Raw genomic sequence first — 557,231 nt, forward strand, 5'->3', positions numbered from 1 at the left:
TCCATAGAGTTACTGAACATGGAAATACAGTGCATAGCATAATGAGAGCATGAGTTATTTGTGAGGGCTCAATTAAATCCGCCAACGTTTCCAAGCTGTCTTTCCACTGCCAGTAAACCACTGAAGACCTAATGTCCTCATTGGAGGCAAATACCTCCAAAAGCACAGACAAAAGAAGGAATCAAAATGTGCACAAGATTTTGGTTATTTAAACCATTTTTACCCTGCTACAAATTGTGAGAGTTCAGCGCTTTTTCACAAAGGAACCGTCCTTCTGCATTAAAATAAGCGACCCTCCTCTGTCATTCGAAGTTCCGCGAAGCCCTATTTTTTTGTTGACGCAGTTAGCTGCGCTTTAGGCGAAATAACAACTTGCTTTTTTGACCAGAGCCCTGATGGCTTTTTTCCCTTTTTGTAGGAAACACAAGGAGAAAAAGATTACTTCCACCCCAGTGCCCATTTGTTGCCCTTCCAGTGATGTGTGACCCTGTTTTATTTGATTTCATTTGTTCACTTTCATTACTGTTATTTCTTTTGATTTGCAGAAATGGCTACGCAGAGAGCAAGGACATGTATTGAAGATGACACAAGGGGAGCTCACTGGTTTGGGCCACTTCTTAAATAACTTTTTTACAATAGATAGTGTCCAGACAGAGTCTAAACATATAGCAAGATCCAACAAAGCCTTCTAAGTAATAAGTGGAAAATAGTGAATCAATCATCTTATGATGAAATCATTTTGTGTATTTTTGTTCATTTGCGTTAACCCACGATCTGTGTTGTATTTCATATACATTTCTGTGCTTGGAAATGTAATCACCTTTTGTTTCAGCAGAATGGTGACCACTCATGCCTTTCTTCCTCGTATCATGAGTCAAATCTGTTCAGTTCCCATCAGTTGCAAAATGACACAGATTTTTTAAAGATGAAAAACAGCATAGAAGTACTGCCATGCAATCATTTGCCTGTGACACTGTGATTAATGACAGGGATAGTGGGAGGGCAGAGGCCAGGGGGGCTGACATGGTGCAGCGGCCCTCTGAGCTAACGAGCATTGGGCATAATTAGCAACTTAAGTAGCCTTATTATGCTCTGTCTGTGCCCTTCACACCAGGGTGCCCCTGGTATCAAGGTGGCACAGAGACCCACGTTCCCGAATGCTCACGAGTCACTAAGCAATTACCACATGGCTCAAAACCAGCATTAACCACGGGTTGGAGAGTGGGGTAAATTAATATTGAAAAATATTGTAAACAGGTTGTGCAGCGTGTTGTTCTGATTTGTGCTTTTTAGTTAACAATTATCTCTGAGTAGGTGTTTTTTTCCATCAACACCTCATCAGGCTGAATAGCTTTTCAGAATATTGTACATACATATATGCTGCTTTTTTTTCTACTTAGATACACCATGTCTGATTCTTCTCCAGCTCTCGTTCTAATCGGAAGTGGCATTAGATGTGTTTGTTTTGTGTCTGGGTCTGAACATGATTACTTCAACACTAGTGTTGTTCCACTCAGTACCCACGCATTCCACCCATTATCCGAGATGTGGGTGGCAGATTTCCTACGAGATGTGACCTTAACTCATAGGCGGCTCATGCAACAAATTTGTTATTCCTCTGCTTTGCAGAAAATGTTGCGTTTTTTTTTTTAAAGAGCCCATTTTTGCACATGGTAGGAACCCCCCCTTTCAGAGACAGAGAAGGAGAACGAGGAGAGGCGTTCTGATGGACGAGAACTCAATGCAGAATAACTACCACAATCACAGCTAGTCATGGATATCAGGAATATTGGCTGGAAAGCCTTCACTTCTCTATCTGGGTAAACAAGCAGATAGGAGACTATTATTTACAGGGTGTATGTGTTGGCCCTGGCAACACGCTAGGGCCTGACGATCAGATGAGAATAATTCATCTGAGTGACTGTGACGAGGGCTGATTTTCACCAGTACTTAGGACAGCGTGAAATCTGCCCTACTTAAAGATCTCACATGAACAGTGGGAAAAAGAAAGTCAGGGTGTGGATGTACGCCTGCAGAACAGGAATTCATCATGTGCTTCCGATGAATGAGAGACCTGCAGCCTCAAACATCGAATCACTGAAAGAACGGAACAGAAAGTGAAAGAGCCAATGTCATTCAAGGTCACGATGAAAGACATTTGACTGACTGTGGGTCAGCTCGTTCTCAAAATAATGATTCACAGTTGCCCCACACATCTGTGAGTGCAGTGGGCAATACCACCAAAATACCACCAAAACAAGGCATTCCTCCTTAGACCAGACCATAGTTAGAGGTCTAGCCACCAAAGCTGATTGATACCGCATCAACAACACATGCAACACGTTTCAACCCAGCTTATAATTTTCGAACTATTTGCTGAAACATCTTGTAGCACTTGCAAGTTTCCAGCCAACAGGGAGAGCTGTCCAGGCCCGCTGGACAGCGTGTCGGCAGGGTAGTCTTGTCACTGATGTGTGGGGACACATGGCCCCCTCCTGACTGGGCTGATCTGGATGAACCAGATGGGAGTGACTGTTCCCCCACCCCTCTCTCCAGGCCCTGTCACCAGAAGCTCCAGGGCCTCTCTCTGTTACAGGGCACTGAGGCCCCATGGAGGGCAGGGCCATGCTGGTCTCCCCACGGGACACACAGAGAGGAGGGCAGATGAGACACCAGACAAGACCTAAGTCTCCCTGACCTCCGTCATCCCTCTCCCTTATTGTTTGTCTGAAACTCTCCCACTCTACCGTAGCCCTGAGCCACCCTGATCTTCAGCTCCTCTTAGCAGCCTGCACTTAGGCAGTCAGTACGTCTGCCCCCTCCTGTAGGAGAGTCTGGCTCCACAGCTTTGGATTGGACCAGAACTACAGGTCCTGAGGGTTTAATCTGAGTATTAGATTGAGTTCATTTGTGAACTTGGTGGGGAGTTTCTGGTACCCTGGAAAGTCACAAGAAGTCATCTTCAGCCCTCAGCGTAATTACTTCTCTGCTCCCAACCCAGTCATCCTTCATGCACTCTGATAAATATTAACAAATGAATCGGAGTTAATGTTTTAAATTAAGCGTCTGTGACCAGTCATCATTAATAAGTGCTATGGAGTGCCTCGCTTGCAAACTCATTACAGTATTGTTCATTATTTATTACTGTTGACTCCCTAATGGTTTCTTAAAGGACCTTTACAAAAAGACATTCCTTATTCTGGGGTTTTTTTATGACCAGAAATCCATCTGTGAGAGAAGCAAAAGTGGTGCACAAAAAGAATAAAGAAGTCTTCTCCAAACCCATTTCCTGCAAACGCCATTTGATTCTGGGCAGAACCACAGGATAGGACTGCCAGTAAAACATCGACGCCACAAAATCTCTAATGGAGCACCCACATGCACTTACACACACAAACACACACACGTACATGCACTCACACACACACACACACATGCACACACACTCACCCTCGCAAACACACACACAGAGTCACATGGTCGTCAAAATGTAATGAAAACAAATTATTAAGGCTAGACCATAGTCTCATTCATCATCCTGGACATTTCAAAGGAGAATTTTAAAGGGGACTTGCTGTCCTGTTTGAGCAGTCGTACCATCAGCACTGGAGAGAAAGTAGACCAGACATGCCAGGCAGAGGAAGGTGAGGGTTTGTCCTTGCCTTCCCTGTCAATGAGAGAAGGTGTTTAAGACAACCACAGGGGGATGAACGGCTTAGATGGCCCACTGAGCAGTGAGCAAATGAATATTCAGTCTGTTTGCTGAGAGCTTTCTTACACAGTATGGATTTAAAAATAAGACGTTCTGTTTATAAATTAGATCATGTGAAAGTGACTTTTTGGCATGGTGATTTTGCCATTATGAACTGTGTGTAATGTACAAATGTATAAAAAAAAAATCATGGTTCAGTATGTTTGGACACCTCCAACTGCATTTGATTTATCTTAATTTGTATCTGGTCTTCAGATAATCCTCCTAGTGCTCAATTATTTGTTTTCATGAATCTTTTCACTCTTTGCTACAAGGCAGAAAACAGGTTTTGCGAATGTTGGTGGGAAATGCAGCAGTCAGCAGTACCCATAATGCATTATCTAAGATAAAATACACAATGGAGCAAGAGAAACTATAGATTACAGTTAGCTAAGAGTCTTTCCATTTTTCACTTCAGCTACTTCGTCAGAACCCCTTCAGTGAGGCCACAAACTGTTCAGAGAACACCATGCATCATACCCTGGGCATGTTGATGCATTATCTTGCGAGGCAAGAGGCTGCTGTTATTTATAATCAACCAGTCTCCGCCGCCCTCCCCTCCACTAGGCAAACCAACTAGTACACAATGCGTGGTGGCAGGGCTGTGTCACCGGGAAGCCATAGATACTAGACAGACACCCTGACAGCATAACGGATGACTCAGCAGCCTGTGCACACAGGCTAGTTTGTCATGAGTGACATCTTCATTTCGCCAGTAAATTCCTTCAAGAATAGTGTTGAGGTGCTTAACTAAGATGTTTGAGGCGCTGCTCAACCGTGTCAACCAGCAGCAGCCACATCTAGCAGAAGCCCTGGAAACGACACAGCAGGCCCTAAGTTAGAGAGGGACTGTTGGGTTTCCTTTATGCGGGAAGAAAGAGAGGTAGCCGCAGTACAGAGCCATTCCAGGAATCACGCAAGTAATAAGTTGACATCATTTTTTCATCTTTTTTCAGAGAGAGCCAGCAAAGTGACAGTGATTGAATTCAAATCGATCTGTCGGACGAGTGTGTGTGCAAAAAGACGATTGCATTTCAGGGACATGAGTGAAACAGAGCCTTGAGGAGCCTTGAGGAGATTATAAATTGGAGGGAGTAATCGAGTTTGGAGTTAGATTTCCATTCAATTCCTCCATAATTAGATCTCCAGCCTCTAATTGACTTTCTAATTTTTCAATTAGCAATCAGAGTTGGGTGATAATTTTGGAGGAGACCAAATGGTGCTCAGACTTGCTGATCACTGTTCGAAAGTGAAAGCAAGAATGCGGAAGATTGCAATAATTGTCCAGACAGGAACATGAAGAAAGAATATGAAAGAATCTTTCTCCAGAAATGTTTGGTTGATCTTTGGAGTAATTATCAATCACTCTAACACTAAGACGTTTAGGCTATATTTATGCCTTGGAGAGTAATGGGTTGTGCACCAGCACACTCTGATAGGTCAGTGGTTTTGCTCCTGGTTGGGGCTGTATCAGGGGCTCTGGCTCTTCATCAGCATCCCTTCAGTCATTAACACAAGCTCATTCACTCCTAATGACCAGACCCACAGTCCACAGTGGATTCCCATTCTCTATTTACTGCATATCCACTTCCAGAAGTCACGGAAGTAGTCTGCTGTATTGTTTGTAAACAATGGAAAACATATGCTGGATGAAGACCATGGTCCAAGAGGGAAGAAATCATTTTGACATCTCTCTTTTTATTGGAGAGAATGTATTATGTACTTGAAATTGAAATTCAAGTCTTCATCTCAACCACTTTATCTTTGACAAAGACAACAAAGTCTTTATCCAAACTCCATCCAAACGTACCCAAACTATGATTAATAGGCGTCTCTTAGCACACACTGACATGGTTATAAATGGTACAACTGTGAAGGAATGGGTGGCAAGCTGGCTTCCATCTGGGCCAGGAGAGGCTCCTACAGCTGGCCGGGCTGGAGCAGGGCACCTCCTGGGGGACTGGAGGGCCTATTACAGCAGATGATGATTCATAGCCTGGCGGTAATGAAGTCCCTCTTCTCATCGGCACTAATTAGGAAGTATGGATCTCTGAACGGAGGAGAAGTATTTAAGTCAGGAATGGAGAGAGATCCGAGATTTGGGATGATTGTGTGGAGAATTCCTGATCCCCTCCAGGTTGTGTGTGTAGTTTTTTATTACGGAGCAGAATTGACATACGTTCTCTTCAAATGAAACTGAGGCACAGTTGTGACAGTAATTTCCTTTGTGATGGAAGATAATGAGCAGCAGAAAAATACTGACACCAGAGGATTAAGGGGCATGAAGACTCAGAGCCTCTGAGCTGTTGTCTCACAATGTATCACCAATACAATCCCCAACATCACAGAAAGGGTAGTAGTTAAGGTACAAGCAATAACCCTTTGCTTGTATACACATGTATTTTGAAGCATAAATCCTGTGGGATGTCTTTCTAACAGCCCATGCTGCTAAAACTGACACTAGTTGGACTGAGATGTGTTAACACCGGTATAGTGTCCCTCTTCTCTGATGGGCATGTTGACTGCTCCTCCGTGCTGGGCCACCCATGGTGGGTAATACACACTTGACAACCTCCCACTGAGAGCTAGCCTGGCAGCAAGGACCAGGAGCCGGGGCGCTCCCTCATTTACATTTTGGCTGCTGAATGCTCATTTTAATTGGATTACTGAACTATGATATGATTTTCATATCTGTTGTCAGAGAGAATGAGAGCAAAAGAGTGAGAGTGGTTTATCTACTTTCAAGGACATACTGTTGGATTATGATCTCAGAGTGGGCAGAAAATATGTAAATACAGGTTAGGACTGGAGTTGAGGGGTTGGAGTCAAAATGAGGCTAGAAGCAGATAAGGGCCTCATTAGAGAGTGTGTGCATACTGGTGGTCTATGTTTGGAGAAGGCGTCAGTCCCCCGAGGGGTTTGCTAAATGAGCGGCACATACAGGTGGTGTAATCCGCTCTGGGGAAAGCACACAGAAAATAAATACTTATTGGGGAATAATGGTAATTGTATGAATTATCCTTGAATCACCACCAGGAATGTCTTGCAGATCTTCTGGGACATTTGACTAAAATAGAATACATTAAGAAGAAATTATTCAAAGGATTATCCAAATATTATTTGCAAACTAAGTCCAAAACTACCATAAAACTAAGCCCTCGACATTGAGTTGATCTCTAACAGCGTGCTTGTAGTGTGTGTCATATTCTAAACGTAGAAACTTAGAGGGGAGACGTTGATGGCTGCTGTAGGATCTCCACCACAGGAGGTCACAGTTGTGCTTAACAGCACGGATGTCATCTCAACCACACCCCAGTCACTGGAATCACAACCACCATCACTCACAGGTGAAACGGCAACTTACAGTCCACAACCACCTGGAAAAGGCAGTGACCATAGTATTCCATTTTCTCAATTGTTGCCAAACTGTATAATTGAAATTTAGCATGTGATAGAGAACAATCTAAAACTTACACTAATTTATCAGATTGTTTCTCCACTCAGAGGGCTTCAATTACCTTAAGGGGACAATTTTGCCTCTCATGTCATTTTGAAGGAGGTATTGCACAGCATTATTCATGCACAATAATGATATTGCTTCTCTGTAACATGACAGTAATATGGGGGAGGAGTGATGGGGATGTCTTCCAGTCATATCAGTCTCAACAAACATATTCCCTGCAGGTCTAGTTAGATCACAGGAAAGTGCTCTGATATTGTTACCTCATTCCAAATAACTGGAATAAGATGGCAGGAGTGAAAAAGCGTTTCTGCAGTTTGGCTCCTAACTGTAAACAAAGCTATACATTATTGTTACAGTGTGGAGTTGCCAGACTGGGAAGCCATATCTGATGCTATTATAGCAGCTGTAAATCTGAAGTCTGCCCATTTCTGACCCTTCAATTACTGGTAAAGATCTCAGCTGAGAGCTATATCACATTCAATTACTTCTTTTTTAGGAAACCGATTCATCTTTTGCAAAGTTAATGTCTGTGTAGCTTTGTGTGGTGACGTAAAATGCATGACAATGTCTATGAATCTGAGCACAAGACATGATGTATATCCTTATTTCCTTTCCGTTTCGTGTCACCTTTTGTAAAATACAACTTTGTTTTTATCAAAGACATAAATCACATGAAAAGTTACAGTGTGAACTTTTCCAATCAAACACAGCAACAGCTATTCAATAGATGTGGAGTCAGCAGAGTTCATGTATGATCGTGTCACATGAGAGCAGGTAGCACATTTTCTATGCCAAGATGTACTTCAGCTCAGGCGGCTCATAAGTTTTAACTGCCTCTGACAGTTGAAGTGAAGTTTCATGAAATGTCTACCTCCACAATGTCAGCCTGCAGTTTTTAATGCATACTGTCATTCCTCACTAACCAAGTGCTGGTGCCATCAACCCCATGTGGTGCAAAGGCAAAGGCAGTACTGAAATAACCCTCATACTGTGTTATGAAACTTTAGACACCATTAGCCCTGCAATATCACACATTCCATCATCTGTGACTATTACACCGCCAGAGCAAGAGAAATATAATAGAAACAATAGAAATGATCTTCCCCTCTATGTGATATTGGAAACTATATTTCATTCTCTGTAATTAGGGCAGCAGAGTATGATGTTCATTTCTCCACTATTCAGAGGGAATGAGAATATTTCTCTCAGACTGATGAGATTTCCTGTGTAATGAGGACCGTTTACACATCCTGCAACAGAAAGCAGACAGAAAGCAGATTGCAAAGCTGGACAACAATAAAGGAGTCAGATGGAATGAAGGATCAGAGCGAGGCAGGCTTCTCTTGGATGACTGGCCCATTCTTGATCACCACAGTTAGTTAAACTCTCAAGGCAGAGTGAGAGATACACAATGTGGGAAATATTCTTGGAAGGCAAGGGATTGTTTCAGATTCTCCAGTCAAGAGAAAGTGAACAATGTGTTGATGCTCTTTAAAGTTGAGGTCTAGTGAAATCTAAGTACTGTATACTGCATAATTGCATATTTCATACTACACATCCTTACTAGATTATCCATGTGCAGCCATCCCTTCTATTCGCTGTCCTTATTGAGGACCATTGAGGTTTGGTTGTCATGATAATGCTGTACAACACTTTCCTAAATTAACCAGTGCTTCACATATTGGCCTGTACCATTGCAGCACTGTTTCAGAGGGGGTGAATGGACTGCATTTTCCCTTCACAGATTGGAGGATTGATCTTTCCCTTAGGAGGTGGGGAAGGAATCAACATCACCTACCTCACACTGTTAATTGCTGATACCGTGAAACATTATTGAGTGATGAATTCACCCATCAAGATTTTGCTTGCTTAGCCAAAGAGCATGTTGCCGAGGCAATGTTTTTCACGCACAGATGATCCAGCTCAGTTGGCTTATTTTAGCGACATGCTTTTAGGTGATAACATCTCTGCAGTTCTCACCCTAGCTCTGGTGGAGCACCAGGATTAGGTTTGTAGTTTCCAGAGGCAACACTAACTGCAGGTCACAACACACCTGACCTCAACCTCACTAACAAAAGGGGGGGAAGCGAGGTGGCAATTCCGCCTGTGACTTTGATGAATAGATCACGCCTCGCTTTCAGCCATGTGACCTTTTTACACACAAATCACAGGCACCCGCAAAGGCGCCCAGGCCTCTTGTACGGTATGATCTTCTACAACGTGTGACTTTTTCCAGAGGGTGTGTTGTTGTGGGCAGCGGGGGTGTGTCACTAATTTGAATGCGGAACAGTAAACATCTGCCTGAAGTCAGGAAGATTCATCTCCCTGTCATTTTCAATACTGCATAGCAGGGCTGCTGCCCTACTCTCTTCCCCACTCACATCATGGGAGAGAGAGGAGAGAGAAAAATAGGAGAAAACAACAAATATTAATGAGGTGTTACACAGAGAAATAACGATGTGCGCACTCCTTGATAGATCTGCTCTTACTTAATGGCATGTGCAATTACGCTAGCATCCATTAACGTGTGGTTTGGAGCTAGCGCTGCAGACGGCGTTGATTCCATCAGCTCTGTGCCTTCACTCCCTGACAGCTGCACCTCCTACAAGTCCACAAAGACAGTCCTGTATTGAGTCTTGCCCTGACCTGACATTTCTATAGCATCTTCCAGGATAGATACTCCATACAATCTGCCATGATAGACCAAACAGAAGCTGCTCACTTGATTAAACAACATGGAAAAGTTAAGTCTGGCTTGCACATTGTATGACAAATCTGCACACAGATGGGAAAACTATTGTTCTGGCTTTGAGTTTGTAGGCAATGCTACAAATTCTACCCAGTATTTTATTTCAACACAAGACTCTTTTTCAGAAACACAGACAGTGGGAAGAGTGGGAATTAGCTTCAGACAAAGCTGTCTTTTTGCAGTCTGGAATTACACATCTCCCACACAGCCAGAGCAAATATTAACACAGCTCTGAGTATTAATATTATCAAATATAACCGGATATGTACCAATCCCAGGAGCAGTCTGAACCCAATTGCCAACAAAGCCCTTACATCATCTCTTTAACACCTTCTTCTGGCATGGAGCAGGCTTTGGATTCCAGTTAAGGAAAATCAGGTGTGACCATTCAAACCTTTTGTCAGAGGACAGATGGGTCCCCTGCTAAGTGTTTCTCAACAAACCATCCATCACATAATCAATATATGCATTATTGCAATCACACACCCATAGTAATTATTTCTCACTGATGATGCTGCTCTCCCCCGGTAACAGTGGGATATTGCACCTACAGGTTTGAAGCCCTTGGGCCTGGTGCTCTTGTCTCTTTGAGAGGCTAGACAGCGATGCAGTCTTCCTATGATCTTAATTAACTTCCCCCTCTCCCTTGAGAACTCTGGCTGAATTAATCTCAAGGACAATAGACAGGATTAATTCATTTATTTACCCAGCAAGAGCAGCTAATCAAATTCTGACGTGGGTTGCTATCTGTCCTTCATGCGTGCAGCTCCAGGATTAATCTCCATGCAGAGGCAATAAAAAGAATTGGTTTGCACAATGACCATGTACTCTCAGACACACATGATACCTGGCAAACAGATATCATATCAACCTTTGGGAGCATAAAGGCCATTAATTATGGTTGGATTATTAACACTTGATCTCAGGGCCACACTAATCAGAAGATCAGTTAACTTGGGAAATGAAAAGGACAAAAGCCAACAGAAATAAACACGTTACTTCATGATGGTAAATCCTATGGTGCACACACCAATATAACACCATTCAGCATCACCGTGTAGATTTCAGTTTTGTCATAATCTTACCCAGCATTTGATTGTTGCCTCAGGCTAAAATACACCATGTTATAGTTTCCCATTGACTCCAATATGGCTTAGACTTCACATATACACTGAACCATAATCAAAAGACCAGTCAAAACTGCTCATCAAGGACAACCACAAAGTTTTATTTGAACAAATAACTCAGAATACATGAATATTTTAATAAGCCAGACCAGGGCTTTGCCATGGCTATGATTACATACCCCAGGGGTGTAAACTAAACATAAAAAAACTCCAGCTTCCCCCCTAATTTAATACTCCCCCAATCTGTTCAGTCCTCTGTCAGCTTCAGTAGAAGCAGACTCACCACTGCTCTGTGTGGGGAGACATCAGAGAAATGTGTGTTATTTCTCCTACACAGGAAATAGACATGGGCATGATGGAAATTGCCTCTTCGCAGACCCCTGTGAAGAGCATTTTCATATTTTCATGCCTTTATCATTTCCTTTGAAAACCAGGAGGGGAGGGGGAATGGATCCTGTGTGGCACATGGCCCTTCATGCGTTCACCACCGAGATGTTGAAATGGACCTGGAACGAGACAAGAAAGGCGTTGGCAGACTGTGCGGTCCCCCTAGAGCGAAATGGCAGTTGAGTGGGCCAATGGGACAGATATGTGGGGCGGGTGGGGGTTTCCAGTGAGGCAGAGTCTGTGGTAGGCCTATTTATCTCATTCTTCTCTTTTCCCCCCTCCTCTTTGATATCCACTGTCCAAAATCAACTGTGGGACTTTTCTCATCAGAGGATATTTTTTTTGTTGCTCTGCTCCAAAGTAACATGTGAGACTTAGCCTGAAGGCTATCGATTAGCTTTGACTGTGTGACAGCAGTTACCAGTGGAAACAGTTGACTGGAAGCAATCCCCTAGGGGTCTGGCTATATGTGGGATACCGCAGATTACTCCACTGAATACTAATGTTATCAGTCACATACAATCACTGCAGCACTCTTCCATAGAAGAACATAACAGTAATTAGAGGACCAGATGATCAAAATATAGAAAATATGTAATAACATTGATTTATAGTATAGGCATCTTATTAGGAAACTAGTACAACTGGTTTTCTTGTTTTGGTCAAAGAGGTGGAATCCCAAAACCAGAAGGGTCCAGAACAATGTCCATAGCAGAGTGGGCATCAGTGCAACTTTAACAAACTTAGCAACAGCACACACCTCAAATGAGGGAAAACAGGAAAACTACTGACATCATCACGACAGCTCAACTGACCATCTCTCCTGGCTTTCATTAGGGAAGTGCAGTGGAGTGGAGGGGGCAGAGAAGGAGAGAGAGAAAGAGAAAGGGAGAGTCTCTAAGGGTGTAAATGTGATTTAGAGATGGTGTGCACTGTTTACACGGCCTGCCCGGAGGGACGCTCCTCTGTTGGCAAGAAAACACGGTTAGCATGGCAGGCACGTACAGCCTCCACCCCGTCCACCTCTCTCTTTTCTTTCTCAATCTATCTCTTCTTCTTCTCACTTTCTCACACTCTCTCCCCCTTTCTCTCTCTTTCACACTCTTTCACCCTTTCTTTTCTCTCTCTCTCTCTTTCTCCTCCCTTTCTTTGTCTCTCTCCCTATTTGTCTCTCTCTTTCTCTGCATCCACTATGCCTCTGTTTTCCAGCTGCTCAGGGGCGTGCGATGGTCTGGGAAAGATTAATGCATCTTCAACGGCATGCCGTGAAATCAAATTAGTGTACCCCATCCACACATGGCGGGCTAGGCCAGGACCGCAACAGGGACAATTTCGCAATAACCCACAGTTCTTCTCCTTCCCCAAGAATCCATGTTAATTATTCAAATAGAAACTTGCTTAATTTTGGTGTATGGTGTCATGAATAGAAGACTGTTTTGTGCGGTAGGATTATAGAGCACAGTGTCAGTAAGATGACACTGGCTTGATTGTTCAATACACATGTTTTGTCTGTCTCACACAAACATTGAATCTTATTCTATAAAGGATTATATTATAAATTGAGGGAGGTGAGAAAAGCCACTCATGACAATGTCACATCGTATTAGCTCCGCCATGCCTCTGTTGCGGGTGCCCCCATCAAATCCATCAGGGGACAGACTAACGTCCCCACAATATGAGGTGTTCAAATTGGATTTGCAGAGGGGCTTTCGAGTTATTCTGGGTTCCGTATGCATTTCCTGGTTCAGTCAAGATAGTGTTTGATCACGTAATCAGACGACAGACGAGGAGGGAGGGAGTCATACGCAGAGCTCACGGAGTAATCAGCTGGAGGGCCAGACTGAGGGGCCAGCGAGGGAGCGGGATCATGGGGATCCATACCTCTCATCAGAGGTCAGTCCCTGAGCGGGAGATAAGCCCAGCAAGGTCACATCCCTCCAGTCCCCCAGACTGTACTCTGCCTCTGAAGGAAGAGGGACCACCGCCTGCCGCCCGCTTCACGGCTAGCTTGTATCTGTCTGTCCTGATCTAATCATCTCTTCACAATGTGTGCTTGAATGTATACCTCTGCCATCTCTCCCCCGCACTGGCTCTGTGAACAGGAAGCTTTCAACCATACAGCAACACAGAATAGAAGCAAATGTGAGAAGAGAAGAGTTGATGCTGTATCCTTTAATCTTAGAAGATGTGATTGGCAGATGTATCATTGATTTCCTATCTCCTAGGCTAATCAAGTGGGATAACCAATAATGAGTATCATCAACCTGATCAGGTGAACCACCACACCACTCACACACTGCAGGGGCCGAGACTCTACTGTGCCACTCTGAGGAGACCTCAGTGCAACATGACTCACCCACAAGCAATAAGTGTGCATGTTACTCATTCCACAACCTCACAGCTCATAAGAATGAATGGGATCACATACCCAACGCATGAAAAAAGAAGTGTTCTTGTAATCCAAATAAAAATCTAGATTACGATAAATTATTATGTTGTAGTTTGTATCCAATTTGAAACATTTCGACATTATTCCTAAGAACAGTGACATTCTCAGTCACAGCCTTCAATCGAGTTGTCTGTATATATGTGTTCGCTGGGCTTTATGTGTGCACGCTAGACTGCATGTTCCAATGTGTTTGACATCGTGGCTGGCTAGAGGTGCGTGTTACAATGTATTACAATCAGTGGCGATTTCTTTAAGACTGCAAGGGAAGCTCAGCGTCCCCTAAAATTTCAAAAAATTAATGGTCAAATATTTACTATTGTGTTAACATTTTAAATGCGTTAGAACACGTTCATATCGAAGACGAGTTCTTTCAGAATCAGCTACATATAATGGAGGGTCTGTCGAAAAGACTGCATCTCCTTTTGAATTTTTTGACAAAGTGCTGCAACCTATTTCTTGGTATTTGCTTGGAGAAATTGCTAACCAATTTTCATCATACATTTCATACAATTATACACCACGTTCCTTGTTTCAGTTTAACCTAATTTCCACATTTCCTCCTTGATTAATATTGTTTTGTTAGATCGTTCATTCATTCAGTAGGCTAGGCTAGTGTCGTAGGGGTGAACTAGCCAGTGAATAACCAAATAAATAAAACATTTTTAGGATGTAGGCCGAAAATGAGCTTCACTTTTTTGAAAGACCAGCAGCTGCCACTGATTACAATGTATCACATACTGATATATTTGTCTGTCATAATTTAATTACCAATCCCTCTCTCTCGCTAATATATATTGATAAAAATCATAGTAATGATAATAATATATATACAGTCATCTGGGGCTCGGAGAGGCTTCTGCCCCGGGCCCCAGATGACCTTAACCTGGCCCTGGACATTCTTAGCAGGTTTTGAGGCCTCTCAGTTGTCATGAGTCTGGTACTGAAATCTGGATGGGGGTTGCGTCTAGGTGAGGGTGTAGTGAGTAGTGAGGCAAATAAAAGTGGCTCTTGTGACAATTACAAAGTGAATGTGAGCTGTGATATAAGCATGTGTGCAGGCTTTTGGAGACGGGGGTGATCAGTCTCAGTGGAGGCAGCAGAGGAAGCAGGGAGGACACCTAACAAAGACTAATTGGGACCTGCAGGGTCGACAGATAACCAGGGATTCCACATGCATACCCCCAGCAGAGAACTGGGGGACCTGAGGGCACCTGGATCACTGAAGACAAGCAGGACAGAGAAATCCAACACACACACACAACAGGAGAGAAATGTGACACCATACAGTATGCCTTGAATGATAAAGAATAATTGTTGTCTTGACTGAAACAATCCTAACTTCTTTTCGTTTATTTAGTTGTATTTTTTCAGAAGCTGATGTAGTTCAGTCTACTGTTTTGTATGTGGTAGACATCTGAAAATGTGGATTTCTCAACAATTTTTACAGCTCTTTAACCATTTAATCTGGGTTGCTTCCACTCAATACCCTTCCTTTAAGGTGAGCAGTGACTTAAAATGCAGGTCATGTCTGATGATACAAGCCTTTGGACAAGTGTGCACATCCCCAGCATGAGCTTCTCTTTACCCTATTGACTGGGGATGAGTCTGTCAGTGGATCCGGATTAAAGTCTTAAGACTATCTATAAAAAGGGGCAGGGCTTGTACTGGGACGTGCCAGAGGTGTGTTGACTGTCAGAGGCTTGTTAGTGGAAGGGAGGGGGAAGGTATAGCTGCAGAATAGCCAAGTCTGGATTCCTCCTCCAATGTCACCTTAAGATTGCCCATCTCTTACAGGAGCGATAGCACTAGACTCTTAATTAATCACCCACGCCCTATCAACGTGTCAATAAGTCAAGAACCAGGGGGTACCTGGGGCACTACATCACATCTGGGAAACCTCAGAGTCCTCATTTAGCCGTCTCCTTGATGAGTATGTGGAGTCATAGGCATAGATTTAGGTAGGGATGGTAGGGGCATGTCCCTTCCAAAGTTCAGGAACACTGAAATATCCCTACCCACATTTAGACAGCGCACTCTGTAGGGTAGGTTTTTGGCGCATACATGGGTTGGCTCAGCACCACTATACAGTCAGTTTGGCCTGATAGCTATTGATTGAGACAGATGATGGATGGAGAGTAAGTAGTTGGGAAAAATCTGTGTCAGTGACAGAAACCTGAACAGGTTTGGTGACGCTAGCAATTCAAATGTTTTTGTTGGTCAAGTTCTGATTAGGATATGTGGGGGATAACTGTTTTATAATTGTGTTATTATGAAGAAGTAGGCAAAGGATGCTTGTATACGAGTTAAGAAAGTTGTTTCAAATGTTTTTGCATGGGAAAATATATACCAACAAATGCCTCAAGATGTTTTATTATGGTACTGAACATTATTACTGACCTCTACAAGTAAGTAAGTCTAATATATTATATCCTAAGGCCATCAGAATATAGCATATTTAGTAACTTTTAGAATGGAACCAATTCCCTGGTGTTGCTTTGAATGTTGTCCAAGTAAATCGGTACTGTAGTTTGTTTGCTTTCATAATCTTATTCTAACCTGCGGTTTGCCTCCCTGCTACACATTCCACCCCACCTGTGTGTCCATGAACATTTTCAAGCCAGACCTATGCCCTTGTAAAATCCCTGGCACTCAAAACCTTCACCAGAGCAGAAGAACCAGAGCAGAGCAACACCCTAATACAGAGCTGTTGTTTGTTCCACTCTGCTTGCTATATACAGTACAGTGACCGAACTGCATGTTTTCATCCTCAGTGGAAACACTGGTAGGGTTTAGTTCCTGTTCCACAAGCCGTACAAGCTCTGCATACCAGCAGCTTACTTGTATGAGGCAGCAAACAGAGATTATTAAATAAATCAAGTCAATAATCCCGGCTGCCCAGCAGCAATGAGATATATTTGTCTTTGCTGCTCTGGTCCTCTCCCCTTACAAAAGGCCTAACCTCCTTTAAAGCCAATTAGAAATTAAATCTATTCCGTTTGTCCTGATGGGAGATCAAACGTTACCTATGTCTCTGTGCACACAAAATGCTAATGCCATACTCTTCCCCCTCCCCCTCCCAAATGGATGAATATTGAGTGGGCAGAGCATGCATGCAGGAGCCACATGCAGATTACCTGCCCACAGACCTGTTCCTAATTATTATTCATGTTTACAAACTTTCATCTCCCGGGATGGTCCGCAGACCCAGGCGCATACCTAATGAGCAAACAGAGGCGGTGCCGGCGCACAGGGCTGGACATGAATTTATTCATGTGGACCACACGGTAAAGAGAGCCCAGCCACGAACGCACCCTGCATCTCCCCCTGCATCCCCAGAGACCAGGCATTTATGAAGACATTCCCTCAATAACATTACAATAGCATTACCATTCTCTACCTGCGTCACGATTGCATTAATATCTCTTTCCCCTCCTATGGCCGTATCCGGGGATGTATGGGCGGCAGGTGAGGGAGGGGCTGTGTGTGCGGCTCTCCAAGGGCCCGTGGAGCCGTGCCAACGACGGCACGTTTACGGCCCCTCTCCAGTCTGAGAGCTTCCACTGCCCACGAGGGGGAGAAAAGCCGGCTGACTTCCAGCTATTGCGCACCAATCTGTTTTAAAAAAGGTGTAATGCATAAAAGTGAGAAAATAGAATCCCAGAGGACCACCCAGAAACACTCAAGCATACATACAAAACACTCCCCACCGGCCTCAGCACCAGGACATCTCTCTGTGGCTGTTAACTGAGAGGGTTCTCAGACCCAGGGGCATAGGTTGTCTGGGTTTTCTGGGCTTGAGTGAGGTATGATTAAAAACATTCCCATAAAGCAGCCTCCCACTTCTGCTGTTGAACCCTCTGCCACAAGCTGCCTGGACGCTCCTGGGCTCCCCGTCGTGCGTGTACAACTCCCCAGCCACAAGATGCTCCTAAACACAGTTCTCATTAAACAAGTGTGAGTTTTTTGGCACATTTCTCCGAGGGCAGATACTCTAATTAGTGGTGTGCAACAGAATGTGTTTACACTGCGTAACAAATGAAACATGAATATATGTTCAGTTGGTTCAGTCTTCTAATTCCCTAATCTGTTCAAAAACAGTACATTAACATATAGAGGGGTAGAGTGGTTTCCTGACTGCTTATAATTGTATCTGTTGTCAACTTCGTGTCCATCAGCTCCGTGAGAGGGAGAAGCATGTTCAGTAATTATCGCCAGCTGTCACATCTAGATGAGGCGTAAAGACAACAGAGGCTGTTGTCAGAGTGATGGACGCTGCTTGAGTAGTCTCTCAATGACAAGGAAGACATGATGCCTGTCTGTTGCACGTCGCTGACTGGAACACATAGGCCGCATAGACACCACAGCCATGTTATGAATGCGGCCATGTTCTGAACACGGCCATGAACAGACTTTCAGGGACTGTAACAATAGCATTATTGCTATCATGCACAACGGCACAGCTATGTACAAGTCGTTTCACATTATTCATGTAAATCATTGAAGTACAGACAATTCGTTTTCTTGCATGAAAAGTCTGTTTTGGAAACAAGGGTACAGATTTGCTGTTTGGTGAAGTGAAAACATGGAGGGCTAGCCTCATGAGCTAAATGGGTGATTTAATGGAGTAATGAGTCATTAGCAGAGCTCATCCTGGGATATATGCAATGCCAGCTCTGACTGAGCTCCATTGAGTCTATGTCTGCGGGCCTGGCCCTTGTCCTCCCTGAGTCTGACCACTGGCTGCTCTACTCCAGCCTACAGCCATGAGTTTATACACAGCCGGACGACTGTGGTCACACACACACGCTCACACACACACATGCACACATTCAGGATCCAGTCAGGGCACTGGAGACTCCGAGAGACTGAGAAAGAGGGAGAGGGAGAGAGAGAGAGAGGCAGGGAGGGACAAAGAGAGAGAGAGCTAGAAGACCCAACCTCTTCTAAATAAGACCATACCCCCAAAACAAATCTGTACTTGTCTCCGATCTGAGCTGTGCAAGCCTCAACCGCAGGGGAAGGAATCAATTCCGCCTGACCTTCTTACTTAATCACCACTCGCTCCACTGCCACTGCTCAGACCTCCCCAGACCTCCAGCTCTCTGAGACAATGTGAAGGGGGTGGGTGAGGGAAGAGGGTGGATCCATAGTAGAGCTGTAGCAGTCAGTGTTGGGGATGGGTAAGGGCAGGATTTGTAACTGCGAAGTGGAATCAAACTAACTTTTCCCTAGCTCTGTGTGGGAGATGTGAAACCCTCAGTGGTCACCCCAAACTCCTTGTAAAGGGCATTCACAGTGCCTGCTCTATCGGACCAGAGACATGGATGCATGAGAAGTGAGAGAGTGTGCGGAGGCCCTTGGCAGACCGAGGCCCTGGAAGTGTCAAACATTGATAGGTCAGGCCAGGGTGGTGTGAGATGATGTGGGCTGTGTGCCCTGGGGGAGGAGGCAGAGCACAGGTCTGACAGGGGACTGTAACGCTGCCATGTTTCACAGCTCTCAGACCGTTTTACACCTCCCTAAATCCCTGTTTCCACTTGGATGTCTGCAACCTGGTGTGTGACCCGCCTCAGGGGAGGAGTTCGACCACATAGAACAAGTGGACCAGGCACTGAGGCTCTCCGCCTACTCTGCCTCCTCTGAAACCCCAGGGGATGAAACCAGTCTTGATCATGAAGGCAATGTGCAGTTCTGAGTGAATGTTTTATCTCAAATTGTCCTCCCACAACTGCAAACGGTGTGGTTCTTTTTAAATGGATTGTCTTGCAGCCATTTATGAGTCATGTATCTACTAACATAGCCTGAAGTTAACCAACACGTTATGTTTGCACTCAGACTAAGATAATTCCCCCTGCATTGTTGTCCCTCTCCACTCTTCAACAAGCAGACTCCCCCCTGTATAGTACCCTTGCTGGAGCATCTTCAGGTGCCCTTCATTGAAGGGTAGGAGGGGAATTAGGTTCTTGGAACATTCTGTCGATAAGCACACACATAGACACGCACACCTGGCCTGCAGAGAACACACTCCTCTCCTCTCGATAAAACCCACAGACACGCATTCGAGTGAAGCGAGGCTGGCCCTGTAGAAGGTCAGAGAAAGAGGACCTGCCTGGGGAACAGGAGGCTGAGGAGGAGGTCTAAGCACCTGACACCACAGGCCCTCTGCTACGCAACGCCAGCCACAGCTCTACGTGATCTACTTACTCCTCTGCCAATTAAACTGTGTCAAGACTCTGAGGCTGCTGTGAGGTGGATCTATAAGAACAGAGAATCCTAGGGGGAAATCAGACAGCAGAATATCATGGAGAGGTTGATATGGCCGCACCTCAACTTCTCAGGGGTTGAAGTATACGGCCACACTACTTAAGCCGTGCTGGAAGGACATCAAAGTGTGGCTTCAGTGTATAGACTGCTGCATGCTGCATAGAATAGTGCAGTTTGAGAGAGGTTACGGTGCAGTATAAAGAAGATGACATGTGTTTTGTGTTGGCGTAATGATAGTACAGAACACTAGCCAGGTGGTAATAAAGATCATCTATCTGCAGAGATACTTCACACCGTCACTTTGCTCCTTAATTTATTCCCTGAAGCACTGTGAGTGATTTTGTCGGCTCTTTCCTTTATATTAAACATCGCACCCTATTAGCTCTCAATAATCATTTGCTGCAGCCAAGGACACAATGATTTCCCTTGACGCATAAAACTGCAATAACGTCAACTCAGTTTCAGAAGGAATATTGCCATCATTCGTTTTTATATGTCTCCCCCGGCCAGCGAAAGTGGCTCCACGGGACTTTCTTTCTCTCATACCCAGGGAGGAGAGCACACAAAGCATTTGTAACTTTCAAAAGTTGCTAAAAAATCAAATTTCTGCAGCGCTCTCCAGAAATCCCCATCAAAGTAGGAAGAAATGGGTCTTGGAAGTGAAAATAGACTGCGTGCGACACCTTCTCTTTGAAGGAGACATATAGTGAAATAATGTCAGCCCAGGTCTTGAAAGGAGGGCTGGCTGAATTTGTCATGTACTGTACCTACTGGAACAATATGTAATGCTGCCTGTGTCAGTCAGGTGTGTGGGCCAGAGAGCCATTTCCATGACACAGAATGAATCTCCCGCAGAGGGAAGGGTTACTGTACCAGTAGATTCTCTTGGAGAAGCAGTGATTCGGTTCCGCTGTGTGATAGCTGTCTTTCCTATCTATTCATAAAGACCTTTCTGAGGAAGTTAAAAATAGCTCTGAAAAGTGTCTTGTTATAAAGACAGGCTCCTTTATATTACATTACGGTAGCCTCAAATAAAATGTATCTAACATCTCATCCAAAAATGTATCAGTCATACATAGTGCTGTTCAGAGTGTCCCCGAGGTACTGGAGAGCATGGGTCAGTTGGGGTCTCCACTGTTTCTTAACTTCATGCTATCATCACCTTCATTAACAGACTGGATAATGAGCTACCGATGATGGTGGAGAGAAGTGAAGGTGTTTTATCTCCCCTGGTATATGATGATAACAAGGCTCAGTGGATTTAGTTGTGACACCACTGCACTGCTCCAATTTGAGTTCACACTGCAGTTTCCCATGCCTCTTCGACCAGTTCGAGCTCAAGGCAAACTTTCGAGAGGTGACTCAGAGGAAGGTATGCTCAAAATCCCACATCATGGTACAAGACAACCGGAGCCTGTTTCTGAAAGTGAAAGTGATCATATTTTAGGCCGATTTTAGAGGCCTAGTAAACAGAAATGAAGGTGTGAGATGAATAATCTTATTCAATAACTTGACAAAAATGATCTTCTATAAGAATTACAGTCCAGATGATGGGCATTGAGCCATTATCCTTCTAATGTTGTTGTTTTATTTCATACAATTTCCTTTGTACCATGAGGCCTCCCAGACTATCTATTCTCACCCTGCTGAAATTAATTAGATAAAGTGCAATATTCAAAAGCCAGAAACATATATTTGTCAAATCCCACAATCTGCCTCAAATTAGTGATTCAAATTCATAACCTGATAATTAGAATGTTGGCTTGGAGTATGATAATAGGATCCATGTTCTATAAATCTTTGAATGATACCACAGTGGTTTATTCTGTGCTAATTACCAATGACTAATAGAGCAGAGATGGTGCACTTCCAATTACACAATCTCCATAACAGAACATCTCCCACATTAAAGCATCTGTTGTCCCTGACTGCCTGTGAGTTTGAGCTTTGGAATGTTCCCCTAGTCTACAGTAGAAGCAATTGTTGCCTAGGATACTAACAGGCATAACCATGAAGTGGTCTTCATTTGCCTTGGAGCCGTTTTACTGCATGTCAGGGTACAGTGCTGCAGTACTATGTCTGATGACACAGTGTCCTCTTGTGGAGTCCTACTCTCTGTCTCCCTCTGTCTCTCCCGTCAAAGGGTGACACAGAAGACTTCACATCTTAGTCAATAGATGGCGATAAAGTAAATGTCTTCTGAAGCACTTCAGGCTGTGCATTGTATGTAATGAGGTTTTAATTTTCCTGGAGGTCATTTGCAGACTGCCTGGTAGGGCAGACAGAGCTGCAATTGTCCTTTTCTATCTCACTTTGTTTCATTGTCAGGAGGATGCGAGAGGCTATTTGAACATGAAGCCGTCTCTAAGTATTACTTTATTGGAGGGCATTCGGGTCATGTTTTTTCATTCAATAGATCTTTGTAAATCTTAATCGGTCTTTATCTGTGGCAAAATACAGATAATGGCTTGGTACAGCCAGTAAGAAAGCTTAACTGTCGGCAAAAATGAGGTTTCAGATTGTACCCCATTATCACTGACTCAAATCCCATTAGGTTCTCATAGATGTTTTGCACTGATGCATTTTGATAGTACTCCCACACAAAGAGGGAGTAGAGGACATCAGAAGTTTAAAGAGACCCTATTAACGCTTAAGGCAGCAAACTGTATTACCTTCCTGGTTCAAAGAAAACCCCTCTGCAGGATCAGGTGTCAGATTCTGGTTGGCCGGGTGACTGAATCATCTAGTGATCCTAGAAGCTCAAACCATCACAAAGAAGCTGCATCTCATATTGCCTTCTGTCTGCATCACTCAGGACAAATATAAAGGCTCTCTCTACCATAACAATTCCGCAGTGGTGTCTGTGCATGTGTGTCTCTGTAGGTTTGTGTGTGTGTGTATACGTGTGTGCGTGTGTCTGTGTGCATGTGTGCATGCGGGTGTTTGTCTGTGGTTGTGTATGTGTGCGTGCATGCTTGTGTGTTAAAACTCTTCAAGTCACTGAAACCCTGTCATTACTTTTGACCAATCAGTCCAAGTAACATGCAGAGATTCTCCTGCTTGTTTTGGCAATACCCCAAAAGAACTGGTGAGTGAATCCTCTCTCTCTTCTCCCTCCTCAAACCGAGCGACTGTCTGGTCTCGGAATCCTGAGCTGTTCACAAACAGAACAGCCAGTATCCTTCACACACAAAGTATCACAAGTTCTTGGAGACACAAAAACATTCATTGTATGTACGCGCACAAGAGACGAACAAGATCACAGTTGCACCAGACTTCTTACAATCTATTGGATCCTGCCAAGAATTTGAAACCAAGACAGCAGTGGGGCGACGGCCACAGAGGAGAGGCCATCGTCACCAAAACAAATCATCTTTCTATTGTCGTCTGCCGGTCGTAGCTGAAGCGGTTCTGTGTGATTGGCATCAGGGATAATGACGGCAGTTATCCATAATACATCGACCTAATAAGTGATTCAAACATTGTATGCTGATTATGATGGCATACATTATAACTAAACTCCTTATCACAATTGTAATCAGAGACACAAGTAGCTCAGTGATGTAGAGACTCAAAGTTCCCAAAAGAATAATGAGCTGAAAAGTTTCCAGGCGTAGGTTTCTGCTTTTCTTGATTCCAGATGTAAATGGATTCAGCCTCTAAACGTTCAGTACGGTACAATATTTGACAGGTATTTATGGAATAAAGGTACTGTCTGTTCATTCCCCATGGTACACATGTTTGTATGTGTGTTGATGCACCAGTTCGAATAGTCAATGTTAGTAGTATATATGCCATATCCCTTCCACAGTGTTCTTTATCATCAGCTAAAGGGTATATTAACCATCAGGGTAAAGTAACTGACTAAATCACCTGAGCCACTGAGAGCTTGCATACCCCATTGCTTGCCTGGTTGAATCTGATGTTCCCTGGATTTAACAGAGGAGGGAGGGCTGCCAGTGAAGCCTTGTGAATGGAGCAGGTCCAGCAGCTAGTCTCCACAAGTAAGGCAGAAGATAGCTCCCTTGACAAGCCCAGGCATGTCACATTCCAGAGATCTCTGTCGCACAAGCTCTGGAAAATACCTGAGATGGGGGAAATGGGATACAGTCAAGAAAAAAGAGAAACTTTGGTTCCTAAAGTCTTCTTTCCCTTAACTTTCACTATCAGTATTTATACTCAGCAATGGCTCCCTTTTTGTGTGTATTATAGCACACATCTCCAAAGCTTTTTTTATTATTATGAATGTATCAGTGCAAAAATTCCAGGCCAGCTGTTATCAGTCAATTCTACGAGTGAAATATGCATGTTGTTTCACAACACACAAATCATGCCGTGGGCTACAATAGCCATTTCTGGAAGCCCAAACTGAAAAATGTGAATGTAATAAATGTATAGTGCACACTGGAATTGACCGTGAATGATTTAATTCATTCAGGGGTGGTGCCCCATCTCTCATGTAGAAAGGCAGAAGAGAATGAATAGATGGTAGATTAAACAGAAGTGCTTTCAATCAAACTCCGAAACCCCATCTTCCTTCCTTATCCACATGTAGAATGAAGAATATGCTCCCACTGTCCTGTGTATTCCACTGTAATAAATAAGCAGTTGCAAGGCCATACATATGGTATCTTTGTAACCCTCTCACCAGATAAAGAGCTTGGCCTATAAAGTGGCATCAGCATCAGAGGTGGGCCCATAATTTAGTTCCCTGGCCCGCTCTGGCCAACCTTTGCCATCAAATAAATATGTAAAGCCAACGGCTGGGCCTTTTATTTTCAAAAGACGTCAGCTCATGTTTCATTCAGATAAGCAGGCTCCAGAAAATGGCCAATACCAGATTATCAACTCTCCATTCGGTTCCAGTGGCATCTGAAAATAGAATCCTAAATGAATAATACCCCCTCGAATATTTAAAGGTCTTCTATTGTATTTACCTTTGGTTTCGTATGCATATTATTTTCAAGTTATGTAAAACCATTCAGTATTCTGATCCTAATATGATGTCATCTGAAGAACATTTTTGAGATCTTCAGTAATCAGTGAAAAACTTTTGTACACCTGTGATAATGTATAGGGATGATGGACTGAAAAGCTTTTATTGTATTCCTTTGTTCAGCAGGGGGACCAGCCAGTGTTCCAGTCCAGTAAGCATCACCCACCTGTTTAAACCATCACTGATGTAGTCATTTCCCTCCATGAAGGGGGTTAACAACGCTGTGTCAATGGAGTAGCTGTGGCCTTTGTTGATTGATCTGGGATCATCTCTCTCTCACACACCTGCCTCTTAAACCTTGGTCTCACCACTAATGTGCTTTTGCTGGATTAGCTCAGATAATCCGGGAACAGTCTGGAACTGAAGTCTCTACCGCTCAACTAGATCTGCTCTGTACAGGCAGTGTATGGACATTCCACTGTGCACTCCAACATAGCATTGTCTTTGTTACGGTATGAAAATAATCAGGTATAAAACATCAGTAGGGTCAAATGGGAAATATGTGGACATAAAGACGGGACTGTTTCCTCTCAGTTGGATTAATCATAGCAACATTCCTAACAGCGTCTCTGTCTTTGTCACATGTTCAGGTTCAGGAAGTCGCAGACAGCCCCCCAGTGCTCCCAGTCAGCTCTCTGAGGCTGGCTGCATCCTGAGTGGCTCTGTGATTGGGCTGAGGGGCGGGGCCATCAGTATGAAGACGCTGCCTAGAGCCCCTGACTCTCATTTTCTTCCTCTCTCTCATTCTCTCTCTCCCCCGCTTTTTCTCTTTGTCTCCCCTCCAGCTATTCAATATGATATTAATCAATGCACAGAGGAGAAATGATAGCATTCTCATATTGCCAGCAGCCGCTCACACCATCGAAACTTTCTCTATGAGCACTTTTAATATCAAGGCCAATTTCATTTCTGCTGCTGCGATCCATCTGCAGCGTCGCCACCTTCGAAGAAGCTATTGAGTTCCATGTTTTACTGATGAAGCCATCGACGCTCTCTCTGAAGGAAAGCGTGTTTCATTTATTCTTTGACAGAAAATGTGAAGTTTTTATAAATACAACTTACATATCTCCATCTTTTCATAGAGAAACATGGTTTATTAGTTGGTGTTCAGAAATGCAATTAGTGGGTTTCACATCAGAATCACTCTTCTAGACTTTCAAAATATTCACATTCAAATCAGTCTTCTTAAAACATCAAGAACTGAAACATGAAACTCACATACACTTATTTTTTAGGAAAGAATATGTAACAGCTGTTAATTTAATATGCCAGATAAAATGCTTTAGTGGCAATTTTCAGATTTGAATAAACGATGAACAGAAACTGTGTTTGCAAACTGTTAATAACTTGTCCTTGCACCCACCATATGGTCTTTCAAATCAAATATAGCTGGAGAAAATGTACAGCCAAACTCACACATTTTACAGCCCACTGTGAACTCACAGTATATGTTTCAATTAAGAAATGAATCTAGTCCAATAGCTATCTTTTCAACATTAACCTAATCGGGAAATCTGATCAACTGAACATAGATGGATGAGGAATCATTAATCCACTCCCAGAACTGCATAGCAACAGTCTGTAGCCTATAAGATTCCCTGAGATTGGCTGAGACAGCCTGGGTGGCGGGACTCCCTGCAGTAACAGACCAACGACCACCACCGACTTCCTATCATTGTGCCTTCCAAGCTCCGAGGTTTCCCCTCACATAGTTGTGATAAGCTGTTAGCAGAAAGACACAGGAAAGGGAGATAGGCAGTGCCGAGCATGCAGACAAACAGAGCCCTTCTCATGTTTCTGCTGCTGCTTTTGTCTCCGGATTACATACTGACCGGTCAGGCAGAGGAATCTAAATGAGCTTTCTGTCACCTTTCAGTCAAGGCACAGACATGTTCCTTTAATCCAAACACACTGTGTTTCTGTGGCGTGCCGCCCATGTCATGTTCCAACAAGTGGACAAACTGTCCACTACCAATCATTATAACAGAGAGAAAAATATGTCATACAAGATTGATGAGGTATTAGTCCATTCATTAAAATGTTGTTGTCAATGAGGTGCTTTGGTTAAGTTAAATCTGCCGCCCCCAGTCCCAAACAGGTTGATCATATGCAGATTACTACTGTACTTCCCCCATGGGATGTGGGTTTGTTTTCAAATGTGGGTGGGATAGCTTTTTTTATAACTGAGGATGCTGCCATTTGTTAGAATTTTCTTAATACAATTTTGGGGAACACATTTGCCCAAAAGTGGGTGCATTATGAAACCTACTTCCTGACAAATGGATTGAGAAGGTGTCCATAGAAGAGGTGGTTCGGCCCGGGTGTGGGGGCCGGGTGTGTGGGGGTGGGGGCATGGTGTGGGGGCGTGGGGGTGTAGGGGGGTGGGGGCACGGTGTGGGGGCTGGGTGTAGGGGGGTGGGGGCATGGTGTGGGGGCTGGGTGTAGAGGGGTGGGGGCACGGTGTGGGGGCTTGGTGTAGAGGCGTGGGGGTGTAGGTGGGTGGGGGCACGGTGTGGGGGCTGGGTGTAGAGGGGTGGGGGCACGGTGTGGGGGCTTGGTGTAGAGGCGTGGGGGTGTAGGTGGGTGGGGGCACGGTGTGGGGGCTGGGTGTAGGGGTGTGGGGGTGTAGGGGGGTGGGGGCACGGTGTGGGGGCTGGGTGTAGGGGTGTGGGGGTGTAGGGGGGTGGGGGCACGGTGTGGGGGCTGGGTGTAGAGGGGTGGGGGTGTAGGGGGGTGGGGGCACGGTGTGGGGGCTGGGTGTAGGGGTGTGGGGGTGTAGGGGGGTGGGGGCATGGTGGGTATGGGGTTCTATAACCGGTGTTGATTACTTAGCCCCACTATCGTGTTCAAGTCACATAGACAAAGCATGCCTAAAAGCACTCCTCCATTAATCAGCACCTCTAGCCAGTTGGAATGTCCTCCTCAGTCGTCTCTATAGAAACAGTGAGGAGGGCTGTGTGAAACATCGGGCAGGTATTCAGCACCCTCTGCAAGCCCAGACTGATTCATTTAATGCGATTGAGGTTTCTATGCTGAAAGGGGGAGAGGTGCTTTTGTAAGTTACAGAGAAGCAGAAAAATTTGTTTTTCCTCCATGAATGGAAACACTTACCAACATAGAGAAACTACAGTAAAATGACAGAATAAATATCCATAATCAAGTAAGGTTTTACAGCCAGCATTTTGATCCTGCTGCATCAACTGAGAAGTTGCTCCAGATGTCAAGTACACATTTTCTCTTGAGCAGGATCCATGTGAAGGGCGATGACAGAGGCAAAGTGTGGTGTCAGTGTCTGGGCAATTGTAGCTCCACTAATGTTCTGATTAGGCACATTTCTACAGCGTGAAAGGGGTATCTCCATTAGGACCTGCTGTGATGCCATTCCCCCACTGTTATTACCCTGTATTCCATTAGACAACGTCAGCCAGAGAGCCAGATAAATACAGGCTTCTGACAAGAGCAGGACGTTCTCCCAGCCTCCTCTCCACCAGCATTTAGAGGGAGCTTCATTTGGCATACTGAGAGTTGAACACTAAGCACATCAACATCCATCCCAGCTCTATATTCTTGGAACATTAATGACACAGGGCAAGAGATGCTACGCAGGAAGACACTCAACCAAGGAAAATGTCGTACTTAAGTATAATCGATGTTTCTTTTTTTCTGCACTTTGTAGGCATGAACAACTCCAATTACAATCAAAAATACAAAATGAGACCTTTCTCAAAGATTTTCTGACTTTTCCAATATTTGCTAAGAGTGGATAACAGAACACAATGCTGCGCACTGATTCTATCTATCTGGTGCCCACACCAATCATATTCTCTGAGGGTGCCCCTCATTTTGCGGAAAAAACAGAGCCCATTTGTATTCCGGGAGCGACATGAAAATCTGCATCCAAATGGAGAATGAAATATTTATGCTGTAAAATGATGGCACTCTTCATTGTCAATTTACCAGAACATAAAAGTGCATTAAATGGCTGATGCATTCCTTCCCGGGCGAGTCAGAACAAACTCAGTCAATGAGGCATCCCATTCCCATCAGGAAGGAGGGAGGAGAGGTATTAGGGGAGTGGGACAGGCTTCTGACACCCTACTGTGTGGCTGGCCTGAGGCTGGGACCTGCAGACAGGGCAGACACCCTAGCCTCAGTCCTGAACACCCCCACCACACCCCCAAGACACCACCTAAACACTTGAAATTAGGCTTCTTGTTTTCTGACTCATCAGTCCGAAAGGAATTTGTTCTGTTGTATCAATATGATTAGAAAGAATTCAAAACAAACACTGATGAACCTAAATGAACCCACCACACTTCAAGCCCTGTTCAATTGTATATACCAAGTCTTTTGGTTTGGCTTATGAGAAGTTGTACATGAGCCACAGTCGATCTTTGGGGCCTGTAGGGAGACTGCATACATTCCTCCCTGTGACATGTTCAGACAGAGCCCTCTCTCTGCCCCACAGCCTGAAATCCTGCACCTCTTTATTCAAAATCTCTCTCTTTCTTTGTGGGTCAGCGTTCTCCCCAAAACATTTAAATGACGCCCTTTGTTGTCCAGCAAATAATCTTGTTTGTACTTGAAAATGAGCCAACCAAGCATAGAGCTCAGGGCCGCTCACATACTTCTGGCATCGATCTGCAGGTCTGCTGGATCTGAACCAGGCCTCTGGAGCACCAATGTGTCTTCCTCATTCAAGTGTTCCCAAACACCACAGCTGCTCCCATTGGGTAGGATTCTTCTATAAAAACTGATCTCCTCCAAACCTGCTTCGCAGAGCCTTCACAATTGAAATAGCCGCCATTTAAAGATTCTCTCTGAAACATTGATGGATGTAGAAGTGTGAAGAGAGGGTGGAATTGTCTACTTTGTCCTTTATGCTGTGAAAAGAAACAAAGATGTATTTTTTTTAAGTATACAGAAAAACTGGACAAAGAGCTGAATGACAACTTGGGTTTGGCCTTTCACCTTTGCTGTGAATGAGCATGTCCACTACTTAAGAGCTTAGGTCATTGGGAATGTTTGATTAGGTAATGGACTGTGGGCTAAGCCATCTCTGAGTAATTGGACACCTTTGACTTTAAGTTCCTGAAAGGCACAAGAAGTTGCACCATGTACCTTCTTGTCAGCAAAGACATATTTGGGCTGCTGAACATTTCAAAATCACTTCCTGCACAGAGTATGTATAGGTACAACTCTTTTACTGACTTTTATGAGTGGCTATTCCTCAGGGCCTACCAGTAACCCCCCCCCCCCCCCTCCTCCCCACACATTCCCTCCCCCTCAGCCTCAAATGTTCACGGTAACCCTGCGGCTTATCTTACTCATCTGGGACAACTCCCCAAAACAGGAGACAGACTGGGGCCAGCTCTGCATGAAGAGATGCTTCCTATCTGGAGAAAACAGACACCAAGCAGACATTCTGCTGCACGTAACTGTAGGTGTAACTGTCGGAGGATATTTAAATGTCTCCATCGAGCATCTACTAATCTTCAAATGTGCCATGTCTAAACCGTCATTGGTCTAGAAGCAAGAAATTAGATGGCAAGACCTGCCTACTTTTTAGTGCATCCCAATCTCACTTCACAGCGCGTGTGGTGTGTTCTCCTGGACTCTTTGTTGTTGGGGTGAAAACAGAAACAGGGGTATCTCTGATCAGAGAGCTTTTAGAGGCTCGTTTTTCAGCTGTCAGCCTCGCTTGCTTTTACAGATTAGACCCAGGCAGTCACTGTGTCCAGGGCTATCGGGCCCACACAGAACACTGAGTAAAACAGTCCGTCTCTGGAGGACAACAGCTCATAACTCATAGATATTGGTGTCCTTGTCAATAAAATCACATAAAAAGAAGATTGGGCTCAAATGAATGTGCTCTGAAGAGATAGATCTATTGTCAGGTGAGGCCTGGTTCATATAGACCTCAGCTAAGGAATGTGTGGGTTCTGTCCTTCCCCCACCTCCCCTCTCCCCTTTCCCCTCCCCCAATTCTCCTCTCCCCACTCCCCTCTCTCATGCCCTATACTCTCTCTATTGTTTGTGGATGGAATGCCTTTCAAGAATCCTCAGGCTTTTCATGGTCAGGGCTGTTGGGTGTTGCCTCCTTTTCATGATCTTTGAAAGGCAGAGATCTACCTGAAGCTCCAGAGTTTAGCTACTCTCTGGCACAGTCCCCAGGAAGCAGCTACAGTGCCATACATTGGTGAAGTTGATTATTTCCAGAATTGAAAGTCATCAGTGTTAACATAGATGAGTATTGACCAAAATAAATTCCCCAGTTGAATCATTATATTAATATCACATTTCCATGTGGATTACAGTAATTGTAGGGATAAACGCTGCAGAGAGGTGGAATATTCAGCTGTGTGACTAATTACAAAGCCACAAATGATTCCTTTTCACAAACCCAACGCAATTATCTCTCAGATATTGCTGTGCGATATGATATGGTTATTGAGAAACTGTGGATTGAAAGAATAGCAGAGGTTTAATGAGGAAAGTGATATGCTCTGATGAGACTGAGTCAAATTCATTCAGAAACCCCACAGCGAAGAGATTCTAATTCAACCCTATCCTCATGTGCACCTTTTTAACTTCCAAAGTGTGCAGGTTCCAGTCTGTCTGATGAAGGATAAGCACTGAAAGGTCACAACATGCAGGAACAGAATGTTTGTAATTGTGAGAATGCCGCACCTCTTTTCCAGAGCTTTCATCAAAGTTCTAGATTACATCTAAGGAAGTGATGTTCAGAGATGTGGCAGTAAAAACAGTGGCACATCGTAGGGTGTGGCTGCTCTTTATTGTAGAGTTAAGGGAGGAGCTACCGATGAGATGCCGATGTCCTATTGGTCCTTGCAGGCCCCTAAAATACAAACACCTGAGTCAGGTAGAGAAAAAAGTCAGTGTAAGTAAAGCAAAGATGGTGATCAGTTGGTGGTGACAGCAATACTTAAGGTACAAAAGTTGCTTTCAGTATTTCTTTTTTTACAAGACTTTTAAATTTTGACTGAACATTTCCAACCTTTTAGCAGTTCACTACAGATGAGGAGGAATTCTAAAAGCAAAGAGGTAAGTTGTGCTTGCAAATGAGCTTTTTCTGAATAAACAACCAAAATGGAATTGCTTTCAGAGATCCACAGGAGTATAGCAGTATTGCCTGTGTAGGTAAAAGCATTAAAAGCCCTTGTGCAGGAGTAGAACAGTAGGAGGTTTTTGGTTTCCTCAGTTAGGCGGGCAGCAGAGCTGGGCTGGGCTGGATGGGGGCTGTGCTGAGGCTGTGGCTTGGCTGAGACAGGGCTGTTGCTGGGGGGCTTAGGTAAGACTGAGGCAGACTTGTGACTGCATGCCAGCCAGAGCCCAGGATCTCAGCAGCCTAGAGGCCTGGAGCCACAGAGCAGGGCAGGTCTGGTCTCGCTCAGGCTCAGGCTCAGGGAGCGTCCTGGCAGCACTCCCTCCCTCGCTCCCTGCTAGTTTACACCTCCCTCGCTCCCTGCTAGTTTACACCTCCCTCCTCTAGATTCACCCATGATCACCCGGGGCTTTGAGCTAGCTGCAAGGTACAAACTGTGCCAGGGATACAGAAAAGAGGTAGCTTGTAAAATGCTAAATGTATGTGTAGCTCCATAGTCCTTCCTCTTGTCAGTGACAGAGAACTATAATCCAAAGATGATCAATTATATGTCTTTTTTTTTACAGCAGTGCTTATTAATTGTTCCTTGTGTTTCTTTGTTTCAGACCCCTTGTTTATACCCCACTGTGTCTGCAAGACCCTTCCATGTGTTCTATCCTTCATTCCACCGGAGTCTGTGTCTATCTCCAAGCAGATTTCAGTGGTGTGAAGTGTAAGAGGCATGGAGCTAAAACTTCAGAGCTACAGTTTGGGGTGAAGGCCCTGACTCATACACAGCTGTGAGTCTGTGATGTACACTGTGTTGACTTGGCAATGGATGAAGATATTTTCCAAGGAGCCCAATGATTGCATATCCATAATAAATGGAAACATCTGCTATATGGTTAACTTTAAAATATATATGTTTATGTGTTCAGTCCTAGTTCTCACTTGTGAGACTTTTGTTCAATGAAACAATTATCTCTTCATTCTAATGTAACTGTAAATAAAGGATTTCAGGACTTCCTCACGCAACCCTGTGACTCCCCCTTTTTTATTGGAGCTGCATCTGTATCCAATTTCCACATTTACATTTACACCCATTCATTTACACCCACGCCATCTCAAACAGTACTCTGTCTGCGCCTCAGCCCCTCACCATGGTTTTACATTAGCGGACATGGATACAATACGAGAACACCCACTCATTTGACACACAAGTTCACCCACAGAAGTTGAGTTTCGAGCCCTCAGAGTGTCTGCCAAGTTATATCACCAATTCAAAACGTGCCCTCACATGAACCCACTTGCACATCAAACAGCAAGACTGTGTCAAGAACTGTGCATCGCTGCTCTATCCCCGCACACTTCTTTTAAGAAATATAGAGAGAGTAAAATGGGAACACAAAACAGGTTATATTCCCTGCTGTGAGTACTGTACAGTAGCATCCCTCCCGGTGTCTATCTATTCATGTGACTTCATTACATACTTAATTTAACTCATTCAAACCCAAAGGAAATGGTTCCCAGACTACGAACCCCCTCATCAACATTTGATTTAAGGAAATGTATTAAGTCAATGACAGTCAAAAACTTGTGATCTGATGACTCATTTTTGTGTGTAGTGGATGAAGCTCAGAAGTTACTTTGGTCATGGGTTTGATTCCTACTGTACATCAACCTTGTGGATCTGTGCAACTACAACAAAAAAAAGAATCATTTATAACAGATTACAAAACCATGTTATTACAAGTTAATTAGCTGCAAATGATTGTTAAAGACTTATAAAGGGCAGTTATTGTTAGCCAAATTTAATTTGCTGCAACGCTTTCAGCTATAAAAGAGCAATGTACACAGACACAGGAGCTCAAAGCAATTAGCTGCAGGAACTCCACCTGGTCTGGATAAAGCTTTTTTGTGTTCAATAGCTTTAAAGCCGAGCAGAGCAGAGCACAGCATTGAATCAAGGGTTTTGAATGTGCCCCTTACCGTTTGGTCTGGTTTGTTTTGGTCAACTTCAATCAATTGTCCTCTGAGGACCTTTTTTAAAAACCAGAACTGAAATGAACACCAAAGTGAAAATCAACAGGTTTTTGGCCCACAGTTATGCCTGTGGGTCCTCACAGACAAGCATAAATGCATCCTCTTGCTCTCATTAGCATCTAATCATATTTGTCCGCAGGCTCAAAGAGTGTTTGGGCAGTGAATGAATGACAGGCTTTTAGGTGCACTGTTATCCTACTCAGAGGCAACATTACTAGCTTGTCAAGAAACACACCAACAGTGACAGTGAACAGGCATTGTTATAGCAGAGATATGATTAGGGAAGAGCCCCAGCTTCTGTTTCCTGTCAGAAGGAAAAGTACTACATCCATTAACAATAAGAAATGGACATAAAAGCACAACATTGTTGTCAGAATAGATTCGGATGAATCATAGCAGCCAGTACGTTTTTTTTTGAAGGGAGTTCCAAACGTTTTAGACCATCTAATGAAAAATGATAAAGAAATAATGGTATGGACATGAGAAAAATGTATTTAGGTTTGAAGACTATGGAACATTACCTACACTGTTCTACTACTCTGTGACACCATGAGTTCCGGATCATTGTCTAGGTTTGAATGTAAAGGGTCCAGGGAGGGTTGGGCCTGCTGCTTTGTGAATGGACACAAACAACAATCATGAGAGTCAGGGAAGTCCTCTCCATTCTCCTGCTCCTCCTCAGGACCAGCTTGGAGGAAGACACAGGTGAGATCCTGCTCTCTACAGCTGTCAGCTGTGCTAAATGGATCTGATCTGAAAAACCAATCTTTAGCTGTAATTAGTCTGAATTCTGGGGGATACCCCACCTGTTGTGAGATGTTTTGTTATTCAGGGTCTAATTGTCACAGTTGGGGAGAGTGATATGACAGCTTTGTATCACACAGTGGTGTCAGTACTTGGTAATTGATAGGGTGTACTCTACCTCGGCTTCTCATTGCATCGCAGACCACATTGCATGATAGTCCAACCTTTACCTGTGACTGCGTGTCACAGTCATAACCTGCATCAACGCCAATCCCACATTTTACATTCTGACAGTGAAGGTTTCTCACAAACTTACTGTTTGCTCAAGTCTGGGTAGAGTAGATTTCTCCTACTAGATTCCAGCCACTGTGAAACCCAGGTGTGATGTTAACTTGACCTATTCTTCCCTGCGGTGGCCCACAGTGGCAAAGGACCTAGGGGCTCACCAGCTGGAGCGCCTGGTGGAGCTGCTAACCAGCCAGGAGTGTGAAGACCTCCTGTCAGCCCTCTCTCACCCTGAGGACGACATCTTCCACAAGCTGGATCACCTTTCTCTGGAGAACAATGAGCTTGATTTGCAGGCCCGAGTCAGACGAGACACAGGTACGGCTGTACTAACATCACAGTCATTACGCCCCATTCAGATTGGTTTGAATGAATCTGACTGCCTGTCCTGTCTGTCTGTCCTATCTGTCTGTCCTATCTGTCTGTCCTATCTGTCTGTCCTATTTGTCTTTCCTATCTGTCTTTCCTATCTGTTTGTCCTATCTGTTTGTCCTGTCTGTCTGTCTGTCCTATCTATCTGTCCTGTCCTGTCTGTCTGTCTGTCCTGTCTGTCCTATTTGTCTGTCCTATCTGTCTGTCCTGTCTGTCCTATCTGTCTGTCCTGTCTGTCTGTCCTGTCTGTCCTCTCTGTCTGTCCTGTCTGTCTGTCCTGTCTGTCCTCTCTGTCTGTCTGTCTGTCTGTCTGTCTGTCCTGTCTGTCCTCTCTGTCTGTCCTGTCTGTCCGCTCTGTCTGTCCTGTCTGTCCTCTCTGTCTGTCCTTGACCATGTGTGTGTGACTTTATGTGCTGACAACCAGACAAGGAGTCTCAGTGTAGGACATCTCTGACAGAATGGCTGCAGAAGCACGGAAAACAGACTTACTATGACAGGCTGGCCCGAGCCCTGCAGCAAATTGGCAGGACAGACATTGCCATAGGTCGGACATAAACACACACACATACACACACACACACACACATGTACTACATGACATCCACTAACTGTGTGAACACATGACTACTGTTCAAGAAATGTGTTAAAGCACATCTCAAAAGCGGACTTGTTATTAAAATGATAAATTATTGTTAGGGTATAGAGTTCTTCCTAAGCTGGTTCTGGCTTTGTTTCAGTCCATAACATAATTGCTTCATTAGTAAAAAAGAAGATCCAATTTAATTGGACTTTCAAAGCTGGCATATTTTGCACAATGCCAGTGTCTGGCATGTGTTGGGGTCCACTGTGCAGGCAGTTCCACAGTCGAGTGGCGTCGGATATGAGGAGGTGTAAATGATCTGACAGAAGACTCTGTGGAGCTGACACCAGTCACAGTACAAACCATCTGCTGCCTCCATCATCTGACTTGGAGCGAGAGAAAGAGAGATGGAGAACGGTCTGGAAGAGGGAGAAGGAAGGGTGAATTGAAGGGGGGAAAGAGAGAAAAGAAGAGAGTGACAAGAGATGGAGAAAGAGAGGCTAAGGGAGAGATTAAAAGAGAGATGGAGAAAGAGAGAGAGAGACAGAAAGAAATAGCAGAGTGGACTTAAAAACATTCTTTAGTCAATATTGCACACAAAAGCAATTAATGCTTGGATCAAAATAAATGTGCAAATAAAAAAAGCCCAATAACCAAAAACATGACTGCAATTATGAAAGAATCAACTTGTGCATGAAATATTGGCAGATAATGGTTTAGTTAGAAAAGAGAGAGCAGTTGCTGAACATTAAAACAGAACACTGATTGACCAAAGCCTTTTTAAAATCCTAGCCAAGAGGTACTCAGCTCTCAGTGAATAGCGATGGCATCAAAAATGACTTTAAACCCACAGTCTAGTCAACAGTGTGACTAGCCATTCACAACACCACTGGTCTGTATTTATAGAGGTAGGCAAGAATATCAACCAGGACAAAAGCCTGAACATGAAGCGATATGTGGAGGACTACCACAAGCATGTCAACAACTTGGAGTTACCCATGGTCCAAACTGAGGATGACCCCCATGTAGACCAGCAGCCCCAGGCCAGACAAGGTGAGTTTAAGACCTGCTGATGATGCCATGTCATCCATGTAACCGTGTATTCACCATGAGAAGGGTTTGCATGTAGCTGTTTGGATTGAACAGTCTCATCATATACTGTAGGTTAAGTAATCAAACACAACACTGTCGGGTACACTTGTGTTTTCCAATGTGCTTAGATTAAAAGAGATTGGAAACGGTTGCCGTGGGCAGTCATCCAATTCATAACTAATCAACATCAACCTCATTTTATCAGCCGGCATTTTCTCTAAGGATAACTGCAAATTCCCAAATTTAATTATCACCTGTCAATTCTTCTTTGTATTATTCTCATGAGTGTTTTGATGACTCTGAAGTTTCTGTGTGGTTGACTGTTTTAACCTGCTGCTGGATTGTCACAGTGTGTTGTTGACTGCTTGCTGTCTGGTTGCTTGGCAGTGAGGGACCTAAGGTGGAGTGACCTGGAGCTGTTGGTGGAGAGGGCTGCAGTCCCTCCGTACCAGCGGCGCCCTCTGCAGGGGGCCTGGCCTCTCGTCTACGGCCTCCTGGCGGGCTTCGGTGGAGCCTTCCTCATCAGCGTGCCCCTTCTCCTCTTCCTTCTTCGTATCTCCCGTGGCGACCTGCTCAGCCTGTCCTGTAGCAGAGGAAGGTCCTCGTCACAAAGACGCCATCGTCACCCTAGCCAGACACGATGGACCAGAGAAGCTGGAAGCTGTGGAGATGGATCCTGAAACGTCCGGTGGAAAGGTCAGAGGTCGGCCCAGGTGGCACCAGTTTCTGAACTGAGGGTAAGCTACTGCTGACGAGCAAATAAAATCAAATAAAAACATGTGTGCTCTAAATGCAAAGTCTTTATCGGTCATCTTTGTTTCAAATCCATCCAAAATGTTCATCAACCAGTTTGAAACAGTTAAAAACCGAACATGCATACTACATGAACTATCACAACCTTGTTCCCGCTCCTCTCAGAGGTGGGAGTGTACCACAATCTGGCAAGAACCACAAGTGCCCAAATAACTAGACAAGATGGCTACCGCACCACATTTGGGAAAAAATGACGATCATTTGCTTTGTGATAATGCAGCAGTACTGCATGCTGTGTCTGCTGGAGTGATGCACAGTTTTGTCCTGCCGGTGGCTGGAAGACGGGTGGTGTGGCAGATGCACTGGAACACGACTGTCGCAACCAAGGTTGTTCTGGTGCTACTGTGACAGCGATGCCACTTTCCATTTCTCCTCCCAGTGATGGCAGCGTGCCCGTCTGGCGTTAAAGAACAACTAATTATCCAGGCTGGCGCCTGCTCTCCCGAGCCTGCCCGTACCTCCACGGGCTAGCCAACAGGCTAATAACAATGACAGCGCTCACAGACAATGAAATACTCTGGGCTGGGATGGTAGAGAGTTGGCAACACAGTGTCTGTCCAAATTGAAAATAAGGAACTTTAATGGAGAATTGGAAATTGTGTGTTGGGATGTCCGTGTATTTTTTATGTGTCTGGACCTTCAGTGTCTGAAACAACAGTGTTGATGGGAGCTCTCTGAACGTCAGCATGCCAACACAGGCATGCAGCAGCAGCCTACCGTAGGATGCTGTAACATGAAAAGTAAAAAAATAAATGAACTGAAATGTCATTTTAAATAAAGACTTTGTGTACCATTGTATTATAGTTACTTGTTAATAAGACTTTCACAACACCGAAACTTAAAATATCCGAGCAGCTCTGGAGTGATTTCTTTATTTTTGTATGCACATTTCCCTCATTCATAATTCCTGTTTCTTATAATTGAACTAATTACTTCATTATAAAGCCTGGCCTAATGTGCTTCAGGAGCTATACAGTTTGGACTAACAAGTGGTACTAAGCAGCAATTAGAGGCAATTAGGTTTTAAATCAACATCTAAATAAATTAGAATGCCAAGCGTTAAGGCTTTTGCTCCGTGTGCAGAGGGCGTGTATCTGAGAATGTCAATACAAACATGGAGTCAGACAACAGCCTCTCAGGTACATGAATACTAAACCTAGAATATCACACGGATAGTTTGTGTCCTGCCAAAACAATGTTTTTTGTTTTAATTTGATCATATCTTTTCTAAACTTTTGCTGTGAGTCAACTTGCCTGGTACACCAGTTAGTGCAGAACTTTCTGATATTACTTTCAAAACATTCAAGTTCATTCAAAGGAAAAGGGGACCTGCTTGTCTGGTGGGTAGCTCACTGGGCACTGACTTGGACACTGACAGCTCCCTGTGACAACACAGAACTTCTTTCTCTTTATCTCCCCTTCTCTTCATCTTTCCCCCAGGTGGCCGTTCATCCCCTTCTTCTACGGCCGTGACAGGCTCACCTGCTGGGGGCTCACCTGGACGGCAGCGAGCAGGGGAGGCCAGCTCTCTGTATGCCTGAGCGACTCCCACAGACAACATCCCACATGGGGCCTGTCTGTCTCAGTAGAGGCTCCCCCCACCACGGTACAGGCTTGCCCCTTCAGGATCATGAGGAGCTGTGTGATACAAACACCACGTTCAGGCCCCACGAAGCACGGCACACACACTTTTGAAATGGAGATTTTCTTTTCTTTTTTAAAGCACTTCCACAAGATTGTTCAACGCTCTGCAGAATTGCTTATTCAGCAAGCTGGTGCCCGGTCACACGTTTGACTGCTATTTTGTTCCTCTGGTCTATTCGGAGGCATTCCACTGTCCCTGTGAACGGCGTACAGGCCTCTGAATGGGAGGCCCGCCTTCATTTCCATTCAAAGGGACGAAGAAATAGCAGAAGTCACGGCTGGAGAGAGAAATACTCTGACACCAAATTGACATTTGCAGCTCCAGCACAACGAATGAGCGGGGTGACGCTTTTCAGGCACATCCATTCTTATGTAGAACGGCTTTCTTCTATCCTGATGGTTTTCTATGGTCATTTAACAGCGTGCGGAGCCAGGGCTTATCAAAAGAGGGCTGTCTCTAAAGATGGCACATCTGCCTCTTGTCATGGGCCTGCCTCAGCAGAAGGAGTCAGGAGTGCTGGCTGGATGGATGTACGGAAGGCCTGGATGTGAGGAGTACCGAGGGGCTCCTCCGACAGGCTGCGTCCTTGATGTGCCGAGGCTGGGAGCGTCAAGCCTCGGAGGGGTGCTTACAGTCATTAAGAGCTCTAACTTCCCGGGCCTACATTTGCATCTTCATTCATGGGGGGTAGGCCACAGAGGCGTCACGCTCCCTGCTCCGCCTTCAGTCTTCGCCCGTTCAATACATATGGATCAGAGGAAACGAAATCACCACATCGGCTCCTCATGGACACACAGGTTTTATTGTTTCACACCGTCTCAGCTTTTGCAACTTTCCCTGTAATGGTTTCCTTTGGGGGAATTTCAGAAACTTCAAAGTTTTTATCACTTATTAGAAGGACCGTCTGGCTGAGATCACAGATGTAGCCACAGTGCCATCCAGTGGAGATGGGTCCTCACTGCAGGCACTGGGTGAACGGGGAGATATTTAGCCGCGCTGTAGGTGTTCTGTCTGTGTATTATGATATTATGACACAGATGCTATGCGATCTCACCTTGGCTAAGAGAATATACGAGACAGAGTGTTAGAATAAATATTTCTTTCTTCGAATAAATATTTCCTCTGCCTTAGGCCTAAGGCAGAAGAAGCACACCTCTTCATGGAACAGCAGCACCTGCCTGAATGGTGTTTCAAACACACGCATGTGTTCTCTTGTTTCTTTCTGGTGTACTGTATGAAAATTAATCCTTCCCTCCAATGACCCGTTTCCTTATTCTTTAATCAAAACATGGTGTCTTCTTTTCATTTCCCTCATCCAATCCATTTACATTTAGTCATTTAGCAGACGCTCTTATCCAGAGCGACTTACAGTAAGTACAGGGACATTCCCCCCAAAGCAAGTAGGGTGAAGTGCCTTGCCCAAGGACACAACGTCATTTGGCACGGCTGGGAATCGAACTAGCAACCTTCAGATTACTAGCCCGACTCCCTCACCGTTCAGCCACCTGACTCCAATCCAATCATAGTTTAATTAACAAACAACAGTTAAACCCCCTTGATGACTGAGCTGTTGTGAGGGAGGAGAGAGGAGAGAGGTGTAAACAGACAGAGTGGAGGGTATTGGTGGACACCTGCGTGGGTTGTTAAATGAGATAGAAACAGGGCTCCCTCATGCCACTATTCATCCAGGCCTTCAGCATTATCATGCATGATTTCTAACATTAATGAAGTAATTGTGCACAAGTGATTGGATTAAGGCCATGTAATAACACGCACAACACCCATGATGACATGTTGTAGTGCAGCATCATGTGGCTTCCTGTTTGTACTCCGGTTTATAATGAGCTCCCCAGACAAGCTCCACATTGCGCTGCTTTACATTGTCTACCCTCATTTCCCTGCCGCGGCTGAGAAGCCCTATAGGGAGGCTGCATCCGTATTAATCAGACCCATCCTTTATCTAACGAGGATCAAGCAACACACCTGTCACTCTCTGTAATGAGCTGATTGCACGATAAGAGCAGAGATCACCAGGGCATCAAGGTGGCCCCTCTCCACAGTGGGGTCTAGGACTCGTGTACTGCAGATGCCCAGACACCTTCCTTCCCTCTCTCTCTCACTCACTCACTCACTCATTCCATTTAGTCATTGTTGATGTTCTACCTAGAAATGTAGAAAAAATATATCAGTAGTCTGTGTGATGTTCCGTGTGATGTTCTCATGAATATACAGTTCAAAAAGATCACGTTGTGTCTGATGTCAGCAACAAATTATTTACATCAGTATACATTTGAAAAGACCCAGACCAAAAACCACGCAAAAAGCCTCTGAGATAACAGTGTTAACGTCTATCTGTGAACCCACACATGGCCAGTACTCTTATCTTCAAACTGCTTTGTGTTATCAATTTACAGGAAATGGTTTTCCATCACATGACATTCACTGCATGAAAGTCAATGTTACCTCAGAAACACACAAGAAAGTTGCACTTTACAGGATTATTACAAGCAGATCATTTATCAACGGTATTTCACAACAAACACTGTCACAACACTGAAACAGTGTAGGCCCCTTTTTTGTTACTCAGGCAAAAAGAGATTGAGTAGCAATTTATACCAAGCTTGGGCCAGTGGCATAATTGGACATTAGATAATTAACCGTCCTCTTACGAGAATCAGTCTTTCTCATGTTATGTCTCAATTAATCACCAAGGAACGTTCAATTCTTGGGGCCTTTAATTGCCATTGGCCCTGTGGGGTGAGACAACAGACAACATTCATTAATATTAGATATGAGTGGTCAAATTTGCTCACAGCGAGTCTGTAATGAACCCTGTCCAAAGGCGACCCATTTTGCTGATATGGCACAATGAAGATTTATGATCTCTCTGCCAGTAAACGTGGCTTGTTAACAAAGCCTAATCGATCTTCCACACAGTCTCCCCAACGCATGTACACATGATAAATTGATGTGTGTTGATGAACACCAAACAAACAGTAACTTGAAATTGAGAAGTGGATTACAGGAGGTGCTCTGAGAAACTCAAATGACTCCCACACATTTCTAAGATAGCTTTCATACTCTACCCAGACCTGCTCAAATCCCATTGAGCAGGAATTAGTGATGCAAATTCTTTATTTTAAAGTCTGATATTGTTGAAATGGTGCTCAATATATAGCACAGATGAAGAACCTAATAAAGACTACTCATGCTGCACTGTATGTTTTGACCAAACATGCAACACAAGATTAGGATAGAACTAAAAAACAACAGAATAGAACTAAAGTGATAACACATTACAAATGGTGCTTTTCAGGATATTACACCAGCTTTGAAGTGTCCCAGTGTCGGATCCTGAGCGCTGGCTGGCTCATAGTATCTCAATGGTACAGGGTTGTTTTTGGGCTTATGCACAGACAAAAAGTCAGCAGGATGGAGAGGAAGCTATTAAAAGCAAAGGGGCTCTCCCACTGCTCCAAATGAAAGCTGATGGCCACAGGAGCTCTGTAATTACCTGTGGTGCCAATTTGCTGGAGAGTAGAGGGGGACCAGAGGACCAGGTGTGTGCCAGAATTCCTTAGGATGATTTCTTAATAGGCTCATAAATCTATTCATGCACAGAGAACGCAGTATCTATCTGCTATCACTACCTGCCGTGAGGCTGCTATAGGAAAGTGCGTGTGTGTGCGTGTGTGTGCGTGTGTGTGCGTAATTGTTTTCCACATAAGCAAGAAGGAACCCTCATTAACAAACACTGAGTACACAAACAGATCTGAGCACTCAGACCGAGGTGGTGTGTTGCCTAGGTGACACCATGTCATGGCGGACGCGATGACGGTGACAATGGCGGTGGCCAAGGTGACGGCCCCGGGTAGAGGAACCGTAGCGATGGTGGTGCCGATGCTGATAGTGGTGTGGCGAGCGGTGATGAGGTGTGTGGTGATTCCTGCGCCTGAGAGAAGACCTCAGCAGCCTGGTGAAGGGGGAGGAGCCACGGCCACACAGGGTCCCAGTAGGGTCGTCAAGGCCCAGGGACCACACTGAGGCTGCCCGCACACCCACTCTCCTCAGCTGCCAAAGCTAGGAGGCAACGGGAGGGACTTGAACATATGGACGGACACAACACAGTACAGGATTGAGGCACTGTGCTTGTACACATGTACCTTTCCTCTCAGGCTGGTTCCATGTCTCTCAGAGCTGAGCATGTGGTCATCAGGATGAGCATGGGAGGTCCTCAGAAAGTGGCACATCTGAGGAGAAGAGCAGACAAGAGCCAGGAGGTCCAACCCAGAACCACCCAGCAGGAAGCGTCAACCTTACTGGAGCCAAACCCCTTATTTCATCAACAAACAGATGATATTTTGTCAACACTTCATCAACATGAAGTGTTTACCTGCGTGTGATCCTCTGAGTCCCACTGTAAGCTGGTCTCATTCTCCAGGGTCCACAGTCCCGGAGCTGAGACATGGAATCCCAGGGTCAGCTTCTGAGACTCCACTCCCTGTGACAGCCAGTATGTTACCAGATGGTTCTGAGAAAATGATGGCAAATATGAATCTGTAAATGAAGGGTGAAAACCAAGGCAAATATTCTACAAACAAGGAATGGATAGAGGTGGTGCAGTGCACTATGTAAGGTCTGACCACATCTGGTGTTGCCTGCAGTGGCCGCTGAAGGTCATAGGTCAGAAAGGAGATGAAGTCCACATATCTGAGGGATACAATGAATGACTAGTTATGACATCCCGTTTACTTAAGGTGAGGTCACCTCCTAAGGGTGCCAGACTGTGTAGCACAAACAATATGATGTCAAAATGTGGTGGTGGTGTGGTGGGCTGACTGGGAGAAGGAGCGTGCATCAGAGCCCTGGAGGTCAGGGTCCTCCAGCCCTGGCACAGCTGTGGAGAGGAGCAGGGTCTCTCTACCAGACACACCAGCCTCCTCCTGGAACGCCCCCTGCAACTCCTACACCGACACACACACACACACACACACAAACGAGAAAAGAACCAGATGTAAAAAATGAGGCTGTTACAAAATAGAAAACACCCATCACAAGTGACATCAAATGACAACGTGCATGGAATGTCTTGCCTTGAGAAACAGAGTGAGGAGAGTGTCATTATTCTGGGCTCCAGGCAGCCACACCAGGTCCAGACCATCAGCACCCTCCTGCCTCAGGCACTGCACCGCTGACTGCACAAACGTCTTTCGCCTGGGGAAGTCTGAGGCTATCTCCAGAAGCCTGTGATGGGGAAGTTACAACATGCCACTGTTGAAGAGAAAACTTTTCAAACATATTTTTATATTGTCTTTTTCTAGTAGTTTAACTTTGCTTCCATGATTGGAAATCCTGAAGGCAATAAACTGTCTGTGTGACACTGGCTCGCTAAAGCACAGTGTTTATGAGGATTCTTAGATGAAGGGTCTGTACTTTGTTGTACTGATGGGGACACTGACCTTGTGGTAATGGAGGTCCATCTCCCTATGGCTAGCAGCATCTTCAGATCAGGATTACTTTGGAGGCAGATATTTGAACACAGATTTGCATATAGCCATAGCAGTCAGAGTCAGTCAATTAGAAACACCAGCATACATGCATGTTCACAGTACTCTTAGCTACACTCATGAATAAACACACAGACCCTGACTGTAGACCCTAGAGTAAGGGTCTAGACCATGCTACACACCTGTCTTTGAGACTGCTGAGCGAAATCCAGGCTGCCTGATCTTCGGAGGAGAAGGGCAGGATGTGGTCATCAGGAGCCAGGTCCAGGGAGGCGTAGATGATGTGTGTGCAGAGTAAAGGGTCCACTTGGTCCAGGTGGAAGGAGGGGACATCAGGATGGGGTTGTGTCTGGCTGGTCACATAGCACACCAGCCTGTGTTCTGTCTGTTGACAGAGGGCTTCACACAGAGAAGGAACAACCAACACTGTAAACATTTAGGAGAGGACTGCTGAATCCAAGGCCTGCTAGTAGAACACAGGAGGAATCAGGGGTGGAACCACAACCCTCTACACATCAGTGGGTACCCCGTGGAGAGGGTGGACAACTTATAACACCCTGCTGTTCAGATTGCCAAGGACCTGGTCCTGTAACACAGACCCTGTGGTGAGGAAGTCACAGAGAGAGAGTCTCCCCAGATACTCTGGAGTCTGTACACCAGCACCATGGAGAGCATCCTGACAGGGAATAACACTGCCTGGTATGGGAGCAGCACCAGGCAGCACTGCAAGGCCCTGCAGAGAGTGGTACGGTCAGCAGAACGTGTAAACTGATGTCAACCTTCAGAGCTGTACTTACCCATATAGACCAACAGACTGAAGAAAGCGAGTGCTTCTGAGAAAAACAAAAATGTTTTATTGTTGAGGAGCTAGATTAATTATTTAGCAGGACATTTCACAGTATATTACTGGTGTGGTGTGTCATACCTGGTGTCACATTCATGTCAGTCCAACTCCAAAGTGCAAACAATCCCGTTGACACACGGCTAAGATTTAGACAATAGCTGTGTTCAGCAAGACAAATACCATAAATCCACAGTTTCCTACCATGGTGAGGCTTGTTCTGGAGACTCAACCTGTAGTTCACATTCTATTACACCAGAGGGAGCCGGAATCCATCAGCCTATTTGTAGAGTGTTGACATGGTCATAGTTGTAATAATACACTGTTAGAGTAGTTTACTTTTACAGAGACAGATTGAAAAGTCAACTGCATTACAGATACCTAAGATGTCTAACTACTCTAATCAAATCAAAATAGTGCAGTTAGGCTTCTAATAAGTTGCCTTGCATGGCTCAGACTGACCAGGTAAAGTGAGCTTTGTGTTGTTTTTATCTCCACACTGAAATTAAGAATTACAGTACAATATATTGTATTGTATATCAATAACACAATAAAACTTTATACAAATCTGCTTGTCACCAGTAAGCTGTCTATGGTCAACATAAACCTTCAAAATCCCCAACACCCTACTCTTATTCTATCCATGATCCTACTGCATGAAACAACAACATTGGTTCCCATCCAACAACAGAAAAGCTATATCTAAGCTAATATGAAATCACAGAACAGACAAAGAACACTACCTGTCTGACCGTCAGTGTGTAATAGCTTGACCTACTTCTCTCATTGACAGTTGGATTAGCGTTGTGACGTCAAGGCTACATGTTAGCTGATCTAAACAACACAATTAGACAAACTGCTAGTTCAAATTCTTGTAAAAGTGTTCAGTGGGAAATAAGTCTTTGTGATCCGTAGTTTATTCAGTATCAACTGCTTTCGATATTAGGAATAGTAGTAAAGTCACAATATTTATACAAGATATTTTTTAATTTTTATTACAAATTATCAATGTGTAATCAGTGTATTGTGAGACGCACCGTGCATTGAACAGTCTCTGAGTTAATTTGTTAATTTCTTCCACTAAAACACCATGCAGTCAAAACATCTCCTGTTGAGGACAAAAGAACATTTTAGAAATATTTTAGGCTTTGTGGTGATGAAAATGTAGTGTAAGAGAAGTCACCTTTAATTTGCATTAGCTATGGAGTATATCCAGATGAAATATTGTACAGAACATGTAGTGTATTCCCATGACCTCCATACCTGTTCCAGATCCACGTCCTCCTCATGAATGTCGAGGGCAAGTTCTCTCCTCTCCAGTTCTGCCTGGAAAGTGCATAGAGAAGAACACTTGATTCATGCCTGAGTTGTGTGAGTTTTCTGTTTACCTCCAGATAAGATGGTGAGGGCTGGAGAGAAAGGAGGTAAACAGAGAAGGAGGGAAAGGGGGGTATCAACCAGCAACACAGATAAGAGAACTAGCGGGACATGCCTTGGTAGAGGCTCCTGAGCCTGTCCACCTTTCCTGAGCGAAGAGGACGGCGTCATGGACGGAGATGAAGAGGTGACCACGAGCGATACTGCCCTCTTCAAACACCCCTCCCCCTTCCAGTTCTTCATACACCTGGGCTGCAAACAACGCAAGCAACAGTTACATGGGGGGGGGGGGGGGGGGGGCTAAACCACAGAGCAGAAGTCCATGACCTTGAAACACCTCTGTGATGCTGGGTTTGACTGATGATAACATGTAGACAAGAAGGAAGTTGAACACCCTCAACTATTCTTTGGTTGTGTGTTTTATTTAAAAATTACAACAGTGAATAGTTTGTCTAATCTTGTTTAAATAAATGCAAACCTTTTCTTTTTACTTGATGAATCATCAGTTTATCAACCGTGTGTCCTCTCGTCCAGTAAAGGGTTGATCATTAACTGACCAACAAGTCAAAACTCAGTTGTCTTGTATTTGTCTTTTTCAGTAAAAACTATGATTCAATATTACTGCTATCCTGTTTCCCAGACAACTGCTTTATCATTGCTGCATCAGGTCATCTGTTTGATGGAGCAGTTGCTGCTGTGCGTCAAAGCAGAGCTTACCTTGAACATTAGCCAGGTACAGACTGATCCCCAGCATCTCATAGCTTGAGCTCATCTGTGGAGAAAACATTAAAAATCCTAAAGTTTGTCAATACAACTTTAACTGTGTATTTTACACAGTTTCAGACAGACAACTTTGTTTCAACTTCAACTTTCAACTTCAACTGACACAATGCCTATGTACTGTGTAGACCTGATAAATGGGATATGTCACTTCTCTTAATCTTTCTATGTCTTGAGACCAACCAGGGCCTGACCTTGGTGAGGACTTTGATACCCATCAGATCAATGAAGCAGACCCCTGCCAGGTCCAAGATGAGGGTGTGGAAGGGTTGAGGCTGGGTCTCCAGGGTGGCAGGGGAGGAGTGGGCCTGGTCGGGGTCAGGTTTCTGCTCCTCCTGCTCAATGTCACTGCTGTGGAAGTTGACATAGCATGTGGGCGGGTCAGGCTTGTTGGCGCTGCTGTCACCGGCCATGTCAAAGTCATTCTGCAGCTCCAACTGTGAAATGGTCTGGAGTGCCCCAGAAAAGTTAAAGATTTCCAAAGCAAGAATAACATAGTCATAAAATTGTGACCAACGTTAATCGTTAGTTTGAAATGGATATTATTTTTACATTTACGCTGTATATCAAAATCCGATCACCATAATGTTTTCTCCTGACAGTAAAGCACCCTTGACCCTGACCTCTCACCTGAGACTTCATGTTGACCAGAGAGCTGAGCTTCCTACTCCTGGTCTCCTCAGCCTGCTCCTGTTTGGCTTGTTGCTGTATCTTCTTCTGCTGCTCCTTCAGGAACTTCCTCCGAGCCAGGAGAAGCTTGCCTGGGTCCAGCCCAGTCTTTACACAAACAGCCATACATACTTGAATTATTTAAAACCTTGGATGTGGAAGCATCATTCTAAACATGACTGGCCTCGACCAGCGGGACATACCATACCTTTTTAATGACCTTCCTTCGAAATATTTCCACATTGGCAAAGTAGAGAGGAGAGCAGTAGTTCACTATTTTCACTCCCTTCACAGACTGCAACTGTGAAACAGCAATACAAAAAACACAACACATATATCTCAAACCACCAGAACAACACACAGTACTGTAAGTACAGAGTGTCCAGTGTGGGGTGTGTAATGTAAGATAGAGTGTCCAGTGTGGGGTGTGTAGTGTAAGATAGAGTGTCCAGTGTGGGGTGTGTAGTGTCAGTATAGTGTCCAGTGTGGGGTGTGTAATGTAAGATAGAGTGTCCAGTGTGGGGTGTGTAGTACCTTGCTGTAGACCTTGGGGTTTCTGTAGATGTCTGTCTCTGTGACCTGAGCCACCTCTGAACCGTTACGACTGGGAGGAACACAACCCAAGTGGATACGTTTCATTCACTGTTCTACTACTGGATGCTATGATATTCCTTTCTATGATTGATTAATCGCATATAACATTTCCAATCTGTGATACTGTTTCAAACCAAAAAGACTTACAACTGTGTCTGGAAAATTACCACAAGGATTGAGAAGCCTACTCCAATGGCAACTCCGTAAGGTAAGCTCAAGAAGAAAGTGGCAAGGAACGACACCACCCACACACACTGGATAAGAGAGAGGATGAGATGTACAGGACAAAAAATGACAGCAAGATCGTACTTTTTTATTGGGTTTGCTTTCACTTACACAGTCCAGCTTGCTCTTCTTCCACAGGAAATATGGGTCAGACAGTTGCAGCAGAGTGTTCTTTAGGTTGACTGCTATCAGGGCTCCAAGAACCGACTGGGATTAGACATACACACACTCACCATGATGAGCTCAGCAATGATGAATCAAATATGAATTACAATGATACTTTGTTTGTGAATACCTTTGGGAGAGGTTTCAGGAAGGCCCCCAAGGCTAGCATGGTGACCATGACCACCAGCATCACACATAAACTGGCAAACTGGAGAAGCCGGTGAAACAGCCAGTGGATCAGTGACATACAGAGACAAGAATCAAACCTACTGTATAGAGACATTGCTTTGACCTATAGACCAGCAAATCATCCAGCCCCCCTAAACGTGAACTGACCTGTGATGTCCCTCCAGCACTGTCCACTGCCAAGGTGACGGACAGGGCACAGCAGATGACGTGGATCTTGAAGAAGGACCCCAGGAAGTTACTGCAGCCCAGAGCCAGCATCTCCTGCATGGAGACACACACTTGTTCATGACACTGGGATTCCTGTCCTGTTCTTCCACGGGTTTCAGAAAGCTTGTGGAAAGGGCCCTCCAGATGGGCTTCATGCCCTGACTTGCATGTGAGTACCTGGTTGGGATCCACATCATAGCCATGCTTGGCTCCCAGAGTCCTGCCCATCGCTAAGTTGATGACGTAGCCCACGATGGCCAGGGAGAAGGCGGTGCTCAGCATGTCCTCCCACTGACTCACTGTGGGAAGGATCGGGGCAGGGAACCTAGTAGATCCGTTGAGCATTTCTTTGTTTAATGTTTAGATGGCATCGCTGAACTATTATTAGTGTTTGGTAGCACTTACCCTAGTGGTATTTCTCCAACTATATCCATGTGATATATCTCAGGTAGATGCAGGGGTCCAGAGATAGCTGTGGCACCCACCACCTTTGAACAAAGGAACATAATCTATGTGTATTTCTCATGTGTTTCCTTTCTAGTAGTGTTTAGCAAGAGTTCTATGGACTAATTTCTCAAGTTATCAAGTTTCAAGTGGGCGTCACTCACTATGATGATCTCCATAGGGATGGGGAAGGGAAGCTTGTGGCGGTAACGTGCCCCCAGCTCCTTCACCACTATGAGAACCACACAGCTGACCAAGGCAAAGACCAGCGAGGCAGCATTAGTCTGGGGAAGTCCACAGATGATGTCCACCAGAGTCTGAGATGCAAACAGATCATTGTAGAAAAATATGGTTCATGCATTCAGTCATTGTCAAATACCAGTCTATATTCAGTGTATCCCAATCCCATACCAGTCTACACTGAGGTGTAGTATACATAATATACACCAATCCTCCCACTTACATAAATGGTTGCCAGCGGTCCACTGTAGGGTGGCACACTGATATCAAAGATGTACTTGAGGACAGAGATGAGAATCTGAAGTCCTGCAGCAGTCATGAAGCCTCTGACAAAGGACTCCGACAGGTAGATGGCCACAAAGCCAAACTGCATCAAGCCCAGGCCCATCTGCTCACACAGGATTGGTGAACATGACTGTTATTGGATAAACTCTTCCTTATAAGCTGTGACAGCAGACTAGAAATAGTGAAGACAGTGACAGGCTGAGCCTGTGGGTACCTGTATTACAGCTGTGAGGCAGGCCAAGGTCGCAGAGATGCCGAGGCGAACCTGGTTCATCTGCTCCTCATCCAACACGGTGGCATTGATAGTGGAGTTGAAATGGCTAAAGTCAGACTCTGGCGCCAGCCTCAAGCACACCATGCCTACCATGATGCTCAGCACAGCAAAGGTACCTGAGGAATGTGGACGCAGAGAGCAGGTAAGACACAGTACGCCTGTCTGAAATAAGAAGACGATGTCGAACTTAAGTTGTCCAGGATTTACCTGGGACCATTTGATGAGCGGTTCCCATAAAGAAATAAGGAATGAGGGGGAAGAAGGACGAGTAGAGGCCATTGACAGGGGGCAGGCTGGCCAGTAGGGCAAACGCCATGCCTGTACACAGAAAACAATTATGAGTCAGCATTTTAACAATGCCAAGACATCAGAGAAACCAACTCTATTGATTTCTTTGAGAATCATGTTCAACATACAACCAGTTATGCAGCTCAATGCGATATTGGTGAGAGAAGAAGAAAGAGATACAGACCCTGGGGGACCTGGATGGTGCCTGCGCTGACCCCACTGATGACATCACACAGTAGGTTCTGCTTCACTTTGTATTTGGGCAGCCAGCTCAGCACAGGCAGGTGTCTGTATAGCAGAGCCTTGAGTCGAGACCCAGAGCACCTAGCACACAGCAAGATTCAGATCTGGTTAAAACATTCTTTGATGTTTCATAACTGATCCCCCATCTATCCAGTAGTACTGTGCACAGAGCTTCAGAAGAAGGTATGGTTTCAAACAGAAAGTTTGATGTTCACTGCCTAAGGAGGAGCGAGAGGTCTTTCATGGTCAGGATGGAGATCCAGTACCTGAAGAGTTTCCGAACTTTCTCTTTTATGGGGAAGGTTCGTCTCTTCTTCTCAAACTCTTCATCAAGGTCTGGGAGAGTGTAGGCAGGTCTGCTGATGACGTAGCGGGGGCGGTCCTTGTGCATGGCTGCAGCCTATCAGGGGAAAGCTAGGTAACACTCATATTCATGAATGGTGAATGAGAGAACCACAGTGCACATATTATTCCATGGCAGAAGAAATGCTACTGACGCTGGGTGGAGAAGAGTAAATACGGTAGCTTCATAACACTTTTGTAATTTACCAATGATATTTACACAAACATTCCATCCGCACACCCTTGGTGGCCAATTGTGACCTTACAGCAGAATGAAGAAAGATTACTTTCTTGTGTTGTCTCTAGGTTTCTAATCTGACCTTGGTGCAGTTGCAACCATTGCTCATGAGCAGATAACCATTTACACCTTCCAGTCTTTCTAGCTATGACCTGGTAGCAGGGAGCTTGAGAATAATGCAAAAGCATTAATATCATATACTCTTGTCCGTTACTTAAATTAAAATACCCAGAAAAAAGCACATTTGGAGATCAAAGTAATATAAAAATACAACAGTCATTTAAAAGACATCTGTCATAAGGAACGCTTAAAATACTCCTTGAATATCTCCACAAGCTATATTTATGTGTATTGCTGCCTACCTTAGAGTTGGAGCGACTTGCGTGATGGCATTGATTTCTGATGTGATGGTTATCCTCAGGTAAACCTGTGGGGTGGATGTTTGATCTTATACTGCTGCTACTGTACACCCTCACCTGACCATCCATCTCAAAGGGGAGGAGTCTTGGCAGGCACACTATACTTATCTGGGAGGGAAACTGCTCAGATTTACTTTGGAAATATTGCTTTTTTTAAAGGTCAAACAGGAATGAGACAATACTTCAGGCATATTTACTAAAGTTGTAAAGAAAGCTTGGATGAGGTTTCTTAAAATTGGAACTAAAATGATTTTTTCAATTTAGAAAATTCGTTATTTTGTTGACTGAGAAAAATCATGACATTCATGGCATATTTAGGTCATGTTTTTCCCTGATGCAAATTCCAAACATAATTTAAGAACATCTCCTTCTCACAGTAAACGTTAGATCTACGTCAATAAAAAAATAAAGGAGAGCATTCAAAATTATGTCAGGTCAAATTTACATAGTTCACAGTTTGGCACTCCATGGCTCAAAAAAAAACACACACCTCTCAACGTAATACATTTTATATTACACTTTATTATTGGTCATTTCAATAGTGAAGTTCTGGTGTAAAATCATAAAAACATAAAGATTAAAATATGGCTACTGTTGACATACACCACACATCAATTTGATATTATAAGAGTGCAAATATATAAACAAGGATTAACAATAGTAATCTAAAGATGGGAAACATCAAGTGAAGGAAACAAGCCTTTAACATTCAAATCTCTTCCATTACATTCATAAAACTTTCACTTCTAACATCTTCTATTTTAATATGGTAATAAACATCAGAATGCCAGCTTTGAGAGTGCAAATTTGTTTAGCAATAGCATTGTTTAAAGTGCAATCATTTACCACAACCAGACGGTAAAAGAGTTCTCTTGGAAATAAAAACAATAACATGAAAAAGTAAGGGTGGCTGAGAAAGTGTACTTCCCTCTAGTGGCAAAATAAAGAACAACAAGGAGATCACAAGAGCATCTCTTCACCTTGCCAGCTGTAACATTTAGTCCTAAATTATCCTCTTTAAATGAAGCAATACATTAAAAACAACATTTGAGATAAAATAACACTTGTGTCATTTTGAACAGTTGAAGCTACCCCAAAGAGTCCGAACCTCTCGTAGCCTCTGCAGCCCAATCTGTATCCAGCTAAGCCACTCCACAAATAGGCTTGTAAGTCTTAGAGACATAAGCCTCTACTCATGTCATTGATGCCAAGTCAACCAGCAGTTGTACAATTGTTAATGCTTCCTGACACAAATAAATCAAGTAATGTGTTAAGTAGGCTACATATGGGAATATTTGTTGATAGAAAATAGGGCTTATCCGGAGCGTGCAACTAGGTGGGATAAAGGTACAATGATTTTGCATCCAGTCACATCAGCTTGTAATCTTCTATATTTCTTCCTGGTTTGTCTTTGACTGGATTCTTGCAACCCCTCTTTGACCAGATCAAAGAACTCACTGCTGTTAGACAGCCAAACACCTAACAGTCTGTCCCAGTCGTATGGCTGTGTGGTTAAGATCAAAAGTCACTGAGGATGCTGATGTCAGCAAACTCCTGCCGGTACCGATGTGAGTACAGGGCCAGGAGAAAGGACCACTTGAGGGTCAGGAAGCTCCAGACACAGGTCAGGTAGAGGCTCTGTGGGTCAGTCAGAGCTGCAGGACAGGAAGTAACATTTGGACTCAGTCAGACAAATCTGTATAGGGGGAATCCTCATTCCTTAGAGACAAAGTGTGTGTAGATGTTTTAATAGTCTAAGCTAGAGAGAGACTTACATTGCTTCTGTGTGATGGCTAGGGTCAGGAAGGTGGCAAAGCCCACCACAGCTAAAACAGAGAACAGAACACCAACAACGATGAAGAACTTGAGTCCCTTCAGCCAGGTGCGCCAGTAGTCCTGCAGGTACATGATGTGAGTGACCAGTGCCCAGAACGCCAGAACTCCTGTTAGAGGACATACATAAATAGATAGTATCCATCATATCCCAGCTCCTAACCCCCAGAGAGACTAGGCTACTGGGGCATATCCAGATAGCCCATGTTTAAGTCATGTCTAAACCAAGTCATTGTGATGAAGATGGGAAGAAAAGGATTCTTTGGAAAAATCGCATTGCTGTACAGTATTTATTCAGTATATTCGACATGAGGTTTGCCGGAGTGAACTAGCTAATGATTATCTGCTCATGTGATGCCTAAGCCTATTCATCCACACAATACCTATTTTACATTGTATAACCAACAAAGGTTGCACTTGAGACGATAAAATTAGAGAATATTACAATCGACATAAGGTCAACTGCAATGTAATCAAGGTGTGGTGTGGACGAAACTTGTTCCAGCTTGAACCTACCTGACAAGCCGCCCATAGCCGCCGTCCATGGTTGTTTGTATGCGATGTTCCAAACAAGGAACGCCGAAAAGCCAACCAGCATACCGAAGGTAGCATATCCTACACTGATGTACGTTCTTATGTTCGCCATTAAATCACCTATGCAAAATAGCCTTCGAGAATCAAATAGAAAATGTTTTTGACCCACCAACAGATTACCATATAGCTAGCTAGTGATTATGTCATTTTTGCTTAAGTAGACTATTTTCAAAAGACGCTCATCTAGAACAATTCAATAGGTCCAATAATAATCGGTAATTTCTCGGTTATTTGTGTAACAAAATCTCTAAAACTTCCCTTCACTAATCCCTATTTGTACTAATGATATGCATTGCATTGCAAACAACCGCGACATGTAACAGTAGCAACAAAATATCATCTGTGTCGTCAACACAGGAAGAACCAAGATATTGTTTCTTCAAACGATATCAAACTTTCGTTATTTTATCGTGCCTTTCCAGTCAACACAGGTTATATGTAGGTGTTTTTGGAAGATTAAATGTTGTTAAATATACACTACGTTGATATAAACTATTTTGTACTGCTAATCATGATGTCTAGAATATTAGGACTTTTTCAAAGCAAGCAAAGGCAGTTAACGATCGCTGTTCACAAAACATCTTTGCGCTGAGGAAAGCCCCAAGTGACAGACGGGAGCAACGCCACCAATGGAAACAATTATAACTGCGGGCTACAAGAGGAACCTCATGATTCCATACTACATGATCACGTTTAGATCACAGTTCTGTTGGCTGTTGTCTTGTCATTTAGGCGAATTGTATGTGTTTCCATACATTATCCTATTATGTTTTAGTTTTGCACAGCTTTCCTGTGTGGTTATATGTCAGTACAAACCAAACCACATCCTTTTCTTCAGTACTGAAAGTTTGACTACAAAGCCGTTATTATTTAAATAGCTTCCTTTCTCTCTTCAACCCTTGAGTATTATTTGTACAAAGACCATGTGTTTGGTAGACCTGTGACAGTATGCAGCAGACGGTCGCACTCTCACTTCTAGGTCAGCTGCCACATTCTCTGCCCCCCCTCACTGCTCTCAATACCCCCCCTAAGGCACAATTTCCATAGCCAATCAGAGAAATACAGGAAGCCCTTGTAAAAAAAAATACTTGCACAGAGCTCAGAGACAGAGACCAATTTGATAAACTGTCATTGGTGATACCCAGAGAATATAGAGGCAGCTCAGAGGATCTATAAACATCAACGCTGAACCATGGCAGAGGATCCACCAGGTAAGACAATAATTATAACAAATATGAGTCACGAGAAAAAGGGAAAAATTATGATCTTATGACCTATCCTGTTATATGAATGATTACCTGGAAAGATGACACATTTGATATAAAGAATACAAATTTAGATTTTCAGGATATTGTTGTTAGCAATATGTGAGTGCCATATGTATACATAAGTATGTTTGTGCATTTCAGAGAGAGAAAGAGAGTGGGATAGAGAAAGAGAAATCGAGAAAGAAAGAAATCAAAAAGAGAGCTAGGTAAATTCATTCAATTTTACCTAACAATTTGTTATTGTCTAGCTCTCCATGGACAATTCTGTACATATGTATCTGTCACTCAACATGAGCAGTCCTCCCATCCTCTAAGGCCACGAGGTCAGGTGAATTAATACATTGCCAGTCTCTTGCACTCCTTAGCTGGCCATGACAGTAGGAAGGAAAGGGTGAGAGGGAGGCTGGTGAAAGAGGTAGCACACAGTACTGCATGTGCACACCTTCAGGAAGCGGGACTATATCAGAACATTTTGTTGCAAGAAAAAAAATCCCTAAGAGAACAGGTAGTGTAACAGTGATGTGACTGTATATGTTGGTCCATAGACAGGGGAAAGGTCCCAAGTATCTATTGAGCAGCTTTATGTTTCATGATGTGTTTATGTGTGATCTGTTGGCAGAGGCAACTGGCAAAGGGCACATTCCAAATGGGCGTAGATGTGTTGCAGGAAATCCCACTCCCTTTCCCAAAGGAGCCAAACACACACACACACACACACCTGCACACGCACACACACATACTGCCCAATGATGAGGACAACACCTAAAATATAGATAAAATAAATGATTTACTAATCTACACACTATAGACTATCAAACTGAAAACTTCCCACATACAGAGGAGTGTCCATCATTATTCTAATCACGTTATGGTACCCGATGTGTCAGTGTAGTGTTCAGCCTGGCCTCTAGATGGTAGCCTTTCTACTCTCAAAATAATCAAAGGTTAAGAATAGACAGATCACCCACCATGATAATATGTGTTTATACTGGGGGAAAGGGACATCCATTTGACTAGGAGTGAGTATGTGATTGACAACTATGCTTATTTGAAGTATGATTATCATTTTGAAAATACCTCCAACACCTACCCTCCTGTTGTGGAACAGTTTGAGGAACTATGGAGCTGACGTAGCCATCTTATCAAAACACTGAGCATCTTCAGTCTTGTCAGTGAGGTTTAACCTGTTTGAGTCTGTCAGCAACAGAGTTAACATACACGATAGTAATCATATTAGAGATAGCCCAGCTATGTGCTTTTCGTTATCAAACAAAATGTTGTGTTTACATTCCTTCAGGAGGTCAGAAAAAGGGAAACAGGATTTCTTCATAGTGAGCATTCTTTAACTGGCATCATGGAGCCCCTGGAAGGAGGAGAGAGAGAGAGAGAGAGAGAGAGAGAGAGAGAGAGAGAGAGAGAGAGAGAGAGAGAGAGAGAGAGAGAGCGAGAGAGAGAGAGAATCTAGAATGCAGACACACCAAGCTTAGTCTCTCCGATTGCTTTCTAAGGGATTTTCTACATTTTGTTTATTCCTTTTTTAAATTATTATTATTATTATGTGTATTTTAGTACCATGAGTAGGCATACAAAGACAAAACATCATTTGAAACCGGAAGGGTGTCAATATGGTAAGAAGTTGTTTTCGTGCTTGCTTTCAACTGTTGGGTGGCTAATTTAATCATTATTGGGAGGTTTTAGGATGCTGATGACAAGGTTGACTGGAAGGATGCTATTTTAAGATCAGCTGTTTACTTTACTGGTTGGCCGGCATAGTTTAGTGTGACCTCTGTTCCTCACTCTGTGGAGACAAAAGAGCTGGGTAGTTAGAAGAGAGATGATTTTAAAACAACAAGGTAGGGATAGGTGTGAGTTTAGATAAGGAAGACTCGAGGGGGAACTTCAGATGCTCTCCGTGTCCTTACTAGGGGCCAGGTGGAGTTTGTTGTCAGTGTCCTTGGCCTTTGTCTTAATGTAAGTAAGGAAGAGTGTGTTGGACCCAGAGAAGTGAGGGGTGGAAGGACCGAGGCTTGGAGATAGGATCAGTGGGGGTCAGTTCAGGAAGGGCAACGCTGGGCTGGAACAATGGCTCAGGCAAAAACAAGCGTTCCGTAACATGTCCATCCCCCTGGTCACAGATGACCACATCACTGCTGGAGGTGGGAGACCAAGTCAATGGTCCTGTCTGACAGTCCACTGATTTACATCTCTTTGCCCCACAGCTGAACTTACACGGCTGTTGCTAATCTACCCTCTGGGTTAGAGTATGACATCTAAACATGACTGGTGTCTCTACTAAACATGCCTGGAAGACATTAACTTAGCCCCTACCATCTCACTCTTTCTCTCTTTCTCTCTTTCTCTATTTCTCTCTTTCTCTCTTTCTCTCTTTCTCTGTTTTTCTCTGTCTCTCTCTGTCCATCATTCTCTTTGTCGCTATGGTTTCTACAGGTACATCTGCATCCGTGTTCTCCATGGATAGCCTCATCAAATCCATCCTGTCGCCCACTAGACGGATCACACCAGCTGAGGGGGAAGTAAGTTATCGCATTAATAAATCAAGTCCCTCTTTCTTTGCTGCACGCATACACGAGAACAGTACTATACGACCTCTGGACAAAACACCCTATCAGCGATGTAACATGCTGCATCAGGACTCCTCTCCCCTTTTCATGGTCACTGTATGACAGTATGCTTGTCTGAACAGAGCCATAAATGAGGTTCTGAACATTGGAGTGATGTGTGTCTGAGGAATTGACAGTAGTTCTTGGTAAAGTGTTTGTTGCCTGCCCACCTCATGCCTTGACTGACTGTCCTTGAAGCCGTTCCGTTCAGATTATCACCTTGTCCATCTGTCTGCACTGCAGGGCAAGCCAGACAGCTGGAAAACCTGATAAGTGTTGATGCAGATGATGGCACACAAGCAAACAGACTGTCTCTCATACTTTTTTCATTACTTCTCTCTTTCTCTCTCTCTTACTCTCTCTCTCTCCCTCAGTTCAGCCAACATGTTGTTAGACAGGACCACAATGTACTTAATGAGTTGGCCTGAACATGATGCATCTTTATATGAATTTAACCTTGAATATTCTCAATCTTATCTAGTTCAGGTGAAACTCCAAGGGCTGGAATGGCACAACATTTTATAGTTTGAACAAGATGAAAAAAAGCCCATGACCATTGCCAAGTGTGGGACACACTGCTGACTGAAAAGAGCCGAAGAAGCTTGATTAATATGGCGTACAGTAATTAATTCATAACAGCATCCAAAGTTCAGAAGAATCTGCCGCGTTTTAATGACTCCGAAACTACTTGTCCAACCACAGTTAGAGCGAAAGCAAGTTAACAATGTGCGCCTGTGCTGAGGGATGAGCGCAGCTTGTGTGAGTTGGCGTGTTCTCAGAACCAGTAGTTACGCCGTGCCGGGTGGATAGAATAGTGGTTCAGATAAAGCAATAGAGACCCTCAAATATGAACGACACAGACAATGTGATGTAATGTAGACGGAGAATGAATTTGATATAACATTGTTTTGCGTCGCGCACTTTTGGTATGCAATGTGGATTCAACGGTGGGTATTTTTGAACTGTTAGGTATGTTTGGAGGTACCGTTTTCGTCATGCGTTACGATCGGCAATCTACTAACCGGGAAAGTTGTTCTGTTTGATCTGGAGAAGATGCATTTATTCCGGAGTCACAATTACCGAGTGTTCCCGAATCATTTCTCTTTGGAAACACCGACCATACGAGGCATCAGTTGGGTATGTTAATGCACCAATCACGATCAACTGCAATGGATTATGTATTCATATTATTATCATAAGCCTTCTACCTCTCATCATCATCATCGACATCTTCATTTTATGCTGTCGAAAACACATCACGTTCTCATCATTATTAGAGTCAGGTGGCTGAGCGGTGAGGGAATCGGGCTAGTAATCCGAATGTTGCCAGTTCGATTCCCGGTCATGCCAACTAACGTTGTGTCCTTGGGCAAGGCATTTCACCCTACTTGCCTCGGGGGAATGTCCCTGTACTTACTGTAAGTCGCTCTGGATAAGAGCGTCTGCTAAATGACTAAATGTCTAAATGTAAATTATTATCATCATCATCATCCTTTTGATGCATCCAAAGCTTACATTCACTTAAGGTCCTTACTGGCAGCACCTCTAGTAGTTTTTATGAACTGAGGTGAAAATGTTGGTTACATTGAGTGTCCTGTGCATAATCTGGTGGATTGTATGGCAAGTATTCTAAATATACAGAAGGTCTGCTGACAAAGGTGTAACCCACACCACCACCACCATCATCCACAACTTCACTAGTATCTGAATGATAAGTCCGAGAGTGTTCATGAGAAATAGTCGAGGGCATGATGGAAAGTAGCTACAATTATTATGTATAGTATGCCTATTCTTTCAGTACAGTCAGTTTTTCAGACTACCCTGTAATCTTTTTTACCATTGATCTTATTTGCTCAACACTTCAGTCATTGCGACAGGTATTCAGCATGTGATGCTTATACTGTAACTGTGTGGGTGAAGTGTTGCTCCTGGTGGAGAGAGCGGGGGCTTTTACAGTCAAGAACTAAGTTGGGGGGCGTGGGATGGAGAAGAAGCTAACCACATCCACTATGACACAGTACGCACGTCCTCAAAACAAATTGTCAAGTTACATTTACATTTATTCATATAGCAGACGCTTTTCTTTTTTTAGTTGTGGGAACATCTTGAGAACACTTCGAGTTTGAGTGGAAGATTTGTCTATTGTCTCACTGTAGTGTGGGGGCAGAGGAAGGTAGTTGAGCCAGGCCAATGTTTTTATTAAACTCTGGTTATTAATAGTGTATTGTTTATTGTTCACCTTTATCCCCCTACTTAGTCCTGCACAGAGGAATGTGCAAAAAGGGAGTTTCAAAGCTGCAGGAAGAGTATAGAAAAGGCTTCTTCAAGGAGTATCCAAATTTACTTGACTCTCAAGGACAATGTTGCACAACAAGTCTGACCTAGGGTAACAAGTATCCACTCTGCTTGCTGTGAAAAGGCTTTATGGAATGATATATGTATGATTGATTATGCGACATATTTCTCATGTTGACATATGAGAAAGGGTGCAATTGCAATCCCTTTTACGGCATGTTTGGTAAAAACCCATTGACCAGCCTTGCCAAACAAAGCTAGACACAGTAGAATGACAGTTATGTGATAAAGATTTACTGTATCAATATCGTTTGTCAGTTATGACTAATGGCTATTTAATTTGCTGTGATGCAGTAATCCTATTAGCATGAAATGTGAAAGAAAACTACAATACATCACTAAGGACTGTTTATAAATTGACCATATAATCCTTCACCAGAATTTATCACTATAATCATTCATATTTACATCTTTGTTTTATGAACTTAAAACTCACCCAATAGGGTAACAGGCTATTATGAAATACAGTTTAAGCCACAATATACTAGCTTAGAAAACAGCAGCTAGTCCTTCCCTTGCTTTCAGTATTCCAGTGGTGTGGCGCTGACTCCAGGAGAGGAAGCAAAACAGAATGCCACACAATTGTAGAGGTCCCATAAGGACTGATACAAGCCTGGTGAAGACTGGATAAGGGATATGGCATCTGGAGTTTCTCCACTACATGCCCAAACTTGGCCTTGAACCATATGATCCTCATGGACCATAACTCTGGAATCAAGGGGACTCCAATGAAGTGCAAATCATCCTGTGTGATGCAACTGTTGCCCAAAAGTTGCCTAACTATTCCAGCGTGAGAAACTGTATGTGGGACGATTTAAAGCTTGTTTTGAAAGGATCTGGTCAACGCGTGGAGGGCACCATGCCGCAGGCTATGGTCATGTGAACTGACTTGCTATACGACAGCCTCAGAATAGCACATTTACTCAGTCAACAAAGGGCTGGGGCGGAGAGATGCCCTATGAGCTGTTGTATTGTACACCAACAAACAAAACAATCCGTAAGATGAATGAGGAATATGGATGAACCAGTGAGCTGCATGTGACGCCCAAAGGATACTGTCACATCAATACAGCTCCAATACAATGAGCAGATATGCAGGTATCCTCTGCCCATTGTCCTCATCTCTTGAGCTTGAAACCCCACACTGTGACACAGTACAAAACGTGAGATCTGCAGATCAGCTGGATTTTATTCTGAGCTGCCATCAGGCAAAACATAAACCACACCGGTCAGCAATACCTGCTAGATACGGGTGCGACTGGTCTCAGCATAGACTTTGTTAACGACTGTGTTCTCGTCTGATACCTCAGCTAGGACTCACCTGCTAAGGAGTGGCAGCTGGCTTGGGAAGGAAGCAAGTATGTATGGGTTGTCAGTGGATCATAAAAGAGGGGTAAATAAAGACCTTGCCACAAAGAGGAAGTGCAAGTTACTTTACAAGACAGCCATAACATCAGCTCAGAGGAGGTTTACAGCACGTTGGAGATGAAACTGAGTTTGTTAGAGGTGGTTGTGAGTGAGTTTTGAATGAAGGAGTTCACCTGAAGCCTTACTGTAAATTTGAAGTCAGGTTAAAGTTAATCTCTAGTTTTACCTATTGATTATCGCTGATCACTGAATATGCACTCCTGAGTCTCACAAACAAGCCCTTGTATCATGGAAAGATCTGTCCACAATTCATGGCTGGTTGTCCAATTGGACAGTTGGTGACAGATATTGAAATAATATGTAGATGAATATGATTGTGTAAAGGGAATGTTTCAACCTTACAGAAGCACTTGAACTTGGCAGCAAGTTAAAATACTTTGCTGAGATGGTTCAACCTCCTCACTCATCAAACGTATGGCATCACGCTCTTTATTCCCACACACAAACATTAGACAAGCTGACACCACGCAATGGCAATACACATATGTGCACACACTCACACGCATACACATAGTAGATAAAACACTTACACCTAACTATATATCTGAAAACAAACAATCAATTACATATTACTGCACGATATAAGAAGCACCCAATAATTCTCTGTTGTTATTGGTGAGAACAACCTGTCCAGCCAGTTCTGTTGAAATACTGCTCAGTAAGAGATGCAGTACAGAAAGAGATATGTAAAGAGATATTGAACAAGGGCCTTAAAATACTAACCTTAATTACTCTATGTGATGTAATGATGGTCTCTCTTTCTGTCCCTGTCTTTCTGTCCTTCTCTCTATCTCTCTAACTCCCAGACCCCACTTCCAGAGGCCCTTGATACCCAGGACACCATGAAGCAGGTATGTATGCCAGCCAGTCAACCAGCCAGCCATTCAATCAGCCATTTAGCCAGCCATTCACCCAACCAGCCAGCCTGTCAGCAGGGGACAGTGATCTGCACTGACCCCTGCTGTACTACATCACCCCAATCAGCCAGCTAGTTGTAATCATCATGACCCAATTTCCCAAGGCAGATCAACATCATTTTTCAGAGAACAGAGTTCTCAAGGTCATCTAGAGAACTGAGTTACCAAGGTCATTGAGGTGAAAGTATTTTTCATGTCAGCCATTTTCCCACCCGAGACACTACAGTACAAGAGTGCTAGAGTTCTGGGGTTAACGATGAACGGTTATGTCACATCGAACGTCATATGATGCAGCCCTTTCCTGGTTGACTTTCATACCTTACTGGGTCATGTGACAATCATCTATGCATACTGTAAGGCACCTGCACCAGTAACTGTAGGGCTCCTATAATTAAAGAACACATTGTTAGCTATAATTTGAACAGGCTGAAAGGGAAACAAATACCGGACTGGTTAGCCCTGATAAGTCATGATTGTGAATTGACCACCACTGTTGACATATGCAGACACAGCACTGCCTGGAAGCTGCTGGGGCTGCCTTTGTTGACATCCAGAGCTGCAGTGTTTGCATCCTCAGGAACTGCTGAATGTGGTAGATTTTTTGTTTTTATGTCCTCCATCACTGCTTCAGCGAGCCTTCAAAAACACAGTCAGTGCCAGAGAGGCAGGCAGGCCGGCACGAGGAGTCTAAAGGGCACTCTAAGATTCACAGCTAACCCCCCTCCCCTCTCACCCAACCCTACCCAACCCAGCCCTCTCACAGTCCTTTATCTAGACTGACTTAACAGCTCCTTAGGGTTCAAACTCTGATAAGAGGGGTTTGACATGGAAAACTTGACAGCGTTAATGAAACCTAGACCTCTTCCATCATGCACACACGCAAGCTCACGCGCAGTCACACAGACACACAAACACATACACCTAACTGTAGAGCTCAGGCCCATACTGCCTTTGAGCCTATAAACGTCTGGGGAGTATCTGTCCAGTTGTGAGGAATGTTCTAGACCTCTTCAGAGTTGTTTATGTTGTGAGTGTTCTGGAGAGGGGAGGGCAAAGATGAAGACCTGTAGCTAATGAAAGAATAGTAGGGAGGCTGAGATAATTTGTTAGTACACTTTTTTGATGGACATTTTGTGATACTTTGTTTTGTTGCCTAGGAAGTTCTTCTGATGTGTCCAGTTCACCTGGTTACGGTTTCGCATAACCAACTTACATCCTGATAAGTTTCTGTTAGACAGATTGCTTTAGTAACAGCTGTGTTCTTCTTCAGTAATTTCTGTTTGCTTTGTTAACAATATCAGATGTCGGTGGTAAACCATTGTATTTTTTGGGGATAGATTGGCAAACATGAAAGATCAGAAAGGTAAACAGTAGGCTAGTTCCGCACTCATGGTTTCAGTTTAACTGCATCAATTTAGCACACCATTTGACCATGGTTCATGCCCACACGCATAGAGGGTTATGATGTCATATATTATCACTATAGCTCTTATACAGGATAATGTCATTTCAGTGGCTTGAAGAATTTTGGGTCGCAAATTATTTGGGTAGTCCTCTCTAGATGGTAAAGAGACACAATTAACTATCAGCACCCACCTCACTCAACATAGTGGGTGTTATATTGTAGACAACGATTGCTTGTCTGTTTTGCATGAGCAGAATTATGTCTGGTTGTTTGTGACACTTTCAAAACTTTTACACTCATCTCTTTAAAAACGAATTTGCTGCTGTACAGTTGTGAAGTGAGGATCTGAACTTTGGGCTGGAAAAGGCCCCCCTTGACTTTGTCTGATGTGTGGTAGTCCTGCTTGGAGACAGAGAGCTGTGTGTTACCCACTGTTCCACTGTCCTCCCCCGTAGCGGTCCATCCCTCCCTTCGCAGAGTCGTGTTCCACCGTTCTACAGCCCACCAAGGTTACACTACCTCAGAGTGAGAGACACTGTATACACTGTGCTGTATTTATCACCCACGTAAAGCACAGTACAGTAGACCAAACCACACGTTGCACACCTCACTGGCTGACACTTTTTAGACAGTCAATAATCCAGATGGAAGCCCTTGACTTTGTGCAGTGTCAGGGAAAAGTAAAAAACAAGAATGATGTAGCTGTCAGAGACAATCCAAAAGGCAAACACAGTTTTTATGTGGAAGAGCAAAATGTCAGTCAGAGATGACATTTAGAGATGGATTCCCTCGTGAAAATATAGGTCAACATTGCCTGTCAGCCAGGCAGGGTGGGTACAACTACGTCACTGCCCTTTGACGTCTGGTAATGGTGTGTGTTCTTCAGTACAGTACAGTTTGTCATGGACTGGCACACCTGTGGGGAAACTGTTTACTCTGTAACCTGAGGCAGTCAGAACAATCCATTCTCTAACACATGAGCTATAGTCTCAGATAGAACGATTGGATGCCCTACATGCTATTCTCAACGGGCAGACAATGACAGACAGTGTGTCCCTCCAGTGTAGTTCTCCATGGGGTTCTCAAATGAACAAAGTCTGTTTGTTGTGTGTCACACACACTAGCATGGTTCAGTTTTGGCTACGCACACTACCCTGAGTGAACTGAGGGTAGAGTGCAGCATTTTCTGCTGGACAGGAAGCTGATCGTGTAAACCCCTGGTCGCAGTGATAACGGGTGAATTACTGTAGCTGGAGATCTATATCTACGGTTCAGATGGGAGTAGCCTGAGAATGGGTCGCAGGTTTCCCACAGGGCCCCGGAGCCCATGGGAACAGTGACGACTTCCAGCTGAGCCAGCCTGATCCGTCCCCAGAGAAAGGGGCACGGCAGGCATCAGGGGACCTGTCCAGACACACACACATGCACACACACAGGCACACAAACACACATACGCGCACACATAAATACAGAGCTTACAGACATGAGGCCTGGGAACCACCATTAGGAAAACAGGGTGCGTGTGTAGTTATTGGGGTGGGAAGTTTTACTGGGTCACTCAATCAGTGGATATACATCTGTCCTTTTCCTCAATATGTCTGTCTGAACTCTGACCAAACGTGCAGGTGTCCTGTTTTGTTTGATCGACCATTAGAAAAGACCCATTGGTGTGAAGCCCTACTGAGCTCTTTAATAATCGAGCCGGGCTCTATGGGAACCCCGGGTTCTGTCAGGTTCTGTTGTCATCGGCCAGTCAGGGGTCACCAGATCAGTCACGGTTCAGAGGCCAATCACTTCATCATGACAGGCTGGCAGAGCAGGGGGCTGGAGGCTGGAGGATGGAGGCAAGGGAACAGACTAGTGGTGGAGGATGGGGAGGAGCGGAGGAGGGGGTAAAGGTTAGGGTTAGGGTGTGTGTGGGTTCCCCACAGTAACACCAAGTCGAGAAAACATAAATAGGAAATAGTCTTTGTTGAGTTCCATAACTCAAGACCGCTACCTTGGACAAACTCCACCCTGAAGGAAACCCAAGAACAAAGACGCATCTGTGTGAGTCACTCGTGAGATCACAAGACAGAGAGCGAGAGAAATCATGGAGGGAGAGGAAAAACAAAGAGAGACGCTTTCGATTCATTAATCAAATCTGTAATTACCTCATTGTGTAGCGGTTTGCAATGTTGGTCTCCTTCACAGGCGATGCTTCTGGACAGAAAGTAGAACAGACAGGGACTGCGTAGCAACACAACCCCAGCATGTTCTCTCTTTACTACGTGCGCTTCAGAGACAGCTCTTGACTCTCTCGTGTTGTCTGTTTGGCCGGTAGAGCAGGCCACAGTCCCAGCCATGTGGGGTAAGAAACAAGGGAGATACGGAGGGATGGGGACAGAAAATAAAGGCTGAAGTATGTAAAAAAGGTGGTGGTGCTGAGAGGAGGGATATCTAAAGGTGAATGTTGTCTTTGGCCGAGTGCGTTAGTCAGGCGCTGTGTTTGGGGAGGTGTGGGAGAGGCACAGCCTCTCACAGTCCTGCCGTTTACTCTGACGGGCCCACGCCAAACACTGCACTCCCACTGGTGACGTATGCGTCACCACACATGATTCCTATGTGTTCGTCTCAGTCAGGAAATGTCAGGAGAAAAACACAAAGACCTGGCCTTTACACGGTCAGCTACTTCAGTCCAACACAGACGGTCGGTGTTTGTCTCCATTAACAAGACTATCTGTGTCACTCTACTTGTGTTCTCATTGCACTCTGTAGTACACACACATCCTTTTGCTCGGTCATGAAACATGAAAGACATGGCTGGGGCATGTTCCTTGCATGTGTTTGATAGATAGTTTGTTGCTCTTGTGTTTGATGATCTCGCTCAAAAATATGAACAGTACAAATGTCTCTGTCTCTCTCTCCAGTTTCTGACAGATCGTATTCTAAAGGCAGCGAGGGTGGTGTACAGTGCCTTGGTGGAACGGAACCCCGGCCTGATAAGAGACAGGAAACATCACCTCAAAACCCACAGGTGCAACTAACTGTAACATAGATGAGGTCTTTGTTATTATTTGTTCGAAGCATATATGGGATGGCAGTCTGACAATCAAGGCCCCTCTCTTTTTTTCTGTTTAACTCACAGACAGTGTTGCTCAGGAAAGGAGCTGGTTGATTGGTTGATGAAGCTCAATGAATGTTTCCAGTCACGGAGCCAAGCAGTTGGGATGTGGCAAGTTCTGGTGGATGAAGGGATTGTAGTTCACGGTATGGCCTCATTAAATCCATCTTATCATCAATGATCCAATTTCGATCTAAATAAATAAATAAATATACAAGTGTATAGAGAGTATGCTGTATTGTTATGTAGAAATCAATTCCTTTTGACCTAACCTTACATGTAATCTTACTTTACCAATAGTGAAGCAAGAATTAAACTTCCATGACAAGGACACTCAATTTTACCGCTTCCTGGAGGCGGAGCATGCCCTGAACCACACAAGCGATGAGAAGGACTGGGAGGACGAGCTGCAGGAGGGCCTGTCACTGCTGCTTCAGATGGGCCCTGACGCTCTGCTCACCATGATCCTGCGCAAATGGTGAGCTGCACAACAATGGATGTTTAGGGCATGTAGGATTTTTCTCTAGACACAGCTTAGATTTTTTGGGGAAGTTGTCCCAACTTGTCCCTTGTGTGTGTGTGTGTGTGTGTGTGTTTGTGTGTTTGTGTGCATGTGCATGCGTGCTTGTGTGTAGCCCCAGTCAGAGGAGTTCCGAGGACCTGGAAGTCATCTATGAGGAGTTGCTCCACGTCAAAGCTGTGACCCACCTATCCACCTCGGTGAGTGAACACCTTTTCTCTCTGACCACCCCACCCTGTGAACGAGTTTCAGAAGAACAAGGTCCATTGCATGTTGGATCATATGTGACCAAACATGGCTGAACAGACACACAGCCATCTGGTATCTGTGGTCTCATCTCCTCTCCTCTGCTCGGTCCCTGTAGGTGCGTAAGGAGCTGGCAGCCGTGCTGGTGTTTGAGTCTCATGCCAAGGCAGGAACAGTGTGTGAGTGTGACAGCCGTGCTTACGTTTGATCAGGGCTGGGCGAGAGCCTGTGGTCTCGACTCACATGATCAGAATGCTACAGATGCTCTGTTATCTCAATAGACATACATATATGCTATACACACACATGAGCTCCCACACAAACACGTCAATTGTGAATGAAGATGAGCAGGTTAGATGAGGAACATGCTGATTAGAGTTAGAGATAAAAATTAATTGGAATCTTGATGATTTGTGTGTTTGTACGTGTGTGTGTCTGTGTGTGTTGCAGTGTTCAGTCAGGGAGACAAAGGCACATCATGGTACATCATCTGGAAGGGCTCAGTCAATGTCATCACACACGGCAAGGTAGAATTCACAGCATAGCTGTGCTGTCCTCATAGACAGCTAGAGACAAACCTATAGTGGTATACACATTTACACTGCTAGTGGCAGTGGTGTGAACACTCTGTGACTGACTGCAGGGTCTGGTGACAACGCTCCATGAGGGGGAGGACTTTGGCCAGTTGGCTCTGGTGAACGATGCCCCCCGTGCTGCCACCATCATCCTGAGAGAAGACAACTGCCACTTCCTCAGAGTGGACAAACAGGACTTCATACGCATCCTGAAGGTAGACCTCCACACTGCCTGGTTCTGGTACATATGACACACCTAGAAAGGACTGTTACTCTGGACTCTGACTACTAGGGCCAGTAGGTTTACCTGGTCAGGTCATGTGGTGTTATGTGTTTATTCTATTCATAACAAGGTTAGATTCCTGTACAAATGAAGAGCACAAATGTCAGGCACACCTGAGTGTGTCTCTTCATCTCTGTGTGTGTGTGTGTGTGTGTGTGTTCCAGGATGTTGAGGCTAACACAGTCCGTCTTGAGGAACATGGAAAATCTGTGCTGGTGCTGGAGAAGAGCTGTGACCCTGGTAGCCAGGGAGGGTCAGGGAACAACAGCAAGTAGGAATCCACCCAAACCCCCACCCCACCCAAACCCTCCACACCACCCACACCTTCCACACCACCCTCCACATCACGCACACTCTGCAGTTACTGACATTATATCCTCTATATAAGTCCATGCTGAGGGGATCTTAGACATCTTTTTTTATTTTCTATTACTGGCTGTAGTTATCTGACAGTGTTGGTTAATTCAATAGAGGAATGGACTTCAGACTTTGTTTGATGTTCTGCACTGTGTAATCTTTCCTTAAGTGTTTTAGCAAACTATGAGTTTAATTAACATGTGTCTGACTGCCTCTTTACTCTGTTAACCTCTACACTCCTGTGGTCTTCTCATTCATCAATCATAAACACACTAACAAACTTCACTCTTTCTGTTATTCTCTCTCTCTCTCTCTCTCTCTCTCTCTCTCTCTCTCTCTCTCTCTCTCTCTCTCTCTCTCTCTCTCTCTCTCTCTCTCTCTCTCTCTCTCTCTCTCTCTCTCTCTCTCTCTCTCTCTCTCTCTCCCGCTCTCTCTCTCTCTCTCTCTCTCTCTCTCTCTCTCTCTCTCTCTCTCTCTTGCACATACACAGGTATACAGTGATGTCTGGAACACCAGAGAAGATTCTGGAACACCTGTTGGAGACAATCAAGCTGGATACCAACAGCAATGAAGCTATAGGTGAGAACACAAACCTGCTTTTCTTCCCTTGTTTACTCCCCAGGTTTTCCTGCCTGCCTCTTCTTTGATATGGCCACAGAGTTTACTGATGCTGTTGAACAAATATGGTAATTGGTGTGCTGTACCCACTGTATTCACTAAGGAACTGACGAGGACAACCATACCTTGAATACATGTGCGTTGTCTTATTTCATGATAACTATTTGGGTCAATCACATTACATAGCCTGCGAGGACACCAAAACAACAAGACACAATTAAGCCAAACACATTCCTGCATTTTCCAAAGCAGTCAGATGACTCAAATAGCTCTGGTATGTTTCGGGAAGCAGAGGGTTAGGGCTTGCCATTACTACTAGTTAGTGAGCTGTGTGTGTCTCTCTCTCTGTTGTCCCCAAAGATCCCTGTGTGAGTGACTTCCTACTGACTCACAGAGTCTTCATGTCCTCCAGCCAGCTCTGCCCAGCCCTACAACAACAATATCCTGCCTGTCACCAACGCCATGCAGATGATGATCGCAAACCTATGAAAATGATGATCACTATGACAGTGTTTCTGAACTGCCATATTTCTAGATTCCCTCTGTCTCTCTGTATCACATACCTAAATTACTTGGAGATATTTTCAATCCCTCTAATGAGCCCACCACTCATTAGGCATGCAGCTAGCTGAAAACACCCAGCAGTGTCTGTGGTGTCGAACAGGCTGGGTGGTCAGCCAGAGTCTGTTAAGATACAGATCAGTAGTAGTTCATTGGCTGTATTGTGTTCGCCTTAACCCTGAGCGTACCTACCATGCCGAGCTCTCGGAGGGCTCTGAACTGGAGAAGGCAGCCTATACACTCAACACCAAGCAGAAGATAGTGAAGCTGGTCGGCCAATGGGTAGCTCTCTTTGGCGTGCTGCTCAAAGACGACGCCATCGCCGTTGACTTCCTGGAGGTAAGACGCTCAGAAGCTGAGTGAGGTTGAATTTCAACGATAATTATAGACTAAATCTATAGATCGTATTGTTTTTGACTGGCTGTGTGTTTCTGTGTGGTCAGGGGCTGAGGGAGGAGGTGGCAGAAGACTCCCGTCTGTCCTGTATGCTGAAGGACCAACTGAGGGATCGCAGGAGAACCAGACTGTGAGTAGCTGGTTCTAACCAGGATGAAGTGATCGTTGTGGCAGGCGGATTTTGGTTGAATGTATGTCTCTCATAATGTCATGAAACCTTTACAGGCTTGAGAACGGTTACCAGTCACTAATTAAGGTAAATACAAATAAAAACATGATATATGACAGATTACCAGAAAATGTGAGGATACATTTAAACAGAAAACTTAAAATAGTTTGATTCTATTAGGCCAACCATCAATTTGATTGGTTCTCCAGTTGTGAAGAGCCAATAGGGAAGTGCCAGCCAATCAGAGCACAGGACAAAGGTTAGTTAGAATAAATACAAATAATAGCAGGCATACAGAACCCCATGTGTGCAGTGGATACATCTTTAAGTACATATCTCCCCTTCTAGTGTTGTATGAGATTTTCCGGTTGGACCATAAATCAGTCACACTGATGCTGCCAGTCAACACATCTGTACAGGATGTGATGTCCTCAGTGGTTAACCCCGGAGGTGACCACGTCCTGGTGAAAATGAACTCAGTGGGAGGTAAAGCTCTTCTGTCACTCACTTGAGTTATATCCGAAATGTTATATACATTCAATTACATTTGTTGAAATGTCTTATTTATGAAACAATGGGATTTGAGAGTTAGTCCTATTGAGCGAGTGGCTGATGTGTGAATCCTGTATGTTTCAGACCGGGCTCAGCTGAAGCAGGATGCCACAGCAGTCTACACCTCTCTGGGCTTCAATGAGAGGCTCTTCCTCTGCACCGCCAGCCAGGTGGAACTACTGGTGAGATTACCTCAGCCAGTCTCTTGAACTGGCCTCCTGCCTGCAAGCTATAAAACAACCCCACCATGTCGTCTAGTGAAAATAAACATTACATAATGCTTGTTTTGTATGGTTACAATTGAGTTATGTACCCACAAAAACACCATAAAACACATCCACAGTATATTGACCGGACTACACCTCACCAGACCACATATCAGACCAATATATCCCCAGACAGTCGTCAGTCATGCAGAGTTCCTCTCTGGGGAGCAGTGTGCTGTGATAGTAAGTGTCTGGCTGTATTCTGGGCCTGGTTGACAGACGCCCCTGAAGGAGCAGCTGGGCCCAGAGAAGGGCACCATGGACAAGTTGGAGCAGATGTGCTCCAAGGACATCGCCAGCCAGCTCACCAACTACGACTGGGAGCTGTTCACGGCCATGCACGAGGTACGAACGTGTCTGAGCTGAAGGACAAGAGGAGGAGCAGAGTGGCTGCATGTTGACAGGGAGGGTACAGGTTGTGACGTACTGTGTTGTTCTGGTATTCCCATGTATAACCGAGATCGAGGCTCATTACGGGAATCAGGAATAATTTGTATCCCTTATGCGGTTCTGAACAATGCCTTGATCGTAGTAAACCCGTTGTTTTGGCATCGTGTCTCACACTGAGGTAGCCTTTAGATGAAAGACTATTGTAGGTAGCGCTAGGAGCCAAGTTCAAAGCAAGCCAGGTGTCTTATATCAAAGGAGACAGATGTCTGTCAGGAAGGCATGTCTATGACTCATCTGCCTGTCTGTCACAAGACCGATCTCTATCTGATCACCTGCTTACCCAACCCGGTATCACATACTTTCACAAAAGTATGTGATACTGGGTTGGCTTACCTGACATTCTATTTCGTATTCGAATGAGGACGAATAATGCAAACTAAGTGGATCAATTAAGGCAATTACTATTGTAAAGTTCCATCTTAAACAGCAAAGATTGTGTGGAATTTAAGCCTACATAAGAATGTTGTATAAGAATGGGATGAGCGTTAGATGTGTACAAACCTGGTTGATCAGACTGTCTCTCCACAGGTAGAGCTGGTCTACTACATATTTGGTCGTCATAAATTCCCTGGCAGCACCACGGCTAACCTGGAGCGTTTTGTGCGACGCTTCAACGAGGTGCAGTACTGGGTGGTTACTGAACTGTGTCTATGTGAGGACCTGATGAAGCGTGCAATGCTGCTCAAGAAATTCATCAAGATAGCTGTTGTGTAAGTGGCCCTCAGAGAGCTATGCACACTGTGCTCAGCACAGACTGGACATTAGATCAAGCATACCAAGACAGCACTCTATACAAATAGCTAGTGCTGACAAATCCAATCCAAGCCAAACAATGCGCTATACTTTACATTTTACATTACAGTTACATTTGTATTCATTTGCCATATTTTTTTTTCATCCAAAGCGACAAACAAATAGTGCCTGTAGGAAATACAGCTGATGTAGTAATAACAGAGTACCGTCACATTGCTCATACTATTCCATGGCTCAGTTCAGTACACATACTGGTTTAGTTTGGACATGACTGACAGGGTTTCTGTTTCAGTTTGAAGGAGCAGAAGAATCTTAACTCATTCTTTGCTGTGATGTTTGGTCTGAGCAACAGTGCAGTGCAGAGACTTTACAAAACCTGGGAGGTGAGAGATAGCCTCTTCGAACAATAAATGGCAAGGAATAAAATACAATAGACATACCAATGTTAATCATTGTTATTAATGGTATTATGTATTGCAGAGAGTGCCGAGTAAAACCAAAAGGGTTTACTGTGCCTATGAGAGATTATTGGTAAGTGTATGATGCTGACTGTACAACAACAATATTGTGACAATTATATTTATATCTGTCAAGTAGTCATAATACCACTTTACTTCATTATCTGTCCACCTCAATTCCCACAGGCCCACTGCAACAACACGTGTGTGCTCTACTTGGCCTGATGAGTATTGAGTGTTTGATGGGTTTTGTTGTCTGTCCCTCAGGATCCCTCTCGCAACCACAGAGCCTACAGACTAGCTGTGGCCAAACTCGGCCCTCCCTACATTCCCTTCATGCCTCTCCTGCTCAAAGGTAAGGGTTGTGTATCATATCTATTTGGTACTGTGGTGTACTGTGTACTGGTAACGTGATAAACACGACCTTATATTTAAATAACGCAGTCTTGTTTTGGTTTTCGTCCATAACCAGACATGACATTCATCCACGAGGGAAACAAAAACTACACAGAAAAACTTGTCAATTTCGAAAAAATGGTAGGTTGGGTAACTGTCCCATTTATACCTTCTCTCACTCCATGTTTGGGTACTGTAGCCATATATCAGGACTTGTATCCTGTGTGTTAGGACAACGTTGGCTCTAAGAGCTTCCCTTTCCTCTCATTGTTTCCTCTCAGCGCATGATTGCAAAGACAGTGAAGATTGTGCGAAGCTGCAGAAGCCAGCCTTACGGTAAGAATACTCTAGAACCGCTCCTCTCAATCTACTGTAGATACAAGTTTTTTAAATCTTTGAATCCTTGAACTCTTGAATGCTGTTTGAAACCAACCAGTGTGAAGGATTTTGACTGGTGCAGGGGTTGAGGACTCCAGATAGATAATGATAATAGATAATTGTTTTGTCAAGCTTCTAAGAACTGGATTGGTTCAGTTAAACTGTTCTGGTTTGATGTCGACCTCATCCCTGTGCTCTTTTCTCCAGTGCCTTCATCCCCACAGAAAGGTCTGGCAGACCGCATGTTTCTGGAGGCACCTTCCATTCGCATATCCACATGTATGTATCAACTCTCACACTTACCGCCTGCAGAACATATCGGTGCTTAGCTGACAGGCTAATAAGTTGCTGTAATGTGTCATTTCTTTATTTCCTCCAGATTCAGACCATTCCCTGTCTCTGCGGACAAACAGCAGTATCTGCCACTATGTTCAGAACTTCAGTGTAATCGACAACCAGAAGAAGCTGACACAGCTGTCCAGATCAGTGGAACGCTAAGGCCTGAGCAAGCCTGTAACCCCCGTTTAATTAGCATAGCCCATCTCTGAATCAGAGGGTGGCTGGGCTACTAGGGAACATTATCTGTGCAGTGACATTGAATGGACATCAATAGAGACCAAAGAGGAAGCAGTTAGCGAGAACAGCAGTGACCTCTAGTGCCTTAGCAGAGAAGACAGTCCTCCTCCCTCACTGTTACTGATGGCACTGCTGGGATAACATTCCACTCACTACACTCCTATGGAATATGAATATCCTTGGCATTAGCTGTTGTGCTTCATTTGTTTAGTCCTTTTTTGTAATATTATTTAACTTCAATAGAATAACATACACGCATCTATGTGAGCTATAGAACTTATTGTAGAGTTCAAATAATGGACATCATACGAATGTGTTTTGTTACCGGAAAACACAAAGTGTTAAGTACAAGTTGTTACCATTATTTTTTATAAATAAATTATTTGGAAGTCATGTACAGTATCTAATAAAATCACCAGCGACAAACAAATGTAAAAGGGAAAACTTTATTGGAAATGCAAACCATAAAAATCAGGTAAAATATCAATAAAATACTAAAATATCCCCCTGCAATTCTCCCCAATATGGGGAGAAGACAATTCACAAAAACAAAAATCTAAATGTCAGAAACATATGTACAACCTCTTTATAACGCTCAGGAGAAAGAGGGGGGCTCGAGAAGACAGACCATCAAATCTGAGTGTCTTCACCTGTGGCAACCATGGAGGAACATGTATAACTATCCCCTTGTTTTTATAAATAATGGGTAGACATGTTCAGGCAGTACATTACTGGTAAAACGATACAATACAGATTTCTTTAAACATTGACCGTTTCAAATCAACTCACTAATGTCTTTAGCAGCCTTTTGCACCATGACTGTTGTTAAAGTTCTCCCATGAGATTAGCCAAATAGAAAAATTCCGGTGATTTAGGGGGCATGAAATTCTAAAGAAAGCCACAACAAATATAACATATGGGTTGTAATACTAGCATTGTGTGGACAGGTGACAGAAACTGCACATAAATGATCACTCTAGTTTAACATTCCCAAGTTCAACGCAGTGGTGTTCAGGAGGCCACACATGCCTTTTATATAAGGTGTCAACCAGTGGTGCTGAAGTACTAGTCCAGTACCAGTCACAGAACTAGAGTGGTCACTATTCAAGTGGTCCATCCTCCCATCCATCCTTCATCCCTAGATGTGAGCTCCTTAACGCAGTACTGCCCATGCTGGCATGTGGATCAGGGATGTTACAAGGAAGGAAGAGAGGTTCCTAAACTTGAGACACCTTTTTGGGCATTCAGTGAAAAGATCTGCATTACTGTCTAACGCACATCATTACCACGTAGTTGAACATCAACACACAACTAAATAAAAATAACATTAAATGAAAAGAAAATGTACTGATATTAACCCGAGTGAATACTGATATTGCACTTCCAACCACATTTGTAGGACTCCCCAATGCCCAGTTGCTATCCCTTTACAAGAGGCACAAACGGATGTGCTGCACTGCACGCAATGGACATGCATTTGCATTGCAGTCTCTCTCTGCACTACATGTGATTAATAGCCCCTGGATGGCCTCAATACAGTCAGGCGTTCTGCCCATACCGAGCACTGACTGGATTGATCCTGTGGTGAGCCTGAACAACCTTTCCTCCTGTCAGCCCAGGAGTATGGACAACTCAGCATCTCGAAAGATCTCTCTTGTTCATACAAGACAGACACAGGTACATACACACACACACACACACACACACACACACACACACACATCCTCTCAAGACAAAGATTATGTACATACATCAATCCTTTTTACATTACAAATAGATTAACCCCACATTATGCATTGTTATGTTCAGTCCCTGGGTGTAACCATAGCCCATTATGCATAGCAGTAGTGGGGTGGGATGGCTTCTACAACTCCTTGTTAGTACTCTCGGTCAACCAGACAGGCTCCAACCCAGACATTAAAAACAAAGCCTCCTATAAAGCGTACTACACTAGGTGGTGCTAGCACCCCCCCGATGACATCACTGCTTCCCTCTCCTAAGCGCTACGGCAAATGATGGATGTGTACGAATTCACTTCCACACACCATGACTCAGCGGCCTACAGGCTCCACATAGAACACAGGTTCACCTGCATGGTGCATGCCGCAGCCTCATCTTCACATGGCTCCACACTACGCTAAAAACACGCTAACCTGCCCCAGTCTACCCTGCCGGGGCTATCAGGTGAGAAGCAGTGTCCTGTTAAGGATCCAGCCTGCCTCTGGTGAGGCTCCTCTGGCCTGGCGAGTCCAGTCATGTCCCAGATGACTATGAGGTGATACTGTGATGGGAACACTGAACATGAACGTAAAGGATCAGGACGTAGGGATCAGTAGGACTCTAAGGATGATCAGCTCGTCTCCCGTCTTTGGCATCTTGATAGTCATCAGTAGATTTCCTTTGAGTGCAAATAAACGGGCCCCAAGTGCGTGTCCACCAACCTGAGGCTTCATTACGCTCCAAAGGACAAGGCTATTCCTGCTGGCCACTACCGGAGTCTTTGGCTGCATTTACAACAACTTCGAACAATACAATATGATAGGCTTTTGTTGAATGGGAAAGAACCCACCTAGAAGACATATTCTGGGGCTTTTGTCAGTCTGACCTTTGGGGCCCTGGTACTTTACCACACAGCCTGTTTGAAGGCCTTTTGCTGAGAATGTATCAAATAGTTCCTTTAATGCTACACAAAGCAGGGCAGCGGCACACTCTCCCCCACCACATGTAACATGTGTCCAGCACCTGTCTGAAGATGTGTACACACACTTAGCACCAAAAACAAGGCGATAAAAAAGGGTATAACAGACTTCTCCAGGAGAGTCCACAAAACAAATCAGTATCGAAAAACTGCAGGGAGACAACTAGCATCGTCCTTAATCTAAGATGAATCAATGGCTTCAATATGGCTTCTTCTCTTCTTTCTATGGGGTCACTAGCCTAGAAATCCGACTCATGTTTGTCTGCAGACAGTCTGACTGGGTTCTGTTTGGTGACCAACCAGCTCCAGCAACAAACAAGACACATTAAATTAAACACATTCATTTGGTTTGGAGTTCTTTGTTTTTTTTTCTCCCTCTAGTGCAGTCCAGTGGAGTTCCAGTGGTTGCTCCTCCTAACTCTTCAACTGCAGTCTGATCCTCCCTGGACGTCTAGCCAGCGTGTCTCTGTTGCAATCATATGGGTAGCTAGATTCTTTGGTTTCGGATCCGTGTGGCTTTTAGGCCTCAGATGCGGCCTGGGGCTTGAGTTGGGCCTTCTCCATAGCCGTTCCATAGGGTAGAGATCTTTTGAAGAAACCAAGCTGTTGGGGGGACAAAAGAAGACAAGAGAAGTCAGAACAGGTCTCAGCAAAGTTCTATGGGGGGTTTTCAAATAGAAATGGGAGCGTTGTATGAGGGGAAGTGCCTCGGCTGACCCTGACCTTGTAGAGGACGTATATGAGCAGAGCCAGCAGGAGCAGGCCTGCCAGGACGGCCAGGATGATGATCCACAGAGGGACAAAGTACTGGCTGTCAGGCTTGTTCCAAACAACCGTGGTCACCACCTTATCAGGGGAATCAACAGCAGTCATGACCTCCTCATGATACGACAATCGAACAGCAGCTTTGTAACACGTGGTCACAAAACTGAATGCTCTCTAGCATGCAGTGGGGAAAAATGTAAATACTAAATTAAAATATTTTGAGTTAAACTTGATGAAAAACTGTGCATACCTTTTTGGATCCACTGGGAACTTGTTTAGGTAGGATGGCATAAGGCATCTTCATGACGCTGAAACGAGCCAGGCACTCCAGAACATAGTGTTTATATGCCCTCTGAAGACAAACACAACAAGAGGCTGGGTCAGATGGGGAACCTCTGGTTCAGAGGAGCGGTTCTTCAGTCAGCACTTCACAACAATGCCAACCATATTATGACAAACTCTGGCTGGCTGTAGGTAGGAGTTCAGCTCCTAACCAGGAGGTGGCAATACTATCCTACACAGAGAAGCCTGCAGTTTGTCCAGAACTGCTGGCTCTACCCCATTGACATTCCAATCCTATGAGAAGCCACAACCGCCACCTAATGAATTTTCAATGCAGTCACACAATGTGCCTTGTCCCACAGCAGATGAGAGCATGTAAGGTCCTTTTTAAGAATGGCCCATGTACAGACATACCTGTAAACTAAGACTGAATACACTGTATGACACACAAACTCCTTCAAAGGGCTGTTTAAATTGTACACCCAGTTTGCTACCGTTTACCCCAAATATTTGAGCCCTGTGCACACTGGCAGACTCCAGCCCTTTCCTAATATCACTCCTGACATCCAGTCAATACAATGAACTGGGAAAGACAGTCATTATTTGTATCTTACAGTCTCAAATTTGAAGTTTTAATTCTTGGTGTTTTCTTTGTAGCTGTTTAAAATCAGGGCTCAGCAGCATTCTCTCTTGCCAAAACCCTGACATGAACAAATAGACAGCACTGTGAATGAGCAGAAAGGAAACATACAGTATAGTCTACTCCCGTGCCATGCCACATGTCATCTGGCGCAAATGTGTCTAACTCCCTGCACATGTAGACCCGTAAACCACACACAAGCCCCAGCCCCATGTCCTGAGACACCCAGAGGACTGGCAGCTTCTCTTTTCTGCTTTGTCTCATTTTTATGTTCGTGTTGGATGAGATTTGCCCCTCGTGATTTAGGCAGGTGTCTTGATGCGTGGGGTCGTGTCTGGTTGTCATCTTCATACCTCCATAAAGGTCTCAGCCCATATCCGGGAGCGGACCTTGAGGATGGCAGTGGTCCCCTTCTCAAGAAGACCCACGTTACACTGAAGCATCCAGCACTCAGAGTTGGAACAGGACTTATAAAATAAAAGGAGAGAGAGAGAGCATTACATTGAGAGCACTGTAGTGCTAAATCATTTTCCTCAGCATGGATTTCCAGGGCAGACAAAATAAACAATCTATCCTAACATTCTGTGAGGCGTAACTCTAAAATAGATGAAAACATGAATTACAGGCTAACTGTAGAAGGTCAAACAACACAGGAAGGGCAGGGATGGGATGGGAGGAAGGGCAATAACGTGTAATAATGTTAAATGTTTCTGCCAAATAAATATAACAAAGAGCCCAATGTTATGATCTTTATCCAGGCCTGCTTCGAATTAGTGAGAGATTGAGGGAATGTCATGAGACTGTAAAAATGCAGCATGCAGTCACCGCTCTTCACATTATTGCCCAACCACTAAAACCAGACTAGTTTTCACAAGGCTTTAGAGTACGCAATCTTAATTAGACCCTCATAATGGGCACTCTGCATTCTCAACCTCCACTGACTTGAGTTGTAGTCTGAGTTGCAGACGGACCACCCTGGACTGAGAGGTGTCAGTGGGTAGACTTGGACTACAGACAGCAGACGCTGGGTCATAGAGGGACCGCCCCCAGTCTTCTACCCCAGTACCAGGCTTCGACAAGCTTATTAAGGTCATCTAGACAGGCAGGGAGAGTTTCACTCCACTCCCTCCTCCCAGACATCCCTGGTGCCCTCGAGCACCAAGGCCAGGAGAGGCTTGTTGGATTCTGGGAGGATTGATGGAGGCTGGGGGAGACTAGGGGAGGACAATGTGCCTGGGGAAACAGGTTGGATATGGTCCACTGGCATAAACACCAAGGCCCCCCTCCCTTCCCTGACCTTCACTGGTGGGGAGGGGGACATCAAGGTCAGTGTCATTGGGAGCTGCAGGCAAGTTCCCACAGGCAGAATGAACACAACGCCTTGCTACAGCTCGTGTTTGGTGAATGAGTGAATGTGTACATATGAACAATTACATTTCATGCTTTTTCACTTTTTAAATAACTCTAATGGTCAGTTCTTTTTTCCTCATTTGCAGCTCTGCAGCGACAAAGACGAACAGTCATCCCCTTCATTTCAGTCCAGACCTCTAGAAACAGAGCCAGTCCACAGACTACCAACACACGCTTCTTTCAACAAGAGACACTTTGAACACAGACGCCTGTCCTCCCGAGCGCTAAAAACAAAAGTGCAGAGGGAGAAAAAAGAAAAAGAATGGGCGCCTTCATAGAAACGTGTCATCAGGCAGGCTTGATAAACGAGTGCACTTAGAAGCAACAGTCAGCAGGACAATGAGGCCTTTCACGTTGCCAGGTAGTGTCAGACAGAGGGAGAACTACCTGCAGCTGGCTGCTTCAATAGGGCCAGTGTATGCCAGGGGGCAGGGGAGCCTGGTCTAACAACACCCTGAGTGGAAAATTAGAGGCCAGCCAGCGAACTACGCAGGGCATCACAACCCCCACTTCTCTCTGTCCCCCCAGACCAAACTCCGTCCCCACTAACTACCCAGCCTTTAAAGTTAATCACTACAGCAGGACCACCCCCACACCCTCTGACCCCTCCCTCTTAATTACATCATAACCTGGTAAGCCAATCCCAGGGGAGCGGTTAGAGCGCAGGGACACCAGCTCAGAGGCCTGAGGACATTTAGAGGAGCACAGCTCCAGCTCTCCATCTCCAGTCTGATCTACAGGCCTGGGCCTCGACTCTCCTCTCGTATGTTTGTCTCATTTCTCTTCACTGTTTGACAATATGGGATGACCCTTCACCTTAACAGTAAACACATGCCTGTCAGCCTGTCACTCACTGTTTGAGCAACCTCGCTTTTATGTCCCCCACTGCAAAGTCATCACCTTACAGCCTGGAGCTTTTCTTCAACACATAAACAAGAGCTAACTCCATCTACGTCTCAGTCAGTGTATAGTGTACTGTAGTGGTCACCCACAACTCCCCCCTCCCTGGGAGACTCCATATACTGAGTGCTTGTGTATGTGTGTGTATGTGTGTGTGTGTGAGGTCTCACCAGGTTAGCAAGCTCAGCCAGCTGGTCTCTGTGGACCTCCCTCCTCTCGATGACATGCTCATGGCCTTGCGTCAGTACGGGCGGCTGCTCTGTTGACGCCTGCTGGAGCTGAGGAGAGAACACACACACACACAATTAGGTCAACACGGACACTGACCTCACCAGCGAGAAGGGCACACCACCCCATTCTGTCAATATGAGGCCTAATGGTAGTGGGTCAGGCTTTTGTCACCCATCTCATTAATCTAAAGCATGTGAGCTTTCCTCTGCTAGGAATCCCATGGAAACACATTTGGCTGTACACTTCGCTCTGGGGGGGGGGGAATAGAACATTGCTAAATGGACACCCCTTCTGAGTGCTGTTCAGCATCTGGACAGCTTCATATTCAAACAGAAACAACAAGCTAGATGAAGACTTGGGGCTAGAGCCCAGTATAAGGGGGCACATTCTCAGATCTGGGAGATCAGGGAGAGGATGGGTTCAGAAGTGGTTCTTTAGACTAAGGGAGGAGCAGGAACATCAAAGGGCTGCTGTGGAGTGTCCTGGGTGGGGCAGAGAGGAGGGAGGGAGGGAGGGAGGGAGGGAGGGAGGGAGGGAGGGAGGGAGGGAGGGAGGGAGGGAGGGAGGGAGGGAGGGAGGGAGGGAGGGAGGGAGGGAGGGAGGGAGGGAGGGAGGGAGGGAGGGAGGGAGGGAGGGAGGGAGGGACCTGGGTGAGACAGATAAAGGAGGGAGGAGGAGGATGGGTGTGGGCCTGAGAGAGGGAGACCAGTCTTAATCACACGCTGAATTAGAACCTGTGGGACATCTTCACAGTGCTTGCTCTCTCTGAAGTGTGCTCCTTCACACACATCTGGCCTCTTCTCATCCTCATTTGACCCTGAGAAAATACGAGTGTGCACACTCACACACCAAATACCTAGCTCCTAACCAAACCCACTTTGGAATTACAGTTGCAAAACTACTTTGCAAATTACAGTTGCATCTCTACACCTTCTGAGAGCAAATATTTCCACAGCAGTGTCTGGGAGCTGACCTTGAGCTGAAGGTGGTTCATAGTGTGGTTGGTGGTGCAGTTGAGAGGCCCCTCTGTGGAGAACTCCAGGGGGTAGACGAGCCTGTGGCCCTGCACACTGAGAGGACAGCGCAGCTGGAGCAGGGTGTGGCTGATGTGACTGGGGCCGTTGTTCACCAACTACAGAACACCAACCAGAGAGAGGCATTATGAAGACAACCCCTCCACCTCATCCTTTAGACACAGTACATTCACCTCAGTGGGAAGCTCAAAATGTAATGACAATTTAACATGCCGAGTCATTTAGTCTTCAGAGCTGTCGACTGCTCTGTGAAAAGGTAGCCCTCGCAAAGGAAAAAAAGCGAAGTGAGGATATCCAGGTGCCCAGTGCGTGTTCGGTTATCGCTCTTCTGTCATTCTACCTTGTTCACTGCCCTGGGGGAATCAGGTTTTACACACAACGGCCAGTGTCTGCTTTCTCTACCACTCTACTGCTTCCTGTTGATTCTGCCAGGCTAGCAGAGCTGGCTAGCATGCTAAGCCTCCATCTCCTGTCTAGCCAGCAGGCTCCTGGAAGGATTTGGTCTGTTTACCTCATAGACATGCTGCACTGCAGGACCGATGTCCTCCTCCACGTGGTGGCTTTTGGTAACCTTCCAGTTACTTGGAGGGAAGAAGACCTTGTCTGGCCGTGACACCCTGCAAACATAGAGAAAGAGACACAGAGTATGTGTTGAGAGAGCGGGCGGCTGTGTTTAGGGGGGACAGTGAGTAACTGTAAGGAGAGGATGAGAATGTTTGAGTTCCAGAGGGTTCTCTCTCTCTGCTCCGGGAGGAAAGGGGGAAACCTAAGCCTGGCAGAGCTTCCTCGCCCCTGAACTCACCCCTGTAGAATAACATCAGCCTGGACCACCACCTCCAGCCTGTAGGGAACCACCTCACTGTGGGAATTGTTCTCATTTTTACTGTTCAGAGAGACAGAGAGAGAGATATGGGTTGAAATAAGACATATCATTTTTACTTTCAAGCAACATGATTTGCATGATCTAAGAAAGGCTGATTCATGGGTTCATCGGGTCTGAAAACCCGTGAACAGAGATGAGGCCCCACCTGCGAATCTGCAGCTCAAACTGAACAGTCTTGCGAGTGTCCTTCAGCCGGGGCACTGTGAACCTCAGACCTGCCCACAGCTGCAGGGGAGAGGAATCATCATCATCATCAGTCATCATCCGTCATCATCACCATTCTAACAAAGAGACAGTCTATAAACCTTAACCCACCAAAGACAGAGTCAACACAAGACATGGCTGTGACATGAGGCACAGCACAGCAGACTGGCAGGGATGAAAGTCATGCTGCTGCAGCTGACAGCCGTGGAGCTGAGACTGGGTGAAACCCCTGTGCATCAATGCTACAGGATGACCCACATCCAGACATCAGAGAGAGCTGCAGTGAGGAGGCTCCCCTTCTTTAATACATTAATGCTCCAGCATACCAGGGGAGCCAGAGTTCCCAGGCTGCCAACACTCTCCTCCTCCCCTCCCCAGTCTGCTCTGCTCTGGGGTCAGTCCGTCTCTGATCTCTCTGCCTGGCTGCCTGGCTGGCACACAGCTGCTCTACACCTGGACAGGTCCAGACGACTCAGGAGCTCTGCTCCCATTTCACTGCCCGCATTATTTAATCTGAACCTCTTTGATTTTCCACCCCAACTGCACGCATGTACAGCACAGTAATTGCAATCAGGAGGCTTGTGAGCGTGTGTGTGTGTGCGTGTGTGCGTGTGTGCGTGTGTGCGTGTGTGCGTGTGTGCGTGTGTGCGTGCGTGTGTGCGTGTGTGCGTGTGTGCGTGTGTGCGTGTGTGCGTGTGTAGCAAGAACATCTGTCTGATATGAGAAAATCCGTTTGACAGACAGCATCTGCTGCTGCTGACTACAATAGTCAGACATCCTGACATATAGCTGATCTACTCCAGGGATAACATTCAAATTAGCTCTCTGGAACACTTGTGCAGTAGGGGCTTTGGCTGAAAGTCTGAATATGATTTACATATTTTAATTCCCACCGCTCCAGCTAGTATTTCGCCACTGTGAGAATCAGACAGGTCTGCCTAACCCTCTCCTATTATGTTTGCCTCAGTCCTAAAATTTTCCTCTGCAGACACAGAGCAGTGTCTGTGGTCTGTCACCAGTCACCAGGCAATTAGACAGGGAAACTAACCAAATCCCCAGCATGGGAGCAGAGCATGGATGGAGATAAACTTCCTTCTTCCTGAACGGGAACTTCCTGTTACACTGCTGCCTGATGCATGAAAAGACTGGCCCTTCCTGTGCAGCCCTCACCCACCCCCCAGATGACACACTATCCTGCTGTGAGCAGGAAGCCATGTAACTTGTTTGGATGACTGCTTCCTGTCACATTAAACTGCCTTGAATACCGCCTTCCATCAACACTTCAGTGGCAGGAGATTTTTTCTAATAAATTGACCGGAACAGGAAAAAGAGTTTAGTCCTAGTTTTATGGTCCTTGTCAACATGGCCAGGATATATCCCTGACCCACATCATAACTATGACAGCATCCATGTTCTTACACTGGTGCCAGCCTTCATGGGGTTGCCCAGGTCACAGCTCAGGTAGCGGGTCTGGTTCTCAGTCTCATAGCTGCAGGTCAGCTGGGTCAGGCTCTGGGAGGGGAGACACCAAGAGATGGGCTGTGACACATGAAAATCATCTACTACTTAATACCTCTTAATACTAGCTCCACATAGGATTTCTCTGCTGAGCTGTTTTGTGAGGAAAGCCTACACATGCAACTAATATAGACAGGACCTCTTCTGTAGATAATGGTTCCGGTGAGTATTGGGTTGCATGTTCAGTACATCTCCTCACCTCATTATTGCGGGCTATCCCACTGTAATCTGCTTCAGGGGGCAGCACCACATACAACTCAGCTTCATAAGCCCCGCCCTCCCCCTCGTTCCTGGCGTTGAAAGTCAAGGTCAACGAGTTGTCGTCACCTAGGTAGACTTCCTTCCTGTCCCTGAGGACCCAACAAAACAGAAATTGATTAGAAATAGGGTCAGGGGTTAGGTCACAAGGTGTCAGGTCTCCTTGGGTAAATAAGCATTCAAATGGGTGTAAGAGGGTGCCATTATACTAACAAAAACACAAATGCTGTAAGCACAAAAACATTTAGATCTGTGAAAAGTCTAGACCTTCACATTAGCACATTGCTGTTGCCTTAATGCTTTTTTCTGCTTAGTCCCTTCTTGTTCCACCTTTGTGCTCTACATATCAGTTAGATTTAGAGCCGGGAGAAAACCCAAAACACATCAGTTAGATTCATCTCAGGAAACCCACTCCCCCCCACCCGAATGAAAAACGTTTCCAATGTAGCTATAAAGTCATACATGCAATAGAGCATAGTCTGGGACTGTTAAACACCTCCCCCTTCCCCTCGTCTTTCTCTCCTTCTCCCTCTAGCTCCATATCTCCATCTCCCTCCCCCTGCCCCTCCACAGCTCTGAACAATGAGGAACCCCATATGAGGGCCACACAGACGATTCTAATTACACCCTGGCCTCATAACGCAGGCAGAGGAAGCAACACGGACCACATTTCTGAAGTTGATCCACTGCTGGTTGGGGAGCCAGCTACTCAGACTCCAACAGGCATCACACTTTTCAAAACCAAACAATGGCTAAAACGAGAAAACACCACAAACCCTTAAACCCTCCCTCTGGGACATAGGTTTCACAGGTTATGTGCCTTGGCAGAGAAAATATGACTTTTATGTAAACTCCTAAGGCAAGCTAATGCAGGAATGTCATTATCCTCAAATGAACTCTGTCAAAATATATGTTTTTATTTTGAATTAAACTCAATTTAGGAACCAATACATTAATAAACATACATGTGCTGTATGGGTTACGCAATGCATTGAAAATAGAGCTGGGGAGTAAACAAATATAGAAATCAAAAATCTAAATGAGAGGGCAAGAGAGAGGGAGGGAGGAATGAGGGGGCATGTTATTTTTGAGGAAAACGCTACCAGATCAAATCAAAGTGGAACGTCGACATTGCTGAAACTTCTGAGACCAAAGGCAGGGAGGCTGGGGCTCTCTGGCACACCACTCCCCAGACTTTCCAAACACAGCCCTTTCATCTCTCCTGTCTTTTTACCCTTATAGTCTGTCAGCCAATCACAGCACCTGTAGAGCAGTGCTCCTTCCTGTTTTCACAGGAGAGTATCCCCCTGCTCTGCTGCAGCATTGTGACTGTTAACAGCATTCTCCGGCATGCTAAACCAAACAAAGCAGGCGAGTACGACAACAGCTGTATTTATCCTTCAGCAAAGTAACAGGTTCCATTTCTCATTAGCAAAGCAGGGGTGAAGAGTTACTTTAGGTTCTGTACACAGTTTAGCATTCATAATCCATGTCTGGTGCGTTTCCTATGCTTCTGGATGCCAAAGGACTAAGAGGAAATCAAGGTACTCACCCGTGTACAGCCAGCTTCAGGTCAGGGACACAGATGTTGTCTTCTCCACAGTCAAGCAGAATCTGGGCCTAGAAAAAACACAATAGGGGAGGTTAAGGGTCTAAGGAGACCTCGACAGATGCATGATTATCTGAACTACAGAGACAAGAGTTTGGAACGACGGCAGCAGGAAGGGACATGTAACAAAATGACTAATACATTCCACTCCGCCTCCCGCCTCAACGTTCACCCTGTCAGCAGCTGGCTCAGTCTGATGACTCATGCTGCTATATGTATCCAGGTGTTTGAAATACTGGATCATTGATAAGGACCTGTTCCCCTAACCCAGACAGGAAGTGGAGAGACAGAGCCTGGGGGAGATGTACCCAAAGACGCAGCCCTGCCAGGACACCAACCCAGCTCGCCTACGTCCACATGACTCCGCTCACCGCACGTGCACCACAAGCTACGCCACCCCAGTGCACCACACGACACACACGACCAGCAGAAGGAGGGGCCGGGGAGTTGGGGGGGCCTAGGCTGGCATAGAGACACCAGATATTCCACAAGACCATGGGGTGAAGGTCTGATCCAGAGATTACTGATAAAGGGAGAAGAAAGACAGGATGGGGCCAGACCTGGTGCAGTGTGGCAGGGTGCCCTCTCTGAACGTGGAGAGAGGAGCAGTGAAAGCCCTACGGAGGGTAATTGCTTCCCTGTGTGATTGTGACGCAGCGTGATGATGTTGTGGATGAGGATAATAAATAGAAGTGGATGGAGATTAGAGAGCGCCCAGCGCCTCCCCTGTCATTAGCCAGTCGGGGGTTCTAATCAGGGACACTGGGGGAACCACCAGGCCTCCACAGCCCATAGGCTGGCTGGCCCACTGTCAGCCTGTCAGTCAGGAACCAATCCATGCAGTTAAAAACAACAACAACAACAACAACAACAACAGGCGAGTGAGAGCTAAAGGGCATGTCGTTCACTACGGGCACCATGTCAAGTGCACATAAGAAACAACGTTTGAACGTCAGTGGAATCGACACTGCAGGTCCTTGAGACAAGGACATGTTCGGGGCCTCAAAAAGCAAAGTCAACAACTACTTCCAATTCTCTTAACACCAAAAGGGTCTCTACTCTCTAGTGGACATGTGGAATCCTGTGAAGCTCCATAGAGATGCACTGTTTAGCATCCATTCTCATGCCCCCACCTTACAGCAACATATGGACTGCATTACTGCATGAAACTGCGCTGGGACTGAGCGGCAGCAGTGATCTCTCACTCTCACTCAGCACCAGAGGGTGTGAGGACGACGCTGGCGCGGCACACACTCTGCAACACACACATCCTGCCCGACACACAAATCCATATGGACAAATCAATAAGGCCCAGACAGTGGTGGAGACTCACTCAACCCTACTCTGTTTACATGCTGTTACATTCACACAGGGTAGCTATGATTAATGAAGTATGTTAGCAGTTTTTCACCGCTCCCCTCCCCCAACATGCCCAGGCATTCCCTCCTGTGAGGACGAAAATAAGAAAGGATTTTTCAAGCCTCCTTCTGAGCACAGGGCCTTGGTGTCTTTGTTCTGGTGTAGTAATAACAACAAACCACTTCAGTTGGAGCCCCCGCAGCTTCAAAACAGGGGAGACACCAATGGCATGGCTTACAGAACAGGAAATAGAAACCGAAATACAGAGAGGAGAGAAACAGAGCAAGAGATCGAACGGCAACCTTTTCCCAAAACTCCCCAGTCCGGCGGTTATTGCTGAGCTCACATATGGTGCGCGCCGCCCCACAGCACAAGGCAGTAAGCCCACACGTTGAGCCAAGCGCGCTCTCTGCCAGGGGAAAACTGGCAAAACTCAGACAAATCTCAACCAGATGGGCACATGGCCTGCGAGCACTCCACCCAGAAATATCTATTAACCCTGTGTGTCTGTGCAGCACTGGAACACGCCGTCTCTGAACCGTTACACAGCCGACAGGGCCCGCTGCTATTCCTGGTGGGGTCATCAAGCACCACCGTCGGTCTACACATGCCTCACATTTTCTGGTCAAAAACGGCTTTCCAGACCCTCTGGACACCTTCCCAGCAGAGCAGTTTAGGAATAACAGGGGAAGCAGACCGAGTCATTTTAGAGAGGGGGTTGGAGGGCTGTGGGGTTGTGTGTGAGGGGCGGGCTGCTGCAGGTGATGTCATTACCATCAGCTCTGAGAGGAAGGCTTTCCATTCGGTCTCATTCATTACCACAGAGCAGCGGTCCACATTCAGAGCTTACAGGCTTTCCCCTCACTATCCCGGGCTTAGTGGAGCTGTGCTCCGTGTCAGGAGGGAGCTGGGAGTTAAAGGTACCTTCTGCTCGATGAGCTCAGTGGTCTGGTAGTTGAGGATGGGTCTGAGGCCGTGGGAGTCAGCAGCTGCATTGGGGTCCAGGCTGAAGTTCAGGGCGATGTAGATGGAGGACAGCTTGTCCCTGAACTCTTTCTCATCCTGCAAACACACGCACGGTACGGGATTCAAAACACCTCATTAGAATGGGGTTCCGTTTCCCTGGCACGAGGCAAGGAGAACGTGGCAGGTGTTTATGGGAACGGGTGTTTTTATGGAGGAGCTCACCCGTAGGTAGATCTTGGTGTCCTGACACACCCGCTCTCCGTTCCGCAGCCTGACACTCTTCTGAAGCACGGCCTGCTGGGAGTCCAGGAACAGAGCCCTCTTCACGGCTCCCTTCTGCTTGTGCTTCAGACGGTCCAGCTGCACCTCCACCTGGAAGACTGGATCCATCACACACACACACACACACACACACACACACACACACACACACACACACAAGCATTCACAGCATCATGAATGTTCCATTGCTTTGCACCATCACAAAAAAGACTGCTGGTATGCACACCCCCCAGCTCAGTCCAGCCAGACAATGCAAGCAATGTAGCTGGAGACATATGGATCACAGAGCAGAGTAAACTGTGTATATATGTGAGGGAGTCATTAAAGGAATAATTGCGAAGGGTTGATAGGGTTGTGAATGAACACAGAAAAAGCTCGTTTTGGGCCTGTGGGTCATGTGGATTGGAGCACGAATCTGGAGTTAGATACTGCTCTTCATCATTTGTCATATTACAAGTTGAATGCAAGAATGACTGCCAAGGTTATTCAGCTGACACAATGCTGTGGATTCAGATAGACGGATGTGAGGATTGTGTGTGATACAAAGCAGATGAGCACAGTTGACTCACCGAGGCTGTCTGGTAGGTACTTCCCATTAGCGGACAGGCAGAAACTCAGGTTGACACTAGAAGACAGAAGATAAAGACAAGGCATCAATATACAAAACACATATGCACAAAGACAGATGGGAACCCCCCCCCCCTTTCATTCACCTTCCTCCTAAAGCTACCTTCTGCTCTCTCTCTCTCTACGGCTGAACACTGGCTCATATTGCTGGGTTGCAACACAATGGAACAATACTAAACTAGGGATATACTGTTGTATAATGATGTTTGGGAAAGTTGTGGCACCTGACTTCTCTCACCAGCCAAGTGTACAAATTGGTGTATCCACTGTATATCTACCCCCCTCCCTCCACACACTGTGGAATGGCTGAGCTCAGGAGGGTGAAATTGAGTTGCGTCTCGTGTGTCCGTCGCTTCCAGTGAACAGGGAGCTTCTGTGCGAGCCTGCTGCTCTCTCCCATGACATCAGCCCCAGCTGACACCATCCAGGAGTCAGCAACGCTAACCCTGATCCCTGCACTAGCAGAGCCACGCTGGAAACAGTCAGCGGAGGAAGGTGACAAAGAAAGAAGGAAGACATTTGAGAAAGAAACAGAGTTGGAGGGGAGAGGTAGGAAAACAGGGCAGGGAGAGCCGTGTGTGTGTGTGGGTGCTCCAGCGCCTGCTTGCGTACGAGCGTGTGCGCGCACACCAGCGACCCTGCCCCTTGATGTTTCCCAGCTGTGTTCCACCACCAAACAATCTCTCATTCAGAGCAACAGCCAAACCTGCTGACCCCTCCCTCAACGTCACCCCCTCCCCCACTCTCTCTCTCTCTCTCTCTCTACCCATTTTCCTTTCCCTATCCCGCCCTCCATCCGTCAATCCACTCCTCTCTCCCATATCACTAGGCAACACAACATAATCACGACGCACGTGTAAACAAGCGTTTCCTTTATGGATGTGAAGTAGGAGAGTAGCAGACATGGACATGGGCGCTGGCCATGTGGAGCGCCGTGCAGCCCTCTCCTGCCTCCTCTGCCTACGCGAGAAGCACCCCACAATGCTGCTATACAGCAAGCTGTTATTCTACTGCTCCTCTGCACAATGCGGCCAGCTAGGAAGTTAGTATGGACAGAGGTCACCCGTTAAGACTTGACCGTCCCCAAATGAATAACATGATTGTTGCTGAGAGCGATATTGTTCTCTGAGACTTCCTGTCCGGTGTGCGAGCTGGGGGACTCCCCCTGGATAGTGGAGGGCTGTGTGTGTGTGTGTGTGTGTGTGTGTGTGTACCCAGCGGTTAGACACAACAAGCTGGGTTAATGGAGGCTGGGAACCAGACCGCACTTACCAAGAGACAGACATGCTGGTGTTGTCGCTCTGCACAATGCAGTTCTTCTCCTCAGGGTTGATCATGGTGGGGGACACAATCAGGGAGGCACTGGTGTTGACTATGGGACGCGACCTGAAGGGGGAACATGGAACTGTTAACCGCTGATCAGGGTCACGACTGGAAAAATCTCACATCAATAGAATAATAACATTCAACACTATGAATGAACAGACTAACAGTAGTTCAAAGTGGTGTGCATTACCGGTAGAGAATGGCTTTGTCCACACCAAAAGCACCAACGATAACATCTGTGGGATATCACAAGACCTTATTAGTTAAAAGGCAATATGTGAATAACCGTATTTAAGTTCTCAACGATGTTCACAATCACCAGCATTGGTCCTTTGCTTACCTGGGTAGCCATTCATGTCCAGGTCTTTGGCTCCCCTCAGAGCAAATCCAAAGCTGGCAGGAACCGTCCCTGAAGCCCATTGGCCAGTTATCACTTGAGACGGCGTGTCCCTGAGTCCACCGGCGTATCCGTTATAGATGAGCACCAACCCCTGCTTCTCCTCCCCACCAAACGGACAGCTGATGGCCACATCTAGACACAGAGGAGACAGCAGGGAGTGAGGGGAGGTTAAAGTCCTGGCCAGGTTAAGAGGTCATCTGACCATAACCCTAAAAACAACAGCTACAACTGATCTGCTTTGAGTAACAATACCAATGTGGCACAAAGACAGTCAGAGAGTCTGACACAAACTAACACTGGAAGAATTCTGTTGTGTGGCTCCCCCCTCCCCCCTCCCCCCCCCCCCCCCCCCTCCTTCTCACACAACCTCCAGTGCTGGCCCGGTCCTCTCACCGTTGTATCCGTCCTGGTTGAGATCTCCCAGAGGGGCGATGGTGCTGCCGAATCTCCCAAACACCTGGTTGCCTGTCAGGTGTGGAAGGGCTGGCTGCAGGTTCAGGACTCCCTGCTGCAGGTAAACATAGACACGGCCCACCTCCTCCAGACGCCCATCTGAATCTCGCACCATGAACATGGGGGCACCCACCAGCAGGTCAGTCAGCCTGGGGGAGGAGGGGGGGCGTCACACAGACCACTCTGACATCTGAAGTTTCTAATTTCATAAATTGTTGGATCAAGTCCGATCCAGCCAGCGTACAGCTCATCAGCATGGGCTGTGAGTGAGATCGCTGACTCCTACTCACCCGTCATTGTTGACGTCCATTGTCGCCACGGCATAGCCGAAATAAGAACCCATCTGTGAAAACAAAGAGTGCGTCACCTTTCCATCACATCCATGCACTAGATTTCTCCCACTGCTGCCTGCAGGCACACTAATATTAATTCAATGTCATTTGATCCAGTTAAATGACAAAATAGACAAACTACTAGATGTAAGCTAATTTAGGTTTGACTGTTGACTTCATTCAAAGAATCGTGGTTATGGTTAAGTCCATGTGAATTGAAACCAGACATCAGACTTTCCATAGCAGGCATTAAAGAGAGTATCTGGTAAATGATTCACAAAGTGTGGCTTCTGGCTAAATCTAATTGGATGCTGCTACTGTAGCAGTGCTCCTCACCTCATCCACACAAAGGATCTGTATTAACGTGAGTCTAGAGTTTAGAGAACACAGCCTGCTTTCCCAGACTCTGAAGGTAAGCAAATACAGGCCGGGGATTTTATTTATTCAGCTGAACCAATCAGCATCATTTAAAAAGAGGATCACGCTCTCTTTCCATTGCCACAACCATGCTGCTCGTTTGCGAAAATTACTTCAGCACTTTACTGCAACAAATGGGCTTTGCAGCAAACCACAAAAAGGGTTCAAACCCTTGAGCAAAAACTTGTAAAGTAAAATATTTGCTAATATCATCATAGTCTCAATTATACTCTAATTATGATTCTACAGATTAGTCACTGCCATATGAAACAACAGATGATGGGAACCATACAGAAAATGAGATGTAGACATTGCATAAAGGGTGTAACTCACCTGTTCACCAGTGTAATTCATCATGGACTGCAGATCACTGCCGTTAAAAATAGACACCTGCACGAACACACATGGTGAAAAATCACGTTCACAGTCCACTGAAAGTATCAGGTTTTTATCATGGAATTCAATTAAACAACAGTTCTTGTTCTGCCAAGCAGCGCTATGCCTGCTTTCATTCCCTCATGCACCCCCCCCCCACACACACACACCCCTCTGTACCCCCCAACCTCTGGGTCCTGAGCCAACAGCCCAGTCCTCCCTAACAATCTCTTTTCAAAATGAGAGTAGTGATGAGGACTTCTTACCAAACCATAAAGCATGATTCCTTTTGGGACGCCAGCCACAAAATCTGAGAGGTGCACAGACAGAAATGGAGCAACGATTTAGGAGGGGAAATATCATGCAGGTCAGACCATTCCGGAACTGAAAGAATTCCAGAAATCATAACCTATTCAGCTCAATAGCAAGATAAATATTTTAGATGAGTTCAGTTCAAGTTCACTTCAGGTGTAGAAAACTGTGTGTGTCTGTGTTTCTATGTCTGTAAGTGTATAAACCAAGTGGGCCTAAAGTCTGCAGATGTACACTTCATGGCCAAGTCTTACCTTCCTCCTGGTCTCCACTGAATTCTCCAACAGCAACAGAGTATCCTGCAGACAGCAGGGGAGGACAGGAATTAGCCTTACTCAGCAGCCCACTGAAAGCTCATATACCTCTGATAGAGTATCTGGGTTTCATCCAATCACAATGGCATCTCAGTCCTCTTCCACCAATCCCAGCCAGCAAAGTGCATAGAGCAGGAAGACGGTCTTACCTCTGTAGCTGTCGTCATATTTGATCTGAGCCTGTCTGGTCTGGATCTGGCCATCCACAGACTGCATGAAGTAGCCTGGGTAGTAGGCCTTGATGATCTCCTCTTTGGCAGCACTGATCACCTGGCCTGGGGAGGGGGCAGAGTGGTAAAATGTCCTTGAGTTGTCTGTGGAGAAGGTTCATTGCTGAAGGGTCAGAGGGTGTGGAGGGGTTGTCAGGCCACATACCTTGCCAGAAGAAGCTGCCAGGCCCTCCCAGCACCACCTTTCCATCCTGGGGAACACATCAATGCAGTTATAGACTCCATATGGTCATAAATAGTATAGGGTACCGAATATACCTGAATCACCTTTTGGGTCAAGTGATTAAGATTCATCCTACCTTAGTGAAGTCAGCACTGAATCCACCCTGGCAGTAGCCCTGGCCTCCCTCTCCAATGAACTCTGAACCAACCAGAAATTGTTCATAGATCAGAACAACTTAGCCACATTACAACATGATGCTCCTCCCCCATAAGAGCAATTCTACCCAATACCAAAGGGATGGTCACTGTCCCAATAGGCCCACATGGTTTATGCCTCTTAACAGGCGTGCGTATCTCTGAGCACTGTTACTTGAGCCCATCCCCATCCTCTCTCTCTGCTGACCCCACAGAGCTCAGCACTTAACCTCCTGTCTAGCCCCGGCTGTGTGGACAGCTGAATTATCAGAGTCAGGGCTCATCAGTCACCTGTGTGGGTGCTTTCAGTACCTAGAGTAGTGGTCACCAGCTCTGTAACCTTCGCTGTTCCTCCAATACATCTATCACTTTTGTATCATTTCACATACAGTAAAGTTAGTAGTAGTTGGTTAAGTGTGGGCAATGTTTTGTTGGTGAAGTATCGTCTGTCTAGATGCAGACCACCAATGCTGGTGAGGAAACCGAGCCAGGGATAAGCCTACCTGTGCGACAGGGAGAGTACTCCACAAACTTGGTGAAGTTGTGGACGGAGAGGTAGCATGTTCCTGTGGTGTCAGAATGAGGGATGTCTTCTTTGGTGCGAAAGGAGTAGAGAGGGGCACACGCCTGCGGGAGGGAAGGAGAGAAGAGAGGTGAGGAAGGACGGGGAAGTAGGGAGGGGCGAGGTAAGAAGGGAAAAGAGATGAGATGCGTTCCAGTTGCAACAACACCCTTCTGAACTTGGAGAAGACTAGGAGAGAGGTCAGTGGTACATCTGGAGCAGAGTAACCATGTAACTCAACCCAGGTCAACCCACACAATCAGCACTCCACAACAGATGGATCTGCTTTGATGTCACGGAGGGCACAAATAACACTTTCTCCTCGGAGCAGCAGACTGGAAGTGAAAGTTGAAGCAGAATCACAACAAATCACTTGACGACGCCCTTTGAGACGAACCTTGAACAAAGCGGATCCACAACCCTCCATGACATTAAAGCACCTCATCAGAACGTTGGCCAGACGTTTCTCATGGCCGTGTGACCCAGCCGACACGTACTCCCTTGCTGAACTACTGAGAACCTCAGAGCCGCAGAGAGAGGTTGAAAGACAAACTGCTGCTCTGCCTCACCCCCATCTCCATGCCTGGCTGGAAGGGTCATCTTACCAGAATGGTGTCGCCGTGGGAACGCACGGTGGCGCCGAACCACTGGTGGGACTTGACTTCAGCCTGGTAGTCTGTGTCGTTGAGAGAGACTGTGCGATCCCCTGGAGAAGAAGAAAAAAAACAAGAGTGAGTGATGGCTCTTTAACATAACATGCATGTCTCCTCCTGGATCCTAATGCGTCACTGACACTCTGTCTCCAGGTCTCTTCAACCCATCTGGACTGTTGGCTTGGTAAAAGACTCATTTAAATGAAATGTTGCATGACGAAAATATGTGGGGAAAAAAGTGGGGGGCAATGTTGTTGAATAACACTACGTCAACAAGGGTCAGCCCTGCTTAGCCTGGTTAGGCCTGGCCTGGCATGGCCTGGTTTGTTTTGGCCTCTTTGACCCTGGATCTGTTTGGCCACCTGGTCAGTAAAGTGGATCTCCCTCCTCAACACTGTGACAGCAACAGGTGACAAGACAGATGGCTAGCAGAGTCAGGTTCAAAAGGAGCTTTACTGGCAAGACGTACGTAACATCTGTGTTGCCATGGTTGGGGGTAAATGTTTCAAATCGATTCGATAGGGATGTAGATGATAGAGATCGGCAATCGATGCTCGTAATACAAGTCATATTCAAAGGAAGCGAGAGAGCACATTGCAAATGTACTGGAAGGAAGAATGATGAAATCCGTTATATTACTGCACCAATATCCATCTCCCTACTTTCCCTGGCCCACCCCACCCAGCACAGCTCAACCACAAGTGTGTTGCAATCTCTCCGGGGCCTGGTGGAGACACAGAGATCATGACCTGTGTGGATGTGAGGAAATCAGGCTGTGCGTCAGCCCCCTCCACTCCAGCCCCTTGTTTCCCATCCTCATCTCTCCTTTCCCCTACTCAACCCAGCCAGCCAGGCAGCAGAGCTGCCTTGGGCCCTGGATGAGGGCCTGTTCCATGTCTTGGTTGGGAAGAAACAGAGGGGGAGGCCTGTGTCCAAGGAAAACAAACGTTCTGGCCCTGCTTCCTCCTAGCAACCTCTTAGTCATCCCTGTTTAAGCACTAGTTTCACTCCCCTCTTTGTTCAAGTCCCCTTCGGCCTCACAAAGTCTTTTTTTTATTTCTTGCTATTCTTTTCCCTTTCAAAATCTCTTCACTCTCCAGCCCACCTAACTTCCAATCCCTCTCTTCCAGTGAACTCTCTCCCTCACTCAGGGAGTCAAGACTCCCACAGACCTGGTGTGAATCTAAGGGGGGGATTAGACCTTCAATAGCCTTTCAATAACATCACGGTAGTTCTGCACCATCTCCATCAGCAGACTTTCCCTCCAACATTAGTCTTCATGGGCCGCAGTCTGCCCACCCTGGACCTGGTACATGCGAGTGGCAGACCATGTGAAGACAGACATGCTTTAACCATCAAAACAAACTAGCAGGAATGTTGCTTTAACTAATCTAGAATAGCTACACAGTGCCTCTTCCTGAAGCATAGCTTCTTTATATTTTCACAACTTAGAGGCCTGGGTTATTATAACATGAGCAGCAGTGGCGAGGGGAAGTCGATTGGGCCAGAGAGCAGTGTGAATGTTGGCGTGTCTTTCGGAACACACTAGCCCAGCAACCAGGAGCTATGGCAGGTAAAGCCATCTATATTAGACAAAACTATTCTCTAAAGATCCTGTTTATGGTCAGACAAAAGAAGCTTCTCTGTCAGTGTTAGAGGGATGAGATGTGGGCTCTTCCATGTCTAGACACACAACATTGACATTCATAGTGTGACAGAGAGATGCTGGTAAGGGACTCCATATGGCCACACAAGCATCATGTGAAATGGCCAAAGCCCAACACAGGGTTTGATTCAAGCATGAGATATAGAGAGATCCAGAGGCATGTTGCCTTAGCATGTCGTCTGAAGCCCTTCCAGGGAATGTGGGAGGAGTAACTGTTAACGTGATGGACTGGTGCCCAGCCAGTCTGGCCCGGCTCAGACTCTCCTGGGACAGCAGAAACGGGTGGGGGTCTGGAGTGTGTCCATACACACTTTAGTCTTTGAAATGTGTGAGAGCAGATCCATTAGTTGGGTGGAACTGTGCATTTGTGTGTGTGTGTGTGTGTGTGTGTGTGTGTGTGTGTGTGTGTGTGTGTGTGTGTCGATAGGGTCTGAGACAAATGGCCAAATTCACTCACCACATCAGCTACCCCCAGGGGAGTTTGGGAGAGAAGAGAAGAGGGAGACGAGCGACCAGGGCTCTGGTTTCTTCCCCTTTCCTGCTCCCCTTCATCTACCCTCTTACCCCCTCCCTCTCCACCCTGCCCCCTCTCCCATGCTGCCTATTGCTCTCTCAGATCCCTGGGCAGTCTCTTATCTGGATGGAGGAGGAAGCGGGATGGGAGGAGGGGCCCCGGAGTGTCTGCTCCAACCACTTTGACCCAATTAGAACAGTTCATTAAATGGGTCACTAGCCCCTGGGTCAGACCTCACCCACACTCAGGGAGGGCCAAATACACACTCTCGTTAAATGCTGCTCATACACATTACATAAATGAATGACCAGTCAAGTCATGGAGGACTTGACGACAAACACTCACAGATAAATGTAGACGGGACTACACAGTGTGGTCATTTCTTGTCCAAAGCTTCCATTTCCTGATTCCAGATGGTTGCATCTGCTTCATGCACTCAAATATGCGTCTTCAAAGTCCATCAGTGAAATGAAGGACATATACTGACAGCCCCCCCCAGCACAATCCTTCACCCCCAGCCCTGCTGCCCGCTGTTACATCACTGCCAGTGGCCTCCAGCCAAAACCCAAGGATCTGCAACACATTTTCTGTTGCAAGAATAAAGGCTCGAAGAAAAATAACAGAAATGAGCAAAGGCTATAAGCATCGGAGGCCTCCTACAGAGAGCTGTTAAAGGGAGCTTGTGTGAGACTCAGTGGAATATTCCTGCCCTAATGTGCATTAGAGATAGTAAATCACAGCTGGCTCAGAGCTCAGCACGCCGCCTTTGATTTCCCAGGAAAGAAGCCAACCGTCCCCTGCTGACTAAGGAGCACACACACCACTGTCATGTTCCATGTGTTATACATACCATGCTGCTCTGTGTGTGTGTGTGTGTTCGGACCTGCTCATTAGCTTATCTACAGTACCTCCCTAAAGCCACTGGAACAACAGCCGGGCAAGACATACCAACTCAGACGGAAAGGTACTCGAGTACCTCAAACAAAAACAATCTCTCTTTTCATCCATGAGAAAGCACACAAACAGGAAGCTGGAAAGGGATCATCTAGCTTCCCAGCATCATCCAAAGAGCGGTGAGGTGGAACACTGACGCCTGATCCAGACCTGCTACATCACGGTCATGGACCAGTGGGCCAGGATAAGAGAGAACCTGACCAGCTTTACAGTCCTCAAATATCCTCTTAACTTGCCTCAACCTCTCCAGTCAGGACAATAAACAGGAGGGATAGGGGAGTGGTGTGTGTTACTGGAAACAGGGAGGCTCTGACAACAGCTGTCACGCTGCTGTGTAATTATGACATCAAGTGTTATGTCAGACACAACCTGGCTGTGTCTACCATACAACATGGTATCCATCTATGTAGATTATACATGTCTGTGACTTCATGAGCAAACACTGGGGGAGGGGGCCTTCTTCCAATAGGAAGGCTTACCTTGAGGGTCAAACTCAATGCTGTGGCATTGTGATTGGCTGAGACTCCATGGGCAGTAGTAGACAGACCCGCCCTCTGTGATGTTCACCTGGCTGGTATTGGCCTTCGGAGCACCGATCACCACACTCACACTGTAGCAAGAGAGGAAGAACACAGTTATGCTCACTGTAAACATTTACATCTAACCAACCCTCCACTCCAATAATATATAAGTCGAAGATAACAGAGAACACAAATTGCAAAGCAGAGCTGGTTATCCAATGCAATATTTTTCAGACGAGTTGGTGAAATTTAGTTCTTTGTCAGGCATCAATTAAACACATGCATTACAGACCTCCCATTCAACAGTTTGAACATTAGGTAGTACACAAGTGCTGCTGCTTACTAAGCCATCCCTTCTACATTAAACACTTTAACAGGTTTCAGAACAGAACATAGGTTACATAACAAGTGTAATTGTTGGTGTACAGTATGTGCATGTGTCTTCTTTGGCATGCAAGACACGCAAACTCAAAACTCTCTCACACACACACACATCCCAGTGGGGCAAATTCAATGGGAAAACAAGAGAGCAGACGGCCTAAGTGGAGTCACACTGTTGTTTCCACAGCTGTGTGGCCCTCTCCCAGCGGAGGTGAGGCCTGAACATCTATCTGACTCCAACTCTACTGTAAACGTCAGGCCAGGCCTGGGAACCTCGTCTCCAGCTCTCCCTGCTCTGCACAAGCGGGCCTGCAGGTGAGGTTGGAGGGTATGGAGGAGGACAGGGACTTCTGAGGCACAGCAGACCAAGGACAGGGAGGAAGGGAAGGAAGGGGGGAAAGTAGACAGGGGAAGCACCTTAAAAGAAACTTTTTTTCTTTTGAGACATGGGTACTGTAAAAAAAAAAAAAAAAAAAAAACTAATCCTAACCCTTAAAAAAAACCTTTTTTCCAGAAGACTGTCTAGCTGACCAGCTGCTCCATTGTAGCCATTACCTCACTGCGGAACCCATTATACGATCATCATCATCACTGGCATGGTTGTGGGCAGTGAGGATGGCGGAAGAGCGATGGGGGCATTGAGGGCAGAGGGAGAGCCTGGGGGGTCCGAACACAGGAAGAGAACACCCTTCCTGCTCCAGGTCTCCCCATGGTCCATGGAAGTTTACGTTGTTTGTTGTTCTATATTTAGCCTCCTGCCCTGGGGGAGACCCAGCTGGCACAACCCCAGCTGAGGAGAGCCAGCCTGGGCCTCTGACTCACAATGGAAAAGCATAATGTAGGAAAAATCAAGGATTTCTTATGTGCTTTTGTTCATCACAATCAACAGATCAGCTAGTGTACCATTATCTGTTCATGTATTATGTTCTAGTATCAAAAGTGTATTGTATTCCTACTGAGATCAATACCATGTAAATTGTGTATCGATGACATCCCTGTACATGTGTTTGAGGTTCTGAAAACACACAGCTTTGTGGCAGACCCAGCAAGGCAGGTCAGAAGGGGATTTAATGTCTCACCACAACCTGTGACCATAGTCTCCACCTCACCAGAAACTTAGTACAAACTAAACTACACTAAACTAAACAGGGGAGGGGGATCGAAGTTTGTTTTGGAAGAACCAAATGAAAACACGGCCCCCCGGCTAACAGAAAATGAGAGAAAGCGAGAGTGACAGACAATGAGAGCAAGAGAGAGAGAAAATCCCTTCTAGCGCCAAGTGTGTGTGGACGGAGGGATCCTCCCAGAGGAGTAGTGCAGAGCTCCGGGTGTAGAATAATGTAAATCCCAGAGAAGCCTCCCGGTCACGGATTCCCACGATGAGACAGCTGAGACAGAGGCTCCCTCTCTCTTGCTAGCTCTCTCTCTGTCTCTACATCTCTCTTCACACTCTCTTGCATAGAACAGACAATGAACAGGCCCATGGAAAAGTAGACACATGACCCCGGTGTGCCCTGTGGTCACACTCATAACAGACCACACTGCTGAGGGCAGTATGTTATGGTTCTCCTCAGTGAAGACAGGATGGACAGTTGGAAGGCTGCAAAACAGTCAGCGCCTTTGAGAAAAATGATTCTGTTTCCTCAAGTTCCTCGAGAGATAAGCAGAAATGCCACTCTAAGTTGTGTTCCTGCAGATGTTGAAAAGCTTTCTGTTTTCAAACGAGTAATCAAAATTACAAAAAGGTGGGGCATTATTCATTATTCAAGCTAATGGCTACTAAGCACTACTACTGTTATCTGATTTGAACACTGGCCAGCTGTATTAAAAGCTCGGGAAAAAAACTGGAAACAACAAAACAGGAACATGCTTTAATCAGCAAACTGGAAACAGACTGAGGTGTAATTTTACAACCTTTCACACACACACGCACACACCTTGATAGCAATCTAATCGTTCTGTAAATAAGGAATGATTAGCATTTAATAGGCCTTTGTTTGGCAGAAGATCAGTACTTCAGACTGGAATATCAGCCCCTCCATCTTGCTACATACTTAAATGAGGGCCCATTGTTAGCATTAATAAAGACTTGTTTTACCTACCTATAATTTGGTGTTTGTGTCAATAGGACCCTTCAAATTAAATGCAACGTCAAATGATAGTTCTTAGCTGTAGTTGGCTAACTTATCGATTTAGTAGCAATCTCAAATGTGTGTGTGTGGAAACTGGTTTATAGCAGATTTGATGGTAGGTCTTTATGCAAGCATTTTCACATGAAGGGGCTCATAAAAAGCCCACCAGAATTACTGGACATGGAAGAAGTAATGGTAGCCCTCAAGAAGAAAACATCTTCTAGTTTTTTTAACCTTTTTCAGAACCAGCCACTGGTCAATGTTTGGTTCAGAGCCAGCTTGAGCAGTCTGCCGGAATTGTGGGCGGATAAAATATATGCATGGCTTCTCAATTTCTCCAAAAGGCAAGACATACCTACCAAATCATCTTCCAGACATCGGCCATTAAAAAGAGTCCACCACCCTTTGGAGAGTTACAGTGTTAATTAAACTAAATGACTTAGGCTTCAAATGTGGGGCACAAAAACAGCAGCTCCCCTGTAAGATCGATTGAGGGTTCCACCCCATTTGAGGATTCTGCAAACAGCAAAAACTCTAAACAATATCTAACCACGTCATAATGGCTCAGAAACCACTATTTATATGGGGTGGAGACATTAAGAGTAATGAAAAAAGCTGGGAATTGCTGATTTGACACCATCTTTCACCAGGCCTAGTTTACGGTGAGGTTGGGGGGGTAGAGTCCCAAGCCAAATTCCTCTCCAGCCCCTGCAAACTTTTCCCCCCGCTCCACATTTAATTGTCTTCTTCCCAGCTGCAACGCTTATGTCACTTGAACACTATTATAATTGGTTTAAGCCAGCAGGGGGGAAAAAACTGCTTTGACTAAATAGCAAGAAATTACAATCACGTTTGTTGGCCTACCAGCAACGGCTGCTGTCACCATCTGCAGCTATAAAAGAGCTAGCGGTGGGAATGGTAACAGTATGCCAAAGTCACCAACACTGGGGTCATCTCATGCTGGTGGGACTAGTGAAGGGCAGGAGGGGTCCATAACTCCATACCCTACCCTCAACCAAAAGGGACCTCAGCTCATCTTCAGCCCACGAGCAGGCACTCAGCTCTTCATGGGAGTTTACACTGTTCAATCTCTACACACATCAACATCTGGAGTGTTGTCACATGTAGGATCCAAAGAGAGTTAACTTATGCACTGGCTCCAGCTGAACCAGAATTTGTTCTTGACCTCCCTTTCTCTGGAGGGACAGCCTCAGACATGCCATGGGCCCAACACAACCAGTAAACACAAGCACCCCCATCCCTCTCTCTCCCTCCCTCTCTACACCAGCTCACTGACAACAACAGAAGAGGGCATTCATTTAATCCACGCAAAATCACTGGACAAAGAAACAGTTACTTAGTTTCTCAATTAGAAGTCCATTACTGGCACCATATTAGACGTATTGTATGACTTCATCTTCGTAACATTGCTGGCCACTCAGCATGCACACACAGTGCTGCTGTCTAGGAGCTCTCTGCTCCTGGGGGACTGACAGAGATGATGAGAGTAGCAGTGTCAGCCTCTGGGGTGACTGGTGCTGATTGAGAGTGCAGTGTACTAACTAAAGGCCCTGTACAAGGGGACAGTAGCAAGCAACACCGGAGAGCATCTACAGTATACTCAGGATGCAATATATGGAGAGAATCTAAAACAATCCGTTTTGCAAATTGACCCATTTACATACACATGATCACAGAATCTCCAGATGAACTTCAAAAGCAGCAGTTAGAATGCAGCCCCACCCATTACTGTTGATTTTATCAACAGTTCAAACCCTCTCGGAGCGGATCTGACCATCACCACACAAACATTTCCTCTCAGGAGAGGAGGGCTCTACAGCCGGAGGTCAGTGAATCACTGGGTCAGGAACACACACACGCACACACACACACACACACACAGCTGTACATCTCTGAGTGCCAGGACATGCTGAGTGAATCCCTCGCCAGCTGAGGAGATGAGCTTATAATTGGCACCCGGCTGCTGCATAACTGTAATACCTATATAGACCACTGGCTGGATCCTGTATGAGCAGCTTGCCTCCGTTTTCTCTATGGACATTAAGGGGAAAGTGAGACACAGGGGAACTGCGGAAAGCAAAACCACCAACCATGTCATTTCACCGTAACAAGGGTTTCACAAGTGGCGAGTTGGTAATTTAAAACAAACTACTCCTGAATCAACATGGACTGTGGTTTCAGCCCCCGTGTTTTCTGTTGCCAAATTGTGGCCCATCCCCCATTCCCTAACTGCCCAGACCCCTGTAATCTCCCCCACAGAGCCCAGGACCACTGTGAGAAGAGTGGAACAGCAGGGCGTTCACACCTCTCCACAGAGCTCCAGAGGTCCAGCCCTTCACACCTCCAGACAGGACTGGGGGGATAACAGGAGGGGCAGCCCCCACAGACACTTCTCTGATCCCAGCTGACACACCACTCCTGTCCCCCCACATTGGCGGCCATAGTCCAAAACAGAGTCAAATCCATTTCAATGGCTTGAATCCGAATTAAAAACCAAAGTGACCACTCAACCGTTGTACAGGGCTTTGTCCTTAAGTTACAGAAGTTTCCTTCTAATGCATGTACAGGCCTGAGTCGTCTGTTTGATAAAACTGGGGCATCAGGACCACATGAAGCACCTAGGGCCTTTGTCCATCTCTACATAAGGTCCACCAAACCCATTCAAGCCATCATCACCTTACACAGATGTCGTTTTCAATTGACATACACACAGAGGCTTATTATACCCATTACCACACAGGCAGTAAAAGCAAGGCCGTCAGGCAGACTGCTCCATGGCCCCTGCCACCAGGCTAAGCATGTCTCTATTAACCTTTCAAACAAGCCTTTCTAATGTTACCACTCCCTGTCTGAATCTCACAGGCCTGAAGCTCGATCAGGGGAGGACCAAAAAGCCCTTTAAAAAGTGAATAAAGAAAGAAAGAAATGAGTCACATGGAAAGTGTCTCCAACAAAAAACAGCAAACCTTTTCTGCTGCCCAACAATGGGCCCCATTGTCCACAGGGTATGAAATGTACTGATTGCAGAGATGAGAAGCCTGGAGAAGAATAGCCTGACAGCACACATACACATGTCCAACAACACACACACGCCCACACAAACATAGATGGTAATGTGATTCATAAACAGGCCGATACAAAAAAAACAGCAATAAAAGCAATAATAGAAATGTGTGCAATCATATATGGAGATGGAACCTCAGTGTAGACACAGAGAAAACAGAGCTGTTTTAGTACTAAGAGACCTCAGCCCAGTATCAATATTGGTTTAGCAGCAACCGCATTTAGGAGGGCAAGCTCCAGTAGAGTGACCAACATGGACAGGATGACCTCAGTCTGTTGGTCACAGCTAAACTATCCATGATCTAAGAAGGAACGCCACACCTCACAATTAACACATGTTGCAGGGATGGGCTGAATGGAACAGCTCAATATCAGACAGCTGGAGTCTCCTATGCTTCCAATCCAACTCAGACCAATACGGGTGGAGAGAATAGGCAGTTCCACCTCTTGAACAGTGCCTGTTCGGCTTTGGAGCAGTTCTAGAACCGAGGCCTGGATCAATATTGACATGCTGGAGATATGGAGAGGACTATCAGCAAACACAGCTCAGACTCTCCAGAGCAAGTCTGGTATCTGCAGCCAGACCGTTAACCTATCCCATCCCTCGGGTCTGGTATATCCTGTCGCCTGGTACCAGGCACAGGGAAGCAGCAGGGCTTCTGCAGCTCTCAGCCTCCAACATGATGGATGAACACTCCCCTTGTTGCCTCAGAGATTCATTTGACCAAAGTCAACTTGAGCTCATCTCCTTCTCTCTCTTTCTCCTCGTGTCCAGCGCACACACACACACACACAGGACCATAAATAACCTCTTGCTTTGCCTGTGTATATCTGACAAGAGCTCTCACATATAGTTCATGAACCCTGTCCTCGGGCAGTCTCACACGGTGGTCTGTGTGAAGGCCTAGATCCCTAATTTCATTAGAGCAGGCCACAGGGCATGACAGGAATCAGACACACATTCACTCCTGGACATGGAACCGTCAGCATTAGTGACAAAGAACGTGTTTTGTGTGTGTGTGGTCAATATAGAAGGTGCAACATTCTCGTTTCTCCCGTTCTCTCTCAGTCCACCCATGCTGCTCCAACATGGTCCGCAGACAGACCACCAGCTGGCCCAAGTCAGCCATCATGCATGTTTTCCAGATCAAAGCATGATGGCTCCAGACAGGCAGGTCGGAGCTGTGCGTCTTGCAACATCTGTACTGATGTCGAACAGGAGGAAACCCCCCAGGCCGACCTCACCTCAGGGTCCAAGCTACTCCCCAGCCCCCAGGCCGACCTCACCTCAGGGTCCAAGCTACTCCCCAGCCCCCAGGCCGACCTCACCTCAGGGTCCAAGCTACTCCCCAGCCCGACCTCACCTCAGGGTCCCAGCTACTCCCCAGCTCCCACGCGTCTCCAAGACCTGGAAGATAAGCTGATGGCGCACCCCACAAGAGATAAGGGGAAGCTAGTTATGTATCCAGTTTCCTGTTGATGTGCAGTGACAGGTTGTGAAATGCACAGACGAGGCAAAGTGGCCATAGATAAAAGCCTGACATACATGGCTTACATGTCTTTCAAACACAGCCCTATCTATCATCACACACGGGCCAGAGCCAGGAGACCCACATGGGAGGATGCTTTGGGCATCAACTCTCCCCTGATGCTTACACATGTGCTAACTGATCCACTCCCATCTCCTCCTCCAGAACAATGACGTCCAAGTCTTTGAAAGTTCAGATGAAGTCATCACAGAGATGACTAGCAGTGACTTCATACTCCATGAGACCTGAAGGGGAGGGAGTGGGGGGGGGCGCTAGACAGTGGGGGATGGGGGACTAATAGGGGATTACAGAGCCCAGCAGAATGACATCAGCAGAGGAGGAGGTGAGGCAGAGGTAGAGTACAGAGGGGCATTTCCACTCTACTCTGACTCAGTGTCGGCTAGCATCACACTCTAAATCATACAGCTTTCTGCTGGAGCTCCGGTAGGTCTGCCAGAATAATATAGACCAATAGAAACAGCCCTGTAAGAACGGGAAAGAAATAGAGAGAGGGGAGAGAGGTAAAGAGAGGGAAAGAGGGAGAGAGAGAGAGAAGGAAAAGGAGGGGGAATCCCCCTTGTCTGGAGACTAGGGGTGTGGAGAGGAGAACACGGGGAAACTAGAGCTGCTGGCGGCCCACTCGGCACAAAGCCTTCAGTAAAACCCTGGCTGGCTGGCTGGCTGGGACCCTGCTGGGCAGACAGACACTAACGCAGCCAGGACGTCTGATTACGTCTGGGCCCCGGCCTGGCTGGACCGGGCCCGGCCGCCTCGGTTGATGATCATTACAATTATAGAGCAGACAGGTCCAGACTGCCAATCTGTATTACTGAGTTAGGAGCAGTGGCATCAGACTCCACTGACTTGACAGCACCCGGGCCTGGAGACGCAGCTCCAGCTCAGACACCATGCCTCTACCTCTCTCTGCTGCCTTCACTTCTGCTGCTGCCAACATTTCTGATACAAGAACCAGATGTTGTTATCTGCTGGATATGTCATTGGGGCAGTCAGGGCGCCTTGCATCATCTTACTGCCAGGTCTCCGGCCAGACTGGCAGCCCATGTGCGTCTGCTTGAGGAATCTATGATAGGTAGGACAGGGGTCTGGAGCCCCTCTTAATGACAGCCCTCGGCTCTTTAGGGGTCTGACCACTGGCCACTGCGTGCCATGCTGCTGAGATAGTCACAGCATGTTAGGGACACACACACAGCTGGCTCACATGCCCACAAGGCCAGGCATGTAGGAAAGTGCACAGGAGTGGTTCACACCAAGACGAGTATGGATGATGTGACTGAAACAAGGCAGCAAAAGTGAAGTGAAGAAAGGGAGGCTTTTAAGAGGCTCTGTTTTGGCTTTTAGAGATGGTAAATGAGATTTCAGCACATTAGAGGTCAGAGTGGAATCCAATTTTTGGGTCAATGAGATTTCCATTTACGGATGATTATATGAAAAGGTTTCCTGTAATAGGATTGCGCTACAAATTCAACCTTCCATAAATGTTTGTTTATGTATGATACTGTCTATGGTCCATATTCAGTAATAGGGTAGCCAAATCAAGAGATGACTGTCTATTGAGATGGCATGTCTGCTAGAGCCCACTCCCTAGTCTCTACAAATATTTGTGACTTTTGGTAGGTTGCATGATTCGAATAAACTGAATGTTTGATGCATGGTTGCCTGTAGAATTTATCAAAGTAATTTTTTTTATGCGTGTTTGGATTTAGATGTATGCGCCAAGATACCAGTCCTAATAAACTTCCATTGTCTGGCGGTGTGCATGTGTTGCATGTTGCAGGTAGACAGTAGAAATCTGGCTTGCTCAGACAGTTTCTGAAAGAAGGTGCGTTAAAAGACCTTACCGATACGCACTTCAAGTGAAGTTCAATTGTTCCATTGTTCACAAAACGGTCCACCACATGCATTAGCCATGTCAAGGTTTTATTCAGATGCTAAACTGCATTAGGACCAGGATGCTCAAATGTAACCACAACCATCCTTATTTAGAAACATTTCACCACATTGCTTTAGGGGGTGAACTCACCTAGCAGAATTTGTCAAGTAAAATTCCACGGAATATCCGAAGTAGCTCCCGTTAGGTCCGCTGTAGACAGTAGGATTCTCCACGTCCAGGTTGAAAGCAGAGCCGAATGGGTGGAAAAGTGTGAATAAAACCCAAATTATACAAAGGAGCGTATGGTTTAGAGAGAGTGTTTTCCCAAACGTCTTCGACCGATATCTTTTAGAACCCATTTTTTTTATAAATTAGTCCACTAAGCGTTGGTTCGAGTCAAGACTTATTACAGCCAAATTATTTTTTAGATTTAAAGTCCGTAGTCTCTGGAACAAGGGAATCAGTCTCGTTGTCTTGTCTGCATGCCTGTAACTCAAACTCTTCTGTATCTTATTAACGCTCTGTCAGCTTCCTTCGACGTCCTCACCCCTCGCTCTCTCTCACTCACTATGGTTTCCCTGCTCACCTAATTGAGAGTAGGCTATATTGGAAGGAGGGAGTTCTGTTCATGACAAACTTTTGGAGAGGTGGAGCTTTTGATTCACAAAAAAGCAATCGGAGCAAGTAGTGCAGAGAAAAGTCCCAAGTACCCTCAACGGCGAAAAAGCGTTTGTCTCTGCGCTTCACGGTGCGCAAATATTTATAATCAACATCATTTAGGTAGACGTAGCTCACCGTACCTTCAAGCATGAACGTAGATAGGCTTTTATCATTCTTGATAGCAGACAAATGATTAACTCCAGACAGAGGGGTTTCTGTCGTTGATATCCTTCAACAATTAACTTAATACAACTGACCTTTTCAACCTGGACTCGGCTAGGTGGGCTTTAGTGTCTGATAAGTGTTGAGATGTGTTGAAATGACCAATCGAAGGGCACTGCACATATGTGAAATTAACTGAAATAAAAAATCTATCTTGCCTAGAAAGATTGGTATTTAGAATTCCCCTTTCGTATGAACTTAGTTATTTGATCTTATCTTTAGACATGTTGTGGGAGATACCCCACTGCATGCTCTGAAAATAACCAACCATGTCTTTACCTCAGCCTCTTGAGATTTGCTAAAATAAATGTTAAAAGGATAAACACTTAATTGGATGTTTGATAATGTGCTCTCTAACAGGGAGAGGTACTTTCAGACTGTGGGAACACTTCCTATTTGTGTTCTAGAGTCACACCAGATCCAAACAGTTGGAAAGTGGCTTTAAAGTAACACCAAGCAACTCGCTGAAATGAGATCTGTAATATAGTCAACAGGCTGACCAGAATTAGTGACTGTTGGTCTTGCTGATGCACTTTAAACCAGCCACCCCTAGGGATTGAACAGGGGGGACACATTTGTCTGTGTGTCAGAAAGGACCACTCTCCTCAGGCTAATATTTAGAACCACTGATGGGGGCAGGGGAGCAGAGGCCCAGTCCCATAGGCTAAGGGGAGAAATGTGTGCTGTCTGAAGCCCAGTTCACAGCTGTTGGCGCTACGTGACGGTTCAAAGCCCTAATCCTGGAGTGCTCTCATTCTCTCACTCTGTTTTTAGGCCCGCCACATGATGAGCTTGCAGATGGATGGAACCCGGAGTGTATATGAAGTGGTTACTACCCCAACTAGATCATGTCACTGTTCACATGATTTAGTATTCTGTGCAGACACACCCCATATGAATTGGGGAACCACATCGCCACTACTCTACAAACCCATCACTGCACTAAAAACAAACACTGAAAAACATGATACTACACCACGCCCTTTGGAATACATCATGTTTTGTAGTAACATTATTGTAAATGTGTCCATTATGCATAGATGGAGGAACCATGTTGTTGGTTTGGCCTTTCTAAGGCCAAAGGATGACCCCTTAGCATCTACAGACTCACAAGCCATGACAAAGCAAGGTCAAAAGTTTGAGGTCAAACAGAATTGCTGGGTAAAGGAATACTTTAGAGGCAGATAAGATTGGCTCAATTTCGTCACGTGTCCAATTGTTCTGCACAGTCACTTAGAAATGTGGGGTCATATGGTCATCAAAGAGGATTCTTAATGATGAAGTGCATTGTTATTCAGTAGGTTGTACACTATTTGGTCACTAAGTATAACAGGCTAGTATGTTCTTTTATAATACACATTTGAGATTAAACGAGCAAATGCATGCATTCCAAAATGGTGTTTGCTTGTTGGAGTTGTTCTTCTTTCTAAAAGATATCCAGTCCAGAATAGGAGGTGGAACTTAAAATGCCTCTTACGTGACCTCATCACTGGGCTGTCATGGCAACACATTAAGGGTACAACAAAACACTTATAGCACAATTTACAGTACTCTAAACAGCTGGGAAACATGTTTAAATATAGACACACGCAGTCAGTTACACACTTACTGGACACGTGTCTTTTCCTACTCTTGGGGAAATTATTTATAGAATTGCCAGAAGGCCAGTGAACCATTTGATCCTGGCAATTTTTTTTCAAATCTTATACTCTTAAATCTTATAAGTGGTTTGGAACACGTAACTCTTAGTTTTCAAATCAACAATGTATCTTCATTGGATGCTGATATAGCAACCAGTGGCACGTTCACCCAGTCGCATATTTCAAACGTCTCAGGTCCCCTCCCTCCCTGCCCCACTCATCTCTCTTCGCTACATAAACATGGTCTGACAGAGACCGACGCCGTGGGGGGTGGGGGGGAGAGTCATTCTAACGGCTGTTAAGGCCACTGTTACCCTTTTAACTTCCAGAGTAAACGCTATTTTACCACTCAGCAACAGACAGCAAACAGGCCCACAACAGGCTGTATGGGATGTGTACACTCATAAGCGCGCTACCACAAGTAGAACAGGATCTGTAGCTTGTTTGTTCCTCTGCCTGTCTGCAAATCCGTTTATTTAAGGCCTTGTTTTGTGATTTGTTTAACTACGGTAAAATAAAGGAAATTAGATGCCATAATGATTGATTGATAAAGGACTTGTGTTGCAATTGGAAACTGAATCCACAAGTGGAAAAGAATAAAGGAGCTACTGTAGCTTAGTTTCCGAATGGCAAAGACCTTTCTTGATCCAAACCTTAAGCCTTAAACCTTTCTCAAAATACCTTTAAAACATTCACTGCTGGTCCCCTTCCTCTGCCACCCTTTCTCTCCCTTCACTCCCCTGTACTGTCGTGATATTCATCTAACAGGCAGGAAATTCCTCCAATGTAAAGTCCTGCCTGCACTTCCTGCTCCTACTAGGTCCTCTTAGATCCCCTCGGTCTCACACACTCTCTCTATCACACACACACATACACATACTGGAATGCCTTCAACGGTTTTCTCTCTAACCTTTCCATTCTGAGAGAGGAAGGGTGGGGAGGTGTGGCTGATTATTCCGGCCAGCCTGAGACTTTGTGGACTGGTCGACAGATTGGTCATAAGGACCCGAGATGAGAGTTCGACATGGTTGTCAGAGAAGGTTGTCCACTGTTTTTGTGACCCTTAGCAACAGACTGAATCATTTCCTCGTTTTAGATCAACTGCTCATCAGCCATTCCTTCCCCCTTCACCATCTAGCAGCATCCGTGCAGGACCTGGTTCTCTCTCCCCTCTCCATAGGAGCCAGCTTTACTGTGAACCCAGACCCACTGAGACGATGTGTGTGGGAGAAAGACGAGCCAGAAAGTGTCCATTGTACAATGACCTTGTTAAAACAGCCACAAAAGGTCTGAAAATGAGCACTTGGGTTTTACGCCAGTCCCTTAATCAGTCTCAGTGAGCAGTAAAGCACTGCCGTGTGAGCGTCTGATGGGGGGAAGCCCTGCTCACCCTCCCCTCGGTTCTGAGGGCCACTCTCTGGACACTCCATGAGGCACAGAAGTGTCCCCCAGCAGCAGCTTTGACCTGTCTGCCATTTACAGACCGTGACCCAGTACCCAGCACCACATGGCCTACCCGGACCCTGCTACCTCACTTCACGCTTGTTTGCCTAAAAAATATACTCGTAAAGATGGCATAAAACGGGTCACGTCACTTGATGGGAGGTTACTGAGGCTGGGTGAACGTATTGAAACAGACCAGGAAAACCCCAGGAGAATGCCAGAAAAAAGGCTGTCTGACCTTGACAAAACAGCAAGAATGCATATTCTTGCACAAGATGATGTTCATTCCCTGAACAATGTTTCAACATTAAACAGTGGTACCTTTAGCGTGGACTTTTCATGGACCACAGACACAACTTCGACTGTGCCTGTCGAGAGGATGAAACATGGGTTGTAAATATGAGTTCGACCCAGTTTACAAAAGAGGTCAAAAGACTTTCATGGTGAAAACCTGAGGAAGAATACTTAGTAAGAATGTATGCATCGATAGTAAAGACCATGTTGCATTCAAAAAGTTGTCCTGATGACCCACTGCGGTTATCCTGCATTCAGACCCTGTGTTCAGGGTGTCATGTTTTATTTGTATGGCCTATTTGTCTTTCAGAAAAAAGAGTGCTCCCTGACCCCCTCCTGTGTTTTCTTATTGGGGCGAGCGTGCTGTGGGGCTGGCGTGAGGCCCTGGAGTGAAGGAATGTGGCTATAAAGTGTGTGTGGATGTGGGGGTACAGGGGGAGAGGGCAGTGAATCAGTGTGACCACTGGGGTGCCTGAGGGGACTCCTGCTCCCGCTCTCTCTCTCTCTCTCTCTCTCTCTCTCTCTCTCTCTCTCTCTCTCTCTCTCTCTCTCTCTCTCAATCTCTCTCTCTCTCAATCTCTCTTTCTCTCTCTCACACACACACACATGTACACATGGTATGTGAACACACACATGTAAACATACTTCACTGCGGCTTTCTCATGCTTGCTCCCTCAGCCATACATGTCTGATACAAAGCATATGGAAGCATATTCTAACCTCATGCACCAAAACAAGGTCAGCCTTATTGTCCAGAACAACTCACCAATATTTGGACTAATAGATACCAATATGTTTCTATTTAGTCCATTTTTGAAGGCTTGAATGGATTTAGTCTAATTGGGGTTAAACACAGGAAAACAAATATTTTATCTTCCAGATTCTGAGATAACCCAAGATGGAAGTAGTTTCTTCAATCAACCAACAACCACTAGTCTGTTTCCTGGAGTGATTGCCCTGTGTTCCTGCAACAAATGGTTAATGGCCCCAGACGAGACAACACTGTTGTGAGGACTCATCACTTCATTTAAAGAACAGTGAGGTATTTTTTCTCCTGTGACAGGAAAAGCTTCTGGAAGAGATGGATGATGAGACTAGAACAATGAGCCACCTCAGATCCACTGGTCAAATGGAAAACTAAATCCCCGAGTGGAACACTGTCAACTCTTACCCTCAGGCTCAAACTGGAGCAGACTGACTAAATTGTTGAGCGGCGCAGCCCCAGAAACTCTTTCAAACTCTTTTTTAAATCAGGAAGTGGTTACAACGGCCTACAAACATCTGATTAAGTCCCACTATCATTAGAGATGAGGTGTCAGAGATGTCAGACCACAGAAACCGTCCTTCCTGTTCATGTTGCATGCTGCTAATGTGTTTGTTGACAAAACTGTTGTTCCACCCTGAGGCTGACACTGCAGTTGAGATATGTTTGAAACCTCATCAAGTTTGTAAAGATGCAATTGGTCAATGAGACCATTACTGGAACCATTTTAACATTCTTGGTGTATGAAAGCAAATGGCTGCTCTTCCTTAGGCATCTGTTGGTTCATGCTGAACCAATGGGTTACTCGTTGTTTTCAAATATCTCCCCCATCAAGCATCTGACCATATCCTGCAGCATTGTTTTCTGCGTCCTGTCCAGACTGTGCTGAGGCATGGCTGACCACCAGTGTGGTGCTGAGAATGTGCTCCAGACATTTCACAAGAATGTACCTCACCATCTGAGCGAACGTCACAATGTCCCCTTCTAATGAATAACAGTGTTTGGGATTGTGAGTCACGCTGAGTCCCATTGAAACGCTGTGTACCCCCTCTAATCTGACATGGTCCTCCTTATAAGCCTATGTTGATGTTAATGCTGTCCAGCACACCAAGGTGTCCCACAGCCCTGCAAGTCCTTATATAGAAGCCGTTTACTCTGAGATATATGTATTAAGGGGAGTCAGGTGGCTAAGCGGTTAGGGAATCGGGCTAGTAATCTGAAGGTTGCCAGTTTGATTCCCGGCCGTGCAGAATGACGTTGTGTCCTTGGGCAAGGCACTTCACCCTACTTGGGGGAATGTCCCTGTACTTACTGTACGTCGCTCTGGATAAGAGCGTCTACTAAATGTAAATGTAAATTAAACTATCACGTAAATTGAAAAGAACCGCATGAACTTAAGCTGAGTGAATATTCAGATGTCCTGTCCCACTAATGTTTGAATTACAGGGCGGTCATATCCTTTGACAGATTGAAGATGTTTGGAAATCTTGAATACCCCTGTGTAATTCAATCCCAAAGGAGTTACAAGAGTAGGGCAAGAGAGTGATTGGCGTGGGGATGTCTGTTTGTTTGGTGCAGGCTGGGAGAGGCTCAGGAGAGAGCTGGCACGTTGCATGTCCTGTGCATGGCTAGAGTTACATATCAAACAAACCATAGGAGAGGCTCACAAGCAGACAGCCCAGAGGATGAAGAGTTCTAATGAAGAGGTCCAGGGTCAGAAGCACTATTATGGTTCAACTCTGGGCTTTTTCCTCCACTTGAAATCTGACACATCCTGGCCCCTAATAACGTTTATCCTTCCTCCCTTATACCGGGCCCACACAAACTCCCCACCTGCTGCCTGGGGAGGGCTGGCCAGCCTGCTCACCCCGGACATCCAGAGTAAGAACCTCAGAGCTCTGCTGGATCAGGTTTTAGTTCTATCATCTATGGCGACAGGTGATTTTGGAATTCTGAAGTTCTAACGCTGAGGCAGTTCAAACTGGCTCTGTTTGAGACAAGCAGTTATTCATGTTTTTAACTAGAGCTGTGATTGGCTCTGGTACATGGAAAATGTTTCAGCAGGCTTTTTTGGGGCTATTCTTAATACTGAGGCTGCTACAGCCTGTAAGGATATTCTGCTGGCTGTAAGAACACCATAATTCAAAAGGTCTGTTCCAAACGTAAAACATAGTTTTCAGTCTTTCAGTTTTTCAGGAAAGGCAGGTTTATATATCAAATACACCAGACACCATCATATTAGACTGAAGACATGTGGACATAAACAGAAACGGATACAAGCTATAAACAAATGTCTGCGTGATGCAATAAACACATAATACTACTGTCACTATTGCCAAATCAACATTTTGTGGTTGTTGTCTGGAAATTAGTGTTTGTAGGATATATTTATCACTCCCCAAAATGGTACAGATTTGTTTCTATTGATGACTCTCACACTTTAACAGTACCTTGAGTACCATGTCCACAGCCAGTGTTGTATTCTATACGCCCATGTTACCACTCAGAACAGGCAACAACAATCCCTGTCTTCCTGCCTTTGTGTCCTGGAATGTTGTTGTGTGTGGTTACTGATGCATCGATAGTCAGAGAAGGAAGGATCCCGGATTCACTGTCAACTTACCACGCAACACAAGTCCATGCTATTGTTTGACAGTTATGCCTGGAATCACAGGCAGTACACAGTACAGAATCCATGCTATCAAAACATGCTTTAGAACGTCTCAGTGAAGAAACAGTTAATCATAACAATAGTTTGACACTGTACAGGGACAGCTAAGAAGGCGACCTTGTTTATCCAATAGGAGGCAGCTGTTTCTCTAGCAGGTGTTCCAAATACATGTTTTAGACCAATGGAGTTGCAGTTCCATTGGTTCACTGGAATCAGGTTATAGTGGAACACCCAGGTTGAAAAAAAATAAAGCATATTTGTTGTTTTCCAGTATCTAACCATAAAACCACTCTGGGATGTGCATGGGCTGTGGACCACACATCTAGCAAACAGGCAGTCCTTCACTGACACCTGAGCACGCCTGTTTCTGTTTGTTCACCTGACCTCTAAGTCTTTCTGTGCATAGAGTAAGATAGAGAGAGAAAGAGACAGAGAGAGAGAGAGAGAGAGAGAGAGAGAGAGAGAGAGAGAGAGAGAGAGAGAGAGAGAGAGAGAGAGAAAGAGACAGACAGACAGAGAGAGAGAGAGAGAGAGAGAGAGAGAGAGAGAGAGAGAGAGAGAGAGAGAGAGAGAGAGAAAGAGACAGACAGACAGAGAGAGAGAGAGAGAGAGAGAGAGAGAGAGAGAGAGAGAGAGAGAGAGAGAGAGAGAGAGAGAGAGAGAGAGAAATAAGGAGTGAAGTAGAGAGACAGAGGGAGGGAGAGGGGGAGAGAGAGGGAGATATCGTGTCTTGTTGGTCAGCGATATTTTCATTCCCTGTCAACCACAAGATGTAGCACTAACAAAGAACATTGCTGTGTGTGTCAGATGTGCAAACATACTTTTAACTGTACATATATGGTAAATTAAGACTTTGTTTAATTTTCCTAAGACTCATAATGAATGTTTGGGAAGTGATGCACCTTTGTGCCACAACTGATTCATCCTTCCCCAATATACTAACATTTTTGGCACAACATGTCCTCATAGTTCCTCACTCTAAGTCAGAGGCAGACTGACCATGCAAGGCTGTACCTGTCATGACTACCTCCCCAAAGCATAAACAGTTATATTGGTCTGTTGGTACTAAGATCCTGATTCATTCCCCTAATAACATTCTCCCGCAGAGAAGGAGAGGGTGAGTGTGTGCGTCTGTGTGTGCGTGTGCATGTTGGTTCTGAATCATGACTCAGTCCCTCCCTGACAGCGACTCTAAAAAAGGCAGTGTGTTTCACTGCATGGTTTATCAGTGCCCTTCCCAGTCAGTCACTAGCACTCACTGTTCCTGCTGTCTCGTGCTCCACTCTGGCACACACACACACACACAGCCCGGATACTAACGGCTGAAGAGGACCCTCTGTTCCCTGGCCGGATGCCTCACACATGACCACCATGGACGTTTCTCTGAGAAAGAACGGGAGAGCAACGGGTGGAGGGGAGGAGGTGAGAGAAGGTCTCTAGGAAACATCTGAGTCACAGAATTATGATTATGAATCATCTGATCCAAAATCCCAAGGTCCCAAATTACACTGAGACACTCCCTCCCTCCACTTCACACACACACACACACTAGCTCACATCACACATACACACACTCTGGCTCACACTTCTCTTCTCCGTGTTCATGTTTCTCTGCTATTTTCCAACAGTTTCTGTGTAGTCAGGGAGTGGCTTTGAATGTAGTAGAGACTCTCAAGTGTGTGTATATAGTATGTGTGTGTGTGTGTGTATGTGTGTGTGCGCTTGTCTGCGTGTGTGTGTGTGTCTGCACATATGTGTGTGTGTGAGTGTGTGTGCATATGTGTCTGGGTAAATGGGTACGTACGAGGGATGCAGTGTATCTACCAGTCCAGAGCGATAAGGTCTGAAGTGTGCTCCATCATATACACACAGGCAGTGGGAGCAGCTCCAAACTGATACCTCACTGAAGTGTAATGTTGGCTGGAATCTATCAGTCTGCTTGCACTCATCCAGGAAGGACTATCTCCTCCAACACCTTCCTGGACCCACTCAGGCAACTACAGGTCAGAGGCACACATGGACACTAGAGATACAGGGAACCACTCTAGTCCAGTCAGACCAGCCGACCTGGATTAATAAACAACAGCCACCAAGAGGTTATGTTTCCTTTGATCCTGTGACCTTGGATATAATCAGTTACTGGGATCCTGCACATTTTGTTAAGCAGACATTTTTCTCCCCTCTACAGTATCCATCCTTTACTGTGTCTCCCCCATAGATCCCATTGGAGCAGAGCTGTTGCCTACGAAAACCTCACTCCTCATGCATTTTCTGTCTGCTTTTGATTAGAAATTTGGCACGGGCCTCTGCATGCGTTGTGCCTCCCCGCAGGGGCTGTCAATGGAGACCCCATCTTTACACCACAGCCCCATGGGCCTGCACCTCCTTCCCCAGTCCTCCCAGCCCCCCTCCTGGTCCTCACAACCCCCTCTAGCATTCTCCAACCAGGGGACTGCAATAGCCAGGAACATACGCGCCCACCAAAAAGCTGCTGTGAGTGAGCAATCTGGTAACTAGGGGTAACAGGGCAGGAGAGACTCTCCGAGGAGCTGTCGTCATGGGCGTGTCTGGCTGTGCTGCTGACCCAGCTCGTCATGCTCTGGCTCTGTGGACTGGATCAGACCAGTACCTCGGGAGTTGAGAAAATGTAAATGTAACTCAAGGAAGAACTAGTGATCTCAGCCTGAAAGCAAGGCCACATGAAGAGCATGTCTGAAATGGGAGGATCAGAACATGGAGTACGGGGCAGGAGTCAGGACTCACCCTCTGGTGAGCTGTCACAATCAGCATGACATGACCCACACACAAAACCGTCAGATAGAGGACCTGTACTGCACTCTGGCTGCTAAGATTCTTATCCTTACTGACATAGTACCAAAGAGCTTTGGTTTTCAGTGATTTGACATTAGCCTCCTTAAATGCTCTGTTGCCTATACTTGGCTGTAATTGCTTCCATGTCTCTTGGCTGTGGTGCAGGCCACACTGACGATACTGAGATGAGAGTGGATGAAGCTCTGGATGACAGCAGGGTGGAGAGAAAGGTGGGTGGGGTCATCTCTTCTCTCTTTGGATACTCCATTTTCCCAGAGTCCGGCTCATTGATGACCCCACTCTGGAGATTTCTTAGCGAGCACTATACACACCCACACATCGTATGAGCAAGGCTTTCCCTTGCCTTCTTTTCACTTCTCTGTTTCCATAGCAATGATCATGGGATGTCCCAGAACTGTTTACCAGAACCCTCATCCAGGCTGTCAAATTCTCCGCCAAGTTCTGAGGTCGGCTAAAGAAAGGAAGACAAAGTAAACTTGACGCATATGTGAAGGGAAAACAGGTTTCTCTGTTCACTGTGGGGGCCCCAAGTTGTGAAAGGGAGGGTGTGATTGGAAACATATGAGTAATGTTTCATATGCATGATACACTCAGTTCAACAAAGTATGTGGGGTGCTTCCTTTTTTGATTCTGTCAATATTCTTCGAAATGTTGTGTAGGGTTGAAAAATTGATTTAATTTTCACATCCGCAAGTCATTAACACTTGCGGATGTGAAACCCAGCTGAGTTCAAGTTATCACTTGCTTGAACTGCAAAAAAAAAAAATCAGGACAGACTGGGACCGAAAGAAAAGAACAGTGAGAGAAGGAGAGGTGTCGGCTGTCTCCAGGTGCTGCAGGGCTCTGCCAGCAGGTGAGCTGGCTGGACTGCACAGGTGCACTGACCTCTGGGAGCCAGGTGCTCCCAGCATCCCTGTGATCCCTTTGATATAGAAGAGAGTAGGTGATACCAGGACAGATGGGAGTAGGAATCCATGTGGAGTAAAGTGATTTACTCATGTCCTCTCCTCTCATCAGTTAGACAAACCCCAGCATGACTGGACGGATTATCCAGACGTTGACTGGGTTTCATCTGTTGACTAATGAATTTCGCCAAGATAAAGAACAGACGCATTGTTGGTTACTACCAGCTAATTTGCTGTGGTTCAGAGTGCCTTTGTAAGGTTCCCTGGAAGAAATCAGAGGGAATGTGAATCATTACAGTGATGTGTTTTGATCTGTCATCTTGAAAGTTTGTATTGTATGTTTAAAAAGACAATAATAAATATTTGAAAATGAGAGAGATCTGAGTTCAATATGGTTGTTGACTGTAGTGTCAGAGGGTTTTTATCTCAGAATCAGACAGACGTTCATCCAGCTCCCCCACTGTCTGTGAGTCCTCTCCCACTCATCCCTCCTTCAGTCTGGGGTCAGAGACTGTCTGGCTGTCTGGCTGTGGAAACAGACACCAACTGATGAGGTGGTCCAATGAGGGATAATACAAACGTGAGTAAGTTCAGACAGACAGTGAGACTGTGTCCTTTCAGAGCTAATTGTGTGTGTGTTTGAATGTGTGTAAGTGCGTGTGCGTTCAAGACAGATGGAAGGACTTCATGTGTTCTAGCTACTTGGAACACATAGTAACAATGACCAAACAAAACAAAACCGTTTCCATGTGTGTGTGTCCTTTTCATAATCTGCAGCCAGATGTTCTAGAATGCTGTCTAAAGCATTTCAGCCAGCTCTTAGGGACTCCTGAATGTTTTGTGAGTTAAATAAAACATTATTTAATGTCACTGTATTGCTTCTCCCTCAGAGTGTAAAACCAAATAATGTAAACAGAAAAGCAATTCCAACTGACAGTAATCTGAGTTGGTTCACACTTTTGTAGAGGATGGAGGATGGATGGTTAACTCTGGATCATAAATACACCTAACCTTCTGGGACATGAACTTCTTTACATCTTTAATGGATAACTGTTTGCTACCAGATCAAGCCAACTCCCATTGTAAGCCATCAACTGTTCCCTCCACCTCGTCCCCAGGAGAGCAGCACCATGTTGGGGTGAGGTTGCTTCCAAGCCCCTCTGTTTAACTCAGCATGGTTATTACCCTAATAAGGCACACCCTGCCTTTACAATGCCTCAGGTTCTACCACTCCTCCCTCCCTTTTCTTTCTAATGCTGCCTCTTCTGTTTATTTACCTCACCTTTTAATGATGTACTCAATCAACAATGGACCAACATTAGGCTAGAAATGTTCACTATTAACAGTAGGTAGCACAACGGTCCAAGAAAATAAATTTTTACTGTACAAGTATAAAAGGTTATACTCAAAACTCCACAAGTAAAAACATACTTGAACAGATATCAGACCTCCCTCTGTAGAGGTCTTTTGTATGATCACAAAGCAAGTAGAAAGGTAATGACGGAAAGGCAGCTGCTTCTGCAATTCCCAACAAAGACCCTCTGACTCATCGCCTTCTTTCCTGAAACCCACTAATCAACAAACAAGGATTCCAGCAGGGAAAAGACCTTGAGGTGGCCAAACAAAGACAGCGTTGATTCACCTGTCTGCCGCTGGGTATAGAGTGTGTTAGAGTGAGGCTGTGATTAGAGAGGTCTGGGAGATGACCTCTTGTCCCTGGGTGAGTGGACACACTTTACAGGGGCCTAATAATGGGGTGGACACACAAGAGAATGCCCTGAGGGTTAGAGACTTATGTTAAAGAGGGAATGTGTCCTCTAATCTTTGTGTTGGACACGTGTGCAAAAGTGTGTACATGTGTGAGTCAGTGTATGTATAGATGTGTGTCTTAGTGATGTAGGGGGTAGATTTTAAAGTAAAAAACTGGGAAAACACAGGCATATTTCTATGACGTCATTATTTTACTCGCAGGCCAACTGATGGGCTGAGGAATGGAGAATGTACACATGGAAAATTTGAAAAAGTGTATTTGTGTTGAAGAAAGTCCGCGGTTACAGGGATTACCCATGAGCTCATTGGGCCCTGTGCCACTGAGACTGCTGAGAGAGAAGGGTGGAAGTGAGGCGAATGAACATCCGCTCTCCCAGCCAAAACATCCCAGATTGGTCTGTGCCCATCTTCTAAAGGTAGCTGGAGACTCCAAATAGACTGACTGGACCCAGAAGATGAATCTGTGTCAGACTGGGAGGAGGCTCTTAATTAGATCCATTTGACTTGCTGTGCCTAGAACAAGAACAATGGTTTTCAACACAAGCCTCTTTAGGAATCAAGCTTGGATTTCCTGGCAGAAAGAAGGTAGAAGAAAGAGAGGGATACAGGCGACAGGAGAAAGCAGGACAAACCAGTTCAGGTCAAGTCTTAATCATTAACCAACTGTTGGACCTCCAGTTCACATCATTGACCAAGAATTTATGGCAGCTTGAATCCCCAGTCTATCCCCCTCTGGAGCTCAATCCCAGGGAGTGGGTGTAGAGTTACTCCTAAAATGATTTTATCCTCACCCTGGATCCAGTCCAACAAGGGAGTCATGTAAACCTGTGGGGAGATTCGAGCTGTGTTCTCTGATGTTTCCCAGGAATTCCCTGTCAGACGCACATCTTCAAATCAAGATGAATGAGGACCCCGGGTTGCCCTCTGCTACGTGATCCTTGTGAGGCTCGTTGGGGAAGAAGTGTCCCACCTCACGGGGAAGCTCTGAGCCGGAACGTTCTCTTCGAAACAGCTGGGAGTGTTCGGCCGTTAAATGAAGTCAAGGGAGATCAAGATGGACCTTCAGCAGCGTGACACCCTAAACATCTCCTGGAGAGGGGCTGTTAACCCCCCTCCACCTGCCAATGCTCTCAGGTGACCCCCAGCACCAGCACAGGACTTTAAAAAACAAACGCTGCAAAGCCATGGGGTGGAGGGTATCAGAATAGAATAAATTACTAAGTCTACATTCCAGAAGGTTTTGAAATGTACCTCTCTTCTGAAGCTGAGCTGATGATTTATTGATAAAGGACACAACTCACAAACTCACACACCCATGCACAGACACATAGATTCTGAAGATTCTGTTTTATTTTTGGAGCAAATCCTTGGATATTTCTCTTCTCTCTGAGGGGTTTTCCTTTCCCCCTTCACCCCACTGCCCCCCCCCTCCAAATCCGCCCCCTAAGTGAAGTGCACCCCTGAACCTCCCCCCCCATCCCTAAGTCTGAAGAGAACCTATAAATAACCCTATGAGGTCATGACAAAACGGTAATTAATTTCAGCTTTTAGTTTCCCAGTGTAAAGAGGGCTGGGATGTTATGATAACCCCCCTCCATGAGCTCCTACACCAGTCCACACACCATCACCTGTTGGGCTGGACAGGAACCAGACATAACTGTGAACTACTCCTTTCTGTGGAGATTTCACCTGCACATCACTCAGTTGAGCTGACCACAATGGTCTACCCTAACATAATGAAATGATTCATTTGCTACAGACAGAATACAGAGAATGGAATTATTCAAATGCTGCAATCTCCCAGTTAGTTTCCATACCTACGCACATTAGCCCATGTCGTCAGAAGCAGAATCTTTCCAAAGAGTAATCAAATCACGGACAACAGGACACCATCTCTCTAGCTCTCTTATCAGCTTCAACCTTCCTCTGTGCTTCTTCCTGACCTGGCCCCACTATAACAGTGAATTCCACTCATGGAAACAACCCCCCTCTCCTACCCCCAAAGGTCTGTATCTGGCTATGCACTCCAGGACAGAAACAGAAATGATTCCTTGCCCAGCACAGTAGGTGGAAACTCTTAGCAGTGGAGAGGACAGGGCCAGGCATTGTTTTCACAGGTAGAGTCCTGTACGCCAGTGTAACAGGAAATGAGGTCATTTGGAAACATGGATCAATAAATGTGACTCCTGCTACCGAAATCTTAGCCTCCATAAACATGAGGTCTGTTCTCTGGTGGAGGCCTCACTGCTCTAGTTCTACTAGCCGGGGGGGACCAAATAAGACTTGGGAACAACAGTGCATGGCTTTAATTAACTTGTGTCAGCTGAGCTACAAGGTTTGATATTTGCCATGAACAGGGGTTTGTACATGAGTCACTTACTGTAATACTTCTACAGGGAATGATATGACACTTTTCAGACAGGAAGTGACCCAACTTCCTTTCCCAGCTTCACAAACACATTTGCCCCTCTTGTTCCCACCACTTCTAAAATTCCAAACAACCCTGTCTACACTCATCCTCTCAAGATCCCCACTTGACCATATGACCAGGATGAGGTCAGGCCCAACATAAAATGGTGGAAGATGCAGATAGACAGACAGAGCTTTGTTTTGGGGCAGGGAAGATGCAGTGTAAGAGAGAAAGAGGACATAAAGGACAGCAGCACCACATGGCAGCAGCAGTCGTAGGACGAAGGGAACCTTTCTGTCTGGAGATGTGTCAGTATCCAGGAGAACTACAGTAAATTCCATGTTTGTATAACATACATGGCGTGTTTGTATAACATACATGGCGAATAAACCGAATTCTGAACTAGTGTCCCTGTCACACACATGAATTTCTGGTGTCTATCTCTGAGCTGCTTCCTAAGAATGTGTTGTTTTTCCCAGTGTGATCCCTCCATCTGTCACAACACTCACCTTTAAATAACGTACAATGGTGGCATCCAAAAGTGAAACACTTTTTCAGAATGAGAATTGTGTTTGAATGTTGAAGTGTAATAAACGTGATGGCCAACAAAAGTGTACGATTGCAAAATAATTGCCTCAATTTACACAGTAATGCAATAATGTACCACCAGTACGATGATGACATAATGCTGCAACATTATAGAGGTGATTTCACTTGCTATCCTTCAGCATTACAGCTGAACCCCTCCATCACAAGCCCTCAAAGTGCTTCACTGCTCTCAGAACAATCCCCTGACCCTGAGCAGAATGAGGGAATCATGGGATCTTTCCAAAACAAGTAAAGCGTGAAAGTAAAGTAAACCACAATTGCAGATAGTTTGGGCCAAAGCAAATACACAGCCATTCCAAAGACACATCCATTTTGTTTGCATTGATCAAAGGCATCATCAGAAATGGTTTAAGTCATGAGCTTAAGGCATGTCGAACATGTACCACATCTGTCCCCTCTCCCCAGATGTCCGAGTGATGAGGTCACTCGTTTTCTTGAGTAAGATGGAGAGTATTCAGATGAGGTTATCCCCTGCTTGTTGTGAAGAGACTATGTAAGCTCATAGGCATCCCAACTTCCGCCTCTGGAGGAGAGCTGGGCCTGAAGCCAACGTTTTGAGCAAACTAACCAGCTCTGTTACGAACACCGCTGCTGGAGGGGAAACAGGACAGAGGAGTAACAATGTGTGCAAGAAAGATTGGAAATCACATGAAAACTGTTTTTGTGCATATTCCAGATTGTGTTGTATTTGAGACCCGTTGTTAAGGAACCTGCAAGTAAGCCTTTACAAAGGTTTCCTTGGGGACAGACCAGAACAGGGAAGTAAAGGGGAACTATATTTCAGAGGACACATGGCTGTTTTCCTCGTCTCCAGGGCATAGCTTGGCAATGCCATGTTTTACTTCTCTTTTGTTCTTTTTTATGCTTGTTTTGGCAGAGTTGTGTCCTTGAATCAATGACAAAGTTAAAGTTGTTTGGTTTTGGCCCCAGTGTGCCCATGTTGAAGCCTGTAACTGTCACTGAAGAATGATGGACAAAATAGAAACAGATACACAGTCAAGTCCTCATACTGGAAGACTACATTTGGATGAAGTTTAAATAAAAAACAAATAACTTATAACATGTTCATTATACATGTTCATGAATAATGTAATGATGGATGACATTTTAAAGTGAGGGGTTCCTTGAGGCCATGAGTGCTCTGTTTTTGTATTTGGGATTTTCTGTGAAAATGCATTCTCATCTCTTGTATTATATACTAAGACTAGTTCTTTAGAAACTACCAAGTAAGCTGTCTGGCAGTGGACCCCGACTGTGAGTACTATGGAAAAGACACCTCACCAGATTTCTTAACTCATGTCACATACTCTCTTATCTATGTGTGTGTGCCGTGCTGCTCAACGTTTCTCCCTCCCATGTGGAGTGATTTGGTTGTGCTCTTCACTGATCTTCCAGACTTAAAGTGATGGTGTAGGCTGTGGGTCTGACTCTCAGTCAAACCAGCACTCGAAGAACAGAATAGAGGAACAGTGAGAGTTGTCGGCCAATTTCATGAATGGTACCATTTAATGGGGATTGGGGGTTCTATGAAACCGTAATGATGGCATAGCACTGGCGTCACAGGGAGCACATTCTTTCCAGACCGGGAGCAGAGCTCACAGACTGGTGGACTGGTGGACTTGAGCAGTTTGGCTCCATGTGGTGTGGTGAGGCCCAACTCCACTCAACCATCTTGCCTGTTCTCCCTCAGACTCAACACCAGCAAGGAGAGAGAAGAAGAGTGAGCCAGTATGTTCCCTGATGAAGTTATGATAGCCAATTTACTTCACAAAAGGTCCCTAAACATTTTCCCTAAAGCTCTTAGACAAATTTGCTCCATGCTCCATCATCAGCCCTGATGCTATCAGTTCTGACTAAGAGTTCCGCCCATTGGAATGGCTACACAATACAGAGACAACTGCAGGAAAAGCCAAAGAGGTAGTACATGATTCTCAGTGTCATGGACTTCCACCACAATTGTTCCAGAGCTCAAGTGTTTGTGCACACGATTGTGCATGGTACATACTCAAAGATGTGATGTTTTTTTTTTGTTGAATAGATGGCACTTCTCGTTCTTTTTGTGGGAGGTCTAAAGGATGCACACAATGTGTGCATCCTGATACTTTCTAGGCTTCAAAATCTCAGAGACAGCCTGTGTGGGTAATTTGGTGACACTGGCAAAGAGCACCTCAAAGGAATCTGCTCCCAGCTAGCTCATACGGAATAGAGAGTAGGCATTGTGTCACTTTACTCAGACAGCAGCTTCCTGCTATTGAAGTGAAAAGGGAAATGATTGAGTTCACCAAGAAAGGGTATGGTCTGAGCCTTTTGGAAGTGTCAGAGATTTTGCCGATATGTGGAGAAATGGTACAGGACTTAGCAGGCTAGAGATATAATTAAATGTTAATTTTGACATGGTGAATTGCATTCTGAAAACTTTAGTCTTTACAGCTGCAGAAGAGCATGGAGTGGAAATTTCGTTTTCATGCACTCAACTGGTTAAAAGTAAATATTATTCTATCAGGAGCATTGAGCAAGTAGACTGGCAAACAATTCCATCCTATTAAACCTGAGTGAATACTGCTCTCTAGTGGATGATGTATAGGTAGAGTACCTTAATGATAACTCATTCTATAAAACCTGTCTCATCAGCTCTATAGAAACCAATCTCCCTTTCAAACACGCACTCACAATTTTTCTCAATTTGATCCCCCCCCCCCCTTTCTCATTTACCCTTTTTGGAGGATGCTCTATAAGTCAAACATTAACCAGTAACAACAGAAAATGTTCTACATAGTTTTCAGATTCTAAGATGAGGAATTGTTTACAGAAACATGATAAAACAGAAATTTCATTTTTTAAATGACTTTATTTTATTGTATCATACATTTTTGTATAAAACCTTTTGTCCTCTTTAGGCAACAGTTATCATCATATTAGTTCTCACAGCTTTGAGATGAAGTCCAAACCAAGCATAAATCAGTCTTCTCATTCACACGTACACACACACACACAAACAATCCCACACACACAATTACATGGGTTGGATTTCGTTTAGTACAGTGGTCCCAAACCTAAACTCAGAGGAAGCCAAAGCAACCAACAGCCAACTATTCAATGACCAGTTACTTCACAGGTACAAAGGTCTTTTAAACATCTTAAAAATCTGTGTCTCCTGGCAACAGTAAACGTAGTGCGCAGAATTCACAGTAAGATGAGATCTTCCAATAAGGTTTGGAACCACTGTTTTGGTGCAACTCATAAGCGTGTTCATATTAAGACAATGAAAAGGCAGAGCAACATATCAGACATCTCATGCACAGCGCCTCATCCGATGGTGAGCCTGTTACACTGGGCATGATGGAGACAGGCGGAGGCATATCGAACCTACTGTCACATAGTGGGCTGCAGCAGAGAGGATAGAGAGTTTATACATGAAGAGTCGGCACACTCACATAGGTCAGTACAAATAGACAGGCCATAAAAATACATTTAAAAGACAAAAAAAGGATTATAGGATTGCATTTACACAGTATATACCTAACATATGTCATTCTTTATATCATTATCACAATTACTGAATTGCAGTGCAATAGCCATCGCTTTCCTGCAATAGGCTCCCCCAATACATCAGCAACGTGCTTAAACACAGAAATGAATGGTTACAGTTCTATTATTGAAGAATTCTGGTTAAACTTTGAAGATCCACCATACATCCACACACATTATTTCTTGAAAAGATCTGTCTTTTGACAATAGAAAAAATTATTTGTAAACCTATGATGACAGCACCTTTCTGGGGATAACACAACTAGCTAATCTTATGCAACCCCATAACCCCAAACACACATGGAAACACATAGCCATACACACTGAACTAAACACTCAACATGCACACGCAATTTGCAAAAAAGCACATGAACAATCCCTTACACACTAAACATAAATACAATTCATGTTTTGTCATATCCTCTTTCTATAATTTATTATATATGTTTTAACTACTTCAAACAACATAGGCATGTCATTTTCTTATGACTCTTAAAATGCTATTGTTTGTATAGTAAGGGCATATTGACCTCTGATTTGAACAGATGACACTTCTTCATGAAGACATACATTAAGTGAAAACATGGGGAGTTGTGTTCTGTGCCTGTGTGTATTATGATCTCACATGCTAACAAAACCAGTGAAAAGACGCACACATTTTCTTTCATTCATGAAACAAAGACCCCTAGGTTCTCTGTTGCTGAGTATCAAGATATTTCTCGTTTACAAAAAGACATATTGTTAAAGGAAGTCGAATAATATAAGCATTGAAATGGTCAATAAGACAGGTAAGACTGTCCTTTGATAAATAAAGTGAGTCTGCATGACAGGTCCCAGGTAGACCAGGAGCACAACTATGTAGTAACAGAAGCCTGTGTCCACCCTCTGCATGGCAGGCTTACCTTCATGCCCCAATGCCGCAGGGCCACTACACCCTGTGCCCTCCGGTTCACAACGGGCATACAGATTAGAGAAGCAGCTACTTCAGCTGTGCCTTGCCTGTTGCAAACACTTATACAGTACACATAAAAACAAGTATTTCCAGGATTGTTAGGTCTATTGTCACAGGGTAATTCTATTAGTGGCCAAGATTTGGCTTAAATGTTTACAGCACAATCCAGCTGTAAGGATGTGAGTACAAGCATGACGTTTACAATGCTAGCTTGAGGACTTTTCATAACGATTTGTGTTCAGTGTATATAGCTCAATACAACACACAAGAATCTAAGGGCACATGCTCCTCATCCCTGGTTGGATCACTAGAATCCAATGGAGGAAGAAACTGCTCCCTGAACAGGCCCACAAACCTCCAGGAGCAAATGTTTACGCTCACACCACTACGTTTTATTCTGAGGTGGTATGGAACTAAACAAGACATCTATACTTTGCTATCAATTACAAACAGACCGAAAAGTTCTTTCATTAAGGCCAAGATCCTCATTACTGCACTGCTGGGGAAAGATGTGTGTGCATTTCCCCTCCTTTACTTATCAAATGCTCATGCTCATTTCTACGTGTATTTATGTTCAATGACAGTTGCTACAATGAATTCTGACTTGTAACATCATTACGGAAAACAACAAAACTATACCATGTAGAGTACGCTTTATTTAGCTTGGGTGAAGCTATTGTGCAAAACATCGTCAGAGGTGCTAGTACTAAACCTCCGGAGGCAGTGTATAGATCTCTCCCTCTGTGGCCAAGCAGGCTTCTCCCTGGCACTGCCCATTAGGAGGGCTCTGCCACTGCCCATTAGCAGGGCTCTCCTCCACCTCACTCTTCTCTGAGCACAGAGCCACCTTTGGCAAAATCTCGTCACCGTCCTGCCTGCAGGTAATGCCTCTATGCTCAACCTCTCCTCGCTCCTCTCCTCCTCCTTGTTCTCTCTTTATCTTACCCACCTCCTCCTTCTCCTCCTTCTCCTCCTTCTCCCCCTTCTCCCCCTTCTCCTCCTTCTCCTCCTTCTCCTCCTTCTCCTCCTTCTCCTCCTTCTCCTCTTCTTCCTCCTCCTCCTCCTCTCGGGGCAGAGAGTTAAATTCCCTTGCCTCAATGGGGCTTAGCTGGTAGTAGAGCAGAGAGGCTGGGTCTTTCAGGAGGCCAGGAGGGTTCTCCTCCTGGTTGTCACTGATGCAGACCACAGCAGTCCCAGACGGGAACGGGCCCTGTAGGAGCATCCTCCCCACCCCCTCTACCCCAGCCTCTGCTGACAGCTCCCCCTGCAGGCCTCCAGGCATAAGGCATAGAGCCTGCTCCCCCAGGCCTCTCTGAGCCTCCTCCGCCTCCTCTCTCTCCCTCCTCTCTTGCTCCTCGGCACTCTGCAGGTGCAGGACAGCCGTCTCGTTCTCCCGCTCCAGACTGTCCTGCACTGTGAGCAGGTCCTGCATCTCCAGGACCGCCTGGACCTCCCTCTCCTCCAGCTCAGAGTCCAGCCCAGCACCCGAGTACAGGTCTGGGGATGGAGGACTGGCGGAGGATAGGGAGGACACGCGGTCAGATTCAGCATGCTGCTCCCCGGCCCTCTGGCCCAGCAGCTTCCTCTTCTCCAGGTCAAGCTTCATGATGGTGTGCAGGTAGTGTGTTCGCACGCGGAGCGGATTGAACTCAATGCGGCCTACTGAGTTTCCACAGCCATCACGAGAGCAGCCACATGGGAAGGACATCCTATCCACCTGGGCGGAGAATAAATATGGAGAGAGATAAAGAGAGACACTCACTACTTCCCTCACACTCCCAAACACACACACACATTCAAAAACAGTCGTCACCTGACACTTGATGCCCGCCTGGCTGCAGCCACAGTGGCGGGGATCACAGTAGAAGCGGCAGTCGCAGCCACACTCCTCCCGGGACAGTCGGATGCTCCGCAGCTCAGCCTTCTCCCTGGCATCTATACGGGCGATGCCAGAAGCCCGCAGCAGCGCCCGTCGCCGCTTGGTGGGCAGTGGCTGCAAGAAGAAACAGTCATCCACTTCCACACCGTCCATATCCAGGTCATCGTCTGAAACATCGTCCAGGGTCAGCAGCTCTGCCTGGGGGCACTCCACAGTACCATTCCTCGTCAGCTGATGAGATAGATCGGAAGCACTTTTAGCTTTAAAAAAAATTATTCAACGGTCCTCACTTAGAACTGAAACTGGATAGTGTGTTAACCCCTAATACCTAATAAAAACAACTGAGACTTCGGCTTACTTTCATCTTGCGGGCATTGAGCTTCTCCTGGCGTAAGTGCTGGCGTAGGGTGTGGCGGTGGCTGGTTTCCTGCTCACGGGCAAACTCCCCCAGGGTGTAGCGACGGATGGAGCAGTGGTGGCGGGCCATGCCCAGGGAGCTGCCTCCCTGGCTGGGCACGCTGGTGAAACCCTGCCTCCGGGGGAAGTAATACACCGTCACCACATCAAACCGAACCCGCTTCCTCCCAGGGGAGGGCTTGTGTCTTCTGAGAATGGAGGTTGCTGGTGAGGAAGGTGGAAGAGAAAGAGTGTAAGTACAAAAATATTAATGAAATGGGTCCATTTTGTGTGTGTGTGTGTGAGGGGGGGGGGTAGCTCTGCTCTAGTCACTATTGGTCTCACGTTTGAGGGAGGTGCTGGAAGGAGGGTTGAGGCTGTCACAGCTGTCAGCACTGTCGCTGCTGGAGATGTCATCGTCAGAGTCCTTTGGCGTGGAGTACGGAGAACCACTGTCCACCTCCTCAAATCTTCGCTTGAGGCTGAGAGATGAAACGGCCTCCATGGAAACTTGGCGTCTGAAGGGGTGAATGGCAGACAGTACGTCAAGTGAAAACAGATTGTGGTTGCACACAAACACAGAAAACCAGTCTGTTATTTACACAAGGACTTTTTGTATCCTTGACTTTCAAACTAAGATATTTTGTTGACAATTAATTAGTATAATGATGCAATCTTAAAAGGGGGCCAGTATTGGATCAAAAGAATACTTTGGCATTACTATAACCATTTCTTTTATATAGCACTGCATCCATAAACCACAATTGAAATGATTTAGCAAGATTTAGCCTTCGTTAGCATAGCGGAGTGCCTTGAGTACATCTCGTTTTCTGTGGGTTGTTCCATGATAACACAGTGGGTGACATCAGTTTTTGGTCCAAGTCTCCTTTCATCTGTATTCCTGCCCCTCTCCCTTCGTCTCGCATGAAATCCTGCTCCAAAAATCATCAAGTCTGAAAAACATCACCATGGCAACTACAAAAGCAGGGTTTTCTAGAACCGCCTTAGAGCAGCTAATCTCGATTGACTTTACGTCTTTTTAGTCCTAGTGGTCGTCACTAGCAGGGGATTTCAAACACCTCAGATGCATTTCACTACTGGGGTCAAACAAGGTCTGGCTAAGAGATCAGAATGGACACACAGCAAATTGGTGCAACTAATATATGCCATCCTTGTGCTTTTCAATGTCATTGTTTATATGGCTTAGACTCACTAATGCCCCATGCACTAAATACCATCGATAGATGTGAAATCTGATCCAGCACAACCATGTTAAATGTCTGTAAGAGTTACAGGGCACTGGGCAGGCTCCAGTATTCTTTGCTTAAGATCATGTATTGTACAGTGGAACTGCTGGAACACATTTACACCACTACATATTAATGCAGGACACTCAAAATTATTGCATTGTAAATTGATGTACATTGTATACAATTAATTACAAATGATGATAATGTCATCTTACAGTTAAGCACAAATATGCATTAGAGATTCACGCATGAAATTCACGAACCATTTTAAAAATAGATCACCATTATGGCCAATAGTATTCGACCATACATCTTGAGAACAATGTAGAAATATATTTCACAGATAAATATCTAATCGATTTTCTGGCGTTAAGTGTAAACGAATTGGAAGAGCATCTGCCACATGCACAGGGCGTGCAGGCAATAAACCTTTCAACAACTGCAGCAGCAAATGACAACAAACCTTTTACCGGTAAAGGGAAGACAATGAACAGGGTCGCGACAGCACAGCTTAATGTAAACCTGATAGACACAGGCCTGGTTCGGGCCAGTCTATTCACTATATCACCACCTCACCAAGTAACACAATGACAGTCTTCACAGTTAGTGTGAAACGCTAGACCCTCTTACCTGAGGCAGAAACAAGGACAGTCTTTCCGATGAACCCGTTCACCGTTCTTTTTACCCTGGACCGACAACTCATTAATCTTACGCCCGATTGGTCTTCTTTCGGATGTTTATTCGAATGAAAGGGAGCTATATTTCTTTATAATTAACAAATGCACAAAAAGCAGCTGCTTAAGGCCTAGCTTTTAATACGATAGGCAATGATTGTCAGTTTGTAGGCTAAAGCTATTTCTGCATTAGGTTACAGTAGCTCCAATCTCGTTGTTCTACATATCTTAGAAGGTCGCTCCCATGAGTGTAAATTCCATTTAACTTAGACGTAGAAAACCTATAGCCATTTTTACAGCAGGGCAGACGGTGGGAAAGAAGGACGTCATACAGTTTAGTTGAAATTTATTGTAGGTATAATCGCTTTCAATGAGAATGAAAAAATTGCCCAATTTAATCGACGAATGCTTTATCTTCCTGGTTAAAGCCTTTAAATGTTTGTACTGGAGAAGCAATCCGCTGACATCTGGGTTCGTTTATCCTTTTTCTACAAGGACGGCTTCAGTGGGCTCGATGTAGCTTGCTGTCTTCAAGTGTGATATGGCAATGCGGTTAGGTCCTTGTTTATTGGTAGTGCCAGATTGTTACAAATTTTGTTCCGTATTGACGTCCTTCTTCCTTTCCTCTGCCCCGGTTTGTTACAATGTAACAATAGAGTTAAGAATGCTACACAGTAGCCATATATACTCATTGTGACATCACAAACATCCCATGCGCCACGTAGGCTGGGAAATGTAGTCATAAGGAGCTCTTTGTCCATGATTTTCAACTTTTCATTGCGATGAAACGTTAAATTTAGTAAAGTTAAAGTTCTACTCACGCCCAAAATATATATTTAAGCAACAGAATTATTCGAAAAAATTATCCACCATTTAATATTTGTCCATTAGCTTTGTAGCATCTCCCAGATCCCAATCCACCATTCTAAGGTGTTCCTTGTCCATCACAAAGACAATTTTACCATAGAAACCAAGGAAATTACCCTGAATATTCTGTGGTTATCCTAAAGTTAGTTTATATCACTCCAGTTCTACGTGTCCATCATATAACTAAATGTGTGACAGACATATTTGCCCTGATCTCAAAATACCTTAAAACCAATTAAAATGAGGTGGGACATGAATGTGAGGTAAACACAAACACCAGGCAATAAATTGGTAGGCCTTATTAGTTTAATTATTCTTAAAACATGGGCAAGGATCAAAGATGGGTAGCATCTAATGTCAGTCCATCCATACTGTGTAAGCATTTAGTAAAATAGATAGATTCAACAGAACTAAATCTGTCAACATGCGGTTTGGGCATAACAACCCACTACATGTATTAGTATTCCCAAGTGGTAATATCCAAAATGATATTGCAAAAAATGCATATTTAACTTTTTAAAAAGCAGGAAAACATAAAAATAAAAAAAAGGCTATAAAACATAAAAACATGATTCACAACTAAAATTCTTTGTAGACAATCTATCAAATCGAGGGATTTCATTTATCATCCCTAATTCATAAACTGTTGAGCATAAAATCCATTCTAAGGGGACTGTTAGGTGATATCATGTAGGAAGAGAGGGCAGGGGGAGGCTGGTTGCTGGTGTTGCCACTATGATATCTAACAGACAGGATCTGATCATCACCCAGCTTAGTGAGTACAAGTCCTTGGGATGATGAGTACATAACACTAGGTCTCAACAGTTTTCAGAGGTCTTGGAAAGCTTCACAGAGGTTCTCTCACAAGGAAAAGGCTCACAGGAACAAACTTGACAGACTCGTGGTTTTCCCAAGAGTGTCATGAAAGACATAACTTTTGTTAGGGTTGTTATGGCTGCCAATGTCTGCTCACTGCCTGACCAGGGACATCTCTTGAAGCTACCGCCCTGTGCAAGTGCTGTCATAGCAGATGTCAAACCATGGCCACTCTCCTATCAGACTAACTACTCACTGTAGTCTGGCAGCCTAGAAGAAGGGACAACCTTCATGTACCTTGTTGTTACAATATCCGGTGTCAGATAGTACTAAATAGAAAAATGGGAACAAAAAAACTCTTGATTTGGAAGCAGGGGCGCTTTGGCACACCAGATGCCATCCATTCTCTTCTTTTGACGAGATAAGGGACAGGGCAGTACAACTACACCACATCACGTCAGTGGCCCAGGCAAAGAAAGGGTTTCTTCAACATGGCAAGCAAAACAGAGTCACTCCTTTCAAAGTAAGACAATAAGGTGTTGGGCAGGGTCAGGTGCTTCAGTCATACGTTCCCATAGCTGCCTCGTTGAGAGTGCTCCAGGAAAAGCCATGGAAGAGTCTCCAGCACAGTCCAGGAACATCAGGTCAGGGGGCTGAGGCTGTGGAGGGGCTGGCAGAGCTGGGTGAGAAGGAGAGAGAGAGGGCTACACCATCCCCATGTCATTCTTCACTTTAAAATGATGTGGTAGCCATCGTTTGTCTCAGCTGTCAACAAAGAAACACACATTGTTTAATGGTGAGATATAAATCAATGCAAAGCTTGAATAAATACAACATCTGTTTATACAACACTCTCTCTGTGTATATACAATAGCACATATAAAAATGAGCATCATCTTAAAAGGACAAAAATAAAGTTTAAATAGGAAAAACCGCTATTGCATCAGAGCAGGGAATCTTTTCTATTTTAGTCATACCTTTCATGGTATCCAGAACAAAACAGACCTCATCCTGGAAGTTCTGAATCATCTGTGAGGAGAGAGTGGCATGTAAAACACACATACATCACAATAAAGATGACATAGCCAGATAAAAGGTGAGATGTAAGAATGCACCACTGGGTCTAACCTCATCGCTAACCAGAACGTGGATGCCTGTGGGGCCCTGTTTAAAGATCTGGCTAATCTGTCTGGGTGAGATGTTGAACAGCTGAGCAATCTTCTCCGTCAGCTCCGTAGCCGTCAGCTCCTCCAAGTAGATGGCATGATACACTGCACACACATAGACAACCACAATCAGTCTAATCCGCCATTTTCACTCTGTGTAGCAGTCACGTATGCGCTGTGCTAGAGATGTTGACACTGTGACAGTTGTGTAAGTATATGACAATATTCCAGGCCTCCATGAGCACATCTACACAGCTTCAGGTCCTTCTGTTTTGTATTTTGACATCAAGTTCTAATAGATAAGCACCCAGACCCATACAGACCAAAGAAGGTGTTGCTGGTAGCATCTCCATTCTCATGTTTCTGCTGCTGTTCCCTTGCTTGCTGAGATTCCTGGCACACGTAGACAGTCAGCCTGGGGCGCACCACCCTGCACACAGACACACATTAAGAAACAGAGCTCATTGGAAGAAGCCACACTCAGCAGGTTTTTTCATACAGCAGTAGGCATAGACGGGAAGGAGGCGTTCCTACCTTCCTTTAAGTGCGTTGAAGAGCCTAATGCCATCTGCTGGCCCGCAGATCTGAATGACGTCCTCCCTGGTCAGCTTCAACAGGTCCGCCCCTGGAACACAACAGCTGTTCATTATTTCAGTGCTGACAGGGCATTTTCAACAAAACAACAGATACCTGTGTAATGAATAATGGAGAATGAAGAATGCTTACAAACACAACAGGTTCCAAACGGCGTGTTTACCAACAAATGTGAAGTGTGTCAGCAAGCATCTTACCTGAGAAATTGGTAAATAGCCGACAGAAAGGTGAGAAACGGTTTCTATGTAGCCACTGTTGTGCTTCCTGGGGTGTTGCCGTGGGTAACAGATTCTGCTGCATAAGAGAAAGACACAGAAGCAGAGGAAGAAAAAAAAGAAGAAGGTGGCAGAAGAAAAGAGAAATATGATCACCATTTTCTTGAGACCTTTACCTCCAATGGTAGTTAGCGTAAGCACAGAGAGAAACACAGAATGAATACACCAAAGATTATTGTTCAGTTTAATTGCTATTCACAGAGGAAAACTGAAACGATGGGAGCCAGGCTTGAGATACTGTGACCTCATCTTTGCTCCTGAAAAGGTCAAAACATTCAACATTCACACAAGAAGTCAGCAAATAAATTCATATATACCTGATGGCTTTCACTTTCTCCTCTGAGAAGATGGGACGACAACTGAAAGGCAGAAGGTCTCTCAATTTGACCATTTTATAACATACTTTTAAAACTTATGGGGATGCAATTTATAAGGGGACATGTGACAACAGGAAAAGCAGTGCCTTTGTTACCAGGCCACATTTTATCACAACAAACAAAATCCAGTGAGTATTTCTCCTGAAATCAGGACTGCATAGTGCACATTCTGGCATTCACAAAGGGTTGACAGGAGATTCTATGAAGCATTTATTGAACCTTCACATAAAAATGCAGGCATACCAATGGAGCGTTATGCAGTTTTAAAAAGTACTAAATATTAGCCTACATTTTCTCCACCATCACTGTGTCCTGGAAGTTCATATATTGTGGTATCTTGAATCTGTAGTATCTTGAAACACAAAACTAAAGTATATATCTCCTCTCTTTTGTTGCCAGTTTAATTTAAAACAGACAGAAAACATACAGTAGGGCAAATGACAAAAAACAGTAAAGTCATCATTATCATTTAGAGGGCATTTTTACCCTATTGCTACATGCCAATAATTGTTTTATACAAAAATGATAAAACATAATGCATGCCTTTAAAGAAGAATTATTATGCAAACTGTATTAGTCTCATGTGCTTTGTGTCCCTATATTAAGGTGTCGTTCAAATCTTACATCCACATACTTTCCTACAGTATTTCAGTAAAAGTGAAACCCAAACTCTAAACCAACCACAGTGTGTTAGAATAAGCTCTATAAATGTAGTATTACATATGAAAATAAGGGAGATTGATGAGGAATGATGTATCAGGTATAAAAAAGCAAGGATCTAAAACACACAAGAGCAAGGAACAAGATACTTACATCTGCCACCTGAACAACTGGCTCTGGCTGGTGATTGGGTGATCCATTTCTGAGGAGGAGGGGGGGTATATCTTGACATTCTGAGAGAGGCACATACTATACAGAGGTTTCTTCTCGTCATATAGTTATATCTACAAACAGCATAATGTTAGAGGCCAATAAACAACTAAATGAACTGAACCAGATTGAACCCATATAGCTCCAGCCACTAGTAAGTAGCTGTGGGCTCCATGTTCCCTACCCCTCAGCCACCGGGAAACTGTTGTGTGTGCTGTTGAAGCCAGGCGATGGAGAGTTGTTGACATAGGTGATTTCAGGCCATGGAGAGCACTGCAACAGAAAAAGTCCATTAATCCCAGATCACTGGACTTTGAAGTCTCACACATAACCTTGTCAGGAAATGGAATGCAGTGAAAACAGAATTATTATAGGTAGAAGTGTCTACTCCACCTTTATAAACTGTCATTCCTTAGAAGAACCAGATGGTAGCTGCCTCTAAATGAGTATATCCACCTTCTGTACGCCACACAACCTAGTATCCCTTCATCGTCAGAAATTATTCTAACCTCTGTCAGGATGGTGGTTTCATAGGAAGGCTGGTACTTCTCCTTCTCTTGTGGAGCCCTTTTCTCCATCTTCTCTCTGTCTGTCTTCTGCTTCCTGTCTGCACCTTTAGGCTGTTAACATGTGAAGAACGGGGAGAGCATTCACCGGAAATAACAAGACACAGTGTCACATGAAGCTGAGCATCTTCTTCCCACAGACAAGAGCCATGTCTGTGGTTCCAGTCATTCATCTCACCTTGAAGACTTTGACCTGGCAGCTGGCAGAGTGCAGGTGTTCTGTGTATTCTCCACCTTCGTTCTCTTTAAATGTGTCAATCTGAATGCGGAAAGGCACGCCCTTCTCCCCCCCGTGCTTTCTCATGGTGAACTCTGTGCTGATGCAGTGGACCTAAAACCAAGGTATTGCATATCTAATTGAAACATACACAGAATTACAAAATTATAACTACTACAATTCAGCACTGAAACTAAGCACTGAAACATCCCATCACATTTTCACCAAGGTTTCTGATGAAAAATTAAGCTATGGTACAAAAACGTGGCCATTAGTGTGTTCCTTATCATGCTACCTGGATAAAAACTGAGGTTCTTTTCGACGGGTCCCAGAGGAACTCCACAGTGTTTAGCTGAGTAGGGTTAGCCCTGGGGTCGACCATGCCAACTGACATAGGTATATCTGCAATGTGAAATAAGCGGTGATCAAAAGTGTTATGTGGTTAGCTGTAAATGTTCACTTATGAATGGTGCCCTTCATTTACTGACAATCTACTAACTACATATCGGGTCTTAAATATCCAATTGAATCAATTTCCCAGTTCATACTACAATGCAATAAATCCCAGTGAGAGCTCTGTGCTTACCCAGGTCAAGGATGCGGTCCCCAGGCCGGTTCCAGCGCCAGCCCTCCAGCTGCTGGTGCTCTGTGTACTGGAGGCGTCGGTCATGGAACACCACACGGATGATACTCTGAAGATACACACACAAATACACTCTGAACCACAATACACTACTTGTCAAAGGTTGTGATTCAACTGCTCATAAGGATTCATGAGTGGACTTGGTCATGTCTGCCTTACCTTCACCATTTTGCCAGTGATCTCCGGAAGTTCTCCCATTTTTCGATTATCAAGCATTCGAATTTCATAGGACTGCCCTGAAATTTTAAATATTAAGCTTTTTCTATTGACTGAATACCATTCCGGAACATCATTTTACAGTACTGCCATGATCTGGTATGCTTATTTCCTTGACTGCTAAAATGAGATAAATCAAAGGGCTGACCTTGGTTGAGGTAGGTCAGTGTTTCATCATGCAGTTTGACGGCAGGCGAGGTAGCTGCACACAGAACGTACTGGAAGGGAAGTATCTTGTTGTCACTGTCAGGGGGCAGGTTGGACTCTTCCTGCTTAAAGATGGGAAGGGCCAGCACATCACTGTTGGGAGAAAAGGTTCAGAAAATGGACAGACAAAATGGTTCATCAATTTGACAGGGTCCTTCTCTTAAGTCATATATTGTTATTGTACATCACATAAATGCAATTAGCATATAGAAACTATTACTTTCATAAGGCCAAATCTTTCAATGTAAAACTCTTACAACGGCACACTTTTCTAAGACTTCAGCATCTAGCTACTGAGTGGCCCTGCTTATCAGCAAGACAGTTAAGATCTTTTAAAGATGAGAGGTGATTTATGATGTTCTCTCACTTTTATTGGTAGCAGTGGAAAATAACAGGGCAATACCATAAAATCAGTCTAGCCTGTGTAGCTTATAATACTCCTCAACAGAGGAATTCTGTTAACAAAAAGGCACTCTGCTTTAGTATCATGCAACTGAGCACTACATTAACTAACAAAAGAAGTCTGAGAGAGCTACTTCTAACCCTAACCAGGAACAAAGAATGTATGAGTCAGCAAACTCCAAACTAAGACTGTGCTAAGAATTTCCTTCAACACACTAGTGTAAATGAAGAGTAAAAAGTTATTCATGCTTCAGTGCAGTCTACATCAAAGGAATCAGGTGACTACAACATGTAGGCTATAACAAAACAAATGTAAAGCTTAAATTCAAAGTTCACATGCCAAAATATTGATGCTATGTGGTTGTCATAGTGCAAGCACTAAGCACATTGAGACTACTACGAGAAAATTACTATTCCCAAAAAGATGTGTTTATGCTTGATATGGCTTGGTTTTGATTAAGACACATGGACATGTCCTGACCTGGTTGCATAACACCACCAGGTCTACATAGCAGACTGACTAGGCCAACAGAAAACACACACAACTGCTACCAATATATCAAAGCAAAATAACAAATTTATTGGAGAGGCACAATTGTAAAAAGTATACTCAATTAAATACGTTGCCATCAGGCAAAATGAAATGAAATGCAATGATAAGGTTAATGTAATGGCACAAAGAAGTACTTGATCATATAGGAAGCCAGTATTATACCTGCAATTTAGACCTGAAATCTGTCAATTATATAAGTAGTGTGAATAGCAAAGTATTCACATACCTCATGCTGTATGCCCCTGCTCCAAGCTCTTGTCCAATGCCAGAGAGACTGGCATCGAAATCCTGGACCAGACCCGATTCAATCACTTCATCAGTGAGCGGCAACTTCAGCGCCCAAGCCATGACGACAACGACGATTTGAGCTTTCTGGGTCCAATTCCAATCAAACGTGAATTTAACACGGGCCTGGAAAGTCCATATAAAAAAAGGATAAAGGGGAAAAAAGACAATAGTGACTAGAGGGGAAAACGTGACACATTCAGTTCGTGGATATAACGTCTACTAAGAAATTGGATGGAGCTGTCAAATTGAATTTGCCATCTGAGGAGTTAGTACAGTCTATGTTGATCAAAGTATCAGTCCCGCCAGACATAACTCGCAGTGCTTATCTGCCTAAAGAAAGTAGGCTACTAAAGATAGTCTAAACCCAGCAACAAGAACCCTGTGCCGGGATTTCACTTCGCCTGTTTTGTTGTTAGAATGGAACCAACAGCCTGTCCGTGTCTACTACAGTACGTAGTAACCAAGGGTTGGTTAACGCTAGACTACAAAAACAAAATAACGTCAGTCTAAAATTCGCTCTTGATAGAGAGCTCGGCGCCAACACGTTTAGTCCACATGTCACTCGCTAGCCTGTCATTATGGAGCATATAGCTACGTAACTCTGACACACTTTATGCTATTTAAACGAGCTCTACCTATATTTCGCCTACCCATAGCCTATATACAGGCTACCAAGCAAGTGTACTGCTGTAGCTTTCTAATAAGTAGGCTAACTTGCTGGCTACTGTACCGTTAGCCACAATATAAACTACTATTGAATTTTAATGATAAACGTACCGTTACTAGCGGGGACGTTAGTTAGCTAGCTAACAATGTAGCTAACCGTTTCATGCCATGTCCACTCTTAGTAGCTTCCTCGTTCCAGCAGCACTAAAATAAACATGTCGAGCTTTGCTATATAAAAAAGCAGCTGGCTGATTGAGAACTCAAGTTGATGGTGAATAGTGAGGCTTTGCCTGATTATGTGAATAGTAAGAACACTAATAAGTCCTGCAGGGCAATTTGTAAATTCGAATAAATATAATTGCTCTAGATTGTAATAAACCGAAATATACAAAAATTACAAGGTTTGTTTATTTCTTCGTCAAGAAAGAAGTAGTGCTTCCGTAATATCCGGAATCTTCTTCTATGGTGTTTTGTGCCCACACGTCTTGTACTCATTGGACCAAAGCCACCTACTGTATTGGAATGGAATGACAATTTTCACACAACAATAAAGGAGACAAATGGATAAGTACATACTTTATTGTGTTATACAGACAGTTGTTAATATACAAAATTATTGGATTATATGCAGCCATTCACTGATTTATATACCTGTACACCATATTATTGCATTCAAAACAAGTAAACCTAATAGCAGATACATCTTTTCTTTAGAGGCAGTTAAAAAAAATGATTAGAAGTGTATGCATGATATTCTTCTGTACATGATTTCTAGAGTCAGCATATCCATTTGCTACATTTTTCAAAGCTGTAGGTTACAAAATATAAGAATAAAAACTGTGACAGGGACTCAAACATCCTCAATCAATGTCATATTTTCACCATGTGATCATTGTCTAAAATCATCACACAGAAAAACAGGCCCTGGTAGCTCCAGGGGGCTAGCTGTGCTGTGAGCTTGTATGACAGAACTCTAGCAATACACTTAACTCCATACACTTGTCTCCATAAGGAACCAGGCCACAAAGGTCCCTTAAGAGTAGACAATTCAAATGCAACAGACAGCTGGAATGTTTTTAAGTGCTCGGATTTTGTTTGCCAATCTGTCATTTTGAGATGATCAATTTTACAAAACGTATCTTAAACCTAAACTTGTCTTGAAAATTTACTTCCGAAACACTAGTAATTATAATCTTATATTGACCCATCAATTAATTCAAACACACACATTTGTAATCAATTAATCAATTTGATTAAGTTTGATTAGTTTTTATTTTAAGAACCTTCAATACAGAGCTGAAGCTGCAGTCTTTTGAAGCAGCCAATTTGTTAAATGGACAAAGCGGGCTGTACTGAATCTTTACCATGGTAAACAAGGGGCAATGTTCTTTTCTGACACAGAATACTCCCTTTAAGTAGAACACTCACACATTACATAAGCACAAATATAGAAACATAATAACTGAATAAGCATATACAAATTTTAAACCTACTGTAAGGTGGCACCAGCATAATTGTAACAATGTTACAATGCAATGAGTAACAATGGGACCTAATATTAAAGAATATTTTGCCCCAAATTCTATATACAGTCACTTACAAACCTGTATTGCAAGTGTATAAAACCACTTGTATCAAATTCAATTCATTGTCATACAGAATGGTATGATACTGTATATTTACTGATTAAACAAGTTAGAAATTATGCTAAAGGACCTAACAATGTTGATCCTTAATCTCTCGTTTACATGCAATTTCTTTTTTTCTCTTTATCCTCTCTCTTTCACTCACACAGACAAGCACATCCAAAATATGGTGATGAATTCTGAGCACTTAATGTTCACATAGCAAGATTAAATTTAAGTGCTACTTCCTTCATTCTGTCTGCTAAACTTAACAGTTTCCAACTTAGGATTTCTCCAACTCTACTAAACCATGGCGGCATCAGATAGTCTTACTGCTGAACCTGAAATACGTTGATCTTGCTTGTGTTTTTCAGTGTTTGCCGACGATTGCAGAACCACACACGGACCACCTCACGGTCATAGTTGAGCTCCTTGGCAATCTCTGTGATCTCCTGGCCGGTGGGTAGGGCATTCTTCTCAAAATAGGTGTTCAGTACCTCGATAGCCTGTGGGGTAAAGCTAGTGCGACGTTTGCGTTTCTTGGAAGGCTCCCCACCCACAAACTCCATCAGATTCTGCTGGCCCTTTTGGTTCCAAAGCTCTGCTTCAGCCAACCACCTCTCCAACACAGGCTTCAACTTCTGAGCACTCTTAGGTGTGATGTCTAACTTCTCAAACCTGCAGATGAGAACAGACGGGAATACAAAAAGTGACACACAAACCAGCATGGATATAATTTTAGAATGCATCAATCCATCTACTGCATTACTCGGCCTACTGTCACCAATCAATGACAGAGATTTTACCTGCAGATAGCAGACTGGCTGTAAGCTGGCCCTTCAGTTGCAGTGAGAGCCTGTCCCACTTGTGTCTGTGTTAGCCCTAGGGAGAGCCTGCGGATCTTAAAGTTCTTGGCAAACTCTCGAATCTCTTCCAGATTAATACCCTCTTCATCACCGACTGCTTGTTGTGGCTCTAAAGACATGAGGGGGCCAGTTATTAATATCCACCTACTTTAAAAACTCTCTATTTGGAGAAGGGGTGCATATGCCAGGTGGATGTACTTACTGCTGACGAGCTGACCGACTGTGGCGGTGTCTCCACAGGCGATGGGAACAGAGGAGAGGGAGGTAACAGTTTTCATCACAGACGGTTGTGGGGCGATGACTACAGGTGACTGAGAGACAACTGCTGCCGCTGGCTGGTGGGGAACACCATGATGTGGGTCAATGAAGGTGCAAGTGATAGATTAGGCCTTGATGCCCTGATTCACATTTTCAAAAACATTATTCTGTGGAAACATTCCAGGAGCAGGACCTACTGGAACATGTAGGCGGTAAAATATCATGTACAGTAAAGCTACAATTGACTGTTGGTAACACAAGTTTACAAAAAAACGATTCTTCTGAAAATCTAGTTTGACCCAAGGACTGTACCTGAGTGCTGGGCTTGGAGAGTGTCAGCGTGGCAGCTGGCTTGGGCAGAACAGCTGCAGAGGTGGGGACTGCAGGTCCATTCCCTATGGTGGCTATGATCTGGCCCTGAGTGTTGAGGATCAGCTGTGGGGCAACAGTCTGGACCTGCAGGCCCTGGAGAGGCAGAGCTTGAGTGGCAGCACCTCCCGTCAGAGAGGCTGGATTCACCAGCAGAGGGAGAGTTCCAATCACCTGCAGAACAAAAGGAATCACTGAACTTTTAACGTGATATGAACAGACATACTGAAATACACTTGTTATGAACAGGTTATGGATGATTGCTTTTACCACTGTTAATGTTTATCTATACAGTATGTGGTTGCTTTGTAAAAAGGTAAACTGTTTTCACCCAACCTGATGGTTATGTAAATAACCTACCTGTCCTTGTGCATTGGTGATGATCTGGCTGGTGAGACCTGACATGGCGTTGGCAAAGATGGGGGTGGAAGCAAGGGAGCTTATAAACTGGGTCTGGGCTCCCAAAGACGCAGCACTGATCTGAGAATGAAGAAACTTTTTTTTATCTCTGAAAAATCGTAAATCGATTTTTGCTCAAATCGTGACCCCAATAATCATTTCAAATCGAATCGTGAGGTACCAAAAGATTCCTACCCCTAATATTCATGACCATATACAAATCCAAGTCATTAAACAGCTTCTCAGCTGGCCGTCATCGATTACATGTATAGGACAAAATACAAGCAGTACAGTACAAACACACTGAATTTAAAAAGGTGTTCTTACAATGGCAGGGTTGATGGAGAGTCCTGCTGTCTGGAGTGTTGCCACTGACACGTTGGGCTGAGAGATCGTTGTCATGGCTGAAGCCATCTGGGCTGCAGTAACCTGGGCATTGGTTACCTGCGTAGGCTGGGATGTCACCTGCTGTACAGCTGCCTGCATTGACTGCAGAGAGGCTGTCTGAGGCTGAAAGACTGTCTGGGCGGGATTCTGCAGCTGAGGCTGGATGGAGTTTAGCACTGTGGCAGCTGAGGTGAAAAAGTAAACAAAAGTTAAGCTGAGGCTTTAGTGTCGACGTTAACATATGGAGTCATTCACTCTCGTACATAAACACCCCCACCCACAGACACATACAGACTAAAATGTCCTACCTTGCAGGCCAGCAAAGGGCAGTTTGAGGAGGCCTCCTGCAGGGTTGGTGGCTGCGAGCCCAGGGAGGGTGGCTACGTTGGTGGTGGGGAAGGTTAGCACAGCCAGGCCTCCCTGGCCCCCCATTGACCCTGCCATGCTGAAGGGGATGAGCAGGGGCTGGCCCAGGGACCCGGTCTGGGCCATCATTCCTGTCATCAGAGTGGCCAAGCCATCCTGGGTCAAGACCTGCAGTGCAAAGGGGTTTGGTGAAGGGGGCAAGTTCAATTAGATCCAGAAGGAGACAGAAAGGAAGGAAATATCCAGTGTGATGCATATTAGGTGAGGGAATCGGAAAACAACAACACAAATAAATACAGGTCATGCTCTCACCTGCGGACAGCCCTGTACAGTTATGGGCATGGTGGCCTGGGTCTGTGCCAGGGCCACACTGATGGGAGCTGCTGAAGCCAGGTTCTGAACAGCGGAGACTGCTGCCTCGACAGACACCACCTGGTCACCTAGCACTGACAGTGAAAACACAATACTATTGCTGCTTCTGTTGTTTGGAAGACAGATGTCATGTTCCTAACTAAAATACAAGTAAAATACATTGAGAACCTACCACATTCTTTACTCTTTTAATCAATGCATTATTACTTTAATTAAACATAACTAGAGTCAGACCAACTCTGCTAAGGGCTCACCAACTCCCCCAGTGGTGTGGGGGACAATCGGGCTGTCTTGAGTGCTGGCCTCAGACTGCTCTGGGGCCAGACCACCGCCATCCTCAGGCCCAGAGTCAGTCCTCCCATCAGGGACAGAGGATGGAAGAGCAGCATCCACCTCCACCTCTAACACACGGATTGTCTCATGGCCTGACATCACAATCACCTGAACAGCAGTAAGTGGGGACAGGATAATACCAAGTCATGTAAAAATGTTACTTTACTGTTACATTGTGTGGTCTGTGGTGGATACGCTGTCATTCAGTTATTTCAAGGAAAAAACATATGAATCTAGATATACAAAAGCAGTTTGGTAACTGACACAATGCATTACTAGGATCATACCTAGGCTCAGTACAAGTCCCCAAGATTATGGAATTTATGATCCGTCATATAGAGACTAATCTGTAAGCATTGGTGCCCCCTGGGAGTGTGTAATCAGCTCTGCAGTGGTTTACCTTTCGGAGGAACCACACAATGTCTGTGCTTACACAGTAGCAGACCATGCAGCAGACCTCTACATGTACTTCTTTACATTTGCATCTTCAAAGCAGTGTGTGATTTAGGAGTGAATGCAGCAGTCAGAGATTGGAGGAAAGGCAGACAGATGACTGGAGCTGGAGGCTGAGATGCAGAACGACAACGCAGGAGAGGAGAAGATGCATACCTGGTTGTCTTTGGCAGGGTATTTCAAAGTGCAGGAACCTAATTGCTGAAAAAAGACCTCTGCAGTCAGACAGTGAATGGCTAAAGAAAACAGAGAAGCCAAGCACATGTTAGGACAGAATGAACCAAAACAAAAGGACACAAATGACATTACCACACCAACACAACAGAGAGCATCAGCCAACAAGCGGTTAAAGCAATGTTTTATGAAAGTTCCCTTGTCATCCATGAAATACATTGCTTTGTTTGCTGACTATGAGTATGTGGGACATAGTCAGCTGAGTAGTTAAAACTATATTGATCAATAAAAATAAGAGACTGTCGCTTAAATCTACTGGACACAAAGAAAGAGATATCAGCTAAAGACATATCATGTGATTGTCAGCCTTGTATTTCTTTGTTTGTAGTGAAGCATTCCAAATATGATATGGTGACATATGGAGGTTTTGACAACTTATGACAGGATGTCAGGCTAGGAAGCAGAGGCAACACAGGAGTTTCTGGAATGTTAGATGGGGCATATCAGGTAGTGTTGACAAAGAGAGGGAAAGTGATACCTGTTCATTGACAGTAAGGGGAGCATCATTTGCAGGCAGTCCCTGGGAGTCCATGGTTCACTGCTCACACCACCAAGTGGTTCACTTCACCTCCTTGCATTCTATGAAAACAGAAATATCTTTATAAACAGGTTGACTACATCAATAAATGCTTTGTTCGCTACACGTCTGAGCTGATGCTTTTTCAACTAAATAGGAAACTGTAAAGGCCGTTGGATGTCAGAATTGGACTGATTTCATCATGAAAGATGATCAAAACGAGTTAGATATACGTGACTTCCGCGCAAAATAAGGAATATAATACACAGCATTTAATTGAACTGTAAGGCCCTTTGGAACTGTAGGTTTGACTAAATGAACACACACGAATAACTGTTTTTGTAGGCCCGGGTCTCTTGTGTTTCACACGTCTTGAGTATGAGATCTGCCAATCGTCATCGTTGTCCCTAAATTCCCAATAGAACGTCACAAAACATCAGTAACGTGGCGCACCATATAGAAATATACAGCTATATGCCAAAACTTCAGAATCGGCACCCCACCCCCATCCTATTTCAATAAAGTATTGCCGCGAGACTGCGGCGACAAAAACCATACACTGGTCCATTTTCCAAGTCCAAATGTTATGTATTTCCCTCTCTTTATCATAAATATATAAATTATGCTAATTAAGAGCATTGCATATTAACCAAAAACTCATTTCCTTTCGCCATTTCGTCGTGATAGGCGAATGGCAATTTTGAAATAGAACCAGAATGTCTTGACAACTTACCGTAAATAGGTGTTCTATTTTCAGTGATTCTCCCCTTTAGAGAAGGTTTGCCACAGTTTGTTTTAGTCACCCATCATTAAAAATTCATCTCACAGCTTCCAGACAGGCGCTATGGCAGCACACAAAAGAAGTATTTGCATTGTTAAGCAGGGTTGACAACGTTAGGATCTGTCTTTCTCAATATTTTATGATGGTCTCTTTTCTACTGCTGTCCAGATCACCAAACAATGGCAGAAGTGTCGCGTAAAACCATACTTCTGATGCAAAGTCCACCTAAATTACCACAAAATTGGCCTTTTGCACTACGTCATGAACATAATTTATGCAAGAAAAATCTTGCATTGAAAAATGTCTGCCTCGACTTGAGAGGAGCCATGGCTGCCTTAAAGGCAACGTACTTGTTATACGCACTTGGAGCCTGACCATGTTAGGTGCGGGGACACAATGTGCTATTAGCTTGCACCTAAGTGAAACCGAAGATAAATGAGTCTCAACCTCTTCATTGTTTTGGATGTAAAATGAATAAACAAAACTCCATATAATTTAAAGATTTCTTTGTTTCAAATTTGGCATTTGCCTTTATTTTATATTTTATAGCACAGTCTACACTTTTGTAAACAAAATGTTCGAAGAATATTAGCCTATATATCCATATAGCGTAGCTATTATCAAACCAGTTAATTGTTTTATATGGTCATCGTTGTTTTCCATCTTTTTACAGCCAGCTGGCAGCGAGTGGCATTTGCATGCATTTGTACTGTATTGCCATGGAGCTCAAAGGAAGAGCTAAGATTTTTTTTTTTACCTTTAGAGCTCTGTATAATACTGGTGTATATGCACATCCAATAATTGTATGTTTTAATCAATATGCAATTACTGAATATGGTTGTAGAAATGTTCTTCCCATTGCATTCTAATAAGCAAAGTATGATTGTTGAGTTACATATATTTTTTTATTTTTTTATTTTAGTATCTCACTTGGGTGTGTATGGGTGGGGGTTGGAGGGGTAACAAATATGCTGCATTAAAAAAACTCCGAGATGACCATCTTGATTCAGTAGCTAGCTCTCTCTAGTCTCTTTAATAATGTCGATGTTGTATTAAGTAACCGCTGTATTGTATTAAAATGCAGGCACAGGCTTGTGAGTTCATGTAAAAACCATGCACTTTCACCCTTAGAAATGGGAGTGGCGAACACGAAATGACGTAACTACAGCCACCCACCATAACAACATTCGCTAGCTGAAAACCCGTGGAAAACAAGGAAGTGAACTGTCATCTAGTCTGAAGGCCCAGCTGTTGTATAACTATATTCCGTTTTCTTCGACTAAAAGGCCTACAGATCATTTCAGAACAATGAACAACAAAGGTAGCTAAAATGTTCAGATATTGTAAACGGTCTAGCTGCAAGGTCCAGACATTTCAGATAGCTTGTATCTGCAGCTTTGTCCAAGATCAATTTGTTTATGTTACGAGTGCGGCCGCCAGTGTGCTAAATGATTAATTTATTTTATACGAATCTAATGATTTGGCGTGAAAAGTATCGACCACGACTGCCTAAAAATGTATAATGTACAATTTATTGTCCACGAAATATAATTTGTATCTATCAACACAATTAGACCCTGGCTGAAATAGGAACACGATTTCAGCTAGACGCTCCGCCTTTATCATTTTGGTGTGTCCACGTGACCTGACATTACCTGGGTTTTATAAAACGAATTTATACCCCCATGGTAGCTTGTTAGCTTAGCTGCAGCTGTGGGTTATTATAAAACCGATAGCTATTGTTTGTGGTCGCCAACGCACCGTTTGTATCTGCAACTGTTATTATAACCCTACCAAGCCTCGGCATATAGATATAGTTGATAAGCTATCCGCTCTAATCAAGCTGATTGACCTCAATAGATGCTAATTGTAGATACTAGCATTATGGTTGCTACCCATTTCCCCACATTTTTTTTATTCAATTATGGATTCAATAAAACTGAGTGTATTTTCTCATTTAAAAAACGAATATATTACAGGTTCATATCCCCAGCAAGCTGTGTACCCTCAGCAGAACAGTGCACCTATGTACCCACCTGCAATGCAAGTGAACCCTCAGGCACCTCCTTACACAGATGCACCACCTGCATACTCTGAGGTATGTTTTTTAAAATGTGTTTCCCCCTTATTGATGTACAATCCCCCGCTAATTTTGTAATTTTTGCAGATATACCAGCCCAGATATATGCATCCGTCTCAGGCAGCTGGCCAGTTGCCCCAGATGTCTGCTGCCTACCCCGGTACTCAGATGTACATGCCCCTACAGCAGACCATGCCTGTTGGAGCAATGGGTCACAATGTTCCCATGGCATACTACCCCATGGGAGCCATGTATCCCCCTGGCTCTACAGTGCTGGTGGAAGGTGGCTATGATGCTGGAGCTCGCTTTGGGGCTGGCAACAATGTTTCCATTCCTGTAAGTAGAAAATAACAAACACTTTCATATTTTGATTGTATAGTGTAGTTCACAAGCTGTTAATCATTAGATTTAATCTCTTAACTTCTAAAGTATTAATATACATGCTTACCTGTTTCCCCTCCACATTGAAGCCCCCACCCCCAGGACACCCCCCTAATGCAGCACAGCTAGCAGCAATGCAAGGGGCCAACGTCATGATGACCCAGCGCAAGAATAACTTCTTCATGGGTGGCTCCAACGGAGGTTATACCATCTGGTAACGGCAAGAATTTTCCTTGTCAACTTCACCTTTACCGTTGTCCTCCATTCCTACCCTCTCCTGTTCCATCTGCCTTCCACTACAGGCTGCTTGGACGTGCCACGATACTGATATCACCTAATGGAATGTAATACTTGTCTTTAGAGCCCTGATCAAGGTACAGCACTCCACCTCTAATCTAGAGTCAGACCACTGAACAGTACTAACAACACTGCCTCTAGAGGGGAGACGGTAATTAGTGATGAAACCCGTTTTAGAATGCAGAACTGACTCCCTGACCCTTACAAACATGGGTGAATATGAGAACAATTGCAGGATTTTGACATGCAAATATGATGGTGGTTTTCTGTACCTTATTGGGTAACTGTAGATAAACATAATCAGGTGCCAAAGAGCACTGGACTTAGCCTAAATAAAAATAAATTAACTTAAGTAAACTTAAATAAAATTCAAGGGATGAAATTCAGTGCAATTCCAAATTTAGATTTGGATAGAAAGGGTTGGTTGGCTTAACATTTTAGCAAGTTGTTTATTCCTCATTCCAAGTCGGATACCCAGCGTTGTACATCTGTGTTTGATTATGTAGAGAACAATGACTCCTTTTTTGTCTTCAAATGTAATGTAAGCTTGAACATATAAAAGTAGGAGTTTTGAGTTTGTATGCCACTAGAATAATTTAGCTTGTATCACACTTTTAAGGTTAAAATAAAACATTAACCTTTTATATTTCATTTCAATGTTTTCAGTACTCTTTTTGCACATCTTTAGGTGGTATGTTTTACTTATTTGCTATTGCTATTTACTTAGTATAACCAATGAGCTGGTTGTACCAAAGATCGGGTCTAGAATGCACTTAATGTTTGGTTGTGACTTAAATGTAACTTTGATCATTCAAATGGCACAATTTAAAAGCAAACATATCAAATTAATTAAGCAGTGATGAAGTTGTTGGTACCTAGACCTTCAATCTGGAATGTCTGTGGTTGCTGTCTTATGTACTGGAGTACTTCGATGTCATTTCTTGTAATTGTATTCTCATTGTTCTGCATGCACTTTTACATAATTTACTTTTTAAAATGTTGCTGTAGAATCAGATACTTTCCATACAAACACTACAAACATGGATTTCATATGCACTGCAAAATATCCACTTGGAGGGGCTTCAGTTCTTGGACTCTACTATATTACTAATGCATTACTATCCCTCAGCTCATTTGTTTCAAAGACAACACAAAAAATTATGATGTTGCATTATTGGATAACAAGGATGCATTGCTGTTTATACAACTATTTCTGATCATTTTTGTGCTGCTAACTAAACTACCTTACATGCAGAAAGTAATAAGATATTTTAGAATACACTTTCACCAATCATCCGGATTCAGTTATTACAAATTTCTGTAGACGTTCCCATTTAATTTCCTGTCATTGGTATCACCTAATGTAGAGTCATACGTGTCCAGCTAGGATAACACTGGGTATCCGACAATGTTTTTTGATTGTTGTGGCCCTCGTGAAACTAGTACTCAGTGAAAAAATAATTTTAAGTTACTTTGGTCAGGTTACAGTTGGCCAGCTGTCTGGAAACCTGTTAGCATGCAGCCAATAGCACATACTCTAATATCAGAAGAATTGTATCCACAGTAAAACTAGTCACACAACCAGTTACCTTTCTTGACATGCTTGGCATGTCCCTCATTATGCATGAGTCTTCACACCTCCAAAACACAAACTGATGCTTCAAAAGGGTCACAGCTTTCAAAATGTACAAATGAACAAACCTATGTATTGTCTTTCTTTCTATTCCATACATTGACATTGTTGTGCTTGTAATGTAACATAATGGAGGTTTGGTCCCAGCAATATAATGTACTGTAAAGCTTGCCAGTAGATGCCATGCCAACCACAGCCAGTGTGGAGTAAAAGTCTCTCTGTCGAAGGATTTATGGACATTTATAGTTCAGGGATTCTCTTTGAAATTTTTATAATATGGATAAATGTATTAAAGTGATTTGATGGACTTTGGAACATAATCTATCTTTTAAGGTTACTAAGAAGGAGATGAGTGTCACTGGTTTTCTGAGACATGTGGCAAAGACACAGCTCTTTGCAGAAGAACTTTAGGTGCACTTAACTTTTTTTACACTAAACTTAAAATTTAAGATGAAAATTTAGAATAAAGGCTATTTTGGAAATGTGAAATGCTACTTGTTCTTTAGTTGTAAGTTGAGTGGTTTTGTTTCTTTTCAGATAATTATTTAATTTTTCAACCCATGACACACTCGAGAGGGATTTCATTACTTCTATATACTGTCCATACACATTTACCTGTTAACACATTAAAAGACAGCTGGAAAAAAAAGGAAAAAAAGCTTTATTGCCATCTAGATGTATCTGATAGCAGCATGTCATATCAGTGACCAAATATTGAACATTTGACCATACAAACGAGTTTAGCCAGTAAAAGTAATATGATATGTAACAAGGAGCATACATTCAACATTTAGCTGCCCATACCTAACAAAAAGAAATAACTAAAGTATGACAAGTTATAAATAACAGCCTAATAAATTGTGATTTTAACTCCATAGCATGAAAAAGTCAAAAGGGCTCCATGGACACACTAGCCTAAATATTAACAAAGAAAATAATAAAAACTCACATGGCAGATATGACAACAATAGTAATGAATGTGGGAGTGTGGAGACTTAATAAAGTGAACCTGTCCTGCTTCTTCTCCAGATGTTTAAGATATCTTCTACCTGCATACACCTGCCATGTCAAACTATCACCAGTTTTTCCTTCACTGTAAATCTCATTTTAGCCCAGCTCATTTACCCAAATGGATGATTGTGTTTCGCAGAGAAGAATCTCTAAAAGAAAATCTTCCTATATAGGAATATATATATCATATACAGTGGCGTCCCTTTTTACAGGCAATCGATTCCTAAGTTCATCGGGGTAGAGGACTTCCTTCATGTTTGCCTTGAATCTAGTTTAAATGAAATACTCCTTCTTTTCACCAGCCACTGGTTCCCTGTGGTCCAGATCAGGGTCATCACCTGGAGCAAGTTCCCCTGTGGTTCTGTAGTCTCCTTTGTTATGACACAGGTAGCGGTAGAGGAAGAAACCTAGACCAGCAAGAGTCAGCAGTACAAGGACGATAACCACTATGGAGAGAACAAGAGACTGTGAGACACTGTGAAACCAGGTGAACTTTATGATTTGGCATAATCTCCATTGGTTTAGCACACTGGCTAAAATGTTCAGAATATCTCACACACACAGTCTTGTAATATTATATCTGTAGCCTTTGTTGTGGAGCAATGTAAGAAGGCGTTGCCATCCTGATTGACATGACATTGATGGAAATTACCTCCGATCACAGTGGAGTCTGTATGACTGGGAAGTGCTGTCGTGGGACTCATTTCTGTTGCTGAAACAAGTATGTTAATATGAAAAAAGGTGAACACAGATTCTGCTCCTTGTGTGAAACTGCCTAGTTTTTTTTTTCACCATGAATCAGAATTTTTAGGACACTAATCTGATTATCAAGGGCTGAAACAGAAACAAGCCAGCACCTCAGGTTAAATCCTGCTTTAATTTGGCATCTATCTGACATTACACAATATCTTAAATCAAAGGGAAACCAACTCAGCAGGTCTGGAAAAGGTGAAGTGTTACCAAGAGGATACACGTGGCAAATTTGTCAGTGAATAATATATCCTAACTGGGAAATAGCCTTTGATATACTGTACATATTTAATTTAGTCTTAGACATATGAAACAGGGGTATAAGGTAAACTACCTCAGTGCCACTTTAACAAGTTTCATGACAGCTGTTTTCATGACTAAACTGTGAGATCCATTGAACAGCAAAAACATGTAAGATAAAATATTTATGTTTTGTTTAACAGGAAACGAGTTCCCACCTTACCAGTTACGGGTGAAATGGAAGTCATGTTGGCTGGTGTCAGGAGTTGGATCTAGCAATTATATCAATAACATACTGTAAACAAGTAGGCCTACTTAGCGGTTACAAATGCATCACACTAACTGTAACTGACTCATTACTAATTCAATTAAGAGAGACACATGCAGTAATCAAGCGAAAACGTTCACACCGGTTACTTGTTGTCAATGTCACATCACAGAAACAAAGTGAATAGCAGCAGGCTTTATAAACCAATTTCCAGCATAATCTTTATTCCCCAAAAAGGCTTTCATTCAAGTGCACTTCACGTTGAATTGTGTAAGTAGGTTAGCTAGTGAGCACAAAATACAATTGGCTTGCTCAATCAATGCGTTAAATAGTAATTACTCATTAGCTAGCTAGCCTTCAAACTTCCTAGTTAGCTATCATGCAGTGTCGTATCAATCAGGCATGATTCATCACACGGTGATTTTGGTGAGAAAACTTACCTAGCCGTTGTCAGCTATGGCGTTTTTTCTAGTCACTGAACGCAATTCGACGGAGGCTCCAACAAAACTAAAATGTAAAAGTTACCAGCTACCTGGCTAACTATAGCAAGCACACACCCAACGCATCCAGAGCACGGGAAATTCTTTACTCAAGGCGTGCTGTTGGCTCAAACTTTTCTGATGCTTTTTTTTTGTTTTCCGCGTTCGCAAAAATGCATGCACGAGTTTTTCCTAAATCCCGGGGTGTGACCTATTGTGTGGTACAGATGTGAAAAATGATTTTAAACCACGGCCGCGTTTTGTGCCTTTAATCATGAATTATGTGGAAAAAATTATACTTCAATGCTCACTATACTCAAACTATATTCAATATTCAAACATCATAATTATTGTTATCACATTTTAAAGGAAGAGGGGAAATCAATTCACTAAAAGTAAAATGTCATATTTTCTTTATAAATTATAAAAATGTCACAAGATGATTAGATAACTGGATATGATTACTTCTCCAACCTTTGGTAGACTAAGAACCATTTTCAATTGTAAAGATACATTGGCACAAACTTGTGCACAGCAATAGTACAAATTATTTCTGAAATACATAATTTTCCTATTAAGAACATTACATTATTGGACAATGACAATTATTTTCCCACAGCAAGACATTTGGCACAGATTTTCTGATCTTGCTCCAATATCCCTTTGCCATCTCATCTTGACCTCAGTCTCGATTATTTAACCTACAGCTAGCGCTGTGAACAGGATAAATACAGCAGAGCTATACAAGTGGCATTGTGAATGATTTTGCTTCAAACATTATTATAGCTAAACACTATACAGATTTAGTTAAAGTAAAATCATAGTAATTGAAGTTTTTACAATTAAAATTAGATCAAAATTAGCATGAACCTCTTCATGATGGCACAAGGCACTCTGAATGCCCCTCTGATCATATGCAAAAGCGAACCATATCTCTTAGACTTCTGTTGTTCTGTCACCCTGTAATTCAAACAAAGCCGAGATACAGTTACCCTACAGTGGATTAAGATCTGTGTTAAAGGATTACTAGAAATTATTAGAACTGTATGTATTTGTTGGGTGTGGTGTGTGGGTCTTGCTAGCAGCTCACCTTTTGGATGCATGCAGAGCCATTGAGGTCATGGTCAAGGCTGTCAGAGACCTCACCATTTTTCAAACCATTGGCTTCTGGCAGCCCAAGGGCAACGGGGTTCTCCGAGGTCTCTTCAATGTGCAGCTTGGGAAGGTTTGCTCCAGAATGCTGGAGCTCCAAGCTCTCAGACTCATGGTTGGTAACTTGGAGATCATTCTCTGTCAGAGGTGGGCATTCGCCTTCTGTTTTCTTATCTGAGACAGTATAATGTTGATCTGAAGATGGCTCAGGCTGATCTTCCTTCACTCCCTTTTCTTCCTTCCCCAGGTTATTCTCCTCTACCTCTAAATCATGGCCACCCCCAGTGGCCTCTGAAGGGGGATCATTCCCACTAGGCTCCGACTTCTCCTCTCCCGGGGAACCATCACTACGGGTGGAGGCTGCGTCCAGTTCCCTGACCTCTATGACAGGTTCCTCCACGGGCTGGGACTGAGGGGAGACTGAAAGGGTGCTGCTTTGTGTCTCTTCATAGTGTAGCCTATCAGGGGACCTTAAGCTGGACCTTAGCTCTCGACTGGAATGGCTTGGTTTAGGACTATAGCTTGAATGGAAGTCAGAAAAGCTGGACTTCCATGCCTTGGGAGACATAAGTGAGCGTCTTTTCAAAGAGCCAGTTCTGAAAGGTAATGCGGAATAACAAAACATTTTAGCCAATAATTTGACTTAAACTCAACTTTGATTAAACTCTGATTGCATCTAAGGAATACATCTGAATCCCACCTACCGCTGCAATCCTTTAACAACAAACACCTTGTCTGGATGTTGAGCCTGTAGATCTTTTATCACACTCTGTAAATCTTTGTTGAGCTGGAACAAAGTATGGTGTGACTTTATAAATGAAACTAACATACAAACTAAAACTTACCAATACAAACATGTTGATATTTATACAAAATGTAGACAAACTGAATCAAATATTTTCAATCTGTAATACAAAGTTGATGAAAACCAATATACCGTGCTCATTTCTTTGAAGAAAATATCCCTTAGATTTGAAACTGCCGTAAAGACTGACACATAGCATCCAATGCGGCTTCAGAAACAGACAGAATAAACATTTGTTCAAAAACACTTAGGTGAGCTCAATGTTTGGGGCTTTAATCATTATTTACACAGCTAATCAGATTAATAATCTTGGGGGGGAAAATATGATTTAGCTCTAAATAACCTCTAACCCAGTGTCCTTAATGTACCTGTCAAAGAGGACAGGGAGCTCATCTCTCAGTTCTCTGTTGATTCCTTCAAAGACATTCTGAGCAATGTTCACTTCATCATCTGCCTGCACAGAATGAAGCACACCATTATGTGTATTGGTCAAATGTTCATTTAAATCCAACCTAAATTGTGTGTTCTCTCTGACCTTGGAAATTTTATTATCATCTCTCTTTTTAGCAGTCTGTAGCGCCTCCAAGTGGTGACGGGAAGAATCATAGTCCACCAATTTCCTGCCTCGTTTAGCCACCCTCTCCTGCAAAATTCACACAAAAACAAATAAAGTCTTAGATAGGAGTGTGAGTGTGTGCGGAGGGTGTCACGGATGTGTCTACACAAATTATCCAGGTGTGTGTTTGCTCTTGACTTACCCTGACATCTGGAAACTGGCTCATATAAGACTCCATAGTACGGAGGGCCTGGTCTACCAGCTTTGTCTCATAGTCATTCCATAGGAGGTCCTCACCCTAATAAGGACATTAAAAAGGATAAGTTATACTTCCCTTTTTAGTTTTTCACACACAACAGTGAAAGGTACACCACTTTCCAAGACTAACCTCTACTATTGCTCCTAAATCTTCTTCTCCTTCCCAGCCACTTTCATAAACGTCAAACAGAGACTGGGAAAGCCGTTTTGAAGCTTCCCGCATTTCTGTAGAAAGTGGAGAGATATACTGTATTATTGGGCCTTGAGCACAGATGGTAAGGGTTTTAAGATGGAGAACTATTCACAATAGGGACATCGCCATATCTTAAACACCATAGACAAAACAAATGCTCACCATTGACAGTGTTAATGTAGACCTTCAGGTCCTTGAACAACCTGTGCCCATCACTCTGAAAATGAAGTGGCATACACTAATGCATGCATTTGCTACTAAACTCAATTCATTATTCGGCGTGGAGACTTTCCCTAGTTGTCGAGTTTATCCGAACTAACACAAAATGCAGTAGAATTAGACACTACACTGGTAATGTCATATAGTGTACATTTTATGCTTTCATCAATTTCAAGTAAAATAGTCTAAAGCGACATTTACATACACTGATATACTTTGTTGGTATTGTCTTTTTAGAGCAGTCTACATAAAGAATACCTGTTGGTCATTCAAATTTTGGAGGCATTTGTCAAATTCTTCATCTTTGGTTTCCACTGTCTTTCCTAGTTTTTGCAGGACCTGGTGAATACAAACAGACAAGCCAATCAGAACTCTTCAAACAGGTAGACCTCCAATAAATTGAGTGAGATCAAACCAATTGCAGAACCAAGGTCCTTTTGTAGATTTTATACATGGAAATATGGAAGGAGCTTGTAGAGAGGATTGTACCTTCTCCTTGCCCCTGCTCAGCTGCCTTTGGACTCGTTTGGCAAAGACCACTGCACCGCCCTTTGGACTGTTGCCCTCTGCCATGGTGTGTCTGTATCTTTTCTTAGTTCTTATTTCTATTTAGGCTTATATATTTAAAAAAAAAAAGTACATATATTTTTAGTAGAATACAGAACAGTTTAATCTTTTCAATTAAAAAAAGTATTTAGCCAGATAAAGTAAACATTTCACTTATGCATCAGCAGCGTTGGTCATTATCAAGGTAAATTTCGGCATTTTGTTCATCAACTGGCTTTTCCTTTTTTTTTGCTTTGGATTACCCAAGACTACAATTCCCAGCATTCAAGGAGGAGGCTTTAAAATGTTCTAAATCCTGTTCTGCACTTGTTATCTCCTTGTGACTCCTCAGAAGTTAGAAACAGCCCGCTTCCGCTCAATAATCATCACATGTGAAGGAATATCCTGTTCCTGTAAGTATATGCTTTTAAGTCCGTTAGTGTGGGCAAGTGCGCGATGTAAGGAAAGGTCAGAAAATTGAGACAAGCAGACAGTAATAGTCACATCCTACAAATGCCATATTAGCATGGAAGGAGTGAACTTTACACAGTTTATGTGACAACACTTGGTTGGACTGATGTTGGAATACCATTTACTTCTTCAGAAATTGTCAGACATGATAATGGGGAGCACGTTAGCGAAGTGTGCAGCCACCGACCTCGGTATCCAGTGGGCTGGTTGGGCTGTAGCTGCAGCTCTCAAAACCGAAAAGTTCTATGATTTAGCAGGTAATGTTATTATCTTATCTTTTAAGGGAGTGCATGAAGAGTTTTGCTGCAGTGCCAGCCTCGATATTACAGTGCCAATACCAATTTTATAAATGTGTAGCGTTAGTTGTCTAATTTATTTGTAGATAGCTTTTAATGATTCGCACGTTTAGAAAATGTATCCCCCCAAAAAATCATTAGATAACTTGTAACAGGTCATTGTTACAAAACCCAGTTATCTAAACAGCTTTGTTGTGAAACAGCTCGAGGACTCCTCCTTGACTTTATTCCTTATAAGTAGGTCCAGTTTACGAGTGAGTGACTTAATAACGAGAATGGACTGACAGGCTGAAGTTGTTACACGCCGCGAACAGCAATTTTAATGTTTTATTTTAACGACTGACATCTGCATTTCGGACATGACACTTTAAACGCAGCAATTGGCTTTAAAAACAATCCCACTCTGATTGGGTTATAGGAACAGGCCTTATCTATTCCCATATGTTAAAAAATCCTGTAAAATGTAGATATAGGCGATAATATAATGAAGAGAAAATCACGTTTCAGAAATTACATTCTCATAGGTTATATAAAACTGCAACTTACCTGTAGAATTTCATTAATTAGCTTTTTTTTGTCAGTTCAACAAATGAATGACACTCCTTTCACTCGTCTTCTTAGCTTCCCTTCTGTGTTCTGTGCTCATGGAAATGTTTTAGCTTACCCTTGAACTTTGGAGCCAATTGTCTGTAGGTTCTGGGTAAAATATTCATTGAACACGCCTTACTGTGCAACAAGTAGGCTATGATAGCAGTGTTGGTGGGCTGAGCCATGGTGCACCATGCCTAAGAGACAAAAGTCACATGCTAAACCATGATGTTATTTTGTTTTTTCAGGGTCAGGCACATTTATACTGCTTGCCCACTTGAGTCGTTTCTGGGGAGGGACCGGTCATGTGCGACAGAATGTGCAGACTGGACTGGTGACAGCATGGGGACTACGGTAAGACCCAGGGACCTCCATCCAGTGACACCCCCAAACTGTGATACCCACAATAAATAGCAGCAAATATATAAATGAATCTAGAGCACCAATTCACGTGTATACCCTGTATCTAGTCCTTATATCAGCTGGAACACAGAGCCTTGGTTGCTTCAGAGGATGTAAGTCATTAAGTGACTTACATCCTGAGTTAATGAATAATGTTTGGGTTAATGTGAGAGCGGCTGCCTTGTTCTTTTCTGCAGGCTTGGTACATTCCTCTTCATGCGGATCCTGAAGGACGGCCAGGATCGGCGGTTTAACAATGTCAGAGACAGCCCAGGGACTTTCTTTGTGTACTGGAGTGTTCAAGGTACTTGGAGTTATCATGGCTGCCTCCTCACCCGTACATAGCGGTGATTTCCATAATCCTTGTGTAACCTCGTGTGCTGGGTTGGTGGAATCCACTCACTACTTCTCAGCATCCTGATCTTTATTAATGCATACAGCCAGATGTGCCACTGACACTGATACCAGGCTCTAGTTTGTTAATTAGTCTTGAAAATCATGTTGTGCTTTGATTAATCAATCCCTCTTCCTTTCAGCTATCTGGGTGTTTATGACCCTGCTGCCCACTCTCATGCTCAACAGTGAAGGGAGAGATGAGCCCCTGGGAGTGAGGGACTATATTGGCTGGGGGATATGGGGCCTAGGCTTTGCCACTGAGGCCATTGCTGACCAGCAGAAGTGGCTATTCAAGCAGAATCCGGATAATGCTGTAAGACAGCTTAGTAATGACATTTGTAACTAATAAGAGAACTAGGAAAAATCTTGGAAATTCATAGATGCTTTAATCTCTCCTGAATTAACTCACTGTCTTTTCAGGGAAAGTTTATCCAGAGTGGATTGTGGGCCTACAGTCGTCACCCAAACTACCTGGGAGAGGTCCTGCAGTGGTCAGGCCTCTGGGTCTCTGCTTCATCTGTGATGCAGGGTCCCCAGTACTTGAGTGTTGTGTCCCCTCTCTTTGTCTGGTTCCTGCTGCGTCATGTCAGTGGCATTCCTATATTGGAGAAGCAGGCAATGAAGAAGTGGGGCTCTGACCCTGGCTTTCAGGAATACATTAAGAACACTCCTCTTCTTTGGCCACATCCCAAGTTTTGATGTTCTTTGTCTTCTTCTTGGCTGATAAAAAAGGACATTTATTGCAGAATCGTTCTGTGCCCCATCCACCCAACATGGTTGTTCTTGTACCAAAGTTCATTCACACGTTTAATGGTTGTACTATTATTTGTCAACATTGCTTAGATTGGCTTATTACATGATATAAATTATGACTATAAAACGTTTTTATCAACTTGATGCAGTTGCAGCACACATTGTTATATTTCACTGGTAATAATGATCAATTATTGACAATAAACTGTTCCAAATGTGATATTAAATGTGTGTTCTTTAAGTATTAACCATTATCAAATGATAAATGTATATATCAAATGATAAATGTATTTATCATTTGGGCTTACAACCAGATCTCTGCAGCCTTTCCATCAAACACAAGCTAAGTGTGGAACACAAGCTAGGTGTGGTGGGGAGAATCATCTCCCCACCTCCATCAGAGATACTGTCTCTCCACCTTTAAGAAAAGGCTAAAGACACACTTGTTCGGGGAGTACACCAGCACTTAAGATTTGTTGGATCAGATGTTAGACTGCCCTCCTTTCAGTCACCACTGCCCTCCAGTCTGCCAGAGCGGCTTCCAGGTCATCCGTCATCATTCTGCTGGACCTTTCTGCAGCGTTTGATACGGTTAACCACCAGATCCTGCTCGCCAGACTTTCTGAGATGGGCATCACTGGCACTGCACTCCAGTGGATCTCATCCTACCTGTCGGGAAGATCCTACCAGGTTTCCTGGGGAGGCAAACTGTCAGGCCCTCGCCAGCTCTCCACTGGTGTCCCACAGGGCTCCGTCCTTGGACTCCTCCTCTTCTCTCTGTACACCACCTCACTTGGACCAATCATCACCTCCCATGGCTTCTCCTACCACTGCTACGCTGACGACACGCAGCTGTACCTGTCGTTCCCCCCGACCGATCCGGGGGTCTCAGCTAGGATTGAGGCCTGCCTCACAGACATCTCCGCCTGGATGAGTGAGCACCACCTCCAGCTGAACCTCGCCAAAACAGAACTTCTCATCATCCCGGCTAAACCCTCCATCTCCCACGATCTCTCAATCACCCTGGGATCTGCGACGGTGACCCCTTCATCCTCTGCCAGGAACCTTGGGGTTACCATGGACGACGAGCTCTCCCTTACGGCCCACATTGCTGCGGTCTCCCGGTCGTGTAGATTCACCCTCTACAACATCCGGAAGATCAGGAGATACCTGTCTGAGCACTCCACCCAGCTGCTAGTCCAAGCACTTGTCCTCTCCAAGTTGGACTATTGCAACTCGCTGCTCGCTGGTCTCCCAGCATGTGTAACCCGCCCTCTTCAGAGGATTCAGAACGCAGCGGCCCGCCTGGTCTACAATCTACCCAGACGCTCCCATGTTACCCCGCTCCTCATCTCTCTCCACTGGCTACCTATCATGGCCCGTATCAGATTCAAGACCCTGGTATTGACCTTCCGAGCAGTGAACGGGACTGCACCCGTCTACATCAAGTCTCTCCTGCAGCCTTACACCCCCACCCGTCACCTACGGTCTTCTTCAGACAACCGCCTGGTGGTCCCACCGCTCAAGACCGCCCGGTCCCAACACAAGCTCTTCTCCTGTCTGGCCCCCCAGTGGTGGAATCAACTCCCCACCTCCATCAGAGACACTGACTGTCTCTCCACCTTCAAGAAAAGGCTCAAGACGCACTTGTTCCAGGAGTACAACGGTACTTAGGAATGGTTCGCTTGACCCAATGTTAGTTTCCTCAAGGATCACAATGACTCTTGCTCAGAGACTTGTTGCTCTTGTGGTTAGTGGTAACTGATTTAAAATTGTTTGTACTCGCTGTGATATATTGTTTATTATTGTTGCTTGTCTTTTTTTTTTTTTTCCACAGGTACACTTGCACTTACAGCAGTTCAAGTTGTTTAATTGTAACTTGTTTAACTACATGCTCTTATGGTTCTTCCCTTTGGCACTTACTTTGGTTGTTCACAATGTGTGCTTCATGTTTTGGCTACTCGCAATGTTTTGTGGCTATCTCGTTATGATCAGTGACCTATGCACTTCGTAAAGCTCTCTCTTGGAAGTCGCTTTGGATAAAAGCGTCTGCTAAATGAATAAATGTAAATGTTAGCTTACTTCCTCCAGGAACACAATGACAATTATTGAGGGACTTGTTGGTTGCTCTTGTTGGTTAGTTGTAACTGATTTATCCCTTTGTACTCACTGTGAATTATATTATTGTTGCTTGCTTTCCTCCAGATACACTCTAGCATTTTCGAGAATCATGTTTCAATGTAATTTGTTTAACTACATGCTATTCTGGTTCTACCCTTTGGGACTTATTTGCTTTTCACAATGTATGCTTCAAGTTTTTGGCTAGCCGCAATTTTTGGGGCTATCTCATTGTTTATGATCATTGACCTATGCACTTTTTGTAAAGCTCTCTCTTGGAAATGGCTTTGGATAAAAGCGTCTGCTAAATGAATAAATGTACACCCAGAAGTCTGTAAGATCAACAACCACAGGCAGCAGTATTGAGGAACATTGCCAGGATAACAGTAAAGTATCAGTAATGGACAAAATTAAAACATTCTTTTTTAAATGTACTGTATTCAGCATTTTACAAATCACAGACTCCACAAATCAGTTCAAATGTCACAATTTCTATTGCATTGTCTGCCTATCATGATGGTTACAAATTCAATGGTGATAAACACCAGTGATATAATCAACCTCCTCTTATGCAAACATCAGAGGGCAGTAAATGAAGATCCAATACAATGCCAACAGAACATCAGTAATATTCTGTTCATATTATGACAAGGTCCAAGGACCGTTTGGAGTGTAGCCTATAGAACACAATATGAAAAAAGATGAAATGTTGTCCTTTAAAACATGCAATCTGCACATTAACACTCCTTATAGCTGCTTGCTTACTACTATACATATATCTGATTAATAAATCACTCAAACCTTACCAAGTTGTATGCTGCTAAACATCTTAAAATCAGATTAAAATCACATGCTGTGGCTTCACTGATACAAACAGAAAATGAAACATGTCCGGTCAAAATAAAGTTATTAATTTGCCTGACATTAGAATGCATACATTACAAATACAATAGAATTGTCACATGCAATCTTACTTCAACAGCTCAACTCAATTTCAATGGTTGGCAGTTAAGTCGATTTTTCAACTACTGAGTGACACATGAGTTGAATAGTATTTTGAATTAAACATTTTTTTACGTAAATCAGGCAAAAATGCCAAAGCATACAAATTCCTCTTACTGGAAAATCACAGCCGGCCACAAACTGTACAAACATTAGTCACTGGTTATGATAGTAAAAGAAGAACATCTAAAATGAGAGCCCAAAAACGAAAGCTCTAAAAACACTGGCAGTTGTATTGACTTTGGCTGCTTTAAGGTCAGACACACAAAACATAACATCTCTTACCATTTTGAAATATAAAACACACAAAAAGGAGTTTATAGTTGCTGTAGAAGCACTGTTGGATTATGTGGAATGTAGAAAAGTAAAAAAAATGTATCGCTGAATATTGCAGGGTTTCCCGGCAGATGAGCTGCTCTCCAGATGGATTCCTGCTTTGGATTACTTGAGGAGTGGCGAGGCAAAGAAGTTTCCTTGGCGAGAAAATCCAACCGCAGATTTGCTTTTACTCCCAAATCTGTCAACCGCAAACATTTGTTGTGGTTTATCGAATGAGGAAGTTTTCATAAAATATATTCAATAAAATAATCAGGTTAAAATACTCAAAATGTATATATTGACTTTTGCCAGGGTCAGCCAAATATAATCTGATATTTAGAGAAACATTAATTACACTAACAGTCTAAACACAATTATTGTGGATAGTGTTTGCAGTCTGTAATCATCTAAATTCTACTGGGTATTTTTATGTTCTCCAGAAACAATTGAAAAACTGGGTGACAAGGGACAGGCAGGCCCCAAATATAAATCTATGCTGTTATACAGACTACTTTTTCATATGTTGTACTTAGTTATTCTTTGTTGATATCATCGGTGTCCAGTTGTCTCAGGTGACTGCTTAGATGAACTGCAGTCAGGTTGTATAGGCACTGTAATTGCCTCGTCACCTCATTATGGTTTTATGGACAAAGTGTGCTGGGAGCTGTTTGCAACTAATGTGTGCCCTTGATATATAGGCCTTTAAATGGATTTTGGCACATTTGACAACTTTTTTCAAGTGAAAGCTGTCCAGTGGAGTACTACATCCAACATGTAAACTATCTGGTAGCAGCTGTGGAATGCTTACTTGGGTGTCTTGGTCAGAGTGGACTTCATGCGTTGAGACAGGGAACTGGTAGACGGGGTCTTGTTCATCTGGTGCTCTGGAGTGGTGAGGGGCCCCAGCATGCTCACTGTGCAACAATCAAGGAGAAGAAGAAGAAAGTAAACACTACAATAACACAAAAATCTTTTTTTTTTTTTTTATGCAATCTTGATTAGTTTAAGCGGTATGGCCTACATACATAATGAGAGTTTTACGGATGAACAGGCTCTCACCTTTCTGGTCAGGAGTGGCATAGCAGTTGGCATTCTCAATGATCATGTGGTCTGGGTGGGGGTGCTCCTGGTCCACCATCATGAACTGGCTCCAATACTCCACTGGCAGGGCCAGCAAACGCTCCACAACCTGGAGGAACGGGGATAATACAAGAAATATGAACTGTAATCGCCTTCTAGAAATTACAGCATATTGCACCATCGTTATTCCCGGGGAAGCTTAAGAATGCTCCAGGCCAAAGAATAAAAGACGATGAGAAACTTCTGTTAATCAAATATAAGGACGATGGAATCCTGTGATGTTTAGTGGAGCAGTACCATCAGTCAAAACAAGCCATAATGCTGTTTCTTTGTGTCTAGTACCTTAGGCTGGCGTTTAGTATCTTGCAGGATTGTCATGGGGTCTGGGTCAGGCACTGCATGAGCAACAAGGGTTGGCCCAAACACCCTAGCCAGATTGGTGATGTCCATTTTTGTGTCCACACTTTGGGCGACTCTGAAAGACAGTCGTCATTTTATAGCATTTTACATTTACATTTAGCAGATGCTCATATCCAGAGCAACTTACAGTAAGTACAGGGACAGTCCCGAGGCAAGTAGGGTGAAGTGCCTTGCCCAAGGACACAACGTCTTTTGGCACAGCCAGGAATCAAACTGGCAACCATCAGATTACTAGCCCGATTCCTTAACCGCTCAGCCACCTGACTTATCAAATTATTCTTCCCATTGAAGTACCAATAACACAATGGCAGCTAACCGCTGTAGATGAATGATCAGGAAGGCTAGGGTGTCCCTGTTGGCCTGGGGCAGGTCACTGATGGTCTGGTACATCAGGGCAATGCTGTTGTCCTCATCAGCTAACTCTGAGGGAGAGGACAGCATGTGAAGACAGCAAAGAAACTTATTAAGAATACATAAAGGGGATGTTGTGACAGAAGTACATAGGTGTATGATAAAAGGAACATAATAAAGTGACTGGCAAAGCAATTATCATTCAAGATTGCAATAGCAAAGATCATTTAGCAGACACTCTTAAGCAAGACGTTAAGCAACCAAGACAATTCAAACCAATTCATCTTTTCTCTGCCCCAGTCTGAACCTACACCCACCTGCTGCGTCCATGAAGGCACGGTTCAGACGGAAAGTGAGGAGAGGTTCCTTGAGGTTCCTCAGGAAGTCCTTAAGGAGGCCTGTGATGGCATGGATGTCATCCACCTTGCATAGCAGAGGAACAGTCTTGCCACGCAGGAACTTCTCTTTCAGATCCTTTACTGTGCGGTCTGAACCAGATAGGCGGTACAGCCCCACCTGGATGAAAGCGACATAGTTAGGTTGTGAAACGTCATGAGCAGAGTGCAACAGAAGTTCAGACAGGAAACACTACTCACCTCATGCAGCCCCCTCTGCTCAATCTCATTGACACAGTGCACCACCAGAGAGGGAATCATAGGAGATGTGGCAGAGACATAGTCAGACAGCGTGCCCTGGACCAACACATAGCAAGCCAGTTTAGTTCATCAGTCACCCATTTCAGATTCCATAAAATGTTAATAAGACATTGGTTGATTAGGAAATTGTTCCCTGTACCTCTCCTATTTTGACAGGAGTGCCACCGAGGTTGGGGATGCAGGGCAAGGGACACCTTTCACGGCACTCAGGGTGAGTAACAACTCTGCAGTCACGGCACTTCAGGGATATCTTCCCAAATTTGATCCTCTTACCACAGGGCACACATGACTCAGGCTTAATAACCTGTTCAAGAGAAGAAAAGCAGTGCTTGTTAAAAGCCAATATAAAAGACTTTGATAAACGGGTTTATTTATGCTTTTGCCTCCAACACAGACAAAGTAACAACCAGTAACCAAAACAAGAATGAAAGCGACAAGCGTTTTAATGAGAAAGCATTCACTACAGAAATGGTTTCTCCCTTAAGCTAGAAATGAGTCAAATCAGACTCCCACCGTTTTAGAACAGAACTCATGAAGACGAACGCCCCCATTGCTCTGTGGTGTGCTAGGTGCCCTTGTCTCTCTCTCAGGCCTGCTGGGCTGTTTGAAGACGTTCTCAGACTGGACAGACTCAGAGTCCCACTCCATGGCGCCTTACACATGCAAGAGGGATTCATCCAAATAGGCTCACAATACAAGCAAGGGTTATGAAGACATTTAATTTCAGTGCAATACAATGTGGTGGACATCCGGTCCAGTTTTATCTGGTCTCACCAGTCATTCTCTTGCTGCGGGTCCAATAGGGAACAGCCTCGATAGTGGAGATGGCCTCCACAGGTCCTCCATCAGCAGGCACAGTCACTGTGGTCTTGGCAACAATAGACTCATTTCCCTGTCACAACAAAGAGAACATTGATCAGTGAATTTCTGAATACTTACAAGCACAGAGTCTCTCTTCTGCCATTTACTGTCATACATATTTACCCTTTCCGAAGTTCTGCCAGTTGAACGAGATCTTTTGGAAGCACATGGTGGACCATCAATGTGGTTGCGGGATGAGCGCTGAAATAAAGTTTAAACACATTAGCTGCCAATAAACAATCTATACTTGTAACAAGTGTTGTGTTAAAGAAATACATTAATTCACCCTCTTCTCCCGCTTCTTGAGTCGCACGGTCCTCACGACAGAGGAGTCCCAGTCCTGCAATTGATTCACACAGACCCAGTTCAAACAGAGCTGTGGCAACTGACCCTATTATTGCTGTGGTCTGCGCATAAGCAGAATGGACAGTAAAGAAGAAAAAACCTCACTTCTTTGCTTTTTCAAACTTACCAAGGAGTCATCGGTTTTATCATAGCTGATGTCTGACAGAATGGAAGCTGATTCATCAATGGTGGTCAGTCTACAGAGCAGAGAACCCCAACTTAAGAATTAACTTATCACACATTAACTAAAGAGCTAGTCTATCAACACCAGACTGAAACACTTCAAGTATTCAAATGATTGTTATGGTACTAGAAAGATCTTAGTTGAAATCATAACAGAGCAGCAAACGTTTCGAGGTCTGCGTCATCGGTTCCTGTAGACTCCAACTATGATTGTGGATCCTTACCTCCGGCTTGTGTTGAGGTTCGGTGGTGCCTGAGAGCGAGCGTTGAGGAAGGCCAAAGCTGAGCGCTGCTCCTCGTTAAGCTGGATGCTGTGGCTGGACCCCTCAGTTATCAGCAGTTCTCTGATGAGTTGGATTTGACGATCCTGTAGCAAAGCAGACACAGAGTTTATTGGGTGAGGAGTTTGTATGTCTCCTGAGGAGTGACCGGTCTTAGAAGGTATAACCAAAACAGAAGAACCTAACAGTTAATGAAAGAAGCTCTCCTTACCAACTTTTCACAGTCTGCTTCAGCCTTCTGGCGTCTGCGGATTTCCACATCGATTTGATTACGGGCATGCTTAAGTTGGACCTCCAAGGCCCCCCTCTCTGTCTCTGCCTTGGATAGCACTTCCTTACACGACCCCAAATCTTGCTCAACCCTGAGCCATCTACGACGACAGTCCTCAAAGTTGACTGCCATCTGAATGAACTCTGAAAAATAATAGAAAATGATAAGTGTTATTTATAATGTCGAGGTTGATGAATTGCTAGATAAATTGATGATAGATAGCACTAGCTATTTACTTTCCAAACACGTTGTAAAGGGTGGCCAATGTTTGCCAAATCAGTAGTTAACGTTACTTACGGGGCTCAATGCTCTCATTTAAGATGTCAACCTGGGACCTCAAATTATCGAACACGCTGTGCAGATTTAGCACAGCAGTTTCCATGATAGTCTGAGGAAGTCACACAAACCACCAATAAACATATATTATGACTAGCCTAGCAACTTTAGCACTTCAGCAAGACTTAAGCATTTCTTTACAAAATCCGGGCAAGTTGTGCTAGACTAGCTAGCCTTGAACCTCTTAAATAGCATGGCAAAATCTAGGTACAGCAGAGCTAGGTAACTGCTGTAGCACAAACTGTTTACAATTAAACTGTAGCTAACTGTAGCTAGCACTAGCTATTCGCATGCTAGCTAGACAATAAAGCAAGTGCGATTTAGTCACTTACCAATGTGTACTCTCCTCTTGGTCCCACACAATTATAAAATCCTGTATAACATATACACCTCAGATTTTTGCTGCTAATGTTCTATATTGTCTAGCCTAAAATGTTGGGAGAGTGGTGCTCAGCCCTGGCGAATGTAGAATCAGTTCAGCCGCCTGAGCGCGTTCTATTTCAAATTCAGTCCGGTGGCCGAAACAGCCAATCATATCACCGTTCTATGTGCGTCGGCCCAGACAGGGCTGGGATTCCTAAAAACTCCTTTATAGGAAGCGCCCCCTTATTGCAGGTCTGGGAATTGTTACCACTCTGTCCCTTGATGAGGGCGAAAATGCAGTGTGGGCAAAAATCGGTTTTAGTACGCTTTAAGAAATTATGAGTATGTTTCATTGGACTCATCTAAAAAAAATATAAAGACAAAAGAGGTTAAGTTAACTGTAAATATCTTACTGCTGGGACGATCAACACTCGACCAATAATAATAATAATAATGCACACACAGTAAGGATAATGACGGCTCTAAATAATAGTGGTTGTAGTTATGTGCTACAGGGTTATGGTCATATATGGTATTATTAAAATGTGTACAGTTATTGTATCAATGATGTTACCATGTGATAATGTAATTGGATAGACAGAATTGCTGAGCCAGATGTTTTGGCTTTCTACACCCTGTCTTGATTTAATCTGAGGTAATCGGTTATTGATCGGAAAGCAGTAAGCTATTGACCGAGCATGATGGTAAACCACATAAAAAGACAGACAGACAGACAGACAAAGAGGGGGGTGTCGAGAGACACACACAGAGAGAGAGAGAGAGAGAGAGAGAGAGAGAGAGAGAGAGAGAGAGAGAGAGAGAGAGAGAGAGAGAGAGAGAGAGAGAGAGAGAGAGAGAGAGAGAGAGAGAGAGAGAGAGAGAGAGAGGGGGGAGAGATTTCTTGATCAACTTGAGAACAGCGCGATAGCATGCAGAGCAAGTAAGCGGCAAAGCGCGATCTACGTTTTTTTTCCCATTCCAGCAGACTATTGTTGAAGCCCACAAAGATGATTGCCACCACTCAACAGAACATGACCACTGACCTGGTATTGTTTGTTTCAGTTATTATGCCTTTATTTTGTGGCAATTCATTTAACGTGTATGGCATGTCTAGCAGGTGTGTGTGTGTGTGTGTGTCTGTGTATTAGCTACTTAATTCTGTACGAAGTCAGCGATTCTTCGTCAAATCGGCGTAATGTGACAATCGATTCGTAGACTACTTCATGGATTTACATATTAAGCTTTCATTCATACTTTTTCAATCAACCGAATCACCTCTTCTCTTGAGCCAGACTGACTTCTTTCACTGCAGTGCTGGTCCAGCATCCATACCACACGATCTATCCCTTTTGATGGTGGCTGTCTTTATCTTAATGAGTTTTGTTCAGTTTCACTTTTCTGCAGGTTCGGTTGCCTTCTTAAAGCAAATGTTAGGCTATTATTTAATAACACAGTTTCACCAAGAAGTAATTTCAGACTTGAGTCGTTAAAGGATGTTGTTAAAACTTTATAATGGAATAATAAACAATACAGCACAGTTTGTCACTATATGACGATATGAAAATATTTTATATTTATGATCCCAGTAATGTATCGTGTAGTCTGATTTGAAACAGAATAGCATTCTATGGAATGCTGGGGTCTTAGCATTCTTTAAACTTAAATAAGCTGTTTGGGAATCTTCTTAACTGACAACCATTTTCAAAAGCTCTTGATCATAAATAATACAATACTTAGGGTTAATCCTTTTTTTTCCATTCCGCTATTTTCTTTTTTCTACAAACGTTTTAGAAAACAGTCTGACATTGATGGTTTAAGCACTGCTTAGTTGTCAGGTGTACATGGGATGTAAAATCCCCAAAATATAAATTTCTGTCAGGATAACAGCAATAATCTTTGAATCAATGCAGGGTGCTTATGGCACATATTTAACATTATTGAAATAGTCTACATTAGCTACATGTATTTTCTTAAACAAACACATATATTTATGGTCCAACTGTATGGAATGTAACTTCTGAAATTTATGGAATAAAAAATGGCAAAGCATGAGGTGGCAATTTGGAGTTAGCCTTTTTTAGTTTAGCAAGGCCAGTATGCCACAAAACACCATGCAGTGTAGCCATAATCTTTTCTTAGGAAATTGTTGCACTGTGTTACTGCCCAATCCTAATCAATGTACAGCTAAGCAAAACACAATTTCTTTGCAACTTGGGTATAGTGTTTTAGAAATCTTGTAGGAATTATTGTGTGCTGTTAGCTTGTTCACACACAACCTCTACCACACACATGTCAATGGCATCAACAAGCCTTTTTCCCAGGCATGGGCTCTGAGGAGAAGGATATAGGTTGGGCTGAGGCTGTGTGGCAAAGGCTAAAGCCCTTTTATGCAGTAATGTTTGGTGGGATGCATGAAAGGAAGAAGACAGTGGGGCTGCCTTGCAGCAGGGTAGGCTAAAGCTGTAGGTTTTTTATGGGACTGAGACCAGTGCTGCATTGTGTGTCGTTTGTCTGGAGGGCGAACTGTCACCCCACTTCATCTTACACATGATCTAATCTCTCCTACCTTGTTCAGATGGGAATGACAAGGGAAGGCAAGAGCGATTATTATTCTGGTTAGAGCAATATAGTAAATAAGGGGATGAGAAAAAGAAAAGGCATGTGAAATATGTCATGCATATGCCTATTTTGTGTATGGTATAATCTAAACATTAATCTAAGCACAGTGATACATTCAATAACTGTGGATCCATGCCAGAATCCCGATGACGCAAAACCAAGTGAAAATTGCACACGTTTGAGGAAGGAAATACATTATATTGCCAAGTATGTATATTTCATCCAGAGATATCACTCATTATTTGTCGCCTGATATTTACAATGAATTGAAATTATATCCAACAAGATACATTGAAAAAGTTTATTTTGCCAATATGTTATGTCTTCTTTGACAACATTTTGCTTAACAGGGAAATTGTTAAATAGTAGACCCTTTGTTGATTTTGATTGAGGAGAAGCTGTGCAGATCAGTGACAGTATCCTTCAACAGTTGCTTAACTGCCTGCAGAATGATTTATTGCAGTATTCCCCCACCTCAACTATAGAGGATAGAGTTAAGGACATCCCTTGAGTCTTGTTCATGAATGGTGATGCTCCTTGGAATCTCCCCCTACTGCTGTACTGCAGCTGTGGTGCACAGGCTACCAAGTGAGTAACTGCATCTGGTGTTATGCCCTTATTCCTCCATGCTCAGTCAGTGCAACGAGGTTCCTTTGATTATGTGTTTAATTTAAATTTATAGTTACAGTTAGCCAACCTTCTGGTTGAAATTATCATATTCAGGACTTGCTGTCAAAAGGTATGCTGTTATTCCTCACGACGTGTCACAATGTACTTTGCAGGGACAGACTCTCTAGTGGCCTTTTTAACCAAAAGCCCCCATTACAGTCTGCAATCCTTGTATTAATTGTTTCCCACTGGACCTTGTTCTACTGCACCTTGCATCGATCCTCCCATTTGGAGTGAAATTCCCCTCGCTGTTTTGGCAATGGTAGTAGCTCTGTTTCCTCTAATGCAACTCAACTAATGTTTGTAGAGGTCTCTCACAAAGGGCTTTCCCCAAGAGACAGTTATCCATACGTCAAAAGCTCAATTTCGTGGTGCAAAGCCGCCTTTTTATTTGACTGACAGCTTCATCAATGCCTCACCGTAAGCTCTTCTGGACCTGAGTAGCATGGATGGATGGTTCACACAGGAATATGTATGCCTCGGTTTTGATCTGGCTCAGCAGAAAGTCTGCACTGAGACATTGTGATGTCCATCAAATGAGATAGATATGGTCTGTCCCACAGCCAATCTTTTAACTGACTGCCAATGCCTGCAGTTCATACCATAAGGACCATGCACTACTAGGTACATGCACACTCACCACTCAGCTATGATTCTGTATTCACACTGGGGATTTTGTTCCTCTATCTATTTTCTTCCCCTAACACAGGATTCACCCTGTCTGTCTTACAAGAGTATGACCTTAATTAGAAGTGTTGTCTAATTTCTGTTCTCAGGGGTATTGATGGAGTGATGGTGCATCCCATTAGGCTGTGATGGTGGGGGATGTTTCAGCACAGATGCACACAGTAATAGTGGAGCACACATCAGAAAGCACTGTTATTAGCTGTGTGTATACTATCCACAATCCCAATATCTCACATAAACCTATCAAATTGAATGGTGTAAGCCCACTGTATACTGAGGAACTGAGAGCAAAGAAGGAATCTGATAAAGTAGAAAGGGATAAAAGAGACAGAAGATGAGAAGAGCCTTGTTTACTGGGATACCAGCTCTGGCCTTCGCAGGAGGGTAGAAACATCACTTTGTGTGTCTCCCTGCTGGCCCAGCAGTAGGGCTTTAATTTGAACGTGTTATAAAGCTGGAGCCAGGGCAATCTATTAAAGATGAGACCTTGGCGGGTGCCCATGCTGGCAACCCATCAAGATATGGGATCTATCTCTCCTTTTCCTTGATGAGCGGAGGGAGACACTGCCTTAGAATGCAGGTGATTTCTCTCAGATAGGGAGGAAAGGTGTACTGAGTGTTATAAAAAAAATCACACGCTGAAACACATCTGAAAGATCTATATCGGTATCTTTTTATTTTTTTATTTTGATAATAGGTCTATTTCCATGGTATTTATATTAATAATGAGGGCTGTAGCTTGTGAAGGCTTGTGGATAAGTACATTAGAAGTATGTATGTGTCTGCAACAGTGGCTTATTGCACTTACTCAGAGACAGCTGGTGACACACAGGGAGAGCGGAGGAATGGTAATCTGTCAACCAGTCAACCGGATGGATGCATTGCCATACAACCCCCCCCCCCTTCCCCTACCCTCCCGCCCTGTACAAGGCCTGGAGGAAGGTGTTGGGGACGTCTGAAGCTCTCAGGACACGACCGGCAGAGAGGTGGCCATGATGGAGGCTGAGCCCTATGTCTGCTCTGTGATTGAGCTCTCATACTCCACCCCTAGCACCAAGCCACAGCCTCTCATTAGATAGGAGCGGGGGGTAGCCCTGGAATGGTCTGAAATTGTGTTTAATTGTGACTGATAGCTGTGGCCCTGTGCCTGCCTGAGGAGACAATGTAGGCTGCAAAGATAGAGCTACTCCTCTTACTCTCTCTCTCTGTCTAGTAACAGTGGTCATGCATGGGATTGTATTATCTTAAACTTAGTGTATGTTTAATTCTTATCAGTCATAAATGCAGATTTTGTATTGCCTCAATGTCAGTTGAGCGCAATATATGCAAATCGTAGTGCAGGGAGTATAGCACCTTTTTGCTATGGATTTCAACATAGTTTTTCTTTCAGTAAGATGACTGTTTATGTTTCAAGTGTCATTGTTTCCATATTTCATGATCCCATACCATACCTCCCCCACCCACATGCCCCATTAGAGTTCTAACAGGTGAAATGAGGCGATGAAATGGGGAAATTATGGCATCACTAAATTATTTCAGCCTTCAATTAACTTCAAATGTTTCACTGGCACACAGTCTTTCGCTGAGTTTTAAGGAGACTGACTTTAAATGACTAGGATTTCTGTCATTGTGGGGGCTGCTCTTTCCCCCCAGAAGCTCATTGTACTTATACGCATGTCAAGGAGAAGTCCCCAACTGTGAGATGGTGGAAATGAAGCAGCACTAATGTTTGCTCCCCAAGCTGTGCCAACACTCATTGCAGAGTGTTGTTTGTGTGTGTTTTTTTTGTGTGTGTATGTGTGTGTCTTTGTGTGTGTGTACTTTTTCCTGCAGGATTTGGGTAGTTCAAGTGGTCCTCCACGGAATTGGAAAGGCATTGGAATCGCAATGGTGGTGATTCTGTCTGTTATGTCACTGGTCATTCTATCAGTCATCATCCTCTCCCCCGGTAAGAGAATGGATAGAATGGGAGAGGGTACGAATGAAAATAGGTAGATGAGAAAAAGAGAATGAGGAAGAGAAAGAAGGAAGAAAGATAGGGTGTGTGGGAGGACGAGTGTGACCGAACACACATGGATTTTTATCAGACAAACATATAAACAGGGACGTTTGAAAAATGACTAAACAAACTAAGAATGACAAATGTGCCCACTTTCACAGGCACACTCTGTGCTTTATGTTAAGGACTATGCTAAGTAGCTGTGTTATGCCTGTCTTTTATTGGAAAATGTTTCCTGTTACAATTATAGTGTTTTCGCTGGAAATGGTATGGCACAAGTAGTGCCTATTTTAAACCTCTCCCTCTCTTTCTCTCATTTTAAAGATGAGTCACAACTGTTACTCCAATCTCGCCTTACCATGGATGATCTTGAGAGTGAAAAGTTCAAAGTTCATGACCCCAGTGTGGCCTGGTTAAATGGTAAGACAGCCCCCTTTTCCTGCAGCTACCTAGATAACCTCAGCTGACCATGCTGTCACAGAAGCATTTAGCAAGTTAACAACCTTAAGCCACTGGTGAGAAGAAAAAAGAATGTTCCTTCTCTTGTTCTTTTCAGATAATGAGGTCACTGTGCTCACCAGAGAGGGACATGTCATGTCATACAGCCTCGACAGCAACCTTACATCCACCCTGCTGGACAACAGCTCCCTGGTGAGAGAGACATCTGCCTCCAGGGGGAAGAGACCAATCTCAATATTGATTGGCTCTTGAACCTGGACAGCTGGACAAATGGATGGGTCAATAGAGATGTGCCTGCGTATTGAGAGAGAATGTAGAACGTTTGTTAAACATCTTTCCATCAAGACAAATAGACACCTGGATGTTGAGGCTGTGTGACAATTTAAACCCGTTTTTGTCCTATTTGGTTTCCCGGTTTGAGCCCCTCAACTTATTGCTTCAAAGAGATTTTTCAAGCAAGGGTATCACTTTGAACACCGCCTCGGCACGACAGTGACAGACTTATATGGGTCATTGCCTAGGAACCAAACTGGCTACTGTTGTCAGGAGAGGGAGATGTTTCTGTTCTGTAGTTCCACTGAATTGTCATTCGATGTGTCATCTCCTCAGCTTAGTTAATCCTGTACACAGACAAAAGCCAAGAACAGTTTTCGACATTTTGTGCTTGATGCAGTAAACCAGCTACAGTTGTTCCTAGAGAGATCTATCTCAGTTTCGAAGCTTCACTAAGCTTGTTCATTAGAGGATGGCTGTAAGGTTATGGCTGAATGGAGATCAGAGAGACTTGCTGATAAGTATGGATTTTGATGTTTCCAACAGGACCTGACGTCTACTAAGTTCCAGGTGTCTGCAGACAAGAGATTTGTCATGCTGTCCTACAACATCAGACCGGTGAGTTTAGCCTCAGAAGCAGTCTTTTACTGATTACATTTGAAAGAAAGCAAGTGTAAAACATCCCCCAAAGAGAATTTAGCTCCTCATTCAATCCCCTCGTTTAATATAAGGCACACTGTCATGCAGCACATAATGGAATTCTAGTCATTATCATAAGACAATCCATTAAAATATCAGGTTCTTTCAGCAACCAAATACAGTTCTTTGTCACACTTGTAGCTGTAATACAGCAGCTACATGGATGTGAATCCAGTGCTGAACAGTCAGTCGAAAAAGGGAAAGTGGAGATATCCCCTTTATGAAACAGCAGAGAAAGAGGGGGAGAAGGGGGAGGGAGGATTCTGCTGCTGCAGCAGTCCGTAGCTCAGCACGCTGTAATACAGACACAAGCAAATCACTGGGAAAAATGTATAGGGAATTAAACTGGCTGATGGGGGAAGGGGTTTAAGAGGAGGATGGTAGAGGGAGACTGATCAGTTTGATGTAGATCAGTTGGTGGTGGGAGGGGGGGGGGCTGTTGAGAGAGATGGGGTGGTAAAGTTGGCACTGCTGTAAAGAAATCTGCCTGATGGTTTGTGGGGAATTTTAATGAGAGGCTTACGAGAGTAAAATGCTGAATCGCAGGTGGTTAGAGGCAATCGCATATAGAGTGTTGGAAATCAAAAACCAAACAACATTTACAGCCCTTTGTTATCCCCCCGTCAGCCCTGTCTCTGTAAACACCCATCCATTTCATAAATAGCTGGATATTTCCCCAAAGGTCAAGCAAGAGGTATGATCAACAAGTAATGGAGCAGGGAGGAATTAACAATTAAGAAAACATTAGCTGTTATTACATTTTTGTTTTATAAATAATCCCATCACATACAGTTATTTATCTCTTTCTTTTTACTATCCTTTCCAGCTCTTTCTCTCAGTTCTCTCTTTCTCCCTCAGTATTTTTTTGACTGATCACTGTCATCTTCACGGCAAATCTTGGTCATTGTCTATGTAAACGTACATGCCATTTATTACCATGTTGACCAGTATAGTTGCTGCAGAGACTGGTGTGTTCATTTCACATAGAAAAGGCCATGCTCTTTCAATGTATAATTTAGTGATTGATCATACATGTGCAGTATCATATCGGAATGCAGCTCAATAAAGATTTCAGCTCTTGTCCAGATTTGAATTTTATTCTCTAATTTAGCATAAACGATTTCCCTATTGTATCATTCTATCTGCCCATCTGTAATCTCCCAGTATGAACAAGTGTGTACCGTATGTTCTCTTGCCCAGTCAGGCATGTCACATGTGCAAATGTATTTGAATGTGTGCCTGTGTGTGTGATGGGTTTACAGGAGGGATATATTTCATCCTTCTTTTCTGTTCTGCTTTCTTTGGTCTAACACTTTCCATGCCTCTCTCTCCTTTACTTTATACCTATTCTATCTCTGGAGGTTTTCTGCTGACTAAAGCTGTTTGAAGCAGGCACCCATCCTTATTGGGTAAAGAAGCGGTGTGCATCTAAGAATGGCAGAAATATATGTGATATGCACTATTCACCTTTAGATCCCCCTGTCCAATCGAAATCAATCAGAAAGGGTGTAAAAGAATGGGGATCTGCTAACAGGAGAGGGCTGCTAGGGAAAGAAAGGTGGACTGGGTGTTGATGAAAGGCTTCTCCTCTGGATTTGGTATTAGCTGTTGGGGCTTTGGGGAGATTTGTGCCCCTTGGGCAAAAAATAAATGGATTTTAAAAAGGGTTAGAGGGGTATAGTTAAAAGTGACGGGGTGAGGGTGGATATAGACCTCACAGCTCCTGCGGCAAAGGGCTGATACATTCTGCAGAACGTCAAAGAATCACACGTGTATGTGTACATGTGTATGCCTGTGAAAGAAACCAGGGTGGTGTGAAGGGGTACGAAGAATATTGATGATGGGGAGGAAATGAGAAAAGGCAGCCAGACAGGTAACCAAGACTGTGCAATTTTAGAGGGCAAGGAAAATGCAAACAGAGTTGGGTCTTCTCCTGCAGCAACAGCCAATTGGTGACTGGTATCAAGGGTAGCACATTGAGGCACCAGAGAGAGAACTCTATGATCTCCATAGTGTGTGTACTACAGCACACGCACACAAGACCTTCCAATATCTGTCCTCACACAAGAGGTGGTGTAATCTCATTACAGTCCCATTGTCGCCTTCTCCCTGTGAGCACACACTCCAGTTGGTTTACAGTGTGGCTCTTCATTTGGTGTGGAGGGTGGCTGTGTGTGTGGGGGGGGTTGCGGTACTAATGTGGAGACGAGCAAAACATTTTGGCGGAACAGGGGGGAAGGATTTATGGCCTACGTACTTGGGGCCACATTAGAATATATTCTCCATTCCTTCCCTTCACTCTCTCTCTTTAAAAAACACACATCCACACACACGTTATGCTTTCTCTTTCCCTCAACCTCTGCTTCCCAAACAAAAAAGATGAACCAGATTCTTGGCTTTGTTGGTCAATTCTAAAGAGCTAATTAACCAGAGTGCTGATGGCACAACAGCCTCTGCTGGCCAAGCAGTAAGTAAACACATCCACTAATTTTTTTCTGTTGCCTGTTAAACAGCCACTTACCTTTGAATCCGTGTGACTCTGCTCCCCATCCCTTATCTCCCCGGGCCAATGTTCTCTTGACATTTTAATGTGTCCTGTTGCTATTGTAGCAACTTGAGCAGTAACTTGTATGGCTGTCCCTGTGGCCAGCTTTATATTTCAGAACCAATATCTGGCTGTGATGAGACTCAGACCAAATCCCAAATCAGTTCTTTCTTTTATGTCCTTGCCTTAATTCCTTTTGTTTGCCAATCATAAACCTCTCCCTTTCAAGCATTCTCCTATATATCCATAACAACACGGGGATAGTACTATGACACTGTTAAGTATGCTGCATGGAAGATGTGACATTTGATGTTTTGGGGACTTGCTTGTTGAGGGTAGTGTGTCAAAGGTACCTGCTGGATTTAGATATGAATAGCAGGATTTAGTATGCTTGCTTTTGTAAAATCCCATAGGTATTTTTTGGCTCCATCTCCAAGTAACAAACACGCACATTTGCACTGGATCTTTTGATGGTCTTATATCTAATAACTGTGTCAGAGAAACATTGCCACTTCATATCTCTCTAATGTGATTGACTATCATAGCTCTTATTTTAATGAGATGTCTTACTTAGTTCCCATCCTCTTCCATATATGACATCATTTACGTGATGCAAAGTCGTCTCTTTTACCATAGAGGGACAAGGACATCAGGTTTAGTTTCATAATCCCATCTGACGCCCTGTATGTGGTGATGCAGTCTCACAGATGAACATGCTGGCCTGGTTTCTTGCCCTATTAAGACCACTGCATTACCTTCCCTTTCCAAACGATGGCCTATTGGTTTATTTAGCCATCAAAACAATGGGGTTATTCTGTGTTTTTTTATCCTGTGTGTGTTCAATAGATGTTTGTGTGTGTGCGTGCCTGGCAATAAATGTGTTTTCTATGTAACTGTGGCATCCTGGTGCCCATCATGTCCTCTACCTCCTGCAGGTGTTCTCTCAGTCCTTCACAGCCTCCTATGCTATCTACACTGTTGCTACTGGGTAGGTAGAGCCAGGAATGCCGATGCATGGGCTGCTACTGGGCATGTGCACTGCCAATGCAAGGAGACCCTGGACTGCTCAAGTTCCTCCAAGTGTGTCCCCTCGCATCTGAACTTCATTTCTCTGTCCAACGTCCATCATCTCCGATGACATTTCTCTCCCCGTGGCCAGTGATAAACCTGTGTCAGGGTTAGAGTACATGGATCACAGACAGGAATTCCTGCCTGCCTGCCGATCAGTCAGAGGCTCTTTAGTGTCTCTGGATAAAAGTTTGGACCTGGAGTATTTAAGGAGGACAGATGCCTCTGAAGGGACTTTAGAAGGATCTGCCCTTTTGACCTTCCTGGATATGCACTGAAGAAATATGTGTGCCTGTTTGAAGGAAGATCAGTTTTTAACGCTTTTACAGTGTTATGTCATTGCATGATCCGACCTGAGTCTCTGTTTGGTTTTGCAATTCGCATCGTACCTTTTTTTTAAAGAACAAGCTTGACAATAGGCATGGACGGATCTCAGAGCTCTATCCAATAATGGTTTTAAAGAGGCTAACAGAGGATGTGTGTGTGTGTGTCCAGAGATCTCACTGAGCTTAACCTGGGTGGCAGGGCTGTGCTACAGTATGCAGCCTGGGGTCCTCAGGGGAACCAGCTGGTAAGACTCCTCTTTCTCCCTCTCTCTCTCCTTCTTTCTCTGTCTATCTTTTTGTCTGTCTTTTCGTCTCTCTTTCTCTGCCTCTCTTTCCCTCTCACACACACACACAGACACACATTCATTCATAACTATCTGTTATTACAATAATAAACTGTGTCCTTAAATAATTATTTTAACCAATTACATCCATAATAATTTGCCTTTTTAGAGAGACTTGAAAATATATAATAATAATATTTCTAATAAAATATATATTGACAAAATATAATGGCAGTGATGGGTACTCATTCCTTTGCTCATCATTTATTATAGTTTTGTTCAGATTGAGTCATTTGTTTTTGGTGCAATGTCTGTGTTCATCTACAACAGTGTATCTGCCAAGCAAAGATATATTGGCTCTCGCCAATTGGCTGATGATGCATTCAATCTTGGACCGAGCCTGATGTTTGATTCAGCCAGCCAGCACTGAGCCCTGTATCTGTCTTTGATAACGGATTAAGTCTGTCACTGTGCTGCTGCCAGGCCTATGTGTTTGAGGGAGATATCTACTACCAGCCAGACGTGACCAGCAGGGCTCTGCGGCTAACAGCCACAGGCCAGGAGGAGCAGGTGGTCAATGGAATCTCTGACTGGACCTACGAGGGTAAATGATGCAGCGCCTCCTCTAAGTCCTGTCTACCTGTCACACCACTGTATGTTGGTTGAATTACTTGAGAACTGTGTTGCAACTTGAGAATGGGCCTTAGCTATGCATAATATTTCAGATTTGATTCACAATCTGCAATTTTCTTCTTGACTGTCCTGCTCTTCTCATTAAACTGTCAACAGAGGAGATACTTCTGTCCTATCCTAGCCACTGGTGGTCTGCTGATGGGGCCCGATTGGCATACCTCACCATCAATAACTCTGCTACTCCCTTAATGGATATACCACACTTCTTAGGCAGCCTCTACCCCTCCAATGTTCTCTATCCTTACCCTAAGGTAGAAATTACTATTTCAGAATTTGACTTATTGAATATTTCATGTTATCTCTTCCCCCTTTTATGATACATTTCTTTCTCCGGGCAGGCTGGTTCCAGTATTCCTGCAGTCAGTCTGTTTGTAGTGAATCTATATGGTCCAGCTCATACTCTGGAGATGATCCCTCCAGACAACCTCAATGCCAGGTACTAGGACCCCAAACCAACCTCTCAAGCAGGAAAAAAAATCTCATGAAGTTCATATAAAAATGTGGTAGCTCTTTCTGTTTCGCTGTCACTGTCCTCTCTCCAACAACATCCCTCATAGAGACAGCTACATCTCCATGGTGACTTGGACCAGCAGCACCCGGCTAGCGGTTCGTTGGTTGAATCGCTCCCAGAACCAATCAGTGCTCTGTGTGTGCGAGGCTACCACAGGGGCTTGCTTAGAGGTAAGGTATCAAAGGTCATTCACATTAGTGTGGTGGATTTACAATGCTGTGCAACACTCTTTAAGTAATCTTTTTTCTTTTCTTTTTTACATTTAATATAAAGTCTGGTCGAGTTGGCATTGATTCTCTTAAGCTCCCAATCCCCCCCGCCTCCCATTTTTATGGTCATATTTCTGTGTGTGTGGAATTTTCAATGATGCACTGCAGTATGTGTTTTCTGTTTTGCTACCTTCACACATCCCTCGTGGAGTGAGGAGCATTTACTTTCTGGCTGCATTGTTGTAACATATTTCCTTATCTATATGATCTTAAATTCCCAGAAATACAAGATGGTCATGGACTTGATGCAAAACCAACGACAGGTAGCAATAGTAATCAATTTAAAATGTATTGATATTCATTAGAAAAACAATCACTGACACTGATATTTGCTGGATTCGGTTCACCCTAACCTTCAAACTGATTCAATAGGAGGTGCCATTGTTCTCAGCAGACGGCTCCTTGTTTTTCCTGACACTGCCAGCCAAACAGGGGGCTCGTGGAGAGTTCCGACACATTGCCAGCTTCCCTGTCCAGGTCAGTTGGAACCCCAGTATTGTCCTGCTGAACAGTTTACTGATAACATGCCTGTTTACTTTTCCACAGGGTGGCACAAAACAGAGATTACAGAACTGAACAGCAGATAACTTAAAACCTCTTAAGACTCCTGTTAAATGTGCCTAAAAACGCCTAAACAGCATACCCAAAGTAAATTGGAAGCTGTTCTTGAACCATTTGGAGTACATGCATGTAAATGATCTCTTTTGAAAGCTGACACTCTGAAGTTATGTCCCCTGTTGTCAGGACCCCTGTCAGTCCTACTAGTGTTGAGTAATAGAAGCTTGAACACAAGGAAAGTGAAAATTTCTATTTCCACCTAGATTTTGTTTTGAAAACAGAGGCCTGAAGAGGCCTAGAGGTGGTAGGTATTAGCTGGAAGACTAAATTGGACCACAGGTTGAAGCCTTACCCAATTCAAATCAAAAGTCAAACATAATACCACAATATATTCATATTTGACACATGTTTTTATAAGAGTACATCCAGGCATTTTCTAAAAGGGCCTTTTGGAGACTCCAAAATGACCCTTTGTAACCAAGGTCAAATACTCAGGATAAAAAGGTATTATTTTTCATATTTGTTATCTCTAATGAAAGGTGGTACTTAGAACTATCATATATAATAGCTAAATCCCTAATTAGTATTACTGAAACACAAAAACTGAAGCATGAACACATTGGAGTGCTTTATCTGATTCCAAGGATTGGCGCACAAAGAACACTGATTCTGTCAACCATATTGCGCAATCGACTGTTATTTTGAAGGCTCCACAGACACATACAAATGAGGTATTGGCATTTTTGAGGTAGAGGCTATTTTCTCCCAAAGGGATTCAATTTCCGTGGGGAATTTGTAAAAATGTTAGTGAGCATAATTTGTCAATACCAAGCTTCTGAGCTATTAAGAAATGCTTAAATAAATAGCATTGCGTGAGGGTATTCTAATCAATTAGTCATAGGGGTATATCTTTCTCAGTTTCAAAATATCAGCCTGTTTCTGCCATTTTTCTCCTCTTCTCTTTCCCTACCTGTGACACAGCCTACGGGGCCGTCAGGCCCTCCGCGGTTTCTGACATCTGGGAACTGGGATGTCACTTTGCTGTGTGCCCTGGATGAGGAGGCAGGGAAGATGTAAGTGAGAAGCACAGCTAAGTGTGATGCCTCATAGAACCCCCCTCCGGCTCTACCACTGGATGTCACAGCATCTCACACAGACATGCAAGAGCTAGGAGAGAGACTAGAGATATCATAAAAAAACTGCAGCTTGATATTGGCTCAGCATGTATTAAGGTGACAACTGATTACTGACGGATTAGCAGAGAAATGTCCTCCTGATGCCCAGTGAAGGATAAAAACTATGATCAGATTCAGATCATTCATCAGAGTTAGGAAGGCAGAGAACTCTACCTAAAAAAAAATATCTTAATGTCTGAGTTTAGACTTCAGAGGATGGAATTAGATCTGAGCTTTGTGCAGGATTAGACTCATCCTGAACTGAGCAGTATTTATGCCTTCACTATCAGACTTGGGAGGAAAAACTCCATACACTCAAACAGACTGAGGAATCCAGAGGCAGCACAGAGGATTCTGGGAGGAAGAGCTGCAGGTGAAACCAGATGGTTGCAGTCCCAAAGCCCATGTGGTGGCTGTTCTGTTTTCCTCCAAGCAAACCACTCACACTGTGGTCACACATTTGGCTGGATAGATGCTGCATTTCAGTGTTAAATCATACTCTATATTTAATACCATAATTCACCTTCAACAGCGGCACATTGCATGTTCTACTGTGCTACTGTGATACAATAGCTGGGTGAAGTATTAAAAGGTATTGTTTTAAAAAATCTCAGTGATGTTTTATTGTATGTCCTTGATGGGTAAATTAATGACATGATTAATCATCTCTCAATGCAGATATTTTCTAAGCACAGAAGAATCCAGACAGAGCAGACATCTGTACAGGTAAGGTTGGACCTCTCTAAAACATCCTCAAACATAATGTACTAATTCTGTGACTGCCTGGTTATACTAATCTGCTTTGTATTTTCTATATATTAACTTTTTTTGTGGAGAACGAACTGCATCTCAGTTTACCTAGATTACTATTTCCAGAGATGTTCAGTAAATATAAAGATATTAATTAGGTTGGTAGCAGCCCAATTCCATATAGTACTGCTGGGAATTCAAGGGAATAAGGGCTGTATAATTTGCTACCATTATAAAGAAGGTAGGTGTTTAGACAAGTGAGCTCAGGGGCTATTATGTAGCAGATGAAGAGCTTCCTCTCCAGTGCACTGCAGGCAGACTGCCCAGCTAACACATTTATCAGAGAAGCAGCAAGCTGAGTGGATGGGAAGGTGCTGGGCTACAGCACGAGTGTCGATGTTGAGACTGATCCACAACCTGTGATTAACGTTCTCAGACCCTCACACATTTATCTTATATATTTCATGTAGTTTCTTTATAACACTGCTTTGGGCTTGGTCAAAATAATCTGGAAAGAGGGTAAACTGGATTGTGAACATACTGTGTTTTGGTTCTTTTCTTTAAAAGGACAGTGTAAAGAAGAATAGTTTGTTATCTAATTTTTTGATAATCTACAAAAAAAATTCTAGTGCGGACCTGGAGGGGGTTTTCCAACGCCAGTGTCTCACCTGCAATTTATTAGATGGATGCAGCTTTTTTAAAGCCGAGTTCAGCCCCAATCGGACATATTTCACACTCGATTGCCTTGGTAAGTGCTTGGAACACAATCACTGGATCATCAGTGCTCAGTATAATCAAACTAATTTGAAAACAAATGTCTTTATTTAACCATATACACTTAGGCCCTGGGATCCCTAAAGTTACCGTTCACAGTACAAAGGACCCTTCCAGTGAGTTTTTTCACCATATTGTACATTTTTACTTCAATTCATTAAGCCAAACCTGCTCTCCCAGCTCCATTATAAAGCACTGCACAGAAGCCTGTAGAGGGCAGTATACACACATTTTAAAAACCTCCTATGGCTCAAAAACCCTCTAAGATTCTCCACACCTTCTAAGATTCTTCACATTTCAGACTTCAAATAAAGTTAAGGGGAAATAATCCACATGAATATCAATATTGAAATTATTATGTGTCCAAATTTCATTTTTGGGGTGGAATTGTCTGTTTGCAGAGAATTTGCAGCTGCATTCTCGATTGTATAGGCATATTTGAAAACAATAGTTCTTTCTTTCGATAGGTTACATTGTTATGGAGGATAATGCACCTCTCTCTGAAGCACTACAGGGAAAGAGACTCTCCGAGACCCTGTTCAAGACCCTCTCAGCAGATAACCATGGTATACCTGTGGAACACATCCAAACACACACAGCAGACTGAGTTTTAAAGATCAACATCAAGCAAGTAATTTAAATTATCTGATAGTCCAGTCTACTGTGCTGTATCTAACAAGAGGCTGGTAAAGATCAAGCTAAACATAGCAGAGCACCAATTACAATTACCGAGTAAAGGGTTTCAATTTGTTGATTAGGTCTCAATGGAAGGATAAACCGGAATAACACCATCTCTAGGGGAGTGGGGAAAATCAGTCAATGTGATTGTGTAAGTGTTTTGGAGTGTGTGTGTTAGGAATGTGTGTGTTAGGAGTGTGTGTGTGCATGCATGTCTGTGTTTTCAATGTTTGCGTCATTAGAATGACACACGAGGCCCAGGAGAGCTAATCTACTGGTGGTGTAAGGGGGAATACTGATGAAGTCTGCAACAGTGGACTTGGTGTACCATGTTTGTTTTCATCAGACCTCCACCTGAAATTGTCCTTGCCTCAGGGGTTTGAAGCCAACCTCCACCCGCTCCTCATCATTGTGTAAGTCTGTAATGCATAGACAGCAGTTATTTGTGATAGTTACTTAAAAAATATTTAGCATTGTTCAAGTTATTGTTACCTGTTACATGCTGTTACATTATTTTACGTATGACAAACATACAAAAAAAAGTTTCTGACCTCTACCATTTTTCAAGCTCCAAATTAGTGTTCATGTCTATCTTGCTCTGCAGGAATGGAGTTCCAGGAAGTCAGTCAGTGACAGAGGAGTTTGCCCTGGGCTGGCCTGAGGTCCTGCTCAGCTCTCATGACGTGGCCTTAGCTTGGGTGGATGGCAGGAGTGGTGATGGACGGGGACAGAAGGCCCCTGCAAATGACCCACGCAAGCTTGGCTCACTGAGAGTCAAAGATCAGCTTGGAGTTGTAGAGTAAGTGTCTTGTAATATAATACAGTCAATAAATTATATGGGCAATATCTGTTTCATTGATGTACTCATTTTCTACTTCAATCGTAGGTGGTTGATGCAACTCCCCTACATTGATGATCGACGTATGGCCCTTTATGGCAAGGTTACTATCTGGAATTGACGGTTCTGTTCTATCTCAATCTATACAAGGTGGATACAAAGTACAAAATACAAAGTTCTCTCTGTCTCTAGGCTTTTGGTGGTTATGTAACCCTCAAGATGCTAGCTGCAACTGAGAAGTTATTTCGATGTGCAGCGGCTGCAGCTCCTATAACAGACTTCAAACTATACAGTGAGTCTGGACTTTGCCTTGTTCCTACCATGTTTTACAAGTGAATAAAAAACTCATACATATGGTACACTACTTAAAGATTAAAGCGATTTCACATGTTTTAGGTGCTGCCTTCTCAGAGAGGTATCTGGGACTCCCTGTAAAAGATGAGCACACTTACTTAGTGAGTATCTTTCATATCAACAGTGCTCTTCTCTTAATTAATTAACTATAATTTTGAATACAAGCTATAATATATACAATATTATTTGAAAGAAGTGAAACTATTGCTGTATGAAGATACTGACATGTTAAGAGCAATAGAAGGTTATTTGTCTCTTTCATTTCTTTAGATGGCTTCTGTGCTGGAGGAGGTCACCAAGCTGAAGGAGGAGAACTTTCTCATACTGCATGGAACTGCAGATGGTAAATATCACAGATGGTTAGAAAAAAATAGATGAAATTGTTCCTGCAAACGTCATCTATGTGCATGTGTTTGTTTGTGATTTCAAAGCCAGGGTACACTTCCAGCACAGTGCTGAGCTCCTGAGCCGTCTGGTGAAGGTAGAGGCCAACTACTCCTTGCAGCTGTACCCAGATGGGGGGCACACCCTGTGGGAGCAACGCAGCATCCAGCACTTTCAGCGGACACTGGTGCACTACCTCCAAACATGTCTTAGGCATAGCCTCCTGCAGGCACCTGTGGAGGAACCAGAGGATGAGGAGGACTGAGTAGGGACTTCCTGTTCCTCTGGAGAGGTGGACCTGGGAGAAATACTATCTTATGCATTGCCTTGGGCCTGACCTACGACACACAAGAGCACAGGAGTGTGGACCAATCACAATGGATAAACGGATGTCTCAACAACTTTGGGAATATACTATATCCTCTCCAACTTGTTTGAATTGATTTACCTTGTCCCTTGACTCTACTGATCACTAAGTCAGTATCTGGGATAGGTAACTTGCTCCTGACTTGACTTAAAGTTCACAAGTAATGAAACATGCATGTCATTACAATGGCTGCATGATGTGGAGTGGTTTACAATGCATTCCTCCTGTTTTGTTTCCTTTCAGATTTACCCAACAACTGATCACTGAACGTGCTGGTTCATTGCATTAAATTAAACAAATAATACCATGTCCTTTCTGAAATGCTTCCAAACTGACAGTTTGGTTTCATGCATCTTGAATGATTCTATGGTAACTGTATGTGTCTTTGGCAAGTCTTTATGGATGCAATTCAACTTGCCAAACTCCTCATTAAAACAAAAGCACATTTTCTTCAAATCCTTTGGATGGTTTGTGTTTTGTTTTAGTAATTTGTTTACTTGAAATATTTTGGATACAGTTTTGTTGTTGTATTTCATGTGCTTTGCAAATGCAAACATTTTATTGAAATGTTATATGACAGTGTGTTGCAAACCTACAAACATATTCCAGAATGCCCTACAGAATGTAGGTTGTAACTCCTGTAGCCTAGCTAAGTGTCAATCAAAACCATGTATCTTACTTGGTGAATGCATGTACTCTGTTTGAAACGGAATGTTATTGAAATTAAAATGTCCCATTTTTTGTCACCAGTCCTTCACAATAAAGAAGCAAGTCCATGTTTTCCAGCAAGACTGTTATTCTTTTTCACAGCTTCGTGTCAAAGCAATGCAATCATGTTACATGTTACCAAAATAAATAGCTATCTATACCCTAACTTTCCTCGCTCTCAGGCCAAAGAGTATAGAAGCACAAGAAGAGAAGCTCAATAGAACGTTCCATTGCAACATCTGCGCCCAGCAGCAATCCTATGAAAACTATGATGTCTATATAGCCTACATAAATATTCATACTAATTATTTACTTGCTAATAGGTCACATTTTTACAGAATCAAAGCCGAAATATGAAAACCATTATTCAGAATTTAATTTATTACTTAGACAACAGAAATGACGAACATTAGGTACATGGTTCCTTCGTTCATTCATTTGACATTCATAAATTCATAAATCAGAAACTTGAGGATAAACCAAGTAGGCTAGGCTACTTTTTACTGATAACAATTGCACAAATAATATTCAGAGAAAATGTCTGGTAAAATAAGGCTATCCGAGGCCGATAAGTTGATATTCTGATAGAAGCGATAAAGCAGCAAGTGCTTCACAGCGCAAAATGGCGGCAGCGCTACCTATGCGCCATCTAGTGGCGGTTGTCAAAAACACCAGAGTTTCGCCTCTTGAGCTTTGATCAGGCGACCAGAGTCCGTGCAAACTCTGAGTAGTTGGTCCAGAAAGTTGTGAAAAAACAAATAATCTTCAAAACAACGATTCAGACACAGTCTGATGATTTCACTTAATTGCAAAGGTGTCTCAGTCATCTTGAAAAACGTCAATAGGCTACAATGGAACAGAAACTGTAATGCGAAAACACAATTACGTTTTTCTACTGTGAGATGTCTATTTGTAACTGTATAATGGAACGCAAACGACGCACATCAAAACATTTAATTTCTGTAAGTGTCAAAACTAGGAATGCCAGGTGTCCTAGTAAAATGCACTTATTTAGCTAAATGTGGCTGCACATAGTGCAGGTAGTGTAGCAGTAAGTTGCTCTCGCCAGTTTGAAATCTTGAATGCAAACAAGAAGAGCTCAGAACAAGGCAGTGTGCATTGTGAAAACATTGTCCATGTTTATTTGTCTATCGCCATCATTTTTCAGTTGGCACACCTTGCCTGGACTCGGAGGCATCAGACAAGGTCGCTGTACTCTAGTATCACTCCAGGCAATGGAGTCGCTTCCCACAACTGCTTAATCTTTTTAAGTGCACTCTATCTGCATTAGCCAATCATTTCTTCAAATGGTAAAACTGAAGTCTCAGCTACCAAATGAACTTGCGTGCTATCACCACGTCACTATTCCTAGTCCAATCAAGACCATGCGTATTTGTGGGCCTGAGTCCCTCTTCAACCTTCAGCTTCTACTGTCTGGAGGGGCACCTTCAACCAGCTCCGCGGTGCACCGGTAGCGGCTTAGTTAAGGAATAGTAGAAAGACCACTTTCTTACAGGCAAAATGTCCTTCCTTACAATCAGCAGGTTAGCACCTAGACTCCTTAATTCAAAGGTAAGAGTAAACAAGTCTCCCATGACATGTCAGTGTGAACATTAGCTTGCTAACCTGTCTTTTGCTAGTATGTTACTCTTTGCTAGCATTGCAATAGTGCTGGCTACGTACAATTAGTTGCTAGTAGCTAGCTCTACTTAGATAGCAAAGTCTTATGTTAATAGTATTGCCGTATATAACAGGGTATATACACACACATCCTGGCTAGATAATTAAGTTGACTAATTATTCTACCCCCATGTATTTTTGAAAGCCTTTTAACAACTGTCATGACACTTATTTAGCCAGTACGACTAGGTTAGTGCTACAGTACAGTAGCTAGCAATCTAACAATTGACAGTTCTCGTCATGGTTAGCCAGGTGTACGCGTAACGCCAGTTAGCAGCTATCAAGTGGTGGATCCTTACCACCTGTCTGACTGAAATACCTGGCGAATGTACCCCGATTTGAAATAGTTTGAGGGGTTTGGAAGAAACATGACTTGGGAATTAGGTGAATGTTGGTATTGCCATTTCCCAGGTATCTATTTTGTCCAAACAATTGTCAAGCACCTATTGTACTGCAGTCTCAAGCAATGTATCACGACTTTGTGACAGTGTGATCATGTCTTACTTGAGCTAGTTGAACTGAAGATGTTTCTTTGACATGTAGCTTGCTCTGTCTTTGGAGAAGAATCTAAAAGACTGAGTGAACTTTATCCCATTGACCCTACCTTGGCTCCATACATTGGCTTATAACAGTCAGTCATTGACACCTTGTCTGGGTCGTTGGAATGTTCTACCTGTCAAATAGAGGCTTTGCCTCAGTCTATTGCTTGTCTTATTTTTTATTTTTTTTACACAGTGGTGGTTGTCCATTATTAGTCTCAATTTTGTCATTTGCGCCTTCACCAGTATATAATGTAATAATATATACGGGAATATATACACAGGCGTACTATGTAAGTAGTATCCTAGTTGTGGGAAAGACGCACGTCTTAAATTATATAGGATTAATTCTTACCGATATAGCTTTGGCTACAATCATTGGCACAAAAGAGTTAATTTACTTTTATTGTGTTCAGTCATCCAGTATTGAGCCATCCAGTATTGAGCTATCTTTTAAAGGTCAGTTGAAGGTAGGCTCATGTCAAAGGTTTGCATTATGGTTCTATTTTGTCCAATCCCTCAACATTGACTCAACATTGATTTGCTTTCATGATCATGTAAGCTATCTAAGGTCTTTGCAAAGACACAGGTCAATACTGTTGAGCCATCGATGTGGCTGCAGAACAAACTTAGGCTAATTGAGGCCTTTAGTTTAACTGTAAGGGAAGTGGAGGCAAAGAATGATATTTGCACTTGAGCAACTGGTTGTTACATAATATGCTCTTTCAGATCAGATCAATTTTATATTGCAGCAAGCTTATGGTTTAACCACACCATCAGTGGAGTCACCTCCCAGTGTGAGCACATCCAGATATCCATTTGACCCTGTGACTCCTCCCATTCCTATTGACCTGTGGGACAATCTGGAGTTTAAATCTTCCTGCCACAAGATCATTGGCCTCTTGTCAAGCACTTTTATAGGATTGATTACATTTAATCTGGCTGGCTTTTTTATTCATTTGCCTGTAGCCTAGGTGTTGTCATTAATTAGTGTGTTTAGGGATGGATTTTTTCGTCTTTCCTTGGAAAGTACTTATCAGATCTCATCAGTTGGGCAAAATCACGTAGATAATGGCCAAAATATGTTAAAAAGGAAAGGCCACATTGTAAAATATTGCTATATTTTGATTCCAATTTCCCATAAATTTGCATAATTATTTTGTGTCACTACAAGCAAACTCCTAATTATCACAGTGGGTGGTCTAGTCTGGCCGCTGTTACAACATCACAAATATTCCTAATACTTTACTTTTAAAGAAAAGCTTAGCATGATGTATCCAGATTGCTTTCTTGTAACGGAAAGGTAGCCTAATATTTCTCTGTGCTCAGTCAGGTTGGTGTCTGAATGCCTCCTATATTTAGATCTTTTAATGTTCTGCCTCATGAGCCTTTTGGATTGAGTGAATATATAATTGAGGAGGTGAGTGCTTAATTAAACTATTAAGTCTATTTTATAATGGATTCAATGTTTAATTCACCAAATCTAATAGCCTATGTTCATATCGTATGATTAAGGAACAGCTTTTCTTTGCAGTAACATAATAGTACAGAAAGATTAAAGGAAAAAAAACTGGTACCTCTTTCTACTGTAAGTATAATCTACCCCATACTAACTAGTGTTTGTTTTTCTTTAGAATGCCACTTCTGTCCTAGTGGCTGCCAGGAATGCCAGTGCATCAACAGTAAGTAGCTGCAGGACTCAAGGTCACGGTACATGTAGGATAATATAAACAGTCTTGTATATCCAAATAACTGTCTGTGCTTGTTCCACATGCTACGTTTGTATAAAACTGGAGTGAATTGATGGTTATCATTTCTGTCTTATTTCAGAATCTGAAGGATGTGCTTTCAGACCTTATTCCCAAAGAACAAAGCAGGATTAAGAGCTTCAAACAACAGTATGGGAAAACCAATATTGGACAAATCACTGTGGACATGGTAAGTAGCCTTAACATAAAATTCTGTTTGAATGTGTGGCTTAAACAGAATAAGGACATTCAGTGGGAATATGGACTTTTTGTTAAAAAAAATTAATTTATGATTTTAGAGCTCAAAAGATCGACATGATGATTTCCTTAATTCTATCCTCATATCAATCCATCAGTCATGCAAGAGGTTATACAAGTCTGCTTGGTGCCAGAAAAGCACATTTTGCTGTGTCACTGAACCCTTTTCTCACACAGACACAAGCTTTCAGCTCACCTTGTGTTTGTGCCTTTTTCATTTGCAGGTCTATGGTGGAATGAGGGGCATGAAGGGTCTGGTGTACGAGACGTCAGTGCTAGATCCTGATGAGGTGGGTATAGTCTCATGCCACACATGACTAAAGTCACAGCCCACACGCCCACAGAATCATTTGATTTGTTGATGAATTGTTGCTATTGCAGATGGGCCATACAGGCATTTTTTTTATTGCATGAATGAATGACAGAAGTTGACTAGTAGTACAATCCACTGTCTCCAGTGAGCTCAGTGAAACACAGATATTCATCATGCTTTAGCTCAGCTGCACTCTTGGTGGCAAACCTTATTTTGTTAGAAGAACATGACTCCACACAAAGTACTGAGAACTATGCATTTACCTTGGCCTCCCCACCTTTGGCCCATTCCACTTTTTGTATTGGTTATTAGGGCATCCGTTTCCGGGGCTACAGCATTCCGGAGTGTCAGCAGCTGTTGCCAAAGGCTCCAGGAGGTCAAGAGCCTCTGCCTGAAGGCTTGTTCTGGCTGCTGATCACAGGGCAGGTGCCCACAGAGGAACAGGTGAGATGACTTTGGTGCCACTGGAGTCAGGACTGTGGTTATATTCAGTATTGCTAACTCACTCTTATCTGCCTTTCCATACCAGGTGAACTGGCTGTCGTCAGAGTGGGCCAAGCGGGCAGCTCTGCCCTCCCATGTGGTCACCATGCTGGACAACTTCCCAACCAACCTGCACCCCATGTCTCAGTTCAGCGCTGCCATCACAGCTCTGAACAGCGAGAGTACCTTCGCCCGTGCTTACTCTGAAGGTGTCAATAAGGCCAAGTATTGGGAGGTGAGACCTGGAAAGAATATCAGAGGGCCTGTTTTTAATATGACTTTTAGATTTTAAGGAACTGTGAGAATGGTCATTTGTAGGCGTGAGGAATTTCCTCACAAGTTACACCTTAGTTGGACAAAACGCCTTGCCTGTGTTTCAGTTTGCCTATGAAGACTCCATGGACTTGATTGCCAAGTTGCCATGCGTTGCCGCTAAGATCTACCGTAACCTGTACCGTGAGGGAAGTAGCATTGGAGCCATCGACTCTAGCCTGGACTGGTCCCACAACTTTTCCAACATGCTTGGATACAGTGATGCCCAGTTCACTGAGCTCATGAGACTATACCTCACCATCCACAGGTAAAACTACAACCTTCCCTCAGCCAATAGAGGGAGATGCAGTCATTTTGGAAGCTGTTTGTGTTGTGAACAACAAGGGGGTTTATATCAATGCACTATGGTGGCCTTACTTACTGAAACATACTTAAGTCAGTGTTGGTGGAGTATAAGGAGATAGTGTAATTGTAACACAGAGATTCACCATAGTTTGGTCTTCCCTCTGTCACCCAGGGTCAGTCACCATAGCAGTTTTCCATCCACTTGACTCTCCTCTGCCCTCTTGTGTCCATATGCTGCACGTGGCAGAACATTACTGCAAAATGGTGTCCTTGAATAATCTGGTCTTGGGTTCCTAGCTGTCAGGAGTTTCAAAATGAATGTGTATTTAATGTATTTTGCCTTTACCTGTAACAGTGACCATGAGGGTGGTAACGTCAGTGCCCACACCAGTCACCTTGTGGGCAGTGCCCTGTCCGACCCCTACCTGTCCTTCAGTGCAGCTATGAATGGATTGGCTGGACCTCTGCATGGTTTGGCCAACCAGGTGGGAACCAGACATAAAAAATAAAAAAATTAATTACTATTAATTACTTAAAAAATTGTTTGGCCTCAAGAACAGCAGTGGAATATCAACACTGACATAAAGTATTTAATTTCAAGGGAAAAATACATTATATCTCACTGATCTGTTTTCCTCTGCGACCCACAGGAGGTGTTGGTGTGGCTGACAGCCCTTCAGAAGGAGCTCGGTGGGGAGGTGTCGGATGAGAAGATGAGGGATTACATCTGGAACACACTCAAGTCTGGCAGGGTAGGAACAGCACGCAAAGTCCATCCTCGTATCTTCAAGACATCGTTTGGCTTAGTCGTCAGGGATCTACTAGCCTGACAGTCACATGACACTGGCTTTTAAGCTCTCATACTGATAGTTATAGCAGACTGTAGCCTACTGCTAGAGTCTTGGCAGTGGCTGTGGCATCATGTGAGTTTTGTTATCTTTACTTCGTAGGTGGTGCCAGGTTACGGGCATGCTGTCCTTAGGAAGACTGACCCAAGGTACACTTGTCAGCGGGAGTTTGCACTCAAGCACTTACCTGCTGACCCCATGTTCAAGATGGTGGCACAGCTGTACAAGATTGTACCCAATGTGCTGCTGGAGCAGGGTAAAGCCAAGAACCCCTGGCCTAATGTAGATGCCCACAGCGGAGTGCTTCTGCAGGTAAGAAACGCATGTTGTGAATTTCCCATGACCTTACATTTGGACATTTTTTGTGTCAACCGAACATTTTTAATTGGTTCTCTGTCTCTCTTTTCTCTCCATTCTGGCCTTCTGCCCTGTCCTGCTTGTGTAGTACTATGGCATGTCAGAGATGAACTACTACACTGTGCTGTTTGGAGTGTCCAGAGCCCTGGGTGTGCTGGCCCAGCTGGTATGGAGCCGGGCGCTGGGCTTCCCCCTGGAGCGCCCCAAGTCCATGAGCACAGACGGACTCATGACCCTGGTGGGAGCCAAGTCAGGCTGAACAAAAAAACTAGGAGGGGGAAGAAGAAACCGGAGGAGGAAATATATATGTATCTTGCCCTCCCCATCCCAATGGAAAAGGATTCAAAGAGACAGTACACTTTTAAAATCAATCTCAAAAGGGACTTTAATTTGAACTATTTCTTTGTTACAGAGTATACATTAGCAATACAGGTTTCCCCATCATGGCTGAACATTTTGAAGATGTGAAAATGTACGAACAGGCACATGCACGACTCCCTTGATAGTTCACCAATCAGAGATCTGTGCTATATCACCCCCAAAACAAAAATAAATTAGCAGGTATTGTCAGCAAGGAACTAGTTATTAAGCAAACTCAACCTTTGTTGCTTTTGCTAACTCATCATCTGGAAAGTAAAAAAGCATTTTTTTTGTTTGACATTTACCATATTTTTCTATGCAATTTCCCTTGACCCTAGTCTGCCAGCAGACTCCACTCCCATTATGAACACTCCAGTTTAGGAAACGCTTGTCAAATGTAGAATTAAGCTGTTTAAATGAACATTGGAATCAGTTAAAAGGAAACTGCCCCTTTAAATCTTTTTAGTTTTACATTTCTCTCTGACTTTGAATTCTCTTGTTTAGCTGATGGCACTCTATGATCAAAATAACTTTTCTATCATAATAATCTTGGTTGTCTATCACTTACAATACTACAGTATGTTAATTTATGTGGGATTTGTGTTGGCAAATATTTCAGTGATTGTTTGAGATCTGTGGTGTTTTGCTTGCAGTTAGTTCCTGAGAGCAAGCTAGAATATAATTGGGCTTTTTATTTTTTTGGGGGGGTGCTCTTATTGTGTTGGATTGCGTTTGTTATTTCCCAGATTTCAGCGCTGTTGTGATCTACTACTACACAAAATAAGTCTGGATTCCTTAATTATTAGCAGTAGCAAGATCCCTGTTTTATTTAGTGTCCCTTTAACTGAGGGGTGTTGATTAACCTTGTCCTATATTCTTGTTTGTGGGTCAATCATTTGTGGTTTTATTTATACTTGTACATACTTGTGTACATAGGATATCATTATATGTATAACCTGAATGTATGAGCTCTACTCAGCCATATTGCTTAAAAAAAAAAGTTTAATTTTACATCCGTTGCATAAAACCTCACTCAACACGAGTATAATTTTTTAGGGGGGATTTACCGTAAGTCTTGGAACTTATTTTAATGGACATGTAATCTGCATGTATTGTAAATAATGTAATTGAACATTTGCATTAACATCTTGGCAGGTGTTTGCATTGAATGTCTCAAGCTTGCTCTCAGGCTATAGAAGCAGTGTTTGTCTGAGGAGCATTAACCGTTAAAGGTTTCTGAACACTCCATTTTGTGTAGCAGTCATTTTCATTTTTCTGCTAGAACTGTGGAACTGTAGACCTTAATGTTTTCCATACTTTTGTTTCTTTAATCCCTTTTAAGTCTCCATGCCTTGTTTTGGTTTTTCCTCTTGTCTGGCTTTCACATTGTTTTAATTGTCCCCCACTACATGTTCTACTTGTCCTTTGTTTTGTGTTTCTAGTTATTTTGATCATAGAGGTAATACTGTTTTGTGGATTGGGTAGAATTCTGTGAAGTTGGATTCATCAGAGAAGCTAGTGGGGCTCAATGGGTCAGAAGGTGGGAAGGTGCTTACAAGAGTAAAAATGGGAAAACTTAAACTATTAAAGTTTTTAAAAACAATTGGTGTGCTGTGTGCAAGTTCTATTGGCTCATAGAGTAAATGACTCTGGACTGATAGTGTATTATTGGTACCTCTTTACTGTTCTGCGTGGTAGTTGGCATTTTATGACAATGTTTGCATGCAATACACACACAATCTCTACTCAGTTTTGTCAGCCCTTTTTTGGAGAACTGGAATTGTGACACTTCTGGGGATAAAGTTACAGACTGGAACCCTCAACCACTGATATATGGACCCTGTGTTGCTGTTCTGAGGATGCAATATACTATCTTGACGGTTCCAGCATATAGGGTCAGATGGCATAATGACAGGAAGGTAACAGCAATTGTCAAATAGGTTGAATCAATGTATATTCATCTTATAAGTTATCTGTTTTATAACCCATATTTTACTCAAATGTACTGTCAAAAAAGGTTTTCATGAATCCTCCGTTTTATGACTGAAAATACGTGGTAAAATCTTAGGCACCCTTATGTTATAACCACGATTTGCAAAGAGAAAAATAAAAGTCCAAGAACCCACCTCTCTGTGCTGGTATTAATAACTGCCCCAGATACCATAACCCTGCTCTGGTTTCTTGTGCTTTGACTGCCCTTTGAAATTACTGCTTCACATGCTGCAGGTCACTGGCACATAGTGAGCCCTGCCACCCAGCATGTATATTAGCACAATAACAAAGGACCCTGGTCTTTATTTGAGCAAACTCCTGCTGTCAAGATATCCCAAAAGAAACAAAGTACAATATCTTGTGGGTACTGTGGATTCTGACCTTAAGCTTCAGTTTCCCTTGTTGTAAGTGTGCAACTTGCCACATATGAAAACATACATCTAGTATTACAGCATTAGTTACAATGTATTGAGTTAGTGTACATAACTAGTGATAGACTTGAGCAGTAGAATTTCAGAGACATATGCATTTAATACAATAGGATTGGTTGAACACAGTGTGAACTCCAATGGATACAGAAAAAGCGATATGACCAGCAATGATTATATGAAGTGATGACATATTTTATAATGGTAAATCATATCTAAAAGATCTTTCCCATGCACATTTCAAACTACTCTCATTTGTGCTGAAACCCTTACTGAAGATTACTCAGCATGCCAAAGTCATACATTAAATGGATAAACTATATAGCACCCACCTGTTAACTATATAGCACTACATAGCACCCTCGCTTTCAGGTATATAAGCTTTTTAAATTTTACATTGAGCCATGAGTCTTGACTTTCAATTTCAGAAATTATATAAAGCAAATTGAAAATGGGCATCTACCAAATGGAAATGGGCATCTACCTCATTTAAAAAAAATATTACATCACAAGCTTAAGCACAAAGTTAGCCCAAGGGGACTTTGCATTTCCTTTGCTCATTTGGCCAAAACATCCTTAAATAATAGCCTTGTGAAAAGCTTTCTAGTTGTAGCTGTTATTATTGATTGTAAAGTAGTATCACAGAATAAAGCAAAGATGCTTTAGATATTGGGGCAGCATATCAATATTTCAGTTATAAAGGGACAATAATGAGGTTTGAACCTAAACAATTGCTTACAGTTTCCTACATTGACCCCTGAGCATGTAAGCCATCACCACTGTAAAGGGAAAACATAATCACTGAATAAAATAATGTGCCTTTTTCAGCCCTTTGTGTAATAATAACCTATTTTAAATTATGCTAATGAACATTCCAATAACATATAGGCACACCCAGTACAATGCAAAAAAAAGAGTTACTAAATTGCTGGTTATCTCTATACTTACCTACAATCAAGTATCTTGATAATAAATACAGTAAAATATACCAGATTCATTTGACCTTGTAGGGCAATGCCTTAGTCTTGGGATTAACTTCCAAAACTACAACTTTCACAGCATGACATTATATTAAAGCTCTATCATTATGTCTATATTTACACTTCAAGTCAAATGTGAATCGAAACTTTTAAGTAAAAATAATGTACTTAAATAACATTATGCTGCACAGAGCAAAGGGGAAGAAACCATCTACTTATTATGCCATAATTTAACTTAATAACCTATAATAATAAAAGCACTTTGTTAAAGCCATGCTGTGAAACAAAAAAAAATATATTTTTTTATATTTCTATTTTGAAATCAAAAATCAAACTACCTGTGGGCAAATAAAATCCAAATGACATGAAATGCTCTTTCCTGACACGATTAGCTATGGCCAATATTGATGTCAACTGTAGACATTTTGGACAATGATAATTCAGCTACTTTTCAGTCCAGTAAAGCTCTGCCAGAATTGTTTTTTGCTCTCTCTTTGCTCTCTCTCTCTCTCTCTCTCTCTCTCTCTCTCTCTCTCTCTCTCTCTCTCTCTCTCTCTCTCACACACACACACACACACACACACACAGACACACAATGTTTGTCCAAAAAGTCTGTGATTGTTCCCTCCTTTGTCACAACATCGCCCAGCACACATGCAATCAAAAAGTCAATTCAATCCATTTTGTGTTGTGGCAATTTATGGATTTTTCTGTTTTGTTTACATGAACAAAGCTTTTGACTATTGTGCAAGTAACAATGCAAAGGGACTGATCCCATGTGAGGAGGTAGATAGCAGGTGTACATAAGATTGATGAACTACTTTTTGCATGAAATAGACTGATTCCCACCAAGGTTGGTCCTAAGTCTTAATGTATGGAAGCTCTTGAAGAAGCTGAGTGGGGATGGAGACTTGTGGTAGCGGTGTCAAGGGGATGACTTCCCAGTGGAAGAAGGGAGTAAGTAAGGCAGGCAGAGGCACACAGCAGGGGTTGGACCTCACGTCTGGTGGACCTCATGGAACATCAGCTCCCTCGGGATGCGAGTCTCTGGGCCATACATCTTGCAGGCTCGCCGCTCGAAGGCAGCAACATTCTGTTTCACCACCTCATCGAAAAACACCGTTGCTAACTGGGAGTGTAGCAAGGAGCGGAACTCAAATGAGATCTGTGGAAGAAGAAAAAAGGTAAAATATACTGCTGAACAAGAGCATGAGAACAGTCTCTATACATATGGCAAAGGACAAATAAAGAGAGTTCCTGAAACGGATAGGGGGGGAATTAAGATACACCCCATGAGTTTCTTCAACTACATGCAAATATTATTTGTTGAATACTCACCGAAAAGTCTACAGTGCAGGTGCGAGGGTAACCAGGAATGCCAGGACTGAAGCGCCAAATTGTCTCCAAATGGTTGAAAAGCTTTCCATCTGTACAGACCGCCTGACAAAACAGCAAAACAAGAAGAACTATTACTAAACAAAAAGAAGACAACATATTCCAAGACAGGGAACTATGTGTGAGGACTTACTTTGACCAGGTGAGGACGAACATTGGTGATCATGGATGTGTAACGCTCCACAACTGGTGGGAAGCCCACCTCCAAGTGAGCTTTGGCGTGGCCTGCCCTTTTCATGATGGTCTGGGACTTCTTACACCAGGGGACAAAGTGCTTGTAGTCATCCACATTGGCCACCACCTCATACATCTCCAGCATTGAGAACCTATAAAGCAGCAAAACTTGGTAAGGAAAGAAAAAGTCCAATAACTTCATCTCAACCGTCTTGTGAATATAATCACCCAATTATCCTGCGCTCTGAGTACTCTTTCCGCTTATTGGTGAAGCTGATGAAGCTTCTTTTGGGGGGAACTGATGTCATCGTGTCCCAGTCTTGGAGGCAGAGTGCTCGGGGAGTCCTGGACATTAGAATGCCACATGACGACAGGTGCCTGACAGTGAGGGGAAGAGTAAAATATGTTCTGGATCAATATTTCACATGAAGCCCCCACAGCATTCCAGTGTCTCTGTCAATTCTGTCAGGATAGAAAGAAAATACTGGCATGTGGGCAAATGTCCATGTTAAGGGCATGCTGGTCTTTTCTGAGTTAGGGATACCACATGAATGGAACTAGGTAATGTGACACCCACTCAAGCTTTTGTTTGCTTCACTCAGATGTGTGTTTTAAAAGTTGGCCTATGGAACCTGCAATGACACACTGCCATCCAAAAAGGGTTGTCAAAATAACTTAGATACCGGTTTTAAAGTATTTTTAGGTCAAAGTTCAACTTGCCCACAGAATTACAAACTGCCATATACCTAACCTTTTCATATAAGGTTATTATAATATTGGTTGAATGAGCCTCATGTGAGGTTATGCCGATGTTTTCAACTGTAATAACCAGCCCAGACCTGACATGTTAACCATAGGACTGGCACATGCGCTACACCTTTGTGGAAGGTTTTGCAGGGTTGGTCTTACCTGATGTTTTGTTTCATTCGTTCTCTTGATCCCGCGGTACGACATGTCCTGCCCGAGCCCACAGTGGCAATCTCTAGAAATTCGCTGAATGTTCGGACACCCATGGGCATTCGTCGGGCACTTGCTGAGGCTGCCATGGAGCCCGTCCGGTAGTCTCAGTCAAAACCACTTTGTTCCTGGTGGGCGCAGAAAGAACAAACGCAAACTAGCCTATGCTTTCAGGTGCCGATTCTAACGTACACGAATATAACCCGGATTAGTAGGTTTCTGCATTTGTTTACGTTGGCGTCGACTTTGCCAAGGGGCGTCGTATCTAGACCAAGAAGGTTATATGGATCTAGACACGACCCCAAAGGCCGCGTTTTTGTGCCATAGAAACGTTCATGACGTCATGTGGTTTTATTCCAGTTGCATGATCAGTGTCATAAGGTTACTAAGAATACTCAGAATTTAGTTTTGAGTTTCTGAAACGCAAGAACTCTCCTTTTAAATTACGACCTTCTCGGCTTCTGCTAAAATAATACCGGTGTTGGGGGACAGAGTGTTCTTCATTTCTTCCTTGCTACAGTGTTATATATTAGGACATCCCTGTTTAGAGGGTTGCTGCCACCAACTGTACTGGAGGACTGTTATCGCTACCGATGTTCTTTAGCTAAAATGTGAATAACAAAACAAAACTAGCTGAATTGTTCAGAGATTTATCAGTATTTGTTACATAAATTATATATATGCTACGTGTACTGCGTCCGTTGACGAATGAAACATATCGTCTATATTCTAATAACACTGCGACTTCCTGCTATTTCTGAAGGTACCATAGCGTGGCGCAATTCGAAAGCAGAGAAGAGGCCGCCACGCCTGTAGGCGGATACCAGCCAAGTCGCAGGAACAAACATCTGTCATTGATTGGATACGGACAAAAACAACAACACACTGACTTTCAATCCGCATCCTAAAATAGCTATGGGGTTGGTTTAAAAAGAACAACCTAGCGTACCGTAATAACTCGCAGTTTTATCCTAATGAGGGAGCTCCGTCCTGGCTGAGTTTGGGAGATGGGAGTACTTAACATTGCAGACCAGGTGGGTAACGTTAGCACGAGCTAGCTAGCTAGGTAGCCTATCATATCGTTGGATAGATAGATATCTGGCATGTGAAGGGTTCAGACTACGTATGCAACGGATAACAATTGATCTATTTATATGCATTCCAACATGGATAGATCCGTGCAGAATGTATCATTGCAGCTTTTTTTGCGATCTTCTTCTGGCGTTGCCAAGCGACTCGTGACGCTTTGGGAACGCCTTGCGGACAGAGGGCCCACCTAACCTAGCTAACCCAGTACCTACCTCCAACCAGGCATAACTGTCGTGTGCTTAAGCTAATGCCTGACCAGTCATGTCTCCAACTGAATGTTTATTCAATACCGTACAAGGAATTCCACAGCCCTTTGTAATGTTAGACTCTCCACTGTAATGTGTTATAATGCTTTACAATTCAAATTCAAACTAATGTCTGGGCCCTCAGTGTACCTTGTTGTTAGCTATAGCTAGCTAGTTGCCTGAAAAGCTAGCCAAGAAAGCGAGTGGATAAGCTATCAACTAAGCAAGAGACAAATATATTTGTATACATTATTTGATTAAACAATGCGAAATCTAGAATGCGTATTGTGTCTAACAAGCTACGCGTGCCGCCCATTTTAACTAGTTTGTGCTGGCGAACTACAAACCAGATAGTGGCTAGGCTAGCTAGCTTTAATGTAAGAGAGAGGCCTACCTACTTAGATACCTAACTAGCTAGCTACGCAAATAGCTCGTCTGCTTTCAGTATGTGCAAGGCACCTACATTTATTTTTTATTTTTTAGCCTCCTCTGGTACAGGCTATCTTCAATAGGAATGCGGATGAAGTTCAATCCCTATTGCACAAAAAAGAGGATGTCAATGCACTGGTAGGTACAATTTACTATTTTTGAATAAGATTTGGCGTTGGGAAGGATTAGAAAATCGAATTCGTGTTATTACAACCTATGCAACGTGTGTATGCTATCTTCTGGTTTTATCCCAAAATATATTATTTGAATAGAAAATAAGGTATTTTGAGACAATAACATATTGTAATACAATGATATTTAACTTTAGTGTTTTGTAAATGTGTTGTGCCACAGGACCAAGAGCGGCGTACGCCGCTTCATGCTGCTGCCTGTATGGGTGATGTTCATATAATGGACGTCCTCATCGAATCAGGTAATGTGAGCTACATACACATCCTTTAATAGATTTTCTTTGTTGGTAGGAAGTGTTATGGGCATAGCCTACACACAGTCAAAGTAGTCATGTTCCCATTATCATCATATTTGGGCAGTGAACACTGCAGATATGACATTCCTCCATTTTGTCTTCCAGTATCCAGTATAATTTAACTGTTCTCTTTCTGAAAGGTGCCAGTGTTAACGCAAAGGACCATATCTGGTTAACTCCATTGCACAGGGCAGCTGCCTCCCGGAATGAAGTAAGAACATATTTGTTATTTATTTTGATTTAGTTAATTTATATGTCTCTCAAGTATTTGTAAATTACTGCATAGTATTGATGGAAATCAATCTTTCCGTAAAAAAAGAAACTGTACGGCAATAGTGTAGAGTTTGGGTGATCCAAGTTGATTTTATTTTGTCATCCCAGAGGGCAGTGGGGCTACTGCTGCGACGGGGAGCCGATGCAAATGCTCGAGACAAGTTCTGGCAGACACCTCTGCACGTGGCAGCTGCCAACCGTGCCACACGCTGCGCAGAAACTCTCTTACCCCAGTTGAGCAACCTGAACATGGCAGATCGCACTGGCAGAACTGCCCTGCATCATGCTGCCCAGAGCGGGTTCCAGGAGGTGAGTGAAGGGATGAGTGAAGGGATGAAGACAGTTATGATAATGTGTGCTTGGTTTCAACTATGAAGACATTTGTTAACCTATGTAGAGTTTGGTTGATAATAGCAAAAATGTTGGGATTATACAAATATGCCTGTTGTGCATTATTAGTCAATTCCTTAAATTACAAATGTGTATATTCCCAGATGGTGAAGTTGCTGCTGAATAAAGGGGCCAATCTAAGTGCCATTGATAAGAAGGAGAGGCAGCCTATCCACTGGGCGGCCTACTTAGGTAGGTGGCTGCACAATTAATACTATACTGAACAGCCTGACCACTCTAGACTAAACTTCACAGATTTTTTTTTCTTTCTTGCACTCTGGTTAATTTACCCTTGTCTCTTTTTATAGGGCATCTGGAGGTGTTGAAACTGCTGGTGTCTCGTAGTGCAGACAAGAGTTGTAAGGACAAGCAAGGCTACAGTCCCCTCCACGCGGCTGCTGCCAGCGGTCACATTGACATCGTTAAGTACTTGCTGAGGCTTGGAGTAGAGGTGAGTGGCATTATTAATGTTTGTTTATTGAATTGTCACCTCAAAGAATGTGTGCCACTTCCGGCTGTTTTCTTTCTCCAATGGGCTGTGTTGTTTCTTGACAAGATCAGTCAGAATTTACATTTTATCAGTACATTAATGTATTCATTTATACATCAGACAGAAAAATTAGAATACATTAGTTGTACATATACTCATGAAATAAGGCTTTTGTCTTCATCCCTAACCATTCTTATGTTTACTTCTGTGATTTCATGTTTAGATCGATGAGCCAAATGCCTTTGGGAACACAGCTCTCCATGTGGCGTGTTACACTGGTCAGGAGGCTGTGGCCAATGAGCTGGTGAACCATGGTGCCAATGTCAACCAGCCCAACAGAAGTGGATACACCCCTCTGCACCTAGCAGCCGTGTCCACCAACGGGGCGCTCTGCCTGGAACTCCTGGTCAACAACGGGGCTGATGTCAACATGCAGGTCTGGACTGAACTCATTTCATGGTCTCATTGTAGGGTAGTATTGTTAGCTTAGTTCTTGTCCCAGCTCTTTAACTGTGTTTTCCAAGGCCTCCATCACTGTTTCAAATTAAGAAGCATTTTCTTGTAGAATAATCAAATGTTTGCATATCATCCTCCCTTGCAGAGCAGAGAGGGAAAGAGCCCTCTGCACATGGCCGCCATTCACGGACGTTTCACCCGCTCGCAGATTCTCATCCAAAACGGTAACCAAGGCAACACTTGACTGAGATGTGCACTGCATATCTTGGTTCATAGGTGGACTGACTCTCATGTTCTCTCAGGTGGGGAGATTGACTGTGTGGATAAGTATGGCAATACCCCCCTCCATGTTGCTGCTAAGTATGGCCACGAGCTGCTGATTAGCACTCTGATGACCAATGGGGCAGACACGGCCAGGTGAGGATAATTACAAAACCTGCTGACAAAGGTTTTTGAAGGTTTTTCTGCATAAATAAATAAAGGGACAGTTCAAGTGCAAGTAATGTATTGTGATGTTTCCAGGCAAGGGATCCATGGGATGTTCCCCTTGCACTTAGCTGTGCTCTACGGGTTTTCAGACTGTTGTCGCAAGTTGCTCTCCTCAGGTAGGCAGCTTACTGCAGTGCCACTCCTGTAAAGGTTTTCCAAAAAAGTTCTTTATCTAAGATAGAACCTAATCCCTCTTTCTGTTGTCTGGTTTCTGTTTAGGTCAGCTGTATAGTATTGTTTCATCCATGAGTAAGGAGCATGTCCTATCAGCTGGGTTTGACATAAACACGCCTGACAACTTGGGACGAACCTGTCTCCACGCTGCTGCCTCTGGAGGGTGAGGTGTACACAGACTCACATCCCTTAACTAGACTGGCCCTGTCATTTCTTCTGATGGCCAACATCCCCTTGAGGGTTACAGCCTGCTAGTTCCAGTGCCCTTTTCAGAATAGTGACCCTATGCTCTCCTTCTCCCTCCCACAGAAATGTTGAATGTTTGAACTTGCTCTTAAGTAGTGGTACCGACTTGAATAAGAGGGACAAAATGGGAAGGTGAGTTCTTACTACCCTAAATATCAAAGACTCACTAGAAACTCAGATGTTTAATATAATTAGATGATATGGGATGGTATTTGATGGTGAAATGTGCTGACGATGTCTCTCAGAACCCCGTTGCACTATGCGGCTGCCAATGGGAGGTACCAGTGCACTGTGACCCTGGTGAGCGCTGGCGCTGAGGTCAACGAGCCTGACCGGACAGGCTGCACCCCCCTGCACTACTCTGCTGCCTCCCAGGCTTTCAGCAGGTAGGAACTCCCTCACTCACTCTTTCACTCACTCGATAACTTAGACTCCCAATTCATGTTTGAATGATGGATACATATTGTCCAATTGGACAGAGTGGACAGACATTTTTCTGGAAGCCATCAAAATGAAGAGGATGGGACAAAGGAGTCTTACTTGTGAGTTTGTCCTCCCGACGATGACCTTCTTGCACCCTTTACGACCCATCTATGTATATTGACTTTGATCATCTATCTCAACCTTTCTCACAGTTGTTTGGAGCATTTGCTGGACAATGGAGCAGACCCTTCCATGGTCAACTCTAAAGGCTACAGTGCTGTTCACTATGCGGCTTTCCATGGCAACAAGCAGAACCTGGAACTGGTGAGTTAGAATGCCATATGTCATACACACCTGAACACAGCGTTTATTAAACACTTAAACAAGCTGTTGATATTTCACTGATGCAGTCTTGTCTTGCAGCTGCTGGAGATGTCCTTCAATGCACTGGGAGACATAGAGAGCAGTATCCCAGTGAGTCCGCTGCATCTAGCTGTAAGTGCACTGTCCTCTAATCTCTGCCTCTATCTTCTAGGATGTAATCCGTTTTTTTTTCTTCTTCTCCATCCACTGAGTGTTCCTCCTCTCTCCCCCCTCAGGCTGACCGGGGCCACTGGCAGGCGCTGCGTGTTCTGACGGAGACTGCGGCCTATGTGGATGTGCAGGACGGAGCGGGCCGCTCTGTGCTCTACCTGGCGGCCCAGAGAGGCTACGTCCGCTGTGTAGAGGTCCTGCTCGTCCAGGGGGCTTCATGCCTCCTCAACGACAACAAACGCATGTGGACCCCTCTGCATGTTGCAGGTACTGTATTACTACAGGTTTTACTCCGAGGGGTTCCAGACTAGAAACGCCGAGAAACGTAGACGCTTATTTTTGTATTTGTTGTTCCCTACCAGCTGCCAATGGCCACGCAGACTGCCTGCTGATGATGATTGAAAATGGGGAGGAGGCTGATCTGACCAATGTCATGGACACACAGGGGCAGTGAGTATGCCCACCAACGTGCTTTGTTGTCTCATCAGTTCAAAGTAGAAACTTAACACAACCAAACGAACGAATGGACAATTGTTATGTTCTCCTGCCTCTCAGGACCCCTCTGATGCTGGCTGTGCTGGGAGGCCATGCTGACTGCGTCCAACTGCTGCTGGAGAAGGGGGCCTGGCCCGACGCCAGGGACAAGCGGGGCAGCACAGCCCTGCACAGAGGAGTGAGTCATCCTGCACAGCAGCCTGTCTGACGGTCTCAGCTGGAGCCAGCAGACCTGATAATGATCCCAGATGGGAGGAACTGTCCATATACATTTTAGAGGCTATGATTCTGATTTGAAAGCGTTACTTTCATAGCCCTGCATCAGAAGGCCTTTTAACATCCCCTGTGCTCTGCAGGCCGTGTTGGGTCGTGAAGACTGTGTGACGGCCCTACTGGACCACAAGGCGTCTGTGCTGTGTCGGGACGCCCAGGGCCGCACGCCCCTGCATTACGCAGCGTCCCATGGCTACACGGACATACTCAGTGGTCTGCTGCAGGCTGCCATGACCTCTGACCCCCTGGACTCTCTGCTGGACCACCATGAGTACACACCATTACACTGGGCTGCGTTCAGAGGTCAGAATGCTTTACCTTCGTGAATGTGATCGAATGTGTCATTATTATTTTATGTATTCAAATATTTATATTCTGTCTCCTGTCAGGGCATGAAGACTGTTTGGAAGTTTTACTTGAGCATAAATCCAGCACTCACAATGAGGGAAATTCTTTCACCCCACTGCACTGTGCTCTGTGAGTAGTTAGAATCTTTCCATCGTCTCTACTTGAATGGTGCATGACCCAGCATTATGTACATTATTCTAACAATAACCTTCCATTGCAGTATGAATGGCCACAGTGGTGCTGCAGAGATGCTGTTAGAATCTGCTGGCGTTCACATGATCAACACCAGAGATTCTAAAGGAAGGTGGGTGTCGACGACAAGGGCTCATCGTCATTGGCACCTCCCCCAGAGCTGCTTTTATAACATAATCAACGTTTCATAACGCCAGATTAGATGTTTATGAGAATCTGATCCTAAATGGTGAAATAATGCATTTTTCCCCAAAACATGGTAAAGATCCAGATTTGCGTTAACGCGGGCTTCTTTCCTCGTACATGCAGGACTCCGCTCCATGCAGCCGCGTTTGCCGAGGATGTGGCAGGGCTGCAGCTGGTTCTTCGCCACGGGGCAGAGATCAACGCCGTGGACCAAAGCGGTCGCTCCGCTCTGATGGTTGCCTCTGACAAGGGACAGAGTGGCACTGTGGGTAAGAGCCGGAACCTTCTGTACGGTACGCTGTGGTGACAGTCTTGGTGGTGTTAACACGAGTCAGGCAGTGATGTGTGTGTGTGTTGTGTAGCGATCCTCTTGCACAGAGCCAAGGCTGACCTGACACTGCTGGATGACAACAGGAACACTGCCCTGCACCTGGCTTGCAGCAAGGTAAGCACAGACGTCTATAGGAACTAGAAGAAAACATTTCTGGGAGCTACAGTTACAGGCGTCTGTTCATTTTGTCGTTGGCGGATTTGTAATTCTGGAGTATTGCTCTCTCAGGCTCATGAGATGTGTGCCTTGCTCATCCTGGGGGAGATCCACAACCCCACTCTCATAAACGCCACCAACAGTGCACTGCAAATGTGAGTTCGTAAAACAATCTCTTATATTCACGTAGCATAACAGGGTTGAGGCTGGACTTCCCTTGGTGTGTTAGTATGATGATGATGATGATGATGATGGAAGTAGCTGCAGGCCCCTGTGACCTGGCAGTTGTGATGCTCATCCCTGTGTGTCTCTGTGTGCTGCTCCAGGCCCCTCCACCTAGCAGCTCGTAACGGCCTGGCCACAGTGGTGCAGGCTCTGCTGAGCCGAGGAGCCACAGTGCTGGCTGTGGATGAGGAGGGTGAGGCAGAATTCCACCCCCACACATGGCAAATGTCGTTGTGTACTCATTATCGTGCGATAAAGTCCGTCACAGACATGATGTCTTATGGTGTGTGTGTGTGTTTGTCCCCCAGGACACACCCCAGCCCTGGCTTGTGCCCCCAACAAAGACGTGGCTGACTGCCTGGCTCTCATCCTCTCCACCATGAAGCCTTTCCCCCCACGGGACCCTTCTTCCTGCCCCTGCTCCTCTTCCTCCGTTTCCTCGTCCCCTGGTCTCAACTTGCTGAAGCACTGCGGCATCACCGCTGCCTGCGCACCCCTGCCTAACGGCGGCCTTCACCACGGTTACGTCAAAGACCTCCACGGCACCACGGTGGGCCTGGATGGGTGTCTGTCTGAATGAGGCTGATCCTCAGTCAGTTGCCGTACCAACACCACCACCAAGGGGAGACTCCCTTTAAAACAGGAGTGTATCCCTGCACCCATCCACACCCATGCGCGCGCGTGTGTGTGTGTACGTATGCATATGTGTATGTGTGTGATAGAGAGACTGTGTAGACTTGGTTTGAGGTGCAGTCAAACTTATATGCAATTAGATTCCAAACCTCCACCTCCCTGTAGTGCTGGATACTGACTGAGACTGAGCTCTCTAGAAGGTCACCATTCGTCCACATGGACCCTAGCAATCCGGACATCCTAAATCATTAATCCCTTTAATTAAAGTCAGCACAAATTTATATCTGACACCTGAAATTAAAGAGAACTGTGTATGCACATAGATCTCTCTTCTTTCTCCATATCATTCAGTATTTGACATCATATCATTGACTAGTACAACTTGTGGTGGCCTTGTAGAGTAATGCACAGCCTTCCCAAATGAAAGATTAAACAGGTGGTGGTAGCAAAGCATAATTTATGAAGGAACCATACAAGGGAAACATCCAAGTCTTGTTTAAGAGTGCACTGCTAGTGTACTAATACAATCTTGTTTTTTTATGGTTACAAGATGTACTTCTGTAGTATACTTTAAAATTAAGACCTAAAATTATTTGGCATAAATTCTCCTTCTGAGAATTTTGTAACACTGCGTTGACAAATATATCAGCACGCCTCTTTACAAAAGAGAGCCCTGTTTGGGTTTGCATCAGTTTGTTCCAAATGGTGACATTATTGTTTAAAAAGCAAATACGTTTTGTTTAAGCTAGGATGTTGCTAGGCATATAAGTTATTACCAAAGTTAATCAACACTACTATGGCTGAAAATTATTTATTAGAGATGTACTGAGTCAGACAATAGATCTTGATATAGGCTACCTCTTAAACTCATTTAGCAGCTGCTTTTACCTTCATACAGGGCCTAGAACCCCCCCCCCCCCCCTCTCTCTCTCTCTCTTGTAGAATGAGGGGGGGGGGGGGGCTGTAGGCTACTGACTGACTGAACGAGGCCTTGCTCATTACTAGATGAAGGCTTAATGAGTGATATCGGCCCACCACACCTTATATCATTTCATCTTGAATCTGCACAGCCAATGATCCAATATTGACAGCAATGATCCAAGTGATCAGAAAAATATGCTTGGCAGTGCTCTGATTAGTGACCTTTGTATATTAAGAAACTGATTCACTTGATTTGATGCCTAAATCTGGTTCTTTGTGCTACTGAATGGCACTAGCATTCGACCTGAGGCTCTTGATAAGTATTGTAAAGACATGGCATTCCCATTTCCCCCTCCATCATACCCATTTTACTTTGACAAGTTTGGTATGCAGCTCATGTAGATTCTGGTAGTCAGAGAATGCTCTTCCATTTTGTTCATGTACTTTTTAAGCAATAGGTTATTTGCTTTCTGGCCTTTTTGATCGTTATTGAATAGACAATCACTGTCACAAGGGCTTTTGTTTCCCTGGAATTGTTTTTGATGTTCACTTTATTTAAAAAAAAAAATGAAAAAAAGAAAGAAAAAGATCTCAGACTATAGACAAATGGTTAAACTTGTATGCAGGTCTTTTTTTTGTTGGCATTTTTCTGTCAGTACTAGCAAACATGCACTGGTCCGCCTTTATGGCATCTCATGAAATGCCTTTGGAACCATGCCTTCTGTGAATAGGCCTACATCATTACAGTACAAATGCTTGATATGAGAGTATGTCAAGTCCTAGGATTGTTCTCTTTCTGTCTGAGCAGAGTAGCAAGGACCACTTGATCATGTAAAGTGGCCCTCCCTCCAGTAGGGGTCAGTAATATGGTGGTCAGACCACCATCTGGTTAGAGAACTCCCTTTTTAATATTTTCCTCAATCCTCCTCCTCCTTCTGAATCCCGTAGGTGCATCATAGGAGTCTGTTGGAAAGAACCAATGATTTTCTCTTCCTATTAGTTTAGAGAAGATCTTGAGAGTAAAGTATAAGAGGAATCTGAGAGACCTTTTAAGGTTGCAACTTCATGTGTCATGGGAACATGAATTATTAGGGGAAACTTGGAATTTAGACAGGGAACCATGGTGACATTGTCATGGCCAGTACATACCATTTAGATGATCAGGAATAGCAGAAGCCCAAATATGTTACAATTGGTATTCCTTTTGTTGAGCATTTCTGTCTGGTACTAAGTGAATATGATCGTGTTGGACCACTAGATACTTTCACTTGACTTGATCAGCTGTATTCCATCAGACTATGGCAATGTTATACCAATTCAGGACAATACATTTCGTAACTATATAGAATGGCACAATTGTGTAGATGTTTTAGGTTTGTTTGGCTTTAGAATGACTGATAAGATGACCTCGGTTGTCCAATACCACATTCTATTGATCTCTATATTTCACTGAAATGGACAAAAAGTATTTTACCCCTAGCCCATGTTCAGTCACAGGAACAAAGTGGTTTGTGTTGTTTCACTATATTGTGAAAAGGGATAAATATAATGTAAATGTAATTATATAGTCTCAGGAGCTGTTGATCCAGTAAACTTACAGGTATCTCATTAATTTAAACAAATACCATTAACACTCTTCAGTGGTATTCATCTTAAACAATCCCACATAGTTCCATAAGGCACTTACAAAGTCCAACACACCATGCAGCACAATTTCCCTGTGCACGTATGTGTACGAAGACAGCCTGTGTTTACATGTTTTTTGCTGCCTAATTTTAAGAGAAATATACAAAAAATGGTTTAACGGATTCACTTTTGCTGATCAAGGTGCCGTTTCCATAACCCAGATTCATCCTGATGGTGTCCCTCAATTAGACAGGAGACGGAGCCATTTCCTCTGGACCTACCATGTTATCTTGAGCCACAGGTTTTTTTTGTGTGCATAGGGTTTGTCATTTCTAGATGGAAAGCTAATTTGAATGGACCTGGGATGGAGATGTTTGGTGTAAACGAAAATAGGAAATGTATCATATGTATGATGTCTGGAAAAGGAAGCAATGAAAATTCACTTGTAGCAATAGAGAGGAGTGTGTGTGAAGTGTGCAGCACAAATATTGCACTGCCATTGATTTCGGCTAATTCACTAAATCATAGCATAGTTGCCAATAGAAAACATATGCAGGTTAAATATATGAATCTTAGGTTACAGTCATGGCCTATTGCCAAAACATGGACAAATCCTTAGTAAAGCAGCAATGGAATATGCATTTGTTCAAGCAGTTTACAGATTGATATTCAAACTGAGCCATGAATTTACTGACTAAAGTGAATGTAGGTTAGTATCAGAGCAGAGCTATATGCTTTCTCCTGGCATTGAACTATTGCTCTTCAACTGTATTGCTTTGAAATTTCACAAGTAGCATGAAATGGCTTTTATTTAATTTTTTTCCAAATTTGCTTCATAATGGAATTAGTCTTCCTGCAGTGGGGATTTGGATAGTTAACAATGTACAAATGTATAGGATAATTCTCATTCATTTCCCCCCCAATAGTTTAACAGTCAATTAAGCATTATATATTTGTAGCTAGTTGTTTAGTCTTTGGTGTCATAACTAAATTAATAACTGTTTGTGTAAAAGGTAACAAGTCAGGAGGTTATTGGATTTAACGCTCATTTCATCAATACTTTTGAGATTGCCTTATAGTGCTTTGTAATGAAAATAGGATCACAGTAGATTACATCACATGGACAGCCTATTTGACTAAATGCACCTACAGTACATCCATTTAGTGCCATAGAAACCTTTGTTTGCCTTTACAACATGAATCATAGTAACGTAATGGTCAGAAACACATTTGGAACCTGCCAGGAGTAGTTTTATTTTTAATTTTGTCTTGAGCATATTAGATGTTTGGAGCTGCATGTCTGTTTTTCAGTAGTTAGGCTATGGTAGTGCAAGGTGGGGACTGTAAAGCAATCAAGAAGGGTCGCATGAATTAGTAAATGGATGCAATTGTTTTGTGAAAGTAGATGTTAGGGACGTGTATTTGTAGTTGGACAGTGCTGGAGGGAGGGGAAAAAAGTCTTGCTTCATGGTGTGGGCAAAACAATTCTAATGATTGTATGTTTGTACAGAGGTTTGTAATTGGTGTAGTTGGTTTTGTAGGCGAAATCATGGTGAATGACATAGATTTGCCTCAATTGAAGACTCTCTTCTTACTTGAAATAACGTTCCTATAAGGCAAATTGAATTTTAATTGATTTCATCCACTGTTAAGCCTTTTGCCTTAAAATGCTTAAAAGTAAACGATGTCTCGCTGTACGTAATAAGTTGCATCACCTCAAGAGTTAGGCCTTCATGTTGGGTTGCTCAAATCTTGGCTAATTTGGCTCTTAAAGACATCTAGTGTCCTAAAGCACACAAATCAATGTAGGTAGCACAAAGCGCAAGGTTGCCATGGTGCAGAGATTGTTTTGGGAGGTTAGGATTTTGCCATATTTGCCACTGTGAATGAGTGATTGAGATTTCAGTGATTATCAATCAAGGCTGGCTTGTCTATATAATATACCAAACCAAATAACATTGTTGATAGCACTGTACCTCATAATGACCACATAGAAAGAAAAGGGTCTTTTATCAAACTGTCAGTGGAGTAATAGCTCTGCCTAAACTAGACTAAACCTACCTAGCTAGAAGTGTTCAAAGTGTCAGATGTCTAACTTATTATGTAGCCTAATATTTACCATGGGCAACAGAAATGCACCTTGTACTTTCATTGGACCTGCAATTTTACCTCATTTACAGTGATATTGACAATGATAGCATACAATATATGAGAATGTTACTGTAGCAGTGATCCTGTGTGATTTTGCTGAAGCCAGTAGTTTAGACCTCTGTTGTAGTATGCGTCTATGATTGGACCCGACATAAGCATGATAGTGCAGTGCTATACACATACTAGTCAATTACCCTATTTCAATACCCAAAAGCATAATGACATGGTCTGAATAATACAGTTGAGTGTTTTTCCTGACCACACGTCAGTCATTATAATATTACAATCCCCTCGTGGGAGTGTAGGGGAAGTGCTATGAAGTAGCATAATTGGGCCTCCAGAAGTCAGTGAAAGTGGTGGTATTTTGACTTCCTCACTACTGTGCGTTTGTCCCTCCCACCCCCCACCCCATCTCACGGAGCTGTGTGGAAACCAGCTCAGCGGTGGCATGGTGCCTTCTATTTGTTACTACCGTAAGGTATGGTCTTCCATTTGTACTTTCCGGAAGCCTTATAAACTATAGTGCGCAAGAATATATAGGATCATCCCTCTGAACAAAATCCTCTCTGCCCTACATGATGTGATTAACACCTTGTCTAATTTTACGTGACGCGTGTTATTTCCTGAGTCAGAGTTGTGACGTGACTTGACTGGACCTTACTGAGCATTAGCCAATCTGCTGTTGGAGACACCTAAATTGGAGGGGTGGGGTGATATTTGAAAGCACAAATCCAAAGATGGCACCTCCTGGCCAAGATGGCTTTCCCAGATCCATGGAATCCAAAGCCAAGGAAGTTTAGATATGTGAGCAAAGCATCAAAGCATGAGTTGAATTGTCAGTAACACAGTACTGTAGGGTCACACATATTTCAGCATATCAATTCAGATTGTTCTTCTCAACTCTTTTCTATTCATAAATGACTAGTAATTGTACAGTGCAGTCCAAGTAGTGAAATCATTAGGTACGATCAGCATAGTGATAATGATTATCTGTTGGTTGTGACTGTGTTGCAGATTGATTGTGGAGAATGTTTTTTGTGTTTTTAGGCTAGATATACTGATTAAAAAGGATTCTGTATTAGGTGTGTGCAGTGTTAACAGTGTTATCATACTATCTATAGAAGCAATGTAACATGTTGTCTTATAATGGCATTAAGGCATGAATCATCCTCACGGGCTGACCTTTTGAAATGGACATAATATATAAGTGCAATAACCTCTCTTATCTATGTTTCATTAGGTAAACTATATGCCCTTTTCTTCACCTGAAGATGTAATCTCATACTAAACATCTCCCTATTCCCAAGATCAAAACAGCAATAGCTAAGGGATGAGATTACAGGGGATGAGGTCCCAATACACATTTAGTAGATAAAATTGCATTGAAAGGCTAGTATCTGTGGATTGGGGTCAAATATCACTGAGTGGCAGCAGCCATTAGAGGCATGGTGTGTGTTTGATGATGGATCCAAATGGACGGATGCTTTGACATTTTTGTCCCATTGTTAACTTAGTGGCACTATAAATGTTTATCCTTAATTGAAACTTGCTATTAACAATCCCTTTTGAACTGGACTGATACACGCATTGGTCTGCTATTGATCATCTTATTTCCAGCAGATGAAACTGATAAGGATTACAGATGAATACCGCCTATGTCATGATGGTTGTCTTATCTGTGTAAATACTATAGAGCCCTCCTCAGGGGGGGACTTTGAGTCAGGGCATGTGATCAGTTACAATCTATTTTTTCACAATGCACCTTGAATAGAAAAGGAACAAAAAAAAAAATTCTTTGGCGTGTCAAAACATTCCAAAACATTTTTCATCTTGATCTTTGGGATAAAAGCTATTGCTAGTCAGTGTACTGTCCTTTTAACGCTTGGCATATATGAATGTGTGCCAATGACAGGGTTCCCTATTTCACTTGATTACCTCATTTACACATCTGCAAATTATATTCTACTGTGTGTGGAGGAGACAATGCGATCACCAGCATGGTCTCAACCTGAGATGACAACCGGACCAATGATATAACTCCTTTTAGAAATCAGAAAATGGAAATATAGATTCTTCAAATTCATATAGTGCTAATGAAAATATTAGTTTTTAACGATCATGTTTGGATTTCATGCTGTTTTCATCAGTAGCATTTCTCCTACCTCCTTGTTTTGCAGCTTTGTGTGTTGAATTAGTTAGTTTGTGTGTTTCCACCTGTTTGACGGAAAACAAATATAGCCTATACATTATGGGATTAGAGTTTATCATGAACAATGATAATTATACATAATGAAGTGTGCTTGACTGTACTGTATGTAAATGTGTCTAATTGACGTGAAATTATTTATGAAAAGCATTTATACAACAAAATACCACTGGAATGTGAAGCCAGATTCTGTTCTATGATGAGCGTCTCTCCCCTTTAACATTTGATGCATGGCCAAAACCATCTTTTTCATCCTTATTTAACAGTGCCCATCCCTTTTAGACTTCTTTTGCATAACCAATATTCCTTGTTGTGCCCTAAAGAATTTATCAAAAGTTTACAGCTTCATAGAATATGGGTGTTTGTTGGGTTAGTTCTTGCATACAGCTAGTGTGGTACATCAACACCTGTCTTAAGGTCTAGCCTATGATTTGAGCTGGTTTTGAGGTGTGTTATGGACATATTAGGGTGAATAGTATCCCCTAAAACCATATGCCTTCAAAATCATCACTCCAAAACAAAATCAATCCAAAACAAATTTTTATAACAAAATGTTTCCCAAATGCCCGTATAATTCCTGCTTTAATTCTTACATTTCTATGGATTTGGGACATGCTGAAAGGTTTGCAGTGTCCGACCAGACAACCCCCAACCCATCCTCAGCCTGGTTCCAAATGCATATATTCTCTTTATCTTATTACCAATGACCCTATATCAATGTCAACCAGAGTTTTCTAGTTAGTTCACTAAGGCACACTTCTGTAAGCAGGATATCCCAGACAAGGACAGGAACAGTCTACCCTATGGCTTCCACCCACTCTTCGCCTAAACCTCAAGCCATTCATTACTTTGTTTGACAATGCAATCCTGAAAGCACTTTGCCTTGTTATTCCTTTGTGTGAACATGTGAATGATAATTTGTTACAAAATGCTACAGATATGTGTATGATCATTCACAGTTTTGGAAAAACCTGCATCTGTCTTTCTGACATTAAAAGAAAAAAAAAATTAATGACGTTATACTTAATTCTATTTTATACAATGTTTGCTGCAGCCAATTGGTCTTGTCTTTCAGTATTGTGGCTTAGGGTTGTTTGTGTTCAATAAATTGCTATTGCTAAGTATTCACTGTTTCATTAGTGACTTATTACCATCATATGGAACCACATTTTTTTACTTCATTTACATTGCAAAAACAGAGTCTGACTGAGATAATGACATGGGAGTCACAAGGGAACATTTACTATAAGATTGTACATGATACTGAAATAGTTATTTCCCATCGACATACATTTTAAATAATGAAAATTGTTAATCTAATTTGATGGTCGTAAAAAAAAATGTCTAAACACTAAAAAGGAGGTGTGAGTTGGAGTGCATTTACAAAAAGATTAAATACATCAGATGTCCAAAGGATATGATCCTATCATCAGGTAGGTTCATCCATGTTCACACAGCCTTGCAGAGCTCTAAAAAGCTGTTTGCAGACTGACGCCATCACTATTCTTTTGTTTGTAGCCTTTAGTTCGAATGACTGTCACAGTCATTATCTCACGTTGCGGTCTATCAGATCAAATGTCATGAATACTGGCTGTTTACACCTGTTGAGTTAAATGTGTTGATCTTGTCTTCTGGTTTTTAAGCTAATTCACTCAAATACATCCATTGATTCAGCCCTCTCCCAGGTTGACTGCAATATTATCTTCAAATAAAGCTATGCAGAGCATGACGGAGCCCCCAGTCAACAGACCAAGGTTCTGCAGTAGAAAGCGAGTCAGGGGACCCATCGGACCCGGATCACCATGGAGCATCTCTGGCATCTATTGTGCACAGGAGACAGAATGTCACAGATCTTGTATAATTTCCCATTATAAACCTACACTAGCAATAACGACCAATAAGAGTTTGTAATCATTTACATGTAGTCATTTAGCAGACGCTCTTATCCAGAGCAACTTACAGTTAGTACAGGGACATTCCCCCAGGCAAGTAGGGTGAAGTGCCTTGCCCAAGGACACAACGTCAATTTGCACGGTCGGGAATCGAATGGGCAACCTTCTGATTAATAGCCCGATTCCCTAACCGCTCAGCCATTTGACCCCCCCCCCCCCCCCCCACATTTGTCTGTAGTTACCATGTCAGCGAGGGCCACATAGAGGAAAACTCCAGCAGTGAGGGTTAGGATCCAGGGAGAGTTGTGGCCCAGAAGAGTGCCTGTCAGCAGGCCAAGAAAGCCCAGCAGTGCCGATAAGAAACTGAAGAGAGCGAGCCTGCGTACAGGCCATCCCGCTCCTAGCAAAACAGCCAGGTCACCTGCGAGGCAGTCAAGACATGTTTTACTTTTACGTTTGAAAACACAAGACATTAGTTCATTTTAGGTCAGTCAAAGAACACTACAATTTTGTTGCAGTGTCATTGTATACCTAGCTCGTGAGGAAGCTCATGGCAGAACACAGCAATGGTGGTGCTCAGACCTCCAGTTAGACTATGAGAGAAAGCTGCACCTGAGAAACAGTGGAAAGAGGTAATTTTTGCTATTTTATAAATCCGTAGCAATGAAGGTACATTTTCCAGCAAGGTTTATTGTAGAAATGTCCTAATGTTGACCGTCTGAATACCAATTGCCAGTCCATCAGTAAGATTGTGAATCCCATCTCCCATGACCACCATCCAAACCAAGCTTCCTATCCCAGGATGCTCCTGGTCAGGCAGGCTGTGTGAGTGGCCATGATGGCTGTGCTCAGAAGGTTGAGTTTGCTCTGGGACACTGAGACCTGAAGAGCACAATAGAGTATGGGAAGTGAATATGCTGAGGGATGAGAGTTATAGAAAAGGTCAATTGATTTTAAAATATGACAAAGTTATTCAAATCCATTTGTCCAGTACATTGACTCACTATTCAGGGGACTAAGCTCCCTCTCTGGATCAATATCGATGTTCCCCTTCCTTTTTTTACTGGATATCTGATGAGATATCACACATGAGAGACAGGTACAACTTGAAAGCCATGTATGGATTATCATGTCACTCATTCCACTGACCTTGTAGTGGTTCAGTAGTCCCAGAATGCTTTCAATAATGAAGAGGAGGTAGAGTCCTCCCAACACGCTCAGGCCCTTCAGTATGGGGTCCCACTCATCAGAATGGGGTGTTGTATTGGCCTATAGAGCAAACAACCTACAGTCATGCACAATGCTCACTCTGTATCCATCGCACAGATATTTACATATTGTGGCTCTGTCTATAATCAACACCAAATTTTATCAAATGCAGTTCCTTCTGACTGGACAGACACATCTGACAGCACAGTTTGCTGGTACTCACATGAGGGAGGAGATGCAGCAGGGCGTCCCCACACAGTGTCCCCACAGCCATAGCAGCCATTGGGCAAAGAAGGGTGCGTAGATGGGAGGGAGGCAGAAGCGGCACCAGGCTTAAAGCCAGGAAAGATGGGAGACTGATCAGAACCAGAGCCAAGGAGCTCCAACCCAAAGCTGCAGTGTAGACAGAGAAGAGCCAAATACATTTAAATACAGAAAACATTTGCAGACATTGGTTGCCTTCTTTTCTGTATAAATTGTGGCTGTAACTCTGTGAATTTACCTTTGAGAAATGTCACATTACTGTCTGTCTGGGTTACATTGGTGTCCGAGTGGTGTATACAAACTCTGCTGTCTATCTGGTACAGAAGGGCCGGGCACAGGAAGCTGAAGTGTGCAGGGGTGATGTGGGATGCCCTCCCCAGACCAAAATTCCACAAAAGCTGAGTGACATTCAGACACTGTCATAGGAAAAGGGTGAGTGTAAGATTTAGAGGAGATGCATTTTATAAAACTTGTACTGTATACTGCATGGTGATTAGTTGTGAGTCTTGAGATTTGGGTTGTTATTCATTAACAGAGATAAAAAACATATGTGTGACTCTTTGAACCAAGTGTGAACTTTAAACAGTTTTATTGAGTATTGAGACAATGGTAAGTGATAACTTTTGGAATATGTTGACGCTGAACTGTTGGTAGTAACTACTCACGTTCCCATGGAAGTGTGTCTGGGTAGAGTGATTAGACACCAGTGATTCAAGCTGTTCATTTCTTGTGGTAGATGCAGGGTTTGAGTGTGACCATGGATCTTCCATCACTCTGTCAGAGGTGGTACTCTCCTTAGATCCATCAAGATCCAGTCTCCCAGACAGTGGACTACTTTACAGGGAGATGAGGTGGTTGTAAGATAAAATAAGATGAGAGGACACTTTTTATAGGAGCATTTTGTATGTACATGCTCCTTGTGAAATTGTATTGGTACAAATATAACTCTTTCTTACCTGGCTATGTTTGCAAATGGAAATGAAGAATTCAAATTTGAGATAGGGATGTTGCGACCCTGGTTAAGGCTGTGTGAGTGAGGCTGAGAGGAGTCTAATGTATTTTGCTTCAGTCCATGGTGGCTGATCTCCAAAACACTGACCTCCCCTAGCCCAAGGCTGCCAAGTAACTTCTGCAGCCCTCCATATGATAGAGTTCCATTCTCTCCATACTGCTTGAACAATCGATGCAAGTAGTAGCCCTAAATAACAGACACAAATTATAATAATAATAAATGTATAATCATTCTTGTTGTGCATTATTTAAGGTTTAAATTAGTTTGAAATAGTATGAAGCATCAAACAGATGAGAAATATGTTATATTCCACACAATGTTCATACCTGTTCCTCAAAAGCTGCTTGGAAATGCTCAGAACTTGTCACCTCGTGTTGGCTTCCATTTAAATTATTTTCCACGATATTATCCTGTGGTTGTATATCCATGACATGACTGATTTCCCCTGCTTCAACCTCAAGCAATGCCACACAGATGTACGTTGCAATGGTCAGCATAAAGCAGATCCTTGAGAGGGAAAACAATTCAATAAAATGCACATTTGGTGAACAACAGTGCAGGTCGAACAAGCAATTAAAATAGCAGGTCAAATATCTGATTTTACACAAGACGTGTCAAATATAAATATAGCCTATTTTTGAATTGCTCACATAATCCAAAGCTTGGAAAACAATTCGGTCTTGTCAAGGGAAGAGCTATCGGTGTGTGTAGCCTACTTGCTTTGAGATTGTATGACTGAAGGTTGAAGAGCTTTAAAGAAACCAGATAAGAACATTGATCAATCGATTACTTTTTTTGCTGATTTTGTACTGATGTTGAATGTTAGTATGCTCACTACAAAAGTTTTCAATTTATTTCAAGGGGAAACGTGTAAAAAAAAAGTATGTTAACTTAACGTTAATATACATTGTCAGCAAGCAATATATAGTCATGGTCTATCACCAGTGTGTGTGTGTGTGTGTGTGTGTGTGTGTGTGTGTGTGTGTGTGTGCGTGCGTGCGTGTGTGTGTGTGCGTGTGTGCGTTTGCTCTACTTGCTTGCTTGTTCACGGCACGTGTGTATTTTCGGAGCGGTTGTGTGCGCGCGCCTGAGCGAATGACTGAATGTTCACGTTTAAATTAAGATGCCCTGTCATATTTCATTTATTTGCTGTCTGCCATAACTTCACCAGAATAATAGTAATTTCATTTTTAGCGATACATAATTTTGGTATTGGAGTTAATCGGTACCCTTTGCCTATCCACAATGTACAGGCCTGCCAGTCAGAGTCAGTCGTACTAAGAGCTGACATGCTTACGTCGACATTACCTTGTTTGCGTGGGGTAGCAACCAGCACATAGAATGTGATGTTGCTTGCTTCCAGGCAAGGGACGTGGCTAGCTATCTGGCTAGCTAGCCTAGCTTGGTTTAAATGTATATTAGCCATAAGGGCAGGAATGTTTAACTATAGCTAGCCTGAGTGCCACAGTCCAATTCAGTAATCGGAACAATAGGGCAACACAATTAAGTAAGTGTTCATATTGGCTTGTACTGCATTTAGAAGATGTGACTAGCGTTAGCTAGCTAGCTATCAGTTGCTAACGTTAGCTAGTTAGCTAGCCATACCCGGTAGTTGTTAATGTAGCTAGCCAGCACAGCGTAGCTTCTTAGCCAGAGAGGCGTTCGCTTAATCGTTTTCTATGATGCCAGCTGCATTTAAAACAATTACGTTACGTTTTGAATATCCAGTTTCTCAGACGAGGGGCAATAGCTGTGTGTAAACTACACAGCCATTTAGGCTAGCTAAGTCTAATGTGTTACTCCTCTCCCTCGACAGGCTGGCCCAGTTCATGGTTGTAGCTAATTAGACTTTCAGTTCCATATATGTTTAGTTCGTAAATCTGAAATATTTGTGCTTTTCAATTCGACACTGCATATTTTTTATGTAGCAAGCTATGTTAAATAACAATCAAACCTTACATCTTAGCTAAATGAGCTCACCATTTCAAACGGACATCAACCTATCTTCCTTGTGGAATCTAACGTTAGACGGCTTGCCATACTTTAATTAGACACTGCCCAAGACGAATATAATATCTTAAGACTGTATGTAAATACTATATTGCACTATTGACTGTTCAACACTGCAGTGTTACAGGGAAGTGTGCTGCCAAAAGAAGGCATAGGTCTGCGAGAACCTTGTTCTGTGATTGGAAATGTGACATGAGTAATAGATCTACCTCACTTTGGAGTAATCTGATCTAGCCGGTTTCTGTATCTACAGCTTTCCACTTTTTGATTTTGGATTTGCTTTAGGATTGAAATGATAACGGATCAAACAGCATTGCTTCCTGCCTCCCACTCTTGCAGCAGACTGTTACAGTAAATGGAGGCCCTTTTTCTTTGGATGGTTGTAATTAGGCCTTAGGGTACTCCCCCACATAATGCAATCACAATCCTTATTTGGTTTTAAGGTTTATTATTTCGGACACTCACAATGCTAATGGATTCAGATTAGTGAAAGTGATAGTGGCCTAATGCATTTTTGGCTACTCTACCATAAGTGTATTTGACAAAACCCCTCCCTGGATTCATTTCTTATTGATGGAGAGATGCTGTTGTGTTGATGCTGATGTTTTTCTATTTCACTAACCAGTTTCTCATCCATATCAAGAAACAATGCATGTTATGGTCCAAGGAGACAGCTCAAGAGCAAAGATGAGAGCAACATTTTTGTGAGGTAACTGGCCTACACCCTTTATATTTACTTTGATGATTTAACTATACATTAACTCTTTCTGTCTCTGGATTTATTACTTCAATAATATCCGACAATGTGGGGATTCAGAAAAGGTATTTTGTCACTCAACAGGCCATATTGTTCTACAGGGATAGGAGGTTTTCAGTAATGTGCCATGGGGTACGACGTCACCAGGTTTCAAGGGGAGGTGGATGAAGACCTGCTGTGTCCCATCTGTAGTGGAGTTCTTGAGGAGCCAGTGCAGGTAAGTGCCCTCATTACACCAATTTACTTTCTAGTTATTGTAGAGGCTCAACCTCTACAATGAATCCCTTTTACATTTTCCTTGTACAGTGTGTTTAACCTTTTCTGTTTCTCTCATTTTAATTGGATCTATAGGCCCCTCACTGTGAGCATGCCTTCTGCAATGCCTGTATCACTCAGTGGTTTGCCCAGCAGCAGATCTGCCCTGTGGATCGCACTGTGGTGACACTTGCTCACCTCCGACCAGTTCCTCGCATCATGCGCAACATGCTGTCCAAGCTCCAGATTGGGTGTGACAACGCAGGATTCGGCTGTACAGCCACACTGCGGCTCGACCAGCTGCAGTCCCACCTGAAGGACTGTGAGCATAATCCCAAAAGGCCTGTCAACTGTGAGGAAGGCTGTGGGTGAGTCGCTTAAACACCATGTCTGGCATCGATGCCATGAGACAGTCCTAGCAGACGAACACCACACACAAAAATACCTAAAAAGAGTTGTAGTGGAGTACTGTTACATAAATCATTCATTCCAAAAAGCATCATTTCCCACGCAGACTTGAGATGCCGAAAGACGAGATGCCAAACCACAATTGCATCAAGCACTTGCGTAGCGTGGTGCAGCAGCAGCACACCAAGATTTCTGAACTGGAGAAGACTGCTGCAGAGCACAAGCACCAGCTAGGGGAACAAGTAAGCACATGAGAACAACTCATTCAACTGACACTGATAATATATACCGTATTTCTTCGAATAAACGCAGCCCTCGAATAAACGCCACCCTCGAATAAACGCAGCCCTCGAATAAACGCCACCCTCGAATAAACGCCGCCCTCGAATAAACGCAGCCCTCGAATAAACGCAGCCCTCGAATAAACGGCGTACCAAAAATGAACGTTGTGTAATAAACGCTGCCCTCGAATAAACGCCGCACCCAAAAAAAATCTGAAAACGGTTATTTAATTGGTTAAATTCAACCCCAGTATTTATTACACATGTACATAACTTTTTGCACAGCTTTCTGTTTGAAAGCTAACGTGTATAAACGTTAAGGCATTCTGCTTCAGATTTCTACACAATGTAGAACACCTGTATTTGAGACAGTTGTACTGCCAACGCACACCTAATTGATAGCCAATGAGAAAGGGAGTTGCCGCACTCATAGAAAAAGAATAGACAAGGAGCAAATGAAACCTGCGTTTTTAGCTGCATGATTCATTTGTCACAATGTCGGCAACAAAGTTGTCTATGGCTGCACTGCAGCTACAATTCCCGAAATCTCTCTTACTATTTAAACGCCGCCCTCGAATAAACGCTGCACCAAAAATGAACGTTATTTAATAAACACTGGAGCGTTTATTCAAAGAAATACATTACCTTGAATACTGTATTTCAATAGCATGCAGGTAAATTCCCTGAATCCCATCTTCTTATGGCTTCTTATGTGCTACTATATGTCTCTCACCTTCAGTTGTAATGCCACCTTGAATGTCTGTCCTAAATTATGGTGTCTAAACTCCTTAAATATGAAAGGGGCAGTGGGCACATAAAAGACAAAGGAAGCTGAGTGACCTAATACATGTTTGTATGTACATGTCTCAAATCTGAAAATACTAGCTAGTCTTTTAGATCACTTTTAGAGTTAAAAAGGAAAGAGACATAAGCAAGCAAACATACACATATATAATGTATAATCTATACATTATATATAATATCTTATGGAGCAGATGAGGAGTCATACTCTTGTATCTTTCTAGCAACACTCCTCCAGCTTAGTCATTGATTACTTAAGCAAAATAAATCCCTCACTGAGATGATATACATGCATAGTAGCTTCTGTTCTTCCAAGGGTCAGGGTTCTGATGTTTGTGTGTTTTATTATTTCAGAAGCGTGACATCCAGCTGCTGAAAGCATACATGCGAGCAATCCGCAGTGCAAACCCCAATCTGCAAAACTTGGAAGAGAGCATAGAGTACAATGAGATTCTCGAGTGAGTGTCCATCCCTCCCTCTTCTCCCTTTGTCTCGGACTTGAGCAGATTTACAGTTTTGGGGCTATTGTAAAGAATGATTTAGGAAGTTATTAGTATACTAAGTACTATCGTTGTCCATCTTGCCAACAGGTGGGTGAACTCGATGCAGCCTGCGAGAGTGACACGCTGGGGTGGGATGATCTCCACCCCGGATGCTGTTCTACAGGCGGTCATCAAACGATCCCTCATCGACAGTGGCTGTCCTTTGTCCATTGTCAACGACCTGATTGAGAATGCCCACGAGCGCAACTGGCCGCAGGGTCTGGCCACACTGGAGACGCGACAGATGAACCGGCGCTACTACGAGAACTACGTGGCCAAGCGTATACCAGGGAAGCAGGCAGTGGTGGTGATGGCCTGTGAGAACCAACACATGGGAGAGGACATGATTCTGGAGCCTGGTCTGGTCATGATCTTTGCCCATGGAGTAGAGGAGATCTTGTAACTACAGTTATTAGGAGGGTCCACCATGACAAAGGACTATGAATGCTTTTGTTCAGGGACAATGAAGTGTGACACCTTAAAAATATATATGTAGAATGTTTCTCTCACTATTTTACAGTGACAGCTAACATGCAAATTCTTGTCTCTACATATGAAGGAGCATAAAAGAACCCTAAAATGAGATCACAAGAGCTTGACATTTTTGCCTTAATGGGACATTTACAAGAAATAACCTGAACTGTCATGATAACATAAGTATAAATGTAATCTTATTTACATTCCATTTGCTGATTCTTGGTCTCCCTGTTTGGTGTCCTCTATTGTGTAAACACTTGTAAAAACAAATACTATATTGAATATAAATATTATGTTGCTATTCAGACTGTAAATATATTTACTTGGTTATGGCCAGGAGTCAGAACAGTGGTATTTTATGCTGCAGTAAATTGTTTCTTGTAAAAAAAGATTACATGTTGAGGCAGTGCTTATCATTTAGATTGCCATTGTGTGCCATGTTATTTATTTTTTATGTGACACCTTGCTTGAAGATACTTCTAGATTTAAATAGATGGCAATTGAATTAATTGAGAAAGATTGTTACTGGTTTTGCTTACAAGTTTTCTTTATCTTCAGTTGTATATAGTAAACATGAAGTCGGGTCCAATTAAACTGTTCAAATTGAAGTTGAATATTTTGAATTTATATGTGTCATTTCACAAATAATGGTTGACGTGATTAGATGCACAAAGATTCTTATTATGTTATTTGATGAGAAATGAAATTCTGACATGTTTCATTACCAAATATTTGTGTCTGAGAGCTTTGAATGCCTTTAAAGGAACAATATATGAGGGACTGGCTCTAACTAAAAACATGCAGGGCGATACCAATAAGTTCATTAGAGCCTGACTGATATGCTGAGATGCATGTGAAAAATGTTGTCTTCCACAAAGATCTCTCTACACATTGGCTTATTGAGAGAAGGATGGAAGATGTGCTCCACCGTTAGGCCTATGCATTACTCGATTGTTGACATACAGAAACATTGTTGCTAAAATTGAACATTGGAAATCGAGATATATTTGGATTGTAAATCTTTGTATGCATTGTATACGTTTTCAGTCTCATAAATGGTTTTGTTTTCAGTCAACTTGTTTTTGTTTGTGTCTTTCTTTTGTGCTGTGCTGTGCAACAAAGAAAGTAATAAATAACAAACTTCTTGAAATGAAATGTCACTCTTATTTTGTTTTTTTGGCATTGGGCATTCAGATACATTTTATGTTAATGTTTGTGAATTTCACATCAGGCTTAACATGGCCCATTTTACATTCCATATGATATGGTATTCTTGCTTATACATTGTTTTTGAACTAAAAAGGACTTAAGGTTGGGAAGTGTAACCGCTCTGTACCAGTCCAGAAATCCCCCATAACTGTAATTCCACCACATCCTGTCACCAGGGTGGTTATAATGATTGATGGGGTAAGTGCATAATAAGGAAAAACAGCTGATCTTAACTCTACAGCTTACACAGCCAATGTGCTCTCTCTCCCTCTCTCTTTCTCTCTCACCAGTCTTATGAGAAACTCCCATGGGCTGTTTGTCTGGTGCTTGCTCTTGCCAGCTCATGCCCTCTGTTGAGGACTCACTTTTTAAATCCTTCCTATTGTGAATGGAATGTGAAACGCTCCCTGCCAAATAGTCTGTCATTATTATGTGCTACATTCTGCATGCTAAATTAGTTGCCAGACATGAGGATCCATCCTTTACCGGGCATGGAAGGATTAAGCAAACATTAACAAAACAAAATCTATTTAAAAAGTTAGAAATAGGATGTCGCATCTTCTTCCTCAATGATGTAGCCTAGCACAATTAATGCAGGCGAGCTATAAACTCAGAATATCGAATATCACTACAAATGCATACATATGTTAATGACGATACAATTAAATACAATTGGATTTAAAAGTTGATAATGTTTATGGGTGAAATCTATGTTAATTACTTTAACGGGCAAGTCCGCTCGTCTAAACGTCGGTCAAAGTGCGTGCAGAGATGACAGTTCGAGGCGGTGCTTTATTGGACTATACTAGAGGGATAGTGCAGAGTCGGGCGTGGGAGCCAGTCAATCTTTCCTTCCCTCTAAACAGTTGAAACATTTTTTGCGGCCACACAGCTTGCTTCGCCGCCTTCAACAAGCAACATTTTTAAAACGTGTATTCAACCACCCTGCAATCAAGGGAATATAAGGCTTTTCAGCAACAGCTCAACAGTTTTAAAGGACTGCGGACAACTGTCGTCGCGAAATAGAAGGTATGGTAGGAGAGGCTACTCATTAAAGCCCTGTCCGAAAGTCACTATGCTGAACGATGAAGTTCAATGGAATCGTGGGATTGTCCGTTCACAACTTTGTAAAAGCCGACATATTATGCGCTGATGAATTAGCCAAATCCAATTTCGATTGTTTACGAAATAGGACCTCGCTTCGTCCAGTTTTGCCTCTAGAAAAAAATGCCTTTATTTGAATTGAAATTATTTTTAATTTACTGCATGAACTAGCCTATATAGGTATCATTGCGTTTAGTCGGAAATTTCGAGAATGAATTATTTAGTTGTACAATGATGAATTGACACATTGATGTACAACCAGTAATTGACTTATTTAACTATTCTCAATGCAACTATGATGTGATTCTCAATACAATCGTTTTTTAGGGAAATGTATTGCATCTCGTAAATGCTGTGGACGTTTTTAAATTGCAAGTAAAACAGCTTTCCAACACAAAGCTCAGTTCATGTCCTTAAGTTGTTCCTATGAGCTGCTTAGTTACCTTGCATTTCACGGGGTGCCTTGTGACTATATCTTACTTGGAATGTGTCGACTCAGAACCTACAGTATGGCTTGAACATATCAAGGACCCCTGGGTCTGTGCAGTGCAGTGGTATTATCCCATGGTTCTAATATAACCATGTGGATATGCTTGCTTCTAATTTTAGAGAGCAGTGATATTTTGTTACTTCTAAACCTCAGATTGCTTTATTTTCATTGTCTACTTTCATTTATGCATGAAGCCCCAAGAGTAACTTGCAGCCTTTTTGTTTGTAGTATAAAGACAGGAAAGACTGGTCTCATTCTCAGGTCAATGTGGAACTGACTACTGAACCTGAGATACAGAGCCACGTGTGTTATCCCAGGTAAACAGGTGGAAACGCATTCCTGGACAATCTGTAGGTTAATAAACAAACTGTCTATCTTTATTCCACTGGAATCAGGTCAACCTGGGTGGTGGTCTTCCCTCTGTCTGTATAGCTGCAGAAGTCAAACAAGGGAATCAATAGTGTGTGGTGGTGAGGCCAACTGATCTATTGTTACTGTGTACTCTGTGTATAGTAGGACAGGCCCTGTAAACAAGGGTGAATTTATAGAACTTATTCCATATTCAAATATTATGAGCCTCTATGACTTTGCTCTATCGGGGATCTTTCTCTGTGATAGAGTTGCTTGTGAATGAACAATAATGAGGACCATTGGTAAATTTTGTGGGTGATCTTCCTAATTTTGCTATATTACATTTAAATGGGTCATCTAAAAGTGCAGAATGTATAACTTGTTCTGTTCCCTGGTTTTGTTCTGCAGAAGACGTGCTGTGCCTTATATTAGTCCTTTTAACATGTGTCATTGCCAGGGCTCACACTGTGAAAGTAATGAGGCTGCTTGGTGAAAGGGTGCACCCTCACAAGTCCAGACGAGTCTGTTTCTGCAGTCAATCCACCAGTGTTGTGCAAAAAAACCTTAGCTGACTGTTGCATAAGTTCTACCTTCGTATCAGGAGGATTTCAATGGGCTATGTTGTCATTTTTTTGCCAAGCAAACGAGAAAGCGAGCCTCCCTTACCATTTCCAGAAGTAAGTGCTTCATGTAGTGATGGGCTGATTTACACATTTGAATTATGTCTGACATTATACATTTTGACTCACTTCAGGAGGTTTTAGTGTACTACCTTGGACAATTGTATTCTGTGATAAAGGCTAGCCTTCATTTCCCCTTATAAAAGATACAGGAAAGAGATACACTGCAGGAGAGCCAGAGTAGTTAAAAGCAAGTGATTTAGCTGTTTTTAGAAAGTTGCACTCTTGCAGTTTACTCCTTTGAGCAAGCAGTCCATTTATAGAGAGGGGTATTCTCTTGTTCATGAGATGAGTCACAGTAGCATCTGAATGTGGAATGCAACTTAGACTGTGGTCTCTATTTTGAAGGCCAACCAAGCAAAGCAGTGTGGGAGTGGGTGGTGCAAGAAGGGAAACCTCACAGTGGCTAGCTGGGCTCCCCTCATACATCTCTGCCTTCTGCCTCCACTCTTGTCAACGCCCATGGCAATCCTCTGACGAAAAGGGAAACACTTTCCATAGCAACAAAACATGCCCCCACCCTTACTAACTTGATGTGCAGTAATCTCAGCACATGTCAGAGAAGATAAAAAACGTTATTGTCTGTTAGTGAAAGAGGAAAACTATCCAAGCTACTTGAGGCAGACTGTTAAAAAAAACGCATCTTGTTTTCCGACCACAACTTCAGAAAGTCAAGGGGTTGCTTGAAAAAGTGTTAAGAAAACAGCACATTTCTTTAGCACAAGGCGAGGGTGAATAACAGCTTGCACAAATATCAACAGCCTTGGAAAAAGGTCACCCCCAATCATGCTAGTGTTGTATAAAGATCAATTAGGCTTTCCTCATACATATGTTGAATTTTACGTAACTTGGGAGACGGTGCAATTATATACATGTACTGTATATTAAACTGTAACTCAGAGGTTAAATTCTGTATATGGAATACCCTTTCAGAGCAGGGTAAGATTGAAATCTGACAGCTGGCCACTTGTACTGGAGAGAGAGGCTGCGGAGACCCAAATCCTTCATTATTTTGTTTTGGACCTGCCGAGGCAAAGACTGTTGTACTGTTTTACATCCCTTCTTTTACCGGGATCACTTTATGCCAGTCATACAAGCAGAACCGTGTCTCTATGGTTGTGTGTATTATAGGGCCAGGGAAAGCATATGGGTACTACCGGACTATTTCTGTTTGACCTCCATTGCTTTTTAGCAGTCCTTGTTCTGTCTGGTAGTGATTTCCACTCTGCATGTGAACATTGTGTATGCAAATAGTTATCTGATCAGGAAGTGGAGAATCAGATTACTCAGATGGCTTGAAATCATTGTGACAAGGATGATGATGGTGTTGATGGTGTTCCCTCTCTTATGAGGGAGCACATACATGCTCGTGTCAGCATGTTGCTGTAAAGGACAGGGAAGGTTAACTATTAAAGAACATGTCTAAGTAATTGAATAATCCCTTTTGTAGTTTATACCATATGTAGGGTATTGAAATTGTGGACAGGGTATGTTCAAAAGGAAGATGGCAAGGGACCCAGTTTATGCATTATTATATGCATTATCTTACGTTATGAGGATGGATCACTGATTCTATTTTGAAGTATGCCATCGCTTCATTCCCCTCTCTATACCCTCCACAATTGCCACTTTGCTGTCAATTCTGCTGGCTGCCACCTGATTGGCTGCATAAACAAAACTGCTAGGCAACGCTGCTAACCTTTTGAGGGAATTAAGTGGGGACAGCGTGACCCTTTGTTAGCACAAGGAGAAGAGAGTTGGTTGCTTCACATGGAAAGAGTGGTCTATTTTTTCGTTTTCGTTTGACATTTAGGTATTCTGTACCAGTCTTCTATATCCTGTTCTTCTGACACTCACCACTGTAAAATACACTGGGGTCTATATTTCAGACCTATAGACATTTAATTTAAATGGGAAAGGAAATATATATATATAAAGAAAGCCTAAGCACTGCTATGTAAAATGGTCTTGCTTATGGGACTTAAATTTAAATTAAATAAATAGATTTCTAGGCTGGAATTTTTTAAAGATTGCAGCGAATAGGATAGAGTCTGAATTGTTTTAGAAATAAGGGGTTAATGTTAATGACTTTGTCCTACAGGCAAAAAGAAATCTGGGCTAGCCTAATCATTTAATTCACTAAATATTTGAAAAAAGGCTTTGGGTGCAAGAACCTCTAGAGACATAGAATCTAGGGTGCTTGTGGCCTGATATCAATAGAGTTTATATGTGGGCTAAATTTACATAGCATAGGACAGTTCACAGTATGATGGTTAGAGGTGTGAGTTGCTTAAAGTTGTTACTTGCTGCACCACATAATGTACAGTTCCAGAGAATAAGATTACATTGCAGGAAGTGTGTTTGGTCTGTGTTGCTTATCCTTGCAAAAAATGTTTTGTTAAATACTGAGATGGTAAGAGAGCCAAGCTCATAGCATGTGCCCCAATCCTCAAGACTTGTTTGTCTTGAGGGAACGGTTTTAAGGTTCAGGCTATTTGCAAATTAGAATGTGACCAGTGTTGACCATGTTGTTTCTAGATGTAAACCTTATAGCTTCAGAGCTTTTCCTAACTAGATTTACCGCTGTTGTGATTTTTACTGTCCCATTTTGTATACAAATGCTAGTCTTCTGATTAATGTTGCTATCTTCTGCTCACAAGTCTGACGCTTTATCCCACAATTTCACACTACATACTGATGTATGCTCTCTCTCTCTGTTTCTCTCTCTTCCTCCGCCCCCTCTCTCTCTATCTCTCTCTCTTTCTCGCCCATGCACAGGCAGTTAGTGCAGACGCAGGCACCATGTCCGCCCCCACAGACCCAGAGGTGAAGGAGCTGAACCCAGTCGACTTCATCCAGCTTCAGCAGTACATCGACTGTGAGTACAGACAGCCAGCTTCCTCAGTGCTTCACCTCTTCCATTTCCACCCACACACACACGCTCTTATGTACTTGGAAGAGGTGACTGTCTCTCTAAAGTATTTGCAAATGTAGCAACACCCACACTGTGTACCTTGATAGACCTTGATTCAGACAAACTGTGAATACATGCATACACATTATCTTGATGAAAGGGTGCATGTTTTAACTCCTAAGAGACGCTTAAACATCGCATTTCACATGTGTGTGAAGGTTAAATATACCAGCAGTTTTCAATCTATTGAGTCTGGCTGTGTTTTGGTTCGAGTGGGAATGTGAAGTGTGCCGTGAGTGTGTGTGTGACCTTTGTGTCTCTTCTCCCAGACTGCAGACTGAAGGTTAAAGATGTGCTAAGGGAATTTGATGCAGATGGCAGATTGGCACAGCACAGACACGGAGAGGTGAGAGGAAATCATAGCCAGGTCTATTGACCACGTAAGTCATCTGCTCTCTCCCTCTCTTAGTGAGTTTGGACACTGAAGGCTACGTCACTAGATTGGATTACTAAACACTACGAAATAAACACGTCACTTGAGTGGGGTCTTTATAAGCATTAATTGCACATTTTATGAGTAATACCTCAATGGGATTTACTACAGAATTCAAAACCATCTTAATTACACATTTTCAATTATCTATTTAGCATTTTTTTAAACAAACATTAAATTATATTTTGTATATATTTTACAACAAACCACAAGATTATGTACTGTAAACGTAGGTATACATTATATTTCCTCACACTAAAGGGCACACATTAAGTAGACAAATCAGACTCTTAAGTCTGCCAGCTAAAGTTGCAAATGGAAATTGCCTCTTGATTTTGCAAATGCAGCAAGGTGCTTTTGAAGGATATGCTGGAAACCCCCATGCAGTGTAAGCCAATAATAAGTGGCTTTAAAAACGGACCCTTAAATAATGTGGACATCAGCAGTTGGGGTTGCCAACTAATTACATAATAAAACCATGGAGAACAAACTCTTGGAAAACTATAGCAAAGGTAATGAAATAGTGACACAAGGCAGTTTACTCTAGGACATCAGTATACTGACACTGTTGAAAAAGCTTTAATTTTTCTTTTCAGAACCAGGAAATGAACAGGGTGACAACACGCATAGTTAGAGAGACATAATAAATGCCTGGCTTTCAGAGCATCCTTTTTCTCACAGGCAGGCATTTGGGCCCTGAGGTCGGACTGTGCCTTGCATTATCGTTATTTATTTATAGGGCAGCTTTGCAGTGTTTCAACCACACAAATGAATCCATTTACATTTTAGAAATAATCTCAGTACTACTCTCACTGGTCTATGTGTCTGACCTTCCAGGACTGATAGTGACAATATGATCTCTCTCATATCTGTTCCAGTGCATCAACAAGGAAGGTTTCAGACTATTTCTGAAAACCTACCTGGAGGTCGACGACTTCCCTGCAGACCTCTGCCAGCGCCTCTTCTGCTCTTTCCAGAACTCTGAACCAGAACAGGAGGGCAGCACTAGTCAGTTGGTGGTCCCTAGACCAACCTTACTATTCTTAGACAGCCATGTCCCTACTTAAATATCTACAGTATCAAAGCTCACAACATGACGTGTGTATGCTGGATGTATATTGATCCCAGAATCTTCTCTCGTAGAAGAGGTCTTTCTCAAGGACGTTTCGTGTTACTTCTCTCTTTTGGAGGATGGCCAGCCTCGAGACAAGCTGGAGTGTAAGTCCTGACTGGGTTCCCCTCTGCTGCAGTAACACACTGCAGTATTCTGTCACACCTCTGTATGATGGATCGTTCCTTCACAATTTTTTCTCTTTCTTTTCAGTTGCTTTCAAACTGTATGACAGAGATGGCAACGGAGTTCTTGACAGCTCCGTAAGTAACTGCACTAAAAGAGTTATTGTCAACACAAGATAAATGCCAGTGGCACCTCAGTGCTTACTCTGTCTGTCTGTTCTTGTTGTCTGTTGATGCAGGAGGTGGATCGCATCATTGCTCAGATGATGCATGCTGCGGATTACCTTGGCTGGGATGTGTCAGAGCTGCAGCCGGTAAGATACACACATTGCCTTCTGTGTTTTGCCAAAGGGGAATCACCATAGCTTTCCTCCATGCTACAAGGAGTTGCTGCGCACACATCTCCACAGGCATGGGGGTGTGTGGGGGTTTTACAGACAACTGGTATTTTATGTTCAGCCCCAGTGTTGAAGTCTGGGAAATGTAAATGAATTGGGAGCTAAATATACACTGTTGTTTGTGCAGGTGCTGAAGGACATGATGACGGCCATTGATGCCGACAGCAGTGGAACAGTGTCTCTGGAGGAATGGGTAGAAGGGGGGATGAACAATGTGCCTTTGCTCGTACTGCTAGGGTTGAAGGTTGGTCCATCCATCTTTGCATCCCCTTATTGTGTCACTGGGTTTCCTGTCACATCACTGGGAGAAAAAGATCTATAGCATTCCGTTGTATAAAGTGTGGCTGTGGTTTTTAAAACACTTGATATGTGTAATGTGTTCAAACCTCTGCACATCTCTCGTATTCTCTCTTTATAAAGATCTCTCTCACTCACTCTCTTGTTCACTCTGTCTCTGCTGCTCTAGATGTTTCTGCTGACACAGGGTAGCAGGCATTGGACACCACCTCATGGCATACACCCTCACATAAACACAATCTCTGCATCTGACTGATTCACTACAATGTTTACTTTACCATAATGGTTACCTCAGCTACAGTATTTAAACCCCACCTAGAAAAGAATCTGTAACCTTTAGACTGCAACAAACCCACGGCTTTGTGAAATAAATAATCTGGGGGGCCACTCCTATCACCTCATTGCTATCGGTGTGTGTGGTTCATAGTCATGAGCAAGTACCATTTAAATATTGCAGATAATGGGGTTATGACCTGCTAACTATGTTTAGCTCTCAAACTGACTCACTGTGTAGCTGACCACGAACGGCATCTCTCTCAACCTTCTAGCCTTTACAAAATATTTTGGGGACTCCCCCCCCCCATGCTATTTTCAGCCACCAAAGAGAAGTGCAGGCTCTCACACATTCATTTTGAATCTCTGTGCTACATGTTTAGTACGCTCACTAAAAGCATGGGTCAATCAGTCAGTATTTGTGAAAGTATTTTTTCTGTAATATGGATAAGAGCATCTGCCACATTAGATTCAGAGTAACCTTGTAATCCTATGTAGCACACATAGGATTAGTGTGACATGGTATTCATGATTTTGTGTGGTGAGTTATTAATAGGGTCGCAATATTATTATTCAAGACTCGGATCTGTTCTGAGCTGTCTGTCCGAGTCACAGCGGTGATGAGATGAAAGGACTATGAAGTCCATTGGACACGCCAATCTATCACTGTCGTTTATGAGGGTTGCACAGGCAGGGCTTAATGGTATTGCAACAAACCGCTTCAGAAAACATCCATGACTTCCTGCTTTTCAAATGAGCCACTATGAACCACAAAGATTTGAGCGCACGCACTCATCTTCTACCCCACACTTCTCTCTCAGATGACCCAGAAGGATGGCCAGCATCTATGGAGGATGAAGCATTTCAACAAGCCTGTTTACTGCAATGTGTGTCAGAGCATGTTGCTGGGACTGATGAAACAGGGGCTCTGCTGTTCCTGTGAGTGCTGGATCTCTCCACCAGAGGGCGATACTGTCTTCATTTTTCCTTTTCACTCTATCATCATGCTGATGCACTGACAACTTCAATTTGGCAGTATTCTAGTTGAATTCACCTGTCAAATGTAGAATAGATAACACAAAAATGGCTAGTAGATAAACAATGTTTTTCTTGTGTTTTATTTGGTGCAGGCTGCAAATACACTGTGCATGGACGCTGTGCCAACAGAAACCCTGCTCCTTGCACCAGGACCTACGTCAAATCGAAGAAAGAGACAGGGGTAAGCCTGATTCTTGAAAGTACTTCTATTGACAAAGTCTTTCAGTCCTGTACACTGTCCCATATAATTACATGGTGTCACAGGTTCCAGCCCATGACTGGGTCAGTGGGAATTGTGACTCTGGGAAGTGTGACAAGTGCCAGAAGAAGATCAAGAGCTATCAGAGCTTGACAGGGAAGCACTGTGTCTGGTGTCATGCCATGGTAAGTAAAGAGGGGGTAAAGAAAGATAGGTTTCAGTTCTGGTTATTTTCCATTCAGTGAAGCTGTTTGCAGCCATTTATTTAGTCCTTGTGTTTTTACAGACATTGTGACCTGATCATTTATGGTTCTCTAGTTATTAGTCTATTCGAGTCCTTCTAGGTTTACATTATTAGGGGAAACTCCCAACCCTGACCCAAACCCTTGTGTTGCATCATCTTTGTGTTCCAGCGCCATGACGAATGTGCATCTCAGGAGCCGTCAGAATGTAACTGTGGCCCACTGAGAGATCACATCCTCCCACCCTGGGCCATTTACCCCATTATAAAGGTAGGCCAGAAGGATCATGTTGCTGTAAAGATCTGAACCTACTCATTTCTTCCAAGGCTGTTCTCACCTAAGAGGCCTATGCCAGATTGAATAAGAAGAAACTTGATAATTTTCATTTTCTTGCATAAAATGTTCATGGGTTGTAATATTTCCACTGATGTGACCAACATCCAGTTTTGTTTGGAAAAAGTAACATAGTGGATCATATAATCTCCTGTCTGTGTCTTCCTGCCAACTCACTCTGCCACCTCTTTGCTCACCACCTTAGGAGAGACAAAACAGCCTGAAAAATGACTGCTCGGGGTCAACTGAGGACAGTGACCACAACACCACTCCCGATGGACAGGTGCTCCAGGTACTGGCCTGTACTGATAGGCCCGTTCCCTGTCACTTATCTAGTAGCCTGCTTTTAATTTGAGCTTTTTGAGCTCTGGGTAACATTTAATATCTGTGAACAGATCAACCCTGTTCCAGACACTCACCCTCTTCTAGTGTTTGTGAATCCTAAAAGTGGAGGCAAGCAAGGAGAAAGGTGAGGCTTTGTGTGATTAAGAAGAAGAATTATTTGATTATATTACAAAGAAATGGTAAGTGCTGGATTTATTAAATCAGATTTTTGTTATTTCAGGGTGCTGCGTAAATTTCAGTATTTGCTGAATCCACGGCAGGTATACAACCTGTCAAATGGTGGACCTGGACCAGGGTATGTTATCAGTTCAAAGGGTTAGGGTTATAGTGCTCTCTGTACACAGGACTGAGTTACCTTTATGTCCTGCATAGCTATAGCTGTGTTCATCTGTATTTTCAGGCTATCCTTCTTCAGAAATCTCACAGATTATAGGATATTGGTTTGTGGAGGGGATGGCACTGTCGGCTGGATCCTTGATGCAATAGGTGGGGCAACACATGTCCAAATCTATGTGCAAACAACAATTGCTTCCTGTTGTTAGATGGTACTGAAATCTATCCCTCTTTGGTCTAAACAGACAAAGCCAATCTTCATGTGCGCCCACCTGTGGCTGTATTACCCCTGGGTACAGGAAATGATCTGGCACGTTGCCTTCGATGGGGAGGAGGTAAGAGTTATGATGCCCATCAGATGTACAGAATTGATGTCTACAGCTTTAGAATGCACCATCTTTGGATGTTGGTTTGAGCTCATGTGTATGTATGTGAACATCTCTGAAGGGTATGATGGTTCAGTTCTGAGTCGGATCCTGAAGGATATCGAGGGGAGTTCCCTGGTGCTCATGGATCGCTGGAGCATACAGGTGATCACAGAGGACAATCAGGAGAAAGGAGACCCCGTGCCTTACGAGATCATCAACAATTATTTCTCCATTGGAGTGGTAAGTATTCAACAAAGATGGCAGATATTTAGATCATCATCTTTTTACGCTAAGCTGGTTGCTTTAATATCAACTTCACAGAGAGTGCCTTCTATTCACAGGATGCCTCCATCGCCCACCGATTCCACACCATGAGGGAGAAACATCCCCAGAAGTTCAACAGCAGGTGCAGTTATCCTGCGTGACTTTATCCTGTTTCAAGATGGCCTTGCATAATCCCATTTTTTTAAGATTGATTAAATTGTTTATGGTTCCAGAATGAAGAACAAACTATGGTATTTTGAGTTTGCCACCTCAGAGACGATCTCTGCGTCTTGCAAGAAATTGAACGAGTGTGTCACAATTGAGGTCAGTGCTTCTTATCAGCACACAGAGGTACAGCCTCTAAACCTCTTACTCTGATCACCAGAATAACTTGCACTCCACCTTCTACATTCTAACAGTATCACTTAACCTTATAGTTTTGTGTTTTCATCATCATGTCTCCTAATATTCTGCCTGTCATGATGTTGCTCGCTTCCCAGTGCAGTGGCACTCAATTGAACCTTAGTGGACTGTCTATGGAGGGGGTTGCTGTCCTCAACATTCCCAGCATGCATGGTGGCTCCAATCTGTGGGGCGAGGCAAAAAAGAGTGAGAGCAAAGAGTTTATGAGCCAGGAGCTGCCTGAGGTGATTGTTGATCCCGATGCCCTGAAAGTGAGCTCGCAAGGTATGGTGAAGATAACTTGCTATAACATGCTATGGTTTCTCATCATAAATAGTGATTGCTTTTGTTGAAAACATGAAAACCATAGAAAAAAAACCAGACCCATTTTGTCTAATGCTCAGTGCTCTCCCATATGCCAGATCTCAGTGACAAGCGGATGGAGGTTGTGGGCCTCGAGGGAGCCATTGAGATGGGCCGAATATACACTGGACTCAAGAGTGCTGTGAGACTAGCAAAAACATCCCAGATAACCATTAGGTGAGCATTTGAGACTTGTACAGACAACTAACCTCCTCAGATAATCATGAATAAATTGACATGCTCACCCTTTTGAGCTGGAAATAAGCTCCCTGAGCTGAAGAGAGGTATGTAGCGCCCCAGTCACACATCCTAACGTGTCCAGCACTAAAGGTGACAGTTTTATTGTTATGTTAAGGTGTTATAGTATGTCTCATGATCTGAGGCATTTAAATGTAAATCAACTCTTTTTTTGACCATGCACCACTTTTCTGCTTTTCCATCAGTCCCAGTTCCTCTGGTATTGCACAATTATAACTATATAATGAGGCTTATTTACACTCTCTCAGGACTAACAAAGCACTACCAATGCAGATTGATGGTGAGCCTTGGATGCAGCCACCTTGCACGGTGAGTGCGCTAAGAAAGAAAATTAGCGTCTTACCTTTTCCAAATTGCACTCAACTCATTTGATAGTTCATATATCACATGCCTTTCTGAAGTGATCAATTGTAACATATTTTTTTGATTTTCTGTAGATTCACATCACTCACAAGAATCAAGCCAGTATGCTGATGGCTCCCCAGGCCAAATCATCTAGCTTCTTCACTTACAAGTAGAATACTGCCTGCCTGCTCCAACAGTGACTTATATACTTGTAGACTTTATAGTATGCACTTGTTTTACATTTAAATAAGGATTTAAACAGCCTAATTTGTGAATTACGAATGTATATAATAGTTATGTGAGGCGTTGAGTAATCAAGGTATTTCCGATGAAGGACTCACAAGCTGAACGTACCAAGTTATGTGGTATACCTCTCATAAGAAGCCTTTATAGGATGTATTTTGTTTAAAGTGTGACCAAAACAGGTTGAACAAACTTTCTTAAAACTTGACACATTGCTTGTTCTGCCTTAGTGCAAGGTAATATTATCGAAATCTTGCTTGAAAACTACTACTGTTGTAGTGTAGACTATTATAATAACAATTTACATGTAGTCATTTAGCAGACGCTCTTATCCAGAGCGATATGTTAAGATAAAATCAATTGGATGTGCCTTTGTCTTTTTGCTCTGCAATATTAATCTTATGTGTTCTAGAGGAACTAATAGGACAGATGTAGAAGAGATAATAGAAAATGTTGTTGTTTTATTTTCTTAAAAACAGCTGTGGCACTCCAGATCAGTCATGCTCTTGCTGATTTCCAACATAGTTTATGTTTAAACTACATCCTGATTACGAAGCTACTTTTATTTGGATAATTGTCCATAGTTTTACTATATTGTGGACAAATGTATTGAAAGATTGTGCAATTGTAGATCATTGAGAGATAATAGTTATAAATTGTTATTTGACACAGTATGACGTTCTTGATGTGCTTGCTTCTAAAATGACTTGTGCATTTGAGATGATGTAACTATTACGTGTGTGTACAGAGAGTAACTTGCATCTTTGTTCTCAAATTACCACACTGCTGTTTTAATTAAAAGACTGAGTGAAAAATGTAACTGTATTTAGTGACATTATGGATTTGAAATTACCTCAAACAAATCGAATTTATCTGATTGGATGCTTGCTAGTCATATCATTTCAAATGTAATCTTACAAATGTTAATATATTTCAAGACTATGTCTTTGAGATTTTAATAAAAAATAGATTCAACACACTGTTTATTTAATTTATGAATAACCAACTAACAAAAAACATTATACTTTTCAGTCTTACCCAAAAGCAGCCCATGCACGTAACACCTTTGATCACAAGAGGGCACAATTCGTTAAGCAGTACAGACCATTGCCATAAAATTCAGTTTCTGTTATCTTTGTATTCTGATTCCCACTTTTCCAACAATGATGAAAGTGTGCTACACATTGTTACATTTTTGGCTCGTCTATAGGACCACATCCTTTTGAAATTCCTGAAAAATATTTGAATATGAATCTATAGGCTACATGTATATAATAAATGACCCATGTTTCAGTTAACGATCTGCCAAAACAAGTCACGTGTCCACCTAGTGATGATCATAGTACTTTCGTTGTCTCTGACTTTGGAAAGTACTTTTGTACTTAGAGCACCTTTTGGAGTTTAAACTCGGCAACTGACATTTACGTGCACCATTTCCCATGCTGTCCTTAACTTTAAACAAATGACACAAGGCAAGTAGCCTACGTTGGTCCACCAATTGTGTTGCATTACAAACTCCGCCTCCAGCCTATTCAGAAGAAGTCCCTTGTGAAATTGAGGTTTCACGATTGCTGTTCAGAACAGTATCTATGCAGAAGGGTTGCGGTCGTGCTTGTGAAAGGAACATCATTTTACAAGTTTAGACTCAAATTTCTCTCTTCATCGGAACGCACATGAAACGAAGAATATGACGTTCCGCAGACTGAAAAAAGTCAATTCCAATGACCCCGAGAGTGGACCATCATGCCAAGACAGTGCTGAAATCTACTTTGCTTCATCTAAATCCGACAGTTGTAAAACTAAGGATTTACCATCTAATGCCTCGGACGTGTATAATTACAAAACGTTGGCGTATTCTGGTGGGACGTTACCCAGGAATTTCAGAAGGGTATGTTGACTATTGGTCTGTCCACGTGTTAAAAACTTGCACCAGTTGTAAATGAATCAGTTCTTTTGGAGTTTCAAACGTTTGGTGTAGCTAGGCTAGTTCATCCTAGTAGGCTACGAATCTATAATCTCACATCATTGAAAATGACTGTTAATTGCGCATTGACTTTGGGTTTCCTACAGTAAACAATCCCAAATGTATTATTCTCTACTAGTCATCCTGCGTACAGATGCAATTAATTCGGGCAAAAATAATGTCTGGAGTCCATTAATAGGGTTGGCCAATGAAAGTATCTTTCGGTAGAAGCCGTTTAATCAAAAACACAGTGGAAAATGAGTATGAGTAGTGTTAGTTTTTATCAGATTAGCTCTTAAACGCTGTTTTGATCGGTAAATATTAATCGAACAACCTATGTTAACTGTTTGATAACGTAAGTATCCACAAGGGTCATATTTTACAGCATTAAAGTAAACTATTGCAAAGCTGTTTTGTTTTTTTACCAACTCCTTAAGGAAAATAGTCACAAATGTCACGATTCTCTATTTGGTGAACACACACAAACGTTGTCCACGGTGCCTTCATCAGTGAACAAAAAGTTCAATTGAGGAGAAGTAGTTTCAACGGGTTTGTTGAAAGATTTTGCAAACTACTTTGTGTAATGGCTTAAACCTAACCATCACCTTTTATTTTGGATGGCTGGTTGTACCACAGCACTTGTCCCATCCATCGGGTAACTGTACAAGTTAAGCTCGTCCACCCCTGCTTGTGTCCCACGTCAGCTGGAGTGTGAGGGCAACAACAGGGCATTGTGAGGGAGCTCCAGTGAGACCTGCTCCAGCCACCCCGTTTGGTCTCTCAGGATTTTGGGAATAAATGAAGTCATTGAGAGGGACTCAGGACAATTCTTTAAGTGTTGGGAAAATAAAGAAAGTAACATTTTACAACCCTGGAAGGATGTGGCACAGAGTGCCCTTTCACAGCAGCCACACTTGGAATCATTGAGATAGAACAGAGGTGAATTGATTACAGTCAGAAACGTTTCGTGAGGTAGTATGATATGCTTTTAACTTACATCGTCACTGGGTGGGTCCCCCATTTGGCTATGGGGTTTTCCTCAAAGCAGGCATTGTGGCAAGAGGCCCAGTTGGTGCCCATAAGTCATATTTGTACAAAGAGCAAAACCTGTTCAAACTCGTTTTTTTGTAATTATTATAAAACATGGGAATCACTAGATGACTTGAAACAAAGCTTGGAATGCAAAACTTCCATGTGACAGGGAAGGCAGCCAGACACACATTTCTAGTTTTAGACTAAATGTTTTCTAGCACAAGGTTTCACTCGGTATCTTAAAAATACAAACACAAACCCTACACACACGTGCCAAGTGCAAGATCTGAGGGTGTGAACTTCCTTACTTCAGGCATGGTGTACATAGTAGGGAAACCCATGTCATGCTCTGTGGTTGTTGAATGAATCATGGAGACGTGTTCTGGTTAAGTGATTTGTGTGTTGTTTCGTTTCCCTCACAGGGTGGCGGTCTTCAGAAATGGAAGCCCCTCACACAGTCAGAGCCAGAACCACAGAGGTATGTCTTTCACACCTTATGAACCCTGTCGTCTTACTCTGTCACGGTTCTTCTCTCAACACAAGTTTGATGTAAATCATGCCCAAATGATGAATGTTATCAAGAGTTATATGTTATTCTGCAGCCAATTGGTTCTGCTATCACATGGATTTCATTAAGGTAGTTATATAGGAATTCAGCATGAACAATAACCATTTGTACTTCTGGCCATTGACTATTTATGATATACTGGAGTTTTATGAATTTACCATGTGTTGTGATATTAAGGATGCTATCATGGCGTCTTTCCATCCTCCCTGACCCTTGTACATTTGACCTTTGTCATGACGTAAAGAGACTACTGGTCACAAACAAGGGCTTGTCAGGACTTGTTAACAGTCATGTAATTTAGATCAAGACCATGGAGGCAAGAGAGAGTTGGCATATGTATTCAGTCAACATCCTGTTGGGCAGCCATCTGCTTTTCATGCTTGTGTACATTGTGCCGGTCAGAGATTTTGTCTTAAGATATTGCATTTACATTTACATTTAGTCATTTAGCAGACGCTCTTATCCAGAGCGACTTACAGTAAGTACAGGGACATTCCCCCGAGGCAAGTAGGGTGAAGTGCCTTGCCCAAGGACACAACGTCAGTTGGCGTGACCGGGAATCGAACTGGCAACCTTTGGATTACTAGCCCGACTCCCTCACCGCTCAGCCAACTGACTCCCACCTATTGATCACATATTGATTTAATTGTGGACCCCCCCCTCTTTTTCTTCTTATTTTTAATCTTCACTTTAGGAAGGTAGTGGTCCTGGAGAAAAATGAAGAAGAGACATTTGGATTTGAGATCCAGGTAAGAGCATTAGAATGTATGGCTAATAAGGTTATTGGTCCACCATGTTCCTGATCCAAATCTGAAAAATATACAGAAATACCTCAATTGATGTGCTTAGAAGATCGTCTATTTTTTAAATGCTCCTTTTGCGTATTTGTCTTATGATTTTAAGAGGACAGTCGTTCTCTCTGAGTCTATTTAAAAAGCAATACGGTTGTGAAAAATCTTCTCATGCCTGCCGAGTTAGACCTGCTCTGCTCTTCCCCCTCGGGACATGCTGGGCCCTCAGACATCTGCACTGTTCACCACTGTATCTCTCCATCTCCCTTCTGTGTCTCCCTGGAGCGCTTCCTTACAATATACTATTGTGTGTATTAGATAATTCTACAAAAGCCATAGCTCATTGGTGCATTGAACCAAGCTATTGTGCTTAAACACCTATTGCAGTTGAATTCAGTTTAAGATGGCCTCTCCGATGTAAAATACAACATTTCAGGACGTTGAGAATAAATATTGCGCTACAAGTTCACAAAAGAGCCTTATTCTGGGAAGCACTGACTCTATATCTTAATCCAATGCTCTGGGTACAAATCCTTGTCCGGCCATTTCCTGCATGTCTTCCCTTCTCTCTCTTCCTGCTTTCCTGTCTCTCTCTCCCAACTGTTCTATGAATAAATAAAGCCGAAAAGAAGACAAAACATATCTTTAAAATACAATTTATTGTACCTTTTTATGTCAGATAGATGCTTCTATTTTTGGTTGGATAGAGGTCCCCTCCTTTCCTGTCTTGCCTAGTCCTACAGGAAGTGAAATTATCAGGGCATGGTGTGACAGTTGTGAGGGGTGGCTATTGAATCCTCTGCTTTTTTCCCTCTCTTTCTCCCTCTTTGACATTACCAGTACTGTGGCTTAGTGGATAATGTCAGTAGCCAACATGTAAATGCAGAAGGATTTGCATACCCTGACTGGCTGACACCTAATGATCTTTGGCAACACTTTCAATTAAAGTTACACAAACTACCCTGTAACTACATAACAATACTTATAGTAACAATGTTGTTGTTGTTACTAAGGAACAGCTATGCAGTTACTATTTAATTATGGTTTATCGGTCATTATACAAGTAAAACCTGGTATGGGGAAGGGTGGGCTTTCCACTGGCTGTTAATACTGATCTTGTTTTGGTAATACAATGTTCACCTGTCCTTTTGTATAACCCCTCACAGCCCTACCCCATGCTGTGACTTCTTACACTTCTGTAAAAGCCTATAACACTAAAACTGAATAGTATTTAATGACATAGCAATTCCTATATTCCTACAATGGTTTTGCTATAGGTGCAATGTAGTTACCAGGTAGTTAATGGAACCTTAATGTCAAGTGTTGTCCAATATTTATTGGGCAGAGGTCAGATATTTTTGATGTTTGTAATTGAGGAAGTCAATAGAATGCTCAATGCTTTGTACAACTTTATATGAAGTGGTATGGTCAATGCATGAAAGATTATCAATTTCAGATTAAGTAGACTAAGTTGGAGACGTGAAAATGTTTTCATCTGACAGGTTCAACATTGAAAGCCTTGTTGAGAAAACCTCGGGCCAAATATTAAATTTACAAAACAAAATTGAAATGGTGTTTGAACTGATCTACTTGATATAGGGAAGTGTGTTGATGGTGGTGTGTGAGATTTGCCTCAGAGAACCTGCCACGCATGTGAAATGAGGAAGTAAGATTCAAATGTGACACACAATGTTTCAGCCGTTTAAGCTGTTGGAAAACAGAATAGAAACACTTTTTATGACGGTGGTAAATCAAGCAGGACGTTGTCCTATTGTTCTAGCCAAATGAGTTGATAAAGCTCCTGGAAGAGCCTGTTACAACAGTATTTTTATGTGGTAGATATTGAAAGCAACATGCATTCGTTTGTGATTAACCAGATAGGTTTTGCATGTGAACACAAGGTTAGTAGAATGATGTTATCCTGCTTCCTTCTCAGTCGTCGTCTCTGGAGGTTGTTGTCTGTGTTGCATGGCTGTCTCTGCTTCAGTTATCTAGGGGCTGTCTCACAGTCCTTGTGCGCAATTCAGTCCATGGTTATCACATTTGTTCAGTAACACAAACATTCATCACAAATGATGAAACCCCTACTAGCTGTGTAACAAGGTCAGGACCCACTAGTCTTGACCCCCATTATAGAAGCAACTTCAGCAGCAGCAACTTAGTGAAAAGGAACCAAAAAAAGCAGTACTTAAATACTTGTCCTCTATGTTTTCTTCCAGACATATGGACTGCACCACCAGGACCAGAACTCAGTGGAGATGTGCACGTTTGTGTGCAAGGTCCATGATGATAGTCCCGCCCAGCAAGCTGGACTTAAAGTTGGTAAGTAAAACATCAGTTTGTTTTGCACTGATGTTTATTTTCCTGCATTAAACAGCAGACTGAAATAACTGGATCCCACTGAAAATAGACACTCAGGGAAACCAGGATGACAGGTGGTTTTGTTCGGCCCCACCCCTTTTTGTTTGCCAGCCTGGCAGGCAGGCTATGTCAACAACTATACATATGAGTTTCGGCCTGTTGTTTTGGGAAGTACACATATGACAGTGTGCCTATTCATTTTCAAGTCAACAAACACTTGACTACTTTAACAAAACACAACCGTCAACTCCCCTCCCCCAACCCCTGGAAACTTAGTCAACAGTGACTTGACCATTTCCATCAGTTCAGTTTCACTTCCTACATTCCCCTCATGCTCAGCTTATTGTTCTATGTGTCTTTTTTCTAAAACGGATGACTTCATCCCTGTGAGGATGGAAGGCGGTGATTCTTGAAAGAGCACCAGTCCATTGTTTCACAGCCTGACAGAAAGGCAACCAAAAAATTTCTGAATTCTTGCCTCACAAACCATCTGAAACAAATGAACATGCACCCCATACATTTATTTAGAGAGAGACTGACCACAAATTGCCAATTAAAGATAGTAGCTATGTTTACTAGACACACAGATGTGAGTGGTTCTAGTCACTAAAGATAGATGAACACATGTGTTCAGGCTGTCTAGAATGGGTAGAGCAGCTTGTTATGGCCCGTCCGATGACCACACAGGGTTTGGAGCGTGTGCTTCACACATGGGCTGATCAAGCTTCCTTTATGAGGAGGACTGGCACACCAAGTGCTAGAGATCCTCAGCATGTACCTTAGCACCAGTCGCATGGTGAAGCCCTGGGGCTGCAGGGCACATCAATGCATGCTGTTTGGTCTGCTAGCACAATGTTAACATGCTTGTTTGTGTGCTCAGGGGACACAATTGCAAGTGTGAACAAGGCTACTGTGGAAGGATTTCGACACAAGGAGATAGTCCAACTTATCAGGGCATGTGGCAACACAATAAGGTAAGCTGTCACCACCATAGTCTGAGGGCCCAACAGCATAGTCCCAGGATGCTCCTGGGACTATTTATCTTTAAATTCAGTGATCTTCAACCCTGGTCCTTGGGGCCCACTGACGTAAGTGTTTTAGATGTTTCCTTGCTCTAACACACCTGATTCAAATAAATGGCTCGTTATCAAGCTCTGCAGAAGTTGGATAATCATGATTCATTTTAATCTGGTGTGGGAGCTGGGAAACATCTTAAACATTAGTGAGACCAGGGTTGAAGAATACTGATTTCATGGAAAGAGCTAGAAGTTTGTATGCATCGAATGTTGAATTGGCAGCTCACATCCACTCCTACCCTAGTCTCTCCTTTCCCTCTCGATCTCACAGTTTTACTACTAGGATAATATTAGAACAAGGTCCCATTTATAAACTTTGAAGATGACTGCTCAGGCAGTGAACTTACCCACATTAAGGAACTAGAACATGCTTCCTGTCTCACCACTGACTCCATCACGTTATTGCCACCACTAGTGAGGATAAACCGGCTTGTTAACTAAGAACATTCAGCAAAATATCAGCCCTATATAACCACCAGATCCTCTCATGCGTATGTCAGTCAAGACACGGTAGAGTAGCTAACTGTAAATGTAATATGTTTTTAAGTCTTTCTGCTGCTAGTAAATGGTTTAGACTTGATTCAATTATGTTGGGGTAAGAGGGTCCCAACATAAGGCAAGAGCCTTATGTTGGTTGTTGAAAAGTCCTAACATTACTCTTATCAGCCCTTGTGCCTTCCTGTGTTATTCTCCCTGACGGCATGGCTGTTTGTCTCTTCTAGGCTGGAGACCGTGTACAGTGACTCTATCCGCAAAGCCGAACTGGAAGCCCGCTTGCAGTATCTGAAGGTGATTGTTTTCCCTGTTATGCCCTGCTCTTGTCCAGACAGCGCAGACTACGTAACTGCTGTCTGGGTAAAGTGATTCTGTGTGGCGGTATAACCAAAACAAGGAAAGAAACAGCCCTCCCACCATGCTGAATGCTAGATTTAGACCAATCACCACCTGTTTCCCTAAACCCCCACCTGTCTCAGCTGTAGCGGCTGCTGTTTCCAGCATGCTTTCTGCTGGGTTCAGCACTGAGACCCCCGGCACAAGTGGCTCCATTCTCACTCTTAACTGTTGAAAGTTAGCTTTTTAGTGAAGTGTCTCAAGTGAGAAGACTTTCCTCAAGATGACAGCAACTGTCCCCAACCTAGTCCATCATTGCACCATAAGCGATCATTGTGACAAGAACATTACTGCCTTGTCAATCATTCTGTTTCATGGTTTTATCCAGCAAATGTCTAACGTTGGTTTGACTTTGATTTGTTTTTATTAGCAAACCCTTCATGAGAAATGGGACGAATACAGATCACTGATGATGCAGGAGCAGAGGCTGGTTCACGGTAAGTCAGACCCTTGGGCGTGAACAGATATGTGCTCTCAAGGGCATAATAAAGATATGACATGTTTTAAAAAGAAATGGAACAAAACCAGGTGATTCTAACAGTTCCTTATGTCCTGCAGGGATAGTGATGAGCGATGCGTCTGTCTATGAGTCCCTGGAGTCAGCAGGAGTGTATGGGAGTCTGGGAGCCCCCAGCCCCGCTGCCATGCGAGCTCTCCGCTGCACTGGCAGCACCAGTAGCAGCGCCAGCCACCTGAGTGCCGCCACAGACGCCACGGATGACCCCCTCTATCAGACTTGCCTGTACCAGGGCGGTGAAGGCCACACCGATGACGCCGCCAACAACAACACGGAGGAGCAGAAGCAGAAGGAGCTCCCCCCTCAGAGGCGCCTGATCCGGCCCGCCAGCGAGCTCTTCACCTCGGCCAAGACCCACCTGACTCGCAGCGCCAGCACACGCAGCTACCTGCGAGGCCCTTCTTCCTCCTCGACATCCACAGGGCCAGGAGAGAAGCAGGGAGGGTTCGGTGCTCTGCAAAGGAAACCCAAGCAGAAGAGCTTCCGCCGGCGTCTTCTCAAGTTTATCCCTGGCCTCAACCGAGCGCTGGAGGAAGAGGAGAGCAAGTTCTGAGGGAGGAGTGGAACTGCAAACCCAAAGACCTGCTTGAACAGACCCAAAGACTTGACGTTGACTATCAGATCGAACTCTAAATCCAAAGATTCCAAAAAAGTGCCAAAGAGTATGAGAACAAATGTTACACAGTGATATTGCTCTATAATTGATCGGTTTGGAACTAATAGTTCTGAAGTCCAACAATTGTCTTATGGGGTTTCACCCTTATCGTACATACCGTTGTTAATGTTTCTATATTGTTATGTAAGTTATTTATTTATTTTGAGTCATGTACAGAATTGAAGGATTTTTTTGTGTATTTTGTTTTGTCGAGGTGTTGAAATGCCTTTTGAGAGTAATTTTGTAAGAAACAAACCTGATACTAGTTTTTTGTACTTATACAGATTGTTCCTTTGTTGTCTAGCCAAAACATTTAAAATAAATGTGTGCCATTTGATGCCTTTCTTAAATAGCTTCTTTAAATCTAAAACTGATGCTGGCTTTGTCCACTAAAATACAAAGTAACTGGAAACTACAGCTGTTTCAGAGTCTGCTGCTGCCCTTTCATGCATTGGTTAGTTAACTAATTGCGAAAACCAACATATCACTCAAATCAATGAAGCCGGTATGTGTTTTTGTCTCACAAGGCTCCTAATTATGTTCTTCATTTACAGCTCTTTACGGTTAAAAAGTTTATTGCCTCCAGGATGGAGATGAATGTAGTAGGGGGAGAGATTGGTCATGATGTGGTGTTTCTACATTCCCCTGATTCTTAGACTGTGGTTGTCAGGGGCATCCAGAAAGAAGCCTCTTGTATTTGGCCTGACACAGTTAGTTGTTTGGTGAGAATACACAGGAATGTGAGGAAAAAGGCCTGGCATTCCAAACCCAACCGCCTTCTTTCAGTTTTTGCAGGCAACTGCTGAACCCTCCTGCTCCATGTTCCCACATTCCCATGTTGGGGTTTCAGATGACTGGGGGGGTGCAGGAGGGGTGAGTGTGCCATGGAGCTTTTCATTCCAGGGTCACAGCTGACCAATGAGGTCATGGTGGTCACTCTCACTCTGCACTCTAATCCCTTTTGTCCTCTGCCATTCATTCACAGTTGCATCACGACTGCTGATGTTGGTGTGCAATGGTATCTCAGCCATGTGTTAGGCCAGGCCCACTCAAAGCCCCCCTACCTCACCCCCCGTTGTCGTGAGGGAGGTGGGGTGCCATGTAATCTGATGTAAGGGATTGTTACGCAAGTTTGGTGACGCTCAAATATATTTAAGGGAGAATGGGCCTTTCACATAGTATGAATGCATAATGAAAGGGGTAATTAGACAGGATGGTGACGACTCAACCATGATGCTGAATGGGCCGTCTCACCAAAACAAAGAGCATGCAGTTGGTGCAGGGCAATTAACACAGCGGGAGGTTGGACTGGGGAGCTGGTCTGAGGATGAGCAGGAGTTTGTATATCAACCCACTCTTCTCTCTTTTAAACTCAAAAGTGTTTGTTTGTGCTCTGAAGTGGCAGTTAAAAAAAAGTTTTGAGTCAGACTGTGTTCCTTATTTAGTTATGTCTGTCCAACAATGACTCACTGTTGTCCTGGAAACCTCAGTTCTGTTTGAACATTGGCCACATGTCTACTGTTGAACAAGCGGATGTTATATAGTCAAACAGAAAATATTGCTTCATAAACCTGGAGACAGCAGCACCAGAGAAATGGAAGAAACCGTTTCAAACCACACTTATCAGACAAAGAATTGTGTTGATAAGATGTTAACTCTAAAAAGGAAGTTGGTAAACATCCTTGGCAACAGTTTAGCCACTGTACTGCTGCAACTGAGACAAAAGTTATTTGACAGGCCGGACGAGCGTAGCGGGTGTCATGTTCAGACTTGGTGCCTACAGCCAAATAGACATTCGTTCAAAATGGGCAGATGCTCCTCTGGCTGGTCGCTGAGTGAAGCCCAGTGGTCTGCTCATGTGATCCCATGCATAGAAAAGGCTCATGTTGAGACTTTCATAGGTGGAGACAGATACTTAACAACGTAACCTTTTTGCTAACTTGAAAACAAACTTTGAAAGTTTAGTGTAGGTGGCTGGTACAAAGTGTTTAGACTTTGTGGTTGTGTCTGTCTTAGAATTCAGAGATGAGGCTTGCGTGGGTTACCATGTAGGCAGACAGGATGTGGGTGATGATTGGGCCAGATATCCACCCTCTGGATTACACAATAAAAAATGTAGATAACATGCATTGTGGTTGTGTTCATGGGATGAAGAAAGAAACTAAAAGTGAGTGAGTACATGAGAATAAGAAGGAAGACAAGAATACAAAAAGGATGGATAAAGAAGTACCTTGCTTGAATAAACTTTTGTGATTGGCAGCTTGGAAGCTGAAGGCTTTTGTAGGGTTTTGGAGATTGGACCTTTCTGTTAGGAGTTGTTTGCGTTGATCACCTTTTGTGGCTCTCATTCAAATAGATGGAGAGCGGCGGAGTAAATGATTATCTAAACACATAGACACACACACGGACAGACACCCACACTCACAGTTTCCCACCCAGTGGTGTGACAGGTGTGAATGTTACTCTATATGATTATTTCCCTGTGCCGTTCAACAGTTATCCAGGCTTGACTGTTGAGCTGATCTCTGAGATTAAGTCCTAGAAGAAACGCAACAGCTGCAAGTCGTCCAGTTTAAACCCAATCAGCAGAGAGGGAATCCATATGTTATTCAGTAAACTGAATTTATGATAACATTGTAGAGTAAACTTGATGAACTAGAAGTTTGACCTTTGAATGAGTTGGCTACTTCCAAAATTCAGTCACTTTCAGTAGGAAGTACAATCTATTGTTACATTCAGGTTCCTCTTTTACATAGTTTATTAATGCTTGCTTAAAGGAGTAGTGGGTGTTGGGGCCAAACTGCCATTGTCTCACCTCAAGAAGTGTGCCACATCTCACCAGAGATTGTATGATATTAATGACATTGATAAACCTAATTGTTTTGCTTGGAATTTGACTGTGTTTGCACCTGGTGTCTTTTTAAATATGTAGATGAATGCTACACCAGAGGCCCTTTGCATGATGTGCAACTGCTGTGGTCATTAGTAACAAGGTAGACATAGTCAAATACTATCCCAGCAATGACCTCAAGACACTGTGCATTGTCCACCAAATTTCAAAGAGAAAAAAAGTTCTAACTTACAATAACAGGAAATAATTGAAAGGAGAAACATCTTACAGAACTGGACATACTTTGTAAATCTAAAGGAACACTACATGCAAATGTATTCACATTTGTGTCAAGGAAATGTAAAATTGAAGATAACTAGTGTTGTGTTTCACTTAAATTTATACAATGACATACATCATTTTCATAGAAATTCTCTCATTGAAAGTTAATGTGCTATTGTCGTGTAAAGTTTCACTTGCGCTCAGCATACTTTGTCTCAATGAAACAAAAAGAAACGTGGAGATCTGAGGAGGTTTGGCTGTATCTTAAAGACTACAGCTAGAGACAGAAGAAAGGAAGCAACAAACAGTAACCATTTCCTGTCTGCAGTGGGAGGAAGTGATAGGGCTCAAGCCGTTCTGGACTACAGTTCATTACAGGGGATGTTGAACAAATAATATGAATTCAATACAGTACAGCACAGCACAGCCAGCTCCACACTTCTCAATCTCAGAGACTGGAAACAAGAGCGTCTGTGTGTCAGGAACACTGTGTTACAGGCTGCTGCTCTGTTTGTCCATGAGGAGAAAGGATGTTGACTCACCAGGGTTTTCCAAGAGCCAACTTCCGGAGAGCAGAAAAGAGTATGGAGCCCCAAGATACTGTACTGTGCGCTTTCAATTAGAGGTCATTTTATCCAGGCTTGCAACTGTAGTCATCTGTTTGCATATCGCTTGAATGTGAAATAGGTAACAGTCTTCCACAATACAATAATATTCTGCTCATTGCAGTAGTAAATATTGCAGGAAATAAATCTTAAATTATTATTACAGTAAAGTCTGCTCATCCGTACTGTGGGTACATAGGTACTATCTACATGGGTAGTTGTGGAGGGGGTCAGGGGGGGCCAGTGCCCTAGTGACAACAAGCTTGGATCCCCTTCTGGCTCCCCTAAATGTAGAGTCTGATTGTGCATTTTCCAGAATTATATGTGCATTTTATATTGCTCACAACAAAAATTGCATTTCTGATATTAGCTGATATTAGGACAGCCCATGCCATCATATTAGCAAGAGGAATGAGTCATCTGTCATAGTAAATAACTTCAACTTCAACATCTCTGATCCCAGAATGTTGTGACAAGATAATGACGACAGTGAAAGTCAGATTCGGAACTAAAGAAGTGATGCAATTACTAACGTTGTTCATGCATTCAGATTATGAACAACTGTCACAAGAGAAAAGGAGATGTGACTGATGTCTGGCTGATGTGGGAGGACTGCTGCTGTCACTGTTATATTCATTAGGTTTCAGATCCTGTGATCGTTATCTGTGACCTCAGAGCGTGTAAAGGTCACATGCACTGTTCTAATTATTCTCATTATCTGTCTGCCCAATTAATTCATTGTATTCACACATCTGATGCTGTACACCACATTCCCCAAAAAGGATAGGAGGTGGGTGATTCCAGATGATTGTTTCAATAGAGTGTCTGGTATGGTATCACGGATCCTAGCCTTCATCTGGTCTCCATACTATTCCCTGGGTGCAGTGAAAGCAGTTTTCACTTTGTATTTAACACAAGAACAGATGGTGACAGTACTGTGCCCTCAGATGAAACTAGAAATGCAATGCATGTTGAACAGAGACCAATTTCCATTGGAATCACTTTTCTGTTCTTCAAGTCAGCATAACCAAAATACTGCAGATGAGTTGAGGTGACATACGTTTTTATTAAAAGCCCCCAACTTATTTCCAATCATTCTCTTAATTATATACATGGGGATGGTGACCTTGAGCGGGTCCAGGAAACTTTGAGACAATAACACCACTATTTCATCCTTGAGTTGTAACTGGAACCGCAACAAGGAAAAATTCAAAGAAGGAAAAAATTTGCTGATGAAAAGTCGCCAAAGACTGACAGCAGCCAACATTGTGCTGGTGTGTCTGTCTGTGTGTGCTTGAGTGTGTGTGACAGTCAGCGATGGCTATTGTCCCGGACCTGGAGAGGAATCAAAACAAAAACATGTCACAGGGCCATCACTCTGGCTCTCTCAGAGTCTAGGGCAAGGGGGCGTTCTGGGTGCCTCCCCTTTCCTGGCAAGGCACAGTGTTCAGACCTCTTATAACACTTCCTGACTCTTTTCCTGTGGGACCTTGGGAAAATGATTTCAAAGAATTCGCCCTGGTCCACACCTTAGGAAGCCACCACAGGGACCATTGTGTTTTGGTCTTATATTTGTGACTGATGAATACCTATCTATTTTTTTTAAATATCTGAAACTGAACTAAATGTATTCTCACCCCAACTTGTCCCTCCAGCACGTAATTTGAATGCTTGCATTTAAATAGTTAAACCCAGATCTAACCAGAACAGCAATGACATCAGAAGATCTGGACCTCAGAATTAAACAATTTTTGGATCCCTCACATGGCTACATAAGCCCGGTTGTGTGCCTCTGGTTGTGTGGGCAGTGGAAGGGGGAGGAATGTGATCGTGGGAGAGGATTCAATAGAGGCTGTCTTGCAACCTACAGAACAATAGCAGAAAAGATGTTTTGTTGAAGCCAGAAGAGAGAACACATTATTTCAAATGTGGCGTGGTGAAATGTCCATGAGGAATACAGGCTTCTGTTGTGTGTGGATGTGAGTGATTATTACTATGTTTGTCAGAACATCATCAGATAGAGGTGGATCCATTGTTCTTATTCTAAAGGCTGTCTTGGATTTGTTTAACATGTACGCAGGAGGAACATGGTTTATGCAGTACCATTTTTTAAATGCATCCCTCCATAGAATGAATATGTCCATTCAAACAAAAGTACTGATAGTTTAGCTAACTTTTTTCTGACTAAGTTTTAACTTGTATTTACAGTATCTGGTGTGATTCACAAAACTCTTAAGTTTCCCCATGAGGCAATTTATTTAAAATCTGTAAACTTCAACCTCCCCTTACATGTATTCATACTGCCCTCCAGTGGACAACCTGGTTACATGGTCTGGTGCTTTTCAGGAAAATGGCTCAATCCAGAATTAGTTGCTGATGTGTTAGAGCAGGAGGTGAATCAGCCAATATGTTATTTTCAGAACAGAAAATTGGCGCTAAATGGGTCTATAAAAAGTTCCATGACACCAGCAATATGTCAATATGTGAAATGTATTCAGATGTTTCAGCTCGATATTCAGTACACTTTATGGAGTTAGACATAACTGAAGTTCAGGAAAAGAAGACCAGACCACAACGCCTCCTTCCCTCTAACTGTATTCTGTGTCAGCCACAGCTGAAGGTTAGGAGCAAGCCGACCACACCTCAACTCATCCCTTTACACTCATTTACTACCATACAGATACTCCTCAATCTCTCCATCTTGGTGTTCTCACGTTTTGTTACCCTACCACCACCCCTCTTCTAAGCTTCTCCCTGGTCTCAGGCTCTTCTATCCAGGCACCCCTGGGGGTTTTGCTCGTGCTTCAGCTCAGCCGTGACCCTAAGGACTCCACCACACCCCGAGTTCCCACCTGGATGCCTACCTTGGCTCTGCTACCAGCCTCTTCATCCACTGGGCTCGGTGTGCTACCGGCCCTATCATCATTCTTCTAATAAAAATCGTAAACATTTATTTGTTGGTGTGTCATTGCACTCATAAAGTGCCAAATATTAAAGACTGGATGTGATTTGTACCCATAAACATGTATAGCCATGCACATGACTAATTATTTGATCTCTAAAATATCATGTTTGCACACAGGTGCAACACTATGCTATAACTAACACTTTGGATAAGTTTGCTAAATAACATCAATTTTGTATACATTTCAACAAACTAAATGCTTTGTAGCCTATTTGCGGCACTTTATATTACTAGGCGACACTGCCAAATAAAACTTACTGCCCAATATCAGTTTCACCCATGGGGCACATCTGGGTGTCCATGCACATGTCATATGGTTATACAAAGCTGAGGGTGTTGTGTTTAAGGTCAGTAGGGGCAGGGAAGTGGGCTATGCCAGCGTGGGAACATATAATTTATGTTTTCTAAATTTAAAACATCTCTGTTGGTATTTACATTTAGTCATTTAGCAGACGCTCTTATCCAGAGCGACTTACAGTAAGTATTTACTTGCAATTTATTTTTTCCTTTTTTTTGAGCAGAGAGTGGAACCTGAGAGCACAAGTGATCACGTTTTTTTTTTCTTTTTGAAAGAGTGACGACTTGATCGGTCACATTTTTTCAATATTTTCAATATTTTTCCTATCTATGATCTTTGCCTTGTTACATAAGACAGTCCAAAGACCGACGAACAAGTGAGCTCACGTCTGTCTTGCTATGAGTCACACCAGCAAAGTCTGGCAGTTTTACTAAATGAACCATGGATATTCCATCCACTCTATAACCATATCATCCTATCTTCAGGGGGAAGGTACAGTTATTACAGGATTCAGATCATTTGTTCATATCAAGTCTGTGTTGACTGCTGTGATACAGAGAGGTGGTGCTCAACAATATTTTTGCTCCAGATCATCCTTTTCCATTTATCTCTTCTTTCAATGTGGAGTCAAATGGCTGAGCGGTGAGGGAGTCGGTCTTGTAATCTGAAGGTTGCCAGTTCGATTCCCGGTCATGCCAACTGACATTGTGTCCTTGGGCAAGGCACTTCACCCTACTTGCCTCGGGGGAATGTCTCTGTACTTACTGTAAGTCGCTCTGGATAAGAGCGTCTGCTAAATGACTAAATGTAAATGTAAATAAATGTAAATGTACTCAAGAAACTGCATTGAGAAGATTTGAGCGTGTCAGAGGGAAAGGTTCTTAATGTGCAGAATATTCAGCATAGTTTACAGAACTAAACAGCTGCTTAACTCATCTCACTGGTCAACAGATGGTGGTCCTGTGCATGTGTGTTATGTTTGTGTGTGTGTGTGTGTGTGTGTGTGTGTGTGTGTGTGTCCAAGGTGGTATATGCATCAGCATGCTACTTGTAAATCTGATGTGGTTCTAGATCTTTAGATCTAGAATTCCTACAAGTCATAAGAGCCAACCACCAATGTTACAAACAGTTCTGTCATTCTTGACATCTCAGTAAACCATCACTAGATTGAATGTACAGTATACTTTATGTGTATGTATATAGATTGCATGTATACAGTATATGAAAAAAATGGTATTCCCCAAGAGGAACATCTGATTACCAACTCATGTTAATTGTCTCTTGTGTTGTCTTTATGCCAAATTAGTCTGCAACTCAAACCCGCATCTACCAGCCCCAGCTCATTTAGTGACTAATAGCTTGTACCCCCGGGAGCTGTGTCATGAATGTCATTACGAGGGCCATAAGCATTGCATTTCAGCCAAGACACTTAAGTATTGATTCAACCATTTATTGCAATGGAAATTGTTTTTTTACTATGATTGTGTGGTTATATCTCAAAAGGAAATTCCCTCCCTTGAGCCAGCAGGCACAGCATGTTTACATTCAATAAAAAGGTATGGAGCATAAATCCTGTGGTAAACAGGAACAATACAGAAATAGACGGTTATAGGTTCTTCAACCCAAACCATACTACTAATGTGAAAGCGAATACGTCAATGACTACAAGACAGCAGACTTCCCAGGATATGTATCCTGCATACAGAATTTCGTACCATGCCCATATTCAATGTAGCTACATAGCACGAAACTTGACTGGATATCCTACAAAGTTACGTTTTTCATTCAGTTCAACCACCCCTTGTGTTGTTTCTGTGACAATGAGAGCATGGTAGGTTGGAGTTTTTTCTTTTATTTTGCGTCAGTGGAATCCCTCTAGTGCGTCACCACGAGAGAAATCTTTTTGAGCTGCGTCTACACGACCCGATTGGCCATAGTCTGGAAATATCTCCGGCTCTGCCAGTGTGGATAACAGAACTGGGCGTGCCTATGACGAGACACACAATAAACTTACTCGTATAAGAGATCAGATCGCTATGGTCTAAAGGAACCAAAGCGTGTAGAAGACTTCCAGAACCAGCTCATCACCTGCTTGAAAGATCACATCTCCAGTTGTGCCTCAGACTACCTGCCCAAGCTCCTAGGGAAGATTCCAGAACTGCGGACACTGTGCACACAAGGCCTGCAGCGCATCTTCTACTTAAAACTGCAGGACCTGGTCCCTCCTCCCTCCATAGTTGACAAAATATTTCTGGACACTTTGTCTTTCTGAGAGAAGACTGTGACACTGTGATGTATATATCTTAAGTGATTTAGAAAAAAGGTAGGATGGAAAACGACAAACAATAGCTCTCAAAATATAAATAATGAAGTTCTAACTCAAGCTGTCAGAAGAAACTATCAAGACATCCATGCATCTCACGTAAAAATCTGTTTTTAATCGATGTTGTATTACAACAGCACTCCAATCGTATGTCCTTGTTGCTGTCAATGTTGGACAAACTAAACAATAGATTAGTGTTCAAGGTATCAGCAAATACTTCTTAATATCTTCTCAATTGTACAGTATATCATCTACCGTAAGAACTGAACCAGGGGCGTCGTTAGACCCTTTTTACTGGGGCATGTGCCCCAGTATGAATCTGCTGTGCCCCAGTAAAATCTAAAGTTTGAGTTTTAACCATTTATTTTATATGTCAGTGCATTCATTTAGATTGATAATCCCCCAGAAAATAAACGCAGTATGCCAATCAACTCTTGTAAAAGTGTTTAACCGAAAACACAAACCTATGCAGGCAGAATTCCATGTCAGCGCGCTCTTCTGAGCTTGCCATAGCCACTGCAGCACGCACACAGAGGTACAGGTGTCGGACTCGGCACACAAGTCAGAATTGAGGTAGGCTGAGAAACTATAGATAGTTTCTAAATGATAGGCCTACCGATCATCTTATTTTGACTAAAACATAAAACCAATATTACATGAAACTCCAAAAAACAGTATTTGCGCACAAATGAATGCAAAAAAAATGCCTAGGACTGCATTGTGCGCAGCAAGCTTGAAAGAAAAAAAAGTGATATGACGCTTCTGAACTGAACAAACCATGGACCGATTTGATGTACCGGTACACATGACAGCTACAAGTTTCTGATGGAAAAGAAGAAAGTAGGGAACATAAAACTGAGGAGTCAGGTGGCTGAGCGGTGAGGGAGTCGGACTAGTAATCCGAAGGTAGCCGGTTCGATTCCCGGTCATGCCAACTGACGTTGTGTCCTTGGGCAAGGCACTTCACCCTACTTGCCTCGGGGGAATGTCCCTGTACTTACTGTAAGTCGCTCTGGATAAGAGCGTCTGCTAAATGACTAAATGTAAATGTAAATGTAAAACTGAGCTTTGATATTTGATAGATATGCATATTATGAAACTCACAGACAGCTATGATAGCCTGATGAAGATGGTGACCTTATAGCCAAATAAAACCTAACCCAGTCTTGTCCAGCCAAAATAACTGGATAAAGTCACACAGTCAACTCAGATTACAGCAGGTATGTGAACAATGGAATGACAAGCTTTTCCAAGTCCTTCAATCATCCTTCTGAAAACATTTGAGCATTGTTTGTGGAACAAATCAGGTACCGTTTTTATCCTGTGAAAAATAATCAATATGCGGTCTTCAAAAGGACGTGTGAACAGGCTACTCCATGTATTTAGTATTTAGTAGTTACTGTGCCTTAGATCCATGCCTGGAACTTTCTGGCAACCTCCCAGTCAGACTAGGCATGTAGATGGTCTCAGGGATCAAAACGTGGACACATGAAGACATAAACCAGTGCCTGAAAATTGTAACACATTTTGTAATGAGTAACACAAATGACAAACAACCCCTTATTCTTGCACTGCAACATATATCCCCCCAGGTAACATCAACATATGCTGTGGGTATTCATCACATCACCAGTAGAACCACAGCTACTATTATACTTGAGGTCAGTTCACCTGACAGATAAAGGCTAGTTTTGTATCAAATCCCACTGTCAATTGACTTCACATGTACATTAGTGATAGGTGTATGTAAAGACTGTACCTTATGTGATTTCTACTACTTTAGACAAATTAGTTCATGGGCTTCCACAAATAACGAAATATCCTCTGTGTTAATATCTCTCCATTCAGATACTTGATTTACACTGCCATCCGGTGGACATGAGATGCAAAGTTCACTTCATTTATAACACACCCACATTCTGTTAAGAGGTAGTAATTGCAGAATCTATTCAGAACAACCAGAGAACCTTACCACTAACTCATTTATAATGCACCTAGTTCAGATAGCGTTTCGTGGGTTCCATCTCTGACTGATTTGGGGGATATTTTTCCTTGGATGCAATCTCCTTATCAAGTCAGAAAGCATAAAATAACATTTTAGGACTATGAAAAATCTGTACATTCCCTTTTTTATCGTAAACACATATAAGGTTGACAAAGCAGATGGTCAGAAGGGTATGGTTAAATGTCATGGAAGGTAGTGGCCCTAATCTGAATGAATCTTCCTACCCCACTGCCCTCAACAGTGACTTTGCCTTGAGGCATCTAGAGCCCCTAGCTCTCAGCCATCATGAGTCATTAGTGTCCTGGTTTGTTTTAAAGGAATATGACTGTCTTTACAGTGTATAATAAAAGACAGACATAATAAAAACAAACCTATTGGTTCAACATGTCTACACTTCGCTCTTTAATTTGTATACACTCCACATTTATCAGTCCATGAATCCACAAAACACACTCCCATCAGTCTGTGTTGAAGAAAGGCAAGTCATAATCTCCACAAGGCTGTTCTTTTTGGATATGTAAACACCCTGTTCAATGTGTGTTGTGTGAAGAATTCCCCTCTTCACCCATGCACTCATCAGACAATCTGTTCTACCACAAGGACATACAGACAACACACGTCTTGTATGAGGAATAGGAATAGAATATATTTTTCCTATTCGCTTTTCTGATTGGGTCCGCCAACATCGACTTCAGAGATTTGTAGAGTAGACAATTATGAAAGTAATGCCAAAGTGTATTAGAAATAGTTTGCATTGATTCAATCGACAGTAAGTGCACACAAGTTGCAATAAGAACACATTGCAAAAATAACAATTATGCAGGTAGGTAAAAACAACAACCTGAGGAGAAACAACTTCAAGCAAACCAAAAAGCATGCAAATTCTGTAAATGACAGTAAATTAGATCTTCCATGGGAGAACTTTTGGGGACCGTAGTCCAGGTTTTAGGCAGTGTATGCCTGGCTCAGGCCTGCAAAAGATCACAAGATTATAAGACTCAAGAAGGAGAAATCATCATCAATGATCATCAATCATTTTAATTTCAGGTTGATATTCTTAAAACCCATTGTCTGACCTGATAAATGTTGTAGACACACCCCATACAAAAGGGGTTTGTGTGACGTCATCGGCTTCTGAAAAACAAGCAACAAACAGCTACTGGGTCTATGTAATTGTGTGAAAGTCCCAGTAAGGTAGGAGTATGTAGCTACCCTGGATTCAGTACTTATAGAAACATATCCTTCCTACTAACAACACAAAATTAACTGTATGATATTAAGAAACAAACCCTTTCAATAATACTGACCTTCATCCCAATCCTCATCAGTGTTTGGGTTTGTCCAGGTGCTGACAGGGACCTGCCATTTATTTTGCACCTCATTGCCCACTGAAAACCATGCCACAAGGTCAATCGCAAGGATAACAACATCCTCAACATTAGTGAATATAAGAATATTTAAATTAACAAACAAAACGGACAATCCTTACAGTCTTCTGTGTTAACAGATCTTCTGTCCACACAGTTAACAATATGATGTGACAACTCATGCTTGGGCATAAGGTGACGGGCATTAAAAGGACAAGTTTTCAATTCACTGGCCAGTTTTGGGTGGTTCTATGGCAAAGAAACAGATTTTAATTACTTGTAAGCCACTTGTATACCTTGTAATAAATGCTGGGAATACCCATTTAACAACTAACCTTGCTGCACTTAATCAGATGGTAGGGAAAGCGGCAAGCACGGATCTGATGATTCTTGTCGTATGGACACTGAAGAAGCTTGTTTGGGTCACATGGATCTGTTGCATCTATGGACAATGGTGAGAAAAATGGGGTAACCAAAACATCTGCCAACGTTGCATCAAAAAAACTACAGGGGTATATTTGTTATAGCAATTTACCAGCCTGTTCTTCCCAACGTGGAACAGTTTCTGCAGCTGAGGTCTTAGTAGGGCTGCAAGTTGAGCCAAACCTGATGGTTGTCATTTTACTTGAGGGTTTTGTTTCCAAGGAAATCACCTAATGACATGAAGGCATATATGTTTCAATTGAAGTGGAATATTATTAGGAGAGAAAAACTGAACTCAGTATTCAACACAAATTATCCTAGTGATGATCATGCATTACTGGCGCACTATTCAAACTTTGGAATAGAATGGATTTGAATGGAACTCTGAAATAGTCATCATCCGTATCCAGAGCAGAGAATGCTTTGGACTGTATAGCTCTACATTTTTATATATGACTAATAAGTTTATAACTCGCGTTTTTAAAATACATTAGGTTTAGCACGTGGCACCCACTTCGTAGATTAACTAGCTGACTGGACTCATAAACGAATGCTAATATTCAATACTTGACGCTAGATAATTAAGTTGCATTTCAGGCGTGACAATATGCTAATGGTGAACTGAGGAAAACCCCAGACTTATTTATATATACTAAAATTACCGATGCTCGAAATAAGCAAAAAGTTCAACAACTTGGCAATTCTTATAAGGCGTAACTTTCTCTTCTTCCGGTTTTGATCGGCAGATGGCATTCAACTGTTAGCTGCGCATGTACACCGCCACCTACTGTGCTGGAGTGTGAAGCCAGTCATGGGCATGGCCAACCGCAAAACCCTGTTCCCCAACCCAACTAATGATGACAGCTTGAACTTGTCTGAACTGATGTCTACGCTAAAAGGAACATACAAAAGGCACATAAGAGCTCTGGAAAACACTGAGACCCTTGCACATTTTTCTTAAAATACCATTTCCACATTTACTATGGCAGCAATTCCATTCGAGAGTCTGTTGAATTCCAACACCGTAATGTTCTACTGAATGAGGTACTGATTAGGTGATCACCTAAACGTGCGAAGACAGTTCTAAACAGGTTCATAGGGGCAGGGCTGAAGTTGTGCAAAGCTAGAAAATAGCCCTTCATCACTGAGAAGCAAAGAAGAGTCAGGCTGAGGTTTGCAGAATACTACAGCTGCTTTCAAAACATGGTGCTGCTCTGTACAGGATACGGTGGTCTGTCTAGGGCACTAATACTGCATGGTTTCGGAACAAATGTGGTCAATTCCAGGACATATTCTTCCCTCAGAGCCACTTCTAAACCACGGTAGCTATTACGTATTTTATTCCTCGTCAATCTTGTTTAACGTTAGGTTGTCATTGTGGGAAAGTATCTTTTAGGTAGCTACTGCTCAGGTCTGTTGTTGTCAAGTTAGCAATACATGTAGCTGTAGCAGGCCAGCATCAGATATCTCGCTAGCTTCTCGTTGGAAAACTTGGAATATGTCATGTAGCTATATATTGACGTTATATACATGACCGTGGCAGTAGCCTACCTCTTGTAACTTAAGTATATACCTAGCTATAGTATATGCCCATTAGTGCCATTTATGGTGTGGTGGTCACATAAAAGTTCGTTCTTGGTCTAGCCGGTGACAGTGCAGTACGAGTTAGCTTGCGACTAGCACTGTATAGCCAAAAATCATTCTAGCGGGTGCTGTGTTTCTAGCTCTAAGCCTCCTTTATGTATTATCACTATGAACAACTTTAAACCCAACTTTAGTGAACTTTAGTAGTCACGTTATCGTATTACGTTTAACCTACGTGCACACTAATATTCCCAAATTATTCCGAATATTCCTACTACAGTACGGGTCATGTAAACAGTTGGATATTCTGAATTAGGCCTTGTATGTAGCATTTGTCGAAGGTAGAATTTTCCGATTTAGACATGTGGGATATGCCGATATTATTCTGTTTTTAGGAGAATTATTTGACATGCATTCGGAATAAGCGTTTCATTGGGCACTGGGTTTATCCCCGCAGTTTGCGACCTTGCGGTCAGCTCGCGTTGTAATCACACAACTAGTTACTAGTTTATGGAAGCAAATCGTGACCAAAATGAAAATGTATTTCCAGAAATGCTTTTTCATTTTAAGAATGTGGCTGCATTATTTGACTCATAAATGAAATTTAGTAATCAATCGTATTTGCATTAACATTTTCTTCTTCAAGAGTGCTCAATCTTTCACTTATTTAAAATGAAAAAGAAATAGACATTTGAGATTTAATTTTCAAAACATGCCCAAGCAAATAGATACCAAAATTCAATTTGAAAATTAAAATGCATTTCCAGAAATGCTTTTTCATTTTAAGAATGTGGCTGCATTATTGGACTCAAAAATGAAAATGCATTTCCAGAAATGCAAAATGAACGAAAAAGCATTTCGGGAAATGCATTTTAATTTTAATTTTGGTCACGATTTGCTTCTAGTTGAACTACGGCTGCATGTAAATGTTAATGGTACATTTTCATCAGCCAAACCTATGAGTAGGACTATTGAAATTTTTAGCCCTATGTTCTCAATTCTGTTTTACAGGCTGTCTCTCTACAGAGAATACTCATTATCCAAAGCTAGGCAAGGAATTGGACGAGAAGTTACGACCAGGCTTCAGTCGGTTAATGAAAAGTATGAAGGCTTCCTTAAAAGGCGTTTCCCCCGATTCTACGTGCTCTATCACACCTTTAAGAAAGGTAAGATTAATCACTGTTTAGCCCCCCTTGTACAAAGTTGCTCGAACTTCATATAGACCTCGGCTAGTTTCTGACTTATATTCTCTCACTGGTATGTTTACATGGTATCAACAGGGTGACAAGAACTGACATCTGCAAATGTGCTTTTACAGTTTTTAAGTATACGCTTGTTTTGCTACTGTTTAGGTTTCCAGCTTCTTTTCCAAGATGCTAATGAGGTGAAAATGATCAAAATTAGGATGATTACTCAAAATATCCAAGTCCAGGACCTGCCCTATCGGGATATGGAGAAACTTAGGAAGGTTGGTTGAAGAATGAAGTTACACTGAAAGAGAATACGTTTTGTAAGACTCAAGTTCTCCCTAGGTGTATGCTAACTTCTATATTTGCGTTTCGTCAGTTTCGCAGAGACTTAATCAAAGGGATTCCGCTGGTGATGATCTCTATTCCTCCCTTTGCCAACTACCTGGTTTTTGTACTTATGTGAGTTGTGTATATAAAGCCTCCTTTGTCATCTTATCAGTATTCCGTTTTGATCTATATTCAGCTTACAGATCTGTTTCAAGTCAGTGGGAGTTGTAAGTAGAAACATCAACATAAAAAAAATGCTTATGGCCCTAATGAAAACAATTTGAATACCCTTGCACCTCCTATATACCCTTCCTGCCTTGCACATTTCTCCCATTGCTCCATTTGTCTTTCCCTTTTCTGCTTTCCTCCCATCTTGTTCACTACCAGGTACATTTTCCCTCGTCAGCTCCTGATCCCCCAGTTCTGGACACCCCACCAGCAGGCAGACTTCCAGGTAGTGTACCACTCACACAGGGCCCAGCACTATGGGGCTGTGCTACAGAGACTTAAAATGGCAGGTTCCAATATCAAAGATGGACACCTCCAAAGAAACCTTCAAGACCTCTGTTCCAAGGTGGGTGAGTGAGTGCCGGTATATCCAAATGTTCCAAATGTATGGCAAAATCTCTAAAGTGATCCTTGTGTTCTAGTTTCTTATGATATTCCAACTGTAGTTTACAACATGTCATCTAGATTTAATTTTTTAAATATTTATTTAGGTGCAAAGGGGAATACACCCCAATGGGTCTGAAATCCTTGCATTACGAGGCTTGTTTTCTGGACCCCCACTGGATATTAATAGACTGAGTGCAGATCATATGGTCAGTAAGCAGACTTGTTCCTTGTTCTATTTAAACACAAAGTTCCTAAAACCCAAGTACATTTAATCTTACACTAGTCTTGGGTATACAAACTAAAAACCTCACTGTGCCATCTTTGAAAATGCCCTCATGTCCAATCAGAGACATCTCAGCCCCGTGCTTTTCCTGACTCATCGCCTCCCCTCTTTTCTGATTGGTCATCGTCTGAGAAGCCACACCTTGGAGCTGCTGCAGCTTGACCGTGCTCTCAGTAAACTAGGCCTCCACCAGCTGAGTGACTCTGAACTGAGACAGGTGAGCATTACTAATTTTTTAACCACACATTATCTAATGACATCTGTTTCTCATAACCACACACAGGTCCACACGCCCCATACACCTAAACTCTGTCTATACATTTGCGTGTGTAATCATACATTTGTATGATTACACACGCAAATGTATAAAGTTTACAATGTGACTGTCCAAGTGCTAATTTAACCCTTGTGCTGCCTTCGGGTCACATGACCCAAAGGTTCATAACGAACCATCGTTGCATTTACCGAATTTTACCTATTACAAAAACAAATAAAAATATTTTTCTTTTAACCTTCGCAATGTGGGGGGTCTGAGACAGCCCAACGGTTAAAAGAAAATGCTTCACTTTGTTTTTGTATGCGTTAAAGTTGTCGCAATACGATGGTGGGTCACAATGACTGATGGGTCAGAATGACCCAAAGATAACACAAGGGTTAAGACATTACATTAACCACTTCCTTCCCTCCTAGGCTTGCTACACAAGAGGACTCAATTCAGACATACTGAGCCTAAACCAGCGCCGTGAATGGTTGTCAAACTGGCTTCAGCTATCCACTCGTCTAAAAGGTACTTAATTTTTATAGCTGTTATTTTTACTTTGTTCATACAGAATACTTTGCTGGATATGTACTGTCAGTTAAATAATGGAGGATCAGGCTGTTATGTAATTCTATCCTAATGCTTCTTTCTTATCTCTGATTTTGCAGAATCTGAGATCTCGCTGCTTTTGCACAGCATGGTTTTGCTCTCCGCTAACTACCCAAAGCACAACCACCACTGATTGGAAGGAAACTGATGAGCGATTTCACACATGCTTGATTGGGCAACAAGGGGTGTCAACCTCGGCTGTATACAAAGGAGGCATCACTCCAGTTAAGCAACAGGCACCTCTCATATTCAGAAGGCTAAACTTGAAGGCTTTATATAGAACAAATGGTGATTGTGAGAAATGTTATGGGCAACAGTTGCAATATTCCAGACCAGGCATCATTTCAGTCTGGGATACAATTGGGATTCAAAGATGATACCAACAGGTAGTGTTGTCAATGCCAACAATACATGTGTCCTGTTAGTTCAGTGTGTCACATGAGTCAGAAAGATTTGTCAGGACAAATTCCAAAGTGCATTTAGGTCACATGTATCACTCTGAACACAGCTAGTCTTGCTGTTTTTTATAGTTTTGAAATTATTATTTTTTGCATTCCTATGAATTTCCTTCAGCTTTTGACATTCTCATACTGATGTGGCCTTCCAATTCTCCAGATCACAATCCTAATTGTTAATTATACGTGGCTTTGTTAGCACTTGTACAGTCACATTGTAAACTTTAAGGTTGCTCTGCTCTTGGTTAGAAAAAATATTTTGTTTTACCAACCTTTTGTAACTACTGCATATCTGAAATAGGGAGTGTCTTTATCGCTGCCTTCCCCAAAAAACTGCAGTGTTTGAAAAATAATCGATTGTCAGTATACTTTTGTTGGATATTTGCTATCAGATATTTCATGTTTTTTGCCCCAGGTTATTGTTTACACAAAAAACCTAAGATGGATATGTGCTGGTGTGGTTGAGTAAACTGAATCAGTGGCCTTCTGGTTTCATTTAAATCATATTTGGCAGGAGCTTCTTTTTAATGAGAAAAAAAATCTTGATGTAAAAAGACAAACTTGGAATGTAATTGAAAACCTTTTAATAAAAATAAAGTATCTAAGTAAATCCTAAGTTCCAAAGATTTAACTCACAAATGAGTGCATAGATTGATTTTAAATACAGTTGAAAAAACATAACATTTATTGGGATGTTCGTGGTGTAACAGGACCACATTTATGTTTATAGTAAGAGGAAGAAAGCAATAAATGTAGATTACAAAACCAGCTTCATGAATATACAGTTTTTCTCAATTGCTAAGTATTTTTCGGGGGTCCATCTGATCTCAAGCACAAGTGTTCATTTTCACATTGCTTTCACTCACACTACACAATCTAAGCATGTCAAACAAAAATGGTTAGTCTCAAATGATGCAAAACCCATAACTGCGACCCTCTTCTGTGAGCATTTTTTTTGCATAATTAAACCAGCAATCAGTACTCATGCATGCAAGGTAGACTGTGAGGGAAAACATCCAGTAAACGGCTTTTTATTTGTATTAGTATATACAGAGGGCAGATAAGAATGTGTTATGACTGATGGAAAAAACCTTGTCATTAGATTTATGTTTTGATTAAGGTAGTTGATTTTGTGTCATGTATTTTTTTTGTTCTGAGTGTGATTGAAAAAAAAAGAAGAAAGTTAATTGTTTGGAAAAATGTGCTCAAGCATTTGAGAAAAACTAAGTGTATTCCATTTGACAAAAGGAACACCATCCCGTGAAGTTGAGTCTGTTGAGTATCACATGACTTCATAACCACTTCGAATGCCCCTCATCAACATGCAGGCGAATATGATGCCTGTTACCTGGAACACACAACCACAACGGTTAGCAGCTGACAAGTCTCCTGGTGGTGGTGTACATGTTTGGGTGTCTCCTAGTGGTGGTGTACATGTTTGGGTGTCCTGGTGGTGGTGTACATGTTTGGGTGTCTCATGGTGGTGGTGTACATGTTTGGGTGTCTCATGGTGGTGGTGTACATGTGTGGGTGTCTCCTATTGGTGGTGTACATGTTTGGGTGTCTCCTGGTGGTGGTGTACATGCTTGTGTGTCTCATGGTTTGCATTACAACCACCTACAGTATAGACACATCATCTAATGACGAGTTTAAATGTGCACATTTGACTTACCTGCAAAAAAGCAATCACCAGTGCTGCAACTACGACCCAGAGGATGTTCTTTTTCAGCACTGCTTCCACTGCAGTCTGACATCCCTATAGACAACACCATCACAAAGTTATTCCTCCACTGCTTTGCAGTACTTTTTCTCTGAGGAAAACCAATAAAACCTCACCTTCTGGTTGACCGTGGCTGGATTATGCATGGTCCCTATCCCACAGCTTACTGTGACGTTGATACAGCAGGAGTCCGGCACAGAGTTTTCATCAGGCCTGTATCTGATCCAATCAGCAGAGGAGTTCACGCCACAGCAATGCAACTGGATAAAACAACAGAATGAATGCATGACATGAGTGAGCTGTAGACATGCTGAAAAGTAGGAAGAATAAAACTGGTAGGTGTGTATAGACACAAAGCAGGATATTGCTAGACAATGTCAACATTGGGAGACAAGACACAGTAAATATAACAAGCACAACCCACTAACAGGATATAATGATATGTGAAGGAGTTACCAAAACAGACAAAGAAGCGAGAAAGACTAACAGTGCATTCTACATTAGGACAACTTGTAAGTAACTGTGTAACATGTAGTAACTTTCTGTAAGTCAATCAAAAATGTATTGTTTATTTTAGTACCACAAAAGTTTTAATAGACGGAATATATACAAAGCATATTGTATGGTATGACGATACTGCCGATTGTTTTAAGTGAAAGATCCCTTTGTTGTCTGTGATTAAGAACCTCTGACATCTCAAATATCCTGAAATCACAAGACCATAAGTTTGGAATGGTGTCATATATCATAACCAGTATTTCTACTCACACTCTCCTGCAGTTTGTCAACAGTCTCACGGAATTCTTTTGTGCCGTTGTTGTACTTTATGATTGATTCAGTCAAACCGTCCTTGACAATAACTGCCAGCTAGAGAGGAAAGCATATGGTGACCAGGTGAAATGAATTAAATGTAATAGAACCATTAATTAATCAAAAAGAATACTTACTTTGGCTCTAAAGACATATCCAGAAATAGCTGCACCAATCTCAGTTAAAATAATCAGGCCGACTAGGACTGAGAACTTAGGGGAGAAGAATGAAAAGGATGTCAAATGTGTTGTTTTTTGTAAAGCCAAATTGTTTTGCAGCCTGTTACGTTACGATGAATAGTTACTGTGAATAGTTATGATTGTTGTACATGGTAAATCTCATCTATGAACAGAAAACATTGTATGAATTACCATGGTGAGCATGCAGTTGCTCTCCTTCCAGGCTCCACAGCAGCCAAAGAAGGCAATGAAGAAGATAACAACTCCAATTCCAATGACAACAAGTGGGACAGATGAGGCCGATGCGTTCTGTATCACTGGGCTATTATGCATAGCCACTTGAACTAGAATTCCCAGTGTTATCAGGGCTAAGCCGCACAACTACAGAGACAATTACAGACATAAAGAAAGGTTTATAGAAGTCATACAAATGTTTCACATTGTTAAAATCCATTGCATATGTTTAAAAGTTGATTTACATCAGACAAAACCTTGTGAAAGCAATTGTGTATGCATGATGAACTGGTCACAACTTTGGAACAGTAAATACTTTGAACATATTTGGCTTTGGTGTTCACTTCTCATAACTCAAACATAGAACCCATCTAAAAAGTAGGACACAACTTAACAAACATGGTAAATTAAGGTTTTAACAAACTTACTTAAAAACAAAATAAGAATGGATTAAATGTGTTTTGTATATTAAGCACAAGTGCAATGTCGATTGGCTATGTAACATTTTACAGTACATTGTCATATCATCTACATGGGGATTCGTTTAATTAATTTAATCTCACTAATATATCTACCCTTTAATATATTTCCCAAATATATCTTCAGACTGCTTGAGGGGGACAAACAGTACAGCAGAGCAGTCACCTTGGAAACTTGATGTGATCATGTTTAAAGTATGGCTGTGAGCACTGGAAGTTTTATGTCAGTTGACCAAATATTTGGTGTGAGATATAACCTCATATCCTGTTCGGGTTGTTTGCTGTTATTCAGCTGTTATAATGGGTTAATTTTTTTCAAAGTAAAAAATGCTGATAACGTTTGTGAAGCTTGATCTGATGATTGTCTGTGCCAATTTTGGTGAGGATCAAATCTTGTGGTCTGTGAATTAAATTCAATATGGTAGAAAATCCAACATGGAGGAAATGACATAATGAGAATCCAATCCTTGTTCCCCCTTCACAAACAATTGTTTTCAAGCATTTGTTGCACGTCCCAGAAGTGGAATCCTTAAGTTTAGAGTGCAAAACAGCCACACTTTAGAACGTTTATTTGAACTATGTTTAAGGTTGCTACTAGATAATGGTAGGCTACCTGCTGCCATCAGAGCAAGTGTCATGTTAACTAGCAATGGCATGTGCGGTGATGCTTCTGTTGCTGGTAATGTCAATTTCAGAGCACTAGAGTGCAAATATTTCAATCAACAACTCAGGCATTCAAGTGGCACTGAAAAGAGCGGCCGAAATCTGTGTTGCAATTTGGTCCAATACATTCTGGTTCTTTGTTTTGGCAACCCCAGCTCTAGAGTGCTCAAGGCACAGACATGAAACTTGGGGAAAAGAATCCGGGACTGTCCCCAATTGGTGTGCCAAATTTCTAAACTTTTTTACCATACAGTTCTAGGGGCTGTCATACACTTCCTAGCTCCAAAGCTTTTCTGCTTGGCCCCCAACAAATAGAGCAGCAGGACGACTGTGTCTAGGCTTATCTGTACAAACAATGATCGTATGATACTCCAGGAACATCAGATTTCAAATCAAACTGGTCCTGCCACTTTTTAACCTTTTGATTAGATATAACTCACGTCAAGAGCACCCACTGAAGAAACATACACTAAAAACAAAACCGCTTCCTGCAGTGAGCTACTGGTTCCTGCAATGGTTAAGCATGAAGTGTATTTGTCAGGTAGATCACATTGTTAGAGATAATTGTTGTCCTAGGTTTACCAATGTAAAACACAGCAGTCATTGCCTTTTACTGTAGGCAACACCAATGTAAATATTTGACAGGGATTTCATGTAAGGGAAGGTGGAGCATCAGGAAAACACACAGTTACAAGGATACCACAATGTGGCATAGTAGCATATGAAATACAAACTGGCATACAGAAAAATATGTCAATACTGTTAAGAATGTTTTACTTTCACATTATAAAACTTAAAAACAAGTATCTTCACCTGCTGTGTTAAATGGTGGAGAGCAATGCTTAGTGGTAACAAATCTAAATCTGTGTAAAGTCATAGTATCAGCAAGTGGAGATCAGATTTTTTTTTTTTATCTGGGCAAGTCACATGATACTGTTATAACACCCTGGTCACAAGATTAAGATTCCACTATTAGTCTCTTTTCTACCCCTAATCTCACTCATACCATATACAGTATACTTACTTTCACTTTAAGCACTCCTCGGGTGTTAACATAGTTACAATGAATTTAAAAGTCATAAATGTTAACATTAGGTTTTCAAGGAGTGAACAATAAAACCCTGTATGATGAAGAAGTTAAAGGATGTGTGGGGGAGGGAACTGTTTGTGTGTGTGTGTGACTGAGGGAACTGTATGTGTGTGAGTGTGTGACTGAAGGACCACGTATGTGGAAACAAGAGTGTGACATGCCGGATTATTGCACAATACAAATGTAAAAAACTAGTTTTATGAATTCATTCAAGATATAAAAGTGTGATACTCACCCAAAAGATGAAATTGAATAGAAAAAGTAAAAATTTGACACACTTCATTGCCCCTTCTACAGCCATGGTTAGTGATAATCAGGTCCCTAGATCAACACAGACATCAAGGCCATAATGTTCATGTCAATGTTCACTGTACATCTACAAGATACAGAAGGTGTCCCCTAATTCTTATTTATATAACATGACGTACTTTTAAATAGTTGGATTTTACAATACAGAAGGTTTCCCCTAATTATTATTTCTATAACATGACGTAGGCCTACTTTTAAATAGTTTGATTTTACAATCTTTAGAGCCATTTATTTTCCTGTCTGTGTTGTGAATCCCTATCCCGAGGACAAGGCTCAATTTCTTACTCTTACACAGGATGTTACAAGGAAAAGCCTACTACTACTGCAGCGTACTGAAATGTCGTAAAGAAACAATGATAAAATTGGATTATTGTGGCCCCTTCAATTCATGTTTGTCGGATAGGCTACAGTTGAGTTAAATGCGACATCTGACGGCGCTAAACAGCCAGAGGAAGTTGAAGACCAGAACAGAATGTGTTGCAATTTAATACGATTTGTTGTTACATTTGAAATATTTACATTTGTTCTATTTTCCTAACTACGATATTGAAAACACAACAAAGTAAAGATAGTCTAGCTAAGTTTGACAATGAAATTCATTAGCCTATAAAAGGAATAACAAACAGACTTAATTGAGGTACGCCATCGCTTACCTTTATCGAAGAGCTTGTATAAAAACAGTGTGCCGATGTGTTGACTGGTAGTCGACTGAAATCGGGAAATTTGAGGGAAATACATGCAATCGTCTAGTTCCTCCCTCTCAAGATCACCCTCCCCCGGATTCTGAGGTAGAGATGAAGGGTGTCTTTGAGTGATATTTTAAGTACAGGTGCTGGGACATTTTGTCTAATTTGTTCGGGAAGCTGGGGTGAGATGGAGGGTAACCTAGGTGTTGTTTTGTTTGTTTTATGATTCTTTTTTATTTTTACTTTGCATAGTGTTAGTCGCGGACATTACACTCCTGAACAGTAGGTGGCGGTATTGCACCCCTCAATGATGGTTGCAATCTTGAAAGAAGCCGCGTCATGACCTCTTGTGTGATTGGTCACAAAACCGGTTGAGAAAATAGGAAAGGGGGGTCGTCTCCAACTGTTATCATGGCGGGACACATGAAATGGCGAGGAGGATTTATTTTTCTGAGCATAGACATAATGTTTTTTTTAATCATGTTTGTATGTTTCTTTCAATGTTCAAAGCAAGCCTCAGGTAGGGTCAATGAAAAAAAAAAATATAGGCTCATATATCTAAAATTGTGTACAATATAGCTAGAGCTAAAGCCAGAACTGAGCGACCATCTGAGCTAGCTAGCTAACCTACTGTAACAGTCAGTAGGCTAGCGGTGGCTTCGACGTTGCTTTAAGTTTAAGTTTTTGTTTTTGTGTCATCAGCTGACTGGCAAGTTTCCTGTTTGTCTGCTTTCTGGGGGTAGCTGAGAACATTTTATGACTTAAGAACATTAGTGACCCAAAGTGTTCACTGTTGTTGTTTGTCAGATTCAAAGCTACAAATTATAAACATAGAAGATGGCCATCAATATGACAACAGTGGGTCAAATCAGTTCTGTTACAAAAATCCACGAGTTCCCGGGTGGAAAGAGTCTTGGATTACAATTCAGGTAAAAGGTATAGCTGGTTAGGTTATAAATATTTGTTGTTGATAAACACGGATTATATATGCATACTTTGATACCACTGATTATCATTTACAGATTAACTACTAATCAGGATGTGCATCACAGTCCAAATTGTAAATGTTTTATTATTTATGGTTATGACAGATCAGAGTATGGAGCTCAAAAGAGCTGAAGGTGACCATTGCAGAGGACGAGGAGAAGCTGCAGGAACTGGACAGATTCAGTTTTTGGGGCATAATTCAGCACGTATTGCAGGAGCAGTCCAATGAAACCACCATCAGCATTAATCTATTTAGCAAAAAAACTTGTTTTAAGATTGCCCCTGTTGACCATAAAGCTTTATACACAGTAAAGCAAATCCGCAGTAAGTAATGAGAAGGGTCAGACTGTGTCCTTGGGCAACAATTGATCCACAATAATGCAGCGTTGCTTATAGTTTTCATGTGGATAAGTGTTGTGGTCTTTGTCTTTTCTCTAGAATTTGATATCTATTTGTTTCTGGTGTTTTTGGCTGGGGTGCTGCTGTTCATCTTTGCAGACTCTCTTAGCAGGTAATAGATACAATGTTGAAATTCAAATGCGGTAGACCGGATTATCCTTTGAAGACTGGGTACATTCTCTGTTCTTCTTTCCTCTCTGTTGAACAGGAGCCAAGTGTTCTATTACTCTGCTGGCATGAGCACAGGCATGATTGCGTCCCTCATCATCCTAATCTTCATAACAGCACGTTTTCTGCCCAAGGTAGTACAGCAGGTTATACTGTATTAGTTTACGCATCTAGCCTGCACAGCAAAATGTATGATGTTTACCCATCTATTGCCCTTTTTCAGAAAAGCCCATTTTATGTGATGATAGTTTGTGGCTGGTCCTTCTCCGTTTACATCATCCAGCTTGTATTCCGAAATCTTCATCTTATCCTCAAAGAACACTGGCACCTGGCTTTTGGTGTGTTTTGCTTATACATGCTACCACTGAACACACACACCTCAAAAGAATACATATGTATTTTTCTCTGTTTATACCCCAAAATATTTGTTGTTGTTGTCATCGTTTAAAATCAGTTGCTTCATATACACATCTAAAAATACTGTCTTGTCTATTTTTATTTATGTGCTCTAGGCTATTCAGCAGTAGTGGGATTTATTAGTTTTGCTGTGTGCTACCGCCATGGTCCCCTTGTGGAGCAGAGGAGTATCAACATCCTGTCCTGGACACTGCAGTTATTTGGCATGCTGCTGATCTATGCTGGGATACAAGTTCAGCAAGTGGCCTTAGCCATCATCCTAGCAGCCTTTTGTGCCAAGAATCTGGAGTACCCGGTTTACCTAGCCCTTGCTACTTGGCGGTAGGTGATTACAGAACTGTCAGTTATAGTTTGACACATTGAAAAGTGTTATGTATATAAATGTAGTTGTTGTATTTTGCAGTAAAGTCAAGCCATCTTTTCGCTGGAAACCAGAGCCACGTCGTCTGTTGACTGAAGAGGAGTACCAAAAACAGGGGGAGGTGGAGACCCACCAAGCCCTGGAAGAGCTTAGGAAGTATTGTACCAGCCCAGAGTTCAACACCTGGAAGACTGTGTCCAGGCTTCAGTCCCCAAAGAGGTTAGAGTGGATTCCGATACCCTTGGATGTTTGTCATGCATCAGTGTCAACTTTTGATGTTTTTTTTAAGCATGCTAAGCCAAGTTCATTTACCATGCCCTTTCATAGAAAATTCCAAATGAATAATGACAGTATGGATTTGTAGCACAAACTGCTAAATATGTTTATCTTTATTGTGATGCACAGATTTGCAGATTTTGTGGAGGGCTCACCACACCTGCAACAAAATGAAGTGTCTGTTCACACGCAGGAGTATGGTCTTGGAGGAAGCTACTTTGAGGATGAGCTTTTTGCCACGGATGAGGATGAGGAAGAGATTGTGAAGGCTACAAAACCAGAGTGTGACTTTGTATGGAACAAAATTGACTTGTGAAAATATGACATTGCTGCAGTAATCTAAGTACAGATCTTAAACCCTTTCAGCTGTATTCAAAGTCTAGTAGTCACTGGATCACTAAGTTTGCCATGAAAAATTCAAATGTTTCAGAATGTGCTGTGAACAGTATTCTAGAACTCTGCTTTGAAGTATGGTACCTGCCAGTGTCCTGTTTTATGTCTGATGGACTCAGTGTTACCATTGAAACTAATTGTACAGAAAATAAGAAGCATTCTCTTTTAGGATTTTTTAAAGAGTAGTCATCTTAATGTTGACATTAAGCTGACTGCCTAATCAGTAGAAAGGAATGTCTATGACTCAGATTGTTTTTTATTTTGCTACATTAAAACGAAGCTGTCACGTGCCTTAAATCTGTTGTATTCAAGGTTTTGTATCGTTTTTTTCAGTTCCCTGTCAGGGTTGATGTAAATTGTCTCATTAGTTATTAGGCTTGCATTTTTCTTTATATAAAACAAGATGCATACAACAAAAATTGCCATTTATGTTACAGACAGGGATTTACTGGTATTCAAAATATTCACGATTGCACGTCATTCAAGTACATTTTATTTTTTATCAGTAATGGCTTTTATTTTTTGGCATACTTTGTTTTATTTTCACTTTCATTTTAGTCACATTGCAATTTTGAAATTGACTTGACAACGTCACGTTTGTGTTGTAAGATTTTATACCTGCCTTAAATGTAAATTATTAATGTTGAGATAATAAAGAATGTTTTAATGTGTGGCAATAGTTTAAGACCTCACTTGGGGAAAACTAATAATGATACTACATTTGTACCACTAATTGATATTAGTCAGTAGTACCAATGAATGTACTCTACAAACAGCAGGGGGCTCAATTGCACAAGAGATTTTGAAGTGTAACGATAAAGTGCAGGTGTCAGGCATTTCAAATCAGAAGTTTTGTAGTGGTCAATGTGCATGCATTTTCAGAATACCCACTTATAATTGGAGGGAAACCTGAATGGCCTCTTGACTGCTTTTGAGATGTCCAAGTAGCTTGAACACCTGAAAGCAATACATAATTATGTTCTGCTAGCATTCCCTTTGCTCCTCATGTTTTTAAATACCATTCACTGAAATACCATATGAATTTTGTTGTTGTGATAATTGTGACAAGATGGGGTAGTTTGCTTTGCATATAACCCAAAATAACTAACTGCAATGATGGTGCCTGAACATCCTAAGCCTATTGATACATGTAATCCATTGAATAGGTGGTCCCTACAATTTCATAGTTGGGGTTAGCTGACTAGGTGAGTCCAACTGATTTACCAATAAAACAATCTCATATTTTAGCTTTGCTAGGCTTTGCAGGCAAGTATCACGGACCTTCTCTTTGTTTATTTCTCTCCCAGTGAATCAATGATGCAAATACTGTTTGCATTCCATACACAGTGGAGGCGATCCCAGATCGATTACGCAGCATTTATCTGTCAGCTGATATGAGAAATTAGGTCATTTGAATGTGCTTCCCAGGTACACAGATTGTTATGTTTTTAGAACATAATCAAATTTACCTAGTGGACTTCATTTCCTCTGCACTACTTCCCTGAAAGAATGCAAACATGCCTCTGTAGGAAGACACTTCATCGCTGCAATGCAAACATGACCAAAGCACAGTTGGTGTGGGGGAATCCCTCATGCCTAACAGCACGTCACAAAGACTGGGATACCCCCCCACACCACCTCATGTAAAGTGCTTGGAGTTCCCCAGAGTCCACAGCCCAACCCACACCGGCAATCTGAGAATGTTCATGCTTCCATGCAATGGGATAAAGGAAATGTTTTGCTGTTGTTCATTACTCTGAGCCCCTCCCCAGTTGGTTCCCCCCTTCTGTGAAATCAAGACGACCCCCCCCCCCTTCCTGTTACAAAGATTTTTACCTCAGAGACTTCTCAGAATGTTGCATGTCTAGATCTGCAGATTTTGTGTTTTTTGAAGAAACTCAAATATCAGGTTTACCATTCATACAAGTCTTGACCAGATATTCAATAATACCAGTGAACATTAAAACAAACAAACATCAGATACAAAGGCACATTTACTGAGCACAATGATAATCTTTTAAATGCACAAATAATTTGAATCCTTATTAAGATTTTGGTCACCACACAACTGAAAATGTTAAAGGCAACACAAAAAAGATAGGCTAGGCTGCCTATCTCCTGGGGTAATATAATTTCAAGACACTGACTGTTTAAGAGATGAAATTCACATTTTACTTGTGTTAGAAAACAAAACTGAATACATGTAATATAACCAAAAGTAGACTGAACACATTTATAGAAGGAATGTCAAAGAAACAATGAAATAAATCAGAGGCACTTTTTGCACATCCTAATCACAAACATACCTCAATAAGCAGTGCATTTTGTTGCATTTGCTTTAGGCGACAGTGGCAGCAAACTGTGCAACCAAATATCACTTGTACTTCCTTCATACAGGTCAAACCGAAACTCTCCTCCTGCCACTGGACCGGTAATGAGTAGTTCATAGAACCAATCATCCAAACACAATCAGTCATATCAGTACTTGTTAATCCCAAATATACGTACACCATGGAACTGGGGGAGTTTAGGAAGGAGGACACTGAGGAGGGACCCTGTGTTGATCAGGAAATGTGTGGGGTCGTACTTGGTGTAGAAACTGGCCAAAATATACCTGGAGAAAGAAAGGATCAAGATCAGAGAACCTGCCCCAGACTCAAACTTTCAAGAAAATGCAGATCATGACCTACACAAGACCAAAACCAGTAAAACCCTCAAACAGTATAACATGGATAAGAAGAACTAAGTGTAAATTTGAATTCAATACAATTTAGTTATTCAATAAGGCAAGGAAATCTATTGCACTGCAATCCTAAAGATGATTAGTATGGCACTGTACAGTAGGTCCTTTTGGGAGACACACACACACTTACAGCACAATAGGTGAGATGGTGAGGAATTTGCGAGAAGATGTGAACTGGATTCCATAGTCCATTTGTTCCCAGTGTGTGAGGAGACGAGCTTTGCCTTGGTCTGGCGTCTCAAAGGGAGTTCCCTTCACAGTGTGCAAGAACAAGTACATTACCTGTGGAGGGCAGATCACTCATGACATGAACACAGAACAGTGGCAGTGAGTTTAAAAGATTAAAACTTTAGTTTGGAAAAACTATTTCGGTTTACCAAATTATGGATAACATTTGTAAGGGTCCAGACAAGGGGTACGGTTAAGAAAGGGATGCTGAGGAGGACAATGTGAAGCACTGTGATCAGCAGCAGATAGGCCAGCCAGATCCCTCTACTGTTCATAACCCGTGTGTTGGGGTTCACCTCGCTGTGAGCCACGCCCACATTCATCCTGAAGGAAAAAATATATAATCCACTATAAAATGCAGCATATGCACTTAAAATTTCCCCAAAGCACTGACACCGATAGCTATACAGACACATCCACAAACACACTATGACATGACAACACAGGATAATTGTGGCATAAGCAATATTGAGAAACCACCTTCCAGCAAGTTTGTAATAACAGCCATAAATCAACATTTCTTATGTTGATTTGGACAGTCAACTAAATCAGATTCTTTAGAAACAGGAACTAGAATTAGAGAAAAAATAAGCCTGCAGCTAATTGTGACATGACAACAGGCAGGAAGTACAACGGATTGGTTTACACGCTTCCTTCTACCACCACTAGTGAGGTAATCTGCCTACATAATCACTTCACCAAAAGTGAGGTAATCTGTCAAATATCGCATTTGAATGTGAAGTACAAAGAACCACTAGTTTATGATGTCATAAACTAGTGAGGTCTGCATAGTAAGTTGAGTCGAGACAAAGAGGTGATTCAAAACGAACTTCGGCCAATGACCTGGAATTTAATTATGAATCGTACTTGTGTTTACTTCCTTTGATTTGTATTCCCGGTGTTTATTTAAAACAAGAGCGTCTACTCACATCACTCACACTACACTTTCATAGGCCCAAGCAGTTTAAATCGACTATTAGCTACCTAACTAGCTATAGTTAGCTAATGTAGCCTAGCTCAACACGCTAAGGTCCCGTTGCTGCCTGAGTCGAAAGCTGTTTATTATTTAAAAACTAAGATTGCCATTTTAAATCTGTCTACGGTTATTTTCCCATTGTATTAATTATAAATATCTAGGTGGTGATTTGAAGAAAACAGTGTGGGTAAAAAATGTATCAATGGCAAAGGACTCACCTTCTATTAAGACCCGGAAATCCCTCATACTTTTAATCCCGCCCCTGTCTTTTTGGATTGGCTGTGAAACGTTTTACACAAGGAAGGTGCTAAAATCATAATTTTAGCACCTTCCTTGCACTATGACACGCTTTAAGATTCGGTTTGATAGATATCATTTTACTATTTGACTTTTTCGTAACAATTATTTTACTTGTAAGAGACAAATCATGTATGTAAAGATTGTCTTTACAAAAATATGTTTTGAATATTGTTCGTTATAAGTTCGTTATTGAGGAACTTATTTATCTAATTTCCTCAAAGATGTATATGCCGTAATCTACTAAAACGATCAATTCTGCCTTGTCCAAACTTTTTGCTACCAATAATTACATATTTTTTTGCCATTTGTATAACAAACATTCAGGAAGCTCTCTCAATCCATTACAGGAATGTTTTGTGGAAAGCACAGCTTCCCTTCCTGTGCCGCTAAAACTTGGAAAATCCGGTAACAATGAATTAACAATGAATGGCCTATGGTTTCTCAATGATGACTTAAGTTCCTCGTCTATTAGGCTATCAGCTGCAAAAATATCTTGGGTGTCTGCATTCTGTCAGACTTCTCTCAATGGGGTAGTGATTGGGGTCCCCTTTGAGTACTAAATATTGTCTTTTATATAACCGAACCACTCAACCCTGCGGTTTTCAAAACAGTGCAGTCCCCATCAGTTTTAGCCTTCACATGATTCATTCAAATAAATCGATTGGAAAGTAGCCTATAAGTCTTTCTTAATGCCAAACGTCTTGTTTAATTGTCAAGTGCCAGAAAATACACAAAACTTAAATGCATTTTGTTTATATAAATATAAAATAAACAAATACACAGGTAATCAGATATATAATTTAAATAAATAGATCAATAAATATGGAGTGATAAATAACAAACACGTAAAGACATTACTGGAATACGATTAAACATAGCCTATGTCGAAAATATATTTCACACATTGTAATAAATAACATAGCCTATAGTCTAGGATAATTATTTCTATGATTTGTTTTGTAAATAATTTGACCACAAATGTAGACGTTCATTGTTAGGCCAAACTAATACTGAAACAGCGGAACCAGTCTTTGATGGTTCGTATCTCTAGATAGGCTACATCTATATACATCTTCCAGTTCCAGGGCCTTTGTGCTGTGCTGGATTACCAAGGGAAAAGACTCGTGCAACGAGGATAGAAAAGGAATACAGCCTGTTTATGCTGAATTCGTACAACTCTGACCGTTTCCACCTGTCATTGGAGCATTCACCAACAGGGACACTGGCAGAAGGATGGCTTTGTTGATTCACAGGATGGGGCACCTACAAAATTATAGTTGAGTCAGTTATTTCATATCTACAAATGGGACATTGTATTTCGAAATTACATTATATCTCTGTGATAAATTAATAGGCTGCAATAAGAGACAGGCTGAACGCAACTTAAGCGTATTTCTTACCTCTAACTGGTATATTAGATCATCCACTGCGCTGCTAACGTTCTTTGCAGCCACTGAAAAGTCATCATCTTTGCACTGACAAAGTGCTCTAAATATGCGGGAGTATTTATTTAGGACAGCAAGTATCTTCTTGAGGCAAGGCTGAAGTAGAGAAAGAAATACAAAGTAGCCTATTAGACATTTAGGATAGTGTCAAATATTCCCGACTGATTGATTTCCTAATGTTTAATTAGTTATGATCAAGAATGCATTTTAAGCAGGCAAAAGCTTACTTGTGAATTAGATCCTAGACTTTCAGGATCACACTGGTCTTTGGCATCCACCAGCGCAAGCTCACTTATCACATTTCTTTCCACATGAACCTGCAGAGCATGAACAGACACTGATTATTCCAAACAAACAAGCGCACAAGATTTCACAAAAGACATGAAGCATATTTTTGACCATTATTAGCCTACTGACTTACCATAGACTTGCTTGAAAGAATTTTTGCGATTTCATTTAGACTGGTGGCATTTTTTTTAACGTTTTTCCAAACGACTTCTGACTCTTGACTAGGTCTCAATATTGGAACGCTAAATGCACCTATGAAAAACCCCAAAAGAACAACTGTTGTTTTAAACTGCATGTACATGATTGCAAGTTATCTGTGCCTGATTTCGCGTTTCCTCTACCTTTATTGGCTCTACCTTTATTGGCAGCTACCCCACAGCCACAGCTAGCCTATGCTAAGGGAGTCCCAAGAATGACTCATATGCTAGGACTTTCCCGGGCCCGGGGCATCCTTCAAGTGAATGAATCCGCTAATAACAAAAGGGTAGTTTCGCTTTAGTAATAACTTAGGCTATTTGACACCGAGTTGTCCACAGTAAACACTTTATTAATTTATTTGATCAACAATCGAACCCTAGCCTAAATTGCTTAATGTGTTTTGACAGCTCAAATTTAGCCTCTGGATGAGCCTATGGACCAACATTTATTTTAAACGTTCATCTAAACAAAAATGGCAAAACACTTTTTGACTTGTGGCTCTGTATTGCCCGAGTCGTGCATTAACGACAATAACGACAGGGTGCACAGAGTATCCTGACAGTAGTTTACAGTAGGTAGAATCAGTAAGTGCAAGAAAAAGCTCAACCAACGGTACAATAACAAATAGCCTATTTATAGGCTAAACGCGATAGGCTATATTGAATAACTTTCATATTTGAGCCACAGGTGTAGGTATAGGCTAACTGCCCTGACTAAGATTCCTGCATAAACACAACTTGGATCAAATTATCCCTGTTCCATGTCTCTGTTCTTTTATCAAAATTCCCATAAACCAATAGGCTATAGGTCTAGTGTTATTCAGCCTTCCTGCTTTGATCATAGGCGAATTTAACAAAGGTTTCATGCATAGCCTAACGTGAGGTATTTTTCCCTTATCGTATTTTTACAGTCATTATCCCCGTTCCTAAATTACACATAGCCAGTCTTCAAACATGTTTTAAAACTAAAACGACCAAAATATCAATTGATTATATATTTCATAACTAAATGCGATAAATTTGTTGATAGCTCAATCCAAATTTCTGCTTAAAAAGTTCAAGTTGGTGACTTTGTCGCACGTGTCCTTAAGGAAGTAAGTGAGGAAGTGAAATTAGGTTTTAGTCAGAGAGAAATCTTCCATATGATGAGAGTCAGATTAGGATATGTAAACTTTCCATGTGCGTCTTGTCTATGTATCTTCTTCAGAAAATCTGTCAACGATACAGACTATCTGTAAGTGAAGTAAACAGGCAAATGCCCCAACTAGCCAAGTTATTACATAGGCCTACCCTATTCTTATGAAAACCCATTGTACTTTGTCGTAACGGGAATGTCTGTGTTCCTATTTAGTAGTAGACTGGAAAATTCCTCTTCTTTATTTTACATAATTGATTAGGCTACCTACACCTGTTAGTGCAAGTTGTTATTGACGCATGGACATCTTAGGATAGGCTGATAGACAATACAATCATAAATTACAAATTGTCCAAAACAACTATCTTATAAAAATGAAATTACTAAACAAGTGCGGACTGAAAAGACATTGCCGTGCAATGAACAGCCCAATGCCAAATCTACTGCTTCTGCACCATATCTTGACAATGCGCTCTTTTGAACGTACCCTTTTACTCCGGAAGAACTTTGTTATTGTTATGAATGAGGGGATGATAAAACAAAATCATGGGTCCACTGAAATCAACTAACTTTCATTGATTACTGGATGATGGGTACGCATAGCACCTGTGACAATTATTATAGCTATTTTGTATTTTACCATTTAAAATTCAGTGATAATGGAACAATTGAAGGCCAGCTTGCTGAGTAGCGAGCTGCTCTGGTCAAGCTAGCATAGCAAGCTAATTAACTAGCTAACGCGTTAGCTAGCTACAGTAGCTAGCAAGTTAGCTTCGGTTTTATAATGTCAAATTTAGCTAGTGCTACATAGCTAAACTGAAATACTTTTATGTACAATTAACATAATCCATCCTAATCAAAGTCAGCTAATGACTGTTCAGAGCTAAAAACTTGAACAATTTTTTTTTGCTTAGGCTGATTTTCCTCATTATGAACTTTGAGGGTCTTGATCCAGGGATGGGCGAATATACGTCTTCCCTGCATGGGAGCATGGAGCCGGGTATGGAGCCATCCATGGATCCGCGACTCAATCCCAGTTTACTGCAAGGTGTGGAGCTCGATTCAGATGGACTTGCAGTGACAGGAACTGAGTCTGTACATATGCTAGAAGGCATGTTCTCTGAGCTGCACAGTGTGGCTGCAGAGGTGGGTATTCCCGTCACTGCTACTCATTTCGACCTGCAAGAGGAGCTGCTTTGGATGGGAAACCACAGGGTAAGATGATAAGGATGGAATATCGTTTGGGACCTTGCAATAAACAATTTGAAATCCAGCAGCTCGTGACACCAACATTTCTACTTCTCCCTACTTCTTCATAGGGACATGCTAGCTCCTTTTTTGGTTCCACCATGGGTCGCTACTCTTCTATCCAAGTGCACTCAACTGATGACATACGACACATTCAGAGCATGGAGACAGGGGTGCTGTTCCTTTCCAAGGGGAACCTCAAGTGCCTAACCCGAGGCGGCCTTGTCATGTTTGACTACCCGTGAGTAACATACAAGGTTTAATGCTGCTGTTCTGATCTGATGCAAATACTAATAACTGTTGTCATACCTTCAGAGGATTACTGCACCAGTCTCTACGTGTAGATACATATTTTGTATCCGTATCATATCAGTAAAATTGTTTTAATCTCATAATATACTTTTTTGTGTTTTAGAATGGAGGAGGGAGCTGATATGCACGATTTGCTCATGACTGATAACAACACATTGATCATGGGTGGACTGCAAAACTATGTTCTCGAAGTTGACCTAAATACCGTGCAAGAGACTCAGAGGGTGAGATACTGGATATCCTTTGTAGTTCATGACATAAGCATATTGTTTTTTCATTCAAATATTTACCAGTCTTGAAGTGCTTTCATCAACTCTAATATTTTCCTCTAGTTCACCGTAGAGGAACCCGGGCTGGCTATCATGCGCCAGTCTAATCGTTTCTTTTTCTGTGGCCATACATCCGGGAAGGTAAAGACTTCTATCAAATCTGACATTTACTGTGACATTCCTGCCTTACACAACTCATTGCCTGTCATGAAGTATCTTATCTTTTATCTTGTGCAAAATCAGGTTACCCTTCGTGACGTGCGCACCTTCCAGCTGGAACAAGAGTTTGATGCCTTCTCTGGTAGCCTGTCAGACTTTGACGTCCATGGCAACCTCCTGGCTGCATGCGGGTTCTCTAGTCGTGGGATGAATGGGCTGGCGTGTGATCGTTTTCTAATGGTCTATGACCTCCGCATGATGCGTGCTGTGACTCCACTGCAGGTTCATGTGGATCCCCTCTTTCTTCGCTTCATCCCCACATACACATCACGCCTGGCCATCATCTCACAGACAGGTACCAGATTGGGAAAGTTTGCTTTGCATGATTCCTGTACTTTTGACAGTAGCATTCATTGTCTAAAACTTAACATGGGTATAACAGAAGATATTTGTAGAAACTAAATAAGTCCACCTGATCAGAGATGATTGGTTTTCTTTGATCTTCCTCACCAGGTCAGTGCCAGTTCTGTGAGCCTACTGGGCTAGCCAACCTGGCTGATGTTTTTCACGTCAACACTGTGGGCCAGTTGCTCATGAGCTTTGACGTGTCGTCAAGCAAGCAGGCCTTAGCCTTCGGGGATTCTGGGGGCGGTGTCCACCTGTGGTCTGATGCCCCAGAGGTTTCCTTCAATGGCTACTCCAGGGACACTGAATTTGCCCTGCCATGCCTGGTGGACTCCTTACCTCAGCTTGACTGGAGCCATGACTTGCTGCCATTGTCACTCATTCCTATGCCCCTGACCAGCTCAGAACAATTGCTATCTGATTGGCCTACCACTCTGGCCACCCCTAGCCCAAGGTAGCACATTGTCTTCAAGACTGGTAACCTGCACACAGATTAATATTGTCTGTATATTTATACTGTAGTCTTACAAACCTGTGCCACATTTACATCTAGAGTTTACAAAAATGTTCTCACATTTTTTGTTTTTAGACGATCACCTGCCGTGGATCCAGAAATTCTGCGTACAATTAAAACTGTTGGTTTCATTGGTTATGCTGCCAATCCTCGCACCCGGCCCAGAAACCAGGTATGTCATTAAACAATAGGTGAAGATGCAGGGATCAATTGACATAATAATCTAATAATCAGTTTCTGTCATGCTCTTTCAGGTTCCTTATAAGATTAAAGAGGTGGAACTGGACTATGATAATTACAATCAGGTTCCTGAATCGCCTATAGGCCGTGATGAAGAGCCACACCTCTACATGGTACCAAAGAAGTTCAGGAAGGTTTGTATCATCTTATTTACATTGCCACCATATTATGAGCCTGTACTCACCAATGCAGTAATGAAAAAATATTGCATACATCTTTTATCATTTGTATCTACCAGGTAACCATCAAATACTCAAAACTTGGGCTTGAGGACTTTGACTTTAAACATTACAACAGGACCTTGTTTGCTGGCCTGGAGCCTCACATTCCCAATGCGTACTGCAACTGCATGATCCAGGTAGGAGTTGAAAATTGCTGTTAATTTACTTTGGGTTACTATTGAAGATGATACTATTGAATTCAATGTTGTTTCCTCTTTTGCTTGTCTCTCTGTTAGGTATTGTATTTCCTGGAGCCAATCCGCTGCCTGGTCCAGAATCACCTCTGCCAGAAGGAGTTCTGTTTGGCATGTGAGCTTGGCTTCCTCTTCCATATGCTGGACCTGTCGAGGGGAGACCCCTGCCAGGTAGCTCATCGCCACTCAGTAATATTGTAAGATGAAAAAAGAGTAGAGTGTTGTTGCTGATTCAACCAGCTAGCTTCTTCCATTCCCATGGTAACCTCCACCCTTTCTTCCAGGCCAGTAACTTCCTGCGAGCCTTCCGTACCATCCCGGAGGCGTCTGCCCTGGGCCTGATCCTGGCCGACTCAGACGAGCAGACAGGGAAGGCCAGACTGGGCCGTCTCATTCAGAGCTGGAACCGCTTTATCCTCACCCAGCTCCACCAGGAGACCCAGGAACAAGAGGGCCCACAGGCATACAGAGGGGCCAGTAGCAGGTAAGATCAGAGTTTCATACATACTAGTGCAGTTAAATACCAGTTCGTTCAGCGATGAATGAGTTAGTCATGAATACAGGCAAACCTATGCCTGGTTGTCGAACAAACAGTCAGATATAATGGCGTTATGGTCATTTGTGTTGAGAGTCTCTTGCCGCTAACTGAGCTGCGTGTACTGCAGTGCCCTGGGATCCTCGGGCGAGTCTGTGATTGGACGGCTGTTTGGTTGTGAGGTTGAGAACAGCAGCCTCTGTCGTTGTGGCAAGGAGACAGTGCGCTCATCCCTGACCCTGCTCTTCACCATGCACTACCCTGAACAGAGTTCGCTCGGTGAGTGGTCCACCTCTGGGCTACACTAGAATTTGTTTTAGGTTTATCAGTGTGTTAATCCGACATACTATACATGATTCCTTATCAGATAAGACAATCAAGGAGTATGATTTTGCTGAGATCCTGAAGAAGAGCATATGTCTGGAGCAAAGCACTCAGGCATGGTGTGAGAATTGTGAGAAGTATCAGCCCACAGTAGGTATCTTTAAACCCAAAAGTTTGTTTTATAAATCTCACTAAAACTCAGTGAATCCGTTCTTATGTTTTGTTCCTGTGTGCACACTTTTAGGTGCAGACCCGTAACATCCGCTGTCTCCCAGATGTACTGGTCATTAATTGTGAGGTGAACAGTGTGAAGGAGGCGGAGTTCTGGAAGGCTCAGGCAGAGGTGAGAATAGGAGAACACACTGTCTAATATTTGCCGTTAATATCATGTTTTTCTTCTTTAGTTGATTTGTCATACATAAGGTATAGGTTACATGTTAATCAGTCTATTTCTAATGTTCTCTCCACAGTATGCTTTCAATAAGGCCATAGAAAAAGAGGCAAATGAGCCCCCAAAGCCTAAGGAACCTCCCCCTCCCATCCCCACGGAGTGGTGCTTAGAGTAAGGAGGACTTCAGCTCCTTAAAAAGCCCTACCTTAAACAGAATGTATTACCTTTCAACAGTTAAAACGGAAACTGTTATTAACGACTTTTTTTCTACAAGGGAAGAGTTATGTAACGTGGAGGGTTTGACCTTTGACACGAGAGTGGAGGACCTGCGGCATGTCTGGATCCCCCTTACCCTGAAGATGTCCATCAGCAAGAGCCAAGGGCTGGAGGTCAGCAGTTGGCCGGAAGCTGAAGAGGTGAGAAATAGGATCCAAACAAAGTCTGCACTTGATAGACAAAGCCTACACTTGATAAACATTTTGACCTGATATCTGCACACGTCTCCATCCTCCAGCTGAGTTCTGCTGAGGAGGCTGAGGGGGTGTCTCTCTATGACCTGGTGGTCACCGTGCCTCATGTCCTGGATGCTCGCACTGGAGGGAACTTGGTAGCACACATCAAAGTAGGAGAGACCTACCACCAGAGAAAAGAGGTCAGTTGATTAGACTGACATTAGACCAGATCTTAGTCTGTGTACCTAAGGGCACATGGAGATGTGACCAACTGTGTTGTCAGATATAAATGCTTTTATTGAACAATGTTTGAATACTGATTTATATGTATTATATATTTGTATTTGACTGTGTATATGTATTTGGACTTTTTCCACTGTTAGGGTGTCACACACCAACAGTGGTACCTCTTCAATGACTTCCTGATTGAGCCGATTGACAAGGTACAACTCTGTCCATCCACACAAATATTTTTTAAGGGTTTCAACCAGAACAATAACAAAGAAAAAATGGGTGTTCTAGGCTGAAGCAGCTCAGTTTGATGTGAACTGGAAAGTGCCAGCCATCCTCTACTATGCCAAGAGGAACTACCACTCTAAATATGACCTCCGTAGTAAGTTACACACTACTATAGAAGTAGGACCTAGACTCTCCCTTTAAGTAAAAACTCCATGCCTCATTATACCCTGTATCTGATAACTGTTCCTGGTGGCTGTCCTCTTCAGTTAAGAACCCCATAGAGGCCAGTGTGCTGCTCACTGAGGCTTCTTTGGCACGGAAACAGAGGAAGAGTCATGCTACTTTCATCCCTCTAATGGTCAGTGAGATGCCCCAGGCTGGAGACTTGGTGGGGCTGGATGCTGAATTTGTCACACTCAACCAGGTCAGTCTGGCGTTGGATACAGTCAACACTGCGTTCATCTTGTATTGTAATTTGTATTGATGCTCAACCCTACCCTGATTATAACCATTTAGTGTTGAGGATGAGTGAAAATGTTTTAGTCAAGGACTAGGCTTAATCCATGTCTGGGAAACTGGGCCTGAAAGTTTATGGATAACTTAATTTTGTTGACAGCAATATGAATCAACCAAAGAAGTACAAACCTCAACTTTTAACGACTGCGCAAAACCCTCTCTACGGACCTATAGCATGTAATTCTTTGTGGACCTATAGGAGGAGGCAGAGCTGCGCAGCGATGGCACAAAGTCCACCATCAAGCCCAGTCAGATGTCTGTGGCTAGGATCACATGTGTGCGTGGCCAGGGTCCTAACGAGGGGGTGCCCTTCATTGATGACTACATCTCCACTCAGGAGCAGGTGACCTTTTTCTCTGTCGTTGTCAGAGATACTGTACAGTATAAAGGTGAAGGGTCAGAAGTATTCCACGTTGGTCTGTTGTGCTTGTACAGGTGGTGGACTATCTGACGCAGTATTCAGGCATCAAACCAGGGGACCTGGATGCTAAGATTTCCTCCAAGCACTTGACCACTCTAAAGTCAACATACCTAAAGCTGCGCTTCCTCATTGACACCGGAGTGCGCTTTGTTGGGCACGGCTTACAGAAGGACTTCCGTGTTATCAATTTACTGGCAAGTGTGACTATTGGAATCTTTATATTCTTACATATCCCTGACTTAACAGCAGGTAAAGTACCAGTGGGTATGTTATATTTATAATACCAGGTGTATTTTCACTGGATAGCAGTGAAAGCTTACCTTTTTTATATTGGTTGCAGGTGCTGAAAGACCAGGTGGTTGACACTGTTTACCTCTTCCATATGCCCCGGAAGAGGATGATCTCCCTGCGCTTCCTTGCCTGGTACTTTCTGGGTAAGAGTTGTCCCTTCTTACGCCTCTCTGAGTATAAGCCTGCTGTAACTAAATACATAGGTTTTGACGTAAATATTTTCATGTTAGAAACATAATTATATGATAGGAGACCCAGGCGTCTGGTCTGCTTGTAGTTTTATGATTGAATAACAGGCATCCTGATCCTTGTCTCTAGACCTCAACATCCAGGGTGAGACTCATGACAGCATTGAGGATGCTCGCACCGCCTTGCAGCTTTACAGGAAGTATCTGGAGCTAAGTCGCGGAGGCGGCAATGATGAAGTACGGAAGGTGCTAAAGGGACTGTACGAGAAAGGCCGCAAGCTTGACTGGAAAGTCCCGGACTGTGACACAGGAGATGGTCAAGGTAGCCCAAAAAGTACGAAGATAACATTGCATTAGATTGCATTCATGTTAATGGCAGTCTCAGTAAACACAAACGTCAGTCATCTGAATGATCTGTTGGTTCACAGGTAATGCTGTCTTTCCCTCTGTGATGGGGCTGTGAGCAGTGCTTGAAGATATCCAAGGGATAAAGAAATTCAAGTCAATTGTATTTCCCCGTCGTCTCCCGGTTTCCCCGTCGTTAGTCAACTCTTTTTCTATTACTATTTTAGAGCCTCGACTGTGAGCCAGTGACGCGTTTCTTAAACCGTTTTCACACGTGGTTGTCCTGCCTGCCCGAACATCATATCATTCCTGAGTTTCTAACATTATTGAAACAAAGACTGAACAGTGTTGATTTGCAATTGTATGGTTTTATTTGTCCTTTATCATTTGTTTTGTGTTGTTGAGTGTGGTTGAACATTATTCTGTCATATGGGCAAAAACATATGCATTTGTATATGGAGTGTCTCTGGTGCATTTTTGTATCCATAAGGTGTGTAATAAATGTCTGCAATACCTGAAGATTCATTGACAGTATGTTTTTGAATTCCTTTTATGAAATCAAACGTCATGTTAGCTCTACCCCTGATGTTACTTACATAAAATCATAATATAAAACATTCACAGCATGGGCAGGCATGCCTTTGATTATCAAAATGATTACCACATAGTGACTAATATTATGTACTCCTTACAAAGCTTTAAAATGTATAATTCTATTTTCTCAGCATTGTTAAGTCGATAAAAGTATGTATTAAGTCATTGTATGCACTTTTAACTTGTCTAAACTACCACAACACTGCAGTTGAAGTCAGTTTCCAGATGTAAATGTCCCTGAGAATCCATACTCGAGACACTTGTGGACTGGAGAAGACTTCTCTTTCAGTATGTCCCTGAGTATCCATACTAGAGACACTTGTGGACTGGAGAAGACCTCTCTTTCAGTATGTCCCTGAGTATGCATACTAGAGACACTTGTGGACTGGAGAAGACTTCTCTTTCAACACACAGAAAACATCTGTCCAGCCTTCCAAAGTGGGACACTCATCCAGAAATGTAGCCATTTTCCTATGATAAAAATCAGCAGCTTTGGGGACTTTTCCCTGGTTCCATGTAATCAGGGAAGTCTTAACTTGTATTGAGACTCTTGCCTGTGAATAATGGATTTTGACATTGCATTGGAGCATTGACAGTATTTAATGCATCTTGTTTGCCTTGAATAGTGAACAACAACCATTTTCCTCGTTAAAATGTAATGTCAATTTGTGTAAAATGATCTGCTGAACCTCTGCTGAAACTGATGAGCCTGTGATATTTCCTGTTTTGAGTTTCCTCTGTTACTATCAAATGGCCAGTCATGTTTTTCCTGTGTACATATTTGCATCATCTTTGAGGTCTTGTTTGAACCCTCTGAACTTTCATTGTTCAACGGTTTCATCTCTGTTGCATCACTGCCTGTGTATTCTCAAAAGTAGATTTCAGGAGATTATTAGTTCTGGTGTGAATACTGAACTACTTGTGCTAGAAACACAAATGTTTAGGAAGAGTTTAGACGTTTAGAATGACCAGGCTTAGTTTTGAAAGATTGTGCCAGCTAATGTGACTCATTCTCAACACTATCAGATTAGTATTCACATTCATTTTTTGTATTTGAAAAGTTGACTTCTTTAACAGGTATTCCAGATTCTCTGAAACAGCAGGACCCCTGGGTAAAATGTCTCTGTCTAAGAGTTTGGAACGACAATCCATTCAATTTAGTTCAAGGGATACATTTTCACTTTCATCAAAACAATGAAAGTTATACTACAATATAATTTTATTGTACTTTTATTCAAACAACCGATATGCCACGGTAACAAGCAATCGTTGTGTCTGGATAGACTGACTGTCAGGGTCTCCAGACCTGGAGCAATGGAGTTCATAACTGGGTCAACAGCATCCTCTGGTGACCATATATGGTAACATAGTTGTGTTAATGCGCAAGCAACATATCAGATCTCAGAGCGCTCTATTGAGAGTTATTGTAATTAGCATTTTCTTTAGAAAGTCTAAACAGTCAATTTACAATTTCCATTGAAATAAAATAAAAAAATAATCCACAGGATGGAATTATATTTGAGCTATGAGTTATAAAAGGAAGTCAATTTAAGACCTTTTTAAGACCACAAAGATTGAAATTTAAGACCTACACGACGCATTACCCAAAAAATATTCAAATCAAAGAAATTCTGAAAAATACTTTTTACTTCAATGAATTCAAAAATTGAAAAAGCCTTAATCTAATTTACAGATTACAAAAGCACAGCACTGAAATTAAGTTAGGTTACTAATGTGATTGCTTTGTAATCACATTAGTAACCTAACTTAATTTCATTCAGCACTAGGTACTATGGGTGGGGGGAAAAATCGATTCACATATGAATCTCGATTCAGTTTTCTAGCGATTCACAATTAATTTTTATGTAAGCATATATTGAATCACAATTCGATTGTGACTAGATTTTTTATCGAATCGTGACCCCAAGAATCGAATCATGAGGTACCAAAAGATTCCCACCCCTAATAGACGGTAAACTGTACATTTCTGTTTAATATTTAACCGTGTTGCAGGAATAAATAAGTCTATTCAAGAGAAGTCTACCTTTCGTCATTGTATTTTGTGAACAGTTCTTAGAAATCCTTCAGCAAACTTTCACTTGTTTTGTAAGTATGATTATAAGGCAGAGTATTCTGTTTTATAACTTGGCATTAGCAGAAACAAAACGTACATCGTCCTTTGGCATTTAGTAGTGTCATAAGGGCAATTACAACATCTTGTAGAAAGTAGCTTTGCAGGAAATCTCTGTGGCTCAGTGGGTAAGCATGTGTACCATTGAGTCTTCTGCCATACATGGTACCCCTGGTTCAAATCTCACTCAAACCAATTGATAATTAATTTAACTGATATCAGTTAAGTAATATATATATGTTAACGAAACAGAGTGCAAATTATACAATGATAATCGGGGGGTCATCTTCTACAGGGCGTAAACTAATATTTACAATTACAGGTAAGAACGATATATAAATGTATTGACCACCCTGACCTATTGTTTTTACCTCTTTTGGAGGGGTCTTAGTCTTAGTTAGGGGGTCAAACCCCCCCCCCACACAATTTTTCAAACCCTGGACTCTAGAGCTCCGCTTTGTAGGCTATGACTCAATTTTTTGCTACTTTATAATAATTTCTGATTCAAATGAATGGGTCATTATCCAGCTCTGCAGAAGCCTGCTTATGACCATTCATTTGAATCAGGTGTGTTGGAGCAGGGAAACATCTAAACCATGCAGGACAGGGGTGCCCTGGGGACCAGGGTTGGGAACCACTGGATTAGAACATGTACAACAGAAACAAGACACAAAGATATATTGCAAACATTATTTTATTTATAGTAAATGAAAAGTGTGCCATTCATGTGTAGGAGACAAGGGGTAGAGGAGAGAGAAAGAGTCCAAGTGCTGCTTGTAATGAAATGGGTAGGAGGGTGGGGGAGATGTCTTTGGTCCATATTTGGTGGAAGGCGTGAATGAATTAGAGGGATACAAGAGAAGGCACTTGAGTTAACAGATTTGACATTGAGAAAAAGGACATACATCTTAGACAGGAAGAAATGGACTCATCTAGAGGTAAATCCTATGCTCAACATGAATATCATACATAGTGCCCCTTGTGAGCACACCACAATTATATAACTACTATGTACAACGTAGATTCAGAAAAGTAAAACGAACATAGGAGAGGATAGGGAAATGCACTACTCTAATCCACAATATAATTACAAGTTATTTTACAGGCCAAGTATGTAAAAAAGGCAGCAACTCAGACAAAAATGATCTCTTTGGCGATAACCTATATCCCCATAGATGGAATGTAGAAAAAAAGCTAGCTTTGAAATGGTTAATCAAAAAATGTGTGTGTGGGGGGGGAGATATAACTGAGATTAGTGATATCCCAAGTAAAAATACACAAGGGGAGGCTAAATCAAACAGGCCCAGCATCTGAGAAACAACACATAACCATGATTCTGGGGACAAGCACCAGCTTTCTGTATCAATGAAAAATGCTCTGTAGTGCATGCATCTCCAGGAACAAGTAGTGGGAATAAGACTAACAGTGCAGAACTGAAATGATGCTAAACCTACAAACAGGGTGTGTTCAACTTGGCATTATTTAAAGTATAGGAACATTTCAGTAATTTCTGGTCCAATACTTTTGGCCCCTTTCCAAAAATGTGATGAATTATCAAACTTGAACTGTCAAAACTATAATCCTACAAAAAGATCACAGCAGTAGTAATACCCATGTACTTTAACATAAGTCACAGCGACTACATATTGATTGGTTGCACACAATTCTTTGCAGCTAAACAGCACTTCTTTCAAAGATAAGCAGATGTTGCATCACTAGGGATCACTGTAGAAGAAGCGTTGGTGAAGTATTTCACTTGATTTTGTTCAGATGTAATTGAAATTCAAGGAAATTCAATCCATGCATCAGTCACCTCAGTTTTACAACTGCCCCAACCTGGTCACCTTGAAAAGTTCTTAAATCGGTCTGAAAAATAATTTCAGATTGATCACATTTTCACCCTATACAATAACTGTAAAGTGAACAAACCGTATCAAAAAGGGGAAAAAATCAATTCTTAACATCACAACTAATAACCACAAGACTGTCAGCTTTAAGTGATATCATCTTACAAAAGACTGTTTGTGATGTCGACATCTGTGTGTCTAGGAAGGCAAAGGTGAAGTTACTCTGTGATAGAAGGCAAGCACATGTTAAATGTGTGTTGTTTGAGTGTGTATGATCCTGCATGTACGAAACATCTAAATGTAAATCTGTGTCGATGTATTAAGTCCAAATTGAGGTTGTGGGAAGCGTCATTTGTTCTCAAACCTTTAACTTAAAAAGTGATGTGTAAGAATATGTATCTAATTAAATTAGCTCTCCCTTGATGATACAACAATAGAGAAAAGGCAAGAACAATGACACATAAAATGGAGTCAGATAGGGAAAGCTATATCACTGCCCTAAGGCAACATTAGGATGACCACAGATCACCTAGTAATTAATTATTGATTAAGCCATCCCAACAAATAAAGGTAAGGTAGAGACTGTGAAGGCAACTGTATTGAACACCCTTACTGAAAGCCATTTGATATGTCTATGTTTTTAAATAAAGTTTAGATAGTTTGTAGTGTTGATTCATGACACGTCAGCCAGTGACCAAAATTCCCATAAATGCTAGAGCTACTACCAGTGTTTTTTTTTGTTGTTTTTTTTTACTAATTTAATAAAGGAACCGAACTGGTTAGATTGGTCTGAGCAAAACAATAAAAATAATATATATATAACAAATACAATCAAAACTGTTTATGCAAACAGTGTCTGAGCTCAATTGAACTTCAGAAACCTCTGAAGTAGCAAGAAAGACTAGGACCAAACAGAATCTATGGAGAAAATGAATTCATATCTAAATTAATATCCCCAAAATAAAAGTAAAACCATTGTATATTGGCCTGTATACACATACTAATGATGTATAACAATAGTCTAAATTACTAAAACAACTACTATATTGGCCGTGGGAAAACTATTACTCCCTACAGATTCCATCTGGGCATACACAACCAACACAGAGGCTGATAATAGCAACCATTCACAAAAGGGTAGATGGGAAGCTGCTACATCAAAAGGCATGAGAACTTTTGCTTTATCTACTACCAAATAAAGATATTACATAACCAAGGTGCTCTTCAAGTTCGGAGGATGAATTAGATTTACCTACAGGTGGCACTACAGCTCAACTGACAAACATGTAAACTTGTATTTTATTCTTCATTAACTGGAGTTAGTAGGGGAGGGTCAGGAAGCGGGTCACTGAGGGTCGAGTGTGAGGGTTAGTAGAGGGTCTGGACTAGGCAAAAAGGTTTCTGTGTCAGGGGATGTGTGTTCGTGGAGGCCTTTGTGGTAGCCCATTGTGAGAGGGGCTTTCTTGGTGGTAGGAAGATGTTGTGGAGTGAGATGGAACTCCTGTGGTGTTAGAAGCGGTAGAGGTGTGGGCTGTAGAGCCGGCACCATCACCCTGTCCCCGATTACCCTGGTATCTGTAGTTTGAGCGGTTGGGGTTTCGGTCATGATAGGCACCACCGTTATACCGTGGACCAGCGTGGTAGACCTGGCGCCTGTTACCTTGGAAAATCTGAAAATACAGAAAAAAAGAAAGTTAAAACTGATTCACATGCACTACAGTATGTTCATAATATAGAGACAGCTTTATAGGTTAAGGTTGCCTTCACTGTCACCTGTTTGATTGGATGAATTGGGTGATTACTGGAACTCTGAGACTGGGAGAGGGACAGGGTTTCCTGGGATCCTGGGCTAGTGATGGAGGAGGAGGTGGAGCTACAGCGGGAACGGTTAGAGTAGCCTGTCTGAGGGTGGTACACTGTAAGGAAAAGGAGTCAAGACAGTCCCTCCATTTATTTTGGTAAAGGTCAGAGTGCAAATACAAACTGAAGACAGGAGATCTTCTTTATGCATAGAATAAAACAGCTGTAGCCTCTACTTGCAGGTATATTGCCTCCTGTGTGTAGAGGATGTTATGCACATAGAACTTCACAGAAATGTAAGAATGTCGTACCTGATCCAAATTCTGTAATGCTCAATTTCAGGGGCTCAAGCTCAAATGTAAACTTCACGGCCTTTCCCAGGTCCTCATCATACTTGCGTTCACTCACAAAGTGCTGAAACCGACAGATGTGACCGTGCACAATTAACCCACAGACATTTGCATTTTCATAACTGACAAACCATAAAGTAGCAAACATACCTTAATGTCTGCACGCAGTTCCGTCAACTGGTCCTCAGACATGGATGCTGATTGGTCAGTTAGCCTGCGGAGTTCCTCTGCTCTCTTTTGACGTCCGTCCAAGATGGCCACTGAAAGATATGCATAGAAAGCTCTTAAACTGAGAACTAAAATTCTCGTAAAAATACGGGTCTACATTTTTTCTGATGCTGTACATCACATTTATACAAAACAAACTCCCCCTCCCAAGAAAGAACATGATGTGTGTATTAGCTGCTGCTGAGTCAACTGGCAAAGTGAAAAGCTGTCCCAAGAACAGGAAGGAAATAATAAGAAATCTCACATGCATCAACAGAAATTGAAGCATTAGATGAGATAAGGGAAACGTGTGTTGAATTTGGAGGAATGCTGAATTTGGTATCGTTAAAGAACTTCTCCCCCACACACCTCAGACAAAGACAGCATTGAGCCTCCCTTGACACCTGACACTATTCACTTTTCTCAGACCTAGAACACACAAAACTCTACACTGGGAAGATAGGATAAGGGAATGCCCTACTTCAGGAAATATGCAGTCTTGCACTGTCATGTTTCACTACAATGAAGACAGGCAATAACCTTGAGGACACACCTACACATTTGAGGAATGCTCATCCTCCATGTTGAATGAGGTGGATGTAAGAAATGTATAATTAAAGGCTTTAGATTACAACTATATGGGCAACAATTCATACTTCATATAGCCATACAAGTGCTTCATCCTGAGGAAACTGAAAAACAACCTAATCCCAAAAGGGGAGTTTCAATGGGTTCAGTCTACATGCTTAAGTGTTATACTTACTAGCTTCTGCTTTCACCTTGTCCATCTCTGACAACAGAGTTACTTCTCTGTCCATGAGACTAGAGAGAGAAACAAATGAGGACTGAGAATCAGATAAAGATGTTTTTGACAGGGTCAAAATGGTTGTTTACATTGAAGATAAGATATACCTTGTACTTTGACTGCAAAGAAACCGCATTAGCAATACACATTACTATGCCATTGCTTAACAAATTAAGCAGGCCAGGTCAAGCTGTTTAGTTATTTAAAATGATCACAAACACTCATCAGTCATATTCAAAGCCACCTATGTCTAAGTTTTGTAAACTGATTTTTTCATAAAACACAGCCCTCTTGTAATCGCCTATTTTACTCTAGTGCAGAGGTGAGCAAAATGTACTTTGATTCTTTGATGGACACTGGACCCTTTGAAAGAACTTCAATAACTGCTCAGATAAACATTCTGCCTGATAGGCATGTCAAGTTGGTTTGTGTGTATATAATTTTTTTATGCAGGTTATTTTAATATAACCTGTGCTACATAAACTGATATAATAAAATAATATGTACCAGCTTTGGAGTTCAGCAAATGTGTGCTTCATCCTCTTGATGGAGGAGTCCATCTCCTCCTTGACCACCACCCTGTAACGTGTGAGCGAGGCTGTGCATCTCTGCAGGTCCTTCATGGAGCGGTCGATGTTGGGAGCTGGGAATCAAAGATCAGGGTCAGAATTGACACAAAGATTACTGCACACAATCTTTTACAGGAGATGACGTGTATCAAGGGTATCAGGGAACAAAAGTCTGGCAGACAAACCGATCTTCCGTGCAGCAGATGATCCCTGTTGGCTCTCGTAAGTGGGGAGCTTGGAGGAGGGGGCTGAGGAATGAGAGTTTGAGCCTGGTCTGTGACGGAACTTGCTGCCTCGAGGACCCTGGTGGTTTCTCCATCCTTGCTGAGACGTAGGGGTTGAGGGGCTACTTAGACTCTCGGCTTCAGCACCTACAAATAGACAATGCCATGTAGGATAGATCTGTTCAGATGGACTAAAGCAGGGCTTAAAACAACTTTAAAATTATAAAATAATCCAAACACAGGCAATCCCATTGTGCCAAAATGTCCACCATTAAAACAAATACCAGTGGTTTCTGAAGTAGCTGGTTCAGAGTCCAGCTCGGCTGCATCCAGGGAAGCAGAGTCCAACTGCTCGCTCAGAGAGTCTATCGAGTCACCGTCAAGCACTGAGCCATTGGCATGGAAACCATTCACAGCCTCCTTGGTCTCGGCGGGTGCTGTAGCCTCGGCTGGAGCAACCTCAGCTGAAGGCTCTGCCTGGGGCTTGGGCTTCTTTTTCTTCTTAGGCTGAAAATTGACAATTTTAAGTGAAAAGGATTCATTGTCAAGACATCCAATTACTTTTTAAGATCAGAGTGATGAAAATATGGAGCTATTTTCCATGTCCCTGGACGAGTGCCTTTGCCTTATGAGAAACTGACTGAAAACGGAATTTCCAAACTTTGGAAATCCTCCAAAATTGAAATAATACTTAGTTGAAAGCAATAAGAGTTCAATTACATTCCATACCATTAGTTTCCATTTCAATCTGTGAAATACAATTTAAAATTTAGAATGACTACGTTCCATATTCCTAATGAAACCAGACATGACATGAGTCACATGACAGATACGCACCTTCTTTTTACCAGTGACGTTCCACTCTTTCAGAATCTCAGCTGCGTTGCCTGAGGGGAACATGTGAAGAATGCTGCCTTAATCACAGCAAATATGTGTCATGTATGGATATTACCTTTTTTCTTGGATACAAGCTACATGTGTTGAGAATCAATATTCTATCTGAATGGCCTGAAGTGTAAAAATCATGTAGGCAGCACCTTTGATTTACAATAATTAAACCTTTAACTTTGACATGCTAACCCATTTTACTTCTGACGCACAGCATGTATAAAAATAGGTAGCCTGCACAATAGAACACGTAAATAGGAAGGTGTTCACCAAACACACAGGTTTAGCTTGAGTCATACATTCATTCAAGACTGGAATCTCCATACCTTCTAAAAAAGCTTGGACGGCCTTATCAACACAGTTTTCAAAGTGCTGGAGGACCAGCACAATCTCATTGTTGCTTTTGTTGGGAACAACTGCCCTAACAGCACTGATCTGTGAAATATAGAGAAGTAGTTCAAATAACATACCCTTTGGGGGTAGCATATGGCAGTTAAACAATTATATTGTATCTACACAACTGTAAGCCACTAAAGAACCAACAGTGGAGCTTGCTTTGCATGTGATGCTGCTTACCTTTTCTTTCATTCTATCAAAAGTTCCTCCCTGGGACATGGCCATTTTGGAGTGTGTGTCAAAGACAACCCCAGAGGTATCTGGGAGGGAAGAAAAGGAAATGTCTCCAATGACTCTTTGCAAAACTATTCAAATGCTGAGGCATGTCATCATTAGCATCAAAACAGGAGTGTTTCCTGGACTCAGATAAAACCTGCCTGAGAACACCTTACTGTAAGATCACACCTACTCTGTTTAAGAAACTGCTATAGGGGCTTTACTGGAAATATTTCAATCCCAAAATACATGTGATGAGATATTTATCATCACGTGTCTTATTTGTGTCTCCTTTGCATGTTCATAACACTTTGCTAAACATGTAGAAGTAATGAATACAGATAAAAATTTTGAATAAGTATTATAATCCTTTAATCTAGTCAGACCCTGTTAAAACAGGAAAACTACATTTTACAAAACATTCAAGATGGGGTGATTGTGGCATATACATTTCCAATGTCGTTTGGTTCTATGGTTTGGTATTCAAATCTGACTGATCTGAATTACCCAAAACCTAAATAGAATTTGAGCCGGTAATAACTGATATGGTCTTAAAAAATAAATCAGCAAAGGCTGGGCTTATGCATCATAGGAAAGAGGAAACTGCCCTATATAAACTAAGCTCAATAAGATGAGAAGCAGCTGAGTCAAAACAAAAAAAACATGTGGGGTGACCATCAGAATGCTTGAGGGCATTGCCTCATCATCACAAACCTCAGAGCTGAAACTATCAGCCATGCAGCAAATAAGACACAGAAGCCTTTTCATATGAAAAGTAAGATGGACTTGGGGTATCCCATTTGTAAGGTATTTGTATAGGTTTCCAATGTGGAATGCATTAGCCTAGTCACTAATTAGTTTAGGGTCCATCACTTGCCAAACAAAAAATCAAGTTGTCAGCTTTCTAAGAACATTTATATACTTGCAACAATAGTATTATGATAAAGTACAGTACAAAAATAGCAAAACAATGTGACATTACAGAATACATACCCTTTTGGCTGTTTTTCTTGGCCATCTTGTATGTTAAGGTTATCCTAACAACTCCTCTGGGCACTCTCTAAATCTTCAGTTTTAACTAGTTCCTAATGGAGACTTTAAGTGTAGTAAATGTTCTCTTCAAATTCCCTCAGACAGGATGCCAAAAAAGCTTTACAAAGGCAGAGGGAGAGGTTGGAGCAGAAGGGGTCAAAGAAGGCTTCCTTCAGTTTGATTCAACTTTTCTTTCTTGTTCACACAGATCTGGGTAGAAAAAATGAATGGATGTAAGGGGGAATGAGAAAGGTGTATTGCTTGCTTCAGAAAAGAACATTTAGACAAGGTCTAGATGCAGAACACTTAAATTACAGAATTATCGTAATACTACAGTCAAATGATATTTCTAAAGGTCGTCAAGACTAAAATATGATGCTGGTCAGACTTTATAAATATGGCAACATAAGCCTAGGTTATTCACGTAACCATAAAATGGCAGTAATGTACTAGGCAAAACCCCACTTGCTCTGGTCACAAAACAAGTGATGAAAAACAGATTTTAATAAATGACTGTGTCTGGCAGTAGCACACTTTCCGACAATCTGTATTCAATAATGTTTTTGGCAGCAGTGCATTTTCAGTTTGGATAAAAAAGGCAACATGGCAAAAGTGCAGTTAATGTATTTCTTCAGTTCTAGAATTTGCTTGGAGCCAAATTAGTTTTGTTTTCCATCCAGTCCTTGAGAAGCTTGAACACCGCCTTCAGCAAACTGTACCCGTTTCAAGAGCCAGCTGTTTCCCGACTAAGGTTTCCCTTTCTGACCCAGTAGGCCACGAAAAGGAAACTTAAACTGTGCAAACCCACGCCCATGTCATTCGGTCTTCACATGTCACAGTCTTGCAAGGTGTGTAGCTACCACACATTTGCACACGTCAAACACAGTAACAAGTGACGCCCGACTTTAAAGGTTTTACGCGTATACTCTATATGGAAACAATATGTTTATCAAGAAGGATGGTGCTTGTATATTCAGGTGCACCACATGTTGATTTAGGCAAAAGCTTGATTGGGGTTGGATTGGCGCAGTTGAAAACATTGAAAGATATTTCATTTGAAGATGAAAAAAGTTATGTGACGTGAGACCGAATTATTCTAGAGAGGCATTTTTGTTCATTGAGGCGTATAATAAAATATAACGACAGTGACAATGTACTAAAAACAAGGTTAATACTACTGCTCCCCTGAATCAATGCATTTAAGCAGCCAGTTTGCCCCACAACCGCAAAAGCAATTAATTCGTCTCATCTCATGAGGAATGTACGTTAACTAACAGCCAAGCTAACTAGAGGCTGCCATTATTTCTAACTAACCTAACTCTGCGTAGCCAGTAGTAGCTTACTAGAAATTGTTCTAGCAAACCCACACAAATGTTTAAATTAAAAAGAAAAGACTACTACATCATCTCAAACCGAGAATTTTCCTATGCCTATCCGCAGTTCAATGGAACTGATCATTCCTAGCTCGCATATAACATCTCTGAGATGGCAGGAATGGCTGGCCTCGATTTGCAGTCACCCTGTGCTTGTCACTTAGCAACGCTTTGCTAGCTACACTTAATGTAGACCAGCTCTAGGGATCAACGTTCACAAAGTAGCTAAATAGGCAGCCAACCGTACCTTGTCCCAAACCAGTCAGCAAGCTAGCAAACATATGAGTCTATTCAAAAGTTAGTTAACTGTGTTATATAGCTTACCTGCTAGCTCTTTAATTACCTAAGGTTGGCCAGAAGCCGCTAGGTTTTGTGAATACAAAATTAGCTACTGTAGTCTAGCCTTGGTAGCCTAGCTACTTAGGCCAATTGTGTAGCGTTAGGTAGACAGTCAAGTATCTTATCTTGTGATATGTCTAGGACTAGGTAAACTGATTAACTTAATCTCTTTAAAGGAATACCTAACAAATCAGTTCAATTTATTGCAGCAAGCTACCGTACAGTAGTACAGTAGCTAACTGGCTAATGTGTACTGCTGCAAAGCTAGCTTGCTATCTGACCAAGACATCAACGTTATTCGGGAAGCTGGTTAAATTACTGTAATATTAACTAACAATAAAACAAACCATTAGTCTAACAATTAATTACATTAATTTGAAACGTCCGTATCCTTACCTGTCTGTCTTCCAGACAACGATGGAAAGTCGTTTGACTGTGGACTCCAGTGTTTTCCTCAGTGTGATCCTTTAAAACTCCACGTCGTCATTTCCGAGAGTAGTGTGGAGCTCGACAGATGTGACGCGTAGATTAGTCAGCTCAAGTGCCCGTAGGAATCGTTTTCAAAGAACACTTAAAATCATTCAAGTTGATAACGTTTTTTTTTCCTTCTCAAGATTTGTTGGGACACACTGCGTGGTTTGGTGGGCATTGTAGAATTGTAGTATCTACACTACTCTATTATTATTATTATTACATTTGTGATTGTTATAATCTTATAAATTACAATAGCATGGTTTAGTCAGCAATTCCATTACAATTTCACAAAACGAATTTATTTTCGCCGTATCACAAAACAATGTTTGTCAAATCCACTTGCATTGTATGGCTCACCTCTGTTGGGTTGTTTTTAAGTTGGATATTTAAACCGGCTATTTAAAATTCTGTCTTGCCCTAATTTTTCTCACGACTATAGATAATTGACAGGACTTCTATTACGTCAGAGGCTTAATTTCAATTTTATTGATATAGCACAATATTAAAACAACACCAGTCGATCGATGTGTTGTACAGTGTGTTCACAAAACCCCAGTTCTGATATAAGTCGGTATGCCGTTCCAAAGTTTAAGGTGAATTCGTCTAAACATCACGATTATGGTGGTCATTTGAATTACCTTTCTTTTGAGGCTTTTAACAAACCATAATTCACCACTGAAAACATACTTTTAATTTGTTTTTAATTATGTATAGCGAAAATGAGTTTGACACATGAAAATGGAGGACATCCAATACCAACATGACCCAGGTCTGGCAAGCAAACTGACTGTATCGCTTTTGCCTAGTTTAATAAGCCTACAAATAGTACATTCCAACGAACGCATTTTGTTTGGAAAGTTGATGGCACAAACATCAGCCTACGTTACATTCTAACGGACGGTGGATGTCAACAATGGCAATGCGCAACTAGATGGTGAAGTGTTGTGGCAATACACTCCTGTACAGTAGATGGCGATCGCAACCCCTTTCAGTTGGATGCGATCTGCCAATCAAACTAAAGGAAAAAAGTCGTACACGCTACACGTCCAAGATGGCAACCCCCTATGTGACAGATGAATCTGGTAGGGCTACATATCAGACTTTCCTTGACGCAATTGTTCATTGAGTTGAACAAATGCATATCTGTAGAATTTAATGTGACATACTAGCAAGAGTTTAATTGTTGACGACCAGTGGTGGCTGGCTTGCTACGTAGACTAGCAGGAGATATTGCTACCTAGCTTACTTGCTACCGTTTTTTAAGGCAGATTGCTAGGCTAGCTAGCTTAGTGTTAACTTGCATTTTTTTGGATAAACAAACACTGAACAAATAGATTTAGTGGACCTGGAGATTAACTACATATTCAAATAATGTTCGTACAGTTATTTAATTGTAAAAACACTTTAGTTAACTAGTCAGTTGTGCTAGTAAATTAGTTGATGATGTAGCTAGTGCTAGCTTAGTTGGCTACCTAGAAACGTTACTTTGATGAAACAACTCGTTCGTGTCCTGATTGTTCCATTGATTGACTAGTTAGATGGTTGGGTTAGCTACAATTGATGGGACTTGCATGATTGTTGGTAAACCTTAATGCATAGTTTTTCCCTCTCAAAACAAGTTGTATCTGTGATATACGCGCATGCATCCATTGCGGGTTGATAACTACAGCGATTTTGAATGAATAGCTGGGTGTGGGAGGCTTGCTTAGGGGAAATTATCAGAAGAATCAGTGTCAACCAGCGCGACACCTGTAGAAGGGAAAAATTGTCATTCAGATCAAAAATAAATCTCTCATGCAGGGAAGTACATTGCTGCCACACAGCGTCCAGACGGAACCTGGAGGAAACCTCGGAAAGTAAAAGACGGATATGTCCCCCAGGAAGAGGTTCCTGTGTAAGTGGTTCATTCCAAGCAAGGACGATACTGCAGGCTTTTATTTTAACTTCTCTATTCAGCTTTATGAATACCTTTGGAATATTGTGTGGTTTTCCTAGTATGACAGTGTTTATATTGAAGCATTCTCAATATTTTCACATCATGACAGTCTTTCTGCACTGGTCTGTTTCTGTGTTTTCAGCTATGAAAATAAATATGTTAAGTTCTTCAAGAGTAAGCCAGATCTACCACCAGGAATGAGTCCAGAGGACACACATCAGTCCAAACAACCACAACAGCCAAGGATCCCTGGAAGTGTGGACAGAGATAGTGAGATTATCGGGCTTTCCAAGACAGCCAAACGTAACATCAAACGCAAAGAGAAGCGCAAGCAACAGCAGGATGGTAATGTTGACGTGGGGACAGTGATAGATGCTGTTGAGAATATGGCAATATCGGAGGGTGATGATAATGAGAAGCCCTTGCAGAACACGCCATCCTCCCCTGCTGGGACTTCTGATGACCCCATAACAGCATTAACCGAGAAGGTTAAGAAGATCAAAAATCTAAAAAAGAAACTGCGACAGATTGAGGATTTGCAGCAGAAAATGGACTCTGGTGAGATCAAGCAGCCCACAAAAGAGCAGCTGGAAAAGATGGGTAGGGCCAAAGTCTTACAGGATGAGCTGCAGCAGATTGAGAAGGATTCTTGAGAAACTGTCAAAAGGGATACTGTTGAAAACACAAACACCCAGGTCTAAAATAAAGGGACTTTTCCCTTGAAAATAGAGTCTGTTGTTTGTTATTCTTAGCCAGTCAACATGAACTCTGCAATTGGAATGTCAAGTGAAGATAATTCACTGCTCAAGTTATTTTCACAATACAGAATCACAGCACAGAGTAGATAATACTTTTATTTTTTTTATTGTACAAATAAGTGGAGATATCTGTATGAACCTGTTTTTTTTTAAATATAAACTTGGACTGACTCTTGGCACACAAGTACTTGTAAAACAAATTGCCTGTGCATTGGTTATTGTGCACTTTCATTTTTTTTTTACATTAAACCGACTGTTGAGAAACTAACTTTAAATGTTCCATATTAGAGTTATGTATTAGATTCACATTTTAAATACCAGAGAACCTTATTTGGGCTGAATCTTAGTTTGATCTTAAAAGCTGTGTGATTGGATGGCTTGAAATGCAGATTAAATACTTTCATATTGAAGAACTCTGTAAGACATCTGGTTATTGCATTAAAACAGTATACTACAGGATTATTTATAAATGGTTGTCTTGTGGTTCACTAGAATCGTCACTGACCCTTTGGCCTTTTTCATCCGTTTGTCAGTTGATTGAAGAATACTTTTAGGTACAGTATCCTTTGATATTTGTTAAAACAACAAATTCCAGTTCACTTATACATTTTGTTTATAAGAATGTCTAGACTTATGGTGTAGACTATGCTATTCTGAATTCAACATGCTTCTCCAATGAAAAATGTTTTGTTAAATCTTTTATTGGTATTTCAATAAATACATGGTGCTCTCTAGTGGTGAAAGTGGATACTACTGTGGTAGTTTTAACAGTGCTGTTGTTTAACACACATGACATAAAATGGTATTCTGAAGACTGTGGTAATGGATACTTTGTATGTTATTGTTTTGTATTGTACTTAGATGTAAGTGTTGTAATTGCTTGTTGTCCATGAGTGGTAATGTGGTTAGGTGTTGTTCTACATAGTGCAGTTGCTCATAAACAGTTTTTCAATGTGAAAGGTGTTATTATCCCAAAATATAAAGAACATGTATAGTAAACAATTCTATAATTCATGTTACATGTTAACCACAAGTATCTTGTATGAATACCAAGGATACATTTTGTGTTATCTAATGCTACATTTGGCCCCATCCAATATACCCTGCCCAGTTGTGTGAGATTGGTGTTACACAGCTCATTGAAGAGTTCCGGCTGTGTCTGTGACTCAAATGAGAAAATCTAAGATATATTTTGGATTATGTGTAGTTTGAGATTTTATTGATTTATCTTGACTTAAAAGCAGATTGTTAGTTGTCTTTCTTAGTAGAGGTTAAGATTGGACAGATGCACTGATATTGGCTGGGCAGATGTGAGTAGGCATTCACAACATAATGCTGTCAATCTAAATGATTTATTTCTTCCTTAGAAATCCCACATCACATTCATAATGGTTGAATTATGCGGTTTCAAAGTAGGTCTCTGAGGACACTAGATGGTATAAAACTGCAGAACAAAGTTACAATGTAAAGACTAGAAGTAGGGTTGAATGGTAGACTACTGGAATGGTAGACTGGAGCGTAAGAGAAAATACATGGATACATACTAGTTTGGACAATGCAGAGGAAGATTCAAAGATAATCTTACATTCTCTTTATAAACACAGTGGACAGGAATAAAAGTGTTATACTGTAACGTTTGGTCAGTATTCTCTACAGCACTTGTTATGAGTGAAAGAAGGCAGCAGTAATACAGAATACCAGTAACTGAATACAGAATGGAATATATAGTGCTTCTTTTCCTGCTGACCACGCCATCATCCGTCACCCTGAGCATTAATGAATTCACAGGGGCCATGGTAAGAATGCAGATAAAATTCCAAGTGACTTGTACTTAATTGCTTATATTACTGAAGTGCATGCATTCTCATGAAATGCATATCATTGCTGCACAGTACAAATAACAACCATATCAAAGAGGATCTTTACCAATGATCCTCTACAATGTCTTTTGATGCCAATTTTTTGAAGACCTATGATTACCTGCATGTGCCACTGCAAAGTAAGAATCAAAATCATCCAACTGAGAATATAAAAGTTCTGAGGTGAGCATCATACACCATCATTTGTGCTCTTCATTTAACTGCATTGTTCAGGCCTTACCTGGAAGAAATTCAAAAGCAGAATGTCTATTGAAAATATTTATATTGACTAATTATCCATTTTGTTTTTACTCAGAACCTTTCGGAAAGCAACTGATGCACCAATCTCTGGAAAACTTAGTGCAACAATAAGTCAGCCTCGTTGTGGTATTGATGACTCTTTCAGCAACACATCCTTAAAATACCGGGTGATGGGTGAGTTTGGGTATCAAGATCTACCAGTTTATAGTGATTTTATGTGATACAAATTAGTTCACTGTCTCCGGAAACTTTTTACAAATGCATATTTTGAACAGGTTATTGGAGGAAGAAAAAGCTGACCTACCGAATTTACAATTACTCCCGAGATTTGGGCCTAGCGAAGACACGTTTTGCCATTCAGACCGCTTTTAGGTACTGGAGTGAGGTGTCCCCACTAAGGTTTCAGGAGGTGCACCAGGGAAGAGCAGACATCAAATTCTCATTCCACAGGAAAGATAAATCATGTCCAATTCCCTTTGATGGGCCAGGTAAGAATGTTTTTGACAGATCTCTACAAGGGTCAACTGTCTGTCTGTGGATATGTGAAAGAGTGAAATGTTGTGAATTTAGGAATAGTTTCTACATCATCTTATTTACAATACTACTCTTACTTTTAGGAAAGGTGCTAGCCCATGCAGATGCTCCTGAATCAGGCATTGTGCATTTCGATGACGATGAAAAGTGGACCGAAGGGAAGGATTCTGGCTTTAACCTGAGGATTGTAGCAGCACATGAAATTGGCCATGTGCTTGGCCTGGGCCACTCACAGTATTACAATTCGTTGATGGGACCCATATACAAAGGATATCGGCCCAACTTTAAACTACATCCTGATGATATACAAGGCATTCAAGCTATTTATGGTATGATTGAATTATATTTGTATATTTATATTTTTATTTAAACGATATCTGAACCCTATTTTTGTCTGTCATGTTATAAATGATACTTTTCTTCTGTTCTAGGAAAGCCTGTCAAATATCCTCGTGCGTCCAGGAATACTAGTCCAGTAACCCCAGCGGCAAGACCTCCAGATCTCTGCAAGGCTACCGTGGATGCAATTATGTTGGGTATAGTAAATTCCAATGAATGTCAGATTTTGCCTATTTACAGGCCATGAGTATTTAGTTTGAATTCAGAATTTTTTTCTTGGTCCTAATCCATCTAGGTCCTTTTCGCAAAACCTACATCTTTCATCGCCATTATGTGTGGACCGTGTCCAGCACAGGCAACAGTGTGCCTGTCCCGATCTCTGTGCTCTGGAAGGGTCTGCCAGGGAATCTGAATGCTGCTGTTCACTCTCAGAGGACTAGGAAGTCCTACTTCTTGAAAGGTATTTCTATCTCTTGAAACAAGTATTTTTGGTTGATCAATGTTGTTATAGAAATAATAAGAATGTTATTGCCCAGACACATGACTAAGTTTAAGAGATGTGTGATGGTTGCCATGGAGATATAAACTCTGTTTGTGATATTGTTTATGTGTGTATCTCAACTTTGTATTTTCAGGGGACAAAATTTGGAGGTATTCAGGCTTCAAATTGGATCATGGCTTCCCTAGACTATTGACCAACATCCCGTCTAATGTCGATTCAGCCCTGTATCTCAACAGGAACAATAAAGTGATCTTCCTCAAGGTAAGGATAAAACCACCCTCTGAGTTTACCTTTATAAGTCAGATTAAATATGTACGGGTTAGTGTGCCTATATATTGTGTTGGTGTGCCTATATATTGTGCCTATAACCATGAATGTGGTTAGTTTACCTATCTTTACATGCCCATTTTCTAGGGCTCTGTGTACTGGCAGTGGGATGAAAATAGAGCAATGGACATCAGTTTGTACCCCAAACCCATCTCACAACTCTTCTCTGGGCTACCTGACAACACAGAGGCGGCCTTCGCCTGGACAGATGGCTACATGTACTTCTTCAAAGGAGACAAATTCTGGCGCATAAATGAATTCCATCCAACAGCGGATGAAGGCTATCCTCATAGCACAAGACAAAAATGGATGTTATGTGATAGGTAGACCACCAGAGGTCACTCTCAGTTCAACATATGGAGGCATGATTTGCTTTTATTTCTAAGATTTTACAGTGAGAAGAATATTTATTTTAAAAAGTTTTTGTGCGATGCATCTTTATCGTGTACTGCAATAACACAATACAAAGTCCCTTTTGTGTTTTCTACATGAACTGATAATGAAACCATGCTTTAAATTCGCGTAAAAAATTGTTGTGTAAAATATAAACTATACTCCAAACAAAAGTTAGTTTTTTAATGAATGTAACTTATATATTTGTATAAAACTCACAGGACAATGCTTAACAGACCACTCTCATGGAGACTGGAAGCCACAAAACTGTAGATATCTGTTCTGTCCAAAGTCTTCTGACCAGTCATGGGGATTCCATCATGGGCACAACTAGTGATTTGGTCGCATGGAGAATACCAGTCAAACTGGTAGGTGACCCCTAGGCCTTCAGATCCTAAATGTGGGTGAGGAGGCTGAAGATGTCAGATGCACCATGGAGCCGGTCTCAAAGTCAAAGTCAATCATTGTGTGTGTAACTGTACTGATGCTGCTTGAAGATGAACTTGTCCCCATCTGGTGCTCACGAAGGCTCTGGAGGTAACTCTAGATGAGAAAGAAATATACTCTTGTTTATACAAATTCTCTATGTCAAGGATGACTTGATGAAGTCTATCTTAATATTATGAAAGTAGTGTTCAAAGTTTTCTCAAGGAAGGTAATCATCACTTACAGGGGCCAGGACATCCCCTGCATAGCGCTTGAGGGGTGGAGGCTTGCAACGGCGGTGTGTTTCCTGTGGGCGTCTCCTGGCCTCTCTCCTTCTGATCTGCGTTAGTCGAGCCTGTTTCTTCTGTCTGCTGCCAATGTCTTTGGAACCCGTAAAATCAAGCAAGAGATATGAAGAGACAGTGTTTTGTTTAGCAAACAAATTGTAAAAGAAAAACTGAAAAAGTGCTTCAAGTAATACAACTCTTGAAGAGGTATTCAAGATTCAATATTTGAGTTTGCACCTCACCTTTATGAGATAATCCATGGGTTGTGAGCTTCCATTGCACAAATACACCCATCAGACTAAGGACAGGGGATATTCCTATGATCGCCCAGCTGAAACAGCACAAAGGGCTTACAGGAACTTGATAAATAATGTTGTATAAATGCCGAGCTAGAAGAGACATCTCAACCAGGTGGTCAACACACATCATCACCACAAAGGCACCCAATACTGAGGTGGTGAGCACAGTAAAGAGTTTCTGCCACTGCAGTATGAGGATGGCACAGAGCACACTTGTGGCCAAAAGAGCGCTTAGAGGCACCCATGCTGGAGCAAGGCTGTAATACTGTCCCACCACCAGCACGTTGGCCAGGGTGAGAAGGCATCCCAGGTGTAAACCTGTGAGGAAGAGCCCCAAGGGAGTGATGAGCATGGTCACCAGACCACACAGAACACCCACACCGAGGTTGATGCCTATCTTGGTTACCATCCCCACATGATTGTCCAGCACAGGCTCTTTATGGTACACCAGACAGACAGCTGAACATCCAAATACAAAGCCAGACAGGAACATGACCATTTTGAAGAGTCTGTAACCTAAGGAAATAAATAAATGATCCATAAAAACACATCCTGTTTCAGCCCAGGTGTCAGTGAAGGATATCACAGTAAGCCTACAAGACTATTTATTCCACACACTTGAAGACATCATACAATCCAATGGTAGCAGCAAAACAGAGAGAATTTTAGAATATATTGTATCATATAATGTCTATTGTTTTTACTTTGGAATTTGTGTATTTTAGATTTCCGTTTTTGTCTTATATTACTACAGCACACATCTAACTGAAACAGTAGTTAAGTCCTCTACTATCATCTAACATGGTCCCAAGTTAAGTGTTTTGATGTGGCTGTGATATTATCATCTCCAAGGCTGACACTTTTTACACTGCCTCTACAGTACAGACAACTGAGTGAATCAACTCAGGTGTCCCATCTGCCTCTTTCAGCTTGAGGCACATTCACCCTAAACCCATGGGAGATCCCAGACACCTGTCCTTTTACAGTTTAAGCCTTTCATGAAATGAGGTTAGAGTAAGAACATGTTGCTGGCTAGTAGAATTTAATACAACTTTGACTATTTGTTTGTTGTTGTACTAGAGCTCTATCATATGATAGAGCTCTAGTACAACAGGCCCTGTTTGGTTGTCATTTATTGCATATCAGTACTATTTATATGTAAGTGATCCCTCTGTGACCTTACCCAAAAAGCAGTAGATGAGCCCAAACAAAAGGAATGCGGAGCAGATAACAGTTGAGATGAATTCATAGTTTCTTCTTATCACAAGATCAGATGTGTGCACTCCCAGGCCTCTATTATCAGTGACAAATAGGGAAGAGGGGTCTGCCATTTTGGAGCAGAAGTTTGAATAGTGTACTGGTTCAGCAGTTATGCCATTTGTGTAATCATGTGAACATCTCATTGAATTAGTCCAATAATAAGGTAGGACATTTGTGTAATTCTGTAGGGACTGGGCTTTGGCTTGCTAGTTGAAGACAAAATGATGGAATGCTGTGTAGGTGAGGAAAAAGGAAGTTGTGAATCAGAGAATGTGAATCAGGGTGTTTCCTGTCCAACACCTGCAACAAAAAGACAAAACGGTTAACTCCACAGGCTGTGCCAGGCTCTGTCAGAGATAGAAGATGATAACAGGGTCATCATTTTCTTAGTCACTTGGTCAACAAAAAAAAACCCTGACCCAAAGCATTGTTTTGGGTCACAGATAGAATGTGCAAGACCAAGCTATACAGTACATGTATAGACTTAATAGATTAATATCTAATTATATATCTAAAAATATTGGTATTTGCCTTTAAATTTCATGAATGGGAAGGTCTCACCAAACCATTAATTGGCAACCATCCCTCAGAAAGGAAATATAGATGTTCTCTTAGTCTCAGTTTGACTTCCTGACCTTTGCTATAGTGCAGGATACAGACAGGGAAATGAGACGTGGCTTGATGTCGACAACACTAGTGAACCTCATTGTTGTGAACATGTGGTAACAAACTCAGTTTTATAGAACAATGCTAAGCAAACAAACACCCCAACAATAGAACACTGTGTTTCAAAATCTGAAAGAGGAAATAACAAGCCTACAAAGAGTACCACAAGGCTCAACACATCTGTCATGAATATTAGTATAATAACAACTATTTAGTAGATTGATCATCAAAGATGAGAATATACTCCTGTCATCTAAACCCCTTGAAGGTAATGCTTATTGGATATCCAATTTACTGTGCATGTACCAAAAAACAAGCAAGATAAGCTATTTCAGAGCAGAATGGGGTTGTGACAGGCTACATTTCATTATTTCAGTCTTTGACCAATTTTTGTGCCCAATAATCATGGCCAATGGAAGTTACTGCAAGGGTCTTGTTTCTGTACACTGATTAATGTGAGGATGCCCTGGACTGGCTTTACACAACCATCAAGGGTCAATGCTGTATTCTCCGTATAGCCTTATTCTGGATGGCAATGAAAGTAGTCATCTACTTCAGATGACATGTAGACCTACTTCAAAGTGAAGTAGGTCTACATTAGAGATTTTCAAGTGGATCCCATGGTTAGCAAATTGAATTAAAAGATTATTAGCTCACTGGAGTGACGCTCGTGCCCTGATCCAACCTGACAACCTGCTTCTAAAATCCCGATTTGTACAGGTTGGTTCAAAACATACGCAGAAAATCTCACGTTCCAACGGATTGATCAATGATCCATACTTTTATCACTATTAAATCCTGACTTTCAGTAGGCTACATTATAGTCTAACATTTAAATTATTGACTGACATTTAAAACTACCCTGTAATTTGTATACATAGCCTATATATAAGCCTAAACATTCAGGAATAAGCATTAAAAGGTTACAGACAATTAATGAAGAGCAGCAGTGCGATGGCTGAATTTCACATAAATATTTTAACAGGCGGTAGGATCTGTAAATGCCTAAGATAAACTATTGTAAGGGTTTAACTCAACTTTAATATTGACATTAAAAAGTAATAAATAAGACATATTGTTCCTTTAGTCTACCTAAGAGTTGCCTGACACATCAGACCAAAACAAAGTTATATTTGTGACCATGACTGATGACTGAAAATGATCAAAAGTGTACTTCAAATCTTACCTGAAACAACACAGACCTTGGTCAGAAGCATAGGCTACGTGAATCATGACAAAAATAATCGTGAAGGGCCTAAGTCCAGTTGGATTTTGGCATTAAATTGTGTAAATCAGACCATTTCAATCTTACACTGTAGCCTATCACAGCCTAATAACCCGACGAGACGGTTAAAATGTAAATCTCCGTCGCATCTGCTGACATCTCACAGTTTTGGACATCACTACGAGATTGGCTGCTACTTCTGTCCAACACTTGCAATTCAGTGATGCCGCGAGACCAACGGTAAATTCAACAGTAGAGTTTTTCGATTCTACTGTCCCATGAGCTTTAATCGGGTGAATCGTGGGAATCGTGCTCACATCGCTGTCAAAATCTGATCATTTTTATTGCCATTTTGTGTAGTCTACTTAAAAAATAAACCTTATAATAAAACATTTGTCATAATTCCCGTGATACTCTCCAATGTGTAAATGTATTGATTGAATGACAAGACACCAACCGAAAGTCTGTAAAAGCAAATGGAATGATGAATGCAGACAGATTTGTTACATTTTTTATCCACTTGGTGTCTCTGTACTTTCATGCTCCAGCACTTAAGGTCAACAGAATCAACTGATGATACGGAGTCAGATTTAGGTTTAGGCTGTTAGTTATATTTTAAACTCTCCTTTGATATACGACATTTCACCATAGCCTATTAAAGAGGACTTTGAACGTTTTAAAACCATGACATTTCCCTGGAAGAGATGAAAGCTGCCACAATTGCCTGTGGGCACTAGGTCGGTTAAACTGACAAAAGATTGTAGTATGAACCATACCTGTCTGAAAGAAACAGTAAGACATGTTTCTTTTCCTTTCACTTGTTCTCTTAAAATATGTAGCCTTCTAATAGACCTAAATGAAAAGCGAAAATGCTTGCACTGTATAGTGTAAAATAGAAATTGCACTAATAGATAAAAGGGTGATGTGTGCTTCTATGAAAATACCTAACCATGTCTTTATTCTAATATTTCTGCCTCCAGTGTAATACCATATTGCATTATTTCAAGATATTTTGTAGATATTGGTAAGGAGTTTTGGGATATTGGTAATTGATAATCACATATGTATTATTGGCATAAGAGAGATGTTGATATAGGGAAGTACACATTTCAGTATATCATTATACCAAAGGTACTGTAACTCAGATAAATGAGTTTGCTATAAAATTTAGTTTTAGTTTCAGACATTGTGAAGACTTATAATGAACAGCAAAAAAGGCACTTAAAAACCAGTGTAGACTAATATCTTCTATTAGACTGCTCTGTTGTACACTACACCATATTTATATTGAATGTTTGTTAACTGAAGAATCTGCAATGTTCAAAGAAGTTTAACATAGCTTACTATAAACAAGTGAAGGGTTAGCCACTGCCATAAAAATTAAGCCAACACCATGGGAAAGAGTAGATTAAGAATGACAGCAGTGGGTGGTTACAGACTGCTGAGAGATTGATCTATAATGATGTCAAAATCACCAGTGAAATAGAGCTGTCATGCAGCATTAAGGTCTTTTAGTGAGAAGCAAATAAAGATGTTTTGAGCCACAAAGCCTTCTATCAGGCACTAAGCATTTATCGCTGCATTTGCAATAATGCATTTAAAAACAGCCAATGCCGACCAAAGTGCTGCACAAAGTCATCAGATAAGGCCAAACAACAATAAGTAGGAAAAAACACAAAAACAACACAATTACAATAAGCACGAGTGACCCTAAACTGACTGGAAAGCCAAAGAATAAAAATATGTTTTAAGACAAGAGAAATGTTTTTACAAAAATGTTTGGAAATTGGATAATGGCAAATATTACTCTGTGAGAGGGTAATTTTTGACACCTGTCAAATTAGTCAGACTGGATAACCCATGACTGCTGAGACAGGATAAATAACTGTCATTGCTCAACAGCATGATTCACAGGGGCAGCATTTTACGGCTTATCACAAATCACATGTACAGTAGATATACCCATGTCAGCTGCAGACCAGTGACAACATGTTCACAAAATGGAACAACATGGGTTAACCTGGCATTGGTCATAGCCAATAACATGGATCGTGATTCATTGATTGGTTTGTGTCATTTGAATGGGTTGATGGCCAAATAAGCACAATAACAATAATATTATGTGTAACTATTATTATTCAGGATATTGGAAAGTATCCCCTTTAAAGAGAGACATACAAATATAATCATATTTCTTCTCATATTTTGCCTGTGCTACTTATCTCCACAATCTCAAATCTCTCTGTGTTGGGTTATTTATTGCATCGCTGATTGAAAAGCTGAGAATATTGATTAACACTGACCATTTCACCTCCATAAATGGAATGTTTTTTTCACCTGAATGGCCTGGGTGGCCCAGTAGAGGGAGGGTGGTATTGAGTCTATGAATAAAAAATGGCCATAGTCAGAGTCAACAGAAAATAAATTCAGTTGGATGATTCTGATGTGTCATTCTATGTTCCTGAGGTCCAAATTACACTTGGGTTGTGCTTTATGTGGAGGACCTGTCTAGTCTATCTTGAATATGTGGTTGCCTTGTAATTTAGCTATTCATTTGTTAAAGCTGTAGATAGTAAAACAATTACTTTATTATTGTGCAGATGTACATCTCAGGAACTAACTCAAAGAACTGCAAGTTGCAGTTTGGCACAATTTTGTAAATATATTTTAAGATTAGCATTGTTTGTCATGCAGCAGCAATCCAACAATGCCCTTGGGCACTATGCAAACCACATTTGTATTTTTTGTTGGCCTACTTAAAAAAAAGTGAATACAGTATGAAAAAACAATTCTGTCTATTAATAAGATAATAGGGCTGTCTATGTGCCCCAAGGCAAATTTACGTTTGAAATGATCAGAAAGATAGTCTTTTCTTTCTGACAGGCAGACAGACACAACAAAGACTTTCATAAAGTTGTAAAAGGTCCATAGAAATCACATAACAAATAGTCAGTCTCCTCAGTATTTCTTTGACTCTCATATATAAAAGCATGAATCATCCACAGACCATGAGGATGCAGACTTGATCTAGACACTAAAGTCAAAGCCCTGTTGGTCACACTACTGTACTACATGCTAATTGTACAAATTGTACAAATCTATAAAATATTTTTCTATAGCATGAGCGGACTGAAGTAGTGGTATTTTAGCCATGAGAAATACAAATTCTTTGAACTTTTTAAATCCATAATTTATCTACCAATTTCTGTATTTTTGTATATCATCAAAGCCAGTGATGCTTGACAAGACATTTTGTAACCATGTGAATTCCCATCTATGTTCAGGTGGAGATATTTAATAGTGGAGCAGCTATGGATGGTCAGGTTTCCTAATCAAGAAGGGGGAGAGAAAGTGTGCATGATCACTCTAAAATACAGAAATTATGGATTGTACTATATCAATGTGATTGCAAGGACTGTTTTCCAAATTGCAAACACATTCCTTTGCATCAGTATTTAACATCATATGCCACATGCTCAAATATATATCTGTAATGTATGATGTATGATGTCTAGAATGTAAATCACTCCTTCCAGTTTGGTCCAAATGTGTTCAGACAACAAAAAGCAATTCCCATTAAAACTTGAACAATATTAAAAAGGATTAATGCATACTTGTTTGTGTACTATGATCTGTAACATCATGTTGACTAAAACCCAAACAAATATGGTCGAAAGTTCATGGAGCACAACCTTAAACTTGTGGTCTGAATTGATATGGAAACATTAGTCTCACAGAGACAAATTACCACTGGAATTAAATACATGTGGGTGTAAATGATAATGCAGGGGTGAAATATTAATTGAAAGTATGGCAAATAGTTCCCTTTAAGACCGAGATGAGATATGCAGCTCTGTGATTTATTCCTCTGGCCTCATGCTTGGGGAGGAACAGACAAATCGCCCATGCCACACACACCATTACTTTATTCAGTGACAGGGGATACAAGCAGAGGCCTAGCACTGTGTCAACCTTGCGCTGTCTCATAGCAACCACCCCTCTTTACTCCCACATCAAATGAGCATTGTCATGTTAATAAAGACAGAGGAAATGTGTTATGAAGAAAAGACCTTCCCACAAAAGCAAAAAAAGGTTTTAGTTACACTACTAATGTTTCTGATGAGCTTCAATGAGATGTGATACCCCATTGGTCAGTTTATATTTGGATTACAGATATAAATATTCATACAATGTTACGACACTTATTTTCATTTATTATGTAAATAAACTTAAATCCTCATCTAGATATTTGAATTTGTTTGATTAGCTGTAGAAGTTTTTTTATCCTAAATTGCCTTTCACCAATCAAGAATACTTTGAATAGTTTTCCTTTTCATGGTTAAATTACATCAGCCTTTTGACACTTAGACTATGTAGTGGTGGTAAACCATCATTATTATAAACTCTCAAACTCAGAGGAGTAAGAAAGTGAAGTGTGAGGAAGAGTAGGAAATACTGTTTGTATATACTGGACTGGTGTTCCTTTAAGACTTCTTTTTCCCCCTCCCAAAAGCCCTTTACTTAGATGTACGGATCAAAGCTAATACCTTTCGCATGTTATGGAGTACATATAAAAAACAACCATAGTTACCATGAAGAGATCATGAACACAAGATGTGATATGAAACACGAAATGGAAGGCTAAGTGACATATGCATAATTGACATAAGCAGAACGTTTCTTGGTAAATGTTGATAAAACCCTAAATAATTATGAGCGATCAAGAGACATCTTGAACAAAGAATTTTGAGAGTGATTGTCTGTGGTATTACAAACAGAGAGTCATGATCTTTGTTTCCTAGTTTTAAACTTAAATATGAATTCTAATATGAATGAACAGAGAAATTTCCATCTAGGTTAAGTTGAGTCCTCAGAGTATACACTCTGTGTGGTCCAAAGCTTTCCGAGATTCTGCATAAAAAATTTAACTTATCCTATTGATATGCAAAAAGAAAACTAAATAGACGGTAAACATATTTAATCACTCTCACTTTGTGAATTTTTCACTATGACTGTAAGTACAATAAATATTTATTAAAAAGGCATGTCGTTTTCACATGAACCACATAACAAAATAATAAACTTATTATTTCACTCTATTTGTAAAATAACAAATAAACTTATATGACAGTTTGTTTCTGTTACTTAAGTGAAGGATATTTAAGGGTATGAATAATTTGTTTTCAAGGGCGGATTACTGAAAATGAAAAAGAAAACAGACTCTTCAGCAAGTCATAATGGGCATCGTGAAATGATCACAGAATGATTCACCTCTCAACACAGAATAACTATTGTTCGCCTCTGGTAGGGCTTTGATTATGCCGCTATGAATCCTAATAGTTAGGAGGCAGAGACCCTTATGAAGTAAGAGGTGAATAAATGTCCTCTATGATAATAACTCTTATATGCTTAGTATACTGATCATGTGAACAGCACACAGCATTGTTGTCATGGTGTGTAAAATCAGAATGGCCAAAATACACAAGACAGGTCTGTGAGCTTATGTCAATCATTTGCCAGTTACTAGGATTTATATAATATGCTATCTTATTTATGTTACATAAAAAAATAATATTTTATGGATAAGGATTCTGACATTAATTTGATTATTATTAAGACTTTTCCAATTTTTTACAACGCTGTTCCTTACTAACTAACTATTACTACCATAATTATGACCTTTACTCTACCTTTACATAACTGTGAACTGATTCTGGATTAAAAATTGAAAGTTGTGTGCCTGGCAAACTTCTTGGTATAGCCTAAATTAAGTACATCCTCACATATTTCTTGATTAACAGTTTGGTTTGTTTATTTTGTGTTTCAAATGAAGCTTCAGCCTCCTGTTTTTATAACTACCTACTTTTCCTTGTGAGATATTCCCTTTCTCTCTATACCCATGCTACATTTGGGATTATATGTAGTCTCACTGATGGGAAAGACTCTTTAGCACAAAGTGGGGTCATCAGTGTGTCTCTTTGCTCCAGAGAGATTGGTGTATGAAGATTGGAAAGGCATTATCCACCCTTGGATAAAAGTGTATATGGTGAGATCGGGAGAGTAAGATCCTTTCTAGTGCTTTGTCCTTATGGGAGGCACTCAAAGACAGAGAGAAGTGTTCTCAGGGAAGCTAGTTTCATTTAGCCCCAGAGAAATCGTTATATTTTAAAAGTTGCAAAAGCATTGCAAACTACATGAAATGAATGTGTATCAAGTGAAAAATGTATGATATATGTTGTCTGGAACAGCTTGAAGGACTGCAGTTGATAGGCTACTGTTTGACAAGTGGCATGTGGGCTTTTGATAACTCAAGATATTATAGCAGAGAGAAGAGCCTCAGGGGACTTGATCTATGGGAGATTTTTGTGATGACTGAAAGCCTCACGCAAACAGACCAGCATCCATCCTTTTGGTCGAACCTCTTCATCACTCTCACCTGGCAATATGCTACTGCAAGGAAAATAATAACTGTAAAATTACATTATAGTAGAATACCTCCCTTAATAAACACTTTCCTAAGATTCGTAAAAATTCAGATGTGCACTTGATAATCTGAAAGACACTATCTGAGTTGTTTGAATTAAGAATCAACATTTAAAAAAACAAACCCTCATAAAGTTTTTAAAAGTGCATACGTTGTTGGTGGTGGATAAAAGTTGTTCCAATGCAAATAAGGTCTGAGTGAGCTTAAAGAGAGTGGACTGGTCTCTCTAATGTTTGGACTAAGAAATCTCCCAAAATCTTGAGAAAAACATCTGTTTGGGGTATTTTTAGATGAGTCTGTTTGGGGTATTTTTAGATGATTGTAAAGTATGTCATTATTATTCTTTTGCTGTGTGAATCTGTATAAATCTTTTTTTTATTAATTGCTATAATCACTGAGCCTGCAACAGAGAACTCAGCTCAGGGGGTGTCAGCTCACTGGCAAGTATATATGTAGCTTAACCCTAACCCATTGGCTTGTATACATCTGTGGTCTGACAAGTCCCAGTATAGAACTGCTACTTACCACCACAGTACTTTCACAAACAAACTGACTCAAGACGGGGTGGGGAGGTGGAGGGATGGGGTAAGGGGTGGTGTAAAGGCAATACAATGAAAAAGTAAAGGACTATAAGTACACTCTGTCTGTATTCAGTTTACAAATGTAGTTTAAGAACCTGATAAAGCTCACTTGTGTGTGGGATTATTAACTAAATATATACTATTTAATATGCTGCACATATTATATAAAAATGGAAAATAAAATTATTGATGAGAATAAAAAATCCTGAAAAAGGTACCACTGCATCTGAAAGTATTTACACAGGCTACACATACATAAACAATTCTGATAACACTCTTTTTTTGTGTACTTTGGCACAGTTGTATACAGAAATATTCAGATGCTATTGAAGCTCTGCAGTAGGTCGTGCTCAAATTGATGGTGGCTGGTCATCACACAATTCATGTCCTCACTCTAACCCTATTAGTCATAACACCAATCCAACTTTCAGGGGGACTGAAAGTTGGGCTACTGTTCCACTGATAGGTCTAACTATTTAGCCAGTGTGTTGCATTTCAACACAGGGGGACCTCAAATATAGCATCACCACACATCAGCAGGCTTGATAGTGTGGGTGGCTAGTATTTGAACTGTCGACTGAGTTTAACCATTAGTAACAGTCCAGTAACTCTTGGATGAGCACACTCACTGAACTTGGGAGGTTTACCAGAACCTACAATGGACATGGGTAGGCCTGTTTAGTCTATTGTTACCAACATGAAAAATAGTTTTATATTAATATTTAATTTAATAATTCCAGGATTATTATTTTTTTGGTTTAAAGGTTTAAAAAATACCACACACAAATGTATACTGCTTATATACCTTTTACTTTGATTCATCAACTTGAACACTAAATCATAACAACAAGTTTCCCAAAAGTATGATGGCATTTGACTGATCCTGTCCTGAACATACTTTCATATAGTAATACTGTAATCAAACACATATTGCACAACTGTATCACCCACTTCAAGTGTCAGCATGGCATGCAAAACAAATTAAACAAGCAACATTTTCATGTTTAGTGAAATATTTACAAACACTTGTAAAATAACAAAATATAGTACCTAAATACTCCTACTCCTAAAAAATGCTACTTTAAATGAAACAAAAAACAACACCTAAATATTAGGTGATACACAAATGTAGAAATGATATCTGTATCTGAGTGTTTACCAGTAAAATAACAGCAATAATACTACACAAATCCTTTTTACACACTTTATAAAGTCAATTACACAAGAATGGCCCCTCTGTACCGTGCAACATAATGTTTCTCAGTGTGTTTGTCCCAGGGCCAGACACCTAAGCATATTTTGTTCCATGTTCTGGCAGGGTGTTGCCCTTTCAACAACTACACAATAACAGACAGCTCTCATAATATAATAATAAGTCTATATTATGTTAAGACCCTGGGCTTGACCATACACTGGAGCTTTAAAAAAAGGATGGATTAGCCTGTATCAAGCAATACTGAACATATTACTTGTATCATTATTCTTATCTGTAAAGTTGACCCTCTTTACAGTGTTTCCATAGCTACAAGCATCCTCCTGCTCTGTGATAGGTTCATTACTTTCATGGGAGGAGTCCTTAATGACGCTATAATACACTGGCACATTGTACTTGTTTACCTTCTCTGGACCGTGGCCTGGACACTTGCAAAGCTTTTTAAAGGCGCCGCGGAACTTCTGAGACATGAGGTTGTAAATGATGGGGTTGATGGCGCTGTTGGTGTAGATGCACATCCGGCAGAATAGCAGGAACCATATGTCCGTGTATGGTGGGTCCATGAAGGAGTTGACCACCACCAGAGTTCGGTATGGCATCCAGAGCAAGGCAAAAAGAATAACTACCACTGCCAGCATCTTTGTGACCTGCAGCGGGAGTAGGAAGAGAAGGCAGGATGTTATAACATCACAGTGTTACAGGTGTCCCTTAGTTGCTGGTCCTCTGACTCCTGAACATATGTGACCATGAACAATTAATACACCTTAGAAGAAAGAGTGCCGACGTGCCTAATCAGGTTCGTTATCTACTACATTGTGTTAAACCCACACTAATAAAAACAATAATGCTCAATCTTGAATGGGAATGTGACCAAAAGTAAATGACCTGATAGCTGTAAAAATAGCATTCTCTTTTCATCTGATCAGGTTCTGTTCAATTTACCATATGCCTTGATGAATTAATGTTGAATGCTATTTATGTCCGTTGTCAAAATAATTTGAATAAAGTTATTTTGAAATAATTATGAAGAATACGAATTGAAATTTTATAATCCAGTTTTACAAAGGTTGTTGAGTAGCTTTACTTTCAAGTGAAGCAGGAGCCCACCTGTTTTCTTGAAGACACTGCGCCCTTGTTAGACTTGCCCGATACCTTGACAGTGCTGTTGCTGCGCCCCTGGTGCACAGAATCGCCTCTGTCGTTGACGTTGCTCGGCAATGGGCTCATGAAAAGAATTCGTGCAATGAGGCCGTACAGCACAGTTGCCACAATCAATGGAATAACGTAAAACAGCGTAAAGTCTAGAAAGTAAATTGGCATGTAAAGGTTTCTGGAGACACGGTAACCGCATCGGACCATTACCCCATTGGCGTACTCAGTTTCCTCCGTGTCCACTAAAAAGAACCACATAATGCAATAGAGCGACGTGAAGATCCATACACACGCAATAATCTTCTTTGCCCTAGACACGGTGCAGATAAATTGCGCTTTGATAGAGTGACATATTGCAATGTATCGTTCAACAGTGAACGCTGTGATCGAGCAGGAGGACACGTTAATGCCAAGGTATTGCAGGTATGTTATACAAAGGCATCCTGCGTACCCGTATAACCATGAAGCAACCACATCCGAAATGTTTGGCAAGCCTGCAGCTAAAAGCACAATAAGGTCTGCTACAGCAAGACTGACAAGGTAACAGTTGGTCGGGGTCATCATGTGCTTGGTTCGCAGCACAACCAACACTACCATTATATTTCCTGCTATTCCAACACCGCATATAAGTATCGCAAGAAAGATAGTAACAATCTGAACTTCAAGAGGATTCTGTGGCATCTCTTTCAGTTCTGTATTATGAGTTGCATTGACGGTTGTAGCGACGAATGTGTGGTTGTCCATGGTATCAAAATCAAAAGCTCTTTATTGTCCCACAGAAACTCTGCAAAATAACAGAAAAAATAAATTTTATTATTTCATCCGTCGCTCATTTCTTTGTATAATAATTGCATTAACCTTTTTGGATCCATACTTTTTAATATTAATCTCTAATTAATAATAAATCATACACTTGCTTAATACACAATGCTTAATTTCAATATCAATACATATAGCAATTGACAATTATTACAGTCATTCTACTCCTTACCATGGGTTGGAGAAAGCTAAGTTTAAGGTGCCACCTCTTTAGGTTTAGAAAAGTCCAGGTTGATCAGCCGACTGAAAAGAAGAACTGTAGCCTAACAGTCTCTCAGCAGTGTTCTAACCACCTAACCTCTTAAAAAACTTGTCTTTGTCTCTCCCTCTCCTGCATTTCTGTCTCCCCCTCTCTATCTCCTTTCTCTCGCTCCACTCTCTTTTCTCACCATCCTCGTCACAGAAAGATAAGACTCTCTATTTTAGGTGATGCATGTACTGTATATTATTCTCTATGCTCAACTTTCAGCTTGTCGACAGTCACAACTGCAGCATCAGGATGAGGATCAACCCAGTACTTAACCATTGCATCTATAGACTAAAAATAGACCATAGTTAATCTCTCTGAACAGTTTATTTTATTATTTTAGCATTGATACTGGGAACTGAAGCAAGTACACAATTTCTGCAGCAAAGATGTTGAGATTGACTTGTTCCTGTGAATACAGTGTATTCTGCAGTGAGAGGGACACGGACATATTCCAGGTTCAATCTTACTGCATCTTAGAGCAGTAGGCACATCTTAAAGAGCAGATTAAACAACTCAAATAAAGGGGATGTAATCGCTAACAGGAACAGTGCAGTCCCCTTACTTTTGCTTCAAGGCACTGGGACTATGTGTTATCCTCTGGGAGGATTGTCTGCACAGCTACTGGCTGCCTGATGATGCAGTGGATGCTGCATAGTGAGCCTTAAAAGCTTATAATGAAGCCTTTCGGCCAGCCGACCTCATCACATAGAGGAACCTCATCTAGGTCTTTCTCCATCTAAAAGAGCAAATTTTAATGAGCCACTCGTGGCACGTATGAGAGCACTCTAACTCCGCCAGATGAACAGAACTCTTGATGTTGATTCTGATGAGGTAGGATGCTTATCATCAAAATGACATGCCTTCCAAGCTCAAACATATAGACAGGTTCTGTATTTAGTCAAACTCCCATGGCAGAGTCTTACACAATGCCTATTTTTGGTGATAGGTTTGTTTTTAAAGGGAAGTGGGTAGCGAATCCCCCTGTTTTGTTGTACCCTATAAGAGAGGATACAATCAGAGAGAGGAAGACTGTGAGGTGGGAGAACCAGAGCTGGTCAATAAGGACATTTGGGCAGTTTTAAATGTTCAGCTAATTTCATACATTTGTATAATTCTTCATGATAAATCATACACCCCCTACAGCTGGTCCTAGGGAAAACAGCAGAAACATAGCTGGGACAAAAAGTGCTTGTTTGTTTGGTTGTTGTTGTGGTGTGATGGTTCAGTAAGAATAATTCACTTATGTATGTCTGGAACAGTTTATAATTGAGTGTGAAAATTGTTAACAAAGTGGCGGTTATTCAATTAGACCTATACATTAAGCTTATCTAACAAATGTATCTGTAACTAATATACAGTAAGCATCTAGCAAAGAAAATTGTAATTGTAATGTAAACGTAACATAAGTGTTAATAAAGATATTCAAAGGAAAGCAAAATGTGAAGTTTCAGTTGAGCTGCCAATAATGTGGAATGGTTATGCAGAAATTAAAAAAAATCAGTGTGTAGCAGTAACAGTTAATGTCAAGAAATATCGGATGAATAATTCATGTTGTCTAGGACCCACAACAACAAAGGGTGTTATCTAGTCACAGATGCCTGAGTTTTGAAATACACATTTTGGAAAAAGAAAGAAATAGGGCAAAATGTTTTTTTATTAAAAATAGATGAAAAACTATTCTATTAATAATCTGCGATGCTAAAATTGTTAAAAGCCTCATGGGAATTCAAATCTGTGGTGATGAAAAGCACAGGACTTTATAGGTTTAGTAAAATACAGTGTCACACAAAGACAGAATGTTTTGTCTGTCTCATTCAACACCTACTGTGTAGGATTGACACCTGCTGTCCTTGAAATTGAAGTTACAATCATAGTCCCTTAGTGACACCTAGTGGGATATTAACTTTATGACATATAGTGAAGATGCCCAGTGAGCAGGAAGTTCTCATAAAAACACAAAAGATTATCTCACAAATTGCATAAAGTTACTGTAATTGGACAACATCGAAACAACAGATACTGTGTGTGCAGCTCAAGCTTGGGCTCTCAGTTTCACATGTGTTTGTTGATGAGAGGAGGCGGTAGAGTGGTGCTCTGTGTCTGTCTATGACAGTGACTCACTCTTGCACGTTCTGTCATCAGGTGGCACTTGGGATGAAACACAAGCTATTGACACCGTGTTGATAATCATGACACACTTACAGTACCACATGACCAGTACTTTCCTGTGCAATTGTAATGTGAAAAAAACCTTTCTTCTCGTATCTTTGCTTTACTTGTATTTTCTTTAGTAAGAAATCCATTCTTTTTTCCTCATGCTTTCTGTAAAAGGATGCCGTTATTGCTCTGCGCAGTCTCCTGGCGTAGATCTCCAGGAATACCATAGTGTAGCTCAGCAGGAAGAGAAGTCCTAGCCAGACTCTCACTTCCAGATCTGGGGATGAGAACTGTGGATCACACAGGAAAGACGCAGGGCTGAAGGACTCCTTATAGCCTTTGTGGAAGTTTATCAGCTCAAACGCCACACATGGTTTGGTAAGACATGATGCAGGGACGTAAAACTGAATCTGTTGGAGAATAAGATAACTTATCATTGTATGTTGCATTTATTGTTAATGTAATTTTTGAGTTGCAAATGTCATATGTATTTGTGACAGTATAGTAAATACAAAGTTAAATGGAAATTATGATTGATGTTATCTTACCACATAGTTCACACTCATGTTGGCAAAACTAGCTGGAACATCCAAAAGCCAGGTTTCTATTTTGGTAACTAAATAATACACAATGTGATCCAAAGCAATTACTAAGATAACTGCAGTGAAATATAAACTCACCACTACAACTGAAGTCAGACATTTAGAAAATTCCTCTTTTGTTATTTTACAACCAGCAGAATTAACTATATTTTTGGTGGCAGTTATATGGACTCCATTATTAGATGCTTTTTGGATTAATTTGTTTGTGAGATACACATTGTCGAATTTAACTGATGTAAGATATGAGCTCAAGTAACAGGCTGAATCAATAATCAAATAGATTATAAAGAAAGCAGCTAGAATCCTGTTTGATACAAGTTTACACTGCTTTAGTAAAGCATTGGCATGTACAAAGTCCATCTCAACCTGCCTGCTAATGTTGAGAAACCTCTTTTTAACTTCAGAAACATCAATCTGTGTAACCTCATCAAATTTATTCAAATTGGTCACCAAATCTCCCAAAAGAAATAAAGGATTCTGTTTTGCTGTAGTTGTTTGTCTAACAAGCTCCTCCTTTGCTCCAATTAAAATGGCAGATGAGTTTAACAGTGTATGTGCAAACCCCTCAGAGGTGCACTTCACAATGTGCATCACTGCTCCTACGTTGATGGTTATGTTGGGGATGATGTTCAACACTAGCACCATCACAGAGGTTGAGATTACTAGCTTCCGGCCCTGTTTGGTGCAGAGAGTTGGTAGCATCATGGTCAGAACACAACGCAGAGGATGGAAAAGGACAGAGAGGAGAAAGATGACCACACTGCAGACGCAAGCAATGATGCCAGAGGTGTCTGGGTCATATCTCAAGATAGCTGATAGCCAGCGGAAGAGAAGTGCACCAGTCAGCACAGCATTTGTGAGGCACAAAGACAGCAGGATCATGATCTCCTTGGCAACTGGAGTCGGCTTTGAGTAAATATGACAGAGGTACAGCAGGGTGCTTTTTAGGGTACCTTGGCAGGATCCCTTGCTGAGGAGAAAAAAGAGGGCAAGTTCAACTATACTGAATAACAAAATAATTCAAAGAGTTCAGATTTCAATCCTTTTGCTTGTATGCTGCAATTAACTTATAAGTGGTTAAATGTAATTTAAAGACATACAGAACATTAATTTATGTACAAAACTAATCAACATACATGGCTGTATAACATGGTACATAGCATGTGCTACATCATTCACTCACACATAATCATATGGTCATGTCATTGTTAACCACAAGCTAAGACAACAGCATCTTTCTCTAAAAATACACTTTGGATAACACATTAACATTCAAAGTATTAAATAATACACACAACCCACCTTGGAAAGGCAAACTGCATAGACCTCATAGTGGGAAGGTTCATCTGAAAGTAATTGCATGGATGTTTGAGTTGGGCTGATGTCGAAACAGGAAGGTCTTAGGCTGAAACAGGAACCTCTACGGTCACTGTCACAAAGATATGTGTGACTCAGTTTCTCAGACATGAGTAAGCCACACTTGACCTGTCATGTGAAACTGATAACTGAAGGATTTCTAGAATAATCTAGAAAGAAGACACATTAGATAACATGGTCACGATTAATGAAACACTAAATCCCCTTTTAGTTGACATATATATTATTATTAAGTAGGTGACAAATTCCAACATCAGATTATTCTATATGTGTGTTCTGACCAACATCAGATTCTTCTATATGTGTGTTCTGACCAACATCAGATTCTTGTTCTGACTCGAACACTTGGGTTTCTGCTGAGTTAACCATGTGCAAGACCTTTAGAGAGTGAGAATTTACAACACCTATCTGACACTAAAAGTTATTTACAGCCCCATTCTCTTCTCAAAAGTAGGTTATCAAATATAGTTTTTAATATCGTAATTTTTCAAGATGAAGAAGGCCCATCAAAACATTACCCATGTCAACAATTAATGCTTACCTATATGCATTTTAACTATATTTCTTTTTATTTCTCTTCATATTATCAAATATAACAAATGTTAATTGATAATACTAGATATCCTTAATAAATTACAAATGGCATATTACTAACAAAAAACATAATTACAGTAAAATGATTCACCACACTTATTAGATCAAATGACAAATTATGGGTTAAAACTGCATACAAGTCATCCCATAGAAATAGTTAAGATTGAAATCTAAACGAAACCATTGAAACTTAAGTAGGTTTTCATTGTGACTTCATTGTATCAATATTTCAATTAACAATGAACTGCATTGTTGTCTTCCCCAGTCAATGAACTCACCACGCTTCTCACCAAAAGGTGCAGACACAATCAGCAGTGTTATACTATTCATATATAACACTAAAGGGAAACAAAACACCTAAATGAGTACAGACAACATCTGTTTTATTCAACAACGATTCTCCATGCAACACAACCAGGAAATACTGCATGTGGGATTAGCAAGTAGGCACACTTGCCTGAAGAGATCATTTTTACACAAAGTTTACTTTCAGACAGATCTAAACAGTGCTACATGTGTAAAAGCAGTGTGAAATATGTTGAGTGGGTAAAACAGCTGGAGAAAAGTAAAATGAGACAGATTGATGTTTACCCTGTGTGAAGTCTTACAAAGAGTTGTGAGACTACTCTATCAATACAAATGTTGGCATCCGTTTGATGTCGCACCTTGGTCACTTCCACTTCGCTCAGTGTGAAAATATAAATCAAATTGAAAGAAGAAACAAGAACCAAAAGGACAATTATGTTCCAAACAGTTCCATTTGAACCGATAAATATATCAATACAATGATTAAAATTGTAATTGTAATGTACAAAAGGTTGGGCAACTTTAATCCTCTTTCCACCTGCCCCTTTTAGATCTCAGTTAGAATATCTGGACTCCCTTACTCTATTAGCTATAATAGTGTTGTTTCCGTTGTTAAATTCACATAGTGCTTAACAACAGATTGCACATTGTGGTGATGAGGTGGTTTTTACCAGCAGGGTGCTAGGTTTGACAATCACAGCCTAACTACACTTCACAGTTCAAGATGAGGCAACAATTCACTGTGATGAGAGCTGCTACACCACTAGCAGTTCTCGTCTGACTCTTGATAAAGTCTTCAAATGTGGACTTCCTTAACTTCCCTGCTTAGCTGAGTCACAAAGACCGTGGTGTAGCACCCTGAAGGCCATGGCAGAAAAATTATGGTATGGTAAAGGGACAGGGCTTGTGCAGTTTCCCGACTTCGCAAAAATGGTGGACTGAAGCCTGACAACTTTTTGCAAGTATGAGAAGCCTTCAGGTGACTGATTTTTGCTCATTTTGAATGAATAGGTAACATTTTGATATACAGTTCAATGTTGTTGTGCTTTTTTGGCCTCTTAAGATCCATGATGGAAGATGTCACAGAGTAGCATTGAAGGTTGGTACTGACAATATATGTATATCTATGACAGCACTGGACATGTTGGCAGGGCGAGCCCAGTCAGGATAACTGTCCAAACTAAACATGGCAAGACCCCAAGTGTTCATGGCCAAAGACACTGTCAAAATGCCCAAAATGTTCATTACAAAGCCAGTTTTCACCTGAAGATGGAGATAAGAAACGTGTCAATTACTTATTATATAAGTAACTTGTACAGCCTGTACAGCATAGTCAAGTACTAAAACCAGAAGAGACTTACCATATCTTTAACCTCAAGATGTCCTGAAGCGAAGGCAATGGAGTTAGGAGGCGTGGACACTGGCAGCATGAAAGCAAATGAACATCCAGTTGTTGCAGGTATCATGAAATAAAGGGGGTTCACTTTGACAAACTTGGCCTGTGGAGAAAGTATATTGTTAATGTTAACACACAACACAATTAGTGTAGGAATATTTTTAAAAGATTCTCCAGATTGTTAATTGTGAAACACAATTGGTAAATACACCAACAATAAAACATGAATGCATTTCTGTTATTTGCTTTGTTTTTACCAATATTGCACAAAATATCACATAGGGTCAGAGAGCTACGATAACTGGTTACTGATAACCTTGGTCAATGTTCAACAGAGATGCAAACATGAACAACAGCTATTGTGTGAGTCCAACAGGTTCATTAGCCATTTGACTAACACCTTAAGGTCAATTGCTGTGTATGATTTATTGTGGATAATCTCCAACTCCCCTCTTGACAAAACTCCTACAGCAACTAAATACTAACCAGTTCAGCTATTACAGGCAGAAATATAATAATGGTGGCAGTGTTGCTGGCAAACTCTGTGAACGTGGCCAGGAAGCCAGTGATCAACATGACAGCCACCGCAGGGGGGACCTGGGCCAGAGGCTGAAGATATCTTCCTATCCAAGCAGCCAGTCCTGACTCCTGCAGGAATGAGAGGATGACAAGGTGTAATGTATCTAAAGTCACATGACACATCATAAACATATATTGTGAGGTGACAGGTTCTAAGCAAATGTTTTTATTTTAGATGTCATATTTTCTATTTTGGGTGAGTATAGCTCAGTGGTAGAGTATTTGACTGCAGGTCAGAGGACAAAGGTATGATACCTACTCTTTGTGTTACTTTGAATTAAAGCATCTCCTAACTACAAATACATTGTTGTTATTATTATTTTGTTTGAATCTGAGAGACGGAACTACCTCACAGCCCTTAGCCATAGCAAAACCTCCTCCCAGCAGCAGAATGATGTTCCAAGGAACACACTCCTGGGCTTTCTTCCAGGACAGGAGAGGAACATATGGAACATTTGATGCTGTGGCAAGAAAGCTACTATTAACACAACTAATACATATTCTTGTAACAACATTACTCTTATCAATAATTACGATTATCCTTTTGGCCAGTTGGCCATATTGGATTGTATACATCATCACAATAGTGTAATAAACCACAGCTACACAGCTGAACCTATTGTACAAACTAACACTCAAACACACACACACACAGAGCTAACCCAACACTGGCAGCCAATTTTTCAGAGATTAATATAATCACACAAACAGAGGGCCTACAGTCTCACCTCACAACAGGACACAACTCAGACTGCCTAATCTATGTCATTAACATTCCACAGCTTATTTACTTCACAAAACCTTCTATACAAGCATGCATGCCTACCAACTTGAAAGTTACAGAAATAATAGAACTGGAAATTGTCATCAGTTTCATTGTCATGGTTGTAACCCCTCCTGTGGCAATACTCTGCACTGGATTTTGACAATTGCTTCCCCTCTACCTGCTTATACCCCTATACCCTCTCTAAAATCAGAATTCTTGTGATTTGGTAAATAACTTAATTAATTAAGTTATTAATTAGTTAATTTCCATTACCAACCTTGAGAATCTCCCCACCACCTGAGAGATGGCTTCTGGGAAGGAAAGAAGAACAGCGCCGTGACAATGATCATTCCAGTAACTGCATCTGACACATACCTACAGGGGAACATGGTTTGTGAAGAAGGCAGCACCACACTCCTGGAAACTGTGAATAAAAGCAGCTTCTGGTGTTTTAGTGTCTGGTGGGCACTTACCCTTTGGTGAAAAACACAGACCAGCCAGTGACAAACTTGGGATCTCTTGTGAACAGGAGAACGCCAAACAAAATAAAAAAGAACAAGATTGATCCCTCTGCAAAACTAAGATTGAAAATGGAAAATAAAGGTCACTATTGTGGTCTACAGTACATCTGAAGCATTGTACAGGGGTCTGGACCATATGTCCTCACTTTAAGGGTCCAAGTTTTTGGTAGTCTTCATCAATAACTGTTTGTGCTTTGGCTTCTGCCTGTGCTCTTTGGTCAAATTTCTTCACACACAGCCTACACAGAGAAAAGTACATAGTAAAAAGTCACAATATACAGTACCAGTCAAAGGTTTGGACATATTCTGGGAAAATGTGTCCAAACCTTTGACTGGTACTGTATTTCTACAGGAAAACACCATCTAATCATTACCAAAATAAGCAATAAATCAAAAGTGTATGCCCACATGTATTAGAATGTATAAGGTGCATGCAACATCTGTTTGTCTGTTCTGTTTGTTCCTGTCTGCACAGATATCCCTAGACCAAGTGGAGACCTTAACATTAATAAGCATAGGTTTTAAATAAAATAAAAAATGGTATATGTTATCATCACCATACCGTGTGTTCAACCCCCCAAAGAGAAAAGCTATCCATATCCAACTCAGAAACAGGAATATCACCATCAGGGGGAAGGCAAAAGCAAACCAAGATCCAAAATTGATAATGTCACAATCTGGAAAGTAGCTGAAAGAATAAATTATTGTTAAGCAACATGTTCAAAACAGTATGCTGCATTTTAAACACAGCTATTTGCCAAAAAGATTCTAACTGTCAGAGATACGGTCAGTATCACACTGGTAAGTCAACTGGTACTGTATAGACTCCTCATTTGAACTGCTCCAAAAGGGTAAAGGTTAGAAAATGTCCAAGAGCCCATTTGGCGGAAGCAGGAAGGACCAGCACCCTGTACCTTTTCAGTTGTCCAATCAGGATTAGGTTTGGTGCTGTGCCCGTCAAGGTGGCAGTCCCTCCGATGCTGGCAGCATATGGGATACAGATGAGGAATCCTTTCCAAACCTTCATCTGATATTGTGATTCTGATCTGATCTCTTCAGGAGTCCTCACATCAACCTGCTCCATCCCATCCACTCTTTAGAAATTACAAGACATATGGAGAAATAATTTGTACCAGCCACAACAGACAAGACTGTCTGTTGACCAATCAGTGTTGGTCAAAAGCATCGTATGCTGCAATCCGAAGCACAAACTGTAGAGAAACAGTAGCAAACTGTTCTCTGTGAAGATTTAGAAACCAAATAAAAGATAAGAAAATTCAGGGATTATTACCCAAATTGAGACAATGAAGTATGTCATAATGGAGACTCAGGTAGAGTGGAAAGCATGCATGTAGTTATAATTACTGATTTATTTTAAGCACAGAAGTTTAAAAAGCTTGTTTTTTAAGTTTGCTTTCTTACCTGTCCATTGACAACTTTTGCTTTTCTGATGGCAGTGCATGCAATTTTACTTGGGACTGACCTGATGGATATTCAAGTGAACAAGTTTAGTTGGAAACTTTCCTACACAATTAAGACTTTGGTGACTAGGTTTAGACTATGAATTACTTCAATACAATTCAATAAATCTTTAATGTCCCCAGAGGACAATTCTGGTGCAGCCTAAAAAATACAAAAGAAACATACTGTACACACAACCACAAAAACATAATAAACAACAAGTAATAGCAAACACCCAGTTTCCAAAGTGCAATGAGTAAAAATAAGTCTGAATATTACAAAGTGCAACCATTAGAGGTGGATTATAGTTCATGCTTTATGGCATCTTTTGCTTTAGAATAGTGTAATATTGATATAAAACATATTTTGATAAAATACTTAATTTATATTCCTGTTAGACCTGTTAAATATATGACTTGAACTTGAACTTGACAAGGACAATAGATTACCTTTTCAGCTTTAACTAACTTCACATCCATTGAACTTACTGACATAGAACAGGTTGTTCTCAACACAAAGTTCACATCCTAGGTTACGCATTAGAGTTCCATGTGGGGTGGACACATGTCGAGAGGACAAGCCTCAAGAAAATACAACATTCCTCTTTGTTTTGGAAAATGGAAGAGGGTTGTTTGTTTTTGTGGTACCACAGTGTCCCCCTCTCCTAAGAGTTGCATTGCTTCTTTTATAATTTGGTCGTGTCATGCCAGAGATGAGCTCAAGCACATTCAAGTAAAGAGTGATTTGCCACTGATCTGATGGCACATGCAGAATCTTAAGCCCATCGGATTTAATATGAACACACACATGGCCCCCCCTGGTTTAATTCATAACAGGTCACATGATGTGAAAGCAAGTTGTCCGTCTCCACTAATGGCGTGGAATCCATTTCTCTCACGACATCTGAACATCAACTCACTCTCGGGCTCATCGATGTCCTTGCAGTTCCTCTTGAGTGTTTCCAGGTCCCCAAACAAGCTCTCCAGAATGGCATTGGCGATAGGTAGCATCATGGCAGTGGTGGCGGTGTTGCTGAGCCACATTGATAGGAAGGCCGATGTGATCATCATTCCTAAAATTAGCCTGGTAGAAAATGTGGTTTACAGACAGAAATTAGCAAGGTGGCAGAATTTGCTATTGTTGTTGATAATCAATATTTTTTTATGCAAGGTTATTTAGCAAAAATAAATATGTTAATTGTGTGAAAGTCTTGTTTGGGCAAGTAAATATATTGAGATGTTATTTAAAATATACCTTTACACCAGACAGTCAACATCTCAAGAGCACATGCAAGAAAACTGTAGCATAGTTCTTCTCACCAGGCTGGTTTTACACCAACAATCTTCAGGACTTTCAGCGCTATCCTCCGATGCAGACCCCAATGTTCAATAGCTGATGCCATCACCAGACCACTTAGAAAAAGAAAGTTGGTTTCAAGGAAGTATTGGGGACAGACCAGCTTGGAGGGAAGAATCCCCATAGTTGGAAATAGGCAAACAGGCAGCATTGCAGTGACTGCCAGGGGAAGTGCCTCTGTGCACCAGAACACAGCCATCAACAGGACAACATAAAGACATTTTCCCTCCTGAAAGAGACAAAGACCAAAAAGTACATTTAAGTAAATTACATGTCATATATGAAGATTATGAAGTGTTGGCTGATCTAATGTGCATTCAAAAGGGCAGAATATATGATCTGGTCAACAGGGTGTATGACGTTTAATTTACATTAGAATGATTAGAATTATAAAATGCAAGAGGACTGAATTTAATTCTAATGCAAATAGAAAAAATTACGTTATTATTAAGTTTTGTTAGTGACAAAGTAAAACAGATCTAGGTCTATGGTTTAGACAAAACACCTAATAAATGTACTAAATAAGATTGTATGCATTATATAATGCATTGTCTTATGTGTTTAAATGCATTCTGTTGCAGAATAAAAAAATAATTGTATATAAATAACATCCCATGTACAGTATCCACCTACTTTTTCCGGGAGACCAAAAATCAACGGGAGAAGAATTAGTGGAGTCAGAAAAAGAATAAGTTGTTTCCGGACGCACCATAGTTTCTTAGCGATCACTGACATTTCCATCTCAAAGAAGACTGATGCTGTTAATTCAATACTTGATACCCGTTTCCACGTTACACTGCAGAACTTTGAAGAATCAATCTTTTTATCACTTTCCCTCCGCAGTTTTACTCTCTTGGCGAAGATTAACTATTCGCTTACAGGTTAACTCCTTGCGCGGTGTAAAACATCTTGGACTGTTTGCATAGTAACTTGAGGACTTAAATGCTTTTGGGAATGCGTAGATACTGACCACTGATTCTTTGTTTTCCAACATTATTGCTAGTACCAGAACCAGACAACAGCAGCTCAGTGACCTCTCAAAAAATCAACGTTTAACCAGCCTACTCTATCTTTGTATCCAGGGCTAATTCTTTAATGAAACGTAATTAAGTCTCTAATAATCTCACCACGAATGCAGGACATTGCAGAGTCCTGATTGAGAGCTTCATATGTTAGTGTACATTTTCTCTCACAAACACAGATGTAGGTTTATGAAATGGAGTTGATGCGTCCAGGCTGCTTCTTTTTTACAACAGCCAATTAAATTACCTTGTTAGTTGAAGCCAATCAACAAAAATTTGAATGAAATAACATTATAATCATCTTTTTTAAACAAGCAGATTAACTATTCACATGGCTTCTTGATTATTTGAGCATCAGGAACAGAGGATCTGTATGTCTGAAATATAGCATTTCAGAATTAAGAAGTCCAAGTGTTGTTTAATGATTACAACCAATACACAATTATTATATGCTTTATTAAACTAGATTATGAAAGCAATGCTGAAAAGGTTTGTGAAACGTGCAAGTGCATAATTGTGGAGCATAATCAGAATGACAAGCCAGGCCTCAGTGAGGAGCAGGTTAGAGACAGAGTCATCCCTAGCCACAGGCAGAGGACAGGGCATTATGGGTTGCCTTTACCGAACAAGGAAGTGCTCCTTAGCAACCATACTGTCTATGAGGGCAAAGCTCGAGGTATTTCACTTTAAAAAAAATTATAGTAACATATAACAATTATTTCACACTTTATTGATAAACAATGTTTACACATAATTCGCAGTACAGCTAGTTTAAATAAAAGCTTAACTGTCAAGAATGGGAGGTTAAGACTGGACTCAGATAAGATCATTGACACCTCAATTTCTAAATATATTTAACTGAAATAACATAATTTGTGCATTTTATATACTCAATCTCTAGTATAGGCAATACTGTGCATACAAGTTTGTCTCCATGTTTAACCTCTGTATACTGGATGTTACCTATCATCTTTGGTTGCACCAAAGCAAGTGTCAGTTGAATGGCTGTCCAGCCATCTCCAAGGAGGATCCTAAACATACATTAGAGGACTGAACATGCTGAGTGTAAAAGTCCTGTTGTGTAACGATAGCTTGAATGGAATGAACACTGACTGTTCTGAAGGAGAAAAGGTTAAAAAATAGTTACGACTATATGTTCTGACAAGTTACTGTACGTACTGTACATAAAAAATAAGCACAGTCTTAAATGTGTATGTTTACAGCTACTATCTTACAATTTAATGTATTTTTTATTAAAACCAACATAAATTAGAGTGCTCTCTGAACCCTCTTTATTGTGTTCTGAGTGTTGGTTGTGTACATCATTTCTGTATGTTTTCTTGTCATTTCTCAGAAACTGTATTATTATATTTAGTCATTTAGCAGACACTCTTATCCAGAGCAACTTACAGTAAGTACAGGGACATTCCCCCGAGGCAAGTAGGGTGAAGAGCCTTGCCCAAGACACAACGTCAGTTGGCACGGCCGGGAATCGAACTGGCAACCTTCGGATTACTAGCCCGATTCCCTCACCGCTCAGCCACCTGACTATTAAAGTGAAATTGAAAGAATGCATTATCAACTAACATCTTCTCTTTAAGTTGTAACTGGTGCTGCTACTTTTGGCATCTTGATCCATCCTTATGTATATTTCACATGCACCATTGGTTTTGTCAGTTGATTGAAAGTAGTCAAATTGTTTGGGAGATTTATCTACATGAAGGCCGTCAAATTGAATTAGTGTCATTGATTGCATTTTTATCAGGTGAACTGAAAATTGAGAGCGTGTAAATGGCGTACTGTCTTGCTGTAACTTTATCAATCGTGAAATAAACAGAGGACTACAAACATTTTCATTGGATAGTTACTGTCAGTAATTACTGTGAATGGCAGAGAGAAGAGCAAATATTAATGGACAACAAGGCAAGTGTTACAAAATCACTAATTGTCAAATAATAATAATTTTATTTGGGGGATGCCTTTCAAAACACTCAAGTTAAATACCAAGATCAACTGTATACTTCTAAAGACAATTTGATTATCTATTTAACTATCTGATTATCTGGTCATTGAAGAACAATGGAAAAAATAGATGAATCTCTGACTTTTATATCAGATCTTAACAGTGTCAACACTTTGTGCGTTTCTGTGTTTATTCTGAAGGTGGACGCACATATGCGTTTTTGTGTGCGCATGCTCTGCTTATTCATACACCTCTCTGGTTGAGTACATCTTCACCCATGTTCAGATTCGCTCATCTGTACCAAGGGAGGGCACACAGGGCTCAGCAGAAAGCAGACAGTGCACAGTTCACTATGTTCTGAGTGTACACGCACCAAAGGACGAGCTGCATCCTCACCAGAGGAATCTTGAAGACGCACTTAGAGGAGCATCTGGTCAATCTTATCACAAAATATCCCTCACCTGCTCTCTGTGGAGTCCCAGGGACATTCTCACCTGATGAACAACACTATTGGACAGCTGCTGCCGGGGGACAATCGCCTCAATGCCACCCGGGAGGCCACCGAGGGCGAGGTGTCGTTGGGGAACCGCTCTGTGCCAGTCTTGTGTGAACAGGTCCAGATCCAAGCAGAGGTGTTCCTGACACTGGGCATCATCAGCCTCCTGGAAAACATCTTAGTCATCTCAGCGGTGGTGAAGAACAAGAACCTTCACTCTCCCATGTATTTCTTCCTGTGCAGCCTGGCCGCTGCTGACATGCTGGTGAGTGTGTCCAACTCCTTAGAGACTATCGTGATTGCTGCCCTGAATAGTCGTCTGATAGTAGCAGGTGACAGCTTCATCGAGCTCATGGACAACTTTTTTGATTCCATGATCTGCATCTCCTTGGTCGCCTCTATCTGCAATCTGTTGGCCATAGCCATTGACCGCTATGTGACCATCTTCTACGCCCTGCGCTACCACAGCATTGTAACAGTGAGACGAGCTCTGCTGGCCATATTGGGTATCTGGCTGGCCTGTGTGGTGTGTGGTATCGTCTTCATCCTGTACTCAGAAAGCAAGACGGTCATTGTGTGCCTGATCACCATGTTCTTCACCATGCTGGTTCTCATGGCCACGCTGTATGTGCACATGTTCCTACTGGCAAGGCTGCACATCAAGCGGATTGCTGCGCTGCCCGCCCATGGAGTGGTGCGCCAGCGCACCTGCATGAAGGGCGCGGTCACCATCACCATCCTCCTCGGGGTGTTTGTCTGCTGCTGGGCCCCCTTCTTCCTCCACCTCATCCTCATCATCACCTGCCCTAAGAACCCCCTCTGCGTCTGTTACATGTCCCACTTCACCACCTACCTGGTCCTAATCATGTGCAACTCAGTCATTGATCCCATCATCTATGCTTTTAGGAGCCTAGAGATGCGAAAGACATTTAAAGAAATCCTGTGTTGCTTCAGTGCCAGTTGCAGTCTCCAATGTAAATATTGAATTATGTTTTGAATGTGTCTTTGAATGTTTCAAAGTGCCAGAAAAGTTATAAAAATATGTGTTAAGTGGAGATCCATATTTTGTTGGTTTATGGAATTCCTTGTTTATCTTACGCATGCTGATGTCAAGTTTGTGCATTTAAATGTGAATATAGGGGGGTCAGATGGCTGAGCGGTTAGGGAGTCGGGTTAGGGAGTCGGGCTATTAATCATAAGGTTGTTGGTTCGATTCCCGTCTGTGCAAAATGACGTTGTGTCCTTGGGCAAGGCACTTCACCCTACTTGCCTTGGGGAGAATGTCCCTGTACTTACTGTAAGTCGCTCTGGATAAGAGCGTCTGGTAAATGTAAATGTAATAGTATAAATGTGACAAGACAAATTAACTTTCAGTTATTAAATATTTTGTAAAATATGTTGCTTGACAGCTAAATAAAAGTAATTTAGAAGATAAGGCATTTCCGATGAAACAGAAACATTAACAGTGTATGAGAGCAACTAAACGTCAATGAAAGAACAAACAAAAAAGGGTGATGACTCATAGTCTCTGACCTGCTGTCAGGCCACGTTACGATCAGGAACAAATTAATGAAAGAATGAATGAATGCAGCGCTCTAGAATACAGTGACCTTAAAGACAAACACCTGTGCAGAATATCCAGGAAAAGTCCTTGTTTCCCTGTAGTCCTGGTATCTTTGTATATATACTGTATGTGTTAGGTATTGAGCATCCAATGCTTTGAAATTGTTAGATGGCCATTCGTTTTTCACAAAATAAAAACAAATAATGACACAAATAAAAGTGAAAACAAGTATACACAACTGTTGAAGGCTCATTTTCACAAATGTTGTACATTGATTACTCAGATGTGAACATCAAGAAAAAGACAATGCTGTAATAAGGTTTCAAAGTAATACTTACATGATCCATATCATATTTTTCATACATTGTTGTGGAGCTGCGAACCAGAGGTCAAGTCATTGGAGAACCATTATTGATTTTTCTTTGATCCATGGCTGCGGAGAGGCCTGTGCACCCAGCAGGACAGCATCTAACCAGCTGTATTCCCTGACCCCCCCAGCTGAGCTGGGCCGATGCTGGCTGCACTCACAGAGGAACAACTGACTGGTCTTTCACTTTCTCTAGAAACAAAACAAATTAACCTAGGGAAAAAGAGATTTGTAGATGAGTTTAGTTTACGTGAATTGCTTGGATCAAGTGAGGGATAATTTAAATGCAAATTTATTTCTTATCTCAAATCTCAAATGCATTACTTTTGTAACATTGGTGTCCTGATAGCAACACTGTGTTTGTATTGTAGACCTTTCTTAGGCTTAAAGAATGTGGTTCATTCCTTTTGCTGTCTTTTAAACAGCACAGTGGTAAGCAAGAACCTGAAACACAGGTGACACTGACAGTCAGCAAAGCCATTTATTATGAATTATTAACACCACATGTTTAATCTCTCAAAACTATGACACCTATAAACTCTATAAATTAGTGCCACCTTAGTACAGCTTTCAAATAAAAAGTAATGTTGATCCCCTGTTGCATTGTTCATGGGGGTCAGATTGCTGAGCGGTTAGGGAATCAGGCTATTAATCAGAAGGTTGCCGGTTCGATTCCTGGATTAACTGGTCGCTCTGGATAAGGGCGTCTGCTAAATGACTAAATGTATGTGAAAATGTTGTACCATATCTTGATTTATGTTCTTGCTTTCATTTCTACTCTTGGAGGAATCAAATGTGAACTTCATACCACCTTGACAAAGTGTTTTTCTTTTTGGTAATTTAGACTGTTTTTGAGACATATGGAATCATGAGAGCCATGAATCACCAAGATTGGTCAACCTTTTTATCAGTTTACCATTTAAATAGCATGTATTCTCATCATCTCAAAACTGCAGTACAATATAGAAAAATACGAGAAATAAGATCAAATACATGGCTAAGTATATATCTTTATCGCAGTGCTTTGGTTGGCATTGTTGTAGCTAAAATAAATACTTTTGGCAGAGCAACAAGGCTAACCAACAAAAGTCCATGAGAAGTCATCAGAATTTGAAATTAAAACTCTTTAAACACATACCATTTTATATAACATCTCACACTATCATGCTCACGCACGCACAAACACACACACACACACACCACTGTCTGAGCATAAGAAGGTAGAGCAACAGGACATGATCAGCAGGGGCTCCAAGAAACGCAGGTCATTCATACCTCATCAGGATCAAACTGATCATGAATAGGTGGAAAGCAATCACAACAACACACCGGCATCCAGCAAATTATTGGCAGAATGAACACACTTTTTGGGAAGAAAAAAAAGAAATACATGTATATATATATACAAATAAAATAATATTGGCCAAAGAGTCAATGACTTTCTCTATTAATGGAAAAATATAGAAAGGAAGAAACAGAGTTTCAATTTGACATTTTTTTTCTGTGCGTGTAAAGGTCACTGTGGCTGACACTGTTAGAGATGAGTCAAGAATGGTATTCACATAGAGTAGCCCAAAATAGATTTGACAGAACATTGTTAAATACAGTCTCATTGTAAAAGCAGTCTTCATATGATCCATTTCATCAACCCACTTTCTTGTATGAATGTTAATAATATACAGTTCAAATCATCTTTGCCATCTCTGCTGTTTTTGTTTGAGTAGCTTTCTCTTGATGGCTTTAGAAACCTTACAGGGAAAATATAAAACCGTTAAATGAGAGCATCTTTCAAAAAAGGGGTATGCTCACCACATTACATTGTGTCACAGGATGTGGGGTGGGGTGTGTGTGGGGGGGGGTGCAACAACAGTAAATGAAACCTTGCAAAGTGTTTATTCTATATCAATTATTTTTTTCTTTTTACAATGTTTTGGGATAATAATAATTTTGCAGAAAACATGTTTGCTATGATGCAACATAGGTGAGGAATGTTGATTTACCCAGATGAAGATGAGACAGAGAGAGAGTTTGACCAGGTACACCACTAAGAACCCTGTGACACTCCAGAGGAAGGATACCTCCCCCACATGCGGGGGGGGCCAGTGCGGGCTTGAACTGTTGATGTTGCCTTTGAATGTCACGCAATCTGTGAACAAATCACAAGTTAAGAAAGTTACAATATGTGTTTGATTCTACACGTATCTAAACGATGATTAATTTGGCTGAATACAAGTTTAACGTAGGTACTAAGACTTACATTTATGTTGTTGTGGACTTTTGTGGATGCTTTTGGAATGCTAATGTATTTTGTGATGAAGTGGGTGTACACAAGGACCTCATTCGGGACCTATTTTTTTATGTTGACTAGGCTCATTTTTAACACTCACATTACCCACTCACTTTCCCAACTTTTAACTTCAACCAAGTTCAAATCAGAATATTTAACAGCAGTGGTACCTGATACAGTCAGTTGGATATCTGACTGTCTGTTTTGTTCTCCTATGTTTACCCTGAGTAAACACTGGTAGATTCCTCCATCTTCAGGCCTGACTGAGGGAAGGGCCAGACTGTCATTTGCTCCGAAGGTAACAGTGCGGTTGTACTTGAAGTTTGTTGTTTTATTATCACTTTTCCGTATTATGCCAGTCCGGTTATTGAGCTGCACAATGAGGAAACAAACACAATAAAGACAAATACTAATCAATAAGTTCAAATTGACCCGACAGTAATAAACAATCGATATTCAATTCAACATAGCATATCTGATCTGGCTTGTAAAATAGTGTACCTTATACCATGTGACGGAGCGGTAATTCCTATTCCCCTGAACAGCCATGCACTGTAGAGAAACATGGTCATTGCAGTCTGCATGTTTTTTTATCAGACTCTGGGATAAGGCTAAACTGCTCAACAGCACCTGAGACAAACAAGCAAAGGTTAAGCCTACAGTACCTTCCAAGGCAGTTCCTGAATTGTCAACCAGCGACCATTTTGATAGAAAAAGGTTTCGGTTTGGTAAAGCTGACACAATTTAACCATATAAAACCAAATAGTAAATGTTAGTAATGTGAGTATGTCATTCACCAGACATCAAGTCATGCCTTAGATTACGTTGTGAAAATTGAATGACAGATACGTTTCAAGAAATCAGGAGTTTCCCACTTACACAGAAAAACAGCATGGTGACATCAAGATGAAATAATGAATGGTTCTGCATTTGAATTAAGTGTAGTGAAGGGTCGTCACCCTGTAAGTTTCAATTCCTGGTGAATGTGTTAACTGCCTTTTCATTTTATACAGTCTGCCATCTTGTGGCTGTTATTGGTACAATACTTGCATGATATGTAGGCTGCCCAGCATTACATTATATTATTTTTCAAACTGACAGAGCAAAAATATAAAACACTATATACAGCATCCATACAGTATATAAAGTACCCCTCATTCCATCAGTCGTCATGATACAGTCACTTCAAACACACAAGGGTTATGTCTCATCCTGTTGTTTTTCTTACATGAGACCTCCCCATTGTCTTTCTTGAACCATATTATTTGTATGTTTTGCTCCTGTTGACAAAGGAGGTAGATATGTGGTTATTAATAGAAGACTGACTTTATGGAAAAAGGAAGAGATGAGGTCTTCAGATTCCACCATCTGGATTAAACAATGCTTCCTTCAGGAGGTGCTGACACAATGAGCAAAAAGGAGGCACAGTTGAGCAAGCTTGCTGTAACATAAATGGTCATTGTACCAATAGCTGGCTCTTTCTTTTATAATGTGGGTCTTTACAGCTGTGCATGTTTATACATTTCAAAAGGGGCAATTATCCTGGGTATAAATTAAAGTTGGAAGTTTAAGGTACAGTTTTTCCTTTTATTTCCCTGGTGGCAAGAAAAATTGAGCCTTGAAACAAATATGTTCTCAATTATTTTTGTGCTGATTCTGTGAAGAGTTTCAAAATAATCATTCATTAGTTAGGCCATTCTGTTGTCCAGGTGTTGAGATTTCATGGTCAGTAAAGCACATCTTATTCAATATCTATGGAATGTGCAACTGATGCAAAGAGTGTGGCCGATGTAAAGTAAAACATGTTAAACAAATATAAATTATGTTTGAGAAAACATTTCTTGAAAGTGTGAAATCACTATTAGTATTGAAAAATAGTAGCAGAAGTACTGTAAAAAATCTCCAATATCCTTAAAGACTTGGCTGAGTTTGTTGTTTTAAGTGTGTGTGTTGAATTTGATCATCATGTGTGTACTAAAATGCATAGTTGCATATTACATTAGATCTCAGAGGTTATTAGCGTATCCAGCTGCATGTTTCTGTCAACGAGGTTGTTCCTTGCACACTCCATAGCCTCTGATTGAGGATATCCTCTCAGTGTTTGCTCTGGTGCTGAAATGTAATGCCCCAATGGTTCCTGTAGTTCTACCACTGGCCCTGTGCAGCTGGGAGACTTTCCCATGAAGTACACACAGACACATATACATGCACGCAAGCATGCATGCATATGTGCACATGCACACACACACCCACACAATGTACTTTTATGTGTCATGGTGGAACAGATTTTAGTTAATGATTGAGAACTCTACACACATATACGCTATTACCTATAGGCTCGCTATTTGACAGTCCCCTGCTATTGAGGATGAACACATTTACTAAGTCACTCCTATATTGAGAACGCAAAAGCTTACATTCACAGGTCTATTTTGCATTGTTCAACTGTTTTACAAGCAAGTAAACTCCTTGAGTCACTTTTGCGCCTTTTTCTTACCTCTTCTTCTTACTACGGAGTAGCTACTGAATCCTGAGGGATGGATCCTCAGTGTACCACAGTGGATGAAAGGTTGTCTGTATTGTTCTGCAATTACTTCTCTGGGAATTCCTTTACCTCCAGCCCACTAACCCCAACCCCTCTTTGATTCTCTTATAATTCTTCCTACCCGTTCCTCTAGCCCCTGCCAAACTCAGTGGCACATGAAAACAATGGTTCTTGTGTGCATGTGCCTGGGAGGATTCTGTAGACATGACCTAGAGCAGGAGGACCTTCTCCCCTCAGAGCCTCCTCGGCTCCCTCCTCCTTGTCTTCTTCTGGAAAATCAGTCGTAAAAGATCGGAAGTGGGGTATCAACCTTTAAAACATAGGAGCCACAACATATGTCCGACAGCCATTAATATCTCTGACATGCAGGTTAAGCAAGGGGCCATCTCCTCTGTCAATGGGTGTTTGAGTTATGGAGAAATAGTGTTTGTTTGGAGCTGAGGGCCTAGAGAGGATGTTATTAAAATATTACCCTTGCAAACCGCTTTTTCCAAACAGAGCTCTTTATCAAGGCTCTTGGGGCTGCAAATGTCTGGACGTACGGAAAGCACACGCCTGGGAATTAACGTTCTGCTCCCACATGACGCAGAAAAAACATTTCACTTCCTTCCCCTTTCTGGATAAACCACTTTAATGTTTTTCATTTTAAGGGACGTGGGTCAGGGAAGTAGGAAAATGTTCGGATTATGATTTATTTAACATTCAAGTACTCTGTATCCACCTGTTCTTTCTTGTATTTAGAAAGATAGTGCCTGATTCCTTGACATTTCCCTAATAAGATTGCCTTGTGAGCAGTACCAACTTTTTACTGGCGATATGTCAGTAAATTCTCAATTTGCTTTTTATTAATCACATACCACTCTTCGTGACCAAATAAAACATCTTATGGAAACCGATGTGCTGATTTTTTATTGCTTATAAAGATGCTTATTGACAAACTTTTTAAGGATCTTCCACAGTTTGGTATCTTAAAGAAACTTACTTTAAGTAATGGTGATGAATAAATGACATAAAAACCAAAAATAATTATATTATATTTATTTCTCCTCTCACAAAAGTAGAACCCATATGTAGGACATTCATCTCAGGTGTCAGACTGAGAGGGATGGAAGTGCTGTCTAGCTCCATTTCACCCCTGCTGAAAGTCTTCCTGCAGGAGTTCTTTTTGGGCTGTAGGGAGATGCAAGCTTCCGAGAGAGAAAAAATCACAGAAAAACAACGCATAAACCTCTTTAGTGTTGTCTCCAAGGTGGATCCAACGTTGTCTGCCAGACAAATTAAACCAACCCACTGTGGCTTTTCCTACGATCCTCTTACTAGTCATCATCCATTTGTCCCTGTCATTTTTAAATATCATTCTCTATTTGTTGTGTTTAAAGCAGACCTTTTTTCGTTTACTCACCCATTAAGTACCACAGAGAGCTGTACATCTGGGTCCCAGCGCCGGATGATGTCAAGGCAGGTGTTGACCCAGAGCGTGCCGCACAGAGAGTACCTCAGAGAGGTCGACTGTGCATGTTTTTCCTTCCTGTGCCTCTGTGACATCTTCCTGCTTGGGGAGCCTGCAGGGAGCCATTTGACGAGCCCTGGGACTGGAGTATGAGGGTCTGACCAAAGCAAATTGTCAGGCAGAGCCGGACAGGGAAAGTGGGGAGGGATTGGGGCTGTATAGACACCCAGCATGTACAGTTTACTATCTGGGAAATTATTACCATACAACCTATCATATCACTAGGGAACGTTTGTGTGCCTATTCACAGTTCAGTCTGCATTCTTTTTCCCTGCTCTGTCTGCTAGACCGATCACAAACGTGGTAAGTGGAGACTGAAAGAGGGAGGCCGAAATCCATAAAGATTGATGCGGTCAAGCAGCCAACAGCACTGGAAATCACAGATCTTCAAACTTATTCTGAAAGAATTCCAGTGGACATAAAGTTACTTTGGTTGTAGAGATGACTTAGATAGATAATATTGAAACGCATTTCACATCTGGGAGAGCTAAAACACTGATACTTAAATTATTTAATACTTTAGTTTAATTTTACCCAAAGACAAAGACACCTGAAACAATTTAATTATGTGATATAACCCTGCATTGATGGCTAACTGTGTAGAGAATCCAGGAAAACTTAATTACTGAACTGTACGTCTCCATTAGAACCTTTATGGTTGTCTATTTCAAATGATCAAATAAAATAATACATGAAAAGAACAACATTACTTTTCATATCCTGATATCAAAAACATACCTCCTCATATATGTTTAAAAACCAGTAATTCAACAGCATGGTGGAGGACTGTGTCAAGATGTCAACCGGATCTTGTTTCATTTCTTTAGCTTTGTTTTTTGTGTTCCACCAAGACCTCCAACCTCTCACCCCACCTCCCTGTCCACTAGGCCCACACCAGTGATTTATACCTTCGACATCCCCACAGCTGTCTGGAAGGCTCTAAGCAGAGAGAGGGCTACTATTTGCCATGACTAATCGATACCAGACTTCAAAAATGGCAACCGTGAGATTTGCAAAAATACACCAGTCAATGACACAAGAAACCCTGACCCTTTGCTATGGCTCTGTAGACTTCATAAACAACTTCTTGGCAAAGCTATTGGAAATAAGAGAGATAGAGAGAGAGAGAGAGAGAGAGAGAGAGAGAGAGAGAGAGAGAGAGACAGACAGAGAGAGAGAAAGAGAGAGAGAGAGAGAGACAGAGAGAGCAACAGAAACAGAGATGTAATTTAAAATGGGCACTTTGTAGAAGTGCAGACCCCTCTCTAATCAAGCATACTCTGTGAAATAAATGCCTTGCCCCCTGCTGATGTCCCACATATCATAGACAATCTATGTTGTTCTTAAAATACGAGCTACAATAAGCATTGCATTGATTTTAAAAACGTTTTCTGTTCTCTCTTGTATGTATTATGTAAATGTAGACATACACATGTTGGAAATAGTATGATCAGAATAATAACCCTTTTTTACATTAACATTTAAAAACGTTAAACACATTTATTTAACACGTTATCATGCTTTGAAAATATGTTACTTGTTTGTCATTAAAGATTGTCACTAAAACATTTAGTCATTTAAATCCATAACAGGCATTTTGACATTTAAATCAAACATCATCAAATGTGTTATTAGCAAATGTTTATGATGTTTCTAGGTGGAATAAATAAAAACATTTTCAGGAATTCTATAATCAATATTCAGACAGGCGTTCAAAAGCAGCTTAATTACATTTATGATGAAACTGGACTGAGGAAAAGTCACGTTGTTTCAGGATCAAATAAAATACATAAGTCCCTGTAAATTCAACTAGATAAAAATATACTTTATTACATTGTAGTATACAAGTGTTGTTCACAAAATACAAAAAATTACAAATCAATACATTCTGTAAATGCACTGCATTCTTTAAAGGCTTGTGCCTCACAGGCCTTGTTTCTCACAGCACATCTTGAGTATTTATCAAGTATAAATAGTCACTGTAGCCTATTTCTATCTTTTTGTCCAGCATATGTATGTGTATCTTTGACCAGCTTTAAATGTTCCCTGAGAATGTGAGGACTTGGGCTTGAGCTGATGACGGTGTTAGCTGTGTTCTGTTTAGCGACTCATTCGCAGTGAACCAACGCTTCTCATTTTTAGACAATCTTTCCCATCTTTTATCTGAAAGGAAAAGGGACAAACTATAAGTGCTAATATAGGTACCATGACATGGTGTCACCACTACTACATGAGGAAAAATTATCCAAATCCAATATTGCAATTTCAGTCATTCCAGTTTACGGTTTGGTCCAGTATGCCGTTTATAAACACGTAGGCTTATGACTTATGGTTGTTGTTCTATATAAACATAAAATTCGACAACGTTTCTGGAAAGCATATTATTATCTCTTGAGTTCAGATAGGCCTAAATATTCATACTGTCTCATGTGTAAAACTTTATTTCGTGCACAAGGTGAAGTGCCCAAAGAATTTACATACTGTGTTACCTAGTCCTACCATCTAATAATTAAGTGGTGTTTCGTTTGCATCAATACCTTCCCACTTCTACAGGCTAAATTATATCATGTTAAGTTCTCATCGATGCATCAGTTAAGATACAATCAGGTTATGAGAATATGCACTGAATTACCCCTTTTCTTTGGTTGCTTAAACAGAAGGTGCAGATTGTGCGCGGTTGCTTTCCACCGCTGTCTCCTTGTGCGTAAACTGCGCCAAGACAGGGTTGTCCATCACCGTTGCCATCTCCGACCAGCAGCACGTTGGCTAGATGTGAAATGTAGCTGGATGCCAGGCGAAGTGTCTCTATTTTGGATAACTTTCTATCCACCGGCTCTGTGGGAATCAGAGTCCGAAGCGCAGTAAATGCTGTGTTGACACTTTGGGTTCGGTCTCGCTCCCGTGCATTGGCTGCGTTCCTCTGCTTTACAATGACAACACTGTTCCCTCCAGATTTTCTTGACATCCTCCGTCTTTTTTCTGTGGTGGCACAACATCCATAGCTCTGATCCGAACTTCCGTCGCTCTCACTTCGGTTCTCTTCATCCTCAGACATCATACTAAGATCTGGGTAGACCAGATGAGTGGCCATAGGCCGCAGCATGGCAAAAGTCATCATCGAAATGTCTTGGTTAGGTATCTTCAGTAGCCTAAAGTCCAGTCAATCTTCAAATTCATTTTGGAGTGGAGGGGCTGAAAAAGCGTATGATGTTTGCAACACGTCCAAATAATTAGGCTTTAAAACAAAAATGTATTGTATTTTAATGTAGTGCCATGGGTTAAGATTGTTGGATCTGTTCCTTGTGCATAGTGAGTGGACAACATGGCTCTTATAGCTTCATGGGAGGAGTTGTGATGCATGTAATGTCCAGCTGACAATCCCCAGTCTACAGTTTGCATGAGTTACAAAAATAATTCCTACATAAGCACTATTATAGTTTAACGATTGTAAATGTAAATCTGTAATCATGCAAATCTGATTGTTTTGGGGGGTTTTGCCTGTCGGACGCTGCAAACAATAGGCTATTTCACAAGGGAAGCATGCACTTTGCTAGTTACTCTATTATTATTTAACTGGAATTCAATGTTTTCCATAAATAAAATGGCGATGACCAAATAATTAGGCCTACCTTAAAATCATAATTCCCAGACCATGTTTGCTAAACTATAAGGCCTAGCGCTAATGTGCCCATCGCCTCATTGCCAGCATAAGTCATTAAATGCTTGGGATACTATTTTCACCTCTAACGTGTTTAGGCCTGTTCACCCTGTGGCATAACCCAATTTTTTCACGAATGCAATTGATGATGCTTTTGACTTTCTGTGTGTAATTTCTGAATGTCATCAAAAACTATGGGATTATCGGTTAGAATCTGATAGGTTCAAACATCTAAATCACGTGTTTGGCATATCATGCAAATGTTACTAGTAACTATATAGCTCTCAAACTTATTGGTATCTGCTCTATGTCAAATAATTAATCTTGTGGATGTTTCTTTTCTCTGGAGACATTGCATCAACTTCCGAAAACAAACTGACTCTAGGGATTTGACAGTAAAACCTAATAATATCCTTGCACTTTCATTTACATAAACAATTGTAAGATTTTAGGATTCAAATCATTACTAATTAAGGGTTTAAACATTCACCATTTGGAAACTGTATACTGATCGTGTTTCCCAATCTGAAAAGACAACAAATATAACATTCACCTCATGAATTGCTGACACAATGTACTATTAATGGAGTTGGATATTATTGGAATGGTTCTTATTGTATCTTTCTGTAAATTACCCTGGTTATTGATCAGTTTATTAATAATATATCATAACGCAAAACTATCCAACCCCATGTTGAGCGCAGTAAGAGAAAGTTAAGTGTTGAGTAAATAAACATTGAGCAGATGTCCAGGGGTGATCCAGGGATGCAGTCCAGTTCTGAGAAAACAAAGTAAGAGGGGCAAATGGTAGATTTAGAAACCCTGACTTTTAACAGCTATGTCACCAGAGGGCAGGTCTCACAAACATGTCCCTTACGCCCTCTGCCACCAACACATCAAACTAACTCCATGTTGTTCAGCTACATCAACAATTCCAAACTGCCAGACATCTAAATCTCATTAGGAAACACTGATCCAACAGTGATTTATATGACTAACAGCAGGTCTATAGAGAATAACCCGCAATCCATTCAAATCCAACTAGCATTAAAGTAAGTCGACTAAAGAATTGACTTAACTTAACTTTTCTATTCAGCATACGTCTTTAGTAAGCACTTAATCAATGTGATACTTAATTACACAAGTATTGTAAACACATATACATCAAACACAATAATCATGATTTTATTACACAGATACTGTAGAAGCAAAAACTTTCCATGGAATCCATCAGCCAATCAAGTGTTACTACTCTTACAGCTTTTCCAAAGTCATATGCTTAAGCAATCATACAATGGCACAAATTTAGTATTTCCACATGTGAGAGAGGTAAAGCGAGAGAGCTTATGTATATAGACGGAAAGAGTAGGTTAAACCATGCATTTGAACGACATTCATTTTTTCATGTGATTTTGCAAGGCTTACGTCCAGAGGAAGTGCTGCCATTTATCCATGGTGATGAGGCAACAGCCTATTTGCCTGCATGGCCACCTACAGAGATCCATGTTGTTCTTCCATGGAGTTCTGAGAACGGAAGCTTGGTGTTAACGAGGACAAAACAAAGCTGTCGTTCTCATTAATTTCTTTCAAAATATCTCAAAGGAGGCAAACCTTCAGAAGAGGTCAGGGACAGGTTCCTTACAAAAGTTTCAAAGACAAATGTTTCTAAAGTGCATGTGAAGAAGGCCTATACCCAGTCTTTCCAACATAAAAAAAAAACCCATTGTCAGATCATTTTCAAAACGTGTCACCTGAAGGCGACAATACTGTATAGGTACTTGGAAACAGATCAATAGCAGAGAGCTTAAACGTAAGACATTGGAAGATCAAGGTCTGGCACAAATTACATGTCTTTGATGGCCGGCAGACTCATGGAATTCCGGATGCGGAATTCTGGAGGCATCCTCCCCTCATTCACCTAACAATCCCACCTTCCCTCAAAAGGACTTTGGAATAACCCCTCCCAAAGTGGAACAAATGGGTGAGCTGACCCCTCGGAGGTCCGTTTGCAGGATTTTTTATTGAGACTGATTTTACCATCCAATAACGATCAAGGGCGATGTTGAAGACTTATGAGAAAAAGAGTGTGCCGTTCTTACAGGATGGGTCAGTTTTACTTAGTAACTGGACTGGATCATGTTGGAGACTTAAAAGATAATGAGGAGTAAGACAATTGCATCTTTATTCCAAACAGCTGAAAGCAAGATACAATGTTGTTTTTACTGCACAAACCTGACTTTAGCGCAGAACACTCAAACATTCTCTACACATTTTGCATATAAAATGTTGATAGTGGCAACCTCATAAAATAATTTTTCAGGCACAGATTGTACACAAACTAACCATTTGTCAACACTTCCTGTACTTACCCCCCTAATCTTTAAAAAAAGATAAAGAACACTGCACACCCATGCAACTAAGTCTCAAAAGTAACAGGTGCCATTTTTTTTCTCTTTGCTTGAACAAGCGTTTTGCGTGTCAAGAACCCTTTGAGGATATGGTAACCTATGGTTACTTCCAGACAGCGAGGGAGCTACAGGAAATGGTCTCACACGCGACGATTCTTTGGATAAATTTACAGTCCTTTAGGGCTACTCGGCGTAAGCTGCTCCTAGTCTCCCTCCACTTCCTCAGAGGGAGGCTAAGAGACATGTCTAAGCCATGCAAAGCTAGGATATTAGTTAAGGAAAGCCCTTATCTCTGTGTAGCAATCTGTAATGTAGCAATCACCCTGTCCGAGATCAAAGGCTTGACTTGTGAACCCGTAGACATGGGGTCGTAAAATCAGATGCCTTTGTCTGTGACCCTGACTGCTCTGACTGTACAACTTATCAAGGAGGCTCAGACTCTTGGTTTTTATAACCCCATGGTGCATTCTACTCAGCAAAAGTCAGAATTGTAGGTTTTATGGTTAATAAAATATAGTTTGCTTTGGTAGACATTTTTTAAATGTCATGTTAAATTCAAAGTGAAAAGGGAAATAGGGCTTGTATTCAGGTTGTCTTCCTTACAGTATATATTTACCTCTAGCTCATCCCCAGAGAGAAGATCAGTTCTTTCTAGTTTTCTCATGTCTATAGCTAACACAATCTGGCCAGGGTTAGAAGGTTAACTAGAGGCATCCTTTACAGACTTGGGCTGGGTCAGAGCACTGGTGCACTTGGATGGATGGTGGCATGTCTCACAAGCCATTCTAAAAATAGTGTCCTTTTGTAGTGTATTTTTCCAGCAAGTCTGATTATGACCATGGAGGCAGTCGGATCTCATGCCAGCATATGAGCAGCTTGTGCCATCTTGGTGGGACTATGACAGAATTCACCTTTCTCCCTGACACGTGCACATCTTCCCTTTTTATGTGATGGCCAGGTTCAAATTATCAAAGGAGAACATCAAATAATGTTATTGTGAACTCTGGATAAAATGAACATTGATCAAAAGGAGCACAAGCCAAATTTCTCAAACACAATACAGATGAAAACGATAATTTTACACATTTTCTTTAATAGTGAATAATAAGTGACATCACTGTTAAATGTAGGGGTATGTAACCAGTAACATTGTCCAGGATTTTTGATATAAAAGGTGCCTGGTAAAATTAAAGACTTATAGTTCCATCTAGTGGTCAGAGCTCCATCTGCATCAAATACAGCTGACATTATCCATTACCTTTTTAGGGAAATAATGTCTGGATACTAGTACTTGTACCCGGTGGGTATAATGTTGGGGTTAACATCTGAGTGTCTACAAAGGGTTTCACAAAAACACTTGTCCATAAGATTGTTCATAATAGCGCTTACCTACCTCAACATTACAAAAGTCTTTTTAACTTCAACTCAGATATTCACCACCACTATACAAGACACCAGAATTTTTTAAGACCAATCATGACAAAATCTAGTCTAAAACAACATACAATAATTTTTAGAGGCCCCACCATATGGAAAAATCTAACCTAACTGCAACAATCTTGCTTGTCATTCCCCGTTTTCAAAAAACTTCTAAAAAAAGATTTCATAGAACATCCAAGCACTACTTTCACGTGATTTGTTGTTTTCTGGTTTGTTTTCCTTGTTTTGGTTTTCTGTTTTTCTTTTCTTTGATATTTGACAACCTGATATACATGTAAACACTTCTATGCATCATTTCGACTCATTTCTTTTGCAATTTGTTAAATATATTTAGTATCGATCACGTATTTATTATGTTCAATGATATAAAATGAGTTTCATTATGTATTTTCTGGTAAAATGTCAACAATTCTCTTTGTTTTCACTTTTGTTTCACACGTGAAATTAACTTATAATTCATATAGATAATTTATGGTAAAATTTTGTTTAGTTTGATTAATGTATAATATTGACTATTAAGTTGTTGGGGTGGGCCCCACGAAAAAACACATAGGTTTCTGGCCCCACCTTCATGTTTTTTTTCTTTTCTCTTCTTTTGTATTTTTATATTGTTTTAATCATTGTATAAATGCGAATAAACAAACAAACAAACAAACTTTGGTTATCCAGCTTCATCGTAAATCAGGAGTTGATGCACCCAAGTATGTCCGTAAATCTGATATGTTTGACTTGACTAGCTTGGCAGGGATTGTACTCATTTTCAGCTGCTGGTATGCTGCAAACCTGTGACAGCCACCAAAAGAATAGTAGTAATTCCCTCCATCTCTGCCTTGGATCCAGAGTATGTCGATGGGAGGCACCTTGTGGATGTCCACTGAATCCTGTAAAGTACATTAAAATGTATTTATTTTGTTGTGTGGTTATAATAATTGAATTATTTTTAAATCACCAAGAAAAACACAACATGCCGTGTTTGGCAATGGAGGAAAGGAACGATAATGGTAAAAATGGTATGGGAATGTGTCAAGATACACTGTCCCCTTCTATTACTTACAAATGGCTTTACCTAAGCGTGATATATAATATAATTAAGCCCTCTCCCAATAACTAACGTTTACCTTTATAGTGTTCATAAGGCTCTGAACCTTCTGCTCGTCGAGTACAGGAGGAATGGGACGTATTATAACATCCATCGGCACATTGTGGACTTCTTCAACGTTGTCCGAGTGTATCGACCTATTCTCAAAGTTTTGGACGTTCATATTTGACTGTGTAGAGATATGCAATTGTCTGACTGGTTGTATACATGAGAATGCCGTTAGTGAATTCTTTAACAATTTAGACATCGTAAAACATTTTGTCATATTGAGCAAACAGACTTTGAAGACGGAAGTCTGGTCTATGTCTGCGATCCGCGTGCTCAACGGTGTAGAGACTCTGATACGCCTTTTGAACTGTCCGTCAGCCCATTACCCGCCTGCTTTTTAAATTAACTTCTTAAGGGTTTGTAAATGATGCAAACCGTACACACATAATCTAAAAATAATAATGTGAGGTGATACAAGTTTAGGCAAAAGCTTTTCTGATGCAAGAATGTGGAAAACCTAGATACAACAAAACCTACCAATAGATCAGAATTTACTTAAAGTGCGTAGAATTGGAAAAATTGAAGAACTTTACGAGCAGTAAATGAAATGAAACTTTTTATAACTGCCATCTATTAATCTACACCTGTTTATCAGAAGATAATCTGTATCCACATTACTGCCAAACTATCCCTCATTAAGAGTCTGCAAGCTAGTTTAGAAAAAATGTATGCAAAATAAATATGGAAACAGACTTTTTAGTGACAATGGGTTTTTAATGAGGACTATGTTTTGCCTTGTTGAGTTTTAGAACGTGATGCTTCCTCCTTCAAAGAACTATTGGATGAGTGAATAAATGCTCTATTTCTGTAAGGATTTCAAAGAGCCAGCCAGGTTGCTGTGGCAACTAAAAGGAAGTCTTGGCTCTGTGCTTTGCCCAAGTAGCCTAAGTGGGGGGGAGCTTCAAAGATCTGTACCTAGTGGTGACAGAATTATTGTTGTTTTCTACAGTCCACAGTCATAACAAGACAATTAAAATGATTCCTTGGACAGGGAAGGCAGGGCATTACATTGAAATACTTTGAACCACAATGGCCGTGCATAGAGAATGTTGTGGATTAATTGGTCACAAGGGGAATTAGATGCAGTATTTGTTCTGTGTATGTTAAAAAAATAAAAAACATATTTCAGAAGCTCAAGCACATATATCAGTATTGGAAACAAGGGATTGTATAACACAGTTTTGCCGGGTTACAGTTTTAGCAAAGCTAATTTACTAGTTTCAGGAATCTAATTGATAATAACCTATTAGTTTTATCATAATTTATCCATTGTTGTGTAGATGCAGTCACTCAATGCAAGTTACCCATTAGTATTTGTTGGACTATGTACCTTTAGTATAGTTAGAACACATATTTAAGTTTTTAAGATTCCTATATGTTTAATGTATGCACCTTCCTGACAAAGTAAATTCCTTGTCTGTGCAAACTTTCATGGCGATCAAAACCCTTTCTGATTCTGAACAATAACAACATGAAACAATTAATGATTGAAAAACTGAGTATCGGTTCCAATTCCAACACACATTGTTTGCATACAATTGATCAACTTCTGTGCAATGCAAGTTACAAACATTCTCAAAGGTTGATGTTTCCATTCACATACACAACTTGCAGTGCACACAGTGTGTTAGTATGCTGTATAAATATTTGCATGCCCAGGTCAGTGCTGTTGAATGCTTGCAGATGATGATCAAATGCAAACGCATTCCTCTACTGTGTGTGCTGCCTTCCCTTTCTTTACATGCAATATCCCATTTAAGTCTGTGCTTTTCTGTCAATCACACATAAACCCACACTTCACCATGATACACATCACAGCCTCACAGGAGCAAAACAGGCCTTGTCACTCAAACCTTATAGACATGTAAATCATGTGCAATGCCTATGTATGCAGTCCCACTGCACTCTGTGTGACCCGAACTGTCTCTACAGTACAACATTCCTGTTGCTAGCACATCTCAATTACTCAGATTGAGTTAGTCACACATGTACAGCGGCAGGTCATGGAAGAATAGTTCCCATATAATGATTTGCTGTTAATATTAGATTTCAGCCCCCATGGGATTGTCACTCTGGAGCGGCTTGAGAAAATTACCTGCCAACTCTCCAACAGGGATATGAGCTATATTTATTTATACCTGAGTTTTTTTTTTTTTACATTGACATGCTTTTAATGTGATAATTATTCTGACAGTGATTTTCAGTCTTTAAACTAACTTAGTGATAGATGAAGGTGTCTGTAATTGTGACAGTGTTTATTAACGTTGGTGGGTATGTGTATTCTACTTGGCTCTTTGCTGCTCTTAGCAATTATTTTAAAAACAGTATTTTTCCAACACTGATTAGTTCTGGCTGGGCTGTTCACACCCTAGCAGCTCTTGTCTTAGTTTGTGGAAAGGACATGTATTTGGTAAACCAACCATTATCTGAAGTGTACAGCTTTTGAAATGATCTACGTTCATCTATTTATTATATATACATCCCAATTCCTGTGGTTTATATTGACAACAACCAACGTGTCAAGGAAAATATCACAGAAGATTGTTTTTCCAACCAGAGTGCTCAGGCATAATTACAGTAGCTCTGTAACAAGCCTTTTTGTGCAGATCAAACAATTCTACTGTCCACTTACACCACTAAAAACTATACCTTTAAACACTATTGTAAAACAAAGCTCCTTTACTTCAGAATTCATGGAAAGTAAAGCTTGAATATTGAAATGCACAAAAATCTGATTTTGACATGACTTCAAAAAGGGAAGCATAAGGATGAGGTGGAGCTCGTGCCAGCAGAGAGAAGAGGAAGCAGATGGGTTTTACACAAATAGAAACAAACATCAAGAACAGCGAGTTAAAGCGCTTGGCAGTCTCACTTGATGAAGCAGTGAGAAATGGAGATGCTGTAATGAGCTTTTCTCTACTCTGATACAGTGTAAACTCATACTATATGTGAGAAGACAAACTGCTAGCTCTTAAAGGGCCAGTTACTGTTAGTTGGCCTGAACCCTGTTTATGAACCAACTGGTGTTTCCAACATCTCCTTAAGAATTTGGCAAACTAGTGTCATGTAGTTAGAAGAATTAGTATGAACATAGTAGTGTTAAGATTTACATTACAAAGTACCATCATCTTGTGGATTGCACAGTTTTGTAGTCCCTGCATGGGTGTTATCCTTCTCAGTCAACATTCATGGCTTTTTCACATTGTAATATAAATACAGTTAGTTGCTGTTTTTGTCAAATCTTTCGCCATACCCATATTGCGGTTCCAAAGCTATCATGTTCTGTCTGAATCAAGGACCCCGACCTGACGTTGATCCACCATCAGATGGTGCCAGATCGATGCTTTCAACCAAAGTATGGCATGCTCATGTTCAAAGCTTTTGAGGACATATAAATGTCAAATAAATATTAACCAACATTAAGAGATGAAGCTGTACATAATAATAAATAAAATGTAAATAATTCTTGTGTGATTCAACTTACTCGGAGTGCAATAATGACGATAATTGACATGTTGGTCACACTTAAAAAGAAACCGAAGGTAACATTTGTCCCTTAAGCTCTACTTTATAAAGGTTCATATTTACAAATGTGACTGTGATGTAGTCACAGCCAATGATTCCCCACTGCTGTTAAACATGTTCAGAACAAAAAAGAGAGTATAAAAACACTAAAAGGTGTTCTGACCTTTTCCACGGAAGAAGCGTTAACCAGACGTGGAAAATAACTGACACATTTGTTAAGAAACAATACAACAAGGGTCATTTAAATACTGATATTAAATAATAACTAGCACACATGATGGAATTGGATCAGTGATGTACTGTAGATGCAAACCAATTTTGTTATTATAATAGAAGACCAATTCATCATGAAATTACTTTTGTTCAACTGTGCAACCACTGGACATGAGATTGCATGGTAATAAATACAAGGGTTTATCTTAAGAGCCAAACTATAACATCCTTTTACACGTTTTGTTTTAACATGCAAATATTGTCACCTTAAAGGAAAGAGTTATCCAAATATTTAACTTACATTTTAAAACTCATGTGCTGTTCATAATTTAACATAGACATAAAGGCTTTTAGCAACAGTTCAGAAGGCTAATTGTGCCTTTATTCTCCATTATATCCCAAATTAAATGTGAATTATTGGCAGTTTAATGTATTCTCTTGTCTGATAGCCCTGTCCATGGTGCTGAATACAGATTTCATGAGAGGTAGTCTAGTTGTGCCTTCAGTATCTCAAAGGAGACAGACTTAGATTTTCTCTTTGACAGTATTCTAAAAGGCAGAGGTGTTCTTGGGTCAATCTCTTTGAAGAAGGGTGTGTTGCATGTTCAGTATTGCCAGTAGTATTTAATAATTCATTTTATATGCTTTTTATGGCTGAGTGGAAGAGGAGAGGGCCGCCAGACTGTCATCCGACAGAAGGATGTGAGGACATCCACAGAGCTGACAGTCCCCCTGCTCCTCAGCCTGATCATTTATAGACCATCTTATTATACACAGACAGTACACCTGGGGGGAGGCAATTGGATGCTGCAGATTTCCACTTCACAGTTTATCACTATGTAATAAAATTACTTGTTTATTTTCATCATAATATCATATAAGGTACACGATCTGCCATGCTAAACCTTTTCCTATCATACACTGTATATTAAGTTTCATATCTGCAGGGTATCTACACACCCTTACATGTGCAACAGTTCTAACAGAGTTGCACATGCTGCAGGAAGTTGCACCTGTGGGGTAGTATGCTGGTGATGTATATAACGTCAGCACTGGCTTTTCTAAAATCTTGTAATCTGTATATTTAACGAAATGCTGTTGTAGTACTGTAGATATATAGCATGTTACTGGAAGGCTTCTTCCTGGAGAGGAAAAGGATCCCTATGTGAATGAACATACTGGCTCTGACTCCATACCCAGCTCGCTGTCTCATTATACTGTTTCATTGCTGCTGGAGGACACTGAAGGACACCACTGATTGAATTCAAGTCTTGTATATTCCCTGGGAACCAATCAAGAAAAGCTCCAGAATAATAATCCTTGTCTGCTGCCATGATTCATTTTTATTTTGTTTCACATTTTTCTCTAGCTTTTAAGTCACTTTGTAAGTGTGGCTTCAGCATAAAATCAATGTTCCATTAAAATTTAATGATCAGCAATGGCTTATTGCGCTGGAACAGATGTCTCTGCTTTTGATATTACTCTACGTTTCAGTAACTCAGACAGAAATCTGGTGTATGTGTGATAGGAACTGTAGATGACAATGAGCACGCTAATCCAACATTTTGCTAGAAACTGTTGTCAGATGCCTGAAGTAGAACACAAAGTAAAAATGGACCTGTGGATTCATTGTGCTATTGTTTTTATTAACTTTGTCATCGTTATTGTTACCATCAGTATTTGTAGCAGAACAAGCAAAACCCTCAAAAAACCGCAGCAACTTCATGGCTTAAGTTTCTTCACACTCAGTTGAAACAGAGAGACAGTATGAAATAGGAAGATATAAAGAGCGAAAAAGAGGAGAGAAAGAGAGCGAGAGAGCGAGAGAGGGAGAGCGAGAGAGAGAGAGAGAGAGAGAGAGAGAGAGAGAGTGTGTAAAATCTAAATGAGTGTTTTGAGACCATATGGAAGGTTTCAAGCGGCCCACCATATGTTGAAGGCTTTTGTCATGGAAATCATACTTTTTTGGCACTTTTCATTACTGCGCAGCCAAACACATACGTAAAAAGAACAAACAAAAAAAAACATGAAAATATAATTCAAAAGAACAAGGTCAAATCTTTCAGAATACACTGAGTTTTGGAGTTTTTGTTGGTAACCTACATCAAATAGCTTTTATTCCATATCCTCCCTGATTCTCATTGCCACCTAGAATGCAATTGGTACCAGTATGTGTCTTCTTTACAAAAGACAATAGAAATTAACAAAGATCATTTAAATGTCCACATGCATTGCCATATTATTGCTGTGATATATTTACAAATATATATACAAAATCATCAAAGAGGAACAATGTTTTCATTCAAATGTTCCACCAAGTTTCAGTCAAATCTCTTTTCATCACCTGCGTTTCAATGATTAAAGTTTGATTTTATTAATCAGCCGCGGTTACGGATGCAACTTGATTAGGATGTTTCTCTGAGCAGACACAGAACCCTGCATCAAGAGGGAAGAATAATCTCTCAGTGTGAATATTGGGAGGCAAGCTTCCTGAACAGTGTTCATTGTTAGGCTACAAAATTAGAAATCAATGACCTTGATGGTGTACATGGCTGTGCTATGATATTCTGAGGAGACTCTGAACAACTCATACAGGACAACCATGATCACATGATGCGCAGAGATTGACAGGTGGAACGGTAGTAAAACTGAGTGGAATAATGAAATATAGATTCATACAGTAGTTTATTCTTCACAGGTTTTAAAGTGAGCTCACCATTACTGTTATTGTGTCATCCATTTAGAATATGCAAATAGCTGACAGTGCATTTGCCTGCTGGTGCTTGACCTTCCCCTCGGAGGTCACTCACCAACTCAATTACTCTCCCTATCTGCAGTCTGTCTAAAAACACCTGTTATCCTCCCACATGCTATAACCCTCCACCAATCCCACTTGAGTGCTTCGAATATGCCACACGTCTGATCACAAACTGTTGGGCCAAGGTGGGATGTGCTGAGAGAAGGAGGGGCATAATTGGAGAGGGGGAAATGTAGTGTATTGCTGTATGAAACAAAGGCCTTCTTTGAAAAATATTATTTTTTCTCAGAACATTTTACATGTAATACCATCCATGCACAATAATACTTTCCATTGTCTTTCTTTTTCTGTCTTCATCCACTCCATAATTTAAAACCCAAACAGCATTCATTTGGAAATAGTGGTGGCTTGAGAGCATTTTCTCAATGGAGAATGCTACACTCTATCTTGACCACAGCACCACCAAGCAAGCAAGTATCACCCTTCTGTTAACCATGCCTTGTTGATAGTGCTATTCATAATGACGAGTATATCCGAATCCCCTGTACTTTAGTAAACCATCTCTTATTGACCTAACTTTGTATGTATATTTGCCAGATGTGGTCAAACCAGTGTACTGACTTTGTCAGTGGTGACATTGAGCAAGTAACAATGAGCAGAAACACCTCTCCTTTACCAATCATTTGTCAGATCCATTATTTTAAGATCTGGAAAATCAGAAAGGCAATCTGGGTCTCAGGAAAAAAAGAAAAAAAGTCATAATTCCTTTTCAATTATTATTATTGCCTGTCCACCTAGGGAAAATAATGGACCAATTTACATGGGACACTTACAATACTTTTCAGTAAGGTGTAACATCTCTTGACATTATTGCATGGCATTCGCAGTCAGCAGTCATGTGCTCTGTGGCATTGGACTTTTACATTTGGAAACAGCAACTTGGAGGATTAGCATTTCTTGTTCATTTGTTTCATTTTATTGCCCTAAATTGACTGCAAACAGGACAGCTATGATTATTATACATGTCAATTGCCGTACCAGTGAAGTTATTGCCGTGAAACAAATATAGTCTGCATTCATTTGTTTGAAGTACCGCTGATATTATACATTGTTCCTCTTTAAAAAACTACGTCCCTTGGACTCTCTACAGTTTCATGCATATAAACATTTTCTTTGAAGATCAGCAGCATCTTACAAGGTCAATGGATGGTTATATTCCAACTTAAGAATAGACAAATAATGACTGAATGAATAAATTAAGAGAGGTCAATAAATAATCAAATAAATAAGTAAATACAGAAAAATATAAATAATTGAACAAACAAATAAATAGATTAATAAATAAATGAATAATTAAATTCAGAAGATTATTTACAAGATAGTTGGATGCCATACACCAAAATGGTGGAGAGAGCTTTCAGCAACACACAAACAGGGTGACTGGACAGTTACTTTGTAACTGAGGGTGCATGAGTTCATACCTTCTTTTACGTGAGGTAATTGTGGAGGAGTGTGGAGCACCTCAAGGAGTGATGAACACTGCTTATTGAGTCTGAGGGAAGCACCATACAGGTGGCAGGTGAGTTCATGCAAGCCACCAGGGTGGAGGAAGAACAGAGGGGGTTTTCATTGCTATAGACAGGTCACTGCACATGGCACTTATATTAACAGATCATTTGGTTTGGCTCCCCGTGATAGTTATCAGTGTGGTGAAGAATGGTACTTTGATCATGTCTTGTAATACCGCAACAGATCTCTTTAACATCAAACATCTGCTCCGATATAACTGAACATGACCCTTGGTCAAGCTTCTTTAATTGCCTGAATATTGGTTTGTCCACAAAGCTATCCACTGAATACCCACAGTTACAAAGATACTTTTGAATTTGATCATCAATAGATAATTGGCACAAAAAATAAGAAATTTTAACTGACATTAGAAAAATAGCATCCATTGAATTAAAACATATATAGGTGACAAAAGGGTATGTTTTTTACTTTCAAATTATCTCCCTTTTTTTGCAAATACTGTCATAGTTCACATTTTCATAAAAAGTTCATGTTGGCAGTTGCAAAAGAATTCAATTCTTAGCAAATAAAAAGCAGCATAAAAATACAAGAGGTCATTTTTGTCTAGAAAACAAAAGAACACTGTTACAGTCCTTTTTATGTAGTTTTTTTTTTTTCATTTTCCCAATCTATTTGCTATAAAATATCAGGAATCTAAATATTATTACTATTGATATCAATATCATTATAGTCATTGATAAAAATTCACATGCCAGGCCTCATATATAATTGTGAGAGTGTGTGTGTGCATATGTGTGTTGTGTATGTGTGTGTGTATGTGGTCACATGAGTTGGTGTGTACATGTTAGTTATTTGTGAACTAACAACTACAATTTCTATTCAGGGAATGGGGGTTCGATTGTATGTTTCTGTGGACGATTAGCTACTGTGCAGGGAAAAAAATCCAGCATCTTTTGAAAATGTCTTTGCCATAATTATAGTTTCTTCACGTAATCTCAGTGAAAATATTGCTTTCTAAAAAAGGGAAGAAAAAAGGCATGGAGGGCAGAGTGAAGGGGGTTATTGGTTAAGAACCTACAGTGGGGGTTCAAATTCTGCTTCCTTCCTGGGGTTAGTCAGTTAGTTCTCAGAGCCAGAGTCATCTTCGTCTGCGGAGCCCTTGAAACAGGCTGACTCATAGTGCTTGTTCAGGTAGGACTTGAGAGCGAAGGTCTTATTGCAGCGCTTGCATCGGTAGTGCTTGAAGGCAGAGTGTGTTTGCATGTGGGCGCGGAGGTTTGAGCGGTCAGCAAAGGCTTTGCCACAGTGGGCGCAGGCGAAGGGCTTCTCCCCAGTGTGCGAGCGCATGTGGCCCTGCAGAAGCCAGGGCCGGCTGAAGGCCTTGCTGCACACATCACACTTGTGCTTGAGGTCGTGGGTAAGGATATGCATCGCCAGCGCAGGCATGGACACATACACCTTATCACAGGTGGGACACTTGCGCGCCATCTTGCTATCCAGGCTGCGGTGTGTCTGCTTGTGCCTGCTGAGATTGGAGGAGGTCGCGTACGTCTTGCCGCACTCATTGCAGGTGTGACGGGCCGTCCCAGCGCCGGCCTCCCGCTCTTGATCCTCTGCGCTGGACGCCGTGCTGCCTTTCGCTCCTGCCCCACGGCTCTCACCGTCTCCCTTCCGCCTGGAGCGCCCGTCGGAGATGAAGAAGGCATCCATGGTGTAGCCCTCAGTCAGGGCCTCCGACTCACCGCTGTAAAAGCCGCTGGCCGTCATGCCAGATTGGGGGCTGTCAGGGTGCTCCAGGTCAGGGTCGCAATACTCCTCACCCCCGCTGCTCACCTGGGTGTAAAGGGGATCAGAGACTGGAGATGCCAGCTTGAGCTCCACCTTCTTCTCCCCCTGGTATACAGATGGCGTGATGTAATCCTGGATGTATCCTGGAAGAGACACACGTACAATTACAGATGGGCAGGGCTTGTGGTGGGGAAATGCAGTGTGACATGACTAGCAAGTTTGAATTTTTGCTTCTTGTATGATCTTTTAATTAAAGACAATACTGAACAAATTGACATTTTTGTAATAACTCAGGTTTCGAAATACTAATATCTACAGAAAGAAGAAGAAAACATTGTGTCCTCTGCTATGTTTATGAACACCCAAACACTATTATCGTGCAGATGAGCACTGGCTGTGAGATGGAGATAATAGCTCATTAAAGGAACCTCCGGTGAAGGACTCACAATAAAGCCTCTCTGACATGAAGTGGTCTCATTGATTAGGCCCCCTTTTCATGATAAGATTTTCTCCGCACAAGGTATGTCAATCCTCTGTGACTATGGCCTATCTGTCTGTTTGCTCAATTAAGATGCAATGAGTGGAGTCTTGACCATTATGGGCCTGAGAAGAAAAAATGTCTAAGGGGACGATGTAGTATAAATTCTATTGTAGAGGAACAGTGTTTTCACACGGTGACCTTCAACGGCACAACCATAATTACATGACGCACTCAAATGTATTTTTGTCTTGAGTGTGAATTAATCTTTTCCTACATTACCTAACATCCACATTCTCTTCGTAATATCTAACCTTTGCTATGGCACAACATGCTCTTACTAGACGATCCACTGAACATAAAGACACTGTCAGTTTAGGTTTGATATTCCTCAACAGATTATTGACTGCTTTTACATGATGAGGTGTACTCTTTGTCTAGACTCCAAATGTCCATCCTTTTCTTGTGAGGCAGCCAAGTGGAGCTAAAAGGCTTCCTGGCAGGGTGAAAGAGCGAAACAACTCTGAATATCCACTAGCCTGAGTACTATCATCTGAGCAGCTTCATGCATGCAATCACTGCATGTGTACACAAGACAAGGATACAGGGCAGAAAATATGATTACTACACATAATAAGACTTATGTGTGGTCCCAATATTGCACCGAGAGAAATAGTGCATAACTGCAGAAAAACCCATTCGAAGTGCTGTGTGCAGCAAGCGGTGGAAATTAAGTATTGACTGATTTTTAATGAAATTCAAAGTTTTGCACTGATCAATAGGCCATCGTCTGTAAAATAGTACAGCTGTTAGAACAGCCGTGTGTTGGAAGAGAAGATAGAAATAATGTGAGGAACAGATTAAGTGCCTGGACCACACAAGGATAGCCTATTCAGTATGGTTTAGTGGTTGGGAGGGTTAAGCTGAAACCTGATACATGGATTACAGCTGCGCAAAATCGCTATATTGTTTGTGAAGAGGGTCACCTGCATGCAACAGTGAGTGTGGTGAAGTGCCTTTAAGAATCAGGTCATTAGAAAATCAATTGAAGTGCTCTCTAAGCACACCAGTCTCCATTCCTGAGGGGCTGTAGTCCAAGCCCACCATGACAGAGACATGACCATGATACCAAGAGGCTAAGATGCAAGGCTGGATCTATTTGGTAACAACCAGAGTGTTGATTATCCAGCTAACAACTTAAATTGAACCAGAATATTTTCTTCTAAATAGTATTTACATTTACATTTAGTCATTTAGCAGACGCTCTTATCCAGAGCGACTTACAGTAAGTACAGGGACATTCCCCCGAGGCAAGTAGGGTGAAGTGCCTTGCCCAAGGACACAACGTCAGTTGGCATGACCGGGAATCGAACTGGCAACCTTCGGATTACTAGCCCGACTCCCTCGGATTACTAGCCCGACTCCCTCACCGCTCAGCCACCTGACTCCCTCGTATGTGATCACTTCTATAGTAGTATTCATTGCAGCTTAGAAAAGAATGCACTTTAGATGCCGGAATCTTGTAAAAGTATTTTAACGCAATTACTGAAGGTCAGACAAGGAGTTCATCATTTAGGGCTGATGCTGTTTTAACCTGTACAACCCATGGATTCATTCCTCTAATGCAAAGCAAGCATGTAATTAATGGACCCTCTCAGCCACCCTTCTTTGTTGTTCGACAGACACTCAAGTCAGATGTCTCCACAAAGGGGAGAAAAATCTGTTGGCACAGCAAAAGTGCTGACGCGAGGCATTTTGAGAATTCTTTTATTTTGCATTTCACAGTACACAAAGGACAGGTTCCTTTGTGTGCATTAAACAGTCATTGGTAAAATGAATGTAGTAATGTCTTGCTCAGCGCTGGTTTAGTGTTGTTTATCAAAAGAGAACAAAAGAGGGTAACAATAAACCTCACAAAATGTATGATTGTCCATCTTTACAATTTGTACAAAGGATTTTATTTTCTAAAGGCAGCAACTCTTCAACAGAGCATGAAAGTAGAATTAAGTTTATGCATGCCTTAGATAAAAGCTGATATATGTATGATAATACCCATGCATTACAATTACAGAATTCAGAAAAATCTGCCAAACCACCAACTGAAGGTTTGATTAATCGATAACAACCTCAGACAACAACAAAAAATGTCCATGATTTACTGGATCATGATGAGTACAACAGAATAACAGGTGGCCATTGACATGTTACCCTGCACTACAAGGCAATATCTGGTCATGGTACCAGGGAAATCATAACAAAGGGAGACAAGACATCTGGCATTTAAAATATGGCAACAAAATGGAAGCAAGCTTAAACCTGTCTCTAAAAGTGAAGGACATCTCTCAGCGCTGACTGGGGCTTAAGCGCTGTGTTGCACAGTCCTTGTGTTAACCACTGTGCTGCTATGTGCCCTTTCTTCATGTTTACTGTACACCCCCTCTCACGTGACTACCGTCAATGCTGCCCCAAGCATTTTTGTCTCCTTTCTCTCCTTCTTCTTCCCTTTTCCCCCCATGTCTGAGCTGCCCACCTCCCCCCGGCTGTTTTGTACAGTGCATTGATGTCTCTCGTGGCGGTGATAGGCCTGCACGGCTGAAACTCTACCCCTGCTAGTTTCCAAACGCCCGGAAGGAGGAGAAAGATGTAGCGGAGAGAGATGGGGATGGAGATGGGGGTGGGGAGACTGTAATGCTCTAGTTGGGTGGGAGGCGGGAATCGGGGTGGGGGGGGGGGGGGTGTTCAGACCGTGATGTGAACTCAAGGACAATAACAGCTAAGGACAAATGTATCATCCGGCACTCATCTCTCAAGTTCATGAATTTTTTAGTTCGTACAAAGACCAAACTGCGTGCGGGTCTGTGTGTTCAGATAACACAGACTACTGTGCATGGTGCAGTAATATACACACACTAGAACGTCTACTAATGAGAGACACGTTTTGTTCCGCATTTCCACAGGCTAATCCGTGGCTGTGACCTGAATTGTGTCTGTCCGTCATCAGAGCAAAAAAACAAAAGTCTTTATGGGGGTGGGGTGCTGCTGGAGAGGATTATTATAGATACTGATGCAGAAATCTGCCTGCTTTATGTAACATCTGTTGTTGATTCACAAACAACAGGCAAGTCAAGAAGTGAAGCATAATTTCACTGAACACACACACAGAAACAAAAGAAAATTCCAACTGTGAAATCACAGCTATGATGAAATCAACAAATAAGCAGTCTGAGGCTATGGTGGCAGCACACCCTTGATAACGGCAGGACTATCCGTAGAGGCATGCAAACTCACCATTCTCGCTGAGACGGACTCCCAGGCTGGTCACCGAGTCTGTGATGGAGCGTGCGAAAGTGAACGAGTCGTCCAGGTGATGATGGTGGTTGGAGACATTGGACGAGGAGAAATCATCGAGCTTGATCTTCTTAACCAAAAACGAACGGGGCATGTTTCAAAGAATGGAAACACAGTGCTGAGAAAAACACATGGGAGAACAGAAAAGACCCCCAAAGAAAGCAAACAAGCAGAGATGGCTTGGTGGTAATCCTCGTGTTAAACGTAAAGACAACCTCCAAGAACATAAGAGAAGAAAGAAAATGGAAACCAGAGGAGAACAAGGCTGACGGCGATGCTGTGTGATACTCTATGGCTCCCCCAGCTTTCAAAAAAATAAAAAAAATCCTGTTCAGCACTGGATAGCTCCTGTGATGCAGCAGGCTTAAGGGACCAGAGAGAAAGAGAAGAGATAGAGACAGAAAGAGAGCAGAGGGAGAGAGAGAGGGAGAGAGAGACTGTCAGACTAGCTGAGATCAGCAATCACGCCAGCCTTTATATGGGGCACAGGCAGTGGAAGATCAGGTGGTGCTGCGAAATGGAGCTGCTTAGCTTTAATCCATCAAATGTCCCCGGGGACACACATCAAATTACTACTGAACCGTCTGTGCATTCGCACACAGACAGAGGAGAAAGAACACAGCCAGACCCGCACTGCCCCCACTTCCCCCCTCCCTCCTTCCCCCTCCCTCCTTCCCCCTCACTCCTCTCCCTCCCCCTTTCACCCCCGCTTATGCTCCATGCTCGGAGGAGGAGTAAAAGGGGAGGGCAGACAATGGAGACATGTGGATGAGAGCACATTCAGTGTCCTGTCCCCCATTGTTTTCAGATGAAGTGGCACAGTTTATGTTTGTATTGTGCAGGCACTGCCTCCCTCATGTCCTTGCAGTTACCTCAGACACTCTCTCACCCCTCACATCCATCTGAGCTGAGAGGCAGACATACTGTACCATAAAAAAACACACTGCCGAGCATAACGTGCTGCACCTAGGCTCACACACTGGACAGTTTGCTTGTAGTGATTATGTGAACACACGATGGCACGCTATCTTTTTTGAAGATGCTATGGCACAGATGTGTGTCCTGCTATGCATGACAAGGAATTATCTGATTAATTAATTACATCTTTCTAGATTAAAATGAAATGCAGAATTAGACTCACTTTTCCAATTTGGACAGATATTACTGTTTAGGGTTGATAACAGTAAAAGGCTGTTGCTTTTTAAATGCTCATGTCATACTGTGCAAATTTAAAAAAAGAGATTGCTTGTTAGGATGGAGTATATAAAATGTATTTACTATCATTATTTTCTATTCCATCTATTCCACAGTATGTTTCCCATAACAGCAGACTTAACCACCTATAATAATATTAACAATGCATAACCACCTATAACGTCAGTAATAATAGCAATGCATAGCAGTAGCAATGCTATACAGATGAAAAAACAAACATTTGTTGAGCTGCAAAAATGAGTGGTGACATGAGATAATTTCATGCAGAGCATTCAGAACAATCACAAATTTGAAGTGACAGTTATTACGAGGGTGCTTTGTTCCATCAAAATAGACATACTTCATGAGAGTTATTATGGCAAAGTACAGTGATGTGGCCTGTGCATGGATCATCGTTTGAGGGATAGATGGAGAAAGATGGAGAGGGAGAGGCTGAGCAACATGTTGTCAAGGGTGTTAACTGTTTGTTTAAAAAAATAAATCATAGAAGTGGAACTATGAGGCTAAATGGACTCTGAAACGTATTTGAGTGACATTGATCTTTTCCAACCCTCCTGTTTGACTGTGTTTGAACTGCAGCTCACCTCTGGTTGAAGCAATCCTCATTATTCTGCCTTATGTACGGCGCAGCCGAGCAACCTCCTCTTAGGTACAGACCTCGCACGCAGACATCAATATTTCAAACTTAGAGGGTCTTGTAGGATGAGGGTTTGAGAAACCCCTGGGGCTGAGGTAGCAACTCAACCTATGGAGAAAACCCACAGTTAAAATAACCATGCTCAACACCTATGTATCTGTGCATATTATATTTGCTATAATAAAATGCATGTTTAGTTGTGGAAAAACATCAATCTTGTCTGTAAATATTTGTATACAGTTTTTATGTGAATTATTTAACTGAACAATACTATTCAGTCTCTCACTAATTCATTCACTTACACAATACATCTTTGTTAATATGGAGAGCAACAAGTGATCTCTACAGGTTATAAGTTACAGGTTAAGGTTACAGGTTACAAATTGAAGGTTGCAGGTTACAAGTTGCAAGTTGCCTATTGCCCCTGACATCCTCTTTCCCCTGCTCTTGCCTTGGGTCCTTGTCCACTTAAAGCCTTCAGACACACTCTGACATCTGGTAACTGCCTCAGGACCTAGGTTTCCATGGTGACTCACCCCCTTGAGCTAAAGGTGTGGTTTCCCCTCCTGTGTTGTAGGGGGCTTGGTTTGTGTCCACAGTCTGGCCAGGCAGGAGAGCCACTGATATAACATATCAGCCTTATTAGCATAATGCATAGCCTTATGAGCTAATAGACAGACTAATGGATTCCATCTACATGTTGTGATCCTTCCCACTTTAAGGCAACAGAATGTCAATGTTATAATGAAACAGTTCATGTTGTAAAGACACATTGTTAATGCATTTAAGCAAATTGATTTATTCAGTAATTCAAATTCAAATCCATAGTTTTGGGTGTTTTTAAAAAGATTTTGTAGTCATAAAACCAAATGACAATCCAGTGTTAGTGTGGGCATTCGAGGTAAGCTGGGGTGGTGCTATAAGGCCATTAGGCATGGCCATCTATAATTCACCTCAATGTTGCTTACTAGGTCACTGCAACATCCCCCATGTACTGTCTTCAATGAGGTTTTGCTCGCATAGAAGATCCAAGTGATATTTTCCGATCAGATAGAGCAGGAAGGTTGTACTGGCAATATTTCTCATTTTATTGAAGTCTCCCAGCCCAACATAAGAGTGAATGAACTTTAACTGCTAGTGCTGCCATACTGTATCAAATGCTAGCTGGCGGATAGTTCAGTATATCACTCATGCCCTATTTGGCTTGTGTCTGCCTGCTGTCCTGCATGTATCTCAGAGCGTGTGCGCTTTTGTTGTCCATGAGTAACTGTACAGTAAATGGGTCAATTAAGTGTGAAAGGCAGAAAGAAGCTAACATGTTCCTATCTCTTTAGGGGTGAGATAATTTATGCTAATAACATCTCCAGCGCACAAGCTGCCCAAAAATGATAGCAGACCCCTTTCCTTCCAAAACTCTTTTCATCCTCTTGAAAAAGCTGTTTCTCAACACCTTGCAATGAGGCAGCTGCATGCAATGAATGAACCCCTCTTTCCCTCCCTCTTTCTCTGTCTTTCCCTTTCTATCTGTCTTGCTCCCTCTCTATCTTAGTCCTTTTATTTTTTAGGAAGATAATCAATAATCACAATTCAATTTTATGTAGAGAGCATTTGTTCCCCATCAGCCCACTGAATTCATTCAACTACAACACACACACACTCACAAAAAGTCTCTCACTTTCTCACCCCTTTCCCTCCAGACTTTGTAACAGGAAACCATAGAATGTATGTATAAAATAAGATTCTACATGAATGATGCTTCTTAATAATACTTAAGCTGCAGCTCAGGATGCTGTTTTTGTGACGTAAATTCCTTCATCATGCTGTGAATGAGGCGGTACTGAATGTCTGTGCCGAGCAGGGCCATCGTGGCAGTTCAATAAATAATACGGGAGAAAGTGGAAGCAATAAACCATATGAAATGTCTGCCATGTGGGAGCTAGCTGCCCAGCATCATGCATGGGATGGAGCTCTGTTGTCACCTTCCCAGACTAATATGTTCACTTACAAGGGTACAGGGATTTCTTTCTCTTAGAGAGCACAATAAAAAAGACTGAATGGAAAGCATCCTGAAACTCTCAACTTGAGATGGGTGTAATATAGAATAAAATCACTATCCAAAGTTCTTCACATCAAAGAAATCTTAATTTGATCTAGTTCCAGCCTCTCTTCACAATTTCCAAGTAAGCATATGAAACATTTTCCTTCCTGAAGATAATAAAATATGAATTATATTAGCCATCATCACACCTTTCTCTGGTTTATCTCTAAATTATTGTTCTGGTAATCATATTCTCAATTAATTGGGTTCATTAATCACCAACAGCCCCCCCCCCCCCCACACACACACACACACACACACACAGACACGTGGGTCTCTACCTATCATGTACCATGAAGAAGGTCATACCATGAGGTAATAGACTGTCGCTTGCAATTTGCACTCCCATGAAAAAAGCAGCAAATGTATTAGTGTGATGGTATCACTCTGTTTTAAATTAACCAACAAATTAGAGAATGTGCACGCTTGCGAGAGGGCTGGCGAGGGCTAACACAACCGCTGCACATAAGACATTTTACCGGTCATTGTGAAGCATCTCGAAAGCATTTTCAATCCAGTAACCAATTTCCTTTGTGAGGATTGTAGGATTCTGAACACCTGTTAGCAAACGGAGAAACAAAGAGATGTGGTCTTGTTGCCAAAGAGGGAGCTCTTTTATGAATGCAATGAAGGAATCTGCAACCAAACACATTTTCCATCATGCTACACGGACAAGTTTTTTCCTCTTATGTGTTTTTCCTACCAATGCATGTCAGCGAGAGAGGTGAGGATCAATTTCCACAGGATTAGGCTGCCCAAGGAGAATGATTGCTTTTTCTAATACTTAGTAACAATTTTTCAATTTCCTGTGGTCTTTGTTACTCTCAACATTTTCGCAAATGAGCAAAACAGAGGCGAGCGGCATTGCTGCTTTGCGAACTTCACCTTGGGACCTGCCACAATTTGCATATATATTGAGAGCATACGTTTTTGGTTTATAATAGTTGCCTTTCTGGGTTGGGGGCGGGGAACTGGGGGCGGCTGGCAGGCATTCTGTCACCTGTTATGAGGCCCTTGTCCACGAACATCCCTGAGAGACTAAGGCAGGCGATAATTACGGTGTTGAGACTACCACCATCCTACTGCACCAGCATGGTGTTGCTCTTTCCCTGCACACCCTCTTTAATCTAAACAGACCATCATAGGCACAACAAAGACCACTGCCTCTCAACTACACAAGGCCCGAGTTCTCCTGCATCTCACAGCTTTATAAGATTTTTTAAGGTGGGAAAAAAAACAAAAGATGGCTTAGTTATAGAATCCTTCTGTATATTTATCAAGCAGTACACATTGCACTTACAGAATATTGAGGAGTCTTTACATTTATGTCCAATTTTAAACCCCCACTTTTCCAGTTAGAGTGAGAAAGGATTACAATGAGACGGAACAAAGAAAGAGGCAGCACGGAGAGTCACATGACAGTGGCTTTATTGCTGTGTTATGGAGATTTGAATGGTAATTGAGTGTCTATGATTAGTATGTGGCTAGTGTGACTCATGCATGGCGTCCGTGCAGAAGGACGAGCCACTGTACTGCCTCTGCTGCTGTCCTTAGAACAGCAAGATATGCTGGTTTGGATTTTCATTTGAACTTAAATCCCTTGTGATTTATCATGGTTTGAGACTTTTTCTTACTCCTTGCAATTCTATTAGGATAGGATGAGGATAGCAAGGCCAGGGACAAAGGCAAATGCTGACCATGAACCTAAACCCCCCAGAGCACCACTACACAGATAAAGAAGTTGCACTATTCATTTCCCTATACATTTGCCTGTGTGTGTGGTACAATTTTTTGTACTGGGAATATGCACATCAATGTTTGTGAGTGTATGTGTGCAATTGTTTTTCAGTCTGTGTGTGCATCAGTCTGTGTGTGCATCAGTCTGTGTGTGCATCAGTCTGTGTGTGCATCAGTGCGTCTGTATGTTTTGAGCTGTGAGATGAGCTCTTTTCAAAGGGCACACTTTTGTGCGAGGCACAGACAATGCAGCTGGCATAGGCATGACTGTTGCTGGAAGCGTGTCCAAGTTGGCAGACTTACAGAAAGCCCTGGCTCACTTCATACAGGGGACATAAAAGCTGCCTGTCCGTCTGCTGTCTCTCCTATCCATAACGGCTGGACGGCACCCATTGAAAAGTACAGGAACAATATGAAGTAGTTCTGTCTCTATAACTTAGGTCTGATCATTTTTATCCTATAGCCTTCTGTTGCAGGCCACATTGTACAGTTGTCCGTTAATTCCGTTGAAGACTGGCAATTACAGATAGGGACTGTCAGTTGAAATGTTGTAAATACTTGCTGTGGGCTAAAGAGTCATTATAAATCAGCAAGTTTTGAATAAAAACATTTTAATCTGAATTAATGTAACCAGCATGTTTAATGTATGATTCCACACATGACCAATTAAAACCAATAGCTGCCCAAATAAGGATAGAGCTAGTAATTCTGTAATTGCCCAATAAATTAACCAGAAAAGACACCTGTCAAAACAGCAGAAAATCTCTTTGGAGCTCCCTCCTATTGGGTCTGTAGTGATGGACTGAGTTGGTAATGACAACTCCCCAAGTCTGTCCCCTCAGGCACAGGGACGAAAGCACTGTGGAGTTCTCTCTTCCCATCCGTCCCTGTTAAGATAATACATCAAATAGACATTTTAATTTGAAGTTCATTTTCTCCTCAAGGGTCTGTAAATGTCGACTTGCACGCACAGTGAAACAGCTAACCTTTTATTAATAAACAGAACTGGCTATGTATGATCTTTTTATTTCAGAATTTTAAGATTTGTACTCAAATGCTCAGCTATTGTTTAATCCATTTTTATAAGCATGCCTTAAAACTGCTTTCATCTGAACTGCCTGTTATGACTCATTGTGGAATAAGCACAGCAGATTAGAGTAGAAACAGAGACAGGGCTAGTCCTGTATCCTGGATACCAGTTAGCTGGCTCAGCTTGAGGTATGTGTGGTCTGGATATGAAAGTGAAACAATAGATTTGGTCAAACCAGATATTCTCCAATTTGAAAGTGCACACGCCCCCTTTGGCTTGACTTAAAACAACAATAGTGACTCATTGATTTTCACCAACAAACCAAATTGCCTGCAATGGCTGACACCTCAGTGACTCTGAGGAGACCTCATCACTCAGCAGTTATATTGCTGCTGTGCACCCGGCGACCTCCTTTTCCAACACAGCTTGTATGACGGTAACGTGCGTGAAATGAACGCCAAGCCCTGCCAGCGGTGCCTCAGCGCTTGGCAGGGCTCAACACCTGCCTGCGCTCAGCTGCTCTCGCCACGCTTGACCGCACGTGGCTAATAAACAGACCTGTCCTTATCACTGGAAGACCATTAACGGGGGGCGCAGTCACCTGGATCCCGGGTGTGCTGGGGAGAATTGTAAGGCAAATGTAATGGGTTTCTCTGTATCACTGCTGCACACTGAGATTCTGAATTACACCAAAGGCCTGATGTTATTACTTGTCCCCTGGAGCTTGCCTGTGTGTTTTATGATGACTACAGAGAAAACCAGGTCACTGCTCAAATTGTCATGCTCTTTGCCCCCATTGCTCCAGTTCTATCTATCATTTATCTCCATTCAAACAGGAGACACAGGCCTGTAGCAGTTACTGTATTTCATATCCAAAATATACCATGATAAGCAACCTTTTATCGTCACATGAATATTTTCTTGTGATTATTTATATTGCTCTGTCCAACTGCACCACTCCCCTGCTGGACTGCATTTAATATCTCCTATCCCCTCCATAGTTCACCGTGTATACAGTTCTTGAAAACAGATGCACTAAAAAGTGACGGGTTTGCTTTTGAACAGTAAACTCTTCATCATACTGTACATGCTGCCTACCCTGGCCTCTGCTGGGCCAGCAGCACTGGATAGAATGAGAGCCATGTTGGTACCTGCTGCTACCCAGCCAGGGTCAGGAGATACCACTGGGGCCCCACTGACAAATTGTCCTTGTCTGGCCGCCTGAGAGAATGGGGATTGCAGTAATTGCATATTTCCCACTAATTGCATTTGTCACATGTGGGGTCTACTGCAGCACCGGGGCTGGGGCCTTCTCAGTGATGTGTTAAACTAAACAGCTGAACTCTCACCTGCCCCACGAATAGGGGATGTGCAGAGACAGAGAGGGCCCGCAAAGAGGCCAATAAATTATACAGTGGCACAAAACATCAGCAGAGCAGCCGGGCAGTCAGCAACAGCATAGAGGGTGCTCCAGGAGAGACATTCAGACGGCAGCTCCATTAAAGCCTCAGATGTGGTCATGGAGTGCTTCCCTTAATGATATAATTTAAAGACAACCCCGAGCTACAGAACCCCTGCTCTTCTTTTGTTTAAATTGACAGTGCAAATGCATCAAAGTGGTTTAGCTAATGTTCTCTTTTTCCCTTTTTCTGTTGCATTCTAAAACGTTCATTCTCTCGTTTTGATGTAATGTTGTGTGATCTAGTTGTCGTAAACCACTGTTTAGATCAGGATCTAAATAACCGAGCAGATACCAATTTGTAGTCGCAATTATGATGCACTGAGAAATCAAAAACGTGGATTGTAGTTGTGCTGCAAACATGAGTTTGAGCAGCAACGATTTGCTGTGGGAAACATTGCTTGTATGGAAATAACGGGATCTTATCTTGAGCTGTTGGTTGTATTCCTCTCATGTCTCTGAGGTGTCGTCCTGGTTCAGCGGAGTTGAAGGGGGGCAGTAATGAAGGGCGGCTCTCATCTGGCTGTCTGCTGCCCGTTGATACCAGTGCAGGATGCTGCATTATACAGGACTTGTACAACTACATTTTAATCCACTCGTGTTTCTGGCCTGATAAAAGGATTCTCTCCATCTCTTTCTGTTTAATTCACACCATCATCAATCAAATGTGTCTTTCTTCCCCTCCCCCCTTCCCCTCCTCTGTGTTTTGGGGTCTGCTGCGGATGGGTTGGGGGTCCCCCGAGGGGGTTAGGGACGTGATGGACTGGTCACAGATGCTACAAAAATTTAAATGCAAGAGTCTCTGCAAGGTGCTTTATTTCTCAGACAAAATCCTTTGCGACAACACAGAAATATGCTCTGACATAATTTTTTAAGATTTCAAAAACAAGTGGTTTTTCATATTAGCATTATGAATACCTTACCAAGAATTCGAGCAATACTTTTGTTTTCAGCTTGGCTACAAGTGTGTAGGAGTCCCAGTGAGACAAATACACTGTTTCTGTTTCTAACCATTGTCTGCAGCTTACAGTGATGGAAGCCACAGGCAACTTGGATAATGAATGTATGCCTTTGGCATGACTGTGCTTGTGTGTGTGTGTGTGTGTGTGTGTGTGTGTGTGTGCTTGTGTGTGTGTGTGTGTGTGTGTGTGTGTGTGTGTGTGTGTGTGTGTATGTGTTTGCGTACGTGACTATGAATAGAGTAAATATACACATCCCATTATGTCAGCGCAGAGATAATTAGAAATGAAAATTAATAAATAATAAGTTATATATTTTTTTTATCCATGTCGAATTATCAAATATTATCTGTGACTACTCCTCTGGTTCATCACAACATTGAATGAATGTAAGTATTCTATTCTTCACCTACACTTACACTCACCTAAAATATAGACACTCTACCCACATAAAAATATAACACAACTGTATTTTCTCTTCCTTCTCTTCATCGGGAACTTAGTTGCTCTCTGGTCCTCTAGTTTTAGTTAGTAGTTTGTAGGGCAATAGTATAAATAATTGATACAAAGTAAATAATTCATCACCTGTGTATTCCTTTGTGGCTCACAACCCGCTCTGATAGAGTCACTTCAAGGCGTCTTGTGCATGGAGAGCCCTTCAGCCTAAATGACACTTGGCCAAATAGCACTTAAGTACCTGCTCAATATTTTAACAAGGCTGTGAATGAAGGTAGCACAGGTGGATTGAGGTTGGTGTAGCCCTTCTATCTCACTGGCTCTTGAATGTCAATCCTGACATGATCTCTCAAAAGATTTGACATTCACTAAGTCACAGCCAGCCAAACAATCCAACACCAACTATGGACTAATGACAACAAAAAAATATTAAGTCCATTTAAGCTAATTACATTGTGCTAATGTTAACCCTTGTGTTATCTTCGGGTCATTCTGACCCATCAGTCATTTTGACCCACCTTCGTATTGCGACAAATTTACCTCATACAAAAACAAAGTGAAGCATTTTCTTTTAACTGTCGGGCTGTCTCAGACCCCCCACATTGGAATGGTTAAAAGAAAAGTATTTTAATTTGTTTTTGTATTGAGTAAAATTGGGTAAACACAACGATGGTTCGTTATGAACCTTTGGGTCATGTGACCCGAAGGCAGCACGAGGGTTAAGTTGTGTTGTATTATTCTATAAAAAATATATAGCATGTATTTTAAGCAACAATAAACATGCAACATGTATTAAAGTTTATAGCAATCAAATGGTCACAAAATGTATATTTTCTAAATACCCTCACTGTGGAAACTGTTATTGTTGGGGATTTCATGTATACACTGTTGATGAGAAAATTAACTTATGTACACTTCATTATAAACCCTGCAAACCTCAAGGACCCAGACCTTTATGAGGCTAGGACCAGATGTCATCCAGCCACAGCCCCAATTAATCTCCAGGCCTTGTAACACGCCCCAAGAAACAAAAAAATCCTGATTGGGTGTGAGGACAGAGACGGTGAGTGGGAAGCGAGGGTGAGAGATGCTATCCAGGGAGCAGCCGGCCCTCGCCAGCCTGCAGAGGGTGAGATAAGAGGGGGCGGCTGTGGAGGAGCCTGGGTCTCAGAGAGGAGGCTGAGGTTATTCATGGCCCTGCCGTGAAAGCTTGAGCAGATTACCCAAGGCCTGGCTGGCAGTGATACTGAGGGGACAGGCAGAGGGGGCCCCCTCTCACCCCTTTGTTCCCCATCCATCTGCTTGGATCTCACAATGGCTCATCGGGATTGAGGGGGGTGGCGGTGTGGAAGGGGTTTGAGGAGGGGGGGGGGGTGAGCACAGCCTGCAAGACAGTGGGACCTGATGGAAGGTGGTGTAGGGACAGTGAAACCAAGAGTGAGGAGAAGGGGGAGGAGGAGGAAGAGGGGAGGAGGAAGAGGAGGAGGAGGAAGAGGGGGAGAGGAGGAGGAAGAGGGGAGCGGAGGGGGAGGAGGAGATAGGGACAGAGAATGAGGAGTAGTGGAGCCTGTTGAGATTGAATGAATGGTGCTGCAGCTGACAAGCTCTGACAGACTACATTGGGAGAAGCCTCGGAGGCGGGTGTCCACATTGTTGTTTTCCGGGAGGTAATGGGCTGGCAGCTCCTCTTCACTCGGAATAATCAGTACTTTGGATAGACTCAGACGCCACTTCAAACCATGATAAATAAACCACTCCAGACCCTCGCCGCATGAGGACAACATTGTTCTCTAACTGCCGTGACCACAGTATCTGTCTTGTTGAGGAATGATCAGATGATAGCATATGTTTTCTCTGATCATTTGGAACTACCGGCATGTGTAAATGGAAAATATTGGGGTCAATCTGTTTTTACCATTATTTCACATTATGCAACATTTTGCCACCACATAATCAATAAGAACTCACATTCTAATGAATCAAACTGTTTATTAATCACTACAGTTTATTAACAGATCCGATTAATTATTGCAGCAGCCTATGACATGCTATGCTATGCCAAACTGTGAGTGTTTCCTTTTCCCACAACCTCTGTCAAAGTTAAATATTTTATTTTAAGGCAATAGTAGCTGACCAGAAGTAGCCACAGTAATTGATGAGTCACTGCATTCCACGAAGTAAAGATGCCACTTTTCCTTGTAATGGGGACATTTCTTATTCAAAGAGCAAACAGGTTCTATTAATGGCTCTTCATCGTAATGCATGATTCAGAGGAATGTTATTCAACACCTCTTTCTCTTATTGTATAATGTGCCATAGCACATAATGTGTATAGCATTTAAGTAAAACAACTACATTTCTGATGCAGCACAATTTCAGGCTTACAAAACATCTGACGAATTGCTGAGTGTGTTACTTTCAAGGATGTGAAATATTTGGTGTAAATTAGCACTAGCATTAGTTATTATTGTCCTCACTTAGAAATGAAATAACCTTGGTTGTTAGATTAAATATCCCACGCAACTCTTCCCGATTTTTTTTTTGGACATTAAGGTCAACCCATCTTTTGATTGTCCTCCGTGTAACTAGTTCATGTGTGACTGTATGAATAGCCCAAGGATATTACATTGGTGAAATATGAATAGCAGACCAATTACTTTGGCCCAGATGGAGTTGTGTGCTCCTTGGAGAGTGGCCTATCCTTGTACAGCACGCAGACGCATGCGTGCACACACACACACACATGCGCACACACATACCCTATTCCTCTCATAGCATATTCTCTTAGTGGTCATTAGGTACAGTAGGGGAATATGGAAGGCTAATTAGGTACAGTAGCGTAAAAGTCGACGTGTACGTGATTAAATAATGACAGAAAGGAAGATTATCAATCTGTTTTTCTCTTGTTTTAACTTTTGTTTGACAACAAATGCACTAATGTCTGTAATAGGGAGCTGTTCCTCCCCCAGGACCCCTCGCTGGGATGTTCTCTGAAGAATCCCATCCTGTCACTAAAGCATCCTGGTGAAGCTGGCACTCAGATATACAGAGGACATATGGCCAATCTCCCATCATCTGCTCAGCTATTTACAGCCCAATAGTCTGTCATTTATGCTGCTTCTCAGTAGCCAGGATGACACCTGTTTGCATTCTCAATCAAAGGCTTTATCAACTGTTACACAGTCTTGAGATTGTGGAGTGTTGAAGGGGTTTTATCGAGAATTATTTGATCATTTCCACATTTCAATTGACAATGGAACATTGTTAAAGGTGTATCCATATGACTGTCCACATTCCTCAAAAAGATAGCTGGATAATTATATCGTCATCCATGAATGTGCGTGTGGTACTCCAACGGGCATCTAAACCCACAGTTTTACTTTAATTCAATCTAATTTGTATCTGGACTTACAGACTTGGAGGGTTCTACCTCAATGAAATTGAAAGAGAATCTTCAGTACTTCAAAGGATCTTTCCGGAGACAAACAGATGTTTGGTTGGAGCGTTGTGGGCCAGAGAAGACCGCAGCAGACAGCCTAGAGGGCCTGGGTGGCCTGGATGCAGATTACTCTTTCGTAAGTGTCCTGAAATGCCTCCCTTCTCTATAGGCTATGTTAGCAGGAAGTACCTAAGGGCAAAATACAAGGCAGAGACTCGCTTATATGAAAGAACAAAGATGCGTATAAACACACAAATCAAAAGACTAAGAATAAGAAAAGGAGAACTGGGGTGATAATGGATGAGAGACAGAAGAGTGTGAGTCAGGGATTGGTCTGTGACTGAACACAAGGTCAAAGGGAGAATAGACACATGATGACTACACAAGGTCTACCATGCAGCACTTCATCTGTCAGGACTGTATGACAGCAATATCATTATTATCAGTCTGTTGTAAACAATAACTGACATCTAGTTCATGAATTACCTATCGTGTTACGTTGATACATGCTCAGTTGCTCTGATAACGGGCTATCTTTGCCCACAGACGACCTGGGGGTGGGGGTGTTGGGAGGGGTAGGGGTGTTGGGAGGGGTAGGGGTGTTGGGAGGGTGGGTGAATGCGTGATGCCAAATAAATCCACACTTCCAAAGATCTCCAGAATATTTCCTGTTCATCATACTGCAATCAGTACGCAAGGTCTATGAACCCGAGTGGTAGAACAGAACACCCCCCCACCCCCCCACCCCGGCCGCTCTGTGCTGAGTCAGATGCCAGAGACAAGGTCTCCCAGCCCAGCTTTCACCTCACCCTGACAGTTGAATTATTCATACAGGGAGAAAGAAGCACAGGGGCCCTGCTAATTTCTCAATGGGACAGTTGGCTGTCCTCACAGCGGCGTTAACAAAAAAATACAATTTAAAGGCTGAGGTTCAAATGACCTAACTTGCGGTGATTCCTTGATGCTTTTACCACACTGAACAGAACACAACAACAAAAGGAAAACAGAACACAGAGTTTGAGGGACAGAAGTGTTAACTGATTTGATGGAGGCATTGACTGTGACTCACAGTCACTGTGACACTTTCAAGGACAGGGTGGGCTTCCTTCTGGATGCTCTGAAACAGAGCCCTGTAGATTTATTGAGTGCACCCTCCCTATTGCATCCATCCAGCAGCAGCTCAGATCACTTTAAGGGTTGGAGACTGCCAATTGTCGTCATCAAAGAGAGTATGCCTGTGTTCCTGTCCTTTCATAACTGGCACTGATCCATAGACACATGCAGAGGTCAGCTTAGCATATGACATTATTTCTTGCACCCTATCCTCTTCTTGCACCCTATCCTCTTAATAAAGCGAATCTGGAAAGCAAAACCAGAGATTTACCCAACCATGACAGATGTGTTTTTTATCACCAATATTTTGGCCCAGAGGATAATGATTCAAGAATTAAGAACCTAGGGATGAATGAAAGAGAATATAAATCATTAAACTTTCAGACACATTACTGGATAATTCACAGCAGTCTTAGATTCCTAGTATATTGGGGAAGTACACTGCATTCTTTGAAAACAAACACTCAAAGGTTAATCTTGTTTTTTAACAATGTTTGAACAGATAGATAACATTCTTGTTCCTGAAAGCAAGACTCAGTGTTCAATCAGACAGGTGTGGAGGAATACCCTCAAGGTCAACAGTGTCACATGTCATGTTTAACTTGGACCGAATCCAAACAGGCACTCTCTTCATTGTCCAGGCCTTGCATAACACATTGTCCTTTGCGGTGTACTAGTGGATAAATCATAACCTGAGGACATCCATGTGCTCTCTCACCTCCATCACCTCTTCTCTCACCTCCTCATTCACCCTTTCTTGCTGTCTCTCATCCTCTCTCCTCAGCTGCTAAACTGAGTGATTAGATTCCTGATGGAACAGAAGAATGCCCTTCGTTACGTAGTCTGGGTACAAGGGCATTTCATTGTTACGTCATGACCAGCCAACCATTCCCTACTACATTTATTTTCTCTCAAGAACTCACAATTCACCCTATTTACATCCCAAGGAAATATTTTTGTACACAAAGGCTCATTAATTGAGGTCAAACATATTCATGCATGTGTACACACAGATTCACACACACACACACACACACACACACACACACACACACACACACCTAAAGTATATTCTAACAGCCTCTCTTCCTGAAAGATCACTCAGGGAACAGAACACAGCACCATCAAAACCTCTGGTAGCGAACACCATTCAGTCAAGGACAATGGCAGTATGCTGTCTCGGCAAAAAAAAAAACATCGTCAAGATCAGATGTTTCTTCCACAGGTTCAGTTTTCCATGTGGTGATAATAACAAGGGGTTAATGAGCTTGTTTCACTTGACCGTCTGTATATTTCCCTTGGCTCTTAGTCCCACCTTAGTTAGTGCTAATTAGGGTATCTGCATAAATTGACACCTTCATCTTTCAAAACTCTCAATTTAAAATATACATTTCTTAACTTGGAAGGGTGTTTAATGATCCCTCTCTCAAACACACATACACAAACATAACCACATAACCACAACCACACACTCATTCCAGCAGATGGACCACCCTGAGGCAGAGCCATGGGAGAACAACCTGTAAGAGGGGGAAGCTGCCATATGATGTCTGGGAGATCAGGTGTGCTCCTACACAATGGCACCTCCTGCTCCTTTTAAGCAGTACTCATGTTAGCCCCTGGCCAAACGCCTGCGAGACACAAAACCAAACAGCATCTGTGGCTGATAATGGCGCTTCGACAGTGAAACTGAAGAGTATATATCTGCACCATTTGTTGCTATTGAAATCACTGTTGCACATTCAAGGCTCCACATGTGTCCCGTAGCAACATGTGTTGGTGCCGTGAAAGTAGGGCAGGGTGGCATATCTCATTGTGTTAATGGCCAGGTTAGTTATTCAACTTTGTTGGAATCAAAGAAGGAAAAGCTCAGTCACTTATCTGTGATGCAAATCCACTTCCCTTCCCCCCATCCCCAAGGAATATTTTGTCATACCTTGCTCAAGGTCACTAAAGCAGTTTTATACATTTTATTTCATTTGCAATACCTATTATAGTATAACCTCATTATGACAAGTACAGGTACATGTCGCACATGTACTGTGGAGATAATGACTTCCCAAGAAAGGCCTACCAGCTGAGTTCAGAACATGGGACTTCTCTGATGACACATCAAGGGCATGCCATTCAGCACCCTACCTTGAGTGTGGCTTGTTTACAATACTAATGGAACAGCTGACATATTTAAATTAAATATCCACCTGGCTGTGAGTAATGTCATCTCTCTCTGCCATGCCACTCTCTCTCCCCACGATGGGTCAAACAAGCCCCCTGCCACTCTTGGCTTCAAACACCAACCAAGGGGGTCTCCCCTTGATCCTCTCTTTTCTCCTGTGCTCTAGTAAACACGATAATAGCCTTGCTGTGTTCATGTGGGCTGCATGTTAACACTGTGGCTGTCAAAGGCCATCATGCCTCTTCAAAGGATGACGACTCTCTGAAGTGGTCTCTCTCTGGAGCGGCCATTTTCCACTTGACTGGCCCCACACACAAAGAGAGCAAGGCAGCCCCCAGCAGCTGTACTAGACTGGTCAAGAGAGGGGGAGGGGCCAAAGTCTTGATTTGGGGGAAGGGGCGGGATATAGGGGACTTACGGGTCAGAGGGAGTGGAAGGGCCGTCATCAGCATCACGTTTAAGAGGCTTCCGAGTTTTTTCCTCTAATCATCCCTAACTGGACCACTTGGGGCAATTTTCAATTATCAAATGCTTTTATTGCTGATTACCTTGCAGCAGTGCAAACGTTTTCAACTGTTCACCACAGTATTAACAACATGAGGGTTTGTAGCACATTAGGGCTACCATATCTGACAATGACAAAACAGCACAGGGAACTATGATATCAGTGAGAATGCATACTAGGCTGGCAAATTGAACCCGGTAAATGTAACCCCAAACTAAGAGTGGGATTTACATTTTTATATAAATAATTAGCTTATCAGCTGGCAGTCAGTTGGCAATTATCATAACATTGGCAATGCGCTGGCATGAAAGCACCACTGAGATTCATCTGATGCAATACTTGTTTATGGTTTGGAAATTAGAATAACCTTTTCAAAAACTGTAACGATAGCACCCTGAGGATCCTAACCATGAACCACTGACATTCTACCCAACAGGCATCCACACAGGCCTCCGGATAAGCATCCATTGTTACCCCTACATGATGAGCTCTGGCGGTTCTACCCAGGGTATAAAGGGTCATAATTAGCTCACTACAACAGCGTAACAAGTTTGCACCCCCTCCCTGCCGTGCAACTCTGTAATTGGTCCCCTCTGGTGACACAGTCAGCCCCCAGAACAAAGGATTCCCAGAAGGGGGGTATGTGCTGACCCTTGCTGAACCCACCACAACAATGACAAGCAGGAAGCATTTACATATGCTGACAGACTTGTCCCTTCTTAGGGTGAAGCGGCAGGCACTTCATTAAAGCAACATCAATATATGCTGATGGAAAAAGAGGAGTGGGCCTGTACATCGCTGTCTACTGAGAGAGACTATAGTGAAATGACAGAAGGCTGTCACATTCAATCTGATTTAATAGACAGTGTTATTAAATGGGGTTGTGTGGAAATTGATAGGAAAGGGCTCTGGAGATCTGTCTGAAAATTGTCTTGTGTCTGTGTGCATGTCACTAAATTGTCTGCATGCATCAGCAAATGGTTTCCCCCACAAGCTGTTCACCTGGAAATCAGCTGCCAAAAACTGTCTCCCTCAGGGTTTGCTCAAGCAAATTTATTTTCTGTTTTTTTGGTCAAACATTTAAAAAACCTGCATCTTCAGTTCCCCTTCCTGTGTAACGGACCAGTTCTTCAAACAGGTGAAACGTATATTAACCCTTGTGCTGCCTTCGGTTCACATGACCCAAAGGTTCATAACGAACCATCATTGTGTTTACCCAATTTTACCCAATACAAAAACAAATAAAAATATTTTTCTTTTAACCTTCGCAATGTGGGGGGTCTGAGACAGCCCAACGGTTAAAAGAAAATGCTTCACTTTGTTTTTGTATGCGTTAAAGTTGCCGCAATACGACGGTGGGTCACAATGACTGATGGTTCAGAATGACCCGAAGATAACACAAGGGTTAAGGTTGTGTGATAGTCTCCATGACACAGTTGTGTGAACCTTGTTTGACATTCTATATAGCTTCACAACTTTACCAAAGGGATCCTGCTGTGTCAGGCCCAGGTGACTTATCTGTCGATTCAGCAGACATGCTACAGGGTCTGTGGAGTGGAGAGAAAGTAGCATTGCATCACGCTTCTCTGAGTTCATTATCTTATCCAGTTAAGGAGAGGGTAAATCCTCCTTCCATTTGACACACTGCTCATTTAGCTGAAAGGCAGGAGTGGCTGGCTGCAGATGAGACTGGGGCTGGGGTAGGATAGGATGCGCCGGGGCTGGATGGATGGAGGGGGGCCCACTAGGAGGTGTCGTCCTGAGCAGATGGAGCTCTCAGTGGCGTAGTAAGTGGAATCCTCACATGGCAGAGGAGACTGCAGGATCTCACAGGATCAGGACTCAGCATCCAGGTGGCCACGGCCCCTCCTGACCAGCTGGAGGAGCGATGGGACCATCTGATACTCGAAGGAAAAATGATACAATTTTCTTTGCTGCTTTGTTTGTCAATGCATCAACACAAAAGCCCAGTGCCAATCAAATAATTTAGCTAATGAAGCTTCTAGAAAACCTTTTCATTGCAGTCACTCAAATATTCAAGGTCATGATGAAACTAGGCATAGCAACATTAGCATGCAGGTAATAGTCTGAAGCTCATTAGCTGGTTGCAGTACAAAAAAGGACAAAGGGACCAGATTTGCATATGTTACATTTAGAATAGATACAAAAATGTTACCACATCTCAGCACACTAAGACAATGCAACACCATTGTTTGGCTATCCTGAAACATCCAATTGTTTCTAATGTATAATTTATAGTGCAACAATGAAGTGATATCAAAATCTCGACAAAAGTGAGAAAGTCGCATCTGCGCTTGTCCTTAGCTGATCCTCAGCCCCGGAGGCTACGTGAGGGTAATTACACCCTCTTGCTTTTTTTTGTTTTTACTCAGTGTCGGGGTCAGCAAGGCTCCCAAGTGACCAACAACAGGGGCAACAGCCGACACCCCTCCCCCCTATTACAGACAACCCCCTCTTCCTCCCTGAAGGCCCCCATGCTGCTCTTTGCCCCCGTCTAAGGGAGATGGGGACAGAGAGGAGAACAGCTGCTAATGGGAAATCTCTCTCTGGTTCCCATGAATGTCCAGCTTCCTCCTCAAAGGATGCAGCATCCGTCTGACCAGCTGGAACCAGACATAGGATAGTAGTCTGATTCTCACACACGCTGGATGGACATGATGAGCCATCACTACTGATAAGCCCACAGACAGATGCACACGTGCTTCTCCTACACCCCATCCTCTACACATTGGAACTAATTCTTGGAGTGACATATTTACCTTAATCATGTGTTTGTTTGATTATTTGTGAGCTCACAAAAAACGTAAGCAACCAGCAGCAATAATTACCGGCCTATGTCATAAATATCATAATATTTTATAAAAGATTGACACTAGCACAAAACGTGAGATACAGTTATATATAAATACAGTCATAAGACATTCACATAGACGTCTTTTGTTTGCTTGTTTCAGGATTTGCTGGGTGTCAGGAGAATCATCACGTGAAAGTAATAAAATATGAAGGACCAACTGCGCCATCTAGTGTTCAGACAGTGCAAAACCAAGTTAAAAATGTAAAAGAATTACAAGTACAAATGAATTCCTCCTTTCCTCCTAAATAATTAAGAGACATCAACTAAGCTGTAATGTTTTATGTTTTGTCTCATTACACATTCATATTAGATGTCTTAACCAACAGTTTGACTGTTATATGTTGCCTATTTATCTAATTTAAGTAAAGCACTGCAAAGTATTACTTCAAAGCATAAGTAAAGCATTTCCTTCAAAGTGAGGAAAATAACTATTATTGTTCCATTTGCCAAAAGTAGCCCTCCATGACAAAATAATACCGGTTCTCAGAGTCAGTCATAAAGGACATTTAGTACTGCATGTGTCTCCTGACTGAAACAAGTTGTACATGTTGATCAATGGAAACATGATGACTGATCCAATCAGAGATCCAATCTGCGCCGCAGCTCCACACCATACCAGGGCACTGTGGCTCTCATCTCTCAGGATGACCCCCACCATTACCTTCACATAAGACAAGGAGCCAGTGAAGAAGACCCACGAAAGCACCTGAGGGAGATGAGACATGTTTATCATTAGAATGATTCAGCACTGACCCTGAAGGACTATTTTAATGGGTGAAAGTTTTCCAAATCATCAGAACTGTATTTTATAATAGTGTAGTTTCTAAGGAAATCAGACAGGAAATAACTAAAACATAATAGCAGAAAACCTGCTCCACAATGGATTTGAGGGAAAACAAGTTACTTAATCTTCAGCAACTTGAGAAATGGACCCACAGATCTAGGGAACATGTCTTAAGAATGTCTCAATGAGGGCCTGTAAATGTCATGAAGTATAATGGGCTATGTACATAACATCTCAACAGATGTTTTTTTTACTTACAATGATAGCCTCTCCCAGTGCAGATTTTTGAAGAAGAGGGCATGGACTCATGGCAGCCATAGCCATGTTGTAACTTGCAAAGCCAGTCCCCATGACACACAACAGGCCCAGGAAGACCAGCGACCTAGACAAACACAAGAAATTCAGTGTGCATATAACTCCGACATAACTAAAAAAACAAATGTCATGAAGTTAATTACTGACAAGAACAAATTGTAAAAATAGTTAACAGATTTGTAGCTTATTCCAATAATTCCATCATAAACTAAGATAATGATAAGCCTGGAGGTCAAATCTGTTTAGATTGCCAAATCTTCTTTGTCATTAACAAATGTTATTAGGCATGGGTTTTACCTTTTAGGAAAGAACATGGCAACAATACAGGCCACTGGATTGGCCACAGATGCCAGAGCAGCAGAGAGGTGATAGGCCAGGTTCCCGTAGGGCATACAGGAATAAGTCTGAACAGAGGGTAGTAAACCGTTGGTAGTTCCATTCACCCACACCACCATAAGGTAGATGAAGGTCAGCTGGAACATGGAGTGGCCTGATTTAGTCAGCAGAGGCCTGGCCTGGCTTGTCACCTCACAGAGATGTTTTTGGCTATTAGTCCTAACTGCAGGATTGTCCAGGCCAGAGCAGACAGATGACACTGAATCTGGAACAAGGTTCTCAGTGGAGACCTCAAATGTCCGTGGGAGCCTGTTGAGCTTCCAAAATGCAGCCAGGCTGATACACATCATAACTGCTAAGAAAAAAAAGAAGACCTCTGTAGTGAAGTTTGGAGGAAGGTACTGGGTCTGCAAAACATACGTGTCCCCGCCCTCAGTGTGGTTACCAGACGACCCAGAGACATTCACACACTTAGCAATGCCTACCCCCTGCGCCAGGGCAACAAGGCCTGGGATGAAGCCACTGAGGCCCTCCCCAATGAAGTAGGTGGTGATGTAGTGGGCAGGCAGCTGCATCATGAAGGGCAGGAAGGTGACTGAGGAGGTGCAGTCCACTAGTGCCAGGAAGAAAGTAATGATGAAGAAGGCTGCGCTGTGCTGGGCCCCAGCCACCACAGTTGTCACGTCCCAGAAAAAAGCCAGCAAGAAGCAGGCCAAGACACCGATACACAAGATAGTGTAGATGACAACACTCTCCTTCAGCCGACCAGGGCACAGCTTGTGCATTAGGGTAACCAGCAAGGGCCCCAGGTTGGCCAGCTGGATGATGACAGTCAGGTAAGAGGGCAGCTCCCAGCCCTCGGGAAGGGTGGTGACAATGATAGGCAGCTCCACCCACAAACCATTGATGGCCAACCAGGAACCTAGGCCAAAAGCGCAAGCAAGTGCATGAATAAGTATAGCCATGCTGCAGGTTGATGGTCTCCTCAGGAGAAGTGGGGATCCCTATGATGTACACAGTCCAACTCTAACAGTCCTCGTAGCCTACAGAAGGAGGGGATCATGAGAAATCATAAAATATATTTACAAAGTTTAAGAGCAACTAAACACCAAAACGTCTTCTTTGAGGTATGACCCTATTTTTACATGTGCATGGCTAAACACATCAAGCCAGTTCTTGATTTTGATCATTCTTTGTAAATGTTTTTATTTATTTTATTTTGCAGTGTATTGTCAAGGTTGAAAATACTTTAATTAATTTGTGACATAGAGGTGCCATTTTGTCATCACAGGCAAAGATTGTGTATGACAATTGGCCACGTTCATGTATCACTGAGAGAGTCTTTTGGTGAGAAATTGAAGGTGTCATATTTTTATATAGATAACATTTAAAATACAAAATATATTATACACAAATATGAAGGGTCAGACTAAGGCTTTGGGTGTTCAGTTATTCTTTGAGAAATTTAAAAAGATTAAAAAGCAGATCTTGGTAAACTGAATTCTGCCACTCAGTTTTTCTAAATGGCCTATGTCTAAGGTTACTCAATAGACTCGTTACTGGAACAAATGTCATGTTTGTCTTAGCGTTGTGAGACTCTTATGGATAATTAGTTACAGTTACTGCTATTAAGAAAAGTGAGTCAACGACAGTGATATTTGGGGAGTAGTTACAGAAGTACCAGATGCATCATAATCTTTCTTCATATTGCTGAGACGTGTAATTGTCACTGCCAAATACCATGCTATGCTGTAATAGATCCACTGGCTAGCTACATAGGTATCAGACACAACGTGTGATTTTACAATGAAATAACCTATAATTGGATTCTATTTTCTCAGAAATACATCTAATAATTGACTCCATAGCCAGTCTCTCAAATAAAAAATTTATAATATATAAAATGTCAAGAAACCAAGACATAACATTTCAAGTTTTTACAAAAATATTAGATTGTTATACTCACTTTTCTTGAACCATGGGATGCTCTTCTGTGGAATGCAACGTGGCTACTCTCACTTTATGTATAACATTTGGTTAACAACGACACCGTTTTCAGCTACCCTTTACACACCCATGTGAGGAAAGACTGGTGCCTTCTGGGTAGTTCAGAGTCCAATCCAGACATCAGCTCCACCATGTAACCATGTCCGCTCATTGCGTATGGTTTAAATGTAAACATGTTATACAATTTGAGTAACACTACCAACAGGAGTCTCCCTTTCTCTGTCTCTACAGCTCCTCTCACTAATGAGATGCCTGTGGTCTCCAATTAAACTTAAAAATGCTGTGTTGCACTCAACAAGAGAGTAGTTCTAAGTTTGGAAAGAGAAAAGTATGTGTGACATTCAAATATCCATCAAACTGCCCTAAGAAGGACAATGGTATTACAGCAAAACAGAATGACCTAGGATTTACCTTAATGTGTTTGACTGTGAACATTTACCGCACATTGCCTTCATAAATTATTTCCTCTAACCTATCAAAACAATTACATGAAAACAAGGGTATCATCAGGTCAAGTGCCAGGAATTCAATATCTAACCAAAATAGCATACACTCTGATGATTGCATAATTTCCAATGTTTGTGACCATGGCCTTACTAATACGAAACTCAGAAGCTAGATGATAGTTTCATTAAGGTCATCTTTGTTCTCATTACACAATTGCCATCAAACTGTACCTCATAAACTAGCTGATTTTATTACTCATACAGAACACTTCAAGTACAGAGCATGCACAACTCATGTTCTGAGAACTGGAATTCCCAGAGTCTAACAGTTTAACATCAAATAACCTTTACATGTTGTCTAGACACTACAGAGAAATCTTAACTAGGCAGGATTGCTAACATATCTACTGCTAGTGCTAACTCCTGGAATTAAATAGGCATGTTGTTTAAAGTGTCCCTTCGGTTGAGAGGATTTATCACATTTTGAAATTGACTGCATGTTTGGTAAGATACTCAAGGGTAAGAGGGACACAGTAGTTAGAAAATTGATTGTTCTTCAACACAATAACTTGATCCATACTAGACTTTGTATAGACCAAGACATTGTGCAAAATGCAATCCATTCAGTTTCATTACTCCTATTCTCATAGTAAAGCCCAATGACACTAGCATTCTGACACAAACATGGAACACCTGCAGGGTTAGACCTTAAGGAATCCATAACCACATGTAGAATGTAAATGTAATGATGCAAATTGATGAAAGGAAAAAACAACCGTCTTTAGTTGTGAAAAAGGTGGTCAGATCTGCTTTCACATGTTGAACCAAGAGGTGAAACTAATTCAACAAGTTTCTCTTTTTGAGAGATGATTAACTTTGAACGAGTTCCCTAATGTGTAACGTTACACTATGTGGCATGCATGTTTACTTGAATTTAGATTATTAACCAAGAACACATGACAATTGAAGTCTTATGAATGAGAGAATCACTGGGTATAAATATCAGTGGTTGCCCTTTTAACAGCCATGTGACAGTTCACCAAGGGTGACAGCCTGAGTGGCTTACTACTATAGGCATCTTTCCATAAGCTGCATTCACATGCATAGGCCATGGGGTTGGTAATCAAACTGTTATACAAGTACACATGCAAAGTCAGGGCAAACATTTATGAATGATTTGACCTACCCATTTGTCAACAATGAAATATTGTCAGATGGATATCTATCTTGGTATTATTTCAAAATGAACATCCACAAATACTCTTAATGGGTGAAATTTTAAGTCTGTGAGCTGTCAACAAACTGTCTCATTCCCTGTTACAAAAAGACAGAACACAAGATGTACACTCAATAAGATTATTTATGTTATTGTACAATCTGCATTTATAACAAATAATAATAAAAAAAGATTAGTAAGATGTACAGTATTCAAATGACCAGTTCTGGTGTGGACCTATGACTCCGCCTGCCTAGTCATCTAGTCCAACCAGAACTCCAGTGATGGGATAGGGGAGGAGCCAGGGCATGAGAATGTTGTATATAGAAGTGCTTTTATGTATGTGAATGTGTTTTGATTGCGTTCTTGTTTTAAAAATTATATGTGTGTGCATTCTTGTGTTTTGGGTGAGTGTGTACATGTTTGCGTGTTCCTAGATTTGAGTGTGGGCACGTTTAAGTGTTGGCAGCAAATGAATGTAACAAGGTGGTGGATGGGATGATCGCAAACAGTAGAGGGGGGAAAGGAAAAGTAGGAGTAGTAGCGAGGGCTCAGTTGGTGTAGATCTGCCCCTCAGGAGGCTGAGGGAGCTTCATGTTCTCCTTGCACATCATAAGCCGTCTAAGCTCCTGCAGGACCACCCGGATACTGTAGGAGTTCTGCCACTTGGCCAGGGCAGACACAGCTCGTGTGTCAACCTGAAGGAGAAAGAACCATGAGGTAAAGGATTACGTTTCACACCACACTACCCTCTTACAGAACACAATGCCAGACCATATCGTACACATTTTATGCTGGGAGTACAATAGCGTTCAGACTTAATCTATGATCAAGTCATTTACTTCAACAAATAATTTTCATAAATAACCAATTTAATCCACCTGTGACTTTTTTATTATTTTCCCGAAAGATTTACTGACTGCTCTGCCACCACATTTACTTTTGATGGTACTGTAAGACAACCAGATGAACTCACCACGCCATTGGAGTTGTGCACACCATTCAAGTTTATCTTCGTCACAAATCTGACAAATGGTGGCGTCTCAGGGTATCTGGGTCCACATTCAACCTTCAGACTGTACATCCTATTTTCATAGATTGTCTGTGAATCAAATATAAACATCAGTGGGTCAGGAAAGTCAAACTTCCATTCCTGTGGGATGCATGGGGCATTGGACAATGAACAATACAACTTCCTACATGCTGGTACAGTAAATAATTGCCTTAGTATAAATAAATAAAAGGCTGATACATATCTGATTATGCGATCATGTGTAGATCTGAGCACTCACCCTAGGAGGGCCGATGATCATCCCTCTCCATCGTGTTAAGGTCATGTCCTCATCATCTTCTAGGCCCCAACTCACAGTTCCATCTCCCACACCTTTCTGGCCTTCTTCCAGCTCTTCAAGAAGCCGGAAGTTACGAGGAACCTTAACGCCTGATGAGACATAATGGGGTTGAAAGTGATACTTAATTAAACAACACAATAGAGAAAGTATCATTAGTGTGCATGTCACAAGTATTTTACTTTTCCATTGTTTAATCAGTCTGCTGTACAGGCCTATTTTAAGCATGAACGAGGTAAAATGCCCATGGTGACACAATGAACATGTTAGACCAGTTTTCCTTCAAAGATGGCCTTGCTGTAAGCAGCTTTGTAGGCCCAACAATCACAACTCAGATTTAGATCCCCTTTTAAAAAAGACAGAAATATCCTTACCGAATCTACAAATTAGGAATTTGTTTCGGAGTTGGTTAGCTTTTACAATGAAATGGGCTCACTATTTGCTACTAAATAATTTGAAATACTTTCTATACCTTTCAAATTATAAACATCCTCACATCTGGCCATCTTGAAGTACACGTTAAGGTTGTGTTCCATATTTAGCAAACTAGCTATGATAGTAAATTAGTAATAATTTATAAAGGTACTTAGTTAAGTAAACGAGAATACCTAGGTACCTAAATAGCTAGCTAGCTAGCTAGCTCACGTTAAGAATATAGCTAGCCTACTACTAGTCTACATTCGCCTATTAGCTAGGCTAGCTAGCTAGAAATACGCCCGCCTATCTCAGGCTATAAGAAGTTGCTGTAGTCTGAAAATACTGATGCATCAGAAACATGTTCAAACAATATAACAAATTAGATTGTTTAGATTGGTTGTACATTTCCTGATATGAACGTGGCTAACAGCAGTTTGATTTATTAGCCGAATTAAAATCGTTTGGTCAGTTGGCATGTTAGCTATACGCTAGTAAAGATAATAGCTAGCTCTAGCTATACTAGCACTAGCTACTTCCTCTGTTCAAGCTATCTCTAACAGCTCACAACAAGCTAGGCTATAATGGCCCTTTGGCGTTAGCTCATGTATTCAATGACTCATCTATACATAGCTAGACAAATAAGATGAGGTTTTGCGAATTTCAGTAATAGTATACGTTTCTTGCAACACTGCATTATGCCAGCGATCAATTGTAAGAATGTATAACAACTGACAACAGTATACATTTATTAAGCTAGCCAGCTATCTGAATCGTTTACCTGATCCGGCGGCGACCGCCATCTTTTCGTTTAGTAGCGGGGACGCGCACGTCGTTGACCATAGTTTGTTGCAGGGAAGGATTGGGGGACTAAAGTGCAGGGACGTAAATTGTAGCAATATATCTGGACAATGGTCAGTCTAAGCGAAGTAAGTTATTTTTTCAATGAATAGACACTATGGTGACAATGGTTGAATGGGTGTGTATTTTCTAACTTTCGCAGAACAATCACTTAGGTTATTTGTGTCTCTCTTCGCCCAACCGGTTGACCCAGTAGTCCTATGGCATGCACACGCGTGTCCAGAAAATGAGTCATACCTGTTGATCAATCGTCTTTTAATTGAAAGTGTTGTCGAGCAAGCATACGTTCCAAGCAAACAGTTAAAAGGCGACTAACACAATAAATAGACCACAAAATAATAATTTAGCTGTTTTAGTTTATTTATAAATATATTGTAACATTAGTCTTCCCAGTGGAAGACAACGAAAAGGCATTAAGGCATTATTTCGGATATCTAAAACGCTAGCATCACAAATAATATCAGAACATTGCAAGCAATGGATAAGAGCGTCTGCTAAATGACTAAATGTAAATGTAAGTAGATGGGCGTCAGAAAAGTGGACAGCTAAGTACAGTGCTGAAGTAGGCTACGAGGGCGTTTGAGTGCAATTATATTTAAATGAGTGTCGCAAGTGACGGGTAGCCCAGTGTTAACATGGATGGCAACATTTACAACAAATTAAGACAGGATGAGGCCATTCAAGAAAACTACAAATATAATTTAGGCTCCACAGCACGGCACCTTCTTACTGGCCCCACACCCAGAAATAGATTTTGCATCTACAATGTCAAATTAGTTTCTTATAGCCTACCACAGAGCAAAAGTTTTTTCTTAAATCATCTGTATCAGCGAATACACAATATGAAACACCAATCTGTAAAGAGAATGGTTCACCAATTTATAAATACACATTTCTGAATCTCCGCTTTATGATTTACCTTTCCTTCAGTATTAGCCTACTTCAAAGACAAGATAAACCAAACTCCACACATTCAATTTACCACGTACATACAGATAACTACAAATAATTAATGAGAAATGTGCAAGAATTGATATTTGATTCAACACCACAAAGACAGACCATATTAAAAAGGCCGTCCTTGGACCATAGCCAATTAGCAATTTCATTGTGAAATTGTTTTAATTATGGCAGAAAACTGAGATCAATTCAACAGAGATCAATTCAAATAAGAGACTTAATTAATCTATCAGAATTGCCTCAACAAACCCTGTTCTGCAATATTCTACACATCCTCACAACAAGCATTATGCAGTATGTTCTGTATGTTGTCCAATAGCTCAAAAACAATTACCTCACAATAGGATACCGAACCATGTTTTAGGTCAAAAATGCTGTTTTGGCTTTAAATTAAATAACTACCATTATCGACAGAGCAAGTTTTTCTTTGTAATAAAGATCCATTTCTGGCTGTTCAAACTAAGGAATATTTGGAATTATTTATTATATTTGGCAGGATTTTTGGGGGCCCAGTAGTACAATGAGCCCAAAACTGAAAGTCACTAATGGGATGCCGCAAAACTGTTTATATGACTCTTTCTGATACATACAAACAGTAAGGATGAGACATGGACTGTAAGATACCAGTTAGCCAGATAGCCAGTGTAAGATACATTTTCAAGACCTTTCATTTGAGTAAAGGTGTGAGTTTTGGCATGCAGTGTTGATGTACTTGTATGCCTGCCCCGTAGTATTGATTATTTACTATCATTATTATTAACTCCACCATTTCCTCTTTTCAAAACATAGGGCAGGGACATTAAGAACAAGAAGGAATCTTAGCCAATTGAACAAATAATTCAGATTTCTAGTTAAGACATATGGTTCAAGTTCACTTACAATCACACTGCATAGTTATCTGCTGTACAAAACATTTACAAGTACTGGTTACCAAAGAAAAGGCATACATTTTCACTCATCGGCTTAGCAATTTAGTTCTATTTTTAACCTCTTATCTCATTGGCAATATCTCTGAAGGGGGAATGTTCTGTTCTACCATTGTTTCCTTTGTAGAAAACCACCCTAGATGCCTCACAAATGTACTCCATCACAACATCTATGACAATTAAGGCTGCTTTAGAAAACTGCACGTCATAGCTATGTCCATCCAAACAAGGACACAAGGAGGGTGGTTTTCGGGAGACAGGACCCTGGAGAGTCCTAAAACAACTATTAGCTTCCAATTAAGAGTCTGAAGACAGAACTTTAGGGTAAAAAGTCATGACAAAAAATTAATAATAAAAAATGCTCGTATCCTCACGCCCTTATTCACCTCAAAATGTTTTTGTTGATATGAAGAAAAATGAAAAACATTGCGAAAAGCCTTTCTTCAAGTATTTCTGTTTGTGATTTTTTGCTGACAAAGTAAAAATGTTAAATTATGTTGCATTATAGTAAGATGAATTAAGATATTTGACCCTTTCAGGGGACAGTGTCTTCCAGTGTATCCCGTAGAAAGGGTCAATTGTAGTTAGACATACAAGAACGCTGTAGATTAGAGCTGGTTGTTGAGTTAGAAAGAGGTTAGTGTTGTAGTGCTTTCAATGATGATGTATCAAAAGCACAGCCAACCCCAGATCTCCACAGTAAGGTTAGAAACCCCTAAACAAATATCGGCTATATCTATATTCTGATGACAGTTTCAGACAAAATGTGCAAGACTTAAAGCTATGGCATCTCAAACCATTGGTTAGATTCCTATGGATTTAAGTTTAAGTTCTACAAAAAAAGAAGACAAGTATGGCATGTGTCTCTTGAGGTAGGGTGCAGCTCGTCTTTTTGCATTACTTGGTTTTATGAGCCCATTTGAGGTCATCAGCCCTGGGTTTCTCTCCTGTCACACCTTGGATCAGATCCTCAAGGTTTTGCCAAAAGCCAAACTTCTCTAGTGGGTAGTTCAGCCAGCCTGAAAAGACATACTAGAAGTAAACATACTCTAACACTGATAAAACCCAGAGAAACCAAACAGTTATACAACAGGTACTCAATACCTACACAGTCTGCGGGAACTTACCTGTGGTAATGCAGAAGTATGTCTCATGAGGGGTCACATGATGGACACGGTGGTGTTTACGTGGCAGAATGATATGACAGTTCTGTAGAAACACAACCCAACGTGGCAGCCCAAAGTATGTATGTGACCACTTGTGAATTTGGTTGGTCAAGGTTACAAAGATGGCCAGGGAAAACCAATAGCAGTACCAGGGGTAGATATGGTATACCTCCGCTACAAATGCAAGAAGACAGAAGAGGGGGGAGTCATAAGAGATGTATATTCTGTTTACATTAGTCATCATAGTAAACTATTGTTGCAAATTAGTCAAAATTATTTTTGAATAATTTGAATCTCACCAGGGGAAAGGGTAAGGAAGTTGAAGGCCATGTTTGCTAGAGGGACCAGCGTCAGCATGCAGTTGTCACCATTGGTCTCAATAAAGTCATGGCGAGTGATGGCTGTGGGGTCGATGTGGTGCTCCCTAAATGGTCGGATAAAGGCCTGCGGGGGGGACATTTATAGTGCAATATCTTGGGCACCAACGTCAGGGAAACGGTCACATCAAATATCTGACTGTAAGAACGAACTTTATCTTACCTTTCCAAAGATAGGAAGGTCCACAGATCCCCAGGTATCAGCTCCCCAGTGGACTAGGCCAGAGGCAAAATCTGCAGTGAGTATGCCTGCCCCTGGTAGAGAGGAAGAGAACAAAAGTAATACAGTCAGGGTACAGACAGCAAAAGAAGGATACCTTAAACAATACCGGGTGGCAGCTATGCATACCAATTCCCAAGAGGATGTACCACATATGGCCCAGGTGAAAGTTGGCAAGGAGGTGAAGGAGGTTGAAGGCCATAAGAGAGAAGCAGAGGACCACACTTATCCATTCCTGACACCTTTTTCCTGTAAATATATAAATATACAGTGGTTATTGAATTATGTGCAAAACACGAAAAATAGAAGATAGTAGACTGACACACAGGACAAAGATGATTGAATATGCCTTTACGACAGAACTCTGGAGAATTAGAGCAGCATACAACAATTATTCAGTTGGCCTATACAGGCAGGCTGGTTAATATATCAATACATCAAGAATATATCCAATCTGAAATGTTGGATCTGACCTGTCATTTTGTTGACTGTAGGCAACTAAAACAGATATTTCACTTCCATAGAATGTTTACTCAGTTTGAGTGTTAATATTGTAAACCACAAAGAGACTATTTCAACTTGGAATAGAATACTTGAGGTGTCTCCAAAGGCAGAACCAGATGTGTCAAGAGACAAGTGTTTAAGATAGTAGTGAAGTCCAACAATATCAAGATGCATCAAAAACCATACTTTAGACAATGATATTGTGAAATTCTACATTACATTTGATTATATACTGCATTTGACTAAGTAAATAAATCTGTGCTGCAGACAAGGCTTGCATTGCTTAAACAGACCACCAGGATTATAACTGTTCAAATGTATGTACTGTAGGCAGGCAGCTGGGCCAGAAATACCTGTCTGAGAAGAGCAGCCTATAGGGCTCGGTAATTCTTTGCAGATATAGTAGGTGTTGTTTAGTATACGTATGCAACCGAAAAGCCTAATTTTGCACCGAGATCTTGGGGACATTTTTATGAGAAGTTTTAGTTTTCAAGAAGAGAAAACAATAGTGGTTCTATAACAACACGTGTCACAGACCCCCTTAACCTACAGCATACAATAAAATGAGAGCTCAACTATTATCCAGATTGTACGCCAAGAATATACTGGAGACTGAGCTGACGTTCTTTGATCAATTTTGTTAATGTAAGTCTGCTAAATGCATAAATGTAAATGTAACTGATTTAACTTCTTGTACTCGCTGTGAATTATATCATTGTTGCTTGCTTTTTCTACAGGTACACTCTTGCACTTTTTTGAGGTTTATGTTGTAACTTGTTTAACTACATGCGCTTATGGTTCTTCCCATTGGCACTTATTTGCTTTTCATAATGTATGCTTCATGTTTTGGCTACCCGCAATGTATTGGGGCTATATCTCGTTGTTATGATCAGTGACCTATGCACTTTTGTAAAGCTCTCTCTTGGAAGTCGCTTTGGATAAAAGTGTCTGCTAAATGAATAAATGTAAATGTAACCTAAACAGGTATGCAAATGCAAGAAGAAAATATATTCAATAATCAAATACGAGTTAACAATGACAACAATTGCTTTTGTATACATTGAACCAATGTCTGAACATAGAGGGAATCCAAAGCCTATCGTGTCCGAAACAAAGATGTGGGGCTTCCGTGCAAGCTTCATATTGGTGTTTAATAACTTTCGAATTAGTGAATCGTGTTGTTTTTTGCCTTTAGAGTAGCACCCGTGAGCGCCCTCTGCCTTTCCGTCTGGCCGATACTACACTTCTCCGTCGTTCACTGTGTGCAGGTAGCTCTTGTATACTTGTAAAGTATTCAATCGCACTCACTCATTCACATGGACACGTGATGTTTTGTAAAAGCTAAATTCAAAGCTAGTTAAAATGTCACGTAAGGTTTGGTTAAAAACTAAATCGGTGGTTGCTTGGACCAGCAAGCAATGCACATTCACGGATGACTAATGTTACTGCTACTGGTAGCTAACTGTTAGCTCATGGTAGAGCGAGCTATCGACTCGCTATATCAAGACAACTGACTCACCTGGCGAATACAGATTGGCAAGTTCGCGGGCACCTGCGTGTTGAGGGCCCCACCGTACAGCACCTCGGTCCAGTCCGTCAGATTCTATGGTCTGTGGTTTCTGTCCACACCCGTTTTCGCTTACCATACTCGCCATGATACACCGGTTCAACCCCCTTCGATCTCCACTCACATTCAGGAAACCAAACAAAACTGTCAACTTCTCGCAGCAGAAAATTACATTGCTATTCTAAGCCAATCGCGTCTGTCTTTCCATCCAGAACCGCCAATTGGGGAGCTGGAAATATTTCCATAATTACTCAAATAACCAATAAGACTGGAGAAAAAAAGACTGCATTATCTGACCCCACCCATGTGAGCCTGATAATTCTTGGACACAAATCATAAACTGAGTATGTGGATTGGTAGCCTACTTATAATTATGTCATAATCATTTAACTTAAAAGTATGATTGGTGTCCGTCGTTATTTTTTGAGAAACACTCATTTGAAATGGCATTACTCTGGTCCCCGTCCATCTTGACACTTGATTAATGGTGTTAAGAATCCCGCATCGGTGCATCCCGCGTCTTCACATTGTCGCCTTGTGTGACTGATACAGTTGAAGACCAGTTTCTTACTCACTTGGCCCTCTATATTTCATAGTCACTCTCAGAGAGGATGGTCAGTGTTTACTTTTATGTTTTTCTCCTGAATTTTTGTGAGGTGTGATCAAAACAAAGTAAACATATACAAACAATCTTGAGATAAATTTAGACAATAATCAAAGAACATATTTCAAAATGGAAAAACTCAGTTTTTCCTTAAATAATACCACAAGGTGGCAGTAGATGCCCATTTCCCCAAACTACAAACGCATGAGTCAAAAACTCAAGTTATGTAGCCTACTGTATTCATAACAAAATGACAAAATCTGTTAATCAGATCGGTGAACAAAGCTGAAAGTTGGCTACTGAAAAACACCCTCAATTGAAACGCATTCACTTTATAATCTGAATAATGCAGATTCACGTAGCCTATATAGCCGATAATTGCGAGAAAGCTACATTTTAACGTTTATCTTGCGAGAAAGCTACATTTTAACGTTTAACGTTCATCCTTTGTAATCACTGGTAAAATCGAACTGACTGGTAGGATACACATGTTTATCAGTTCATATGTAGCCTAATCCATTTGAAACTGTCTATCCCTACTCTTTTCATGATCATGATCATGAAGCATGAAACTTCGCCCTTCCTTCTAAGTCGCGCGTCACGCCTTCGCAGCCTTATATAAAACCCAAGCTCACACTGACAACTTGTTTGATTGAGGCGGCGTCATATTGAGTCTGTTTTTTTAAAAAGCTACACATTTTCTCATACAGGCTTTCCAAAGTATTGAGATAGCAGCCTGACATTTTTTAAACAACTCAATAGTGTTGATTTCATCCAATTACAAAAGTCTAGTCTCGGGCTATTGCCCCTTGTTCTTGCAATCCGGCGGGTGTTAAGATCCATGGAAGTAGCCGGCATCTACGACGGGGACAGCTTTGCTTTCCAGAGAAACATCGGTCCCTACAACGACCGAATTCCCAGGCAGGTCTCTGACGGCTCGATGACGGAACTTGGCATCGCAGAGCACGAAAAAGCGATAGATTTTAGTGCTTACCTGGACCCAGCTTTGCACTATCAACAGCTGACAGCCCACCACGAATCTCAACAACAGCGGGGGACCGATATATTTGCAGATTTTCTGAACGAGGAGAGCAAGATAAAGAGAATTTCACCGTTACAAAACTACAGAAACCACCTAGGCCTATCTGAGAAGGACCGTGAGTCAAGTCCTTGTGTCAACCCCAGGGAAACATACGTCCTAGGTTATCCCGAACTACAAGAGACGCGTGTGGACAGTGTGTTTAGCCCAGACCTCCCCGGCAACCACTACAAATCTAGAGAAAGAAACGAAACTTTTGAAGACACAAGAATGGACACGGGTTCGTCTGGGTTTGACATGAGGTCTTATCTTCATTATCAGTCGACTCCAAGTGGCAGTATTGGCAACATCTCCACTGCGTCCTCATCTTGCTCCAGTCCACCCGGCACACCTGGCCCGTCAGGTAAAGGCAGCCGGTCGCCTAACTCGCATAGTGGGAAATTATCTAATGGCAAGGGGAAAAAGCGACTGGACAAAGACAGTGAAGAATACAAGCAGAGGCGAGAGAGGAACAACCTTGCTGTGAGAAAGAGCAGAGATAAAGCCAAAATGCGCAATATGGAGACGCAACACAAAGTGCTGGAACTTGCCGCTGAGAATGAACGTTTGCAAAAGCGCGTGGAACAACTATCAAGAGAGCTTGCCACTTTGCGTAATCTTCTTTCAGCAACTGGACAATGATGATAGTATGGTAAACTCAGCTCGTTGGAAGTCGAGCTACTTCAGTAGCCTATAAGAAACGGACTTGAAGCCAATTTATCGAAGTGATGTTTCACGTAAGGAAAGGTGATTCAAGACTATTCATGTGAAAACAGACATTAAGTTTACAAGGCCACGGTTGCATGAATTGCGCAACCAGATCAGGATTCCTGACAGGTCACCATCATGTCGTGGGTTTCTCTGTCTTCATTGTTGTTATTATGCAGTATTTCGGTGCAGGTTTCACGTTCCAAAACCTATTTGGTAATAGACATATTCTGTTATTTAAATATTATTCCCTTATCTGAGCAATGGCTGTCAAGGGAAGACTTGCACTGCAGAGGTATGATGCAACTCTTTGTAATAGTATTGGCAATGAATGAAGTAATGCATTTACTGTAATATTAAAAAGGTACAGATGCTTTAAGGGTATTCGTATTTTACGGAATTAAACAGATTTATACTTTCTTGATATCATCTCCTGTATCATTCTTTATTTGCTTGTAAACAGGTGGTATCTTTTCGGATTACTTTGTCCGGTGCTCCTTTCATCTTGTTCACCTCTCATTTCCCCAGACTACACAGACGTGACTTTAAATTTACACAAGTACAATTCAATTTTAGATTGTTTTAGGTTTTTAGATTTTCAGGTAAAAGTGCAAAGTCACTTCCTTTTATTCTTACTGTGGGGCGGCTCATCTGAATTTAGTCAATCATTTACAAACAACATTTTAAAATATTTTATATTTTAAAATCTCCATTTAAACTGTAAAAGCCGATGCTGTGGGACATTTGTTATACATGCATACCAAAACTGTGGTAAAAATAAATACTTAAATGTATCCTTTTGTATCCAACTGAAAAGTAAGAACATTATCTTGAGCACACACCTCTGTCAACAGTCTAGTGGGTCCACTGACCCAGAGAGGGGTTCAAGGTTGTAGAGTTTAATCAGCAACTAAACCCCAACATGCCACAATTCAGCTTGAATCACAGTCCGTTTTAAATGGGAAAATAACTGATAATGTATGACGTTAGTTTAAAACACAGACAAAGGCATTTTCCCATCTTATTTACAAACATTTGAAAATAGTTCCTCCACACATTTTAATCATAGTCTGTTCATGAAACGTCCCATTTATAGCTACATCAACAAATCTATGAGAATAGCTAATTTTAGGCAGATTATTTGTAAGTAAAGCGGGAGAGAACCTATTTAGGATGTCTTTATGAGAGAAAAATACTTAATGGCAATACATATTGTGCACTTCAATGGATAAACCTAGAATTATGTTTTTTATATAGTCAGCACTTCCCAGGGCTGTTTAATGTAGTACATACTCTCACAAGCTTATAACACTCTTGCTGCAGATCATTTCTTAATACTTAACTTCATGGATATCACAGTTGATATTGCTCAACATCTTCCTGTTTCAATGCATCATTGAAATGAAAATACAACACCCAACATGATTCCAGAAGAACAGCAAAAATATCCATTAACAGTTTTACCAATAGTTCCCAACACCGCCCTCCCCTCTTTCAATGTCATTAGTTGTTGGAAACTCCAATTCAAATTGATTACTTTTATTTGACATGCATAAAAGCAAACATGTCCTTGTCGATATTGGGCCTTTCCAACACTGAGTGAAGAAATGTGTTTTTCAACCAATATTATCATTCTTGCACACATGGGGGTCAAACATTTAGTTTTTATGAACCAATAATGTAGATGTAGATTAGCTCTGTGGAGACTCCTCCCGGAGCTGTGTAAAACTCCTTGTGCTGGGCTTTAGACACAGGAGGGGGAATTTCCCACTCAGAATGTCCTTTTTTCTGGAAAGATAAGCCCAACCCCTTTTTTTCTCCTTTTACCGTCAACGGGGCAGTGCCTGTCCGTAAACTCTAAATTGCATCATACCTCCTGCAGGTCAACTGCCCTTCTGAAAAAAAAAACTCTTATAGTGTAATACAAACAGAGCACCCACTCTCTACTACTAACTCTGAAATGACATTGTTTCTTGAACATGTACATTCAGCTCCACACTTTAGTATTTAGAATACATCTGGAAATTGTGTCATTTCTATAAATCAAATTTGCAGTTTGTGTCGAGAAAAAGTATAGATTACTATTTCTACATTGCATTATACAAGGTCACACGAATCAGAGTAACATTAACTCCCTTTTGAAAGAAAAATGGATCCCCGGATTTCTGTAACACAGGGCTAACGGGAACTCAGACCTCCTGAGCTACCGTAAGGGGCTGGAGACTATTCAGGGTTAGCGCGAACCCAGATTTCAACATCTTATTCACTTCTCCTATTTTACTGTGGACGACAAGCATCTCTGACGTGCACCAAGGACTTGTGGTAACTGCAGAGCCAGTATGGATTTGTGAAACTTGATTCTTGCATAAGTACTACATTTCTTGTGGAGAGGGGCCAATAGGTGTCAACATGGTAGGGTTCCCTCTTAGGGTTAGCAGGTAACAGCCATAAAGTGATTTCTATTTACATTTTCCCTTCATGATCTGCACGATATTCTAAAAACATATTATTTCACATTTAACTTTTAAATACTACAATCCAACCACAATACCACATAAAACACCCTTCTTCTAAATTCTCAAAGATACCTACAGCCCCCTGTTTCTTTTGACAAAACAAAGCAATTTGATTAGTTACAAGATCAGAAGGGTCAGTTCTCGCTTATTACTTTTATAGCATCAGAGTCATAATGGTCCACAATGACCTAAGGATTAGTATCCATCCTAGACTGAAGTTGAATTGGAGCCTATTTTAGGTGTTTTTTTAATTTTTATATTCATTTCAACGTATCCATTGCCATGTCATGCAATACAAAATACGAGCCTCAAACCGTTTCACAGACACATGAAGGGCCACAGATCAGAAAGTATTTTCATGTTGATTTGGCCTACTCATGACTGTATTCATTTAGAAAGTGAACACTTTTCTCTGTTCCTCTATAAACTCCTTGAAAACTTCCTAGATTACCAGAGCCAAGGTCTCGCATTTGGCTTTTTCACTTACCTTCAAATGATTTACATTTTAAAATGATGGCCAAATGGATGAGATCCACATATCTGAACATCCAAAGTAATAATGGTAAACGTCTGCAAGTCTGAGTTAAATTACTCAAAGACAATTAAATCAGTATTCATATGTTTAAAATGAACTGTCATTTTAAAAACAGTACTACAGAGTGCATTACAGTTTCACGGCAGCCTCACAGAAATGGTAGCTAAAGGCAACTTAGCTATGCCACTTCAATTTGTTTCCTTTCATAGGACTCACTTAATATCTGCCACAGGTGAGTCATGTAGTTAGGTGACCCAACTGGAATGGGCGTGGTGGCTGCTGAGTGAGATGAAACTTCCCACCTCAACCATAATGTGACTATTCTTATTTCCACCTACAAACTTCAAACTTCAAACTTTCACTTGATTTCAGTAAGGCACATATTGCATCTTGCTACTGTATTTACATGTCAGTAGGCAGATAAAAATGATCAGGTAGGTATGGATGTTAAATGGATGTCTTAAATCTAAAGCTATTGCACAATCACAAATCACTTCCTGTACCACTACTAAGGAGTATGTTTGCATATTAGGATCAAGCATATATGAAAAAGCACCTAACAAAACTGGTGTTGTTTTGTAGGAGTCGTTTGTGAGGAGGTCGTCAGTAAGCTTTGTTTACATGTGGGATACATCTCATTGTCAACGTCATCAGTCCATGTTTGATCAGTAGTAGGCCAGAGGAAGGAAGTTGCGCTGAAGAGCATACCGTGGGGGAAACACCGGCTCAGGGGACACAAGTAACGGTAGGAGACCTACTTGATGGTGATGGTGCATCTAAGACAACAGCAACCCAAGACAGGAACAGGAACGACTGCTCATGTCACAACAATCGTCACCAGATTCACCAACGTCTGCTGTGGTGGAGGGACTAATATCTTAGTACTTTTCCATTTGACTGTGTAGCACACTGATCTCCAGTATTGAAACATTATATCAACAATGAAAACAAAATAAGGATAAACATTTGCTTTACACTTTAATGCTAGATAATTAAGCAGTATTTTCATCTAATTTGTATTTATCATGAATTCTTTCATATTGCTTCTGGTTAAGGAGGGATATGAAGCAACTTGAGAGAATTGGATACACCTACTGTACATCCACTGTGCATCAGCTGTTGGTGACCTGGTGAGTCAGTATTGATCATCTGAATGTTTAAGACATTGGAATTTCCAGAACTGTACTTGACTCCCAGGAAATAATCCACATCTGAAAGAGAGGTCTTATCGCCAAGGATCCTTCTCTGTCTCTCTAGGTTGACTGGCCATTGGGAAGTTCCAGGTTAATGACTAAACCCTGGACATACATTGTAAGAGCTTGCAGAAAAGAGTTGATGCCTTTTTAGAAAGTTCTGAAACTGAAGTTACAGATTCAGACCAAAACTAAGCAAAGCACAAGGTAAACTGTCCATGAAAATTAAGTACTTAATAGAACATGTATAGATTATTTCTGTTCCTTCTCCATCATCATCATCATCATCATGAACACAAAACATGACGAAATCCAAAACTACAACACTTGTGCAGAGCCCAGTGTACTAAATAAAAGTACTATAGCTTTAAGATCACTTCCTGTGTATGCCCAGCCACGCCTTGAGTACTTTTCCCAATGCTGATCGTTGCAGCCTGTTCTATCTAGTCCCCTGACGTCAGTTGCATTCGCGTGGCTGGGAGTGCTATTACTCACTCTAGTTGCATTCCTGTGCAGCATGTACCAGTGCCTACTTCCCCCTCTCTCCAAAACAGTTTCCCAAACAGGAAATCCGGAATGTTGCCAAATGGCTTGTACCAACATTGTGGTTTACCAATTTTACACTTGCTGGTCTGATACTATACAATCACACATGCCTGATTTCATGCAGCACTTATGACCGACAAATGACTTTTATTGTCAATGAAGAGACACACTATAGGCCTTCCACACTACCCCTCTAAAACATTGACCTGAATCTCTCCTGTTCCAGCTGAGATATATGTCCTTAAGTGGATGAAAAAAAAACAAAAATGCTAGCACATGGAACATCCAAAAAATAAAAGCACGAGTAACGTGGTTATATATATAAAAAGGATAGTTTGTGGTTTAGAAGACAGGAATTGTGAACCAGGTGCTATTAACCTGAACCAGGCTAGGCTGTGATAGCAAGTCAAATAGAGCCCTCTTGTGGTGTATTTGTCAAGGACAAATACAATTTAACTGAAATTCTTAAAAATGTTATATTCGTCCTGAAGTCATTTCTGTTCATCTGTAAAGTCATAACATATGAAATGCAAATAGTCACTCTCCTGCATATGACCCTAGCAAAGAAATGGGCCATAAATGTCCCCGGCCAGGATAAGGGAAATCACTTGGCCCCTGGTCAACACTGATGTGGCTGACCACTGCTCCTAGCTGCCCTTGGAGGAGGGACACAGGATAGGACAAAAGCAAAGACCAATTTTTCCAGTGGACACCTGGGCAGGCTTGTTCTGCCACTCTCTGCACGCGAGTGCCTGTGTGGGATGAGTAAAGGATTCTTCTTTATGAGAATCAGAAACATAGACCACCAATAAATGAGATAATTTTATTACCCCATATATTGTTCAGAATTCAGACTGAATATGAAGTTGTATACTTTGTATCAGTTCTAAAAACCAAAACAAATCAGCAGTACAATTTTATTAAAAAAAGGAGTACATTGATGGATGTAAATAAAAAAGACAAATGGTTGTTGAGCTGAGCATGAGTACAGAAAAACAGAAGTGCCTGGGTAGACACATGGTTCCCAGGCACGGTGACTTTATCACTCACTGACACACAAAAAATAAATCAGCATACATTGAAACCTGATTTGAAAACATCAAGAGGGTGTCCATGGGTTGGACCTCATACATTCTAAATAAAGGTACAGCCATTGGACTCAAAAAGCAGTTTCTATGAGCCACTAAGGTAAACTGAATGCTGCTAGCAGCTTAACTAATCTCATTTCATGACAAACCTGTTTATTCATTCACCACTGCAGGATGTCTAAGTGAAAAAGCAATCATACAAAATAACATAGCCAGCTCAGGCCCATTCCATAACATTTATGATGGACCATTCCTACAGTGTTTAAATCCCTGCGCTGGTGTTTGACTTTTTGGTTGAGATCCCCATCCCTCTGTTCCAACAGGCAGGATGGATTCAGCATTCATCAAGTGCGAATTTAAAGGGGTATCATACTGATAAGTATTTGTATTGCTGGCAAAAGAAGAGTACTTTGTGTCCTTGTTGGCTAAGCTGGCATTTTTGTGCGTAAATGCAGCCTTCCATTTGATAACAACTACACAACACTCATCTGCTGCATTCCCCTCAGGCTTACACATTCACTTTCTCTGAGCAAGAAAAGTCGCAGCACTTTTCATGTTAGAGCAAAACAGTTGTGCACCATGAACATCATCACGTAATCTTGTAGGTTTGACAACTTCAAGAGTCAATGGAAGACTCCTTTACAACTGACGTAACTGATTTGTGAAATAGCAGTGGCTGGAGCCGATTGTGAAACACAAAGTCTGAATGTTGGGTCTCAAACATAATAGCCCATGACATTCAGTGAATGCACACCTTCCATTCACAGCTCATCTCAAAGTAAACTCTCCTGTGTAAATGTCAAGTTTGGAACAAAAATGTGTGGGGAGAGGGGGAATTACTAGGAAGAGATTTAGAATACATTTCACATTTGACTTAATTATAAGCTTGAATATTGCCTACTTAGAAGCAGTACAAATCAAGCATCAGTAAAAAGCTCAAATATATTCTGACCAGACAATCAGTTTTACCATACACTCAAATGCACGCACATCCTTACACACACCAAGAGTGCCTCATGTAGATCAAGCCCAAATGCCCTACTAGGGGTGGCGGTGGGGAGCCTAAGGCCCAACAATGGCCCACTGCATGCAATGCTCATCTTGTGGAGGGGAGACAACCTCCCATTTACTCCCTCCAACCAGCTTCAGCTTACTCCTGGGTATAATACTGCCCCATCTTCAGGAGACCAATTAAGCTTCTGAAGTGTGGTTGTTTTCCACAACTTACGTCTACCACCAGGATGGCCACAAATTAAGTTCTGTAAGTCTTAAGAGGAAAAAAATATCTAATGTCCAGGGGGGTAATTATGTGAAAAGCCTATGGACATACTAGCAAGGGCTGAAATGGAAGAACACAAATGGGTGTTGTTTGGTACATAAATGGAGGTGGCATGTGTGTATGGTGGACTGTGGTTCACAGAACACAGGATCAGACTCACACACCTTCCTTTACTGCCTGTGATAAAGAAAAAACATTTACTGACTCAATTTTCTTTCTTTTTCAAATCAACATGTGTATTTTGGGGTGTGACACCTGAAAATGTAGGCCCTGAGCATACAAACTGACAGTTTGAGGATGTGTTACGGTGGGTGAAAAGGGAAGGGGTACCCCTTACTCTGACTCCAACACACCACCTACACTGATTTTGTAAATAAAACAATTGAGCCTGAATCTGCTGAAGTCTAAACAAACCACCTGCCAGCAGAGTAAGCCCATAGGCAAATGGGACCAGCTGGACAGGCTGATTCACCCTGCGAAAACAGTGAATAGAAAGGGAGGTACAAGAGAGGGAGGAAGGAAAGACATCAGTGGAAACAGGCTCGATAACAGACATAAGCACCCAGGGCCAATGCCGTGCACAGGCAAACATTGGCCAACAGAGGGGTCCAAGTCCCCTTTGGAGAGCTGTCGCCTGCTTGCTCTGCAGCCTGGGTCAACTTCTGCCTTTCTATCTCATACTGCCGCTGAGGTTTGGGTGGAGCTTTGGAGGCTTCTTCTTTACTTCCCACCAGTCCATCAGGCTGGTCGAAGGGGTCAGTGGGGGGCTGAGGGGCAGCAATATCAACACCAGTCCTCCTCCGGACCTCTGGCTCTGGTGGGGCACTGCAGACAGGTGCATTCACAAGATTAATTAGTGGATTGGAGGATTTACGACATAAAATAGATTGGTTATGCAGTTCAGATGTTTTTTGCCTGAAAACTTGTTTCAGGTTTGGTCTGTAACAGATTTTCCACATTCAAACATGGTTACCTGCGAGTGTGAACATCATTCTGTGCAACAATCAATTGAACGTCAGTCGGAGGAAAGAAGGAGAGGCGCTCAGGTGTGCCGTTTTGAGAGTCTCTTTGAGGAGGAGGTGGTGGAGGTGGTGTGAGCTCAGGTGGGAAATCCTCCTCATTTGACAGCTCTTTCCACGACTCCTAAACGTAAACATATTGTGAATGGTATGGACATTTAAAGGCTTTACGAAGAAAATATCTAGGGCCTTCCTTCTTCAATAAAAATGGAGCTCTATTCATAAAATTTGCTTGCCAAATCTTATGAATAGTATCTGAGTATCTGCAAGATGTTCCTTGTAAAACAATCTGAGTTACCTGCAAAGATGTGTCTCCCATGATGCACTTGGCACCTTCAATAACAGCGAGGTAGGAAAAGCGGAGTTGGTCCGCTGTCTGAATCAGACCCATCCGATAACGCCGCATCTCCAGCAGTATTTCACGAATGCGCACAGTTGATGGGTCCTTGCGAATGGACATCTGGGTTGAGTTGAAAATAAAAGTTACAATTAACTCATTGACTTGATTAAATCATCTTGTAAAGCATCAGGTAAACAATTATACTCCCCCCAACAGGACAAGTTCAGTAGAAACTGCTGTGCTGTGCTGTACTGACCAGTAAGAGGCAGGTGTCTACCAAGCAGAAGGTTCCGGAGCGGCCAATCCCAGCACTGCAGTGCACCACCACGGGCCCCTGGTCAGAGTTGAGACATCCAGACTCCCGCACTTTGAACAGGAAGTTGAGGAAGGAGGCAGGAGACTCGGGTACTCCAAAGTCAGGCCAGGTGGTGTAGTGAAAATGTAAAATCTCTCTAGTTTCCTGAGTCTGTAAAGGTAAAAGAGCAAATTTACATTGACATTGTCTGACATGAATGCCCAAAAAACACTTTAACCCTTGTGTTATCTTCGGGTCATTCTGACCCATCAGTCATTGTGACCCACCGTCGTATTGCAACAACTTTACCGCATACAAAAACAAAGTGAAGCATTTACTTTTAACCGTTGGGCTGTCTCAGACCCCCCACATTGCAAAGATTAAAAGAGAATTATTTTTATTTGTTTTTGTATTGGGTAAAATTGGGTTAACACAACGATGGTTCGTTATGAACCTTTGGGTCATGTGACCCGAAGGCAGCACAAGGGTTAAGAACCCTAAAACCCAGAGGGCAGGGCACAACTAGAAAACAGATATCTTACCAACATATTTTCCAGCTCCAGCTGACGAACAGTGTAGTAGGATTTTATGTCCTCTGAAACCAGTGTTAGCTTGAAATTTGTGTCATCAAAAATAGCCTCCTTCTCCTCTCTAGGCGGCCAATACTGTGCACACTTCACCTATGAAACATTGAGTTTGAAAATTACAATTTTCTCTACACACTTGAAGATCAGTTCACCCTTATTGACCAGACTCTTATTCATGGTAGATGTACAAGCAGTAGCTAAGCAGACCTTTAACCAGATATATTACTATGCATGTTATGATACAAGCAGCAAAAGTCCTGACATGCACATGGTATTGTGCAACTTTCTCACAGCAAACACAGCAGGTCTGATAGTGACAAGGTGTGTACAGTAAGCCACATACCATATTTAATGGGGGGCTGACTTACCGATCCTTTTTCTATGACACGGTTCAACATCACCACACCTCGGGTTCTCTGCTCCCACACCATTTCCCAGAAGTGACCACAAGTGTTTGGAAGGGGTCCCTGAAGGGAGAAGATAAATGTGAATCTATGAAACAACATGAAATAAATAAATCAAGATATGATTTCTAGCTCAAATTCCATAACATGTATTCCTCTTTAAGGGACAAACAAATGTGTTCTCAAAACTCCCCCTCAGTCCCAGAACCAACCTGAGTGAGAATGTAGCTTCTCTGTGCCTCCTCTACAGATATCAGGCTTGCATTTATGTAGTCATTCATACCCAGTTGCAGGCGGATTCTGCTGTGATCAACTACAGAGAAATAAATCACTTTAGAATAAGAAAATGTATTCATGGCTTTGTCATTCCTCATATCCCCTTGGGACTCCAGATTAAATGTAGTCTGTCACAGACCAGAGGACGTGAGAGCAGCACAGCTGCACACGACATGACAGGTCTGTCTTTGGTTGAAACACAGAAGTATTTGTTCCTGATCCGGTTTTCTGATCCACACCATTGAACATGAAAGACTATTTTACATAATAAAAAAAAAGAGACAGTGATACCTGCAAAGAAGTGAAACTATTCACAATGTATCAATTTAGTACTGGTTGTATTACTTCCAACTCAGAAACCCAAGCTACACATCAATACCACCCATAGTGACTTGTGACCGGCCTGCATAAAGTGTTTGCTTTAGGTTCACTTTTCGCATTCTTGTGAAAAGAGGAAACATTTAGACATTTTTCGTTAACATCACTTTTTGAATACAACAGTGAAGACCATTTTGATTTATTAATGTAATTTCGAGAAATCATAATTTGAAGGAAAGCACTTAACAAGAATAACCTATGACTAGAATCATAATCAGAACTGGCTTTAAGTAGCGAAAATGTAGCTATCTTCATTTGGGTGTATGTGAAGCCCTCCATGACATTGCTTGTAAAAAGGGCTCTAAGATAGATGATCAAATAACATTTGATTAATTCACTAAGGGATACCACAAATATTTTACGACATTCTACATTCTACATTGTAAGAAACAGATGACAAAGTTTGGGCTGTATCAAGTAGACTACAGTATATCACAGAGACTAGGTGACACTCATCACAGGTTGTCTTAAACAAATTGATGATATAATGTACCAGAGTACACAACTTACATGGGCTGACATCTCTGTAGCGATTCCGAGTTTTGTTTTCAGGTAATTTGGCAAGTTTGCATGGCAGTTCACTTGATTGCTGACGTATTTCCTATGGAGATGAAAACAATTATTTATATTATAAATGTTTTGCGCACAAAGTATTACCATCTGATGGATCTTTCACTGCTTTCATTAAACAGCAAATCCGGTGACATATCTGGCAATATTGCTAAACAAATCGCTATACACACAATAACTGTTTGTTGAACTGAACTCAGAAGTGGTTTATTAAAATATTCCTGCATACATTTTCCTTCCGTTCTTCCTAATCAATGGGATTTAAAGTTGTATGGTCATAAATGGTATGCAATATGTAAAATGGAGGAAATGATAAATGAATTAAATGTGACAATACATACTACAATACAGTAACACCAAAGGAAGTCACAGCACAATGCTACAATGAACGCAAACAACCTATTTAGCTTTAGGCTACATTAGGACAGCTATAGGAGGCACCGGCAGACATCATCGCATAGCTGCGTGGAGGATGATGTTATCACCTAAGCTAAAATCGGAACTTGACAGCTAGGGCATGTTATCTATTGTCCCAACAATAATGTAGATGAGAAGTAATTAAGGGAATAATAATACGTTTATGTTTAAAATGTATAGAAGTTTTGTGATTAACCAAAAAGACACACACAACTTATAAAAAGTCCACCTTCCTTTACCAAGAAAAACCTTTTTACTCGCTACCTGGTAAATGGCGTTCCAACTCCCTGGTTCATCGATCTCCCGAAACTCAGCTTCCATTGCTGTGCTGCTGCCACCCGTTCTTCCGACGATCAATGAAATCAACGTTAAGCTTTAGGAAATTTGACACAAACTGTGTCTTGGAAACCAGACAACTCTATGGGCGGATTCGGCGCTATTTTTTATTTTTCGGTACTGTAGCTTCATAGATTTCTAGTAATGTTGTCGCTTGGCCTCGTCTAACCGGAAACACGCCGTATGCTCCTCCCCCACCTAAGCACAACTGTCCTTGGGTGGCTCTAATCCCCGCCCTCATTTTTTGACATTGGCTGCTCCATTCTTACATACTTCTTTTTATTCATTTTTTACTCGTTGCAGTTCTTCGGTATTGCAGCATTAACCACTCATGTAATTGTACATTTTACCCGGATTATTAGAAAAACGTTAATAATGGGCGCTCTGTAGTGTAGGCTACTCACCACTGTGAACGTCACCATCTAGATCCTAATGTTCAAAGATGTACAAATAGGCTACACTGAAGGTTATTGTTTACTGACTGGCCCTACAACATCCCAATTTAAAATGTTTTTGTGAATCAGGAAGAATCAGGAAACCCACCAGGCACTATTCCCATCTCCACAATATACTATGAGCATTAGCCAATGTTACACATTGCAATATGGACGGTCTGGTACTCAAAAATAATGTCAGTAAAATTACAGACATGTATTTCGCCGGCGAGTCCGGAAACATAAACCGAGTTCACCCAGAGCTGACTTATTATTAGTATTAAATTAAATGATAGTTTACAGTAAATAAACGTGTGCCTTAAGACCAATTGTTGTGCTGGTTGATTCCTAGATATAATTTTCTCATATTATCTACATGTCCTGCTTTGGTGCTTGTTGGCGTCAATTAAGTGCGCGCACGTAAAGTGACGTAACTTGCTCGCTAGGTAAATTAGCTGGTTTGTTGTGTTTTTAAACGTTTCCTGCTGATGCTAGCTAGCGTAGCTAATAGTCAGGCTAGCTAGCTAGCTATAGTTATGCATTTGGTCATCATATAAAGCTCGCGGTAGATGAACGTATCGTCTCCTTATCGCCAACCTTAATACGTTTTCCAGTAAGAATTCGAGAGGGGCTTGTCGTACAGCTGTCATGTATCTTCCTTGCCTGTCCACATATGGCTAAACTACAGTACCGTGTCAGTTAGCTAGCAAGTAGCTAACTAGCAGCCTGCACTATTCTGTAACCAGCTGTCTTAGCTGACCAAGTGGTGAGTACTGGTTATGAAGTCAATAATATTACTAGCAGCAGTTGACATTTTCTGAATTGCCATTCTGTGGCTAGCCTACTAGTAGTGACTCTTTTAACGCTGAACTCCTACTAGTATCATGTGCTCAATGTAGCCAGCTGTACAATGAAAGCGTTGTGTTCGGCTGGCATAACAATGATCACAGGCGGTCATGTTTCAACATCATACAAATAAAGCTGTCTCTTTGTGCTTTTAACAGAAACTGCAGTCAACAGGGGTTCTTCTGATACTTTTAAGGCACTCGTCATGGCTCCCAAAGATATCATGACCAACTCCCATGCCAAGTCTATCCTAAATGCCATGAATGCACTTCGAAAAAGCAACACACTCTGCGACATCACTTTAAGGGTGGAAAATACAGACTTTCCAGCTCATCGCATTGTCCTGGCTGCCTGCAGTGACTACTTTTGTGCCATGTTTACAAGCGAGGTCAGTGTAACGGTGTTCAACAGCGCCTATTCAATAGGCTATTCAAAAACCTCGAGAAGTCAATAATTAAGGTGCATACCATTTTGGACCCCCCTCCACACACACTTCTCAATGATAGATAACAAAATGCTAAATGCAGCCATAGTCATATGGCCAAACAGGGACTGGTAAGGAATTACAGGATTATTTATGTAAGTCCCAACAATAGGCAGTTCAGAATTTGATGTATTTGCCATTTACCTCATTGTAGGAAAATCATTTGTATTGATATGCAGCCCAGTTGACCTAGCCTATCTTTCTTTCTTAATGTTTGTGCCTGTCTAAGAATCATCAGGTGAGCATATCTTTTTACTGACCAAACTGTCTACAGTCATTAGTTCTACACTTATATGCTTAACAGTTATACCTGTTTAATACAGTTTAGCAAGGTTTGCGATTTTTTTCAATTTGTTTTCTTTTCATAAATGTTTGTATTTTAATTTTATTTAGCCTTATATGTCTCTGTTGTGATTCTGCAGCTGTCTGAGAAGGGGAAATCCTTTGTGGACATTCAAGGCCTGACTGGATCAACCATGGAGATCTTGCTGGACTTTGTCTACACTGAAACAGTTCTGGTCACAGTGGAGAACGTACAGGAACTGCTTCCTGCTGCTTGTTTGCTTCAGCTTAAAGGTAAATGGGAGAATTTCCTGGTCAGCCCTGCACACTGTTAGAACCAACTACTAGTGCCAAAATTGTGAAGTGGCACAGACAATAGGCATGACAATCATTGTCTGAGTTGACCGTAACACTATAGATATGGGTATGGATTCTGTACAGCCCAATATATGATACATTGTGTACACATACAAATGTGTGGATGTATCTTTGTTTCCTTTAGGAGTGAAAAGAGCATGTTGTGAATTTCTGGATAGTCAGCTTGACCCCTCAAACTGTCTGGGTATTCGGGACTTTGCCGAGACACACAATTGCCTTGACTTGATGCAGGCAGCTGAGCTTTTCTCCCAAAAGCACTTTCCTGAGGTCGTTCAACACGAGGAGTTCATGCTGCTCTGTCAATCAGAGGTCGAGAAGCTTGTGAAATGTGATGAAATCCAGGTAGGCTTAAGAAGGATGTGGGAGGAGGGGTATGGGGAAAGGTTTGCCTTTTTAACCTGCCGGATGAACAATGTCTGCATATAAAATGTTGTGCAATGTCCAATAAAGTGTGTAACAAATGTATGAACTATTCATGTTTGGTTGACATAATGTTTCAAAGTATCCTTAAAAACACAACACTTGGGAAGTAAAGATGCAAGTGCAGGCCTGCTTTCATCTCAGTTAATACTGGGGGGGGGGGGGGGCTGTGTGGATTTGGGTGACTATAAAGTTATGATAAAGGAAACTTGATTGAAGTATGCCTTTGTGCATAGGAAATTCCTGTCTCTAACCACACACCTTGTTTTGTGAAAACATGGTTATAATCATGTGATGATTTATAGATCCCTAAGCCATTCAACAAAAACGTGCCTGTTATTTTTGTGTTTTTTAAATTCTAGCTATGCATGATAATCATACTGTAGTCGAGACACCTTTCCCCTCAGAACATTCAAAGTAATAAAATGAATAGCGTCCTCAGTTGTCAGTCATTTTGATAAATTGTGAATTCCTTTGAGTTGGCTAAATGCTCTGTCTGTTTCTGTTACTAGGTTGATTCTGAGGAACCGGTATTTGAGGCAGTCTTGAATTGGGTCAAACACAACAGGAAAGAGAGAGAACCGTATCTTCCGGACATGCTTGAGTTTGTGCGAATGCCTCTGCTGACCCCCCGCTACATTACAGATGTAATTGATTCTGAGGTGAGGCAGACATTTACATTTAGTCATTTAGCAGACGCTCTTATCCAGAGCAACGTATAGTAAGTACAGGGACATTCCCCCGAGGCAAGTGGGGTGAAGTGCCTTGCCCAAGGACACAACGTAATTTGCACGGCCAAGAATCGAACCGGCAACCTTATAATTGGTAGCCCAATTTTCGAACCGCTCAGCCATCAGACCACACACTGTAGGCTCTTCCTGCTTGACTTTCATCAACACCACTCCCTCATGATGGATGTGTTTCTAGATAATACATCAAGTGGCAAGCATAGGGATTAACTTTTATAACTACAGTACTTCTCTCTATTGAGTCGCCCAAAATGTAGTTATATGTTTTTACATGTTCCAGCCACTCATTCGATGCAGTCTTCCGTGTCGAGACCTAGTAGATGAAGCAAAGAAGTTCCACCTAAGGCCAGAACTTAGGAGCGAGATGCAAGGCCCACGAACCCAAGCACGATTAGGTACAATCTTCTCATTGTAAGTGCGACACTGCTACATTGTCTTTTTAACAATATACTTGGTAACTTACTGTTAATCCATTTAGGTGCCAAAGAGGTTCTGTTAGTTATAGGTGGATTTGGCAGTCAACAGTCTCCTATAGATATTGTGGAGAAGTATGACCCTAAAACCCAGGAGTGGAGCTTTCTACCTGTGAGTAATATCGTTTTGGTTTGTGGTAAGACTTCTCACTTAATGTTGAGGGCTGTTCTGTAGATGAAGTCTCAACCATTAACTGTACAAAATGTAAAACAATGTGTATAAAGTGCAGTATTATAAGTGCAAATGGCAGATTGTGTACTTTGGCTAATGTTAACTAATCCAAGGTTTATTATTACAGAACATTGCTCGTAAAAGACGTTACGTAGCCACTGTGTCCCTCAACGACCGTGTGTATGTAATTGGAGGCTATGACGGTCGTTCGAGACTCAGTTCGGTGGAGTGCTTGGATTACACCGCTGATGAGGACGGTGTCTGGTACACAGTTGCTACCATGAACGTTCGCCGTGGCCTAGCAGGCGCCACCACACTCGGAGGTGAGGGACCTTTTCGGACTGACAGCTTGTACTTCTAAAGGGTCTACCATGATTGTCTTGCCATTTCTTTAGCTTTTTATTCGATTTTTAAATACAGTTTTATAATTTGTGTGGGGGTGCCTTGTTGCTGTACAGACATGATCTATGTTGCCGGAGGTTTCGATGGAAGCCGGCGTCACACCAGTATGGAGCGCTACGACCCAAACATTGACCAGTGGAGTATGCTTGGGGACATGCAGACAGCAAGGGAAGGTGCCGGGCTGGTGGTGGCCAGTGGATTGATTTACTGCCTAGGTCGGTAAAGGTGCTTTATATCAGTTTAGTGTATATAAGTTTGAAATTGGCTTTAAGGGTCCCATTTACTTTCTCCATTGTAAAAATCAGTTTTCTTTGTTCACAGGAGGATATGACGGGTTGAATATACTTAACTCAGTTGAGCGATATGATCCACACACAGGGCACTGGACCAATGTCACCCCCATGGCTACTAAACGCTCAGGTCGGTATTTCTGAGAATGGCTACTGAAATGTAGCATCTGGTTAGAACTTAGAACCTAGTCTGAAGATCTGGTCTTGTTGCAGGTGCTGGAGTAGCCTTGCTCAATGACCACATCTATGTAGTAGGTGGCTTTGATGGAACTGCTCATCTAGACTCTGTGGAGGTATATAACATAAGAACAGATTATTGGACAACAGTTGCCAGTATGACTACTCCCCGGTGTTATGTAGGGGCTACTGTTCTCCGTGGACGGTTATATGCCATAGCTGGGTAAGCATGCATGCCAAACATTATAACTATTAGTCCTTGATGTGATAAAAAAGAAAACACCGGCACAACTTCTCTCTTTTACTTGTTTAGATATGACGGGAACTCCCTCCTCAGCAGCATTGAGTGTTATGACCCAGTGATCGACACCTGGGAGGTAGTCACGTCCATGGCAACTCAGCGATGTGATGCTGGAGTCTGTGTCCTCAGAGAAAAGTAATTTTCATCATGAACAGCATCACAGAGGAGTTAAACGAAAATGACGTGCCACTGTTGAGGTGGCTATTCATGTCCCACTACCACTGAGCAATGGAAAAGGTCATTGTAGGTCAGAATGTGACATGGGCTGCCTCAAAAACTCATAATTGCAGCTTCATCAGACTTTCATACTTGAAAGAGTACACCCTTACCAAGAGTGTGCAGCAGAGATGAACAACTATGTGCAAAAGACTCTTATTTGTTGATGCCTCCAAGAAACCAATACCACTTGCATGACTCTTTGGTGATACATGTTGCTGTGGTTACCCGTGAGATTATAATTTTGATGTCTTTAAAGTGCAATACATTTATACTTCTTGAAAGAAAGGAACAACAGCAGAAATTAACAGGTGACTCCTGCTGCTATATGCCTTATGCCCCTGTGGCCCCCATATAATATAACATCCATGTTGCCTCTCATTTGGACTAAAACGATTGTTATCATGACATCAAGTACTGTATAATCAATAAGCATTTACCAGATAAGTAAATTGTCAGTGTCCTTTTGTAGTTTTTGTAATTCTGTATGAAGAGATTTTAGTAACAAATCAAATGAAGATGTTTTCTTCATCTTTATTGTTTTCAATGTAGAGATACAAGACATTTTAAGCACTACACATTTGCATTGTAGACTATGCTGTACAATAATTATTGTTCTGTCTTCAAGTAGGCCTACAGTAAAAAATGTAGTGTATGTGTATTATGCATGCATTTATCCCCAATGGTTTCCTTTGTACACGTGCCTGACATGTATGTAGACGAGATATGGTAGTTCACCGTCGGATCATTTTCTTCGACTCGAAAGTGAATAAACATAATCTAGTCTGTCATACTTAAATTTTTATCCTTGTTTTTAAGTGATTGTATTCGATCATTATCTCTTTTCTTTTTTTACATTGGTATGACATTTACCTCGTTGGACAAGACAAGTTAATACATATTCAGCAAGAAGTGTACAGTATTGCTGTACAGTATTAGTTTACTGCTGTCAGTACCTAACCTAGCCTTTTTCCTCGACCATGGTTACTGTCAAGTACAGGTATTTGAAGTCTACAGGTCAGCATCAAATATATTTCATATCACGTTATGCATTATCTGGAAAAAGACACATCAAGGTATAGTATACTTCATTGCGCAGGACTTGTGGTCGACAGGGGAACTGTATAAAAGCAACCCTAGCACTCACTTTAGGCAGATGACATTGCTGTGTTGGCGAGGACACGTTGCTCGTCAAAGTCGACATTGCTCAAGCTGGAAAGTTTTTTAACGCATTCATTTTTAAACTTTTATCAGATCTTTCAAGGACAATGGTAAGTGTTGAGCCGATAAGTTTGAGTCCTAATGTATTTATTTGCCTATGCATCAAATGCCGGATGATAGTTTTAGCTAGTCTTTTGGTCCTTTGACTCTTTATTTAACCGACAATTGTTTATAATAATTAAACAAAAACTCGTTTGATCTAATCTCTAAGGCCTATCATACTATAGATCATTAGGAGATAATTGATTTGCAGCTCTGTTTCTATGACACCAATTTGTGTAAAATGAATTTGAATTGTGCATGACTGGAATTTGAGGAATCTGGAGCCGAGCCTTGGGTGAGAATGTGGAATGTATTCGTAAATTCTCCAAGCAATTCTATTGTTAAACATGACCCTGGTCTATTTCTAAAATGGGGTCACAACATGTGTATTCACAAAATAATGAAAAGTATTGAGTGCATGATGTGACCAGTGTGGTCCATTTAATGAGAAGTTTAGTTCGTGATCCACTAACAGTAGCAAATTCTTCTCTCAAGACTAGCTTTAGAACATATCATGAACCTTTTTGATAAAATACTTTGTATGGAACTTACAGATTTTTGGTAAATGTCAGCAGAAAATGCCTGTGTAAGAATTATCACTTGTATGCAGAGATAACAGCATACTATTTGGACAAGTGGAAACATGTGTATTCTCAAGGCACACTAACCACTTTCTGAAACATGATAGCCACAATTTGGGCTGTTATGGACCATCCTGTTTTTTAAGTAGTGCAGATGTCTTGCATACATTTTCTTTGTTTGAACCCCATAAATTGCAGCAGATCAGTCAAAGAGAAAGGGTTTCCTCATGAATAACACTGGAGATTACTTACCAATCCAAATTTCGGATGTGCCCTTTTAAAAGTATACAATTATCTTCTATTCTCTTCACTATTAGTATGTATGTTTCAATTCAATGTATTTTTTTTCTTACAGAGAGAATGCATATCTATCCATGTGGGCCAAGCAGGCATACAGACAGGCAATGCTTGCTGGGAGCTTTTCTGCCTAGAGCATGGTGTAGGGCCTGATGGTGTATTTCAGGATGTGCCGGTAGAGCCGAATTCACGTTCAGATCCGTTCAACACTTTTTTTAACACCGGAAACTCAGGACGCCATGTTCCAAGAGCCATATTTGTGGACCTGGAGCCAACTGTGGTTGGTAAGCAACCTGTAGAGTTTTTTTTTGCAGGTTCTTTATGTTTTTCCCCTAATAAGCTTTATTGTATATGTGCTTACATGTATATATTGTGAGTGCATTTCCATCCACATGGGCCACACAGGAATACACATTGGCAATGCATGCTGGGAGCTGTACTGACTGGAGCAAGGTAGCGGTGATGACTCCTTTAACACATTATCCAGTGACAGTGTCATAAGAAAGCATGTACATTTCACTGTGTTTGTGGATGTAAACAGTTGACAATGGTAAGTGGTGTTGTAGAATATAGAGCTTAACAAAAGGGAAGTAAAGGGGTATAAATCAAACTGCTTTATGAATATGATTATGTACTTAACATAATAGGAGTGAGGCTTTTTGATGGAAGTAAGATTTCCCTTCTAACTATTTAACCAAACAAATAGTTCGAACAGAAACACTGTTTAGGGTATGTTTATCTCAGTTGTCCATGCATGTATGGCCCATTCATTTAATCATTATCTCTTTGTTAACTTAGATGAAGTAAGGACAGGCAAGTACAGGCAGCTCTTCCACCCTGAGCAGCTCATTTCTGGGAAGGAGGACGCAGCCAATAACTATGCTCGGGGGCACTACACCGTTGGGAAGGAGATAATTGATGGTGTACTGGAGAGGGTCCGTAAAATGGTGAGTGTATGGTTTCACATGACAGTACTCCATTATACAGGACTTGATTGTACAAATATTGATTAAAGATGAACAAGTTAATGTAGTTGAGTAAGCTTTTAACATGTTCAAATAATGTGTCCTCAGACTGACCAGTGCACAGGGCTCCAAGGGTTCCTCATCTTCCACAGCTTCGGAGGGGGGACTGGCTCTGGCTTCACCTCTCTACTGATGGAACGCTTGTCTCTTGACTACGGCAAGAAATCAAAGTTGGAGTTTGCCATTTATCCTGCACCCCAGGTGTCCACAGCTGTGGTAGAGCCTTACAACTCCATCCTGACCACCCACACCACCCTGGATCACTCTGACTGTGCCTTCATGGTGGATAACGAGGCCATCTATGACATCTGTCGTCGTAACATGGATATTGAACGTCCATCCTACACCAACCTCAACAGATTGATTGGTCAGATAGTTTCCTCTATCACAGCCTCCCTTCGCTTTGATGGGGCCTTGAATGTCGATCTAACAGAGTTCCAGACCAATCTGGTTCCTTTCCCCCGTATTCATTTCCCTTTGGTAACTTACTCACCTATCATCTCTGCGGAGAAGGCCTACCATGAGCAATTGTCTGTGGCTGAAATCACCAGTGCCTGCTTTGAGCCAACCAATCAAATGGTCAAGTGTGACCCTCGTCATGGCAAATACATGGCTTGTTGTATGCTGTACCGTGGTGATGTGGTTCCAAAAGATGTCAATACTGCCATTGCCAATATTAAGACCAAACGATCAATCCAGTTTGTCGACTGGTGCCCTACTGGATTTAAGGTAGTCAACATAGTTTGTGGTTTATATACAATGTAATATGGTATGCCTTACACATCCCACAATCAATCCACCTATTATCTTTGACTTTGTCTCAACAGGTAGGCATTAACAATCAGCCCCCAACTGAGGTTCCTGGAGGGGACCTTGCAAAGGTCCAGAGAGCTGTGTGCATGCTTAGCAACACCACTGCTATTGCTGAGGCCTGGGCACGTTTGGACCACAAGTTTGACCTCATGTACGCTAAACGTGCCTTTGTGCACTGGTATGTGGGTGAAGGCATGGAGGAAGGAGAGTTTGCCGAGGCCAGAGAAGACTTGGCTTGTCTAGAGAAAGATTATGAGGAGCTGGGAAGAATGAGTGGGGATTCTGAAGATGAAGTGTGCGAGGAATACTGAATCACAGTGCCTGGAGCTTTCATCAGATAACATGAAATAATATTGATTTTGTTATTGTCTTATTATGTATTACTTCAGTTTAGCTGTAACAATATTAAAATAATTTGTATGCATCTGCCATTAGTTTAGTCATAAAACGTTTATCAAAGGACTCTAAAAGGGGTTATTTAAAAACCTTTACCCTAAAACTAGCCAATTGCTTGTTTGAGCATCATAATAAAGTTGTGATATTATTGTCTTTATTGCTTATGTATAACAATAAGAAATGGATCTTCCAAAATCTAAAGTCTAAAATAGGGTTTACCTTTTGTACCATGCAGGGGGCTTCTGTATACTGTTTGATGTATATATGGCATGTGTTACAGTTTTGTAAGGATAGATGATTACAAAACTATCAAACACAGCCAATCTAACGATCAACACTTTTTAGACTCCTATGACGACAAGGGAGGTGTCCATAAAAACGGGACCATTTAACAAAAATGCTTTCTAATCGCCTGCCTTACAATCGGAAGGATCAGAGTTGCTGAACGGGTGCACCCAAATTCTCAATAGTAGCTATTTAAAGAATGAGTCCCGGTAGCAGCGAAGGTGTCACCTGAAAGTATCCATCCGCGCAAGTAAACATTGCGAGTAGAAACTAGCAAAAATGTTACTTAAATTAAATGATTAAGACGCTTAATATGAACACATTGACAATAATAATTCATATAGTTGAAAGTTAAATTTGGAAATGATGCAGATTATGTTGATAGGATTAATGGGAATAAGTGATAGATGTACAAGTATCTTGAGATTGGATTTGGTTGGGTAGGCTATATAAACAATGTCTTAATCTGTCTAATGGATTTGTACCCGTTTACTTGGACCATAACATTCCAATGGTACGATTTGTTGCGAAAATAAACTATTTTGACTTTGATGGATAACTCAAAATCATCATATCATGAAATATCCTGAAACAATATAATAGTATTTGGTTCAAGGTTTTGTCTCCCATCTTTTAACGTGTGTTATCGATCATGAGATCAATTAACAAAGAGACAATGTGTTAGGGAAAAGAATTATTGCCCACAATAGTCTTCATGATACATCGGATTAATACGAACAAAATTGCCATATAGGACAAATCTATGTATTGCATAATGAATTATCATTAATAATATATTTGAACTGATATACTATCATTTTATATGACAAAAAACGTTTAAGAAACTGAATCCGCGGTCAAAATCCTCCAATTTTAGGAAATCTATTTGGTGTCTAATTCTTTAGGCGGACGTGTTCACAGCCTTAGAACATTCGTTTCAGTGTGCGTGCGTGTGTGTGTGTGTGTGTAAGCTGTCTCTCATGTTGATCCCGTTTGAGTAGAAGGAAACCTGACGTTGGGAAATTAGCTACTAGACTACACCTCCAGACAAATCATAGCACGGTGACACCTTGTTGCCACCGGTCAACCTGTGTTGTCTGAGCTATAAGAACTGTTCACAACGATGACCCAGCCTCGACTAGATGAGTTCAGGTCTCCTCCGGAGTGCCCAGTCTTCGAACCCAGCTGGGAAGAATTCGGTGATCCTTTTGCTTTTATTAATAAGATCCGTCCAATAGCGGAAAAAACTGGAATATGCAAGGTTCGCCCACCTCCGGTAAGTGTGATTGAAGTGTTTCACACCAATTCAACAGATGCTCTTGACAGTGTTATCTCAAGAATAAGGATGGATAAAGCACGAGCACTGTGGACGGGGTTTAAAGGGACTTTTCAACATGGCGGAATGAAGGATATTCTGATTCTTTTGTGTAGCTAGCAGCAATCATGAAGTTGAACCTTTTTTAGTCCCATTTGTAGTTCATTAACATTTAATAGCCAGCATGGCGGCAGTCTTTTTTTTTTTACGTGGGAATGCCTTAAGTTGCTTTACTGCTCTTGTACTTCTGTATGGAACCGGCTGAAAGCTAACTAGCTTCTAGCTGTATGGTGACTGTGTGTAGGCTACAGGCTATCAGGGTAGGTTGCTTAAAATCCGAAGTCGAGAAAGAATATCGGTTCGAGGAGGCCCAACATGTTAGGTTAGGTCTAAAGCATTAAATAAACTGCAAGGTTTGTTTAGAAACTGAAACTAATCTTCGTGGCTTTCAGGTTGGCACAAAAAAAAAACCAACAGTATGACAGTAGGCCTCCTTGCCAAACACTAGCTAGTAGTAGGGACACATCAAGTTACTTCTGGCTTTCAGTTGAGCAAGTGAGCGAGCTGTCAGTGTGATATAGCTCGCTTAAACTAGTATTAAACCTAGTTTATCACATTATACACAGTAGCAATATGTTGTATGTTGTTTTGAAATTGGATTGCAGTCTTTTTGTGTGCATTTGTTGTTTGTTTTTTTAATAATAAATGTTCTATAACATATGTATGACCTAAATTATAGCCTGCCATCCAGTTATACATTTACCATTATTATTAATTGTAAACGGCGTCATTGCTGTTTTCTTGATGGTAGTGCATGGTGGCTATGAAAGGTTCACCCAACAAGCCTTGTCCTCCATGTTGGCTTTGTGGTGAGCTTGGTCTGTTCAGTGAGTGTTCCATCTGGCCATTTTGTGTGCCTGTGGTAGATGTTGGCTAGTGAGTTCAAACAAGGAATTAGAGGATTCTTGAGATTGTTATATTTTGTAGGTTCTTTACACATGTAGGTGTGCTTAAAGTACTGTAAAAGAATGGTAACAAAATCCTGTCCTTTATCAATAACATTGGGCTGACTTGCTTAAAAACTCAAGCATATAATCCAAAAAGTTATTTCATTTCATTTGATGACACTACATTTATAGCCTTACATGTTACACGTGAACTAATGAAATTGCCCTAGTTGATTATATAGTCTATGTAAGTATCTATTTGTTACTACTTCACTACATAATTTGCCAATGGAGTCCACAATTGTGACCTGCTTACCAACAGGGATATTTAGCATAGCTGTAGCCATGACCTTCCTCTAATAGACACATCTTGTTACTCTTAGGTAGTTTTTTCCAAAAATATTTTATTGTGTTGGTAGGACTGGCAGCCTCCATTTGCTTGTGATGTTGACAGACTTCACTTCACTCCTCGAATCCAGAGGCTCAATGAATTGGAGGTGAGTCTATCTGCTACTTCTTTTAAATGAATTAATTGGTTTCCTTACAATTTGTAATGACATGCTTGTGTAAAGTACAACATTTAGAGTGCAACACAACAACAAATATTGCAATGCTAAAACATGGGAATTGGTTAGGCTAGGTCAAACAAGTGGAATGTGTGGTCTGAAATAACTTATTGATTTAAAGCTCAGCATATCTGGCAAGAAATACTCCTAATGATCTAAAACTGAAGGCATTTATATTGTTTGTACTATAACCACACTCTAAATGCTTTGGTCAATCAACAAAATATTAAATATATTTCTGGGGCAGAGATGTTGTAGGCCTACCATGTAATTTTGCTGAATTGAATGACAAGCAATCATGCAGTAATTCAAATGTGTATGCTCTTCAATAAATATATTTCTATGTATCCCTCTCAATAGGCACAGACTAGAGTCAAGCTTAATTTCTTGGACCAGATCGCAAAATTTTGGGATTTGCAGGGATGTGCCCTAAAGATTCCTCACGTGGAGCGCAAAATTTTGGACCTGTATCAACTCAATAAGGTTGAATTGTTAGATCACAATTTTACAACAACTATCAATTAACTAGGCTATTTAAAGAGATAAAGTGTGCATGATGAAAGTATAAACAATTTCATATATGGACAACCCTCACAACCATACAGTATAAGTATAAGTTATTTTTTTGCTTATTTTAACAGTACTAACCCTCTTTGCTACAAACGCATTGGGTGCAAAGATGTAGGATTAGATTAGAGCTCTATTCACAGCAGATCTATCTACTTAAAATCTAACTTTGAGATGTCTTTTTTTTAAGCTGGTGGCAGATGAGGGGGGATTTGATATTGTATGTAGAGAGAGGAAATGGACCAAGATTGCAATGACCATGGGCTTTGCACCTGGCAAGGCTGTGGGCTCTCACCTCCGTTCACACTATGAGAGAATCCTCTACCCCTATAACCTCTTCCAAAGTGGAGCAAACCTTCTGGTGAGTAGAACATGTTCAACATATTAATGGTTAATCTGCCTCAGCCTTGTGATGAGCCAGTTGCACACAGAACACCAGTTGCTGTTTTTTTTTTACTAACTAAAATATAACTATAATTCATATAGGAGATGTTTGTCAGTGTCATCCAAAAGAAAAGCATCTCTGACTAAATACTGCCAGAGACACTTTCTGTGTGGGGTTTGGGATACACATATAAGTGCTAATGTTGGTGAAAAATATCAATAGCTGTTCTTGCTCTGTTACAACACTAAGAGGTGCATAGCACAATATAGTGCTATGTTTAGCCAAGAGAGGACTGTGCATGAACTGACCAGGAGACATGTATTTTGCCCTTCTATGCTTGTTTAGATAGGATAACAGTTGCATTCCATGTGTTGAGCAGTAGTAGCTTATCTTCTTGTGTCTAGTCACTGGACACAAGAAGATTCTGTGCCAAAACTCCAGCAAGAGAAAGCCTACAAACTGAGAATGAATTGGATCTGGGTGACCTCTTGTGGAGAGGTCACTCTAAATTTTTGTGTAACCATCCAAGCTTTCTCTTGCCTTAGGCGCCAGAGCTAGCTTCCAAACTGATGCGTTTAGTGGCTGATCCTGATCTTGAGAAGGTATGTTTGTGTCATGGTTACAAAGTCAATAAGTCTATGAATTAACAAATCGCAGTCTTAGAATTGTACAGAAGGGCTTGACAATTTGGACTTAATCTTTATTGAAAAATGTAATTCATATTGTCATGCATTGTACACAGGGTTTTATAAAACCTTGCCTACATTTAAATTAATTACATTTTGTCCAATTCAATTATCATTTGATTCATGTATTTATTCTATTGATCTATTACTTGAAATACAAAATGATACAGAATTTTGTCCTTTCGATCATGGACATGAAAATTCAGATAGAATAAAATTGCATAACCTCTTTCTGGCTCTATTGACTCTATTTGATCTGTGTTCTTCTGCTCTCTGTATTGGCCTGTGTTTGTGATGTAGCATGTTTTGTGTCTCAAAACCCTTTTGGGGAAGAACAGGGACGGTTGAGAGGGGTAACATAACAAACTGTTAAACTTGGGACCTAAAAGATAGCATATCTTATAGTCATGTCATTAGTTTAGCACTGTAATATATATTAAATATACTGCCTTTCCACTGCAGACTATAGTTTTATGCTTTCACTACTACAAATGTAAAACATATTAGTGATGCATATGGCCTTTAACACAATGTAGCTAGTTGACATCTACACTTGTAACATACATAATGACTCACCTTTGGTGCATATTCCCTTTGTCTTTGAAGAAGCCCACCATGCCTGTGGATAGCAGTGATAAGGAGTTCAAGCTCCACGACCTGGCTCAGCATCAGTTTGTCCAGCCAACTGAGACCTGCCCCAATGCCCGCAGAGCCAAGCGCATGAGATCTGAAGTGGACGCTCTTGAACAGAGCCACACACACTTTTCAGAAGAACTCCACCTAAAACCAGTAATTCAGATCCTACATCAACCCCATCTAATCTCCATTTTCACTCCCAATCTCTCTACTAGACAACTATGTAAAAATAGATTGAAGAAATGTTGGCAAAAGCCAATGTGAATACAATTTCTTGTTTCATCAATATGCATTGCATGTTGTGTTGCACACTCGAGCATTGTATGACCATGACCCAGAAAGTTGAAGCTATGTGAACTGAAAACATATTTTTTGTCTTTGTAGCCTGGCTGTGTGAAGACAGAACCAGGGGAACCCTGTGAGAACAGGCCCAACCTGAGGAGGAGGATGGGCTCTTTTGTAGCTAAGCCTGAGCCAGGTAAGCTCACACACTGTTAACTGCTAGTTTGATACAATGTTGATGTACAATGTCTTAGTTTATATGAATGCACGTGTGGCACACCATGTATTATTATGGAGACTTGTATTTGTTGTTTACAGTTGTGTGTGTTATTTCTACCTGTACTATATTTGCTGTACAGAGAAAGAGATTCCTATTCCAGTGAAACAGGAGCCCCAGGAGAGTAAGGAACCGGTGAGCGAAGCAGACAAAAACAAGTCACGGTATAAGAAACCAGCCCCTCCAGTGAGCACAGTAAGTTTACCTTTGTCTTTCTGTGAGTTATAATTAGTACTATCGTATATACTATCTTATATGTGTGTATACTTACATCCTCTGTCTACTCTGTAATAAAGATCTGTAGTCGTCTCAATCACCAAACGTAATCAAGTAAATCACTCAACCACTCAGCAAAAGTTAATCACTCAACCACTCACAACAAATGCCCGATCCCCTGTTCTTCTGCAGGTGGACCTGTACGTGTGTCTGGTGTGCAGCAGTGGGACTGACGAGGACCGTCTGTTGCTGTGTGATGGCTGTGATGACAGCTACCACACATTTTGTCTCATCCCCCCTCTTAGCGACGTCCCAAAGGGGGATTGGAGGTGCCCCAAGTGCCTGGCTCAGGTGATTCTAACACATTCACAACTCGCTAATGAACCATGTATGCATCAAGGGAGAACTTGGGAGATGAGGACATAAACATAAGAGCCCAGTGTTGTGCTTCTCTTATCCTAACAGAGGGTCTGTTGTTGAATATGAAACTTATGAATATGAAACTTTTTTTATGAAATGTTTTTGTATAGTCTGTCGTGTGTTCATTTGAGGTCGAGTAATCCTAACGTTAGCATGCCTAACTATATAGAACAAATCATAACTGGACTTACTGAGTATATTAAGGGTCTGTCTCTATTGAATGCTATGAACAGGAATGCAGCAAACCTCAGGAGGCCTTTGGCTTTGAGCAGGCTTACAGGGACTATTCCTTGCGTGCATTTGGGGACATGGCAGACTCCTTCAAATCTGATTACTTCAACATGCCAGTTCATGTAAGTGAAGCATCAGTTACAGTTTATTCTGCTGCTGTGTCTAAACTATTCCTGTGCCTATCCAACCTCTGGCCTGTTTCTTTCAGATGGTTCCTACAGAGCTGGTGGAGAAAGAGTTCTGGCGTTTGGTGGGGGCCATCGAGGAGGACGTCACTGTCGAGTATGGAGCAGACATAGCCTCCAAGGAGTTTGGGAGTGGATTCCCCATCAAAAATGGAAGATTTAAGGTTGCTCCTGCCGATGAGGTGAGTCTGTTTTAACCCTCCAAATCACCTTGCTATTAAAATCCGAGTGTAGTTTTGGCATACATCGTCCAGATTTAGCAACTCCCCCTCCCCTTATGTCTCCTGTACTTCAGAAGTATCTCAAGTGTGGTTGGAACCTGAACAACATGGCAATGATGGATCCTTCTGTGCTGACCCATGTCACGGCTGACATCTGTGGGATGACCCTGCCCTGGCTGTACGTGGGCATGTGCTTCTCTTCCTTCTGCTGGCACATCGAGGACCACTGGAGCTATTCCATCAACTACCTGCACTGGTACTGATCACCGTTGACTATTTCCTTGAACAGAATATTAAGAGAATTTTATTTTTTTATTTTTTTAAATGTGCTTGCTTTATTTGACTGAGCATGTTTAATATAGAAGCAGTGTCACCTGAAACTCTTTCTATTCACAGGGGGGAGCCCAAAACATGGTATGGTGCTCCTGGATTTGCTGCGGAGCAACTGGAGGAGGTGATGAGGAAACTGGCCCCTGAGCTGTTTGACTCCCAGCCTGACCTGCTGCACCAGCTGGTCACCATTATGAACCCTAACACCCTCATGGCCCACGGAGTCCCAGTGAGTCTCAGCCTAGCTACATTAACACCCATGAGGGCCTCACATCAGTATATTTTTCCCACATTTGCCACTACACGTGATACTACTACCAAGGACTACGTTCGGGGCACTTGAAACCCCTGTAATGTTTGTTCATCTTAACTCTGTTACCACAGATTTACAGAACCAATCAGTGTGCTGGTGAGTTTGTCATCACTTTTCCCAGAGCCTACCACAGTGGCTTCAACCAGGGCTTCAACTTTGCCGAGGCTGTCAACTTTTGCACTGTGGACTGGGTATGCCCTTCCTGAATAATACATAACATATCTATACATAAAGGTTCAACATAATATAAATAGACTAGTAACATTTTGGCAATGTTGTTGTGGTATGTATATTAAAAGGAGGGTTTTTGTTTGGTGCTGCAGATGCCCCTGGGTAGGCAGTGTGTGGACCATTATCGCATGCTCAACCGATACTGTGTCTTCTCCCATGACGAGATGGTCTGCAACATGGCCTCCAAGGCCAACAGTCTGGATGTAGTCCTGGCTTCTGCAGTACAGAAGGACATGTCCACTATGATCAGAGAAGAGCGAGACCTGCGAGAGAAAGTCCGAAAGATGGTGAGTAGCACACTTTCCCGCAGTGCATAATTAATCATTTTTACCTTTGTAAATTCTACCTAATAACAGTCGCTTACTCATAATTTGCAGAATCATAATATTATTTAAACCTTCAATCATTGTATGTGTTTTAACATTACATATATCCTGAAGTAAATGAGAGGTTAATGTTTCATAATTACACCATTGCCATTCACTATGGAGCATGTGGTATCTCAAATAAAAGTCAAAACCACATCTCCCTCAGGGTTCAGTGTAAAACCACAGTCTAGCCCCATCTCCCTCAGGGTTCAGTGTAAAACCACGGCTGTGTTATTGTCTTGCTCCCAAAGGGAGTGTTGCATTGCCAGGAGGCGAAATACGATCACCTCCAAGACGATGAACGGCAGTGTGCCAAGTGTCGGACCACCTGTTACCTGTCTGCCATCACCTGCCCCTGCAGCCCTGGGGTGCTGGTGTGTCTCCACCACATCAAGGACCTCTGTGCCTGCCCTCTCAGCAACTACACACTGAAGTGAGTCCCGCTGCTTGACTGAGAGGCCTCAAACACTCAACGTGATATTGGGAAACAAAGTTATGCAAGCCATTTTCTGGGTGCAATGCTCACTGGGAGTTGAATCTCGACTGACGTTTTCCTTTGCGTCTCATGAACCCTGTAGTTACAGATTTACACTGGATGACCTCTACCCCATGATGAACGCTGTGAAGCAGCGAGCTGAGTCATACGACGACTGGGCCGCTCGTGTGACCGACACTCTGGAGGCGAAACTAGACAAGAAAAAAGGTGAGGCGCGGCGTCGGCGTGAGGGATACAGCACACAATACATTTCTGAATCGTCCCCTGAATGTGACCACTGTCACCTTCTTCTCTCAGGCCTGGCTGTATTCCACTCCCTCGTTGACGAATCTGAGTCCAACATGTTCCCTGACAACGACCAGCTCCGCCAGCTCCGTCTGGTTACTCAGGATGCAGAGAAGTGTGCCTCGGTGGCACAGCAGCTCCTCAAGGGGAAAAGGCAGACCAGGTACAGCAGATCCACTATCGCATCACACAATCAGACCAGGTACAGCAGATCCACTATCGCATCACACAATCAGACCAGGTACAGCAGATCCACTATCGCATCACACAATCAGACCAGGTACAGCAGATCCACTATCGCATCACATAATCAGACCAGGTACAGCAGATCCACTATCGCATCACACAATCAGACCAGGTACAGCAGATCCACTATCGCATCACACAATCAGACCAGGTACAGCAGATCCACTATCGCATCACACAATCAGACCAGGTACAGCAAATCCACTAAAGCATCACACAATCACACTCTGAGAAGCACTCGTTTGCCCACTGACTTACTTGTAGGAATGGAGGAAGCACCAAAATGAGTTGAATTGTTTTATTGAGAGGCTGTTTTGGTTCCTTCTCCTAGGTACCGGTGTGGTGGGGGGAAGTCCCAGAGTCATCTGACTGTGGAGGAGCTGAGGTCATTCGTTAGGCAGCTGTACAACCTCCCCTGCAGTCTCAGCCAAGCCCCCCTGTTGAAGGTAGGTGGTGGGTGACACACCACTGCATGGGGTAGGATAGGGTAACCTGAAAGTAGACGAGGTCTATAATAACAATCGGTTCTGATCGTTTTTCCCTGTTCTCATGCGTTGTAATTATGTTTGCTGATCATGTTGTTAATATTCTGTGGCAGGAGCTGCTGAATCGCATTGAGGACTTCCAACAGCACAGTGAGAAGGTCCTGGCCGACGAGGTTCCAGGAACAGAGGAGATCCAGGGCCTGCTGGACATCAGCTTTGACTTTGACATGGAACTGCCTGAGCTGCCTCTTCTGCGGGTGAGGCTGGAGCAGGCGCGCTGGCTGGAGGGGGTCCAGCAGGCTGGCTCCCAGCCTGCCACCCTGTCCCTGGACACCATGAGGAGGCTCATCGACCAGGGCGTGGGCTTGGCCCCCCACCCCTCTGTGGAGAAGGCCATGGCTCGCCTGCAGGAGCTGCTCACTGTGTCTGAACACTGGGAGGAGAAGGCGAGCAGTCTTCTCAAGGCCAGGTGAGGGCAGTGCTGAGAGATCCTTGTACTGGCATGTCGACCGAAACCTTCAAGGTCTGCTCAGTGAAGGGAGACGTACTGTTTACAGTAAATTGCATACGTTTGTCATGCTCAGATTGTGCCGATTTTTAACTACATTGGCAGATAGGTGCAAAACATTTAGTCTCAGAGAGAGGTTCATCCTGTAATAATGAAAGAATATCCTCCTCTTGCTTTCATTTAATGTATAAACATATACCCTGGTGACTGGTGATTACTGACTTATTATGTAGCATAATGTCAGTGTCCCTGATTTTGCTTCATTTTAATTACAGCTAGTGCAAAATGCTGCCGCTAGAATATTCAACAAGATCAACAAAAAGTGAGCATGCATATCTAGTTCTGCCTTCATTTCATTGGTGCTCGGTGCTTTTTAATAACCACTGTCACCAGCGTTCTCAAAAAGCTTTTAATGGCATGGCTCTCTGGAATGTACATCTGTGCGCTCCACATATCCACAGTTAACTAGTATTGAGTCGAGTGTTTGATTTTGTGCATCTCCCTAGAGCTAGAGTCCATTCAGATTTTCTTTACCATTTTAGAGTGTAGAATGTTAGGAAATACTCTGCGCTCACTGTAGCTCATCATGGTTGGCTGGATAGTTTGGTTCTTTTTTAATCAAATCTGTATGCTTTGTTTTAATTTATCAGAATGGTAATGCGTAGCTCATATCTCAACAACTGTCTATGCAATGGTTTCAGACTGTATTTTGGCTGCAAGGAGTGTATAGTTTTATGTATTGATGTACTCAAGGTAACATACTGTCATCAGTGTGTAGTAGAAAACTTTGCATGGTTCATTACTGTGACAGCCATAATGTCTGACTTCACTGGATCAAATGTTTGCCACAAGATGTGAATGGATGTGTAACATGAAAAACTTTAATCAAATTATTCTGAGAGCAGGATTGGAGGAGTTGAGAGATGTGCCAATGATAGCATATCCATTCCATTAATTAATAATCAATGTAACATAAACATGTTTCCATATCAAATTCTCTATGATGTCCACATCATCTTATTTCAGGAAGATATGGGTCTGCACTGCCGGGCTTGTCTACACTGTAACTGTGTGTGTCAAAGTCTTCAGAGGTAACTGATGTTGTGTGATGCTCTCCTCCAGGCCCCCCCACTCACTAGAGACCCTGACGGGGGCTGCTGCCAAGGTGGAGTCCATCCCTGCTTACCTCCCCAACTGTCTACTGCTGAAGGACTCCATCAACAGAGCCAGAGAGTGGCTTCAGGAAGCTGAAGAACTTCAGGTATGGAAGCAAGTGACCACGATTTGGGTTACCCCGAGACGAGGAGAACCTATTGGTCTGCATGTGAACAATACTGATTGGAAATATGATTTGAAGACACGTGTATCTGTTTCAGGTTGGAGGCTGTGTCCCCATGTTGGACAGCTTGTCTGACATGGTGCTGCGAGGGCAGGCCATCCAGGTCCACCTGGAGCCCCTGGAGCTGCTGGAGTCCCTGGTGGCAGAGGTGCAGGCCTGGAAGGAGAGCGCAGCCAAAATGTTCCTGAGGAGAAATTCATCCTTTACCTTGCTCGAGGTACAGTACTCTCCTGGTTTGGTGCGATCTAATCCTGTGGAGAGATCAATGGGATGACAGAGCTACAAATAAATATGAATTCCACAGGTCCTGTGTCCGAGATGTGAGGTTGGACACTGGTCTCCCAAAAGGAAGTCCAAGAAAGCGAAAGATAGCCCTCAGCACAGCAAGAAGAGGATGGTGCGGCTGGACTGCCTGAGTGATGTGGAAAGGGCCCTCTTGGAGAGCAAAGACTCTACCTCTGCTGTAAGGGGACTACCTTTACCTAACCACACATCTCAATGCAGATGGGAGGGGCCATGAGTTGCTTTTCACATTATATACTGTATTGACGTAACAGTAACAGGACCATCATACATCAACGATTGTTTGTTTGACTCGTATCCATGTTGTTCTTCAGATGGCAACTCTTGGGGAGGTGCGGTTAAGGGAGATGGAGGCTCTCTCCTCCCTCAGGGCAGCTAACGAATCGAAGCTCCTCCCCACCACTGAGTGTATGGACCTGAAGGTGTGTGTGTGTCAGAAGCCCCCCATGGGGGCCATGTTACAGTGCGAGCTCTGCAGGGACGCCTTCCACAGTGTGTGTGTGAGGGACCCCTCCAACACCCGCTCAGCCCAGCCCTGGCTGTGCCCTCTCTGCCAGCGCTCAGAGAAGCCCCCACTAGACATGGCGCTGTCCCTGCTGGCCTCCCTGCAACGTATAAAGGTACGCCTGCCAGAGGGCGACGCGCTGCGCTACATGATTGAAAGGACAGTCAGCTGGCAAGACAGAGTGGAAAAAGTCTCAGATCCCTGTGACCTACCAGAGCTGGAGGAGAGACCCAGGACTCCGCCCACCCCTTCCGACAGGGCGTTCCCCAATCACGCCGCTGACACAAACGAACAGGTCAATTAAAGCCCTCCTCTCTACGTCTAAGTCCCTTTGTCTTACCAATAACCATTTAAGTGAACGGCTGCATTTTCAACCGAAGCGCAAACGCTTGTTTTATAGTCCTGTGTTTTGCTTGGTTGACACAGGCTCCATATCTGACTCCAGAGTGGAACAGGACAAGCAGCGTTCAGACAGTCTTCTACACAGAGCAGCGGTGCATCCCCTTGCAGGGTCAGTGCTTGTCCAGTTGTAGTTTTTTGGGGGGAGGGAATAGTGTGTCACTGTTGACACACCTTTTAATATTTGAAATGCTCCATGCTCTTTTTAACGATGCCTGGATAATGACGCCTGGTTTTGTCAGCAGGTTTGAGTCCGGAGCTGGAGGAGTTGATGGTTGAAGGTCTGCTGCTGCAGGTGTCCCCACCAGAAATCCCTAGCCTTTACCACATGTTACTGAACGGCTTCAGGAGTCAACACACCGGCGGCAACATGTTGTCACAGGATGACCCCTCAGAATGTGACAATCACAAGCAGTGTAAATCTCAGGGAAGGAATCAGCCACAAAATGAGGTTAGTGAGCATGCTGAAAAATGTGTTTATGGAACATTGTACACTGTGTGCTTATGTCAAAGGCATTACCTTGAAAGCTCTGCTGTGTCCCTGTAACACTCTTTACTTATCATGGAATTTCAGCGCTGGGGAGAAACTACAGTTTGTTGTGTTTAATGTGCTCCAGAATGGAGGTCACGACACGCAGAGGGAGGTGGTGAGCGTTGCAGAGAAGAAGGCCAAGCGACGCTTGGAGAGGGCGGGTCTGGAAGCGGTACGCAGGGACAAGGCCAAAAAGCTCCAACACAAGCGCCAGAAGGTGAACAAAGACAAGAACCTGGAGCGCCGAGCAGCTTCCACCTCCTCTTCTCCTCGCTCAGACTTCTCTCAGTCCGACAACTCTGATGAGGAGATGGTCATGTGTCCGGCAGAAAGATGCCAGCTGCCAGAGGGAGATGAGGTGAGCCGAGGAACTTAGATAACAGACTTGCTTGACCCACCAGTGTATCTGTAGGCTTCAGTGCAAAAAGATTACTGGAAAATATCCCCATGTAAATACTTGTGTGTTCTATTCACCCACTAGCACGTGTTTAAGATAATGCTGTAGGTGTTGTAATGCCAGTGTGAAAAGTAAACTCATCACTTCAATATATACATTGATACCCATAAAAGTATATATTAGTCTTTTTAGTCTTTTTCCTTTTAGATTTTATTTGTATGTAATTTAGTCTGGTTAGTGTGTTAAAATAAAGTGTTGTTCAATTCAGGTGGATTGGGTCCAGTGTGATGGCAGCTGTAACCAGTGGTTCCACCAGGTCTGTGTTGGCGTGTCGGCCGAGCTGGCAGAGAAGGAGGACTACGTTTGTGTCAGTTGTACATTAAAGGATGGACACATGAAGTGAGGAAAAAACAGTAAACAGAAGAGGTTTTTTTGGGGATGGAAACCTGGAGGACTGCTCATCCTCACTCCATTAGTCAGCCACCAGTCTGGATGTGTCACTGACCCCGCCTCCATAGTTCCCCCTGCCCTGTGGTTCCCTTTCCATCCCCTTTGTAACTACGGTGCTATCTCCTCTATATTGGATTGTTGTCCCGAACTATACTATTTGCTTACTTTTTGTATTTTTTACTTATATTTCTTTCCTCTTATGATCTATTTGTGGTTGTCTAAATAAGTATGGGGATGTGGGATCTGCATGGGTTTCCATCACACGTTTGCAAAGGAGTCTTAACAATAATGATGCACCCTGTTAAGATCAAGGGTTAATACTTTCTTTGGAACGTCCTTGCATGCAAAACCAGAGAAACTGGGAGAGGATAGAGGATTTGACACCTCCCCTTAAAATTTTTTGAATAAATAAATAAATGATAACCTTTTTTTGTTAAACCCCAGTGTTTAGTACATTCATCTTAATTATATAATTATTCACAATTTTTTGTAGAATAGTTTTATTTATCTGAGCAATAATGTTTGTCTGATTTGGCTTTAATGGCTTGATCTCTGCTAAAATGTGTGTTGGTGCTTTAGCAATGGTTTCATGTACAGAAAGCTAATAGGTTGTTGGGTAACAGTTGTGGAATAGAGATTTAGCAGACAGAAGGATAAAGGAACTGTTTAATGGTACTTTTTCTGACACATTATGTACTTTGGGTAGGTAACTTCGGGAAGCGAGAGTGCGGGGCAGATGAAGACGTTGCCGTTTATATTGTGGAATAAAACGTTTTGTTCTAATATCAAAACATCATCTGACTCGATTTTTCAACCGCTAGATGACGCCATTTTAATGTATATAGTTAATCCCTTTTGAGGCACAAGATTTGCCATGATTTGACGCAGGCAAATTACGAGAATGATGAGTACTTAAAAATTATCCAGGTATTATAGATAAAGTTTGACCCAAAAAATTATATAATTACTTTGGGCGCTTTGTCGCAAATTGGTGAAACTGTCAGACTCCAGCACTGGATCTCCAGGAGCCACTAAGATAGGCGGTCCGGTTGAGTGCATCTGATAGGCCGACACTCTAGTCTCATGGCCAAAATATAACAGCTCTCCAAGGAAAACCCTCGTGTATAATTCACAGGTTTTGATCATAGAAAACTGCATTATCGTGGCTAATCATGTCCGGGAGTAACGGTCCAAATCAGAAGCAAGAGAGCGAGGATGAATGTGACATTGACAATCTTTTGGCATCTTTAACGTCTGCTGAGGTGGAAGAGTTGGAAAATGAGTTTATCGACATTGATCCGGACCCAGCTGTGCCAGTCGGGCTCAGACAGAGAAACCAGACTGAAAAGCAGCCGTCAATCCAATACAACAGAGGGGCAATGCTGGACTTCTGTGAGCGCGAGACCAAGAAACTAATTGAGAGAGAGTTGAGCTTTGAGGTATGACTATTTTTTCAGAAATTGTCAACGTGTTTAGATATAGGCTACCTGGACGTTTATCCTGGCCATACCGTACACCATCAGCTTAATATAGTCAGACTATTATGAGCGGAATGTCAGAGATGGTAACTATGGAATCCACCAGCTAGATTCCAAACATGGTGCAGTGGCGTGAGGATTCATCTTAGGGTTTGCTATTAATGGTTAGACCAGAGTATTGCATTTAATGTAATCTAAATTGAATAGTGATAAAACGTTGAGTAACAAGTTGGCTAATTGTACTTGAAATGTAATGTGTAACGACAACTTTATTGTGGAAAGACACGTTTTTGTGCATGTTTAGGCTACTCCCAACTGATAAGAATTGATAACTCTTAGACATTTTAGTTCCAGGGCTTCTCTTGGTTTATTCACACTCAGCGTTGTGGATACAAACTTCAACAGGTGGAATGATGTAAGGAAACATGATCTATCTGGAGACAGCCGTCAGACCTTAATGAGAAGTCTTGTTGTTTGTAAAAGGTCCAGAGTATGGGTTTGGAAAACCCAGAGTGAAAAGGCAGAATGTCATCTATTCACCTGGGCATCATCACTCTTAAAGTTGCTAAGCAGCTTGAAAACAAATTATCCCTTATCAAAGTTTACCAGTAGTGAACTTTAAAGAGCAAATCCCCTCTCTAATTATAGGAGACAAACACCTAAGAACAGATGGAGGCTTTTCATGGTAACTGCAAGACAAAAACCTGGTAACAACAAGAACTTCATTACAATTTGCTACTATACATGTGTACCTTCTTTGGCTTAGGTGTCTACACTTGCCTTTATTTATGAGTGCTGAGTAGTTTACATCTTGGCATGTATATTATTAATAAGGATATTTGAATAATTTATGATAATTATATTTTATTGCACAGTGCTATGAATGTTCTATGAATTGACTAAGATGTTGCAAGACTTATAAAGAAATGCAAAAACAAAATCACATTCTACTGTACATCTCATAAAGCTCTACATTGCTCCCTTAGTTCAAAAATGAAAGATATAAGCTCCAGATATAATGCTGGCTTGCTCATGTTGGCATGCTGCTCCCAATTTGAAGACAAATGAAATTCCTCAACCGGAGGCTTAGACACACTTCCTTTTAAGGACACATCTGCAGTAGCTCTTTAGACAGCAACTTGTAAAACCCTTCCAACACGTTGCCTGGCGAGGAATACAAAATACTAACCTATGTTACCAAGCAGAGGTTTGGTTTTTATAAAGTTTAAAATTATATTTTAAACAAACAGCAGTCCCAATTAAGTACTGTATATGTCATTACAAATCATTTCACAAGAAAAGTAGTGTTTAGGGTTGTAAATGATACTATGCGCAGTAAAATATATTTTGTCTCCACACTCAAGGGGGACTCTAAACCTGGCCGAGCGAAACAAGAGAACTTGAAGAATATGGGGAAGAGCTGTGAGAGTTTGTTCTCTGTGCCAGACGACCAGGATGGCTTTGGCTTCGACAGTCAGAAGCAGGGCAGATGCAAAGAGGAAATCCCAGACAACAACAAACTCAAATATGTTGACAAAGGTCAAAAGGTCATAGAGGAAAAAAGTCCACATAAGATGACTGGGGGTGAAGGTAAGGGAGATGAGGTCATTCAGAAAAACAAAGAGAGCCAGGTGGGACAGGAGAAAAAGGAAGGGTGCAAGAAAAAGGAGAAAAGCACTTGCAAAACACTCGACCTCATCTCAAAATTACAAAGCAAAAATTACATTAAAACTGAAAAGGACAAAAAAGAAGATTGTAGAAGGAAAATAGACTGCAAAACCAAAGAGCTCATTTCAAAATTGCAGGGACAAGGGGAGAAAGAGGAGAAGGACAGGAAAGGAAAATCACAGAAGCTGACAGATAGTAAGATGGGAATGTTTTTAAAGGATGGGGACAGAGAAACAGATTTTAAGGTTCCAGTCATAAAGGCCCAGAGGGACAGTGAGAAGGACCATGATAAAAGGGAAAACACAAACTCTGTGAAACAAAGAAAATCTTCAAGGGAGAGAGAGAAAGACTATGATAATACAACTGAAAAAACTGTCCATAAACATTGTAAATCCAGCCAGGTAGAACTAAAGAGCAGCAACAGCGAAGGTTCAGCACTTGAGGAAGTAAGGGAAGAGGAAGACGTCTCCAGCATGTTCGACCAACTTCTTGAAAGAGTCAGAAACGATGATCCTTTGTTGACTGAGCTCAATGTTAACAACTCAGATGTCATAAAGACTCAGACTCTGACTCAGTTTGCAGAGGCATTATTAGACAACAGGCACGTCAAGACCTTTGCTTTGGCAAATACCAGAGCTGATGACCGTGTAGCTTCTGCTGTTGCCAACACACTACGGAGGAACACCTGTCTGACCAGCATCAACCTAGATTCCAATCACCTTACAGGCAAAGGCATTCTGGCCCTGATACATGCCTTGGAGAGCAACACGTGCATCACCGAGCTGCGCTTCCACAACCAACGGCACATTTGTGGTGGCAAGACAGAGATGGAAATGACCAAGACCTTGAGGGAGAACTGTACGTTGTTGAAACTAGGTTACCACTTTGAGCTGGCTGGCCCAAGGATGACCATGACTAACATCCTGAGCAGGAATATGGATCAGCAGAGGCAACGCAGGATGCAGGACAAGAAACAGGCTGATCAGGATCTGCAGATTGCATCGAATCGGAAAACATCTCACCAGTCATCTCAGCAGGTTCAAACTTCTGGAAAGGCAACACATAAACTCCCTTCAGACATGGATCAGACCAACAAAAAAATATGCACATCGCCTCTTGTCAAAGGAAAGGGCAAGCCTGTTCCGAGTATCACCACTGTTCAATCCTCGATGAAACGCTCCTACAAAACAACCCCTAATGCAGAAAGTGCACAACCGAGGCCAGTGGATGTTTTACCTCCACCTCCTCCACCCGCCCCTGTACTAGAAAGCGTGTCCATAAGGAAGTCCCTGACACCAGTGACACAGAGAAAACCTAATGGGCAGACTCCATGCCACGAGGGAGGGAGGAACTCTAGGGATCAGTTGCTGCTTTCTATTTGTAACAGCACCTTAAAGGTTCTCAAGAAGGTTAGAACAGCTGTACTGTGATGGTTTTGCATGGAGAGAAATATGAAAAGTGGTCCTCACCAGTGTGTGCACAATTACTTTAATTCATATTTTTGATCTGTATATCTTTAATCATTATACTCTAATGTCTGTTTCTTTCTTGCAGGTTGATGTTCCAAAGCTGCTTCGCTAGGAACCAAACCAAGAAGAGTCATATATTACATTAATTTTACATTGCAGATAATTGATATACAGGTGGTTCTGTCAGGGTTAGAGAACTATGTTGGAACCTAGAGTGAAGTTACAAAGTACGGCTGAGAGGGTATCAAACGATATGTCAATATGATTATTTATTGGAATTTAAACAGGACTTTTCCAAACAAGGCCACAGAGACTACAGTCCTTTTTTAAATGTTCACAACTTGGTTGTTTGAATAACAAGCTTTAGATTTAATAACTTGGTAATAATATGCACACAACATGAGGCACATAGTAGTTTGCAATTACATGTATGAGTTACGTTTGCAGTTACATATAAGTCTCCAGTAGGCCTTCCTGTTGACTTACATTACATTACATTTACATTTAGTCATTTAGCAGACGCTCTTATCCAGAGCGACTTACAGTAAGTACAGGGACATTCCCCCGAGGCAAGTAGGGTGAAGTGCCTTGCCCAAGGACTTAAGTGTCATTTAGTTGGATCTCAAAGCTTGTTTCTTTTGCGTCCAGGCGATGCCCATATTTAGTCTGCAGTGAAGATGGTATGATGTAAGAATAATTCCTCTACTCACTTTAATTACCAGGGAATGGCCAGTAGGGTGTCTTGCTCCTTCACAGACAGTGAAAGGTTAGAAGGAGGAGGATCATGGGGATTAAAGGAAGATGAAAAGGGGAAGAGAAGAAGGAAACATTTGCAAGCTGCCACATTTAAGAACACTATTGTCTCTTTACAAACCCACTTATAATCACTGAATCTCAGTGCCAAAGTATCAGTCAAAGTAACATACAGTATCTACACATGTGTAGGTTGGTTTCTTATAAGTAGAGGATGGATGTGTAATGTTTTAATCTATCAGTGTGTGGTAGAATGTATTTGATATTCAAATGAAGTGTACTTGACAAGCCCTTCAGTGGCCAACACGGCTGAGAATTCGTAGTTGTTGTTCACAGAACATGTTGTCACTTTTTGGCCTATGTATGTAATGTAAAGCTACCAAATAATGTTATTTTAGTTGGGTTAAATAAGGCATAGCTGACAACCTGGTTTACAATGTCGATGATGAACAATAGTGGGACCTCCTGGGATGTGTCTGCAAAATATTGTACTTGTCTGTGAAACTTCCTTCCTGGTGTTAGGACAGCACCCAGGGAATGTCCTACTTCCTATAATAATACAATTACAACCATTGGCCACCGCAGTTGATTGTGCTGAAAGAGATAGATTTATGCATTAGCATTTTTCTTATGTGTGGAAATGACTAATTTTAAGGTCTTCTTTTTATTGACAGGTAAGTTTGAATGAAAACGTATTTATATTACACTGGTAGTTCAAATATGGTATGATATTTTTAAGACATTGCAAAGTATTTTCTTTGTGTTTTATGTTCATTCTTACAATGTGATAGACAATTGCAGATTTCTTTTCATCAAGGTTTATTTTGTGACGTGAGCGGGAAAAGAAAAATTGGATCACATGGACGAGAAGGTGGATGTTTAGATATTATCTGTTCATATCCAGATGGATATCAGAATGTACCTAAATACTTGTGTCAACACCCCTGCACCACCAAAAATAGTGTTCTCATCAAAAGTGAGAAAGCTAATGATGTAGTTCAGAATGGAAGATTTAGCCTCTATGACAATGTACATGGACGCACTTTTACTGTTACTATCAAACACCTGGTATCTCAAGATGCTGGATCATATTACTGTGGACTTGATCAATGGGGAAGAGATGTCATGATCAAAGTAGAGGTCTCTGTTAGTAAAGGTATGTAAAATGCTATTTTGCTTAGATGTTACTGTGATATCAGATACTATTAAATACTGTATCTCTCAATACACACATTTGTCATGGAAGTTGTTAGTTGTACATTAGATTTTCAATATAATTTACACACCCATGCTCAACACCAATGAGCAGGACACTCACCAGGGTCATGTTTAAATATGTGTCAGATTTGGTGATTAAATGATATGCAGATTTATTGTGTAAGAGTAGGTGTGAACTGAGGTTCCTTTGTAAGTCTGGTCATTTATGTTCCAATCTCTCACCTATATGTTCCTGTTAGCTTTATCCTCTCAACCTGCATTGGATCCTGAGATTGAAAGCAAGGACACCTATGAGAAAAACAACTGCAGATCTGTATGCACACAAATCCACAACTCTACAACACAGGTTTATACTGGTAAAAACTCACCATATTGCACATAACTTTATCATACCAGCACATTATCCCTCACTGGTTTCTCTCTTTTTCTATTTATGATCAATTTACATTAAGGTCATGGACAAGGTGCCTGTTGGAGATGGGGATGAAACACCTCCAACATTTCCTACACTTCCTATTGACATCTCAGGTTAATTAACTTAATGAATAGCTTTCGTGACACATTTTGATACTGGAAAACCAAACTATCTTAAATCAAACATCCTTCCTCAGGTCATGCAAGTGTCAACATTATCATTGGCGCCTTCTTTGGATTGTTAGCGTGCAGCTTTCTGGTTGCACTTGGAATCCTCAGAGAACGTACTCAGTCAAGTTCACTTTGTAAGACCTAGCTCTCTATTCAATGTATATTTTCAATTAAAGAGAATAGTTTACATGAGTTTTGGAAACATGTCATTGGTTTTATGTTCAATTGTTATAAAGGAATTCACAAACAAATTTTCCCCCCTAAGCTTTTCAAGCATCACAAGTATCGGATAATTTGAATGTTTTACAAGTGAGTTTCATTTCACACTGATATTATTTTAAATTAAACTCAAGCATTCTTGCACATCAGCTCTCTCTATCTCTATCTCTCATTCAAACCTTTTATGTATTTTAGGATGAAAATGACCCTGGCCATGTCTATAATGAGATAACTGGATGGATGGAGGAGGACAAGGACTTGTATCACACAATAGAGATATGGGAACCTCCACAAGAAATGGACAGCAATGCTGTTTACTCTGTTCTGACACTGAATTAACAAAATAACGTTGTTCTACTATAGGTGCCAAAAGAACAACAACGTATTCCTCCCGTTTCTCTCAATGCAGTGTTGCTTATGGTAGGCCCAGGCTATAGCCTGGGCCTTATACTTATTCACGCAGAAGTCCCACAGCTTGCATGTTTCCTGAAATTGCAGTTTATCTTTGTGAAACACAGAGGAAACATGATTTACATTTAGTCATTTAGCAGACGCTCTTATCCAGAGCGACTTACAGTAAGTACAGGGACATTCCCCCGAGGCAAGTAGGGTGAAGTGCCTTGCCCAAGGACACAACGTCATTTTGCACGGCCGGGAATCGAACCAGCAACCTTCGGATTACTAGCCCGATTCCCTAACCGCTCAGCCACCTGACTCCCACGGTTCCCCATGGTTGTAGATATAATTTACAAAGTTTGTTTTCTCCCTGTTTAAAAATGTACTTGCAACAACTATTTTATATTTTAATTGAACCCTAAATGTATTTGACTAATAAATACCCATATTCCAGTCAAATGAGTGCAATATCATAGCAGCACTATTAAATTATATCTGTTTAACTAAACTAAGAAATCCATGGACTTTTTGAACTAGTACTAAAAAGTAAGCTGATGAGCTGCTGCAGAACGTTGTAGCCATTTAAGGTTTGTCCGTTCAGAGGGAATGACGTTTGCAGTGTCTGCCATGCAAAAGAGGCTCAGCTGAGTGAAGGTACTTGAGAGAGACGGCGGCGAGAGGAAAACACGGTGAGTAGCCAGCCTGCCAGCTAGCTTGCTTTCTAGCTAACGACAGCAACGGCTTTTTCATTTTTTAATGTAGGAAGCTTTGCAACTGACTGTTACCATCGTAGGACAGCTAATGTACATTTAGCATGCTGAAGAGGGTAGATCAAAGGAAGGTGTGAGTGGCCAGTAACATTACAACTAGGAGCAAGTGCTAGCGAGTATGAAGAATTGGCTAGCACTTGAAGCTAGCTAAAATACTAAGTAGCTTGCCCCAACGACTGTTCATGTCGTGGGCACGCTCTTGTCTCAGAAAGCGCCGGACGGAATCCTAGCTAAATAGTTAGCTAACTAGCCTTACATAATCCAGTATAAAATTCATATTTTTGATTAGGTTGTATTATGGTTGACTGGTGACTGCTAGTTAGTTAGAGCTAGTTAGTTAATGCAGTCAGCTAGCTCGCTAGTTGGCTACGTACTGCTAGCTAGAGGTCTGCATGTTGGCTCTGAAGCTAGTACCGGCAAGAGGGAGGCCAAAACTTAGCTGACTCTAGCTAGTAGCCAGCTTTGATTCGGTAGCTAGCTAGCTATAGCTATTGAAAGAAGTAAAGCAACGACGGTACAGTCATTAAAAAAAGAAAGAAAAAATAAGCAGCTTCCAGTTGTGGCTTTGTTATTGCCACAATACAAGCTCCCTAGTTGAGGCCTTGTTTTAAGGAACGGAATTTAACAGTACTGTATCCAGCTCGCAAAACAGGCCCGCTAGCTAATGTGTTGATCCGTTTACAGTTAGATTCAAAATATCTGATACTACATAAATAACATGACATTTCTCATTTCAGTGCCAGAAAGATTCATTATCAAGTTGTATTACTTGAAAGTAGAATTATTGTTGTGACGTGCCGTTGGTCTGAGTTTATCAAACTGGTAGTTGAGTAGTTTCCCAGCTACTTTATGCTTTCTATTTTACCATCAACAACAAAAGATTTTTGTAAGAAATGTATGTATTTTTGTCTTTGGAACAGAATATTCCTAACTAGCTAATTTGTTGGTGCTCACCACAGCTTCCTGCTTACTGCATCAGCCAATTCTGGGATCTGCTGGCCTTCTCTCACCAGATGTAGAGGGGACTTGTCATCTGCAGCCGTGTAAACAGTAGGTTGTGTCGCAAGACACTTTTTTGAGGGGTTGGATTGGCCAGAAGAGGCCAGACACAAACTCTTTGAAAGAGTAAATGTGCTGTCAGGTTGACATTAAAGCACATCAATTTGGAAACAGTCAGGCTCAATTGAAATTGTCCAGGTTGTTAAGGCACTTATGTTCTTAATAAACTACTTCATAAATGTTGGCCTGTTGGGGGCATCCCAGTGGCTCACTGGGTAGGGCGTGTACCACATAGGCTTAGACCCTTACTGCAGCAGCCTGGGTTCAGTTACTGCACGTCAACCCCTCAGTCTCCCCCCTGACTTTCCAGTTTCTCTCAAACTGTCACTAAAAATAAAGAACTGACCAAAAATATACATATGAAATGTTGGCTTGTGTCTAATCGGTCAAAGCCCATAGCAATATCTGAATTATTGGTGCACAAAACCTGGACCTATGAAGTGTACTTTTGACTTGGCCTTCTTTGCACAGCTGTGTGTTGTGCTCTTGATTTCTAGGTAGGAATCTTGCTCTCTTTGTCAGGTAGTAATTCCATAGCCGGTCATGCTCTGATCTGTCTCCATCTGAGCAGAGGAGCAGTATTGTAGTGCTGTGGGCATTGAATGGTCCTTTGTGATATCCCTCAAATGTGTATCTCTCATTGTGGGCTCCTGGTGCTGCCTCGTGCAGCTTGGTTAGAATTGCAAATGGCTTGTTGAGAATAACAAAGTGTTTTTTGTATGTTTGTCTGCATATGTAACAAGTCTCACTGAGAATTCACTTGTTTTCACTTATCTCAGTGTTTGGTCCTAGTTGAGTCAAACCTCCCTCAATCATCTGGGAATAGTTTGCTTTGCCTTTTATGTGAGCACTTGCTTCTTATGTTTTCAATGCATAACTAATCAGATCTCCTGTGTCGGTAACTCATTATTGCATATCTCATAGGCAATCATAACTGGAAGGGCTGTTAGGGGAGTTATTTTATAACATGCTAATTAAACTAGGCCTATTTTTCATTTTGTCAGGCTGGAGGTGGTGACTCCTCCTCACCTCACACAGCACTTCTCCTCTGCATGCTAATGAGATTAATCTATTTGTGTCTGTGGATCTTAGCATTGCCCTATGGGTCAGTAGGTATGTTCAGGTTCTAGGCCTCGAGCTATTCTACTCTACTCCTACTCTATAGCTAGTAGCTTGCTGATTGTGCCCCAATGTTCTCTCCTTTGAGCACTAGAATGCTTTCACACAGTTCTTGAGGCATAGAGGATGGAGCAGTACCCCAACTCTGTGGATTGCATTGAAATATTCAATCCAGGTAGAACTGGATCTTGTTTTTTTGTGCTTTTCTCAACTGGGCAAAAAGGGGAACTGGGCCCCACCAGCAGCTTAAATCCCAGGGTTGTGGGTGGGAAGGAAAGATAATTATTTTGGCAGAGGACTAGAAGTCGAATGATGTCACCTGCAAATATGTCAGCGATACTGTTCTTAGGGGGGAAGTTCTTCTTAAAACAAATACCAAGATGTCTTTATTTGGGATACAGCAGGATGGAATAGTATTGCAACTAAGGGTCTCACTCTTTCCCTGACTGTTCTCTTGCAGACCTTTGTGCTGTCCAGTGAAGATACCCCACCATGCGCGAATACAAGCTAGTGGTGTTAGGCTCAGGAGGTGTGGGCAAATCTGCACTGGTGAGAACTTCTTTATGCGTGTCCCAATGCATCCAATCTCTCTATGACTTGAAGTTGGTTAAATGTAACAAGAGTTAAGTGTTATGAACATTGTTATTATTATCCCCTGGCTTTGTCTCCCCCAGACAGTCCAATTTGTACAAGGTATTTTTGTGGAAAAATATGACCCCACAATAGAAGACTCTTACAGAAAGGTAAGCTTGCTAAATTTGGGTAATTTTCTAGTACACCCACTGTTAGTGGTGTTAATCTTACTTTTTGTTCCTTTCCTCAGCAAGTTGAGGTGGATGGACAGCAGTGTATGCTTGAAATCCTTGACACAGCTGGAACAGTAAGTAGAATATGTCTGTGCTGGGTCACAGACTGTAGTTTGTATCCAGAAAATGGGAACTGTAGAACTGTTGGTCATGGACATTCCCCTCTGCTGGTCTACAGGAGCAGTTCACAGCCATGAGGGACTTGTACATGAAGAACGGCCAGGGCTTTGCCCTTGTATACTCAATCACGGCACAGTCAACATTTAATGACCTACAGGACCTCCGGGAACAGATCTTGCGAGTAAAGGACACTGAGGATGTGAGTATTAGATCTTGTAATGATAAAGCCCTTCCTCCCCTTTTGTCTTGCAATGACAGCTACCATGGATAGATACCCTTTTGTCTGACAGTTTTCAAAGAGAAGGGTCAAGCCCTGTCATTTTTCCTGGTGGTCTTTGTAGAAGGCCCTGAGTTGTAGACCGTCCACAGCCCTGGCAGTCAGGCGTAGATCCCTGTTCATTTCCCTTCCTCATTAGTGGCCTGTCAGTGGGGGAAAGGGCATGACAGAAGGGGGGCTGCAGCTTTGTAACAAGATGGAAATGTCACGGCTACTGTAAATATCTACCAGCCCCAGTCTACCTCTCGTATCCTGATTTAGAAGAAAAATCTGTAGCCTGCTGAGCTTACGAATGATTGATCTCTGGTTGCCTTGAGAATGTTTATCTTTTGAAATCTCAAATAATTAGGCATAGTCTGGTCACTGAGATGTATTTTAAGACTTCAGGGTTTCAACATTTCTCCTGACTCTGCTTTGGTTCTGGCTAGGTCCCCATGATTCTGGTGGGCAACAAGTGTGACCTGGAGGATGAGCGCGTGGTCGGCAAGGAGCAGGGCCAGAATCTGGCCCGACAGTGGAGCAACTGTGCCTTTTTAGAGTCTTCAGCTAAATCAAAGATCAACGTTAATGAGGTGCGCCCCACTGCTGTAAAATGCAATCAAATTAATTGTTAGTCCTTAAAATGCTGTAGGTAATTGAATTGCAAAACAGAATAGAATCGCTAAATGCTATTAACTGGAGACACCGGTGATTTGGAGCTTTGGTAAGTATTCTATTTTTGCAAGTAAGTGTTATGGAATTTAACTTAACTAACATCCACATTTTATGGAATAGGCACAACTTAAACATTAGAAAGCAACAAGTGTCCTCCTAGACTGCAATATGTGGCGCATCCACTTTCATTGTGCATGGTAGCTAAGATGTGGTTACTAGTAGTCTGGTCAATACAGAGCGTTCTTCGACTGACCACTAAAATACTGTTACAACTATGCACTTCTAATAATTTTTCTTTGTATGTTAAGCACAGTTTATATGTCACTTTGGACCACATCATCTGCTAAATTAATAAAATGTCAATATAAATGACACCTCTGAGTGGATTACATAATGTTCTATCATGATGTATTTGTCCTATATTTGAGTATAAGGTATGTGAATTCCTCACATGACAAATGTTATTCTTTGCCCCAGATTTTCTATGACCTGGTCCGACAGATCAACAGGAAAACGCCGATGGAAAAGAAGAAGGCAAAAAAGAAGTCCAACTGCACACTTCTCTAAACCATCATACTCTGCAGCTCTGAGCCAGGTGAGGGGACAAAGTGAAGAGATGATGCACTTGATCATAGATTGTATTTTATTGATCTCGAACAATATTTACACTGACCGTTTATTTCAACCTACCTTACAGTGGACCTTACAGAACACCACTGTTCAGTCAAATGGCTCCATCTATTGTTGATGTTTTGGTATAAATGTTCTGTCAGAAATAAATTGATTTGATTCAGCTAAACTTGACCCAGCCGTCCCTGGAAAACCTATAGGCCCTTAGGTTTTGGTGGTCAGGTCATGTAATCAGGAAAACATCTATACCCTCACCGGAGTGCAGATCAGAGTTAACTGGTTGCATCGGTCTCTTTGTTGCAGGAAGCTGTAATGATATAAACTGTTGCCCAGTTGGAACAAGCCAGCATTCCAAGTCCCCCCCTAAAAATGTTCAGAACATCTCAACAATGGAACTGGGACACTCCACTTCACCACTCAGAGGGACGGACGGGGATTCTTCCCAGAAAGTTGTCTTTGCTTTTTGATGGTTAAAAGATCTAAACCTTAATCTGTTTATTCATTTTGTCAGCCAGCCATGTAATGATGAATTTTCCAGTTTTCAAACTTTTGGATATGGCTATTAAAAGTTTAAAAAAATTGACAGTTGTGATAACCTTTTTGGGAAATAAGTTGCTTTCTTGCAAATAACATCAATAATGGTTGCCCCATTTAAAATGACAATGTTTTTTCATCAGTCATGTGAAATGTTGGTCTCTCATACCGTTCTGCACTAATTTTGTCAACATAAATGCATAAATGTTCATGTTTTATCGCTCCTACTACTTACAATGACTTTTATTCATCAAATAACATCTTTCCTAAGTGACTTTGTTTTATATGGAGAGCTGCAAGGCTTTCATATTTCCCATAATATATTCTAATTCAACTTTTTGCATAATGAAGCAATGGACATTAGTATTTTATAGAAAGAAAGGGGAAATGACGAACTTGATTTCTGTGTCTTGAGGCTGAAAATATATTGTACTAAACCAACCCTAATATTGCTTTTTGTGTTACTGTCACAAATGATTTTCCAGCTTTTATGAATGATTAAATTTTAGTACATTTTCATTAATTTGTGTCCTTGTATATTTGTTTTTAACCTGAATCAGGCAACTGGTGTCATAAAAGCAGATCTATACTTTATACTATGTAATTCGCTATTGTTCTGTCACTTTCTTGGAAGACAAATCCAACGTCATCTTAATTCGACCACGTGTTAAAGCATCATATTTCTCTTGAAAACGAATATTCTCAAAGTCCCATTCACCAAACCTTTTACTGAATTTATGTAAAACGAAAAATTATATGTAATGGTATTGAACTACAGTAGACCTCAACGACCATGATCAAGTCCAAAAATGTTCAACCGACTGTAAACGCAACGCAGTTTCGTGAAAAGTGCACTCAGCAAAGGTCCTGTTATCTAGCACAACAAGAGCAACCTAAAGAGGTTCAAGGTGCTATGACAGAGAAGGAGAGGAGGGAGACCACAATTTGCCATTTCAAGTCAGCAGATGCGCTCAACCGGATCCGTGGCATGAGGCTGCGTCACCAGCACATCAGGGTGAAAACACGCTCGGGCTCGGCACAAGAGATATTGCTACATTCCTCAATTTATGCCTTTGTCTATAGTGTCGCTAAACTGTGTAAAATATTTGGGTCAGTCATTTAAACCCAACATAATCATGTCACTCCACTGCCATAGTCACATGTTTTCTTTCCAAGACCCAAGAGATCAACTTGATGATCGCCTGTCAGCTCACTGCCCAAAGTGCTCTACGTTTGGAGCTCCTGCTGCCAGTGAAGGAGACCAAACTCTGTGTTCGGGACAGTCTTAACACAATGGAGGTCATTAGCATACTGTATTTTGTTAACTTGTGGCAACATTTGTATTATTAGCTGAACGAGAAACATAAGCTAATAGGTCTATAAGATTATGGCTTTTGCCTAAATATTGGAAACAAATTATTTAATTAATGTATTTTCAGAGGAAAAGGGTTGAGGCTCTGCTGGACAACAGCTGTGAGTGTCTGGACAGACGCTGACTGCACCATGATACAAGACGCGTAATAAAAGGCCCTCAGTTGTCTTATCCCTGCTTCACTTTTCTTTTTGAGATACGTTAAGGAGGGGCAATATTTCGCAACTACCTATGTAGGCCCACTTTCTCCTGTAGGCGCCATTATAATTGGTTGACTGTATAGCAGAAACTGGGCTTGCCTGCTTAAGTGAAGCATCCTGCTGTATCCACTTGGTATGTTTGTCTCTGGGTCTATAGCCTTGCTTGTAAACAAAAAAGCTTAGAGGATAATCAATAGAATAGGCGACTCTGTAGTCTACATTACGCCTGCCATTTTCATCTGATGTGTTCCAAAAATAACCTACAATTTCAGCAGTGGCTCGGATGTCGCTTATAACCCGAATCCAAGCCATCCAAACACATTTGCTTAATTATAACTGTCAAGCATGATATCGGTTTTTCAGTAGGCAATTTATTTTAGATTTCCACTTTTCACTCTTCATATGCTCACACATTAGTCAATTGAATTTCATTCAGGAATATTGACATTCTTTGCACCTCTCTCTTGTCGCCCTTCCCCTCTCGTTTTCCCCACACACGCATGCATACACACACAAGCATTGGCAGGCTACACGACCCCCCTCCCCCCTTCCATAATTTTCCCATCTCTCATACCCACTCTATTCTTTACAACAAACATGGCCGCTAAATCTGATGGTACACTCGTTTCTCGGCGAAATGAAACACCACCCGAGTGCCCGTGTGTTCCAGACCAGCGTTCCTCCCAGTGCCGTCCCGCTGGGAGACGCTACTCTCTCCTCGATTGCTGCTGGACGTTGTGTGCCCTTTTGGTATTCTTTTCGGACGGCGCATCTGACCTGTGGCTGGCCGCGGACTACTACCTCAGGCGAGACTACTGGTGGTTTGCACTGACACTGGTCTTTGTGGTGGTTCCATCTCTGGTTGTACAGGTGCTGAGTTTTAAATGGTTCGCCTATGATTACTCGGACACCGTGGAGAGTGGCACCGCAGCAGCCGCGGTGGTGGCAGCATCGGGCGCGGAGAGTAATTTCAGCACTAAGGACAGCGACCGACAGCGGGGCGCTGGCCGCACTGCTGCGGTCGGGGTAACAACTGCCACGGGCACCAGGGGAGGTGCCCAAGGCTGCTGCAGAGTTTTAATGTGGTTCTTTCAATCTATCGTGCATATCTTCCAGCTTGCCCAAGTTTGGAGGTGAGGTAACACAAATATGTCTTCGGATACAGTGCCCCTATTTGTGTATGCGTTTTTGTGTAGTGTGTGTGTGTGTATTCCTGCATGTGTGTAGGAAACGGAGTTATTGAGATATTTCTCAGATCTAAACAGTCCTGATACACTTTTGTAAACGTGGTTTTGTCTAGACAACAATAAGTTCAATCATTCAGATAGGGCTGTAATGTTTTCAAAATGCTAAAAATGTAGCTATTATACTGTTGGATGTCTCAAGGCTAGGACGGGGCATTGCAGGCTCCTCCCCTCACGCGCTTCTAGGTCAATAATCTCTGGTGGAAAATCGTCCAGCAGCAAGCTCTTTGTTCCTATCCTTCACAATGAACCACAATGATCTCTCTCCTCCCACATTTCTTTTCATGGCTCTGATCATTTGGAGCAGGAAATAAATAATAGTGAAAATATTGCCTTGTCTAAAAATCATCTTGTGCCTCTCCCTCTCTTTGAATGTTTCTAAGGTATGTCCATGCTCTCTACTTGGGGGTGCAGAGTCGCTGGCGTGGTGACCACGAGCGCCGCCACTTCTACTGGCGCATGATGTTTGAGAGTGCTGACATCAGCATGCTGCGACTGCTGGAATCCTTCCTGAAGAGCGCCCCCCAGCTGGTGTTGCAGCTCAGTATCATGATCCAGGCCAGTCAGGTCCTCCCCCTCCAGGGTCAGTCATCATGGACTCAATATTGGACTGACAGTCTCAAAATAAAAAATTTTCATCTCACTTCACCCCTCTGCACTCCACATTGTTAGACACCATTCTTGACACAAAAACAAATAGTTCATACATTCCATACTGACCTGGATTATAGTAACACTACCCTTTAGTACTCCAGAAATGCCAATCACTGTCAGCCCATCCCACTTCCTCAAATCTATCCCATTTCTCCTTGTCTGTCTGTCTGTCTATCCTCCTGTCTGTCTGTCTGTCTGTCTGTCTGTCTATCCTCCTGTCTGTCTGTCTGTCTGTCTGTCTGTCTGTCTGTCTGTCTGTCTGTCTGTCTGTCTGTCTATCCTCCTGTCTGTTTGTCTGTCTGTTTTCTTCATTTAGCATCTGCTAAAAGAATAAATATTTGAATTTTTTATTTTTCTATCTTTCTTCCTCTCTATCTTTCTCTTTCTCATTGTTTAACCATTTGTGTTTCTCTTCTTCCCCAGGTCTCTCTGCCTCAGCCTCATTGGTGTCTTTAGCCTGGATGATTGCCTCTTATCAGAAGGTTTTGAGGGACTCCAGAGATGACAAGTTGCCAATGTCCTACAAGGCAGTCACCGTACAAATTCTCTGGCACCTGTTCACCATTGGCGCTCGCACAATGGCCTTTGCATTGTTTGCCTCTGTGTTCCAGCTTTACTTTGGGATCTTCATTGTGGCCCATTGGTGCATAATGACTTTTTGGATCATCCAAGGCGAAACAGACTTCTGCATGTCCAAATGGGAGGAGATCATCTATAACATGATGGTGGGCATTGTGTATGTGTTCTGCTGGTTTAGCGTGAAAGAAGGACGAACACGCTGCCGACTATTCATCTACAGCATGGCTGTCTTTGTAGAGAATGTGGTGCTCACCACAATTTGGTACCTATATCGTGGCCAGCTCACCTCAGACTTTTATGCTGTGATCTTGGTATGTATTGTAGCCAGCAGCTATGCTTTGGGAACCTTCTTTATGTTTGTATACTACTGTCTGTTACACCCTGATGGCCCTATCTCAGGTTGGGGCTTTGTGGTGGAGGAGGAGGTGGTTGTGGGGTCCTGTGCCTCCCCGACCTCCACTCTCCCACCTGATGTTGTGAGCAGCCCCCCCAGGACCCTCCAGAGAACTAAAGGGGGTGACCGAGAGGGGACAGGTGTTGATGGGGATGTGTTTCAGGTACGGGCGCTTAGGGCGGCCCCAGCTGCTCTTCCCAGTCTCGCCCCCTGGTCTGAAGGGCCAGTCATACGCATCGACCTGCCCAGGAAGAAGTACCCTGCTTGGGATGCCCACTTCATCGACCGCCGGCTACGCAAAACAATATTGGTGCTCGAAAGTGCTGCTCCAGTCACGCCAAGGATCCAGTACCGCTGTCTAGGCTCACCCAAGGAGGTGATGGAGTATGAAACCACTGTGTGACATGGAGGCACAACCACCATGCCTGGTGTAGCACACCACCTTGCGTGCCAGTCTACCCCAGAGTGGCACACTAATGATACTCCCAGAGGATTAGTTCTGCTCCAGTTCCTGTCACTGTCACTCTGTAATGTCCAGGGCTACACTGACAGAGAGAGAAAGGAGGTGTAGAGAGAACTTTTCCCAAAACCCTCTATTGCGTGAGGTGAGGTGTATATTTGGGTTCCGGTATCATATCTCAGGTAATGGGATGGTACAAGTAGATAATGGGAAGGGTTCATAGTTCAGCAGGAAGATTCAATGGCTAATAACCCTTTAAAGGGACATGGACCGAAGTTGAGCTGTGTGGTCATCAATCAGAGGTAAAGTATCCTAAATGAGGGTGCTTAAAAATGTCCTCCTAAGGCAAATACCATCAGAGACTATTCTTAAACATGTATGAATTCCCATGGCACCTGGTATTATCACAAGGACCAGCAGGAACAAAATAATCATCTGGAGATGTGTATACTATCTGTGTAAATGATAATCTGAGACAACATTCTGTGGTAAACCTGCCTATATAAAACCACTCTCTCTGCCTTGTGTAATTTCCCATAGTTGTTCATACATGTCTTATATATTCTCAGATAAAGCCTTAACAAGTTTGAAAAACAGTTTTAGAAATGAGGAAACTGAAGCGTTGAATGTAACTTATAATTCTAAGAAAACATTTTCAACATGTTGCTGTAATATTATTACAACACAAGTTGTGATTTAAAGACAATTTGTGTAATACTGTATGTGTTTAATTTACAACCAATTGTTGTTTTTACGATACTATCAGTACTACTCCTTATCGTGTCCATGCAAAGGAAACATGATTATTTCCATTATATTTAAAGTTTGTAATTAATTTACATAACACATTCACAAAGAGCCAAATCAATTCTCATAATGCGTTAATGCGACACTAAAATTAACTGATAACTTGATAAGCATTGATCTATGTGTAAATGTAAATGAGGATACATGAAAAGTAGACATTTTAAGTGCAATGACTGTCCTGCGGCCAGATTCTCTCTCTGTAGAAACATTTTGGCTAATGATAGCAAATAATTCTTCTGATCAACAGAATAGTGGGAATGGGCCTGTGCTATTTCTTTATTTAAAAACTTGGATTCATTCCTTCTCAACAGTGATCAACAAGGTTGAAACAGAGAGCATATCTGGAACTGATTTGATAATTTCTATCTGGAACTGATTTAACCCTTTCTGGAACTGAAATTGTGTGTGTATGTGTGTGTGTGTGTGTGTGTGTGTGTGTGTGTGTGTGTGTGTGTGTATGGAAGTGTGAGTGAGCATAGAAGTGTGAGTATGCATATGTTATGTTATTGTATGTTGGAGTTCATTTGATTTGTGTACTAAAATATGAAACATTTTGTCTGAATTTTTTGTTTGTTTACGCTGAGATTAATAGATTCTCAGCAACAATGTAAACATAGTACAAGGAAATACACAGGCTTGATGATGGTGCTAAGTGTCCAGACCACCGTTTACCTTGCTCAATATTCTGTCTGAAGGATAAGGGACTGAGCTGTACCTCAAACACATCGAATCAAAGCCTTAAACTGGTCATGCCAGACTGTTGCTGTTCTCAGCACAATAAAAAAGAGAAAATGCTTTCATGGTCTTATTGTATTGGGGAAAATAAAGAGCAATGTGTTTACCTGCCCTGAATGTTTCGCCCCATATTTAGTGATTAGCTACATTTGGAAGTATATGCAGGCACAAGTCATGCCAAGGTATTTAGAAATGTGTCTGCTTCAACGCATAAAGCAAGACATCAGCTGAAGATGTATGTGAGGCACAGAGAGAGAATGGGAGAGTGAATTGAGAGACACACACATAGAAAAAGAGAGAAACAAACACATTTGAGACAGATTGTTGTGACACTTGGTTGACGTTCCCTAGCCATTATTATAAACAACTCGATTCACTTCATCATAATGGTGAAGACAAACTGATATATTGATTTGAGTTAATAATTATATTGATATTCAACCAATACAAAAGGTGAAGGATTGTTTATAGCCTAGTCTTTGTAAGAGTCCAAGATTTTAGGCCTATTAATAATACCAACAAGGTATTCTTATATTCTATCTATTCCTTTTTCAGACTGCGTCAGGCCTTACTTTACAGCCAATCATATATGACTATGATGAATATAATTCCATAAATTTAGGGTCTCAGCCAATCATTTAATTGTAGGCGTGGTAAATTGTCAAACCGGCAACATTCTCCCTGCCCCCGATCATTTCACAGTAGAATGGCGACGGCTGCCTGTAGTATACAATGTGCAAGCAGTAATGCAACAAAATCACACAAAGAGCACATAAGAAAAACAAAAGATTCCCGCCGGAGACAAGCCGCTCTTCTATTTCTCAACAATATATCTCTGGATGGGCGGCCTTTGTGTCCTCTTAACAATGGAAACATCGCTCAAAGAGAAACCGCTTGCGAGACTCGGAGACTGGATGTCGGCACAATCTCGGTTGGACACCTCGCGTTCACAACGAGTAGCAATGGAACAGCCCCCCAGGTGTCAAGCTCCGTGACTGTGGGCACTGTTACAAGCGTACCGGGAATTGGAGCTTTAAGCCCTGTTAATTCAATTTCTGTCACGTCCACGGGGACTGGAGCTAGTAGCGGAGGCTATGAGGTGTTAATGGAGAGCGCCGTCAGTGACTCCACCATATACCCTCTCTCTCCCACCCCGCAGACCCTACATTTAAGTGCCAAATCTGTATTTAGCCCAGTAGTTCAAATCAATTCGGGGCCATTGGATTCCCGTCAAAGGTGAGCATGTTGAAACATTTTGTAAGAACTCCATGCATGGTTACCATTCACGTTGATTCAGCATGACACCGAATGTCTATATTTACTTCCGCATAGGCTAGCCTATTCCAAAGTTGTGCGATTCATGATTATTATTTATTATTTTCAATTTGTTCAGCTTTGTTCATTGTTTAGATCAATACATACATACATCAATACATTATTGTCATTGTAATGACTTATTGAGAAACGTTTATACCTCAACGTGTCTCTCACATACATTGCTAGTTGGCCGGATACCTCCATTTGTTTGTACGTCACCCTAATCACATTTAAAGATTATTTGATATCCCCCTTGCATAATATAGACTAGGCTTTGGAATTGCTTTACTTAATTCAAAATCTATGATGCAAAGACTTTATGGGGTCTTTAACAAGGCCTTTATCAAGTCTAAACAACACAAATAATGTATGGCACAGAACCCTTTTTAAAAACCCTAATGATGTAGCTATATATCTTTTCAGATCACAGAATGTTTCTGGCTCCCCAGGACCAAAGGCTGCTAAGAAGGTCCACTTTATCAAGAGCATGAGGCAGTACGACACAAGAGGCAGCAGGTGAGTCTCTTTCAGTCAGGCAGATGGGCATGCCAGGTGATGGATGACAGGGACTTTCCTTTAACTGAATGTGTATTTGTGGGCATTCATGGCTGAAATAAACAAAATATATTTATCTGGCATTCTTTTGTAAGTGGGAGCTGTACTGATGTAAGCCTACTTTAGACTTTAATCACCCAGCATGGTTTCTTTGAAGCATTAAATAACATTTACATGTGACCCACTACCGGGCTCTGCCAGTGTGTAACAGGCTTGGCTTCACTAGCAGTTGCTAATTCACATAGTAACAGTGGGGCAGCTTGAGGGATTGCTAAACTGAATTTCATCACCCTTGGAAATTAATCAGCAGCTAAAGATGTCTTGTGGAAACATATCCTTGCCCCAACAGTGAAATACACCTTATGTAAGAGAGGAATCAAATTCTTGTGCTATGTGTTTGCATGTTGATGTGCTAGTGTCATCTTTCTGTGAAAGATGTATTATCATTGAGCAATAATCTGTACTATTAAACTGTACTTGGGAATCTCTGGTTTCTGAAATGAGATTTCTGTACTGTATTGCCCCTAGGTGAGATTCACTTTTCTTGACTTGGTCTGGCACATTTGTACCACAAGGCTGACAAGGAGGAGTCTGCTTGCAGTATGTTATTTATTGGTGTTCAGTGCGGTCTAAAGCTTAAACTAGCTGTTTGGAGATTTGTTTATATATAAAGCCTCAATATAAACAGGTGTGCAGTCGTCTTGGGTACTTTGTTATAGTGTATTTGTTGACTTGAAAAAATACTCTATAATTAGTTGTTTTTATTGTCTGAATTTCTCATTTTTTCTAGCATTCTCTTAATGCATTATCTATTTGAGTGGACTAAAGACAATTTAGCTTGTAGTTATGTGTCATCTTGGTTATATAGTTGTTTGTCAATCACCAGCTGTTTCCATGTAGACCAACATAGAAATGGTATCAGAGTGGCTGATCCAATGTTCTATGTTGTTTTTGTACCTCTCCCATGTCTCCATATGGAACCAGTGCTGCTGCTAGCTGTTGTGTAGTGGTGTGACTGTAGTCATTGTGTAGTGGTGTGACTGAAATCATGGTGTAGTGGTGTGGCTGTAGTCATGGTGTGACTGAAGTCATGGTGTAGTGGTGTGACTGCAGTCATGGTGTAGTAGTGTGACTGAAGTCATGATGTAGTGGTGTGGCTGTAGTCATGGTGTGACTGAAGTCATGGTGTAGTGGTGTGACTGCAGTCATGGTGTAGTAGTGTGACTGAAGTCATGATGTAGTGGTGTGGCTGTAGTCATGGTGTGACTGTAGTCATGGTGTAGTGGTGTGACTGTAGTCATGGTGTGACTGTAGTCATGGCGTGACTGTAGTCATGGCGTGACTGTAGTCATGGCGTGACTGTAGTCATGGTGTAGTAGTGTGACTGTAGTCATGGTGTAGTGGTGTGACTGTAGTCATTGCTTGTAGACTGACACTTCGTCTGTTTTGTCTGCCTGTACTTGCTATCTGTGTCCTGCAGGATTATGCTGATATGTGCCAAGCGGTCTCTATATGCTGCTTTCTCAGTGCTGCCCTATGGAGAGAGTTTTCACCTCAGGTACAAAGCCCTAACCAACCCAGAGAGCTGCTCCGTGCCCCTGTGTGCTCTGTCTCACTCTCAGGAAAGGCTGTTGTCATGATGAGATGGATGGGTGTTGATATTGAGCTCTAGCATGATGACTTGAATCGTTTCTTCTCAAGTGATCCAAAGGTGGACGCACAGCGACAGAGACTGTCCTCTTTGGTGCCCCCTGACTTGCTTCCTACTCTGGAGGGACTGGAGTTGGCAGCGTACGGCAAGGTGTGTGTGTGAGAAAGGGTTTGTGTGAGAGAGTGTGCGTGTATGTGAGAGACTGTGTTTATAAGGGAGTGCATGAGACTGTGTGTGAGTAAGAGAGAGAAAGGAAGTGTTTGCAGGTGTGTTCCTTTGCCAGTCTAACAGCCTCATATTTCCTCAGACGGTCTCTTATGCCAAGTTCCTTTATCCAACTAATGCCCTGGTAAGGCAGAAGAACAGCACGGCACCAGATAACAACATGGTCCTTACCCCCCAGTCCCATTTCCGCAGTAACAACCAGCGGAATTTCACCCCTGCGCGTCTGAACAGCACCCCAGCACAGGACCCAAGTACGTTCTGCTAAACCTTTATTAAAGTCTGTTGTTGTTTTCTGATGTTGGCTACTCATGGAACCCCTTTGTTGGCAGGTATAGAGGACATGTCAGAGTACGATCCCAACTTGCTCAGTGATCCCCAATGGCCTTGTGGCAGACACAAGAGGGTTCTTATATTCGCATCATATGTGGTGAGCAGTCATGTGTATGATGGTCTTACAGGTAGTATTACAGTTACCTATTTGTTAAGAAGTGCACATTTGCAACAGCTGCAAAGATGTGAGCACATGCAATTTTTGTGGCCTGACCGACAGAGTGAGCTATACAGCTGGTAGTTGCTGCTATTAATATATAATTGCCTAGTCTAAAAGTCATAAATACTAATATATGTTCTTCACAAATTAAATGTTCTTCTCCTTTAAACATTCACTGACTACACTCTGCACTTACTCTGTACAGTAGCATCATTGTAACAGCTCAGGTCATAAAACTATTTACAAGACTATTGCACAGACAGCACATGATAAGAATTACATAATCATCCAACTTTCATAACTTGTGTTAAATCAGCCTTGGTTTTATTTTTGGTTTCTTGTTTCCTGTTTTACAGACAACTGTTATTGAATATGTGAAGCCGTCTGATCTCAAGAAAGACATGAATGAGACATTTAAGGAAAAGTTTCCCCATATAAAGTTGACCCTCAGCAAGATAAGAAGGTACTGACACAGGAGCACATGATATTTGTCTCTGGTCCTCCTCTTCAAGCCGTGTACAAATCTCAAGTTTAAACATGCACTTATATGTTGATACTCATCTCTGTCCTTTTAGACATGGTTGGCCTCATCACTTAAGCTTATGACAATAGTCAAATGTTTTCAGAGATTGATCAGAAACATGAAGTATAACCTTGCCTCTTGTCTTTCCTCGCTTTCAGTCTGAAGCGAGACATGCGTGCCGTGAGTGAGGAGTGTGGTCTGCAGCCGGTCACCGTGGCAATGGCTTTTGTGTACTTTGAGAAGCTGGTGCTGCAGGGTCGCCTGAACAAGCAGAACAGAAAGCTGGTGGCGGCAGCCTGCGTGTTGCTAGCAGCCAAAATCAGTAGCGACCTGAAGAAGCAGGAGGTCCGACAGCTGATAGATGTGAGTCACGTTGTTATAAAGATAACACCATGAAAGGTCTAGCCACTAGCACAGATGTAAAGAATACAGCTGTCATATTTCGAATACCAGTCTTACAGTCACCTATAATATTCTTTACATTAGAAATAAACTGTGCATAGAAGTACCCTCATCTAGACTGTGAGCTTGATTGCTGATCATCCAACTTCTCCACTCTCTGTCCATGGTAACACAGAAGCTGGAGGAGCGTTTCCGTATCAACAGACGGGAGTTAATTCCATTGGAGTTCCCTGTCCTGGTTGCCTTGGAGATGGGGCTTTACCTCCCTGAGAGCAAGGTCATGCCGCACTACAGGAGACTGGTGCAGCAGGGCTAGTGTGGACCAGTGTGAAACTAACAATGATGGAGATGGGACCTGAATCAAACTCTATGGAGGCAGCCTCTGGGCTGGATTCTGTAGACCAACAGCTCATGGCTCATATCTCAATCAATCAAGGTGAGATAGTGGCTACGTATTTATTTTTGAATCATGATAGATTTTATTGCAAGGCTCTCCTAAGTACAAATGAATTCGCTCTAATATAAAGACCAGTGCTATTTTGTTGTTAGACTTGATATGTATGAATGCAGCAGCATGTTTTAGGGTAGTAGTCTGATGTGAATTCAAGTGTTCTGTACTAACAATGAGATTTCACAGAGCCTGTTGATAGTGCTCCAAGGTAAAATACCAATGTGACACATTGTCTTTGTGCTGTGACGTAAGTAATGTTATTTACCATTTATCTATCTGTTCAAAATTATTCAACTGCCCTGACACTGGCCCATGGGCATTTTCTAAAGGTACGTAGATGTGTACATTGCACCTGATATGTTGAGAGCAATGTAACTCACTGTGAAGATGACACATTTGACTGCCAAAGTCTGTTAATGGATTAGTGGTTGATTACATGTTTGTGTGTCTGAAGCTGGCCACCAGTACTAGTTCAACTGAAGAAGTGACCTTCACTTGTTCCTATTTGTCTGAAGTAGCATCTGTTTAGTATGCAGGGATTTTAATATTGAGTGAATTCTATTTATGTATTTATTTGTATTTCCATGGGTCCTTGGGGAAATGGCCTTCTTACTTTTACTGTAGCAATCTAACTGTTGATCTCCTAAATAACCACTGTGTGAATGACTGCACCACTCACTACAGTAGGTGTTTTAATTGAGCCTTTATGGTCATGGAGTTTTACATTATTTAAAATTAAGTTAGGTTCTCAGGAAATCTGTCCAACATCTTAAATGTATGTTTCCATGGATCTAGATTTATTGAATCAGACCAACAGTTAGTATTCACAGAAAATGATAGTATTTCTCAAGTCCCAGTGTATTTAGAAAGCAAAATGTCTACTGTAACAGTAGGTGCACAGGTGCCTGTACTTACCAAATGTTGTTTCTCATAAACAGTATTTGTGTACACATATCCACAAGACATTCATTATTAAGTGCCTAAAACAATTAGTGAAATAATTTGTCCCATCAAGCTGTTATTTAAAGCAGTTAAAGTTTTGTTGTTGTTGTCTTTTGATGTGGTGTGTATTGTTACCTTGTTATGACCTGTGAATTTGAATCATGTCTGGTGAAAGTAATCATGAACTTGCATTGTTCTTGTTGAATGGTAAGCGTAATGTTGTGCAAATCATTCGTAAGTAGGTATCTGTACATTAACTTTCTGCAAAGACTACAGTCTGCAGTGATCTTTTACAAATGTTTTTTTTTTTTACACAGACCTTATGTATTTAAAGTAATTTATTTCTGAATTTTACATGGTGGAACTTCATATTTTCTTGATTAATTGATTGTATGGATGGTGTAATTATTTTTTCAAGTTCATGGTTAAAATAGAATTAGACAATGTTCTGAAATATATTTTCTGACCATAAAGACCACGTGACTATTGAGTGTTCTTTTCTTAATTGGGATGTGACAGACCAGACTGAGAGGCACAGCTGACACGGCTCTGCTCTGGCTTCAGCTTTAAACATACCCCAGTTAGTCTACAGTGTCGAGTACCCAGGCACACTTGGTGGACTTACAATGAACTTACAAGTTACTTCTACAGAGGTTTTTATTGTATGTGATGCACACTGCTTCATACATGATACATTGACTGTTTTTATATTTTAAAAGCTCCATTAGCTTTGTGCACATTAGAAATTAATAAATACAACAGGCAGTGTATTTCATGCCTCTAGATGTAAGATGTCATTAAGTTATAGGAACTTTATATTCCACTACCTTTTATAATGGTATTTCTTAATAACTGCCAGTAAATAAGTCAACAGCACAATAAATTCAAGAAGGAAAGTTCCTAATCCAGACTCATGTCTTCGTCATCATCTTTCTTGTCTTTGGATTCATCTTCCTGGTCAGATTTGGTATCGGTTTCCATGGCTTTGGCGAAAGCTTCCACATCTGTGAAAGGAAAATATTTAGAACACCGCAATTAATTTCTGGAGTCTGAGGACAATATCATTGGTAGTGTTGTATTTGTATAGGCTGGGGGACTGTACAGAATTTGTGTTTATCTCTAACAAAGTCCCTGTGAATGGTCATCATAGCAGGACACTAACCTCCTTTGTTGGCTGCATCAACTGCCTCAGCAGGCAGGCCAAACTGGTTCATTAAGGGGCCCAACTGCCCTGATGCCAGAGCACTGCTGAACATACTCATAGACTAATGTAGACAGAAAAACAGATTTAATAGTGACTCATGACCTTCAATAAAGAAGACGTAAAGAAGCGCTTATAGAAAGTGCAGCAGGTAATGCACACGCTGCTGTACCTGCTGAAACTGCGGGGAGGTGATGGTGTTGTGGAGCTCGTCTGGGCTCTGCAGCAGAGCCTCTCCCGAGGGCAGGAAGGGCAGCAGCCTCTGCTGCACCTCAGTGTTGGCCAGGATAGGAGCCATGACCTCAGGAGTCACAACACTGGCCAGGTCAACTGGAGACAACACACATCAGACAGCTCAAAACACCAAGAGACTGTTGTCAGTTAAACAACACCCTACTGTCTGTTGGTTTACTGAAAACTGAACATCAATTACTGTTCCTAGGCTAATAGTGTAACATTCCTGTGAGCAGGGGCTCCTCACCTCCCTGCCCAGAGGAGGGAACGTTCATGGTTGCCAGGATGCTCTGCAGGTCGCTCAGCTGGATGGCCTGAGTGGGGCTGGAGGCGCCGGCTGAGAGAGGAGGGACAGCAGGAGTGGAGGGACTGCTGGTGGGAGAGGCTGCTGAGGTAGCAGACGGGGTGATGGGTGTCGTTGGTACCTGGGATGAACCAAGTCTGGTGGCAGCAGATGTGGAGGTGGGACTTACTGCTGAAGTTGGACTAAAAGTGAAAAAGATCATTGTAATCAGGAGTGAAGAGGTCTGTCCTTAACCACTGATCAGTTAAAAATAATTAAAGATTACAACTAATGATTACTTTATTACTTTTATACTGTTTGGAATGCTCTGAATATAATAAACTATGTTTGAACTATAGCCTGCTATATTAACTCATGAGAACATGGAACGTCAGGGCCATTTCTAGGAGCCCTATCTAAGGCCTAAACAAAAGCTATCTAGCATGCGGCGTCCTCTTTCTGTGCTTGCAAAGGCTATGTTGATTATCACCCCCTGACGTTTCTTGTGAGTAAAAAAGCAAACATAACAACTCAAGATAAATAAGAAAATAAGACGGTACCATTCCCCAAACTATTTTGTATTGTAATAGAAATTAAAATATATAATTTGGTCAGCTCAGCAGTGGTTGTTTTATCATCCACTGTTGTTGTGTTCGGAGCAAAAAATTATGTTAAGGAAGAGTGCCCGGCAGAACTAGCATTATCCTTGTGCCGTTGCGTAGCGCAGGCATGCCGCTCTAAAGCCCCTTTCCCCTACCCCTCACGCCTATATCAATGCGACAGAGCTTACAGAAGGCATGATATTGATCTTTGCTGCTCTTAGTGGCAAAGTGGAGTTCTGAACTCCATGTAGGTTTGAAGGAGGTCTTTCTTTTTGGCATCTGAAAGCCTACGCGAGTGGTAAATTGCGACGGTGGGCAGGAAGGGTCAAAAGGAGGAAAAAAGGGCTAAAAGGAGGACGCGCAACAGCGGTCCGGACAAAGGGCTGGAAAACCGGACGGACAAAATCCGGACGTCTGGTCACCTTACCTGCACCTTATAGATCTATATTAAATACGTTGATTTTGTCTTGAACTTGTACTTGGCAATTCACTTCATTGACTTGGTACTTTCACAGCAATTGGATACCATCTAATACGTCTTCAGGAGTCATGGGTTGCAAAGCTAAAACTTTATTTTGTCAGAAACTGCATTGTTAGTACCTTGTAGAAGAGTTGCTGACTGAGGAAGCCCCACTGCCCAGGAGACTGGCCAGGCCTGGTCCCGCCAAGGCCCCAAGGCCACCTACAGACAAATGAAAACTGTTAACCTTGTAAAGTCACATACTGGTGTATGTGACTCATACACCAGTATGAAACTCTAAATGTAAATGCCCTAAATGTGCAGTCATCTTCTAATTAAAATATTAATGAATCCACTTTGTACTTAGCCTGACGTACCAAGACCACCTAATCCAGTCGGCCCGATAAGCTGCATTAGTTGGTTGTGACTCATGTTACCAAGCAGGCTCTGCAGACCACCCTCACCTGTAGCACACATTGGACTACATTTTTACTGTTAAATGGATCTCACTTTAAAAGATTAATCTTTCAATATAAATCTAACCAATGAATAGAAGGCTTATATCTACTGTAGTATTGTGTGAGGGTTTGGAAATGGAACCTTACCACCCAGAGCAGATAACTCATGCCCTCCACTGCCCCCACTGCCCAGCGCTCCAGGCATGGGTGGGTTGTTCAGATACTCATTCACTTTACGACAGTACTCCTCATCCTTATCAGTCTTAGGCTCCTGCATGGATGACAGGAAGAGTCAACTACTTTAAACAGATATTTTAAAACACCTTTTCTATCTCACACAGAAATACAATAGTTGTATGATTTACAGTGATGTTGATCCAACAGGATGAATGACATACACACCTGCATCCAAAAGAACAGTCTCTTGGAGCCAGCTTTGAATTTCAGGACAAACACACGACCAGTAGTGCACTGGTTGACCCTCTTGAACTCACAATCGTCTGGGAAGATGATCAGGTCCTAAAGTAGAACAGTACACAGGTCATTTGTACAACAGAACAGTCAGAGAGAAAGGATGGGGAGTGTGACAAGAGTAAGAGGAGAGAAACTGAGATGGCCACTGACATCATCCACATTTCCAGTTGTGCGATCCTTCCAACAGAAATGGATGAGAGAGTCATCCGTCTGCTGGATGTAGACCTGCCCCTTGCGTTTGTCCGGGGTCACGGTGCTGCCTTTAAGGGTCATCTTCCCAGCCCGAAACTCCACTAGGTATTTGCTGGAGGACCCGCGAGAGCCTGACACCAGACTGGGGAATAGAGCTCCCGAAGACATGGTGACAAGTAGAAATCTGTCAAAAGGGATGAGTAGGACACATCAGCAAGCTAGCTACATTATGCTACATTTGTATGCACTGGCTTGCTGGCAGGCGGTTCATAGAGTAGCTGATATGCGGTTTCATGTTGATTTAGAAAGAAATTCTACCTAGCTATTACTTTTACTTTGGTATACATACAATAATCATGGTACAGTTAACGATGTTAGCTGACAGTAGTAACTATTATCACTGTCTAGCTAGCTAGCGAGCAGCAACATAACCTTAGCTTGGTCGACAGGCCCTCTCCTCGCCAGTATAATGTGACACACAACAATTCGAAATTTACCTAGTGCTATCAGTCAAATACATATATTTATTAGGATGATTTTTAGCTTACTTTTTGTTGAAACCTGGTGATTGTTTTCAACAGCTCTGAGGATACCGTCTAACAGTAATGTCTAAGATTACTGTGATTGGTCAGGTGCCACCGCTAAGTATTTCCCTGATTGGACATGAGAATCGTCAGTGTTGACTAATTTTTTACCTACAAGTTTGGTAGACTAGCATGAAAGGATAAAAATGAAGAACGTCAGTATGCACATCAACTTCAATTTAAATTGAGAGAAATAATACACTCATGGTCAACTCATAATTTATTAAATAATTATTTTTTTGCAAATGGCCTACACATTACAGTATAATGGGGTGAGTCATGTATATTTTCTAGATGTGCAGTAGCTAATGTAGGATTCTGTCTGTAGACACAAAGCAAAACAAACATTAACATGTAAGGACAAAACAAAAGATGAGTAAATGAATACATACATGTAAACATATACAAATATTGGCACCAAATGATAATGACAAAAAGGCATGGGACCCAATGATTTGGCGATCAATCTTTGACCAACTGCTGCCATAAAATAGTTTGCACCAGTAGCTTAAAGTGAGGGAGACAAGAAAGCTGCACATTATTTAATGAGAATAAGTATTCTAATGTAACCTTTAGCTATACAATAAATAATGATTGACAAAAATAAGTGAGCATCTCGACTGATCACATTAGTGTGGTATCTGGTTACATTTAGAAAGAGAAAACAGTCAGTCTGACAGGTGCAGGCAGTCAGGGAATATTTAGTATGCACAGACAAAACTTAGGGAAGAACATACATAGGGTTTACTTAATTTCACATTTCTGGATTATATTAAAGACAGACAAATGGCGGTTGTTTGTTTGCATAGAATTATAATGTGTGACATGGAAAAGCATTCTGTTGCATTTCCACAAAACGATGTTCTGGTATTGACCACATTAACACAGTGCTTCACTTTTGGGAAAGGGTGAAAGATCTGGAATATTGCTTTGCAAATATTTAACATTTTATTATCCTGATCCTACAATGAAACAATGCATTGGTGCTCATATCCCAGTCAAGCAGGGATCCAGCTAACACCAGGGGGCTCCAGACAGAACAGGAATGAGAACAATGCATACAGTTCTCTATATCCAATCTGGGTGAAACCATGCATTACATTGAATTGTTTTTCTGTCTGGTATGACACTCAGTGAATATGCTCACCATCATCATGATGCTCAGTCCTGTGTCAATGCAGCATACAGTACTTGTATAGTTTTTGTTGTATGGCTTTAGTTAGTGTAAATTATCTTGGGGACCATGCATGCACCCAACTGTTATGCATATCTTAGCTAGTGTCAACAATGTAATTTATACACGTTATTTGTTGGTTTACTTTGTAAGTAAACATTGTCATAAGCAGCTTTCATTTCTAGTCATCTAGTTACAAGAAAATAACAATCAGGTTTGTGACATTGCAGGGGTGGTTTAGTGCTAAAATACAAGTCTAATATTCACACACACACACACACACATATATAAAAGTAGTGTAAATAACCCCTGATAGTTCATTGTACCGCCTGAGTGTGGTACATTTATAAATGTAGGAGATGGTTGAGTTATTTTTAACTCTTCCTTCTGGTTTACAGATCGTTTCAGACCAGAGCATAGTTTTCTACAGTAATATTGTCATCACTCTGGAGTTCACATTATTGGATGGTTCACAAAATCAATAAATGTAATTTCTGAGATGAGAAACATGGTATAGTATTTTATAGGTCAGGGTCATTTGAATTTGTTAATTCAGGAAGACTGACCTGAGGAGTCAAAATCAAAGTAAAAAAAGGACATCCTTCAAACCATATGTGACAGAACAGTAGCCTACTTTGCAAACTGCAAATAGATTATTAATGTTGGACGTATTAATTTCTATATTCCAGTATTTCAAAACCTCCAATGGTTATATTCTGAAACAACATGGCTCAGAAATGATTAATATTATCTTATTAATCCAATATAAGAGGTAGTAGAGACTCCTCTGGTCACTCCTTTAACACATCAATATATATCAGGACAGTCAGTGTACTTCCTATCAAAGTATCCACCTGTGTAGAGCCAGTCCTGGGCCCTTGTGTGAGGATTGGTTCCCAACCGGAACCACCTATGAGACGGTAGTGGAAAAGCAAATGTGAGCAATGTTGAAGGCACCCTATTACATCATATGAAACCCACTTTCTAAGAGGCGCTTGTTAAGCCAAACAAACCTGGTAGACCACTCGCCTTCATCCTTGGAACGTTCCTTTCGTGCAGTTCTCTGTTTCTCCTCCAGCCTGTCCTTCTCTACACTTGCTGTGTCTACAAAGGTATATAGGGTCAGCCCTTATCAAATTTCCACATACATATGTGTTTGTATATGCATGAGTGTTACTGTGCCTGTCATTACCCATGTCTCCATTCTCCATGGCTCTGATGTCAGGTCGCAGACGGCAGTCTGTGGGAGCCAGTAGCCTCTGCATGTTAGGCTCCATCTCATTCAAGGTCATGGCAAATGCAGTGAAATTATACATCTACCCAACAGAGACACATCAGTGGTTAGACTGATTGTATTACAGACACAAAACATTGCACATTGTGAATGTTGACTCAAGGTCAAGTGAGAGATAAATGAGTGATAATAGTGTGTTGTACCTGGGCTGACTGAGCAGGCTGTGGGTTCATTCTCCATAACAAGGTACTTCCTGCTATCACAGTCACCGTCTCCTGAGCCTCCGGCATGTCATCTGCATCATCACCTTCCGCACTTTGCTCCTACACACACCCAAAGTGTACATCACTATGCATGTACACAAACTACATTGAGCTAAATACATTTACAAAAAAAGCCACCACATACTCAACACACCTTTCTCAATGACTAATGCAAGCCACTATGGAGGATACTGGCATTACTAAAATGAGCACCATACAATAGACACCGAACTTACAACTGCAGTACAGTAGCATGCTATAGCTACCATCCAATATATACGTTTACCTTACCTCACACTAAGCCACTGCAAGGTTTCATGAAAAAAAGAGATCCCATTTGAGAAAGTACAAAATAAACGGAAAACTTCTCTTATTTGATGAACTCAAAATCATGTCTTGCACTCCATTCAGTTTCAAGTGTTTAACTGTCAATCATATTAAACCATTCAAAAATGAATAACATGCTCAATAATCTGGGAAGTATTGGTGAATCACCTGCTTCTGCTTCTTAGAATCCCCCCCGGCCTTTTTCTCTGCCTTCCTAGCGGCTTCATAGATCTTAGAGTCCACACTGTACATACATTCCGTCCACTTTCCATAAATCACACGCTGTTTCTTCTTTCTGGTCAAAATATTACAAGAAAAAAGAATTAACAATCAAGATATGTTATATTCGGTCCATGATGATTGTGAACTGCTATCTTCCAGATGACTCATGACTGTGTTCTCTAACCTCTTGTCCTGAATATGTCCCTCCACTTTGTGCAGTTCTTTCCCAAACATGCCACATGGTTTGAAGTTCAAAATACACTTATCTCCTGTGCTGGTGAAACAAATACAAAATCGCATATTAATATGGACCTAAACAACTATCCTAAATGTTATTTTGTAGACTCAACGTGACCTTACCTGTGGTTTACCATTTCCACAGTTCCATACTGTTCAATCCAGAGTTTTCCAAGAATGATGTTGTGTACACAGCACATAGGGTTTGTCCATGTATATACCTCTTTATGTCTGCAATAAAGTAGGAGACCAGTCACCAGTTTGGCAAGCAGTCACTTATAATCCAATAAAATCATTTAACACATTTAACTCACTTGAGTAGCTCCAAAGTCATAGTGCCTTTGGGCTCTGCCTCAACACTCTTGCCCCAAAATTTGAGCTTGGGGTAGATGGAGCCATGAAATTTAAATTCCTGCTTCAAAGACTCAGCATGGAAGGCACTGATAGGCGGGTGGTGGCTAACTTGCTCTGAAATCAACCTGTAGTCTTCCTCATCCCTAGAAAAAGAAGCAGCCAATGAAAAACACATACCCACACATCAGCAGTAAAAGAATACAAATAAAGTTGACATTTATTATACAATACCGTGTAAGCTCATAGGTCTCTCCCAATAAGGGATTGAATGGCTTTCCAGTTCTGTCCCACTGAGATGCCACAGCGGACACCGCGAAAGCAGCTACCACCTGGGAGTGAGGACAAAGGGAAGTGCATAAGGGCCCGACAACACGACACCAGCCAGTGAACAGTACAAATCTGCTACATCTGTTCAACCCTACCTGCATGCGCTCTATGGAGTCTGATAAGGCACAGGCTTCATGGATGAGGTGAGTGTGTTCCATGTACTCTGAGATTCTCTGGAGGAAGCTAAGAGGCTCATTGAACACGATGGGCATTGCTATCTTGGACAGTTCCTGTAACCCAAAGCAACGCACATTCAAATTAATAGGGTAATAACATGATGACTGCCTGAACTTTGTAAAGATTCCTCATAAAGTAAACAATGTCCACATGACTCACCATGCCAATGCATTTCTTCAGTATGCTCCACACACTGAAGTTATTTCTGGATATCATTGGGGCTGGGAGTACTTTCCTGAAACAAACAGAGATTGAACATGTAATTATGTTTATTACCTACAATGAGATAATGTGGATTAATTGTGACCATTCTCTGGCAACCTCACCTGCGCTCCCAAACTCCATTCTCCTGGGTAGGGTTGCCATTGGCCGGCTGTTTGCTGTCAAACACTATGGCATCTTTAAAACTCACCTCACAGGAATCATCTGATTCCAAACCTGTGATGTGGAGAACAGGCTTAATGACGCTACACTTGTAAGCCGCTATACTTGTAAACGTAAACAAAGATGATTACTATATAGGCCTGTACAAGCCTAACCTCAGTGTCAAAAATCTCAAATCTAAAGAAGATAATGAAGCTATAATGCAAAAAAATATATACAATTCTTAATTCAGTTATTATTATGTTATTTATTAAAAATGTTATCAGTCACAATAAACAACCAGTCTCGTGGGGTCGCCTCTGTTCATATCACAGTAAAAGCTTGTCTCACCCGTCTCGGCGTCGAAGAACTCTTCCTCGCTGTTCATGCTGTACAGTAATACGGGTCACTCAAAAGTCATGCTTCTCTTTGCTTGGTACTACCTGCACCACAGTTTCCATCCAAACATCACAGAACCCTGTAGAATGAAAAATGTCACAATGTATCAGGCCAGCTAGTGGCTTAAGCTTGTAGCCAAATAGCTTGCTAGCTACAATAACGTCAACTAACAACTGAGTACTGTATTGGACGACAACAGCTTCATATTAAAAGCGATAAACACTGCAATAAAAATAACTTCACATAGATTATTACAATGAAATAACCTTCGTGTCAAAGTCCAAATATATTGCTGTGGCTACGAAACATCAACAATCTGGAAATAAACCGCTTGATTAGAGGGGGAGGGCGGAAGTGGGCGGTAAGGACGATGTTATTGATAGGTCTGTCATCCTATGAATTTCCAAGTTGTGGGATTTGAAAGCAAGCGCTTATAAAAATACAATAGAACGAACATAGACTATAGCAATATACTTATTTTTGTGAGACAATAGGTTATGCAGCCATTTAAAACAGAGTCCAGAGCTGTCTTTAGTGTGCGTTAGTGGATGTGATGACTGACTCCACGATGGACAATTAGGAAAGAGGCATTTTTGTGTCACGCCTACCATTTTGCCCAATCAGAGTTAGACTCGGCAATGATAGTGTTGCTCTGAAGTAGCTGTCAGAGCAAGATACTGAAAAAGGCTTGCCAGAGGCGTGTTATTTATAAGTGCTTCGTAAATCTCAAGTAACATGATATAGCCCAACTGAAGACTGGCTGCATTCAAAGTTAAAACGTTGCGAGACCACGACGGCGTTCGCCACCACTGCTAAACCTATTGTTTTAAATCTCCCATTAATTGTATTTTCGCTTATGGCCTATAGGAATCAATGATAGGCCTGCATGTAGGCTACTCTTGCTACACTTAGAGCCTGCCATGACCGTTTTAATTGGTCAAAAGGTGACCTGAAAGTGATTATAAAATAATATGGCTACAAGGGCCAACAGTTTGGGGATGATAAAAGCATTTAGATTAAAATTATTATATAGCCTAGAGAGAGAAGTTGTTTTAACCTGTGGGCGTAGGCATAGGCATCACAAACGTATGCTACTAATTAAAAGTGCATTTACCTTCACCAGTTGAGCAAAAACATTAAATCTCCATCAACAGATCGCTTGCACAATAATTAGTGGAAAACTCTACTAGAAGCAACAGATGATTGCACTACGGGGCTGGGCGGGGCGAACCGTGCGTAAAAACGGAGTGAGCATTATAAGCCAGAATCCTGGTTTATCGCTGTGCCAATAGACGGTGAGACACCGAAGGAAGGGGATGGAGGAGTGCGCCCCACCTATTAGGCCTACAAGCGCCCCGCAGTGGAATTTTGCTGCTGACCAAAAACGTCAGGATGGTCTACCTACATCAACGTATTCAACATTAACATCAAAGGGATAGGGCCTACGAGTATATCAATTACACTTATTACAAAGTGAGAGTAAACGGAAAAGAAATGAACAGAGCCGGAGACAACAGTGCGCCGCCGAAAACGCACCGGTGCCTGAGGCAGCCAAATTCTCAAGAAGAAACTCATGGCGGTGGTCAAAAGAAGAACCGAAACCCACCCACGGTACAACCCAAAGATGCCCAGAGATGTACCAAGATCAAGACAGTTGGAACTACTGGCACTCCGTGCGTCAGTGGTAAGGACAGGAAAGCAGAGAAAGGGAAGCGACTTGGGAAAAGTGCGCTGATTGCCACCGAAGGACAAAGGCATCAAAGCGCGCAAAGGAAACTCTCGGATGCCAGCAATGCTTCTGAGGACTTCAGCAAAGATTCTGGTTGCATGTCTGGAAAGGTCTCGTGCTCCGACAGTAGTTCTGAAATTTCTGACTGCACATCTGAGGGAAATAAACTTTCCACTGACACTCATAGCAGCGACACCGAATTGAGTAGTTCAGATGGAAGAGCTTTAGATACCTCAAGTGGAGATCCCTTTACCCGTGTGCCCGACATGAGGAACGAAGGTATCCCGTCCACGTGTACATGGCAAGAAAACGCTATATACTCTGGAGGAGATGGTTATAACTCTTCTGGATGTTGTGGAGATTCACTCGCTTCGCTCCCATCATTGGATGTGTCTGTGGCAGGATATTCTGACCTAACTGGGGAACTCTTCGTCGAGACTCCCGAAGATCTTGTCAGAGAGGTGGATGACTTGAGATCAGAAAATGAATATTTAAAAGTAAGAAATCGATCTCTGTGATTAAATTCGCTCCAATCTATCTCATTACGAATATATTTATAATGTCAAGACAACAATTACACGTGGCATTGCTTGTTCGATCTAATTTAAGAGCCGATTAGGCTTGTTTTCTCATGTCATCCCTAATTACTGACACGCAGTGCGTGACAACGAAGGGCATCCTGATATAAAAAGTCATGTAAGCTACAGGAGTAGCCTACCTACAGCTCTATAAGGTCAATAGATTGAAACCACTGTTTTTGAAACCTTTCAAAGGCTTCTTCTGTCGCTTTAAATGGTTTTGTAGAGCACCTTTTTGAGTTTAGGCAATCATTATTTGCTAATTGGACATGTTATTCAATTAGGGGAAGGATGGAATAACTCTAAAACTGTACACAAAAATAAGTTAATCATCTACTAATAAAATGTACTGATTAACATTATGATTACAAAGTGGTGATGGTATGTGTTGCCCTCCCTGTTTAGGATGAAATGGAGGAGCTGCACTGTGAGATGCTGGAGATGCGGGACATGTTCATGGAAGAGGAGGTCTACCAACTGCAGGATCTGCGGCTGCAGCTAGACCAGGCCAACAAGATGTGTCGCATCCTGCAGTACCGACTGCGCAAGGCTGAGCGACGCAGTATCAGGGTAGCCCAAACAGGACAGGTGGATGGAGAGCTTGTCAGAACCTTGGAGCATGATATGAAGGTTAGGATTCTGTGTGTGTGTCAGCCTGTCTGGCTGTATAGTTTAGTGCTTGGAGCTTATTATGAAACTTCACATTGCCAGATCATTGTGGTCTCATAAACATCTGGTCTGCATCTCACTGTTGTCCAGTAGAATGTCAACCACTGGCTTGCTCATATCCTATTCTTATGGCTCCCGTGTACACATTCCAGAACTGTAATTGACAATTCTATGACTCAGCTTTACTGTATGTTTTTAAGCATAGCACGCTACAGTCCACTCACGCCTGCGAGTACTTATCAAAATGAATCTTTATTGCATCCTGTTCTGGTGTCACAGTTGTTTGAATTAATTGCAATTACAATGAGCCATAAGTCTTCCTCAGAATAGCCTTTTGTGTAGTGTATTGAGTTGATTTGATTTCATGTGGGTTTCCCCTGGTACCTTTTTTCATTATGCAACTGTGCATGGTGCTAGTATGGCCACCAGCAGTATACATGAGATTTGATACCCCTGCCAAAGCCCCTCTGTCTTACTGCAGAAACTCGCAATGTATATTCCTACCAAATGATCTCAGTGGTGACTTAGATAAAAATGTTCATACACTCCCATTCAAAATCATGTGCTGAATACCTTCCTGTAATTACTTCAGCATACCCAGTGTGTAAGTCATCAATGGAAGGTTTATTCTGTGGTACACTGTCAGAACAATGATACAGCTTTGAAAAAAGTAAAGAGGCAACAGATCTTGTGATTCACAAGGAGTTAATGTAAATCAAATGACATTTCAAAAAATGAGACAGCAAGGGCAGTAAAAATACATTTGTATTTTGACATTTGTATTTTGTACCCTTGGTCAACAGTTTAATGACAATCCATTGCCAGTGAAAAACTCTGACCCAAAAACACAAACCACTATGTGTTTAACAGGTGGCGAAGAGTGTATCCGTTCGCCTCCACAATGAGTTAGAGTCAGTGATGCAGAAGAATTCCCAGCTGGTGTGGGAGAACGAGGGCCTACGGGAGAGACTGCAAGATCTGGAGGTGTCCAAGCAAGTTCTTCAGGTCGAAATGGAGAAAGCCAGAGAGGTACTATTTAAAATAGGGAGTAGGCAATTGTTGCAATTTATCCCTGATGAGGAACTTTCTCATTTTAAGGTTCCCAGTAGGGAAAATTAGGATCAGAGGCTGAATAAACAAATCGTACTTGCTTAATTGCTTGAGGATCTCTAAGATCTCCAGAGATATAAATACAACATCGCTGCAGTACTGTTTGAGCCCTATTCTTCACAGCTGCTCCATCCTGCTGTTACTCTGAAGAGAGATGAGGTGACAGATGACCCTGGTCTGGAACCCCAGTCTATGTGTCGGGGGCATGGCCCAGCAGCTGAGCTGACTGCTGCTTGGGTGGGGCAAAGCTCTATGTCATGCCCAAGTCTGAACTTGGGGCACAGCTGACATTCTCCAGTGGCAACAGGGACAGAGGGAGAAAGATTGCCTGAAATAGATCAAATGTCGCTCTCTTAACATGTTTAAGCCAGGCTAAATCTAGATCACAGTGTTGTATCGAATCCAAAGGTCTTTGTTTTAGGCTCTGGCACACTGACCTACAACAATTAAATGAACACTATACTATCAACTTTTGGTTAACGTCATTGTTTCAGTCTCACTTTCTATCCATCTATGGGCTCCATCCTGGCCATTGAGATGCCTCAGTCTTTGTATTGGTGGTACCATCCAGTAGCACGTGTTTGCTTTAATCCAGGATTCGGTGCTTTGGATTCAGCCTAGCTCGGTCCACTCATCTGAGACAGCTGCTAGTCCCTCTGATCCTGACCGGGAAATCCACTTACATTACCTAATCTAGGCAGACTAGGACCAGGGAGCCTGGTCTGCAGAAATGTGAAGGAGAATTAACCTAACGACCACCGCCACAGAAACTTGACTGTATAACCCAGTTTATAGAGCTTGATCCTCAACACCCGACTGTTATAATAATAATGGGTTAGTTACAAACTTCCTACGTTTGTTGCTGATATATCTCACTTGCAAATATACTTAATTTTCAATGTTCTTTTTACTTGCTGAGTGAATGGACATATGCACCACATGATATAACTATTCATGGATGGTATTTTATAGTTTCAGGGCTCTTTCTGTTACAGTGCACATATTGATATGGTTGATTCATGGTGGATATTTGCAATTATTCCCCACAACAACCTTCAGGGTGTTGAGGATTTATAGCAAAGTGCCTGTAAACCCAGACAGTCTGCATGACTCTGGCATACATTCCTCTGGCATACATTCCTCTCGTACACAGCCCGCCACAACCTCTTAAATGATTGTGGGGCATTCATAAGAGATTGATTGACCATTACATCTTCATAGCAGAATGTTCAAGGTTTATTATTATGTTTTTTTTGTTTTATTTTATAAGATAAGCGTGAATAACTTACAATGGATGTTACCACAAGTGACATGAGAGGTATCAATTTATAGCAGATTTTTAGCACCCCATAGATGTTATCTATGGGGTGCTAAATTATGCTGTGACTGGTACAACACCATTTTTAGAATGATCTTTATTTGAATTCTCAGAGTTCTTTGAAGAGAAGAAGTGTCAGATCGCCAACTAACAAAGCTGAGAAGAAGCTCTCTCCCCAGGTAATGGTTGGGCATGACTTTGTGATCAATACTTTACTGTTAATACCTTAAAACCTTATGTAATTCAAGCCTTCCAGTAAGTACTGACTGAGGGAGATTTTTCTGTGGTACTTATTCTGTACACAGTACCAGTCAAAAGTTTGGACACATTTTCCCAATCATGTACATGGCAAAATTCCTTTAGAACCATAAAATCTTGTCTTATCTAGGATGACAGTGCTGATTTGAAGTGCCAGCTCCACTTTGCCAAGGAGGAATCTGCTCTCATGTGCAAGAAGCTGACCAAGTTAGCATTTGAATGTGAAAAAATGCACGAGGAGCTGACCAGATACCGCTCAATCTACGGTGACATAGGCACCAACCAATCCTCTGAGGGCTCCTCCAATTCCCCCTACGCCAGGGAGGCGGAGGTCAAAGTTCACCTGCGTCTTGTTGAAGAGGAGGCCACGCTGCTAAGCCGTCGCATAGTTGAGCTGGAGGTGGAGAACCGCGGCATGAGGGCAGAGATGAGTGACCTTAGGGAGAGAGGAGGAGGAGAGGAGCAAGAGGAGCCACAGGAAGGTGTTGGGGGACACCTGGCCTTACCAGCTCAAGGGAGTGACAGAGAGAAAAAGGACCACGAGTTGAGGAGAGAGTACACACGGTTTCAAGATGGGGAGAGGAAACAGGAGAAAGGGAGTGTGGTGCTCGAATGTTCTCAGGTTGATATGGAGCGTCATTTTAGTAACAACAACCAATCACAGGTTGAAAGGATGTTTGACCAAAGCCAGATCACTCGGGAGGGGCCTGTAGGAGGGGAACAGGATAGCCAAGAGAATGATTCTGATAAACAAGGCCGAAAGGCTGTGAGTTGCTTCAGTGGGAAAGACCTTGAGGCCCTCCTTAACCTGCGAGATCATGCTTGCCTTGTGTGCTCAGCTCTCCAGCTCCTGACTACACCAGTCAACAATGGACACCGCTCCCCTCTACTATCTCCTTATCTTCCCAGGCTAGAAACAGATCCTCAAAGTAAAGCCCAGGTCCAGGGTCAAGACTCACCCCAGCAAGAGCCTTTATTTGGGGCTCTGGAGCTTCTACAGTCCATGTTGATGGCCTTTGTAGGCAGAATGGAGAGTCTAATGTCATCAGGATTAGAGCAGAATGAGCTTTCCTACCAGACAGTTGACAGGGGTTGGGATAATAATGCTGTGACGGTTTTGTCTAGAGCAAGTGCTCTGAATTATAAGGATACTAAAAACATGTTAGCTCTGACAGAAAAGAAGGAGACAGTTGAAGACCTGAGTATAGCAGAAGTGATGGAAAAAGAAGAGGAAGCAATGCAGGAATTGGGACCTCTATCTCCTTGGAACCACCTCAACACCTGCAGAGACCCAGTAGTGCGTCTCACCTTGCAGATACTCTGGATCCTCCACCAACGGTGTGTGGGCAAGAGAAACTCGCTGGAAAGCAAGGAGGTGAGAAGATATTCCACCTTAAGCACAAGCACATTTATTGTTTCACTCTCAGTAGACATTAATTAGTAAATGTTCCAAATGGCAACTGTTTGTATTGCGTCCCTTGATTCAGGTCCGAGGCGCAGCCATGCATCTACTGCGGGGCGTTTTGCTTGAGTTAGGATCAGAGCTGCAGGAAGAGAACCTGGCTGACCGGGAGACCATGGGTACACAGAGTGAGATGACTGAGGTAAAGACGTTATTGGTGCTTGTCCTTTTCTGTGTCTGTGCGTGTGTGTGTGAGCCAAGCTGAGGGGCTTTCACTGGCAAGGGCTTCCCCAGTATGCATGCAGCTAAAAGGCATCATGAGTGGACTTGTGGCACCGTATTTAGGCTAATCTCCTGTGAGGGCTACAGCCAAGCTAAATCAGGCATCTGCATCCACATGTAAACATAAATGTCCGATGTAGCTGCAATTCTGAAGCTCTTGGTGTAAATTCAAGTATAAAACATACATCTTATTTCATTTGTCATATCCTGTTGTGCATGTCCGCTGCACATCTATTACAAACTTGTATGTGACAAGATTTTCATTGCTATACTTAGAGAAATAATATATATTTTCAAACTAATATATGTCTGGATTCATAGAAACTGAAATGTACTATAACATTTTGTTGTTGCCAGGAGACAGACTTCTATGCAGCCATAGTAGCCAAAAAAGTAGTGTTTAATGGGTCAATCTGGGACTGGGAGCAGACTTATCCCTCTGGAGATGGATTTTCCTGCTAGCTCTGCTTACTTAAGACATCATAATCCACCATTTCCTACAGACACACATCCCCGTCTACTATGTCAGCCCACTACAGATTTGTGACCAATCACAAAATATGACTTAAGGGAGCTGTTTTCAAATAGCCTTTTCGATTCAACTTTTAAAGTAACATGAAATATTAATTAATGTGATGCCTGTTTTTCCAGAGTGCTGTTCACACCATCTTAGACGAGGGAAGAAGTTTGGCATATGAAAGGTTAGTGTCCTTGTCAACACACTTATGTATACATCTAACACACACACTTTCCTTGAAAGGTTAGTCTAATCATGTTGTTTTCACAGGACATACCCCAAAGGAAAAAAGTACACACACAACTTCTATGCATTTGGGTCTAACCAGAAGAACCGGTGTTACCTCAGTCTTGAGTCTGCTCAACTGGACCGAGGTGACCAATTCAAGACCTGGGACCATCCCATCATGCCTCTCAGCTTTCCTGACTTGGACGTAGAACAGATGAGCATAGAGAGAAGCCACACTGCTCCAGAGAGGACCAGCCTTTGCATTTATTACAGCCCCCCCTCTGCACGCAGAGTCCAGCTAGCTCAGCTAAAGAAAAGCCCCATCACTGGTAAAAATACTACTACCACCATCTCCCCCTGCCATAAACCTACAAGCTCTGTCTCACCTCGCTGCTTGAGGCTCTCGGCTAACCTGAGTGATGACATGAAGGAGATGACAGCCAGCTTTCAGGCAGTCAGACAGGGAGTCCGCCACTCCAGTTCTCTGGAAAGGAGGAAGGGGAGGTTGTGTGAGGGGTGGGTGGTAGATGTGGCCAGCGCAAGTACTCAGACTCCAATAAAACAGCCACAGATGGTGAGCGTGGGTTTGCAGACGGACGGTACCCACAGTGTGGGTGGTGTGAGAGTGAGCCCTTCCCGGGTTCGGCCCACCTCTATGGTCTCTTCCAAGTCCTCCTCTCTGGAAAGGATGCCTGGCAGGACCAAACCTGGCTCCATTTCCCCAAAGTTCTACTGTAGACACTCTGGTTCCTCCCCATCATCCCCCTCTTTCTTCTCATCCACCAGCTCGGCCTCACACTCGTCCTCCTCCATATCCACTCCCTCTAAAGAGCAAGGGCCTCTGAGCCCATCCCAACGTGGTTCTGTCAGGTCAACTTGGGGCCGTCCCACCAATACCAGAAGTGGTCAAGGACTTAACAGCACCACCCTTATTAGTGATGCCAGCAATGCAGGAAATCATTGCAAACCCCCCAGCAAACCTGCAGGAGCAAACCGCTATGGATTAGTAACCGAGTTCCTGCGCAGAGTGAGTGGTAGAGCAGATAAGCCAGCATCAGGCATGGGCCAAAAGGCAAAGAGCCTGAAAAACCTGGAGCGCTTGCCTTCCACCAGACCCCCAGCTGGACCACTGCACAGGAATGATAGTATTACTAGAATCGTAAACCAGAGGTTCATGAAGCAAAGAGAAGAGGCAGGACGAATCCAAAAGGAGGAGAAAGGGCAGAATACAAACCAGGCTGTCAAAGGGCTCATCCACAGAGACCAGAACACCATCACACAAGAGGTGAGTGTGGACCCCAGCCACAGTATGTACGTATATTATGTAATATCACATGACCTCACAGTTTCACTTCCAATTATGCTATTTCTTGTTGCTCTACTGAGTTGGATCCATTTGATCTTCTTTAATCTCCCTCTGCCTCTTCTCAGGATGGGAACTATGAGTGCAACTCCACCTTCTGCTTTGCCCGACCACCTCGCACCACCCAACGCACTTCACATCAGGTCAAACTACCCCATCATGGATACTCTGCAGCAGTCACTGGGTCAGGAGATCCCATCTGTGAGTAAGGGGGGAAAAGGCGAGGCACAACACTGGACAGCTGATGGGATTCCATGAGATGTGAGAATCAAGAGGCCTGGAATTTGGAATTCTGAATTCTGTATCAAAATGAAGAGGTTGAATTACAGCTCTGTAAACCATCGCTCTTATTGACTGTAGGGGAATTCTCTACACAGTATGTCCTTTTAATGCTGCAAAGTATTGTGCTAGAAAGTTTGATTATCACTTATGATTTTTATTTTCATATTGGTATAATCCAATTTACTGGATAGGCACTTTTCTTTACCAATATGCTTACATTTTATCTCTGTTATCAGTTAGAAAAAGACAAATGTTACTGTGACAAGTTCATTTACTGTAATGGTGTTATGCAATAACATTTTAAAATAGATTAATGTAATATTAATATATTTCACAGCCTATTCTAAGATAACTGTGGAACATTGTCTGTTGTCTGTAGGGCCTATGCGATGTATTCATCACATATAATGTACTGTTGTAGTCTGTGTAAGCTTTTCTTATGTGTCATGATATACTGAGTTTAAATAAACACACGTCCCGGCTTCTATCTACCTGCTTGGTCAGCATTACCTCGAGATTATCAGGTCTTTGGTCTGAGCAGGTCTTGAGAACAAAGTTCCTTACTTTCACCTTGGATTGGAACCTAGCCAGCAAGACAGTACATAGTTCAAGTGTTGTGGAGGTTATAGGACATGGGCAGCTGGCCATTATGTCACATGCTCAAAAAAGCAGGTGAAACCACTAAGTAGTTAATGAGATTTCCTGCTTCTTGGCAGCCTGAGTATCTTTTTCCCAACTTCCACTTTCACCCTTTTATATGTCAAGAGCAATACAGTAGGCGACGATATACAAACACTTAGTAACGTAAAACAATGTAGATTAAAAAAAACACAGAATTGCACTGAAAAGACAATTAACGGCAGGGCAAAACAAAAATGGTCAGGAGGACTTGGGGGGGAAAAACAGCTGTTTTCCATGTTTTCACTCCCCTTCAGCTGATCTTGGAAGACTGAAGATCAACATTTGATCTTTCTACCAATGGTCTTTCTCACAATCTGAAAGTACTGAGATGCATTAGATATAGTTACATAAATGTACTAATCTCTCAGCTGCCATGTACAAAATGTGACCTCAAACAACCACTAGGGGAGCTCTTCGGAAACGTAATATCTATTCACTAAAGTGTTTCCTTGAATAGTTGTTGACTGTAAAAAAACAATAGACAGATTATTTGTTAGAGTATTTGATTGGTGAGAAATCTTTCTCTATAGTACCTGTTAATGACAGATGTTTCTGGTCCCTTTAAACTCGTGGAATGGAGTATGTTTACTCTAGATTCGAATCATATGACTTCGAAAGAGATGATACGTTCCAGAGTGGGAGGAAGTCACTTAAAACGTCCACTGTTTCTGTCAAGGCATTGGAAGTTAAACTATTCTTCTACAACAGGTAGATGTACAGTCTTTGAATTTATATGAAATAACACGCGTTTTTTTACATGATCAAATTTGATTATCGACGATGTGGTCTTTGTTTTAATTCTATCTCCTTCAGGTTCGTTGAACCTATCGATTCGGAGGGGTACAAAGAGTGGAGACGACGTTTCTCTGTGACAGAAAAACTGTCATCCTTCACAGGGGACACTGTGCAACAACAGCTGCAGAAATCGAACCATGAATCAATTACAGACTCAAATTGTAGCAACACTGGAACTGGAAGTTCCACTGATAGGACTACGAATGCAGAACCCCTCTCATTCGCAGAGGTGATGCGACTAATCGAAGCAGGCGAGGAAATCCCTGGCCTGTCAAAGGTTGACATAAAACCAAGCAATGAATCTCCCACTCCCTCTCAGATGGTGAGAAGACTGAAACCTTGGGAAAAACCAGCAACTACTAAGTGACTTAATTAAATGAATTAACACATTTGTTTTGTTTTCTTGTGAAGGGAAACAAAAAGTAGAAATTTGACCTGATTCATATTGCACTGTTAATTATACTACCATGGGCTCAATAAATGTCTGCAACATAAACTGAAATTCCTGAGATTACACTTCTTTCTCACAGAGGACAAAGTTAGAAAAACTATAAAAAGGGGAAAACTGGGATTTTTATAAATTATTATCTCTGAGAATGCTGTTTTTTGTCACCTTGATCAGCATAAGCAGGGATGTTCTAAAAGATAAATAAACCATACTCAGTTTGTTGCAGAACATGTGATGTATTTGTGTTGTATAGGCTGTATGTCTACATTCTCCTGGGCAGGATTCTCTCAAGCAGGCTTGCTGGTTTGGGAGCGTTTGAGGCCTGGCCTGGGCAGGACAGCCATGTAGCGTGTGTGGGGCCTGCGCTTGGCAGGCTTCTTTTGCTTGGTTGTCTCTGGTCCCTCCTGGGCCCTGAGATGGCTGTCCCTCAGAAGCTCTGGGACGGGGGGCTGGATGATAGGCAGCAGACTGGAGTAGGGCATGCAGTTGTATACCCTAAGCTGCAGACACAGACCTCATTCATTTAACTGCTCTACAGAAGTATGACGTCTACATGTAAAACATCCAAAAAGTGGAATAGGCCACAGGGGGCTGACTCACCTGCTCATGGCTGTTGTGGGGTGTCTGAAGATCCGGGGGGCAGGATGGCAGATGATGTCTAACCTTCTGTTTATATGCCTGTCCTAAGATACTGCTAGTCTAATGACAGGGTAACAAAACCATACAGAACATACAATACAACAGTATTTTTACATTACAGTAAGATACAGATAGATCTGTTCAGCTCACCTGTTTGCCCTTCTCCTGCCACATTGTCCATGTGTTCTCTACCTGTTCATCTGTGTACTTAACAATACGTGGATCTGCAGCGACCAGTTCTGTCAGAGTGGTGGCCTCGCCAAACTTGGTTATGTCTGACTGGTGCCTTTTCTGAGCTCTCAGGTTCTCCACAATGCGTTTGGCACAACTAGGAAAAGAACAAAGCTGTATTGTGTCTGTCTTGGCCCTGAAGCGGGTCTGTTTACGGTGTCTTCCTTACTTCCAGTGAGGGTATCTCCCCTCATTAAGGACTTTCAGTGTCTGGCAGGATCCAGCCTTCTTCAGGTCCGCAGGCAGCTCCCTGGGAATGGCACTTGGATCACCAACACACCACATTCCCTGACCAAATGTACCTAAGACATGGGAAAAGTGAGAAAAGTGAACAGTTTATCCCCCCGCTGTAGTGGGTAGAGGAATATCTTTGTACATTCACATCCCCCATTGACTGAGCATTCATGTAGTATTGTTTGACATTTTATCTAAGACTCGGCTGTAGCTTGTGTTAAGGCAGTGCATGTCATACACCATACATACAGTATAGTTTGTGTTCAATGGTGGTGGAGCTAACCAATATATTTTCCAGCAATTGTCCATAGACGGACGTTGCAGTCAAGGCTGGCAGTGACAATGAGGCGAAAGCGTTCCACATACTCCAGGTGCACAATGCTCTTCAGATGGCCGCGCCAGGAACTCAGGAGGGCAGGGCGCATCAAGGACACAGTCCAGCCCTTGTGAATCTGGCCAGGGAGGGAGGTAACAATGTCTATTACTTCATGAATCATCATATTATTCATAATAATGACATGTTATTACCTAATGACTAAAATGTGTTTTCACATCAGTCTCAATATCACTTTAGAGGCACCTATCTACTGCATGTGTGACTGTGTTGAGTCACCTCTTTCTCCTGCCCCAGCACCACTCTTGGTGGGCCCTGTACTCTACAGTAGTGGGGTATGAGGTCCGGCAGACGCAAAGTGCTCTCCTTTGCTGGTTTCTCCTCGCTTTTCTCGCTCCACATACGGTAACAGTACTTTTCAATGTCCCACACCTGCCAAGGAACAATTCAAAAGATCCAGCTTTCTTTTCACCTAGGTTCCTTTTACTGCTTCCTGAGCCTGTTGCTTTCTCTGTAGGGTCAAATGGTAGTGCAAAACCAATGATAGACATAACAGCTGTGTGGGTGTATCCAGTCTCTCCCTACCATGATGTACCCGTTGCTGTGCCCAGAGAGCAGGATCTGATTCTGGCTATCAGTGGACATGGCAGTGACGATCGAGCCCTCTTTGTGTCTTGCACGGAATTTTGCCAGTAGCCCCCCACTAAGGTATACAGACCAGGCGTATATATAGCCGTCTGCTGAGCTGGTGAGCAGAACTGCAGTGTCAGGGCTACGCTCTCGGGTGGACAGGAACAGTGCCTGCACATCACAGATGGAGACAGACAGGAAAGAATCGTTACTCGAAAATGCTGAGTTATTTGTCTACCAGCACTTCACAGTTGGTTGTTTGTTCACCTTCTCCACTGCAAAACAAGGCTTGTTCAGCTCCTCCATGTTGTTGATTTTGGGTTTCTTGGTCTTGCATTTGTGTGCCAGTGCACCCCTTCTCGTCATCCGTGCTTCTCTAACCAAGGGGGCTTGGGGCAGGCAGGCTGAGACTGGAATTTGAATGCTACCTCTGCGTCCCTGTAAGGCGCACAGATGTAAGCATAGTATTTGTAGAGACACACAAACACACCTAAACATTGAGTAACTGTGTGGCTAAGCTGGCATTCCATGGTATGTCATTTTCATGGGAAGGTTCTGGTGTTGCTGTACTGTCTAATTTGCTGTGGGATGTAAAAGTTTTCATTAGTTCACATGTAAAAGGATCCCTTCAGTAAGCAACCACACACATAGTGTGTTGTACCTCTAAGATGCTGGTGGGGGTGGTTTCAGTGGTGAGTTGTCGAACCTGAGGGTCGACAGACTGACTCATGGCTTTCAGGAAGACAGATATGGAACGTAACCACACATCGTCTTCATCCTCATCCTCAGATTCCTTCTCAGACTCATCCACGCAAGCATTTGGCCTCAGAACTGACCCTTGTCTCGCTTTGTCCCTCACCTACACAATGGGGGGAAGATTGTCAGGTTTCCAAAAGAAATGTTGTCTGGTCCCTGTACAAAATGTAAACACTGGCACACTAGCCTCACCCGTATGGGTATTAATGGCAACGGGCTTTCGCTTGCGTTGAAGCGGCAAAAGGCTTGACCCGAATCGATGTTCCAGACGATGATGTCACCACTGTAGGAGGCGGTCACCAGCATCTTGCTGCTGTGGGCATGCATGGAGTAGATGTCCTCAGAGTGGTACTGATTCCACACACGGTACTCTATCTCATCCTCCTCTTTGGCATCACTGACACATGAACACACAGGTAGGAGGAAATAGAAGGACTGTATCCACAGAAAAGTGGGTCATTTACTTTATACAGAATGTTTGTAGGAATCACTCACAGATACCACATGACTTTTTTCCCCCAGCCTGACACATAGATCCTCTCATTGATGTATATAATCCCTGTGACCTGTCCACAAGAACATACAGTACAGAACGTCCATAACGTCCGGAGTACAGGTAACCATGTACAGGTAACAGGTAACCATGTAACCATGTAACAAGGTTACATGGTTACAAGTCATTCTGGTCACTTTCTAAACTAACCTCCTGATCATCCACCAGGGAAATTTCAGAGAGTAGAGCTCCATTGTTGAAGTTCCAGAGGCGTATGGTACCATTGTTTGAGCCTGTGATAAGGCGGCGTTTGAATTCATCAAAAGCCATCGCAGTGATCTCTGCTGGCCGCTCAGGGATTGTCTGGAACTGCATCACCTTCTCTCCTGTCTGGATGTCCCACACACTCACCACCCCTGCATGGCAGCCACTCACCACCTGGACAAGGGTGGGTGTAAATGTGTGTGTGTATGGATTTGGGGAGGGGGGCATATCTGCACATTAGCTACCTTTTAGTAACTCAGTCACTAACCCACCAACCTGTTTGAAATTGGGGTTGTAGAGTGCAGCACAGAGTGGCTGTTCATGTGATGTTACTGTTTTGGGTTGGGAACTGTCCACCTCATCTATGGCCCCTTGCAAAACCCCAACCTGCACCACACATACACAACAAGACGCAACAATACACATAGAGACCTCAACCAATACCACGAGTTTATGTGTTTTTGTGTGTGTCTATATGTTAGTTTCAACCATTAACACACAAGGCATGAAGCCAACACCATGGTGTTACTGGTGTGGTTGTAGTAGATTCTGGAGATGGAAGAGCGGCCCAAATTGACATTTCTGGAATGGATGTTCTGGACGCAGGTACAGTCCAGCAGGTCCCAGACACGCACATTCTGAAGTGGAGAGAGAAATCTAAAATAATATCAAGCCATGATGAACTGCTGGAAGAGAAGAAAGCCAAGTGTCTGAGAACCTGACCGTGAAGGTAAGGACAGGTTACATTGGTTTCTGACCTTGTCCTTGGACACACTAATGATCTGGTTGTCTTTGCCGTTGACAGCAATGTGAGTGATGCCAGCAGCATGACCCTTCATGTGGGATGTGGCCTTATTGGTGAGGTAGGGGTTCCAGACTCTCACCACCCTATCAAAACCTCCCGTCACTGCAGGCCAGAAACACACCACATCTCTAAACAGCTGTGACAGATCTGTTATCTAGTCTATACTGTTATAACTTCAGAATTATTGAGTGTGACATTTTTATTCACACCCAGTATGTTGAGGTCAGGTGAGTAGTCGAAGCATTGTATGCCCTTCTTCTGGTGAAAGTGTGCAGTTCTAGAAATAAGAACAAATCCAACAAAACAAAGGAGTCAGGTGGCTGAGCGGTGAGGGAATCGGGCTAGTAATCCGAAAGTTGCCAGTTCGATTCCCGGCAGTGCAAACTGACGTTGTGTCCTTGGGCAAGGCACTTCACCCTACTTGCCTCGGGGGAATGTCCCTGTACTTACTGTAAGTCGCTCTGGATAAGAGCGTCTGCTAAATGACTAAATGTAAATGTAAATCCGCTATTAAAACATGAATCTATTTCCCACAAACAAGTAGGAAGTATCTGTAAGTCTACATTTATTTGAATTTGAAAGAACGTAAAGGGGCACATACTGGACTTTACACTTGAAAGAGTGAGGCAGAGTTGTCAGTATCATGGCAGCTTGGTTTGCTGCACAGCAGGTGGCAATACAGTTCAACTCCGGGATGTAGCGCATCTGGTAGACCCAATCGTTATGAATGGGCTGGACCAAGAAATGAATGGGGCATGATTTAACCACAGATGCAGAAGAGGGATATTAAATAGTGAGAAAAGTTGTTTACTTACAACTCTACAGCAGAGAAATAAACTAGAGGTGTTTTTGAGCAGTGCTGTGACTGGAATCCGGTAATTGCATCCTGAGAAGGAGAGGTTGCATGAACATGAATATCTTTACTCATCTGTTTGTTTCCCATTTAGTGTCAGTACCTGTCTTGAAGGCGGTGCTGTCGAAGAGGCCATTCTGCACCACATCGGAGGAGATAAAGATAAATATGGCGCCACTGGTAACGCCTATGCAGAAAATAGCTTTCCTGCCATCTGTCCTAAAAGGAGGTCATGAAATCAAGAATGAGCTGCCCTAACAAATGACCATTATGTCCATTAGGCACAAATGATACATTTGTCATTATCTCATTATTGCACTGGCAGCATTCAGAAGTTAATGAGGCATATGGGTCAAGGTCACTGCCTGGATTAATAACCCATTTAACAATGTGGAATTGACACAGGAGTGCTGCTGCCTACCAGTAGTCCATTACGATCACGTTGGCCTCTAGCTCCGACAGGGAGAAGACTATGTCACACTTATTGGCACTGATGTCATAGAATTCTGGTGACAGCCCAAACATGAACACACACACATTACACATACATGTACTATGTTGATACAACCAGTAGACAACTAAACCATATAATTCTCCAGACATTCAACACACCTACGTCTCGACCAGTGGAGGAGATGGAGAGCATGTTAATGTTGCTCAGACAGACCATATCTGAAACCCAAACAGGCTGTCCAATCGTGTGCGGCATCTGCCCAATCTGCAGCAGAAGTCATTCAGATGCAATTAATTCATTGTAAGTTTACAGATACACAAATGCACACTTAACATCTAACCAGTGAGCCGTAGTTAAAGATAGGGGTTGATATTTACATGGATGGTGCGCTGTATCTTGAACCTCTCGCTCCAAAAGATCAGGATTCCATCGTGGCTAACTGATATGTAGCGTCCTCCATGAGTGCGACCCGACATGCCCCCTGAGAACCTTTCTTGCTCCCCAGAGTCACCCTTCTTCTCCCCCACAGGGGGTAGGAAGGAGTGGAACTGCAAGCTGACTATAATCTCACAATGTCCACTGCACAAAACAAAAAACACAAAATGACACAAGGCTCACATAAAACAGAATTGGTCTATTATGTTATGCCTGTAACTTACGTTTGTAAAATCTTAAGTGGTTTGGGGAAATAGAGTGGCCTAGTTTTCTTCTGCAGTGAGTGTTTCACTCTGTACTCTAGAAGCATGTAGTTCAGATATTCATCCTGTATGTGTACACAAAGTTTGTATGAGACGATTTGATTGAAAGACCAATGTTAAGTCACACAAAACAGCTTAGATAACTGACTTTGGGATGACAATTCTTGTTTTCCTCTTACCCAGTCCACACTGCCATCACAGTTGGCGTCAACCTTCATAAAAATAATATCCAAATTCTCATCATCAACATCGCCCATGACCTTCTTCATTGCATCACGGAATTGTGCAATGCTCAACCCTGAGAGAAAAAGCAACCAGTGGACAGGAGAAGCTTTTGTAATGAGGAATCAACGATCTAAGGAGCAGGAGTTCATGGGGGAAATGCCTCTAAGACGGCGCTAAAAACTAAATCTGTGTGGGTCTCTCACCCCCTCCACCATCCACGTCTGCCTCTCTGAACATGCGCTCGATGCGACGGAGGTGCTCATCGTTGATCTGATCCTCCACTTTGCCTTGTGCTGGCATTTTTACTTTTTCCCCATGGTCACTTTCCTTTCCTGAGCGCTCTGGTTCCATTCCCTGCTGATGGGCTACAGAAGCCTAGTGAGACAGAATACAACCATAAACATGGACCACTCTCTCCTGACCAAGTCTGTTTTGATTTTTTATTACACATCTGCTTATAACTGCTCCTAGATTTACAAATTACAAGATTTACCTGGAGAGTGTTGAGTTTTTGCTTATCCCCATCTGAGGTGGAACTAAATATGTAGATATGTATTAGAGGGAATTAGAATACATTTGAAATCTATTGATATCCACCAAAATTACTTGCTAAATGACTCGCAGTCCTTATGAATCCACTCAGTAACATTTGTCATCTTGTTAAACTACTCCACCTGGTGGTGCTGGCCATCCTCCCACGTCCCTGTGATAGTCCACAAAGGTATTCTAGTAATGGCTTGGCTTAGTAAACTGGAATACACAACTGTTACAGTCCAAATCACAAGGGGAAAAGAATGTTAAATAAAGTATGTCATAGTGCAACAAAAATTCTATTGGTATATTAATGGTTACCATAGCAAAAACTACTTTTTTTAAAATCACATTTATTAATCTTCATTGCAGTACAATGTCTTTGCATTAAATATTTCTCAGTACCCCCATAAGGGGTAGGACAACACAATGTGGAGGAAAAACATGTTCTTCAAATTTAAAATGTTCTTGTCAAGAAACAAACCAGTTTAATATGTCTGGGGAAGTTTGAACCCTAATGCTGAGAAATCACATTCCTTCAAATTATGAGTCTAACCTGGCAAGTGTGGTCTGTACATAAACCTCTCTGTCAACAGAGGACAACAAAGGAGACGAATGTTGACTTTAGGAATAAGAGTAAGCACACTACTATTCCCATCAACAAAGTAACAGTGGAGGTGGTCAGGAACTTCCAGTTCCTAGGGTCCACCTCACCTAACATGGATTTTTAACACAATAGTGAAAAGCCACCAATGTTTATTCTTCCTTCAGAAAATTAAAGTTGTGTACTTCTATCCCCACAACCTTCGCCCACTGTTTCTTCTGCTACTCCCCTGGTTTGTCATTGTAGGGAAGCAAAATGCCATTATGACATGTAGACATGTCAGTTCATATGACTGAACTAACAAACCAACAAGAGGGAAGTATTTCTTCATCAATGTTCACTTGGCCACACATCCTGTTCTGCGCTTTATATGAGGAAGTAGCAGTCACGTTGTATAGAGATGTTTATGAGGCCTAATTGTCAAAATACTGACCAAGTCTGTCTGCTACCATCTTATAATAATAACCCAGTAAAACACCAGAAGCTCATAAATTGTGTAATTATTTTAAGACATGAGAACATGGTGAACATGGCAGATACAGTATAACAAAGAAGAACAATCAGTTAAAAACACTTTAAGGCAGTGTAAATATAAATGATTTTTAATAAAACATTTTCAATATCATAACAAAAGAATCAGGACCAAGGAGGCAGACAGTATCTTGAGCTTGAGTAGTAATCTTGAGGGAACTTGAAGAAGTGGAAGTGTGTGCATGTGTGTGTGCTCAGGTGTTACATTACACTCAAAGTGTGTTTAACTAACCTGTGTGTGACTGTAAAATGAGTGTGCATAGTAGAGGTGACAGATTCGAGTCAGGTCCAGTTGTACAATCACTATAACTAGAACTCTTCTGCTTCTTGTCCTTCATCTGGAATAACAAACCCCTCCTGCAAATGGGGAAACGGTACATAAGATTTAAGTGCATTGGGGAGTGAGGGAGTCAGTGAGAACAGAAGAGAAGGAAACACTGTACTGTACAAACACAAAGAAAGGTCAGCACTCACATCAGTGGCATAAAGAATATCCATGATCCTTTGCAGCGTTGGGTCTCCTTCTCCCTCCTTCTCTTGGCAGATGAGCTCGATGTTCCTCAGCTTTCCAAAATAGAAGTCTCTCTCCTTCTCCATGTCCTGAATTGTGCTCTTTAAACTGTTGACCTATAAGCAAAAGGACAACAGGTTACATGTATAAATGTCTTCAACACGGGGACCAAGGGATAAACAAATTGCAATAACGTTAAATCCAGTCCAAGGTTTCAAGAGGGGAGAGAAAATGCCAGTGCACATGCAGTGGCTGCGTCACCTCCTGGGCTAGTTCCACCTTCTCCTCGTCTCCCGCCACCGTTCCGGGCCTCCGTGGGGCCTTGGCTGCTGCTGCAGTCTGGGAAGACTTGAGGGGAGCTGGAAACAACACATCACAGCGTCAAAAAGGAAGAAATAATGACAATGCACGGTTAGCTTTACCCTTGTATCCTCACTTCACATAAACTGTAACAACCCAGTGATTTCAGTGTCTAGTAGTCCTTCAAAAGAAGCCTTCCTAAGTGACAAGCTTAGTGACCACTGAAGAACCCTGTGTCACCATTAAACCACCTTACCGACACGAGCAGCTGGTTTGACAGCAGGTTCGATGAGCTTTACTAGGATAGAAATGCACACACATTCTCTTACTCTTGGTAATTAGAATAACTATATTTCCAATGGATAATGAGTGTCTTCCTCACCAGAGCTGACCTTCCTGGGTTTACTTGCTGCGACTGCTCCAGGGTTGGGCATAGGGGTAGTTTCCTGGCCTTGGCGAGCTGCTAAAGGGTCGTACTCCTTCCCATCATAGTTAGCATCAAAGAACTTCTTGAACCACTGCACAAACTCAAAGTTGTCCTGGAATTTGCCTTTAATCAACTTGTCCACAGCGATGATCTATATTGAAAACCAATGTTAAGCGGTGACTAAACAATTAGGTCTTCCATGGTAAAAACTACCATCAAACTAAATAAAAACACAGGCAGATAAAACACCACCATGTAACACTTACTTTGTCAACCCCAATCTTCTTGAAACTTGTCTGTAATATTTTGAAGTTCTGGATGTATTCATGTTCAAGTTTGGCCTGGAATTTTACTTTCTTCAAAGGCAGGCATCCAGGAAACAGCATATCCATGAACTGGCAATAGGATGCACCTGTATGAACACAAAAGTGACGTCCATGATATTGGTAGCTAACAATTTGCTATACAGCTAATCTAGTTAGGCTAAAAACTCTGTAAGATTTACCTTTGTAAGTCCGTCAAAATTACCGTTAGACAAAATGTCAGATAAAAGGTGCTTACCTGAACACAACTGCTCAATTTTTGCGTGGTTAATTTGTAGGGACTCGTTGATCCATGCAAGCATATCGTGACGACTAAGGTTATCGCTCGTCACAGATGTGGAGTACACATTCACAGCCATACTCTAGTCTGAGTGAAAGGGAAAATAGCCGTTATATTAGCTAGCAATTGCTATCTTCAAAGTTTGATTTTTAAGTTATTCGACAAGTTAGCATGTGGACTTAACAACGAACACAAACAGATGTATCTGCTGACTAAATGTGCTAAATAAAGATTAGATCTAGTTAGCCAACTTAAGTTAAAGAGCAGCTTGCTAGCTAACAACATGTCTCCCATAAGATAGCTCTCTAGCTACCAATTCCACACCCACACTGCTTAGAATTGGCTATGGTAGCAACCTAAGCTAGCTAGCTAACTACTTTCACGGAAACTTCCAGCGTAGTTCTTTAATCTTGAACTTACATTGTTTTATGAAATGCAGACCAACTGATTGCGCTCGTTGAATCAATAACCTATTGGTCTATGTAATTTGGCTTCCGACACAATGCCAAACTAGTTGGTTTATGTATAAAGTATAGTCTTCCAACTTTGTAATTTCGCCGTTCACCGGCGACTGTCAAAATTTCATTCAATGCACAGCCACCCATGTGATCTGTGCTGCTTGTTAGAACAAGTGAATTCGATGTAGATCACTTGGTTTCCCGGTGGCTGGAAGACATGTTTTCTGTGACGGTATAGACAGCCATAATACATACACCGCCCACTCGGTTGTCCAACAATAGTAAATCAAGCAAACCCACTTTACTGTCCTTACAATTTTTTCGTGCGTTTGCTTGCATTGCTTTTTTGTGTTGCTCTTGTTAGTTTTGGGGAGGACGATAATTGATATACAACCAGACATAATTAATTAATTTATTTATCATCTGAATATAAACAATCACCATAAAAAACACAATTTCACATTTATAAAAATTGTCCACTCACCAAAAACTATGCTCTCAACTGAGACAGATAGGCCTACCAGTGTCCCGAGGAGGCCACCTGGTAGTACGTTGTAATTAGAGTTTGACCTAAAACAGCACACAATCATGAACAACTATAGATAGGCCTACAGAACATGAGGAATTGGAGGATGGCAGAGACACCTGACAACCAATACCAATTCTACAAAACTCAATTCTATTCCTATTCAACAGCACCAGTATTGCTGGATATTTCAACCATTAGTGTTAGCACCAATTGAGATAGGTGGATACATACAATGTTATTACTGTTTCGTAGTTGTATTGGGTTTTATGCACAGTATTAGTAAACATCAAACAAAGCTGTTAAAAGGAAATTCGATAACAAAACATATTGAAAGAACATAGGAGGCATACAGTACATTACACTGACTATTGGATATGTCAGACACATGCAAACTGATAGGGTTATTTCACAGTAAGATGAGACCACAAAACCATCTATAAAAATCTCTGAAATAAACCATAACAGGAACCAACAAGAGCAGTATTTATCGGTTTATGGAGCACCAGTACAGATCGTTTGGATTCAATCATTAGTTTCATTCACAATGCTGGACCCTCTTAAATGCTATATTTATGTTGATCTAAAAACTAAAACTATGGTTCATAAATTCCATACTGTCACTAAAAGCTACCTTGAAAATACTGGAAGGAAAAAAGATACGAAGAATGTTATTTTTGCAGGCACTTGTGATTTTGGACTGCTCAAAGATTAGAAACAAGTTGTTTACAAACAGCCTGTCAAAGAATGCATATGCTACATCATCACATACATGATCACTGAGTTTTCAACCTACATTATAATAATATTCATGGTACCTGTTGAGAGGGATTCAAATCTGGAATGACAAGGCCAATTATCTGCCAGTGTGACTGCTGAATCATACTGTACCTATTTAAAAACATACATAAAATTCTAGCAACATGATCAATGTGAGCATGATTACACTTGAATCAACTAAAACCACTACACAAACACATCAATTAAGAAAATCCATTGGAAGGAAGCATTTTCATAAAACTTCATTAAATAGAGATGTGGTTGTTTCTGTAGATTTTGGACCAAAATATCAGTGTTGAGGTAGATCTCTGTGGTGGGCAAAGTTTGCTTGATCACACCACTGTTGACCAGATACTGAGAAAACACTTAAACTACACCTCATGCACAAAAATAACCAAAAAGTGTCTGTGCTTTCTGAGAATAATCCACACATTAAGGCAAACATGAAATTAATAAAACTGCCTAACAATTTATATAGCTTCCTATCAGTGGAGAAAACAGTTAAAACCATTATAAAATTGATAATAAGGTCCGCCTAAAAACACTGAGTAGTTTGATTCACTGAAAGGCAAGACTGCAAAATTGTCTGTCTGTCTTGATATGTGACCAGGTAAACATATGGAATTGGTCTACAGCACTTCTCTATTCACAGAGAAAGTAATCCTTCAGAGGTGCAAATAGGTGCCGAATAACAGGGACACTCCAGGACCGACCCAGGACTCTTTGTCTCTGAGCCCGGCCCATGTTATTCACATCCGTGTAGTGCTTTGGAAAGCCGAAGATCCTGAAGAAAAGGTACATTAGAAGGCAAATAGTTTGAGCAGAGAAGATTGAACAGAGATGTGCATTCTTAGTAACAGTAGACTTATTATCAACAGTATTCCATTAATGGTGAATTTACTGTAAAATGATTGAGACTGTTACCTCTCCATCTCAGTGCACCACAGGTAGTCTTCCTTATTGTTCATGATGACTGGCAGTGGGCCCATTTTCCCCTGTCTGATGGAGTTGGACTTGGTGGTGATGGTGCGCACTTTGTTGAACTACATGTGAAAACACAGTACAAGTAATGTAACAGCCAGCGTTAACATACTTAAATTTAGACAAACTCCGGTATTAAAATGCATACAACAAAAATACTAAATATGATCTGAAAAAAATATATGAATCTCACCTTTGCTGTCCTCCCAACCTCCAGACAATCTTGCAGTTCAACTTTGTCATCAAGAGAAGTAGCCAGAGGTCTAAGAAAAAACAAAGACACGTGAAGTCAGTAAGATTCTCTATCAATATCACCCAAGGCAGAAAGTGTCTTGTTGAAAGCACTGGTACCTGTTCATGCCTGGGAGGTTCCCCCAGAAGTACCGTGCCCTGTGAGCAGGACTGACCTTCACCGCATCAATGAGGATGGGATTACACTGACAACACAGGTGGAGGGAAACAAAAACTGTGATTATGAAACAACAAACATTTCTTTACTCTTACAATTGCTTACACCTAAATCACCATATGAATAAACGGGAGAGCTTCTGTCATTACCTCAAGGAAGCGGCATATGTCAGCCTTGTCGATTGCACTCATGGCAACCACATTCTCAAAAAGCCAGAAGAAAGGACGATCATCATCATCCTTGGGCCTCATCATTGTCAACATTCTGTAAAACTCAAAGAACAGCCTTCCAGTTCCTTCTGTGAATAGACAGAGATGAGTAGAAATTAAAAGGTTGGAGAAGTCTGAAGAACTATTCCATATACTGACAAATGTGAGATATGGTTTCCAGTTTTTCTGCTGGTTACAATGTCTCACATGTCCCTTTTCAATTACATTTTAGGTTCCTTACCAAATAGTCCCTTGCGTAAAGGATTGACCATTGATAGATCATTGCATGGGCTGCCTCCAATTAGCAGATCAAAGGGACCCCATTCAGCCAGCTGAAACAGAGTAAGTTCAGAAAATGAATAAAAAATGATCAAACAGGTCAGATTTAGGGGTGAGTCGTAATGGCATTTCCTGAGAATGATATTGAGATGTATATTACACTCACATGTTTCCTCGTGATCGTGCGTACATCATTCACATATTCTATCTTTCCCTCATGCTTGATCATGCCCACAGTGATGGAATCCTCACAGATCTCTGAGGCAACATAACGCTCAATCTTGAAACCCAGGTCTTTAAGCACAAGATACCCTGCAACGATGGTTATAAACACAATGCAATTAAATAAGTACAAGTTTATTGAGAAGAAAAAACTGTGAAAGTGAAGACAAGAAAACCAGGACTCTTATTAACAAATCAAATTTATAAACAGTAGACAAAACCAACAATACATTGAAATAGGACCTACCTGTGGCAATGCCATCAAAGAGGGACAGCACCTTGATTGGTCTGCGTTGATGGGTGGGGATTGAGGGGTAAACTCTATGAGGCTCCTGTGTTGAGAGAAGAAATCCTTGGTCAGTCAATGCTACTGCCTAACACTTACAGCAAGATCAAAATAACCTGAACTGGGAGTCACTTACAAATGCCAATGCGCTGTTGTTAACAAAGAACTCCTGGACTCGCACACTCCAGTCAGGACGGAGCTTGAGCACTCCATTGCACTGAGAGGGCAGACACATGTAACAGCTCCAGGGATCCACATCTTTCAGTTTGTCGAAGGTCTCTGGTCCAACTAATATATTCAAACAGTCCTTGCAAAAACATCTGAGAGGAAGGAGGGGGGGGGGGGGGGGTGAGAATAAGAAAGCAGTGATAATAGTGGTGTAAAAAGTGCTCCAGAGAGGAGAGGGCTCCAAAGAGTTGCTTACCTGCAGCAGCTGGCATTGCCACACAAAATAACCTCTAGTCCTGCACAACACACTGTGCAATAGGACTGGTAACCATCCTCATCATAACGATACAGGGTTTCAATGAAGTTGTCCTGCAAAATATTTTGTGCGACAACACCACAATATTGACATTTCAAATGAGTAGACAATGACGATTACATAACAACAATCGACATGACAAAATGAGATTGTGAGAGTGAAAAGATGTGTTGAGAGATTTATGTTTACCTTGCACTTCAGACACAGACTACCTTCAAACAATGGGTGGCAGATCTCAACAGTAGATAACCCACATGACAAACAGAAATCTGCGGGGATTCAAGAACACACAACAATATCAATTAGTACCGTGATTTAGATACTTTGATGACGCTCCTGTCAACCTAATCTAAGAACATACCCTCAATTTTCTTCCCTTTCGCTGAAACCTCTTCCGCCATTGCCTCTGCGAAGCAAAATCGAATGAAATGATCATTTTATGAAGCCAACAGATGTCTGTGTTTCTGATTACTATTATCAGTGGGTAACCGTGTGTGCATGAACTGTTGTATGAATAAGAATTACCTCTGCTGCTGTTGGTCGGAATCACATGGACTTTGGTCTTTTGAACATACTTCCTCTTTGCAGGGGGCTGGTAGTCTGACAGAGGGGAGTCTGAAGACGACTCCACCTTGGCAACAGAATCTTCAGCAAAGGAGCAAGATGACAAAACGACTTAGCATCTGAGCCATTCTATAGATGATTTACTTATACAGAGTCTGTTCTAGGTAGACTGTAGTGAATGCATCAACACAAATGTAGATGATTGAGTACTGAGAAAAGGACACATACTGTCAGGGGGCAAAAAACCCTCAGGTCCAGAGGGAAGGAATCCCCCAAAGGCCCATTCCAGCATCACCTTTGGCTCCTCTTCCTTATTCCCAGACGATACGTCAAAGGATTTCTCACACCGCTCTCCTGCCAACTGTACACAGAGGAAGTGATTAAATGGTGTGGTATGGGATTGTGGAATATTAGATGAATATATCAATCATATGTAGTATGAAGCAGTGGATACATAGGATTGATAGTGACTTGTTGCACAACATGAATGCTCCAGTTTTACCTCTAGGATCTGATAAATGGCATCCTTGTAGGCAGGCAAGCCGGTATACGAATCGTTACAGAAGCACTTGGCAAAAGCAGCAAATGGCAAAAGCCTCTCTGTGTATATCTGTAACACATTACAAATTAATAAATGCGGAATTAGTTCAAATGTCCACCTGCACATGCAGACCGTGTACCATGTAGAGAAAGTCTATCGTAGGTCTCACCTCAGAAAACATTCCATCTCCGAACCATTCAACCCTCCGCATGCCTGAAGAAGTTGCCTTAGACTTCCAGGGCCCGACTAGACCAGGCCACCAAGAGAAGCCCTTCACCTTACCCCACACCAGCTCTCCAGAGAGGAACCCCTTCCCATCCTGCAGACAGCAAGGGACATGAAAGATTATCAGTTGTGCAGGCAACAGTCTACCATTGACTGGTAACAAAAAATACAGGCAAGAAAATACTTGGACAATACCTGGTATTCATTTGCCTTCCTCCTGGTCTTGTGGCTTGGAGTGCTTGTGGGACTTTCACTTTTCTCCTTGAATTCAAAATGTTCTCACTTGAATACATCAGTTGAATTGCCAACAACGCTTTACACATGTAATGATGCTGTCTCTCTGAGTACCTTCCATGTCCATGTTTTGGTAATAGTCAGGGTTTGTTGTTTGGCAAGTTTACTTTGTATAAATGCATATTCCGTCCTTTACATTTGAATCACATTTGACTGTTCTGACCCAATCCAGTAGACCATGGGGCAGTTTCAGAGTAGTTGATAGGGGCAGGTGGAATAGGTGACCATATAATGTTAATCAGAAATGAGGAATTTTGAAATAGAAGAATGTTAAAAGATTTGCAAAGGAAAGTAGAGTCATGCACTTAACGCCTGTTGTTGAGAATCAGCTCAAAATTGGAGCATTGTCCTATTGTCCAGAGACCAGAGGGGTTTCTGCAGGAGCCCAAAGAGTGGACTACATACCGACTCCTGGGAATCCAGGGCCTTTCTGCTGTTTTTATCAAGACACTCAGGCTCGACCCAGGTGCTAGCTCCAGCCTGAAACATTGTACGCGCCTGTGGCCTCTGGCGCAAGCTGCTTTCCCAGCCATAAATGCCTCTAATCGTGCCCTGAGGGACGACACACACATTACACACACATACACACCCAGAAAGGCACATGTACTGGAGATACTCATGCAGGGCTCAAACATGTACATGTATGCACACACACACACACACACACACACACACACACACAGATGATCCCACACCACCTTCAAGGACTGCCACTGCACCCAAAACTCCCATGTTAAAAGGATGAGAAAGAAATAAAAGAGAAAAGCTGCAAACAAGGTTAGCGAAGAGACATGCATTGATTTGCATGGATTGATTTTGTTACGTAATTGTACATTTAGGGGTTTAATGCTGGATTCCCATACAACAGATGCAATAAGGTAGTTAAGGTAGACTTTTAGTTTTGACATGCTGAGTTTGGACATTATTTAACTCTAAAAATTGTTCTAAACCTTTGCTGTTGTTTGTGAATCCAACTTAAAGCTACTAAATATGGTCTTAAAAGCAGCTTGTTGAATTGAAAGTCCATAGCAAAGTCGAGTATATTGGTGACATTTGAAACAGATAGGATCCATGTTTCTTTTAACTGGATTGAAAGTGTAGTCACTTCAACTCCCATTTGATGGATGTTTGTTTTAGATATTACCTGGGACATTTGCACAGGTCAGTGCATATATAAAGGCTACATCTGTAATTCATAAGTAAAATAGGTATAACTTCTTATGAAGCTCCTGCATACCGCAGGAGTAGCTCTTTAATAAATAAATACAACTTACCTCTTGTACAGAGTTTGTCCAAATGATGTCATCCTCTACAAAGACACCATCTGGACCATTCTTTGGCCCTTTGAAAAGAGTAGGACAAAGTGGAACATTATTGATCTCTGATGTATTCCACTGTTACAATAGCATGATATCTGTTCACTGAGGAAATTATATTTTCACAAAATAAAAATAAAATAATAGTGAATGGACATGGAGTGGATTGTTTTAAGCATTCCCTGGTAGTGTGTCATCTGTAGGTCACTTAAATGATTAAGTGGTACAGATGATTACCAAATATAATCTTCATTAACCGAGAATATCGTTCTTACTGACAGTCCTCTCCAGTCGCACTGAGCATGGCTTCATTGTCCAATTAAGGCCATTCACTGCTGGAAAACAACACATCTTCCATCAATTAACAAGGATTCCAATATCTGGTTATATATAATACCACAGGAAAAGTAAACGCAAGTAAATACAAATCAAATTTAGTTTAGTTTAAGAGTGAAAAAGTGTTGTTTTAGTTAAATTTGGTTCTAATATATATAAATTATTCTATAGAAAAGTTACGATAAATATACGTTGTGCTATTTTGGTATATCATTTTTTTCTTTAAGAATTCTTGAAAGTTTGAAAAGTTCTATACAGGATATACCAGACAATGCTTACACAATAGTAATGGAGTGATTTCATGCTCAAATCTCTGTTCGCTCAACAGTAAATGGAACCCCAAATCAGAGTTCACTTACTACAATTCTTATCAATCTAAATCACCTGACATGGTGCTGCTGGCTTTCTTCTTCTTTGATCTAATGGCAGGGAACTGCAGGGTAGTGCAGTCTGAGTCAGTGGTGACATCAACTTCCGCCTCACTCTCTTTCATGTCGTCACTCTCAGACAACCTAGCAGATTCCCCAGTTTCCATGGCCTGAGTAGAGAGATGCAATCAAACACACACCAAAGATATCAAGTATGTAAAAGTCTGTCTAATAGCACACTTACATTAAGATTTTAGCCTGTTACAAACCTGAACAAAGACGTTCTTAGCTTCAAGCGGTGGACAGGGGAAGGCTAGAAGGGTCAACACCAGTTTTCTGAAAATGGTGTTGGACCCTACGGCCTTCAGCACAGTGCTCCAATGTTGCTCAAGTGTGATAGTGGTGAAGCCATTCTGGACACCTTTATCACAGCCATTCTCTTCCTCTTCTTTCTCCCCTTCCCCAGCTAGCTGGTACTCGAGGAACTCACTGGTGAGCTGGGCTACCTCTTTGGGAGAGGCACAGAGCCCTAGTTTGGAGCCCAGCTCTCCCACTGCCTTTCCGGTTACTTTCAACCTGCTCTTGGGACTAAGCAGCTGGGCTATGCTTGTCAGGATTCCATCACTAAGAGGTAAGCCCTCAGCTAATTTGGCTGTAAGGGCTGTGTAAAACAACACAGCCTCTTTATGCAATAATGGCAGGAGTTCCCCTGCCTCTGAATTATGGAGAAAGTCTATAACTGCAGCCCCTCCCATATTGACTTCTGCCTCTGGCAGCTGAAACTTCTTGGTCTTGAGGAGCTCATTGTCTCGTTCCTTAAGGAAGCGCACCGTAGCCTGAGGATTGAGGAAACTGGAGGTGTAAGAGCTCAGCAAACAACTGGCCTCATGGAGGATGTGCCCCAGGTCGGCCCGTGCTGAACCCCCGGGGCTGTGGAGGAGTGTTTGGAAGGTCTGGAGGGGCTCCATGACCTTGTCCAGGAAGATGAAAGTAGCCCTGAGTTTGGGATCCTGGAGCTGGGTGCAGATCAGCATGGCCTTTTTATTGTCCTCTCCACAGGAGCTGAAGTCGGAAATGAGATCTGTCCACATCCCTGTGATTTTCCTGACTAGATCACAAAAGTTAAGGCAGCCCATGGTAAGGGGTAGGGTAGGCGCATTCATACTGATAATAGTGGCAACAAGTTCTTTTAGATTAACATTTTGGGTGGAACAGGACGAGTAGTGCGTGTGGATGTCTATTATCAGCTCCTGAGCCTGACTGGGGAGCTCCATGACCCCAGCTTGACAAGCAGTATTTGCCACCATGTATAGTCCACTTAAGTCCACTACATTGGGGTTAAGTTCCCTGAGCTGACTGCAGATCTGCTCTGATACTGCATTGCTACTGTCTACGTACACCGCAGCGAGGTTAGTTGTCAGAAGCTCAAATCTCTTCAAAGTCTCAACCAGAGCTGAAGCTGTTTTGTCCTCTGCATCATCATCTGATGGCTGTAGAACATCCAGAAGCCTGATACGGTGCCTCGCTGTCTTCATATCAAAAAAACCCACGAGGACCACAGAAGCCATGCTTGTCTCCCCCAGGGCCACTCTTCCATACATGTAAATACAGTAAGGAGTCTGCTGACAAATAGTTACAATGTCCTTGGGGTACTGCAATCCCAAGACATTGCGGGCAAATTGGTTCATCGTCTGCTTTGAGGGTATAGAGCTGCAGTGTCCCTGGATGAACTGGAAGGTGGTTTCACTACATGGTGGAGTGTCACTAAGCCCACTGCCTCTTTCTCCCTCTGACATCAGGTCACCTGATTTGGCACAAAGGGTGTTCCTGTTGTGCTTCTTGGTTTGCTGGTGCCGTTTAAGGTCTAAAAAGCCTGTGTGGAAAATGTTGAGGTTCTTGTCACACACAGTGCAATAGGCATAGATCTCTCCAAGGGAGCTCTTCTCCACCCAGTGGTAGGTCTCCTTCCACTGGTCATCATATGTGATGCCCTTCCTACCTTTTACAACAGTATCTTCATCAGTGTCAGTATCAACCTTGACAAGCTTGTCCACTGTACCATGCTGACTGGGGCTGTGGGGGGCTGATACATTCCTACGAAGGACTTGTAGAGTTGTTATGGGGATGGGGATGTCCTGGCCTTGCCGGGCTTCCAGAGCATTATACACCAGTTCTGACTGTTTTTCAACAAAAAACAATTTGAACCACCTCAGGAAGGACAAGTTCGCCTTGAACTCTGGTTTTATCAGCGCCTCAACTGGAATTGTCTATAATATAAAAGTGTGCAAGATTAGAGAAAATTGTTTAACCATCTACAAGGATAAAGAAATGTATTGGTCCCAGTATATAGAGATTTACAACAGGCAACGCAAATGGATTAATTGAAATTGTCTTACTTTATCAATGCCAGTTTTTTTGAAGCTTTCTTGGAGGAGATTTAAGTTGTAGATGTAGTCTTCCTGTTCCAAGGCTTGGAACTTCACATTGCTCAAGTCAATTGATCCAGGGAAGAGACAGTCCATAAGCTGACAGTAACACGCACCTGCACACACACATCCGCACAAACATACATAATCCGCACAAACATACATCATCTTTGAATTGTAAATGAAACAAATTAGGAAAAGTCACCTAAGCCTTTAAACATTTACATATAGGTTTGGAATATTTAACAGTGGTGTGATGACAACTTTATACACGATAATTGTATAAATATAGTTGTACAAATATGCAAATACATAAAGTGGAAAGTGGCCAGCTGGCATGAGGGGCTAAACTGTACCTGAGCATAACTGCTCAATGTGGGTAAATTTTGTTTCCAGGGACTTGTTTAGCCAGGTCAACAGGTGCCAGCGGTTATATTTCTCAACAGAACCCCTTGGGCTTGCAGTCGCATTTGTTGCCATTATTCTGTTTGATAAAAAGGAAGAAGAAAAAAAGAACGGATTATATTCCTCACATTACTGATGTATTCTTATTATCAGTCTAAACATCATTAGAAGAAAAAAAAATAGTCACAAGCTTTAAGATCTCTATGCAGACAAATACACAACATCATCGATGTTTCACATACACATGGCTTTAGTGGTAGACTTATTGACCATTCTTGACCACAGTAGCATAGATCTGTTATCAGACTGACAACAGTACTTGAACAGTACATTCTGGTATCAGGTTGTCTTCAGGTTCCCAATCAAAGCCCAGTTTTGGGACCACTCCTCCTTTACCATCGATGGCAGGTAAAGTAGGAAGGGCTCAAAAACTAAGGTTTGACTGGACCACTACACACACCAAAACCTACAAAAATTGGTTTCTCTGAATGGGTAAAAATGGCGTCAGGTGGCTGAGCGGTTAGGGAATCGGGCTGGTAATCTGAAGGTTGTCAGTTCGATTCCCGGCCGTGTCCTTGGGCAAGGCACTTCACCCTACTTGCCTCAGGGGAATGTCCCTGTACTTACTGTAAGTCGCTCTGGATAAGCGCGTGTACTAAATGTAAAAATAAATAAACCCTTGAAATAAACAGTTGCAAACATTTACATTTAGCAGACGCTCTTATCCAGAGCGACTTACAGTAAGTAAAGGGACATTCCCCCGAGGCAAGTAGGGTGAAGTGCCTTGCCCAAGGACACAACATCAGTTGTCATGACCGGGAATCGAACTGGCAACCTTCGGATTACTAGCCCGATTCCCTCACCGCTCAGCCACCTGACTCCAAACAGGCAGTGTGATCCTAAAAAATACATGTGTATGATGTTCTGAGATAAATCTAGAAATTTTGACTATTTTTTGGTTCTCAAATTTGTTTACTGACTTCATGCAGCGCTGCAGCCGGCTGCAGGCGGCTGACTTGAAATAGTGAATTATGGTTAGACTTTTTGTCCGACTTGAGACGGCGCCAAGGCTAGGTCACTGTGACCTATCCATCAAAGTACCGTAAGATCGATTCGAGAACTGCCGGCTGCAAGTGGCTACTCTCGCCGGTCGTTTCATGCAGCCACAGTCCATGTCGAACGCACCTATTCTCTGCTGCTAGCTAGTCTACTGCCACCGGTGTTCCGGAGAATTCAGTTCCCCCTTCCTTGCGCGTGCGCGACATCGAAAAAGGGGGAACAGGCAACTGAATTCTCCGGAACACCGGAACCACACGCCCTTAGCCAACTACCATGTTCCTCGAGTGAAAATAACTTGCTCCAGCAGTGACAGCTAACTAGGGTGCTGTTGGTACACTACTGTCAAACACATTGCCCGTTTTAAGTCCATTTTAAACTCATAGACGAAAAGAAGATGTGTATGTGAACCGAAAACTGTAGCCTAGGAGAGGCGGCAGTTTACGAAAAGTGTGACGGTTTATAAATCACCAGTACGCTCAAACCTTCAACATTCTTTAAATGCATTTGGCCGCATGCAATTCAACTGCTGTGGATAGTGGTGGATCGTTTGCTTTAAAGTGAAATTAACCGATTCCTCCCCCAAAAGATTCTTCGTTTGTCTCTGCCTAAATTAGGAAGCCATTTAGAACTGTTTCCGCCTGTTCTTCACGTTCGTTCAGTTCACTTTGTTCACGAACGATAGAATCACCGGATGTCGTTCGCAAATCGGTGAATGAATCTTTTTGGTGAACGTAATCAAAAAAGTCTGAAAAAAGAGAGCCCGTCACTATCATTTTGAATTAGGGAAGTTCGTATCAATTGTAAGTTTGTTTCCACGCTTAACACTTCTTCCATTGCACAAAGGGTTGTTCTGTGGGTCAGAGTAAAAAGTAAACAAAGCTCTTGCACATAATGCAAATATTTTACCGCGTGTTGTAGGCCATCCTGGTATTTTTGCGTAGCCTACTGGCGACTATTAGGCATAGCCTACTAAAAAGGAGATTTAGGCATAGCCTACTAAAAAGGCCTAGTATTGTTGTATGGGTAGGCCTTTCTTATTGGACGCAGTCCATCCTGGCTCGCATAGGCTACTACGAAATAATAACGGATGTGGTATGATATCTTTACTAGCGTAGGCTAAGTATTGGGGCATACTCAATTTCTTGCAAAGCCTACTAATAGCCACAGTGTGTTCTGGCAAAACTGGCTACCCCAGTCTTAGACTGAGTGGGTGGGGTTAATGGGGGGCTAGCCAATGGACCAATGGATGAGAGGAATCAATCTTTTGTCCAGTAGAGAAAGGCAGATGCTGTGTGACTTCTGTTGTTGTTGTTGTTGTTGTAAGCTATTTACTCAAATTGTAAACATTCCTGTTTTCCAGTAGGCTATCGCCCTTCATAAACCGTGCAAAGTTATGAAACCCAGTTCCTTTCCTTTCTTCGTCATATCCGACATGCTGTCTAGTTCTCCTCCCCTTTCTCAATGTATGCAAAGAGAAATCTCGCGTGGTACAATTTTGCCGCGGACGTCCCATGCAGTTAAGGAAATCTTCCATACTTAAAATAAAAGTAAGACAACCCCCACCAAAACGTAGGCTATTAATGTCAAAGGAACATCAGTCTTATCTTATATCACATAGTGTTAATTAATTCGTTTTACTTCAGCTGTAAGCCCTCTAGTTACAATTGTGCTCATGAGTACGTTATTACCCTGTTAAAACTCCATGTATTAGGTGTAACACTCAAGCAATGATTAACAATTAAACCAGTCGCTCCATACAAATAATTCAAAGAAAGGCACCCAAATTATTTTGATACTGATTGTTGATAACTACTGCAACATTGAGACTTCCAAAGCTTAAAAAGTAACAAATCCTCTCTAAAAACAAACCACGCTACGGAACGTAGCCTACACTATAGGCTATCAAATAGGTTAGTTGTGAAGAGTCATTATGCCAGTTTCCATGTTATAACGCTACTATTGCCTTTGTGTTAACCTGTCTTTGTGCTGTGTCTGCATGGCTTTTATCAACCGTAAATATAGGCAAAACCATTAAAGTAGCCTACTGAATTAAAATTACAAGCGTAATTGTCACGAGGTGCACGATCATTTTAGTAGGCCTATCACTTAACTATAAAATGTCTTTAGGCTAATATAATCTTTATCACCTACCTTTTCCCTTCCTCGTATCGATGCCGCCTGGTCTCTGAAACAGGGCATTTCAACACTTTCAAGAGACGCCTCTTCGACGTTACTATTCCTCAACGGGATTGGCGGATTGATCGTAAAAGGGGTGGTCTCTAATCTACGCAATTTGCGTTATGGTGCTAGCTAATAAACTAATAAAGAAAGCTATTCTCTGTTGCTAAATTTTTGCGAAATCAAGTCTCTTTAATTGTCTCGTGGCAAACCTTTGGTAGGCTATTCATTGACGGTAGTAAATGGTAGTATTGTCAAGTTGGATCTAGCCTACTAAAATGGGGATAGCCTACACGTTTTACCATCACAGTCGGGGCCCCATTAGGACAACCTAAAAATCGAATTTAAAATGATTACTTGACAATACCTAGGCCTACTTATATTGTCATTATGGTGTAAATTAAAACATGACGAGGCGCCTGCAATACATTTCCTAGACTTTGTCAAATCATTCAACGATTTCCTAAAACCCGCATATGCCACATCTCAAGCATAGCCTCTGTCCCTTTGAAGACGTGTGTAGGCTACCACAGATGAGCCTTGACGGAAGAAACAAACCCTTGTTGAAAGAACATTTCAATCTACTTGGCAACATTGTTTGGCACGGTCGTTCGCTAGTCGAGTTGGTTCTTTGTAAAAATGTAACAGGTATTCTTACTAATGGCGTAGTAGGCTGAATCAGATAGGCTATACTTTGTGTACGCTTGCTTCAAATGTGTATTCACGAGTTCGAATTCTAGCATGTCAGTAAAAAATGGCCGACAGTTCTACAACCACGTTGGTCTTTGCACGTGGTTTAGCAAAGATCGTGAAGCAGTAACAATGATTTCATGTAATGCAGACTACAACCCAAACCTCGGTCAGATTTAAAGTAGCTTAATAAAAAAGGTGGACAAATTCATAACGGATGGGATAGTCTACGGCTTCCTGCACATCCATTTTCACTTTTTACAGTGTATCAGTGTGATCACACCGCTGCTTTTGATTCTGAAACCTTAATCTAGTTAACTACACATATTCCATGTGGACCTGGTGAACACAAACTAACGCCTCCTCTCAAGATATAGGCTATACACTATATTGTCAAAAGTATTCACTCAGCTATCCAAATCATTGAATTCAGGTGCACAAAGCAAGGGACATAAAGACATGGATGAGCGAGTTTGGTGTGGAAGAACTTGACTGGCCTGCACAGAGTCCTGACCTCAACCCGATAGAACACCTTTGGGATGAATTAGAGTGGAGACTGCGAGCCATGCTTCTCATCCAACAACTGTCTGACCTCACAAATGCACTTCTGTAAGAATGATCAAAGATTCCCATAAACACACTCCTAAACCTTGTGGAAAGCCTTTCTAGAAGAGTTGAAGATGTCATAGCTGTAAAAGGTGGTCCGACATCATATTAAATCCTATGGTTTAAGAATGGGATGTCACTCACGTTAATATGCATGTGAAGGCAGACGAGAAAATACTTTTGCCGATATAGTGTAACTCCCCATACCCACCTCTCTCAAACCTAATTTCTGCCCATTAAGGCCTTTAAACCAGGATCACAGAGGTCATGGCTGTCTTTGTCTGACAAGCTCCCACTATCCACATGCCTCAGGAGGCACTCAGCAGGAGAAAAGAGATTGCAGGTTGGGAGGTTTCATTCACCAGATAGTATAAAGTATAGTTGCTTATAACAAGTAACGTATATTGATTTGGCAAATTGATAGGATGATTCTTTTTAAGCTTGGCACCTTTATATATCCATATTTTGCACAAGGGGCTTGAAGCTAGTCTGTGAGGAGACTTGAACTGTATGATTAGTTATGGCATTGTTTACTTCACATTCAATAAGGCCAGAGTGCTGTAACATGCCTCATGCTGTGCCCCAAAAGGAAGGAAATCTATGGAAACTATTTTTGAACTTTTTTCTCCATTGCATATAAGTCACTTTATACACTACATACATTATTTATTTGACCACCAAGCACATATGCTTTGATGGACCAATGATCTTGTACCGGACCGGTAATTAACATCTGTAATAAATCCTTTAAGTAAACATTCAAGTTCTTCCTTGTGGGATTTCATCATTACACAAATAAAGTGTCCTATTGTGCTATTTCTAGGTTTAATATGGTCAGGTTGGTAAATAACTTGTTTTGCCGATGGCAGATGTTTATACTCCTTTTTACCAGTGTTAGAAAATGAGCTTGCCAGATCAGACAGGGAAAGTAGTTGATTTGTGCAAACAAGAAGAAAGAGTAGAAGAGATGGATGGTGAAAGGGTCTGATTGGTCCTTGAAATGTACTGTTTCAATGGTTGAAAGGTCAAACCACAAGATTTCAATGGTTCGTACTGAACTAGTAAGACAGGGAACAAAGAAACCATAAATTCCACCTCTCCACATAGAGACGGAAATGGTCAGAGCCACCTGGAGTAGTAGCGAGTAGGCTAACTGCTTTTTTTTCTTTCTCAAATTTATTTTAGCATTTAGTGTTGAGGAAACTGAGTGATTTTGAATTTTGTCTGTGATAAAATTGTGCAGAACAAAGAGATAACACATAAATATATAATGTGACTTTCAACCAACACAATTGTGAGTCTCAACCAAAATAATGTGGGCTTTTCCTATCTTGTAATGCAGAATAATATAAACACATTGAATGCATCACTGACAGAGATTCTATTTGAAAATTAATGTTTTTACTTTTAATTATTCACTCACTGTCATCACTCAGCTACCGATCAATGATTAGCCTACCTGACAAAAGTGTAGACTCCAGTAGAATTGGTCTTTTGCAACCTAGTCTATAAATATAGTTTTGGGAAGTCCCCTAGTGTTATTGTTGTTTAATGATGCAGGCTTCTTTGGTTAAAGTTCTCTGTTGTGGGTATGTTGAGCTCCAATTTAGAGAAAGTGGGAGACAAACTAGAGTAAACAGAGGTCCACGTGAATTGTTAGGACGGTTCTAAAAGGACACACCCTGACAGGTGCAATTAGACATGTCACATATCAGTGGCCGAGTGGTGGACCTTGTGACAATGGGGGGTTCATTGTAAGCATGTCACATCCAATCAGGATGGTAGGTTAGGGGTTGGGTGGTGTGTGAGAGGGAGGGAGTATTTGACCCTCACCACAGTGAGCCTAGAGCCATGGTTTTTAACAGGGCAAAAGGGCCAATCACAGATGGCAATAACAGAACCAAACAGATACAAGCCATTAATACGTGGCTGAGTGAACTGATCCCAGACTCTGCGCTACAGCTAGCAGGTTTCAAACTGCTGAGAGCGGATCGTGACCCTGTGCTCTCTGGCAAAACGAAAGGCGGTGGTATTTGTTTTTACATTAACAGTGGCTGGTGTGAAGATGTGACAGTGATTCTGCAGCACTGTTCTCCTGATCTGCAATCATTTTTTATTAACTGTAGATCTTTTTACTCGCCACGAGAGTTTGCATCATTCATTCTGGTTGGCGTCTACATGCCTCCGCAGGCTAGCGTCAACGAGGCTCAACGTGTGCTCGCCAGCCAGATACTGAGTGTGGAGCATGAAAATCCGGATTCCTTGGTTATTGTGCTAGGCGACTTTAACAAAGGCAATCTCACTCAAGAACTCCCAAACTATAGACAATTCATCAAATTCCCTACCAGAGAAGGAAACACCTTGGATCACTGCTACTCTACAATCAACAAAGCATACCATGCGGTCCCCCGAGCAGCACTGGGTCACTCTGACCACGCCATGGTCCACCTGATTCCTGCATACAGGCAGAAGCTAAAGCGCTGTAAGCCTGCTGTGAGGACATCAAAACAGTGGACCAGTGAAGCTATGGAGGATCTGCGGGCGTGCTTGGACTGCACTGACTGGGACATGTTCACGACTGCTACCAATAGTCTGGATGAGCTCACAGAGGCTGTGACATCATACATCAGCTTCTGTGAGGACTGCTGTATACCAACACGCACCAGGGTAAGCTACAACAACGACAAACCCTGGTTTACAGCTAAACTCAGAAGGTTGAGGTCAGAGAAAGAGGCCGCGTTTAGGAGTGGGGACAAAGACAGTTTCAAGGAGTCGAAGAACAGGTTTAGCAAGGCGGTGAGGGAGGCTAAACGACTGTACTCAGAGAGACTAAAACACCAATTCTCTGCAAACGACTCTGCTTCTGTCTGGAGAGGGCTCAGGCAGATTACCAACTACAAGCCCAGAGCCCCCCACTCCACTAACGACTCCCGCCTGGCCAACGACCTGAATGAGTTCTACTGCAGATTTGAAAGACAATTGGACAGTCCTGAACTACCCCTTCCCACCCAGGAGGCCTCCCACCTCCCCCCCTCTACAGTGACGACTCTCTCCATTCAGGAGAGTGAAGTTAACAGACTTTTCAAGAGGCAGAATCCCCGCAAAGCAGCTGGGCCGGACTCTGTCTCTCCAGCCACCCTCAAGCACTGCGCTGACCAGCTGTCTCCGGTGTTTACCTACCTCTTTAACACCTCCCTTGAGACATGCCATGTGCCAGCCTGTCTCAAGTCCTCTACCACCATCCCTGTGCCCAAAAAGCCAAGGCCAACAGGACATAATGACTACAGACCCGTCACCCTGACCTCTGTGGTAATGAAGTCTTTTGAGCGCCTGGTGCTGGCACACCTTAAATCCATCACTGACCCTCTACTGGACCCCCTGCAGTTTGCCTACAGAGCCAACAGGTCTGTGGACGATGCAGTTAACATGGCCCTCCACTTCACCCTCCAGCACTTGGACTCCCCAGCATCCTATGCCAGGATCCTGTTTGTGGACTTCAGCTCTGCCTTCAATACCATCATCCCCGACCTGCTTCAGGACAAGCTCTCCCAGCTGAACGTGCCTGATTCCACCTGCAGGTGGATCACAGACTTCCTGTCTGACAGGAAGCAGTGCGTTAAGCTGGGAACACAAGTCTCTGACTCCCGGTCCATCAGCACCGGATCACCTCAGGGCTGCGTCCTTTCTCCTCTGCTCTTCTCCCTGTACACCAACAGTTGCACCTCCAGTCATCCGTCCGTCAAACTCCTGAAGTTTGCGGACGACACCACCCTTATTGGGCTCATCTCTGGTGGAGACGAGTCTGATTATAGGTGGGAAGCGGCCAACCTGGTGACCTGGTGCAGCCAGAACAACTTAGAGCTCAATGCTCTTAAGACAGTGGAGATGGTTGTGGACTTCAGGAGGAACACAGCCCCACTCACCCCCATCACCCTGTGTGACTCCCCAGTCAACACTGTGGAGTCCTTCCGCTTCCTGGGCACTATCCTCTCCCAGGACCTCAAGTGGGAACTGAACATCAGCTCCCTCATCAAGAAAGCACAACAGAGGATGTACTTCCTTCGGCAGCTGAAGAAGTTCAACCTGCCAAAGACAATGATGGTGCACTTCTACTCAGCCATCATTGAGTCCATCCTCACCTCCTCCATCACCGTCTGGTACGCTGCTGCCACTGCCAAGGACAAGAGCAGACTGCAGCGTATCATCCGCACTGCTGAGAAGGTGATTGGCTGCAATCTGCCTACCCTCGAGGACCTGCACACCTCGAGGACCCTGAGGCGAGCGAGGAAGATTGTGGCCGACTCCTCCCACCCTGGACACTCCCTGTTTCAGTCACTCCCCTCCGGCAGAAGGCTGCGGTCCATCAAGACCAATACCTCACGCCACAAAAACAGTTTCTTCCCTTCCGCTTTTGGCCTCTTCAACAAGGCCAAGGGACCACACTGACTCTAATGACTTCTTGCTTAAAACACACTGCTTTTTGCACTGCATTACAATAATGGTATCTTGTACATTTGTATTTTTTGTAATATTTGTATTTTTGTATTTTTATATTGTAATTTACGGCAACTTATATTTAATTTTATTGTATATTTAATTCTATTCTAATCCCACTTAGTACTGCTAGTTTATGTACCCTTAGTATAGATAGTCCACATATTTAAATTTTAGGTATATGTTTATTGTATGCACCTTCCTGGCAAAGCAAATTCCTTGTCTGTGCAAACTTTCATGGCGAATAAATCCCATTCTGATTCTGATTCTGATTCTGAAGTGTATAGTACCTCAGGAGCTGTATAAGATAAACAGAATGAAGCAATATATGATGTTTGTGTACCCCAGACCTGCATCACTGCTCCAAACAGACACAAGGTTATGCAGAACTTGGCTAAAAATCTGCTAAAGCAGAACTCTGTGTGTGCGACTTTAAATTTGTAATCTTCTTGGAAAATTGTCTTAGCCTATGAGTTTGCACCAACTGCTGTGGCAGAGGGGATCGCTCAGTTAATTGCTCCTCTGGAGGTTTATATATCTGACGGTGTAGGTTGGGTATTGTTACTGATCTGCGTGAAGCCCTGTATGACAAAAGGTCGAATGATGTTTGATTACACAATAAAACATTTTTTATGGCAATGGTCATAACAAAGTAAAAGATTTCCTACTGCCTAAAAATACATCCTCATTCATGAACTACTTTTTTGACAGTGGGGTCCAGTCTTACCAGATGTCATATCAGAGATTACATTCTTGAACTAAACAGCAAAGTAAAGAGGGAACAGAAAGCCAAAGCCTTCAACCGACAGTTTAAGTTGAGTCAAGTTGAGTGTCAAACGTCCTGCACTCTGATCTGCCACATACTACCTGCTCTGCACCGAGAAGGGGAATTTTCTGTATATCATCATGCATTTCTGTGTTTTATCACATTGGAACAGCTGAATCAAATAAGCAAAGCATAATAGGATTGTGTGAAGTTGGTTGTTTAATTATTTATTTCTCATTGTAAAATATATGTTTATGTGGCAAAACACTCCCATTATAAGCTTATTACAAATGTATAATATATTGACTGATGCTGACAACAATCATTGAAGTCTGTTAAAAGCATCTTTCCATCAATGTAATATGATCAATCATATGGATGCTTTGTTGGTTACAACCAAGATATGTTTTACTCAATGTGATGTGCTGTCATTTATTTACTGGCATTTATATCCCATAGAACTGCTTTCTGCACTGAAGGCTCCTACCCTCAGTTACCAAGGCAACCACCCTGGTCCCAAAGTAACTTTAATTGGTAAAGAAAAACTAATTGTACACAAACACACACACACACACACAGATTAAAGACTGGTTGGACAGCGCCACCTAATGTCTTTCAATATACTTACAATTGTATTATGAAATGTTTTCCGTACCCTTGAAAAAATCCAAGATATGACTTAATATAATTTCATACATTAATTATTATCTATAGACACCGATATTACTGACTGGGTGTGTGTTATAATTCCTTATTCAGTCATTTATACACATGTATGTCCAAACAAAGAAGTATGATCTCTTTCTATTAACAAATATAATTTGGAGGATCTAAAAGGATGTGTTTGCAGATTGCGTAAATATAGGCACCTTTTTGAAAAGTGCTTCTCAACAGTCAAGGGAGCTGGGAGGACTGCGGCAGTTCTGTTACCATGACACCTGTAGCTTACCTCCATTCTTTCACAAAGAGTTTCCTGAGGGTAATTACTTGTGGTTTTCAACTGTAGCTTCCTCTGCAGAGCCAGACAGGCCACTTCCACTTCCTCTCTTCGGTGGGCAGATTGCACATGGTGTTAAGACAGAGACACAGAGCTGATCAGCCTAGAGCAAGAGACTCCAACATGACATTCACATACTGTAGCTGGGCTATATTGGGGCACGGGACATATGCTATTTTTCTCTTTCACCTCAAGCAAAAACAAACACACACACATATTCAGCATTTAGTGGGCATTGTATAGTGCAAGTTTCACTGTTGTAGTACAAATCTATACCTCTCTCCTTGAAGTATGTTCTCCTTTACACCCCCTCATGGATTTAAAGGGAAAGGACTGCTGGAAGAAACACTGTGGAGGCTCGCTCCAACTCAGGCTGACACTAATCCAATGCTAATCCAATACATGTGGGGAGTGAATGAGCGCACACTTTGGGAGAAGAGGAGAGAATCACACCTCTTTCTTTATCTCCCTGCCATTGTCCCTCCTCTCTCGGCTATCCCCTCCTCTCTTTATGATTAACCAGGCCTATCACCCTCTACGGTCTCTCCTTCCCTGTTACTTAGTTACCAGTTGCCATGATTTGCCTGGGCCGCTTGTGTTTCCATGGTGACCGTGCCCATTCTGTCGTCTCCGAGCTGCCTCTTGGCTTTGCTGTCCCAATGGCCTCTAGCCACCTCAGGCCCTGACCCACCCCTCAATGCCTCTGTGCATTCATGCCTCACAGTCCCATAAGGCTGTCAGTATGTGTTTATGTCTCACACCAGCCCCTCCCCACCCAGATCCGTAATCTAACATCAGCTGGTCTACATCATGTCTGTAGGAGCAGGACGATTCAATGAAAATGCTCTTGCACTCACATATACATTTCACCATGCTCTCATACAATCATACAAATACTACATCTTAATTGTGGGACCTTTCATTCTTAGACAAATTGACTTAAATACTCAGAACATTTGTTTTTTCCCCAAAAAATGTTAAGAATTTTGTATAATCTTGTTTTCTGGTTAAGCAAGGATGATTTGTTCAAAATAAACATATTGAGAATGTGATTTAGATCTGTTGACAAGGGAATTGTGAAGACTCAGGACAGGACAGTAAATGTGCAGTTTTAAAAATTCACCAACAGGAGGCGGTAGTCATCAGATGTTTAGTCATAGAGTACCACACGGAGAGATCGGTGGTATGTGGGGTTAACTTGTCATCCTAACAGAGACTGATTCAGCATCACTCCCCCTCTTTACGTCTGACTGTCATACACTTATTCAGCTCATTCAGTCTAACACTCTCTGTGTCACTTCTTCCTTCTCCATCTCTCACTGTCTCTGTGTTGCTCTCTGCCACGCGCATTGAGAGCACAGATGATGTGGCAGAGTCAGGGCAGGTGGGTAACTAAGGGGCTTATGTTATGGGGAAAGAGATGTGTGGGGAGCAAGCATTTATACAATACTGACAAACAATCTTAAAGCAAATCACACACGCATTATATATGGGAGACAGGTGGCTGAGCGGTGAGGGAATCGGGCCAGTAATCAGAAGGATGCCAGTTTGATTCCCGGCTGTGCCAAAATGACGTTGTGGCCTTGGGCAAGGCACTTCACCCTACTTGCCTCGGGGGGAATGTCCCTGTACTTACTGTAAGTCGCTCTGGATAAGAGCGTCTGCTAAATGACTAAATGTAAATGTATATACGTGTCCAAAGCAGGCTATCAAAACATTAACTGTAACTGTAATGCAATGTTTTCAGCATCATATCGTCGGTATAAATCTTGTGTAAGAAACACGTTTGGCAAGAACAAATTGGTAACAAGAGAAATCTATTTAAAATGTTCACCTGGAAGGTTAGTATTGGGCTCCACACTGCAGTCCTCTAGAATGGGAGTTGTCCACCCTGGTGTGGGGAATCATCTCAGTGGGGGAAGGGAACTTAATTACAGCACTATTGCCTCATTAAGAGGGAGGAGGCATGACCCCCTCCTGGTCTGCCAGCTGAACCCTGTCTGATGGTAGAGATGTGTGCTGGTGGAAGGCAGACCCAGGTTACAGGTCAGCACGGCAGTATTCATGTTGCACTCCTGTAGAGGGCTTCATAAAGCCTGATGCTATGTTTGAATTGCTGCATTTAGAGAATGTGCATGAATACAGTGAACACACATATACACACTGACTAAATTCATTGGAGGTCCAAATTAGCCTAACCCTCAAACAATAGGAATTATACAGTAATGTGGGCTTGGTAACCTATACTGGCTTATCACTAATGCAGGGCAGTCCCATCAGAGGTACCAAGATAAGACCAAATGATGAAACCAAAAGCAATGTCTGTCTTGGACTTGGTCACTCAAACATACAATGTCAGACAATCAGACAGCAATGCACACATACTCACACACACACTTTATTTGAGACATATTGATTGTCGGAGGTGTTCATTATTCCATGTGAGGAGGAAGTGAAGAGGGGTGGGGCTATTGTCCAGAATTCCGTTGTCTGAGTCAGGATGGAGAGGAGGATGGGGCATCCCACTCACCCTCTGCACAGCCAGAGCCACTGCTGCGCTGCTGTCATGGCAACAGCAGCAGTCACCACCAGCAGTCCCAGCATGGTCCTACAACATAACAGACAGGGAGACTCACTAATACACACATACATTCAACACATACAGCCTACAGGACACTTAGCTGCATGCCAAAACATAACCAGGTGTAGCCTACGTAAGAAAGGGTAAGAAAGAATAAGGAAAAACTTGAAATGACCAGAGACCCTGAGATCCGAGGGATGACAAGTATTTTGGTACTTATCAGTAGCCTATAAATGTAGATAGTAATGTGCAAGTCTTTAAAGTATTACCCATGCCTGTGAGTTCAAAAGGTTAGAGTTTCAGGAGGTGTATTGGCTGACATTAATTCAATAGATTTAGGCAATGATTTGAGGTTTCAGTCTTCGCTCAAATGAATTAGTGGCCATAGGTGGAGTTTATTTTGTGTAAAGAAAAGGAACATAGGCAATTTTTTTCTGTTCTTACAATAAAGTTTCATTAAGAAATAAGATATCGGCTGTACGCCAAACAAATAGTCATTTGTGACGCTGTGGTCTCTTCTCATGTATGTACATAAAAACAGCTCCCTCCTTTAGAATAAGGTTGTCTGCCTATACCGGACATTTTCTCTCAGTTGCCCCGCGACACGCAATCATTGCAGTGCAATGTTCGTTACACCTGAATTGAAACTGTTGTATGTTAATCGAAAATATAGGATACTCGCCACCACTTTAAAAAAAAAATATTTAAAAATTGTGATATGTGATCACGTTAAAATTGATTTGGGATGGGCCAGTGGAGCCAGTGGTGTAGGCTAGGCTACGCTACGCGCAGGTCCCATTCAAACAGGTGTGAAGCAGGGAAACAATCCCAGGTGGCGCGTGACTGATTACACTAGCATACGTATTCTCAACTTAATGCAACAGATAATGTGATGATAACCTTATCTTTGGTTTTCTTTAGCGAGGATTGATCAGACACGACCCAAATGTTCAGAAAGTAGGTCGATAGAAACCTTTTACTACGCTGTTTCCATGCTTTGTCTGTGTTCTTTGTTGTTAAGCGACCGCTGTGGGTTTTTTCTTCATATCCTTCAGTCAGAAGACCGTTTACGCACAGGTGGGAGATACCCGCTTTATAGGACAACCCCCTCTCCTCAGACAGTTCCTCAGCGGATGATGTGAGCAAGTGACATTTTGCCGTTGCGGTTCGGGACAGGAGGCTAAGCGTCTCTTCAAACAGGTGTGCGGCTGCCCGAATCAGTTTCATGACCATTTTTCCAGATAATAACGAAAGGGAGAAAGCTATCCCAACGTTGCGAAGAAAGCTTCCTCGAAGCGGGACAGAGGTAGGGGACAAGGAAATCAAAAGCCACATCTTAGCTATTTTTTACTATTTTAAAAATATAACGTTCCGAACGCGAACGCTATGGCAACAAAAAAAGCATGCATGGATCTACCGAAAAGAAGCCGAAGTCCTGTCGTGTTGGAGGCAGAGATGTTTAGCGAATTTCAGGACTGGTGTCTCCGGACTTATGGGGACTCGGGTAAAACAAAGACCGTCACCCGGCGAAAATACAACAAAATCATGCAGACACTACTGCAAAATGAGGAGACGGACGGCATGTATGTCGACAATAGTCACATAAACGCCAAATTTAAATTTTGGGTTAAGTCAAAGGGGTTTCAGGTCGGGACCAACATTTTGGGGGAGCACAACAAGAAAGGAGCATCAGGGAAGCCAGTGCTTTACGTCCCGGTCAAGTCAACGGTAAAGTGCAGTCTATATCCTATTTGTGTGTAGGCTATGTGTGCGTTTGCGTGTTTGTGTGTGTGTGTAGCCTGAGTGAAACGTCCAGTCAATAAACCTAACAGTCGGCTTTTAATATGATAAGACACCCCATCTGGGTTAAATTGCAACTTTAATCGTTTTAATGATCACCCTCACCTTTTCAGAGAAAGGTTTAGTTTGTTGCTGGACTCTGAACACAGCACTCTCATCGCTAGCTGCCATAGCAACGCCGGTTCCTAGAGGCAGTCGCAGTCGCTAACATACAGTTATCATGCTGTAGTCGCTTTGCGAAGGACAGTTTGTCCTGTCAATGGCATAATAAAGAGCGCGAGGCATAGACCAGTGGTCTCTTGACAAAATGTTGAAAAACCTGCCTGGTTAGTATCCTGACACGTAGGACAATTGTGTGCGTGCGCCAGTCTGGGCGACTCGGCGCGCGCGCACGAGGGCCATTGGCATACCCAATTTGATGGGTATACGGGTGCTTGGCGTGGCACTCGGAGGATGGCATTATTTTAAGATTTGTGGACTAGAGCGTTGGAAGATGGTTATTTTATTTCACCTGTATCTGTAGAATATAGAAAAGTAGGTTTCAACACTCCAAACGATGTCCCATGGGCAATGCTCGCGCACTGGGGTACCCAGCCCAGGGCATCTCGAAAGCTTTGATAAATGATCTTTTTCTCTAGATCTCGATCTGATGCTCAGTTATTTATTATTTAAAACCAATGAAAATGTAATCATTGACGCAAGCTATTTGTACTTAATTTCAGTAAAGATGTGTTACAATCCGGATTGATGCCACAGTTTGCATTGTCCTGAGCAGGATATGTGCGCATTGGCCCACAGGCACCCGTTGCTCTGGTAACCTGTTCGCTTGCTGCATATCTTTTTATTAGCCCCCACCCCACCTTGCCAGTGCATCTGACCACACTGACAATTGATCATTTCTATATGCACCACAATAAAAAATAAATACATCTAAAAGGTATTAGGTTTGACACGAGGACTGTCGCCGAGCGTTTAGATCTCAACACAGGGGCTTCCGCAGGAACAAAGAGTAGCGCCCAGCCCAGCGACTAACAGCGGCGCACTCCTTCAACTAAAGTTATCTACACATTTCAAGATAACAGTTAATTTGGATTTGTCATGATTTCAACACGTGACTAGAGTATATTATTTAACTAATTCATTGTACAAAATGTTATATTCTCTATCACAGGTTTACATAAACTGAGGAATAAAATGGCCCAAATCAAAACTATACTGACTGCACTATCATAAATAACACCTTCAGGGAATTCACCAACTTTGTTGGGAAAGAATCTAAGGACCACAAAGAGCAGCAAGCAATGTTTACAAACTCAGAAATGTGCCCTGATGAGGTATGGGATGTTTGATGTGATTCTACTACTGCTCAGGTTTTTTGCATCTGTGTCAATGACACAGGTTGAATGTGGGTTAAATGGTGTTTAATTCACCTAGTCAGGATTATGTTTCATTTCAGCCCAGTGCCACTTGACAGGAGCAGGTGGTGTCTTGGCAGGTGCAGAGTGTCTCTGTTTTTGTTGTAGATTGATTCTGCAGGCAACAGATCATTTGTAATAATACATTTATAAACTGGAAGACCATAATATATTGCCACCCACTGGCATTTTGTCACACCATTATGAACTCTTAAATGCCTTACTTTCCAACATGATCAATCTTTCATTACTTGCAGGGCACATCAAGATTTATGTACAAGACGCATCTCCGCTAAAGTGCAAAATGCCTTACCTGTTAAAAGCGGGGCAATGCTTTCTGACAGGTAAAACACAGTGATTATTGTACTGGGTAACTTTCCTCTGGCTAACCCCTACGTAAGTAAAATTAGACAATGAACAAAACAAGAAAAACAAACACTAGCTGGTAATTACAGCACAAAGGGGTGGGCCAGTATAATGTCAAAGAAAGAATCTGAGGAGATGAGGTGTAATGAGATGCTACAAAAGTGTGTCAAATACTGTGTGTGTATTTAGTTGGTTGTAAGACACACAGGAACACACAAAGCTCCCCTCGCACGGCTGCAGGGCGGGGGCGTGTCTCCTGAGCGTGTGCATCGGAGGCCCTGCTGCAGCTGCTCCTGGGGTGTGCCAAGTTTCCGTGTGAGAGCAGGCAGGGGGGCGAACACTGGGGACGTCAGGGTGGGGGCAGGGAGGGATGCTGGGTGAGGGGCAGACAGAGGAGGTTTCTTCACTGAGGGCCACACAAGGCAGTCCCAGTGTGTCCTGGAGATAAAGGAGAGAGATACAGACTCTGAGGGGGTTTGAAGAGTTTTGTACAGGCCTAGTGTAGACTTCATTTAAGACAGTTCTGAGATTGTCTGGAATTGCTCTCTCTCTCACCCTTTACAGTATTTCATAGTCTCTCTCGTCTCGCCCTCTTTCTGGATCTCTGAGAGCCTTGTTCTGGAAATCCAGTGCTTAGAGAATGCAGCCGGCCGCAGTGTGGGGATGCAACCTCGTTTAGCTCTCATTATGTCCTGATTAGAACAGGGAAGGGAGGAGGGATACAGAACTGTGGAGAGAGACATGCATGCCACTCGTAACTATACACCACAGCCATATTCGGTGCAGTCACACATACTGAACCACTGGATGTTTTCGTCAGCCATATTGTCCCATTTTGTCAGTTCTATGGTTGTTATTATCTATTAAGTCTTATTTACACTAATCCTACAGAAACCCACCATCCACATATAGTATATACAGTGTTTCTTGCAGCCAGCAGGCCTCGGCCAACACAGAGTTTTTTATTTTCAAAGAGGAATGTTCTGTGCCTTTTCCCCTTCTTGCTCTGAACATGGCACAGAAACATTTTAACGGATGAGAGCGGTCGCTTTTTGTTGCCATGCCAACAGAAACCTGTAAATATCTCCATCCGTCTCTTACAATCGGTTTCGGTGGCCCTTTCATACGCACACGCACACACACACACACGCAAACACACGAGAGAATAGAAAAATGTTTGTCATGGGACTACTTATGTGCTGGGGTTAAAATCACTCACAGATATTTTTCATAAATGAAGAAATATTATTAGGCTATATTTCTGCTTCACCTTGAGATCATAAGAGAACATTATAACTATCTGATCAATTAGTCCACAAATCCCAAGAGCTACCTCTTGGTGGAGGGGGCATAGAGTCAAAAGAATAGCTCTCCTTTCATTCAACATTTGCATTGATGCTAATATTTTGCATGGCACATTTCCAGAATAATCCACCCGTTTTGTTCCTCCTCTTTCATTCTTTCTACCTTTTATTTATATGGCTGCACGTGGGGCAATACACTAAACCTGAACCCACTGTTCAACCTCCATTCTCCACACATGCATGACCCACCTCTGGATTCGCAAGAATTGATCCTCATGTTATTACCATTTGGTAATGGTAAAGCCCTACCTTGTGATGCAGATGTTTCAAATCAGCACACATGAAATGCACACACACATGCAGACAAAGGAACACCTCACCTCTTTTTGTGAATGAGGCCTCTTGAATAAGACGATACAAAACCAGACACGGGATCATTGTTGGAGACAAGCCTGTTTAAAAATGTGTGTTGTTGAGATTTTGGAAGATCATTTAGAAATTTGAGGACAGTCTAGGTTGTGTACATGTTTTGTGTGTGTCTAGGTTGTGTACATGTATTGTGTGTGTCCATACAAAGAGGGGGTCGTGGATCACACTGCTCTGTTTTTCCTCCCCTCAGCACCCTCTCTGTTGCCATGGAGAGATAGTTCTTTGCTCCCATAGGAGGAGAAATTAACACCATTTTTAACTGGCCTGGGGGCCTCCCCCCTGTGTGGGAGATAGTCTGAGCTCTGCTCCAGATACACACACACACACAATCTTACGACAGTGCTAATCTTAATACCTCACTGCTACTGTAATTTTTTACACATTTGCTCTACCAGCGTTTATCAAACTAGGCCAGTGTAATAGTATGGGGTAACAACCAGAATATGACAAAAAAGGAGATTCCAGTGGGACGGCTATGAGTGTCCTATTTACAGGTAATGTTGAGATGCTCTGTTGACGTTCAGTCTGGAGAGCATAGGACAGGCTGTGACAGAGGCCTGCTTCAGGTATTGGGGATGTTGGGGGGGTTCTATCATGGCATGATCATCATGGGGGAGAGACAGAAATAGAGAGAGACGCAGATTGAGGGAGGCAGAGAGAGAAGGGACAGTAGAAGAGGGGGGAGTGTGGTATCCCTAATGTGGATTTAATGAAGGGACTTTATGAACTGAGGGAGGAGAAAGATGGAGAAAAAAAGAAAGGAAGGAAGGGAAGCAGGGACGACACAGGGTGAGAATGAAAACAAGAGGGATAGAGATAATGCTCTCTCTTTCTTTGAACCTTATTAGACTGTCCCAGTCCCTAAGATCAGCACTCTCCAAGGAGCCTAGACACACACACACACACACACACACACAGACACACACACACACACACACAGGCTCTCCCATTTAAACTTCCATTACCCTGCTGATGGGTTTACAGGGGAAAGATGGGGCTTTAAAAGGTGACCTGTTGTCACATCTGCAATGAGATAATCTGAGCTACAGTAGGAGCGCTGTTGACACAACCTCCCCCCACCCCATCCCCATTCACCCCCACCCCGTTCACCACCACCCCCATTCACCCCCACCCCGTTCACCCCCACCCCCGTTCACCCCCACACTCCCGTTTTACCCCCACCCCTATGTCCTGGGAGCCCACAGCAGACCTCTCTGTCTCCCATACAGCCACAGGAACAGCTACAACCATCTTGCAAAAGCAAACATTCATGTCACCAGGTACAGGTTATTCTACTGTTTATTCAATGTTCATTTGATACAATAGAGGCCTTGCATATATATTCACACTCTGCTGTGTTGTGTTGAGGCTATAATCACATTCTTATTGCTGCAGTGTCCTTTTTCCATGGGGGTAATTTTATACCCTTTTCATTTTGCTGTGTTTCTACGTGCTGGGTCTCCTGTCTCCTGTCCCTCTCTCTTCCAGCCCTGTCTGTGTGACCCAGCTGCCCCCCCCCCAATCCCCCACTCTGGCCTGACTGTGTGCAGGACTGCTCGGCTCTCCCCTCAGCGACTCTCCACTAGAGTGTGTGACTGCCAGGGGCGGTGGGGGCAGCTGATTCAACCCCTCCAGTCTCCTAGCAACAGAGCTGTTTGGAGCGGGACAGGGAAAGAGAGAGAGATAGAGAGCGAGAAGAGGGAATGGGGGTGGTGTGCTGTGGCTGGGGAGAGCAAAGTCCTACGGGATTAGGAGGATGGAGAAAGGGAAGGGATGGGGGGGTGTTGTGAGTTTTGTGTTGATAGGTTTATGTGGTGATGGTGATTAGGGATGCTGACATTTCTGTTTCCTTCTATAAAACGTTGAGATGCTGATGAGACCAAATATCTACAGACCTATTCAACAGCTGTTCTCCTTTGGGATACTTCGTCTCCACGGTGTGTGCGCTATACCAAGTAAACATGGAGAGCATTTAAACACACATGTGGAACACCAGAACGAGACACACGATTTGGTCATACACACGTGAAGAGGGGGCCAAGTCTACCCTTTCTCTGTGTGGGACATCCAGGACTTCCTGAAACAAGGACAACTTAAGAACAACGGGAATCTTGCTCTGCTGAGGTTGTGAGAGAATCCCAGTGCAGGGCCCACCGTTCCAACAGATCCACACCTCAAACATATCTTGGCACTGTAGGTGCCATGGCCAGGAGTGTTGGTTTGCACCTGTTCAGGTGGGAGAAATAATGGGAATGAGAACATCAACCGTGAATACACACTACTGTAGCTCTGAATATTGGAGAGATACATTTTGGCACAAATCTATCGTATCCATTTCAGAATGTATACCGAGGTCTGGGTCTCTGGTCGGATGAGATTATTTAAATCCAGTGTGAATGGACCTCACACTATTGTCCCAAATGGTGATGGTGCTGTCATACAGGAGTGAAAACATGGAGGGCAGATTAGGGTGATGTTGATGAGGTGGAGGATTGCTATTATTTCATTATTACCATTACATCTAGAACATGCTGACAGGGAGAGGGGCTAGAGAGGGCCGGATTAAAACAAACCCGCTCTGTGAGCTGGTTTTAGTTGCCATGGCAACGATCATTACCTCGCACTTGGGAGAGCAGGAGCAAGGAGGAAGGGGGGGGGGGGGGGGGCAGAGGTAGGGAGGAGGAGAGGAGGAGAGGGACACAGTTGGGGGAGGAGGAAGGGAAACAGAAATGTCAGATTGCATTGACAGGACAGAAATGCCAGAGAAGAGGATGAGAGTAAGATTCCTCTGTGATGCTCAGGGATAACTTTCTGAACTCTATATCTTCCTCCTGCTCCAATAAGGAAGAACAGTCCCCTCAAAATCCTCAGAATAAGGCCTCATTCACTGCAGAATAAAGAATTTGAACATTTATATGTATTGAATAACACAGGTGATGTTTTTTTTAAATTATTATTATTATTTTATCTGGGTCTGAACTACATGAACCAGTAATGAACACTAAATAAATTGTACAATAAACAATGAATAATACAAATCACCACAGCAAGAGAGTCAGTAAGAGAACTGTATACAGGAATTGTCGGCAACGAACTAAGCTGATGAGAGGAAATGGTGATAGGCGAAGGGAAAATGGAGAGTGAGAGAAAGAGACAGAGAGAGAAAAGACAGAAAGAAAATGTGCAGGTGAACAAATGAAAGAAAGCCCCATTTGTTCTTATGGGATGAGGCCGTTGTCGTTGCAATTCCAGTTCCATGGTGTGTCACATGACCTTCTGCCCTGCACACCTGCCCAAGAGAGATCGGTGGCAGTTTCTATGGTGACGGGGTCAGCGTTACGGGAAACAGGGTAGTTGCTGACGGTGGTGGTAGGAGGGGCTGTTGGTGCCGTACTGTAGAGGTGGTGTTATTTTTAAACCCTGCAGAGATGAGTTGGTACCCAGCCCACCTTAGCCCCAGCCATCTCTACACCTCTAACTAAGTAACAGCACCTGTGTGTGTTTAACCATAAAGATAGAGGATGGACCTGCCCACCACAGTAATCTCGCTTGTATTGTTGGTCATGTTAGTCTAGATTGCACTATGCGAGTGTGATGATCACATTTGGAACTGTGTGCCAACATATTTTGTATTTCTTAGATGATACATTTGTTCACTGTGCACATTAAGTCTGAGAGCCCCAGGCAGGAGACTAATTCGAGCTTCTCTGTGTTTCAGTGTTCAGACGGGGGCTCGGCCCAGGACAGCTCCTCCCTGAAGCGGGTGGCGGTGGTGGAGGATTTCTTTGACATCATATATGCCATGCACGTGGAGATGGGTGCTGACCCCGGTAGGGCACCTAAACATGCTGGCCAGAAGAAGACCTACAAAGCGGTGAGATGGTCACCTAACACGTTCCACATCAGCGGTTCTGTAACCATTTGTTCTCTTAGGCAGTGACACATGTTGTTTCTAAGATAAACTTTTTATTCCTGGCGTAAGTTACCATGGCAACTATTTACCGCTGTCAAGAGGAGACGAAAAGCATAAACACTCCTATATGTATTTCCAGATAAGGTATTTAGTCCTGTCGTTAGTCAAGGCCAGTTGTATTCAGCATACAGTGAGGTTCTGCACTCTCTTCCAGGGACACGAGACAAAGTCTGGTCCCTTGTCTGCAGCTGGGGGGGAGGGGGGGGGGGAATGTTGTGGAAACAGGAGGGGTGGAGGAGGGGTGGGTGTATGTCTGTGTTGTGAGGCGGGGTTTGTGGGGGTGAAAATGGCTCTAACACACCCCTGGGGACCAGAGCAGCCTGAACCCTTCCTCCTCCTCGTGCCCCTGCCCAGTGGAGGGGTCCTGTCACCTCTCATAGCTCCTACCCTTTTGTGAAGGCAGCGCCAATGGGGCAGGATATAATATGGAACTGTCACTGTGGCCTTCTGGGAAGTGTAGACTCCTCTGGGTGGCCTTTCCCTCTCCGCTGCCTGGAGGGGCAGGGAGGGAGTGGGGGAAGGGGGGAGCCAGGCACCCCTGCTGCCTCCCCATGGTCACGCGAAGGTCGCGTTTAGTAGGGAAGTGCCAGGGGGGCACACAGGCAGATGTAAACAGAGAAGGGAGCCATATATCTCCACTACAGAGAGAAACAGGAGTATATATATGAGTCAGCCGCACCTGGGAGAGGAGGAGAAGAGAGCAGGAAAATTGGCACCAGTTCTGTTCAGATAATCAAAACAGAACTGGTGAAAGATAAAGGGTGGAATCAGGCCATCCGCAGACAGAAGAGAGAGTGTAAAGACAGGATGTCTCTCTGTGCCATGCTTAGATAACACACAATCACACACTGAGCAAATGAGCACACATGTCCTCCGCTTGAGATGCACAGTACAGAAGTATCAAGGGGAAAGAAGGAAACTACCCAATATACAGAGTTTGGATTTAATTAAAAACCAAGTTAATGTTGGTATCTTGGTTAAAGCCCTGTCCTCCCTGTCCTGACCCTGTCTGTGTGCCTGCCTCTCTGCCCTGGTGCAGATAGCAGAGACGTACGCCTTCCTGCCCAGGGAGGCGGTGACACGCTTCCTAATGAGCTGTGGAGAGTGTCAGAAGAGGATGCACATCAACCCCAGCACTGCCGAGTTCAAAGGTGATTCCCCCCCCCCCCCCCAAGCCACTATGATTATTTATTCATTCATGTCCTGGCTAATCAGAAGGCTGTACTTATGAAATGTTTGGAATTTTGATGATGTGACGATCCGACTTACGCACACAGCTCGATGGCAAATCTGTCCAATAAAGGTGTCTTATGTGTTTTAGGGGTGGGGCACTATTTTCATACATTTCTAGTGGCTTAGAAGGGTTGAGTCCAGTTCAGATTAGAGCCCATCATTTAGCACCATGATGTAACAAATTGCTTTTGAAACTGCTAGGACAGAATGGGCTGCTGCAAAAATGATCTTAGAGTCCCTCTAGTGACCATGTTAGAGAATGCAGACATTTCTCATGATCATTGTTTGATTTGAGTAGAAAGGAATCTGACTGTATGGTCAGACCTTTAAGCTCATTATTGACTGTGGTTTATAATTGGGAAGAGATGCAAAAAAACATATGATACCATTTGTGATGTTTGGTGATAAGTCATCTTTCTATGGTCTGCAGAAAATGATCGACCAACCTCGCTTGTCCCGGACCTCATTGACTACAACATGCCCCTTACTGCCACCTACCTAAAACAGATGAAACTACAGTGCATGACTGCCAATGAAAGGGTAAGTGTTTGTGTGTTTGTTTGTGTGTGTGTGTGTGTGTTTGTGTGTTGCAATATGGGTTCATGCACAGGATTGTACCTACATTTAAGAGAGGGGGAGGCAATTGTACACTGAAAATTAATCATGTACAGTATGTGTGAAGAAGAGTGTCCAATTGATATTGATGGAAAGAAAATGTTTCCCTTCCATTCAAAATTCAGGAAGGTATACCAATGTTAACGTGCCTATACATGTGTAAGAAAAATGCATTGGTCATCTGTTCAACAAATTTGAACAAGGATTTAACAGAGACAAAGGAAAGGAGCAGCATTAACCATTTTAAAAATATTTGGTTGCATTGGTGGCATGCATGGGCCTATGCACGTGACATCAGAGGCAAAGCTCCGCCTCATTCTAGGCTACTGCACTGGCAGATACACGCTCGCGCTGTGAGTGAAATTACCGGGCTGTCCAGAGTATTAAGGCAGAGACCTTTTAAAAAAATATTATAGGGCGGAAGAGTAGGCTTGGGTATTGCCCTTCAGGTAAGTTAGATGCAACGTGTTTTAACCCTACTTTATTATGAAGGTCATGTTTTTTTGGTTTCAGAAAGAAGCTAGGCTAAATAATTTCACAATTGGAAGACAAGATACATTTATCAACCTTATGAATCCGAAATGTGTTGACAGCCTCGTGATGACAGATCTTTATTTTTATTTTATTTTATTTTTTTACCTTATGCCATTTACTGATCAGTGTTTTTGGGGAAGACTTGTAATTGACCTCTGCCGGCCCATTTGGTATCGAGCGTATGTTTACAGCAATCTGGTACTGTCTCGCAATCACTTTTCACATCTCGCGCGTGGAGACCTTGCATTAGCTTCTGGGTAAAGCCGATGTGGGTTATTCATTATCGCCCCACAATTAAGATGTGTTATCTCAACACATGTTGTGTGTTATGTCAACGTCTTTACGAGTAGGTAAAATCTAAATCTGTTGATTCACTGTGTCGTTGTGCGAGATACAGTTTCATCCAGAGGTTTAGAATTAAATTACTTGCAATGTGGAAGTAAAAAAATACCTTTTTAGTTTGTTTACAAACCCTAGTAAAGTGTCTCCATCTCAGGCTTTCTTTTCTTTCTCACTCCTCTCCAACCCCCTCTCTCCTCCCCCCCCCCCCCCTACGTTTATTACACCATGCATCACTTGCTACCCAATAGAGCCATCACCAAGTGTCTTAGTCCTCTTCAGAGGGGTGCATGTCCTCGGGAGGATAGTCCTGTTAGTGTACATGTGGGGCCATGTGGATGGATCTGTTGTCTTGCCACACACCCATGTCATGCATGTGTTTGGTCAGAGCTTTGGAAGTACCATGGGTAGGCTAACCCTACATGAGCAGTACATGTTAGGTCATGCATGTGACAAGCAGTTACTTAACCATGATGTTTGGTCCTTGAGTCAATGTTTAAATTATAACTACAATTATAACTACACTCAGAGGTTGTGTCAGAAAGGATTTCAGATATGCAGTATTGTATGTAGTGTAGTGCCGTGTGTGCACTGTATGTGTTGTATTGTAGCATTTCTAGAATCTGTGTCTGTGTTTTCTTTGTTTTAGCCACACACAGTTTGTTTACTGATAGCAGAGGTGATAGTGTACATGTACAGCGTGAACCCCAGAAATGTAGAGTTTCTGTTTGTTTAGCATTGGGGTGTGTGTGTGCGTCCTCTCCTCAAGCCTACCCTGACCCTCGGGTCCCCTTGTGTTTGTGTTATGCTAGAGTGAGCACGTTTGAGGTTTCTACTCTCCCCAGTTAAAAATAGCAGGGCTTCAAGACACACATTATTTAACAGGGAGGTTTTCCCCTTTCCACTCAATTCTGCCCTTCCACTGCCTGGTTTGGGGAGTGAGCACAGATTGGCTCTGTTTGAGTGTGTACAACTGACAAAGCTTCTCAAGAAAGCAATCAATTTTAAAATGTAGTGAACGGTATTCAGTTCAAAATAACAAAACCTCAGATTATTTCTATCAGAAGTTGGTTAAAGGGGAGGCTTCTCTGTGTGTGGTGAGTCTGAGCGACGTCCCTCCGCTGGGCCGTCTGCTCTCCATTGCTTTTCCAAGGAAATCCAGTAGATTCCCCCCCTCCCTTTCTCCCTCCTCACACTCTCTGTTTGCCCTCCCCCAGGATGACAGTTCGGTGAGCAGTGAGGACATGGACATGGCTGAGCCTACGTGGGTGTCAGCGGAGCCCCCGGTACCTGAGCTCAGTCCTCACAACGCAGAGAGGCTCCCCAGCCCGAGGAGCACGCTCAAAGAGGAGGAGGGTGAGACTGGCCTTCTGCTCTGTAGCTGTGTTCACACCACACTCAATCCCATTGTCCGTGTCTGTACTGTGCTCTTTGTGATTTCTAGCTTTTGTGTATGTCTGTGTTGTTTAGGATAGACATCTATCCAATCTAGGTTAACCTTGATTTACAACTGGGCATTAGGTAATACCTCACTTTATTGGGGAGTTGTTTTCTTGCCCATTTGCAGTATATCATCATTAAGTTATTCATATTTACGGTCCCTTGCCACTCATTGGGTCTCAACACTGCGGTTTGAGATGAACATAGATTCATGGCCAGAAGGAAACAGCTTTCCTCATTCTTTTTTAACTAATCCAACAAAATCCGCTTTTCATGTGGGACACCACCACTACCAGGGACCTCTCTCCCTGTCCCCTCCCCCTCCAGACCCTCTCATTTCCCTATCACTCCCCCTGTTCAACCCCATTAGATGACCCCCTGCTTCCCCCTGAACCTACATTCACTATGACAGTTGACCCCAATACTCACTTCCTGTACACATAAACACACAGAACAACAAATACAATGAACACCCATCCCCCCTACCCCAAGCTATAGATACATAGATCTCCATAGAGAATATAGTGAGGACAATACAAACACATAGACAACCTCTCGACCCCCCCCCCCTCTCTCTGGCTGACAGATGACGACTCCTCGGAGAGTGGTAGTGCCAATGGGCTGCCGGCTCTGACTTCACCAGAGGCATTGGCTGTGGCTGGGAACCCCCCAGATGGTGCGGTGCCCTATGGGGAGGTGAGAGAGAATGGGGTAAGCGCACCCTTGGACTTCAGCACCACCTCCTCATCCTCCTCAGAGGACCAGCAGCCGGTCAACCTGAGCGACCGACTGCCGCCCTCGGGGAGCCCTCCTCTGACGCCCTACCCTGCCGATCCCAACAGGAAGTACCCTGCCAAACAGGACTACGGCAACAAGGTAAGGAAGGACCCTGTTTTGCACTGACCACTATTTGTATGGCTGTTGTAAATATCATACTGTAGCTTACAAGAATAGCATTGAAGATAGTCCATTCAAATGTCAGTTGATATTTTTCAGTGCTGTGGAACACCGCTGTGTAGCTGTGTTGTGAAGCGTTTGTGTCTCTGTGTGTACAGTCTCCACAGTACAGCTCAGGAAGCTATGACTCTGTAAAGACTGAACTGAGCATGAGTGCAGAGGACCTTACTGCGGGCCGTACACAGATCATCGATGATGACGATGATGACCATGACGATCACGATGACAGTGATAAGATAACTGATGCCGAAGGCATGGACCCTGAGAGGCTGAAAGCTTTCAATGTGAGTCCCTTCTAAATCTTCCCTACTTTAGGGAAGCGAGTACAACTACTACTCTACAACTACTTTAGGACTGAGTACAATTCTGACTGACTTATTGAGTGTAGAATTTTAGAGTCAGAATGATGAGATAGTATTATTTTATTTATTATTTAATTGTTCCTTGCCCAATACAACCATATCCCTCTTAATTCTCTTTCATTCTTTGCTCTCCATTTTTACTCCTCCCCCCTCTGGTTTACCCTCTCCTCCATCTCCCACGCTTTATACTACATCCATCCACCCCTTCTCGGCGCTACACGCCGCCCTCTTAAAACATACAACCCCTCCCCCCCATGCTCTACATCAATGATCCTTTTTTCTGCTTTCCACCTGCCCTCCCACTCCATCCCCCTATCCCCCTCCCACTCTCTCTCCCCTGCCCCCTGTCAGATGTTTGTGCGTCTGTTTGTGGATGAGAACCTGGACCGCATGGTCCCCATCTCCAAGCAGCCCAAGGAGAAGATCCAGGCCATCATCGAGTCCTGCAGCCGCCAGTTCCCTGAGTTCCAGGAGCGCTCTCGCAAGCGCATCCGTACCTACCTCAAGTCCTGCCGCCGCATGAAGAAGGGTGGTTTTGAGGTAGGCAGGCCCAGTCTCTGTCCCAGCCCTACCTACCAAGCCTCTCTGTAACCCCACACACCATCTCCAATGCAGATGGTGCTCTTGAAGACAGGGCTTATTTGAGGCACTTGAAGGCTTGAAGTAGTAGATTGCAATTAATATGGAATGTTAATGTTTGGAGGTTGACCCAAATAAAAATAAAAACTCTAAAACCACTAAAGCGTTTTAGAAATGTTGAACATTCTGTAATTGTCTGTGGATGTTTCCAGACTCGACCCACGCCTCCCCACCTCACCTCGGCCATGGCTGAAAACATCCTGGCTGCTGCCTGTGAGAGTGAAACACGCAACGCTGCCAAGAGGATGCGACTAGATACCTACCAAGCCCCTGTGAGTGTGACAGCAGACTTCTGTCAAAGGATTCACTGGTGGTGTTTTGTTTCATAGTCTACAGTGCGACTTTGCCTGCTTTCGACCAACTGCTGGGGTTGAAGACAACATTATGAGCAGGTCATTATGCTGTTCATCCCCTGCAGGAGGAGTCTGCTACTGCTGACAAGTCCAGCCCCAGGGACCCGGCCTCTGTGGCCCACTCAGGCTTCGCCCTCGCAGCCTCAGCATACTCCCAGGACCAGCTCTACACCAACGGAGGCCTCAACTATAGTTTCCGTGGTTATGGGACCCTTAACAGCAACCAGCAGACCACTGGTTCAACGCAGACCAATGGTGAGCTGCTTTGAGCATCACAGACTTATTTATGCACCAATCAGTGGTACTTCCTAAGGATCATCCTTCAGTGCTAATGACTTGTTTTTATCCGTTTTCTCTCCAGGTCCCACTGATCTCAGTATGAAATCTGCAGCCCCTAACTCCTCTTCCTCCAGCGCCAACAGTCACGGTCAGGGTGGAGGTGGGGGCGGAGCCTCAGCTCAGCTAAGCCTCCCGGAGGTGACTGCTGTGCGACAGCTGATCGCCGGCTACCGGGAGTCTGCAGCCTTCCTACTCCGCTCAGCAGATGAGCTGGAGAACCTGATCCTGCAGCAGAACTGAGTTTAAGCTGAGCAGGACCAGGCCCAGCGGGGCCAGACCTTCTCCCAGCCCGTCCTCCTGTATCTCAACACCACACACATTCGGGAAGACTCTTAATCATGCTGAGATGCAAACACACACGTTCCAGAGTGAAATTGCAGCGCACAACTGGACGATACCTAAGGTACAAGAGTAAAAATGTGTGTGTTTGTATAGCATCGGTCTGGAACATCATAGTAGCAGAATTAATCATTTACTGTGCACATTTACTTCACCATACTCTTAGTATCCAGTTAACTTGTGCCATCCTCATGACTCTCTCCCTAACTGTTCTCTTCATTCACACTCCTTCACACCTTGCTTCATACAGTATATGTAGATATTTCTAATGGGACAATGAATTAGTGACAAAAAGAACAATTTCTTGTTATTTTACTTTTACATTGGGTGTTAGGGTCACACCATAAAGTTGCTCTCATGATGGTCAAGGAACTGCTGCTACCGATGTGACCACCTGCCATTGACCTGCTAACCTCAACAGCTAGGACTCGCTGAAATACTTATGCACAAGCACAGAGTTAAAGATGGATGGCAAAACAGACTGAAAGTTAGATGTTGATATGCTCTGTCCATCTGTCCTGTCTTAATACCTCTCTCTTAGTTTATTTGACTGTTTCGTGAGTCGGAGGCTTGAGGCCAGCATAGCTGAAGACTCTACACATCTTAACGTTTTTTTGTGTGTTGTTGTTCCAGTTCCAAATTGTTTGTTTTAAATTGCTGTGTTGATTTTACACTTCTGGGGCCAGATAATGAGAAGCTTGTGTATGCAAATAGTGTCCATATTCTACTGGAAAAAGTGAGGAAGATGGTGCAATATGAAAGATAATCAGTTATGGTGAGCTTACCTGGCCAAATAACTGTCCTCACACCCAAAATGGCTTAAACCTTATTGAAAGACTTTGCTGAAGGAGGTGTGTGTATGCTTTCATTACTACCTCCTCAGGCTGTCAGATTAGTAGAACACTTCTTTATAGCACTGTAGCTGAAAACTGTTGTTGTTGTTTGTTGTGAACGCTGCTCTTTATCTCTAACCTCATAACTGAGGCACTTTCATTGATTGGGACCAATCAAACTGATCTGAGTAAAACAAGGAACCAGATGAGACCTGAGGTTTTAAACTTAATTGTGGCAGGTAACTTTCTGTTACGAAATTAAATTTTGTTTTTCTTTTGTCAGTCACAGCCAATATATATTTTCAGTCACCATCGATATCCATTAATTTTGGTCAGGTTATTAGGTTTACATCACTGGCTGGTTGCCAGCTTAAGGGAAAGAACCCCCACCATATCCCTTCACCCTTCTTCAACCCTCCCCCCTGTTCTCTTTCTCTGCATGTCTCATTGAAAGAAATCATGGTATGAAACACACTGTTTGAAATGGTAAAAAGAAGAAAAAGAAAAAAAAGAAGAAGCAAAAGACAATCTTGAAAACGTGGGAGAACAAGTGTCCCAGTTTCCTCTCCCAGTTCTCTGCCATGGTGAGTCCAGTACGTGGGGTTGGCAGACTAGCCCAGACTCAGCTTCAGCATGCTGTCTTCAACACCACGTCAATAGAGCACAACCCAGCACTGAAAAGTCACGTGTCGTCATTTGGTTTCTTTACTTTTGTCTTTTTATTTGTTGTGTAGTATTTGTATTTGCAGTAGCCCTTTCAAGCGCTTTTGTACAACATTAACACATTGACAGCATAATTACTCTATGAGCCTAAAACATTCCAAACCAAGATGGTTTTCCAAGCCGTCAAGCTGGTCCTCACCTTCCAGATTTGTTAGAAAATTCAGAACCCAGAGACATACTTAGATTGTTTTGTCTCATCAGTAGTATGTGTTCAGTGTCCACATGACTAACATAAATGTATTCATACACTTGTGTAGATAATTTCCAGGACAGTTCAGTCTATGATGCAGAATAAGCTGTCCCTTTACTGTCACCCTGACATGATTGGACTTCATTCTATTTCAAATATTAAATCTATTGCAAGTTTGGTAGCACTTTACAGCTCAGGGCTAAGGTAACACAATACACATTTGTTTAATAATAACAACAGTTTCTGTAAAACAAGCAGCACGTCCTGGACTCCATAGGAGCATATAAAGCTGTAGCTTTATCTTTCACTTTTGATGTTCGTCTCTCTTACTTTTCTGTTGATGGCATGCAGTCTGGTTTGATTTTGAAGTGATACTCACTCCTGGAATATTTAAGATAGAGTTACAGAATGCAATGGGGGACATGTTTCAGTTCTCGAGCCACCTAGTCAACGAGTAGTAAAGAGCTGGTGAATTTCATTATATTTGGCACAGCACACATCAAATCAGTGGACTTTCTGTCCATGAATTGTTCAGAAAGGACTGATTAGCAGGACTATTCTGGCTAGCAAACTGTTATTTTAAACTTTGTAGGCAAAATCATTTTAACACATTTAAACATGTTATGTTGAGCTGGATAGACTTTGTTCCATATCCCATAAGCTGTATCAATCAAGTTGATAGCTGTGCTTGGGGCTCTGTCCCTATACTCTTTAATGTCTTCCTGGTGTCCTCCACTTGCTCCCTGTCTACCTTCCCTAAAGTAGCCATACCAATATCCATATCAGGATGCTCCCTCACACTTCATCTGTTGTTACTGTGTGATAACATAGTGTTGACCTAATCCGTCCAGTCAAATGTTTATTGAAAGAATATTTCAAACAACCATTTGCATTGTGTCTCCAAAAGAGGAACTTTGGACATTTAGTCCAATAGGTCTACAATGAGATATATATTTTAGGTGTGTGCTAAAGTTGCTGTGACTAATCAAAGACAACCATTTGTAAACATGTTTATTTCCAATGGCCAGTTGGACTTTTCTCTGTAATGACTGGACAATGTAATGTATAGATGTTTGATTAAAAATGCCCTGGTAGCTTGTGGATTGCTAAAGTGGTCAGATATATGTATAACTGTACAAAGGGTTATAAAAGAAAAGTTTTGAACCTTTAATTTATCTGTGGGTACAGCACTGTTTAAAAAAATCGAAGTGGTTTCAGCCCTTGCCTGTTTTAACTTATGATTTAGTGGTGCTCTGTACTTCTATTGTTATTTATATTCTTTTGTTTGTTACCTCTCCTGTACTAACCAGAGACTGTAGCTCTGTGCAGGAGGTTGTACTGTGTAACAATGTGAAGCTTTGTGTTTTTTCCCTCTGGTTTTATGACTCAGTGAAGTGTGATGTTTACATGTACAGTTTTTAAAAACGATGTTCTTTTTTGCTTTTTTTTGTCCAAGTTATTCTCTCACCCTAACCCCCATTTGCTCAGATGTTTTTATCTTTTTTTTAGCATTGCATCAAATGCAGACGTGGCCACTTTGACTTGTGGTCCAGTCACAAGTCCACCTCGTCAGAGTGGGGCTCAAGAACCAAGTGTGGGTGGCCTCTGGTAATGGCTGAGAGCATCTTAAAAGAGAATCTGGAGTGAGAGGGAGATTCATGACACCTCAAAGTGCACAATCAAAGGCATACAGAGTTCAGTTGCATCCAGCTACATTATAACAGACTTCTATAATTGCCAGAAAAATTCCCTGGCCTCGTCCTGGTTCCAATACTGGTTATTATTGGACAACAATCCTTGTGAGGTGCCCTTTGACATGTCGTCGCATCTCCTCAGTGATGTAAAAGCCATTCCCCTCTCCTGGCCTTCGAGGGGAACACATGAACCTCAGGAAACACTGAATCTCTGAGTTTATTTTTGATCCATTGATCGCCACTGGTGTGACTCTTAAGTCTCTACCGAATATCATTACATTTATACGAGATGTTTATCATTGTTTTGTACATTTATCAGTGTGATTTAAAAGTGGAGCTCTTTTCCAGTACATGTGACTGAATATTTTGATTTTTTGAAAAGTGTTTATAGGTATGGATATTTATTAATATATGTGAAACAACTAAAAAACAAAAGACAAGGCAGAGCTGTTTCATTTGTTTCATGCAAAACCTCCCAGGTGTGGTTCTCTGCCTCTTACATATCACTAAAGAGGGACTTGTGTTTGTTGAAAATAGCGCTTTTTCAGTGTTGCGTCAACTCTATGGTAAAAAAAAAACACATATTGGTTTACCAACAGCAGCATTGCAGAGCTCTCTTCTTCTTCTGAGATGTCAGTAAATGAATAAAACAGTGCGATGAGCTATCAAACTGAAACTTTGTTCATTGTATTTTTTTTATGTCATGAAAAAACGACATCTTCAAGGATGCTGCAAAACAGAGTTTGAATGTAGTTAAACAAATTGACCACTAGAGGGTATTGAAAATTCATAACCCAACGCTTGCATGATCTTCATGGTTTACTGTCTACTGGTAAGATTGGCACATGAGACAGAACTGACCCTGACTATTGCTGCTCTAGACTCATATCTTCTCTGTATTAGCAAGTGGGTCATTTGAATAACATTGCCTCTTAATGTGGTGACAGCGTGACTTTGTAAATAAGGGTAAAAATAGTGTAATTGTATTTTAAGGTAAAGTTACCACCCAAGGAAATTATATAAAAAAATCTGGAAATAACAGAGAAAAACTGAGTATTAATGACTTTACAGTAAAACCATGAACTGCATAAATACATAGCCAATATATATTTTCCTTTAGTTTCTAAATAATAAATTATTTGTAATTTGTTGTGCAACTTGGATTTATGTTTGACATTAATATTCACTTGGTTTGTTGAAGTGCATTCTTTACATTAGGAGAACTGAGTGTTCTTCTGCATCATATTAAAAACAGTATCACTTCTGTCCTACTAATCATCCACTACACCCAACTTTATGTTTATTTTACAATTGGAACCCCTCTCTTGAAATATAATGTGTGCTTACTCTTACTCTGAGAGGGAAAGCATGTTCATGGTCCACCATGATCATACCAGGTTTCTCTCTCTGTTAGGTTGGACGTGTTTTATGTGACTTTTCTAACCATACCTAGAAAACCTATATAAAAAAAGTTTATTCAACAGAGGCTCTTGTGCTTCCTATTAAACTGTAATGTCTCATGTAAAGCTCTGGAGGGAACCAGAGTTTTCTGGACTGGCTGGTCATAATGACACGCGTCCTAACGGTGACCAGCCCAGAATAAATCTGGGACAATCAGTTTAGAGGACAGACAGAGGAGATGTGAAGATTTGTGTTGTTAGATGCCATTTTCCATTAGCCAAGTGCACTCATTCAACTCACTATTCACTTTCTTTCCTCATGCAAGGATCAAAAATAACTCCTGGGTGGAGATGCACATTCACCCTGGCAAACAGAGCGAATGTGACACCTCTGGCAACTTGTCAACTGGGTGAGCCTCCGAAATTGGGTTCCTTCTTCTATTGCCTATTGCCAAATGACCACACTTACTAATGCAGTAACTGGAATATCCCTTGCAATATGAAGGCCCTCCCCCATGTCTGACGGACTAGTTTTCCTTTGAAAAACTCAATTCATAAGTAGATTTAACAGGTCAGACTTTCATAGACTACCACTGACTCAGGCTGCTGCTTTGATATGCCCTAGATTCCCCTTTTATCTCTTGGCTCAAAGATCATGCAGTGTACAGAAATACTCCCACTATTTTACATACAAGAAACCCTAGGACCAAAAAAGGATCACACCCTATCACCTCAGGTTTCCAGTGAGGTCTGGTTCTCGGTAGATTTAAAACAGACATTTCAACTGGCAACCAACCTTCCAGAACTCTCACCTCATATTTGCAAGTGAACTCTCACCTACTTTGATGTCCCCTAATGCCAGGATAGCAAATACAACATCAGATTAGAACATGTTGGTACACTCTGTACACTAACATTTCAGGACAAATGTATTTCACCAGATCAAGTGATGGTATTTCAACACATCTGAGAACTGCCTAGTCACTTAATGTTTCCTGATTAGGAAGAACTGAACCAGGACATAAAACAGTCTCATCAATTCCTCACTCTGTATTGCTTCCTCTTATACATTAACAATCTCACCTCTCATCTGCTTGTCTTTCCCTGTGATCTCTAAACCTCTCTAAACAGGATGACCTTTATTAAGTCTATAGGAAGAAACTAAATCAACCTGGTCCAGGAGCACACACAGTAGAGCAGAGTAGGGATATTCCCACATCTGTGGACTGACTAGGTGTGATATATTTAGAAAGCAGGGCATTTATAGACACCAGAGTCTCATGCATGCAATGTCAGAAATAGCGGCGAGGTTGTGGGGGAGCGGCAGTGGAAGGGCTCAAAAACATGAAGGGAGACAGGTTGAGTGTTTGAGGGTAAGATGACCTGAGTGTAAGAGGTGAGAGTAAGAGGGGTGAGGGTTTGGGTTTCAAGGTTATGGATGACTGAGGCCTGTGGTATTCAGGTGCTTGTAAAATATGTTGTCAGTGTTATAATAACTATCTTTGCTAAAAATAAAAAAAGATCAAGTGGTCACCTATTAAATAGGATGATCACTAGTCATAACAAAAGGCATCTGGTATATTCTACTTGAGTACTTTCAGATTAGATGTATATTTAGATATTTTAACAAAGTATGTGTACCACACATATGTCACATGATCACAAAGTGTGTTGCGCGTGTGAGAGCAATAATTGCATGCAAAACATGTTGTTATGTGTGTCACATTACTTATAACCTTGACATACAGTAGCAGACAGTATTGAGTATACCAAATGATTTACTCTGAGACATGCTCTTATAATTATATTCCCTTAGTGAGGACTCCAAACAATAAGCCAGGGCACTCTAGTTATGATCTTGTTGGAGCACCTGTTCCTCTGTGAGAGAGCAGCTAACAACACTGGGTTGCTCTGACCAACAGTAATTCTCTCGCTTGGCAAGGTGCATATGACCTTCTCTCCCTAAGACATTCTCACCCCTATATCTGCATGTTAGGACCTACAGTTTTGTTTTAGCATGTGACCAGGCTCGGAAAACTCGAAAATGCACATATACCTAAACCTGTCAATTATTTCAAACAAGTTTATTTGATCAGTTACTAATTATACTAAACATACATCAGGTGTAAGCACTACAAAAAGGCCACAGGTTAGTGTACCTGTCCTCATCAAAAATGGAAGGCAATGTTGCAGGAAGAGTGAGGATGAGGGGGAGCCCGTGGAGGAAGATTGGTAGGAAGAGGGAGAGGTAGACCTGGAGGCCGTAGAAGAATAGGGCCAAATTTACAGTATCTAATGAAATTCAAACAACTTTGTTGTGAACCATGGGGAAACATTGAGAGAGGCTGGACAGAGCGTTCAGCCCAACCTCAGCAGACATACTGTTGCAACAGTAATTTGGACATTTCGACAAGAGCACAGGTGAAAACTACTTTTCTCAAATGTCAAATGTAGCCTACTATATGCACTACATCAGTATTTTTTTTGTACACATTCACTGCAATCCATGATTGAAACAATGTCCTGTATTTCATTTGCTGTATGCTTTCTCTTGTCTCCACAAATGTAATTGCTGTGTTTACAGTATGTAGCCTACTACAGTATTTGATTTGAAAAATGTTCTGATATTCTGCACAAAATTCAACCTTTACGTAGACAATGTGGAGACTAGTAGAGTATATATTTTCATTAGTGTGCAGTACTGGTCTTGTGTGTTGTGTTTGGTCAAGATATTCATGTACTTTACGTACTCTACTGTAACTATATCTCTGACAAAATCAAGCAGGTTATATCATTAGAAAAGAATAGTTACTGTAAAAGTGTTATAAATTGAGCACTACAGAGTGTAACTGGTTCAAACAGATTCAAATTTTATGAACCATGCGTGTGGCATACGGTGACAGAATTGCTTTTTATACATGATTAATGTCAAGTTTTGAACGAAGTGTTTCATTTTGCAAAAGATTGGAGGTGTTCTGCCACTTGTGTGTCTGGTTGTGTGAATCGTGTGTTGTGTTTTGACAAAGTGAGCCCGTCCATCCATCCATCCATCATCTGCCGCTTTTCCGGGGGTCGGGTCGCGGGGGCAGCAACCTAAGCAGGGAGGCCCAAGCTTCCCTCTCCCCGGTCACTTCCACCAGCTCTTCCTGGGGGACCCCGAGGCGTCCCCAGGCCAGCTGAGAGACATAGTCCCTCCAGCGTGTCCTGGGTCTTCCCCGGGGCCTCTTCCCAGTGGGACGTGCCCAGAACACCTCACCAGGGAGGTGTCCAGGAGGCATCCTTATCAGATGCCCGAGCCACCTCAACTGGCCCCTCTCAGAGGTTCTACTCTGAGCCCATCCCGGATGACCGAGCTTCTCACCCTATCTCTAAGGGAGAGCCTGGACACCCTGCGGAGAAAACTCATTTTGGCTGCTTGAATTCGCGATCTCGTTCTTTCGGTCAATACCCACAGTTCGTGAGCCCTGTTTTCAAAATTGTGCTTAAGCAATCGGAAAAAACTGTAAATAATCCACCTCTTCTTCTTTGATGTACAATCGAAAACATTGAGAAAAAAGACCAGTCTAGGACTGTAGTGTAGTCTTGCTGGTACAGCAGGACTCTGACTCAGGGAAGGACTATAGCCTGTTGTCCTTAGGTGGTTGACCCATTTTCAGGTTAGGTATTATGTAAGCTCTAGCAATGTCAGCTCTGGTCCTTTGTAATTACCAGTGTCTAATCATATTGTCCCTGGATTAATTCCCTTTAGCTTGTTCATCACTTCTTTGCCAACATGTCATG

At 42.2% G+C, this 557,231-nt stretch overlaps 58 protein-coding genes and 3 long non-coding RNA genes across 84 annotated transcripts; 27 read left to right on the top strand and 34 right to left on the bottom strand.

Moving 5' to 3' along the window:
* The first annotated feature begins 32,091 nt into the window (after positions 1-32,091).
* Positions 32,092-33,326, top strand: LOC136946359 (uncharacterized). Its single transcript, XR_010876885.1, has 2 exons — positions 32,092-32,251; positions 32,918-33,326. It is a non-coding gene; the product is annotated as an uncharacterized lncRNA (long non-coding RNA).
* A 1,646-nt stretch (positions 33,327-34,972) lies between these two features.
* Positions 34,973-39,761, top strand: LOC136945263 (transmembrane and death domain protein 1-like). Its single transcript, XM_067239008.1, has 6 exons — positions 34,973-35,039; positions 35,502-35,690; positions 36,157-36,279; positions 37,222-37,368; positions 37,795-37,992; positions 39,661-39,761. The coding sequence occupies exons 1-6, from the start codon at positions 34,973-34,975 to the stop codon at positions 39,759-39,761; spliced, it is 825 nt and encodes a 274-aa protein (XP_067095109.1).
* Positions 39,762-43,645: 3,884 nt separating this feature from the next.
* On the bottom strand, positions 43,646-46,173 carry hrct1 (histidine rich carboxyl terminus 1). The gene is made up of 8 exons (XM_067239009.1): positions 46,170-46,173; positions 45,555-45,771; positions 44,959-45,109; positions 44,705-44,829; positions 44,509-44,575; positions 44,259-44,366; positions 44,029-44,115; positions 43,646-43,945 (listed from the first exon to the last, which is right to left on the bottom strand). Exons 1-8 carry the CDS (start codon positions 46,171-46,173, stop codon positions 43,646-43,648), a joined length of 1,059 nt encoding a protein of 352 aa, XP_067095110.1.
* Positions 46,174-47,398: 1,225 nt separating this feature from the next.
* On the bottom strand, positions 47,399-52,584 carry LOC136946127 (solute carrier family 26 member 9-like). The gene is made up of 19 exons (XM_067240352.1): positions 52,460-52,584; positions 52,135-52,274; positions 51,870-51,980; positions 51,603-51,778; positions 51,327-51,491; positions 51,028-51,180; positions 50,825-50,907; positions 50,597-50,744; positions 50,360-50,473; positions 50,154-50,231; positions 49,970-50,065; positions 49,781-49,887; positions 49,574-49,643; positions 49,248-49,340; positions 49,001-49,147; positions 48,565-48,819; positions 48,308-48,362; positions 47,706-47,842; positions 47,399-47,539 (listed from the first exon to the last, which is right to left on the bottom strand). The coding sequence occupies exons 1-19, from the start codon at positions 52,582-52,584 to the stop codon at positions 47,399-47,401; spliced, it is 2,394 nt and encodes a 797-aa protein (XP_067096453.1).
* A 1,110-nt stretch (positions 52,585-53,694) lies between these two features.
* slc48a1a (solute carrier family 48 member 1a) lies at positions 53,695-55,961 on the bottom strand. Its single transcript, XM_067240181.1, has 3 exons — positions 55,542-55,961; positions 54,968-55,135; positions 53,695-54,847 (listed from the first exon to the last, which is right to left on the bottom strand). The coding sequence occupies exons 1-3, from the start codon at positions 55,669-55,671 to the stop codon at positions 54,711-54,713; spliced, it is 435 nt and encodes a 144-aa protein (XP_067096282.1). The 5' UTR covers positions 55,672-55,961; the 3' UTR covers positions 53,695-54,710.
* A 2,393-nt stretch (positions 55,962-58,354) lies between these two features.
* rapgef3 (Rap guanine nucleotide exchange factor (GEF) 3) lies at positions 58,355-76,705 on the top strand. The gene is made up of 28 exons (XM_067240841.1): positions 58,355-58,515; positions 59,336-59,421; positions 64,098-64,142; positions 68,523-68,629; positions 68,741-68,862; positions 69,017-69,194; positions 69,352-69,436; positions 69,601-69,661; positions 69,933-70,009; positions 70,126-70,272; positions 70,505-70,611; positions 71,188-71,276; positions 71,676-71,754; positions 72,065-72,215; positions 72,320-72,402; positions 72,498-72,528; positions 72,622-72,700; positions 72,790-72,927; positions 73,078-73,175; positions 73,479-73,604; positions 74,238-74,419; positions 74,755-74,845; positions 74,943-74,993; positions 75,188-75,275; positions 75,393-75,457; positions 75,598-75,652; positions 75,902-75,973; positions 76,074-76,705. Exons 1-28 carry the CDS (start codon positions 58,461-58,463, stop codon positions 76,190-76,192), a joined length of 2,667 nt encoding a protein of 888 aa, XP_067096942.1. The 5' UTR covers positions 58,355-58,460; the 3' UTR covers positions 76,193-76,705.
* Positions 76,701-110,881, bottom strand: itga5 (integrin, alpha 5 (fibronectin receptor, alpha polypeptide)). Its single transcript, XM_067240840.1, has 30 exons — positions 110,490-110,881; positions 101,281-101,411; positions 97,620-97,720; positions 96,956-97,079; positions 96,395-96,456; positions 96,241-96,286; positions 96,015-96,140; positions 95,806-95,850; positions 95,506-95,549; positions 95,198-95,254; positions 94,406-94,458; positions 94,056-94,264; positions 93,603-93,794; positions 93,453-93,498; positions 93,209-93,322; positions 91,879-91,934; positions 91,250-91,407; positions 90,986-91,123; positions 88,646-88,713; positions 87,035-87,185; positions 86,737-86,829; positions 85,259-85,338; positions 85,033-85,113; positions 84,742-84,847; positions 84,170-84,328; positions 83,136-83,243; positions 81,009-81,122; positions 79,984-80,085; positions 79,692-79,814; positions 76,701-79,571 (listed from the first exon to the last, which is right to left on the bottom strand). The coding sequence occupies exons 1-30, from the start codon at positions 110,696-110,698 to the stop codon at positions 79,488-79,490; spliced, it is 3,180 nt and encodes a 1,059-aa protein (XP_067096941.1). The 5' UTR covers positions 110,699-110,881; the 3' UTR covers positions 76,701-79,487.
* An 18,540-nt stretch (positions 110,882-129,421) lies between these two features.
* csrnp2 (cysteine-serine-rich nuclear protein 2) lies at positions 129,422-136,067 on the bottom strand. The gene is made up of 6 exons (XM_067240814.1): positions 135,194-136,067; positions 133,659-133,831; positions 133,276-133,538; positions 132,852-133,148; positions 132,068-132,755; positions 129,422-131,992 (listed from the first exon to the last, which is right to left on the bottom strand). The coding sequence occupies exons 2-6, from the start codon at positions 133,816-133,818 to the stop codon at positions 131,745-131,747; spliced, it is 1,656 nt and encodes a 551-aa protein (XP_067096915.1). The 5' UTR covers positions 133,819-133,831; positions 135,194-136,067; the 3' UTR covers positions 129,422-131,744.
* A 282-nt stretch (positions 136,068-136,349) lies between these two features.
* Positions 136,350-144,378, bottom strand: tfcp2 (transcription factor CP2). Of its 3 annotated transcripts, none has more exons than XM_067240211.1 (18): positions 144,118-144,328; positions 143,233-143,417; positions 141,993-142,144; positions 141,788-141,864; positions 141,572-141,677; positions 141,281-141,387; positions 140,947-141,099; positions 140,712-140,822; positions 140,387-140,475; positions 140,146-140,194; positions 139,622-139,684; positions 139,273-139,314; positions 138,878-138,974; positions 138,621-138,711; positions 138,410-138,516; positions 138,049-138,191; positions 137,898-137,949; positions 136,350-137,685 (listed from the first exon to the last, which is right to left on the bottom strand). In XM_067240211.1, exons 2-18 carry the CDS (start codon positions 143,352-143,354, stop codon positions 137,648-137,650), a joined length of 1,599 nt encoding a protein of 532 aa, XP_067096312.1. In that variant the 5' UTR covers positions 143,355-143,417; positions 144,118-144,328; the 3' UTR covers positions 136,350-137,647. The 3 variants fall into 3 exon arrangements, with proteins under 3 accessions (XP_067096312.1, XP_067096314.1, XP_067096311.1); XM_067240210.1 differs by having other exon boundaries at positions 136,351-137,685; positions 144,072-144,378; XM_067240213.1 differs by lacking the exon at positions 139,622-139,684 and having other exon boundaries at positions 144,072-144,378.
* Positions 144,379-144,565: 187 nt separating this feature from the next.
* Positions 144,566-151,161, bottom strand: pou6f1 (POU class 6 homeobox 1). 6 transcript variants are annotated; one of them, XM_067240820.1, is made up of 12 exons: positions 150,873-151,161; positions 150,101-150,201; positions 149,545-149,589; positions 148,857-149,043; positions 148,543-148,676; positions 148,173-148,398; positions 147,805-148,049; positions 147,439-147,558; positions 147,022-147,252; positions 146,654-146,786; positions 146,392-146,560; positions 144,566-146,263 (listed from the first exon to the last, which is right to left on the bottom strand). In XM_067240820.1, the coding sequence occupies exons 2-12, from the start codon at positions 150,152-150,154 to the stop codon at positions 145,915-145,917; spliced, it is 1,893 nt and encodes a 630-aa protein (XP_067096921.1). In that variant the 5' UTR covers positions 150,155-150,201; positions 150,873-151,161; the 3' UTR covers positions 144,566-145,914. The 6 variants fall into 6 exon arrangements, with proteins under 6 accessions (XP_067096921.1, XP_067096924.1, XP_067096922.1 ...); XM_067240823.1 differs by having other exon boundaries at positions 149,545-149,624; XM_067240821.1 differs by lacking the exon at positions 149,545-149,589.
* A 954-nt stretch (positions 151,162-152,115) lies between these two features.
* dazap2 (DAZ associated protein 2) lies at positions 152,116-155,800 on the top strand. Its single transcript, XM_067239466.1, has 4 exons — positions 152,116-152,241; positions 152,900-153,018; positions 153,088-153,336; positions 153,471-155,800. Exons 1-4 carry the CDS (start codon positions 152,229-152,231, stop codon positions 153,597-153,599), a joined length of 510 nt encoding a protein of 169 aa, XP_067095567.1. The 5' UTR covers positions 152,116-152,228; the 3' UTR covers positions 153,600-155,800.
* A 155-nt stretch (positions 155,801-155,955) lies between these two features.
* Positions 155,956-163,195, bottom strand: bin2a (bridging integrator 2a). Its single transcript, XM_067239463.1, has 15 exons — positions 163,102-163,195; positions 161,732-161,856; positions 161,501-161,581; positions 161,186-161,240; positions 160,961-161,055; positions 160,775-160,870; positions 160,552-160,659; positions 160,385-160,470; positions 160,149-160,224; positions 159,916-159,998; positions 159,150-159,807; positions 158,021-159,019; positions 157,536-157,584; positions 156,975-157,034; positions 155,956-156,768 (listed from the first exon to the last, which is right to left on the bottom strand). The coding sequence occupies exons 2-12, from the start codon at positions 161,813-161,815 to the stop codon at positions 158,996-158,998; spliced, it is 1,446 nt and encodes a 481-aa protein (XP_067095564.1). The 5' UTR covers positions 161,816-161,856; positions 163,102-163,195; the 3' UTR covers positions 155,956-156,768; positions 156,975-157,034; positions 157,536-157,584; positions 158,021-158,995.
* On the top strand, positions 162,135-164,915 carry si:ch211-210c8.6 (uncharacterized). Of its 2 annotated transcripts, XM_067239465.1 has the most exons (6): positions 162,135-162,201; positions 162,393-162,516; positions 163,392-163,497; positions 163,743-163,849; positions 164,082-164,254; positions 164,362-164,915. In XM_067239465.1, exons 2-6 carry the CDS (start codon positions 162,405-162,407, stop codon positions 164,638-164,640), a joined length of 777 nt encoding a protein of 258 aa, XP_067095566.1. In that variant the 5' UTR covers positions 162,135-162,201; positions 162,393-162,404; the 3' UTR covers positions 164,641-164,915. The 2 variants fall into 2 exon arrangements, with proteins under 2 accessions (XP_067095566.1, XP_067095565.1); XM_067239464.1 differs by lacking the exon at positions 162,135-162,201 and having other exon boundaries at positions 162,266-162,516.
* Positions 164,916-167,249: 2,334 nt separating this feature from the next.
* Positions 167,250-173,316, bottom strand: racgap1 (Rac GTPase activating protein 1). The gene is made up of 17 exons (XM_067239948.1): positions 173,249-173,316; positions 172,878-172,968; positions 172,521-172,723; positions 172,253-172,395; positions 171,973-172,042; positions 171,787-171,840; positions 171,624-171,701; positions 171,414-171,531; positions 171,153-171,292; positions 170,779-170,943; positions 170,580-170,675; positions 170,301-170,499; positions 169,949-170,054; positions 169,555-169,687; positions 169,192-169,321; positions 168,941-169,046; positions 167,250-168,331 (listed from the first exon to the last, which is right to left on the bottom strand). The coding sequence occupies exons 2-17, from the start codon at positions 172,960-172,962 to the stop codon at positions 168,256-168,258; spliced, it is 1,902 nt and encodes a 633-aa protein (XP_067096049.1). The 5' UTR covers positions 172,963-172,968; positions 173,249-173,316; the 3' UTR covers positions 167,250-168,255.
* A 970-nt stretch (positions 173,317-174,286) lies between these two features.
* Positions 174,287-192,346, top strand: LOC136945578 (inactive dipeptidyl peptidase 10). Its single transcript, XM_067239482.1, has 25 exons — positions 174,287-174,325; positions 179,088-179,202; positions 179,578-179,673; positions 179,810-179,904; positions 180,532-180,603; positions 184,165-184,217; positions 184,793-184,868; positions 185,391-185,511; positions 185,697-185,851; positions 185,939-186,036; positions 186,158-186,281; positions 186,602-186,643; positions 186,753-186,857; positions 187,920-188,011; positions 188,792-188,839; positions 189,493-189,611; positions 189,706-189,753; positions 190,105-190,203; positions 190,662-190,728; positions 190,920-191,114; positions 191,202-191,256; positions 191,346-191,445; positions 191,550-191,608; positions 191,778-191,850; positions 191,939-192,346. Exons 1-25 carry the CDS (start codon positions 174,287-174,289, stop codon positions 192,154-192,156), a joined length of 2,364 nt encoding a protein of 787 aa, XP_067095583.1. The 3' UTR covers positions 192,157-192,346.
* Positions 189,666-190,917, bottom strand: LOC136945579 (uncharacterized). Its single transcript, XR_010876838.1, has 3 exons — positions 190,867-190,917; positions 190,644-190,734; positions 189,666-190,209 (listed from the first exon to the last, which is right to left on the bottom strand). It is a non-coding gene; the product is annotated as an uncharacterized lncRNA (long non-coding RNA).
* Positions 192,347-194,390: 2,044 nt separating the features above from the next.
* Positions 194,391-201,773, top strand: cs (citrate synthase). Its single transcript, XM_067240160.1, has 11 exons — positions 194,391-194,538; positions 196,820-196,867; positions 197,016-197,123; positions 197,416-197,481; positions 197,817-197,948; positions 198,034-198,222; positions 198,368-198,567; positions 198,961-199,090; positions 199,256-199,357; positions 199,556-199,765; positions 199,899-201,773. The coding sequence occupies exons 1-11, from the start codon at positions 194,488-194,490 to the stop codon at positions 200,067-200,069; spliced, it is 1,407 nt and encodes a 468-aa protein (XP_067096261.1). The 5' UTR covers positions 194,391-194,487; the 3' UTR covers positions 200,070-201,773.
* A 900-nt stretch (positions 201,774-202,673) lies between these two features.
* On the bottom strand, positions 202,674-206,547 carry coq10a (coenzyme Q10A). Its single transcript, XM_067240161.1, has 6 exons — positions 206,049-206,547; positions 205,368-205,517; positions 205,099-205,291; positions 204,909-205,010; positions 204,165-204,735; positions 202,674-204,109 (listed from the first exon to the last, which is right to left on the bottom strand). Exons 1-5 carry the CDS (start codon positions 206,183-206,185, stop codon positions 204,568-204,570), a joined length of 750 nt encoding a protein of 249 aa, XP_067096262.1. The 5' UTR covers positions 206,186-206,547; the 3' UTR covers positions 202,674-204,109; positions 204,165-204,567.
* A 556-nt stretch (positions 206,548-207,103) lies between these two features.
* LOC136945994 (serine/threonine-protein phosphatase 6 regulatory ankyrin repeat subunit C-like) lies at positions 207,104-215,589 on the top strand. The gene is made up of 28 exons (XM_067240159.1): positions 207,104-207,130; positions 207,914-207,997; positions 208,214-208,292; positions 208,487-208,557; positions 208,728-208,928; positions 209,114-209,201; positions 209,318-209,460; positions 209,723-209,935; positions 210,101-210,179; positions 210,258-210,372; positions 210,478-210,560; positions 210,664-210,781; positions 210,928-210,996; positions 211,110-211,250; positions 211,344-211,406; positions 211,500-211,611; positions 211,711-211,782; positions 211,887-212,088; positions 212,184-212,271; positions 212,377-212,494; positions 212,673-212,892; positions 212,979-213,066; positions 213,158-213,241; positions 213,439-213,584; positions 213,678-213,760; positions 213,875-213,957; positions 214,129-214,220; positions 214,336-215,589. Exons 1-28 carry the CDS (start codon positions 207,104-207,106, stop codon positions 214,605-214,607), a joined length of 3,234 nt encoding a protein of 1,077 aa, XP_067096260.1. The 3' UTR covers positions 214,608-215,589.
* A 7,237-nt stretch (positions 215,590-222,826) lies between these two features.
* slc39a5 (solute carrier family 39 member 5) lies at positions 222,827-227,950 on the bottom strand. Its single transcript, XM_067240766.1, has 13 exons — positions 227,922-227,950; positions 226,592-226,691; positions 226,268-226,448; positions 225,886-226,127; positions 225,595-225,760; positions 225,168-225,345; positions 224,889-225,058; positions 224,606-224,725; positions 224,461-224,527; positions 224,183-224,338; positions 223,988-224,068; positions 223,699-223,877; positions 222,827-223,384 (listed from the first exon to the last, which is right to left on the bottom strand). Coding segments are annotated over exons 2-13 (1,692 nt in total). The 5' UTR covers positions 226,594-226,691; positions 227,922-227,950; the 3' UTR covers positions 222,827-223,234.
* On the top strand, positions 227,314-232,600 carry rnf41 (ring finger protein 41). 3 transcript variants are annotated; one of them, XM_067240770.1, is made up of 7 exons: positions 227,314-227,448; positions 228,577-228,660; positions 228,793-228,925; positions 229,060-229,331; positions 229,478-229,613; positions 230,808-230,911; positions 231,044-232,600. In XM_067240770.1, the coding sequence occupies exons 3-7, from the start codon at positions 228,836-228,838 to the stop codon at positions 231,396-231,398; spliced, it is 957 nt and encodes a 318-aa protein (XP_067096871.1). In that variant the 5' UTR covers positions 227,314-227,448; positions 228,577-228,660; positions 228,793-228,835; the 3' UTR covers positions 231,399-232,600. The 3 variants fall into 3 exon arrangements, with proteins under 3 accessions (XP_067096871.1, XP_067096869.1, XP_067096870.1); XM_067240768.1 differs by having other exon boundaries at positions 228,810-228,925; XM_067240769.1 differs by having other exon boundaries at positions 228,595-228,660; positions 228,810-228,925.
* Positions 232,601-233,519: 919 nt separating this feature from the next.
* On the top strand, positions 233,520-246,615 carry dgkaa (diacylglycerol kinase, alpha a). The gene is made up of 24 exons (XM_067239939.1): positions 233,520-233,710; positions 238,085-238,184; positions 238,550-238,626; positions 239,592-239,721; positions 239,857-239,931; positions 240,038-240,087; positions 240,189-240,263; positions 240,475-240,591; positions 241,739-241,856; positions 242,048-242,136; positions 242,220-242,339; positions 242,568-242,666; positions 242,935-243,021; positions 243,125-243,198; positions 243,295-243,369; positions 243,475-243,560; positions 243,653-243,742; positions 243,855-244,015; positions 244,117-244,181; positions 244,273-244,363; positions 244,540-244,726; positions 244,864-244,981; positions 245,311-245,371; positions 245,500-246,615. The coding sequence occupies exons 2-24, from the start codon at positions 238,109-238,111 to the stop codon at positions 245,578-245,580; spliced, it is 2,202 nt and encodes a 733-aa protein (XP_067096040.1). The 5' UTR covers positions 233,520-233,710; positions 238,085-238,108; the 3' UTR covers positions 245,581-246,615.
* Positions 246,616-247,246: 631 nt separating this feature from the next.
* Positions 247,247-255,841, top strand: tamalin (trafficking regulator and scaffold protein tamalin). Its single transcript, XM_067240104.1, has 8 exons — positions 247,247-247,538; positions 249,068-249,123; positions 249,908-249,962; positions 252,224-252,326; positions 253,246-253,339; positions 254,164-254,230; positions 254,703-254,769; positions 254,891-255,841. Exons 1-8 carry the CDS (start codon positions 247,338-247,340, stop codon positions 255,400-255,402), a joined length of 1,155 nt encoding a protein of 384 aa, XP_067096205.1. The 5' UTR covers positions 247,247-247,337; the 3' UTR covers positions 255,403-255,841.
* Positions 255,842-267,204: 11,363 nt separating this feature from the next.
* zgc:56699 (uncharacterized protein LOC405758 homolog) lies at positions 267,205-269,330 on the bottom strand. Of its 2 annotated transcripts, none has more exons than XM_067240436.1 (7): positions 269,265-269,330; positions 268,715-268,832; positions 268,515-268,621; positions 268,302-268,428; positions 268,120-268,200; positions 267,889-267,946; positions 267,205-267,783 (listed from the first exon to the last, which is right to left on the bottom strand). In XM_067240436.1, exons 2-7 carry the CDS (start codon positions 268,797-268,799, stop codon positions 267,714-267,716), a joined length of 528 nt encoding a protein of 175 aa, XP_067096537.1. In that variant the 5' UTR covers positions 268,800-268,832; positions 269,265-269,330; the 3' UTR covers positions 267,205-267,713. The 2 variants fall into 2 exon arrangements, with proteins under 2 accessions (XP_067096537.1, XP_067096538.1); XM_067240437.1 differs by lacking the exon at positions 269,265-269,330 and adding an exon at positions 269,117-269,244.
* A 158-nt stretch (positions 269,331-269,488) lies between these two features.
* letmd1 (LETM1 domain containing 1) lies at positions 269,489-274,534 on the top strand. 2 transcript variants are annotated; one of them, XM_067239200.1, is made up of 9 exons: positions 269,489-269,924; positions 271,198-271,352; positions 271,539-271,654; positions 271,753-271,835; positions 272,091-272,277; positions 272,423-272,524; positions 272,666-272,818; positions 273,292-273,388; positions 273,529-274,534. In XM_067239200.1, exons 1-9 carry the CDS (start codon positions 269,806-269,808, stop codon positions 273,600-273,602), a joined length of 1,086 nt encoding a protein of 361 aa, XP_067095301.1. In that variant the 5' UTR covers positions 269,489-269,805; the 3' UTR covers positions 273,603-274,534. The 2 variants fall into 2 exon arrangements, with proteins under 2 accessions (XP_067095301.1, XP_067095302.1); XM_067239201.1 differs by having other exon boundaries at positions 269,490-269,646.
* On the bottom strand, positions 274,492-300,401 carry cd63 (CD63 molecule). 2 transcript variants are annotated; one of them, XM_067239203.1, is made up of 8 exons: positions 300,392-300,401; positions 279,335-279,421; positions 276,826-277,014; positions 276,592-276,666; positions 276,413-276,511; positions 275,761-275,904; positions 275,597-275,680; positions 274,492-275,272 (listed from the first exon to the last, which is right to left on the bottom strand). In XM_067239203.1, exons 2-8 carry the CDS (start codon positions 279,398-279,400, stop codon positions 275,207-275,209), a joined length of 723 nt encoding a protein of 240 aa, XP_067095304.1. In that variant the 5' UTR covers positions 279,401-279,421; positions 300,392-300,401; the 3' UTR covers positions 274,492-275,206. The 2 variants fall into 2 exon arrangements, with proteins under 2 accessions (XP_067095304.1, XP_067095303.1); XM_067239202.1 differs by lacking the exon at positions 300,392-300,401 and adding an exon at positions 280,062-280,205 and having other exon boundaries at positions 279,335-279,420.
* nemp1 (nuclear envelope integral membrane protein 1) lies at positions 280,282-284,287 on the top strand. 2 transcript variants are annotated; one of them, XM_067239197.1, is made up of 9 exons: positions 280,282-280,614; positions 280,902-281,023; positions 281,186-281,405; positions 281,520-281,592; positions 281,689-281,782; positions 281,872-281,986; positions 282,161-282,386; positions 282,469-282,645; positions 282,832-284,287. In XM_067239197.1, the coding sequence occupies exons 1-9, from the start codon at positions 280,506-280,508 to the stop codon at positions 283,016-283,018; spliced, it is 1,323 nt and encodes a 440-aa protein (XP_067095298.1). In that variant the 5' UTR covers positions 280,282-280,505; the 3' UTR covers positions 283,019-284,287. The 2 variants fall into 2 exon arrangements, with proteins under 2 accessions (XP_067095298.1, XP_067095299.1); XM_067239198.1 differs by having other exon boundaries at positions 282,896-284,287.
* Positions 285,072-287,302, bottom strand: ormdl2 (ORMDL sphingolipid biosynthesis regulator 2). 2 transcript variants are annotated; one of them, XM_067240025.1, is made up of 4 exons: positions 287,261-287,302; positions 286,216-286,390; positions 285,969-286,120; positions 285,072-285,709 (listed from the first exon to the last, which is right to left on the bottom strand). In XM_067240025.1, exons 2-4 carry the CDS (start codon positions 286,387-286,389, stop codon positions 285,574-285,576), a joined length of 462 nt encoding a protein of 153 aa, XP_067096126.1. In that variant the 5' UTR covers position 286,390; positions 287,261-287,302; the 3' UTR covers positions 285,072-285,573. The 2 variants fall into 2 exon arrangements, with proteins under 2 accessions (XP_067096126.1, XP_067096125.1); XM_067240024.1 differs by lacking the exon at positions 287,261-287,302 and adding an exon at positions 286,996-287,130.
* pan2 (poly(A) specific ribonuclease subunit PAN2) lies at positions 290,936-298,415 on the top strand. Of its 2 annotated transcripts, none has more exons than XM_067239462.1 (26): positions 290,936-291,000; positions 291,322-291,622; positions 291,727-291,896; positions 292,071-292,191; positions 292,300-292,377; positions 292,480-292,750; positions 292,909-293,254; positions 293,390-293,486; positions 293,569-293,688; positions 293,793-293,912; positions 294,012-294,140; positions 294,254-294,453; positions 294,635-294,783; positions 294,872-294,978; positions 295,073-295,171; positions 295,299-295,390; positions 295,494-295,635; positions 295,734-295,871; positions 296,055-296,114; positions 296,194-296,284; positions 296,397-296,554; positions 296,846-296,989; positions 297,082-297,261; positions 297,408-297,501; positions 297,677-297,868; positions 297,975-298,415. In XM_067239462.1, the coding sequence occupies exons 2-26, from the start codon at positions 291,338-291,340 to the stop codon at positions 298,007-298,009; spliced, it is 3,618 nt and encodes a 1,205-aa protein (XP_067095563.1). In that variant the 5' UTR covers positions 290,936-291,000; positions 291,322-291,337; the 3' UTR covers positions 298,010-298,415. The 2 variants fall into 2 exon arrangements, with proteins under 2 accessions (XP_067095563.1, XP_067095562.1); XM_067239461.1 differs by having other exon boundaries at positions 297,677-297,880; positions 297,975-298,402.
* Positions 300,402-301,298: 897 nt separating the features above from the next.
* spats2 (spermatogenesis associated serine rich 2) lies at positions 301,299-311,179 on the bottom strand. The gene is made up of 13 exons (XM_067240700.1): positions 311,059-311,179; positions 308,912-309,160; positions 307,883-307,962; positions 307,633-307,741; positions 307,256-307,305; positions 306,703-306,925; positions 306,380-306,565; positions 306,133-306,268; positions 305,584-305,642; positions 304,764-304,873; positions 304,575-304,677; positions 304,237-304,379; positions 301,299-304,133 (listed from the first exon to the last, which is right to left on the bottom strand). Exons 2-13 carry the CDS (start codon positions 308,934-308,936, stop codon positions 303,870-303,872), a joined length of 1,488 nt encoding a protein of 495 aa, XP_067096801.1. The 5' UTR covers positions 308,937-309,160; positions 311,059-311,179; the 3' UTR covers positions 301,299-303,869.
* A 971-nt stretch (positions 311,180-312,150) lies between these two features.
* pym1 (PYM homolog 1, exon junction complex associated factor) lies at positions 312,151-314,951 on the top strand. The gene is made up of 3 exons (XM_067240483.1): positions 312,151-312,218; positions 312,937-313,030; positions 313,215-314,951. The coding sequence occupies exons 1-3, from the start codon at positions 312,188-312,190 to the stop codon at positions 313,723-313,725; spliced, it is 636 nt and encodes a 211-aa protein (XP_067096584.1). The 5' UTR covers positions 312,151-312,187; the 3' UTR covers positions 313,726-314,951.
* Positions 314,952-315,520: 569 nt separating this feature from the next.
* Positions 315,521-318,169, top strand: LOC136946216 (matrix metalloproteinase-19-like). The gene is made up of 9 exons (XM_067240481.1): positions 315,521-315,626; positions 315,799-315,872; positions 316,006-316,124; positions 316,226-316,438; positions 316,568-316,813; positions 316,916-317,020; positions 317,119-317,283; positions 317,459-317,586; positions 317,740-318,169. Exons 1-9 carry the CDS (start codon positions 315,546-315,548, stop codon positions 317,977-317,979), a joined length of 1,371 nt encoding a protein of 456 aa, XP_067096582.1. The 5' UTR covers positions 315,521-315,545; the 3' UTR covers positions 317,980-318,169.
* Positions 318,170-318,214: 45 nt separating this feature from the next.
* On the bottom strand, positions 318,215-322,373 carry LOC136946217 (transmembrane protein 198-like). Its single transcript, XM_067240482.1, has 5 exons — positions 322,170-322,373; positions 320,241-320,617; positions 319,001-319,573; positions 318,716-318,852; positions 318,215-318,588 (listed from the first exon to the last, which is right to left on the bottom strand). The coding sequence occupies exons 2-5, from the start codon at positions 320,458-320,460 to the stop codon at positions 318,433-318,435; spliced, it is 1,086 nt and encodes a 361-aa protein (XP_067096583.1). The 5' UTR covers positions 320,461-320,617; positions 322,170-322,373; the 3' UTR covers positions 318,215-318,432.
* An 8,335-nt stretch (positions 322,374-330,708) lies between these two features.
* LOC136946043 (thyrotropin-releasing hormone receptor) lies at positions 330,709-332,319 on the bottom strand. The gene is made up of 2 exons (XM_067240220.1): positions 331,594-332,319; positions 330,709-331,133 (listed from the first exon to the last, which is right to left on the bottom strand). Exons 1-2 carry the CDS (start codon positions 332,317-332,319, stop codon positions 330,720-330,722), a joined length of 1,140 nt encoding a protein of 379 aa, XP_067096321.1. The 3' UTR covers positions 330,709-330,719.
* Positions 332,320-334,218: 1,899 nt separating this feature from the next.
* On the bottom strand, positions 334,219-336,797 carry ocstamp (osteoclast stimulatory transmembrane protein). Its single transcript, XM_067239010.1, has 3 exons — positions 336,769-336,797; positions 335,413-336,436; positions 334,219-335,274 (listed from the first exon to the last, which is right to left on the bottom strand). The coding sequence occupies exons 1-3, from the start codon at positions 336,795-336,797 to the stop codon at positions 334,906-334,908; spliced, it is 1,422 nt and encodes a 473-aa protein (XP_067095111.1). The 3' UTR covers positions 334,219-334,905.
* Positions 336,798-338,791: 1,994 nt separating this feature from the next.
* slc13a3 (solute carrier family 13 member 3) lies at positions 338,792-344,036 on the bottom strand. Its single transcript, XM_067239849.1, has 12 exons — positions 343,786-344,036; positions 343,386-343,549; positions 342,428-342,488; positions 341,920-342,099; positions 341,568-341,693; positions 341,152-341,244; positions 340,958-341,062; positions 340,762-340,859; positions 340,067-340,179; positions 339,626-339,787; positions 339,105-339,242; positions 338,792-339,006 (listed from the first exon to the last, which is right to left on the bottom strand). Exons 1-12 carry the CDS (start codon positions 344,019-344,021, stop codon positions 338,824-338,826), a joined length of 1,659 nt encoding a protein of 552 aa, XP_067095950.1. The 5' UTR covers positions 344,022-344,036; the 3' UTR covers positions 338,792-338,823.
* Positions 344,037-347,304: 3,268 nt separating this feature from the next.
* Positions 347,305-348,288, top strand: mc3r (melanocortin 3 receptor). The gene has a single exon (XM_067239744.1). It carries the CDS (start codon positions 347,305-347,307, stop codon positions 348,286-348,288), a length of 984 nt encoding a protein of 327 aa, XP_067095845.1.
* Positions 348,289-349,707: 1,419 nt separating this feature from the next.
* LOC136946233 (uncharacterized) lies at positions 349,708-352,431 on the bottom strand. Its single transcript, XM_067240512.1, has 5 exons — positions 352,401-352,431; positions 352,023-352,151; positions 351,692-351,893; positions 351,235-351,380; positions 349,708-350,982 (listed from the first exon to the last, which is right to left on the bottom strand). Exons 1-5 carry the CDS (start codon positions 352,413-352,415, stop codon positions 350,923-350,925), a joined length of 552 nt encoding a protein of 183 aa, XP_067096613.1. The 5' UTR covers positions 352,416-352,431; the 3' UTR covers positions 349,708-350,922.
* A 2,658-nt stretch (positions 352,432-355,089) lies between these two features.
* On the bottom strand, positions 355,090-355,770 carry LOC136946421 (uncharacterized). The gene is made up of 2 exons (XR_010876896.1): positions 355,469-355,770; positions 355,090-355,253 (listed from the first exon to the last, which is right to left on the bottom strand). It is a non-coding gene; the product is annotated as an uncharacterized lncRNA (long non-coding RNA).
* Positions 355,771-357,376: 1,606 nt separating this feature from the next.
* tcf15 (transcription factor 15) lies at positions 357,377-358,863 on the bottom strand. The gene is made up of 2 exons (XM_067240306.1): positions 358,209-358,863; positions 357,377-357,739 (listed from the first exon to the last, which is right to left on the bottom strand). Exons 1-2 carry the CDS (start codon positions 358,692-358,694, stop codon positions 357,677-357,679), a joined length of 549 nt encoding a protein of 182 aa, XP_067096407.1. The 5' UTR covers positions 358,695-358,863; the 3' UTR covers positions 357,377-357,676.
* A 3,866-nt stretch (positions 358,864-362,729) lies between these two features.
* srxn1 (sulfiredoxin 1 homolog (S. cerevisiae)) lies at positions 362,730-364,429 on the bottom strand. Its single transcript, XM_067240490.1, has 2 exons — positions 364,201-364,429; positions 362,730-363,963 (listed from the first exon to the last, which is right to left on the bottom strand). The coding sequence occupies exons 1-2, from the start codon at positions 364,426-364,428 to the stop codon at positions 363,754-363,756; spliced, it is 438 nt and encodes a 145-aa protein (XP_067096591.1). The 5' UTR covers position 364,429; the 3' UTR covers positions 362,730-363,753.
* An 8,945-nt stretch (positions 364,430-373,374) lies between these two features.
* Positions 373,375-377,963, bottom strand: scrt2 (scratch family zinc finger 2). The gene is made up of 2 exons (XM_067240620.1): positions 377,810-377,963; positions 373,375-374,186 (listed from the first exon to the last, which is right to left on the bottom strand). Exons 1-2 carry the CDS (start codon positions 377,961-377,963, stop codon positions 373,375-373,377), a joined length of 966 nt encoding a protein of 321 aa, XP_067096721.1.
* A 19,870-nt stretch (positions 377,964-397,833) lies between these two features.
* On the bottom strand, positions 397,834-401,036 carry slc52a3-1 (solute carrier family 52 member 3-1). Its single transcript, XM_067240229.1, has 4 exons — positions 400,970-401,036; positions 398,965-400,046; positions 398,611-398,734; positions 397,834-398,274 (listed from the first exon to the last, which is right to left on the bottom strand). The coding sequence occupies exons 2-4, from the start codon at positions 399,966-399,968 to the stop codon at positions 398,062-398,064; spliced, it is 1,341 nt and encodes a 446-aa protein (XP_067096330.1). The 5' UTR covers positions 399,969-400,046; positions 400,970-401,036; the 3' UTR covers positions 397,834-398,061.
* A 1,762-nt stretch (positions 401,037-402,798) lies between these two features.
* Positions 402,799-405,347, bottom strand: LOC136945591 (ubiquitin-conjugating enzyme E2 variant 1). Its single transcript, XM_067239506.1, has 4 exons — positions 405,217-405,347; positions 403,965-404,113; positions 403,649-403,774; positions 402,799-403,370 (listed from the first exon to the last, which is right to left on the bottom strand). Exons 1-4 carry the CDS (start codon positions 405,236-405,238, stop codon positions 403,224-403,226), a joined length of 444 nt encoding a protein of 147 aa, XP_067095607.1. The 5' UTR covers positions 405,239-405,347; the 3' UTR covers positions 402,799-403,223.
* Positions 405,348-407,949: 2,602 nt separating this feature from the next.
* On the bottom strand, positions 407,950-411,527 carry peds1 (plasmanylethanolamine desaturase 1). The gene is made up of 7 exons (XM_067239505.1): positions 411,470-411,527; positions 410,969-411,130; positions 409,075-409,194; positions 408,889-408,980; positions 408,648-408,792; positions 408,310-408,522; positions 407,950-408,201 (listed from the first exon to the last, which is right to left on the bottom strand). The coding sequence occupies exons 1-7, from the start codon at positions 411,483-411,485 to the stop codon at positions 408,080-408,082; spliced, it is 870 nt and encodes a 289-aa protein (XP_067095606.1). The 5' UTR covers positions 411,486-411,527; the 3' UTR covers positions 407,950-408,079.
* Positions 411,528-412,272: 745 nt separating this feature from the next.
* cebpb (CCAAT enhancer binding protein beta) lies at positions 412,273-413,830 on the top strand. The gene has a single exon (XM_067240675.1). It carries the CDS (start codon positions 412,462-412,464, stop codon positions 413,338-413,340), a length of 879 nt encoding a protein of 292 aa, XP_067096776.1. The 5' UTR covers positions 412,273-412,461; the 3' UTR covers positions 413,341-413,830.
* Positions 413,831-419,099: 5,269 nt separating this feature from the next.
* ptpn1 (protein tyrosine phosphatase non-receptor type 1) lies at positions 419,100-425,345 on the bottom strand. The gene is made up of 9 exons (XM_067240550.1): positions 425,114-425,345; positions 424,373-424,463; positions 423,421-423,521; positions 423,173-423,271; positions 422,760-422,897; positions 422,179-422,388; positions 421,881-422,042; positions 421,537-421,706; positions 419,100-421,388 (listed from the first exon to the last, which is right to left on the bottom strand). Exons 1-9 carry the CDS (start codon positions 425,168-425,170, stop codon positions 421,091-421,093), a joined length of 1,326 nt encoding a protein of 441 aa, XP_067096651.1. The 5' UTR covers positions 425,171-425,345; the 3' UTR covers positions 419,100-421,090.
* A 745-nt stretch (positions 425,346-426,090) lies between these two features.
* Positions 426,091-431,585, top strand: LOC136946377 (kelch-like protein 12). Of its 2 annotated transcripts, XM_067240685.1 has the most exons (12): positions 426,091-426,385; positions 426,624-426,853; positions 427,372-427,525; positions 427,734-427,951; positions 428,542-428,691; positions 429,059-429,173; positions 429,257-429,363; positions 429,551-429,746; positions 429,882-430,040; positions 430,147-430,245; positions 430,329-430,515; positions 430,606-431,585. In XM_067240685.1, the coding sequence occupies exons 2-12, from the start codon at positions 426,671-426,673 to the stop codon at positions 430,730-430,732; spliced, it is 1,695 nt and encodes a 564-aa protein (XP_067096786.1). In that variant the 5' UTR covers positions 426,091-426,385; positions 426,624-426,670; the 3' UTR covers positions 430,733-431,585. The 2 variants fall into 2 exon arrangements, with proteins under 2 accessions (XP_067096786.1, XP_067096787.1); XM_067240686.1 differs by lacking the exons at positions 426,091-426,385; positions 426,624-426,853 and adding an exon at positions 427,134-427,187.
* A 1,390-nt stretch (positions 431,586-432,975) lies between these two features.
* Positions 432,976-435,288, top strand: tuba5 (tubulin alpha 5). The gene is made up of 4 exons (XM_067240775.1): positions 432,976-433,234; positions 433,749-433,897; positions 434,024-434,704; positions 434,803-435,288. Exons 1-4 carry the CDS (start codon positions 432,976-432,978, stop codon positions 435,097-435,099), a joined length of 1,386 nt encoding a protein of 461 aa, XP_067096876.1. The 3' UTR covers positions 435,100-435,288.
* A 1,205-nt stretch (positions 435,289-436,493) lies between these two features.
* kdm5bb (lysine demethylase 5Bb) lies at positions 436,494-450,384 on the top strand. 3 transcript variants are annotated; one of them, XM_067240772.1, is made up of 28 exons: positions 436,494-436,745; positions 438,151-438,228; positions 438,658-438,780; positions 439,055-439,225; positions 439,795-439,851; positions 440,542-440,724; positions 440,956-441,049; positions 441,213-441,325; positions 441,539-441,697; positions 442,000-442,119; positions 442,206-442,364; positions 442,478-442,659; positions 442,800-442,962; positions 443,118-443,237; positions 443,370-443,564; positions 443,897-444,078; positions 444,224-444,348; positions 444,439-444,589; positions 445,004-445,118; positions 445,271-445,626; positions 446,788-446,926; positions 447,042-447,221; positions 447,309-447,467; positions 447,622-448,107; positions 448,239-448,323; positions 448,454-448,662; positions 448,829-449,101; positions 449,409-450,384. In XM_067240772.1, exons 1-28 carry the CDS (start codon positions 436,593-436,595, stop codon positions 449,541-449,543), a joined length of 4,665 nt encoding a protein of 1,554 aa, XP_067096873.1. In that variant the 5' UTR covers positions 436,494-436,592; the 3' UTR covers positions 449,544-450,384. The 3 variants fall into 3 exon arrangements, with proteins under 3 accessions (XP_067096873.1, XP_067096874.1, XP_067096875.1); XM_067240773.1 differs by having other exon boundaries at positions 448,457-448,662; XM_067240774.1 differs by lacking the exon at positions 439,795-439,851.
* A 378-nt stretch (positions 450,385-450,762) lies between these two features.
* Positions 450,763-454,392, top strand: lmod1a (leiomodin 1a (smooth muscle)). Its single transcript, XM_067240839.1, has 3 exons — positions 450,763-451,029; positions 452,433-454,145; positions 454,291-454,392. Exons 1-3 carry the CDS (start codon positions 450,763-450,765, stop codon positions 454,315-454,317), a joined length of 2,007 nt encoding a protein of 668 aa, XP_067096940.1. The 3' UTR covers positions 454,318-454,392.
* Positions 454,393-457,968: 3,576 nt separating this feature from the next.
* On the top strand, positions 457,969-463,868 carry rap1aa (RAP1A, member of RAS oncogene family a). Its single transcript, XM_067238997.1, has 9 exons — positions 457,969-458,065; positions 459,106-459,196; positions 460,785-460,873; positions 460,999-461,067; positions 461,148-461,204; positions 461,309-461,449; positions 461,956-462,099; positions 462,659-462,776; positions 463,115-463,868. Exons 3-8 carry the CDS (start codon positions 460,817-460,819, stop codon positions 462,746-462,748), a joined length of 558 nt encoding a protein of 185 aa, XP_067095098.1. The 5' UTR covers positions 457,969-458,065; positions 459,106-459,196; positions 460,785-460,816; the 3' UTR covers positions 462,749-462,776; positions 463,115-463,868.
* Positions 463,869-465,514: 1,646 nt separating this feature from the next.
* Positions 465,515-468,191, top strand: xkr7a (XK related 7a). Its single transcript, XM_067238996.1, has 3 exons — positions 465,515-466,050; positions 466,545-466,744; positions 467,239-468,191. Exons 1-3 carry the CDS (start codon positions 465,515-465,517, stop codon positions 468,189-468,191), a joined length of 1,689 nt encoding a protein of 562 aa, XP_067095097.1.
* A 2,305-nt stretch (positions 468,192-470,496) lies between these two features.
* On the top strand, positions 470,497-476,804 carry cables2a (Cdk5 and Abl enzyme substrate 2a). Of its 2 annotated transcripts, XM_067239782.1 has the most exons (9): positions 470,497-471,026; positions 471,531-471,623; positions 473,143-473,220; positions 473,364-473,463; positions 473,621-473,789; positions 473,868-473,965; positions 474,385-474,491; positions 474,710-474,914; positions 475,129-476,804. In XM_067239782.1, the coding sequence occupies exons 1-9, from the start codon at positions 470,497-470,499 to the stop codon at positions 475,267-475,269; spliced, it is 1,521 nt and encodes a 506-aa protein (XP_067095883.1). In that variant the 3' UTR covers positions 475,270-476,804. The 2 variants fall into 2 exon arrangements, with proteins under 2 accessions (XP_067095883.1, XP_067095885.1); XM_067239784.1 differs by lacking the exon at positions 473,143-473,220.
* A 185-nt stretch (positions 476,805-476,989) lies between these two features.
* Positions 476,990-480,848, bottom strand: LOC136945880 (proteasomal ubiquitin receptor ADRM1-like). The gene is made up of 10 exons (XM_067239976.1): positions 480,799-480,848; positions 480,209-480,434; positions 479,987-480,103; positions 479,732-479,855; positions 479,504-479,590; positions 479,267-479,348; positions 478,029-478,267; positions 477,720-477,877; positions 477,509-477,611; positions 476,990-477,350 (listed from the first exon to the last, which is right to left on the bottom strand). Exons 2-10 carry the CDS (start codon positions 480,416-480,418, stop codon positions 477,247-477,249), a joined length of 1,224 nt encoding a protein of 407 aa, XP_067096077.1. The 5' UTR covers positions 480,419-480,434; positions 480,799-480,848; the 3' UTR covers positions 476,990-477,246.
* Positions 480,849-481,041: 193 nt separating this feature from the next.
* Positions 481,042-486,243, bottom strand: LOC136946307 (oxysterol-binding protein-related protein 2-like). Of its 2 annotated transcripts, none has more exons than XM_067240606.1 (14): positions 486,178-486,243; positions 485,864-485,990; positions 485,476-485,587; positions 485,309-485,384; positions 485,068-485,202; positions 484,877-484,974; positions 484,606-484,788; positions 484,415-484,522; positions 484,239-484,328; positions 484,001-484,127; positions 483,446-483,565; positions 483,201-483,324; positions 483,038-483,112; positions 481,042-482,918 (listed from the first exon to the last, which is right to left on the bottom strand). In XM_067240606.1, exons 2-14 carry the CDS (start codon positions 485,898-485,900, stop codon positions 482,800-482,802), a joined length of 1,404 nt encoding a protein of 467 aa, XP_067096707.1. In that variant the 5' UTR covers positions 485,901-485,990; positions 486,178-486,243; the 3' UTR covers positions 481,042-482,799. The 2 variants fall into 2 exon arrangements, with proteins under 2 accessions (XP_067096707.1, XP_067096706.1); XM_067240605.1 differs by having other exon boundaries at positions 483,022-483,112.
* Positions 486,244-487,405: 1,162 nt separating this feature from the next.
* LOC136945270 (microtubule cross-linking factor 2-like) lies at positions 487,406-493,719 on the top strand. The gene is made up of 7 exons (XM_067239016.1): positions 487,406-488,137; positions 488,624-488,848; positions 489,758-489,916; positions 491,429-491,494; positions 491,704-492,948; positions 493,061-493,177; positions 493,615-493,719. Exons 1-7 carry the CDS (start codon positions 487,406-487,408, stop codon positions 493,717-493,719), a joined length of 2,649 nt encoding a protein of 882 aa, XP_067095117.1.
* Positions 493,720-497,858: 4,139 nt separating this feature from the next.
* On the bottom strand, positions 497,859-504,424 carry LOC136945271 (WD repeat-containing protein on Y chromosome-like). The gene is made up of 25 exons (XM_067239017.1): positions 504,391-504,424; positions 504,142-504,260; positions 503,924-504,027; positions 503,642-503,843; positions 503,423-503,528; positions 503,232-503,316; positions 502,914-503,029; positions 502,773-502,843; positions 502,559-502,689; positions 502,167-502,234; positions 501,911-502,059; positions 501,653-501,790; positions 501,429-501,539; positions 501,099-501,326; positions 500,891-500,961; positions 500,588-500,792; positions 500,301-500,498; positions 499,907-500,077; positions 499,595-499,810; positions 499,289-499,441; positions 498,959-499,127; positions 498,611-498,743; positions 498,361-498,538; positions 498,172-498,270; positions 497,859-498,071 (listed from the first exon to the last, which is right to left on the bottom strand). Exons 1-25 carry the CDS (start codon positions 504,422-504,424, stop codon positions 497,859-497,861), a joined length of 3,468 nt encoding a protein of 1,155 aa, XP_067095118.1.
* A 1,388-nt stretch (positions 504,425-505,812) lies between these two features.
* Positions 505,813-508,254, bottom strand: LOC136945619 (microtubule-associated protein RP/EB family member 1-like). Of its 3 annotated transcripts, none has more exons than XM_067239546.1 (7): positions 508,115-508,254; positions 507,653-507,776; positions 507,358-507,503; positions 507,047-507,242; positions 506,626-506,723; positions 506,328-506,480; positions 505,813-506,210 (listed from the first exon to the last, which is right to left on the bottom strand). In XM_067239546.1, the coding sequence occupies exons 2-7, from the start codon at positions 507,771-507,773 to the stop codon at positions 506,163-506,165; spliced, it is 762 nt and encodes a 253-aa protein (XP_067095647.1). In that variant the 5' UTR covers positions 507,774-507,776; positions 508,115-508,254; the 3' UTR covers positions 505,813-506,162. The 3 variants fall into 3 exon arrangements, with proteins under 3 accessions (XP_067095647.1, XP_067095646.1, XP_067095648.1); XM_067239545.1 differs by having other exon boundaries at positions 507,653-507,781; positions 508,115-508,252; XM_067239547.1 differs by lacking the exon at positions 508,115-508,254 and having other exon boundaries at positions 507,653-507,901.
* Positions 508,255-508,598: 344 nt separating this feature from the next.
* dnmt3ba (DNA (cytosine-5-)-methyltransferase 3 beta, duplicate a) lies at positions 508,599-518,878 on the bottom strand. Its single transcript, XM_067239311.1, has 23 exons — positions 518,755-518,878; positions 518,369-518,514; positions 516,242-518,239; positions 515,989-516,142; positions 515,227-515,294; positions 514,358-514,504; positions 513,854-513,919; positions 513,603-513,752; positions 513,395-513,502; positions 513,121-513,253; positions 512,854-512,973; positions 512,690-512,734; positions 512,518-512,597; positions 512,269-512,381; positions 511,981-512,164; positions 511,806-511,890; positions 511,503-511,648; positions 511,299-511,389; positions 510,998-511,146; positions 510,791-510,876; positions 510,633-510,702; positions 510,383-510,501; positions 508,599-510,242 (listed from the first exon to the last, which is right to left on the bottom strand). The coding sequence occupies exons 1-23, from the start codon at positions 518,876-518,878 to the stop codon at positions 510,101-510,103; spliced, it is 4,524 nt and encodes a 1,507-aa protein (XP_067095412.1). The 3' UTR covers positions 508,599-510,100.
* Positions 518,879-533,560: 14,682 nt separating this feature from the next.
* LOC136946107 (nucleolar protein 4-like) lies at positions 533,561-548,512 on the top strand. Its single transcript, XM_067240319.1, has 11 exons — positions 533,561-533,902; positions 541,207-541,362; positions 542,501-542,612; positions 543,125-543,234; positions 545,400-545,538; positions 546,209-546,498; positions 546,678-546,863; positions 547,293-547,481; positions 547,733-547,852; positions 547,999-548,188; positions 548,295-548,512. Exons 1-11 carry the CDS (start codon positions 533,561-533,563, stop codon positions 548,510-548,512), a joined length of 2,052 nt encoding a protein of 683 aa, XP_067096420.1.
* The last annotated feature ends 8,719 nt before the right edge of the window (positions 548,513-557,231 follow it).

Source organism: Osmerus mordax, chromosome 7, assembly GCF_038355195.1.
Source record: "Osmerus mordax isolate fOsmMor3 chromosome 7, fOsmMor3.pri, whole genome shotgun sequence".
NCBI lineage: Eukaryota > Metazoa > Chordata > Actinopteri > Osmeriformes > Osmeridae > Osmerus > Osmerus mordax.

Coding starts and splice junctions, on each gene's coding strand:
- LOC136946216 (XM_067240481.1), top strand. CDS start 315,546: ATGGAATATATAGTGCTTCTTTTCCTGCTGACCACGCCATCATCCGTC. Junction 315,873..316,005: donor GAGAATATAAAAGTTCTGAG/GTGAGCATCATA, acceptor GTTTTTACTCAG/AACCTTTCGGAAAGCAACTG. Junction 316,125..316,225: donor CTTAAAATACCGGGTGATGG/GTGAGTTTGGGT, acceptor TATTTTGAACAG/GTTATTGGAGGAAGAAAAAG.
- spats2 (XM_067240700.1), bottom strand. CDS start 308,936: ATGGCCAAGAAAAACAGCCAAAAGG. Junction 307,742..307,882: donor TTGATAGAATGAAAGAAAAG/GTAAGCAGCATC, acceptor TATATTTCACAG/ATCAGTGCTGTTAGGGCAGT. Junction 306,926..307,255: donor ACGTCACTGGTAAAAAGAAG/GTGCGTATCTGT, acceptor GTCAATTTTCAG/CCTAAGAAGAAAAAGAAGCC.
- LOC136945880 (XM_067239976.1), bottom strand. CDS start 480,418: ATGTCTTCGGGAGCTCTATTCCCCAGTCTGGTGTCAGGCTCTCGCGGG. Junction 477,878..478,028: donor TCCCTCCTCTGGGCAGGGAG/GTGAGGAGCCCC, acceptor TGTTGTCTCCAG/TTGACCTGGCCAGTGTTGTG. Junction 477,612..477,719: donor CCTCCCCGCAGTTTCAGCAG/GTACAGCAGCGT, acceptor TGTCTACATTAG/TCTATGAGTATGTTCAGCAG.
- dazap2 (XM_067239466.1), top strand. Junction 153,019..153,087: donor CACCACCTGCATACTCTGAG/GTATGTTTTTTA, acceptor TAATTTTTGCAG/ATATACCAGCCCAGATATAT. Junction 153,337..153,470: donor GCAACAATGTTTCCATTCCT/GTAAGTAGAAAA, acceptor TCCACATTGAAG/CCCCCACCCCCAGGACACCC.
- LOC136946377 (XM_067240685.1), top strand. CDS start 426,671: ATGGCTCCCAAAGATATCATGACCAACTCCCATGCCAAGTCTATCCTA. Junction 427,952..428,541: donor TGAAATGTGATGAAATCCAG/GTAGGCTTAAGA, acceptor TTCTGTTACTAG/GTTGATTCTGAGGAACCGGT. Junction 429,747..429,881: donor AGGCGCCACCACACTCGGAG/GTGAGGGACCTT, acceptor GTTGCTGTACAG/ACATGATCTATGTTGCCGGA.
- lmod1a (XM_067240839.1), top strand. CDS start 450,763: ATGTCCGGGAGTAACGGTCCAAATCAGAAGCAAGAGAGCGAGGATGAA. Junction 451,030..452,432: donor AGAGAGAGTTGAGCTTTGAG/GTATGACTATTT, acceptor TCCACACTCAAG/GGGGACTCTAAACCTGGCCG. Junction 454,146..454,290: donor CCTTAAAGGTTCTCAAGAAG/GTTAGAACAGCT, acceptor TCTTTCTTGCAG/GTTGATGTTCCAAAGCTGCT.
- peds1 (XM_067239505.1), bottom strand. Junction 408,981..409,074: donor GTACATCCTCTTGGGAATTG/GTATGCATAGCT, acceptor CCTCTCTACCAG/GGGCAGGCATACTCACTGCA. Junction 408,202..408,309: donor ATACTTCTGCATTACCACAG/GTAAGTTCCCGC, acceptor ATGTCTTTTCAG/GCTGGCTGAACTACCCACTA.
- LOC136945994 (XM_067240159.1), top strand. CDS start 207,104: ATGGGAGTACTTAACATTGCAGACCAG. Junction 208,929..209,113: donor CCCAGAGCGGGTTCCAGGAG/GTGAGTGAAGGG, acceptor GTATATTCCCAG/ATGGTGAAGTTGCTGCTGAA. Junction 213,761..213,874: donor TGCACCTGGCTTGCAGCAAG/GTAAGCACAGAC, acceptor TTGCTCTCTCAG/GCTCATGAGATGTGTGCCTT.
- LOC136946127 (XM_067240352.1), bottom strand. CDS start 52,584: ATGCACAAGGACCGCCCCCGCTACGTCATCAGCAGACCTGCCTACACT. Junction 52,275..52,459: donor AAAGTTCGGAAACTCTTCAG/GTACTGGATCTC, acceptor GCTGTGTGCTAG/GTGCTCTGGGTCTCGACTCA. Junction 49,888..49,969: donor AGAAGAGCAAGCTGGACTGT/GTAAGTGAAAGC, acceptor TCTCTTATCCAG/TGTGTGTGGGTGGTGTCGTT.
- csrnp2 (XM_067240814.1), bottom strand. CDS start 133,818: ATGGAGGCCGTTTCATCTCTCAGCCTCAAGCGAAGATTTGAGGAGGTG. Junction 133,539..133,658: donor TTCCAGCACCTCCCTCAAAC/GTGAGACCAATA, acceptor CTTCCTCACCAG/CAACCTCCATTCTCAGAAGA. Junction 132,756..132,851: donor AGGCGGGCATCAAGTGTCAG/GTGACGACTGTT, acceptor TTCTCCGCCCAG/GTGGATAGGATGTCCTTCCC.
- LOC136946107 (XM_067240319.1), top strand. CDS start 533,561: ATGGCAACAAAAAAAGCATGCATGGATCTACCGAAAAGAAGCCGAAGT. Junction 533,903..541,206: donor ACGTCCCGGTCAAGTCAACG/GTAAAGTGCAGT, acceptor TCTGTGTTTCAG/TGTTCAGACGGGGGCTCGGC. Junction 543,235..545,399: donor GCATGACTGCCAATGAAAGG/GTAAGTGTTTGT, acceptor GCCCTCCCCCAG/GATGACAGTTCGGTGAGCAG.
- dgkaa (XM_067239939.1), top strand. CDS start 238,109: ATGTCCGCCCCCACAGACCCAGAGGTGAAGGAGCTGAACCCAGTCGAC. Junction 239,722..239,856: donor AGAACAGGAGGGCAGCACTA/GTCAGTTGGTGG, acceptor CTTCTCTCGTAG/AAGAGGTCTTTCTCAAGGAC. Junction 243,022..243,124: donor CCGATGGACAGGTGCTCCAG/GTACTGGCCTGT, acceptor ATCTGTGAACAG/ATCAACCCTGTTCCAGACAC.
- LOC136945619 (XM_067239546.1), bottom strand. CDS start 507,773: ATGGCTGTGAATGTGTACTCCACATCTGTGACGAGCGATAACCTTAGT. Junction 507,504..507,652: donor AATTGAGCAGTTGTGTTCAG/GTAAGCACCTTT, acceptor GTGTTCATACAG/GTGCATCCTATTGCCAGTTC. Junction 507,243..507,357: donor AGAAGATTGGGGTTGACAAA/GTAAGTGTTACA, acceptor TTTTCAATATAG/ATCATCGCTGTGGACAAGTT.
- LOC136946043 (XM_067240220.1), bottom strand. CDS start 332,319: ATGCCACAGAATCCTCTTGAAGTTCAGATTGTTACTATCTTTCTTGCG. Junction 331,134..331,593: donor CAGTGTCTTCAAGAAAACAG/GTGGGCTCCTGC, acceptor CTCCCGCTGCAG/GTCACAAAGATGCTGGCAGT.
- slc13a3 (XM_067239849.1), bottom strand. CDS start 344,021: ATGGCTGTGTTCTGGTGCACAGAGGCACTTCCCCTGGCAGTCACTGCA. Junction 341,063..341,151: donor CAAAAACTTGGACCCTTAAA/GTGAGGACATAT, acceptor TTTCAATCTTAG/TTTTGCAGAGGGATCAATCT. Junction 339,788..340,066: donor CTATGGCTAAGGGCTGTGAG/GTAGTTCCGTCT, acceptor TCATTCCTGCAG/GAGTCAGGACTGGCTGCTTG.
- xkr7a (XM_067238996.1), top strand. CDS start 465,515: ATGGCCGCTAAATCTGATGGTACACTCGTTTCTCGGCGAAATGAAACA. Junction 466,051..466,544: donor CAGCTTGCCCAAGTTTGGAG/GTGAGGTAACAC, acceptor AATGTTTCTAAG/GTATGTCCATGCTCTCTACT. Junction 466,745..467,238: donor TCAGGTCCTCCCCCTCCAGG/GTCAGTCATCAT, acceptor CTTCTTCCCCAG/GTCTCTCTGCCTCAGCCTCA.
- ocstamp (XM_067239010.1), bottom strand. CDS start 336,797: ATGAGGTCTATGCAGTTTGCCTTTCCAAG. Junction 336,437..336,768: donor ATGCAGTTTGCCTTTCCAAG/GTGGGTTGTGTG, acceptor TTTTCTCCTCAG/CAAGGGATCCTGCCAAGGTA. Junction 335,275..335,412: donor ACATGAGTGTGAACTATGTG/GTAAGATAACAT, acceptor ATTCTCCAACAG/ATTCAGTTTTACGTCCCTGC.
- LOC136946217 (XM_067240482.1), bottom strand. CDS start 320,460: ATGAGATGTTCACATGATTACACAAATGGCATAACTGCTGAACCAGTA. Junction 318,853..319,000: donor CCATGGATTATCTCATAAAG/GTGAGGTGCAAA, acceptor CGGGTTCCAAAG/ACATTGGCAGCAGACAGAAG. Junction 318,589..318,715: donor CAGGGGATGTCCTGGCCCCT/GTAAGTGATGAT, acceptor TTTCTCATCTAG/AGTTACCTCCAGAGCCTTCG.
- LOC136946233 (XM_067240512.1), bottom strand. Junction 351,381..351,691: donor TATCCAACTGACTGTATCAG/GTACCACTGCTG, acceptor ATTTGTTCACAG/ATTGCGTGACATTCAAAGGC. Junction 350,983..351,234: donor TCTGTCTCATCTTCATCTGG/GTAAATCAACAT, acceptor TTTCCCTGTAAG/GTTTCTAAAGCCATCAAGAG.
- slc52a3-1 (XM_067240229.1), bottom strand. CDS start 399,968: ATGGCTATACTTATTCATGCACTTGCTTGCGCTTTTGGCCTAGGTTCC. Junction 398,735..398,964: donor GCCATGTTCTTTCCTAAAAG/GTAAAACCCATG, acceptor GTGTTTGTCTAG/GTCGCTGGTCTTCCTGGGCC. Junction 398,275..398,610: donor CACTGGGAGAGGCTATCATT/GTAAGTAAAAAA, acceptor CATCTCCCTCAG/GTGCTTTCGTGGGTCTTCTT.
- bin2a (XM_067239463.1), bottom strand. CDS start 161,815: ATGGCAGAGGGCAACAGTCCAAAGGGCGGTGCAGTGGTCTTTGCCAAA. Junction 161,241..161,500: donor AAAATTTGAATGACCAACAG/GTATTCTTTATG, acceptor CTTCATTTTCAG/AGTGATGGGCACAGGTTGTT. Junction 160,871..160,960: donor ATTTAGGAGCAATAGTAGAG/GTTAGTCTTGGA, acceptor TGTCCTTATTAG/GGTGAGGACCTCCTATGGAA.
- cebpb (XM_067240675.1), top strand. CDS start 412,462: ATGGAAGTAGCCGGCATCTACGACGGGGACAGCTTTGCTTTCCAGAGA.
- LOC136946307 (XM_067240606.1), bottom strand. CDS start 485,900: ATGAACAGCGAGGAAGAGTTCTTCGACGCCGAGACGG. Junction 484,329..484,414: donor GTGGAAATGGTAAACCACAG/GTAAGGTCACGT, acceptor TTGTTTCACCAG/CACAGGAGATAAGTGTATTT. Junction 483,566..484,000: donor ATTCTAAGAAGCAGAAGCAG/GTGATTCACCAA, acceptor GGGTGTGTGTAG/GAGCAAAGTGCGGAAGGTGA.
- si:ch211-210c8.6 (XM_067239464.1), top strand. CDS start 162,366: ATGTTGGAATACCATTTACTTCTTCAGAAATTGTCAGACATGATAATG. Junction 162,517..163,391: donor AAAGTTCTATGATTTAGCAG/GTAATGTTATTA, acceptor TTGTTTTTTCAG/GGTCAGGCACATTTATACTG. Junction 164,255..164,361: donor AGCAGAATCCGGATAATGCT/GTAAGACAGCTT, acceptor CTGTCTTTTCAG/GGAAAGTTTATCCAGAGTGG.
- nemp1 (XM_067239197.1), top strand. CDS start 280,506: ATGGCGGGACACATGAAATGGCGAGGAGGATTTATTTTTCTGAGCATA. Junction 281,024..281,185: donor AGTCTTGGATTACAATTCAG/GTAAAAGGTATA, acceptor TGGTTATGACAG/ATCAGAGTATGGAGCTCAAA. Junction 282,387..282,468: donor CTAGCCCTTGCTACTTGGCG/GTAGGTGATTAC, acceptor TGTATTTTGCAG/TAAAGTCAAGCCATCTTTTC.
- pan2 (XM_067239461.1), top strand. CDS start 291,338: ATGAACTTTGAGGGTCTTGATCCAGGGATGGGCGAATATACGTCTTCC. Junction 292,751..292,908: donor GGCCATCATCTCACAGACAG/GTACCAGATTGG, acceptor CTTCCTCACCAG/GTCAGTGCCAGTTCTGTGAG. Junction 296,990..297,081: donor ACATCTCCACTCAGGAGCAG/GTGACCTTTTTC, acceptor GTGCTTGTACAG/GTGGTGGACTATCTGACGCA.
- cables2a (XM_067239782.1), top strand. CDS start 470,497: ATGGCGACGGCTGCCTGTAGTATACAATGTGCAAGCAGTAATGCAACA. Junction 473,221..473,363: donor GGAGAGAGTTTTCACCTCAG/GTACAAAGCCCT, acceptor TTTCTTCTCAAG/TGATCCAAAGGTGGACGCAC. Junction 474,915..475,128: donor AGGTCCGACAGCTGATAGAT/GTGAGTCACGTT, acceptor ATGGTAACACAG/AAGCTGGAGGAGCGTTTCCG.
- kdm5bb (XM_067240772.1), top strand. CDS start 436,593: ATGACCCAGCCTCGACTAGATGAGTTCAGGTCTCCTCCGGAGTGCCCA. Junction 442,660..442,799: donor TCCATCAACTACCTGCACTG/GTACTGATCACC, acceptor TTCTATTCACAG/GGGGGAGCCCAAAACATGGT. Junction 442,963..443,117: donor TCATGGCCCACGGAGTCCCA/GTGAGTCTCAGC, acceptor CTGTTACCACAG/ATTTACAGAACCAATCAGTG.
- slc48a1a (XM_067240181.1), bottom strand. CDS start 55,671: ATGGCGAACATAAGAACGTACATCAGTGTAGGATATGCTACCTTCGGT. Junction 55,136..55,541: donor GGCTATGGGCGGCTTGTCAG/GTAGGTTCAAGC, acceptor GTCCTCTAACAG/GAGTTCTGGCGTTCTGGGCA. Junction 54,848..54,967: donor AGCCATCACACAGAAGCAAT/GTAAGTCTCTCT, acceptor CCTGTCCTGCAG/CTCTGACTGACCCACAGAGC.
- pym1 (XM_067240483.1), top strand. CDS start 312,188: ATGGCAACCCCCTATGTGACAGATGAATCTG. Junction 312,219..312,936: donor CTATGTGACAGATGAATCTG/GTAGGGCTACAT, acceptor TCTCTCATGCAG/GGAAGTACATTGCTGCCACA. Junction 313,031..313,214: donor CCCCAGGAAGAGGTTCCTGT/GTAAGTGGTTCA, acceptor CTGTGTTTTCAG/CTATGAAAATAAATATGTTA.
- mc3r (XM_067239744.1), top strand. CDS start 347,305: ATGAACAACACTATTGGACAGCTGCTGCCGGGGGACAATCGCCTCAAT.
- tcf15 (XM_067240306.1), bottom strand. CDS start 358,694: ATGATGACTTTTGCCATGCTGCGGCCTATGGCCACTCATCTGGTCTAC. Junction 357,740..358,208: donor TAAGCAACCAAAGAAAAGGG/GTAATTCAGTGC, acceptor TTTTCCTTTCAG/ATAAAAGATGGGAAAGATTG.
- coq10a (XM_067240161.1), bottom strand. CDS start 206,185: ATGGCAGCCTCAGCAAGTGCCCGACGAATGCCCATGGGTGTCCGAACA. Junction 205,292..205,367: donor TCAGAGCGCAGGATAATTGG/GTGATTATATTC, acceptor GCTGCTTTATAG/GTTCTCAATGCTGGAGATGT. Junction 204,736..204,908: donor CCTGCACTGTAGACTTTTCG/GTGAGTATTCAA, acceptor CTTCTTCCACAG/ATCTCATTTGAGTTCCGCTC.
- ormdl2 (XM_067240024.1), bottom strand. Junction 286,121..286,215: donor CAAATGTTATCCATAATTTG/GTAAACCGAAAT, acceptor TGCCCTCCACAG/GTAATGTACTTGTTCTTGCA. Junction 285,710..285,968: donor ACCATCTCACCTATTGTGCT/GTAAGTGTGTGT, acceptor TTCTTTCTCCAG/GTATATTTTGGCCAGTTTCT.
- itga5 (XM_067240840.1), bottom strand. CDS start 110,698: ATGGGTTCTAAAAGATATCGGTCGAAGACGTTTGGGAAAACACTCTCT. Junction 93,499..93,602: donor GGACATGAATGGCTACCCAG/GTAAGCAAAGGA, acceptor GATATCCCACAG/ATGTTATCGTTGGTGCTTTT. Junction 80,086..81,008: donor GGGCTGAGACCTTTATGGAG/GTATGAAGATGA, acceptor GTTTGTCTTCAG/AGGGCATATAAACACTATGT.
- scrt2 (XM_067240620.1), bottom strand. CDS start 377,963: ATGCCCCGTTCGTTTTTGGTTAAGAAGATCAAGCTCGATGATTTCTCC. Junction 374,187..377,809: donor AGTCCGTCTCAGCGAGAATG/GTGAGTTTGCAT, acceptor TGTCTCTTCCAG/GATACATCCAGGATTACATC.
- rapgef3 (XM_067240841.1), top strand. CDS start 58,461: ATGAGTAGGCATACAAAGACAAAACATCATTTGAAACCGGAAGGGTGT. Junction 58,516..59,335: donor ACCGGAAGGGTGTCAATATG/GTAAGAAGTTGT, acceptor TGGTTTCTACAG/GTACATCTGCATCCGTGTTC. Junction 72,701..72,789: donor AATCAGAGCACAGGACAAAG/GTTAGTTAGAAT, acceptor CTCCCCTTCTAG/TGTTGTATGAGATTTTCCGG.
- LOC136945578 (XM_067239482.1), top strand. CDS start 174,287: ATGATTGCCACCACTCAACAGAACATGACCACTGACCTG. Junction 188,012..188,791: donor GATGAGGAGGCAGGGAAGAT/GTAAGTGAGAAG, acceptor CTCTCAATGCAG/ATATTTTCTAAGCACAGAAG. Junction 188,840..189,492: donor CAGAGCAGACATCTGTACAG/GTAAGGTTGGAC, acceptor AAAAAATTCTAG/TGCGGACCTGGAGGGGGTTT.
- srxn1 (XM_067240490.1), bottom strand. CDS start 364,428: ATGTCTAAATTGTTAAAGAATTCACTAACGGCATTCTCATGTATACAA. Junction 363,964..364,200: donor GCCTTATGAACACTATAAAG/GTAAACGTTAGT, acceptor TGTACTTTACAG/GATTCAGTGGACATCCACAA.
- letmd1 (XM_067239200.1), top strand. CDS start 269,806: ATGGTGCTGCTCTGTACAGGATACGGTGGTCTGTCTAGGGCACTAATA. Junction 271,655..271,752: donor ATATGGAGAAACTTAGGAAG/GTTGGTTGAAGA, acceptor GCGTTTCGTCAG/TTTCGCAGAGACTTAATCAA. Junction 272,278..272,422: donor TTCAAGACCTCTGTTCCAAG/GTGGGTGAGTGA, acceptor ATATTTATTTAG/GTGCAAAGGGGAATACACCC.
- cd63 (XM_067239203.1), bottom strand. CDS start 279,400: ATGGCTGTAGAAGGGGCAATGAAGTGTGTCAAATTTTTACTTTTTCTA. Junction 275,681..275,760: donor CAGCCACGGTCAACCAGAAG/GTGAGGTTTTAT, acceptor TGTTGTCTATAG/GGATGTCAGACTGCAGTGGA. Junction 275,273..275,596: donor TGGTGATTGCTTTTTTGCAG/GTAAGTCAAATG, acceptor TGTGTGTTCCAG/GTAACAGGCATCATATTCGC.
- pou6f1 (XM_067240819.1), bottom strand. CDS start 149,772: ATGGATGACAAGGGAACTTTCATAAAACATTGCTTTAACCGCTTGTTG. Junction 149,044..149,544: donor ACCCTGCCAAAGACAACCAG/GTATGCATCTTC, acceptor ACTGCTGTTCAG/GTGATTGTGATGTCAGGCCA. Junction 147,559..147,804: donor TCTCCATCAACCCTGCCATT/GTAAGAACACCT, acceptor CTTCATTCTCAG/ATCAGTGCTGCGTCTTTGGG.
- LOC136945591 (XM_067239506.1), bottom strand. CDS start 405,238: ATGGCGGTCGCCGCCGGATCAG. Junction 403,775..403,964: donor TGATCATCGGCCCTCCTAGG/GTGAGTGCTCAG, acceptor TTTGATTCACAG/ACAATCTATGAAAATAGGAT. Junction 403,371..403,648: donor TGCACAACTCCAATGGCGTG/GTGAGTTCATCT, acceptor TTTCTCCTTCAG/GTTGACACACGAGCTGTGTC.
- slc39a5 (XM_067240766.1), bottom strand. Junction 226,128..226,267: donor AAGCAGCTTTTGAGGAACAG/GTATGAACATTG, acceptor TCTGTTATTTAG/GGCTACTACTTGCATCGATT. Junction 224,069..224,182: donor TACTGATGGACTGGCAATTG/GTATTCAGACGG, acceptor ACTGTTTCTCAG/GTGCAGCTTTCTCTCATAGT.
- tfcp2 (XM_067240211.1), bottom strand. CDS start 143,354: ATGGCTTGGGCGCTGAAGTTGCCGCTCACTGATGAAGTGATTGAATCG. Junction 139,315..139,621: donor ACAGTGATGGTGGAGAAAAT/GTAGGCTAATAT, acceptor TCTGCCTTTCAG/TTGTCGTCCCATCTTCTCAG. Junction 137,686..137,897: donor TGTTCTGGATACCATGAAAG/GTATGACTAAAA, acceptor CTTTGTTGACAG/CTGAGACAAACGATGGCTAC.
- cs (XM_067240160.1), top strand. CDS start 194,488: ATGTCCTTCCTTACAATCAGCAGGTTAGCACCTAGACTCCTTAATTCA. Junction 197,124..197,415: donor GACAAATCACTGTGGACATG/GTAAGTAGCCTT, acceptor TTTCATTTGCAG/GTCTATGGTGGAATGAGGGG. Junction 199,358..199,555: donor ACACACTCAAGTCTGGCAGG/GTAGGAACAGCA, acceptor TTTACTTCGTAG/GTGGTGCCAGGTTACGGGCA.
- tamalin (XM_067240104.1), top strand. CDS start 247,338: ATGACGTTCCGCAGACTGAAAAAAGTCAATTCCAATGACCCCGAGAGT. Junction 252,327..253,245: donor GCAAGCTGGACTTAAAGTTG/GTAAGTAAAACA, acceptor TTGTGTGCTCAG/GGGACACAATTGCAAGTGTG. Junction 254,231..254,702: donor CCCGCTTGCAGTATCTGAAG/GTGATTGTTTTC, acceptor TGTTTTTATTAG/CAAACCCTTCATGAGAAATG.
- rnf41 (XM_067240770.1), top strand. CDS start 228,836: ATGGGGTACGACGTCACCAGGTTTCAAGGGGAGGTGGATGAAGACCTG. Junction 229,332..229,477: donor AACTGTGAGGAAGGCTGTGG/GTGAGTCGCTTA, acceptor TTTCCCACGCAG/ACTTGAGATGCCGAAAGACG. Junction 230,912..231,043: donor GAGTACAATGAGATTCTCGA/GTGAGTGTCCAT, acceptor TCTTGCCAACAG/GTGGGTGAACTCGATGCAGC.
- zgc:56699 (XM_067240436.1), bottom strand. CDS start 268,799: ATGACAACCATCAGGTTTGGCTCAACTTGCAGCCCTACTAAGACCTCA. Junction 267,947..268,119: donor TGATGAGGATTGGGATGAAG/GTCAGTATTATT, acceptor CTTGTTTTTCAG/AAGCCGATGACGTCACACAA. Junction 267,784..267,888: donor GTGTCTACAACATTTATCAG/GTCAGACAATGG, acceptor GATCTTTTGCAG/GCCTGAGCCAGGCATACACT.
- LOC136945271 (XM_067239017.1), bottom strand. CDS start 504,424: ATGTTCAGAGAGGCAGACGTGGATGGTGGAGGGG. Junction 502,060..502,166: donor ACCTGACCTCAACATACTGG/GTGTGAATAAAA, acceptor TCTGGCCTGCAG/TGACGGGAGGTTTTGATAGG. Junction 500,962..501,098: donor CCCTGGTGGATGATCAGGAG/GTTAGTTTAGAA, acceptor TCTTGTGGACAG/GTCACAGGGATTATATACAT.
- hrct1 (XM_067239009.1), bottom strand. Junction 45,110..45,554: donor CTCAGCAGTCTCAAAGACAG/GTGTGTAGCATG, acceptor TCCCCATCACAG/GCTTCTGGAGATAGCCTCAG. Junction 44,367..44,508: donor TGCAGGCAACACCAGATGTG/GTCAGACCTTAC, acceptor TGGCTGTCACAG/GGAGTGGAGTCTCAGAAGCT.
- racgap1 (XM_067239948.1), bottom strand. CDS start 172,962: ATGGAAACTGCTGTGCTAAATCTGCACAGCGTGTTCGATAATTTGAGG. Junction 172,724..172,877: donor AAATGAGAGCATTGAGCCCC/GTAAGTAACGTT, acceptor ATTATTTTTCAG/AGTTCATTCAGATGGCAGTC. Junction 170,676..170,778: donor CTCCTGTCAAAATAGGAGAG/GTACAGGGAACA, acceptor GTGTTGGTCCAG/GGCACGCTGTCTGACTATGT.
- dnmt3ba (XM_067239311.1), bottom strand. CDS start 518,878: ATGGCAACAAATGCGACTGCAAGCCCAAGGGGTTCTGTTGAGAAATAT. Junction 518,240..518,368: donor AAAAAACTGGCATTGATAAA/GTAAGACAATTT, acceptor TTTATATTATAG/ACAATTCCAGTTGAGGCGCT. Junction 515,295..515,988: donor AGCCAGCAGCACCATGTCAG/GTGATTTAGATT, acceptor CTCTTTTCAAAG/GGCCAAAGAATGGTCCAGAT.
- tuba5 (XM_067240775.1), top strand. CDS start 432,976: ATGTTTCAATTCAATGTATTTTTTTTCTTACAGAGAGAATGCATATCT. Junction 433,898..434,023: donor TGGAGAGGGTCCGTAAAATG/GTGAGTGTATGG, acceptor ATGTGTCCTCAG/ACTGACCAGTGCACAGGGCT. Junction 434,705..434,802: donor GGTGCCCTACTGGATTTAAG/GTAGTCAACATA, acceptor TTGTCTCAACAG/GTAGGCATTAACAATCAGCC.
- LOC136945263 (XM_067239008.1), top strand. CDS start 34,973: ATGAGAGTCAGGGAAGTCCTCTCCATTCTCCTGCTCCTCCTCAGGACC. Junction 35,691..36,156: donor ACGAGACACAGGTACGGCTG/TACTAACATCAC, acceptor TGTGCTGACAAC/CAGACAAGGAGTCTCAGTGT. Junction 37,993..39,660: donor CGACCTGCTCAGCCTGTCCT/GTAGCAGAGGAA, acceptor TCTTTCCCCCAG/GTGGCCGTTCATCCCCTTCT.
- LOC136945270 (XM_067239016.1), top strand. CDS start 487,406: ATGAACAGAGCCGGAGACAACAGTGCGCCGCCGAAAACGCACCGGTGC. Junction 488,849..489,757: donor CCTTGGAGCATGATATGAAG/GTTAGGATTCTG, acceptor TGTGTTTAACAG/GTGGCGAAGAGTGTATCCGT. Junction 492,949..493,060: donor ACTCGCTGGAAAGCAAGGAG/GTGAGAAGATAT, acceptor CCCTTGATTCAG/GTCCGAGGCGCAGCCATGCA.
- rap1aa (XM_067238997.1), top strand. CDS start 460,817: ATGCGCGAATACAAGCTAGTGGTGTTAGGCTCAGGAGGTGTGGGCAAA. Junction 460,874..460,998: donor GTGTGGGCAAATCTGCACTG/GTGAGAACTTCT, acceptor TGTCTCCCCCAG/ACAGTCCAATTTGTACAAGG. Junction 462,100..462,658: donor CAAAGATCAACGTTAATGAG/GTGCGCCCCACT, acceptor TCTTTGCCCCAG/ATTTTCTATGACCTGGTCCG.
- ptpn1 (XM_067240550.1), bottom strand. CDS start 425,170: ATGGAAGCTGAGTTTCGGGAGATCGATGAACCAGGGAGTTGGAACGCC. Junction 423,522..424,372: donor CTACAGAGATGTCAGCCCAT/GTAAGTTGTGTA, acceptor ATTTCTCTGTAG/TTGATCACAGCAGAATCCGC. Junction 421,389..421,536: donor AATGATGTTCACACTCGCAG/GTAACCATGTTT, acceptor ACCTGTCTGCAG/TGCCCCACCAGAGCCAGAGG.